Source organism: Nyctereutes procyonoides, unplaced genomic scaffold (assembly GCF_905146905.1).
Source record: "Nyctereutes procyonoides isolate TBG_1078 unplaced genomic scaffold, NYPRO_anot_genome, whole genome shotgun sequence".
In the NCBI taxonomy this organism is placed as follows: Eukaryota; Metazoa; Chordata; class Mammalia; order Carnivora; family Canidae; genus Nyctereutes; species Nyctereutes procyonoides.
The window spans coordinates 34,570,623-35,065,000 of NW_026575126.1; the positions used below are offsets into that span (position 1 = coordinate 34,570,623).

General features: G+C 40.0%; 10 protein-coding genes and 2 pseudogenes across 36 annotated transcripts; 6 read left to right on the plus strand and 6 right to left on the minus strand.

Moving 5' to 3' along the window:
• Nucleotides 1–6,836: 6,836 nt before the first annotated feature.
• LOC129520174 (nucleolar protein 16-like) lies at nt 6,837–7,372 on the minus strand (annotated as a pseudogene).
• Nucleotides 7,373–23,724: 16,352 nt separating this feature from the next.
• On the plus strand, nt 23,725–106,860 carry EEIG2 (EEIG family member 2). Its single transcript, XM_055341153.1, has 11 exons — nt 23,725–23,960; nt 63,737–63,857; nt 74,782–74,811; nt 78,765–78,881; nt 82,253–82,299; nt 90,417–90,520; nt 94,146–94,241; nt 94,384–94,573; nt 94,682–94,809; nt 95,593–95,662; nt 103,104–106,860. The coding sequence occupies exons 1-11, from the start codon at nt 23,824–23,826 to the stop codon at nt 103,144–103,146; spliced, it is 1,083 nt and encodes a 360-aa protein (XP_055197128.1). The 5' UTR covers nt 23,725–23,823; the 3' UTR covers nt 103,147–106,860.
• A 6,648-nt stretch (nt 106,861–113,508) lies between these two features.
• On the minus strand, nt 113,509–128,536 carry HENMT1 (HEN methyltransferase 1). 13 transcript variants are annotated; one of them, XM_055341245.1, is made up of 10 exons: nt 128,435–128,524; nt 126,336–126,454; nt 121,347–121,504; nt 119,861–119,951; nt 118,519–118,644; nt 117,367–117,482; nt 116,802–116,936; nt 115,345–115,524; nt 114,646–114,820; nt 113,509–114,102 (listed from the first exon to the last, which is right to left on the minus strand). In XM_055341245.1, the coding sequence occupies exons 3-10, from the start codon at nt 121,370–121,372 to the stop codon at nt 113,692–113,694; spliced, it is 1,260 nt and encodes a 419-aa protein (XP_055197220.1). In that variant the 5' UTR covers nt 121,373–121,504; nt 126,336–126,454; nt 128,435–128,524; the 3' UTR covers nt 113,509–113,691. The 13 variants fall into 13 exon arrangements, with proteins under 13 accessions (XP_055197220.1, XP_055197219.1, XP_055197227.1 ...); XM_055341244.1 differs by lacking the exon at nt 126,336–126,454 and having other exon boundaries at nt 128,435–128,536; XM_055341252.1 differs by lacking the exons at nt 121,347–121,504; nt 126,336–126,454 and having other exon boundaries at nt 128,435–128,526.
• A 23,311-nt stretch (nt 128,537–151,847) lies between these two features.
• PRPF38B (pre-mRNA processing factor 38B) lies at nt 151,848–160,443 on the plus strand. Its single transcript, XM_055340748.1, is given in 7 exon segments — nt 151,848–152,276; nt 155,059–155,130; nt 155,413–155,564; nt 155,645–155,705; nt 157,908–158,131; nt 158,404–158,591; nt 158,594–160,443. Coding segments are annotated over 7 exon segments (1,647 nt in total). The 5' UTR covers nt 151,848–151,997; the 3' UTR covers nt 159,265–160,443.
• Nucleotides 160,444–173,883: 13,440 nt separating this feature from the next.
• FNDC7 (fibronectin type III domain containing 7) lies at nt 173,884–201,723 on the plus strand. Its single transcript, XM_055340646.1, has 12 exons — nt 173,884–173,946; nt 174,462–174,480; nt 179,034–179,288; nt 180,031–180,291; nt 184,176–184,433; nt 186,641–186,895; nt 188,655–188,912; nt 189,885–190,139; nt 191,277–191,531; nt 193,547–193,807; nt 197,747–197,776; nt 201,674–201,723. The coding sequence occupies exons 1-12, from the start codon at nt 173,884–173,886 to the stop codon at nt 201,721–201,723; spliced, it is 2,220 nt and encodes a 739-aa protein (XP_055196621.1).
• Nucleotides 201,724–205,979: 4,256 nt separating this feature from the next.
• STXBP3 (syntaxin binding protein 3) lies at nt 205,980–256,181 on the plus strand. Of its 3 annotated transcripts, XM_055339628.1 has the most exons (20): nt 206,656–206,670; nt 207,930–208,019; nt 216,335–216,384; nt 216,979–217,060; nt 220,736–220,812; nt 223,467–223,545; nt 224,846–224,946; nt 229,382–229,536; nt 232,808–232,898; nt 235,622–235,746; nt 238,911–239,006; nt 239,140–239,197; nt 245,341–245,406; nt 246,116–246,196; nt 248,336–248,474; nt 248,759–248,865; nt 249,656–249,748; nt 251,444–251,529; nt 254,200–254,348; nt 255,302–256,181. In XM_055339628.1, exons 4-20 carry the CDS (start codon nt 216,982–216,984, stop codon nt 255,394–255,396), a joined length of 1,677 nt encoding a protein of 558 aa, XP_055195603.1. In that variant the 5' UTR covers nt 206,656–206,670; nt 207,930–208,019; nt 216,335–216,384; nt 216,979–216,981; the 3' UTR covers nt 255,397–256,181. The 3 variants fall into 3 exon arrangements, with proteins under 3 accessions (XP_055195604.1, XP_055195602.1, XP_055195603.1); XM_055339627.1 differs by lacking the exon at nt 207,930–208,019 and having other exon boundaries at nt 205,986–206,670; XM_055339629.1 differs by lacking the exons at nt 207,930–208,019; nt 248,336–248,474; nt 248,759–248,865 and having other exon boundaries at nt 205,980–206,670.
• Nucleotides 256,182–263,293: 7,112 nt separating this feature from the next.
• AKNAD1 (AKNA domain containing 1) lies at nt 263,294–298,693 on the minus strand. The gene is made up of 14 exons (XM_055340647.1): nt 297,713–298,693; nt 295,423–295,462; nt 294,896–295,044; nt 294,739–294,801; nt 289,763–289,893; nt 282,035–282,191; nt 279,317–279,426; nt 276,575–276,928; nt 273,000–273,097; nt 269,125–269,247; nt 268,923–269,030; nt 266,759–266,840; nt 264,403–264,532; nt 263,294–263,652 (listed from the first exon to the last, which is right to left on the minus strand). The coding sequence occupies exons 1-14, from the start codon at nt 298,691–298,693 to the stop codon at nt 263,521–263,523; spliced, it is 2,658 nt and encodes an 885-aa protein (XP_055196622.1). The 3' UTR covers nt 263,294–263,520.
• Nucleotides 298,694–308,012: 9,319 nt separating this feature from the next.
• LOC129520363 (U2 spliceosomal RNA) lies at nt 308,013–308,111 on the plus strand (annotated as a pseudogene).
• A 17,423-nt stretch (nt 308,112–325,534) lies between these two features.
• On the plus strand, nt 325,535–374,999 carry GPSM2 (G protein signaling modulator 2). Of its 5 annotated transcripts, none has more exons than XM_055339288.1 (15): nt 325,540–325,801; nt 335,807–336,110; nt 345,221–345,442; nt 345,814–345,949; nt 346,276–346,418; nt 347,772–347,895; nt 348,003–348,118; nt 350,416–350,571; nt 351,975–352,083; nt 352,978–353,107; nt 358,711–358,781; nt 362,551–362,727; nt 365,009–365,168; nt 366,186–366,403; nt 374,219–374,999. In XM_055339288.1, the coding sequence occupies exons 2-15, from the start codon at nt 336,055–336,057 to the stop codon at nt 374,444–374,446; spliced, it is 2,046 nt and encodes a 681-aa protein (XP_055195263.1). In that variant the 5' UTR covers nt 325,540–325,801; nt 335,807–336,054; the 3' UTR covers nt 374,447–374,999. The 5 variants fall into 5 exon arrangements, with proteins under 5 accessions (XP_055195267.1, XP_055195263.1, XP_055195264.1 ...); XM_055339289.1 differs by lacking the exon at nt 325,540–325,801 and adding an exon at nt 325,825–326,248; XM_055339290.1 differs by lacking the exon at nt 325,540–325,801 and adding an exon at nt 342,865–343,025 and having other exon boundaries at nt 336,066–336,110.
• Nucleotides 375,000–375,707: 708 nt separating this feature from the next.
• Nucleotides 375,708–397,598, minus strand: CLCC1 (chloride channel CLIC like 1). Of its 5 annotated transcripts, XM_055339294.1 has the most exons (12): nt 396,429–396,835; nt 389,026–389,166; nt 388,537–388,638; nt 386,654–386,761; nt 385,935–386,156; nt 385,551–385,691; nt 384,068–384,161; nt 382,321–382,418; nt 381,913–382,059; nt 379,148–379,486; nt 377,282–377,569; nt 375,708–376,014 (listed from the first exon to the last, which is right to left on the minus strand). In XM_055339294.1, the coding sequence occupies exons 1-11, from the start codon at nt 396,630–396,632 to the stop codon at nt 377,312–377,314; spliced, it is 1,854 nt and encodes a 617-aa protein (XP_055195269.1). In that variant the 5' UTR covers nt 396,633–396,835; the 3' UTR covers nt 375,708–376,014; nt 377,282–377,311. The 5 variants fall into 5 exon arrangements, with proteins under 5 accessions (XP_055195269.1, XP_055195270.1, XP_055195272.1 ...); XM_055339295.1 differs by lacking the exon at nt 396,429–396,835 and adding an exon at nt 397,460–397,598 and having other exon boundaries at nt 375,708–377,569; XM_055339297.1 differs by lacking the exon at nt 396,429–396,835 and adding an exon at nt 396,849–397,425 and having other exon boundaries at nt 375,708–377,569.
• Nucleotides 397,599–404,367: 6,769 nt separating this feature from the next.
• WDR47 (WD repeat domain 47) lies at nt 404,368–468,356 on the minus strand. 4 transcript variants are annotated; one of them, XM_055339592.1, is made up of 17 exons: nt 468,147–468,356; nt 457,682–457,768; nt 454,281–454,321; nt 450,069–450,235; nt 447,373–447,456; nt 442,476–442,581; nt 440,118–440,920; nt 435,002–435,128; nt 429,949–430,127; nt 426,334–426,591; nt 420,062–420,137; nt 417,987–418,144; nt 415,033–415,202; nt 414,408–414,578; nt 413,141–413,276; nt 409,026–409,240; nt 404,368–405,724 (listed from the first exon to the last, which is right to left on the minus strand). In XM_055339592.1, the coding sequence occupies exons 4-17, from the start codon at nt 450,224–450,226 to the stop codon at nt 405,582–405,584; spliced, it is 2,784 nt and encodes a 927-aa protein (XP_055195567.1). In that variant the 5' UTR covers nt 450,227–450,235; nt 454,281–454,321; nt 457,682–457,768; nt 468,147–468,356; the 3' UTR covers nt 404,368–405,581. The 4 variants fall into 4 exon arrangements, with proteins under 4 accessions (XP_055195567.1, XP_055195568.1, XP_055195566.1 ...); XM_055339593.1 differs by lacking the exon at nt 457,682–457,768; XM_055339591.1 differs by lacking the exons at nt 457,682–457,768; nt 468,147–468,356 and adding an exon at nt 454,681–455,743 and having other exon boundaries at nt 435,002–435,125; nt 442,497–442,581.
• Nucleotides 468,357–472,239: 3,883 nt separating this feature from the next.
• TAF13 (TATA-box binding protein associated factor 13) lies at nt 472,240–485,553 on the minus strand. Of its 2 annotated transcripts, none has more exons than XM_055339595.1 (4): nt 485,429–485,553; nt 484,506–484,584; nt 480,485–480,582; nt 472,240–475,535 (listed from the first exon to the last, which is right to left on the minus strand). In XM_055339595.1, exons 1-4 carry the CDS (start codon nt 485,453–485,455, stop codon nt 475,410–475,412), a joined length of 330 nt encoding a protein of 109 aa, XP_055195570.1. In that variant the 5' UTR covers nt 485,456–485,553; the 3' UTR covers nt 472,240–475,409. The 2 variants fall into 2 exon arrangements, with proteins under 2 accessions (XP_055195570.1, XP_055195569.1); XM_055339594.1 differs by lacking the exon at nt 472,240–475,535 and adding an exon at nt 477,117–478,456.
• Between the last annotated feature and the right edge of the window lie 8,825 nt (nt 485,554–494,378).

Sequence of the window (494,378 nt, forward strand, 5' to 3'; positions counted from 1 at the left end):
AGAAGCAGGCTCCCCGCAGGAAGCCCAATGTGGGACTCAATTCCAGAACCCCAGGATCACTTCCTGAGCCAAAGGCAGAAACTCAACTGCTAAGCTACCCAGGCATCCCCCTCCCTTTTTTTTTTTTTTTTTTAGATTTTATTTAATAGCTTTTAAAACATATGTGTTTATATGTATTTATATATTGTTATTATTTTATTTTTTTCCTAGAAGCAATGGGTGATTAATTCTCATACGGTAAATGAAAGGCTTTAAGTCACTAAATGAATTCATCAAAATGTTTACTGAGTAATGTAAAGATGGTACACCACCAATATTCTTAGAAAAAAATCACAGTTGAGCAGCTTGAATTTGGATCAAAAATGGCAGAAAAAGATACACAAGTGCAAAAATCACATAAATTCAGTTAATTCTAATATATGGTTTATTGGAAACCCTCATAGCATTTTTCAAAATGACTTACAGATTTTATATTAATAAGGCACAGTAGAGAGGATAGGGTTTAAAAGATGTCATCAACCTCTATTTAAGCACTGCCTTTCATTTTGAAAGAAATGATACAATTTAAAATCAGAACTTCCTTCTCAAAAGGTGGTATGAGGACTATAACATTGACTCCACAGGCAATTTCAACAAAAATAAAATTTACACAACTCACTGGGAAACAAAATGCATGTGAAATTTATCATGTTAGTCAATGGGTCGCAAACATTATTGCTAAGAACAAAACAACATAGTGAAAAGTTGAATATACCAGTCAAGTTTAGTTATCCTGACTTTTTAAATTCACAAATAAAATATAACATTCCAAACAAATTCATTCAGTAATCACAATCACATTGGATCTCATTCTAATTTATAAAAAAAAAAAAAGATGGTTAAATAATCACAGATCACAAAGAGTTTTCCACATAGTGAATTCCATTTTGTTAAGGGAAAAAAAAAGAAAGAAAATAAGTAGTCCTTAATTTTTTTTTTAGCTCTCCATAATATATGTCACATAAAATTAAAGTTTTCTGTGTGTGTGTGTGTGTGTGTGTGTGTGTGTGTGTGTGATTTCCTAACTCTGGAGGAGGATGTATTTATATACATATATAGATAGATCTATATATATAGGACGGATATATATATACATCCCCCCTCCAGAGTTAAGGAATGACATAAGTATTTCTAGTAAAGGAGATAAACGAGTGCCAAGCAAAATGAATGAAAGAAGATCATCTAGACATAACATCACAAACTTTTAAAACACCAAAATTTAAAAGATTTCTTAATTAAATTTTTTATTGTGGAAGAACACAAAACACAAGGTTTTCTAACTATAGGCACAATGTTGTTCAGCAGATTTCTAGAATTTATTCACCTTGCACAATTAGAACTTCATACTTGTTGAACACCAACTCCCAATTTTTCCCTTCTTCCAGCCTCTGGTAACCACCATTCTCTCTGCTTCTATGAATTTGACTACTTTAGATACCTATTATAAGTATAATCATGCAGTGTCTGTCTTTCTGTGACTGGCATACTTCCCTTAGCATAATGTCCTCAGGATTCACCCGTATTGTCATATGTGTCAGGATTCCCCTCTTTCTTATGGCTGAATAAAGCTCCATTGTATGTCTTTGGGTTTTTTAGGTTGTTTTTTTTTTAATCCATCCATCCATCAGTGGACATTTAGGTTGTTTCCACATCTTGGTTATTGTGAATAATACTGCAGTGAAAACAAGGAGAGAAAATCTTTTAAACCTTTAGAGAAGAAGAGCAAAAAAGTCACTTACCAAGGAACAGTAAACATCAAACTGCTTGTCAATAATTCTCACCCTAAAAGATAGTAGAACCAAACTTTCACAGTTCCAAGGGCAATAAAATATTTGAATAAAGAATTCTGTGCTCTACCAAATTATAAATCAATGTGAAGGCATATGACAAGATGTGTTCAGATTTACAGATACTCAGAAATTTCCTCTCCCATCTGTGTTTTCTTTTTATGTTTTTTTTTTTTTTAAGATTTTATTTATTCATGAGAGACACAGAGAGAAAGGCAGAGAGAGAAGCAGGCTCCCTGTGGGAAACCCAATGCAGGACTCAATCCCGGGATACCGGGATAGCGACCTGAGCCAAAGGCAGACCCTCAGCCACTGAGTCACCAGGTGCCCCACCATCTGTGTTTTCTGCTGAAAATTTGTTTAATATATTCCAGAGAAATGAGATGGAAACCAACAAAGAGGGAGATATGGAATATAAAAAAGATGGAACTAACTCAGGAGTCTAATGTAAAACAATTCAAGGGTGAGGCTGTGCATAGGGTTTACAACCTAAATCAGAAGAGGAAGTCAGTGGGCCTCAGGTACAATGTCTTTTTTTTTTTAAGATTTTATTTATTTATTCATGATAGACATAGGGAGAGAGAGGCAGAGGCACAGGCAGAGGGAGAAGCAGGCTCCTCGCCGGAGCCAACAGGGAACTAGATCCCAGGACTCCAGGACCATGCCGTGGGCCAAAGACAGGCACTGAACCGCGGAGCCACCCAGGGATCCCCGGTACAATGTCAAGAAGAAAAATGAAATGTAGTCTGTGCAAAAGATATAATGACTATAGAATGTATGGTATTGATGATATGGTAAAGAAAACGTGTTTTTTTTTTTTCTCAACAAGATAAAAAAAAATGGCAGTCAGAAATTCCAGGCTGCTCTGGGAACAATAAGAATTGCATTTTTAAAAATTCATGATAGGTGCACCTGGGTAGCTCAGTCAGTTAAGCATCCAACTCTTGATTTCAGCTCAAGTCATGATCTCAAGATTGTGAGACTGAGCTCCACATGGGGCACCATGCTAGGTATGGAGTCTGCTAAAGGTACTTTCTCTCCCTCTCCTGCTGCCCCCTGTTCCCACCCTCTGCTCACATGTGCAAGCACTCTCTCCCTCTCTCTCTCTCCTTTTCTCTCTCTTTCTAAAAAAGAAAAAAAATCATGATAAAAAAAGGAAGACAGCTAAAATGTGGCATAATTTTAAGCAATTTCTGAAATTACAAAAGAAAATTTATTTGATGTGGACGCTAGAACATTCTTCTTCAAGGAGCCCATTGGTCATGACCTTGGACTTACTTTTGTTTAAATGTAATTTCTGCTTATTATCTGGCTATGAACAATAATTACGTAGAAAAGGGTTGATTATTAAGTTTTAGGATCGACCTATCAAAAACACATGAAAGACAGGTTACAATAAAGAATGAACTCAGCATTAACCTTGAAAATGCAAAAACAGAAGTATGGATGACAGAAAATTGTAGGTAGAAGGGTAGAAGATACCCCTGGAAGCTATATAAATCCTTCTAAGTACAAGACAGACCATGTTATTCTCTGCTCAAAACCTTTCAATGGCTTCCCATTCCACCCAGAGTAAAAGTGAGAAGTCCTTATATTGGTCCCAATGGCCTTATATCATCTCGCCTTCTGTTATCTCTCTGATCTCGTCATCCACCACAGGGCCCTTTGTTCACTCCATTCCAGTCATACTACCGTCCTTGCCAATCTGTGAATGTGCCAGCACACTCCTGCTTTGAGGCCTTTGCTATATTCTCTGACTGAATGCTCTTCAAGGATATTCATGTGGATAACTCCCTCCCTGCCTTTAAGTCTTTGTTCAAACATCTGAGGCCAAATATGACCACCCAGTTTAAAATTGTTACTCCTAAAAATAAAATAAAATAAATAAAATAAAATAAAATAAAATAAGTGTTTCTCCTACTTCCCTGCCTCCTAATTCCTTTTAATCTTATTCTACTTTTTTTTCCATTAAATATGTCAATGTCTACTATATAATTTATGTATCTCAACATCCCTCCTCCCACTAGAATGTAGAGGTCAGTGAGTCTGGGATCTTCGTTTTGATCACTGAGCACTTGGAATAGTGCCTACCATCATAGTAGATACTCAATAAGTAATTATTAAATGAATAAATATAGTTTAAGAATCAAGAGATATTATATATAAGTCTGTTGAGACAAAACGTACAGGTATATTATTTAGAAATATAAAAGCAGGGACACCTGGGTGGCTCAGTGGTTGAGCATCTGCCTTCAGTTCAGAACATGATCTCAGGGTCACAGGATGGAGTCCTGCATCGGGCTCCCTGCATGGGGCCTGCTTCTCCCTCTGCCTGTGTCTCTGCCTCTCTCCCTCTCTCTCTTTCTCTCCCTTTTGCTCTCTAAAAAAAACAAAAACAAAAACAAAAACAACCCAGTATATCTTACCTCCATGTGTGTATATATGTTTGTAGGATGCAGACCAGATTACTTGCAGCTATAACTTCTTAGGAGATAGTTTAAGGAATAAAAGAGTAAAAATTGGTAATTATTAAAAATAATTTTAATCTTTTTACCAAAGGAAGGTTGTTTGCTTCTGGAACGTAGGACTCAGAAGTAGGGACAGAGAGATATTATTTTTTAGTATAAATTCCTCAGTTCTGTTTTATTTTTGCCACATATATGTATCATTTTGATAAAAATTGAAAGAGGGAAATAAATTTAAAAAGAAGATAAAGAATAAACAGATCTAGTCTTTACTCCAGCACAGAAACAAATATGCAACAGTTTCCCAAAGTACCATGTCATGAAGGCCAAGATGATGTTAACCTTGACAATTTTCAGAGTGGGTGTTTCCAGTTGATCACCATGGTTACAAAAATTAAAATGGGGAGGTGCCTGGGTGCTTAATTGGTTAAGCCTCCAACTCTCGGTTTTGGTTTCTACTCAGGTCAGGATCTCACTACTGTGGGATGGAGCCCCATGCCTGGCTCTGCACTCACCACAGAGTGTCCTTCAGATTCTCTCTCCCTCTCCCTCCTGCTCTCTCTCTCTCTCCCTCTCTCTCTCACTCTTAAATAAATAAATAAAATATTTTAAAAATGAAATAACATTAAACATTTGGTTTTCAGCACTTTGATTTCCTATACACTTGTATGGATTTCAAAATGTTCCTCAATTATCTCAAACAGTCTCTATTTGAAAGCAAAGTTCTCCTCTCATATCAGCCTGCTAGAGAATTAGTCTAGTATTTTAGCATTTGACTTCCTTTTCTTCTTTCTAGATCAGTGAGTTGGCTTTGCCTCTTTATGAGTTTGTCAAAAGCAAAAGTAAGATGCCAAACCAAACACCTGTCACTAAACAGAAGATTTAGTACTTCTACCTAAAAGAACGTTTGTTACAACAGGAATGCTATAATCATTAAACCAAGATAAGGCCCCAGCCCTGGTCGATGGTGTAACCTTAGACACAGAAGGCTTCTTCTAACTTCCAGAGGGCCCTGAAGGACACGGCATCTTCTTCCACAGTGCTGTCAAGAACTGGGAGGAAAGTTCTGATAATGAGGGGCTATGCTTATCTACACAGGGTTTGACAAAACACAAGGGCCAAAGCCCTTAGCCACTTATTCATTGGTCAGCCCTGGCATCTGATACTAATGTTCTTCCAATTTCTAGCAAGGCTGGAGGGGTTGATAAAGACACTATCAGCAAGACCTCAGGCAGAAGAGGAATTCTGGTTCTCAACACTCATCTTGTCCCACAGGATGGAGAAGAACACAGTAACAGTTAATACCACAGAACAAAAGGTTCCTTAATCTTCACAGTATATCACTAGGATGGGAAAGCCTGCTATAAAGATTAGCTTACCTACATCAAAGGTAAGGTGACAAACCATTAAACTCATTTAAAACAGTAAGTGCTAAAATTTTATCTGTGCATTTGTGTACCTGCTTTGGAAAAAAATCTGAAAACCATATTGTAGCTCCCACTGGATAAGTTTATTATGTAGTTTATTGAGTTTATTAAACATAGGACAATTAAATTTGGGAGGACATCAATCAAAGATAACAATGCTAGTTTTAGAATTGTTGATATTATGTCTTTTTTTTTTTCGGACAAAGTTTATTTTAGAAAAATTGATTGCCCATTGAGGTCATTCTTGATTCTTGAAAGTAAAACCATATTCACACAATTACCTACCCACTCTGCCCCATTTTCTAAAATGGTGGGGGCAAATGTCAGAAGGTGATTTTGTTTTAGAGCACTTTCGATTTCAGAGGAACTATTCCTGTGGTGCCCAAATCTTTCAATGCTATTAAAATGCAGACTTTAAAAGCACCAGCAACCAGGAATCTTTATGAGGCCGGTCTACATTTCCTGTCCTCCTCAATCTCAATAATCTCGATTCCATGCAGATGTCCGAGCTAGAAACCTGGGAGCAATTCTTGCTCTCTCCCTCTATCATATCCAATCATCTCCTACGAAATCCAATTGACAATAATTTTAAAATATATCATGAACCTTTTCCTTTTTAAAAAAGAGGTTTTATTTATTTATTCATGAGAGACACACAGAGAGAGAGAGGCAGAGACACGGGCATAGGGAGAAGCAGACTCCCTGCAGGGAGCCCAATGTGGGACTTGATCCCGGGACCCCAGGATCACACCCTGGGTCAAAGGCAGATGCTCAACCACTGAGTCGCCCAGGTGTCCCCCTTCCCTTTTTTTTTTTTAAGTAAAATAGCCTTGTTTTATTATGTACAGACTATATATAAACAAACGACTCATTCTGAAAACAGTAGGTTCTGGCTTTTCTCAGGGCCGTTGGAAGCTTCTTGGAGACAGTTCCTTCCCCAGTAAAGGGAGTGTGTGTGTGTGTGTGTGTGTGTGTGTTCATGTGCATGTGTGTGTAACCTTTTGATTCCATGTGGTTTGACCAGCCTCATCTAGCCACATGCCCCTACTTGCCTTGAACCCTGGCTTCCAGCTTCTCTGGTCCAGGAGAGACCTCAGCCTCAGGCAGACATAAGCCAATCACTCAACCTCCATCTTATTCTGCAAAGAATCAATGAAGATTTGCCACTCTGCTGGGTAAAAATGCTTATAAACATTGATCTTATTCCTAATCTGTTTTGGAGTATCTCGATAGTAATTCTTCTCAACCCGGGCCATAGCCTTATGGTCCTCCCCGTGATTCTCCACCATGTAGCCCACATAGTCAATGAGGTCTCCAGACAGTGCTTCCTTTCTTTCCTGGGAGGCTGGCTTCTGCCTCTAGATCACTTAGCACATAGGGCTTCTGCACAAGCATCTTAGGCCTCTCCTCCATGTCCACCTCCTTGGCATGGCCTCCCCTTTGTCTTACAGAGGTGCACCTCTTTGTTGGGGTCCATAGCCAACCCCATCTCTGCCAGGTTCTGCTGCACGGATTTCCCATGGTCCCAGGCATGTCGGATGTGGAAACACTCAATCAGTGGAGCTGCTTTGCGTCAAGCATTCCGGTTCAGATGCTCCCATTTAACACTGTAACCAAACTTCTGTCTCCTGGTCTTCCCCTTGGCCATGGGCATGGCAATGACCACCAAACTGGCAATGACAACTGGGTGGCTCTCACTCGCAGCACCTCATGTTGCAGGCTACTTTCCTGCAGATCTCTCATGAACCTCTTCATGCTCTCTAGTAAAGATATTCTCAGTCCCCGCTCTCTCTCATTTGGGCTGCTACAACAATAATTCTTAAAGTAAAAAATAGCAACAAATACTTCATAATATTTACTTTGGGTCATGAACTCCTCTAAGTACTTACCTGTTAGCTCATTTGTTCCTTTTTATTTATTTTTTTTTTCATTTGTTCCTTTCAACAACCCTGTACGGTGTTCTGTTACCTTACCCACTCTGAGGAAGCATGCACAGAGGAGTCCAGTGACTTACCCAAAGTCACAAACTAAAGAGGTGGAAAAGCCAGAATCACCTCCAGACTCACACTCTGCATTCATACCTGTCATCCTCTGGTCTGATATACACTCAGCAGCCAGCGTGATTACTTAAAACGAGTGACCTTTACCCAGGACCAGAAACTCTTTTAAGGTGAGAGCTGAAAACAGCTTTCTTCTTCCCTTCCCCAAAGTCTGATCAAATCAGCTCCACAGAAAGGTTCTTTCCTAATGCCTAGGGAAAGTCCCTTGACTTTTTTGGTGTGGCTCAGTTAATCAAAATTCTTATTAGTCATGAAGTAGCCTCAATTCAATAATAAAAACAGCCAGTCCGGTGTGTTCGTTAAAACTTTGAACTTTATTGCAGTTAATGTTTCCTCCTACTGCTTGGGCTGGAGGCCTTTGCTGTGGGGATTAGTGAATCTTTATTCTCTCAGCTGGCCTTTGGTCAGCCAGGAGTGGAGGGGCCAGAGGAAAAAGAGAGATAAGAGGTAGGTCTTGTTTGACAGGCACGCATGTAACCTAGCTCTGGTCTGCTCTGGCCATGGCACGTGTTTAAAGCTGACTGTGGCTCGCAAGGTGGGTTTTATGAGCACCTGGGGTATCCTGCTGTGCATCTATAGCTTCCTTGACGTGCTAAAACCTCCACCTGAACTGGACACTTATGCAGGAACCCCAGCCTCAGCCTCACCCTCAGCCTCTGATGGCACATCCGTAGCCTCTTTCTGCTAAGGTTGTCTGGTTTAGGCAGAAGGCCTCCTGGGCGTGATCCCATTTTAAAGAACCTGGGCATATATTCCTATCAAGGCTTCCACACTTTTAAGATGCCAGTGAAAGGATTATAGTTACTCTCCAAATGCAGTTCTTTATTCTGATGCCAGTAAACTATTTTCCAAGTATTTCTGTGTTCCATGGAATCCAGGAGATACAAGTCAAATTCTCCATCCTGTCTCCCTAAAGCCTTCCCCACTAAGGACATGAAGTAAGAACACCTGTCCCACCAGTCTCCCAGGGGTGTAGAGAAGACTTGAAATGCACTGAAAGATTTTTTCCTTGGAAAACTTCTAAATCTCAACTAGCTTCTCAGCCCCTTCAGCCTCAGCCCTTCTGTATCCCCAAGGCAGGGAGGTAAAGATCCACAGAACTGGTTTTTAGCACCTTCTCCATAATTCTGCCATTAATGATCCGACTCTAACACTTCACTTTGGAATGTGGGGGCAATGAAAAGAGTCAGCTGGGTCGGTGAGTCAGAGAGAGTCCTGTTTTAGCATCCTATTAGAAAGATTAATATGCCTTTCCACTGCCATTAGGATTAAATGCTAACCCCTTAATATGTTCTATAGCGTGCTGCATGTTCTTTCTTCTACCACCCTTTGTCTTCTCACCTCTCAGGTCTCAGTTTAAATATTATCTCATTACTACAAAGGACTTTCCCCACCTTTACTCCAGTATTCTCACTCAAATACTCTATTTTATTTTATCACATTTATCACAAATCATATAACTGTATGTTTACCAGTTTGTGGTCCTATGGCCAGAGACTCTATTTACCAAAGCATTTCCATGTTCGTCCTACGTATACAACTGGACTACATTTCCCAGCTTCCCTTGCAGTTAGGTGCTGTCATGGGACTAAGCTCTAGCTACTGGGATATAGGCAAAAAATAGGAAATGGACCACTTCTATTAAGCCTTCCAAGTTTGACTCAGTTACCATTGTATACCTCAGTTAGGAAACCCTGATACAACAGGATTTTACCAGTTACTGATTGTGTAACTTTGAGAGTGTTGCATAATCTCCATGTGTTTCAGCTTCATCTATAAAACAAAAGAACAATATCTATCTCATTGAATGGTGAGATTGGAACAAATGAAGATGCTTAGACTAAAACAATGCCTACTACATAGTAAGTGCTCCATGAATGCAGATATAGTTACTGTTATTATGGAATAACAATACTGGCAAATACATGGAATAACAGAAATACAGATTTGCAAAGTTTATATTGATACGGTAGAAAGACAGTTTTTAAAAATCATAACCAATAAACATGTATTAGGATTAACAAAGCAGGGCTTGACTACCATGAGAGGTAAGAAATAGCAGAGAACTTTAGAGTTAAAGTCTTAGGAACCTCTACCAATTAAATATCAATCAGAAATGGAAGTAAAGGAATTCTGAAAATGTAGCTTAGACATTCAGATTCGATCAGCAACAACAAAAGAATGAGCTTATACACAACTTTTCAGGAACATATTATGGTGTTCAGTCAAAGCACACCTGTATTCTTCAATACAAAATGTCACTCTAATCAACAAGGACAGCTGGGATACCTCTCCTTGTGCCCTTGCCCCTTCTGTACCACATAACCTTTAGCTATATTCCCCTTTTACTAATAACTTCTATCTGGGAGGCAGCAACCTCACTCTCGCTCCAGCCCAGGCTTATCACATTAGTGCAAGGCCTCAACAAACATTTCCACAAATGAACATGTCTGATTAACTAAAATACATGTTAAGAAATCAAGTCTGCACTAAACATAAAGCAAAAAATTAAAGCAAGTCACTGGATAACTTTGGCAAAACTTCCTTTTAAATTCATTTATGCACTTATCTTCATTTCCTTTCCTACATGTCATTGGAAAAACATTTTTTTTTTACCATCACATTATTATTTTGAGGTTTTTTTGCTTCATAGTACAACCATCAGGATGAGATTATGCTACAATCTTCTTTGGCCAAACTGACTTGCCAAGCATGAAGCAGTCTTTTTGTTCCCACGAAGCCACCTCCCATCTTTTCTTAGCTAGGATTCTGAAGCATGCCAAAGAGAGGAAATGATACTGGATGTCTCAGCGTACCTTCAGTCTTGGCCTTCCTCTCTCTCAAACAACAACAACAACAACAAAAATAGCTTTTTATAAAGATAGCTCTTAAGATTCAGAGGAGAATTTAAAACATGTGAAGTTAAATATGGCATTAAAGATATCAGAATAAATAGTAGACTTACTGCATATCCCTACTATAATTCTTTTCACATTGAAAATTAAAAACCACAGATATGGAGTAAGGGCCTGCTTAGAACATTTTGTATTATAAATGGACTCACTTTAACAGATCATGCCTATCTACCCAGTTAGAAAGTACTCAAGTAAAACAATTGTTAAAACCTTAAAAAAAAAAAAGAAACTTTTAAGAAAATCTTAACCTATCTACTGAAATCTGAATATTTCTTCTTAGAAAGATTATACAAATAAAAATTATGCTTTCCAACTGGGAAATTATATTTGAATGCAGTACCTATCGCTGAGCTGTTTATTTGAACTGTATTAACCATACCAGATTTAATCTAGAAAGCCCCTGACTTTAAGTATTCAAAGAACATGTAAGTTAAAAGCTTAAATCAAGCCCATCATGGATGGGCACTTTCCTTGTTGTTAAAGATAAAGGTCTTTTGCTATTTTAAGAATCTCCTTGGTTAAAGATTTTGAATGCAGTAAAAAAAAAAAAATCTATATACCTCAGACACTTGGCTAACCAAGAAGGTCAGGCTAAGGTTACAAGAGGCATTTGTCCAATTTATCAGTCTGAGAACATAAATATACTTAAATAATGAAGGAGAAAGCATTGAATATAAGTAACCTGGACACTCATTATTATCATAGTGCAAAATTCAAGATGTCCCAGAGTGCACTTCACAGTTTCATCACTGGCTTCAGTTCAATCTTCAATTGAATATATATAATTCCAGAATATAGTATAAATATATTTCTTCCTTACAAGAGCATATTTTCTATATCCATCTTTTTTTTATGATAGTCACACACACACAGAGAGAGAGAGAGAGAGAGAGGCAGAGACACAGGCAGAGGGAGAAGCAGGCTCCATGTACCAGGAGCCCAACGTGGGATTCGATCCCGGGTCTCCAGGATTGCGCCCTGGGCCAAAGGCAGGGTGCCAAACTGCTGCGCCACCCAGGGATCCCTTCTATATCCATCTTAATCTGTTTCTCCTCCTGCATCCCCTAAATTAGCTTGAAGTACCACCATCCTCTCTGTCACAGAGACTCACAATATTGGGGTCATTTTTTTTAATTTTTACTTGTTCCCCTTATTCTATCACCTTAATGCAAGAGGTTTCCAGGGTCTATTGACTCTAGTTTCACCATAACCTCTCCTGAGTCCTCTCTCTTTAATGCCCCAGCTAGTATCCCAATTCAGAGCCTATCGTCTGTGCTGCTATAATAACTAGCCTTCTAACTGGCGCCTCCATTAGCCTCTCCCTTGCCTTTGCCCAATATATCTTAAATACTCCTGTCAAGGCAAAGTTCCTAATGAACATATCTGATTGTTTATTCCATTGTTCAAATGCCTCATCGTCTTCAAAATAAAGTGTAGACTACCCAGCCTAGCAACTAAAACCAGGTTCTGGCCACAATCTATGTTTCCAGCCTGGTTTTCTTCTACTCCTCTTCCTAGCTATTTTTTCCTTTGTTTCAACTCAGCCACTTCTCCCTAACTTCATGCTTTCCTGCCTCTCTGCCCTGGCTCAAGGAGGAAGTGGCCTTTCCTTCCTTCTCTGCATTGGCAGGACCTACCCTTCCTTCAGGGCTCAAGGTCCAGCTCAATGCCACATCCTTCACAAAACCTTCTCTTAATGTCTCATCTGGAAGTAATTACTTCCTCCCCTGAAGTGCTCTGGTAGATACATAAATACCTCTTTCTCAACTTTCTTCTGTTTTATTTTCCCTACCCTCAAATCCTTTAGAAAATTCAACTCTTGGGGTGCCTGGATGACTCAGTGGGTTGGGTGTCTGACTCTTGATTTCAGCTCAGGTCATGATCTCTAGGGCTGCAGGGTGATGCCTCAAGTGGGGTTCTGCAGTGGGGGAAGGGAGGTGTCTGCCTGAGATTCTCTCTCCCTCTACCCCTCCCTCACTGTCTCTCTCTCTCTTTTTTTCTCTCTCTAAAACAAATAAATCTTAAAAAGAAGAAGAAGAAGAAGAAGATTGACCTCTTACTTCCTTTTGTATTCTCTAATTGAATAATTGCATACTTGTCAATTAAATAAATAATAGTTGAAGAAATAAATAGGTACATATTCAATAAATAAGAGGCATTTAAGGCAAGTAAAAGTTTTATGTAAAGAAGACATAATGTGGGACACTTGGGTGGCTCAGCAGTTGAGTGTCTGCCTTCGGCCCAGGGTGTGATCCTGGAGACCCGGGATCGAATCCCACATCAGGCTCCCTGCATGGAGCCTGTTTCTCCCTCTGCCTCTGTCTCTGCCTCTCTCTTTCTGTGTCTTTCATGAAAAAATAAATAAAATCTTTTTAAAAAAGAAAAAAATAAGACGTAATGTAATGAATAGAAAAATACTGGACTTGATACTGTAGCTAGACAGCAATAATAAGAAAAAGGAACATTGAAAAAAATTAATATTTATATTTAGATACCAATATAATATAGTCTATCTTTTTTTTCCAAGATTTTATTTAAATTCAAGTTAGTTAACATATAGTATTAATGTCAGAAGTAGAATTTAGTGATTCATTACTTATGTAGAACACCCAGTGATCATCATAAGTGCCCTCCTTAATACCCATCACCCAATTAACCCACTCCCCCACCTCCACTCCCCTCCAGCAACCCTGTTTGTTCTCTATAGTCAAGTCTCTTATGTTTTGCCTCCCTCTGTTTTTATCTTATTTTATTTTTCCTTCCTTTCCCCTGTATTCATCTGTTTTGTTTCTTAAATTCCACATATGAGTGAAATCATATATTTGTCTTTCTCTGACTTATTGCACTTAGCATAATACACTCTAGTTCTATCCACATCTTTGTAAATGGCAAGATTTCATTCTTTTTGATGGCTGAGTAATATTCCAGTGTATACATATACCACATCTTCTTCATTCATCAGTTGTTGGACATTTGGGCTCTTTCCATGGCTGTTGTTGATAATGCTACTATAAACATTAGGGTGCACGTGCCCCTTCAAATCAGTATTTTTGTATCTTTTAGATAAATACCTCATAGTACAATTGCCTGCTCATGGGGTAGTTTTATTTTTAACTTTTTGATGAACCTCCATACTGTTTTCCAGAGTGACTATACCAGTTTGCACTCCCACCAACAGTGCAAGAGGGTTCCCTTTTCTCCACATCCTTGCCAACACCTGTCATTTCCTGTGTTGTTCATTTTAGCCATTTTGACTGGTGTAAGGTGGTATCTCATTGTGGTTTTGATTTCTATTTCCCTGAAGAATGATGCTAAGCATTTTTTCATGTGTGTGTTCACCATAAAATAATCTTTTCTAAGGAATATCTCCTCAAAATATTTATTCTGATATATTCTATTGCAAAATTTATGAGTAGTTTTTAATGGACAAACATGCCTACTTCTTTCATTTCCCCCCTTTTTATTAGTAATACTAGTCAATGCTGCTCACTTATGTCTAAGTAGTTGAAATAACGTTTGAAACACTATTGACTCAAAGTATGACCTGAGAGGTGATTTGAGATCACCTTTAAAACATCATCAAAAAAAAAATAAAGAAATAAAAATAAAAAAATAAAAAATAAATAAAACATCATCAAAATCATTTTTTTCATACATGTCTAGCAAAGTACTTGGTACATAAACACTATGAAATACTGAATGAATGAATCTACAAAATAAGAGCGCTGATAATATTCATTAGCTACTATCTCTGAGTGAAAATGCTGTACTCAGAAATCAAGCCAAGAATGAGCTGGACAGAAAATAGGTGCTCAGTAAATATTTGTTGAGTTTAATTTATATAATTTTAGAACCAGAGAGGATCTTAGAGATGATTTGCCTTCTGGCAATTACTCCCTCTTCTATGCTTTTTGCATATGATTATTGAAGCACATGTATCAGCAAGTATTTACTTAGCTTTTCCCCATGTTAACTCCTTGAATGCACAGACGTTGTGATAACCCCCATGTAGCCGGATGCTTGGCAAACTGTAGGCACTCAAACGTCTTCTGAGTGAGAGTGAGACTAGAATTCTGCTATCCAATATGGTAGCCATTAGCCACACATGGCTGTTTAAATTACTTAGAATTAAATATAATTTAAAATTCAGTTCTTTAATCACCCAAGCCGCATCCGAAGTGGTTGATAACCACCTATGGCTAGTGACAACCATATTGAACAGAGCAGAGACTATTCCCATCTATTGGACAGTGCTGGTCTAGACTATTTCCCTCCTTTTGCAGAAGAAAATGAGCTCAGGGAAGGTGTCACTTACTCAAAATCAAACCAAGAAAAGCTGAACTGGGATTAAAACCTGGAACTCCTAAATCAATGTCCATCATTGTTAAATCATAACTGATTCATTTCAGAGTTCAAATTATATGTAACCCTAACTTAGAGTTGGTGATATTATGGAAGGCATGGTCTTTGTCTTATGATTGCCTAGAAGGTACTTTATTTTTCTATTGTAATCGATCAATTTACATGTTTTATAAACAGGAAAAATATGACAGATTTTAAAAAGTGTGCCGAGAAGCTCTGTATACCTCTGTTGTAAAAGTAGAAAATTATGCTAATTTTAAAAATGCTTTCCAGGTGCCTAGCTAAACAAAATATTATAGTATCCTGGCCTTCTGCCAATTTAATTTGAAAATGTATAGGATAGGTTCTGATTTCGTGGTTGCTTTTTTAGTTTTGTTTCTTTAAAGCATTTTTCTTTGGTTTACTAAATTGAAAAAAATTTGGATCAAAATCAACAAATTAATAAAGTTTATTCAGATTTAGGATTCAAGATTGGTTTGGTATGAATTCTTAAAAGATTGTCTCGGTTTTTTTTTTTTTTTGAGAACAACAGTAATTTCTAAAATGCTCTTATAGAAAGAGCCTTATTTTCTACAACTTCCATAATGTATTTACTTATGAAATTATTACTTATTGTTCTCTGGAAAAAGAAATCTAGTTCTCCCTGATAAGAATAACTATAAAGAGATGAAGAAGTAAAAAAAAAAAGAGAGAGAGATGAAGAAGCAATCATTCCCTTCTTTTTTTTTTTATTTTTTTTTAAATTTTTTTTTAATTTTTATTTATTTATGATAGGCACACAGTGAGAGAAAGAGAGAGGCAGAGACACAGGCAGAGGGAGAAGCAGGCTCCATGCACCAGGAGCCCGACGTGGGATTCGATCCAGGGTCTCCAGGATCGCGCCCTGGGCCAAAGGCAGGCGCCAAACCGCTGCGCCACCCAGGGATCCCCAATCATTCCCTTCTTAATATTAGATCATGAAGGAGGCAAAGAAAGAAAGGACCAAATCTGGATTTAAGGATCCCCTCAATGCTAGGGCATTCAGTCTATAACACTTGCTCAGTGAAAGAACCCATCTTCGTCCACTGTAGTTGTGCCCTGACTGGAAAGTTGTTGACTAAATGTTGCGGTTTCAGGTAGAAAAGTGTACAATTCAGTGTTTGTTTTTAAAAGCCAAAAAGGGGGATCCCTGGGTGGCGCAGCGGTTTGGCGCCTGCCTTTGGCCTAGGGTGCAATCCTGGAGACCCGGGATTGAGTCCCACGTCGGGCTCCTGGTGCATGGAGCCTGCTTCTCCCTCTGCTATGTCTCTGCCTCTTTCTCTCTCTCTCTCTCTCTCTCTCTCTCTGTGACAATCATGAATAAATAAAAAATTTAAAAGCCAAAAAGGCATTTTGCCATCTTTCCATAGAAATTTGAAAAAAGGTAAAAAAAAAAAGAAAGTGTTTTAGAGTTAATGGAGGCACCTCAGAAAGTAATCTAGTTCTATCTTTGAAAGCCTTCATTCTTCCATCAGGCAAACTAATATTTAAGACAACTAAATATCAGTACTTATGTATCAGTAACGTCCCTATTTAACCGTAAGACCAAAGAAAGAGGATATGTTTTTACTACCATATTTCCTTTGATGTGAAATTTAAAAGTTTTTGCTTGGCTAGGAATGTTATTATTCAAATTCCTACTATGTCATTCTCCTATAATCATTCCTTAATAACTCTAATTTGGTTTTCGGCAATGGAAAATTAAGGCAAGTATTTGATTTAACATTTTTAGAATATACGCTTTTTCTAAACAATGCCATATAGCAGTATTTCCCCAAAATGAACAACATATAGGAGAAAAATGTTATGGACTCCCAATGTTAATTTAAGTTACTATAATTACAAGGTTTCCTAAATCTATATTAAACATAAAATTAGAGACCCTATAGCTATAAAACAATATGAATTTACAAATTGAATATAATATAATGTCCTAAACAAATGTTTCAAGTTAATTACAGTAGTTGAATGTTCATTTACTCAGCAAACGTTTATTTGAGGATCTATTCTGTTCCAGCCACAGAGTTATGTATGTCTAGCTGGTACAATAAATACATCCCATATTTCAGTGGCTTGAATGACAGGTGTTAAATGATTCCATTCATATGAGGTACAAGAGTAGCCATATTCATAGAGACAGAAAATAGAATGGTGGTGTCCAGGGGCTGGGGGAAGGGGAAATCAGGAGTTATGGTTTAATGCATGAACATTATCAGTTGGGATGATTAAAAAGTCCTATAGATGGATGATGGTGATGTTTGCACAACAATATGAATGTACTTCATACCACTGAATTACATACTTTAAAATGGTTAAAATGGTAAGTTTTATATGTATTTTACCACAATTTTAAAAAATAATTTTTAAAAATCACTCCCACAAAAGTAAATGTTAATTTCCCAGTCACCTCACAGATCAATATTCTGCTCAGGGGTTTGGGAGAATGAGTGAGGAGCTCTGCTATAAGTTGCTAATAGAAAGACCCAGGCTGATGGAGGCTTACTCATCTTCAGCACCTGGCTTCTAAGACCAAATTGACATCAACATCCAGACATTAGATGAGAAAAGAATGAAAGAGTCACATGCACGAGGTTTTTATGGACCAGGCCTGGAAGCTGCACATATTCGATTGGCTGGAACTTAGTCATGCAAAAGAGACTGGAAAATATAATCTGTGTACTCAGGAAAAAGAGAAAATATGCTTGGTGATGACCTAGCACTCGATGCCAGAGTCCATCTATTTGGTCGTTCACTATCTATTTCACCCAGGGTGCCTGGCTGGCTCAGTCCGAAGAGCAGGAGACTCATTTTTTTAAAAGATTTTTTCTATTTATTTATTTATTTATTTATTTATTTATTTATTTATTTGAGAAAGAGTGTGGGGAGGAGCAGAGGGTGGACAAGCAGACTCCCCGCTGAGTCTGACTCAGGTCTTGATGGACCCTTAGATCACAAATGCACAAATGCAAATGTAATGCAACAAATACTTGCAGGTGGGAAAGAGGAGAAAGGGAAACACTGGCCTACTACAAAGATAAAATTCTGCCTGGAGACATGTGATGGCTCTGAACTAGCAGTGGGGGAGGTTCGTAAGCTAAACCTTGCTTCTACATTCTGCAATGACCCCACTTGTTTATTGTTCTCTGTGGTCACCACCTCTACCCTCTAAAAGTTTTTCCTCTAAGCCCAAGTGTGAGGTAGGTGTGGGGAAATACGAATTCCTTGTAAAAAGTACAGCTTTTAACAAAGACAAATGGTTTCTTTAGTAGTACATTCCCTTAAAAACTAAGACACTTCTGATTTATTTGCATCCAGTCAGTTTGCTAGGTGGGTAACACTAAAGTTCTTCGTAGAGATAATTTTCAACTCTAATTTATTTCTTTGCTTGTTCACCCCCATGCTTCTCCTCTCAAAGGTCTATCAGATTTAATGTGAAGGCCACACCCTAAATCTAATCTTTGCAGTATGGTTGAATTTTAATTGGGCCTTGTTGTTCAAAAGCTTTTTCAATTTTTTTTAAAGATTTTACTTATTTGAGAGAGCACGAGAGAGAGAGAGAGAGAGAGAGAGAGCAGCGGGAGAGGGTCAAGCAGACACCCTACCAAGCAAGGAGCCCCTCCCTAGGTGTGGGGCTCAATCCTAGGACCCTGAGACCACAACCTGAGCCAAAGAAAGACGGTAAACCAACTGAGCCACCCAGTCACCCCAGATTTTTCAATCTTATTTCCTATTCTTTGAAGTATAGAGCATTTTTTCCAATCCCTTGAGGCTCTAAATTTGTGTACTCTCTATATTCCTTTTCATTTATGCTTGCCTACCTGCTTATTATTGCATGAGCTCATCTCATTTTTCTAATATCTTGCTAAATGTAGCCAGTAAACTTAACCTACCAACATTTCATTTTCCAAACTCTTCTAGAGCAATGAACTTTGTACACACCTTATTTGCCTTCTGAAATACTGCACGAAATTTTTTACCAAATGTCTTGCCCTGGGTTTCCAGTTCCAGTTCCTAATAATAGTTTCCTTGTTGTCTATTGCCTGCCTAATTTTAGATTTGCATGAAGGCACCCTATTCTGTAACAAATTGCTGTATTAATGTAATGCTAGCTCTTGGGGCAAACATACCTCAAAAAGTCACAGTAAAGTTTATTTCTTGCTCACCTAACAGTTCAGAATAAGTGTTCTTGTTCAGGGGTGGAGGAGCAAGGGACACAGTCACAGGGCCCCAGGCTTCTAGTGGCTCTGTCCTCCTCAACAAGTAACTTCAAAAGTTTCCCTTGACCCCAAATTCCAACCAGCAGATACCAGGAGAAAGGGAGGATCGTGTGTAGGTAGTTTCTGTGAGCCAGGCCTGGAATCAGTGCCATTATTTCTGTTCACATTCCACTGGCCAATAGAATTTAAGTAAAACTAGAGTTTTCATCTTTCAGGAAGTGCTCTTGAAGGGAGGGAATATATCTTTCTTCCTTCCAGCTTCTTGCTGGCTGGAATTGAGAAATGTGCTGGAGTTCAAGCACCCATCTTAGACCACAGAGTGAAAAGCACATGTTAAGGATGATGGAAAAACAGAGCTTAGGTCCCTGATAATCATGGAATTCTCCTACCAGCTTTGGACTGTTTACCTGCCAACTTTAATTAAGAGAGAAATGAGCTTCTGTCATATTTAGGCCACTGTTGCTTGAGTTTTCTTTTATTTGTAGTTTAACCAAACTTTAACTTATATAATTATTCTCTAGTTGTTCAGTATAGTTATATTGTCTTTTGCCCTCTCCTTTTAGTTGAAGACTTTTAAAACTTTCTTTTCATAGAGAGGGGACTATAAGAACTACCAAATCTCTGACACAAGTAGTCTTAGCTTATGCCTAACACCTTTATCGTTTTACCTGAGAGGTAAAACGCTTAGGATTGGTCCGTAAATTCAGAGCATTTCAAGAAACATTTATTGAATACCCACTCATGCCAGGTACTGGGGGAGGCCACCTTCTATGAACTGTATCTTCCAGGTTCCTTTGCCCTCTGGCTTTAGATCATGGGATGTACCAGCAGGAGATCAGAAGGCAGGAAGTGAGAGAGGTCAGGATATTTATCCCTCCTCCTCTCAGCTCCCTGACAGACTATGGGTCCCTTACCCTGCCCTCACTAAGAGTTTTTTTTTTTTAATTGAACTTTCTTCATTTAAACACTTTGAGTATGATGTCTGTCTCTTGCCTGGGCTTCAATTTATACAAGGTGTTTAATAAGTAAACCATGGATGAAAAAGAGAGCACTAGACTCTCTCCCTTCCTCCAGCTGGAGATCTTTATAAAATGCAAATCAGGACCCTTCACTTTGCTCTGTGTTAAACTGTCAATGGCTGCCTACTGTCACCACACCCCACGGTAAAGTGCAACTAGACTGAACTATTTTCACTTCCTCGTGTGACAGGGTCTCTCTTCCTCTCTTCCTCTGAGCCACATGCAGTAGCTTCTTCCTAGAAACTGCTCCCTACCCGCCTCTCTCATCATTCAGACATCAGTGCCAATGTCACTTACCCCAGAAACTCTTCCACAAACCTACTTGTCCTAGTTAGAGGTTATTCTGTGCTTCCAAGGCAGCCTCTGTTCACCATCACATACAGATAGAACTCAATGTTACATTGTACCGCAATGTACTGCAGTACATTGTCCTGCAACTGCCTGCATACAAATACTAGATCTATTCCCTAAGATACAGAACTGGGACTGCAGCTCAGATCTCTAGGACCTATTAAGGTGCTTGGTACATAACGAGCTCTCAATAAATCTTGGATGGTACCTAAATGTTATTGAAAAAGCTTGAACTCTCCTCCTCTAGCTACTGTCACCTCTCATTCACTGACAAAAGTCATAAAAAATAGTTTTTAGTCACCCACTCCTCAATACTACCTTCCACTTACTTCCCAGACCATTTTAATTTTGCCACCACCTTTTATGGGGACTTCTCTTGCCAATAGTACCAATGACCTCCTAGATCTTTAATTTAATAGATTCTTTTCAGTCCAAATCCTCTAGGAATGCTCTGTGGCAATTTCTGGAAACTCCTTTCTCTGTTCTCTGGGGATCATGGATCTCTCTCTCTCCCTCTCACTCTCATTGGTCCGTTTGCATATCCATCTTCCGTTCATTCACACGCCCCTGGGTGTCTTGTTCATTTCTATCTCTAGTCCCAAGCATAGTGGCATAGTGCCTGACACACAATAGGTCTTAATAACTATGAATATTAAATGATTAAAACTCTTGGTTTCCGGGTCATTGCTCTTTTTTTTTATTCTCCCATCTCTCTTTCTTGATCTCCCCTTTCTCTGACTGTCCTCAGGCACCTTCACAGATTCCTCTTCTTCCATCTCCCCATTAAATATTCATCAGAGTAACTCATTTGTATCTACCTTTGGGGCTTCAGCCATCAGAGAATACTTTTAATTCCCCCATGTTGTCAATCTTAACCTTTCATCTGAGCTAAGGCTGCCCTTCTCCCCCTGGGTATCTCATAGGCAGTTCAAATAACTTCCATTCCCACCCTGCCTCCTCCTGCTCCAAAATGCAGACAATAAAATTAACATGCATCTCTAGAGTCCAAGTTACAAACCCCAAAGTCCCCTTAACTCTTCTCACTGCCTTTTCTCCCCTGTCCTGCTGGGCAACCAGCTCTATCGACCCCCAGCCCCAATCCTTAAACTCTGCCTCTGGGTCTTCTATTTCTTCTACCTGGAACACCTCAGGCAAATCCTGTACATTCTTATGAAAATCAGAACACAGGTTAACTTCACCTATTTTCTTCCTCCTCTAAGTTCCAGACATAATTGCTTCTTTATTCTGAACACAACTTGATGCCAGGTTTTTAGTGACTGACTTACATATATGCCTGAGTAGATGGTGAAACTTTTTTTTTTTAAGATTTTATTTATTTATTCATGAGAGACACAGAGAGAGAAAGAGAGGCAGAGACCCAGGCAGAGGGAGGAGCAGGCTCCACACAGGGAGCCCGACGTGGGACTCGATTCTGGGTCTCCAGGGTCACGCCCTGGGCCGAAGGCAGGCGCTCAACCACCGAGCAACCCTGGTGTCCCGATGGTGGAATTCTTGAGGGCAGGTCTGTGTCTTTGTTGTTGTTTTCTGATCACTGAGTCTAACCTGCGACTGACGTTCTAGGCGATTAAAAACTATTTTATAGGAATGAATGCATGAATAAATGAGTGAACTGGCAATAAGAATGTCTTCAATTGCATGCTTTCAGAGATCAGTGGTAAGGAGCCTTTGAGGTAGGGATCCCTGGGTGGCGCAGCGGTTTAGCGCCTGCCTTTGGCCCAGGGCGCGATCTTGGAGACCCGGGATCGAATCCCACGTCGGGCTCCCGGTGCATGGAGCCTGCTTCTCCCTCTGCCTGCTTCTCCCTCTGCCTGTGTCTCTGCCTCTCTCTCTCTCTGTGTGTGTGTGTGTGACTATCATAAATGAATAAAAAAACTTAAAAAAAAAGGAGTCTTTGAGGTAAAAGGACAATAACTCGGTATGAAAACGCTAACTTTATGTAACCAAGTAGGCAACACGTACTCCAACATATACCTAACTCTGGAAAGAGGGCAATTGCTGTGCATCTTGGGGAGACTTTATTCTCAGGCTTTTCAGTTCTCCGCCACGCCAGCCCGGTCTTGGAAGGCCGCTATTACGTCAACCCTCCCGCGCTGCCCGATCCGGGACGGACAAGGAAGAGGAGCCCCGCCAGCAGCGCCGCGCGGGGCGCCCGGCCGGCAGCTCACAGTTAGTCCTTCTCCTTTCCCCTACCTCGTCCTCACTTTATATTCCAAGCCTTGGGAATTCATAGCATCTAAAGGGAATTCCTGCTTTAGGATTTCAATTTGAAGAAAATAACATCGCGAAGATTCCGATTAACCCTACGAACCCGTGACTCTCAAACCCAACGGAAAAACAGAAATCACGGGGTGGGGGGGGGAGCGGGGGAAATGGGGGAGGAGGGGAAAGGGGGGAGGGGACGGGGAGGGGCGCGGGGGGGGAGGCGGAGCAGACGCCTAAACAAGGCCGAGAAGAGGCCGTAGAAGGAAGCTCCGCTTCGGTCGGGCTTGTCTTTTCCCAGCAGCGGCAGGCGGCAGACGGCGGGCGGCGGGCGGCAGGCGGGAAGCTCTCCCTGCCGTCGCGGGTCAGCGTCCCGGCCCGGCCCCGCCGCCCGGCCTCCCGCCGCCCCGCCGCTTCCGCCCGGGTGCGCTGCGGGCGGTGGCCGCTGGGGGCGCCCCGGGCCCCGTGGAGCGGAGGCGGCGGCGGTCGGTCCGCAGGCTTCGCCTCTCCCGGCGCTCAGACGGGCGGCGGCGGCGGCGGCGGCGGGGCCGGGGCGGGGACCGCGGGGACGGCGGGGACGGCGCGGCGGGCTGCACACCCAGAGGGCGCCCTCCGCCCAGGCGAGCTGCAGCGCGACCGCTCCCCGCGTGCGGGCGGGGTCCGCGCCGCCGCGCTCCGGTCCGAGCTGCCGCGAGAGGCGGCGGCGGCGGCGGCCCCTGCCCCTGCCCCTGCCCTGCCGGCTCCGACCCCGACCCCGACCCCGGCCCCGGCCCCGGCCCCGGCCGGCCCCCGGCGCCCCCCGGCCGCGCCCCCGCGCGCAGCTCGCGGCCCCGGCCATGGGGCTGCGCGGGCCCGGGGCTCGGGAGAGCTGAGGCTGCGGCGCCGGGCCCCGCGCCCCCCGGGGCCGCCCCCGCCTCCCGCTCGCCGGCGTCTGGCGCTCGTGATGATGAAGAAGAAGAAGTTCAAGTTCAAGGTGGACTTCGAGCTGGCGGAGCTGTCCTCTGTGCCCGTCGTCAACGGGGTCCTCTTCTGCAAGATGCGGCTGCTGGACGGCGGCAGCTTCACGGCCGAGTCCCCCAGGTACGGCGCCCGCGCGTGGGCCCTGCGCCCCGGGGCTGCACCGCGCGCCCGGCCCCGGAGCCCCGCGCCCCGGGGGCGCGTCTGGAATCCGGCCGGAGCCTCTTGACCCGCGCGGCGCGCTCCGCGGACCGGCCCATCGCGCTGCGCTTGGCTCCCGCCCCCCGGGTTCCAGATGGTTCCCGGCATCTGCTCTTCCCTCCCAAATTCCCCGGGAACGGGAGCAGCGGCAGAAGGGGGACAATGCTTCTGCCTCTCCTAAGGCATTTCCATGTTTGTGAAATGCAAAGTGGGACTTGAATTGTTGCTTAAAACCAAAGCAAAAATACCCGAAGCTGCTTGAGTTCCGAGAGCCGTGGCCCCGAGCGGGACCCCGCGCTCCGGTCCTCGGGGCTCCGAAGGGACGCGGCCGGGGGCCTGGTCGGGCTCCGGGGTCGCGGGGGGCGGGCGCTGCGCCGCGGGGGGGGGGGGGCCGCACCTGCCGCCTCCCGCCGGGAGCCCCGGGCACTCGCAGGGAGGGGCGCTGGCAGGCGGCGCACTGAAGCCAGGGGCGATTGTCTTCCTGGACAGTTGAGGTCTCTTCGGTAGGTTGACAGGTTTACCCTAAGGTAAGGGTCTCTTAAGAAAATAGGAAATTGACAGATTTCTTTAAACAAAATTTTTAAGTTCCTGAGATCAAGGGAAGAGGTTAACCATTAATGCTTATTTTGCCTAAATTGACGACTCAGAGATTTTTTTTTCCCCTAAAGATATTCTGCTTCCTTTTTTATCTGTCATCCCTATGAGTGTAAAGGAAATAAGGTCAGCGAGTTGTGGAATTGGGGCCAGAAAATTATCTGCGGTGGCAACACTGAAGCCTCTAGAAGCCAGAAAACACAAATGGCCAGTTGGCCAAAGCAAAGGATGTATAAAGCATTATCGACCCTTAGAATTAGAAAACAGTTAGCCAAGGATACTTTTTAATATTAAACTGTGCTTCCAGATCTTTTCTGGCAATTCCACTAATTAATTACACTACAATCATTCTCTTTTTTAAAAGAGTTATTTATTTATGAGACAGAGGCAGAGGGAGAAGCAGGCTCCCTGCAGGGAGCCCTGCGAGGGTCTCCATCCTGGGTCTCCATCCTGGGTCTCCAGGGTCACGCCCTGGGCCGAAGGCAGCCACTAAACCGCTGAGCCATCCGGGCTGCCCCACTACAATCATTCTTAACACACTGGTAAGAGGACCGTGTAACTTAAAATGGTGCCGCGAATGTTGTACCAGCCCTTAAAGTGTTGGAAAGCCAAAGCCAATTCTTGAATGTCCCGTAGATACAAATGACTGTCCTTACCCTGTTTGCTGCAGGGTCCCACGCCCTGTTTCTGCCAGTTAGACCGGCTCTCTGGGTCAGTGGTGACACCTGGTGGTCAGGGTACTTCTCTCTTACCTCTTTGTCCCTCAGATTATTGATTTGGCTTCCTACTCAGAAATCAGGCATTCCAGTAATGCAGGCACTCATTTATTCAGCAAATACGTGTAGGTTGGGTCCTTTAACTGTATTATCTTATTTCATTTCCAGCAGCAAACCTATGAGGTAGGGATTCCCATTTTGTGGATGAATAAACTGAGACTCAGAAACTTTGACTTTCCCAAGGCCTGCACATCTGGTATGTGAAATGTCAAGATCTTGATACAGGTCTGCCTAATTTCAAATAGATTGATGCCGATGAAGGAGAAAATTAAGTGCTGTGCTGAGCGGGGAACTTCCTAATGGTTTTTACAAGCAAGGGGTATAATTTGATTTGTAATTTGCAAGAGTTGGAAAGGAAACAGCAAAGTATCCTGGGTTAAACGTACTCCTTTCTCTTCCAACAAAAAATATGGCCTTAATGAAAATCAGAAAGGTTAAGAATAGTGCTCTCTATAGCTGAACAAACAAACAAAAGCCCCTACAGTTTGGAGGGAAATTTTTCATAATAAGGAGCCTGTGCCTTATTAGAGGTGGTTGGTGTAAAACTGAGAGCAAGGATTTAGAATGAGACAGATCTGAACCTAAATCCCAACTCTACCATGATACACCAGGATGGGTTACTCAGCCTCTCAAAGTTTCTGGTTAAAATTGAAACCATCGCTGGCATATAGGGTTGTTGTGAGGGTTTAGTAAGATGATGTACTGAAAACAGCTATCACAATGCTCTAGCACCCAGTCAGCGTTTAAAGGGAAGACAAGGTGCTTATCCAAGAGGGTTTGCTTCGATTAAGATGTTGATACTTACCCTGACAACTGCAAAAGTGTTGGTTTGAAAAAGATACCTCATTTTACAAGGGGAAAAAAAGAAATAAAACTTGAAAGACCTAAAGGATGTGAATTATTTTTAAATTGCATAACTTTTAATTCTTGGATGCCAGTCTAGGCATTGCATCTCTAATTAAATGCTAGATTTTAATTTTTAAATAATAAGGAGTGCATGGGTGGCTGAATCGGTTAAGTGTCCCATCTTTTTTTTTTAAGATTTTATTTATTTATTCATGAGAGACACAGGCAGAGGAAGAAGCAGGCTCCATGCAGGGAACCCCACGCAGGACTCCAACCTGGGTCTCCAGGATCACACCCTGGCCTGAAGGCAGGGCTAAACTGCTGAGCCACCGGGCATGAGTGTCCCATTCTTGTTTAAGGCTCAAGTCATGGTCTCAGGGTCGTAAAATCCAGTCCGGAGTCCAGCTCCATGCTCAGCATGGAATCTGCTTGTCCCCTCCCTCTGCTTCAACCCCCCCAATAAATAAATAAATAAATAAATAAATAAATAAATAAATAAAATCTTTAAAATAAAAAACCCTGTTGCCACCCCCCCCAAAATAAACAAAACACTCTATGCCTTTTATATATGGTTAACACGGTAACATTTCTCCCATAAAAATATGAAATTAGGGCAGCCCAGGTGGCTCAGCGGTTTAGTGCTGCCTTCAGCCCAGGGCCTGATCCTGGAGACAAGGGATCGAGTCCCACATCGGGCTCCTGCATGGAGCCTGCTTCTCCCTCTGCCTGTGTTGTGTCTCTGCCTCTCTCTCTCTGTGTCTCTCATGAATGAATAAATAAAATCTTTTTTTTTTAAAGAAATTAACTGCATAGAAAAGGGTTAACATAGTGGACTCAAGACTGCTTTTCTCAGTAAGACCATTTTGCTGGCATCTGAGAATGGTGCCAGTTCTCTACACTGATGTAAAACTTCAGAGTGTTTCCTGTGCTTAGACTACAAACAATGTAATTTATGCTGAATACTTTCTAGGAGTCTTGAATTTTGGTCTGTACCAGCGGGAGGGTGCCTGTATGACCAGCCCCCAAATGAGCTTCCTTTGTAGATAACATATATTGTTCTAATTTGATGCTGGAGAAATTATGTTGTGGGTGACTCCACTGGGAGTCAAGCTTCCACTTGGTTTCCCATGACTTTGGTCCATGGACCTTTTAGCTTTACTGATTCTGCGTTGTTTCCTTCACTATAATAAATCTTAGACATAGGGCTACTGGCTGGTTCAGGGATAGAATATTAAACTCTTGATCTCAAGAGTTCAAACTCAGGGTTGTGAGTTTGAACCCCATGTTAGATGTAGAGATTACTCAAAAAACAAAACAAAACAAAACCACCATCTTAGACATGAGTCTGACTATGCTAAGTCCTAGGAGTCTTCCTAATGGATCCCTCAAACTGGGGATGGTCTTGGGGACCCCTGATACATGAATGTATGTAAAATAATAATTCATTTTTTTAGAGGAAAGCCTTAGAGGTACATCACAAATTAGAAATATATTTGACTTTACACAGAAACTAAAGAGGCAGATCATTCATTGCTCACCACACATTTACTGAGCACTTACCAGGTTTCAAGCTGTGTGGCAAGGGCTCTAAGAAGCACCACACATATAAAGGCCCATATGGGAATTAGCTCTACTTCATGAAATTAGATCAGAGATGTATAATTACTTGACAGTATGATTTAGTGCCTAATCAATGGGTCAGGCAATATGTGAGTGTTGTTGAAATTCTGCAGGTAAAGAATTTATGTGCAACTGTAATGATTACTGAAAACCACATGAGCTTTTCAACTGAGCATGCTGGGAAGGTGAATTTGCATTGACAAGGAAGGGAGGGTGAGAGGACAGCTTGAACCCATCATCAGTAGGAGCTGGTGATAGATCAGCCTGACTGCAGAGGGAATTCACATTGAATAGACGCAAAAGATAAAGGCTTTAAATGCCATTATAGTTTGCTTTCCGCTGCTTATAGGATAAAAGTCAATTTGAGATTATTGCACTACATCGTATTGTGGTTAAAGTGATACTTAAGCTGGCTAGCAGGCTGATGTTTTTCAGATCCAAGTGGGGATAGACTAGAAATGGGGAGACAGATTAGGAATCTGTTAAAGTAACTGAGGCAAGAGCTATTAAGAACCTGAATTTGGAGGTTTTTCATGTAAGTGGCTGATAAAATGATAATGCCTTGATGACATGACAGTAAAGAAGTCAGAAAGAATCTTTGTTTCATTTAGAAGAATCCAGTTTCTGCTGGAAAGGTATATTTAATGAAGAGGTTAGAAAAAAATATAAAGAATAGAAGGTGTTTATTTGTAATAAGTGTTATTAAAATTGTCAGGTTTTATATACCATAGTTAATAAAACATTCAGAAAATACATTGTATGATTAGAGTAATATAATAAACTGAAACCAAATTATTGCCTAATAAAATATTTTTGAACCTTCAAAAAGAAAATTACACTATTGAAATTTTTAAAGTACGTAGTCCTTTTGTAAAAGCATTTAAATCTCTTTTGAGTTGTGTTAAAACTGTCAGAACAGGTTTCATTTCTGGTCTGTTTTAATAAAGTAATAAGAAAATTTTCCTGTATTTTTAGGATTTCCAAATTTGCCCTTTTTGTTCATCTTTTTTTGTGCTCATAGCTAAATACTTTTCTAAGTTTCACATGAGCTTGTGGCAAAAACCATGTGAATTCAGGGAGTGTCCAGGAAGCTAATGAGCACATCTGTGTAGTGGATCTTTTACTTTGTAAACAAGCTGAAGGGATTTCTTCTTTGGCCAGAATATGTCTTCATGTTTTCAAGATTTTAGCTCCTGCACATTTGTGTACTTATTTTTAGTAACTTTTTTCCTTATTATAAAACTAATATAGGTTCTTATGGAAAAACTTAGAAAATAGAAAAGAAAAAAGAAAAAAAAATTGCATATGAAAGGCCAACTGGAAATAATTACTATAATATTTTGATGGATAACATGGGAGTTTTTATTGATCCATACACACATGCACCACACATACACACCGTCCTATACCTTCCTGCACACACATTACATTTTTAAAATCCACAATAGTGGGTATCTGGGTGGCTCAGCATTTGGAACGTCTGCCTTCAGCTCGGGTTGTGATCCTGGGGTCCTGGGATCAAGTCCCACATAGGGCTCCCTTTAGGGAGCCTGCTTCTCCCTCTGCCTATGTCTCTGCCTTGCTCTGTGTGCCTCTCATGAATAAAAAAATAAAATAAAATCAAAAAAGGTATCCTAATGTACTTAACATATTTTCTCACTTAATGAATCTTTCCATATCACTATGTGTTCAATTATTCAATTATTTTGTAAAAATAATTTTTAATAGTTGCATGCCATTCCATTGTATGGATTTCCATGGTTTATTGAACTATGCCTCTCTTGAAATAGTCTTTATGCTATCTTTTTAATTAATACTTTTATGAACACACTACAGTAAACATCATTATAGCCAAATTTTGTGCACATCCATTATTATTTTTTAGGATTAATACTTACATAGAAATGGAATTGTTGAGTCAAAGAGCATGTAGATTTCTAATGCCCTTGATAGATATTACCAACTAGCCCTTTAGTTCATTAAATTGACTTTTTAAGATAAAAAACTACTGATTGGGGCCCCTGGGTGGCTCAGTGGTTGAGAATCTGCCTTCAGCTCAGGACATGATCCTGCAATCCCGGGATAGAGTCCCTCACTGGGCTCTCCACGGGGAGCCTGCTTCTCCCTCTGCCTATGTCTCTGCCCCATCTCTCTCTTTCATGAATAAATAAATAATAAAAAACTTTTTAAAAATCACTAATAAAATTAGCAAATATAAAAAATAACCAGTATTAGAAAATGCTGTTTGACCATCTCATAAGGAATTATTTTTTCATGTGTAATTCACATACATAATCCCCTTCACCCATTTCATACGCTCCCAACCAGTCTTCTTTCTGGCAACCATGAATCTGTTCCCTATGAGTCTCAATTTTGTTTTGTTTATAGATTCAACATGTAAGTGAAATGGTGGATAAGTGAAATACCAAATGTATGGTATTTGTCTTTCTCTGACTTATTTCACTTATTATTTTTTTTATTTTTTTAAATTTATTTATGATAGAGAGAGAGAGAGAGGCAGAGACACAGGCAGAGGGAGAAGCAGGCTCCATGCGGAGAGCCTGATGTGGGACTCGATCCAGGGTCTCCAGGACCACGCCCTAGGCTGCAGGCGACGCTAAACCGCTGCGCCACTGGGGCTGCCCGACCATTTGTCTTTTTAATCTCTATTTCATTTATGTCCACTCTGATAGTCACACAGATAGAGAGAGGCAGAGACATAGGCAGAGGGAGAAGCAGGCTCCATACACCGGGAGCCCAACGTGGGATTCGATCCCAGGTCTCCAGGATTGTGCCCTGGGCCAAAGGCAAGCGCTAAACCGCTGCGCCACCCAGGGATCCCCACTCTGATCTTTATTATTTTCTTCTTTCTACTAAATTTGGGCTTCATTTGTTGTTCTTGGTTTTTAGGTGTAAAAATAAATTGTTTATTTAAGATTTCTCTTATTTCTTGAGGTATTGCTATGAACTTCCCCTCTCTGAACAACTTTTACTGTATCACATAGATTCTGGTATGTTGTATTTCTTTAGGTATTTTCTTATTTCTCCTTTGATTTCTTCAGTGATCTGGTAGTTGTTTGGTAACCTGCTGTTTAATCTCCATGTACTTAGAGTTTTTCTGGTTTTCTTTTTCATCTGAGAGAGTGTGTAAGAGAGCACAAGCCAGGGGAAGAGCAGAGGGAGAGGGAGAAGCAGGCTCCCCACTGAGCAGGGAGCCTGATGTGGGGCTCAATCCCAAACCCCTGAAATCATGGCCTGAACCGAAGGCAGAGGCTTACCCAACTGAGCAACCCAGGCACCCCTCCAGTTTTCTTCTTGTGATTTCTAGTTTCATACCATTGTGGTCAGAAAAGGTAACATGCTATTATTCTAGTCTTCCTGAATTTATTGCGACTTGTTTTATAGCCTAAAATGTGATTGATCCTGGAGAATGTTTCACGTGTACTTGAGAAGAATGTGTATTCAGATGCTTTTAGATGGATGTATATATCTATTAAGTCCATCTGGTCTAATGTGTCATTTAAGGCTAATATTTCCTTATTGATTTTCTATCTGGGTGATCTATCCATTGATGTATGTGGGGTGTTAAAATATAATTGTATTGCTATCAGCTTCACTCTTCGAGTCTGTTAATGTTTGCTTTAGATATGATGATGCTTCTATGTTGGGTGCATTTATATTTATAAATGTTACATCTTCTTGCTGGACTATGCCCTTAAACGTTTTTGTTATAAATAGACTATTTTGGGTTTTTTTAAGATTTTATTTATTTATTCATGAGACACAGAGAAAGAGGCAGAGACACAGGCAGAGGGAGAAGCAGACTCCATGCAGGGAGCCCGACGTGGTACTTGATCCCGAGACTCCAGGGCCATGCCCTGGGCAGAAGGCACCAAACCGCTGAGCCATCCAGCTCTTCTGACCTGCAAAGTTTCTGCTGATAGCCTTTTGGGGTTTCCCTTGTACATAACAATTTTGTTTTTCTTTTGCTGCTTTTAAGATTCTCTCTTTAACTTCTGACATTTTTATCATAATGTATCTTGGTAGCTCTCTTTGGCTTCATTGTATTTGGAACTCTCCTAGACCTGAATGTCTGTTTCCTTCCCTAGGTTAGGGAAGTTTTCAATCATATTTCTTCCAGTAAGTGTTCTGCCCCTTACTCTCTTTCTTCCCCTTATGGGACTCCTAAAATACAAATGGTATTCCACTTGATGTTGTCCTAGACATTCCTTAAATTATCTTCACCTTTTAAATTCTTGTTTCTGGGGACACCTTGGTGGCTCAACGGGTTAAGCATCTGCCTTCAGCTCAGGTCATGATCCCAGGGTCCTGGGATTGAGCCCCACATGGGGCTCCCTGCTCAGTGGGGAGTCTACTTCTCTCTTCCTCTGCCCCTCCCTCTGCTCATACTCTCTCTCACTTGCTCTATCTCAAATAAATGAATAACATCTTTTAAAAATAAATAAATTCTTGTTTCTGTTTGCTGCTATATCTGAGTGAGTTCCATTGCCTTATCTTCTAGCTTATGAATCCATAGTTCTACTTCATCCAGTCTACTGTTGAAACCCTATGGTATATTTTTCAGTTCAGCTATTGTGTTCTTCAGCTCTGTGACTTCTGTTTGTACTTTTTTTTTATGTTTCCTATCTCTTTTTTTAAAAAGATTTGATTGATTGATTGATTGATTGATTGATTCATGAGAGACACAGAGAAAGAGGCAAAGGGAGAAGCAGGCTCCCTGCAAGGAGCCTGATGTGGAACTCGATTCCAGGACCCTGGGATCACAACCTGAGCCAAATGCAGACCCTCAACCACTGAGCCACCCAGGTGCCCCTGTTTTCTATCTTTTTGTTGAAGTTCTTTCTCACTGTGTTTACCCATTCTTCTGAGTTTGGTGAACATCTTCATGGCCTTTACTTTTAATTTTTTATCAGGTGAATTACGCCTGTATCATTAAGGCCTTTTTCTGAGGTTTTGTCTTGTTTTTTTATTTGAAACATTTTTCTGTTTCCTTATTTTACTAGACTCTCTGTGTTTGTTTCTGTGTATTAGGTGAAATAGCTTACCTTTCTATCTTGAAGGAGTAACCTTGTGTAAGTGATGATCCTTCTCATTCAAATTTGCCCTAACTCTTGGCTGTCTCTCAAACCTTTATGACTGTCTAAGCCACCTGATTTAGTCCTGATATGCCCCTATTGTTGAGGTTGTGCCAAGACCTATTAGTGAGTGATCCAAGGGGAGGAATCTCATTTAGTACCTAGTTTGGAAGCCAGGCAGGAGTTTTTACAGTTTGCAAATATACACAATCCTGTGGAGCTTCCTCCACAGCTTATTAGCTTCCAGACCAGGAGATCTTGAGTACCGCCTGAGCAACAGTTGTAAAAATCTAGGAAGGCTCATTGAGCTGTAGCAAGGCTAGTAGGATGCACAAAGATGGTATTTCCCTGCTTACATCCCTGGGTATGCCTCCTTAGCTTCTATATCTAGATACGTGGGAAACATGAAGCCTGTCCCTTAGACTAAAGCTCCAGTCTAAGTAAATAGGCCTTTTTTTTATAAGAAAACTAGGGTTCTGTTTTTGTCTGCTGTCTTTGTTGTGTCCAGGGCAAGGTGGCCTGCCAAGAACTGTCTTTTGGACTGTTACGGTCCTGTGGAGCTCAGAATACCAGTCCTCTTGGCCACCAGGCTCAGACAATCAATGGATGTCCCCTATATAGGTTGCTATATAGATGGCACATGCCCACTGGCTTTAGTAAAGGAGCTAGAAGGTTTGGTGTCAGGGTTGGACATGTTCCCCAGCTTTAGTAAAGCAGTGGGAAAATGTCTTGACTTAATGGACTCATATGATTTAGAAATGTAGCAAGAGAGTGAATGCCTTGTCTGTACATGCACTGACTTTAGGCTTGGGAGGGGAAAGATGCCCCAACTACTCACGCTTGTCAGCCCCAACCCGGGAGTAGGGGACGGTTGCAACCAGTCTGCAGCCAGGGCTGGCACACCTTAGCTAAGGAGCAGGAGAACTCCACAACTGTGCTCCCTGGTCTCAGCAGGTGCCACGACTGCTCACCCAACCCATCCCAGCTAGGCATTCAGAGGGTACCGCATCTAGTGTCACCCACCTGTGGTAGTAGGTAGTGTGGAGAGTGCAACAGTGGTGTCTGCCAGTGCCTTCATATCTGGGAAGCATCTAAAGCATTCTAGAAGCATCCTCTACTCTGGTCAGTACCCCCAGATCAGCAGATGAATCTCTCTCACACAGAACCTTGCCTCTTTCTAAACTGCTGTTTTTTCATACAGTCTCAAGGTGAGTAGGACTATATGTGAGCCCCCCAAGAGGGGAATCTCAGTTTCCTAGAACACTTTGGGACCCCCAGATATCAGTCCTATTGGTTTTACACACCAGACATTCTGTGGGCTCATCTTCATGGTTCAGATCCCAGGGACTAGTTGCCCATTGTGGAGCACCAACCCCTAACTCCTCCCTCCCTATTATGTCACCACACCAGAAGTGAGTTTTGTGTGTGTGTGTGTGTGTGTGTGTGTGTGTGTGTGTGAGAGAGACTATCTCTCTGCCTCTCCTACTCATCTTGATGTGTTCTTTTTTCCTTTTGTTGTGAAGAGTACTTCATCTAGTTTTTAGATCTTTATCAGAGAAAGGATTCATATGTACCATAGATTTGGTATATCTCTAGGAGGAGGTGAGTTCAGGATCTTCCTAGGCTCTCATCTTGGATTCTCCCACCACCCCACTCACAGAATTTTTTTTTACCTCATTTTTTTTAAAATTCCAGTGTAATTAGCATATACTGCTATATTAGTTTCAGGTATAGAATATAGTGCTTCAACAATTCTATACATTACTCAGTGCTTATCATGATAAGTGTACTCTTAATTCCCTTTACCTATTTCCCCACTCACTTCCCCTTAGTAACCACTAGTTTGTTCTCTATATTTAAGACTCTGGGTTTTGGGTTTTTTTTTTTTTTTGGTCTCTTTTTTCTTTGTTCGTTTGTTTTATTTCTTAAATTCTACATATAAGTTAAATCATATAGTATTTGTCTTTTTTCTGACTGACTTATTTCACATTATACTGTCTAGATATATCCATGTTGTTGCAAATGGCAAAATGTCATTCTTTTTTTATAGCACACACATACACCGCATCTTCTTTATCCATTCATCAATTGATGGACATTTGGACTGTTTCCGTAATTTGACTATTGTAAATAAAGCTGCAGTAAACCTAAGGGTGCATATATCCTTTCAAATTAGTGTTCTCACATTCTTTGGGTAAATACCCAGTAGTGCAATAACTGGATCATGTGATAGTACTATTTTTGATATTTTGAGGAACCTCTATACTCTCTTTCATATTGGCTGCAGCAGTTTGCATTGTCACCAACAGTGCACTAAGGTTCTTTTTTCTCCACACCTCACCAATACTTGTTTCTTGTGTTTTTTAGTTTACCCATTTTGACAGGTGTGAGATGGTATCTCATTGTGGTTTTGATTTGCATTTCCCTGATGAGTGATGTTAAGCATCTTTTCATGTGTCTTTTGGCTATCTGTATGTTCTTTGGAGAAATGTCTTTTCATGTCTTCTGCCCATTTTAATTGGATTATTTGGGATAACTGAATTGTGTAAGTTCTTTATATATTTTTGATACTAGCCACTTATCAGATATATTATTTGTAGATATCTTTTTCCATTCAGTACATTGTCTTTTGTTTGGTTGATTGTTTTCTTTGTTGTGCAGAAGCTTTTTGTTTTGATGTAATACTAATAGTTTATATTTGCTTTTGTTTTCCTTGTCTTAGGAAGCAGTCTAGAAAAATGTTGCTACAGTTGATATCAAAGAAATTACTGCCTGTGTTCTCTTCTAGGGTATTTATGGTTTCAGGTCTCACATTTAGGTCTTTAATCCATTTTGAGTTTATTTTTGTGTATGGTGTAAGAAAGTGGTTCATTTTCATTCTTCTGTATGTAACTGTCTAATTTAACCAACACCATTAGTTGAAGAGACTGTCTTTCTCCTATTGCATATTCTTGCCTCCTTTGTTGAAGATTAATTGGTCATATAATCACGGGTTTATTTCTGGGTTCTCTTCTGTTCCATTGATTTGTCCATTTTTATCCGGGCTTTAATTACTCTTGATACTGTTTTGATTACTGTAGCTTTGTAATACATCCTGGTATCTGGGGTGATATTCCCAGTTTTGTTCTTCTTTTCAAAATTACTTTGGCTATTCAGGATCTTTTGTGGTTCCATATAAATTTTAGGATTGTGTTAAATCTGTTGATTGCCTTGTGTAGTATGGATGTTTTAACAGTGTTTTTTCTCTCCGTCCATGAGCATGGAATATCTTTCCATTTGTTTGTATCATCTTCAATTTCTTCCATCATTGTTTTAGAGTTTTCAGAGTGCATGTCTTTCACCTCACTGGTTAAGTTTATTCCTAGGTATTTTATTTTGTTGGGTGCATTTATAAATGGGATTTTCTTAATTTATTTTCTTTATTATTAGTGTATTTAAATGCAGTGGGTCTCTGTATATTGATTTTGTATCCTGCAATTTTACTGAATTCATTTATCAGTTCTGGTAGTTTTTTAGTGGAATCATTAAGATTTTCTGTGTATAGTATCATGTCATCTGCAAATAGTGACATTTTACTTCTTCCTTACCAATTTGGATGCCTTTTATTTCTTGTCTGATTGCTATGGCTAGGACTTTCAGTACTTTGTGGAATACAAGTGGTATTGCCCTTGTCTCGTTCCCGAGCTTAGGGAGAAAGCTTTCAGCTTTTCGCCATTGAGTATGTATCACAGACTTCTTTATACCCTGACCAGAAATGGGGTCATCTATTCATATATTACAATACAATATTATAATAATGGTAGCTAACGTTTTTTGTACTCTTTTCCCATGTACCATGTAACTTTTCCCAGGTACCATGTAACTTTTCTAAGCCTTTATATCCTCAGAATACCCCTAGTAGGAAGTTACTGTTATTACATTATGAATGTTACTACTTTCATCATATACTTGAGGAAACAGAAGTACAGAGAGGCATTGAAAGTTATGCAGTTAGTAAGCAGCAGAGGTAGGAGGTAGAGTATACTCTTGATCACTAAATTTTGATGTCTTTCAAATTTTATGTTACATATTTTCTCATTTTTATGTTTTAACAAAACTGTAGGTAAATATATATGGTATGACTTCTTCTGAAAGCTAGACCCAGAAAACTGGTTCCCATATGTGACACCACTAAACAGGTCCCTTTAGATTTCCCCCCAAATTACTGTATATCAAACATGAGAAACAAACTATTCATGCATATGCTTTTTTTCCCCCCAAGATGTGACATTCCAGTTGGAAGTCCTCAATGCTCAATCTCATTACTGGGTAGTTGTGCCTTATAAAAATAATATTAATGCCATTTTATACCAGTAAGTTGATATTCACTATTATATCACTAAGTCTTGCAGAGTAAGCAGTTTATAATTATATTTATTGAAAGAATACAGGATGCCTGGGTGGCTCAGTGGTTGAGCATCTGCCTTTGGCTCAGGGTATGCTCCTAGGGTCCCGGGATCAAGTCCCACATTGGGCTTCCTGCAGGGAGCCTGCTTCTCCCTCTACCTATGTCTCTACCTCTCTGTCTCTCATGAATGAATAAATTAAAAATCAAGAAAGAAGAAAGGAAGGAAGAAAGAAAGAAGGAAAAGGAAAAGAGATATTTGTAGAGAAGATCTGTTGTAGCTTTGCTAAAGATGACAATAACACAGAGACCCCTAAATTAAATATATGGGGAAGTCATTTGGGGAAGTATATGCTGTTGTACATAGCTTATAAAGCATTAATGTTCAGTTTGGGGTATCAGCCTTTGAGAGATACTGTCAAATAGAGATCTAGAGAAATATATTAAGACCCTGAGAAATCTGGGGTGCCTGGGTGGTGCAGAGCTGGTTAAGCATCTGACTCTTGGTTTCAGCTCAGGTTGTGTTCTCAAGGTCTTGAGATCGAGCCCCACATCTGGTTCTGAACTCAGCATAGAATCTGCTCTTTTCCCTCTCTCTCTGTCCCTTTCTGCCCCTCGCTTGCTCTCAAATAAATAAATAAATAAATATTTTAAAAAGATTCTGAGGAATCTTGAATTTTGAGGTGAGTCTCAAGAGAAAGATGATAGTCTTCAAAATCTAAAACAAAAAATGTATGTGTGTATTTTACATTCTTAATTTTATTTAATTCTTATAAAGTCCCTTTTATAGAAGTGTTACCTCCTTTTGGGTTAGGTGCTGTAATGCATATATTAAAAAATAATAAATGACTTAAAAGAAGTAGAATTTTATTTCTCTCTTATATGAATTCCAAGTGATGTGGTGGCTCTGCTCTGTCAAGCTGTCAGGGGCCCTGGCTTTATCTTGTTGCTCTGTCATGCCTAAGGTATTGTTCTCATCCACAGGGACTAAGTTAGTTCACCCCACATCTGAATTCTAGCCACTAAAGAGAAGGGAAGGGGAAGGGGAGGTCCCTAATGCCCAGAGCCCATTGACCAGAACTTAAGCAGAAAGCCACATCCAGCCCCAAGAAGGGTTAAGAAATATAGTTTTTCCTGGATGTCCATGGGCCCAGAAAAGGATTCAATTATGATAAAGAAAAGGGGAGGATAGATATGAGGAGACAGGCTCTGTCACAACACTGTTTTGTTCGTTTGAAGTAGAGTCCATGCCCAGCATGGAGCCCAACATGGGGCCAAACTCACAACCCTGAGATCAAAACCTGAGCTGAGATCAAGAGTCAGATGCTTAACTTACTGAGCCACCCTGGCACCCCTGTCAACATCACTGTTTTAGAATTGAGACAATTGATCCTCAAAAGAGCACATAATTTCTTGAAGGTCACAAATCAATTAAATGAAAGATATTTAAAAGACTGTCCCATGAAGAGGGAATAGGCGTATGCAGGGTGCATCTGAGGGCACAGCCTAAGACTAGTGGGGAAGTGTTAAAGAAGGCATATCTCTATCCAGTATATGAGAAAAGTAATCTCGAGGGACGCCTGGGTGCTTGGTGGTTGATCGTCTGCCTTCAGCTCAGGGCGTGATGCTGGAGTCCCAGGATTGAGTCCTACATCAGACTCCCTGCATGGAGCCTGCTTCTCCCTCTGCCTGTGTCTCTGCCTCTCTTTGTGTGTCTCTCATGAATAAATAAATAAAACCTTTACAGAAAAAGAAAAAGAAAAATAATCCCTAATATTTAGAAGAGAGTTCAGTAGTGAATTAGCTACCTCAGTACCCTGTCCATTTGTCAGTGACATCCTTTATTAGAAGGCTTGGTGACTTAGATGATTCTCATGGCTCTTTCTGACTCCAGAATTCTATGATTAGGCTTTCAGTTGTATTTCCTGATACCGCTCTTCCTAAATCTCCCTTTTTAGCCAAGACTGGTCAGTTATGGTAGCCAGATGTTCATGTGTTTCTGTCTCCGTGGTACTCTCTCCTTTTCCCACCTCTTCACCATTCTTGTAGTTGATTCGAATTCCAGCCATTCCTCAAGAGCTAAATCAAATGTTTCATCGGCTTTATGCCCGTACCTGTCCCAACCTACAATCCACCCACTGCTTTCCTGCAATGTTTACACATACGATGTCCTTAATAAATGTTGGTTATCTGTTGAATGAATGAAATCTCGCCTCACTGTCCCACTCAGATTTCACCTCTAACTCAATTCCTCTAGTTCTTGTTTGTACCTACCAGTGATTTTACCCGATTTGTTCTTTCAATTGCCTTTATGAAAATTTCCATGCAGTGTAAAATTTTCAGTTGTAAAAATAAATACAAGAAAAGGTAGAAACAAGTGTTTGACTGTTTTGGGGGGATGGGGGTGGAGGGCAGGGGAATGTCATGAAAGAGAATTCCTTAGCAAGGTTTTGAAAAAAGTCTAGCTGGAGAAGGAAATGAAATGATAGAATAGTACATATACACAGTGGCAAGGAAGAGCAGCATGGTGTATACTGGGAGCACTCTGAATATAGGTTTACCTGGCTATCAGAACATAGAGCATTCCTATGAAATCTTTCGTAAGCCAATGGCATAGAGTAACAAACTTCCCCTTCCAAAAGTTCACATTACACACCACTTCACATTTAGGAAAGATCTACCTTGTGATAACAACTTTTTTTATGAAAGCAAAAATCCAGGCAGCCCAGGTGGCTCAGCAGGCTTTATAAAAAAAAAAAAAGCAAAAATCCTTTTCAGATTTCTTTCAGTTAGCAGGCACTAATGTAAGTCTTCCCTACATGTGAAGTGATACAACACAGACTTCCAGAAAGTAAGGAATACCAGTGTGTGGGATTTTTCACCCTTATTGTGGTTCCTCTTTCTGAAGTTTCAGTTACCAGAGGTCAACTGCATAAGGAAACAGATGATCCTCCTTCTGACGTATGGTCAGAAGGCCAGTAGTAGTCTAAGGCTATATCACAATGCCTATGTCATTTGCCTCACTCATCACAGACATTTCATCATCTCACACCATCACAAAAAGAAGGATGACTACAATACAATATTTTACTTTTTTTATTTATTTTTTACAGTACAATATTTTAGGAGACCACATTCACGTAACTTTTGTTATGGTATGTTAGAATTGTTCTGTTTCATTATTAATTATCTTTTTCAATCTCTTACTATGCCTAATTTATATATTAAACTTTATCATAAGTATTTATGCATAGGAAACAATATAGTACACTTAGGGTTCAGTATTATCTACTGGGAGTCTTGGAACATATCCCCCACAGATGAGGGGAAGGGTGGTACTATAACTGTATATTACTGCTGACACATAAAGAGAGGGTGAGAGAATAGTCTCTACAAGGAGTCTGGACTTAATTTTGATACTGTAGGATCTACAGAGCCAAAATCAGAAGAGTGACTTATGCAAAGTTAGTAGGTTGGCTTAAGGCTGGAATTTAAGAGAATTCTTATTTGATGACCTTAGCTTTCTCAGTAGCAACCGAAAAGGGGAGAAATAAGGAACATGAGGATAACGATAAAAGATCGGAAAAGCTTCTATGAGTGATGAAAGAGAAAGATGACCAAAGACAAAGCCAAAAGACCCAATTGGAAATTAAAACATGAATTTTAGGGGCACTTGGGTAGCTTAGTCAGTTAAGCATCCTGCCTCTTGATTTCAGCTCAGGTCATGTTCTCAGGGTTGTGAGATCAAGCCCTGCATCGGGCTTTGTACTGAGCATAGAGCCTACTTAAGAATATCTCTCTCCCTCTGCCCCTTCCCCCAAGCTCTCTTGCTCTCTCTCAAAAAAAAAAAAAAAAAAAAAAAAACACACACACATGAATTTTAGTGACAGCACTGTGTATGTTCATGCATTTTTCTCCAGCCGCATGCTCGTAGATTTGAAATGGTGGTGGTGGGGGGGGAGGAATAGAAGGTTTGATTCAGGCTTAGGCTTGAAGGAAAGGCCAAGGATGCAAGGGAATTAGAGTGTTGGTGAGAAAGGAATTTAAGCAGTCACTCATGGGGTCCACACTTCATAAGGAAAGAAATCAGGCCAGGAAGATAAATTAGGAAAATAAACTGGTTAGAAGATGCAGGCCTTGGTGATTGTGGTACATGTGAAAGGAATGAGGCTGTGACAGAGTTGCTGGAGTAGGAGGTGTGCTTAGAGAACAGGATATTGAGGCTTTGAGGGTCCTTTTGAGGTTTAGGGTGTTGGTTTATTTGCATGGTGTTAAAATAGCTAGCATGATTACAGATGTTGGGACGAAAAGAGATCAAAAAGGAGGTCCTTCATTGGGACATTAGCTAGAAGAGGAAGAGTGTATCCTCATGTTATTATGTGCCTCAAGCTTGGAAGGAGAAGAGTTACAGCCTACAAATAACATTGAGGAGTTAGGGAAATGCTCATGCTGCCTTCTGTAGAAGATGGGGGTGGAAAATAAACATCACCTCCTACAAGGCTTCAGTACAAATAGTGTCCTCATGAGATAGTTGGTTTTGGTTAGGCATTGAGCGGAGTGTTGTTACATGAAGAGGTTGAGACTGTAGGAGCTTACTTAACCCTCTGGGATCTGGTTTTAGGTGACCTGGTCCAATGAGTTGGGAAAAAGAGCAGCAGCAGGAGAATGAATCAGAGCAAGGTGGAATAGAACAATAGGAAAGAGCCTGCCAGGGAATCCGAGAGGCTAGGTGACCAGGACCTACCTGCATCTTAGTCTTTTCCTGTGGATTACAGCAATAAGAGGTGTGCATAGAACTGAATGGCCTGAAGATTTCCAGTATGGATGTGAAATAATTTAGTGTTCTATCTAAGGCCCAGGTAATACAAGACAGCTGCTCCAGCTGTCTCTACTACTAGGAGTACAAGAGCAAGGTCATGTGTGTCTCGCCTTCCACTTCCTAGGAGGCGCTCTGCTTGATCATCTGTGTTTCTTTCTCTCTGTCTCAGACTTGATCTTTACTTTCCCTAATCTTGTCACCATGTTTCAGAGGATAAATGTTCTTCCTTCTGTTGAGGGACTGCCAACCCAGTAAAATGGAGTGGAAAGTATAGAAAGTTCCCATGTACCCCCTGCGTCGCACATGCACAGGCTCCCCCATTAACCACATCTCCCACCAGAGGGTACGTTTGTTAAAACTAATGGACCTACACTAACACATCATTATCAGACAAAGTCCATGATTTTCATTCAGGTTCACTCTTGGTGTTCTATACCCTGTGGGAAATTGTTTAATGATACAGAGTTTCACTTTTATAAGAGGAAAAGAGTTCTTAGAGATTTGATACAATATGTTATGTATTTAAAACTACTGAACTCACACTTAAAAATTGTTAAGATAGTAAATTTTATGTTACGTGTATTTTACCACAGGTTTTTCTTTTTTGAGAGAGACCAAGTGAGGGAGAAGGACTGAGGGAGAGGGAGAGAATCTCAAGCAGACTCCACATTAAGGTGATGCCCAACACAAGGCTTGATCCCACAAGCCTGAGATCATGACCTGAGCCAAAACCAAGAGTTGGATGCTTAACTGACTGAGCCACCCAGGTGCCCTTTTACCACAGTTTTTAAGTGAATAAGTGTTTCTGCCCCCCACCTCAATTTTTATTAGATCAAGCCAATTATTTACATATTAGTATATTTAAGTAAAGTTGATTAGTATTAAGAAGAATATTTTCTGCTTTTTAAATTTCATAATACAGGAGCATTTTACCATGAATTTTCTGCAATAGCATTGATGAGCCTATTCAGTCATTGTGGAAGCTAATATGATTTAATAAAATTAAGATATAGGTTTATGTAGTAATTTTTACTTAACAATTTTAGGCAAGTCCCTTTTTTCCCTACTTGTATTTCTGCTTATTTAAGCCATTTTTGCTTATACTGTAAGTCTTGAGATATATCTTATCTGTTCATCAACAAATAGCATTTATTGATATTATTTCAAGTTTATATTGTATTAAACATATTACCTTAATAAATTTATTCTATGAAAATACTATGTAGGACATTTAGTTTCATCTTCTGCGTGAGCCCTTTTCATTATCTCAAATGATATATCCTTTTATATTTTTATAACTATTAATATATTAAAATAATGTGTTAATAGATAATAATATCCTAATTGTTACTATAAACATAGGTATAAAATATAATTTTTATCATCAAGAAGCCTGCAGTTTTTAGTGAGAGAAACTAACACATATATTGTTAAATCCAATATAAGGCAGAGTGACAAAGTCTACAGTAAATGTACAAATAAAATTGTATGGCAGTTCAAAGCAGAAAGGAAACCGAGAAAATAGGGAAAACTCCTTAAAAGAGGTAGCATGTGAACTAAGCTTTGAAAGCGTAGTAGGATTTATCCAGTAGGGGGGAAATGGGATGATAGGATGTCAGATATTTTGACTTCAGTAATTTTGAATTGTGTTTTATCATTAAAGACCATTTTATTTTTTTTTTAATTTATTTATTTATGATAGTCACAGAGAGAGAGAGAGGCAGAGAGAGAAGCAGACTCCATGCACGGGAGCCCGATGTGGGATTCGATCCCGGGTCTCCAGGATTGCGCCCTGGGCCAAAGGCATGCGCCAAACCACTGCGCCACCCAGGGATCCCCCATTAAAGACCATTTTAAAGAGCACTACCTTACTACTGAATCTTCATTAGAAAGGCATTTTTTAGTGCAACCACTTTATAAAACAGACTGGCAATTCCTCAGATGTTAAACAGAGTTCCATACAATCTGACAGTTCCTCTGATATACCCAAGAGAAATGAAAACAACTCATCGTGGGGGTGCTTGGCTGGTTCCATCGGTGGTACATGTGACTCTTGATTTGAATGTAAATTCAAGTCCCACACTGGGTGTACAGATTACTTAAAAATAAAATCTTAAAAAAAAAGAAAGAGAAAACACGTTAACACAAACACTTATACATGACTTTTCATTGCAACCTTAATCATAATAGTCAAAACTCAAAACAACCCCTATGTCTGTCAGCTGATCAAATGGATAAATGTGGGACATCCATAAAATGGAACATCATTCAACAATAAAAAAATGAAGTACTGATCATGCTAAGTGAAAGAAACCATCACAAAAAGAGGCATATTATGTGATTTCCTATTCTGGACATTCATATAAGTTCAATCTATAGAGACAGAAAGTAAATTAGTAGTTGCCCAGGGCCAGGAGTAGGAGAGAAAAGTGGAGTGACTACTGATGAGGTTTCTTTCAGAGGTGATAAAAATGTTCTAAAACAGATTGTGGTGGTTTCACAATCTGAATACACTAAAAAAACATTGAATTTTACATTTTAAATGGATGAATTGTATAGTGTGCAAATTATATCTCAATAAAGTCGTTTTAAAAAAGCATTTTCTGGTATGCCTGGATGTCTCAGTCCATACAGCATGCAACTCTTGATCTCAGGGTCATGAGTTCAATTCCTTTGTTGAATTGAACTTTAAATTAGATAGATAGGTAGGTAGGTAGGTAGGTAGGTAGGTAGATATAGATAGCAAGCATGCACGCACGCTTCTGGGTGGCTCAGTCAGTTAAGTACACTCAGTCAGTTAAGTCTCACTCTTGATTTTGGCTCAGCTTATGATCTCAAGGTTGTGAGACTGAGCCCTGTGTCAGCTCCAGCCTGCTTTAGATTCTCTTTCTCTGCCTTTCCCCTCTCCCCCCGCTCATGCTTACATGTGCGTGCTCTCTCTCTCTCTCTCTCTCTCTCAAATAATAATATCATTATTAATTAAAAAACAAAATTCTGTTAAGCCAGTCGAATTAAGTCTTTGAACAATTTTCTATACAGTTCATTCTCTCATTTAACAGATACTTGTGTGTCTACTATGTGCCAGGCACTATTCCAGGCAGTTGAACTATTTTTATTACTTTTCATTTGAATTTTTCATAAAATTATTTTCCTTGGTTATTATTCTCTCTTTGTATATTTTACAATGAACATGAGTTATAAAACAAGTATAAAAATTATAATATCCTATTTTTTATTAATCATAATGTTAAAATGTGTATAGTGGCAATTTTTTTCATAAAATACAATTTTTCAGGATCAGATTTTACATATCTAAACTATGTTAAGGGGTGCCTGGGTGGCTGCCTCTTTTAAGCATAGGGACTCTCTGTTCCAGCTCAGGTCATGATCTCAGAGTTGTGAGATAGAGCCCTACTACATTGGTCTCTGTGCTCTGTGCAGTCCACTTGGGATTCTTTCCCTTGTCCTCTCCTTCCCCTTCAGTCCCTCCCCTCCAGCTCATGTGCAAATGCTGTCTCTCTCTCTCTCTCTTTCTCCCAAATAAATAAATAAAATCTATAAATAAATAAAACTGTTAAGAATTAATTTTTGTGGGAATTCATATAGTCAAAAGCAATCAACCATTTTAGGCAGTGAGTTACTTTAGCCACTTTTTTTTTAGATTTATTTGTGAGGGAGAGCAGGCATGCATGCCCAAGAGTGAAGGGAGAGGAAGGAGGGAGATCTTCAAGCAGACACCCCACCTTGAACACAGAGCCCCTGATGGGGCTTGATCTCAAGACCCATGAGACCATCCCCTGAGCCAAAACCAAGGGTCAGCACCTAACAGACTGAGCCCTGAGGCATCCCTTTAGCCACTTTTATGCTTATTATTATTGAATACTATTCATTATGGATTGGATTTAAAAACTTGAAGAATTTTTCTTTCCTAGCTAAACCAAGAGAAAATTTTGAGCATTGTCCTCCAGCTCTGCATTACAGTTTAGGAAGTAAAAGTCTTCAAGGTCAAAATGTCCTGCTTTAGGGTAGGCGAGAAAAATAAGACTTGATAAGCAGAAGCACAGAACTATAAAAGTGAACAGTGTTGGGGCACCTGGGTGGTTCAGTTGGTTAAGCATCTGCTCAGTGGGGAATCTGCTTCTCCCTTCTCCTGCTCTTGTGCTCTGGCTTCTCTTTCTCTCACTCCCTCTAAAAAATAAATAAATAAAATCTTTAAAAAGTGGACAGTGTTGAGAACATGTCTAGGTAGTGGAGCAGAACAAAATGTTTGGGGCTGTAGTGAACTACAGGACAGCACCCTGTAGTGACTACAGGGGCTGGATTTTGGCAGGCCTTGGATACCATTCTGTGAAGACTGAATCTTAATTCTGTATGCAATTTGACCTTGAACCCACTACCCCCTTTTTTTCTGATCCTAAAATTAATTCAAGATCAGCATAGAAAATTTATAAGAACACATGAAATTACAAAGATGAAAATATTACCCATCAGAGATAATTACTGTTAAATTTTTGAAATGTATTTTTCCTATTTTTTCCAGTTCATTTTTTACACAGTTGAAACCAAATTACATACACAATTTTTATTCTGATTTTTTTTACTGAGCATTATAAGCATTTTCCACACTATTAAACACTTTATCATGTTATTTTAGTAGTGCCGTACATAATCTTCTTTCATGAATGGGATATAAATTAAGTAACAATTCTTCTGTTTTGGATGTTTGTCCTGTTTTCCCTTTCCCATTATGAGCTCTTTCCCATGAACATATGAATATGAAGTACAAGCAAAGTCTGTGATGATGTATGGTAGGCAGCTGGAAGTTTATGTCTGACCTGAGCAGGGTAGTCAGGATGGCATAACTAGATTTTTTAATAATCCACATGGACATGGACAGGCAATTAAAGCCAGAGATAGCATATAGAACAAAACACAAAGGCCTGAGGATAGAACCCTGGTAGACAAAGATCTAATTAAGGAAAATGAGTGCAGAATTTTCGGGAATATGATATCACAGAAGCTAAGGAAAAACCTCCAGGGGAGAGAGTGTCCAGCTCTGCCATAGTGTGAGAGCAGAGTGGTGTAAGAGCTGCCCTCTTTGACAATCAGCAAGCCTGGTGAACCTTTTTTTAATTGAGGCATAATTGACGTAACATTATATTAGTTTAAGATATACAAAAAAAAGATATACAATATAATGATTTGATACTTGTATATGTTACAAAATGATCACTGCAATAAGTCATCTGCCACCATTCATGGTTACAAAAAAATTTTTTCTTGTTATGAAAACTTTTTAAGATCTACTCTTAGCAACTTTCAAATATGCAATACAGTATTATTAACTACAGTCTACATTATATCCTTGTGACTTATTTTATAACTGGTAGTTTGTATCTTTTGACCCCTCTTCTCCTGTTTCACCCACCCTCTAACCCCTTGACCCTACCCCTACCCTTTGGCAACTACCAGTCTTTTCTCAATCTATGAATTTGGGTTAGGTTGGTTTGGATTTTATGTTTTTTAAGATTCTACATAAAGGTGAAATCATACAGGGGTGCCTGAGTGGCTAAGTCAGTTCAGCGTCTGACTCTTGATCTCAGCTTAGGTCTTGATCTCAGAGTCATGAGTTCGAGCCCTGCATTGGTGCCTGAGTGCCACAGTCAGTTGAGCATCTAACTCTTGGTTTCAGTTCAGTTCATGATCCCAGGGTTGTGTGATGCAGCCTCAAGTTTGGTTCTGTGCTCAGTGAGGAGTCTGCTTGAGATTGCTCTCTCTCTCTCTCTCTCTCTCTCTCTCTCTCTGCCCTTCCCTGTCATCCTCTTGCTCTCTGAAATAAAGAAATATTTTTTTACAAGGTGATATCATACAGTATTTGTCTTTATCTGACTTATTTCACTTATAATGACCTCAAGGTCCATAGATGTTAGCACAGATGGCAAATTTTCCTTCTTTTTTGTGGCTGAATAGTATTTTGCGTGTGTGTGTGTGTGTGTGCATGTATGCACCACATTTTCTTTATCCATTCATATGTCAGTGACAGCCTGTTTCCATATTTTGGCTATTGTAAATAATGCTTGTTATTATAAAGAATTTTTGCTTTTGTTTTCTATAAAACCCAATAGTGGAATTGCAGATCATATGGTAGTTTTATTTTAAATTTTTTGAGGGACCTCTATACTGTAGTGGCTACACCAATTTACATTCCCACCAATAGTGTACAAGAATTTCCTTCTTTCCACATCCCTACCAGTGCTTATTATTTCATGTCTTTTTGAATCTACCCTTTCTCACAAGTGCAAAGTGATATCTTATCGTGGTTTTGATTTACATTGCCCTAATATTTAGTGGTATTGAGTACCTTTTCCTATACCTGTTGGTCATCTGCATGTCTTTTAGGAAAAATGTCTCCTCATTTCCTCTGTCCATTCTCAGGTTGGGTTTGTTGTTGTTTTTACTATTGAGTTATATGAGTTCTAATTTTGGATCTTAACCCCTTATTGGATATATGATTTGCAAATATTTTCTCCTGTTCAGGAGACTGCCTTCTCATTTTGTGGATGGTTTCCTTTGCTCTTAGTTTGATGTAGTGCTATTTGTTTATTTTTGATTTTGTCAAACCTCAAAAATCATTGTCAAGACCTATGTCAAGGAGCTTACTACCTACCTCTTTTCTTCTGGGATTTTTATGATTCAAGTCTTATGTCCAAGTCTTTAATCCAGTTCGAGTTAATTTTTGTGTGTGATGTAAGATAGTGCTCTGATTTTATTCTTTCGAGTGCTGCTGTCCAGTGGTGAACTTCAGAATGTAGTTTCATTATAGTCATAGGAGCACAAACCAAGTTTCAAGGGGTTAGGGAGTGAGCAGGTGGTAAAGCAGCAGAAGTCTTAAGTGTAAGTGTTCTTTTGGGAACTTTGTTAATGAAGAGGAGAAAAGCGAATTAAGTGAAAGGGGGAAAATAGGAAAAAAACAATCGTTTTGTGTATTTATTTCTAGGATAGAGACCCAAACATGATTCTAGGTTGGGGGAAAGAAATAGTGCAAGAGAAAATAGGGATAGAAATATTTAAAACAAACCCATGATTGAACACTTTTCTGTTATCTCAAAGAAAAGAAGAATTTTCTGTCCTGAAATCTGTTTACTGGTTTCAGAAGATATTCTCAGGCTTTTCCTAATCAAATTTCCAAACATTGTGGCTTAGAAACTAGTTTATACCCAAGTCTTATTTTATCTTAATGAAATGAGGAAGTAACTGTGGTATTGATTTTGGTCCTTACATGTTTGCTTCATTTCATTCTAGTGAGTCATCATTAGAGCATTAAAATAAACTCATTTAGTGACATTTTCTTTCCAGTTAAAAGTTTATACATTTCCTTATTCACAGACTGCAACTACATTTCAATAGCAATTTCTGGGAATTTTCTAGTGCTGGTGTCTAAACATAAAATTGTTAACATTTTCCAAAAAAAAAAAAAAAGTTGTTGGGCACCTGAGTGGCTCAGTGGTTTGAGCATCTGCCTTTGGCTCAGGTCATGAACCTGGGGTCCTGGGATCTAGTCCCACATTGGGCTCCCAACAGGGAGCCTGCTTCTCCCTCTGCCTATGTCTCTGCCTCTCTCTGTGTGCCTCTCATGAAAAAATCTTAAATAAATAAATATTTAACTTTCAAACTACCTCTGAAGTAAATTTTTATACCATTTTATAGATTCAGGTGACATGTTTACCACTCTGTAGCTGACTACAAAACATTTCATAAAAGTGGAAACTTATATAGAGGAATGTAATTTGTTCCACATCATTCAGTGTTAAAATTAGACTTGAGGGGCACCTGGGTGGCTCCGTTAGTTACACATCTGACTCTTGGTCTCAGCTCAGGTCTTGATCTCAGGGTTGTGATTTCAAGCCCCACATTGGGCTCCCACACTAGGTGCGGAGACTACTTTAAAAACAGAAAAAAGTTAGACTTGAATCCACGTAGATGAAATTGGGTGGTAGGAAGAGGACAGAACATGTTTGGAAGGCACCCCAAGGGAGAGAACATCCTGAAGGCTGGTGTGTAGTGTAGGGACATAGAGCCCAGCTAGGGAATAGTGGGTAATTTAGTTTAGTGAAGTCAGTGAAGATAAATCATAGGGGATCAAATTTGAGAATTTAAGGGCAGGCCAGAGAGGGCTGAGTACATAGCTGAAGAATTTGGCATTTAATTTACAGACAAAATGGAGTCATGCATTTCCTCATCTAGGCACTGGCTAACAGAATATGTGATAGAAGAAGCTGTTTATAGCTGTTATTTTTACACATGTTTTTAGACAATTTAGAAAGAACAAGAAAGTTCTTTTGTTCAAAAGTAAGGCATTTTGGGGGCACCTGAGTGGCTCAGCAGTTGAGTGTCTGCCTTTGGCTCAGGTCATTATCCCGGGTCCTGGGATCGGGCTCCCTGAGTGGAGCCTACTTCTCCCTCTGCCTGTGTCTCTGTCTCTCTGGGTGTCTCATGAATAAATAAATAAAATCTTTTTTATTTTTGAAAGAGCAAGTAACCTGCTGACTTGGTTTCTTTCTTGCCTTTTTTTGATTCTTAAGCTCTTTTAATTCATTTTTCTTATTCTTGCATAATTCAAGTGTCTTATTTAGAAAGGGTACCTGAATGATCACTTTTTGCTCTGCTTTGCTTCGTTGTTGTTTTGTGTTTTCTTAGTCTTTGCACGTCTGACAGAAGATTTTTTTCCTCCATACATATGCATAGTTTGGGCTGGGTGTGGAACCCACAGTTCACATCTGTAGACATTTGACTCTTTCTCTTTAGTAGTTCTTCCTGTCAGCACCAAAACATGCTTAAGTCTTGCATGTTAGTTGAAATCTTCTTTCTACCCCAAGTCCCCATCCACCTCCACCCTCATTTTCTCTACTTTATTACTACTGTCTCTACTTCCTATAGTAATCTGCCTTCCACTCTCAGCCTTGCACTGAATCTATACTTGCGGGTGTTATCAGTGACTTCATTGTTGCTTCCTTTTCATCATTATCTTACCTGACTTCTCTGCCACATTTGATATTCTTGGGCAACACTTTCTTTACAATCCTTTCCCTAGTTTTGGGGACAACGTGATCTCCTTTGCTTCTCCATTTACCATGTGGTCTCCTTTGCTGCTCCCTTCTCCTCCTATACCTTCATATCAGTGTTTCCTAGAGATCCAGGCTCTGCCCTCTCCCCTTCCTTCTCTACCCAGTGTCCCTGAATGGCCTTATCCATTCCCATGATCTCAATGATCACTAAGTCACAAGGACTTAGCATTTATGTTTTCAGCCCTGTCCTCTTTTTTGAGTCCTAGGTCTCAATATCTATCTACTTACTAGACATTTCCAAATGAGGGACTCTCAGACTCCTCAACCTCAAACTGTCCAATTTCCTTCAATGTCTAACACTACCAGCAGAATGAATGAATGAATGAATGAGTGAATGAGTGAATGAAAATCCTCTGTACTCAGTTTTTTCCACTGAATGTTAGTAGTGTCCACTCAGTTATACAAACTAAAAATACCTCTCAAACGTGAGAGATTCATGTACACTTTAGTGTTGTAATTAAAAGTCACAGTTTTATAGATCTAATTTATCCTTGGAGTCTTAAGATATTTATTTTTGCTTCAGTTCCCAAAATTTTATTTTCTCACGAATCTCTAGCTCTTAGAATATAGAAACCTCCATTGATTGTTGAAGAAATTCTCTACTTATAAATTTAATCATTATTTCTCTCTGGGGGGTGGGGGCAAATGTCAGTAGACTTAGAACTACTTATATACTTAATAATAACAACTTCTAAAATTTATTATGAGATCCACTATCAACCAGGCACTGTTCCAAACACTGTGTGTAATTATTCACCTAGTTTCCAAAAACTCTCTTGAGATGTAGGTACTATTACCACCCCTGTTTCATGGAGCAGGAAACAGAAATGCAGAGACGTTAGGGAATGTGTCCAGTGTGACAGGTGGCAAGTATAGCAGAGGCAGGATTTGAACCCAAGCCGACTGCCTCTGGATACAAGCACTGCAATAATATTGTCTGGCAAAACAGCTTGCATTCCTCACAGCAGTTTTTGATCACTGTTCCCAAAAAGTTAAAAATACTTCAAATTACCAAGACATGGAATAATGTTAAATATATGTGTAGAGTATACATATGCAAGTTATTCTTAGAATATTAAGTACTGTAGTTTGCTGGCACAGTAGGTCACAGAAAATGGATCCATAATTTTCACTTTCTTTTATATTAATTTTTAAAGTCTTTTTAGAATTTTTTTTACTCTTGAAGAATAAACCATGGCGATAGCAACATTTATCTTCTTTTAAGTCCTTTGCTTATGTATTTCACAATCAGCAACTTTATCGTTTATCTTAGAAATACTTGGCTTTCCACAGTATCAACACAAATCCTATTCTCTTACTTTGTTTCTTGAAAGTGGTTAAGCAACCATATAAAACTCATAGGAAATTAATGACTCACATAACGGAAAACATTACTAATGTGACTTTTGTCTCAGTTGCCAAGTAGTCTTTGTTTCCATGGTAACCCATCAGTATAACAAACTGTCACGAAATAGCTTTGCCACTTTTTGTTTGTTTGTGTAGTTTGGACAGCTTTCTGGCAGCTGCTGTGTGGATGTGCATGTATATTTGTGTGCATGTGTACACATTAAAGATTATCACAAAAAAATTCTGAGTAATTGCCTTGGGCACACAAAATTTTTTCTTTATTTAGAGAAATTATCTGATACTCCAGGGCTATTACTCTGATGATATAAAATCAGAAAGATTGCCTAAATTATCTATTTCTACTTGAATTCCTTTTAAGAAAGGACATCGCTATATTTAAGCTTATAAATTTTAAAAATTTGTTGCAAATATTGGTTCATTTGAAATGTATGTAATCATAAGAGCATCTGTTGGAGACAAAGCAGAAATAAAAGGAAAGTGGGACTACGTCCTGGGAGATGGGAACTAAATGGAATGATGGAGGAAGCCAACTCGGCCAGCGCTTGCCAGCCCCTTCTGTAGAAGGCAGTGCTCCAGGATACAGAACGGCAGACAGCCAGGCACTCAGGGAAGCAGACAGACCACATCACACCTGACACCAGGCTTTCACCTGTAGGCTGGGTTGGGGCTTGATTCCTAGAGCAGGTAATGACTAAACCAAGAATTAAATTGGTAAATGTAGGAAGTTGAAAAGGAGAGTATATGGCATACAGAGGAAAGAAAATCTCATATGTGCATACAAAGGCATACAAAGTAGAAATAGTTTGAAGTAAATGGGGAATGATAATCAGTATGAGACAGAAAGGGTCAAGAGACCAAAGATAGGCAGGGACCTAATCATGACAGTGTTCAGTAGGTTGGAGTTAATCCTCCAAAATATGGGGAAGTGGTAAAGGATTTTTTTCTCAAGATTTATTTATTTATTTATTTTAGAGCAATGCAGAGAGAGGGAGAGAGAATCTCAAGCAGACTCTGTGCTGAGCGGGCAGCCAGATGCGGGGCTCAAGATCATGACCTGAGCCATAACCCAGAGTCAGTCGGGTGCTTAACTGACTGCGCCACCCGGGCACTCCATCAGTGGAGGATTTTTTTTTAAAGATTTATTTATTTATTTATGAGAGACAGAGAGAGAGGCAGAGACACAGGAGGAGGGAGAAGCAGGCTCCATGCCAGGAGCCCGCCGCGGGACTCGATCCCGGAACTCCAGGATCTCACCCTGGGCCAAAGGCAGGCGCTAAACCACTGAGCCACCCAGGGATCCCCTCAGTGGAGGATTTTTAACAGAGGAATGACATTATCAAATTTGTTTTTTAGAAGGAGCTCTCTGGTAGCAATGAGGAAGGTAGGTTTGAGTGAGGGCCATTTAGGAGGCTGTTGCCATATTTCAAGGAAGAGCTCTTGAGGGACTGAATTAGGGTAGTGGTCCTAGACCCAGAAAAGGGGTTGATTTAGGAATGATTGTGAAGTAGCATAGGCAAGAATTGGTACCTGGGACTGCTTATTTGTGACTGATTCGTGACATCTATTCATTCAGTCAATGAATATTTATCTAGTGGTTACTGTGGTTGGCAGTGTATTGTCCAGAGTGTTACGCTGGGCTCTTATTTCTTGCCTTCATCATTTCTGGGTTCCTCCTCCAATAAGGATTCTTTGTTGTGTGACAGCATGAGTCAATTACACTTTTCATAGCCTTAGTTCATCCCAACCTGATCTCTTGGCTCATCAGACTTTCTTATCCTCACATAAGAACTTGTTCCGGGGGCACCTGGGTGGCCCAGTGGTTGAGTGTCTGCCTTCAGCTCAGGTCATGATCCCAGGATCCTGGGATCGAGTCCCGCATCGGGCTCCCTGTGGGGAGCCTGCTTCTCCCTCTGCCTGGGTCTCTGCCTCTCTCTGTGTCTCTCATGAATAAATAAATAAAAATTTTAAAAAAGAACCTGTTCCAGAGTCTTGGTATATATGTCAGTCTGCTACTTAGGAGACAATATTCATGTGTCTGGATAGTGTCTTAATTTCCAGCAAGTAGATCTGAGCTTATTTGTGGCTTCCCTGGGTGCACCTATACAGGTCATGAAAAATATGTACAATATATACAAAAATATGCACAAAGCATTCATCCATAATATTTGATTTTATTTTTTAGCTTTATTGAAGTGTAATTGACAAATTAATTAAATATGCTTAATAAGATGTACAACTTGATAGGGCGCCTGGGTAGCTCAGTCATTTGGGCATCTAACTCTTGATTTCAGCTCAGGTCGTGATCTTAATGTCCTGAGATCGTGCCTGTGTTGTTCTCCACACTCAATGGGGAGTCGGGGAGTCTGCTTGAGCTTTTCTCTCCCTCTGCCCCTCTCCCTACTCATGCATACACTCTCACACTCTCTCTCTTGCAAATAAATAAATAAATCTTTTTTAAAAAGATGTGCAACTTGATGTTTAGATTTATGTATATATTGTAAAATGACCACAATCAAGCTAATTATATCCACCACCCCACATAATTACCTGGATTTTTTTTCTGATGAGGACATTTAAGATCTGCTGTTTTAGCAAATTTGAAATATGCAATATAGCATTGTTAACTATGGTCACCATGCTGTACATTAGATCTCCAGAACTTATTCATCTTGCCTAACTAAATTCTGTACCCTTTGGCCAACATCTCGATTTCCCCACTTTCTAACTCCTGGCTACCATCATCCTATTCTGTGAGTTCCACTATTTTAGATTCTACATATAAGTGAGGTCATGCAATATTTGTCTTTCTGTGTTTGACTTCACTTATTATAATGTCTTCCATCCTCACCCATGTTATCACATTTACCTTTTTTTGTGGCTGAATAACATTGCTCAGTGTATGTGTGTGTCACACAATTTCTTTAGTCATCCCTTGACAAACACTTCGGTTGTATTCATATCTTAGCTATTATGATCAATGCTGCAATGAACATGGGAGTGCAAATGTCTTACAATGTCAATTTCATTTCCTTTGGCTATGTACCCAGTAGTGGGATTGCTGGATCATATGGTAATTCTATTTTTAATTTTTTTAAAGATCTTATTAATTGAGAGAGAGAGAGAGAACACACACACAAGCACAGGGAAGGGGGGAAAAGGGAGAAGCAGACTTCCCACTGAGCAGGAAGCCCAATGCTGGAATCATGACCTAAGCAGAAGGCAGATGCTTTACTGGCTGAGCCACCCAGGCACCCTATTTTCAATTTTTAAGGAACCTCCATACTGTTTTTCATAATGGCTATACCAGTTTATATTCCCATCAACCATGTAGAAGAGTTCTTTTTTATTCCACATTCTAACCAATACTTACTTCTTGTCTTTTTGATAATGTGTGTGAAGTGATATCTCATTGTAGTTTTGATTTGCATTTCCCTAATGATTAGTGATTACAATCCTATACCTATTTGCCTTATATCTTCACTTGAGAAATGTCTCTCTTCAGGTCTTTTGCTCATTTTTTAATTGTGTTATGTGGAGATTTTGGTTTTTGCCATGGAGTTGTTTCTGTTTTTTATATATTTGAGACATTAATCTCTTATCAGATATATGCTTTGAAAATATTTTTCTCCCATTTCATAAGTTGCCTTTTCATTCTATTGATCATTTCCTTTGCTTTGAAGAAGATTTTTAGTTTGATGCAATCACACTGGTCTATTTTTGCTTTTGTTGCCTGTGTTTTGGTGTTATAGCCAAAAAAATCATTGCCCAAACCAGTGTCATCAAGAAGCTTTTTCTCTATTTTTTCTAATAGGTTTACTATTTTAGGTCTTACGTTTAAGTTTTTAAATCCATTTTGTGTTGATTTTTGTATATAGTATAAGGGCCCAATTTCATTCTTCTAATGTGAATAACCGGTTCTCCCAGCATCACTATCCTTTTTCCATTGTTTTCTTGGCATACTTGTCAAGAATTGGTGAAAGAGGGCATCTGTGTATTGCGCTAAATCTTAGAGGAAGAACTTTCAGGTTTTCCTTACTGATTATGATGTTAGCTTGGGCTTTTCATATATGGTCTTTACTGAGGTAAGTTGCTGCTATACTAATTTTGTTGAAAGTCTTTATCGTGAGTAGATGTTGCAGAAAAAGCATGACAAACTTCATCTATTCAGATGATCATGTAGTCTTTATCTTTCATTCTTTTACTGTGGTTTATCACACTGATTTGCATAGGATGGTCCTTCTAACATGTTAGGAAATTCAGTTTGCCAGTATTTTATTGAGAAGTTTTGCATCAGTGTTCATCAGGGATATTGGCCTTTAGTTTTCTTTTTTCTTTTACTTTTTATTTTTTTAATGGTATCTTTGACTTTGGTATCAGAGTGATGCTGGCCTCAAAAAATGAATTTCAAAGTGATCTCTTTTTCTGTCTTTTGGAAAAGTTTAAGGACTGTATTAATTGTCCTTTGAGTGTTTGGTAGATTCATCCAAGAAACTATCTAGTCCCAGGCTTTTTGTAGTGGTGGTGGTTCAAAAGTTTTTGATTTTTTATTCAATCTCATTTGTTACTGATCTATTCAAGTTTTCTATTTCTTCTTGATTCAATTTTGGTAAGTGTATGTTTCTAGGAATTTATTTATTGATTTCTTCTGGATTATCCAGTTTGCTGGCATTTGTTAGAATATATTTATTAATAATAGTCCCTTATGATTCTTTTTATTTTTTGAAGCAACTGTTTTAATGTCCTTTTTTCATTTTTTATTTTGTATTCTTTTTTCTTAATCTAGCTATGAATCCCTTGATTTTGTTTATTTTTTTCAAAAAGCACTTATTTTTGTTGTTTTTCTATTTTTATTTGATTGATGTCGGCTCTCATCTTTATAACTTTCTTCCTTCTGCTAATTTTGGCCTTAGCTTGTTCTTTTTCTAGCTTTGAGGTATAAAGTGACATTGTTTATTTAAGTTCTATCTTATTTTTTTAATAAATTAATTTTTTATTGGTGTTCAATTTACCAACATACAGAATAACACCCAGTGCTCATCCCATCAAGTGTCCCCCTCAGTGCCCGTCATCCATTCACCCCCACCCCCCGCCCTCCTCCCCTATCCTTTTTTTTTTTTTTTTTTAAGATTTTATTTATTTACTTGAGAGAGAACTTTGTAGGAGCACAAATAGGGAGGCAGAGCTCAGTGGTTGAGCATCTGCCTTTGGCTCAGGGCATGATCCTAACTGATATCCTGGAATTGAGTTCCACATCAGCCTCCTTGGGGAGCCTGCTTCTCTCTCCCTCTGCCTATGTCTCTCTCTCTCTGTGTCTCTCATGAATAAATAAATGTAATTTAAAAAAAAGAATTATGGAGGCAGGGGAGGGGGAGGTAGATACAGATCCTCAGCTGAGCGGGAGCTGGTTTGAAGTTCAATCCCAGGACCCTGAGATCATGAGCTGAGTCAAAGGCAGACACTTAACTGACTGAGCCACCCAGGCACCACTAACTTCTTTCTTGAAGTAAGTATTTATTGTTATAAATTCCCCTCTTAGTACTGTATTTGCTACAATCCAGAAGTTATGGTATGTTGTATTTTAGTTTACATTTGTGCTGAGATATTTTTTTTTAATTCTCTTTCGATTTCTTCTTCAACTCATGGTTATTCAAGAGTATGTTTTTTAGGCAACTGGGTGGCTCAGTGGTTAAGCGTCTGCCTTTGGCCTAGGTTGTGATCCTAGAGGCCTGGGATGGAGTCCTGTATTGGGCTCCCTGCATGGAGCCTGCTTCTCCCTCTGCCTGTGTCTCTGCCTCTCTCTCTGTATCTCTCATGAATAAATAAATAAAAATATTTTTTAAAAAAAGATTATATTGTTTAGTTTTCATGTATTAATAAATTTCCCACCTTCTTATTGTTGTTTTCTAGTTTCATTCTTTGTGTTGGAAAAGATACTTGTAATAATTTAGATCTTCTTAAGTGTGTTTCTTTTGTGACCTAACATGTAATCTGCCCTAAAGAATATTACGTGTGCACTTGAGAAAAAAAGGTGTATTCTTCTAATGGGTAAAAAGCTCTGAATAGGTATATTTGTTTTATAGTGTTGTTCAGTTCTACTGTTTCCTTACTGATTTTGTCTGGATGATCTTTTCATTATAGTGAATGGAGTATTGAAATCTACTATTACCATATTATTGTCTATTTCTCCTTCAGATCTGCCAAGATACTTTATGTATCTAGGTACTTTGATGGTACTTTGGTGTTGGGTACATACACATTTATAAATGTTATAGCTTCCTACTGAATTGACTGTTTTATCATTAAACAATGACCTTGTCTTTGTTTTTGACTTAAAGTCCATTTTGTCTGATATAAATATAGCCACCTCTTTTCTCTTTTGGTTACCATTTGCATAGAATATCTTTCTCTACCTCTTCATTTTCAGTCTATGCGTGTCCTTAAATCTAAACTGAATCTCTTACAGCCAACGTACAGTTAGGTCTTATTTGGGGTTTTGTTTTTGTTTTACCTATTCAGCCATTCTGTGCCTTTTGATTGGGGAGTTTAGTTCATTTACATTTAAAGTAATTATTAATAGGTAAGGACTTGCGGTGGCCATTTTGTTAATTGTTTTCTATCAGTTTTTGTGGTTCTTTTCTTCTCACCCTCTCTTGCTGTCTTCCTATATGACCTGCTGGCTTTTTCATAGTGATCTACTTTGATTCTTTACCCTCTTTGTTTGTTTCTGTTGTAGGTTTTTTTCTTTGTGTTTACCATGAGGCTTGTGTAAAACTTCTTATAACAGTCTATTTTGAGTAGATAGCAACTTAAGTTCAATTACATACAAAAACTTTACACTTCTATGTCCCCCAACAGACTTTGTTATTGATGTCAGAATTTAATTCTTTTTATATTATGTATCTATTAACAAATTTTTGTGGTTATAGTTATTCTTAATATTTTCATCTTTTAACTTTTATATTAGCATTAAAAGTGATTTACACACCATTATTACAATATTACATTTTTCTGTATTTATCTAAATATTTACCTTTACCAGTGAGATTTATACTTCCATATGCTTTCATGATGGGAATGTAGGGTTATGGAGATGTATTTTTTCCTTTGAGATTTAATGTCACATCTTTTATGAAAACATTCTTCACCTCTGTTCAACACTATAATTTCAGTTATCTGCCCACATTTATGATGCTGTGCTAAGTTTTGTAATCTTTTCCCAAGCCCACCAGAGTTAATATTGCCTTCCTCTACTCTCTGGCCAAACTAGATCACTATTTCTATAAATACTCCTTTCCTGTTTGTTTTAAAGATTTTTATTTATTTTAGAGAGAGACAGAGAACACACACAAGCCGGGGTGGGGTATGGTGGGGACAGAGAGAGAGAAGCAGACTCCCCACTGAGCACGGAGCCTTAATTCAGGGCTCCATTTTACGTCCCTGAGATCACAATCTGAGCTGAAACCAAGAGATGCTTAACTGACTGAACTACCCAGGCACCCCTGCTTGTTTGTTTTTTAAGAGAAACACTCACATACAGAGTTCACTTCTTTTACTTTTGTTACTCAGGCCAAAGCTGCCCATTTGTGCAAATGATAGCATATACTTTTTGGTATGTAAAGGCTGCTGCCTTATAAGGATGTTTTAAATTAGATAAAAGTCCAAAGAGGTGCTTCTGTAGGACACCTGGGTGACTCATTCACTTAAGCATCTGACTCTTGATCTCAGCTCAGATCTTGATCACCAGGTCTTGAATTCAAGCCTCAGTGGGTTCCACACTAGGCATGGAGCTAAATAAATAAATAGATAAATAGATAAATAAATAAATAAATAAATAAATAAATAAATAAATAAATAAATAGTTTCTCTAATTAGTATTGTTGAGGAATTATTGTTATTTCACAAACAAATGAAAAGTAGCAGAACATAAGACAGAGTTTTAGGATTTTGCAGCCTTCCATCCTTCTGATGTTTGTACCTTTACTACGTTCAGTGGCAGAGGGGAAGTGAGCCTGGTTGACCTAGTCCCTAAAGGCCCACAGAGAAGGGTAGAGTGGAGGGATAGAGCTCCCCCTGCTTGTTCTTGCTCTCTCTCTAATAAATGGATAAAATATTTTTTAAAAAATCAACTCAATTAGTTTTGATTTCCATGAGTACTTTTTAGTTCCCTGTATGTTCTTTTATAGTATCCTATTCCTTCCTATACTTTTATGATAGATGAAATTTCTGTCTCTCTGAGAATCTTTTTTTTTTCTCCCACCATAGCCTCTGTTTTTTAAAAAGTTTCCTTTTTGCTATTCATTTTGGTCTGTTTCTTCTTTTTTTTTCTTTTTTAGGTTTTATTTATTGAGAGAGAGAGAGAGAGAGAGAGAGTGTGTGTGTGTGTGTGTGTGTGTGTGTGTGTGTGTGTGTGCAAGAGAGAGCGTGAGCCAGAGGGGAGGCACAGAGGGAGAGGGAGGAGAAACAGACTCCCTGCTGAGTCAGGAGCCCAACTCTGGGGACCTGAGTCCCCCATAATCCCAGGGCCCTGAGATTATGACCTGAGCCAAAGGCAGCCCCTTAACCAACTGAGCCGCCCAGGCACCCCCTCAGTTTGTTCATATTGAAAGACCTAACTCAAGTGCTTGCTCGTATTTATCTGTGAAGAAGTCAAAGATGCTTTGAGAATTGGTGCATGTGGAGAGTGTTCATTGATTCAGGTTGTAGATTGAGCTGGCGAAGTCATTTTGTAACCCTCAATGTTATCTTAATAGACTTTTCTTTGGGTCTGGTTGGATTCCGTGGAGAATGTTCTTCTTACATCTTCTTAAAGAATATATCCTGAGAAGCCACGTTAGGGGAAAAAGTCTCAGCATTCAGTAAGTCATCTTTCATCCTGTGTCTAGCCCCCTACCCCACCCAATATGGTCACGCTGTGGTGCTATTTTCAATACCTGCCTTCAGGTCAGGTAATACAGAGATCCCTCTGTTGTACCTCATCAGGAGAATAAATCTGTCCTCTGCAGGGGTCAGCAAGATCTGGGGGACTCTTTCTAAAAACAGTTTTCGATCAGTTCTTCTGCAATTTGTCCCTCTTTTGTTCTGTTTCAATGCTACTTTAAGATACCTGCTCTTAGCTTTCACCATTACCAGCATAATGTTCAGCTTTCTTTAATTTACTAAGTCATTATCACTTGTTAATTCCTGACCTTTTATTTTGTCTCCTCTCTGGTTCTCTTTGTCTTGCTATATGATGCCTTAAAAATTAAATAAAATGTTTTAGGAAGAGAGCAGAGGTAAGTTAATACATGCTGTCAATCGGCTATCTTCAACCAGAAGCTTTTATGTAGGAAAGTACAGGGATTTTGTTTTTTGTTTTTGTTTTAAATGTCTGATTCCTGGTCATACATCAGTGACCTCAGTGACAGAAACAACCAAGTGCCTTGAAGCAGAGGGTGCTCCTAAAGGGCCCAGCCTTTAGTATACCTTCACACCTTCTTTGGGAGCTCCAGAGGCCATGACTGATGCCTCCATCAAGTCTCAAGGCCCCAAGATGTTGAGAGGGAAAAAATTTTTTTAAATTAAATTCTAACTTTATTTTTTCCTCTTTGTTATTTTCATTGTTATTCATTGCTTTTTTTTTTTCAAAAATTCATTTATTTTTTAGTATGCACGTTAGCTACTGTGTATCTTACTGCGGATGCTTCATGTTGCCTGACAAATACCTCCAGATCCATTCTTTGCCAGATAGCTCATTCTGCCTGTGTTGTAACCATACAAATAAATTGCACTCCTGCTGGATACAGTCGAGGGGCACCTGGGTGGCTCAGTTGGTTGAGCATCCATCTCTTTTTTTTTTTAAGATTTTATTTATTTATTTGAGAAAGAGAGAGGCAGAGATAGTGGACAAGAGCAGGAGTGGGGAGGAGAGTGAGAAGCAGAGAGCCTTATGCAGGGCTTGATTCCAGTAATCTAGGATCATGACCTGAGCCAAAGGTAGATGCTTAACCCACTAAGTCACCTAGGCACCCTGAGCCACCATCTCTTGATTTTGGCTCAGGTCATGATCTCATGGGTCATGAGTTCTAGCTTCATGAGGGGCTCCATGCTCAGCCAGGTGTCTGCTTGAGATTCTCGCCCTCTGCTCCTGCCCTGACTTGTGTTTGCTCACGCACGTACACTGTCTCTCTCTTTCTTTAAGATTGTTTTCTTCTGTTCATGAGAGAGAGACAGAGGCAAAGGAGAAACAGGCTCCCTTCAAAGCAGGGAGCCCAATGTGGGACTCGATCCCAGGATCCTAGGATCATGACCTGGGCTGAAGGTAGATGCTTAACTGACTAAGCCACCCAGGTACCCCATCTCTCTCTCTCTTTCTCAAGTAAATAAATAAATCTCTTTTAAAAATTAAAAAAAAGGAGGGGGGACACCTGCGTGGCTCAGTGGAATGACAGGGGCTGGTGGGTGAGCTGAAAATTTCAGAATAAGTTCATTTCAGAATAAGTATTGGTTTACATTTCATAGTCTCTGATACTACCTGTAAACTATAAGCCCTACAAGATTAGGAACACTGTCATTCTTATCATCATATTTCAGACATCTAGCACATAGCTCACCAAAAATAAACATGTATTATGTGCTGAATGAATGAGTAGTGAAGCTTCAATTTATATTGATTCAATTGATGAGTAATTTCACTTTTTTAAAAATTTGAGTTTCTGTGGGTAATTAAAACCTTCTAGGGATTTTTTTTTTATGATAGTCACAGAGAGAGAGAGAGAGAGAGAGAGAGAGGCAGAGACACAGGCAGAGGGAGAAGCAGGCTCCATGCACCGGGAGCCCGACCCAGGATCGCGCCCTGGGCCAAAGGCAGGCGCCAAACCACTGCGCCACCCAGGGATCCCCCCTTCTAGGGATTTTCAGATCACATTGTTAGAAGTTTGTTTTCTTCATGCCTTTTAATATATCACTTTTGCGTTATAGACCTGAGTGAAAGAGTGTGTATACTTTTTTTTAACCTGTCATCAATAATAATTGTTTCTCTCTCTCTCTCTCTCTCTCTCTCTCTCTCTCTCTCTCTCTCTGTCTCCTCTTCAGGGAAGTGGTACAAGCCAACTGTGTTCACTGGAGGAAGAAGTTCTCATTTATGTGCAAGATGAGTGCAAGTGCCACCACAGGCATCCTGGATCCTTGTATCTACAGAGTATCTGTGAGGAAGGTATAAAAATAGCCAATTACGTCTCCCCTTTCAGAAACCATAATTAGTTCCATAGTCACTGACTCATTTTATTTAGCTCTACTTCATCGTTAGAACTGTTACATGTAATTCCACTTTACACTTGCAGCAATAATTTAATTTACTGTGACAAATATGATTTAAGAAAATTTGAAGCTATAAAGTATTACTCAAGAACCTTATTTCACTATCAATTGATATACATTTAAGTATTAACTCTATTTGTATTATTTTGGAAGGCTGATCTTTATCCTGCCATTCATTAAATTTCTCTTTGTAGGCATTATTTTAGGGACTTTACATATATTATGTCTAACAACAAACATGAAAATGGGTATTATTTTTTGCAATTTCAGGAAAACGAGGTTCAGAGGGGTTGTCACTTGCTCAAATCACATAGCTAGGAAATGGCAAAATGGGGACTCAAATACAAATCTTTCTAATTCTAAGGCCGTGTTTTGTTTTTTATATCATTTCTTTTCCACGTATTAGGTTGAAGCATGTTACCAATGATCTACAAAGATGGTAATCTCAAGTAGATCAACTTAATATATGTAGAAATATATGATCCTACTTTTTGGGGAGTTAAAAAGAGGGAATCCTTTTGTCACCACTACAGGTGAATGGAACTATTAGCTTTAAAATGTAACCTTTATGGGATGCCTGGGTGGCTCAGCAGTTGAGTGTCTGCCTTTGGCTCAGGGTGTGATCCTAAGTCTGGGGATCAAGTCCCACATCGGGCTCCCTGCAGAATAAATAAATAAATAAATAAATAAATAAATAAATAAATACATTAAATAAAATCTTTAAAAGAAAAAAAATAAAATGTAACCTTTATGTTATATCTTATATACATTTTTTAAGTTACCAAAATAATACATGTACTTGTTCAAAAATTAAGGTAAGGACTCAGAATGAAAAGCAAGAGCCCATTGCCTTGTTATTTTCCATTTTAGTCTTGTGTCCTTCTTAATGAGATAAAAAGTTGTATTTTTAATTTTCTTTGCTTTTTGTGTGAGCAGATAGCACCATGTTGTATGTGGCTATATTTTAAATTCTTACATTGCTTAATCTACTCAGTTAAGATACAACGTAAATACATATAAACATTTTGTAGGTTTTAAGCCTTTAATGATTGTAGACCTTTAGAATGGACTAACTTGGGCCACCTGGGTGTCTAAGTGGTTGAGTGTCTACTTTCAGCTCAGGTCATGATCCTGGGGTCCTGGCGTCAAGTCTCAGATCAGGCTCCCTGCAGGGAACCTGCTTCTCCCTCTGCATATGCCTCTGCCTCTCTGTGTCTCTCATGAATAAATTTTTTAAAATAAGAAAGAGAGAAAGAAAAAAGTCTAACTTGGAGCAGCAATAATTGCATCAAAGCTTCCCTTAAGTACAATGCAGTGAAAGTGTATGTGTCATTGTAGTGATCTGAGCCTGAGTCCCAGATACGCGCTTTCTAACTGTGAGACGTTAGGTAGTTCTCTCCTGACTTTCTAAAAAATCAATTTTTCCACCCAAACTATGGTTATGATAATTGCTTTCTCCAGAATTTGTAAGCATTAACTGAGATATAAGTAAAGCATCCTACCTTCTTCTCTTTCTGCTTTAATTGCTGCTGTAGCTCTTATATTGAAACTTTTATAAATGGAATCCTAGTCATGATTTTTGTAAGATGACCAGTCTTTGAATTTTAATTTAAAAAAAAATAATATATATGGGCAGCCCAGGTGGCTCAGCGGTTTAGCGCCACCTTCAGCCCAGGGCCTGATCCCGACATGGAGCTTGCTTCTCCCTCTGCCTGTGTCTCTGCCTCTGTGTCTGTGTCTCTCTCATGAATAAATAAATAAAATCTTTAAAAAATAATAATAATATATACATATATGTATGTATATAAATAACATATAAATAACATTATAATACTAGTTTAGAGTAAAGCTAACTGCCAATAATAAGAAGCTCAGAGTCGGGACGCCTGGGTGTCAGTGGTTTAGCACCACCTTCAGCCCAGGGTGTGATCCTGGAGACCCGGGATCAAGTCCCACATCGGGCTCCCGGCATAGAGCCTGCATCTCCCTCTACCTGTGTCTCTGCCTCTCTCTCTGTGTGTCTCTCGTGAATAAATTAAAAAAAAAAAAAACCCTCAGAGTCTATTACCAAAAAACTAATTTTTTGTAATTTAAGGTAGGACTAGTTCATGTGAAATAATCCAGTTCCTCAGGTTGTGAGGTTCGGTGTATTCGGGCACGTACAACAAGCTGCTGAAGCAGATACCCAAATATGCGATGACTTAAACAGGATAAGAATTTCTGTCTCTCTTGGGTAATAGCCCAGGGGTCCAGGGCTGGGAGAGCAGCTCTGCCATCTTCACCATATGGTACACATTTTTAGATCCAAGAGAATTACTCCAGTCTTGGTATTTTTCAACCAATGAGAAAAGAGAAAAGGCCACATGAGAATAAAAGTGAGAACCCATAAAGAAAAATTAGAAAACTCCTCTATATAAACGTTTTCTACATTGCAAAAAAATACCTTAAGCAAAGCTATAAATTAAGAGAAAACATCTGCACATCATGTCAGAGGACTAATTTCCTTGATATAAAAAGAGCTCCTTCAAATAAATCAAGAAGAAAAGATAAATAACCCTTTAGAAAAATAGGCAGGGGACAGAATATATATTTTACAAAATGGAAAATATAAATAGCTTTCAAATCTATAAAAAATTACTCAGTCTCACTCATGTATATTAAAACTACAAATAAGGCACCATTTTTTTACCTATAAATTTAACAAAGATCAAAAAGTTTGATAATACACTCTGTTGCCTAGGACACAGGGAAGCAGTCCATCACCTGTAAACAAATAGGAGAGTTCCTACAAACTGCCAGGTACTATTCTAGGCACTGAAAGGACAGTGGTGAACTGGAATTGGGCTCCTGCCCTCAAGGATTCTGCTTTCTGATTGGAGCTGGGAGGAATAGTGGTAGGAAAGACAGACTAACCATGTAAACCAAATAAGTGGATGTTGTAAGTGTTGTATATGAAATACAATGAGATAATAGAGAATAACTCAGGGAGAGAAAATCATCTTAGAAAATTAGGGGGAGGGGCCAGTGGAGACTTCTCTGAAAGGTAGCGTTTGAAGAGGAGGCACCCATGTAAAAATCTAGGAAAAGACTATCCTAAAGGAGTAGGACCTTGTATTAGGCAAGGTTCTCCAGTGAAACAGCATCAATATAGAGTAGAGACATAGCTATATATATAGAAATAGATTTGTTATAAGGAATTTGGCATACACAGTTGTGGAGGCCAAGAACTCCCACAATCTGCCATCTGCAAGCTGGAGACCTTAGAATACTAGTGGTGTGGATCCAGTCTGTGTCCAAAGTCCTGAGAACCAGGAAACCAATGGTGTAAGTGCAAGTCAAAGCCAGAGTTAATTAGGAGTGCTGATGGTATAAGTCCTAGTCTGAAAGCAGGAGAAAATCAATGTCCCAATTCAAACAGTGAGGTAAAGAGAATTTAACCTTTCTCAGCCTGTTTCTTCTATTCAAGCCCTCAACAGATTGGATGATGCCCACCCACACTGTGGAAAGCAATCTGCTTTCCTCAGTTGACTGATTAAAATGTTAATCTCATCCAGAAACGCCCTCACAGACATAGCCAGAAGTAGTGTTTAACCATATATCTGGTCACCCCATGACCCAGTAAGTTGCACATAACCATACCATACCTGAAAGTAAAAAGGCCCTGTGTTAGTTTCCTAGAGGTTCTATATCAAAGTACCACAAACTGGGTGGCTTAAAACAACACAGATGTTATTGTCTTATAGTCCTGGAGGTCAGAAGTCAAAATCAAGGTGTCAGCAGGGCCATGCTCTAAAGGCTCCAGAAACTGTTCATGCCTTTCTCCTGACTTTTGGTAGCTTCAGGCATTCCTTGGCTTGTAGATGCATCACTCCAGTTACGTGGCTGCCTTCTCCCTTTGTGTCTTCACATGATCTTCCCTCTGTGTGTGTCTGTGTTCACATCTCCTTTGTTTTTTTCATGAGAGCACCAGTCATATTGGATTAGAACCTCATTCTTACCTAGATTACCTATGTATTTCCAAATAAGGTCACATTCTGAGGTACTAGGGGTTAGGACTTCAAAATATCTTGGGAGGTCGGAGGAGAGAAATGTACAATGTAATCCATAACAAGCCCTAATATTATAATAAACCTGGAGATTTATACTTCTGAAATTAATGGACCAGTTTATTAAAGACCACCTCTCCCTCTGAGAACAATAGAAAAGTTGGACAAAATATTAAAAACAGCTGCTTGAAGGCATCAGAAGCCACCAAGGTAGTAAAGACTTAAGCTTAGAATCATATACAAGGGAAGTGTAAAGAGCTGAGCCTGATACTGGGCATTGCTTTTTCCCTCAAATCATTTGCTAAATTGCAAGCAGTGGTTAAGAAGCTGAGCTAGGACACCTGGGTGGCTCAGTGGTTGAGCATCTATCTGCCTTTGGCTTGGGTCATGATGTCCTGAGATCGAGTCCCACATCTGGCTCCTTGAAGGGAGCCTGCTTTTCCCTCTGTCTATGTCTCTGCCTCTCTCTCTCTCTCTCTCTCTCTCTCTCTCTGTCTTTCATTAGTAAATAAGTAAAATCTTAAAAAAAAAATAAGAAGAAGAAAAAGCTGAGCTAAAAGCAGGGGCTGAGAGGCAAGGAAGCTAGCTGAGATCCCAGCAGTTTTATAGGACTAAAGTGAGAAGAACTGGAGTCCAGGACCCATCAGCATGAAGGGCCTTGGGAAACATCCCAGACTTTTCATTGGGACTTCCTAAGAGTTTCAACCTAGAAGGAATGTACTGGATAGAGATCAGCCTGTATAAAGATTGAAACTCAGCTTCTAATCAGCTTAACCCCTGCTTAGAGGAAGGTATCTGCCCCTTTCAAAACTTGCCAGAAGCAAATGTGTATTTTCTATAAAAAAAAAATAACGTTACTCTAAGCCTCAAATTACTTCAAGTTATCACGCACAAAAATTACCAAGCACACCAAGAGACTTGACTGCATGACCAAAAATCGAAAGGAAAGTAGATAAGAACAGAGTCATGGAAGATACAAGTTTTGGGGAGATCAGAGACAAAGTTTTACGGTAACTATAATGAGTGAACACTATGGGAAATTTTATTAGAGAAGTAGAAACTATAAAGCAAAAAGCAAATTGAATTCTAGAACTGAGGGATGCCTGAGTGGTTCAGTGGCTGAGCGTCTGCCTTCGTTTGGAGCAGTGATCCTGGGGTCCTGGGATCGAGTCCCACATTGGGCTCCCTGCATGGAGCCTGCTTCGTCTCTGCTTCTCTCTCTGTATCTCTCGTGAATAAATACATAAAATCTTAAAAAAAAAAATTCTAGAACTGAGAAAATAACTAAAATTAAAACTAAATAGTTGAGGGGCATCTAGCTGGCTCAATCAGTAGAACATGCAACTCTGGATCTCAGGTTGTGAGTTTGAGCCCCATCTTTGGTATAGAGATGATTTAAAAAAATAAAATATTTTTAAAAAAATTTTAAAAAATGAATAAAGCTAAAGAGATAAAAATAAATCTCAACACATGGATTTAGCAGCAGGTTTACCAAAACTGAAGAGAGATTCTATAAACTGGAAAGTAAGACAAAAGAAAGTATCCAGACAAAATCACAGGAAAAAAGTAGAAAATACAAAAAAAGAGCATAAGACATGGGAAACGGCATAAAGATACAACATATCTGTAATTGGAGCCCTAGAAGGAGGAGAGCGAGACTGTGGCTGAGACTCTTCTAAAACTAATGAAAAAAATACCGAACCACAGATTCAAAAATATTATAAACCCTATTTAGGATAAACAACAAATCTGTCATGTTTAAATGACAGAAGACCAGCCTGGATGGAATATGGAAAACAGAGAGAGGGAAAGCTCTTGGTGAGATGAGATGGAGGCACTAGATCAGGTAAGGCCTTAAAGGACACAGTAACGACGTTGGATTTTATGCTAATTATAATTGGAATCCATTTGAGGATTTTACTAAGGAAAGATAGGATCTTCTAAGATCACTTTTGCCGCTGCATGCAGATAGGCCACATAGGTGGAGGGGATGGTTCAGGTGAGGAAAGCTTGTATCAGCATGGAACTATAACCACAGAGGCAGTATGATTTAGGATGTATTTCTGGAGGTCGCCCCCCACTAATGGATTCGATGTAAATGAGGGGAAGAGAATTGAAGATAACTCTTAGACCTTTGCCTGAGCATATCGGTTGATAATTGTGCTATTTATTGAAATGGCAAAAGTTCAGAGTGAAATAATTTTGGGCACTGGTAAGCAGAGATCAGCAGGCCCATTTTGGCCATGTTAACTTGAAGGTTTCTATGAGATACCAAGTAGGAATGTCTAGTAGTCATTTAAAGATACTGGTCTGCACTCAGGATCAGAAGCCAGACTAGAGACAGAGACATGAGAGTTACCAGCATACAGTTTTTATTTAAAGCTACAGAGTTAGGACACCTGGGTGGCTCAGTTGCTTATGTGTCCAACTCTTGTTTCAGCGCAGGTCATGATCTCAGGGTTGTGAGATCAACCCCCATGTAGGGCTCTGCACTGAGAGTGGAGCCTGCTTAGAATTCTCTCTCAAAAAAGAAAAAATTCTCTCTCTCTCTCTCTCTCTCTCTCTCTCTCTCTCTCTCTCCTTCTCCCTCTGCTCTTCCCCCTGTTCACAGTCTCTCTCTCTCTCTCTCTCTCTCTCACAAAAAAAAAAAAAAAAAGACACCTGGGTGGCTCGATGGTTGAGCATCTACCTTCGGCTCAGGGCATGATATTCAGGTTCTGGGATGGAGTCCCACATCAGGCTCCCCATGAGGAGCCTGCTTCTCCCTCTGCCTATGTCTCTGCCTCTCTGTGTGTCTCATGAATAAATAAATGAAATCCAAAAAAAAAAAAGGCAACATAACTGAATGGAGAAAAGTGTAGATAGAGAAGACAAGAGGCCCTGAACCAAATCCTGGATCACTCTAACACTCAAGGTAGTATGAATTACTGTTAGCAGGAGAGGAGCAAGAATTCGTGTGTGTCCATTCTTACATCCTTTTGGCCAGATCTTAGTCACACTGCCATGGCACAAAAGGGAGGTAGAAAATGTTGTAATACCATATAATTTCACTCATGTAGAATTTAAGAAATGAAACAGATGAACATAGGGGAAGGGAAGGAAAAATTAAATAAAATGACATCAGAGAGGGAGGCAAACCATAAAAGACTCTTAACTATAAGGAACAAACTGAGGGTTGCTAGAGGGGAAGTGGATGAGGGGATGGGGTAACTGAGTGATGCTCATTAAGGAAGACACTTGAAGTAATGAATACTGGATATTGTACATAACTGGTGAGTCACTGAATTCTACCTCTGAAATTAATAATACAGTGTATTTAAGTTAAATTTTAAAACTTTTAAAAAGAAGAAAATTGTCATTATTTTACATAGCCAGATGGCCACCTAAAAATACAGGTGTCTACTACTTTGAAGAGCAGGGGAATGGATGGTTGGAGTACAACTAGCATTCTCTCTGCAGAAGTTGAATACAGGAGTAGGTCCAGCAAATGAGAGTAAGAAGGAGCAGCCAGTGGGGCAGGAGTAAAACCAGGCAATTACAGCACCATGGAAGGTTAGAAAAGAAAAAGATGTAGGAAAGGAGTGGAGTAGCCAAGCCTGTAAGATGCTGTTGGAGGGTTAAGATGGAGACAGCCTTTGGGCTTTAACAAAAATGGACATTATTGGTCATCTAAACAGCCATTACAAAGGGAAAATGAGGACAAAAGCCTGGTCCTTCCCCTTCTTCACAAGGTCTAAGATGGAAACTGTGTAGAGGTCAGGAGATTCTCAGTGTATTGGGGAATGAGTTGGGACAAGAACTCCCCAGCAGGTGAGGGCCTCTCTCTTCTTGCTCTTGCTGGGGCTGATGGTCAAGGGGGCTCTTGCTCCTTGGAAGCCATGTAGACCATAAGGTTGCTGTAGCCAAATTCATTGTCATACCAGAAAATGAGCTTGACAAAGTGGTCTTGGAGAGCAATGGAAGCATCAAAGGTAAAAGAGTGGGAGTAACTGTTAAAGTTGCAGGAGACAGTTGCACTGTAGCCTAAGATGCCCTTGAGGGGACCCTCCAATGCCTGCTTCACCCACCTTCTTGATGTCATTGTATTTGGCATCTTTCTGCAGGCAGCAGGTCAGATCTATGACTGACACATTAAGGGTGGAGACACAGAAGGCTATGCCATTGAGCTTCCCATTCAGCTCAAGGATGACCTAGCCTACAGCTTTGGCAGCACCAGTAAAAGCAAGTATAATGTTCTGACCAAACCCTTGGCCATCACAGTGTTCTGGCTGACAGTGATGGCATGGAGTCATGAATCATGAGTCCCTCCATGGTGCCAAAGTTGTCAAGGATGACCTTGGCCAGAGGGCCAAGCAGTTGGTACTGCAGGAGGCATTGCTGACAATCTTGAGGGAATTGTCATACTTCTCATGGTTCATGCCCATCACAAACATGGAGGCATCAGCAGAAGGGGCAGATATGATGACCCTTTTGGCACCCCACCCTTCAAGTGAACCCCAGCCTTCTCCATGGTAAAGACTCCAGTTAACTCCACAACATACTCAGCATCACCCCATTTGATGTTGGCAGGATCTTGCTCCTGGAAGACAGAGATAGACTTTCCATTGATGACAAGTTTCCTGTTCTCAGCCTTCAATGTGCCATTTAATTTGCTGTGGGTAGAATTATACCAGAACATGTTGACCATGTAGTTGAGGTCAATGAAGGAGTCACTGATGGTGACAATATTCACTTTGCGGGCTGTAAAAGTAGCCCTGGTGACCAGGTGCCCAATAAGGCCAAATCCATTTACTCTGACTTTTACCATTGTGTCTCAGGGACAGGGCTGGTACTGAACTATAAGATGTGGCTGATGGGATCCCTGGGTGGCACAGTGGTTTGGCGCCTGCCTTTGGCCCAGGGCGCGATCCTGGAGACCCGGGATCGAGTCCCACGTCGGGCTCCCGGTGCATGGAGCCTGCTTCTCCCTCTGCCTGTGTCTCTGCCTCTCTCTCTCTCTCTCTCTCTCTCTCTCTCTGTGACTATCATAAATAAATAAATAAATTTTAAAAAAAAAAGTTGTGGCTGACTATCAAACAGGGAGAAGCAGAGAGCTTAAATTCACCACTTTATTTTTTTAAAAGATTTTATTTGGGGATCCCTGGGTGGCTCAGTGGTTAAGTGCCTGCCTTTGGCCCAGGGCGTGATTCTGGAGTCCTGGGATCAAGTCCCACGTTGGGCTCCTCTGCCTGTGTCTCTCTGCCTCTCTCTCTTTCTCTGTGTCTCTCATGAATAAATAAATAAAATCTTTAAAAAATAAAATAAAATATTTTATTTATTCATGAGAGACAGAGAGAGAGGCAGAGACATAGGCAGAGAGAGAAGCAGGCTTCCTGTAGAGAACCCAACATAGAACTCAATCTCAGGACCCCAGGATCACACCCTGAGCCAAAGGCAGATGCTCAACCACTGAGCCACCCAGGCACCCCTAAATTCACCACTTTAAAGATGGAAATGGTATAAAGAAGAGTGAACTCTTGCCATTTTTGACAACATGGGTGGACCTACAGGGTATTGTGCTAAGTGAAATGTCAGAGAAAGACAAATATCATTTGATTTCACTTATATGTGGAATCTAAAAAACAAAACAAATGAACAAACAATCAGAAACAGAATCATAAGTACAGAGAACAAACTGGTGGTTACCAGAGGGGAGGGGGATGAGGGGATGGTCAATATAGGTGAAGGGGATTAAGAGGTACAAACTTCCAGTTATAAAATAAGTCACAGAGATGAAAAGTGCAGCATAGAGAATATAGTTACTAATATTGTAATAGCATTGTATGGTGACAGATGGTGACTTCACTTACCATGATGAACATTGCATAATGTTTAGAATTGTCAAATCACTGTGTTGTACACCTAAGACTAATTTTTTTTAAGTGGGTAGGGAGAGGAGATTTTGACCCTAATTATAATGTGGCAGGCACACATACAGAGTACACTGTGGGCTGGGCTTTGTTTTGAGTGTTTTACACTTAATTCTCACAACTGTGTGGTGTCCTAAATCCAGAGATTTGGCAAATTAGTGTACAGTTATATATTTCAAATAAAATAAAATGTTAAGATCGCTGTATATTTATTATTTTTCACTTTTGCCAGTCTTGTTTGCATTAATGAAGAGGGATTTTATTATACTAACGTGCATCAATATTACATGTATTTATGTATCTATATATTGATACATATATAAAGTAGAAAAAATATGCTATTATATTGATACATATATAAAGTAGAAAAATACGTAGAGCAGTGTGTGTAGTATGGTACATTTGAGTAAAGGGAGAAATACACACACACACATAGCATTTTTTGGACTGTTCCTAAAAATTGGTAACAGTCGTCTCTAGGGTAGGGGTTTCAATGCTTAAAATCTTTCTACAATGTCATTCATGTACTTGCTAAGTAAATAGGCAATTTAACACTTCTTCAGTGATTTAATTTCTTTACAACATGTCTAGGACACTTTTAGGCAATTTCTTCATCAGAAAAATTAGCTTGACTTCTTACCATTTACCTTTTTCAGATTTAAGTTAAATTCTAAATTAAAATTCTGATAATTTGGGGGATGGGGGCGGGATAGCCAAATAATTTAATTTAAGATTATTATAAATTTACTATCAGTATTTGCCAGCATGTAAATATGTAATTGTCTACTTCAGAATTATTTGACATATGTTTAATTTTAAATCTTTAATCATATGATAGTCTTACAGTGTTTTTTATCTTTGGCAGGAACTGAAAGGTGGAAAAGCTTATGCAAAGGTAAGTAGATGTTCTTTAACTCTTTTGGAACTTATATCGCTCACTAAATAAGCTTAAAAATCAAATAGTTTGCTCTTCTAATTGCTATTCAAGTGGGTGTTTTTATTTCTTTAAGATTTTATTTATTTATTTTAGAGAGTGCAAGTGGGGGGAGGAGCAGAAGGAAAGGGACAAGCAGACTGCCTGCTGAGCACTGGATCCCAGGACCCTAGCGACCTGAGCTGAAATCAAGAGTCAGAGGCTTAACTAACTGAGCCACCCACGTGCCCCAAGTTGGCTGTTTTTAAATAAAGCAACTTGGAGATTGAACAGTTGAATCCAGCAATAAATTATAAGCACATTTTTTCTAAAAGCTGATTAGGGGATGTTATTCTTACATTTCAGCTTCCCTGCTAGAAGATGATCTCTGGTTTCCATTAAGCAGTCGCATCTGTTCATTCGGTCTCCCCTGGGAAGTATTACCAATCCCATTTCCCCCCACCCCCCAGTGGAATAGGACCTCTCCTCTGTGTGCACTTAGCGCTGTGTAATATATGACCACTACTATCCTTTATACTTTTACTAGCTATGTGGAATTTCTAATGAGTATGCTCACCTTTTTGCCAAATAGAAATAATTAGTAATACTGCCAGAAATGCACAGACTCCTCTTTTATTTTCAGTCTCTGATAGTATCTCCGTCAATTCAGTCACCTGAGCCAGGACACTAGTTTAACCATCAAGTCTACCTAACTTCCAGGGTGCCTGGGTGGCTTAGTGGTTGAGTGTCTGCCTTTGGCTCAGGGCATGATCCCTGAGTCCTGGGATCGAGTCCCCCATCGGGTTACCCCCGGGGAGCCTGCTTCTCCCTCTGCCTGGGTCTCTGCCTCTCTTTCTGTGTCTCTCATGAATAAATAAATAAAATCTTAAAAAAAAAAAAGTATGTAACTCCTTAAAACGACTTGGTTGCAGTGTCAGGTGGTCTTTGCTACAAGTAACAGAATATCCTCTTCACTTAGAGATACTTTTTTTGTTTGTTTAATTTCACAAAGCAAGTAGATAGGACACAGAGCTGCAGATGTGAGGTAGAGCTGCTCCAGGATTAGTTAATCCACTGACTGAAGGATGTCATCAAGAACCCATGTTACTTTTCTCTTTTCATTTTTCCATTCTCTGTGTGATGACTTTGTTCTTGGCTAGCTCTTCTCATTGTCACCAGATGGTTTTTTTAGTCCACACGTTCACATATGACAAAACCCAGCTGCTTCTCCATGTGTGTCTTTCTTTGAGTGAGAAAGCTTTTCCTAGTCAGCCCTCAGGATTTCCTCATACCTTTCATTGGCCACAACTGAATCATATGCCCACTTCTAAACCAGTCGTGGGCAATAGAAATGGATTGCATGGCTAGCTTAGACTAATCACAATTTAACAATGAGCTAGAGGTCGGGTTACTTTCCTTTTGCACATGGATGAGCTAAGGATGGACATTTGAATAAAATCAGGGCTCTGGGATCCCTGGGTGGCTCAGCGGTTTGACGCCTGCCTTTGCCCCAGGGCGTGATCCTGGGGTCCTGGGATCGAGTCCCATGTCGGGCTCCTGCAGGGAGCCTGCTTCTCCCTCTGCCTGTGTCTCCGCCTCTCTCTCTGTCTCTCTCTGTGTGTCTCTAATGAATAAATAAAATCTTTAAAAAATAAAAAATAAATAAAAATAAAATCAGAGCTCTGCTAATAAGGAGTATCAGAACATTGAATGATGGTGGGGAGGCAAAAGACAAGATCTTTTGTTCTTTAAGATGGTAAAAACTCTAGCATGTTTGTGAGGTAATGGGAATGGCTCCGTAGAGAAGGGAAACTAGAATGCAGAAGAGACCGAGGAATTCCTGAAGCAACAAACTTGAGTAGGCAGGAGGGAGGAGAGTGGCTGGTCAGATTGGAGTGTAGCCAGTTCATTTATAGTACTCAGGGTATAGCTGCAAGCAGGTGAATGGGTGTGGCTGACAATAAGAGCTTGTGGAAGTTAAGTGCTCTTTTGATTGCTTTTATCTTCTGAGTGAATTAGGAAGCATCAGCAGAGAGTTTGGATGAAAAGGAGGTATGCTAGAGGTTTAAAAGGAATGGGTAATGCATGAAATAGGGCCTTCAGATGATATGTGATCAAATAGCCACATGAATCTTCACAGGCTCATTGGGATGTGGCTTTTCCCTGGATACATCCAGACTTTTCTTCTGATCTGTTGGACCCCTAAAAGGCAGTAAGGCCAGAGGAGCCATGTGAAAATTAGGTAGATGTCACTGTGACCTAATATGTTCTGACTTATTATTGCATTTAGGAATCATGGCCCTTCAACTGGCCTGTAAGTTTTATTTTTCATTCTTTTTATATCAGTTAAAAGCTACTAAAATAATGCTCCAGCCTGTAGTTAAAATCTTCATCTTGAATTGTCATTCTTATGTGCCCAGTATGTGTTTATGTGTTTTAAAATCTTAAAACAGGGATCCCTGGGTGGCGCAGCGGTTTAGCGCCTGCCTTTGGCCCAGGGCGCGATCCTGGAGACCCAGGATCGAATCCCACATCGGGCTCCCGGTGCATGGAGCCTGCTTCTCCCTCTGCCTGTGTCTCTGCCTCTCTCTCTCTCTCTCTCTCTCTCTCTCTCTCTCTCTGTGTGTGTGTGTGTGTGTGTGTGTGTGTGTGAGAGAGAGACTATCATAAATAAATAAATTAATTTAAAAAAATTAAAATAAAAATAAATAAAATCTTAAAACAGGCAGCTTAATATTATAGCAGTGTTTGAGAAATGGTTAATACTTTTTATTAGGTATTCAGGGACATATGCTTAATTACAAACTTAAAACAACTTTGTTGTTTTTAATAAAAGACTCCATATGCATTTAGTCATGTAAAATGGAACAGACTTGGGATCCCTGGGTGGCGCAGCGGTTTGGCGCCTGCCTTTGGCCCAGGGCGCGATCCTAGAGACCCGGGATCGAATCCCACATCGGGCTCCCGGTGCATGGAGCCTGCTTCTCCCTCTGCCTATGTTTCTGCCCCTCTCTCTCTCTCTCTGTGACTATCATAAATTTAAAAAAAAATGGAACAGACTTAGTTTGTAAAAAAAAAAACAAAGCATAGTTCTTGTACCACTTGGAAGTGAGAAATAAGGGTTGAACAACATCGCAGGAAAGACTACAGGGCAATTTTTGGTAGCTGCAGAAAATGGGGACTGAACCTGGGTAGTAACAAGAGGGAAGAACAGGTTTGAGCTGAACTTTTGGAGAGCAGCATAGAGGGTGGCTGTGGGGCACAGCTTTGGGGAAGGGGAGAAGAAGGTTTCATAATGAGAGTTTTAGCTTAAGTGTGATCAGCAGGGCAAATGTTGTGGAAGGTGGTGAAGGAGAACAGCCTTTTACCAAAGAAAAACACGTGATGCACTTAAGTCATTCTATTTCTTGCATGGAAAGTAAAAGTTTAATAACCTGCAACTGTCTGCAGTCACCAATGGTTAACTGGGAAAGGTGCCAGAACCAGAATAGGGAGAAGAAAGTCTGATCAGTGTGCTTTATGAATTTGCAAATGACCATGATTGGTCTGCTGTTATTTTCTCCCACTGTGTGGGGTGAGTACCACTGCTACTTGCAATGATTTTAATTGTTTGATAAGCATTATTTTTATTTCAACAGTTCTATATTTCAGTATGTACAGAAAAATATATATATTTAGCACATCAAATCTGATTTCAGGGATTGCATTGCTTAAGACAAGAATAGAATAGGTAATAAATTTTTACAAAGAAACAAGCCCATCTAAAGACATGAAATAAGCAACCAGTAGAGCAGATCTTGTTCAGATGGCCAAAACTGCAGATGACTGAAGTTTGAGAGAACTTGTTTAGAACATGGATCGAATGTTCATTTTAAGGAGAATATGATGGAAGCCTAGTAGATATTCTATTAATATGATTCCCTTTCCTTTCATAGCTGGGCTTTGCAGATCTGAACCTGGCAGAGTTTGCTGGATCAGGAAATACCACCCGCCGCTGCTTACTGGAAGGCTATGATACCAAAAATACAAGGCAGGATAATTCCATTCTTAAAGTAAGCACGTTTTGAGATTTACATGTCAACGAATGAGAATCTCTGCCTGTAAATAAGCAAAGGTATATCCAGTCAAGGGCAAGATGGGAATCAGTCCTGAGATCATAGACTGACCAAGCCACTGAAATACGCACTCACCATCTAGGGGTGGAAGCTACCCAAGTCACAGGAGCAGTGAAAGGGAACAGAGGTTCGCCTTCACGATCCTAAGGTGTTTCTGGGGCTGTGAACATTCAGGGAATAGTACCTAGAATTGCTACAGCAAGGGCTCATTGAGAGAAAGGAACATGATGAGTGAAAACACCTTAGAAACATTTATCGCTCTCAAAAAGTGACTTCCCAAGCAGCTGTGGGGGGCGCAGAAAAGTAACTGGGCTCTCCTGTAACTAGCAAAGTGACACTGGAGCTCACTTTAGGCATCCGCCCTGTTGTTTCCAAGGACCATCAGCAGCTTCCTGTTCCGGGGGTGACAGAAAGAACATACACTTCAGAGTTGCTGGGGGTAGTAAATGAGACCAGTTGAAAAAATATAAGTGCCTTTTACCTAGTAAGACTCACTGGACAGACCTTTTGCTGTATTTTAGTTAGGTTACCCCATGATGGTAAGTTATGTAATGATAAGAAAGAAAAATAATTCAGAATAAAAACTGGATGGTCAGAAGTTAGTGGAGCAAAGAATGACCCTATACCTATACTTTCTAGACTTTGTTTTCAGTAAATATAACAAAAAATTTCAGAGCACTTACATATACCTGTGTGACATTAACAGTGTTGGATAGATGGGGTGGATTCTCTCCATTTAGAATAAATGAAGCAGCTGAGACTCAATGAAGTGTCTGACTAAAGTCATCAGTGGCAGAGCAGAGACCAGAATGCGTACCTTCTGCTGTGTGGTCAACAGTTGTTTCATGTTTCCATGCTGTCCAAGCACCACACTCAGAGGAACAGACTGCACTGTTCATTCTTAGACTGACCCCAAACAAGCTGCTAAATTCAGTTTCTTCATATTTGCAGTGCAAGAAGACTGGTAATCCTTCTCTGAATTATAGTATTTTCATTGGAAATTGAAATGACTTTTTAATTTCAGACTCCCCCATCCTCACCCCACTCCTTAGGGCCAACTCCTGGAGCAGTTTCTTTCTGGCCCCCCTTTGATCTTTTCACACCATCTCTCCCACGTGGTCCTACAACAAACTTTTTTTTTTTTTTTTAGATTTATTTATCTATTTTAAAGAGTAAGAGTGGTCACACATGCATGCATGAGCAGGGGCAGGTACAGAATGGAGAGAGAGAGAGAGAGAGCCTCAAGCATACCCCCACTGAGCACAGAGGCCAACACGGGACTCAGTCTCACAACCCTGAGATCATGACCTGAGCTGAAACCAAGAATTGGACACTCAACCAACTGAGCAACCCAGGAGCCCCATAACTTACTCTTGTAGATCACACCATTCTGCTCTCACATTCTCTCCCGGCCTGAGCTCTGTTATCGCCTGTCCATCTAGTTACCTCTCTCTCCTGCTCATTGATGACGTAGCTTCTGGCTCACAGTTTCTCTTTCCAGACCTTCTGTCATCATGTTTTGGTGACTTCACCATGTGGTAGGTGATCTGTCCTTGTAGACTGCCTTCTTTATGTATTCTCCCCCTCTGGGTGATCTTTTATGTGCCTGAGGCCTCTCCTTTCCTTAAACTACCCTTCTCCAGCAACTGTTTCCTTTTATTCATCTCAATTCCTCCCCCATAGCCACACTCTAGACTTTTTTACCTCTAGAAACTTCACCAGCTGAGTTCCCCTCTGCTACAGTATACTCTTATGTTTCCAGTTCTCTTGCTCTGCTACTTGCTTAGCTATCCTTCACCTTACTGCTCTCTCACTCTCTACCAGCCTCCACTTGCTTCTATTTCCCTCTTTATCCAGCTTAGATTCCAGAATCCATGATTCTCCTATGCTTAAAAATACTCCTTGCTCCTTCACCCATCTCCCTCATTGGTCTCCCCTGGCAAATCCCTGACCCCATTCAAACTCAACCGCCCTCTCTGGGACTGCATCCTAGTTGCTGAACATTGTTAGAGATCACACAACCATCCAGTTGCTGTTCCTACAGTCTTGCTCACCACCATCTAGCAACTATACTTCCTTTGTAAGCATCCTTTCCCAGTTTCTCAGATACTCTATTTTATACCTTTTTCTCCTCGCATCTCCACACACCACTCACATCTACTGTATTTAAAACAAAATCACTTCTGTCCTCCTCCAGCCACTGTCCCACTCTCTCTGTTCTGCTTTCCCACACAATTTCTTAAAAGCTGCATGTGCCATCTCCATCCCTTCTGAGACATTCAGGATATTCAAGAGTACATTTTGATGTAGTGGAAAACCAGACTGTGGAGTTCTGTGAAAGCGGAGGGGTTAAGGATGCCAGCATGTCAGGCCCAGGTCACACATGTAATAAGTGTAGCACTCAAAGAGAAAAAAAAACAGTAGTGGAGGCACTAGCGTAAAGAAATGAGGCTCTAAAGTTTACAAGTCAGCCACTAAGTAGAAAATATGCACATTATAAAAATACTCTCTTCTTCATAGAGACCATGAGTCTCAGTATTATGCAGTCCTAGTTTCCAATCTCTGCTCTGCCCTTTATAGCTCCCTGATCTTGAAAATATCACTTAATCTCCTGAGCTTAAAAGGAAAGGATCAGTCCCTCATAAGAGTTTTGAACACTGAATAAAATCATGCAGTATAAAGCATTTAGCTTATGCCTGACACATAATTAATTCTCAAATCACGAATGCTGCTAATGTTATCATTACTACTATTACCATTATTTGTCCCTAAAGAACATAACAAGATCCTATGGCTGAGTCTTAAGAGACAGTCAGCAGCTAGAGAACAGTAGCATTTCAGAAAGCATTAGCAAAGCTTTAAATTCTAAAGCTGGAGCAAAAGCCAGAAATGTGCTCTCACAGGCCACCGCAGGCACCCCGTCAAGTGTCAGCATGGCAAGGTGGAGAAAAACATTCCAGACACTTAAGCAAGCACCACAGGAAACCTGGAGGAAAGACAGAACCAAGACCAGGGCAGCATGCGCCCACAGGGCTGTCCCTAGTACAACACTTGCTCTCCATGTCCATGTTTCCCACTCCGATTTTTGCCATTACAAAGGTTGAATGTTAAAAAAATGGTTTTTAATCTGTGTCTGTATAAAGCAGCAATTTAATACTGGATGCAACCCAATTCAGAAATTGTTTTATTTAATAATCTCTGAGTAGGAAATACTGGCCTAGGTTCTGTAGAGGATGCATGGATTAGCAGAACATGGCTTCTTGTCTCAAGGGAAGTTTTATAATCATATTTCCTTCTCTAATACCCAGGTTTTGATCAGTATGCAGCTGATGTCTGGTGACCCATGTTTTAAAACGTAAGTTGATGCTCAGTAAATGAATTATTTATCTGAAATATCTGAAAATATAATAGTGATTTTTTATTTAAATTTTTACATTCATATTTTGTTGTTAACCAGTGAAGGGATGGTGCTTTTACTAAATGAGCCCCCCACATTCTTAAATTATTTAAGCTAGATCTTAAATAATCTTCATCATCATCTTCAAGTTTTGGGTGAAACAATACAAATTAAATTTTTTAATTTGACTTTGGTGGACTTAGTCATTTCTTCAACAAATACCTGTTACGTGCCTTACCATGTGTAAGGCCCTGTTATGGACACTAAAGAAACAGCAGTGAAAAAAATAGACCGAGTCTCTGACCTCTTGGAGCATATATTCTTAAGAGGAAAACAAACAACAAACTAATAAATAAATGTATAATTTAAAGATGGCAAGGAGTGCTTTGGAGAAAAATAATGCAGGGTAGGTGGACATAGTGGGGAGAAGGGTTGCTGTCTTATAGAGTAGTCAAGAAAGTCTTCCTTGGCAGAGATGGTATTTGAGCAGAGACTTGATGGGGGTGGGAAGCCATGCAGACATTTGAGGAAAGAGCATTTGAGGTAGAGGAAACAGGAGCAAAGGCCTGGAGGGAGGAGTGTGTTTGGCATGTCCAAGGAGCTGCCAGGAGACCAGTATGTCTAGAACAGAAAGAATAAGCAAGAGGGGGATAGGAGATGAGATCAGATGATAAAGAGTCTCCTAGGCCACTTATAACTTAGTAAAATAAAAAGCCACTGGAGGGTTTCAAGCAGGGGAATAAAATTATCTGACTTATTGCTGCTGGATAAAGAATAGACAATTTGTAGGAACAACAGTGGGAGCAAGGGCAGAAACAGATAGATGAATTAGGAGGCTATTTGAGTAGTCCAAGGTTTGGGGCCTGAGTAACTCATTTATTGAAATGAGAAAGCTCTAAAAGGAATAGGTTAGAGGTTGGGAACTTGGGTATTGGACATGCTCTGTTGGAGATCCCTATTAAACATCCAACCAGGCACATCAAGTAGGCAGTTGGATATAGCACTACAGAGTTCAATGGGGAGGGCCAGGCTAGAGATACAGATTTGGAAATCATGACGTCATCAGCACACAGTAGTTAAAGCCATGAGATTTGATTAAATGAGATAGAGGGAGTAAGTATAAATAAAGAGGAGTGGGACACTCCAGGGTGCTGGAGATTGGGGAGACAAGGAAGAACCAGCAAAGGAGCAACTGTGAGAGGAGGGAGGAACCAAAGGAGAGGACTGCTCTGAAAACCAAGTGAAAGATGTGTTTCAAGAAGGAGAGTGTAATTGGCTCTGTCCCACACCACGGAAGTGGATCATGGCAGATGAGGATTGAGAATTGACCTCTGGATCTACAATACAGAGACCATTGATGCCTTCAACAAGCACTTTGGTAGAATGCTCTGAGCCTGCAGCCTTATTGGGGTGGGTTAAAGAGGGCTTGGGAGGAAAAAAATTGGAGACGGTATAAACAATTCTTATGAGGAATTTTGTTGCAAAAAAAAGGAACAGAATAGAGTTACAAATAAAAAGAGGAAATGGGGTCAAGGTCAAGTCTTTGGGGTTTTTTTAAGATGGGAGAGAATACAGCATATTTGTATACTGATAGGAATGGTTCAGTAGAGAAGGAGAAATGTGGGTCAGAAGAGAAAAAGGACAGTTGCTAGACAGTGTCCTTGGATTGTTGAGAGGAATGATGGCAAAGAATATGGCTTCAGATGCAGGTATGTGAAAAGTGGGAGCCTATAGAAGCTATCTTCAAATTGCTCCTTATTTCTCAGTGAAATAGGAAACAAGATCACTGAAGAGTGGGAATGGGAAAGATGGGAGGTGGGGGTTTCAGGAAAGATGTGTAAAAGTCCTCTCAGAGCATAGAAGAGTGAACTGAATGGGAAGAGGCAATAGGATTGCTCATTAGCAATCCTGAAGACACTTAATTAAAAAAGAAAGTCAATTATATATTATTTAAATATCTGAGAAAATGCATTTAGAAAAGAAAACCTTAATTATTTCCCTATGCATCAACTTCATAGGTTTTTTTTTGTTTTTTTAGAGATTTTTATTTATTTTTGCAAGAGAGAAAGAGAACAAGCATGAGCTGGGGTGAGGGGCAAAGGGAAAAGCAGACTCCCCACTGAGCAGAATCCAACATGGGACTTAATCCCAGGACCCTGAGCCAAAGGCAGTCACTTAACTGACTGAGCCACCCAGGTCCCCAAATTCATGTTTTTAATAGTAATGTGCAGGGCTGCCTGGGTGGCTCAGTGGGTTGAGTGTCTGACTCTTGATTTCATCTTGGGTCATGATCTCAGGGTCATGAGATCAAGCACTGCATGAGGTACTGTGTTTAGCAAGGAGTCTCCTTGAGATTATCTCTCCTCTGCCCCTTCCCCCATGCTCTCTTTTCACCCTAAAATAATTTTAAGATTTTATTTATTTCTTCATGAGAGACATACAGAGAGGCAGAAACTCTCTGTATCAGAATTTCAAAAATAGATCATTTTATGTTCTGTATTATCTCCAGGAATGTAATTCTGACAGTCTAGAGTTTATATTTATAGAAAACGATGTTTATAACTCATTAGAATAAACAGATCTTACCTAATCCCAGGATACCTGAAAGTATTTTTCAAGAGAACCAAACCCCTAATATTTATTGTCTCTTTTCTCTGAACATCTGAAATCGTACACATCAGTAGAAAAAGGGCAGCTCTAACATTTCCATGTGTTTGCTGAGTATGGACTGAATAGGAAAGTGTTTAAACATCTGATATAAAAAGTAAATTATTTTTATTAGATTACATTTCAGTATATATCAGAAAGGTAAAATCACAGTACTTTAGAGCTGAAAAGAATGTTGGAAGTTTTCTAGTCCAGTGACCCTATTTTTCCTAGAATATTATAAATCCTGGTATGTAACATTTTTCTGTTGAGGAGCAAAAAGATACAGTACTTTACTACCCCTAAACTCTCTAAGGGACCTTCACAAAGCCAGTTTTAAAAGTATCATAAAATCCAAGTTCTCATCTTACAGGTGAGGAGCTAAAGCACAAAGCAATTGACTAACACAACTATTTGTCCATAAGACCTAGATGTTGGGAAGCTTCATTCTACTATTCTCTCTGCTTTTGTCTGTCTTTGAATTTTTCATGATGTAAAGTTTTTAAAAACCTACTGTAGAAACTAACGAGAAGACAGCAGGTTGTTAGCATTCTCAGCTTTAAAACTCTAGTTTTGATATTTTATGAGCAGAGGATCTGTAACGTAATTTGTAATTATTTGTAATTATTTTTCTGAAAGACAAATTTCATACCTTAGGGCCTGTATTTATGGATAAGACAGCTGGTCAGTCAGCCTCTAACTACCTGCCCTAAACTCCGTTTTGTAGTTCTCTGCAACTCATCAAATATCCACTAACTGTTGTAAAAGAATGAAACTGGCAGAAAAGAAAGCCCAACCACTAGTGCTAATAAAGAAAAAGGATAGTTCGAGAGAGAAATTATATGCTACCCTGGCACCTGACAACTTGATGGTAAAGCAGATCTGGGGATGATGTAATCCTCTTGAGCAGCAAGGGCTCTGGAGCATTCAGATTCTAGAAGAAAGGAAATTAACTATTTGTCAAAATGATTTAATGACTATTAAATCCCAATTTAATTCTCGAAACAACTGTGATGCATTATCCATGTTTTTTAAGTGAGGACCTTGAGGCTCAGCGGTTAAGGTACTAATTTGTCTGAGGTCCCAAGATTCGTGCATTGTCTACTATGTGCTAACATTTACCAAATTAAGTAAAACAAGCCCCTGCTCTGAAGGATTCACTAATAATGTGGGAGATGGACACAGAACATGATGCTATCGAGGCATAGAGGACTACTTTTTCTTGAAAGCCAGGATAAGTCTTCACTGAGGGAGTGACACTGAACTAATTTTTAGAGGATGAATAGGAAATTATGCAGCAGAAGAGGCAGGTAAAGACACTCCAGGAAAAGAAAATGGCTTGCATGAGTTTGTGGGATTGTTACAGGACATGAATACATTGTCATTTAGGTCATTTTTCACATACTCTAAACATTACTGTGAAGTTGAAATCCCATCTCTTTCATTGTGTAATTCAGCTATATTAAACACTTTCTGATAAGGGATACAAATACATTTTCAGAACAAAAAGGGGTAATGAGTACTCAGTGATTATTTATTAGACCCGACTGAGTTGTCTAGGGAGACTTAGAGCTTTCAAGGCCCAGCTAAGATTTTATTTTTTTATTATTATTTTGTTTTAAGGTTTTTATTTATTTGTTTTTGCGAGAGAGAGAGAGAGAAAAAGAGCACAAGTGGGGGGAGGGGCAGAGGGAGAAGTAGGCTCCCCCCCTCTGCTGCGCAGGGAGGCCCATGCAGGGCTCCATCCCAGGACCCTAGGATGGTGACCTGAGCCAAAGGCTGTCGCTTAACAGAATGAGCCACGCAGGCGCCCCCAGCTAAGATTTTAAGTTGTAAGTCTGCCTTAGTATCAGTCCCCATGGTTAATGAATTTTCTCCATAATGCTTAGTTGCCCCAGTATTTGAGCAGTTAATGAAGAAGGCTAAAATTTGGGGTACCTGGGTGGCTCAGTGTTGAGCGTCTGCCTTCAGCTCAGGTCATGATCCAGGGGTTCTGGAACTGATTCCTGCATCAGGCTCCCTGCGAGGAGCCTGCTTTTCCCTCTGCCTCTCTCTCTGTGTCTCTCATGAATAAATAATTTTTTTTAAAAGGCTAACATCTATCAAAGATTGGGGTTCTTTAAGTTTTTTGAACCTGCAGAACAAGGTGTACCAAACTGAAGGTCAATTACTAAAAGGGGTGTGGCCCTGAAGTCAGGCTGGACAGGAAAGAGTGGAGCCAGAGGGAGACTGATAGGGGGGAGAAAGGAAAGAAGCCACAGACTGGGAGCTCTGAAGGTTGGAAAACAGGTCAAAGAGGTTGAGGGATGGAGATACTATAATCAGGCCACCTCTCAGCAGTTTAGCGCCGCCTTCAGCCCGGGGCGTGATCCTGAAGACCCAGTCCCACGTCAGGCTCCCTGCATGGAGCCTGCTTCTCCCTCTACCGGTGTCTCTGCCTCTCTCTCCCTCTCGCTCTCTGTCTCTCATGAATAAATAAAATCTTAAAAAAGAAAATGAGGCCACCTGTGAAAGGAAAAACAAAGTACCTGGCATTAAAAAGATAGGACAGGTGGGCATGAGTCACCATCCATGATAAAATACACTCTCCAAGTGTATTCGTTTTGCATATTACTTTTTCTTATGGAATACAAATGCGGGGTGGGGCTGGGGGAGGGTTCCACTATCGTTTTACATTATTTAAAAATCCAGCCTTTGGTAATTTAAGAGGTTGCCATGACCAGACTGCAAAGGGCCTTGTATTACCATTCTAAGGAGTTTGAACTTTATCTGGAAGGAGCTATTGAAGTGTTTTAAATCAGAGAGTAACGTGTTCATGTGCACACTTCAGAAAGAGCACAGTGACAGTAGCATGGGTAGAGAGAGGCGGACTAGCTAGGAGACTCTTATGGTCATAAGGTACAAAGACCAAACAGAGGGGCCCCCAGGTGGCTCAGCGGTTGAGTGTCTGTCTGCCTTCAGCTCAGGTTGTGATCCCCGGGATTGAATCCTGCATCAGGCTCTCCACAGGGAGCCTGCTTCTCCCTCTGCCTGTGTCTCTCATGAATAAATAAAATATTAAAAACAAAACAAAGACCAAACAAGTAATTAGTGGAGGCTGAGAAGAGATGATGAATAGGAAAAATATGAGAGATTCTGTGTAACCAATTGTAATGTACAATTTTGTATTGCTTTACATTTTTTTGTTACTGTTACATCTGGTTTTTTTTTTTTTTACATCTGGTTTAATGTTTTATAAAGGTTAAAAAGAGGGATCCCTGGGTGGCGCAGTGGTTTGGCGCCTGCCCTTGGCCCAGGGCGCGATCCTGGAGACCCGGGATCGAATCCCACGTCGGGCTTCCGGTGCATGGAGCCTGCTTCTCCCTCTGCCTGTGTCTCTGCCTCTCTCTCTCTCTGTGACTATCATAAATAAATTAAAAAAAAAAAAAATTTAAAAAAAAAAAAAATAAAGGTTAAAAAGATAAAGTCTGTAGATTAAGGCAACTGAATGACAATTGAACTATCATGAAATTATTAAACTGTGATGTATTTAATGTGTGGCATTAGAGTAGCATTTAACATCCACCCACCCACCCGCACCCCTTACCACAAAGATATCTACCTCCTAATCCCCAGGACCTGTGAATATGTTGGGTTAAATGGCAAAGGAAAATAAGGTGGCAAGTGGAATTAAGGTACTAATCTGCTGACCTAAAAATAAGGAGATTATTCTGGGTTTTCCAGATGGGCCCAATACCATCCCAAGCGTCCTTAAAGGGAAGAGGTATAATCCAAGGGAAAAGGTAATTGGAAGAGTGTCAGAGTCAGAGAGAAATGTGAAATTCAGAACAGTCAGAGAGAGATGCAACCTTTCTAGCTTTGAAGATGGAAGAAGGAGCCATGAGCCAAGGAATGTAGGTGGTCTCCAGAAGTCGTAAAAGACGGGAACAGGTTCTCTCCTAAAGCCTCCAGGAAGAAATGTGGTCCTTCCAACACCTTGATTTTAGTCTAGTAGAACCTATGTCAGACCTCTAACCTACAGAAATGTAAGATAATAAATTTGTGTTAAGTTCTCTAGGTTTGTGGTGATGTGTTACAGCAACAAGAGAGAACTAATATACTCAGGCTAACTAATTTTTGGTCATCTTTATTTTGGAAACACTTTCCTAGTTTATTTTAGTTATCTCTGTTTTGGCAGTACTTTGCTGGTTTGTTTTGAATTTCAATAAATATAGAATAACAGAAACAAAAAAAGGATTGCAGTAGTAGGTCAGTTTCATGATCCCTTCAGCCACCTTCCTATTTTATCTCAGGTCACCCAGGGATAGTCTCTAGGAAGATGTGGTTTTTGTTTTTTTTAAAAAAATTATTTATTCATGAGAGACAGAGAGAGGCAGAGGGAGTCCGATGCAGGACTTGATCCCAGGACCTTAGGATCACAACCTGAGCCAAAGGCAGATGCTCAACCACTGAGCCACCCAGGTGCTGCAAGATGTGTGGTTTTTTGTTTGTTTGTTTGTTTGTTTGTTTGTTTGTTTTTTATAGACTATCAACCTCAAAAGGTTAGGGATGTCTTATTTTTTTAAATGAAGAAAAGTTCTTGTTAGAACTCAAACTTGCCCCTCCCTGCTTCACAGCTTCCACATGGAGATAGGAGCCTTGAATTAACCAGTGAAAATGTATCCATCACCTACCCCCAGAGAATCCAGCCCAAAAAGCAAATCTATACAACTGGAGCTTTTTACAGACTCCCCCTGGGGCAAGGAAACTGTTCACAGAGAAGGCAGAAGTTAAAACCATGGGTACCAGCAAGGGGACTTAGGCCGTGGAGCAGGAAGCATGACGTATTCCCCCCACCAACCTCTGCCAACCTCACATACAGGGGGCTTGATGCCCTTCTTTGCCTCCGACACCTCCCTGTCTTCTCTGAGAGTTGACGGTTGAAGCACCCCGATGGTGCTGGGGATACACAGAGCCCCTCTGTCTTTCCCAGACTCTGTGAAGGCAGTGCCCTTTTCTGGCCGCACAGCTCCTGTTGAGCAAAAATCCTTTTCTTCCCCCATGAATCTTATGCCAGTTTTGAGGATGCTATTACATAAAGTATTTGTTGATTTTTTTTAAAGATTTTATTTATTCATGAGAGAGAGAGAGAGAGGCAGGGACACAGGCAGAGTGAGAAGCAAGCCCCATGCAGGGAGCCCGATGCGGGACTCGATCCCAGGTCTCCAGGATCAGGCCCTGGGCTGAAGGCAGTGCTAAACCGCTGAGCCACCCAGGCTGCCCGTATTTGTTGATTTTTCTTACACTCACCCTCAAACAGGTAACATTAAAGCAGGCACCTTACTTAAGGCTGTGTACTGACTTCATGACCAGTCTTTAACACTGTTTGAAGCTTTCAGATTCATTCACCTGTCAATCAAGTTCTAATCCTTAGAACTATTTACTCATAGGCCTCCTTCTACATCGATGTCTATACCAATTGCTGGTGAATCTGAATCTCTGGAAGAGGACAGAAAAGGTGGAGAGACTCTCAAAATCCATCTTGGAATAGCAGGTATGGGTGTGTGGCTCATTGTTTTGTTTTTTCCCTATTAGACACCCTAAAAGATTCCCAGAGTCCCACCCACATTTAAAATTCTGTGGGTAGATGGCTTGAAATGTGCCAGAAAGAGTTTTAATTTTGCAGTTTTAAGTATGCAATTTTTGGTTAAGCCAATGCTTCATTTGTCTAAAACATTAGGCCCTGACAGGTTAAGAGCTAGATGTTGCAGTGACACACGCCCCCGTTGTGTACCGCGGCCCCCCGCGGCCCCCCAGACGCCCCAGGATACTACAGGAGTTGGCCCACTGCGCCAGCCAGCTGTCAGACGTTGCTTCTCCTCCGTGGATCACATTTGTCTGTCGGTGGTTCCCAAACACGAGTGGACATCAGAGTTCACCTGGTGCGCTCGCTCGTTAAACCTGCAGCCAGACATTTGATTCGGTGGGTCAGGGTTGGGGCCTAATTGCATTACCTGCTCCCCCAGGGACACTGCTGCTGCTGGGCCCCAGGCCACACCGGGACACTCCCAGCCACAGTCAGAGTCTGCTCCGGAGCCAAACAGAGGGGGGGGGGGGGGGGATATGATGTTAAATTGGCTGAAAGAAAAAGGATTTAGGAGTTTCCTTCCTTCTCTCATATGATGTTAGGAGGGCTCTTATTTGTAAGAACAAAAAGAAGGGTGTAGTGATGCGGATTAACACTTGCACCACCTTTCTAGATATGCAAAGATAAGGTTTCTTACAGATAATAAGGACTACAAATCTCCTGATTTAGGATCAGTGAATCCTTTTCAACTTAAAACCTTTCCATTAGCTCCTCCTCTGCAGTACTTAAATATTCTGAATTCTTTATTTAAAAACAAACAAATAAAACTCACTGACCCTACATCCTCTGTCTACTGCTCTTCTGTGGGTTTGTGCTCTTCTTTCTGTGGCCTTGCCTCCCCTGCTTCTCCCGTCTTCCCCTCCCCTCTCTCACACCTATTATAGCCAGACTTCTAGGAAGAACCTGCTGGGTGTCTATCCCTAAATACGTGTGCCACCTGGCTTCTGGCTTCTGCCCTGCCTTGTGATGCCTCCAGTAACACGATTGTCAAAACCACCTGTGGGCATGTCTTCTGCTCTCAATTGATGTGGCCTCTTTCTTGAAGCCTTCTTTTCCCTTCGTCCCCACTTCTCTGACCTTTCCTTCCCTAGCTCCTCAAAGGCCTCTTCATCTTCTTCCACCTTCCTCTTAAATACTAAGGTTTGACAAGGTTCTGTTCCCTCTACTCACTGTCCCTGCACAATATCCTCTATAGCCTTGGATTTAACTATCACATAAATGTAAAAGTGAATATAAATCAAAAGCTTTGGTTTACAGATCTGTGTTGCCTCCAGACCTCCCTCCTAAACTCCAGGTGCACATTACCAAATGCTTTTTGGGAAGGCCCACTTCATGTTCCTTCCGTGTTATACTGAAATCCATCCATTCCTTTCTCCTCGGCCAGATTCCAGGTTCTTCCCAATCAGGTTTTGTCTTTGTACCTCCAGCATAATGCCAGGGGCACAGGAAAAATTCACTGCACAGCAAATGGGTGTCCTCAGGCACCTCAGGGTCTGCACACCTGGCACAAGTCTTCCCAACTCTTCCTCCCGCATCTTGTCTTTCTTACCCTAGCAAGTCGAGCCCAGCAACTTGTGCCTGCTGACCACCTCTTACTCTCAACTGGGTTACTCTGAAAACCTTCACTTCCCCCACTGTTCATCCTGTTGTCAGGATGTGGATTTGGTCATGTCACACCCTTGCTGAAAGCCATTGAATGATTTCCTTCATTAAACCCGTAGAAAGCCCTCACTACCAGGCATCTGTTCATCTCTCTTTTCCCTTCGGTCATCTGCCCAACTACCCAATATTCTGACTGTACCAGACTGTCTGCTCACTGCAAATGAGGAATCCTTTTCCCAACCAAGTCTTGCTAGAGTTCGTATACACTGTTAAAGACCTAGAGTTAACCTCCTCTTTGAATCTGTGCCCCCCCCATCAGGTAGTGTTCAAGGGTACTTGTCCTTTGAAGCTTGTATTTTAGTGCTTGCCACATTGTATTCTAACTGCTTCTACCTCTAACCTCTGAGCATTTATTTATTTTTTTTAAAGATTTTATTTATTTATTCATGAGAGACACACAGAGAGAGGCAGAGACACAGGCAGAGGGAGAAGCAGGCTCCATGCAGGGAGCCCGACATGGGACTCGATCCCAGGTCTCCAGGATCAGGCCCTGGGCTGAAGGTGGCACTAAACCACTGAACCACCCAGGCTGCCCCTTATTTTGTTTTTTTTTTTTAAGATTTTATTTATTCATGAAAGACACAGAGAGAGGCAGAGACATAGGCAGAAGGAGAAGCAGGCTCCCCTCTGGGGAGCCCGATGTGGGACTCAATCCCAGGAACCCGGGATCACCACCTGAGTCAAAGGCAGATGCTCAACCACCAAGCCACCCAGATGCCCTGAGCATTTTGTACCCCCTATGTCTTGTATACTATTGGCACCTGACTTGGTGAAAACTTAACAAATAATTATTGAATGAATAAATTTTGAAAACCAATAGATAAATGGATAAATTAAAATCTGAGCCAACTCTAGGAGTAAATGGTCAGTCCTATATAGTTCTCAATATGAGCCAATACTGGGTTTCATTGCTGTAGTTCACTCTTGTGTCCTAAACACAGGACTAGATATGCTGGTTTGGATTTCTATCTTTTGGCCTGTCAGAAGTGAGAAACCTTTGTAGAAGGGCTAGGTCGCCCCAGTAGCTTCCTTGTTTGGCAGCATTTCTTGGTCTGGCTGCATCCAATATAATTTATAGAACTGCTGCTATCATTGCTGTGTTACTCAGTTGGCTTCCAATTGCCTCTAACGTGAAAAATCAGTTCTAGTTTCTAAATATTTCATGATAATGGAAATGGCCACAGTTTTGCATTCTGGGGAACCTGGTTCTGGAAAGACATAATTGGCATCTGGAATATGCATATTATCAGGGAACTGCTAGGAATGGCTTTGACACTGGGTTGGCTTTGGGGGGCTTTTCTTTTCTTTTTTTTTTTTTTTTGTGCATTTACTTTGAAACTAAATACTATAATCAGTTCCTGAGAACTTTTATTCTTTTATTGTCACTGCTACACTCCATGCTGTGTTGATTTAAACCACAGACATTTGCCCAAATTATAGCCTAGCACTAGCAACACTAACATGAAAGTAACAAAGTACTCTTTAGTTTACTGCCGTGATGGGGTTTCTGAGAGCAAGGTTTCCTCAAAAAGCATACCCAAACCTGGCTATTTTGTGAATATAAGAATACATCTGACTCATTTTTATTAGAGAAATACTGAACGTAAGAACCGAAATGGTTAAGATAGAGTGCTGTCAAATCTTACAAAAAAAAAAACCTATTTCTTTAATAAACTAAGGTATTTAAGTTTTTTTTGTATTTCTTGCTAAGCGGTTGTTTAATTGTGCCAATTTAAAAGGGTCTCTTTCACTTGGTAACTAATTTTTCTGGATAATGAACTTGGCAGTTTCTAAAATCTGCAGATAAGAATACAAACTGACCATTGACTTGTCGACAGTAATAGTAACATCGCATTATAACATATTGCAGATCTTTCAGCGAAGAGTGCCTCCGTTCCCGAGGAACTTGGTGCCTGTGGACATTCTAGAACATCAAGCTATGCCAGCCAGCAGTCGAAAGTATCAGGTAGAGGCTAACGGAGCCGTTGAATTCCCTTGACATTTATGACTCTAGAGGATTACTTGAAACTGCTGGGGTGTGGGAGAAGAAAACTTGATTGCACTGTAGTTGATAGCAGTAGTTTATCCAAAGCGCTCTTCTCTGGCAGGGTATAGCACATGCCACTCCCGGTCATCCAGTTTCTCAGAGCTCTGCCACAGGAGAAACACGTCAGTGGGAAGCACATCAACAGGAATCGAAAGCATTCTAGAACCGTGTGATGAAGTTGAGCAAAAAATAGCCGAACCAAATCTTGATACAGCCGGCAGAGAAGATACAGCTTCAGAACTGCTCAGCAGGTATCCTTTCAGTCTGCGTGTAAAGCGGGAGAAAAAAAAAAAAACAACTTTGTCTTCATAACATAAGAAAAAGGAGGAAACTTTTTTTTTTTTTACTTATTTGCAAAGATGCGCAGTGAAGCAAGATTCTGTAGAATCTCAGCTGAAGCGAGTTGATGACACCAGAGTGGATGCAGATGATATTGTGGAGAAAATACTACAGAGTCAAGATTTCAGCCTAGATTCCAGTGCAGAAGGTGCGTAGATAACATTAAATGTACATACATGTCTGCACCCCAGGGTTGTGTGGTCCGTGTGCTCAGCAGGAAAGGAGCTCTACATCACACTGACTATTGGACATGTGTAAAATAAAGTTAATTGCCCATGAAAATCTGAGGATAACTTCATAGCTCATTTATTTCCAGGAATGGATTTTAAATTTGGAAAAGAACGAACTTTAGTTTAAGAACATCAATCTTAAAGGAAGGTCTTATTGTGTCTGCATCATCATCCCCCATGTTCATATACCTTATGGCGGATGTCTGCATCTTCTGTGTCATAACTAGACACAAGTACTTCATATCACTGTGCAATTTGGAGGGTTAGGTGGTGATCTTAAGATGATAGTGAATAATAGAATCCTTTATTCCCTCCTCAGCATTTGCACTAAGGCTGAAAGTTTACATGCTACCAGTGAAAGGTGTAATTATTCAGGCTGGTGTGAACAGAGAAGAGTTAACAATGGATTTAGTTTCATTATGTAACTGTTTATAAAGAGAAATAATTAAACCTTACTTGTGGAAATGTATAGGAAAAGATGTCTTCTTTACTCAGTTTTAAAGAAAGCTTTAAGGAAGTCGAAGAGAAATAACTATTAAGATATCTAAATTGCCTGTTTGAAAACGTGTATGTAGCTTTTAAAATTTTATTTCATTAATAAAACTGAAACATGAAATATGAATTTTGAGTATAATAGGAATATTATTTGACAATAATATAACAAGTGTGCCTAAAACAAATATTTTAAATATGAATTGCAGAAGAAGGCCTGAGGTTATTTGTGGGTCCTGGGGGAAGTACAACCTTTGGCAGCCATCATCTTCCAAACAGGTATGTGGTCCTGATAATATCTTATTAAATAAAGAATACACTGACTTTTTCTTTTAAATGTTCTTGAGTGAAAGATGAAGGTTACAAAGTTTACATTAGATTGTGGCTAGAAAACACATATATTGCTTCCATGAGAAGAACTGCAACTCTGAGTTTTCCTTATCTTGAGTATGTTTGAAATTCTTTTATATGTTTATTTGTTGGTGTTCTTAAATGTGCTTTTAGAGTGTATTAGTAGAGGACCAGAAGAGCACTGGGCAAGATGCAATGAAAAAAGATGTTTAGAAAAGGGTTCTCAGTCTTATATTTTAGAAAGAGCAAAGCAGAACTGCATTTCAGTCAATGACCTTGTCTGTTATGAGCAGTTTCACAGCCACTCAGCAGCACACACTTAATATTACCTTTTTTGTACTCTTCTTTTCTCCACCCTACAAGATTCTAACATACCTACTAAGAAAAGTTCAGGAAATAAAGCAGACATGAGGTTCAGATTCAGATGAAGAAAAGACACCTGCCAGACTTATCATTGATTTCCAGCACTGCAGCAAATCTTAGTGAGCACAAGAGCTCAGAACACATTAGGAATTCTGATCTCTGCCCTTATGTGCATCCCTGATACTCAGTATTTTTGTGTAATATTTATGTAGAGTTCCAGAATAAGTCGGAGTTGTGTTAGGGTGCCCCCCTCAGTCGGTCCAAGACAGTTATTTTATTCTCTAATGCTCAGAACCTGAAAAAATTTCTCATTCATTTTCCCCACCAGTACTCATTTTATTGAGTACCTCCTATGTGTCCAGCACATTGCAAGGTCTAAAAGATATGAAAGATACAGTAAATTCCTACAATCAGATGTGATAAGTAAATAAGAGAGGGACATATAAAGAGACTGTGAGGAAATAGTTAATTTGAACTGGGGTTTATGGAGGATGTAAGCACAATTTATAGTTTTCGTTAACTCTCACTGATTTATCCATTCATTAAACTCAGTAACTATTTATTAGGCCAAGTCATGGGTAAGGATACAAAACAGACCCAGTTCACCCTCAGCTAGTTTTTGTTCCTAGTACATAGGGTTTGGCAAATCCAGCCTGTAAGCCAAGTTGGCCCATTGCCTATTTTTGTAAAAATAGTTTTATTGGAAGACAACATTTATTTATTTATGTATTTTCTATGGCTGCTTTGATGTTACAGTAGCAGAGTTGAGTAGTAAAATAGAGACCACAATGGCCCACAAAGCCTAAAATATTCATTATTTGACTCTTTCTAGCAGGTGAGATAGACAAACTAAAATTCATAGTAATATAGTAAGTACTATAATACAGAGAAGTAGAGGAAACTCTGAGTGACAGAGATGGGACCTCACTGACACAGAGAAAACTTCCTAGAAGGTTGACACCTGAAGAGAGTTGGGGAGAATTAAAAGGTAAGTGGGACTTAACAGGTAGATATGAGGAAGACAAATATTCCTGGTAATAGGTTCAAATAGAGTGAACTTATAGGCATAATAATCATATATATAATCATATAATAATAAAGAAAAATTTTAGATAACACTTATTGAGCTTTTATATATGCACATGTATGTGTTTCATTCAGTTCTTACATTATCTCTTTCATTACTCACAAAGTACTATTGTTAGTATTTATTTTTTTTATTTTTTTTTATAAATTTTTATTTATTTATGATAGTCACAGAGAGAGAGAGAGAGAGAGGCAGAGACACAGGCAAAGGGAGAAGCAGGCTCCATGCACCGGGAGCCCGACATGGGATTCGATCCCGGGTCTCCAGGATCGCGCCCTGGGCCAAAGGCAGGCGCCAAACCGCTGCGCCACCCAGGGATCCCCTATTGTTAGTATTTAAAAAGTGAAAACAAAGAGGTTAATTTTCCCAGAACCTTAAAACTAATAAGTGATAAAACCAAGATTCAGGGGCGCCTGGGTGGCTCAGTTGGTTAAGTGGCTGCCTTGGCTCATGTCAAGCCCTGCCTCAGGCTCCCTGCTCAGAGAGAAGCTGGCTTCTCCCTCTCCCTCTGCCCCGGCCACTCCTCCTGCCTGTGTTCTCTCCCACTCTCTCTGTCAAATAAATAAATAAATAAATAAATAAATAAATAAATAAATAAATAAATAAATAAATCTTTTTTAAAAATCATTTAAAATTTGGGGGGAAAAATGATTCAAACTCCTGTCTCTTTGAGTCCAAACACATTCATGGTACTGAACCATCATACCTTGCTGCTTGTGAATAGTATAACCTACAACCTACTTAGGGAGCTGCCAATAAACAGGTACTTCGGATGAGGGGCACATGAAGGGAGCTGTGGGACCTGAGTTGACAACAATCTCAAAGCCACATTGTAAATGGCCTCTATCACCACAACCAAGAGTTCGTTATCCTTTTTTATCACATGTACAGTTTGATCATTCTTTGCAGGAAAGTGATCTATCTAATGGGCTCTTAGGAAACTAGCCATAATTTGGAGGTGGGGAGGAGAGTAGAGCGAGGACAGGGACAGGTAGAAGATAACATTTATGAGGACAGTGATAGGTATGGTAGAAAGAACATGTATTTTTGAGTTAAAGAATTCATATCCTAACCAGACCATTTTGGGGACTCAGTAAATCTCTTAACCTTGGTGGAATTTTAGTTGCCCCTGGCGACAAGTGGGAATAATCATAGGATTGACTTAAAGAGTAAATGACATAATGTACTCCATAAGCCTTAGCAATTATTTAGGTAGAAGAACAGCAAACAATACAGTTCCAACCAAAAGGGACCAAAATGGTAAATGCCCCCAAAGCACAGGCTTCCTCTACTCTCATTTCAGGCTGCTCAGCATCTAAGGCAGAGTTCTGCCCCTATCTGCTTCACTGATGTGAATAACCTCTATAAGGCTTACTTTCCTCACCTGAAAAATGGGAGTGATAAATACTACCTAACTCATAGGATTTTGCAGAGGATTAAGTTTGATAACTTACAGAAAGCATTTAACACAGCGCCTAAGACATGGACAGCTCTCATTGTTAGACTAGTTGTGTATATATAGTTGTTTTCAAAGAAAGAAAAATAATTTCCATTTGAGAGAATATCTAGAACCTAGGATATAAAGGCATTCATAATTCTGAGTCCCACTCCCTTTCCAAATGAATGTTAGAAGAATCATCACCCAATGCATGAAATCCTAAAGTGATAATTAGAAGTTGAAGTAAATGATTAGTGCCATATGCCACAGAAAGGCTGAGGAATGTTAGAGACGGTGTATCGTGGTGAAAGAGAATGGGGGATGCCTGGGGGGCTCAGTGGCTGAGTGTCTGCCTTTGGCTCAGGCTGTGATCCTGGGATCCTGGATTGAGTCCCGCGTCGGGCTCCCTGCGTGGAACCTGCTTCTCCCTCTGCCTGTGTCCTTGCCTCTCTCTCTCTGTGTCTCTCATGAATAAATAAATGAAATTTTAAAAAAAGAAAAAGAAAAAAAAAGAGAATGGGCAATGCAGTCAGACATGGGTTTCATTCCTGGCTTAGCCATCATGACCCAGCTTGGCTATGATCCTGACAAACCACATCTCTTACTTGCCGCCAAAAAGACATATTGCTGGGGTTAACAACACAGGCTCTGGAGTTGGGATCCCCAGGTTCCGTCCCAAACTCCACCAAGTATCAGCTGTGCATCTTCAGTAAGTTATCCCACTTCTCTCTGCTTCAGTCTCCTCACCTACAAATACAAAATAGTGGCAATAACAGAACCCACCTCATAAGAGTTGTAAGGCTTAAATTAAGCGAGGTGACACATGTAAATGACTAAAACAAAATCTGGCATGCAGTAAACATTAAGTACTTAATATGCACTCATTAAGGGTCTCTTGAAGAGTTATTGTGGAGAACCATCTATTGAAGTGCCTAGCACAATACTTGGATACATAGGCTCTCCGTCACTAGTCGGTGTGTATCAGAAGAAGTAATATGTTAGCAGTAGATCTGTTCTGAAAGAGAAACTGGCAGCATAGGAGGAAACTAGAATCGTTTACTCGGGCACTGAAGAGGCACAAGAACCACACACACGTAGTTAAGAAAGGGAACCCATGAGAATGAAGAGAACAGAGCAACAAGCAGTGGAGACCTGGGGAGGAACATCCCTGGTAATCCACTTGAAGTTTAGCAGATGCAGCCTGACCAGCTCAGCGATGCCTACGGAGGTTGCAGGGTTCTCCCTCCCCGCTTGCCTTTGAGACAGTTTCTAACCAAAAAAAGTCTGCTTTCATTTGTTTCTATTCCTCTCTATGATTTTTCTTTCATCTCTGGCCACTTATAAAATCTTATCACTGGTTCTTAGTTTGGTTATGATGTGCCTTGGTGTATTTTTCTTTGTGTTTATTCTGCTTGGGGTTCATTGAGCTTCCTCGATCTGTGGTTTACAATTTTCATCAAATTTAGAAGTTTTCCAGACATTATTTCTCTCTACCCCTCCTTCTGTTGACCTACAGATTCTAGCCCCAGCCTCCATGAGCTCTGACTCCTGCACTCAGAAAGACCACCTGGCTATGTCTGGGCCCTCCCGACACTGCAGGCTGGAAAGACCCTGAAGGAAACTTGGGGCTTTCTTCATTGCTTTCCCTTCTCTCAGGACCAGTCCTGTACTGCCTTTTGTCCAGGGTGTAAAACTGTTTACATGTTCTGTAAAAATGTTCGTTATTTAGAGCTGGAGGGATCTCCTCCCTCTTCTTCTCCCCCTGATCATGCTCTCTCTCTCTCTCTCTCTTCCTCTTTCTCTCTCTTTCTCTCCCTCTGTCTCAAATGAATAAATAAAATCTTTTAAAAAGGGGTGGGCAGTGTGCCTGGGTGGCTCAGATAGTTAAGCATCTGCCTTTGGGCTCAAGCTGTAATCTCCAGGTCCTGGAATCAAGCCACATGTCAGGCACCCAGCTCAGTGGGGAGTCTGCTTCTCCTCCCTCTTACTCTCCACCTGCTCATGCCCTCCCCCTCCCCTCCCCCCTTCCCTCCTCCCCCCTCCCCTCCTCCCCTCCCCTCCTCTCCCTTCCCTTCCCTTCCCTTCCCTTCCCTTCCCTTCCCTTCTCTTCTCTTCTCTTCTCTTCTCTTCTCTTCTCTTCTCTTCTCTTCTCTCTCTCTCCCCTACCCCACTGTCTCAAATGAATAAATAAAATCTTAAAAAAAATAAAATAAAATCAGGAGGGAAAGTCTAGATCCTGTTACTCCATCATTGCCAGAATAGAACTGTTTTAGGGCTTCTGAAAGCCAGTGTGCAGGGGCAGTGCTCACCAAGGTTCCTTCAAATTCTGATTGTAGCTATGAATGATTGGTCACTGGTGTTCTGTTGACGATGTTCCTGTTTCTTCTGTAGAATGTATCTGTAAGAACAGGAGCCTCTGAGCAGTCAACTGAGAAGTCCCAATTCAGTCCACAGTGGGCTGGTAACCACTACATTACTCCCATTTTTTAGAATTTCCTCTTAAAATTCCATTACGGGAAGAGACCAGTCATGGTGGCTGCCTCTGGTCTTACTGATCTCGGGCATACGCACAGTGAAATGGCCAGGTAATGCAGCCCCTGGCATCTTGACTCATGAGGAGATGGGTACTGGTGATAACTTGAAGCAATAATACCCTCCCTTCCATGCAACACCACTACTTCAGCTCCCCTCCTGACACTCAGGAGGGCTTGAGGATCCTCATCTAAAAATAAACTCACCTGCCATCAAAAAAACGCTGTGCTTTTATAGACTTGTAGAAAATCTTTATCCTCCCAGATGAAGAAACAGGAAACGTGTGTGTTCATTCCATTATAACATAGGGCCAAGGCCGTAGGTACACCTGCAGTAACAAACCTTATGTGGATGAGGCCAGTACTTCATTTAAATGTTTTAGTCAGGGGATCCCTGGGTGGCCCAGCGGTTTAGCGCTGCCTTCAGCCCAGGGCCTGATCCTGGAGACCCAGGATCGAGTCCCACATCGGGCTCCCTGCATGGAGCCTGCTTCTCCCTCTGCCTGTGTCTTTGCCTCTCTCTCTCTCTCTCTCTCTCTCTCTCTCTCATGAATAAATAAATAATCTTTAAAAAATGTTTTAGTCACAAAGCTTGCGAATTTGAAGTTTTTAGTATTCTCCATATTTCGTTAATAGAGGTCAGTCAGTATCTGGAATATCAGGGCAAAGGCTAAGCTGCTATAACAAAGGTAACCAAAATACAATGGCCAAGGCTGATGAGACAGCTTTGCCTCAAAAGGTGATTCACTGACCCAGATTCCCTCCATTTTGTTCTTCATCATCTTCCCTACCTGTTGTCAAACTTGGATGGCTACCAGTCCAGAGCAAGCAATTTCTCTTTAAGCAAGTGAAACAGAAATTGACAAGATCTGCATTCATGTTCCTTGCGGGGAACTTAGTCACATGCAACCCCTGTCAACAAAGGAGTTTAGGAAATGTGGCCTCCAGCTGAGAAGCCTGTACAGCCTACAACCAGCTGCAACCATGAAGAAGGAGAGGATAGATTTAGGGGGACCACCAGCAGTATGCCAGACTAAGCTAATGAGGAAATAAACCCCTCCTCAAGTCACTTTAGGGGCACCTGGGTGGCTCAGTCAGTTAAGTGTCCAACTGTTGATTTCTGCTCAGGTCATGATCTCAGGGTTGTGGGATCCAGTCTCCATGCTTAGCAGGGAGTCTGCTTCTTTCTTCTCACTCTCCCTCTCTCTCTGCCCCTCTGCCCATTCTCACACACTCTCTCTCTAATAAATGAATAAATCTTTTTTAAAAAATCACTTTAAATCTTTACACCAGTATAAATTACATTACTGACCACATATGAAGACATTTGCATAGGGCCCCTAGGTGGCTCATTAAGCCAAGGCCTTTTAGCTTGAGTCATGATCCCAGGGTGCTGGGATTAAGCCCCACAGTTGGGAGCCTACTCTCCCTCTCCCTCTGCTCCTCCCCCTGCTCATGGGTATGCATGTTTGCTCTCACTCTCTGTCAAATAAAATCCTTTATAAATAAAAATAAAGACGTTGGCATGTTGACTAAAAGGATTCTTGTACTTTCTAGAAAGGTAAATTAAGACACTACACCCTAAAAATGATCATCCATTAACTCTGCAAGGCCTGGATAAATTGCCAGTCAGTATATACTCTTGGATGAGACTGATTTCTAGGATTTATATATAAACATGTTTCAAGAGAAGACTTCTTGCCACAGGTCAAGATTTAGGAACAGTACTAGATTATTGTAGGAATAAATGTGACTAGACTAATCCAATGTACTGTTTATAAACATTTAATATTTCAAGTATTTTCTATCCGTGATATCTTTAAACCTTGTGGAAACCAGAGCTGGTAGAAAATGCCTAATTCACCATCTCTTCAAGCACAGGGTTAACTAGAACAACTTCAAGCGTTACAGCTCAAGATTTTGATTTTTTTTTTTCTCCTCCTATTGTAGAGTGGGGTCTGGAGCTTATGAACAAGTTGTGATCAAACGCTAAAAGTCAAGCTGGTAAACTGAAGTTTCCCTGGGGGCTTGTGACGTGGGCGGTCAAGCTATTGAGGCACTTCATTCAAGCATTTATGAGAAAATGAACATATTTTATGAAAGAAGCATGTTCCTCGATTTAGAGGAAAGCCAACACTGATTTCTTCTCTGAAAGTGCCCACCACCATCCTGTCCCACCCACCAAAAGGAAGCATCAGAACCATAGTATCAAGGTGCTGTGCCTCATGTCTTTAGGGGTACACAGTTTCTGTGGTCACAGCCCAGGATAATGAAGCCTGCTTTTTCTTTCAAAATATCCAGGTGGGAAAACAACACTATGCATCTGAGTATAGTTCAGTACTGAAGTGTAAAACCTGTAGTAGAGGTGCTCAACAGGTTTGGGCTTTAATTATTTAAGTTTAATGTTTGGGAAGTAATAAGTGAATAATTTGAACCCTATAAATTCTGTCAAGATAGTTATAATCTCTTAAGGAAACCTTCTATATTATATACTACCTACACTATTGTACTGATTATTAACTCTTCCTGATTGAATACTTGATATAAAGTTTTGATGTTCATGTTTTGGGGAAAATGTTATACAATTTAAACGTGTAGAATGCTTAATTCTAAACGTATCCGTCATAAATGGAATAAGTGTTTAAGTCTGAGCTATGTGAATGAGTGTAATGCCATTATTATGCAATACGTATTGTTACTAGTTAATGTTAAATGAGCTGGAGAACTACTAGCACTATATATGAGATTCAAAGTAAGTTTAATATTTAATAGGTTAGGCTCCCATAAGGCACCTTATTAGCTGTCTAACTGAATAAATCTGCTGGTTTCAGGAGTCAGAATTCAGGACAGGAGGAAAATTGTAGCATGATCGGAAACAGTGGCCTTTTTTGTGTCAGTTCAGACTTACTGAAACTGAAAATTATTCCAAGGAGGTGCAGATAAGACAGGGGACAGCAGCTTGACATTATTGACATGGACATAACTCCCCACGATGGGATACTATATTTTTTTCATTCGTATAACAGTAGCTGTTTTGAAACAATAGAATATAACATAATCTAGTATAGTTTTAAAGTAAGAATATCTGATCTGGATCCAGTTTAACAAGCTCAGCAGATAGACCATCTTTTTTTAATCAGATGGGAAGTTTTTCTGGTTTTATATGACAAGTTTTAGTTTTCTTGGAATCACTCAGTCACTGAAGAAAAATGCAGATTCTATAGAACCAGACCTTACTTTCACAACTAAGCCCAAAAAAATGTGATATGTTAGAATAACTTTGGTCTAGGTATTTTTGTGTTGGCAAAGTAAGGGGAAAATATATTAAGAGAATATTTCAATGTCCAAATGTAGAGCTTTGGAAAATTTTGAGTAGTTCATGCTAGGGTTTTTAGTTCTTTAACATTTCAAGGATTGGGTATTCTAAAGTAATCCAGTTCTGTAGCAAATAGATATTTTTAAAAAGGTGAAACCCCATTTTAGAATCTTTCGAATGTTGAGACATGGGGTTTCTGAGTCATTAGTAATACTTTTGTTACATTATTTTGAGAGGAAAAAAATTTACCTGACCATTTAAGGAAAATGTTAGCTTAAGTAGAAAAGACTTGCTTACTCTCTATGATTATCAAGTGAGTTGATCCATCCATTATATATTATGGGGGGTGGGGGGAAGTAAAAGTTTTTAATAGAGATATGAAACTAGTGTTTAGAGGTATTTATGACATGTTTTAAGAACATATTTTTCTATTTTCAAAATATTATTTCTAGGCTATATTTTTTATCAGCACTTCTGCAAATAATTTTGCTGTTTTGAAATGATAAAAACTATTGAAAATGATAAAAACAATTGTAAGCGAGGTTCAGTGAGGACATTCTTCAGATATATAAAAGATCATAATCCAGGCATTGTCCATCTTACTCATCCTTGCCTGCCCTCGGCCTGATACCTTTATACAAGATTGGCTCTCAGTATTTAAAAAGATATAGAATTATTTTTAAAAATCATTTTAATAGATACATTGATTATGGAAAAGTCAGCGCAAGTCTGGATTCATTTTATTTTGTGTGACATTGGCATACTTTGCAATCACATTTATTTACAGTCCGCTAGAAATACTGGTTAAAGTTTGCATAAATGTCTCCCTCTACTGCGTTTTCTTAGAACATGTACTGTAGCTATATCTTAACCATGTAGCTGTTTAAAAAAAAAAAAATGCTCTTTAAATACCAAGTACCCTTTTGGTTCCATTTGGAAATTGGATTTGAAAAATTAGATCTTAATAAATTGATCTTTAAATATTAAAGTCAAATTTCAAATCACTGAGTCTCGGAGAATTTACAAATGTATAACAGTCTTTTTCTAATTCGATCCTAGACAAAGATTAATGATATATTAAAGCTATTTATTTGTGGTCAGATAAGGAAGTCTTAAATACCCTATTTGGGGGAATACAGAGACTTGATCAGAGCCAGCCTTCTTGTGAAGGTCACACTTCCCGTGACTGGAGCTGGTAACTGAGACCAGAGCAGATGTAAAGGGTAACAGGGGCAGAGCAGCCCTGGGCCACCAGTTTGCATTTTGATGGTTGAGTCCCCTTTGTGGTGTTGCAGGCTTCCACCTGGTGTGGATTAGTACTTAAACTCTGAGAACGTCTTGACCAAGAATCCTAAAGTCCATCATCTCATTCCAGGAAAATACCATCAGAGTAATGATACCCAAACTTAGATTATTTTGTTTCACTTTTTAGGAAAACTCTGAGCCATCGAGTTCCACCACTTAGCCCATTTGTTACTAGAAGGAAAACAAATCTTCAGCTAACCTCCAGCCAAAACATTGCTCCAGAAGTAATTTTAGACTGTGATTTCCATGCCAACTAGACCACTTTGCAAGCTCAAGCTGACACTATTAAATACTTCATTTAAGTACTCTGAAGTGTTAGACTACCTAACACTTACATAATCCTCTATAATAATGCTTGGAAGAACTGGGCTTATATGATGGGCTTGCATTTTATTTTAACAGGTCTGAGACAGTTCAGAAATTATACTTGGTTGGTTCTCTTAGATGGTACGTCATTGTGAATATATTCAAGTACTGTAACTGAAATTGTTAATGCCCCTTTCTATGTTGGCTTAGGTACTATGCATAATTTTAATAGCTGAGATGTTTAAGAATATAAATTCTAAAAATATAAAGGATGAAATAAGTTTTAAGACTACTCTGGAATAAAGGCCTTATTTTTACCTTATATATGTGATTTTTCTTAAGAGAATATATACACAGTATATTTTAAATAGTCATGTAGGTGGTCTCTAGCTACTCCCTATATGACAAAGCTGGCAAAATTTTTTATTTACACAGACAATATAGTCTGCATTTACAAGTGTTTATGTTCATCTTACATATATAACAGAACTCTCTTGCTGATAGTCAATGACCAAATCCCATGCAGAGGAACACAGGATATATTGTTTGATTGTTTTTTGGAAATACATCTTATTCTGAAAGATAATGTACTTGTGCATATTCATGTAAATGTTTATGAAAAAAATTGTTATGGAAGTGATTCCATTAGTATTGTTCTAATACTTGGAAAATGACCTTCGTATTTATATATTTCTTTGTTTTACTGTACAACTATAAATCCAGGAAATTCTTTTACAAGAAAATTTTATTGTATTTGTAATAATGTAAAGGTGAATCTTATACCTGTTCAATAAAAATCATCTTAAACTTTACAATGTTTATAAAGTGTCAGTTAAGATTCTGTCCAAAATCTTGTCAGCTTCTTGCCAAGGTAAGAAAAAAAGAGAAGTGAAAGGTCAGGAGAACTTTTCCCTGACAGTTTCCCCTCACTTATTACCAGGTGGTATAGCACAGACCTGAATCCTCCAGTGAAAGACCCTTCTTTTGAACTCTGAGGTTCGCCCTGCAGTGGGGGAGCATGGGCCCCAGAGTAAGATAGAGTGGAGTCTGAACTCAAGCTCCCTTCTGAACCTGTTTCTAATCCAGGATGGAGATAATACTATCACTAACTCTCCTGGTTGTGAGCAAGAAGCCATGAGCTATCAGGAAATAGCACAGTAAGCACTTATATCCAGCCAAACTGTGCCTTTGTGCAAGCAGCACGTACATGCATACCTCAATTCTAGTGTTAGACACGAAGATGGTCAATAAATATGCCACTATTCGAGGGTAAGGTCCCCACTTAAATGATACTCAGGGAGATCCCTGGGTAGCTCAGCGGTTTGGCGCCCACCTTCGGCCCAGGACCCAGGATCGAGTCCCGCATTGGGCTCCCTGCATGGAGCCTGCTTCTCTGCCTGTGTCCTCTCTCTCTCTCTCTCTCTCTCTCTCTCTCTCTCTCTCTCTCGCATTAATAAATAAATAAAATGTTAAAAACAAATTTAAGTGATACTCAGTGTCACCACTGTACAGACTAGTCCTCAGAGGAAAAACCGTGCCAGCACATTCCCTCTGCTGACATTAAAATTACAATAGTGGGGTGCATGGGTGGTTCAGCGGCTGAGGGCCTGCATTTTCGGCTCAGGGCGTGACCCTGGGGTTCTGGGATGGAGTCCCACATTGGGCTCCCTGCAGGGAGCCTGCTTCTCCCTCTGCCTGGGTCTCTGCCTTTCTTGCTGTGTCTCTCATGAATAAATAAAATATCTTTAAATATATAAGTAAGTAAATAAATTAATTAATAATAAATAAAATAACAATAGCAAGTGAAAGAACAGTGCTTCAGTATGGGTTTGGCCCCATGTCTTTCTCGCAGATCGCAGTGTCGTCCTGGAGAGTGCGGGTGATGAAAGGTCACTGGCACGGGAGGAGCCAGGAGCCGTGGGGTACTGGGAGAGGTGGCACGGGGATAACTTGCTGCCTGATCACAGCAGAAGCCGCAGGGCCCTCTGATCTGCCCTCAACTCCTTACCCACGTCTCCAGCGTGGTGTCCCCAGGCCCAGGCACCGTAGAGCTTACCCCTCTGCTCCACACCCAGTGTTTTCTCTCCCTCCCTCCTCCTGCCTTACCACCCTTGGGTCCTTCATTCCCACAGGTGCACCCCACAGACCGGGGATGGACCAACCTTTCCTCCCATCTGCCTGATAGGAAACTTGGGAGAGTTAACCCATCCCACATTACACTAAACGTAACAAAAGTGTAGGAAACAGAAAGGCTTACACGTGGACATCCCCTGAGTCGATGACACCTACTCGACTCCCTATGGCCCCATGCAACAAGGAGCCTGAGACCTTCCTGCGTGAATGGCTTCAGACCCCATTCCGAGGCCCTTAACCCCTAGAGATTTCTCCTTCGCCATTTCTCTTCAACTGACTTCACTACTAGACCTTTAAACCAGTTAGCAGTTATTTTCAAGTAAAACTGTAAGAATCTTCAAGTTATTTTGCTGCTTATTTATATTGGGGAATTCTCAAAGCAAGAGTGCAATTACCTTTAAGTGGGAAAAGTGTGCCACCTTGTGGTAGTTAGCTTCAGTGATTCAGTTCAACTCTCCCGTGACCCTGTGTGTGCCCTTCTTTCCTAATATCCTGTGGAACTAAGGAAAAATAAATTTCTTCAATATCAGTTTTTTTTAAGCACACTCTCTTCCCAACAGGGGGCTCGAACTTACAACCCCCAGATCAGGAGTTGCATGCTCTAACCACTGAGCCTGCCAGGTGCCCCTTTCCAGCACTCATTTTACACAATTTGAAATACTTGGAAAAAAGATTTTGAGGCGTCACAGACTCTTTCCCTACTTAAGGGTAAATTGCCTTCCTTTGATATGGGATTAGTAAAAGATCGTTGGCTCCATTCCAGAAGGATTCCTCCTTAGGACCGGGTGATCAGCCCTGGCTTCCCCAGGGAGGAGGCTAAACAGGGCCCTGGAGCCTCAGCCTCTCCAACCAAAGCAGGGGATCCGGGGGTCGAGGCCTGTGGTCTGGAGCGGGGAGCACGGAGCGGGGTGCGGAGAGCGGGGTGCGGGGAGCACGGAGCGGGGAGCGGAGTGCGGGGAGCACGGAGCGTTGAGCGTTGAGCGGGGAACGGAGCGGGGAGCGGGGAGCAGCGCGGCGAACGCCCAGAGCTCAGTGTGACTCATTCCCGCGGAGCCCACACGGGGAGGAACGGGGAAGGCCGGACTGCAGCCCCGCGGGGAGGTGGCCCTCGCAGAGCCCAAGGAAACGGGCAGAGCACGGGTGGGTGACTTCAGAGGAAGGGGTTCCTCCCTCGAGTCTCCCTCCCAAACCCCAAGAGGATTTGTGTAAGAAGCCTGGCGGACGGCACGCGGCCTTCAAAGCCCGGCCTCCGTTGCATCGGAGATGAACGTTCGCTGTACAAGTGTCTGGCTTCCAGCTCCTACGAGCTTGCTTTGCTAAGTGTCAGGAAACCCCTAAGTGTCCCCTATGTCGGGATGGCCCCGAAAGTGTGCGTCCTGGCCGAGCGAGCGCAGTTCCGCGATGCCCTGGCCTGGGCGGTCGCGGGCCCTCGGGGCGGTGCAAGGTGCTGCGGGGGGGGGGGGGGGAGGCACGGAGGGGCTGGGGGGGGCTTGGGGGGCTGGGGCCCGGGACTGAGAAGAGCACCTCAGGGAGAGCCTGCCGCAGGAGCCTCAAGGAGCCGCAGTGCCGGGGCCCTCGGCCTTAGCCCATGCAAGCAACTGGAGCAATCTTTAGATCAAGGGCCGGGCAGTGCTAGTGCCTGGTGACACACATGTACGTCTGCTCCCGCAGGGGCTGTGGCCATACTCCTTTTGTCTTGAGAAGCCGGGTAAGCCTTCCTCTCCTGCACAACCGCAGGCCCTGGCGGTTCAGGGTAGCCCAAGTCCTTGGAGCAAAGAACAATGCTGAGGGCTGCTCTTCCTGCCTTACAAGCCTTGGGTTCCAGTCCAAGGGTTTTCCTACACAAAGGAACAATCTGCCTCCTGACAAAGGCACTGGTTCTTGTGAAACTGGAATCTCCGTGTAGTTCCAGTTATTGTGAATATAAGAACCTTTATTGACTCTAAGGAGTGAGAAGGGCAGGAGTACAACTATTCGGGGACTTTTTTTTTGTCCTTAACAGTCTGGATGTTTTAGCATAAACTTGCATTATGCTTTGTTAAGAAAAAAGTGATCATTAAAATATGAGAAAGGAGGGACCCCTGGGTGGCTCAGCGGTTAAGCATCTGCCTTCAGCCCAGGGCGTGATTCTGGGGTCGCAGGATCGAGTCCCATGTCAGGCTCCCTGCATGGAGCCTGCTTCTCCCTCTGCCTGTGTGTGTCTCTGCCTCTCTCTGTCTCTCATGAATAAATAAAATATTTAAACAAATTAAATAAATAAAAGATTTGAGAACAGAGAAGAATGAGAGAGCATGAGTGGTAGGGGGGCCAGTGGAGAAGCAGGCTCCCCGTTGAACAGGGAGCCCGACACGGGGCTCCAATCCCAGGGCCCCAGGATCATGACCTGACCCAAAGGCAGATGTTTAAGTTCTAGGTGGTTATGAATTGTCTCCATTTTTAGTTACTTTTGCAATTTAAATTTGTTTAGTTCATAGAAAAATCCAGTTTACAGTGTTTACAGTTGTTAATCAGCAGGGTTGTTCGTTAATCAGCAGGGTTGTTCATTCTCTGGGGTTCTGGACGGAGACTACAGGTAAAGGTAGCAACCACCTTCGTCACGATTTCAGACACCTTAATATCAAGTTTCAGTCAGAGCTTAAACCTCAGATATTCTGCTTCCTGTTGCTCAGCAGTCTCTGGAACCAAAGGCTTCTCAAACCAGTATTTAGCCCTGGTCTTAGAACAGGAATTCTGCTTTCCCGACATGGAAAGGACAACGTACAAGCAGTAGGAGTTCCCCCACAGGAAAGCAAAGGGAAGCTTCTTCAAGATTTTCAGACATTTCCCCAGAAGGGGCCTAACATGCAACCCGCAGGGGGAGAAACCCATGAATAGCTAGTCATGATTCGAACTTTTAAAGTTTCCTCATGTCCCCTTTCACAGGAAGCTGCTGGAATATAGAGTAGGGAGGAGGGGGAGGTGGCCATCTAAGACTGCCCTCCTTGGAGGGGGGTGTTTACATGAGGCGAGGGAAGCCCTGGGAGGGGTAGTAAAGGGAGAACAAGTAGCAAGTGTAACACAGACAGTGGCTGGGGAGGACTAGACTTATTTCAACAGGTCTCTACATTGAGGCACCTGAAATCTGGTGAGAATTTTACACAACTTATTCTATATATAAAGCACAAGACACTCTACAACGTATAGGGTTGCCACTTAAGATAGAGACAAATGGCGCTCACAAGGTTGGGGGGCGGGGGTGGCGGGCCAGGGGCGCACTCAGAGAAGTAAGCTTCCAGCTGGGAGCCCCCAACGCAGCTTGATCCCAGGACCCTGTCACGACCTGAGCAGACACAACCGAGCCAGCCAGGTAACTAACCCCAAAGGCTGCCACTTTTCTTAAAGTGCTTGGTTTGGTCTCAACCTTTTTAAAAAAAATTTGAGAGACAGAGAGGCAGAGACAGGCTCCTCGCGATGTGGGACTCGATCCGGATCTGGAGATCACATCCTGAGCCAAAGGCAGAGGCCCAACCACTGAGCCACCCAGGGGTCCCTTGGTCTTAGAACCTTAAAGGACTGTTCACTTTCTAGACCTCAACATACCTTGTGAGAACTGGCTGCCTGGATACAAGAATGAGCCCTTACCTAACGACACTCCTAAGATGAACACAGCTACTCGTCGGCAACATTACTGTGGGCCAGGCACTCTCACTGCTTAGAACTCCCCGTGACAGTTATCGCTCCCAGCATACACTCAGTGGGCCAGAAATTTGCCTCTAACCCAACTTGGGTTTACACCAATAGGAAATGAAGCTTCTAATTGCATTTGTCCCTTCATGAAGATCTCCATTTCCGCACTGCTAAAAGGTACAGCTTTTTAAAACAGCAAACTATGGACAAAACCAACAGCTGCCTTTAGTGGCATACCACATCCGCATTATCTGTGGCCTTTTCCAGCGCAATTTCCTGAGAGCTCAGTAGTTTGCAAGGCTGCAAAGATTCACTCTGCATCTACAAGATCTGATACCTGGCTTAGAGCATTAATAACCTTTCCATGTACAAAGAACTGTATTAGAGTGAAATGATGTGGGTCCTGATGTTGCAAAGACATGGGAGTCATGGGAATGGGAACAGTATCTCTATCACCCAGAGCTGCCCTGAGTTTTTAAAGTTTTCAGGAGGGGATGAAGCTTGAAGTAAATCCATTAGCCTGGAGGACAACAGGACAAAGTGCTGGCCTGGGCTTGAAACCTTGGCTCTAACAGGTGAGAAGCCATGGGTAGAAGTCATGCAGAGGCCTAGAAATAGGACAAGCGCAAGCGCCTTTTGCCCTGACGGGGAGCATAGCCGGAGTATATCTACATGTCCTATGCATTCAAGAGAGAAGTATCAGTCTAGAAAGGCAGGGGGCTGATGGAGCAGGCTTATGAAATTATGAACAGCTCCTTAACAGGGCTTATGTGATCAGATTCTCTGAGTCCCTTCTTTCCCCACCCCCCTACCCAAATCCATTTTCCATCCACTTTGAAAACTGAAGAACTATGGCCCCAAGAGGTATTTCCCAGGCAGTCTGGCCCCAGTTTGTGAGGATACACCAGTTGTGGCAGACTGACAACTTGCCAATGTCCTTCCTTCCTCTCCTTATTCCTCCTCCTCAGGTGACACCAACTGGGCACACACAAGCCCAAAATAAAAACCCACTCCTGGCTTCAGAGTGGTAAAGCTCAACAAGGAACAAACCGTGGTCTAGAATAACCTTATCAGAGAGCCAGCACATGCCCTTGTACTTGTCCGCTTGCAGATTCCACGTCATTCCAAAGAGAAAGAGCAAGTAGTAGCTAAAACTCAACCATCCATTTCGGCCCTGAGGTCCATCAGGGAGGTAGATGAATAGATCCCTCTGGTGGCAGAGCCACCAAGCATAATTACCTAGCCACTCCTAGGTCTCATTGAGACCAGTTTCCCCCAAAATGTGAAGCTATAATTCAATTGCTAATACAACCGATTCCAAGCAGTACGCTGCCAAAGGGTGCTTAAGAGGAGGCTGCTTTTCAAACATCTCCTGTATTCTGTTTTAGGCAAAGTTTATGGGTTAGAATTTATCCCAAGAGGCAGAGAATCCTAGAATTTTTAAGACTGAGAAAGTAGGGGCAGGGGACAGAGCAAGAGAAAGGAGGCTCCCTGGTGAGTAGGAGTCCCGATGCCGGACTCGCTCCCAGGAGCCAGGATCATGACCTGAGCCCAAGGCAGATGCTGACTAAGCGACCCAGGCACTGAGAATCCTAGAAATAAAAGTTACTCTTATTTCCAGTGGAAAAGTTTTATTTCATAGTTTACTTTACAAATTTAAGTCATTTAACATGGGTACAACAGAAACGTGTGAACGTGAACCCTACACCACCCCCAAAAAGCATATGAAAACACACAAGGATAGGGAAATTCAAAACTAAGTTGCCTAAACGTACAATTTTCGAACTAAGCCTATCATTAAGGTCCGCGGCTTCAGTAGGAAAGCATGGTCCGCGAGTAGTGATCATGCAAGTCCACCTGGAGGGCACTCTGATCCCTGTTCAGCTTCAGCGCCTCAGAAAGGAGGCTGCGCAGCCGCTCGACACTATCAACCAAGCGGTTCACCTTTGGAAAAGTAATGAGTCTTTCCAGGGGCACGTAGAATTTCTTTCCCACACAGTAAGGCTTGGGGGAGCTCTCAATTTGGGCCCTTTGAGCATCGGTGACAATTAACCCGTACCGTGGGACGCAACTGTCTTCTGGCACCAATCTACCGTTCACCTTTTTCTTCGGATCCACGATAAACCGCAGTCTCATAGAGTTGGAGGCTCTTAACACCTCTGCGCTCAGGACTAACAGGAGGTTTTTCTTCTCCTGTAAACTGGGATATGCTGTTGTAAAAACCTGAAGGAAAAAGATTTCATCACTTTCCTGCATCGCGAATTAACTGTACACTATGTGTATCAAACCCTACCAGCCGGGAGCGCAACATAATGGGAATCACTACTGGCAGTTTCTGCTTTAAAGATTTAATCCTGATGATCACAAAGTATCCCAAAGCCAGGTTTCTACCAATTCACACCAACCCAATGTTCCAACTTGATATTAGAAGGAAAAGGGTATAAAAATTGTTAAAAGGGCAACGTGCTTATTCTTCACACCAGAACCTGAAAACAAGGGTCTGAGAAGCTTGGAGGTTCAGGGGTAATTCCTTTCCTGAGCCCCACTATGAAGTACTGCTGGCTTTCCTCTTTCCTGCTGCTGCTGACAGGGGGAAGGTCACTGGCACATCAGCTTGGTGGTCTCTAAGGAGGTGGTCTCTAATCAACCCATGCCCAGTTGTGGGCATGAAAGCTTCTCCTAAGGTCATTTACACTTATCTCTACAGAGTTCAGCATCCTAACCCATGTGCTTCTTTCCCTGGTCACTACCTCACAAAATACTCACGGTTTCATAAACATGTTCCTCTGGTGTGGAAATGCATGATTCAGTTGCCTTTGCTTCATTTTTCTGGAAGACCCCTATCTGGGTACAGTACCCAACATGCTCAGCTCCTGCTGGTGGAGACCCCACACCAGTAAACTCTACTGAGTAATTGTAGAGGTTTGCCACATCCGAAGCCCTGAAATCAATTTTGAAACGTATTAACATAATGAGCTAAGATTTACTAAATGCAACACAGTGCCACACAGGGTTTACTTCCTTCTGAGGGGTTCAGGGTCCTGAGTGTCAGTGTCCAAGTAATTGCAAAAATATGGAGAAAGGAAGTTAGAGCACAGTTTATGGGTAAAAAAAAGGAGACCACACTGGTTACAATCCCAATTGTTGCGCAATGCCAGAAACATGACCATCTGGCAAGGAACACCCCTGGCAAGGCTCACCTACAGTGCCCTATGCCCTCTGCTTTGTTTCCTCATCTTCACACCACTACTGAGGCCTTCGCATCAAGACACCTGGTGCCCCCCATACACTTTTCCATGCTTGCCTGTCTCATATGCCCAAATACGGAGGCTCCTTTATATGCGCCAAGCTGAATATTGGGAATTTATATGTAAAGAGACATCATAGCATTTTAAACTCCTGTGGGATACCACACACACACACACACACACACACACACACAATACTGATAAGACTCGAACTCACCAGGTCTGAAACTGCATTCTGTTCCACTCAAATTTGTGATCTAAGTGTCTAAAGGTTGATGCTGGAAACAGGGGATTGAATTCAGAGTTTGGTGTGCTGATGATGATGATACGTGGGGAATAATAGCCAAATACAACTTCAGGAAACTTGGCCAGATCTTCAGAATCTAAATGTTCTATCCTGAAATGGTCAATAGGAAAGAATGCAATTATTTTCCTAGTTAAAGACTGTATTCATGAGACAGAGACAGAGGAAGAAGCAGCTCCTTGCAAGGATCCTAGATCAGGATCATGCTCTGAGCTGAAGGCAGATGCTTAACCACTGAGCCACCAAGGGGTCCCTAAAAAAATTTCCATCACTACATTGATTTACCCCTTCTCTAAATATAGAACAGTACTTAAATGACTTAAACTCAACTCTTCATATTCGCACTTTGCACTTCATCCACGTTATCCCTTTTCAGGGCTCTCTGGGCTTCACTGAAAGTAACTAAAGAAATGAGCCAAAGTATAAGCTCCCAGGAAACCTGCAGGTCTAGGAGACCGAATACATGCCTTAGTTGTGGGCTTCAGGATCAGATACCAGTAGATTCTCACCCACACTCAAGAACCAGATCAACTGTCACTAGACCTGGGAAGCCATTCCTATCCTGATGCAGCAAGAGACACTAGTTGACAGGAAAACGCTACACAATATAAACAAACATTTTTAGGGCAAATATGCTGTCCAACTCCTCATAACCACTACAGCTCAGCTGGATGGTGATGGGGGCAGGAGATTAACTCCAGACCAGTAACTGGAAGATGCATAGGTACATAATTCAGCATCCTGGGTCTTCAATTTGGCTTCCTTGCAGTATGAATGCAAATACACAAAATGTGTAGTTGCAGCTATAATGCACTTGAGTGAAATTGCTTTAAATTCATACATTAGACAAAAGAAAAATGGTTGGGGAGATCCCTGGGTGGCTCAGCAGTTTAGCCCTTGCCTTCGGTCCAGGGCGTGATCCTGGAGTCCCGGGATAGAGTCCCATGTCAGGCTCCCTGCGGGGAGCCTGCTTCTCCCTCTGCCTGTGTCTCTGCCTCTGTCTCTCAAGAATAAATAAAATCTTTTTCTCTGTCTCTCAAGAATAAATAAAATCTTTTTCTGTCTCTCAAGAATAAATGAAATCTTTGTCTCTCAATAATAAAATCTTTTTCTGTCTCTCAAGAGACAAAAGCCGAAGGCAAGGGCTAAACCACTGAGCCACCCAGGCTGCCCTAAATAAAATCTAAAAAAAAAAAAAAACGGGCGCTCCTATTTTTACAGCTTATCTGTAAATCTGAAAATAAAGCCAATTCTGTCAAAGCAATCTGCTTTACAAATTTAAATTATAAAATTTAGAGAACGCGAAATTTACTGATACTAATTATATACAGCTTCTAATTTATACAGGAAGAATCAGTTTTAATACTTACAATTCAATACATGTCATCAAGTCAAATCCAACCAAACGAGAGTCCTTCTGTACAGCAGAGCCACGATACAAGGTTATAGTCAAATCTAGGTCCCGAGGAACTAGATAATCCCCCACTGATGGGCTCAAATTACTTCTGCAAAAAACATAGAAGGGATCTTTCAATACTAATCTATTAAGAATCTCACCAGCTGTAGAATTCTAATAATTATCTAAATCAGTTTTCCATGTATTAAGCTCCAGGTCACAGGGTAACTTCCTCATAGATTACTGGTCAGACTAAAGAGCTGGTCCTGCTTAAATTAAAAGGCCTGGGACAATGTCTTAAGTTCTCTTAGTGTCCAACATTAAAGATTTTGCCATTTGAAAATCTGCAGTGCTTTGGCTGTTGTAATTAACTGAGGCTATGCTTTCTCCACTGGTCAGAAAAACTTATTCTCCATATTATGATAAAGTCATTCGGGTGCACTTGAAGCTATCAGGGTGCCAATCTTCTAAACCAAGCTGTATGGACACTTCCTCACACTGCCACTAATTTCAAATTATGCACAGAAACTTGATATTACATTTCCCATTGAGAGGTACTGCCAGCGTAAGTATCTACTCCAACAAGATGTTCAATGCAATGATGGTATTTTAGCATCCATATAAGTGTGGCATCTCCAAAGCCCAAGTCTGCAACCTACAGATGAAACAGAACATTGAAATAGAAGTCAAGTGACCAAAATTTTCAAGTGGTTGAGAATTACCATATAAACCATTATGTCAAGATCTTTAGGTAGAACAAAATTAACCTGAAACCTAACAGGCGAGGGGTGGGCAGGGAGTAAATTGTGTTTTTGGCACCCAGAACCCACATGGAAGGTATCCTATAAAATGCTAAGTGTGCACACCAAACATCAGACAGATCTGATCTTGAACAGCGTTTTAGGGATTTATTTATTTATTCAGTGTTAATATAAATGTACATTAAGGGGATTAGATTATTAAATGGATCTTAATTATGCAAGAAGTCTGCATTCACCACAGCAAAATCACCTACTAAATTATGGATTTCCACTTTAGGAGAATACTTTAATGGCACCCAATCCCAAAGATAGATAACCCAAATCAGCTTCTAGGGTAACTAAATGGCTTTTAAGGGGGAATCCAGGGATTTAATACTCAAGACAAGATTCCATATAATATTATCTTAAAAAGCAACGTGTTAAATCTGATTCAATTCTATCAGGAAACCAAAGTATTACAGCACTAATTCCCATGTGAAAAAAAAAAGGGACTAACTCTCCCTTAGCAATAAGGTATATTCGATCTATTCAATCCAATTTTTCCTCAAACCTGTTTCACCAAAGAACCTTTACCTTCAATATTTTAGGTAAGCCTTGCAATCTACCACAATATTGCACTCAGTAAAGGATTTCTGAAGCAGGCACATTTATGGGACAGTGGGAGAAGGGTTCATAGCATTAAAAAATCTGGTCCAAGAGCAAATTACAGCCTTAGGAAACTTTAAGGATCCCTCCTAGAAAAGGATAACCTCAGCTTAATACATTATACTATCCAAGCACACCACCTTGTATCCCCTGCCAAAAATGTTGTTTGCTCCATTATTGAAAAAAAAGCTTTTTCCTTTCTTGCAACAAGTCTTTAAATAATCTGCTTACTAACTAAATTTTCAGGTTTTTTATGACTCAGTTAAGACAGCCGGAAAGAAATACCTTCTTGGGTTTATGTTGTTGCACTAAATTTTTAACAAAGAAGTATCTCTGTTTATATAGTGGCGGTCTGAACTCAATCACTTCCTTCGTGGGCACTTCTTCACAATTATCAACCATACTGTTGCACTGAAACAAAAAAGAGGTGTTCTAAAATCATCCACAAATTCAGGACTTAAATAAGGAAAAACGAGCTTCACCACTCTCAATACATTGTCCTTTCAGCCACCTGTGTCTGGGGGAAAAAACTCAGTGGTATTTCCTCCAGTTCATATAAGCTCCTCCAGTCTTAAAAGTGAGATTTTGGGATTATACTTCCTAGAGCTAATGCATTTAAAACAGTCTCTAGGCAACTACCAGAGCTTGGAGTTCAAGTAGGCAGGAGAATGAGACTCCTTGACCAAACTACTCCCAAGCCCTCTGATTAGGCCTTGACCTGGACACCATCAGGCTCAGGCCAGCTTGAAATCTGAGAATGAGACAGCACAAGTAGGGTGCAGGGCTGAGAAAGACTCCCTGCTGAGCAGTGAGCTTAATGCAGGGGTCTGTCCATGGACTCTGGGATCTTGACCTGAGCCAAACATTTGACTGAACCACCCAGGCACCAAGAACCCTTAACCCTTAATGTCAACCAGATCAAATTTGTAACCACCCCTTGAAAATCTGATGGAGCTGTCTTACTGCCTTACCAAGAATCCTGTTAAATCAGTTTAGCAAGAGCCCACTCCCTTGTGGTCTCTTCCATCCACTCAGCCCTTCCGTTTGCTCATTGGCTATGAATCCCCGGCTGTTGAAAATGGAACTGAACACCATCTCTTCCCTACTGAAGACTTAATTTTTTATTAACAAGGCATTTTCCCAGGTGTTCAGTAACCACAGTAGCAAGTAGCTACCAATTAGCACAGAAATACGACCTCGGCACTCCAAGTGTTCACGGGGCTGTTTATCCAGACACTTCTTGGAAACGCAGACTCTCGGGCCTCTCAGGCCACACGCCTCAATCACCATCTTCAGTTAAAAACGGGGGATCCCTGGGTGGTGCAGCGGTTTGGCGCCTGCCTTTGGCCCAGGGCGCGATCCTGGAGACCCGGGATCGAATCCCACGTCGGGCTCCCGGTGCATGGAGCCTGCTTCTCCCTCTGCCTGTGTCTCTGCCTCTCTCTCTCTCTCTCTCTCTGTGTGTGTGTGTGTGTGTGACTATCATAAATAAATAAAAATTAAAAAAAAACTCGGCTGATCCAAAAGCACATTAACACCAGTTGAATACTATGAGCGTATTTAACTCAATCCATCTCACGAATCCCTTTTGATACTCCCACAAGCAGGTTAGGAAAAGAAGCATTACCTCTTTGTTTTCTCCCATTGCTTCCAAGTTTTCAAGTTTTGCTGCAACAAAAAAAGCCGATGTATCCGAGCTCTGGTTCGGCAAGCACTCGCTGTAAATACAAAGTACCACTTTTTAGGCGAGTCTGGACCCCACAGCTGCCTAAATGAGTAAAAAGAGCAAGCTCCCTCCCTTCTCTTTACCTGTCACCATTTAATTAACAGAATTTACTCAACCTAAGCAGGGCTTCAGACAAAACAGGCTCAGAAACCAACAGTCACTTCTCACTAGGACAAACCCAGCTACATACAGTAACCCCCATTCGTCCCCTTTCCGTTAAATTGGATACAAGCTGGACCATGAGTTCAGAGCCCCCAACTTCATTAACTGATTTCTCAAGCGGCTCCAAACGTGCGGCTTCGAAACACCGACCCTGCGACCCCGAGGCGCCCGCTCCCCCGCGGGGGCGCCCGACGCTCGCAGGCGGCCTCCCGCCAGGCCCGCGAGTGCACACCAGGTGAGCGGAACGCGCGTCCGACACCCGCTCAGGCGGGACTTAAAACCTTGGTTCTCAGCCTAAAATGTGGCCCGCACGTCAATCACCAACTCCGGAGCCGCCGCTCGCCCCCCGCGTTACCGCCCACACCCGCGGCCACACCTGAGCCGCCCGCGTTACCCGCCCGCGGCCACACCTGCGCCGGCCACACCCGCGCCGCCCCCTCCCCCGCGGTTCAACCCAAGGCCCGGCCGCCCCGCCCGCGTTACCCACCCACACCCGCGCCGTCCACACCCGCGGCCACACCCGAGCCGCCCCGCGTTACCCGCCCGCGGCCACACCCGCGCCGCCCCCTCCCCCGCGGTTCAACCCAAGGCCGGGCCGCCCCGCCCGCGTTACCCACCCACACCCGCGCCGTCCACACCCGCGGCCACACCTGAGCCGCCCCGCGTTACCCGCCCGCGGCCACACCCGTGCCGCCCCCTCCCCCGCAGCCACGCCGCCCACACGCGGGCCGTCCACACCCGCGGCCCCCCCCGGACCCCCCCACCCCCCCGCCCCGGGCTCTGGCAGCCCCGGTTCCCCAGGTGCGGGGCTTGGAGGCGTCGGTTTCGCGGCTCCTAACGGCCTCCGGCGCGTGCCCCAGGCCATTGCCCAGGCAGCGAGGGCGGGGGGTGGGGCATGCCCGCCGGGTGGGCGCTGGCCGGCGGGCGCAGAGGTCGGCGGGGTGGGGGGGCTCCCCGCCCTCAGCGACGAGCAGAGCGCGGCCCAGCCTTGCCCCGCGTCCAGGGGCGGCACCTCGCCTCCTAACCTGCCGCCTCCCCGAGCCTCAGAACGACCCGCGGGGCCTGGAGGGGACTCGGCGCTCGGTAAGTCTGGTCCAATGACCTCTGAGCTCAGAAGAACGTTCCTTCAGCCCCCAAACCTCCAACTGGTCATTTCCGCGTGCAGGGAGGGCACCTGTGCAGGAAGGGGACCTGTGCAGGAAGGGCAGCCGTGCAGGGAGGGCACCTGTGCAGGGAGGGCAACTGGACCATCTCTCAGAAACATTGCTGCATCTCGTGTCCTTCCCCTGCCAGACGTCCAACTGGACACTTTATAACCACTTATGTCTTTATTGTAGGCGATGGAAGAGTTAGCTTCAGGAGGCCGAGAGGCAAAGCTGCATTCTTTAGGGGAAAAAAATATTTTTAGTCATTTTAAGAGACTCAAAAGCTGGTGCTTATTAATGAATCGATAATCTAATATTCCATAAATTATATATTAGAACTGCACTTTCAAACACTTAATGCCATAATATGCAAAGGACAGTAATAACAGCTTTGGAATATCACAAATAGCTTACTCAATTGGGTATTTTGAGGGGTCTAGTCTCATAGTAAAAAAACATACAACGCAAGGGTCACTGTTTTGAGACATTCCTATTGGCCTGGGGAAACTTTTTTTTTGTTGTTTTTTGTTTTTTAATATATTATTTATTCATGAGAGACAGAGAGGCAGGCTCCTTCCCAGGAGCCTGATGTGGGTCTCGATTCCAAGACCCTGGGATCATGTCGGCCAAAGGCAGAGGCTCAGCCACTGAGCCATCCATCCATCCAGGCGTCCAGAAACAGTAGCTTTAGTAGATTGTCTTCATTAGAGGAATATATTCCTTATTACAGGTGTATCATTTAAACAGAATCTTAAAAGTTAATAAGTGAATTCCACTTCTGGGTATTTTTAGATTAATTCAACAAGGAGGCCATTGTATTGAGGTGGCTCTAATGCTTGGGCAGCCTACACATCAGCAAACCCAAACGTAAGCCTGTAGATGCCTCAAGGTTAAAACATGGAAACCTGAGAATGTCCAGCGGCAGACAGTCCTTCCCAAATAAGGTACCTGTTTAACCAGTAAGCAATCAAATAATTTCCTTGCTTTGCTTTAGCATCTTCCCTATACAAGTCTTCCCTCTAGCTCCTGACAGTGGTTAGGACCTACCCGATCCAAATTGATTTTTGCTCCAATTCCTAAAAATTTCAATATGCTTCAGTTTATCTATTAACAGTATATATGCAAAAGAACCGAAAGCAGAGGCTTAAACAGATATTTGTACACCCGTGTTCATAGCAGTATCATTCAGAGCAGGAAAAGGTAGGAACAATCCAAATGTCCACCAACAGTTGAACAAAAGTGGTATATACATGCAATGAAATATCGTTCAGCCTTTAAAAGGAAATGCTAACATGCTACAGTATAGTTGAACCATGAAGACGTTATGCTAAGTGATAAGCCAGTCACAAAAGGACAAATACTGTAAGGGGCAGAGGGAGGAGGAAAAATAATTTTCAGTGCCACACTTTTCAGGAATATCATAGTTTTAGTCCTGTTCATTGCTTTGAGGTTTTGTTATCTACCTGCAAACTGGGCCCGATCTTGAATTCTTCTAGTTTTCTCCAATAGATATGGAGATTTTCAATTTTCTCCCATCCTTCTGACTTGGGATCAAAATGAACAGAAACCATCCTTTTCCTAAAGCCCTGAGAGCTGAAGCTGGATGAGTTGATGAAAACTCCACTGAAGTCACCACAATAGCTCATAGCTCATGTATGCATAACCTTCATGCCTTGCTATGTGAGCCAAACCAGAAAGGTCACTGGAACACCTGATGATGTCACCAGAGACATTCAAACTGCAACCCAGGAGAATCTGATTACCACTGCCTCTCCTCACTCTAAAGATGCTTCAAGCCCAATATCTAGAAATCTTCTCCACTAACCGCCCTCTGGACCCAGAAACTCAGCTTATAGTCTGTTCATTAAGTTTCGTTTTTCTTTTGTTTCCATAGAAATGCCTCTTAAATTTTTTTTAAGATTTTTTTTTTTTTTTTTGAGAGAAAGAGTGCACAAGCATGACGGTCAGAGGGAGAGGGAAAGATAACCTCAAACAGAATACATTGAGCGTGGACCCTGATGCTGGGCTCCATCCCAGGACCCTGAGATCACCACTTGAGCCAAAAACCAAGAATCGAATGCTCAACCGTCTGAGCCACCCAGGCACCCCTAGAAATGCCTCTTATTAAATCCTGATTGCTTGCACCTCATGTAGGCCTGACTTTGGGAGCTCACCTGAAACACCACCTCCTGAAATGAGGTACAGCTCTTTAACCTAATTGACCTAGTCTCAGGATTAAGAGACTATTCAATGAGATCTGGGAAAAACTACCAACTGAGCTTCTGGATATGAAACTTCTTGAAGAAGTTTCAAAGGTTAGAATTTGAGTAGTAGAATATGTCACCCCAAAGTATACCTCTTGGGCATAAGGGTTGTTTTGAACTGATTATTTCCGGAAACAGAAAACACAGGAGAACCACTGAAAACACAATTGAAATTAGTTTTTTGTAAGGGAAATTTACATTTATAAAGGAAATCGCCATCTGTAATGGTGTCTCCCTCTTTATGCCAGGCAGGGAAAAATTACTAAATCACAAGAAATCTTATAAATGGAGAAGACACTGATTTAAATGTGCAAAACAAACCTTGTCCTTATTTACAGTGCTTTTCCTGATAGCCTCCCATAATTGGCCTCCCCAATACCCCCACTCCAACATCTTTCTTTGTCTATTCTGAAGATGGTATTTAAATGGTGGCTTGGGGGATCCCTGGGTGGCTCAGCGGTTTAGCGCCTGCCTTTGGCCCAGGGTGCGATCCTGGAGTTCTGGGATTGAGTCCCACGTCGGGCTCCCGGTGTGGAGCCTGCTTCTCTCTCTCTCTCATTAATAAATAAATAAATCTTTAAGAAAAAAAATTAAAAAATAAAAATAAAATGGTGGCTTGGGCTTCCTCTGGGATTTACTTGTTCTTCCCAAGTATCTCTCCTGTATACATGAGGTATACATGTTAATAGACTTGTTTATTTTTCATATGTTAATGTCTTTTAATACAGGAGTCTCAGCCAAAAATTCAAAAAGGTAGAGGGAAAATTAGTTTTCCTCTCCTTCAGTATGATACCATTTATATGAGATACCAAAAGTAGTCAAATTCATGGAGTCAGAAGGGTGGTTGCCAGGGGCTGGGCTGGAGGGAGGAACTGGGTGTTAATGGTCAATGAGTACAGAGTTCAGTTTGGGATGATGGATGGTGGTGATGGTTGCACAACAACGTGAATGTACTTAATGCCCCTGAACTATATACTTAAAATGGTAAGTTTTAGCATAACATACAGACTTGTCAAATCAATATCCTTATACAGCTGGAAAAAAATTAAATGTTATGAATATTTTACTACATATTAAAAATATTTAAACTTTTTAAGTTAATAAATGATCTGTACAGGATTCCTGGATTTGGAGTTTTTGCCTTAAGCTGCTAGCTGGATCACTTATGATGTTGAATTCTCATGTCTGACTCCCTCTCCGAATGTGCCTATTTTATCATTTTCCTGGTCTCCTGCTCTTTCAGTGTGAAAATCATCCTTGGCTCTATCCACTTCCACCCTTCCCACATTTGGACAATCGCCAAATCTTGACCTCTTCAAGCTGTCAGTTGCATCTGCTCCTTCCAGTGGCCAGTACCCTTGTTTACCCTTTGTCATCTTGTTTTCATGCCTAATCTTACCTTCCTACACTAGATTGTTAAATCCCACTGAGACCATGCTCTACACCTTCGGAATGAGTTTAAATTGAATAGGCCAAATAAACCTGTCCCCACCCACCATACTCTCTTTTCTCTTTACCCTGTATTATTTTTCTTAAAGATTTTATTTATTAGAAGGGAGCGTGAGCAGGGGGTGTGGTGGTTGGGACAGAGGGAGAGGGAGAGGACGACTCCCTGCTGATGAGGAAGCCCAACATGGGCCTCCATCCCAGGACTCCAAGATCATGACCTGAACCAAGGGCAGACCCTGAGCCACTCAGGCGCCCCTCCCCGGTGTTATTTTTTGCCGTAGCACCTACTGCCATCTGATAACCTATATATTTGTTCATTTGCTTATTGCCTGTTTCCTCCTCTTAGAATATTAGCTACAAGGAACTCAAATTTGTTAGCTCCGGTGTCCAGAGCACTACCCACCTGGTACATCGCAGGCCCTCAGTAAACCTTTCTTAGATAAAGAATTATCATATTTGGTGCCTTTTGTTGTAAAATTCTTTTTATGGTAAAATAAAACATTGGACTTTGGCCAACTGAGAGGAGGTCTCTGGATGGATCTGTGCACATCTGTAACAATGATTTCCATAATTCTAAACAAGTTTGTGTGTGTGCTTTTATGTATGTGACAGAGAAAAAGAGAGATACACACATAGATTATGTTCTCATAATTTTCTACACAATTATACTGATTTTCTTCATAGTTAAAAAATTTTAATATTGATTTGGCTATTACTCTCTAACCTTTCAAAATTTACTTACTCCTCTGAGTGTCAACTTTTCAGCTGAAAAGTGAGAAATAAGATTACCCATTCAAGGGGTGCCTGGGTGGCTTAGTCGGTTAAGTATCTGTCTTTGGCTCAGGTCATGATCCCTGGGTCATGTGGGTCATGATCCCACATCAGCTCCCTTGCAGCAGGGAGCCTGATTTTCCCTCTCCCTCTGCCCCTACCCCCTGCTTGTGCTCTCACAAAATCTTAAAAAAAAAAAAAATTACCCGTTGAATAAATGTACAGTATACCTATTACAGACCAAGTACTGGTTTGAGTGAAAAAGATAGAGGTACTTATGACTTCCAGTCCAGCAGTTGTGGGTGTGTAACAGGAGCACGGGGGTGCAAGGGCAGCTGGCTCCAAGGGTCTCAAACAGATCAGGTTCAGCCACTGGCTGCTGATAAAATCCAGAGGCAGAGAGAGTGGTGGTAAAAGAAGTAAAGAATTTATTTTAGTGAGGCCAACACTAAGAAGACAGTGGACTAACTTCTCAAAGACTGTCTCCAAAGTGCTGAAACTACTTCCAGGTTTATATAAGGAAAATGAAGGACAAAGGTTGGGGGTACATGTAGGTAGGCTAAAAAGGTCAGGCCAATTACTGACCTGGGGTCAATCACTCGGGACCTTAGGGACCCGGGGCAGTCTTTATTCTTGAGGAGTAGTTTCAATTCCCACCAAGGATGCTTTGCACACAGGGTCTTTTGCGTGAGTTAACAGGTAAGCTGGAAACAAAGAACTTAATCAGAAAGTATAGACAGGTCAAAATGGAGGCAGCAGAGGTCCTCCTTCACGTGTCTGCCGTGCAATAAGTGACCAACAGTTATCCTGGATGCCAGATTGAGCCTGATGCTCAAAATAGGATGAAATATTTAGAGGCCTTGAGAGAGATGTGAGGCAGAAACACTTTGCCAACAACTATATCATCGTGTCCAACCAGATGAACACGGCCGAGGTTGACAAAGTGACAGGCAGGTCAACAGGCAGTTCAAAATCTATCGTATCTACAGAGCCGTTCTCAGGAGAGGCGAGTCAGATGACTCCACCCTATCTGGCCAAGGTTGACAGCATTATCTCAAAGAACTTCTGAATGGGGAGGGTCACAGATGTGGAATATTTGTCATAAAACAATTGTGGCACACTCACACACATCCCCGCCAAAATATTTACCGGGTTTCTGTTGCGATCAATTGTGAGGATGGAATTACTAGGTGGAAAAGACTATGGAGGAAGAAGATTGGAAAGGATTAAAAATCAAGCATTCATTCTAAGATACACCAACGTTGAGATGCACAAAGGACATCAAGTAGAAATTATTAGAAAGATAAACTAATGTGCAGCTTACCTCTCAATCACTTTTCAACCAGCTGAAAACACTTTAAAAGATTTTTAAGTAATCTCTACACCCAACATGGAACTCAAATTTACAACCCTGAGACCCAGAGCCGCAGGCTGCATGGACTGAGCCCGCCAGGCACCCCTTAAATTAAAACTTAATAAAACATATCCTAGGAAACTAAAATGTGAGCCATCAGCTTTTCTAGCAAACCATTAATCTCCAGGACATTTCTGAGAATCTGTGCAGTGCCCTCAGCCCTATGTGCCCTGCAGCTACAGGACTTTGTGATGAACTCATTCAAAGCTTCCTAGAGGCATTCCCATTGTCCACAGTTTTTTTTCAACTGGTACCAGGGTAAAATTTATATGCCAGCTTGGCTGGGCCACAGTGCCCAGCAATTATTCTGGACGTTTCCATGAAGGTGTTTTTTGTCTGAAATTAACATCTAAATTGTAGTCTTGCGGTAAAGCGGATAACCCTTTACAATGAGGGTGGGCCTAATCCAATCTGTTGAAGGTTTTAAGAGAATAAAGACTAATCGCCTCCTAGCAAGAAGGAAGTCGGCCAACTAACTGCCTTGGGCTCCAAATACAACTTCACCTGTGTCTCCACCCCGCTGGCCCACCCTGCAGCTTTTGGACCTACCTTCTTCCTCAATAACATAAGCTAAGTCCTTAAAATATATATATATATATATTTATATATCAGACACACATTTGATTCTCTGGAAAACCCTGCCTGATACAGCTTTTGAGTTCTCTCCTGTGTGTTCTCACTTGGGCTGTCAGAAAAAAAAAAAAAAAAACAACGGGCTCTGTGGGACCCAAGAAATTCAGAAAATGTCCCCCACCCACCCTGGCTCCTAGATAAGCAACAACTGCAGCCTGTAGCCCAAGTCAGCTCCAAGGAAAACCACTGGGCACGCCCTTATTGGAATGAGGAACTAAGAGCTTGAGCAACTCCCCCACCCTTCTGGAAATCCCCTAGACCAGCGCATAAAAACCCAGCCGGAAGCCCCCTGGGTCCAGGTCCCTGCCCCGCCTTGTCGGGCACACTTGGGCCCAAGCTCGAGCTTGCTAATAGACCCTCGTGCGCTTGCATCGGTGTCGGCTCCTTGGTGGTTTCTCGGATTCGCAATCTTGGGCACGACATTTAGGGGCTCGTCCGGGATCCGAGAGACCCCAGGACCCCACCCGGAGGGTCCCACGCCTGGTGAGTGCACTCAACTTTCCTCTACCTGTAGCGCGCCGGTTCTGAGCTCCCTGCCCTCCTCCTACCTGCAGGAAGGCCAACCCGTAGAGGGGGACACTGGCTTGGGCGGGCGCCGGCGGCCGGCGCCGGGGGCCTGGGGGGGCGGGGTCCTCACCTGGGGGGAGGGTCGGCTGCCAGCCCATCGGATCACTTTCCGTTGTCCCCGCGGCCGCACTGGGACGTTTGTCTGCGTTCCTATGTCCTTGTTCATCGCCACGGCTGTCTGTGCCTCGGCGTGGACGGGGGTGGGTGGGTACATGGTGGGGCGGACACAACCCCCCCACACTCTTCCGCTCTCCCACTTCTCGGACTTCAGGGAAAGGGCTCAATCCGAGCACGGACATACGGAGAGGGAAATTTCAGACGTATTATCCTACAGGTTCAGGCCGTGATCTTCAGGGACAAACCGGACGCCACCCCGACCAGGTGCCCTACATCCTGGCCTGGCGGGACAGGGTCCAGAATCCCCCTCCTTGGCTAAAACCATTTTTACCCCCAAGCAGGACCTCCCAAGATTCTAGCCCAGCGAAAGGCCGAGAAGGCGACCGACTCTACGACCCAAGCGCCCCTTTATCCGGTCGTGCAGGATTCCTCCCCCGAGGACCTGATCCTCCCGCCGCCCTGCCGAGGCGCCGGGGGCTGCAGACGGGGCGCCCCTCCCTGACGAGTCCCGGAGCGCGGCCGGCCCCGCCCCCGACGAGACCCGAGAGCGACCGAGGTCCTGGCCGTTCTCCAGCAGTGATACATGTAATTGGAGAACCCAAAATGCAAAGTGCTCGGATAACCCGAAAGATCTAGTCGGGCTTTTAGGTGCTGTTGGGAGTAAGTCCGGGGGTCGCTGCACCCGAGGCGGCCCGCCGAGGACCATCCCCTAAAGCTAGGGCTGCGTCGCTCCCACTTACCCGCTAACATCACCTGCGCTGTAGCCCCTCGCGGCTGAAACTAACCCCCACTCACCAAAATCTGACGTGGATAGTTCATAACGCAGCCACGGGAGAAATCTACCCCGATTCTGCTGGCGGTGCTATGACACCCGACCCCCCTTCTCCCCTAATGCTTGCAGGTGGAGCCAAAATCCCAGTAGCAAAGGCCTCACCTTACAATCTGTCAGGCCAGGGGCCCTGCCTAGGCCTCCAGGCCACTAACGGGTCCTGTGCGACGGCAGGCGGCCTATACACAGGACCAGTGTCATTACCACCCCAAGACAGCTGGGGCCTGCTCTGGGGATTAACTCCCTGCGCTCAGGGACAGGTTATGAACAGAACTGGGGGCTTCTGCGTGCTGGTTCAACTACTCCCTAGAATCATCTACGAGCAGGTACTTCAATGGATGGACCTCCCATGGGCAAAATAAACGAGAGCCTATCTCTGCTGTCACCACCGCCACCCTACTAGGAATTGGTTTGGCTGGCACAGGAACAGGTATTGCCTCACTGGCCACCCATGCTTCCCACCAAAGTAACCTTGGGGCTGCCATTGACATAGAAATAGAGCATAGAGACCTCCACTTCCCACCTCCCAAGAATCCCTAACATCTTTATCTGAAGTGGTGCTCCAAAACAGGAAGGGCTTAGACCTAGTTTTTCTGCAGCAAGGGGGAATCTGCTGCCCTGGACGGAGGGCTGTTTCTGCACTGACCACTCAGGGATCCTCCGAGAATCAATGGCAAAGGTCAGGGAAGGACTGGAGAAGAAGGAAAGTGAGAGCAAGAGCAGCAACAGGGGTGGTTCGAATCCTGGTTTGATCATTCCCCCTGGCTAACTACCTTGTTGTCCTCCCTAGCCGGCCCACTTATCATCCTCCTCCTGACCTTTGACCCGGCTTCATTAATAAACTAGTGGCTTTTGTCAGGGACGGGGTTAACCCCGTTCAACTCATGGTGCTAAGGCAACAAGACCAACCACTGAACTTTCAGGACCCATGATTGGGTCCTGCATTGGGTTCCTCTGAAAAGGGGCGGAACGTGGGACCCAAGAAATTCAGAAAATGTCCCCCACCCGGCTCCTAGATAAGCAACAACTGCGGCCTGTAGCCCAAGTCAGCTCCAAGGAAAACCGCAGAGCACACCCTTATCGGAATGAGGAACTAAGAACTTGAGAAACTCCCCCCACCCCTCTGAAACCCCCTCCCTCCGCCCTGGGGCTATCCGTTAGGGGCGTGGTCTGTGGTCAGAGAAGTGAAGGGCACGCCCTTGGCGGAAGGTCCCTTGATGTGCCCAGAATAACCAGGAGGAAAGTTGTCTCCCTCTATAAGTGTTTTGTATGCTTTTTATTATTTTCTTCTTGGAATACCTATTTTCTCTAACTCATTCTTCAAGATGCAGCTCAAATGTCAAATATCCTGAGAAACTTATTACCCAGGCTGGGGCTCCTTCCTCTGGACTCCAGCAGCACAGCATTCATAGTTATATTGCTATTATCTATTGCTTATATAGATAGATGGGTAGATAGATCCCCTAGGCTGTGAATTCCTTGAGGGCAAGGGCCAGAGAATTTTAACCTTATATCCCAGCTGTGGTGCCTAAAATCCAGAAGGTGTCCAATAAACTTATAACAAACCTTCTCTAGTACTCCAATCCTTAATCTTGCTCTTCAAGTAGATTTTACACTTGTCAGAACCACACTGCTTAGTGTGTTTCATTATGTGATATTTCATAAGGGTAGCTTTCTAAGTGTTTAACTCTTGGGAGACCTGGGTGGCTCAGCGGTTGATCATCTGCCCTCAACCCAGGGCATGATCCTGGGTCTGGGGATCCAGTCCCACATTGGGCTCCGCAAGGAGCCTACTTCTCCCTTTGACTATGTCTCTGCCTCTCTCTGTGTGTCCCTCATGAACAAATATATTTTTTAGAAGTGTTTAACTCTTTAAAGGGCCAGAAAAACTTTCATAAATGTTTACTGATGATCCATTCTGATAGTTACCCTACTTAACAGTGTTGGACACATTGTTGGCCTTCAAGAGATGATTGTTGGTTGGATCATTAAATTATTGAAAGTCTGTTTTATTCTCCTGTTCCTATTGAGTACATAAGCCATTTAAAAGCCACTAAAAATGATAATTTGTAGAAAAATTACAAAGGAATTAAATCTGTCTTTAGGTCTTCACTTTGTCAGTCATTCCTAACATCAGATGGTAGGTGGATCCTGATTAAATTACACCACTTGTCACACATTTTCTCATATCAAAAAAAAAGTTAATGTATTTAAAAGGAGTTTAAAATGCTGCCAAAGCAGTACTGTCAGAAACCATTAATCTTTAGCTATCTACATACTCCAGAGTAAGGAAAATATTTTACAGGAAAGAATTGTGCCAGCATAGTCATCTAATCTACCTAACCAAGACAAGCTGCATTATAAGGGCAACCTAGGGCACCTGGCTGGCTTGGTCTGTAGAGCATGCAACTCTTGATGTTGGGGTCATTGGGTATAGAGATTGCTTTAAAAAGGGGGGGTGGCAGGCTAAAATTATTCAGCAGTCTATTCACCATTCAAGAAAATAAGATCTGTTACCATTCATCTTCTTTCATGTTACTCTTGTGTTGAAGATGACTTTTCAACAAATGTGTGTTGATTACCAATGCTACATAAAGCACTACCTAGTGCCTTGAGGGTGGGAATAATGTCTTCAACTGCATATTCAGAAAATGTTTATAGGATGAAAGAACACGGGGCCCATGCACTTGTAGGATGTTATCTTCTCTATGAAGCATTCTCTTATCTCTTGATATTACTGAGAAGTTTCTCCCTAGTGTTTCCGTTGACCCTGGTTGGAGAAAAAGATATAAATTATAGTTGATGAAATAGGTACTATGAAAGAGGGAAGTAAAATACCAGTGGGAGCATAGAGGATAATTCATTCTGCCTCAGAGTCGGTCAGAGACACCTACTGAGAACTGGTAGCTTCTCGCTGGGCTGTGTAGGGTGAAATGGGGAAGACCGATTTCCAAAGAAAGGAAATTAATTCAAGTCACAAAGAAATGAATAAGAATGCCTTTTAACAAAAGGATTTCCCCAAAGTGCATTGCACTGAATATTTGAAGATTGCTTATAGGATGAAGACAATTTTTTTTAAGATTTTATTTATTTATTCATGAGAGACAGAGAGAGGCAGACAGGCAGAGGGAGAATCAGGATCCATGCAGGGAGCCTGACGTGGGACTCCATCCCGGGTCTCCAGGATCATGCCCCCGGCAGGAGGCGGTGCTGAACCACTGAGCCACCCAGGGATCCCCTATGAAGACAATTTTTAAACCACATAATTAACATGGAGCCGGTATGAAGGAGAAGTAACATAATATGTAATAGCTGAGGTTAGGTAAATTAGAGGGAGAAAATCTCATTCAGTTTATCCAGTTCCCTTCACTTAATCAGACCAGCCAAGGTCCTGAGAGGGCCTAGCATGTGTTACACAGTCATTTTTTAAAATAAGTTTTGGCGGATCCCTGGGTGGCTCAGCGGTTTGGCACCTGCCTTCAGCCCAGGGCCTGATCCTGGAGTCCTGGGATCGAGTCCCACGTCGGGCTTCCCTGCATGGAGCCTGCTTCTCCCTCTGCCTGTGTCTCTGCCTCTGTGTATATCTCTCATGAATAAATAAATAAAATCTTTAAAAAAATATATTTTGCATTTACTTGTATTTGATAAAGACTTCTTTCTTCTTCCCCCACTAACAGCCATTTGCCATATTTCCACTTGGCTCAGGTAGAACTGGGGAAACCTTTCCCTAAGAGGCTGATTTGGGTATCCACGTAATCAGCTGCTCCTCGGGCACTTCCATACAGTGTAAAATAAAATTCTCACATTGGTAAGAAGATAATTCCCATACAAGTAGTGAGCATGGGACAAAGTTTTATTTAACTTACAGTGAGGGAACCAATGGAATGACAGCTGTGGAAGAAATTATTTGAATAGCGAGTATATAGCGTTAGCAGGGAAAGAATGAAGATTGCTAAGCTAGGTATGGAACTGATTAATATCCTAACGATCAATAAAAACCTAACCTTTGGAGTATCCTTTGTTATCAAGCAGGAAACAACAAATTATCCCTCCTTAACGTTAACCTGTAACTTTTTAGGGTTGCACACTGGGGCTTCTCACTCACAGATAGTACCTCAGATGTCTGTGAGCCAGCTTATACTCTGGCATGATATTAAAAATATCATGCAGGGATCCCTGGGTGGCGCAGCGGTTTGGCGCCTGCCTTTGGCCCAGGGCGCGATCCTGGAGACCCGGGATCGAATCCCACGTCGGGCTCCCAGTGCATGGAGCCTGCTTCTCCCTCTGCCTATGTCTCTGCCTCTCTCTCTCTCTGTGTGTGACTATCATAAATAAATAAAAATTAAAAAAAAAAGTCAGAAAACTCTTTAAAAAAAATATCATGCAATCATCAGTCTCCCAAGTGCTGGATATTTTTTTCTGCTAGTAGTGCTGGCTGTCTTCGTGTGAGAATGGCCGCAGAACTGTCTGGCATCCTGATGGGATGGTGCAGGCCCAGAGGGAAAATCATAACAATGAATGTGTCCATGTGGGCCAGCTCTGCAGCTACATGGGAAGTAAAAAGGAAGAAATTAGACTTGAAATGCATGATTTCTAGAGTTTGTGGAAGAGTCTTCCAGTTATCAGACGTGCAAAATTATATCTATAATTTTAAAAATATATATTTGTTCTTAACGAAAGCCCCCACATTGTATAAGCCTCATTGTGTAAACCCACAAACCTGGATCTGCCCTGTCAGGGTCAGGCCTAGAGGAACTGCTTGTACAACATCACAGTTACCCTGATCCCATTCTCCCAATAGGACCTCAGGCACACGGTGGTCCTGGCACCCAACAGGAGAGGAAATCTGGTCAACTTTGGTCAAATCTCCACCCTGGTTCAATCACATGTAAGGTCTAGGCAGGTGGTCAAGCTCATTGAGGACACAGGGCTGCCTCTGTGGGCTTGGGAGAGCAGGACTTCTTAGAATGGTTGGAGAGGACATAGGACAGATATACTGGAGGTACTTAAGATTCCTTATCTGTAGAATGAGGATTAAAAAGATCCATCTGACCTACTTGAAGGTTATTATGGTGAGAAAAGTGAACTAAAAGGTCTAAATAGTATAAATTTATTTTTAAAACCGAAATGACTTTGATTATTCAATAGTGCTCTGATAAAAGATGGGGTAGATGGAATGAAGAGAAATATTTGTTAAAGAGAAAGATATCTCATATTTGTTTATTTAGAAAAGTCTTTTTTGTTGTTAGAAATGTGTTGATCAGGGCTCCTAGTGGGAAAAAATTTATTATAGGATATTGAAATCTCACCTAAACTCTCAGGAAGCGGCAGCCCCGGTGGGTGGCAGCGGTTTAGCGCCGCCTGCAGCCCAGGGCGTGATCCTGGAGACCCGGGATCAAATCCCACATCAGGCTCCCTGCATGGTGCCTGCTTCTCCCTCTGCCTGTCTCTGCCTCTCTCTCTCTAGCTGTGTCTCTATGAATAAATAAATAAAATCTTTAAACTCTCAGGAAACTAGGGAAAACAATTCTTATACACAGCCTAGAACAAAACCCAACAACCAAGGGGATTCTTTAGCAAAAATACCTGCACCCAAAATTGCACAATTGAGGCTCCACTTTGGATGTCAAAACCTCTGTCACCCTATGACCTTGCTTGTCAGAAGATTAACCCCTAGATCTGGGGCCACCTTCTTCCATTGCTCACTTTTGAATCTAGTTCTCCTATGGGTGAGTCTAAGAAGGTGAATCTAGTTTATATGCAACTGTAAGAGTCTTGGGGTGTAGTTTTTTGGGAGATGCAGGTGGGGCTTCTATTTGGAAATATGTGGAAAATGACCAAATTTAAGGAGGTGTTCAAAGCTATGAAGGCTGAATTTCTCCCTCAGAAAAGTACACCTTTATGTCTCAGGCCATAAAAGCCACTAAAAGAATTAAAAGGAGCTAGGTTATGGTAAATAATTCCATAATAATAAAGCAATAATTAATACAAGTAATTTGTAGTAAGCAACTGCTCAGTGTTTACTGTGACGCTAGACACTGCACATATAGACTTGTTTAATCTTGAAGAACCTGTAAGCAGAGTACCATTGATTCCATTTTACATGTTAAAAAAAAACTGAGATTTGGGATGCCTGGGTGGTTCAGTGGTTGAGTGTCTGCCTTTGGCTCAGGGTATGATCTTGGGGTCCTGGGATCGAGTCCCACATCGGGCTCCCACAGGGAGCCTACTTCTCCCTCTGCCTGTGTCTCTGCCTCTCTCTGTGTCTCTCATGAATAAATGAATAAAATCTTAAAAATAAATAAAATAAACAGATTTAAGGTTACCCAAGACTGGGGCACCTGGCTGGCTCAGTAGATAGAGCATACAACTTTTTTGATTCTGGGGTCCTGAGTTCAAGCCCTAAGTTGGGTGTACAGCTTACTTCGAAAAACTCTTAAAAATTTAATTTAATTTAATAAAGTAAATGAAGTTACCCAAGATCATAAATTCCATAAGCAGCAGAGCTGGACTGAGAGCCCCAGTCGGTCTGGCTTTCATCATGCTCTGGTTGGAGCTGGGTGTGGATATTTTGTCCCTTGGTGAGAAAATGTCCTTCAACTACACTTTATTTAAAGGGATGCAAAAAAGGCTGGGGTCTTCAGGCTACCCTCCCTCTCTACACTTCTGCTACTTTCTACTTCTACTCTCTTCCTTAAAACCTCTTTAGAACAAGGAAAAGTGAAGAAGAAATACATAGAAAAATGCTTCTGACTTCTCAAAAATCTGCAGTCATAGGCTTTAACAAGAATGCTCTAGGCTCTGACATTGTCTGACGTAGCCAGCAGGCTTTAACTATTGTTGCCCCAGTCACACACCTTTCTGACCTGGGGGAAGGAAGCCTCCCTCCCCAAAACCACTGTCGAAAAATTAGGCATTTCCCCTGAGGATAGGGCTGTAAACAGCTCTTAGACTCACTTTGACTCCTATTTTCCTTGAACATTCTTGTTGATTTGGGATGAGCTCTCCACTATAAGATACTAGACCAATCCTGTCACCACTAATCTCCACATAATAGACCTGTTATTATGTGCCACGTGGGGCTGAGAGACTCCCATACAAACAGGATTCTGATTATCTGAATGGTACCTGGGGCAATTCTGGGATTGGTGAGTAGATAAGGTTTTCCTGCCCTCATGACCTACACTTTCTTTTCTTTTTTAAAATTTTATTTATTTATGAAATAAACCCTACACCCAACATGGGGCTTGAACTCACCACCCCAGAGATCAAAAGTCACAGGCTCTTAGCAACCCAGCCAGCCAAGTTTACCTTCATCTTAGAGAAACATTGGCATTTTATTCTCTCCTGTGCTGGGAACTGTCAACAGATTCCCAAGGCAGGAAAGCATTCCAAAGAGACACGAAGAGAAAGTTGTTTTAGGTAATATGTTGAGGGTTCCCAAGATCGTCTCAGGTTGGATAACTCAGTAGGAAGACTCACAGGACTCAGCACATAGTAGTAGTCATGAGTATGATTTATTACAGTGAAAGGAAAACATACTGCGCAAAGGGAAAAGATCCATGGGGCAAAATCTGGAGTAAGCCAAGCACAAACCTACAGGGTCCTCTTCCAGCAGAGCCATAAAGAATGTGATAAAGTTCCTCCAATAACAAGTGGTGGTAACTCACAGATGGCACATGGTCAGGGCCCTTTTTGGTGCAACCATTGCTCTTTCTTTTCTTGGTCACCTTGGAATCAAGGAATCCAAACCTGACAAATTATTTTTAAAGAGATTTTATTTTTCAGATCGGTTTTAGGTTCACAGCAAAAATGAGCAGAAAGTATAATGTTCCCATAAAACCTTGTCACCATAAACATAATATTGCTTACTCGCAATATTCCACATTACAGTAGAACACTTATGACAATCAATGAAAGTACATTAACAAATAATTGTCACCCAAAGTTCATAGTTTACATTAAGGTTCACTCTTGCTGTCGTATATTCTATGGGTTTTAACATGTATGTGGTATGTATCCACCACAGTAGTATCATACAGAGTATTTTCACTGTTGTAAAAATCCTCTGTGCCCTACCTATCTCTTGGAAACTGCTGTCTTCATAGTATGACTGTTCCAGATGTCAAACAGTTGGAATCAGACAGTATATAGCCTTTACAGATTGCTTTTTTTACTTAGTAATATGCATTTAAGTTATCCATGTTTTTTTCAAGGCTGAATAGCTCATTTCTTTTTAGTGCTGAATAATATTTCATTGTCTGAGTGTACCACAGATTATCCATTTACCTACCTGGTTGTTTTCAAGTTTTGGCAACTGTAAGTAAAGCTCCTATACACAACTATGAGCAGGTGTTTAGGTGGATATAAGCTTTCAATTCTTTTGGATAAATACCAAGGAGGGCAATTGCTAGATCATGTGGTAAGAGTATGTTTAGTTTTATAGCAAACTGCTGAACTGTTTTCCAAAGTGGCCGTGCCATTTTTTATTATCATAAGCAATGAATGAGAGTTATTTCTGCTCCATATCCTCCTAGCATTTGGTGGTATTAGTGCTCTGGATTTGGGCCATTCTAATGGGCGTGAAAGAGAACTTCAAATGTGCACCCTGCGCCCCCCTACAGATGTGTAGTGGTATCTCGTTTTCATTCACATTTCCCTGATGACATTTGGTGTTGAACATCTTTTCTTGTACTTCTTTACCATCCTGCATCTACTTTGGTGAGGCATCTGTTAACTAGGTTGTTTGTTTACTATTTTTTTTAACTTTTATTGATTTAAGTAATGTCTACACCCAACATGGAGCTTGAACTCAAAACTCTGAGATCAAGAGTCAGATGCTTTACCAACTGAGCCAGCCAGGAGGTGCCCCTTGACTTCTTAATTTAATTTAAGTTAAGTTAATTTTTTAAATAAGCCCTATACCCAAATCAGAACTTGAACTCAGGATTCTGAGATCAAGGTTCACATGCTCTACTGACTGAGCCAGTCAGATGCCCCTCTTTTTGTTTATTTTTAAACTCTTTGTATAGGGGCACCTGGGTGGCTCAATCAGTTAAGTGTCTGCCTTCAGCTTAGGTCATGATCCCAAAGTCCTGGGATCAAGCCCCACATCAGGTTCTGCACTCAAGGAGCCTGTCTCTCCCTTTCCTTCTACTCCTCCCCACTCATGCTCTCCCTCTCTCTCTCAAAAAAAATTAAATAAGTAAATAAAATCTTTGTATATTTTGGATGAGAGCCAGATTATCCATCAATATGTTAAAAAATATTAGATGTATCTTTTACAAATATTTTCTACAAGCCTGTGGCTTCTCTTATAATTCTCTTGATCTCTCACACATTTTTAAACTGACATTCCTAAAATTTTTCATCAAAATTTTATGGAGCTGTGATGGATATAATTCGCTGTGATTTATTAATATTGATATTTGACAATAATATACCACTCCTTTAAAGATGGTCAGTGAAATTTAATACTATAACTGATACTATTAGGCATTTTAAAATCGCATGAAGGGCAGCCCGGGTGGCTCAGCGGTTTAGCGCTGCCTTCAGCCCAGGGCGTGATCCTGGAGACCCTGGATGGAGTCCCACGTCAGGCTCCCCACATAGAGCCTGCTTCTCCCTCTGCCTGTGTCTCTGCCTCTCTCTCTCTCTCTCTCTCTCTCTCTCTGTCTCTCATGAATAAATAAATAAAATCTAAATAAATAAATAAACACATAAATAAATAAATAATAAAAACACATGAAGCTACTTTGGAAGTGAGAAATTTTATTTCATTATTTTTCTTCTTGATATAGTATTTTCATTCCACTTCCCTCATAACATTTTATCCTAACAACATTTTTATGTTCACACATCTTTTTTTGGTCAAATTATTTTATTTCCCTGTAAGTAGAAGTATATGTTTAAAAAATGTTTTAAACTTCCTAAGAGAAAATAAATAAATAAATAAAAATAAACTTCCTAAGAGCTTTAAAGCTTATTTTCTTCTATAGTACTTATTTAACAGTTATATACAACTGATCAAAATAGCAGAGATGTAAGTATTGGTAAATATTAAACACAAAATGTAACATTTTATTGGAAATACATCATTTAATGAGATTATATACATATATATACATGTATTTTTTAAAGTTTTTTTTAAGTAATGTCTTCACCCAACATGAGGTTTGCACCTATAACCCCTAGATCAAAAGTTGCATGCTCCATTGAGTGAGCCACCTAGGTGTTCAAAGATGATATATATTCTTAAGCAACTAGTACATTTAGCTATTTATGAATATTACTGATTTCTAAAGTGAGACAGAGTATGTTATCGATATTGTCCCTATTTTTCATTTTTATATATGTAAGTGCTGGAAAATCTTATTCACAGAAATGAGTAGATGGATCTGAAGGGGTTTTGTTATAGCAGTGTCACTTGATTCTTTGAACTACTTCCAAGTTATTTGCTGTTAAAAAAAGAGACAGCCGACCCAAAATGGAATCACTTATGCTAAGCCCACTTCAACGGACCAAGACTTAATACCTAACCTAATTGCAGTTTCAGACTCTTCCAGAACATAATCTTATTTTTTTCAAGATTTTAGTTATTGATTTGAGAGACAGCACAAGCTGGGGCCGAGGCAGAGGGAGAGACAGACTCTCCACAGAGCAGGGAGCCCAATTCGGGGCTGGATCCCAGGGCTCTGGGATCATGACCTGAGTCAAAGGCAGACACATCACGGACTAAGGCCCAGGTGCTCCCCAGGACATAATATTAATCTGTCAATCTAGAATTTTCTGATCAACACCAATGAGGTAATCTGCCTGACGGACCCCCTGTGGTCCCTCATAGGAGGCCTGGCCTTGGCCGAAAGAATCCGCTTTTTGCTAGAATAACTTCCTTGACCCACTTCCTTCTGCCTATAAAAGTCTTCCAGTTTGTGTAGCTCCTCAGAGCTCCTTTATATCTGCTAGATGGGACGCTGCCTGAATCATAATCATTGAATAAAGCCAGTAAGATTTTTAACTGTACTTAGTTGAATTTTGTCTTTTTTTTAACAATACCAAACGATGATGATTTGATATTTCATAAAAAAACAATTTTTAAAGTTTATTTTTTAAATAATCTCTACACCCATTTTGGGTTTTGAACTCATGACCCTGAGATAAAGAGTCATATGCTCTTTTGACTGGGCCAATCAGGCCCCTCCAGTCATTTTTGATGGGATCTCTTTTGTAGACAATTTGATTAGTTCCCCTTCCTATTTTATTGGAAACCACCTGACTTGAAAAAGGATTTTCTTCCCCACCCAAAAAAGGAATTTTTTTTAAGATTTTTATATATTTATTCATGAAAGACACAGAGAGAGAGGCAGAGATACAGGCAGAGGGAAAAGCAGGCTTCTCACAAGGAGCCTGATGCAGGACTCCCAGGACCCTGGAATCATGCCCTGAGCCAAAGGCAGATGTTCAACCGCTGAGCCACCCAGGCATCCCAAAAAACGATTTTCTGTCTAGTCACTGGAGTCACCTTGTCAACACCAGTGCCAACATTGTTTTTGAGAAATGACACCATGTTTGGACCCTGAGGTTTTTATGCCTTAGGACAATGTACCATTATAAGATTTTGACGAAAGAAACAAAAGCAAAAATGAACTATTGGGACTTCATCAAGATAAGAAGCTTTTGCACAGCAAAGGATACAGTCAACAAAACTACAAGACAACCTACAGAATGGGAGAAGATAATTGCAAATGACGTATCAGATAAAGGGCCAGTATCCAAGATCTATAAAGAACTTATTAAACTCAACGGCAAAGAAACAAACAATCCAATCATGAAATGGGCAAAAGACATGAAGAGAAATCTCACAGAGGAAGACATAGACTTGGCCAACAAGCACATGAGAAAATGCTCTGCATCACTGGCCATCAGGGAAATACAAATCAAAACCGCAATGAGATCCCACCTCACCCCAGTGAGAATGGGGAAAATTAACAAGGCAGGAAACCACAAATGTTGGAGAGTATGTGGAGAAAGGGAACCCTCTTACACTGTTGGTGGGAATGTGAACTCGTGCAGCCACTCTGGAGAACTGTGTGGAGGTTCCTCAAAGAGTTAAAAATAGACCTGGCCTATGACCCAGCAATGGTACTGCTGGGGATTTACCCCAAAGATACAGATGCAATGAAACACCAGGACACCTGCACCCCAATGTTCACCGCAGCAATGTCCAGAATAGTCCAACTGTGGAAGGAGACTCGGTGTCCATCGAAAGATGAATGGATAAAGAAGATGTGGTCTATGTATACAATGGAATATTCCTCAGCCATTAGAAACGACAAATACCCACCATTTGCTTCAACCTGAATGGAACTGGAGGGTATTATGCTGAGTGAAGTAAGTCAATCGGAGAAGGACAAACATTATATGGTCTCATTCATTTGGGGAATATAAAAAATAGTGAAAGGCAATAAAGGGGAAAGGAGAAAAAATAAGTGGGAAATATCAGAAAGGGAGACAGAACATGAAAGACTCCTAACTCTAGGAAACAAACTAAGGGTGGTGGAAGGGGAAGTGGGTGGGGGTGACTGGGTGACGGGCACTGAGGGGGGCACTTCATGGGATGAGCACTGGGTGTTATTCTATATGTTAGCAAATTGAACACCAATAAAAAATAAATTTATAAATAAATAAGATTTTGACGAGTAAGATGCATACCTTTCTTTTGCAAAGTGGGAGAAGAGGCCTATTGTGGAAGAGGAGGAGGAGAACAGAGAAACCAGTATTATACCACTGATCTCAGGAAGGTTGGTTTTAGGAAAGTACAGATATAGAAATGGGAATCCAGAAAGTGAATCCCTTAAAGCAGTCTGAATGTCCATGCATCCAGGCAGAACTCTCAAAACCATATGAATTGTACACTAAGGAATTTTTAGACAATAATATATCAAAATCTATCAATTTTGCATTTTCATAGTACACTGGCTTGAGAACTTAACCTTTTTCAACTTGATAGGTTTCCAAAAAAAAAAAATTCAACTGTTAGTTTATTTCCTTATTTTTATTTTATTTTTTTAAGATTTTATTTATTTATTCATTCAGAGAGAGAGAGAGGCAGAGACACAGGCAGAGGGAGAAGCAGGCTCCATGCAGGGAGCCCGACGTGGGACTTGATCCCGAGACTCCAGGGCCATGCCCTGGGCAGAAGGCACCAAACCGCTGAGCCATCCAGGGATCCCCTCCTTATTTATTTTTAAAGGGAGGGGTCAGAAGGAGAGGAAGAAAGCATTTTAAGCAGTGTCCACACCTTGTGTGGGGCTCAATCTCACAACCCTGAGATTATGATCTGAGCCAAAATCAAGAGTTGTACACTTAGCTGACAGCCCCCAACTGAGTAAATTTAAAGATCTAATTAGCTTTTTTCCAAGGATCCTTGAATGGGGCAGTATCCCATCTAGCAAATAGAAAGGAGTTGTACAAAATGGAAGGCTTTCATAGGCAGAAAGGATGGGACAAGAAAGTTAAAAGATTGCATTCTTTCAAGCAAGTTTCCAGGGCCAGGGTCTTATCAGGCTGATGAGCTCACACAGGCTGATCAGGAAATTTGAGACTGAATAGTTTAAAATTCCACTCCTAGAAAGACTTTTATCTGTAGAGAACAAACTGAGGGTGGCTGGAGGGGGAGGTGGGAGGAGGGAGGGGATAAATGGGTGATGGGTATTAAGGAGGACACTTGTGATGAGCAGTGGGTGTTATATGTAATCACTAAATTCAATTCCTGAAAATAATATTACACCATGTGTTAACTAACTAGATTTTATTGTTTTTATTATTTTATTTGTTTTATTATTTTATTTTTAAAAATATTTTATTTATTCATGAGAGGTACAGAGAGAGGCAAAGACACAGGCAGAGGGAGAAGCAGGCTCCCCACGGAGAGCCCTATGTTGGACTTGATCCTGGGACCCCAGGATCACCCCTGAGCCAAAGGCAGACGCTCAACCACTGAGCCACCAGGTGTCCTACTAACTAGATTTTAAATAAAAACTTGAAACATAATAAATAAAATTCCACTCCTAGAAGAGGCTGAAACTGCATTAGCTATTAAATCTTGGTGGGTGAGGCTTAACACAAATGACTCCATTTTGGGCCGGTTATTTTTTTTTAAAGATTTTATATATTTATTCATTCATGAGAGACACACAGAGAGAGAGAGGCAGAGACACAGGCAGAGGGAGAAGAAGGCTCCATGCAGGGAGCCCAATGTTGGACTCGATCCTGGGACCCCAGGATCATGCCCTGGGCTGAAGGCGGCGCTAAACCACTGAGCACCCCCCCACCCTGGGCTGCTCAAGGGCCAGTTATTTCTAACAGGTTCATGCTCTTGTTTTTTTGTTTTGTTTTGTTTTTTGTTTTTTCTCTTTCCTTGCTTCCTCAGAATCTGGGTATGAGCCTGGGTGAATCTATATGACTCCATGACTCCTTCCTTATCCTCCATTCTTTTATTGGGATGTCCGACTGGCTCAGTCGGTACAGCACACAACTCTTAATCTCAGGGTCATGAGTTCATGAGTTCAAGCCCCTGATGGGCATGCAGCCCACCTAAAAACAAAACAACAAAAAACGCATTCTTTTTGCTTCAGGGCCTGCTAACTGCTTGATTTTCTATCCCATTCAAATCCCAGCAAGGGTCTGGAAGCCCCAGCTCATCTCATTCAGAGGGAGCCACATCACAGGTCACTGGTTAGCATGTGGATCTGTACTACCTCTGGTCCAAGTGGCCGCGGCCAGATGGCCAAGGTCACTAGGTATATATCATGGCCACATAGGGTTGCCCTCTCAACAGCACTAGGAGTGAAACAGTTACACTTAGGAGAGGCAATGGGTGTGCAAAAGCCACAGAGAGGAGGTTGTTGTTCACAGTTATTCTCCCTTAAATGATTTTCAAAGGTTGAGGTAGAACCTCTGAAATATTCCTTATTTTTTGTGAACAGCTTAAAATAAATCTGGTATCAAGTTTATGACCCATCTGCTGAGTAGATCTATCCCATCTGTAATCCTGGCCATGCTACACAGTTGGCAGCGACACAAAAATGTCTCTGGCAAAACGCTGTATCACAATTTAGATTCCTAATGGGAAGTAAAAAGACAACAGTTAGATTTAGAAAATAAGACTGCAATAACGTTTTTTAAATTGTTTAAGTGTATTTTATTTAAATTCAATTAATTAACATATAATGTATTATCGGTTTCAGAGGTAGTCAGTGATTCATCAATCTTATACTTTAAAAAAAAAAGACATTTACTTAATTTATTTGAGAGAGAGTGGCAGAGAGAGGGGGAGAAGCAGGCTCCCCACAGAGCAGGGAGCCTGACACAGGGCTTGATTCCAGGACCCTGGGAGCATGACCCAAGCTGAAAACAAATGCCTAACCAACTGAGCCACCCAGGCATCTCAACTGCATTAACAGTTTTAAGGTGGATTTTTTAAATCATTTTTATTTTTTTTAAGATTTTTAAAAATGTATTTATTCATGAGAGACACAGAAAGAGAAGCAGAGACACAAGCAGAGGGAGAAGCAGGCTCTCTGCAGGGAGCCCAATGGGGGACTTGAACCCAGAACCCTGGAATCACAACCTGAGCCAAAGGCATACACCCAACTGCTGAGCCACCCAGGTATCCCTCTCTATACCCAGTATGGGGCCAAACTCACAACCCAAGAGATCAAGAGTCACCTGTGATGCCGACTGAGTCAGCCAGGCACCCCTAGTAATTTTTAAATTTCAACTCATACCTCTTCTGATTCAGTACTTTGAAATAATAACCAATAAATAAGGGTAGCTTTGTCCAACACCCTTGATTGTTCATTTCCACATCCCTGAATGTGCATATATTGTATCAGATTTTTAGTTCCAGGGTACCTCAGTCAATGGCATCTTATGTTACTCTCGATTTATAGTTCTAAATAGTAAAATGTTCAAAACACCAGAACATTTATTTTAGTTACACATGGCAGTTATTTTAATTCTTTACTCATTTATTCATGAATGATACATATTTATTTTTTAAAGGATTTTATTTATTATAAAGAGAAAGAGAGTGTGTGAACATGGGGTCAGAGAGAGGAGGAAGGAGAGGGACAAGCAGACTCCGTGCTGAGCTCCATCCCATCACCAGAGATCATGACCTGAGCCAAAAATCAAGAGTCAGATGCTTCACTGACTGAGCCCCATGATACATATGTATTGAGCAGTTACTACATGAAAACATGCCAGGCTTTTTCTTAATAATAAATTTATTTTTTATTGGTGTTCAATTTGCCACCATACAGAATAACACCCAGTGCTCATCCCGTCAAGTGTCCCCCTCAGTGCCCGTCACCCATTCACCCCCACCCCCTGCCCTCCTCCCCTTCCACCACCCCCAGTTCGTTTCCCACAGTTAGGAATCTTCATGTTCTGTCTCCCTTTCTGATATTTCCTACCCATTTCTTCTCCCTTCCCTTCTATTCCCTTTCACTATTATTTATATTCCCCAAATGAATGAGACCATATAATGTTTGTCCTTCTCTGATTGACTCACTTCACTCAGCATAATACCCTCCAGTTCCATCCACGTTGAAGCAAATGGTGGGTATTTGTCGTTTCTAATGGCTGAGGAATATTCCATTGTATACATAGACCACATCTTCTTTATCCATTCATCTTTCGATGGACACCGAGGCTCCTTCCACAGTTTGGCTATTGTGGACATTGCTGCCATAAACATCCGGGTGCAGGTGTCCCAGGCGTTTCATTGCACCTGTATCTTTGGGGTAAATCCCCAACAGTGCAATTGCTGGGTCCTAGGGCAGGTCTATTTTTAACTCTTTGAGGAATCTCCACACAGTTTTCCAGAGAGGCTTTTTCTTTTTGTAAGAAATTGATGGAGGGGCACCTGGGTGACTCAGTCAATTGAGCATCTCCCTTCTGCTCTGATTGGGTCATGATCCTGGGGTCCTGGTATCGAGTCCTGGGTCAGGCTCCCAACAGGGAGCTTGCTTCTCACTCTGCCTGTGTCTCTGCTTCTCTCTGTGTTTCTCATGAATAAATAAATTTTAAAAATCTTTTAAAAAAAGAATAAAAAAAGAAAAACAACAGAAACATAAAGGATAGAGTAACCAAAGCAATTTTTAAGATTTATTTACTTATTTGAGAGAGTGGGAGCATGCAGGGCGGAGGGAGAAAGTCTTTTTTTTTTTAATTTTATCTATTTCCTTGAGACAGAGAACAAAGGGAGGGTGAGAGGGAGAGGCAGACTCCCCACTAAGCAGGGAGCCCAATGTGGGGCTCGATCCCAGGTTCCTGGGATTATCATGACCTGAGCTGAAGGCAGATGATTAACCAACTGAGCCACCCATGTGTCCAAGGGCTGATAGTTCTTTTTTTTTTTTTGAAGATTTTATTTATTCATGAGAGACACACAAAGAGAGAGATATATTTTAAGGTTTTTTTTAAAAGTAAGCGGTCCATCCAACTTAGGGCTTGAACTCAGGACCCCAAGATCAAAAAAGTTGCATGCTCTATCTACTGAGCCAGCCAGGTGCCCCAGTCTAGGGTAACCTGAAACCTGTGGGGTTTTTTTTGTTTTGTTTTGTTTTGTTTTTAAGATTGTATTCATTTATCCATGAGAGACACAGACAGAGGCAGAGACACACACAGGCAGAGGGAGAAGCAGGCTCCATGCCGGGAGGTCTCCAGGATCGCGCCCTGGGCCAAAGGCAGGTGCTAAACTCCTGAACCACCCAGGTGTACCAGTAGTTCTTAAACATAAAAGCACGAATCATAGGGGATCCCTGGATTCTCCCTCTGCCTGTGTCTCTGCCTCTCTCTGTGTGTCTCTCATGAATAAATAAATAAAATCTTAAAACACACACACACACACACACAATGAGGGACACCTGGGTGATGACATACCTCTTAGAATGGCTAAAACAAAAACAACCTATCATGCCAAGTGTTGGTGATGACATGGTACTACTGGAATTCTCATACAGTGCTGGTGGGACTGTAAAATTGTACAACCACTTAGAAAACAGTTTGGCTGTTTTATTCTTGTTTTTTTTTTATTTTTAAATAAGATTTTATTTTTAGGTAATCTCCACATTCCACATGAGACTTGAACTTACAACCCTGAGGCAGCCAGGTGTCCCTTGACTATTTCTTTAAAACTTAGAGGCACTTGGCTTGCTCAATTGGCTACACTTCCAACTCTTTTTTTTTTTTTTTAGATTTTATTTATTTATTAATGTGAGACACACACAGAGAGAGAGAGAGGCAGAGGGAGAAGCAGGCTCCATGCAGGGAGCCTGATGTAGGACTCGATCCCGGGGCCTCCAGAACCACACCCCAGGCTGCAGGCGGCGCTAAACCGCTGCGCCACCGGGGCTGCCAACTCTTGATTTTACACTTCCAACTCTTGATTTTAGCTCAGGTCATGATTTCTAGAGTTGAGCCCCACAACTGGCTCTGCACTGGGCATGAAGCCTGCATAGGATTCTCTCTCCCTCTGCCTCCCTCCCCCTGTGTGTGCTCTCCCTTGAAAAAAAATTTTTTTTAATATATATATATATTTTTTAAATATTTAAAATTTAAACACATGGGACCCCTGGCTGGCTCAGTTGGTAGAACATGTGACTCTTTATCTTGAGGTTGTGAGTTTGATCCCCATGTTGGGTGCAGAGATTATTTAAAAATATTAATTGAAAAAATAAAAGTTAAACACATCAAATAACACAGTCACTCTACATTTAGGTTTGTAGCCAAAAGAAACAAAAACATATTTACACAAAGGCTAGTACACAATGTTGATAGCAATTTTATTTATTGATTTGATTTGATTTGATTTAAGGGGCACCTGAGTGGCTCAGTCAGTTAAGCATCTACCCTTAGCTCAGGTCATGATCCCAGGATCCTGGGATCAAGCCCTGCATTGGATCCTTGCTCACTGCGGAGCCTGCTTCTCCCTCTGCTTCTGCAACTACCCTTGCTTGTGTTCTCTCTCTCTCTCTCTCTCTCTATTAAGTAAATAAAACCTTTAAAATTTTTTTTTATTTAAGAGTGAGAGAGAGCACAGAGGGAGAGGGAGAAGCAGATTCCTTGCTGTGCAGAGCCCAACTTGGGGCTTGATCCTAGGATCATGGCGTGAACTGAAGGCACGTTTAACCGACAAAGCCACCCAGGTACCCCAGCAGCTATATTTATAATAGCCCCAAATTAGATAACCAAATGCCCATCAACATATGATTGAACAAACTGTAGGAAATCCTACAATTGAATACTATTCAATAATAATATATATATATATATATAATCTTATAACCTGTTGATACAAGCAACAAGGATAAATCTCAGGCTTGTGCTGACCTAAAGAAGCCAGGCAAAAAAGAACGAAGTGTATAATTCCATTTATTTAAAATTCCAGAAAATGCAAACTGACATAATATGGCTCCCTGGGGATGGAGTTGAAGGAGACATTGATTCCAAGAGGGCACAAGAAAACTTTTGGAGGCGGTGGAAGGTTATCTTGATTATGGTTGATGAGTGCTGTGGTCTGAATGTATCCCTGCAAAATACATACGTTGAATTTTTTTTTAAAGATTTTATTTATTTATGAGAGACACAGAGAGAGAGACAGAGACACAGGCAGAGGGAGAAGCAGACTCCATGCAGGGAGCCCAACGTGGGACTTGATCCCAAGTCTTCAGGATCAGGCCCTGGGCCAAAGGCAGCACTAAACTGCCCCTAGCCACCTGGGCTGCCCTGAAATTCTAAGTCTCCAAAGTGGCTGTATTAGGAGGTGAAGGCTTTGGGAGGTGTTTAAATCATGAGGGTGGAGCCCTCATACATGGGATCAGTTTTCTTATGAAAGAGATCCTAGGAGGTTCCCCATCTTCAGCCATGTGAGTACAGCTAGGTGTCAACTCTGACCCAGGGAAGAGCACGTTCCTTGATCTTGGTTGGACTCCTTAGCATTCAGAACTGTGAGAGGGACGCCTGGGTGGCTCATTGGTTGAGCATCTACCTTTGGCTCAGGGCACCTGATCCTGGGGGTTCTGGGATAGACTCCCATATCAGGGTCCCGGGAGGGAGCCTGCTTCTCCCTCTGCCTATGTCTCTGTGTATCTTATGAATAAATAAATAAATAAAATCTTTTAAAAATAACTGTGAGAAGTTAATTACTGGTATTTATAAATTACCCTGTTTGTTGTAACAGCATAAATGGACTAAGACAATGGGTGTGCACTAAGTAATACACTTAAGTAAAGGAAAAACTCGGTTCAACATTCTTTTTCATTGTATTTTCAACTTAGTAATTCATTAGATGTTGGGATCATCAATTTTCCTTGGTAAGTACAGTGATATAAACTAAGTATAGAAAAACAAGATCTACTAGGATGTGAAAACCACTTCTCTCAAAGCTTCAGTTCTTTATTTTTAAGATTTTATTTACTTATTCATGAGAGAGACAGAGAGAGAGAGAGGCAGAGACACAGGCAGAGGGAGAAGCAGGCTCCATGCGGGGAGTCTGATGTGGGACTTGATGCTGGGACCCTGGAATCACGACCTGAGCCAAAGGCGCTAGCCGCTCAACCACTGAGCCACCCAGGTGTCCCTATTTATTATTTTTTTAAAAGATTGTAATTATTAGCATGAGCACAAGTGGGGGGCAGCGGGAGAGGGAGAAGTTCTCTTTTCAGCAGGGAGTCTGACTTGGGGATCAATCCCAGGACCCTGAGATCATAATCTGAGTTGCAGGCAAGATGCTTAATCTTAACTGACTGTACCACCCAGGTGTCCCTCCAACCATTTATTTATTTATCATTTACCTTTCCTTGCATTGTCATACCAGGTTATCCCCGTTTATCTCCTACTTCTCTGTTTTCTCCCTCCTGCTGGTTTATCTTTACGCAGGTATGGATTTTCCTCTCCTCTGTATATGAGGCACTGAAAAGTAAGGACCTCCAGTTTCCAACTTTCAACCCAGTGTCTAGGAAAGAATAAATGATAAAAAAGTGCCACAGGGGCACCTGGGTGGCTTCAGCCGAAGAGCGTGTGACTGGATCTTGGGTGGTGAGCTTGAGACCCACGATGCAAGTGGAGATAAATAAGACTTAAATTTAAAAAGGGGGAGGGGGAGGTCACAGGAATCATACAGGATGAAGAGTGGAAATGGTCACTGGGTTTTAGCAATGGCAATGAGGATGTCACTGAGCGAGATCTCGAGTAGGGGTGTTACACGTTTGGGATGAAGAATCTGGCAATGCTCTGAAGCATGATTGGAGCCAGGGAATATTATTTGGGGGTCACAGGTGTAATCGCGGAGTCCTGGGATTTAAGCGCCAGCGCATTCCTTGTTTCATCGTGGCCTCCCCCAGCCATTACTCCATCGGCGGCTCCCGTCCTGGGCCGGTCACCGTCCAACAAGTCTGGCCCTCCTGCTTCTACAAACCCCCAGGCTGAAACTGCCCAGTGACAGCCTCTGTAGAAACTCCAGGGCTCTCCTAGCTCCCCCAAACCAAGAATCTCCTCTGGGTTAACAACAGCTTTTGAGCGACAAGAGCTACGCGTCCTCCCGCCCGCCTCTCCTCCCCGCGCCCAGAACGGGCCGCCGCAGAGCCGACGGACTCGAGCGGGGACGAGCGGGGAGGACAGACAGCCCTAGCCCACGCCCCCACGAGCCCGCGACGCTCCACACGGCAGCTGCACGAGGCTTCCCAATCTTTTTTTTTTTTTTTTAAGATTTTATTTACCCATGATAGACACACACAGACAGAGGCAGAGACACAGGCAGAGGGAGCAGCAGGCTCCACGCAGGAGCCCGACGCGGGCCTCGATCCCCGGTCCCCAGGGTCACGCCCCGGGCCGAAGGCGGCGCTAAACCGCTGGGCCGCCCGGGCTGCCCAAGGTTTCCCAATCTTACAACCGAATAAATCTGAGGACGCAAACAAATGTCAGTGCCGCCGGCGGACAGAAGGCTGTAACCACTGCGTCGGAACCACACGGCGGCACGAAGTCCGGGTCACCCTCCCTTTCAGGGAATCCAGAATCGGAAACTCGAGAGCCTGGAGCGCTCCGTAGGCGTCGAGTCACGCATTCGCGAGCATCTATCCCTGCGGCTCGCTTCCTGCCCGGCTTTCGAGAGGGGGAGGCGGGCCCCTAATCCAGACACTAAGACACACGAGGTGGGCGCCCCAGCTCCCAGAGGAACCCTCCTAGGAGCCGCGTGCGGGAGACCCCGCAGGGACCGCGGCGCGCACGGAACGCGCGGAACCAGGAAGAGGAAGGCTCCGCCCAGCCGGGCGTCCCTGATTGGCTGCCGGCCCGCTTGGAACTCTGGGGCGGGCGGCGTCACATCCGCCGGGCCCGCCATCTTGTTCCCAGGGGCAGTTGGCGGAAGAGATCGCGCTCCGTGGCCGCCGGCTCGCCTTCTGCCGGGAGTTCTCGCGGCCCGCGCTTCGGCGTCTGCGTTCGGCTCAGGGTCCTTCTGTCGGCGTCCCCGTTGCCCTCCCTCACCCAGCTGGGGGACAGCGAGGCGGCCCCCTCTCCCGACGGCGTTCCATGGAGTAGGGTCCCGGACCGTTGTCCCGAAGAGCGAGATCGAGCTTGGCCCCCTCCCCCTCCCTCCTCCCTCCCTCCTTCCTTCCGCCGCAACATGGCTAACAACAGCCCCGCGCTGACAGGCAACTCGCAGCCGCAGCACCAGGCGGCGGCGGCCGCGGCCCAGCAGCAACAGCAGTGCGGCGGCGGCGGCGGCGCCACCAAGCCGGCGGTCTCGGGCAAGCAGGGGAATGTGCTGCCGCTGTGGGGCAACGAGAAGACGATGAACCTCAACCCCATGATCTTGACCAATATTCTGTCGTCGCCTTACTTCAAAGTGCAGCTCTACGAGCTCAAGACCTACCACGAGGTGGTGGACGAGATCTACTTTAAGGTACGAAGCGTCTAGGCCTGGGGGGCCGGGGCGGGCGGGTCAATTCCGTGGAGGGGTGTGGAGGAGCCGGGCGGAGGCGGTCCTTGAGGTCTGAGCGTCCGTAGGCGCAGGGGGTTGGGTGGGGGAGCGGTGCTCCGTAGTCGGCCAGGGAGGGGTCAGACGGGCCGCCCGCCCTCTCATTTCTTTTTCAGATTTTTAGGGCTGGGAGAGCCCGCCACCATTGAAGTCTCTCCTCCCCCAACCTCCTGCCCACCCCTGGGGGGAGTTGGGCGGGAGGGGTGGGGGAGGGGAGAAGAGGGTGACTGAATCCTCTCCAGTTCACAGCTTTAAAATTATTCCTTTTGACGTGGATCTACTCAGCGCCAACTTGTTGGTGCTTCTCCCGCTCACCCCGGGCCAGGGCGTGTATTGACTTCGATGTTGGCCTCGTGTTGTTGGTATTCTTTATCCGATCCAGACAGGGAAGTGGTCAGTGCGAGTGTCGGGTGGGGGTGGGAGGGTTGAGGGTGGAGAGGTGCCAGGGCAGGAGGTGTACAGAAGGCCTGGAAAATTTCCCAGCAGGAAGTCAGGAGTAAGTGGTCTCAGTTACTTGTGCATTGGGCTTGTTTAGAATTATCTGGGCCCTGGGCTTCTGCGGCAGGGTCGGTGCTGGCTTGGCTGTGCTGGGGAGCTCACCTGGCGCCTCCTCACTGCACTCTTGTCTCAGTTCTTGTTTCGTTAGCAGGATTGACTCAGTCTTGCAGCGAGGCTCGGAGCAGCCCAGGGTCGCAGGTAGAGGTATGCACTATTAATCATGCTCAATCGCCATAAATGCATTTCCCTGGTTAAATGAACGGCTAATTAGGTACTTTTTGGCCATTGGTTTTGGGCTTTTCTTCACCAACTAGATAGGTTTTCTCCACTTCCCTGCAAATTATGTAGTTTTAAAAATATCTTCCAGGCCTCGTAAGGTTAATTCATATTTTAAGGAATGTTAGTAGTCTTAATGATCTTTAAATATTTTAGCTAGAACATGTAACAAAACATCATCCATTTTGAGTATTTAATTCTTGGAACATTTGACAGACCACAAAGTATTTTCTGTGATCTGAACATACCTGTAGAAGTGTTAACTGAAGGAAATTCTCTTTATTTGCTTTTAGGTTATATTTTGTCCACAATCCTCCCCCCACCCCACCTCTTTAAGCGATTAGGGTATTAAAGGCTTTTTTTTTTTTTTTTTTTTGAGATACTAGTTTTTGATAGAAAATGATACTTTGAGAGTACAGTTCAACTTTGGGTATGTAAACTACACTGAAATTTTGTTATCCTTTTATAAGAGTATATTGTAAGTAATTGTAGTACTTTGAACTAGGTTTATTAGCTTTTAAAAGGTAAGACCTTTTTCAGCATGAATACATGGTGGATATTCTTAGTTTTGTGTAGTAAACTTAAAAAAAACATGGAAAATTGGGTTCCTGCTCTTTCTGTAGCAGGTTCTGTTTAGTAACACAGGCAGATGTTAATGTGATAGAGGAAAAGCTTGTTTTCAAATTTCAAATACTGTGTTTTGAAACAATTTAAGATTGTACTAGAAATTATTTAAATATAGTTAAAAACTTAAAGATGGAGGCTTTGTTATCAGGATGTCCAGATTAAATAATCATTGAAATATGTAGGCTTCTAGTTTTAAGTCAGTTTTGTGTTGCATCCCCCTTTGGCTGGCCTTTAAGGAATTGAAACATCTTTCATAGCAAACTGGGGAAGGAAATGAAACCTTAAAGCAGTGCTGAGCCTAACAGTGTAATGCTTACATTCAAATGCATGTTTTTCTGTCTGAAGCCACTGAAAAAAGCTATAAAAATGTAACCATGGGTGGGTGAAGCTACTCTTTTAGGAATGCATAGTGAAAGAACAGGATTTTACTTTGATTTTGTTTTAAATTAAGAAAAACAGATCTTTCTAAAAGACCTTGAGTTCTATGTTACCAAATTAATATTCTTTCTTTGCTATTTGTAGGTAAAGTATGTGGTTTTTATAGGGTACTCATCTCAACAAAGATACTGTATCAATTATACTTAATATAATGACTAGTCACACTCAGTTTTTAACAGTTTATATTCTGGGGAAAAACTGAATTGGTTTACATAATTAGGCTGAAAATAAACCAACAAGAATGATCTTTGTAGGTGTGGCCCTTGTAATTTCATCTTTAATCAGGAACGAACATAATGCCTATTCATGGTAAAAAAAAATGTAGTTTCATAATTTTGCATTAGAAGTAACTTGTTGCTGTTTAACATACTTAAGTCATTTTTCTTTATTTGATGTAGAATTTTAAATCATAAAATTAAGAGTATTTTTTTGAAATACTAAAACTTCATTGATGCTTCAAGTTGAAGACTTAAATCCATTTTAAAATGAGAATCTTTATTTTTTAAACAACTCATAGTAAGATACAAAATTTTAATATATTATCACGTTTTTTACAATTATATGAGATTCCTAGAAATCTCTTGGCTCAACAAGAATCAGCTCTCTACAGAGCTGTTTTAATGGAATTTCTGCTCATGAAACTTGTTTTTACCAAACTCTGGCAGTTTTATTGGTGCTTTTAAAAAAGCTAAGCAGTTTTTCAAAGATGGTTTATATAATGTATGTAAGCAAAATATGTAATGTCAATATACCCAGCTTCCAAACTTTTGGAAGAATCTGCTCTATTATGGACTTGGGTTTACTTTAATCATAGCTTTAAAAAAATTCGAAGTATGAATGTTTGTTGTGTTCCTCTTTTCTATTTCAGGTCACACATGTTGAGCCGTGGGAGAAAGGAAGCAGGAAAACAGCAGGCCAAACGGGATGTGCGGAGGGGTAAGTAGAAGTACGTGCATTTTTCAGTTTTTCTGTGTCTGATAACTAAGTTTATATTTAGGAAACTAAAAGTGACAGTTACTCAAATGACAGTTGGCAAAGCTTAGAAGTTTTGCTTTTATCTAAATCCAGGTGGCTCGTGAATGGGGTTAAAACATGCTGTTTAATAATGCTCTAATCTTAGTTTTTCATCATGTCTTGTTATTACTACCTAATGTAATTAATCAGTTGGTGTTAAATATCTCTGTTATTTTACTACCTTTTTTTTTTACTGTTTCCCTTAAAGGTTCGAGGTGTTGGAACAGGAGGAATTGTTTCTACAGCTTTCTGCCTGTTATACAAATTATTTACTCTGAAGCTAACTCGTAAGCAAGTGATGGGTCTCATAACGCACACAGACTCTCCATATATTAGAGCCCTTGGATTTATGTATATAAGGTAAGCATGCATTTATCTACATTTCTATTAAGTATATCATTTTAATTCATATAAACCTAATCAATCTTTTGTAATTCTAGGTACACACAGCCCCCTACAGATCTATGGGACTGGTTTGAATCCTTCCTTGATGATGAAGAGGTATGTCAACAAGGGTAATAATTAGTTTTCTTCTCATTACTCTCATGTTTTTAGTATCTTTTATTGGAGGCTTAATGTTTTTCACAATCTCCTGTAGTTAGGTTTACTTCACTCTTACTTTTGGAATTGCTGTCCTTTTACTAAGACATAGTGGATTTTATATATCATAGATTAAGTTTTTAAAATTTTCTTAGTTCTTAATTGTTTAAATGGTTTTGGTAACTATTAAATTTTTTCTTCCTGATTACATTTTGTGTATTGCATTGATCTTGACTTGTACAGTTGATAGTGATTTTTTAAGTGGGCCATTCTCAGGATTGAGGTGTTAAGACATGCCCATACAATACTAATTATAGTGTTTTATTCTTTTGGAACTTTTCAGCTCCCTACACTCTAACTTCTTCCATGTATCTTAATACTCCCACTTGCGTAGAAGTGCAGAATTGAAGAGCTGGGTGGGATTTCAATAGGGTGAGAGTTTAGATGATATATCCAAAATGATCAAAGTATTTCAATTCTAGCTTTCTGACTCATAATGTACTATACATATTTTTAAGCCAGAAGAAAACCTTAAAATTAGTACTTTAGTTCTTGCTTTTTTAATTGATTTGTTTTTTTTAAAGTAAGCTCTACACCCAGTGTGGGGTTTGAACTCAGGACCAGGAGATCAACAGTCAGATGCTCTAAGACTGAGCCAGCCAGGTGCCCCTTTTTGTTTTTTAATTATAAATATAGTTTGCTGCTGAGCTTTAACAAGGTTGAGCTTGTTGCATATGTTTAGGAGACAAAAGTTACTTTTGGAAACATTGCTGTGTCATATTTAAATCGCAGTTTTGTATTAATATGCTTACACTGTGATGTCCAAGATCTCAAAAAGGTACTTAATACATACCCGTATTATCCATTCATATGCCCCCCACCACTTTGTATTTTAAGGTTCATAGCGTAAACTTTGAGTCCCATGCTTCAATAGTACTATTTAAAATATTTGTCCAAAGAATTTGTTGAATTAAAGGATAGTTCTAATAGGTCTTCCTGGTGTGTTTTTATATTGTTATGTGCACACCTAAAACTCTTTTGTAGACATGGAGAATTTTAGTCTTTTTTTTTTTTTTTTTTTTTTTGGCAGGGTCTATTTACTGAATTACTCATTTTCCTGAAGAAGCAAAAAATGTATTAGGTGATAAATCACAATCTTTAAAGTAGTTTTTCTTTTTAGATGAGATTTTTCAGGTCAAAACACTTCTCCCTTCTATATTTAAAAAGCATGTCCCTCTTCGTAATTGGTATTGTATTAGGTTTGTTTCTGAATGCTTCTATTTAATCTGTTTTTTATTGTATTTACAAGCCTTAGGATCTCTATTTAAGCTAACTTATTGTTTTCTTCCTTAGATATCTGCAGCGATTATATTTGGAAATACTGTATATCTGAACACTTAAATGTGTGTGAGTGCAAGCAGTTTTACCTTTAGCTCTTGTTTTCCTGTTTAGATAACAAATCTCACTTTCCTTGTGTGCTTGCACTATAGGTTTGGGACTGACAATAGCTGACTAACATGTCCTGAGCTGTGAGAGGGCATAGCAAGAAGGCCTTCATGCGGTAATGACCCTTTTCAGAGACAATGGTCATCATGGATTATGCGTTTCCAATTATTTGTTCATTTATTTATTTTCTACATAACTCTAAATTAGAAACCTCACTGCTTCATGGCAGTTGGTTTGCTATTGCTTCCAGTTTTATGAGGGCTTCATTTTATATTAGAGCTGTTAAAAGATAATCTTTAGAGAGGGTTGTCTAAAGTAGTTCATATGCAGTTAGGCTACAGAGCTAGGAATGATGTGTGCAAATGTGTCCACAGAAAGAAATACATACTTAGTAGGTATGTGGAATGTTAATTTAAGTTTATGTTCCACAGAGTTTAGTAATGTAAGGGGCTGTTTCATGTTCCTGTTAACTGAGTGAGATCAATGCTCTTTATGCCCACGAGGCTGCAGGATTTGTTCGCACCTGCATGCACACACTTAAGCCCAAGTATTTCTCTGTATCATTCATTACCAGATTAGTAGGGTACACAAATTAAAATTTTCGTTAGAATTTTTTTGTATTTGAGATTCCAAAGATGGTAATATTTTTATAGTATTCACATATATATTGAAATTATTATTTTTTTGACGGCTAGGGTATCTTTTGTGTTTTTGTAGGACCTAGATGTGAAGGCTGGTGGAGGCTGTGTAATGACCATTGGAGAAATGCTGCGGTCTTTTCTCACAAAATTGGAGTGGTTTTCTACCCTGTTTCCAAGAATTCCAGTTCCAGTTCAGAAGAATATTGATCAACAGATTAAAACCCGCCCCAGAAAAATCAAGAAGGATGGGAAGGAAGGTCCTGAGGAAATAGACAGACATGTTGAACGCAGGCGTTCCAGGTAACGTACCTCTTGGAATTACTTGAAAGATAGGCTTTATAAAAGGTCCTTGGAGATCCGCGGCAAATTCTTAGAAAATTCTCTGTATGCTGTTCATTTTATGAGTTTGTCGCTTTTAACCCTGAAAGGTCATTTTCTGCCTTTTGAGGCCTTTAATCGTTCCTAACATGTCTATGTAAGTTGGAGACCTAAATAACACTCTCAAAAGTTAAATTTTTAGGATATGTTTTATTTGTTGAAATTTTCTTTTTCCTTCCTTTATTAAATATTAGGTCTCCAAGGAGATCACTGAGTCCACGGAGGTCCCCAAGAAGATCAAGAAGTAGAAGCCATCATCGGGAGGGCCATGGGTCTTCTAGTTTTGATCGAGAATTAGAAAGAGAGAAAGAACGCCAGCGACTAGAGCGTGAAGCCAAAGAAAGGGAGAAAGAAAGGCGAAGATCCCGAAGTATTGATCGGGGTTGGAACGCAGGCGGAGTAGCAGGAGTAGGGAAAGGCATAGAAGTCGTAGTCGAAGTCGGGATAGGAAGGGGGACCGAAGAGACAGGGATCGGGAAAGAGAAAAAGAAAATGAGAGAGGTAGAAGACGAGATCGTGACTATGATAAGGAAAGAGGTAATGACCGAGAAAAGGAGCGAGAGCGATCAAGAGAACGGTCCAAGGAACGGAGAAGTAGGGGTGAGGTAGAAGAGAAGAAACACAAAGAAGATAAAGATGATAGGCGGCATAGAGATGACAAAAAAGATTCCAAGAAGGAGAAAAAACACAGTAGGAGTAGAAGCAGAGAAAGGAAACACAGAAGTAGGAGTAGAAGTAGAAATGCGGGGAAACGAAGCAGAAGCAGGAGCAAAGAGAAATCAAGTAAACATAAAAATGAAAGTAAAGAAAAATCAAATAAACGAAGTAGAAGTGGCAGTCAAGGAAGAACTGACAGTGTTGAAAAATCAAGAAAACGGGAGCATAGCCCCAGCAAAGAAAAATCTAGAAAGCGTAGCAGAAGCAAAGAACGTTCCCACAAACGAGATCACAGTGATAGTAAGGACCAGTCTGACAAACACGATCGTCGAAGGAGCCAAAGTATAGAACCAGAGAGCCAAGAAAGGCAACATAAAAACAAAGATGAGACTGTGTGAAGTTTTTTTTTTTTTTGTAAAAGTGGATCACATTGAATCCTATAAATGTTTGATTAAATCTGCTTTCTTTTTCTTCCAAGTTGAGATTGTGCCGTAGTTAAGCACTCTTCAAGCTCCCTGTAGGCTGCATTTTCATTTCCTCTTTTGTGTAGGGAAGTGCCTTTGTAATCCCATTTATTGCATTGATGTTTTCACCCAATTGTTGAGTTTGATACATGATGCACAGATTGTTCTTGCATTTTTATTGTTTAATTGTTTTTGAGATGTACAGTCTGTACATATGTCCTGAAAATGTTTTAATTCCTTTGGCATGGTTGCCATGTTGGTTAAATTTGTATAAGGCAATAAACTGCCGCTAATTCTATTTTTGTTTTGTAGGTGTGGGATTATGGTTTGTGTACTGAAGTTAGCATGGCTGTGCTTTTCATAATAGAATGCTAAAGACTTTGAGAATGGATCTTGGATGTCTATTCTGGGAGAATTGTGTGCTTTCAGTGTACACAAGGGCAGCAGTTGTAGGATTAACATTGTCCACTGTATATTCTCTTGGAAGGCTCTTGTTTAATATGTTACACTTAATATTCTCCACAGTTAACTTTTAGATTCATGACAAGGTAGTTTCTGAGGCAGAAGTTTCAATTAGGCTGTGATTTGATCAAGTCCTTTTAGCATTCTACCTCAAAGGGACACTGTTATTATGCCTAAAATATATTCACTTAGTTTTCCTTTTTTATTTGGAAAAATACATGTCATGTAATCTTTTTTTCTCGAATTTCTCAGATTTTAAAGTACTATATTAAAGGAAAAAATTAATGTCTAAAGCCTAGCATTCTTGCAGCAACCCTATACTAACGTGAAATTGGGAGAGGGTGGGGCAGATGAGTAGAGAAGTAGATTCAAGCCTCAAGCTTCCAAAGGATTTTTATAAATGGAAAAAACTTAAATTATGAAACAGCTTGGTAATAGTCTCCTTTTTTTAAAATTCAAAACTTTTTTTATTGATAATGAAGATTGCTGTTTTGAGTTTTTAAACTTAATCTAGGACAGAAATATTAAAAGTAATGCTATGCTGCATTATTTAAGATTATCAGCAGATTATTTGAAAGATTGTTCTTATGACTTGTATTCTGATTACAGAGAACGATCATGAGTGTGGAATAAATACTGGATTAAATCCTTTATTCTGGGTGTTGGCTTCCCCCCCTTCCCCTTTGTCAACATTTTAAATATTTTTATTGTGGAAATTTATACAGTGTTAGAGTCACACTTTGTGTAGAGGGTTGGATATCTCAGTGCCCAAATGACCAGTGAATTTTAAACGGGTAGACTAGAATTGAATTGGTTATGTGATAGTCAATAATACTTACTAGAGTTCTTAATATCAGCAATTCCTTTTGTCAGTGGGTATTCTGTGTGTCGCTAGGTTCTTTTCAATTGGGTGATTACTTAATTTTCACATCAAAGGTGCTTAATGAGATACTTTGCACTTGGATTACATACTAGAATCATTTAAAATTTGGACCTGAGGTGACTTTTATATAAGACCACTCCTCCAGTTTTTTTAGAACAAGAAATTGAGGTCCGAGGTGATTTGTTCAGTCAACAGAGGGAGTGTTCCAGACAGTATGTAGACCATCTTAACATCTTTGATCTCACTGTTTATATTGGCCAACTCGATGGGCACTCGGAAACCACCTTGCAAAGTGTTACATGGGGCAAACAAGTACATTTGGAAGAGTCCTTCATATGTGGGCTTAACATTTGTACCTACCTAACTCCAGAAAAATCTAATTAAATGAAGGAATTCCTCACTGAAAAAATGCTACGCTTTTTTTTTTAATAAGTAGAAGATTCAGTCATCTTGCCTTTTAAATTGAGCATCAAGTAAATTGACAAATTAGAAAAGCATTTTAAAGTAACGAAAGATCAATCTTAAATATTTTTAGCCTACCTGAATTATGGTGCTATTTCTAAATATAGTTCCACCTGAAATGTTCGTTTCACAGTGTATTTTACGTAAAATGTGGAAAGAATTTCAGATAGAGATGAAAATATTATAAGCTGTATTTGACTTCCTCTGATTTTTAATGTTTTAAGTTTACCCTTGAACATTTTGATAAGTAGTAGAATGTTAATAATACTAATTGTTGCCAAATACATGCATGGTTTAATTTGAAGAGCAGCTTCCTGAAAGACCAGGAAAACAAGTGGCTGCAAAAGACCTCAGAATAATTTCTTACAACATGAGCAAACTTGAAAAGCTTTTGACAGAACGTTATAAATAGCCTCTTTCGGTGTGTTCTTGGCTTACTGAAATGACTTCACCTTTTTGTGTACTAATATCTTTCATCTGTTTTCTAATGTTCCATTTGCAATTAAATACTATACATGGGCTAGTTTATTAATCTTGAAATTTTAATATAAAAGTTTTGTTTTAATGCCCAATTTATAATCAGTTGAGGTTTAGTGCTGCTTAACTTTTGAGTTACAGGCTCCTTTTTAGGAATCTAATGAAAGCTACAAATCATGTCTAGAAAAGTAAAAAGTACTCTAAAACTTGAATGCAATTTCAAAAGCACTAAACTGCCCTAGGGCTTTTGTACTGTTTACTTTTTTTGTTTAAAGCTATGATTAGATGAACAGTAGGGAATGAATAGGAAGTTTGTTTTCTGAGAGTACTAAAGGTAATATAGCTTTTAGGGTTTTTTTGTTTTTTAGTTAAAAGGGGAAAATGGGGTGGGGGGCGTGAAGCTTAATGATACTAGGATCTTCCCCAAAAGAGTTGTCCTTTATGAATAGAAAGGTTTTTTTTAACTTAATCAGATAGGAGGCCCAGACAGGCAGTTTATACATCTTTCCACTGATTTCCAATGCACAACCTGGATTATAGGACTAGTTGATCAGTTCTCTCTGGTTATATTGGCCAACTAACAGACTTTAAATTGGTTCTGGTCCTAATCTGATTATATCACAGCCTTGAGCAATTCATCCAATTACGGCGAGACTTTTATTTTTATGGAAAAGGAAACACTTCCTGATTGTCTTTGAATTCCTTTGTTCTGTCCCGTGGGATCTCTTAGCACTTGGCAAATACTACTGAAGTGGCATTTTTCATTTTAGGATCACTGGCTATCAACATTTGTTACTGTAGGAAACATGACAGTGAATAAAAACAAAAATGTTACTCTCACCGATTTAAAATTCATTGTTTCTCCGACCATTAATAGTCAAATTTCTATTACATAATCTTGGCCCATAATGTATCACACAGGTAGGGTGTCGGGGAGGTTGTCTTCAGCATGTTACAAAAACGAGTTCCAGTTGTTCAAATTGATCATTTGGCCTTACAGTGTTTCATAGAATACCCAAACCATGAAGTTTTTGGTTTTGTTCTTTATCAGGAGGATCAGGAAAAGAAAAGCCATCAAAAGGAAATCACTTAAACTTCCCTGACGTGCGAAGTGCACTCGTCTACAGCTAGCTCTCTGGTCAGTACTTGCTCTGGCCATTCTGAAGCTGAATTCTTTCTCCATCGGGTCCTTGGATTTTGTCACTCCCTGCAAGTCCTACCAGGCCTCACCTCCTAACATCCTCGGGAAATGTACAATCTCCGAGAAAAGTGCTTGCTGAGCAAACACAAGAGCAGTCCTTTTGCCTGCCCAACTTCCCTCTTAGAAATTCTGAAGTTACCAGTGTCCTTCATAGTATCAATAAGGTGAAGTTTCTCAAGTGCTGGGCTCAGGCAGCCAGTCCAGGTATTGGTTCAGTGACGTTCCTCCCCGGATAAAATGCGCTCCTCTCTGGTTCCCATTCTGGGAAGTTATGATGACCTTGTGCCGGGACTGCCACTGATTGTGGATGTGCCATTTATTGGGGGATTTCTTAGTTCCTAAATCCTTCTTTGTGAGCCTGAGCCCTCCAAGCCTTTGCCTGCTAGCACGTATTCAACTTGTCAGTAGAGGATACTGGAGGGATGCTGAAGAAAGCTGCTCATCCTGGTTCTAGTGGGGTTTTTTCCTTCTGTAGTGTGTGGGGCCTGGTGGCTCCTGGGAGAGTGCTTCCCAGCAAGTGCACCGGTCCCCCTGCCAGCTTCCCAGCAGGGTTCTTTGGCAGCCCCCCGGGGGGGGGGGGTGCTTCCAAGCTAGTTTTGTTAACACCCTCTTCTCCAGCCCTGGGCTTCAATACCAAACCTCACAACCATGCCCTCGCCAACAGTCTGACTCAGTCTTGCAAAGGAACCTCTTCCAATTGGTTTCCTGCGTGGGTCACTTGGCTTAGCTGTAGGCACAGTGGCTGCTCCTGTAGCCACTACTGCTGTGTTCTTGAGTTCTCTCCACCCTTAGTAACTAATCCCGTTCCTGGGTACTAGTTCTCTACATCACTTTTCCCCTGTTCAAGTTGCCGTGTCTCCGGTTTGGACTGGACCCTGTCTGGTACAGGGGATTGAGATACCGGCCGCAAGGGTGCCCACCGCGGCAGGCTGGGTGATAGCCCCCGATGGAGTGGAGTATACAGGGCTCAGCCCCTTAAGATTGCTGAGAAGCATCTAAGTGAATCACTGGCTCCCTAGCAGAATTTTGGCTGAGAGCTAGAAGTGGTCGAGCCCCTAGAAGAGTGGATAAGGCTTGTATGAGGATGCCGATGTGAAAGCGATGGCACAATGAATAACCTGAAGCTGCCTTGCTTCCTGCTTTCTCATTTCTGTTTTTGTTTGTTTGTTTGTTTGTCTGGTCCCTGGATGTGCTTGGGGCTTCTGTCTTCCTTCAAATGGCCTGACTTTCTCCTCCTGGGAACCCACAAGCCTCATTGGTTTCTCTAATCCTAACCATCAGAGATCTCTGATGAGTGGTCTGTCTTCCTGACATTTCCTTGACATTTAATCTTATCTGTGCTCGACACCAGTGAGAAAATGTCATCTGCTTGATTGGACCTGGCAAAGCAGTCCACGAAGAAGCCCCAAATGCAGTTGCTTTTCCTTGACAGAAATTGCCCAGAGGCAGAAGGGGGATTTACAGGTATGGAAGAAAAATGGAGTAGGGATTAGGGCAACTGTAAATCTCAGTGTCCGCTTCTTCCCTGGACGATCAGGCTTTCTCCCATGTTCCTTCTCTGTCACTAAAGAACTTGCTTATTTCCTATTTCAACCTTCACTAGTTTCTTACGTCCCTCCTGCACGTCCATACTCATTCTCCCGTCACAGACACTATCCCTCAACTTGCTGTCCCCTCTCCCCCAAACGACACTAGCTGCAGTCACATCTGTCCTGTTTTCCTCCTTAGCTCTGTCACTTTTGATCCGTCTTTACGTGTTGTCAACTCTGCCCTACACTTAGAATTCTACGTTCATGTGGCCAAGGCTGCCAACTCTCCAATATCCATCCTTCCCTTCTTCTATAACAATAGCATTTTTTGACTGTGTGTGCCTTAATTTCTTTCAGCTTGGCATAGCCATGAGACCAACTTCTGCCTACTGGGATGGAACTGGCAGCAGGAACCTCCCTTAAGAGCCTCTTGGCATAAAGTTCAGCTCCCCCACCACCCCCACCGCCTTCCTGAACTCTGCTGCTTAGAACCTTCATAGGGTAACTGGCACTTTATTTTGGACTAGAAGAAGAGAGCTTCGCTTACACACTGGCAGACTTAAATATTGAAGAGAGCCTAGGTCTCTGCAGACTCCCATGGAACAGAACTGCTCTCACAGCCCTAGACGCTCTGCCTCCACTATTTTACACCTGAAAGACTCTTCTGTTTAAGCCACCATGTTTTTTTGTCAGTCTCAGAAAAGCATAATCCTAACATTATAGTTTTTTTAAGCCAAGTTTTAATTTATTTTTTTCTTAAGATTTTATTTATTTATTCATGAGAGACAGAGAGAGGCAGAGACACAGGCAGATGGAGAAGCAGGCTCCCCACGGGGACCCCGAAGCAGGACTCGATCCCCAACCGGGATCACGCCCTGGGCTGAAGGCAGACGCTCAACCGCTGAGCCAGCCAGGCGCCCCCTAACATTATAGTTTTGATATCTGTAATTCTATACCAGGTAACAAAGCCTAAAATGTTTAATGTTAGCTTAGTAAAGGATGCTGGATGTCAGGAAGCACAGACACAGGTATCGTGAGCTAGAAAGCTCGTGCCTCTTGACAGGCAGCAGCCTAACATTTTTCTCTCTCTCATTCTAGACTTTTGTCTTTATCTTTTCAGCTCCTCTCCAGGCCTTTGGGTTCTTGACTAATTTAATTTCCCTGGCATTACCCTATTAGCACATTAAGAATGTTTAAACAGACTCGCTCTTGCAGCCACTTCCCCTTCTAGTTGCCTTAGCTCCACGCTCCTCAGGACCTAAACTCTGGCACTTACTGCTCTGCAGAATTCTGGTCCCAAAAGAATTACAAACAGCTGGCAAATTTAGAAACGCAAAGTTTTAAAGTAAATTTATGTTATGAAACAACTGCTTTATTTGCATCATTTACCATTGAAACTGCTCAGCAGTAACACTTTTTTTTTTTTTTAGCAGTAACACTCACTCAGAACCTATTTGACAACAACCAAGGAGTTGACACTGGCCCAACCCCATTGGTCGCATAAAATCACTGTACCTCCAGACATGGCTTCCCCCTCTCCTCTGAACCTCCCAGCTGCTCTAAAGTTCTTGTCATCCACTTGCCCACAGCTCAGGTCATCCACAGACCTTGAGAGATACTCCCCTAGAATTTAAATACTTGGTCTTAACACGTGTCCCGATACCTCTTTTCTCACTCCTCCTGCCATGATTCTTAGTGACGGAACAATCTTTCCAATACTTGGAACTCTGAATTTCCTGATCTAAACTCTAGTGATTTTTCCTTTCCTCCACCTGACCTCAGCTGCCAATTCCAATAGTAACATCTGAGAACTGGCCATTGTCAATAACTGAAACTCGTCCACAGCCTCCATTTCAAACATCTCATTCTTCTAATCACCAACTCCCACATTTTCTTTTTTTTTTAAGTTTTTATTTATTTATTCATGAGAAACGAGAGAGAAAGAAAGAGGGGGGGGCAGAGACACAGGCAGAGGGAGAAGCAATCTCCCTATGGGGAGCCCGATGTGGTACTTGATCCCAGGACCTTGGGATCATGACCTGAGGCAAAGGTCAGGCTCAACCACCAAGGCCCCCAGGCGCCCCTCCCGGGTCCTAGCTGAACACTCCACATGGCCTCCTCTGTGCCTGAGCACGAGTGGCCGAACATGCCTGGAGACCATTCACAGTCATGCTAACTAGCAGTCTCTTAAACTCATGACCATAAACCTCCGGGACTCTGGGCTCCTATGAACCTGAGAGTGAACCAACCTCTCTGTGAACCAACCTCCCCCTCCTCACTGTCACCCAGCCCTGGTGGATGCCCAAGTGCCCATTCCCCTCGCCCCTCCGGAGTTGTCCTGGATTCAGGCCGTGGGCACTTCCTTCACCTCCCAGTGCATCAGGTGGAAGAAGCATCACCTGGAAGAGGGTGTGACTTAGGCCAGTGGCTTTGAGCTGAGGGCAAGCATGAGAGGCTCCCTGGGGCTGTCCACCAGGGCACTCTCCCACTTAGGAAGTGCTCACCTGGCTCTCGCCAAGCCCTCCTGCTCCTCAGGGCCTGCCTCTTCCCTCGGCCTGCCAAGCTCTTTTCTGAGGGCTCTTCCTCACTTCCCTGGAGCCTCTGCTCAAGCACCTCATTGCTAGAGAAATCTCCCCTGACTCCGTCCCTCAATATTCTTTCCTTCTGCTCTGCTTTATTTTTCTTCACCGCAGTTAGCAATGCCTGAAATATTAGATATTTATTACTTTGCTTATTTTGTCCTTTTATTTAAAGATTATTTATTTTTATTTATTTATTCATGAGATAGAGAGAGAGAGAGGCCAAGACACAGACAGAGGGAGAAACAGGCTCCATGCAGGGAGCCCGATGAGGGATCCGATCCCAGGTCTCCGGGATCACGCCCTGGGCTGAAGGCGGCGCTAAACCGCTGAGCCACCCGGGCTGCCCATTTTGTCCTTTTTCTACTAGAGTGCATGCTCCATCAGTGCAGGGCTTCAGTTTGTTTCTGTTTATGTCCCCAGTGCCCAGAATAGATCTTGGTATGCAGTAAGTGCTCAATATATACTTGTTGAGGGCACAAACAAAAATGCCTTGAATGCACAGTAGTTCACTGGCAGAAAGCAGAGTTGTTTTTGTTTTGTTTTTTTTTTTTTTAAGATTTTATTTAAGGTGGGATGCCTGGGTGGCTCAGTGGTTGAGCATCTATCTGCTTTCGGCTCAGGTCGTGACCCCAGGGTCCTGGGATCGAGTCCTACATCAGGCTCCCGGCAGGGAGTCTGGTTCTCCCTCTGCCTGGGTCTCTGCCTCTCTCTCTGTGTCTCTCATGAGTAAATAAATAATTTTTAAAAATATTTTATTTGATAGAGAGAGCACATGAGCAGGGAGGGGTGAGGGACAGAGAGAAGGAGAAGTAGACTCACCACTGAGCAGGGAGCCCAATACGTGGCTCAATCCTGGGACTCTGGAATCATGATCTGAACCCAAGGCAAATACCTAACTGACTAAGCCCCTCAGGTGCCACCCTTGAATGGTTTAGGGGAAGGATCTCAGAGTGTTGGAATTAGACTGGTTTTTTAAAGCAATTTTTAAAAAGATTTTATTTGTCTATCTATTATCTATCTATCTATCTATTTTTATTTATTTATTTATTTATTTATTTATTTATTTATTTATTTATTTATTTATTTATTTGACAGAGAAAGCACACAAGCACGGGGAGCGGCTGGCAGAGGCAGAGGGAGAGGAAGAAGCAGGCTTCTCACCAGCAGGGTGTCCGATGTGGGGCTCCATCGCAGGACCCTGGGATCATGACCTGAGCCGAAGGCAGACGCTTACCCAACTGAGCCACCGAGGCGCCCTTCAACCAACTTTATTGAGATATAACTGAAGTACATATATATTTGTGGCTCATCAATGGGCTTGTAGACTTCTATATAAAAAAGGAGCACTCTAATCTCACCAGCACACACACACACTTCTCTACATGTATTTCTTAGCAGTAAAACATGGAAAAGAATCTTATATTTAGGTATTTAGTTTTCACTCTTCCTAGTCAGAGAAGTTTCTGTTTGACCCACTTCTCATTTATAAATGATATAAAGCAAAGTCCTCTCCTCTCCCACGTTATTGAACTTGACCCTATTTTATTACTCATATGGGAAAATGGAGTTTGAATGTAAGTCTCAACATAGCTCAACCCAGAATTCTGTTAGAAATATGCTAAATACCTCCATCCCCTGTTATAACCAAGAACTCATTTTGTAGCTACTTTGTAGCTTACTTTTAAAAGTTGTTCATGTGGAGGCACCCGGGTAGCTCAGTCGGTTAAGCATCCAACTCTTGATTTCGGCTCAGATCATGACCTCAGGGTTTTGAGATTGAACCCCATGGTCAGACTCTACTAGGCATGGAACCTGCTCAGGATTCTCTCTCTCCCTTACCCTCTGCATACCCCCCTCCTTTCTTCCTCTCAAAAAAAAAAATTATTTTAATAGGAATTGCCATATGGTTAGAGAAACACTTGGCTTCTAGTTCTAATGGTACCTTTCTTTCAGAGACTCCCAATGCTATTCTTTTCTTTTTTCTTCACTCCCTTCTTAGGAATATTGAGCCTGCCTAGATCAGGAGTGCAGTCAAGTAATTTTCTTTCTGAAAAGCTCCCCCTCCACTGTGTAGTCTCTTCTTAGTCCTTAGTCCACTTGGGAAAGGTTTGTTTCCCTTTTTCAAATGTTTCATTTTGAAGTAGTTATAAATTCACAGGAGGTTGTAAAGAAAGTACAGAGAAGTACCATAAACTTCTTCCAGTTTCTGTCAATCGTAGTAACATCTTATACAAGGATGGTAGGTACAGCATCATAGCCAAGCAACTGACATTGCTACAGGCTGTAACTCTTATTCAGATGTCACCAGTTATGCACACAAACGCACATCCCCGTGAGTGAGTGACTCTGGGCAATTTTATCACATTCATAGCCTTGCATAACCACCACCACAAGATGCTCAACTGGGTGTGCCTGGGTGGCTGGGTCAGTTGAGCGTCCCCTCTTGATTTCAGCTTGGTTTGTAGTCTTGGGGTCCTGGGATCGAGGCCCGAGTAGGGCTCTGCACTCAGTGGGGAGACTGCTTGTCTCCCTCTCCCTCTGCCCCTCCCCCTGCCCTCTCTCTCTCTCTTTAATAAATACATCTTTTTTAAAAAAGATGCACAATTATACAATCACCATGAGGCTCCATTTATATCCAGACCACCTCCTCCCCCATCCCTAATTCCTGACAACTGTTAATCTGTTCCCTATCTTTATAATTATGTTATTTCACAAATGTTACACCAGCAGAATCATGAGGTGTGTATCCTTTTGAGATTGGCTCCTCAGCATAATTTTTTTTTTACTCAGCATAATTTTGTTGAGGTTCACCCAAGTTGCTGCGTGTATCAACAGTTTAGTTATTATCCCTTCTTATTGGTGAGTAGTATTCCATGTTTAACCACTCATGGAAAATGATTTTTTATGTTTCAATATGAAGCAATACCCATGGCCTTTGTCCTATTCAGGGAAAACCTGTATTTTTATAGCCGCTTATGGTATACATCAAATAACTACAAAGGGACATACTTTTCCTAACTAATCTCTGAACACTGGAAACGTTTTCAACTATCAAGTTTTTCTAGTGGCGAAAACATGGGTTCAATTATGCCACAGCCAGATTCATTTTTTTTATTTATTAATTTTTTTTCACAGCCAGATTCATTAAAACACACAAACACACACACATACACAACAACTGAAAACTTTCAAAATTAAGATTCCTATTTCCCTTAAATAGTTCACTGACCTCTTTAAGAAAGAAAAATGTTGGTATCTGTGAAATTAAATTTACAAAAAGAGAAATAAAATTTCTGGTAACTCCAGGAGAACTTATACCTGTTGGAAAATTATGAGCTATCTTGTAATAAAAGCTTTCTGCTTGATATATAAATTCACTGAAATAAGAATTAGAACAATCCCAGGTTTCTGGTAAAATGCGCCACATATACAAAGATCCACTCCCTGGTTAATAGAACTGGATGGCAATTGTCACAAAAAACCAAAAAACACAACAAAAGCTTTGCATGCATCATTGTTAGAGGAGCTATTGTTTCGTAAATAAAAAGGAATCATGCTGTTTCCCTCTCATGAAATGTTCTTCCTTTACATTCAAACAAAACAAACCCCAGCTATCTCCTAGGCTCAGCTCCAGACCCTTCTCTACAATTCTTCCAAACACACAGCCCTCTGTTCTGTCTCCAACTCCTGACGTCTGTGAGGTAGCGCGTCTCGTGTACTGCTGTGTGCAAATTCTATTTGAGATTCTTATAACTGAGCATCTTACTGGGTTCCAGGCTTCTGTCTGTTGTTTTTTGAGAGCTTACTTATAAGAGCAAAATAAACCTGGAAACATCCTACAGTCCTACAATGTGGTACTGGTACCATATATGATAATTAGAACTAAAGAATGATAAATATAGGCATGTATTTAGTGTTGTGGAAAGATGTTCACAGAACACACGGATGTCTGTTATTGTACTGTCATCGTCAAACTCAAAACTACTAGCATTTTCTATATATGTAACCATGACAATGATAAAGTGTACATAAAGAAGGAGAGAGACTAAAACATTAATAATCCAGGGTTACGTATTTTCCCTTTCATTTTCTGTTTGTTTTTTTTTTCCAAAAGTTTAATGATAAACATGAGCAATAAAAAATATTCAAAAGTTAATGCTACTGGGGATCCCTGGGTGGCTCAGCAGTTTAGCGCTGCCTTCGGCCCAGGGCGTGATCCTGGAGACCCCGGGGTCGGGTCCCATGTTGGGCTCCCTGCGTGGAGCCTGCTTCTCCCTCTGCCTGTGTCTCGGCCTCTCTCTCTCTCTGTGTGTGTCTCTCATGAATAAATAAAATCTCTTTTAAAAATATTTTATTTATTCATAAAATCTTTTTTTAATATTTTATTTATTCATAAAATCTTTTTTAAAAAATATTTTATTTATTTATTCATGAGAGACAGAGAGAGAGAGAGGCAGAGACACAGGCAGAGGGAGAAGCAGGCTCCACGCAGGGAGCCCAACATGGGACCCGACCCTGGGTCTCCAGGATCACACCCTGGGCCGATGGTGGCACTAAACCGCTGAGCCACCCGGGCTGCCCGAAATAAATAAAATCTTAAAAAAAAAAAGTTAATGCTACTATGAATACGTGTATATAAGTTTTTGGGTTTTTTTAATTTAATTTTTTATTTAAATTCAATTGATAAATATATAGTGTATTATTAGTCCTCAGAGGCAGAGTTCAATGATTCATCAGTCTCATATGATACCCAGTGCTCATTACAACCTGTGCCTTCCTTAATGCCCTCACCCAGTTACCCCATCACCCCACCCCCTCCCTTCCAGTAACGTTCAGTTTATTTCCTATCATTAAGAGTCTCTTATGGGGGATGCCTGGGTAGCTCAGCACTTGAACCTCTGATCAGGATGTGATCCTGGAATTCTGGGATCAAGTCCCACATCAGGACCCTGCATGGAGCCTGCTTCTCCCTCTGCCTGTCTCTGCCTCTCTGTGTCTCTCATGAATAAATAAATAAATCTTAAAAAAAAAAAGTCTCTTATGGTTTGTCTCCCTCTCTGATTTCATCTTATTTTTCCTTTCTCCTATCATCCTCTGTTTTGTTTCTTAAATTCCACATATGAGTGAGACCATATGATAATTGCCTTTCCCTGTGTATATAAATTTTTGTATGGACATATACTTCCATTTCTCTCGGGTAAATACCTAGGGGTGAGATGGTTGGGCCATATACTAGGTGTATGTTGTACACACAAATATGTCCAGGTATATATCTTATGTGAAGTGTCTGTTCAAATCTTTTGCTCATTTTTTATTAATTTTTCTTCTTTTTTTAAAAGATTTTATTTATTTATTCATGAGAAACATAAAGAGAGGCAGAGACATAGGCAGAGGGAGAAGCAGGCTCCATGCAAGGAGCCCAATGCAGGACTCATCCCAGATCCTGGGATCACGCCCTGAGGCAAAGGCAGACACTCAACCACTGAGCCACCCAGGCATCCCTTAAGTAATTTTTTTATTAGGTTTTGAGAGTATGTACATATTTTTAAAATTCCTAATTAAAAATTAAATATGTGATCTGCAAATATTTCCCCCCAATGTGTGGTTTGTTTTTTCATTCCCTTAATAGTGCAAAAGTTTTTGATTTTGATGAAGTTCAAAGTATCAATTTTTTAAATGGATCATGCTTTCAGTGTGGTATCTAAGAAATCTTTGACTAATCTAACATCACAGCGATTTTTTTCTGGAAGTTTTATAGTTTTAGGTGTTACATTTAGGTCTATAATCCATTTTGAATTAATTTTTTATGTAAGGTAAGATATGGATCAAAGCTCATGTTCTTTGCATCTGATTATTTAATCATTCTAGTACCATTTGTTGAAAAGACTATCCTTTTTCTACTGGATTGCCTTTGTACGGTTATTGAAAATCAATTGTCTATATATGTTTGGGTCTATTTCTGGACTCTCTAGGCTGTTCTATTGATCTATTCTATTCCGTTGATTTATCCATCTTCATGCCAATCCTTATAACCAATTAATCCTGTCTTAATTACTGTAGTTTTTTTAAAAGATTTTTTAAATTTTTATTTATTTATGATAGTCACAGAGAGAGAGAGAGAGAGAGAGAGAGGCAGAGACACAGGCAGAGGGAGAAGCAGCCTCCATGCACCAGGAGCCCAACGTGGGATTTGATCCTCGGTCTCCAGGATCACGTCCTAGGCCAAAGGCAGGCGCCAAACCGCTGCGCCACCCAGGGATCCCACTGTAGTTTTACAATAAGTCGAAGTCATAGGTGGTAAATCCATTCCCTTTTGCCCTATTTCGGTTGGAAACAGAGGTCTGATGAATTTTAATCCCAGCTCCACCATGTAATACTTGTGTGATTCCATAAAAGTCAGTTAATACTGTTTATTACTAATTTACATACTTGCTTATTACTAGAATTGTTTATAGTGTTTGGATTAAATGCTTATAAAGACCTCAAACGGGCACCTGGGTGGCTCAGTGGTTGGGCGTCTGCCTTCAGCTCAGGGTGTGATCCTGGAGACCCGGGATGGAGTCTCATGTCGGGCCCCCGCAGGGAGCCTGCTTCTCCCTCTGGTTGTGTCTCTGCCTCTCTCTGTGTGTCTCTCATGAATAAATAAAATCTTTGAAAAAAAATTTTTTTAAAGAAGAGAGCATTCTACATATTACCTTGAAACCCAGGTTACAGTACCTTTATGGCCAGTTTGGGGTGGTTTTCTTCAACTCTTCTTTTTTTCAGCCTTGGCAATATCTGTCCCTGCCAATCTCCGAGTGCCCCCAGGAACAGGTCAGTTCCACACTGAAGAGGAGGAGCTACTTCCCAGGATCACAGCCCTACGGCCCCAGCAATCCACAGTGCTGCCCTCCTGGGGACCGAAGAGGACCCGGATCACTCTGTTGCGTGTGCCATGTGAGTGCTATGTCCAACAGGATGGCTGGTGGACACAAGAAATGTTTGCCTTTGATTGGATTCACTCTTATCTGTCTTAAATTGGTGAGTTCACCATTCCGACCAACCTGCAACTAGTTAGAAAAAAAGAGAGAGAGAGACATTTATTACCTTTTTATTTTTTTTGAGAGAGACTAGGGGGTAGGGAGATAGAAAACAAATACTTTTGGACCATACCAAGATTGCATATGTTTGCATGTTTGAAATTTAATGCAATTTACTAGAGAAAGAAAACAAGATTATCATTATATTTTAAGAACAAAGATTTTTGAGAAATCTGTCAGCAGCTGCTGACTTAGTTCAATAGGCAGACTCAGGGAGAAAAATGAAATAGTAATGTGATCTGCCTCCAGCCTCTAAATTCTATTTGGATTTCTTTGTGGCAGATTTGAGTTTGGGAAATGATTTGTGCAAATAACTACTCTGTATGGATTCAAATATTGCTCACATAACATATTAAAATGTTGTAATAAATTTATTGCTGCTCTGACTTATGTTTTATGTTTCCCCAAATGGTATTTTTCTCCATGGTTCTAATTTTTGTAAACTTTCCTTTTCAGGTTGCTTCAGGAAAAACAGGTAAAATTTTTTGAAATGCAAGTTTTTCCTCACCATGTTTGATGTTAATTTCCATTGTTAATTTTTGAGCTGTCCTGAAATAGAAAAGCTCTACCAGGAAAAATATTCAGCATCTCCTGAGCACTCACACTGTGAGTGTAACTGATAAGACAGATACATGGATCAAACTTATGAGTCCTCATAAGATACTCCTATCAAAAAAAAAAAATACTCCTATCAAGTGCTGAGATATATAGAAAGTCATGTAGTCATGGATTTTCTCAAATACATTTAGCCATTAGTAAAATATTATGATTATCGTTCTAGTTAAAGAAATAAAGTTTTAAGCATAAATAGCAGAGTCTAATTTATATAATTTTTCTTTTTTTTAAGATTTTATTTATTTATTCATGATAGAGAAAGGCAGAGACACAGGCAGAGGGAGAAGCAGGCTCCCTGCAGGGGACTGGACTCTATCCCTGGACCCCTGAGACCTTGACCTGAGCTGAAGGCAGACACTTAACCACTGAGCCACCCAGGCGTCTCAAGACTCTTTAATAGGAAAGGATTTTATACTTCTAATAGTGCATCCCTAAAATACAGGAAATGATACCTCAGAGCTAGAAAAAGTCTTTTTTTTTTTTTAAGTCTTTCTTTTAAAAAGATTTTATCATCATTTTTCCTGAATAATGACTGAAGGCAAAAATAGTATCTCTAGAGACCTCACCTAGCTCCTCCATTCTAGAAATCTAAGTCCTCAGAAAGGAAATGTATATTCAATGAGATTTTGATTATCTGGAGGACTCATGTAGTATTGATTATATCTCCAATAAAGTCTCACATAAATGAGAACAATTTTTATTTATTATTTTGTCTGTACCACAGAAACAGGAAGTGTAAATAAGGCAATTTTTAAAAAGATTTTATTTATTCTTGAGAGACACAAAGAGAGAGGCAGAAGCAGGCTCCCTGCAGAGAGCCTGATGTGAGGCTCCATGTGGGGCTCGATCCCAGGACCCAGGATCATGCCCTGAGCCACAGGCAGAGGTTCAACCGCTAAGCCACTCGTGCCCCAACCCTTCCCACCTTTCAAAGTGCCCTTGAACACACTATTTTACTTAATCATTACAACAATCCCAAGATGTAGATATTTCTCATTTCTTTTTTTTTAATATTTTACATTTCAAAGTGAATCCTAAAATGCAGACAAGATCAATATTCTGGATGCTCAGGGGAGAAAACAGAGGCTGGAAAAGGCTGAATGACTTGGACACAATCACATGCAAAAGTAAATGTCAGAGCCAGGCCTCCAACCCGGAGCCGCTGGATCCAAACGCTATGCTGTTTCCACTGGGCAACCCTTGTTCCACCCCGCGGACACTGGGGTCATGCGCTACTCCTCTGACCTTGCTCACTTCACGGCGGTCGATGTGGTGGCGCTGTCAGGCCCCTTGGCAAGCCTGGGAGGAGACAGTCTAGCCTTTCCGGTGCCTCTCCAACCACTCCATGAACTCACTGCCAGGCCTTGTCTGCTGATGGCTAGTTTGGGTGTCATTTTTCCAGGAATTGGTCCACTCCAACAAGAATGAGTAACTAACCCAGGAGATAAGATACACTGCGGGGACAAAGGAAGACAGAGTTGAGAGACGTCACAAAGTTTGTTAGAGGAAAGAAGGCAAATAACTGAGAGCACGGGCTCCTGGGTAGTTCAGTGGTTCAGCGTCTGCCTCCAGCTCAGGGAGTGATCCCAGGGTCCTGGGATCGAGTCCCGCATCAGGTTCCCCGCAGGGAGCCTGCCTCTCCCTCTGCCTGGGTCTCTGCCTCTCTCTCTGTGTCTCTCATGAATAAATAAAATCTTAAAAGAAAAAAAAAACTGGGAGTAGAAAAGTGATGAGTGTGTGGGAGGGATAAAAGTGGAGGCCCTTGCTGGGGCTTTCTTTTTTTTTTAAATATATATATATGTATACACACACACACACATATATCTTAAGATTTTATTTATTTATTCATGAAAGGCAGAGAGAGAGAAAGAGAGAGAGAGAGGCAGAGACACAGGCAGAGGGAGAAGCAGGCTCCATGCAGGGAGCCTGATGCGGGACTTGATCCCAGGACTCCAGGATCACACCCTGGGGCCAAAGGCAGGCGCTACACCGCTGAGCCACCCAGGGATCCCCTTAACATATATATTTTAAAGATTCATTATTTATTATTTGAGAGAGAGAGAGCGTGAGTAGCAGGGAGGGGGAAGGGAGAGGGAAAGATCATTTTGAGCAGACTCTGCACTGAGCAAGGAGCTGGACACAGGGCTCGATCTCACGACCCTGAGACTGTGACCTGAGCCAAAACCAAGAGTCAGACGCCTAACTAGCTGCGCCAGCCAGGTGCCCCTTGCCGGGCCTTTCTGTGCTGCCGTGGGTGGGAGGGGACATGGATGCTTCCCGTGGAGTCACCTTCTGCGGGCCAACGGCTACGACGAGCAGGTCTGTAACATCTCCCCAGCAGATATAAGTCTCAGTTTTCTTTTGATGGCAAAGGAGACAGTCCTGGGTGATGTTCAAGGAATGTCTGGCCAGAGCACAGTGGCGACTTTGTTCCGTCTTGCAGCATGGTCGTTTCGGAGCTAGCGCCGGAGCCAAGTCTCTAGGCTGTTGGTACAGAAGGAGGTTGTCTGTGTCACGCCCGCAGGGATCTGGCTGGCGGGGGACTGCTGGGGGCCTGCTGGGGGCAGGGCGTTGATACTGCTAAGCCACACATAGGTCTGTATTTACTTTCTCCTCTTTGCCCTAGAGTTTAGTTTGGAATTTGGTATATGGGGATTTTACCCAGCAAATGCAGTATATTGAACATAAAAGTCCAAGTGCCAGTCGCAGACTTAAGCCCAGCTGTTTTTGTTTGACCTTTTCTTCTGCGTGGACCTCCTACACCGAGGGCATTTTAGGTGTCTGTGGATTTTTGCAATGTAGTAAATCTTGTGTATCTCCTGCCCCTTACGCGAAGTGTGGGAATGCCTTATATACACTCCTGACATCGGCATTCAGGTTCCCGAGACAAACCACGGCCTGGCCCGGGTGAGGAGGGACCACAGCATCTCATTCTCATGCTGGGGCCGATGTTTTGATGGAGAAGGGGAGAAAAAAGTTTATTTTTATTTTATATAGCAGAATCTAAAAAATGGTTCTATTCTGATAATATGGAAGTATGATAGAGCAATCCCCAAACAACTCGTTTCTTCCTCTTCTTCCATTTAGATTAAAAACCACGTGGGCAATGTGCAAGTGCATGAGGTGGAGACACAGGCTCGGCAGAGGTGGGCCCCTCTCTGTCAGGCAGAGGCAGTGGAGCAGGAGTCAGGGGCAGGGCGGGTGGGAGTTCACAGGTGCCGAACCAGAGGAGAAGCCTCCAGAATGAAGCTCTCAGAGTTTTTCCCCACAATCACGCCCCACTCTTTTTTTTTTTTTTAAGATTGTATTTATTTATTCATGAGAGACACAGAGAGGCAGAGACACAGGCAGAGGGAGAAGCAGGCTCCCTATGGGGAGCCTGATGTGGGGCTTGATCCCGGGACCCCAGGATTACGCTCTGGGCCAAAGGCAGGCGCCTGACCCCTGAGCCACCCAGGCATCTCCCCACCCCTTTTTTTTTTTTTTTTTTTGAGTAGGCTCTGTGCATAATGTGGGGCTTAAGCTCACAATCCCAAGATCAAGGGTTGCATGCTCCACGGACTGAGCCAGGCAGGGCCTGCCCTCCCCATTCTGATTTAACTCTGAAAAGTACAAAAAATGCAAATTATCCCAGAAGCAACTGGGAAAAATATCTCTGAAATCCTGTTACTGAATGAGAGGCTTGAGCTTTCTGACTCTCTTCTGGAGAGTAGCTTTGCCTTTCTTTTTCTCTATTTTTGTCTTAATCCTGAAAACGAGGGCAGGGGTGCCTGGCTGGCTCTTGATCCCGAGGTTATGAGTTCGAGCTCCATGTTGGGTGTGGAGATTACTTAAACATAAAATCTTAGAAGACAAAAGAAAAGAAAGGGCACTTGGGTGGTTCCGTCGGTTAAGCGTCTGCCTTTGGTTTGGCTCATGATCCCAGGATCCTGGTAACAAGCCCGGGTCCCCTGCTCTGCAGGGAGTCTGCTTCTCCCTTTCCCTCTGCCTGCCACTCCCCCTGCTCTCTCTCTCCATCAAATAAATGAATAAATAAGAAAAGAAAATAAGGGCAAAGTTTATGTCTAAAGGATGGCAGGAAAATGATTTCGTTTGAAAAGTAAAATGATGAAAGAAATCATCTTCATAGGTATCCAAGCTAATGTAACCTCAAAATCTCTCCCAATGGGCCTGGGTGGCTCAGCTGGTTACACATCTAACTCTTGATTTCAACTCAGGTCATGATCTCAGGGTGGTGGGATCAAGGCCCTTGCAGGGCTCACGCTCACCATGGAGTCTGCTTGGGATTCTCTCCCTCCCTCTGTGCCACTGCCTCCGGCTTATGCACTCTCTCTCTCCACCCTCCACCCCCCCCCCGCTCTAAAACAAACAAACAAACAAACAAACAAATAAAATCTTTAAAATCTCTTTCAGCTCCTGACATACCCACTATTGATCAGGCATACTCAAAAATCAGCAACAGCATCACTGTGGAGTGGGCCACCGTGCCAGGGGCCACCAGTTATCTCCTTACAGCTGAAGATGGAGACACTGTCATTGAAACCACAGTGGCCAATTCCCCAGGCACTGTGACAGGCCTGAAGGCTGCGACCTTGTACCAAATCACCGTCAGATCCATCAGTGCCACCGGGAGAAGCCAAGCATCGCCTCCGAAGCAGGCAAAGACAGGTAGCTGGATGCTCGGCCTCTGTTGAGCTAGTGCTTATGACCTAGATCGGTCATACTGAGGCTTCAAGTACATGATATAATTGTGAAAGTGTCACGTGAGTGCCTACAATTCAGGGCCCAGGGGTAAAAGCCACCAAATGATGTTTTTGGCTGATTCAGATATCTGGGGAGCAGGTGGTATTTAAATTTCAGATGCTTTGGAAAACAAAACCCATTTCTGGCCATCTTTGAGAACATTCTTGCTTTTAAATCTCTGAAAAAGAGATTTCTGTTTTTAACCTCAGTTATCCATAAAGACCATGCTAAATCAAGAACAGGTAGAAAGGATTTTGCTACATTTTGACTTGCTTAAAATAAAAGTACTTAGCTTGTCATCAACATGACTTAAATGGAGTTGATAAAGTTGTACCGAGGCCTATTTCCAAAAGGTTGTTACACATTAAAATATTATAAACCACCGTTTCCCCCACTGAGTTATAATTATAGGGATGTTTTATATAATTTCTTACAAACCTCCAGTTGAAAGTAATGCCTAATATTAGACCTTTTCTGTTCCTCATTCCTCTGCCGAGTCATTTATGATTAATACACATTTAGTCACTAATTATTTCTTGAAACTCTGCTGTAAATCCTTTCACAAAGCAAATAATTGTCTCATAATATGGATGATCAACTTCAAATTACTTGTTCCTAAATTTGAATTATCCTCTATTTGCAAACGCATGTGTTTTTGTCCTTCTAGTATTGGCTGCACCAATTCTAGAAGTGAGCTCTCCGAGTCCAGGTTCTATTCTTGTGCAGTGGGAAGCCGTATATATGGCGATTGGATTCTCCGTTTCCATTATGCGAGCTAATGGTTTGGGTAGAGTATGGAAAGAGAATACCACAAACACCTCGTTGACATTCACCAGTTTAGATGCTGGGACTCTCTACACCATAAAGGCCTACGCGTGGAATGCCAATGGAACCCCTGGGGATGACTCCACCTGTAATCAGAGAACAAGTAAGGACTTCCCAGCTCAGCCCCAAGCAATCTCCCTCTTGATTAATGAGAGGGGCGATGCATTGTAGCCATCAGGCAGTGTGTTAACTGATAAGTACAGAACAGCTGGCAGCAGATATTTAGATTTATTAGTTTATTTATAGTGCCTTGGCTCTTCCTTCTTGGTAATTTAGATGCTTACTACATGTATAAAGAAATGCTGCTCAGAATACACAGAGTATGGCTTCCCCCTCACTGACACCAACTTATTTTCAAGCACACACATTCAATATCACACAGCAGGACATGATTTATGTTAGGTTTACCAGTCTCCCATACCCTGCCTAGGTTCAGACCAATGGCATAAACAAAAAGAAATAGGACAAACAGGAATTCATTTACTCAGTAGACATTTAGTGAGTGTATGCCAACTCTGGCATTGTTCTAGAGGTCCAGCCACCGACAAAACAAAGTTCCTGTTGTTACAGTACTTTATGCTGTGGTGGGAATCAGAGTTTCAGATATATTTTCTTTCTTTTTGTTTAAATATTTTATTTATTTATTTATTTGACAGAGAGAGAGCACAAGCAGGGGGAGTGGCAGGCAGAAGGAGAGGGAGATGTGGGGCTTGATGGTAGGACCTTGGAATCATGACCTGGGCCAAAGGTAGACACTCAATTGACTGAGCCACCCAGGCACCCCTCAATTATATTTTCTAAAACTTCAGTTTAAGCCTGAGGTCAACATGGGGCTTCCTATCACCTCTTCTTCAGTTATAGGCTGAGAAGCTAGAGCATGGCGTGTGTCTCACCAACCCCATTGCAGGGGTACTCTGACCACAGGGTCAGGTGCATGATAAATGAAAGCCCAAACTGAGTTGCTGGAGCAAGCCAGAAGAATGAGAAGGAGAGAGAGGGAAGGAGAGAGATTTTTTTCTTCTCTTGAGCCAAAGTAAGCCATCCACTGATAATATGGCCTAATAGACACCAGATTCTCACCAAGCAAATGAGCTATTTCATCCCTTGGAGAAGACCAAAGAAAGAATGCAAAGAAACCAGAAATGTTCTCCCCAACATTCCCTAAGTTTGGAGGAGAGTGGAAGCCCTGTTGTCTGTGTGTCAAGACAGAAATTCAGGGAGAAAAGGATTTGCCTTTTATAATTCTTCTCTCAGGTGAAATCAAGTTGGCACAAAGATAATTCATGACGGGCCTGGTGCGTCAGGATGTCTGTGATAAACTAGTGTACCCGGGGTTTTTTCCTAGATATTCATTCTTTCTTTCTTTCCACAAACATTGACAATGACCCACTATGTGCTGAACATAGTTTACCTGATGGGGATAGAAAATCAATTAAGGCATAATCTCTACACACTCAGAGAAATGACTGTGTCTTGAGAGAGACCAAAGTGTCAATCAGTGGTTATAGTTCTATGTGACAAGTGCTTTGAGAGAAGGTTTTGCAGGCATGGAGTTGTGGGGGAGGAATCTTCTACATTAGGCTGGGGACAGCAATCTCCTACAAGTGACTGTTTTCTTAAAGCCTTCCTCTTCATTTGTTTCCCGTATTTTAAAATTTTGTAGAGTTTAGATTTAGCCTCTCTATAGTTTGCTAAGGCTGTCATAACAAGCTACCACAAACTAACTCAAAGAACAAAAAATTATCATCTCCCAGTTTTGGAAGCTGGAAGTCTGAAATCAAAATGTCAGCATAGTTGGTTTCTTCTCCGGGCTGTGAGGGAAGGATCTGTTCCAGGACTTTCTCCTTGGCTTGTATAGAGCACCTTCCATAGTCCATGGCATTCTCCCTGGAAGCATATGCCTGTATCCAGATTTCCTCTCTTTATTATTTTATTTTTATTTATTTTTAAATGAAATTTGCATGTTACCCCTGTGACACGCAAATTAGTATGGCCCATGCCATACTAATTTTAATTTTAGTATATGTGCTACTGAAGCCAGTACAAAATTGACTGTCTTTATAAGGACACCCATCTTATTGGATTAGGGTCTATATTAATGATCTCATCTTAACTGATTGCATCTCTTATGACCCTGTTTTCAAATAAGATGACATTTTGAGGTCCTAGGGGTTAGGACTTCAACATATGAAATTTGAGAGGACCGACTACTCATTTTTCCAGGTTTTCTCACCCCCCATGAGGGAAGGACAGGTTGTCCTAAAATACTGCAGGCTACCCTTACTAGCTTTGAGCCTAGAATTACCCCAGAGTAGATCTGCCTCTGCAGATGAGCTGACCATGAAACAGGGGAGGGGTCCTGTGAAGATGGCCTATAGGAGAAACATGGCAGGTGCCTGCCTTACAGAGGATGATGAGTACCCGTTTCCTCAGCCTTCCTTGTACAACCGTCTGTACCCAGAAGGTGGTTTCTGCTCACATACTGTGCAACAGGTCTCTAATGCTTACCAGATGGGCTTCATCACAGCACAGATTCTGGAGTATGAGGCCAATTTCTCCTCTCTCAGCACAAGAGGATACTCCTCAAGCTTTTTCAAGACGATAACCCTGAAAAAAAGGAAGGCATAGTTCTAAGAATGTAGACAGAAGTGTTTTTGGAGACAAAATATGTGCCTTAATGTGTGACCATCATACTTGATATTTTCCTTCCTTCCCTTTGATTTGGAATGGAATGAAAGTCTGTTTTTTTTTTTTTTTCCTAGAAACAGCTATGACCTAAAAGCTCTTACATAAAAAAGGTGTCAAAAGTAAAGAAGGGAGGGATGTCTGGCTGGCTCAGTTGGTAGAGCACATGATTCTTGATCTCAGGGTTGTACATTTGAGCCCCAATTTGGGTATAGAGACTGCTTGACAATTGGTTAAGCATCTGACTCTTGACCCCAGGGCCATGGGATTGAGCCCCACATCAGGCTCCGCACTCAGCAGGGAGTCTGTTTGAGATTCTCTCCTTCTCTTTCTGCCCCTTTCCCCACTCAAGCTCTTTCTCTCTCTAAAATACATAAATAGGGATGCCTGGGTGGCTCAGCGGTTGAGTGTCTGCGTCTGCCTTCGGCTCAGGGTGTGGTCCTGGGGTTCTGGGATCGAGTCCCACATTGGGCTCCCTGCACAGAGCCTGCTTCTCCCTCTGCCTGTCTCTCTCTCTCTCTCTCTCTCTCTCTCTCTCTCTGTGTGTGTGTCTCTCATGAATGAATGAATGAACAAATAAATAAAATAAATTTAAAAACATAAATCTTTTAAAAAATAAGTAAAAAATAAAAGGTAAAGAAAGGGATATTGTTGAAGCCTAATCTATTCAGCTTCATCAATCAATAATAGAATATTTGACCTCCCACTTAATAGTAACATACCCACATGGTCCTTTTAGCCCTTCATGTATACAATTTCATTTAATTATTCGATCACTTATTGTGTTGTGCATTCACTGATTCATTCATTCAAAATATGCTTATTACCAACTATATATGTTAGGGACTCGATCTTATTAGATCCATTTTAATTTTTATTTATTTATGATAGTCACACAGAGAGAGAGAGAGAGAGAGAGGCAGAGACACAGGCAGAGGGAGAAGCAGGCTCCATGCACCGGGAGCCCAACGTGGGATTCGATCCCGGGTCTCCAGGATCGCGCCCTGGGCCAAAGGCAGGCGCCAAACCGCTGCGCCACCCAGGGATCCCTAGATCCATTTTACAGTTGATAAAAAAATTAAATAACAGACTAAATAACATGGCCAAAGTCACATAGCTAGCTAGAGTTTTCATAGTCAATGGCAGATGTGTTATCCTAAATCCCAATGTTATGCTCTAAATGCTAGCAATTATCCTACTATGGTGGCACCCCATCCCCCAAGCTTTAGGATATCGTTAGGTCAAATCTTACTTGGGTTCTTAAAGCTACTGCAAAATCTTAATTGTTTCTCAAAAATCTAGGTCCTCAAGCTCCTGCCAACATTCAAGTCTCTTTTGACAGTGGGGCTCTGAAGGCCTCTGTTTCATGGGCCCCAGCGGAAGGAGCTTTCAACTATACTGTGATGGCTTCGAGTGATTCTTCAAAGCTGAGCTGTAGTACAACTCTCAGTACCTGTACCATCTCCTCCCTCCAGTGTGGGACTGAGTACCTCATTTCAGTTTTAGCAAGTAATGATGCTGGTTCTAGCCAATCAACTTCAGCAGAGGCCCTAAAAACTGGTATGTAAACAAGAGTAAGATCACTGTGGGGCCTGTGAACCAGAGTGACTGCCAGAAGGGAAACATAATCACCTGATAATGTTCCAGAACATTCTGGAAGCAGTGAAAATGAAAGCCTAGTCTAAATGAAAGCGTGGAATTGGACAATCTAATGAATTTTAATAATGTGATACTGAAACCAGATATCATACACTGGAAAAAGCACTTCTTTGAAAATTCATTGACGTCCTGGCTCCTATTCTAGTCTACCATTAATTAATCTTCTTTATCCTTTGTAAAGTTGTACAAATTCTAAGATCCAGTTGGAGTGATACACAGCTCTAACCATGTGGTACAGATAGCAGCCTCTTCCTTACATCATGCTTCACAGACCTAGACCTGGTGGGAGCTATTTTTTAAAGATAAAGATGGGCAGTCTATAATTTTTAGTATGTATTTGTTTGTTTGTTTTTTTTTATTTTAAAGATTTTATTTATTCATGAGAGAGAGAGAGAGAGGGGCAGAGGGAGAAGCAGGCTCCACGCAGGGAGCCCGACGTGGGACTCGATCCTGGGTCTCCAGGATCACGCCCTGGGCTGAAGGCGGCGCTAAACCACTAGGCCATCCAGGCTGCCCGTGTGTGTGTGTGTGTGTGTGTGTGTGTGTGTGTGTGTGTGTGTAAAGATTTTATTTATTTATTTGAGAGGGAGAGAGAGAGAGAAAGAGAAAGAGAGAGAGAGAGAGAGAGAGAGAGAGAGAAAGCATGAGCAGAGAGAGCAGATTCCCCAGTGATCAGGGACTCAGATATGGAGATTGATCCCAGGACCCCAGGATCATGACCTGAGCTGAAGGCAGTTGCTTCACCAATTGAGCCACCCAGGCATCCCAGTATGTGTTTAAATATCTTCATTTTCATCTTATCAAGAAATAATGACTCACAAATATGGAGTTTTACTCCTCTAGAAATATTTGTACATTTTGGTGATGGGAACTAAAATTTAGTGAAGACCTGCTATGTACCAGGCACTATAAATACATGATTTTATTTAATTTTCATGACCACTCAACGAGGTAGGCTCTATTACCTCCTTTTTCAGACAGGAAAGTTTTAGGTCTGAGAAGTGAAATAATTTTTCCAAAGGCACACCAACAGTGAGTGTTAGAGCTAGATTCAAGCCTAGGATTGTCTGATTTTAGTCCTCTAAGCCAAAGAAAATGTAGATAATCACAATAATGTCCACTTTACCCAACAGTCAGAACTACATCACTCGAAGTATAAAAGGCTTCTGAACAGGGAGGAAAAGAGCTATCACCAAGTTGATGCACTGTTATTTCACAGGGAAACAGTACAGCCAAGCCCTCAGCTCCACAGTTTCTTATAGTTGTGTTAAATTAAGGTCACTGATAGCAAACCTGGTGATTTGGCTTCTCTTCTGACAGCTGTAATTTACTCTGGTCGGCACATTAGGAAGGGTCATGAGGTCGGGATAGCTGAGAGTGAAGGAAGAGATAAGAATACACTTTCAAAAGCACAGCAGATCCAAGTTAGTCATTTAATGTAGAAGAGAACCTTCCAGTGTTTCCCAGTCTTGGATGCACATTAAGAGAATCTGGGGAGCTTTTCACAAATCCACCTAAGACCAATTAAATCAGAGTTGCTGGGCACGGAGTCTGGGTATGACTGGTTTATAAAAGCTCCTCCGTGAATTCTAATGTGCAGCCAGGGTAAAGTGGCAGGGAAGCAATCCTGCACATTTACAGTAGGGAGGCACCACTGCACTTTGGGCATAAAACAGTTAGTCATGATCATGGGAACAGCCCACAGTTATCAATAAAAGAACTATGTTTAGAAGATGCTATGTGTTTCCCAGGTTCCAGAATTGTGAAATATATTTTAGGAAGATTCCCACTAGAGATGGCTAAAATTTTAAAAGCTTAGAGCTTTAAAGAATAAACTTCATTTGAATTCTGTGCTGATCCTGGCGTTGCCTTAACATAGAAATGCAGGCAGTAGCAACAAAGGGGATCCATGCCTCTTTGACATGGTCTAACTAGCAGGTATTGTGTAAGATAAATTTTACGACATGTGCGAATGTCTTGTTGGCCTGCACATACTATCTGATGCATTCCTTGTCCATGGCGTGTGAACAATCCTGGACAATTGCAAAGATGCAAAGAAAAATCTCTTGCAAGACACTCATAGCTATTCATTATTTACTGTTTCCTAGTTGCTTGTGCACCTGGCAGAGTGACCATCCGAGAAGATCCTCCTGGCCACCTATCTGTGGCTTGGTCCAGTGTAGATCTGGGCGATTACTATGTGGCCTTTGTGAAGAGTGACGATGGCTTGGAAGTCCACTGCAACACATCCCTCACCCAGTGCAATTTCTTATCTGAATGTGGCTTCACTTACTTTATCAGTGTTTTTGCCTATAACAAGGCAGGCCAGAGTCCTCTGGGCGATGTGGTCAATTATACCACAGGTAAGTTGCACTTGATGCTTATAAAGGGAGTCCGGAGTTCACTTAACAGCAGCGTAGATCACCCAATTGATTTACCTAGAATACCTGAGAGTCATGCTATGGCCTAGAACAGAAAGAGAAGCTCTCCTCTCACATTCTTTCCAGAACAGGAAATTTTGGCTTCATGGACTCAAGCTTGAGGAGAACACAAGGCTTAGGAAGAGAGCAAACAATATGGTCGTTCACACCTGCTCTGAAAAGCCAACCCCCCCACCAAGATCTACTCAGTGCTCAGCACCCTATGTAAGGTGCTGAAGGGGATGCAGACCTCCTGTCTCAGGAGTTCACTCTTTCCCCAAGACCCAAAACCAGAGATGCAATTGCAAAGTTGTGGCATCGCGCAAAAGGCTCTGCAGCAGGACACCCGTGTTTAAGTCCTGTTGTGACCACTAACCCATTACAGAATAAGGATAATGATGTTTACCTTTCTAGTTCCTTAGTATCCTCCACAGCAAAATCGGACAAATAATGAGAGCATGAGTATGAAAGGTATTTGTATGTGGTAAAGCACAATGCAAAGTATTTTTATTAGCATCATTACTACTATTATTCTCCACCCCTAGGCTTGGATCTTCCACAGAGCAGGTATTGTTTTATTTACCTCTTCATCCTCAATGCTTATCATAGTGTGATCAGCCTATAGAAGAGGCTTGATTTCTGAAGAATGAATGGAGTGACTTGAAATTAGTGAACCATGCTTACAAATAAGAACATTAGAATATCATTACATAGTAACACTACTAGCTGGATTACAATAAATTTTACCAAGACGAAAGAATCAAATAATTGGTGCCTTTAGAATATGGAATTAAGGGGCTACCAATCAAGTCTCAAAAGCGTAGGAGGGCTTTCCAGAAGGAGTGGCCTTGACTTGGATGTTTAAGGGTGGATGGAATGTACGTGGGACAAGGGCATCCCAGAGAAAGTCCAAGCTGAGCTAGACATTTGTCAGAATTGTCAGAATTCATCCACGACATGATATAGGGTCTCTTCTAAGATCTACTAATACAATGATGTTTGCCCCTCCTGCAGCCCTCAGTTTTATCTGGTGTTTGGAAAGACTGATAGGATCTAGCTGTTAGACAAGGTATGATTTTTCTCAGGCAGAAGAGGGGAATAGCATTCCAGGAGAGGGTTAACAGTCCTTGAGGCATAGGGAAATGAGAGCATATGTGGGCCGGGGAATTGAGAAGACTGGTGTGGCCGGTGATGGGGGAGGCACAACTGAACATGTAGACTGGATGCAGCTTTTAATGACCTTTAGACGTCATGCATCGAGGAATTATCCTCTATATAGTGGGTGTTAGGCCAAGATTGGAGCTGGAGAGAATTGTAGGAGAATTTATTTATTTATTTATTTATTTATTTATTTATTTATTTATTTATTTATTCGTTCATTCATTCATTCATTCATTTACTTACTTATTTGGGAGAGGGAGGGGAGGGATAGAAGGAGAGGGAAAGGGAAAGAGAAACTCAAGCAGGCTCCACACCCAGCACGGAGCACAATGCCAGGCTCAATCTAGAGACCCTGAGATCATGACCTGAGTGGAAATCAAGTCAGACACTTAACCGACTCGGCCACTCAGGCTCCCCATGGAGATTCTTGCAGCAATTTAGGAGACCAGTGGCAGAGGCTCTGGGCACCAGAAAGTCAGGTCCTTCTGATATCACTGCTCCTTCACTGACCTCCATTCTCTCTCTCTGCTCCTGCTTTCAGCTCCCTGTTGTCCTACTGACATTAACCCGGTGTTAGTGTCCAGTGACAGAGTAGAGATCGTCTGGTCTCCTGTCCGTGGTGCCGAACTTTATGAAACCAAGGCTGTAGATGGGTTCAATGTGGTTGAGTGCAATGACACGGCTCCTGCTTGCACCCTCTCAGCCCTAGAGTGTGACACCAAGTACAACATCACAGTGTATTCCTTTAGTGAAGTCCGGGGCAGCAACATGTCGTGTATTTCCCAATTCATAACCACAGGTATGATACAACGTGGTTTCCTTCACTGACTTTGAACAATTCACCCCAGCTATGTCCCTCAGAATGGACATTTAGCAAGAACTATAAAACGGCTCTTTGTGAGGACCATTAGAGCCCTGTCTTTCTACGGAGAGGCCGAAGGGAAGGTAGAACAGGGGAAGTGGGAAGACAAGAAAACAAAAAAAGGAGGTCATGGAAGAGTGGAAGGTTTCCCCAGGGATTACTTCAGCCATTCGGTTCCTCTGACTTTTGGGGGCTTGTCTATATTCACACCATGAAAGTCAAGCCCACATCTTTTGTCTTTCTTTTTTTTGGAGGGGGAGAGAGAGAGAGAGAGAGAGAGAGAGAGAGAGAGAGAGAGTTATAGTAGGGAGGGGCAGAGGGAGAGGGAGAGAGTCTTAAGTGGGCTCCACACCCAGCTTAGAGCCTGACGTGGGGCTTGATCTCAGGACCCTGAGATCCTGACATGAGCCAAAATCAAGAGTTGGATGATGGGTGCCTGGGTGGCTCAGTCAGTTAAGCATCTGCCTTAGGCTCAGGTCGTGACTCCAGGGTGCTGGGATTGAGTCCCTGCATCAGGTTCCTTGCTCAGCAGGGAGCCTGCTTCTCCCTCTCTCCTGCCCCTGCCCCCAGCTTGTGCTTTCTTTCTCTCTCAAATAAATAAAATCATAAAAAAAAAAAAAGATTGGATGCTTAGCTCACAGAGCCACCCAGGCACCCCAAGACCCCAAATGTTTGTCCTAATTGCTTTTGCTTTTGGGGTTCAAAATGCCTCAATGTTTTCCAGTGAGTCTGATGCTATAGGAATCTAATACCATGTTTCCACCCAAAAGCTCTGTGAATCTGGCCTATGTGCTTTGTCAGGTTGAAAGTAGTGATGATCTCATTTGGGGAAAAAATCAGTTTAAAACAAATGACACACCTGATATTTTTTGACTCAACCGTTCCCATTAATAACCTAAAATCTCTTAGCTCCTTGCAGGCCTGAAATAAAAAATGTTTCGAAGGATGCTTTCTCCACAATTAACGTGCACTGGCGATCCACTAATGATGATGCCACTTACACAGTGACTGCTCAGGGGGAGAAAGGGCGGTATCTGTGTAGCAGCAGAGGAGAGTCCTGCACCATGGGGGGCTTGCCCTGTGGCTCCATGTTCTCCATCACTGCGGTGGCTGAAACACAGGCAGGACAGAGTCTGCCCAGCTACAGTGTGCCCCTAGAAACAGGTAGGTAGCAACCACCAGCCTGAACATTGACTTCAGCGTCATCCTTAGATATTGTTATAAGACATGAACTTTCTCATTTGATCTACCCGAAGTATGGTAGAAATACATTGAACTCATGAACAGCCCTGGTCTTAGAAAATAAAACTTGCAATATTTGGACACAGTTTCTGTAAAAATATCATCAGAAGACTCTAATATGCTGACATCAAAGGAGGAAAGCATTGATTCTACAAAACATTTATTTGAATTCATATTCCTCTGTGACTTCCTCTCCCAAAACAACTAGCAAGTGACCAAATGATCTGGCTCATTTTTTATTTCTTGGGCTCAGCCCTTTCAAATCTTTCTGTATAAAATGCTTTCGGAATTTCAGTTTTCTAATTGGTGAGAGGGGGATCATAGATTCCTTGGGTGGTTGTGAATGTTAATGCTGCAAGCACTTGGCATGGTGCCTGACACATAGTGAGAGCTACATAAGAGAACGCTGCTCCTGCTTCATAGCACCAGGTGTGAGGGGAATTTAGCAAATTACTTAAAGCCTTTGGACATTATTTTCTCTTCTATACAATATATGGAGCTTTGAACTATGAGTTGAAACATAAAAAGCAACAGATCAGAGACAATGCCCAATATTCAGGAAGATTCTAGATATCCTATATCCTGAATAATGGGCCCCTGAAAAACTGAGAATTGGCTGTGGAATTCTTAAGTGGCTAAAAATATTGTGAGCTTTTATATCAATTATGTACTATGAAATACATGAAAAAGGCAAAACACATTGAATTGTAAAGGCTATGAAATGTTATTTTGAGAGAAGAGGTGAATGCAGCCATTGCTTTGAAATTTGTAACTGGAATGGTTAAAGTTGGGAAACAACCAAGGATTTCTTTCTTAATCTGAAAAAAAAAAAAAAAAACCTAGAACTCACATTACCCACAGCTAGTTAGTACACCGTTCTTGGGGGAAAGCACCCCCTATGTACACTTGATGTTAAATAATGTATCAGAGGGAATGAGATTTTGCTTAACAATTGAAGGTTTGAGAACTTTAGGATATTGAATGAAATATAGACAAAATACCATTCTTGGTTATTGTCCACAATAAATCCCCAATTCTTTCTCTTTTTCTCCATCTAAGTGCCATGCTGTCCAGCTGGTCTGACAGTAACTCAGGTCACCCAGTCAGTAATCAATGTGAGCTGGACTGCTGGGACCGGGGCCCAAACCTATGTGACGGTTCTGGAGTCACACACTGGACAGTCTAAGTGTCTCACCCATCAAAACCAGTGCCTCCTGGGATGCATCGCATGTGGCATCAATTACACAGTGGCATTAAAAGCGATTAGTGCCACTGGGTTGACGGCAGACTGCACCTACCAAGCTTATTCCTCTAGTAAGTGAATTCTAAACTCCAGCTATGGAGTACCAATAAGGATTTTGACAATTATAAATCCAGACACAAGCCCCTCCTTCTCATTTAAAAAGATGCTGCATCTCCATCTAGTTAGCATTATACATTCATAGTACTTTCTAAAATGTTTACAGTTTTCCTCTTAACTTAGAACCTCAAAGGTTCAGGGACGCCCGGGTGGCTCAGCGGTTGAACGTCTGCCTTCATCTCAGGATGTGATCCTAGGTCTGGGGATCGAGCCCTGCATCAGGCTCCTGCGTGGAACCTGCTTCTCCCTCTGTCCGTGTCTCTGCCTCTCTCTGTGTCTCTCATGAATAGATAAATAAAATCTTAGAAAAAAAAAAAGAACCTCAAAGCTTCAGAGGCTCCTGTTGGTGGTTGCTGAATTAATTCCCTGGGTAACATGGCTCAGGGTACTTTTTTTGAAGGGAGGACAGATTTTTCTATGACACAGCTACCTGCAGCACAGAGTAAATCAGTCTGTAAGAGTTCTCGGAAAGCATTGAGGTCACACATTCTATTTGGCTTGAATTCTTTTCTTCTCATTATGTTACGCTATTACCTCTCTCGTCTCCAGCTCCTTCTATGGTTTCTTATTTCAACAGGCTAAAAGGAGCACTGTCTACTGACAGTTTTGTATCTTGTTCTTCACAAAGACCAAATCAATAGGAATAGCAGGGGAGGGTAGAAGTGGTACAGGGTTAGCAAAGAAGATTCTCTTGATGATTCTAGTCCACTGAAGTGGCTGCTTTGGAGCACTGTTTTGAAAAAGGAAAGGAAGGAAGAAAAAAGAAACAAAACTCCTTAAAAAACACCTTTTTAATAAGAGTACAATGATCAGTTTGTTGTGTCTACCCCAGGACATGGGATGGGAGAGCTGAAATTTTGCCACCCCAGGGACAATAGAAAGAATCTTCAGCCAGGAGCCTAAGGACATGGCGTTTTTGCTGTGTGTGTGTGTGTTTTAAGATTTTATTTATTGATTGATGAGAGACACAAAGAGAGAGGCAGAGACACAGACAGAGGGAGAAGCAGGCTCCCTGCAATGTGGGGCTCGATCCCAGGACCCCAGGATCATGACCTGAGCCAAAGGCAGGCGCTAAATCGCTGAGCCACCCAGGCGTCCTGAGACATGGCTTCTTATAAGCTGTGTTGCCTTATCTTCCCTGATTTTGCTTCCTCATTGGTAAGAGAAATAGTAATAACTATAATGTGAAAGCATTTATAACATGCTATACATATGTAAGGGGTTTCATATTTTCTTTGGGCCCGTTGTTTTCCATCAGATTTGCTGCCTAAATTCTAACCCTGATATCCAGTTCTGGGAATATGGCCTGCTGCTTATCTTCCCATGTAAAAAGCTGCTTTTTTTTTTTTTAAAGGGAAGAATGAATCAAAAGAACCTAATTATCTGTAACTCGATTTTAATTTAAATTGTTGTACAACATTTTTATCTTAGTTACTGAGTAGTCCACCATCTGGTGCCCTGCTTGACACAGAGTGTGTGGCCTGCTCAAGGCATTTAGAGAAGAGAAAAAGAAGGATCTAGTGAGCTAGCATGGACAAAGTGGGGTGAGCAAAGCCTGGTCACTTGACTGCTATGTAAGTCACTGTTCCCCAGGCATCATGCTACTCAGCTAGCAAAATAGGTCTTTTCAATTAAAGCTGAATGCAGTTAATTTAAATTCAATCCCACTAAAATCATATGGAACTAGGACATTATGAAATCTCTTGACAAGAATGTTGTGCATTTGACTCACATAGTTTGAGATACTGTAGCTGCCAAGTGGGGACTTTTGGCCTCACCATTGCTCTCTATTAAAAATTCATGGCCCACCTCACCATCATATAGGGATTTCTAATCATGGAAAGAACTTGCATACCCCTTCAAATAATGCTCTAATTATGCATTATTTAGGTTTTTAGAGGAAACTTACTTTGCTTCCATGCTTATCTGATGATGAAATAAGTGATTTGTGTCTGTTTTTCTCCTGCAGGTGCCTGCTGCCCATTGGGAGTGAAATTGTATAGACTGGGCCCTAATGGCATTCGAATCTACTGGCAAGCCTCCAGGGGCTCTGCCAATTACAGCACTGACCTCTATGGTTCCAAAGGCATTTTCACATGTGCCCCAAGCGCTGGCCTCAGTTTTTGTGATGTCACCGAGATACCCTGTGGGGATGTATATACCGTGATGGTCTCACCAGTCTCTGAGACAGGACTGAAGCTTACATTCTGTCCAAAAAAAATATATTCAGGTAGAGCAATAGAGCCCTTAAACCCTCTATTTAAAACCCTGAACTCCATCTGTGAATCAAGACTCAGAGCAATTACACTTATTTGCTATGTAGAAGGTCAGGGAGGTGTGAAATTTTCTACACCCTGCATGCGGATTCTGGCTACAGGGACCTCAAGCTTCTTTGGAATTGTGATGCTTTCTTATCATATGATTTGGAGACACTCCTCTCTTCACTTGCTGACCCTTTCTTTTTCAGAAAAAGGACCAGATGCTTGCTGTTTAAATAGTAAAGCGGATTTAAAATGATTTTCTGCTTTGAGGTTTGGGAATAGATTTTTAACATAGTCTCAGAGATAATGAGACACACCCTGAAATGTTGGAAATTAAGAGACTTGAATCTCTGCACAAGTTCAGACTTATGACTGAGCAGAAGTTGGAGGATCAGGGGAAAAAATGAATTTATAAATCATAAGCTAGGTTTGGAAATATGAGTGGGCAGGCAGTCTGTGATCACAAAACAAGACTGTCAGCAGCTGCCATCTCACCAGAACTAGCAGAAGAACGTTAGCAATTCTCCTGCTCTGTATTCCAGCACCTTCTGCTACCTTGCCCAGGGCATAGTCATATATTTTTCATATATTTCTAAAAAAAAATTTGTAAAGAAACGAGATGATAAGGTCCTAGAACTTTATAGGTGATCACAGAAAGAGGAGTAAATATTAGCTCAGAAACCTTTACTGAAAACCAGAATCTAAAATTCCCAATTACATATAGGTGGCACGAGGGCTCAAATGGCCCCTGGACAGAACCAGGCCAGTTCCTCATATTGGTGTTCTTGCTGCGCATGGCTGTCATGCTCTGATTCCCCGTTTTTTTATTATCTTGTCCATAGGACAAGCTGGCCTAGAGTAGTGCCCTATGGGAAAGGACAGGAATAGGTTCTTGGGGTGAGAGTCAGCTCTTAGGAAAAAAAGAAGCTTTCATTCAATAACAGTGCTTCATCATATTTGCATTACATTTTACGATTTATCAAGTGTTTTCACATTCAGTCTCTTATTAAATGCTCAAAATAACTCTGAATTAGATTTAACAAATCTTATTATCTCCAATTCATAAATGAAAAAACTGAAGCTTCGGCTCCCACATCTCTATCTATAACCTTTCTCTTCTTCTCACCCCAAATTCATATTCAAATTCATATTTGACTCTTGTAACCCCTAAATTCATATTCGTATACCTCTACCTGGAGGTGCCCCAGGGCTTCCAACTCCTCAGGGCCCAAGGGAACTCCTGATCTTCTCCTGCAGTTTCTAATTTTCCTCCTGGCATCCTTGTTTCAGGTATGAGAGCTGATCACCTGGGAGTCAGCTTCCCTCTCCCTCACCCTCCTGATCTCAGGGGTCTCCAAGTCCTGTCCTGTTCACTTCATGATGTATTTTCTTTTTAATTATTTTTTTGAAGATTTTATTTATTTGAGAGAGAGGGCGAGAGAGAGAGAGAGAGAGAGAGAGAGAGCAGGAGAGGCAGATGGAGAGGGAGAGGCAGACTCCCCGCTCAGCAGGGAGCCCAACATGGGGCTCGATCCTGTGTCCCAGGGATCATGACCTGAGCCGAATGCAGATGCTTACCTGCCTGATCCACCCAGGTGCTCCCCTTTTTAAAACTTTTAAAGTAATCTCTGTACCTCGCATGGGGTTTGAACTCACAACCCCACACTCAAGGGTTGCATGTTCTACCAACTAAGCCAGCCAAGCACTTCTCAAGACAGTTTTTATTTTTTTAAGATTTTATTTATTCATTCATGAGAGATACAGAGAGAGAGGCAGAAGGAGAAGCAGGGTCCCCACAGGGAGCCTGATGTGGGACTTGATCCCAGGACCCCAGGATCTCGACCTGAGCCAAAGGTAGACACTCAATCACTGAGCCACCCAGGGGCCCCTCATGATGGTTTTTAAATCCAAATTCTTCTCTCTCCTACACCTACTGCTATATAATAGGCCCTCACCACTTCTCACCTAGAATATTGTACCAGTCTTGTCTTCTTGAACTCATGCCAGCCTCCATACTATTACCAGAGTTGTCATTCCAGGACACTGAATTTGTGTTTCTTTTATGCTTCAAAATCCTCAAAAATGGGCAGCCCAGGTGGCTCAGTGGTTTAGCGCCGCCTTCAGCCCAGGGCCTGACCCTGGAGACCCAGGATCTAGTCCAATGTCAGGCTCCCTGCATGGAGCCTGTTTCGTCTTCTGCCTTGTCTCTGCCTCTCTCTCTCTCTGTGTCTCTCATGAATAAATAAATAAAATCTTTTAAAAAAAATCCTCAAAAGTGTTCCATTTCCCAATAGGAAATACTAAAAAAAAGCCAATACTTTGAGCGTGGCATTCAAGGCTCCTCATAGTCGGTCTGTTAGTTGGTCTTCCTACACCTGCATGGTCCAAAAGATATTTAGTACAAGCCATGTATGAAAAAAATTTAAATTTTCTAGTAGCTGCATTAAAAATTAAAAAGGTAAAATTAATAATACATTTTAGTTAATCCAATATATCCAAAATATTATAATTTCCACATGAAATCAGTATAAAAATTTCACATTATTTTTTTCATACTGAGAATCTGGTGTAGATTTTATGCTCCACAGCACACTTCAGTTCAGACTAGCCACATTTGGAGTTTTCAGCAGCTACATGTGACAAATGCCTGCTGGTTAAGCAATATAATTCTAGGCTCATTCCACAACATCTGTCCTGAGAAGACTCTATTCTCCAGTGTAGCCACACACACCTACCCTCACCACACACATATACCATGCCCAGCTTGCCTCTGAGCTGATGCAGTACTCTTCTCTTTGCCTGGAATTCCACCTCCATCAAAGGAACTCCACCAGCACAAATTTCTTCTCCTCTGTAAAGTTTCCAAATCCTAGAGGTTGATTTATTCTTCTTGCTACCTCCTTTATGACCCCATATCACCTGTGTCCTTATGACATCATATGACTTGAATTGAAAAGTCATAGTCATTGAAAAGGGGAAAGTGTTATTTCCCCTAATAAATGATAATCTCTGGATTCTCAACACAAAGCACACAACTATCACCCAATATATTTTAAATTAAAAAATGAATAAATTAATGAGTTTCTCTGGTTGCCTGTGATCCTATAGCCAGTATGTTAATCACCAGAAGTCCTTGTTAGTTAGAACTCTAATACCTGGGGAGCCTGAGTAGCTCAGTTGGTTGAGCATCTGCTTTCCACTCAGGTCATGATCTCCAGGTCCTGGGATCTAGCCACACAGCAGGTTCCCTGCTCAGCAGGGAGCCTGCTTCTACCTCTCCCTCTGTTTCTCCCCCTGCTTGTGCTCTATCAAATAAATAAATAAAATCTTAAAAAAAAAAAAAAAGAACTCTAATACCCACTGCTGGGATGCCATCTCAAGCCTGCAGTCATTCCACATTAGCAAGGATTAGGTGTCTGGACTCCAGTTAGGGAATCCACTTTTGCTCCATCTCTCTGCTAAAAAAAACAGGTGTCTAGGGAAAGATTTTTGGTTTTGTTTCTTGGGTTTCTTTTTTTTTGATATCAGTGGTGCCTTCCTTTGAAAATTAAGACAATATTATAAATGATAATAATGACTAATGTTTATTGAGTGTATGTGTCCAGCACTATTTTGAGGGCTTTACATATGCTAACTTAGTTGATCCCTGTAACAAACTTATGAGGTTGGCATTCTGATTCTTACCACTTTACAGATAAACTAAAGCACAGAAAAGTGAAGTGACTTGTCCAAGGTCATACTGCTAGTAGTTATATCCTTTTATCACTCAAGCTGGGTCTTAATCAGTCTTTGGTTCACTATCCCATTATTCTTTAAGTTATATCTTCACTATCTTTTTTTTAATATCTTCACCATCTTAAATATGTTCATTAATATATTTTAAATGCTTTTGTTTTTATTCATTACAGTAACCTGCTCTGGAAGTACACTTGGAATGGGTAAGTCACTTTTCTCATGGATAAAATAGAATTTTTGTTGTTGCTCTTTCGGGTGATGTAATATAGTAGGGATTAAAGCTGACTCTTGCTTTCCCCTCCCACAACCTTTTCTCCCCTATTGCAATGTCTCTCCTCAGATTTCACCAGTTAGGATGAATTCCTTTGCATTCGGAAGTCTCTTCAGTTTCCAGGGTCCCACAGGAAAATGTAAATATGGTTCAGTAGAGGCAGCCGCTTCATCCTTCACTTCAGAGACTGGTTCCCAGCCCTGCTGGACATTGAGTCACCTTCTAGAGCTTAAAAATAATTGATGCCTGGGCTTTATCCCCAGAAAGTCTGATTTAATTGGTCTGGGGTAAGATCAGGATTTTTCAAAGCTCCTTAGGTGATTCTAAAGCATAGCCAACCCTGAGAACTGCAGTTTAGAGCAGACCTTCTCAAACTTTATTGTGCATACAAATCACCTGGGCCTTGTTAAAACTAGATCCTGATTTGGTAGGTGTGGGAGGATCTGAGACTGCACTTTTTAACAAGGTCCTGGTGATGCTGGTGACATTGATGCTGCGTGTCTGACCACACTTTTAGTAGCCAAGTGTTAGAGGGAATCTGTTAATAGCCTGCAAAGAGCCAACATGTCTGGTTCCAGTTTGCAAGGGTGAATATGCCCAGTGGAGGAAAAGAGGGTGCTAAAAGGGGAATTGGAGTATGAATAACCCTTGCTGCCTCCTTGGCTATCCCCAGGACTGATTCAGCTAGGAGGCTAGTAGCCACACATGGAAGCTTCTCTTGGGAAGGGCTGCAGGGATGACCACAGACCTGAGTGCTAACCCAGTGAGCAGCATGTGCTGCTTCATGAGGAATCCTTGCCATGTCTTGTAGGGAGGGGCCTGCTTGGTTTGAGGCTTTGGGAAAACCCCCGGGGAATATTTTCAACCCCAAACTACAAACAGGATGGATACACACACACACAGACATTTGTCCAGTCAGACATGGCTGACTTCAGAGGGTAGGGGTAGAAATGAAGTCTTCCTATCAGTAAACCCCACAGGAGAGCCTCCCAGTTTGGGCCAGCTCCTCATCCAACACTTCCTTCCACTGGCAGGGATTGGCTCTGGAGTCTCTCTCCACTGCCTATTCTCTGTTTCCTCTCCTGGCCCATTGCTTCTCTGAGGACAGCAGACACATGCTTTTCAATTCTTGCCCACCTGCAGGTCTGAAATAAGCATAAGCCCTATTATTTTTTAAAAGGTTTTTGTTTCCAGGGACTATAAGGAAACCAGCTTGGCTTATTAAAAACAAACTGAGGAAACGTCTAAATTATTAAAAAAAAAATTACTTAAAAAAATTCTCACAGTATTCATGACCACAAACCCTGGTCTTTAGTGAAATGTACACAGGCCTGGGTCTGCATTTTTGGAAACTATATCCAGTATTTTGAACGTATTAAGCCAGTGTTCCCCTGAGCCCCAGAAGGGTAATGGAAGTGACTCGGGGGCCACTGGCAGGAGATGAGTGATATGTTATCCAGGCCTTTCCTAAGATTTTGTTAAAGATAGAGTTGCACTGCTTTAAAAAAAAAAAAAAAAAAAAAAACAAACTTGAAAACCATCACTCAAAGACTGCTATTCATCAGCATTACCAGAAAGCTTGTTCAAAATGTGTAGCCTCAGGGGGCACCAGGCTGGCTTAGTCAGTAGAGCATGTGACTCTAGACCCTAGGGATTGTGAGTTTGAGCCCCACGTTGGTGTAGAGATTACTTAAAAAGAAAATGTAGATGCCCAGGCTGTTGAGGTGGGATAGGGTTTGGGTCTCTGTATTTCTATCAGGTTCCAAGTGATTCTGATACTCTGGAGTTTGGGCAGTAGCTCCCTAGGTCACCACTCTCCCCTTCCTTGGTCCCTCTGCGCGGCCCCTGGTCATCACTTCTCCATGCCTCAGCAAGATTCAGGCTTAAGCTTGAAATCTTCTCTTTAAGTTGATCCTCAAGAATCTCAAAAATAAGAGTAAGCCAGATCATTTGAGAGTTTCTACATCACATGTAATCATTATATCTAGGGAGGAATTCTAAACTGCTATCTCTAGCTTCAGCATTTCTCCTCCATATATCAAATTAGGTCACTGGGTAACATGGGGCTCCCAGATAGGCCAAGGGAAGCCTTGGGAATCTTGTTGGTCTAAGACTTTTGGTCTTCCTTGGCTCTTGGATTATTCTTTTCTTTTTTTTTAAGATTTTTATTTATTGGGATCCCTGGGTGGCGCAGCGGTTTGGCGCCTGCCTTTGGCCCAGGGCGCGATCCTGGAGACCCGGGATCGAATCCCACGTCAGGTTCCCGGTGCATGGAGCCTGCTTCTCCCTCTGCCTGTGTCTCTGCCTCTCTCTCTCTCTCTCTGTGTGTGTGTGTGTGTGACTATCTTAAATAAATTAAAAATAAAATAAACATTTATTTAAAAAAAAAAAAAGATTTTTATTTATTTATTCATGAGAGACACAGAGAGAGAGGCAGCGACACAGGCAGAGGGAGAAGCAGGCTCCATGCAAGAAGCCTGATGTGGGACTCGATCCTGGGACTCTAGGGTCATGCCCTGAGCCGAGGGCAGATGCTAAACTGCTGAGCCCCCAGATGTCCCTATCCTAAGGCTTTTCAATAGCATGAATGGTTTAAGAGACAGATCTGGGTTCAAATCTTACCACTATTACCCTTTCTGGCAAGTTGCTTCAATTCTCCCTCAGCCTAGGTTTCCTGAAAATTGAAATAGTCAACTCGTCAGGTGTTATGAGGTATAAACTTAGGACATAATGACAGGCCCATAGTAAGCACTTAATAAATGATAGTTATTATTAACTCAGGATCCGTTTAAGCTCATATCATGCTCTATTACATCATGTGTCAGTTATTATTTTTTAAGATTTTATTTATTTATTTATGAGAGACACACTGAAAGAGGAAGAGAAATAGGCAGAAGGAGAAGCAGGCTGCCTGCGGGGAGCCCTATCTGGGACTCCATCCCAGAACCCGGGGATCACAACCTGAGCTCAAGACAGATGCTCAACTGCTGAGCCACGCAGGCGCCCCCATGTGTCAGTTATTAACATTTTAGCATGCTACTTCCAGGATATGTGCATTGTAAAGTCAGTCTTCATAATACCCTAATTCATTGGCTCTCAAAGTGTGGCCCCAGGGCCAACAGCATGAGCAACATCTGGGAACTTCTTAGAAACGCAATTTGTGAGACTTCACCATAGACCTAATGAGTGATGAGTCAGGGGCCCAGCAATCTTTGTTTTAATAAACCCTCTGAGTGATTTTGATGCACGCTAAAGTTTGAGAACCACAGCTCTAATTCAAAGAAGCTACTTTGGTACTGGGAATTTGATTCACGTTGGAAGGGAAAGGAAAACAGTCTACCTGAGGCAATGGGGCTCTAACAGCAGGTAGCCTGACATCACTCTGTGGAGGCACTCTTAGTCCTCAGCATCTTGCCTCACCTGCACTTTCAGGAGGATTTTCCTCCCCAAAACTTCCTCAGCAATTAAATGGGTTTAGTATGTTGTCCCTACACAGCTCCCTGAATCAATAAAATTTGAAAGCTGTCTGAGAACAGAGCAAATTGGCCTGGAGAGGAAAGTTCTTTGTCCTGAGTCAAGGCAGTCTGAACTGGTAGAGGTTGTGGGCGGGGTCATTTCCTGAAGCACCTGGATTAGTTGGAACCTACTGGTTAGTTTCTTCCTGCCCTTTCAGCAGTTCAGATTGTCTTAATTTTCTGTTTTCTTGCTGTGAAGTGCTACAAAAACAGCATTTTGAATCAAAATACTGAGCTAACTTTCAGAGACATTTGAGGGCTTTTTAAGAAAATGTCTGCATATGTAATGTATCTTGTGGCTTCTTCCCTTCCAGTGATTTACAGGGGAAAAGAAATGCAGAATGACACAGGGAACCCTGGCTAAAAACAGACTTAGTGAGTAACTTACATTGAAATGAGTCAAAAGCAAAGTGTTTTGGCTTTCTTTTAAAAATTTTTTCCCATATCTTTTGCAGGGTTGACTCAATTGTTAGTGTGATAGAGGTGGAAAAGCTCTATTAGAATACAAAAATGCCTGTAGGGTAGGATAAGCTCTTTTGGCCTCTAAGGACAACTCTGACTCCACTTCCTGAAGGCAAGCAAGGTCAGGCATGTCCTCATCTGCACAGGAGTTCAAGCTCTGCTATGGAGAAGACTCAGAGAAATTAATCCAGAAAGTGCTCTGGAAGACTGCCAGAGTGTGCTCGCACACTGGGAAAATTCTGGAAGTGTGAAAGGTCTGTTTAGCAGAAACTGTCTCTGGGATTTCATATCCAAACACCACACAGACTTCAACACATTCACTTATAGATATTTCATGGACACCAGGACTTGCCGTTCAAGGACTGCAAATGTTCACTCCTGGAGAGCTTGATATCCAGCCACCACGCAGAGACACTGCTCATCTCAAGACATCCAGCAGGACTTTGGCGTAGATTGGAGAGCCACAGCTGCCACAGCTGTAGTAACAAATCATCTCAAGTAAGAAGAAAGCAAGTTGCAGATATTGTTTGCCAAGTCAAAGCATTCTGTGATGTTACCTCTGCGTGAACATCTGGGCAAGTATAGCTGCTGGCCTGTTGCTGGAAGGATTATAGTCAAGCTTGTGAGTGAGCAAAGACTTCAATGGAGGGACAGCCAAGGCAAAGCTTTCAACAGTGGCAGACTGACAGGCACACATCTTTTGTGGGGAGGATCATCAATCTTGTTGGTCGTATCCCCATGCTCCCACTGCAATATTTTCATCTCGGGAGAATACAATGATCTATAATTTAAATCTGTTGTACCTAGAAAATGTCCTTTGAAAGCTTATTAAAAAAGTAATGTGAGTAGGAAAAATGGAGTTTGTTGCATCAGAGAGCACCACAGAGTAGGGCTGAGTTTAATTCAGTTTTTTTTTTTAAGATTTTATTTATTTATTCATGAGAGACAGAGGGGGAGGGAGGGAGAGGGAGAGAGAGAGAGAGAGAGAGAGAAAGAGAGGCAGAGGGAGAAGCAGGCTCCATTCAGGGAGCCTGACATGGGACTCGATCCCAGGTCTCCAGGATCAGGCCCTGGGCTAAAGACAGCGCTAAACCACTGCCCCACCAGGGCTGCCCTAGTTTTGTTCTTAAACAACAGTATATAAACAGGAGCTGAAGTAGGTGTTATCTATATCATTTGAAGAACTCATTGCTTAATAAAGATTTCCAGACATTACCTCTGGAGATTTTAATTCAGTACATCTGGGCCCAGGCTTGGGCATCTATATTTTTAACAAACTTGCCAAGTGACATGTGGCCGGGTTTGAGAAACTTAAAAGGTTTTACATTGGCGAGTTCTTCCCTGAAGCAAAATTTCAGTGACAGGAGGCTAGGAAGTGTTAAAAGATGAATTGAGGCATATTAAACATTTTACGAGTTTGAGCAGAACTTGATTCTAATTTAGTAGCACCAAACCAGAAGTGGTTACGGGCACTCCACTGACAGGATCTCAAGGAAACAGTTTCATAGAGAAGAGAGAAGCAAAGCAAGGATATTGATTGGCTGTAGCTTAAGTGGTTTCCACATTTGGGAAAGCCCAATTGGCTGATTGGTTGTCCTTAGATTTTGATTTTTTAAAAAAAGATTTTATTTATTTATTAGAGTGAGCAAGAGAGAAAGAAGAGAGGGAGAGAGAGAGAGCATGAGTGGGGGTGGAGAGGGATTAGGGAGAGGGAGAAGCAGACCCTGAGATGGTGACCTGAGCTGAAGGCAGACACTTAGCCAACTGAGCCACCCAGATGCCCCACATTTTGATTTCTTAACCTTGAGACACTTACAGGTGTAGGTTTTGGTTTGCTTACACAGACTGCTAAGGCATTAGAACCACCTCAGTTTAATGACCTCTTTAACAGAAGGTAGACAGCTGTGGCATATAAAGAAAGATTGGTGAGAAGATCTGGGGGTGTCCATGAGGTTCAGAGTGGGTCCATGCCCTGTGAGGGCAGACATGAACTGGGGCAGTGTTCTGGGCTGTGGTGCAGGGTCCATGCAAAACTGTGTGCTGAGCCCAGTTGCCAGCAGAGTGTTCTTCCAAATAGAGCTGTCTGTGTTCATTGCTGATTGGAATGGCCAAAGGCTAAGGCCAAATGTAGGTCAGAATCCCTGGTTCTAGGATGCTAGGGAGCTGGGACCAGTACACCTATACCTTATGAATACCAGGGCCACAAAATGAAACGGCCATCTACTTTAGGCATCTGAGCTGGGCTGTTTTGGTCAGAATTCCACAGAAGACAAGGTGGTCCACACTAAAACTAAAATACGGATGTAGCACATAAAATGTGCTTCTATTCTAGGTGCTTCCCACATACTCAGTTCATTCTCAGAACAACTCTATGAGCTAGATATTACTCTTTTATACTGATAAAGAAAATGAGACTCAGAAAGGTCAAGTACCCCACTCATGTTTGCATAGCCAAGTCAACGTAGAGCATTGATGAGAACTACTAATCCATGATACTTTTATGGAGGATATTTATCTGGATTGTCATGATTAAGTCATCATTACTAATGAAGAAGGCCTGGGAATAAGATGGTGAAGCAGGTGTTTTGCCTCTGACCAGTGTTGTTGGATTTGACCTTCTATTCTGCCCTGTCATGTTCAGGGGACTCAAATTCCTTGTCCAATTTGCCCAGGCAAACAGACTAGAAGAGGCGGAGAGACAGCTCAGGGAGGTTATACGAAACTAAGGGAGCAAGGGAGGGTATGCAGTATGGTACAACAGAAAGAGCAATGGTCTTGGGGTTATTCTGAGGTCTTAAGTGGTTTATTTAGCTTCTGAGTCTCAGTTTTCACATCTGTAAAATGGCAATAAGGATTTTCATCTTGGGCTATGTGAGGTTTTATCATATTTAACACACAAATGCAATGAAACAGCTGTTTGAAGTCACATGCTTTTTTTTTTTTTTAAGTCACATGCTTCTAAAAGGCAGAGACAGCATCTTGTGCTGTGGACCTGTTATCTTTGTGCAGCTAAGGCACACATTTGTTCCATTAGAACACACTGCTCCCTGGTAATCCAGCATTCAGGAGCGTGAGCCACAGCTGCACCCGACATGATCCAAGTCAAACTTTCAGCCCCAGAGGGAGTTTCTGTGTCATTCCCGGGCACCTGGTCATTCTCCTCAAGGTAGGAGATGGAGGCACTTCACCCACCTCCCTCTTCTGCCTTGGTTTGCCTCTCTAGGGCAAGGAGCTCCATTTTAGAAGGGTGAGTGCACTGTCATGCCTTTTTCTTAGGGCTTGGGGCTCCACCTCCTCTGCTAAGCAGAATCTGATTTTAAATTGAAAAGGGAGAGGGAAATAATGTGTTCATTTAAGATCCTGAACAGCTGAGTCCATTTAAAGCAAGTTCAAAAGAGGCCAGGGCTCCAGCTTCCATTCCCATACAAGCCATGAATGGGAAAGCCATTAATGCCACAGGTTGTGCTCGACCCCCTTTTATGGCTGCTTTTATTCTTCATTCTCCTTTTCTCTCCTACAGAGCATATATTGTAAATTATCCCATAGACAGGATACTCTATTGCTTTCTGTGTGTGTAGCTTAGACACAGTCCGCGTTCCACCGCAAGCGCGGCCTCCAGGGCAAGTTTCAGTTTCCTTGTCTTTAAGGAGGATCCGTGAGATAATCCACTCACCTTGAAGCACTCCGTAAAGAGTAGCCGCTATCATTACTAGTATAGTAACCAACCATTTCCACTTATTAAGATCATTGGCTCTTTGCAATCTGCAGGAAAGTCTTTCCTTTTTTAAGATTTTATTTATTTACTCAGGAGAGACAGAGGCGGAGACGCAGGCAGAGGGAGAAGCAGGCTCCGCGCAGGGAGCCCGACGCGGGACTCGATCCTCGGTCTCGGGGGTCATGGCCTGAGCCGCAGGCAGAGGCTCAACCGCGGAGCCCCCCGGGCGCCCCTATTTTGTGATTAACTGATTTCGCCTCAAAAGATTCCTCTCAGGAAGTAGTTTTCTGCCCCAAATTTCTAAGTCTGAGCTCAAATCACCTCCTTTGTGAACAGGCTCTTTTTTTTTTATTTTTATTTTCATTTTATTTTTGTTTTTATTTATTTTTTTTTTTTTTGTGAACAGGCTCTTAACAGTAATTCCTTCGTCTTTCTTTAACGATCCCTTCCTTGGACCCCTAAGGCATTGATGACGCCTCCCACACAATTTCGTACGTCAACTTTTGCTTGTTGAGGACACAGCCGCCGTCCTGCGGGCTCCTGTACGGCGAGGTCTTCATTAAGGCCTTCGCTTTTCCGACCACCTTCCGACTACCGTCGGCCGGGAAGGGCCTCAAACGAGGCTTAAGGGGCCTCGCAAGCGGGTCTCTCATTCATAGGAGCGCCCTGGAGGGGGCCTCGGAGCCGTACACAATCACTGTGTCCTGAAAACGGAGCGACACCACCCTCCGCGGGACACCTTTCCTAGCGGGTAGCTGAGCGCGCTCCCAGGGCCGCGCGCTGCGAACGGCTTCGCGACAGGCACGTCCTTCTCCAGGACCGCGAGCGCGGACGCCGAGCGTCGGACGTCGCGCTCTCCCACCCGACCCGCACGCGCCGCTGCTGGGTCCCCCAGGTCCGGGGCCTTCCGCGGACAGAGCCCCCGCCGGGGGGCGCACGACTGCCCGGCCGACCCGCCCGCACTGCGCAGCCTCCGCCCGGAAGTGGGCGGGAATCCGCGGGTGCCGCGCGTGACGTCACGCGGCGGGGGCGGGGCCGCCGAGCTTGGCCGGCTCCAGTGGCTGCACCTCGGCGGTGTTGGGAAGATGGCGCCGCCGGCGACGGAGCGGGGGCTGAAGAGCGTCGTGTGGCAGAGTGAGTGCGGTGGGGCGGGGGCTGAGAGGGAAAGCCTAGCTTTCCTGCCCCGGGCCGCTCGGGCAGCCGCGCGGGCACTTGTTGCTTTGGGGCCCCTGCCGGCCCTGGGACTTGCGGCCTCCCGGCTCTCGCGGGCACCCCTCGCCCCGGCCCGGCTCTGGCCTGGAGGCGGCGCCCGGGTCAGCGGCCCCGTGGGGCCGGGCGGCGGCGTCCGTCCCCCGGCGCCGTCTGTGCGGCGTGTGGCCGCGGCTCGCCGGTCGCCGCCTCCCTGGTTTCCAGGCACTGCTTATTGTGCTGCTTCGTTTTGGTACCAAGCAGGGTTTTATCACTGCGCTTTTCAGTGTCCCCTAGAAGAGAAACAAAACGAGAGGAGCCCACTCTCCAGAGGGTCCTTGAGAAAGACCCACCTGAGCGGTCAGATGTCGGGGCCCGGTCCCCGCCGCGCTGCGGGCCTCCCTGCTGTGGGGACTGAGCTGCTGCTCGGCGGTGCCGGACGTGCCGCCCTCCTCCTCCGCGAGTTCGTGAAACTCGCTGCAGAGCTCGCTGTGCTGGGTGACAGGGGCAGCAACCACCAAACAGGAAGAACCATCGTTGTCTGGCTCGCTGCGTTCAAATTAATTATGGCCTAGCCGTGGAACAGGGAGTTGACACCTAATTAGTGTTTCTGACTCCGACTTGTTGAGCGAAGGGTAGAAATGACGAGTCAACAAAATTCTGGGAGCTCCTTGTGTAAAATTAAAACTCCAAATCAGTAACTGGCCTGTTGCTGAACGCAACTAGATACTAAAAACGACTGTATAAATAGAAGGGGGAGAATAAATTACAATAACATCGTTTTAAAACTTGAAAATTACAAGGTTGGCATTCTGTGTTTTCAGGTTTGCATGGGTGACTTTTAAGATTCGGTAGTATTTTCCAATTACAGCGTAAGTGCATTTATATGAACAAGGGTAGTGAATTGCATTGTATAAATAATTTCCGAGATCTGTGTGATCCTTAACATCAGCATTTATCAGGAAAAAAGGGTAACGATAGTAACTTCAGTTTTGCTAGTGTGGAAACTGGGCAAGAGGGAGAGCTTAGAGACAAAAAAATTTCCGTCTGTGCTGTTAACTTGGGGTAGCACCAGGATGTCAGATGGAGTGTAAGATAAGATGGGATACTGAAAGGAAGGAAAGAGATGTCAGGCTTAAAAAATAGGTCTTTGAATCTTTGTATAAATAGAAACGTAACTAAAACACGAGATGACATTCATTCAGCGTATAGGAAGTAGAGAGAGAAGAGGGACTCCGTTCTGTTCGCAAGAGATACCAGAGTCTGGAGGAAACGATGGAGGAATCTCCTACGAGGTAGGAGAATCCTACAGTTGACTGGGGAAAGGTTTTGCTAGAGTGAGGATAGTGCAGTTAAGTCATGGTAGACAGCTAAGTAACAACCTTCAATTTACCCAAAATGTAGGAAGAAGGAAACTAATATTTCTTGAATATTTATTCTGTGCCGGGCATTATTCTTTATATCTATTAAAATTTGGTAGAAATTACTACCTTTATTTCATAGATGTTAAAACTGATATAGCTATTATAATAGCTGTATTATTCTTAAGAACCAAAACATCAGATAATCCAAATACCCATGGATTGATGAATAGGTAAATAACAGGCAGTATGTCCCTACAGTGGACTATCAAGCAATAAAAAGGAATGAAGTACTGATAAATGCTGCAATATTGATGAACCTTGAAAAAGTTGGGCCAAATGGAAGAAGCCATTCACAACCGCATATTGTGTGACTCCATTTACATTAAATATCCAGAAGTGACATATATAGAGAGACAGTAGATTAACAGTTGTGTACTTCTGGGGGGGTGGAGAAAATGGGGAGACTCGGGGATAATGGTTAAGGGGATGGTTTCCTTTTGGAGTAATGAAAATGTTCTAAAATTGATTATGGTGGTGGATGCACAACTCTGAATATACTGAAAGCCATGTAATCATACACTTTGGGTGAATTATATGGTATGCAAATTACATCTCAATAAAGCTTTTTCTAAAAAATCTGATAACAGTATTAAATATAGACTTAGGGACCTTGTGTGCCTCAGCGGTTGAGCGCTTGCCTTTGGCTTAGGTCGTGATCCTGGGGTCCGAGGATCGAGTCCCGCATCAGGCTCCCTGCACAGAGCCTGCTTCTCCCTCTGCCTGTGTCCCATAAATGAATGAATGAATGAATGAATGAATGAATGAATGAAAAAAAGAAAGAAAAAAGAGAGAAAGAAAGAAAGAAAGAAAGAAAGAAAGAAAGAAAGAAAGAAAGAAAGATTGATTTAATATTCATACCCAGCTCTTTCTGGTTGCAGGGTTAATGTGTTATATGTCTGTGATTTTCTGTAATGTTTAATGTAAACCTTAGTTCAGAGCCTTATCTTATGCCCAGTCTGTTGTAGTAGTCTCCTAACTAAGCCTCTAAGTGCTTGTTCTTTCTCACTCCAGTCTATGTGACTAATAGTTGCCAGAATAATTTTCTTGTAACAGTGAGGTGCTGTGATCATGTTATCTGCTTGAAGACCTGTAGAGAGAGACCCCTCCAGTTGTCTAGAGATCATTTCAAATAGTCTGCTTATTATCTACCTTTTCCTTGTATAATCTTGATGTTCAACTAGTCTATACTGTTTATTCTTCTTGAAATCTTCTACCTGTACATCTTTATGACAGTTTTTGTGTAGAATGCTCCCCCTATACCTGTTCTTCATCTGTCCAAATTTTAGCTAGCCTTCAAGTCTTGGCTCAAATGGGGTTACTATCTCCACAGTGGCTTCTTATTTTAACCCAGCCTCTTACATTTCTGTAGCATTTGGTTTATCCTTCTCAAATGACACTTCTCACTACTGCCTAATGTCTCTTGATAGGCTTCTCAAAATTGGGTCCACTATTGTGTGTCCACTATTGTGTCTAGGGAATAATAGAAAACAAATATGGAAACAATATTATTTCAGTTTGTGATATATATGGGCAGGGGCTGCTTTAACTAGATGGATCAGGAAAAGTTTCTCTGAGCAGGTGACACTTGATCTGAGACCTAAAACATGAGAAGGGATCAGCCTTTAAGGACTGTCTTAAAAACACTTTTTTTTTTTTAAATTTTTATTTATTTATGATAGTCACAGAGAGAGAGAGAGAGAGAGGCAGAGACACAGGCAGAGGGAGAAGCAGGCTCCATGCACCGGGAGCCCGATGTGGGATTCGATCCCGGGTCTCCAGGATCGCGCCCTGGGCCAAAGGCAGGCGCTAAACCGCTGCGCCACCCAGGGATCCCTTAAAAACACTTTTTAAAAAAAAAATCTTTAGGGATCCTTGGGTGGCTCGGTGGTTGAGCGGCTGCCTTCAGCTCAGGGCGTGATTCCGGGGGTCTGGAGATTGAGTTCCATGTTGGGCTCCTCGCAGGGAGCCTGCTTCTCCCTCTGCCTGTGTCTCTGCTGCTTCTCTGTCCCTCATGAATAAATAAATAAAAATCTTTAAAAAATAAAAATAAAATTTAAAAAAGCTTTAATATTTTGAGTGGAAAGGCTGTATTTATAAAGCTAATTTCCATACTTAAAATCATTGAAAGATTCTAGTGTTTGGTATTGCTTATTTGCCACTTTCTGCTACAGAAAAGCAGTAGCAAAAATATTGATATAAGATTTTAAATAAAAATTTGATGAAGTTGGGACACCTGGGTGGCTCAGCAGTTGAGCGTCTGTCTGCCTGTGGCTCACGGCATGATCCTAGAGTCCCAGGATCAAGTCCCCCCTATTGGGCTCTCTGCATGGAGCCTGCTTCTCCTCCCGCTTCCTATGTTTCTGCTTCTCTCTCTCTGTCTGTCTCTCATGAATAAATAAATAAAATCTCTAAAAAATTTTCTTGATGAAATTTATTTAAAAAGTAAAGCAACAAAACAAGAGTGATTAAATCTACCACAAAGCAATCTCAGGCCACCTGTGGCATATTTTCCTTAACACAGTCTTATTTTGTTGTCTGTAAATAGTAGTCTGATGTCTGTGATTCATAGCATATATTTTATAGGAAATATTAAGAGAAAGTTCATTTAGAAAAATTACAAATATAAGTAATCAGACCATATTTTAAGTTTTCTTTCTAGTCCTTATATAGCTACACATATATTTTGTATTCTTTGTCATTCTTTGGCTTCCCTTTTTTTTTTTTTCCTTTTTTTTTTAAACCTAATACTGATGTGGCATTTTCCATGCTATTTCATAATTTTTGCTATTAACATTTTCAAGTGTCTTTTTTTTTCAAGTGTCTTTAAATACCTTGATGTGGCAAAAAATTTTGATATATTCTCCCAGCCTCCTTCTCCAGACACAACCACTCAGGTTTCTCAGAAATTCTTCTACAAGTTTTCTTTTTTTTTTTTTTTTTTTTTTTAATTTTTTTTTTTTTAATTTTTATTTATTTTTGATAGTCACAGAGAGAGAGAGAGAGGCAGAGACACAGGCAGAGGGAGAAGCAGGCTCCATGCACCGGGAGCCCAATGTGGGATTCGATCCCGGGTCTCCAGGATCGCGCCCTGGGCCAAAGGCAGGCGCCAAACCGCTGCGCCACCCAGGGATCCCTTCTACAAGTTTTCCATGCAAATATAAGCATATGTAAAATATTTTTTTGTTTCAATCATTTATTTTTGTTTTATGTATTTTTTCATTCTGCTTATTTTAAGTTTATCTTGTTGAGCAAAATATTATACTTTTAATTTTTGGATATTTGCACAGTCCTGTATTTACTTAAATCAATATATATATATATATTTTTTTACTTAAATCAATATTAATTGGGTACTTTATGCTGCAGATTGATTTGGGTGCATATACCTTGACTTCCTGGAATTTACAGTGTAGTGGGGGGTGGTGTTACACAAGTAGCATGTGGTATATTAGCAGTGCAGAAAGGTTTCATGGGAGAAGAGAAGAAAAAGGAATCATTCCTCTCTGGGATTGGATCAAGGAAGACTTCAAAGAGGAAGTGCAATTGAAATGTGGTAGGATTTCACCAGACGGGGAAATTGAGCCGTGGCCCAAAGATGAAAAAGTACAATTTTTATGGAAGAGGGAACGATTCCTTCTAAGTATAGGGTATTTGTTGCAAGGAATAGGTGACAAGACTAAAACGTAGGTTGGAGCTAAATAGTTTAGGCATTAGGTGGTGGGGAACCATTAAAAAGCATTTTTTTTTCCCTCTCTCAATATAATGAGTATTGCATTTGTTCCTTCCCTGGTCTCCTGGGTTTACCTTTATAAAGATTCTTGCCTGGGTGGGCTCAGTCAGTTAAGCATCTGACTCTTGATCTCAGCTCTTGATCTTCATCTCAGGGTCATGAGTTCAAGCCTCACATTGTGCTCCATGCTGGGCCTGGGGCTGACTTAAAAAAAAAAAAAAGATTCTTAACCATTCATTAAATAACTTGGGCCACAGGTCAGCAGAATCTGTTGGGTTTCTAATTAGGAATTAAGTAACATGTATAAATTTTCTGAGAATGTAAATTTCTTTATGGCCTACCAATGTGCTTTTGACTTTTTGATTTTTCAAACACCTTGTTATTTGCATTACTTTGAAAGACTGGTTTATTATTTCTTCTCATTGGACTAATAGTTGGAAGATTTGGTGTCTACTCCAGATTATACTTCGCTTTCCCAGCCTAAAGAATGAGGAGTTTAGACTACATGTTTTTCAAGATTTTTTCAGTTTGAATTCATGTTTCCATTTTTTTAGATCTTCATTTTGTATATTTTTATTTCCATTTGCATTCCTAAAAGTTTTCTCTTTTAAGTTATAAATATTTAATACTAGGTTTTCATTGTTTAATTACATTTTATTTTGTTTTTTTAAAGATGTAAAGATTTAAAGATTTTATTTATTCATGAGAGATGCAGAGGAGAGAGAGAGAGAGGGGGGCAGAGACAGGGGCAGAGACACAGACAGAGGGAGAAGCAGGCTCCATGCATAGAGCCCGATGCGGAACTCGATCCCGGGACCCCCAGGGTCACAGCCTGAGCCAAAGGCAGACGTTTAACCGTTGAGCCACCCAGATGTCCCATTTACTGACATTTTACAAATCATCTGTGTCTTTAGGCATTTTGCTCTGAAATTTGCTTAGCATGATTCTCTGCTCCTTGTTTATTTACTTAGGCATGATCTTAGTCCAACTTGGCAAGATAATTTGAATTCCATAAGTGTATTAAAGATCTAAAGTAGAAAAAGTAAAACAACAAAACGTGGAGAAAATATAGGATAGCATGAGTTAGACTTTTAAAAAAACCCGTAACTCAAATCTCATTTAAAAGAAAAAGACTTGGGCAGCCCCGGTGGCTTAGCGGTTTAGCGCCACCTTCAGCCTGGGGTGTGATCCCGGATCCAGTCCCACGTCAGGCTCCCTGCATGGAGCCTGCTTCTCCCTCTGCCTGTGTCTCTGCCTGTTTCTCTCTCTCTCTGTGTCTTTTATTAATAAATTTAAAAAACATTAAAAAAAAGAATTTTAAAAGAAAAAGATTTGATAAATAAAAATTGTAAATTCCTATATGGTAGAAGACACCAGCTAAATTATATTCACAGAAAACATTGACCATGCATAGGAGAGAAAGGGTTAATATACCGAGAGTATCTGCAAATTGATAAGGAGAAAATAATGACTCAACAGAATAAATAAAGGATGTAAACATGATTTGCAGATTAGGACATTGAATTGATTGTTTTTTTAGTGGAAATGTGAATTAAGACCAGTTCTTTTTCTTTGACCCATCAGATTGATACCATGCTATAATTGGGAAGCTTGCTGGTAGGAATGTGGATGGTTAAAAACTTTTTGAGAAAGCATTTGGAAAAAAAAAAAAAGCATTTGACATACAGTAAAATAAAAGACATAACTTTTGATGCCAGCAGTCTCATTTATGGGAACCTGTGTTTCAGAAATAAAAAGAATGATACATAAAGATACATGGATAGGGGCCCATGGATAGAATGGGTGGCTCAGTTGGTTAAGCATCTGATTGTGGCTCTCGTCATGATATTGGGGTTTTGGGATTGAGCCTCTCAATGAGCTCTGTGCTCAGTGGGGAGTCTGCTTGTCCCTCTGCCCTTGCCCTTCTCTTACACACACACTCTCTCAAAGTCTTAAAAGATATATGTATAAAGATCTTCATTGTCATGTTATAGTGGCAAAAATGGAAACCGTTGGGGGTCCCGGGATCGAGTTCCGCATCGGGCTCTCTGCATGGAGCCTGCTTCTCCCTCTGTCTGTGTCTCTGCCTCTCTCTCCTCTCTCTCTTTCTCTCTCTCTCATGAATAAATAAATAAAGTCTTGGGATCCCTGGGTGGCGCAGTGGTTTGGCGCCTGCCTTTGGCCCGGGGCGCGATCCTGGAGACCCGGGATCGAATCCCACGTCGGGCTCCCGGTGCATGGAGCCTGCTTCTCCCTCTGCCTGTGTCTCTGCCTCTCTCTCTCTCTCTCTCTCTGTGACTATCATAAATAAATAAAAATTTAAAAATAAATAAATAAATAAATAAAAAATAAATAAATAAATAAATAATAAAGTCTTTATAAGGTAAACCTAGGAGACCAGGGAAGGAACAAATACAATACTCATATTGAGAGAGGGAAAAAAAATGCTTTTTAATGGTTCCCCACCACCTAATGCCTAAACTATTTAGCTCCAACCTACGTTTTAGTCTTGTCACCTATTCCTTGCAACAAATACCCTATACTTAGAAGGAATCGTTCCCTCTTCCATAAAAATTGTACTTCTTCATCTTTGGGCCACGGCTCAATTTCCCTCTGGTGAAATCCTACCAGTTGAGCTATATAAAAATAAAGCAAGCTTAGAAAGGGAAATAGTATAATAGTGTCTAAACTCTGCCTGAGGGCAGCCCCGGTGGTGCAGCGGTTTAGCGTTGCCTGCAGCCCAGGGTGTGATCCTGAAGACCCTGGGTCGAGTCCCACGTCGGGCTCCCTGCATGGAGCCTGCTTCTCCCTCTGCCTGTGTCTCTGTCTCTGTCTCTCTCTCTGTGTCTCTCATGAATAAATAAATAAAATCTTTAAAAAAATGTATTAAAAAAATAAACTCTGCCTGAGAAATCCTTCATCTCTGCCTTTAACATAGAAGAAACCAGTGCTTTAGGCTTAAATTAGTATTAAACTCTCTAGGCTTTTGCCATAATTCTTATTTAATATTATAATCTCCCTAGCAAACATATATAAGCATCTTAACTAGTATTTCTTAACACCTTCAAGCCTTCCCAAATACAATAAAACCTTCCAGATCATACTTCTATGAATATTGGTAATCCTTATTAAATATACCCTCTGCTTGAACATGTCTTTTTTTTTTAACATGTCATTTTTTAATATGCTAAAAATTGATGGTGTATTTCTACAAGCATTAACTTAAATATAAATTAAGTAGGTGAGTTTAAATGAATTATGTAAACACTCATTACCAGGAATTAATGAAATTAGAAGTTACTATAATTTACATTTAAATTATATTTTTATCTATTACATACTACATATTAGTTTTCAAAATTGAAAATAAATGAAACATTAAATGTGGAGGGATTGTCATTTTATTTTTTTTAATTTTTATTTTTAAAAAATATTTATTCATGAGAGACAGAGGCAGAGACATAGGCAGAGGGAGAAGCAGGCTTCCCGCAGGGAGCCTGATGTGGGACTCGATTCCAGGACCCCAGGACCATGACCAGAGCCAAAGGCAGGTGCTCAACCACTGAGCCACTCAGGTGCCCTGGGAATTGTCTTTTCATAAATTAGAACAACAGGTATTTGTGTGAATTGCTTATGTGCATTATTTAATACATAAGAAAAAAGTTTTTGTAAATCAGTGAACTAATTTAAAAATAGATGAATTTTGAAAATCATTGCAAGGAACATGTTTGTATTTATTGATTATAAGTCAAGACTGAATTTTTTTTATCTAATACTAAATATAAATTGATGAAAATGGTAATGCAGTAAACCAGAAAGAAAAGTATTTACCTAGTTTTGATTATCAGATATAATTTAGCAATAGGCTATTTAGGTATTTTCCTATGAGTTTTTTTTTTTTTTTTTTTAGTTTTTTGTTTTTTTTCTTGTTTACTTGGGATTTAAGTAAAATAGGAAAAAGCAAATCAGATAATAGTTTCAGAAATATTTTCCAGATATATTTATATACTTAAATATATTAGTTTTTTTATAATACTTTTATTCTTAAAAGTTTAAAAACATACTACAGTTTAAATATAGGTAGGGGGTGTATGGGTGGCTCAGTCAGTTGAGCATCCCACTCTTGATTTCAGCTCAGGTCATGATCCCAGGGTCATGGGATCCAGCCCCCAGTTGGGCTCCTCCTTCAGGGTGGAGGGTTAGGGGAGGGAATCTGCTTGAGATTCTCTCTCCCTCTGCCCTTCCCCCAATTAGATATGCATGTGCTTTCTGTCTCTCTCAAAATCAATAAATGTTAGGTATTAAAGATAACTGGATTTTTACTTTGAGTTATATATACTTTTTATGTAAGTTAGCAGATTTTCAAATTGGATACTTTCCCAATGTTTTTGATCTTTTGAGTAGTTATTATATTTGTTCATTAAGATTTGTGAATAATTCTTTTTTTTTTTTGCAGAGATAAAAGCAACAGTGTTTGATGACTGCAAGAAAGAAGGCGAATGGAAGGTAGAATTTGCATATTTTGCCCTTTAATTGAGGACAATGTATTATTATACTTGTATAAGAATGTAGAGTCTGGAAGTATACTGATTGGATTCAAATCCCAGCTTCATCACTTGATAGCTGTGGCTTCTTGGGTAAATTACTTGACCTCTCTGGTTTTTTTTTCTATAAAATAGGAATAGTATTACCTCATAATGTGGTTGTAAAGATTAAAGTAATTAATCCATGGCAAATGATTAGAACAGCACCTGGAACATTTATTATTCCAGAAATAGAATTTTATAATTTTAAGAAAATTTGATGTTAAACACAAGATACATTTAAAATGAACAAGTTCTTTTAAAAAATGAATAAGTTCTCTGATTCAAAATGGAAATGTTTTATTTGCTTACTTATATATAATATGTATGTATATTGAGAAAATAAATCTCCAAGTCCTACAAGTGAAAAGGTGAGTTGAGATCGTTTGCCTACTGTCCTGATATTTTCATTTTACATTATAAAAGGTTTATATTTGAATAGATTTAATGTATTCTGTCTTGTGAGTTCTTGACAATCAAGTACTTACACTATTTCTTAATTTATGTTAATTTTAAGATAATGCTTTTAGATGAATTTACCACTAAGCTTTTGGCATCATGTTGCAAAATGACAGATCTTCTAGCAGAGGGTATAACTGGTAAGTGTTACCAATACTCATCATGAAAACTTTTTTACTGTGACTGGGAATGTTTGAAGTATTAATAAATTTTAGTCATTGTGTTTCTGAGGGGGTTGTGTTTTATTATTTTTATAACTCTAGCCATAATAATGTTGGACATTCTTTTCTCTGTAAATCTTAAGAATAACTCCTGGAAGTTTTCTACAGCTGAGATTATAATTCATAGCCCCTGACCAAGAGTATAAGTCAGTTGCCTTGTTGAATTTGTCATTTAAAGTTTTTAATTTTACATATTTGATAAAGGTTTTGTATGTCGACATACTGGGTATACCTCAGTGTTTTTATTAATGTTGGTGGTTTTCATGTATTGCTTTTAAATGAATAGAAAGATTTATGTTCTAAATCCAACTTTTATACATATTTACAAGTATATAATACTGACTTTTTAAGTTTCTCTTTATTACCTGGAAATGAGGCAGTTAATTATAAGTTTAAGTCAGCTTTAGAATGGCATTATGAAAAAAATTATGCTGCCAAAAGTTACCTTCCATTAGGCAGGATCGTGTTAATGAGATTAATTGCTCTTACGTTTTAGGAATAATACCCATATTTTATAATATTTATAATCCTATCATCATCCTTAAATTCCTCATCTGTTCACTCATTTATTTAAATTTGATCTTCACGACAACCCTTCAGAGATTTTTAAAATACCCTCACTGGTAACTAGGAAATGGAGACTCAAAGTCGAAAATAATTATTTCTTTTATATTTTGCAACCTAATGTAGAATGTGTACCCTTTGTCACTGCTACTTGTGAGATTCAAACATACACCAGTATTTTTAAGAAAACCTGAGCATTGTGTACAAGGGGAGGATTAACTAAAATTTTTTATAATGTTTATTTTGATATTTATATATAAAATCTTTAATATATAATCTCTTACTATTGATTATATATTCAGTTTGTCTTTATGGCCTTTCAGTGGAAAAAACTCTCAAATAGAAATCAGAAGATTAAAACCTTGATTTTTCAGCTCTTGTACAAATGTAATACCAAGTAAGCCATGAAGTTTTTTAAGTTTCCAGAGGTCATTCTGATTTGCAGTAGAATGAGAACCGTTTGCTAATGTGTATGAAAATTCTGTGAAGCTACAGAAAAGATTCTGCTGCCATGTAAGTTTGGGAAGTAACGTTAGACAAAGCTAAAGAGGTTTCTTTAGGACTTCCAGGGTTTTTTTTTTTTTTTTTTTGTTTTTTTTTGGTATGCCAACATGTATGTGGATCTCCTGGTCAAGTGTAGTACTCAGTTTTCTAAATTTATTTAGAAAGAAAGCTTTTTTTTTTTTGAGAAGCATTTCATAAGGACTGTTTATCATGGAGTATATTGTTTCTTTATATCCTCTGCTGTCACCTTGGTTTACTTGGTTTAATCATAATCATATCTACCAACTTGAGCTTGTCACAGTCCTTTTGAGTCCCACATGTGCTCTTGATTCTTTAATTAAAAATCCCTCAATTAAATTCAGCATTGCAGTTTTGGTGGTCATACCTTTTGTGGTCATTCAGGTCATTTGTGAAACTATTCAGTAGTATTTTCGAAGTTTTAAAAAATAAATGAGAAAAATATGCATGTATGATACTACTTTAGTGAAGAATAAAGTTAAATAGTAAAAAATAGACGGGGGCAAGGGCACCTGGGTGGTTCATTTGGTTACGTATCAAGCCTTCAGCTCAGGTCATGATCCCAGGGTCCTGGGATTGAGCCCCACATTGGGCTCCCTGGTCTGTGGGGAGCCTGCTCCCTCTCCCTCTGCTGTTTCCCTTGCTTGTGTTCTCTTTCTCTCTCTGTGTCAAATAAATTTAAAAAAAAAAAGAAAGAAAGACTGGGAGTTAGATGAATCCTTTGTTACTATTACAGGAATACTCAAAAATCTTTTTAAAAAATCTATTAGATACCCATCTTTCAGGAGATTGAAGTGACATTTTCTGCTATTAATAACCAGACATTTAAGAGTATTTTCAAAGTTTGTATTCTAAATCATCTCACAGTGTTTTCACATTTTAACATATACATTACTCACCAAGCATAATAGGATATATAGCATAAGATGACTGTAAGGCACTTGATTTTGAGTATTAAGCAGTAAAATAAGTTTACAGATTTAACCTTAATTTTTTTTTAAAGATTTTATTTATTCATATAGACAGAGAGAGAGAGGCAGAGACACAGGCAGAGGGAGAAGCAGGCTCCACACAGGGTGCCCGACGTGGGACTTGATCTGGGGACTCTGGGATCACACTGAAGGCAGGCGTTCAACTAGTGAGCCACCCAGGTGTCCCAACCTTAATCTTTTTTTAAGGATTTATTTATTTGAGAGAGAGAGCATGAGGGGGAGGGGTAGAGGAAAAGGGAGAGAGAATCTGAAGCAGATTTAGCATGAAGCCTGTCACAGGGTGGTCTCACAATCCCGAGATCACCACCTGAGCTGAAGCCAAGAGTCAGTTGCTTAACTGACTAAGCCACCCAGGAGCCTCTAACCTTAATCTTTTAAGGGTGAAATTACAGGGGCACCTGAGTGGCTGTCATTTAAGCATCTGCCTTCTGCTCAGGTCAAGATTCCAGGGTCCTGGGATGGAGCTTTGTTTCGGGCTTCCTGCTCAGTTAGGAGGCTGTTTCTCTTTCTCCCTCTGCCTGCCTCTCCCCCTGCTGTGCTTTCTTTCTCTCAAATAAATAAATCTTTTAAAAAAGTGGAATTACAATTGTTGGGAATGGGGATAAAAATAAAATTAAGTATCTCCTTGGAAACCTTATCTGATATCCTAATAGAAGCTATGATAAACCTATACTTTACTAGTATAAATGAAGGAATGAGAAGATGAATGATCCTATTTACCAAAGAAGTCCAATATAAATATCAAAATAAACATTATAAAAATTTTTAGTTAATCTTCCCCTTGTACACAATGCTTAGGTTTTCTTAAAAATACTGATGTATGTTTGAATCTCACAAGTAGCATTTCTTGCTTTATGGCATGTTGCTTGCTTATGCTTGTAGTCCTAACTGTGAAATAGCTGCTTTATCTTTTTCTTCTCATGATCAGCACTTAGTCCAGAGTTGAATTCTAGGGAAGATACATTTTTGGGGGCTTTTTTTTTTTAAGTATTTAGTTATTTAAAAGATTTTATTTATTCATGAGAGACACAGAGAGAGAGAGGCAGAGACACAACACAGGCAGAAGGAGAAGCAGGCTCCATTCAGGGAGCCTGACGTGGGACTCCATCCTGGGTCTCCCAAGATAACACCCTGGGCTGAAGGCAGCGCTAAATCACTGAGCCACCCAGGCTGCCCAAGATTTTATTTATTTTAGAGACGGAGAGAGAGAGAGTGCGCAAGTGGCAGAGGGGGAGGGAAGGGACAAGCAAACTCCATGCTGAACATGGAGCATAGTGCAGGGCTTGATCTCAGGACCCTGAGCCCAAATCCAGAGTTGTTCGCTTAACTGACTGAGCCACTTAGGTGTCCCTACATTTTGGGGATTTTTTGAATTATCAAATGGAGACAAAGAAATATTAAACCTAGTTATGTAAATGTGTTTCCCTATTATTATAAATAAGAAGTAAAGCTTATTTTAAAATTGTTTCAAGTGTATAAATACTTGGTTATATAAAATAACTTTTTTTTTAATTAGTTGTGGAGAATATTTATAAGAATCGAGAACCTGTCAGACAAATGAAAGCTCTTTATTTTATCTCTCCAACATCAAAGGTGAGTATTTTGAATCTTTAAAAGATATGTTTTTCATTCACCATTGACATCATTTTCTCATAGAAAATTCAAATATACATTCTTAATTAGAAAATTAGTGCTACAACCTAATTTGCTTAGGAAAGTTTTTCTGTGTTAGAAATTGTTTCATTTGCACTCTTGTCAATAAGAATATATAAGTGAAAGAATTCTTCCCCTTCCCCCATATATGAAAAAGAATTTAATTGTATAAAATGGTAGAGTTTCTTTGAGTAATTTAACTCAGTGCTTTCCTGTGCAACCATATTTTTTTTGGAGGACAGCAATGTACATAAAAGAACTAGTCTTGGATTAATTCTTTATCTTAGTGACTTCTCTATAGCATACATTTATGTATACGTATATACACATGTATGTATGCATGTAAGTGTATATATAAATACATTTTTTATGTCAAAGGTATATCTTAGTTTATGATCTGTGATTGAGCTCATACTTAAAGCCAAACTTTTAGAGTGAAGTAAATACCAGATTCCTTTATTCTGTACAATATTTGAGAATTTTTTTTTTAAGATTTTATTTATTCATGAGAGACACAGAGAGAGAGAGAGAGGCAGAGACACAGGCAGAGGGAGAAGCAGGCTCCACACAGGGAGCCCGATGTGGGACTCGTTCCCGGGACTCCAGGATCTTGCCCTGAGCCAAAGGCCGACACTTAACCACTGAGCTACCCAGGCGTCCCTAGAATGAATTTTCCAATTCATACTTTGACATATTCCCACTCAGAATGTTAAAGTTGAAGATTCCAGTTTCTTTTCTTCTGATTCTAGCAGACAGCAGGGAAAAAAACCCCAATTATTCACTGTTCAGGCTCTGTATATTGGCTGCTGGTGTGTGTGTGTGTGTGTTTTTTTTTTTTTAATTTATTTTAGAAAGAGAATGGGAAGGAAGGGCAGAGGCAGAGGGAAAGGCAGAAAAAGAGAGAAACCCAAGCAGATACTGTGCTGAGCAAAGAGCCTGATAACGTGGCTTGATCTCAGGACCCTGAGATCATGACCTGTCCCAAAACAGAGAGTCAGACACTTAACCCACTGAGCCACCCAGGCGCCCCTGGCTGCTGGTGGGTTTTAATGATATTTTGTATCCTAATGCTAATTCTTAGCATTAACAGATAATGATGTAAAAGTCTATGTGGCCATTGAAAATGAGATTTCTAGGAAATTTTAATGATTTAGGTAATTGTTATTTTTAATGTTAAGTAACAGAAGCAGGATATAAAATTGTGTATTCAATAAAGCAGCAAAGGAGTCAGAGAAAAAGGTACCTGAATGAGACTCCGTTTTTTGCTACAACCAATTCTAGCTTCTCTTTCTGTCCTGAGTCAATTACCTACTGGGTTCTACAACTCTGTGAGTATCAGTGAGGGCTTAGGCTCATGCATCACCAGTGGAGAAACCTAGTGAGAGACTTCCTTCCTCAGTGGCTGGGTGAGCATCTGTAGACCAGTGTCAGAGTGTTCCCAGCCAGAGGTCGTAAAATGACAGATTTCTGAAAGAGTTTGGCTGTAAGAGATTTCTGAACCCCAGGGGAAAGGTCCGCTAGTGAAAAAGAGAAGCCCTGTGGTTTGTTTATTTATATACCTATAGCCCTCAGGAGGGGAAATCTTTTTGCCTTCCTCCTTTTGTGAAACTGCCTGTATTTAGGATTCTCCAACAACAAACCTCCAATGAGTTGACAAAGGAAAGTGTTGACATATCTAAGTGGATCAAGCTGCCAGAGAGGAAGTTTTCAGTAAGAATGAAGAAAATATACATCTTACAAAATATAACTACTTGGAGAGGATGACGACCTAAAAAGAAAAATAATACACATAAGGAGAGTCTAGTATAGCACGTAAAAAATTTCTTGAAGCTCAAAACTGATTTCTCACAGTTAATTGCAGAACAGGATAATCACCATCAAAATTTGAATTAATAGCCTAGAAGATCAAAATGGAGTATCTCAAAGCAAAAAACCAAAGTAATGGAGACTTGCTAGATAGATCCATGTGATCTAACATGCGATTCTAGGAGTTGCAGAAGTAGAAAAAGGAACAGATGGAGGAGAAATCATTAAAATCTATCTTCTTCTGTTTTTCATTTTTGCTTCCAGATCATTGTATCTTTAAAACTATTAGCATAATAAGTAAACAAACAACTACTAGATTGTATTACCTGCTGTTCCTCCTCCTTGAAGTCATTTCCCAGCCTCTGGGTCTTTCATTATCCCTTGATAACTTTACTCTTAGCTGACTGTTCCTCTCTTTAGCACCTCTTCTAGTCTCAATGGCTTCATTATCCAGGTTGATAACATTTCCAGTATGTTCGTTGGCTTCTCAGTTCCTTGATTTGTTACCTTCTAACAGGGTCTTCTGTGGGGTTTTAGCTTCCCAGTCACTGAATCATTCCTGGATCTTCTCATTGCTGAAACAATACTCTGTTCATACATATTACCTTACTGCTTCTTAGGTCTTTAGCTATTACTGTCTAGACAACATAGCATTTTTAAAAAAATCAATTTATAAAGTAAACTGTTAGTTAAGGTTTTATTTATCAAAAAAGAATAATCTTAGATATTTATAGCATATTTAAATTAGTATTTGGTTAAATGTGTATTAACAGCTAACCTTCTTTAAGTCTGTAGACTGTTTTTTACGTGATTTTGCAAGTAAGTCCGAGAACAAATACAAAGCAGCGTATATATACTTCACTGACTGTAAGTAGCTTTGTAGTATTGCTTCATTGTTTAAATCCTATTGAGTATTTCTTACAATACTATTATGATATTATGATTTTTTATTTATTGCTTGTTCTAATTGGTTAAAAAGAATCTAAAGCTATCATAATCTATCCTAATTTGCATTAAGGTGATAGAAAATTAAATTCCGAACTAGTCATTTTTGCTGGTATACAATGGTGGGGGGTTGGTGGTGAGGGCTATCCATCAAATTTTATGCTGCTGACAGGAGGAATTTTTTTTAAATCAAAGTTTTAATTGAGGATTTGATCATATAATCAAAAATAAGACCCTTTGGGAGAGTACTGAAGAAATTGCCATCTGTTTGGCAAATATTAATGGAGAGAATGTATCACATTTCTCTTACTGTACCGTATGTTCAAATAGAAAGCAGCTAAACTAAATCACGGAGAACATGTGTCCACAAACACATACTTCTGCTTTATGTTATACCTTACATAATTATACTGCAAAATAAAAATGCCATTCATCTAAGTGCAGTCTTGGTCTGTGCTATTAGAGATTCATCATTTTAACTAGTATATTTTTCCCGTAAGTTATTATTTATCTCATACCTGTAGTATTTTGCTTTTTAAATACCATGCTATAACTTTTTATCCTTTAAGTAGCCTTACTATACAGAAATTCATGTTTATGGAATTGATAAAATTTAATGAGTGTGAAGCATCTTAAGGAATCTTGAGACTAAAGAACATCATGTTAAATGACACTAGGACCCAATGATTGATGTTCCAACCTAGATTAAAGGTGAGGTGGAGGTGGAACAGGCTCTAAGATCTGGAATTTATCAGTCTCAGGATTTCCCGTCTTCAGAGAAGTTCTTGTTGTAATACATAGAAGGAAAAACTAATACTTTGGTTAGTTTTGGTATGGTTGCACTTAGTGTTAAAATTTAGAGAACTAGTATAAATTCCTAAGAAGTTCTGAAAGTCTTATAAAAGTTTATTAAGTCCTGGATTTGGATCTGATTTTACTTCCTGCCAATTTTAGTTTGCTATAAGCAGCTCTCTAAGGAAATAATCTTAGATATGGTTCCTATGAATTGGGAAAATGGAATTTCTGTTACAGTCCTCTTCGCTAGAATATATTTGCTCTGTAAAGTGAAGAATATTTACATATTATCTCTGTACTCATAGTAAATTACTTTGTGAAAGTCATGAATTATATGTAAAAAAAAATCTTGAATGTTGAAATGATTAATTCAAAAGAATAAAAATTTAGATGGAATTAATACTCTAATTTTTTTTTTCCATCTCAGTTTGCCCTGATAGTCTCTTTAACAAAATTAAGGCTTCTTGCTCCAAATCAATAAGAAGATGTAAAGAAATAAATATTTCCTTCATTCCACTTGAATCTCAGGTACTTCTTTTTTTTTTTTAATTTTAGCTCACAATGGATTTTAAAATTTGATTTTATGACCTTTTATGACCTTACTTGTTAATAAGGTATATCCTAAAGATGTTTTATATACTGTGTATTTAGTGAATCTTGAACAATTCACAAGTAGACATTTCTCATGATGAAGGAAAGGAGAAGAGCATAAATTGAAATAGAACATCATGAAAGTGGAGTTTAAATTTTACGGCTGCCACTAAGTCCTGTATATGTCAAGTTTTGCAGCACTATCAGATTATGAAATCCAAAGATTCTGAGCACAGTCTATGTTAGATGACTCCAAAGAAATACTTTCAGCTTCTGTGACCATTTATAATAACAAAACAAATGTTCTTCAATAAATTTTTTATAGAACATTATTAGATTATTTTAACATAAAAAATTTTGAATTTTTAAAATTCATTTTGACTTTGGAATAGTTATTAGCCTCCAATGAATAATAATAAAAGTGATAGGAAACACCTATATAGTACTCTCTATGCCAGACACTTTGCTAAATGTTTTCTGTAAATAGATTCATGTAATCCTCATAATAGTTCTATTAATAGACAGTAATCCCATCTTCATTTTAAAAATGGCAAAATCAGAGAAGTTAAGTAACTTGCCTCAAATCACACAGTGAGTGCATTGCTCAGCTTTGTTGTGCTCTGTTGTCTATGTTTGGATTCTAACATTTCATAGAATTAGAATAATTCACTGTTGTTTGGAACCATAAGGTCAGTATTTTAAGAGATGGAAAGGCTCTAGAAAAGAGATTTTTCTTTTAAGCTGTTGCAGTTTGGGGCAAAAAAAAATTAAATCCAAATTGTAAAATTTTAAGATAACCATTTAACATTAGATTGTTTCCAAAGGTTACCTTAAGACCTATTTCTTTTAATATGATATGTAAGTTTAGTGTAGCATGAAATGGGCTTCCTAAATGATGTGGGATATAAACAGTAGTGTGAGAAATATTACAAGCATATCCAGAGCATCTGCTGTACAGATGGTAAATATAGTTTTAGTCTCAGAATTCATTAAAATTCTGCAGTTGCTCTTTTTGAAAGAGAGATTTGTGTAGCTATCTGACCAATTTGATTGGTGATGAAAATAACTTGTCTTTGTCTATATAGAGGACTCTCATGAAAATCATCTTACTGGTCTTTGCAAAATGTTGTGATTATTTAAGGTCCTGTCTGTCTGCTTTGTTTTTCCCCTATGAAGTTTTTGCCTTTATTTCCTTGATATCTTAACAAGGTTTATGTAGTAAACTTAACTGCTATGGAGGAATTATAGTGAAAGTACTTTGAAATTTTGTTCATTTGTGAGTGAAGATAATAAATACAACTAAGCTGTTTGGGTTATGAACAGAGGCCTATATGATTATTCATCAAGATCATGTGCAGTGGATGCTGTCTGCTAGATGCAAAGTGATTTGTTGTGCTGAGTATGATACATGCCCTACATGTACCTGAATGCTGTAAAATAAGTCCAAACAATTAAACATTTTCAAAATGATATCAATTAGGATTAGGTTTAATTGCGTAGAACAGAAAAATTTACTTGCAGTAGCTTAAACAAAATGGAAATTTCTTACTAATATAAAAGAAGTCAGGAAATGGGTTATGTATGGCAGGTATGCTGACTCTACAAAGTTGTCAAGGGCCTATTCTAGGGATGACCCTCATGATCCAAGGTAACTATAGAATAATTTCATCCTCATTTGGGGAAGCAGGATGAAGGAGAGAAAGAAGAAAGTATATAGATTTCCTTTATATCTTGTTGGCTAAAATTTAGTCACATGGGTATACATAAATGTATGAGGAAAAAAATGTAGTCTTTTAGCTATGCATATGTAAATATGTGGCTGCTTCCCCCAGAGAATTGGTGTGGTTACTGAAAAGGACGGGAAGAATGGTTTTGGGGGAGGCAAGGAAAAGAGATTAATTTGTACCTAGGAGAATGGGAAAATATTTGAAGAATGGATAGAATTTCATAAGGTAGTAATAAAGAGAGAAAGAAGAGGAAAGTGAGAATAGCCTGAATGCAGAGATACAGAAGCAGAAAAGTACAGGGGAGCAGCAGAAGTGTGCATTATAAAGGCTGAAGATACGTTAGATCTGTCTCTATAGGTAGGTTGGGACTGTTGTAAGAGGCTCCAGGTCCCACCAAGAATAATGGCAGAAAATGCACTGATGCAGAAGACCATGGGACTGGTCCTAATGTTTTTAAGGAAAAGTAGAAGTCAGGAGACCATTGGGGAGAGATTATCAAAATCAGATATGATAGTGCTCCAAAGAAAAGTTGGACATTCAGCACATTTAGAGGTTGCACGGAGAGGAAGGAGATTGATTCACTCCTGATTTTGAGCCAAAGAGATTAAAGAAATCTCTCAGAGAGTTTAAGATAATTACTGCTGTCACATATACATTAAAGCAATTAGATGTCAGACATTCAAGAATATATGGGAAACTGATGATGGTGGACCTTAGGTAGTACAGAGTCTGGTGGAGTTTAATAGAGAGGGTGCTAGATGATGTCTAGGTAGAAATAGAGCTAAGCCAGCTATAGTTTAGCAAGAAAAGTAGATGGAAATGGTAGGGGTGGGGAGAGTCTTTAAGGAGCTGATTGTGGATCATGACGTTGAAGAAAGTATTTGGTAATAGTCTAAAGGAACATGTAATAGTGGACATGAAAAGTGGAGAAGGGGAGGAAGGAAATGGAAGAAATGGGAGTGTAAAATGAAAACCAGCCCTGAAATTCTCTTTGGTTTATTGGACTATTAGTTTAGATTAATTTAAACTGTGGTAATAACTTCCTAAATCTCAGTATATTACAATAACCAAGTTTATTTCTCATTTGTGTTTTTGTCCATTGTGGTTTGCCTGGGGCTATGCTCTGTATTCTCTTCATTCCAGGTCTTAAGCTCAAGGAGCAGCCCTTGTCTGGGACGTAGCAGAGGTAAAAGAGAAATGATAGAGCCACACAATGGCTCCTTCCGCTTACCCCCCCCCCCCACCAATGGCTTTAAAGCTTTTGTGGGGAAGTAGAATGGGTCACTTCTACTCATTCCCATTGATGATAGCTAACGCTAACTTCAGTGAGTGAGAGGCCCTTTAGGGAAGGACTGTAAGCTTTATTTTATTTTATTTTATTTTATTTTATATTTTATTTATTTATTTTATTATTTTATTTATTTTATTTTATTTTTTTTATTTTATGAAAGAGAGAGAAAGAGCAGAGGTTGGGGGTGGGAGAGGGAGAGAGAATCTGAAGGAGGTGCAGAGCGCAGTGCAGAGCCCAACTCAGGGATTGATCCCACAACCCTGAGTTCATGACCTGAGCTAAATCAAGAGTCAGACTCTTAACTGATTGACCCACCCAGTTGCCCCAGGGCAGTAAGTATTTTTGAACAGATAATATTATCTACTGTTGTGTGATAATGTACTATGAGAAGTGCTTTTTTGGCAGTTAGTACAACAGCCAACACTTTGAGCAACACAGACATAAGTGGATTAGCTATGGCTAAATCTCCGTCCATCTTTGGGCTGCTGCTCTTGGTTATGTGTTACGTTCAAAGAAATGAATGCCTTACAGTGAAAGGAAACTTTCACAAGGAAGCTTATTCATAGTTTAGTAGTTAACCTATAATAATTGTTACATACCTACTTTTACACTCAATACGTTATCCTAGGCTAAGAGCGATTACTATCATTATTTTTTAAAAAATAAAAATTAGTTTAATGGAGAACTCCCAACCCCAGTTAGAGAGCTGCTTCTTTTGTACTCTTCAAATAACACAATAATAGTGAATCTCTAATCCAGTTCTTTGTACATAAGTAAATGCTTTTGTTAGTTGAATAAATGTGTCTTTGAGGTTTCAGTGTATCTATGATTAGACCAATTACTAGGTCTGGCACAATAGGTGTTTTTGGGAAATATGTTTCTATTTTAAGGAAATGAAGACTACCTGAGGAATTGAAGAAACATCTCAACTATGGAAAATTTCTGCGTTATTCTCTAATGGATTAAGTTGGTTAATGTAGGTCAAATATATAGACCAATTTTGGCTTTGTTATTTGTGCCAGATATTAGATTTTTTAGTTTGACTACCTCAGATTTGTTCATCTGTTGCACAGGTAGTGAAAAACAGTACAATCTGTATATGAAACAAGAATTGAAGGAGAGGGGTAGACTAAGCAGGAAAGGAGAATGAGAAAAGAAATAGGGATGAAATCAAGAGGACAGAGAGAAAATGAGACTTGATTAAGGTAAAGACACAGTGGCCTCAGGAAACAACATGGTTAATGCAAGTAATTTTTTTAATGTCCCAAATAATAGCTGTGTTTTTTATTTTTATTTTTTTTTTTAAATTAAGTCACCAAATTGACAGTGTGACCTTTTTTTCGGCCTAACTTAGGTTTATACTCTTGATGTACCAGATGCATTCTATTACTGTTACAGTCCAGACCCTAGTAATGCAAATGGAAAAGATGCCATTATGGAAGCAATGGCTGAGCAGATAGTTACAGTGTGTGCTACCCTGGACGAAAATCCTGGAGTAAGATATAAAAGGTAAGATACTCAGTAGTGTCTGTATGTTATGATTTCTATTTGATCTCTAGTGTAAAGGTAAGTAATGTCTCTGTGCTTGTGTTCATTTGTTTGCAGTTTATTTTCCATGTAGAATTATGCTGTACATATAGAAAATTTAAAGTTTAAGGTTGAAATTTCAGAGCAACTAACAGCCTTTATTACTAAATTTCAGAGCTTAAATTTGGTGTGATTTGCAAGCACTTTTTCATGAGTTTAAGAAATGCTTAGAGGAAATGTCTTTGTTGTGATATAGAGAAAACAGTCTTAAAATTAATGTTTTATTAAGTTTTCACCGAATTTGAATTGCTATATTATCTGAATAGTGTTTTTTTTTTATTTTTTTTTATTTTTATTTTTTTATTTATTTATGATAGTCACAGAGAGAGAGGCAGAGACACAGGCAGAGGGAGAAGCAGGCTCCATGCACCGGGAGCCCGATGTGGGATTCGATCCCGGGTCTCCAGGATCGCGCCCTGGGCCAAAGGCAGGCGCCAAACCGCTGCGCCACCCAGGGATACCTGAATAGTGGTTTTAGTGTTGAAGTGTTCATAGTGTCTAACTCCAGTGGCCATTTTAAATAGATTATTGGGGTTTTTTAAAAAGGTAAAGTTTGACTTTGATACTATGTACTTTTATTTATTTGCTTCTTTTTAAAAATAAAATTTAGGGATCCCTGGGTGGCGCAGCGGTTTGGCGCCTGCCTTTGGCCCAGGGCGCGATCCTGGAGACCCGGGATCGAATCCCACATCGGGCTCCTGGTGCATGGAGCCTGCTTCTCCCTCTGCCTGTGTCTCTGCCTCTCTGTGTGTGTGTGTGTGTGTGTGTGTGACTATTGTAAATAAAAAAAAATAAAAAATAAAAAAATAAAATAAAATTTACTGTGAAGTATATAAATTACATATGTATGGCTTGATAAATCATTCCAAAGTGAACATATCCTCTAACCCCACCAAGGTCAAGAAATAGAATGTAGATGGCATCTCAGAGGTTCTGCTCATGATCCCCCTTGATCATCACACCATCTCTCCTCCCCAGAGGTGACTGCTATCCTGACTTCTAATACATTTTTAGTTTTGCCTGATGTTGAACTTGGTAAAATGAAATTATATAATATTTTTTTTCTGGCTTGTTTATTCCACATTATGTTCTGAGAGTCATTTATGTTGTTGTATGTAACCAGACAACTTGGATTTTAATCCCTGCTAATTACTAGCTGTGTGACCCTTATGCCTTCAGTTTCCGTATCTATGAAATGGGAATGATAATAATACCCATCTTATAAAGTTGTTGTTAGAACTCTGTAAAGCTTTCAGAATAGTGCATGGCACTAGTAAAATGGTAGTAGTATAAATATACTGTGGTACTTCTAATAAGTATTATCACTCACTTCTCTTTTAGAAGTTTCTTTAATTTATTTTTTTTTTAATTTTTATTTATTTATGATAGTCACAGAGAAAGAGAGAGAGGCAGAGACACAGGCAGAGGGAGAAGCAGGCTCCATGCACCGGGAGCCCGACGTGGGACTCGATCCCGGGTCTCCAGGATCGCGCCCTGGGCCAAAGGCAGGCGCCAAACCGCTGCGCCACCCAGGGATCCCGAAGTTTCTTTAATTTAAACATTGGCATTGGTCAAGTTTGTTGGCCCAACTGTTTAATTTCAAATTCATGTGATACCTTAAGCTATATTACTCTCAACCGCTTAAAAAATCTATTAATTACTTAGAAAAGTATAGCAAATCCCATTAATTCAGATGTTACCTAATAAGCTCTGCTCAAACATATATCAGGTCTCGAAAACATTCTATTTCTTATAGGTAATGTACTAAGTACATTTCAACCTCAGGAGAACAGAGCTAAGTGGTTTATCTTCTGGTAGAGTTCAGTGTTCAATTTTCTGCTCTTGGTATTAGCTCTGTTGAAGGAAATGAGTAAATATAACCAATTAATAATTTAAAAAGCTCACCTATGGACCTGTTTTGAGTTCTTAAAATAGTTAAAGAATAATTTAGGCTTTTAAAGTTCTACATGTATTTTCTCAAAGCATTCCATTTATTTATTTATTTATTTATTTATTTATTTATTTATTTATTTATTTATTTATTTATTTATTTATTTATGATAGTCACACGGGGGGGGAGGGCAGAGACATAGGCAGAGGGAGAAGCAGGCTCCATGCGCCAGGAGCCCGACGTGGGATTCGATCCCGGGTCTCCAGGATCGTGCCCTGGGCCAAAGGCAGGCACTAAACCGCTACGCCACCCAGGGATCCCTCAAAGCATTCCTTTATATCTTCTGGACTGTTACAGTGTAATTCTAACATAAAATTACTTCCTTTTGAAATATTTTAAAGCAAAATGGGTAATAAATTATTCTTTATAGTTGCTGCTTTATTTAACTCTCCAAAGTCCTCACAATGAGATCCTCTGTTTTTGAGGTTGGTATGCTAGTTGAGGCGCCTTTTCCAGCATTTTTCTTGTAGACTCAAAAGTACCATAATAACATGTCACTGATCATGAAGTTTTAAGTAAGACTATGATTTTATCATTTTAGTAGAGAGTGATATACAAGATTTTATGCAAAAGATTATATTGGAAAGATGATCAGCTGTTAGAGAACATGTTGGGATATCTCACACTGCTAGTGGGAAGGATAATTGGTCAACTTATTTGGAGAGTAATATGCTAATATCTAGAAAAGTAAAAATAATATACTTTGTGACTTGGCAGTTATACTTTTAGGCAAACATACTGACTTGAATGTCTATTCTTAAGGGAATGAATACATAGAATCCAGTAGAATCATATGATGGAATACTATTTAGAACTAAAATGATAAATTTGATATATATGTGTCAACAGATCTCAAACATATATAAAACATATATAAAATAGTAACTATATATAACAGCATTGACAGGAAGACTGCACACCCACACCAAATTCATGATCGTGGTTGCTACTGAGGGTTAGATAGAGTAGTGGAGAAGCCTCGGAATTGGGAAGGAAATAAAAGGAACTGCAATTTTACTTATATGTATTATTTTCTTTACATTAAGAAAATTGAAGCACATAAAAGTTTACATTTGTAAAATCCAGACTAATTGGTACAATATTATATTTGATATTATCTGAATTTTTCTGTTGATAAACTTTTAATAAACTAGCATGGTTTAATTTTAGAATTCAGCTTTAGATATTATAACATGTGTTTTGAAAGAAAGATAATTGTTTGAACATTTTTTCCACTTTTAGTAAACCTCTAGATAATGCCAGTAAGCTTGCCCAGCTTGTTGAAAAAAAACTTGAAAACTACTACAAAATTGATGAAAAGAGCCAAATAAAGGTAATGTATAAAAGGCAAATAGTGATTATGCACAAAGTCTGTTATTTCTTTATAAAACAAAAAAACTATTGTTCATTTTCCACTACTTATTTGGGAATCATTAACATAGATGTTAGCTGAAACCTTAATAGTGTGGTTTTTGTGGGGAAGATACATGTTTGAAGTAAGCACTATGTCCAAATCTGGGCTCTGCCATTTAATTTATAGATATGTCAATTTGGGCAACTTATGTAACTTTTCTGTGCCTGAGTTTTTTAATCTATAAAATGGGGATAATAAGAATACCTATTTTATAAAGTAGAAGGTTTTTATAACAATGCTTGCTACTGAGTAAACAGTATATTCTAGTTATTGCTAGCTCTGTGACTTTGTACAAATTATCTACTTGAGTTTTTTCATTTATAAAATGGATGAGGTAAACATATTAGCTTGGTTGATTAGTATGAAGATGAGGCAAATTAACGTGTCTGGCACATATAGGAGTTTAATAAATGGCAGCTATTATTATCTTATGAAAATAGTATAAAGTAATCGGAGACTAAGGTTGAGACCTGGAGAATACCAGCATTTAGGCTTGGGTTGGCGAATGAAGTGAGTAGACTGAAGGAGGTGGGGCCAGAGGCTCGGGAGCCATATGAAGTGAACGGAAGAAACTTGACAATTTAGAACTAAGAGGAGATGAGAGAGGAAACCACTGATAAAGTGTTTTTTAGTATGTGGAATGAAAAGAATAATACATAGAATGTAAAGGGAACAAAAGCAGGGCTTTAATCTTTTCCATTTGGAATCTTGGAAGGCATCCCAGTGGAAGGGGCTCTTGAGCTTAAAGAATCAGTACATTAAAGAAGAGGGACTTTTTGCTTTAATAAACCTGATTCTTTGGCAGAGGCATAATGAAAAAGGGAAGTTCACAAACAGTTGCACTGAAATGGGAGGGTGTAAGCTTAGATGTAGTGTTAGTCTAGAACTTTAAAAGTTACTAGAAGTCTGGTGAAAGCTGTTCTGGTTGTAGTTAGGAGGATAGTGGCTCAGTGGGTAGCATAGTAATAATAAATGTATGTTGAATGAGGGAAGAGACATAAAATCAGTATGTTAGTAAATACCCTTTTGTCCTTCATAATTTCAATAAAAAAAAAAAAAAGAAAATCCGCAAAAAACAAACTTGTCCTTTCCATTTTTCTGCCTGGGAAATTATACATCCTTCAAATGCTGGATAATTTTCCTTCATTTAAGGGCATGATGAAGTGTCACCTTTCCGAAGCGTTTCCTGACTCTAGGTCAAATGATACTTCCTTCCACATATTATCATAACCCCAATCCTTGATATCAACTTACACTGCACTTTTTCTATTTGTGTTTTTGAGGACTTAAAACTTACGTGAATTGAAGGCTAAGTGCTAGGCACTAAATGTTTTATGGTGTTATTACATTAAATCTTTACAGTAATGTGTTCTACAGAACAGCAGGGGTTCTGGTTGTATTTTGTTTTACAAATGAGAATACTGAGATACTAACAAGTTAAACAGTTTGCCCAAAGTCTTATAGCAAAATAGTGGTCAAAATTGGACTCCAACCTGGATCTCTGTGATTCCAGAGGCCATGCTCTTAACCATGTATTTGTCTCAAGGTTTATTTTACAGCAAAGCGAGAGTTTTTGAGTGAGATAGTAAAGTGGTAGTACAAACAGCTCCCAAAGTAGGAGGGGACCCAAGAGGGTTGTCCCTGTCTCAAGGTTTAAATGAATAAATGGTTAATTAAAAAAATTTAAAGGTCTATTTCATGTAATTTAACTATGTCTCATATATGTAAATAAATAGGAAATATCTGTCTAATGAGTTGTAGTTACCTATTTTTTTCTTTGAAGGTTTTATTTAAAGTCAAGTTAACGTATAGGTGTTAGTTTCAGGGGCAGAATTTGGTGATTCATCACGTGCATGGATTTGTAGTTATTTCTTACTGCTTTAATAATTCAAAAAATTTATTAATTTCTAAAACAAAGTATGGAAGATACTGATATTAACAATACTTTTCCCGCCACGGTTATTCACTGTTTCATGATTAGTGCTATTTGTGAATTAATAACAAGGCTTTCGTTTTGATTTGCCATCCTAGCTGCATCAGTATAATCTTTTTAAATAGCATAACAGTTAAGAGCACAGGCGTGGAGTGAAACTGACCTGGGATGGAATATCTGTTCTGCCACTGACTAGCTATGTGATTTGGGCAGGTTACAAATTTTAAGCTTTAATGCCCTTGTCAAATGGAGATAATAATACCTGCCCCTCATGGTTGCTATAAGAATTAAATTATATATATAAAAAATAAATAAATAAATAAAAAGAATTAAATTATATATTTTTTGCTTAGCACTTGTGCTTAGAGCTTTAGTAAATACTGTTCATAATTTATATAAGTTTTAGTGTCTATGGAGCTGAATTCCTCAGAAAATGGATTTTAGTGCAATGCAGGTGTTACTTTTTTACAATGAATTTTCACAATATTGTAATATTGAATATAACCCCTTAATCTAATTATGAAAGCTTTCGGTTTTATAGTCTTGTTTTTCTCTTTGTTGTGCCACTCTGAATTTCTATTTTAATAGAACTTCATGTTCTTAAGAACGAGACAGAACTTAGGAGAAGTCTGCTTTTGTTTTCTGAGATATTAACAAGGTGTTCACACAAATTCAAATTTCTGAAGATAATTTTATCTTGTTATTCCAGGGTAAAACTCATTCCCAGCTCATAATAATTGATCGTGGCTTTGATCCTGTGTCCACTGTCCTGCATGAACTGACCTTTCAGGCAATGGCATATGATCTACTGCCAATTGAGAATGATACATACAAGCAAGTATAACTTGAAGGGCATATACAAACAGAATATATAGGATATGAGCATTCATGTAGGCACCAGAAATCTAAAGCCCCTGTAACTTTGATATTCAGAAACCTAATCATTCTCTTACCACTATAATCATAACTTGTTAAAAATATCTTGACCTTGTAAGTTAATGGATAATTTGCTTTGAAAAAGCTTTTTTGGTATAGTTACTTCCTTAACTAATGTGTACAACAAAGGTACATTTAAACAGGTAGAATTTGGACTTTTTGCTTATGTTAAGAGTAAATACCAGGCTCACTACTATATTTGTTGAAGTGGAAACCATATTCAAACTTGTTAGGCTATAATTATTCTGACTCACACATGCAAAAGTATCTGTGTGTATGTCTTGTCAATATAATGTATTTAAGAAGATTAGAAGACTGGAAAACTGAATAGGATAACTATTAAGAATGGGCATAGTGTTACTAATTTGATACCTATTGACTTATCTCTAATATAAGCATATGTAGTTTAAAAGTAATGCCAAATAGAAAGCTAAATGAAAAGTGAAATAACTGTTCTATCAAGGAACTATTTTACTGTATTATTGTGAATCATTTTGAGCATATATAGATGTACATACATGTATATATTACATGTTAATATCATAATCTCTAAGTCCAAATTGGCATTTTTCAGCTATGATTTACTGCTTAAGCATAGTAGAAAAAGGAAAATGAGTTAGTTTTCTGAAATTTTATATTTAAATTAATTTAGTAATTCTAATAGACGAAAAGATCTATTTTCTATTGTATGTATTGTAATTTATGTGTTTTTTGTTGTGTGTTTATTTGTATTCTGGTCAAATCCTGGCTCCTAAATTTTTCTCTCTGTAATTTATATTACTTTCTGGTGACATATAGAAATCAGTATTGCTATTTTTCTAATACAAAAGTAGTTTTAAACAGTTTATTCAGAATTTTCAGAAGAGATACTGTTTATCTCTCGTCGTTTAGTCTCTGAACCTTCATTGCCCAAGAGATTTAAAAAAGAATTAAATTTTTATTTATTTATCTATCTATTTATTTATTTTTTAGGATTTATTTATTTATTTATGATAGACACAGAGAGAGAGAGAGGCAGGCTCCATGCCAGGAGCCTGACGCGGGACTTGATCCTGGGACTCCAGTATCGCGCCCTGGGCCAAAGGCAGGCACCAAACCGCTGAGCCACCCTGGGATCCCCCAAGAATTAAATTTTTTTTTTTTTTTTTAAGAATTAAATTTTTAAAAAGGAATTAAAGGACTTGGTTTCAGACTATAAACATACATGTCAGATTTTTTTTTAAAGATTTTATTTATTTTTATTCATGAGAGACAAGAGAGAGAGGCAGAGACACAGGCAGAGGGAGAAGCAGACTCCATGCAGGGAGCCCGATGTGGGACTCGATCCGGAGTCTCCAGGATCAGGCCCTGGGCTGAAGGCAGAACTAAACCACTGACCCACCCGGGCTGCCCCATGTAAATAACCTAGTATTTACAATATTTATCTCTCACAGGGCACCTGTGGCTTAGTTGTCTAAAGCATCCCAACTCTTGATTTCAGCTCAGGTCAGATCAAGCCCCATGTCAGGCTCTGAGCTGGGTGGGTATCGAGCCTGCTTAAGATTCTCTCTCCCTGTCTTTTTGCCCCTCCCCCTCCATCCATCCATCCATCCATCCATCCATCCATCCAATCAGTCATCTCCCTTCAACCCCTTATTTGGCTCTGTGCTGGGTGTAACGCCTACTTTAAAAAAAAAAAATTCTCTCCCTAGGTTTGTTGGCAAAGAAAGCCAGGTTTAATTTTTTTAAGAGTAAAGAAGAGGCTTAAAAAAAAAAAAAAAAAGGCCAGCAATACTCCATTATGAATCAGAAAAGTCCAGAGATAAGACTAAGCTGGAAGCTTGAACTACTTATGTTTTGTAGTCCATTACAATTGTTAATGGAACCAATATAAAGCAGAAAATTCTCAGTATCCATATTCTACTTTTTATTTTGGTGATTGGATTTTTGGTGATCTCTTTAAATGTACTCTTAAAATAGGGTTGTCATCTTCTTTTAGTATTGTTAGGCTTACTGCCTTAATCTTTGTTTATAAATCAAAGGTTAAAGATATTATATGAGTAGAAGTGGCATTTTAAATTGCAAATGGGCGGCTTCTGTTCTTAGTGTATTCTGAGTAAGCACAGTCACTCTACCTTTGGATATCTGCAATTAAGACCACATAAGTAAATGGTTTTTTGGTGGGGCCTATAATTTGGGGAATTCTGAAAGTGGGTGCACTCATACAGTAGAAATCTACATTTATTGTCTGCAGTTTAGGGCTGGGAAAGTTCAAATCTGCCTTTCCTAATCTTGGCTCAGGAAACTGACAGTTTCAAGGGTGATTCAATCTCCCTAGCTCCACAGATGGAAGGAGGCTATCTGCATAAAAAAGAGAAGGGAGAAATTACATTTGGGGAGGCATTCAGGAATCCCATTTTGAGTAATTTCATGAACTCCTTGAATTGCTTCTTGCTTCAGTAGGACTCATTAAAGCAATCACAATTTTTTATGACTACATTAGTTTTTCTCTCATTTCCTTTCCCATTCGTCAAAGGAGATGTGGTTTATAGGATTAGGGAAGAATATAGAAACAGATAATACGTGTTTATGATTTTATTTACTTGGATACATGTTTATGAAAGTGAACTCTGACATCAGTATTTAATAGGCTACATTAGGGGTGAATTTCTGTTCTTCACTTAATGGGTCTTTGATAGTTAATGGTTATGATGAGCACATCAAAATAGTATTTTAAGCGATTAGGAGATGTTAATATAAATTCAGTCTTGTTCTTAGAGTTGATTGTAGGACATTGAATTTTTGTTTCATAAAATACCATTTTGCTGACCCTAAAACTATAATATAGCTAAATCCTAACATTTGAAAATAAAAATATCTTGGTTGATAGCACTTTGATTTTTAATGTAAGGATAGCAATATGCCATAGTTTTGATTAGGTATTCATTATCCTCCTAAAATATTGATTGAATAGTGTGTATTCAATTTCTTGAGCTGAGTGTTAAAATTAGTATTTGTAAAACTGTTTCTTCTACTTTTGGTGGGGGGTAATCCAAAAGATTTATATTTCTGTCTACTTGCAGATACAAAACAGATGGGAAAGAGAAGGAGGCAATCCTTGAAGAAGATGATGACCTCTGGGTCAGAATTCGACATCGGCATATTGCAGTTGTATTAGAGTATGTGAACCCACTTTAATTTTTATTACATATTTTTCAGGCACTATGTACATGAAAATGTATTTTATAATCTAAAATATTTCTCTAAAGAGTTACACCTTGGAAATCTAAAGAATTTCCTCAAATTTGACAGGGAAATTCCCAAACTAATGAAGGAAATTTCATCAACAAAGAAGGCAACAGAAGGAAAGGTAAGACTTTTATTTAACATTCAAAATAATATGGTGAGTTTTAAAATGTGTTTAAAGTTTTTATTTTATCTTTTTAATTTTCCATTTGGCAAAATTTCTGACATACACAAAAGTAGAGAAAATGAACTCCCATGTACCTATTACCTTATCTCAATAGTTAGCAACATTTTGTCTGGTTTCATTTGAATTTATTTTTAAATTTTTATTATTTTATTTATTATTTTATTTTTAATTTTTTAAAAATTTATTTATTCATGAGAGACACACAGAGACAGAGACATACATCGGCAGAGGGAGAAGCAGGCTCCCTGCAGAAAGCCTGATGTGGAACTCGATCCCGGATCCCGAGATCACATCCTGAGCTGAAGGCAGACAACCACTGAGCCACCCAGGTGTCCCTGAGTTTATTTTTAAAAGGCCATTTTAGCTGATTTCATCAGTGCATTTTTGTTAGATATTTTTTTATATTGATGTATAATTTACCTAAGTGCACAAATCTTAAGTATATACTGAGTAAATTTTTACTTTTATATATTTATATTTGGAACCACCACCTAAATCAAGATAGAAAACCTTTCCATCATTCCAGAAGATTATACAATAATATCATCTGTGAATAAAGAAAATTTAACTCAATCCTTTCCAAACTTTATACATTTTAAAATAGTTTTCTTTGTAGTTAATATCTCTTAGCTTTATAATGTAGAACAGAATTGATGATAGAGGTTATCATTGTCTCATTCCCAGCCTTAGGAGAAACATGTTTGAGTGTTGTATTTTAGATACATCCCTTTGTTGTTGTTGTTTTTGAGAGAAAGCACAAGATCGGGAGGGGTGGGCTGAGGGCAAGGAAGAGAGAGAATCCCAAGCAGTCTACACACACTGCATGTGGTCCAGCATGGGCTCCATCCCAGGACACTTGAAGTCATCATGTGAGCCAAAATCAAGATTTGGATGCTCAATTTACTGAGCCACTCAGGTGCCCCTTTAGATTTATCCAGGATTATCCTATTATTAATTTGCAAGTAGGATGTTCAGGTTTTTGTAATCAGAATGAGTGTTGGATTTCATCAAATGCTTTCTTAGCATCTATTGAAATTATTTTTCTCCTTTTTTCCGTTAATATGATAAATTACATTGATTCTCTAACAAACCAACCATGTATTCCCAGAATAAGTTGCACTAGTCTTGATGCATTATCCTTTTCCTATAACACTGAATGTATTTGCTAAAATTTTGCTTGGGATATTTAATTCCAGGTTTATGAGAAATATTTCCCTGTCATATTCCTTTTTTATTTTTTTTAATATTTTATTTATTTATTTAGAGAGAGCCACTTGTAAATAGAGGGAGAGAGAGAATCTCACACAGATTCTGTATGGAGCACAAGATGTCCAGTACAGGGCTAGATGTCACAGTCTTGAGATCATGACTTGAGCCAAGATCAGGAGTCGGACACTCCCCAACTGAGCTGTCCTGGCACCCCAGAATGTATCCTTATATTATCATAGTCTACCTTAAAGTATACTTTTGCCATGTCCTGACTAATTCAAGAATCTTACAACAGTTTAACTACATTTACCCTTTCCTCTTTTGTGCTATTGTTTTCATATATTTTACTACAACATGTGTTTTATAGACTAAAGATATCATTTGGGGGGGTGCCTGGGTGGCTCAGTTGGTTGAGCGTCTGACTCTTGATTTCTGCTCAGGTCATGATCCTAAGACCAAGCCCTGTGTGAGGTTCCCTGCTCAGCAGGGAGTCTGATTAAAATGAGCTTCCTCTGCCCCTTGCCACCCCCACCCTATGCTCACACTCTTTTGTTCTCTCTCTAAAAATAAATAAATCTTTTAAAAAGATGTTATTTATGTTTTAAATTCTCAATAGACTTTTGTTTTTTTTGTTTGTTTGTTTTTAGAGAGAGAGAGCGAGAGTGTGGAAGGGGTGGGGAGGGGGAGAATTTTAAGCAGGCTCCATGGCCTGCATGGAGCCCAACAAGGGGCTCTGTCCCACAGCCCTGAGATCATGACCGGAGCTGAAACCAAGAGTTGGACATTTAACCGATGGAGCCACCAAGGAGCCCCAATTCTCAGTAGACTTTTATATTACCCACATGTGTGTGAAATTTATTGTTACTTACTCCTTATTACTCTTCAGTGTTTTTCCATGAAGGCTGGATGAATTTTCAACTTTTGTTTTATCTGAGGATATCTTTGCTTTGCAAACTTTTCAGGTACACTTTTGCAAGATTTAAAATTCAAGGTTGGCAGTTTTCCTTTTAGCAGTGTGAAGATTTCAATGCATCACCTTCTGGCTACCATAGTTTATATTAAGGAAGCCAGCTTTCATGTTGTTTTCCTGAAGATAAAGTGTCTTTTGGGACACCTGGGTAGATCAGCAGTTGAGTGTCTGCCTTTGGCTCAGAGCGTGATCCCAGGTCCTGCAAGTCCCGCATTGGGCTCCCTGTGAGGAGCCTGCTTCTCCCTCTGCCTATGTCTCTGCCTCTCTCTGTGTATCTCTCATGAATAAATAAATAAAAATTTTTTAAGTGTCTTTTTAAAGATTTTCCCTTTATTTTTGATTTTTAGCAATTTAGCCATCATGTTTCTTACTGTAATATATTTTTCTTGGTATGTCTCTTCCTTGGGTTTGTTGAGCTGTTTGAATCACTGGATTTGTAACTTTCATCATATTTGTAAAATTCTTGGCCAGTATTTCCTCGTGTCTTGATTTCATCCTACTATTTCTCCTTTCCTTCTAGGACTCCGTCTACTTGAGTTAGATTTCTTTTTTTTCTACCATATTCTACATCTTTTACATTCTGTTCCTTTTTTTTTTTCCCCATACTTTTTTCCTCTGCTTTAATTGAATGTTTTCTATTAACCTGAGTCTCCTATTTCTGTCTCTGTTGATGTCCATTCTCCTGTTAAAGTCATTCTATATATTGTTCTTTTTACATTGATTTATAAAAGTTCTCGCTGTATAATATAAAATTCTGTGTGTTTTGACAAATTCCTACAATCATATAACCACAGTCAATATATAGAATACTTCCATTACCTTCCCAAAATTCCTTTTTGTCCCTTGTAGACAACCCCTCTATTCAGCTCTGATCTCCTGGCAACCACTACTCTGTTCTCTGTCTCTGTAGTGTAGCCTTTATAATACAGTAGGACTTCTCATTTATTGTAATACACTTGATATTTCATGTTGCATGTAACAGTGGCTTCACCAACTAATTACTGAGTAATGTTCCAGTTTATGTGTATACCACAGTTTATCTACTCAAGTTGTTGAACATTTTTTTTTTCAGGATGTTGGTAATTATGAATAAAGCCACTATAAAACATTCAGGTCTCGTATAAACAGGTGTTTTCATTCACTTGGGTAAATGAGTGAAATTGCTGGGTCATATGGTAAATGCTTTTTTAACTTTATTTTTTTTTTAATTTTTTTAATTTTATTTATGATAGTCACAGAGAGAGAGAGAGAGGCAGAGACACCGGCAGAGGGAGAAGCAGGCTCCATGCACCGGGAGCCCGATGTGGGACTCGATCCCGGGTCTCCAGGATCACGCCCTGGGCCAAAGGCAGGCACCAAACCGCTGCGCCACCCAGGAATCCCCCTTTTTTAACTTTATAAGAAAATTCCAAACTGTTGTGGCTGTACCATTTTATACTCCCACCACCATTATAGGAAGTCACTTTGGTTTTATTTTTATTTATTTTAAGATTTTATTTATTTATTTGAAAGAGAGAGAGACAGAGAGTGATAGTACGAATAGGGAGGAGATGGAGAAGCAGCTCCCCACTGAGCAAGGAGGCTGATGGAGGGCTTAATCCCAGGACCCTGGGATTACAACCTGAGGAGAGGATAGACTCTTAACCGACTCAGCCACCCAGACATATTTGACAGTGGTTTGTATTTCTAATACTGCATTTAGTTTTAAGATAGCTGTTGAATTTTTTAAATAAATTGTAATTTTCTGATGAAATACTGTATCTTTTTCATCCATTTAGTCCATCTTTTCTTGTTTTCTTTAACATAAATATGTAATTTTTGAATATCTTGTTTGCTAACTCAACTCCCCAACATCTGGATCGTCTTAGGTCAGCCTTTTTTTTTTTTTAATTCCAGTATAGTTAACATACAGTGTTATATTAGTTTCAGGTGTACAATTTAGTGATTTAACAAGTCCATACATTACTCAGGTGTTTATCATAAAGTGTGCTTTTAATCTCTATCACCTATTGCACCCATTCCCCCTGCAACCCCCCCTCTGGTACCATCAGTTTGTTCTCTGTAGTTAAGAGTCTGCTTTTTGTTTTGTTTTGTTTTTTTCTTTGTTCATTTGTTTTGTTTCTTAGATTCCACATGAGTGAAATCGTATGGTATTTCTTTTTCTGACTGGCTTATTTCATTAGCATTAGACTCTCTAGATCCATCCATGTTGTTGCAAATGGCAAGATGTCATTCTTTTTTATTTCTGAATAATATTCTATTGTGTATATATACCACATCTTCTTTGTCTGAGATCTACGTTTATTGACTATTTTATTGCTTCACTATTGATCACTTTTTTTACATGTCCAGTAGTATTTTGGTGTATGGTAGACATCTCATATAACATATTTCAGAGGTTCTAAATGATTTTTTTTTTTTTTTTTTTGCAAAGAGTATAAAGTTCTTTTCTGATGGCTGGGTAGCTCAGCAGTTGAGTGTCTGCCTTTAATCTGCTGATAAGTAACTAATTCTGTTGAGACTTAATACAAGGTGCTGTTATGGTGAGTGTATTTCCTTTTGTACTTAGTTCAAAGACATAGTCCTAGTACTTAATGTCTGGTATGTTCACTTAGCTCTTTCTTCTTTGTTTTTTTTTTTTTAAAGATTTTATTTATTTATTCATGATAGTCACACAGGAGAGAGAGAGGCAGAGACATAGGCAGAGGGAGAAGCAGGCTCCATGCAGGAAGCCCGACGTGGGATTCGATCCCGGGTCTCCAGGATTGCGCCCTGGGCCAAAGGCAGGCGCTAAATCGCTGCGCCACCCAGGGATCCCGCTCTTTCTTCTTTGGATCAGAGAATATCAGTATTTTCTTAGCACTAAGATCCCTCTGAAATCTTTGTTTAGCATTTAGCCACCCAGCAGTTGTTCTGTGGTAGTCCTTTAAGAGTTTTTCTGTTTACTTGTGCACCTTCGCTTTTGGCTAGGGATCTCAAGCAACCCTTCTTTGAGTTATTTCTTTGAGTTATGTTGTGACTAGCTCTTTCTCTGTAGCACCAACCACCCCACTCCCGACCCTACCTCACGAGCCCCAGCTCTGATCTCTTTCCTCTATCCAGAGAGACTAGAGCTTTTTACATGAATTCTGCTTTCTTTCCTATGTTTGGGAAAGTGTCCCAGTGAAACGTCAGGGTCAGTACAAGGATCACCTATGCTTTCTTTTGCTCATGTATCTTAGCTATGAGCTCTTTTTCTCATATATTGGCTGAGAGCTCTTATGTATTTTGTCCAATTCTGTTGTTTATAGAGGGAGACTAATTCTGATACCAACTACTTTGTTGTAACTTAAAGTCTTTTGAACTTTTTTTTTTAATTTGCCACATATTTAGAAAATTAACAATAGGGGGATCCCTAGGTGGCTCAGCAGTTTGGCACCTGCCTTCAGCCCAGGGCATGATCCTGGAGTCCCAGGATCGAGTCCCACATCGGGCTCCCTGCATGGAGCCTGCTTCTCCCTCTGCCTGTGTCTCTGCCTCTCTCTCTCTCTCTCTCTCTCTCTCTCTCATGAATAAATAAATAAAATATTTTTTAAAAATTAACAATAAAACTACAAGATTTAAAAATTATTATATAGAGGGTACCAAGGTGGAGCAGTCAGTTAAGCATCTGACTCTTGGTTTCAGCTCAGGGTATAATCTCAGGATCATGAGATTGAGCCCCTCCTTGGGCTCCGGGCTCAGCACAGAGTCTGCTTAAGATTCTGTCTCTCCTTCTGCCTCTCCCCTCTGTGTGTGCACTCTACCTCTCAAATAAATAAAAATAAATCATTAAAAAAAAATCAAGAAACTGCAAAAATTGTTATACAGGATATCTGCATTTTAAGTTTGCTTTAAAAATGTTTGACTTTTTTTTTTCTAGACATCACTTAGTGCACTTGCCCAGCTCATGAAAAAGATGCCCCATTTTCGTAAACAGATTACTAAGGTAAGCAGTATTGTATATGAGATTACTTTATCATTTTTAGTGTATTAGTCCATCCAGTTCTATAGTCAGGTTTAGTAGTGGGTGTCTTGGGATACTTGGTATTAGTTACCCTCTAAAATTCATCCAAATCCAGCATCAACTTTTTGTATCTTTGTCTTCATCAGCTAGAGAATTTTGTATTTATCAACTTAAAAAGAAAATTCAACATTGGATTAACCAGTGGTGGTTCTGCTTGGTTCTTTAATAATTATATATTAGTAGTTAAGAGCAGCTAAGCCGTGTTAGCATTTAAACTGTTCATTTTACTGTATCAGTCCTTCTTATGAGTCATTGTCAGAATAATCTTAACACATTTTTTTTTATCATATGGCACCCTGATCAAGAACCAGTAATACAAATTCAAAAACTTTTTCTGTTGGACTTTTAGGGCTTAGCTTTTTTTTTTCCCTGACCACCTTTATCATTACTCTTAAACACATAGTCAACCCTTCCATTTTATTTTTTGCTATCTCTTGATTGTCCCCTGTGGACCATGTTAATTCTCACTTCTCTTTTTCTTGAACTATTTTCCTTTTTTACGTGGTACCTCCTTTCCACCTCAGCCCATAATTCCCTTCATGCCCATCTCACAAGTTTAATAATAATATTTTGTCAATTGTACAAAAAGAAGTTAAAATGTATTCAATAATTGATTTCTTTTGTTTTTCAGCAAGTTGTTCATCTTAACTTAGCAGAAGATTGCATGAATAAATTCAAGCCTAATATAGAAAAACTCTGTAAAAGTGAACAGGTATGTGCAGAGTGAGAAATACCTATGTCATCATAAACTTCTAGATTGAACTTTGTAAGATGCACTAAATCACAGAATCTCTTAGAAGGGGGCTCAACTTGGCAGTATTTAAATACATCACTCCCCGGTTACCTGGGTGGCTTAGTCGGTTTAAGCATCTGACTTGATTTCAGCTCAGGTGTAGATCTCTGCAAGGTGGAATTCAGGCACCGTGTTGGGCTCCACACTTGGGCATGGACCCTACTTAAAATAAATAAATAAATAAATAGGGATCCCTGGGTGGCGCAGCGGTTTAGCGCTTGCCTTTGGCCCAGGGTGCGATCCTGGAGACCCGGTATCAAATCCCACGTCGGGCTCCCGGTGCATGGAACCTGCTTCTCCCTCTGCTTATGTCTCTGCCTCTCTCTCTCTCTCTCTCTCTCTCTCTCTCTCTGGCTATCATAAATAAAAATTAAAAAAAATAAAATAAATAAAAATAAAAATAAATTAATAAATAAATACATCATTCCTCTCCAACATTATCAGGTAGCTATAGGTATCATAATAAGCAGTCTTTCCTAATATATAATTGTGTGTTTTGGGTTAAATGTGATAATTTTAGTGTTTGGAACATTATTTCAGAGTAATGCTATTGGCAGGCCTTTCTTAATAGGTGCAACATTTAATGCAGCACCCTGCAGTATACTACATTGGCACATTTAACTTGTTTTAAGAGTCCCTCCTGCCCCCCCTCTCCCACCGCTGCCATAATGCCAAAACTGTTTAGACCGGTGCTAAGAGAAATGGAATGCAAGCCCTATTGAATTTTATTTGTTTAATTTTTTTTGAGACACAGCAAGAGAGAGCATGAACAGGGAAAGGGCATGGGGGAGGGAGAGAGAATCTTAAGCAGGAGTTCAATCTCATGACCTTGTGATTATGTATTACCTCAGCTGAAATCAAGAGTCAGACATTTAACCAACTGAGCCACCCAGGCACCCCAAGCCATATGTAATTTTAAATATTACAATATAGCTGACTCTTGGATGGGGATCAGGGGTGCTGATCCCCCACACACACACACAGTAAAAAAGTCCATGTATAACTTTTGACTCCCGCAAAACTTGACTCCTCCACGCTAATAACCTTCTATTGACCAGAAGCCTTACTGATAACATAAGCAGTTGGTTAACACATATTTTGTATGTTATATGTATTATATACTGTATTCTTACAGTAATGCAAGCTAGAGGAAATGTTTCTAAGAAAAGCATAAGGAAGAGAAAAATACATGTAAAGCACTTTGTTATATTTATTGAAAAAAATCCATGGATAAGTGGATCCGCACACTTCAAACCTGTGCTATTCAAAGGTCAACTGTAGTCACGTTAAAGAGGTAAAAAGAAAGGTAGTTAATTTAAACAATGTATTTTTAAAAAATAAAAATAAACAATGTATTTGACTTGATCTAATGTTTTCCAAACATTATTTCAACATGTAATCAATATAAAAAATATTAGTGACATATTTTACATTCCTTTTTATGCACCAAGTCTTCAAAATCTAGTGTTTTCATTTATAAACACATCTTAATTCAGGCTAGCCACATTTCAAGTGCTCATTAACCACATGTGGCTCAGGATTACCCTAGAAGCATAGGTTTAATCATTTTTTTCTGAATTATTTTTTTGACTTTTTATATTTTGTACAATCAGTAGTTTATAAGTAATGCCTATATTTGAAGTATCATCAATGTTACATTAAAATTTAGCAAGATTTGGGCAGCCCCGGTGGCGCAGCGGTTTGGTGCCGCCTGCAGCCCGGGGTGTGATCCTGGAGACCCTGGATCGAGTCCGGTGTCGGGCTCTCTGCATGGAGCCTCCTTCTCCCTTTGCCTTTGTCTCTGTCTCTCGCTTTCTCTCTGTCTCTATGAATAAATAAAAAAATCTTAAAAAAAAAATTTAGCAAGATTTAAGATCTTTTAAAAAATATTTTATTTTTAATCTCTACCCAGTATGGGGCTTTGAACTTAACAATCCTGTAATCAAGAGTCACATACTCTACTGACTGAGCCAGCCAGGTACCCCTGGATTTAAGAGATTTTTAATTGAGAAGTGAACTTGGATTATAGGCCACTGACTATATTTAATTTTCATTAAGGACCTGGCACTTGGAACTGATGCAGAAGGACAGAAAGTGAAAGATTCTATGAGAGTACTCCTTCCAGTTCTACTCAACAAAAGTCATGATAATTACGATAAAATAAGAGCAATTCTACTTTACATCTTCAGTATTAATGGTAATAGAGACTTTATTTTTATGAATATATTAAAATACTCAGATCTAAAATCACGTTATAATAAGTAATTACTATTGATCATAGGAGAGTCTTAGAAAATTCAAAGGTAGTAGCTTATGTTGGGTAAGATAAATATAAGGAAAAATTGGAAATTGGGAGAAGATTGAAGGATATATAATTAAATATTTGCTTTTATTTAAAAAGCTTTATTCATGGGTACTACCTGAAACTAGACATGATTGTTGTAGCAATTATGTGATTGTGCACTCATATTTTTATCTAAGGAACTACGGAAGAAAATTTGGACAGGTTGATCCAAAACGTAAAGATAGAAAATGAGAGTGACATGATCCGTAACTGGAGTTACCTTGGTGTTCCCATTGTCCCCCCAGTAAGAAATCTTTCGTTCAATATATATTCCTATCTGTACGTATATGGTTGTTTGCATTAAATATGTTTTCTTATGTGGGAATCCAAGTAAATAATCTTCTTAATTTTACTCTATAGATTTGGTAAGTAAAAATTTTTAAATTTTGTTTTCTGTATATGAGTAATTTGGACAAATACATTTTTCTAGTGAATTTATATCTTAGGTCTTCTGTTATAATTTACTCTATGCTTTTCTCTATGATTCCTTTTATAGCAAATCTTGAAAGAACTCTGTTTAGAATCTCTCTTTCCCATCAAGCTTTGCACTTTTGAGTAAATATATTTTCTGGTACTGATACATATTTTATCAGAGCACAAAATACTGTGAAATTATGTGACTCCACCTACTTAGATTTTTTGAGTAGGCATTTCTACTCTTAGTTGTTTTTTTTTTTTTTGGTTGTTGTTGTTGTATTATAAGAATATATTAATTTGAGAGAGAGTGAGCAAGAGAGAATGCTCACAGCAGAAGGTAAGGGGCAGAGGGAAAGGGAGAAGTAGACCCACCACTGAGCAGAGAGCCTGACATGGGGCACAGGGATCAATCCCAGGACCCTGAGATCCTGATGTGAGCCGAAGGTAGATGCTTAACCCACTGAGCCATCCAGGTGCCCCTGCACTCTTAGTTTTACTGAGTCAAACAGTCAGTATAGTATTTGCTGTACTTTAAATACCTTTTTAAGAAATGTAATAATGTAATGTTACTATATAAGATTATGGGTTTTAAATTTTTTTTTTTCTATTTGTATTAGTCTCAACAAAGTAAACCATTAAGAAAGGATAGGTCTACAGAAGAAACTTTTCAACTCTCTCGATGGACACCTTTTATCAAAGATATTTTGGAGGTAAAATTCATTAAATTTTACTTATACCCTAAGTGCCTGTGTAGAATATTCTTTTTCCTTTTTTATGTTTTATCTGTCAGTCTGAGCATATCTGTTGGTCAGAAATTTCTGCTGTACTGGGAGGGTTCACAAAAGAAGGCTGTATCTGGGGTCAGGGGTGGAAAGGAAATGTGAAGATTCTCTAAAGATCTCAAACTTACAAACTGCCTCAAAATAAATAAAAGTAAGCATACATACTGCCTTACTGGAAAAAAAAACCATATATAGTTATATGTAGCAGAAGGTTAAATAATTTATTTGAATGAAAGTTCTACAAAATAACGTTTGCATACAACCAGTTAGACTCTGGTATTCTTGGAAAAGTATTTGAGTTATTAAACTAAATTGTAAATTATAGTTTGCTGTTCCGTCCAACAGATGGCTTATGCCTTTAGTACTGTTTGCTTTTAGAAACTAATATTCAATTATGGGAAATTAGAAAATGAACTAATAAAAGTTGTATTATGAGCAATAAAATCATGACATTGATTGTGCAGTTATAATATAGTTTCATTTATTCCAATTTTCCTTTGACTTAAACCTGTTTCAACTTTGCTTTGGGAACTAAATGTGTATAATTTATGACTATAATTTTCCTGTTTTGTTTGGCTGATTTTGTCATTCACACATTCTTAACCATAGGTGAAAAGTTTAAAGAATTTAGACTTTGTTTTCTACAACATAACCTACCCAACATAACCTACCCATAACAAGGATCTAGCTAAGTAGTTTTTCTTGGCTGGTACATTTAAAATAAGAATTGACTTCCTGAATCCTGTAACAAGTATTTGCAGGTTAATTTAAAAAGTTTAGTTTTGGCTCAGTGGCATTCTAAGACCTTCAGGATTTCTCCTGAAACTTGATTTCTTTGCTTCTTATAGTTTTAATGAAATATTCTTGGATTACTGAATACCTTTTGCTCATTCTTTATGCCCATGTACTAATAATACCTTTTATATTACTGTGCTGTAATGTAGTGGTCTCCAGATTGTTATAATCATGCATAACTTAACCATAAAAATTGTGAACATAAGCTTATAGTATATGACTATTTATAAACTATGTATTACTGTGCTGGTGAGAAACATAATCTATATACCTAGCAAATCCTATATCATAAACCCTAAAAAATTTTTTTTAACAAAAGGAAAAGTTCTCTCATCCCTTTGGATTGTTTTGATTACCCTTAGGTCAGGGATGCACATCCTATTTTAGAGCCACTGCAATGAAGGACAAGTCCTGGGCTCTCCAGTAGCCTAAGAGGTATGTCAGGACTAGGATGTTATTTAGCACTCTAGAGATAAATGTTTTGATAAGGTCTCTTATCAAAGGACTAGGATGTTATTTAGCACTCTAGAGGTAAATGTTTTGATAAGGTCTCTGCAATCCTTATACCAGTATTGGAGACCCTCCACGTGAAGAAATATAAACATTCAGTAAATATTGGTTTAATAAGTAAGTAAAGGATTGCATTAGTTTTTGAAGCAAGTAAGATTTGTAAGTTTCAGAGAGAAAGCTAACCTTATTTCATTAAATATTTACATACCTTTAGGTCCCTGACTTGTAAACACAAGTTTTGAGTTTTATGTAAAATGCACAAATAAAAAATCCTGGAACTTACATTTTTTTGTTGGTGTTAATTCTTTTCTTCCGTAGGATGCCATTGATAATAGATTAGATTCAAAAGAATGGCCATATTGTTCCCAGTGTCCAGCAGTATGGAATGGCTCAGGAGCTGTAAGGTAAAACCGATCAATGAAAGCCGGTGAAACTGTCGATATGATATTGCAGACTAATAATTGAAATGGTACAGAAGTAACTCTCAATATTCGCAGCTTTCCTGGAGGCATAGTCACTTAAGAGACAGGTTTTCTTTAACTTCAACCTGTTTTAAGTGATTCCAGGTAAACAGTATGAAAATGTACTGTATCATAAAAAAAAAAAAAAAGGTTTCCTACCTTATACTGGAGTGTCAACTCCCAGTCCCACCCTACTTTACATAATACCAATCCGTTGTCTCTTTTGTTCATTAAATGGGTAAACACCCAAGTTTCTTTGTTTGCTAAGATTAGACTAACACTCCACTAGGCAGACAAGCCTCAACTTAGTTTACCACTCCAGTGTTTAGCTTCCTCTTTACTGCTAGCCTTTGGAGATTTCTCTTATTTGTTTACTTTCAGCTGTGCTTTTAAAAAGGAGTTCACTCTTATTTTAACCAAAGCTTCTAGGTGCTTCCTAGAGTGAGATTTTCAGGATCTAGGGATTTTATTATTATTATTATTTATCTATCAGAATGTAAAACACCAGCACAACACCTTATACATGTATGCGAAACAAATTACTTGTTTTATTTTGTTTGATTATATTTATAATCCCATTGTCCTAAAATTGCTATTCAGAAATTTAAAAAATATTAGGATCACATAATTGTTTTGGGCATTATTATCTCCTTTTTTCTCTTTTCTTTCTTCCTGTCTTTCTTTTTTTTTTTTTTTTTTGCTTTTTCTTTTGAAAATGTTTTTTAAAATTTATTTTAGAGTGTGTGTGTGCGCGTGCGCCCGCACATCCACGCACAAGAGTGGGGCAAAGGGAAAGAATCTCAAGCAGACCTCCCCACTGAGCATGAGCAACACAGGGCTTGATCTCAAAACCCTGAGATCATGACCTGAGCCAAAATCAAGAGTTGGACACTCAACTAACTCAGTCACCCAGGCACTTTTTGAAATAGTCTTTTTTTTATAAAAATGTTTTTCTTTAAGCTTTTGTTTTTTATTCATGAGAGACACAGAGAGAGAGAGGCAGAGACACACAGGCAGAGGGAGAAGCAGGCTCCATGCAGGGAGCCTGATGTGGGAATTGATCCTGGGACTTGGGGTCACGCCCTGAGCCAAAGGCAGATGCTCAGCTGCTGAGCCACCCAGGTGTCCCTGTTTTATGAATTTAATTATTTCAGATTCCACATAGAAGTGAGATCATGCAGTAGTTGTCTTTTTGAGCCCAACATAATTTTACTTAGCATAATGTCTTGCAGGTTCATCCATGTAGTTAAAGTTGGCAGGATTTCATTCTTTTTTTAAAGTTTTTGTTTTATTTTAATTTTTTTTAAAGATTTTATTTATTTATTTGAGAGTGAGAAAGTGAGCACAAGCAGGGAGGTGGGGAGGGAGAAAGGGAAGGGGAGAAAGAAGGCCAAGCATGGAGCCTGACATGAGTGAGGTTCAATCCTAGGACCCTGAGATCATGATCTGAGCTGAGGGCAGATGCTTACCTGGTTCATTGAGCCACCAGGTGCCCCTTTCCTTCTTTTTTTTTTTTTTAAAGCTGAATAATATTCCACTGCATATATGTATGTATATATATATATATATACACACACACACACACACACTACATTTTCTTAATCTATTTCTCCATCAACAGATATTTAAGTGTTCTGTGTCTTGGCTATTACAAATAATGCTACAGTAAACACAGAAGTGCAGATATGTCCTTGATAAACTCCTACCATCATACCTTACTGAGTTCAGCATGGGATTTCCCTGTACCACATCAGCTCCAGATCTGTACCTGTGCTTCCCTCCCTGTGCCTATAAAATAGAGCTGACACTCTGATTTGTTTCATATGAAGAAATAATATATCTGAGAAGTCTATGACTTCCTAAAGTTTAAAAAAATGAAGGGAGTGGCACTGAAACAAGAGGATTTTAAAGACTTCAGAAAGTCATAGATTTTGGGACGCCTGGGTGGCTCAGTGGTTGAGCACGCCTGCCTTTGGCCCAGGGTGTGATCCTAGACTCCCGGGACAGAGTTCCCCATTGGGCTCCCTGCATGAAGCCTACCTCTTTCTGCCTATGTCTCTGCCTCTCTCTCTGTGTGTGTCTCATGAATAAATAAATACAATCTTAAAAAAAGAAAGAAAGAAAGTCATATATTTTCGGGTGTCTGGGTGACTCAGTTAAGCATCTGACTCTTGGTTTCAGCTTGGGTGATCTCAGGGTCCTGGGATCGAGCCCCATGTCAGGCTCTGTGCTCAGCGTGGAGTCTGCTTGAGTTTCTTTCTCCTCCCTCTGCTCCTTTCCCCTGCACTTGCTCACTCACTCTCTCTCTCTCAAATAAATCTTAAAAAAAAAAAAAAGTCCTAGACTTTTCAGGTATATAGTGTCAGCTCTATTTTATTTGTAAAAATGCTGAACTAGGTTATGAGCGATTTGTCCAAACTCTCTGTTAGATCAAAATTAAACTTAAAATGGGGCTGTCCTACCTAACCTGTCTTGGTTCTCCATTCATACCATTGTTAAGTCATTTCCATAAAATAAGTGTAATTGTTGTCAAATTTGAGTTTGGCTTTTTAAGAACTCTGCAAGCGCTATGGCTTTGGAAATATTTTTAACGTGTGGGTATTTATTTTTTAGTGCTCGCCAGAAACCTAGAACTAATTATTTAGAGGACCGAAAAAATGGGTCAAAGCTGATTATTTTTGTAATTGGAGGAATTACATACTCTGAAATGCGTTGTGCTTATGAAGTTTCTCAGGCCCATAAATCCTGTGAGGTTATTATTGGTAAGACATTTTCCTTTTTTCAGTTTTGTTTTAAACAATGCAAACCGTTATGTTCTAAGTTACATAGAGGACTAAATTGTTGAATACAGAAAAACTTACTAATGATAGTGTTTTATCTAATGTGCCACAGTTCTTTCCTGATTGACCTTTTTGATAATTTGATTTTTAAATATTCTATTTTCAGAGGAATAAGCTTCAAAATATTATATTACTTAGATATTATTAAATATGTCTTTTAAAATACTATGTTCTCTACTTGCCCTTAATATTAAATAAGTTTTAAGACATAAATACATTTCTACTACAGAAATACTTTTGAATGTTTTGTGCGTGTGGACTTGACATTGGGAAGTCCTGAATGGAATTTAGGTGTTTTGTTTTTAAGATTTTATTTACTTATTTGACAGAGAGCACACTCACGGGGAGAGGGAGAAATAAGCAGGTTCCCCTCTGAGCAGGAGTCAGACCTTTCCAGGGATTGATCCCTTTGCCTGTCCCCCTCCTCCTGCTCCCTCACTCGCTCGCTCTCTGAAATAAATCGTAAAAAAAAAATTTTTTTTTTTCAGTCAAAGCCACTGATACAGAAGCTCTCCTCATGCAACAGTTGTGTACCAGGTCTAAATCTACAGCTCTGCTTAATGATCCTGTGATTGAACAGTGACTATTCTGTTCTGCCACAAGGATACAATAACCTCCAGTTTGATCTTCAGCATATCAATGCATAGCACAAAGTAGACAAAGTACTAGGAGTGGTTTACTGAGCATGCTGTTCAATGAAGGGGAAGGACTGAAATATTGAGGTATAGGCAGATTTCAGGAATGTGTCCTATAGAAATTTTGTTAAATTGCCCCCAAGCTATGACACTTTGCAAATTTAAGGAAGAGGGCAATATAATTAGTCAAGAAGAATATGTAACTGCTGGACTCTGAAAATGTATCTTCTATCCTACCAGGTTCTACGCATATTTTAACACCCAGGAAACTTTTGGATGATATAAAGATGCTGAATAAACCCAAGGATAAAGTCTCCTTTACTAAGGATGAATAATGATTTTCATTTCTTTTGGAGATTCTTACTAACATGTTCAACTAAAATCAAGACAAAGTTGTTATGTCATTTAAACAATGTAAATATTTTATGGAATAATGATTTTTCAAATATATTTCATAAGGGACTTTATGATTACATATCATAAATTTGCCATTTTTAATTTAAATAGTGTTGCTGCTTTGTAGATGATGAGAAGAAATGTTAAAATGCTTTCTAAGAGGAAATTTTTCACTTTTGCAACTGAATATATTAGAATTATGGGTAATTTTTCACAACTACCTATGTACATACTAATTACTTACCAGATTACGTCAAGTATAGTTTTTTGGGAAGAATGATTTTAAATGAAAAGGTTGTAAAAGTAAAACTGTATGATAGAATGATTTTCTATAAATAGTTTTTTTCATTTGAAATTCATTTATGTGTAAATTAATTGTCATTAATAGAATAATTTCACAGTGTATACTGTCTACCCAAATACTTCTAAAGAACACAATTTTATATAATTTCAAAATCATATATGTTTAAAGTAGAAGACCAAAAATAAGTGTGATATTCTAAGAGAAAGTAAATGTATAGTTACAAAAATTTATCTTTTGGGGGGCAAGGGAAGAAGGAGAAGTTGGGAAGTTTAAAAGTTCTAAATCAGAAAGTTACAAAAAAGAATGAATGCGCCATAATCTTCCCACCATGATAGATCCTGTTGACTTTTTATAAAAATAATGTAATATTTGTATAAGGTTGGATAATATAAAGATACGTATACACATGTGTTAAGCAAAGGGTGTGTCTTTATTTCAAATCTCTCTTTACCCGACCTCATAGTGGCCTCATAGTTTAATATACTACTCATCTTCAGAGTTTTGCTCTTACATATAACGCAGCATTGTTAGGGTACATACCTTTGCAAACACAAATACTTTTTTTTAAAAAAAGAGTCTTTATTTATTGATGAGAGACACACAGAGAGAGAGGCAGAGAAATAGGCAGAGAGAGAAGCAGTCTCCATCCACACAGGGAGCCTGATATGGGACTCGATCCCAGGTCTCCAGGATCACACCTTGGGCCAAAGGCAGGCGCTTTCTGAGCCACCCAGGTGTCCCCTATTTTTTTTTTTTTTAAGATTTTTATTCATTTATTTGAAAGAGAGCACAGTTGGGCAGAGGCAGAGGGAGAGAAAGAAACAGACTCCCTGCTGAGCACGGAACTTGGATCGGTACCTGAGCTGAAGGCAAACGCTTAACCAACTGAGCCACCGAGGTGCCCAGGTGCCCCCTACACAAATACTTTTATGATATAAATTTCTAGCAATGGTATAGCTGGCCAAAGTATTTGTGCATTTAAAATGTAGTTGACTTTTGAACGTGTATGGGTGCTGACCCTTGCCTCCAAACCATGCAGTTGAAAATCTGTTGAAAAACTGTTTACTCCTCAGAAACTTTACTAGTAGCCTACTGTTGACCAGAAGCCTACCAAAAACATAAGTGGTCGATAAACACAAATTTTGTACTTTATGTATTATATACTGTATTCTTACAATAAAGGAAAATGTTAACATCATAAGAAAATACATTTACAATACTCTATCCATAAAATCTATGTTTAGGTGGACCTGTGCAAACTTGTGTAACTTGTGTTGTCCAAGAATCAACTGTGCTGATATTACCATTTTAAATTTTCCTGTAGGTAAACCTATCACTTTTCCTTTTTGATTTCTGAATTATATGTTAAACCTAGATGGGATCCCTGGGTGGCGCCGCGGTTTGGCACCTGCCTTTGGGCCAGGGCACGATCCTGGAGACCCAGGATCGAATCCCACGTCGGGCTCCCGGTGCATGGAGCCTGCTTCTCCCAATGCCTATGTCTCTGCCTCTCTCTCTCTCTCTCTCTCTCTCTCTCTCTTTCTGTGACTATCATAAATAAATAAAAATTTAAAAAATAAAATTAAATTAAATTAAAAAAAAACCTAGAAATACCTTTTACAACTAAGATTATAAATTCACTCATTGTTTCTTCTAGAACATTTCCATAGGTTTCATTTTATTTTTACAGGCAATTCTTTCATCAATCTAGAATTGACTTTAATGTGAGAATCTATGCTAGGTATTGTCTCTTAGCACTTGGCACTATGTCTCATGCCTCCTCATCTCATACCACAGGGGATGAAAGGCTAAAAATGCAGTTTTGCAGACTTAAAGATAAGCAGGGTTCCGTACAGTTTAGGTTCTGCCAATGATTTGCATTTCGTCAAGAGTTAGAAGGTGGAGATTATGTACCATGACTGTACTAGTGGGACAAGCAAGCTTCTGCCACCAACAGCACTGGCTTCCTGTTCCCTGGATCACAGAAGATGATAGAACCTTGAGTCTAAAAGTATGTTGGCCCCCAGTTTCTGCCCCTTCAGCTTTTTCTTTGATTTTCCAAAAAATTTATTTATTTATTTATTTATTTATTTATTTATTTATTTATTTATTTATTTGAGAGAGCACAAGCAAGCAGGGAGATGGTGGTGGAGGAGAGAGCAAGGGAGAAGCAGGCACCCCCTGAATGCAGAGCTCAACACAGCTCAGTCCCAAGACCCCAAAATCATGACCTCAGCAGAAGGCAGACAGACGTTTAACCGACTGAGCCATCCAGGCGCCTCTTTCCTCTGATTTTTAAGGATCTGTATTCTATTCTTTGAAATGCCTTGTGGAATTTCTGTTCTATGTGAACCCTGACACAAGCAGTATGTAACAGGAATCCAGCTTTCTTCCTAAACAGTCTGATATTGTACAATGTATTGGGTAATCTCTCCTCATTGAGTCTGAAATACTATCTTTATCATACACTAAATTTATATTTGTATTTTGGTCTGTTTCTGAATTCTCTTTTATTGACTTATAGTTCATAATGTTGTTTTTCCCTGTTTTAATTAGTGCTCTATTTTATTTTTATTTTTTTTAAAATGAGAGAGAGAGAGAGAGGAGCAGGCTCCATGCAGGGAGCCTGATGCGGGACTCGATCCTAGGTCTTCAGGATCAGGCCCTGGGCTGAAGGCAGGCACTAAACTGCTGAGCTACCCGGGCTGCCCTGTGCTATATTTTATTAAAAAAATTTTTTTAAACTCCATGCCACACGTGGGGTTTGAACTCATGACCCTGAGATCAAGAGTGGCATGCTTTATTGACTAAGCCAGCCAGACACCCCTAATTTGTGCTATATTTTAATGTATGACAGATACAATTTCTACTCCACCCACATCTAAATCACTGTTATTTTTCAGAGATTTTCTAGCTATTACATTTTTCTTTTTTTTTTTTTAATTTTTATTTATTTATGATAGTCACAGAGAGAGAGAGAGAGAGGCAGAGACGCAGGCAGAGGGAGAAGCAGGCTCCATGCACCGGAAGCCCGATGTGGGATTCGATCCCGGGTCTCCAGGATCGCGCCCTGGGCCAAAGGCAGGCGCCAAACCGCTTCGCCACCCAGGGATCCCTATTACATTTTTCTAAATAAACTTCAGTATCATTTTGTTAATACCAAAAGTTATTTTGGATTTTCATTAGGTTGCAGTAAATTTATAGGTTAATTTAAGAAGAAATGACAGCTCTAGAATATTGAAACTTGAAATTCAGGAATATGGAATGTCTTTATTTACCTAAATCTTTATGACCTTCAAAACCTTTATTTTCAGGATGCCTGGGTGGCTCAGCGGTTGAGCGTCTTTGGCTCAGGGCATGATCCCGGGGTTCCAGGATCGAGTCCTGCATCGGGCTCCCTGCATGGAGCCTGCTTCTCCCTCTGCCTGTGTCTCTGCCTCTGTCTCTCTCTGTGTGTGTCTCTCATGAATAAATAAATAACATTTTTTTTTTAATTTTTTTTTTAATTTTTATTTCTTTATGATAGTCACAGAGAGGCAGAGACACAGGCAGAGGGAGAAGCAGGCTCCATGCACCGGGAGCCCGATGTGGGATTCGATCCCGGGTCTCCAGGATCGCGCCCTGGGCCAAAGGCAGGCGCTAAACCGCCGCGCCACCCAGGGATCCCTAAATAAATAAAATCTTTTAAAAAAAAAACTTTATTTTTCTTTATATAGGTACTGTAGTTGCCATAATACCTTTATATTATGGTTCCATGTATATTAGATTTTTTATATTTTCAAACATCTTTTATATAGGAACAATATTGGTTTGATATGTTAATTTCATAACTTGGCTATTTTATTAGTGATAGCAAAATAATAATATGGAAGTGCTTACTTAGAGCTTTATACATGCCAGGCGCTGTTTCAAAGTGCTTATATTACCTCATTTAATCTTCTCATTTAATCCTGTGAGAATAGGCACTATTATTATCATCTCCATTTGAAAGCTGAGAAAACTGGAGCACATGATGTAATGTCACCTGGGCGTGCATGTTGGTACACAGCTCTCTTCGTGCATGGAACATGGGAACGGTTCACTGCCAGTGAAAGGGTTAGTTTTTGGTGTCTGTGTTTTATCTGAGGCCCTTGTATACCTTGGTTACTGTCTGTCCAGAGTTAATACATGTGGAACAGAGACTTACACTGATCCAGTGCCCTGGGACAGATGGAACCAAGAGTGTGATGACAGCAAACACTGGCCCAATCATTCAGTCACTTAACACCTCAGTGATTACTTTGTCCTGTCAGTGATGTGAGATCCTTTGAGGCCTCCAATTTATGTATATTTTAGGCTTAAAATTGGGGAGACCCTGTTTCCTAAATTTACTGAATTCAAAGACATAGGTTGTCATCTCACATAAATTCCTCGTATAAACTGATCCCACCTCCAGAATTAGCAGTTACCGATTCTGATAAGACCCTGAAAAAGATACTTTGCTCTTAAAACTAACTGAAACCATTTATTCGCTATCTCAGAAGCCCACATTTGCTTCCTGTTAAAATGTGCTTCATTTGTAAAGTATAGTGGATTCACATTGTTCCACCATATTCACAAAAAAGTAAGGAAATTACCGGCTGTTGGCGAAGACACAAAAAAAATTCTTGCATGTGAGCTCCAAAGGCCCAGATCTTGACAGTTTATTTTTTAAGATGTGATGCGTCCCTAACTCAGTTCTCTAGGTATTTGTAACCCTTTGTGAAGGCTGTCAAATTGCATGCAAGCAGGTTTCTTTTAGAATCAAAGGAGCAAAAAAGTTTTCATCCCACAGTAAAATTTCTACTACCAAAGCAACGTTTTGAGTATTAAATATAAACATATTCAAATTCAGTAGGAATTAGGTCTATTTTAAATCCCTAGCCATAAGTTTACAGTTGAAAGGAGTGATAAGAAGAGGACTTTTCACTTGTATAATCTAATAGTTAAAAGTGCACCGCTAGAATTTCTTTATTGAAGAGTTAAAAACATCCCCCCCTCCCTCGTCCTGCTTCTTGCTCCTGGCAGCTTCAAGCCACCAGGGCACAGCCACACATTGGAAATAAACATAAAGAGGCCTCTGAACAGTGGAAACTGCCTGGTGTTGGCTTCCCACATGGCTGCCCTCGCAATGGTGAGCCCTTGACTCTCGAAATACAATTATGTTCAGTTAATGAGCTTGTTTTTCTGGTCTGTTCCTGCAGCAGAATTAGAAGACAGATCTGTCAGAATTTGCACAAAGAAGGGAGGAGACGCCCAAGGCTACATAATTGGTAAATATAAAATTACCTTTGTAAATCAGAGCCTGGCACTTTTTTTTAAAAAGATGAGCGAGAGAGCGCCAGCGAGCGAGCGAGTACAAACGGGGTGGGAGAGAGCAGCAGACTCCCTGCTGAGCAGAGGCCCACACAGGGCTCAGGATCAGGACCCTGGGCCCTTGACCTGAGCTGACGGGGGTCACTTCCCACTGAGCCACCCAGGCGCCCCAAGGCCTAGCACTCCCAGAACTTCTTAAGGACATGGCTCTGTTTCTGGTTCTTGGATTAAACACGTTGCAGTGATTGTTCATAATGACCCTCAGTCATCAAGGAAGTGTAAAATTACATTTAGAATATAGTTTAATAAAGCAGAGATGGGCTATATTTTTAAATACATGATTACAATAGTTAAGTTTCTACAAAGGTTAATTGAGGCTTTAGGAACATTCATTTATGGTGGTCCATGGATTTGCTCTAGGTGTCCCTGAACTTTTAAGAATTGTGTGCAAAATTGTGTGTGCGTATATCCCTTTTCCTTGAAGAGTGGAGCATAAAGGAGGGAGACTCCATACCTTTCATCAGATTCTCAAAGACGGTTGAGCCCAAAAATGGTTAAGAACTAATGAATCGTATGAGAGCCCTTCAAGGCAGAGAAGTGTAATTTTAAACTTGGAGACAGGATAGTGATGCTTGGCACACAAAACCAGGTTATCAAGTTGTGATTAAATTTAGGTAAGTGATGACTAGAAACCTCTTAGCATATACACAGTTTAAGCTCCCTTCTATTCCTCTTAAAATGCTACTTCCAGGGATCCCTGGGTGGCACAGCGGTTTGGCGCCTGCCTTTGGCCCAGGGCACAATCCTGGAGACCTGCGATCGAATCCCACGTCGGGCTCCCGGTGCATGGAACCTGCTTCTCCTTCTGCCTATATTTCTGCCTCTCTCTCTCTCTCTCTCTCTCTCTCTCTCTCTCTCTCTGACAATCATAAATAAATAAAAATTTAAAATAAAATAAAATAAAATGCTACTTCCAGTCTTCGCTCTCATCCTTAGAGTACCCCAGCTTAAAGTACCATTAGCCACAAAATCAGACGTATCTTGAGGCTGGCCTCTGCTTTATCTCTTGTAAGGTACCCTAAACCAATTTCCAAGTCCCAAAGTTAAAAATAGTCCATTCTCCAGCCAGATGGACAAATAGCAACTGCCTTGGCCACAAAAAATCTTCAAAGTGGGAATAGATTCAATTCTCCCTACACAGAGCAAAGCTCTGGGGGTTGGGAAACCCTTTGTTGACTGTTTGGAGTGAATAGAGGCCTCAGGAAGCAGAGAAAGAGCCAATAATGTGCTGCTCTGTCATTCGAGAGGTTATAAATCAGTCTTGAAGCAAATAAAAATCTTGTCCTGGCATTCTACACGAAATACTATAAATTTAGTTAATCCCTGGTACATAGTTTTAGTGAATTGTCTTCACTTTTGTCCCAAATTCATTAATCTAGGACTAACACTTTTGCATCTGACTTCAAGAGATCTTCACGTAATTTATAACATAAACATATTGGAAGAATTCTCATACCGTACAGAAAGTGAGTGAAGAGTATAGAGTCTTCCTTCCCTGAATGACTCCCAATTCCATTTCCTAGAGATCCACTGAATATTTTTGTGTATTGTTCCAGAAAATAGGTATGCCCTTTGAAAACACACAAATGAGATCACACTACATATGAGTCGTCTTGCTTTTTTCTGCTATCTTGTAAGATAATCCACCTCATTTTTTTTCAGTGCCTGCAGAGCACTAGCTGCATGACTGTTGGTATTTATGAATCACCATGTAGGGTATTAATTAGTTCCATCTCGGGGCTCTTCTCATCAGTGCTCCAGTGCCCATTCATGTGCGATCCCATGGCCTATGTGGGAGTTACTATGAAGTAATCACTGCTCAGAAGATTAGTGCTTTTACATTTGTGGAATTTGATACCGAGTTGCCTTCCCACCAGGTTGCACCAATTTACACTTCCACCCTCAGGATACAAAAGCACCTGTCACCCCCAGCCTCCCTGACACTGGCTTTTCTAAACTTTAGTTTTTGCCATACTAATAGACAAAAGTATAGTTTATTGTTGTTTTTTTTTTTTTTTTTTTTTAGTAATCTCTACACCCAACATGGGACTTGAACTCTTGACCCTGAGATCAAGGGTCGCATGCTCTTCCCACTGATTCAGCCAGGCACTCCTAGTTTATTGTTTTGATTTCTTTTATTATGAGTTAGGAAAAACATATTTATTTTAAAATAAATATTAATTTTAAGAATCAAGGGTCCATTTTTTTTTTCCTTTTAAGCACTTGGTGCCCCCCATTTCATATGGTTTTGGTATTTTCTCTAAAAGTCACCTTCCTAAATTGTATAGTAAGATACTTTTGGGGGGAAGATCAAGTTTTCTTAGCATTTTTCTTTTTTTTAAGTCCTCAGTTGCCTTGGGTCGAACTAGTATTTCATTTGCTTCCTCCATCTCTGTGCTTTGGCAAGATCTTCTGCAATAGTTCTAATCATTCGATCAGTAGTTTCTTTCAAAATGGTTGCTGTCCTTAGGGCATGATCCAAAGATGAGTTTAATATCTACAGAGGAAAAGTCCACACGTTAAAAGTTACTGTTTCTGTTAATTGGGTTATCTCATTATTAACATTGCAAGATGGAATTTTTGGAGCATTCTTTTCCTACCCAGTCTATTCCTGTTTTTGACGGTTAGTTTCCTAGGAAACCAATCTGAGATGGAATATATTTTTTAGGGAAAGGGACAGAAAAAACACCCAACACGTGACTGATGAGTGTGAATCAGAGGGTGAGGTCAGCAACCTGCTGGGCTGTTGCCCTGTTTCAGAGGAAGAGGTCCGTGAGAAAGAAGGAAAGCTCTTGGGAGTCATCGAAGGGGATTTAGGGGGTCATAACCCCAGAGGGGGCACCGAGGGGTATTAGTGCTTGCATTGGAAGCCTTTGAAAGTGGCCTGGGATTTGATTTGAAAATAGGGAACTGCTGGCAGCTCTAACCCCAGTGTCACAGACTTGTGAGTGGCTGGAAACAGTCGCTGCTGCCTTCAGTCCTGGCTCAGGGGATCCTGTGGCTGAGGCACCACCCACAAAACACTTTCTCCAGGAAATTTCCCTTGGAACCAATTTAGGAATAATACAAACCATGTGGCTGCTCAGGCTGTGTGTCTTTATGTTAGTGCTGAGCACACATTGTTTTTAGCAGAGCCAATTTTCTGGTGCCCCCACACTGTAATAATTTAAAAGCCATTAGTTTTGTGGTCAAGCCCATACTTAAAAGCTGCAAGGATTCTAGATTTTTTTTTTCCCCAAGTCCTCACCTCAGATTTTGTTTCTTTGGTACTGCCAAAGTTTCTTAAGGATTTGCTTCCAGAAATCCTGCAGGAGTAGAAATGGAGTGAGGGTGTAGCAAGGTCTGAATTGTAGGTCATGAAAACCCTAAGATTCTTTCTAGAAGGCAAAAGCATATTTGTATCAATCTCTCCTCTCCCCCTTGCTTGTGGTGCTTCAGTAATGGCCGTGTGTGTGTGTGTGTTGGGACTGAGGAGTTTATGCACTCTCTGCCTTTTGTAGCTCTCATAGCCCTGTTGTGGTTGACCACAGAAATGAGTTGTTCCATGACCACGAAGGGCATTTCCTCTCAGAATCTGTCTCTACTTCTGTTGCTACAGAAAGAGGCGAGACTCCAATTTTTATTCAGTTTTTATTCTTTTCGGACCAACCTTTTACCCCACATATTTATAAAACAAATGCACACAAATCTGCCAATTGCAGGCACTTTGACTTGAGTTCATTCTATCACTGGTAAGCTTAACACAGCAAGGAGGCAGCAGCAGTAGGAAGATAGAAGCAGCGCCTCTTTAAACAGGCACCCCTCAACTACTACACTGTAAGTATGACTACATCTGTTGATGGTCTGGGTGAATAAGAGGGGCCGGCATCACTATGTACAGTTGTCCTGGTTGTGCACAGCATGGCTCTGGGAGGTTTCATTCACAAAGACTAAGTGAAGGGCACTGCCTGGTGTTATGCTTTGCACAACCATGAGTAGTGGCCTTAAGGGATGCCACAAGACCTTGCCTGTTGACAGGTGGGCTATGGAGCCATCCTCACAACCCCCTGGCTTGGGATTCCTTCTAGAAGTTAAGCATTACTTCTTTGGTACATAAAACACTCACTTGTGGCAGTCATCTCCAGGAAGTCCGACCTCAAATGCTTGTGACCCAATGCGTCCCTTCATCTCCCTCCCCTACCACATTCACATGAGTTGGTTCCGCAAGTTAGTTGAACACATTGGATCTATCATCCGGTTGACAGCATCAGAGACCATCAGCATCAGGAGCCCCTAGCTAATAGAAATCTCCAGACAGGACAGGGCAGGGCAGTGTGGTGCAGTGGGAAGGGCATAGGCTTCAGAGTCCACTGTCTCCCCACATCCAGTCAGTCACCTTATCTACAATAACAGCCATCACTTGCTGAATGCCAGGTACCTTTCCAAGTACTTTATATGTATTGGCTCAATCCTCAATGAATTTGGCACTATTGTTATTCCTACTTGGGAAATAATGGGCAAACAGAGTGGGGAAAGCGAAGCACAGAGATCTCAAGGACACTGAACCAAGATGCAAACCCAAAATAACCCCAGAGGCCACATTCTTGAACACCACACTGCATTACGGTAGTAGCTAGTGAGTTCCGACTGAGTGAGTGCCGAGCCTAAACTGTTAACCACCCTGCTACACTATTGGTTCTGCCTCCTGACCGCTCTCTTTCCTTTTCTACCACCCTTGGCGAAGGCTACCATCATCTGACCTGGATTATTGCCCCAGCCTCTTAGTTGGCCTCTGTGCTTCACGCCTTGACTCCTCTACTCCATTCCTGCTTCTTTAGTAGTTAGAATGATCTTTTAAAACACTAGGAAACTTTAAAAACACTCTGGTTTAAAACTTCATTGGCTTGTTATACTCAAGAGTTTGAAATCCTTCCTGTGGCTGACAAGCCCCTACATGGTCTGCCCTGCCCATCCCTTCACCAGCCCCATCTTGCCCCACAGCCACACGCTCTACACTGTTCCTGAACTTGCCAAGGGCCCTTCCCACTCCAGCAAGCTCTTAGACTAGAATGTCCTCACTGTTAGCCTCTACATCCTCTTGCTAGTTGACTCACACTTATCTTTTGGTGTTCAGCTTCCCTGAACCCCCAAATTAGGTATTAGTACTCAGTACACTCCCTTTGTGGCACTTACAAAGACTGGCCCTTCTACCAAAAAGGTAACTTCCATGAGGGCAGGGACAGTAGTTTAATTTTTCACTGTGTCCTCCCCAAGCAGGTGCATGCAGGGCCTTCTTGGTGCATGGTGCATGCCTGGTGGCCTTCTTGGGGCTGGGAGTCCTTCTATGACCATATCCCCCTCCCATGTGGCACTCTTGTCATGCAATCTCTCACTAGAAACGATGGGGGTGACCCCTGGCACGGGACACTGCTACTGACATTCAAATATTTGTTGAACAAATAAACAAACGTTTGAAGTATTAGCCATACTTTGGTTTGAATTTTGGCTCTACTACTTATGATCTAGGTGATCTTGGGCCAATAATTTAATGCACTAAGCATATTGTATGTAACTAGTTAATGGGTAGTCATTTTTATTATCATTAATAATAAAATAATACTTACTTTCCTGGTATGGTCTCATGTTCATCATGAGAGGATTTTGGAATCGATGTCTGGGAACAGATCCATTCTGGTTTTGAACAAGCTGAAAAATGTTAGCTATGATTAAATTCAGAGCATCAAAAATGATCCCCAAATGGTGGATATATGGTATCATTTCCCGAACTTTTTTGTATGAATGAAATATTTCATGCAATTTTAATGAATAAGAAGATTAGGGAACATAGAAAACAAAGAACTTTCTATCAAGTATTCTGAATTCACAAAAAGAAATTCAGCTTATTTATTTATTTTAAGAAATCCAACTTTTAAAAAGAGTTTTCTCAGTAGCCAAGAGACCAAGAGTCTAGATTTAGGTTTCTGGGGTGCTAGCTGTGTGATTCTTGAGCATCTGTCCAACCTCTGTGGACTCAACTACTTCATCTGACAAGTGAAGGGATAATCCCTTCCATAGCATGGACAAAATGGATTCCTGAAGTCCTCTCCAAACACAAGAGCAAGGCTTCTAGGAGTCAGAAACTAAATTATGTTACTAAGACAATTCCAGAAAATAGAGACTAAACTGAAAAGAAGATAAATATAGGAAAGGCACCATGGAAGATAAGAAGAAAGTCAGGGAAAGGAAGAGAGAAGAATCAATGGCCTAAAATCTGCTTTCTCTGTTTCTGGTTCTCCTTCCAGGTCTCCTGTCTTTTTCGCCCGTCTCTCATAGCTAGGCTTCACACCCCCTGAGGAGGGTTCCATTTGACAAGGAACTAGGAGACATTGTCTCTCAGACATGGAAGGCAGAGCAGAAGCCAGAAAGCTCAAATTAGTCATGCTGACCACCCAAACTTAAGTCATGACAAGCAGAGATACTAATGAGTTCAGTCTTAATTGTTTGCTCTCCAAATATAATTTTGGATTTTATTTGAAACATCATAACTCAGAGTTGGGAAGGACCATAGGGTCATCTGGTCCAGTTCTAGTCTGGTCTATTTGCAATAGATTTGCAATATCCTGACGGAGTATATTGTCTCCAGATGGGATCTGTAGAGACATCTCTACAGATAGGACTCATGACCTCCCACAGCAGCCCACTCCATTCCAATTTCTGGAAGATTCTTATCAACATTGAACAATGCCTCGCTATGACTTCTACACTCTTGGCCACATACATTTACTAATGCAGTTCAAAGTCACACTTCAGATGACTCAGTTGACCCCTCATTCCTTCATATATTGGAATAACAAGTCTCATGGGCTATAGACCCAAAGGCCAAGGAGACAGTAAAGAAATCTGCCCTGTTGCTTCTGCAGAGTTTTAATGGCTGTCATCTTGAAAGCATACATCCATTTGAAGGATTTGGCAGCTGGGGGGGGGTGTAAGGGACGCACAGCTGAGTTCAATGAGGTAGATGGCATTCTTTCATCTTGGAAATTGGCAGTTGGGAAAGATAAGAAACATTCCCCTGGATGCCCTGTCCCAGATAGGGAGACAAAGTGCTCTGGTGGTATGAATTTTTCCCTCAAGCAGAGGATGTCAAAGAGCAGCTATGGTTATTCAGAAGCAAAACAAGGAGTATTTCTTTCTCTCCCTTTTGTTCTCTTAGCACACCCTTTGCTCATTGTAACATCACATTTTGCCATGAATTTTCCTTATTTGGGTATGAATTCATTTCAATAGATTATGAACTCCTTGGGAGGGAGGAGCCATGTCTTATTCATCTTTATAAATAAATGTTTGTGGGATTTTAATGTTTTCCAAAGACAGCAAAATTTTATATTGAAATTAGCAATAGGATGTTTAAGGAGTGTAAAAATAGTCTGTTTCTTTACATGACGACTTTTAGTAGAGATATGTTTAAATCTTTCACCTGAATAACAGCAATACTAGTGATAATTATTCAGTTGGTCATTTGCTTAGCAAATATTTACAATTTGTTACCCACTTACACTGAGTTAGCACTTGATAACTTTATTGCTAGGATCTCCTATCTCCCAGCCCTGGCCCAGTCTCTTGCCATCCAGGATGTGAAAGCATCAGATGAGTACTGGAGAGCCAAGCAGCAGACTGGAGAGGGCAAGGGCTCCCCAAAGGGAAGCAGTAGGCCCTGTGATATGGGTCCCGCAAGCCCAGGAGACCAGCCTGTTTACAAAGATGAGATCATGCAGCAGATGTACTTACAAGGTGAAGAATTTTTATTGTCATTTAAAAAGCAGAGCTTGACAAAGGCACTTCTTTCGTTAGGATTTAAGTAATTCTCTCCTGGGCTGTTGTACTTATAATGAAATTCTAAAAAGAAAAGATGAAAAATACAACTCATTACCTGCAAACAACAGCTGTCCCCACTCACGAGCTCTTTGCAAGTCCTCTGAGCCGCACTCACCTTCGAGTGGCTCTTTGCTACAGACTCTTCTGGAATTATGATTCTCAGTGCCATAGTTCTCACATTTATTACTCTGCAATCCAGTCCTGGAAGCAGGATGGCAGCTGGGGCTGGTATCAGAACCTGAAAAAGCCCAAGTTACACAGAGGAAGAGTTTCTTCATTAGAGTCCTAAAATGCGGTGTGGAGAGTACAGTTCTAACCGTGCAAGGTATGCCATAGGCGCCAAAGTGTTCAACTTCCCCAGCTGTGTTCCCAAGGGGAGCTGCCAGCCTAGGGATGACATTTGGAATCCCATTATGACAACTGAGAGATGTTTTGGTAAGTAGTAGATCTTAGCCTCAAGCTTTTCCTCGCACAGGTAGGGGCTTAGAGGTCTGCTGAATCGATGGGTCTGTGAGAATTCGGTCCACTGAATTAACGACATATGCAAGATTGGTATTTTTCCTGATTTACCCTGATACACGCATGTTCTTTTCTTAGATCTTATTGTGGCCAAAAGCTTGTGTTTTTTCACCTAGACGTTTTACTCTACATCAAATCCATGAGCTGATATGGGAAACTGAATTATAGCTTTGCCCTTATCTGCACCAAAGAGAGGCTGGTAGTAGAGAGCATGTATGACTAGTGCAGGTCTAGAATCTGGCAGGCTGTGGGCAATGGAGCCTTCCAGATAAGGCTGGAGCGTGAGAGCCTGGGCCAGACAAGCAAGCACAACAGGCTTGGGGTCCAAGCAGCATCTCAGCTCCAGGAGTGATGAGGCCAGAGGACAGACTGCCAGTGCTACCTGCCTTGTGCACCCAGTATTATGCTCATTTGTAACATTATCTTCCTAAGAGTAAGTCACAATGGAATGAGCTCTGGGGATGTTTTTTCTCTTCCATATCTCAGTGAGTAGTCATTGAGGGGCTCCTGGGTGGTTCAGTTGATGGAGCATCTGACTCTTGGTTTTGGCTCAGGTTTTGATCTTGAGGTCGGGCTCCATCTCGGTGTGGAGTCTGCTGGAGATTGTCTCCCTCCCCCTTGGTCCCCTCCCCCCACTCATGTGAGCTTGCTCTCTCTCTAATAAATAAATAAATAAAAATAAATTATAAAATTATTGAATCTCTTCTCAATCTATAACTGAAGGAAATTACAATAGAGGATCATGGGCCTACCCTGGGAAGGTTGCATAGTAGAAAGAGAATGAGGTTCAGATAGACCCGAGTTTAAAGTCTGGTTCTGCCACTAGTTAGTGGTGATGGTTAAAAATATGTCCAAAAATTTTTTGATATGTTCTTCAGAATGTAGAGCCTAATTCTTCTCTCCTTGAGTGTGGGCTGGATTTAGTGACTTGCTTCTCACAAATAAAGTGGTAGGGATGACGTATAAATTCCAAAACTAGGTCATAAAAGACACTGAAGCTTCCATTTTGGACTTGGTCTTGGATCACGTGGCTGCCATGTCATAATGACACTCAAGCAGCTTACTGGAGAGGCCCACATGTAGAGGAACTAAGACCTCCTCCCAATGGCCTTGTCAGTGAACCTTCTTAGAAGCAGATTCTCCAGTCCCAGGCAAATCTTCAGATGATGGCAGTACTGACCAACATCTGACTACAGCCTCATGAGAGAACTTGAGCCTGCATCACCAAGCTAAGCTGCTCCCAAATTCCTGATCCATAGAAATTACAAGATAGAGGGATGCCTGGGTGGCTCAGTCAGTTAAACTTCTGACTTCGACACAAATCTTGATCATATGGATCTAGCCCCATATTGAGCTTGCTGCTCAGTGGGGAACCTGCTTCTCCCTCTCCACTGCTTGTTCTCTCTCTCTCTCAAATACATACATAAAATCTAAAAAAAAAAAAAAGAAAAGAAAAAAATAACGAGATAGAAAACATCTGTGGTTGTGAACCATTAACTTTTGGGATACTTCACTACACAGCAGTAGAAATACATCAGCTCTTTGGCAAGTCACTAAATTTCTCTGAGTCTCCATTTCCTTATCTGTAAAATAAAGATAATTCCTGCTTACAGGAGTGTAGGGTAGATATGTTATATACTATATCAGCAGTTCTCAAATTCTTTATGTCAGAACCCTTTTTACATTCTTAAAATTGAGGACCCTAATTGAGGACCCTAAAGAGCTTTCCCTTATTATAGTTTTTATCTACCATATATCATAATTTGTGCCATTTTTTATACCTGTGGTGAAAAATCTCACCCTGCATTGGAGAAGAGCTATTATATGACATTCAGTCAGTTGAATATGGACTGGTAGAGAGGTATCTATTATAAATTTCAAGTCATTTTTGCTTCTGCAGGATCATTCAAATCTTTCCAAGACTGAATGGACAGTCCTAAGGGCTTTTTTTTTTTAATTTTTATTTATTTATGATAGAGAGAGAGAGAGAGGCAGAGACACAGGCAGAGGGAGAAGCAGGCTCCATGCACTGGAAGCCTGACGTGGGATTCGATCCCGGGGCTCCAGGATCGTGCCCTGGCCCAAAGGCAGGCGCCAAACCGCTGCGCCACCCAGGGATCCCCTAAGGGCTTTTTTTTAAATAGAATTCTAAACTGAGGGATTTAAAAATATTTTATTTATTTTGACATTTAGAACCAATAGTAATTCATTTCATGCTGACAAAATACCAGGTTTTTATTTTTAATTTTTCAGAAACATTTTATTCATTTATTTATTTTAGATAGAGAAAGGGGAGGAGCAGAGGGGGAGGGAGACAAGCAGACCCCATGTTGAGCACGGGACTCGATGCAAGGCTGGATCCCACCACCCCAAGATCACAACCTGAGCTGAAACCAAGAGTCCAGCGCTCAACAACTGAGCCAACCAGGTGCCCCAAAGTAATAGGCTTTAATTTAAAAGAAAAGTATGAGACGAGTGGCAGTGTTTTATGTTTTGGCAAGCGTCTTGAGGATCTGGCTTAATAGAAGGCAGCTGGATTCCATTCAATCTGTTGCAGTATTGGCCTTGCACGGATATGTAGCTGGGAGAGAGAGGACCTCACCGCCCCTGAAAGTGTCTCAGGGACCCTAGGGCCTTCTGACCACACTTTGAAACCCTGTACTGTTACAGCATATCTGGTATAGTAGGTGTTCAATCGATGAAACATTACTGTTACTGTTAGCAAATGAATTATCTACAGAGAAGTAGGACTACGTGGGACGGAACAGAAAGAACACTGAGTTGAAGGAAAGACTCTGGGCTACCAGTCTGTATCAACGTCCACAAGCCTTGTTAGCACTCTGGCCCCAGTTTCTCGGGTACAAACAGGGTGGACTAGGCTCAGGGGTGACTCTCAGGCTCGGGGGTCGCCTGGACAGGCAGGCCTCGGCCTCACCTCTTCCTCAACCAGCGTGTTTCTGCCAGGGGATGTTTTTCTACTTCAACTACCTTTGGAGGAAGGCTCCTATGACCAAAAAAAAAAAAAAAAAAAAAAAAAAAAAATCACTGAATCCCATGCCCTGCCCTGGTGCTCTCCTGGCCTCCTCCCAGCTCTTATTTTCTTTGCTTCTGTGAAATGTGTGTGGACAAGACAGCAGCAATTCTCCCACGGCCAGTAAGCTCACCAGGTGCAGATTATGGGTCGCTGGAAGGGTGACACACAGAGCTGAGGCCACCTCATGACCCAGTGCATGGAGTCCTCTGATTCCCGCAGAAACAGACATGGGCATTTTCACCCTGTCTGACCACATTTGATCTATTTGAATCTATTCAGTTATTAATTTTTTACATATTGCCTCCAAAAATACAATATGCAACACCCTTGTCTAGGTAAAGCTGTTTGGTGTGGCAGGCGGTCTGTCTGCAGTGAGCGGACCTTGGAGAGGGGCCTTGAGGCTGGAACACCCACAGCCCTGGGGCCCCTCAACTTACTGACAACAGAATCTGCACGCAGCGCCTCTTCTTGAATGGCAGTGGGACACCTTCCACTGTTGATCCTTCTGTGCCCTTTCTTCTCCATGTTTTCCTTCCTATAAGAGGTGCATAAGATCCCATAAACTTTTTGTACACTTCTCACAGAGATCATGAGAGTACTGGTAAAACTGAAATGTTCAATTTCTTGTATCAGAGCCTGGGGCGATAATGGGAGTGGCATGTTGTCCTCATCACAGAGATCCCTTCTGCCTGTCTTTCTGAGAGCTTCCCTATAAGAAACTTCACCTTAGCCCCAGGTGGCCTGGTAAGAATGTGTATGCTAAATGTTAAAAGTAAATCTGCTTTGTTCCCCAGAGGATAGCATCCAATCATCATGCAATATAGAAATATAGACACAATACAGAAATTTGTACAGAATTATAAAATTCCATACAAATTTGTATGGAATTATATCATTGTATTTGTATGGAATTATAAAATTTGGAGTTTTCTTTTATTCATGTCTCAAAATCAATTCTTTTTTTTAATAAAGATTTTATTGGGATCCCTGGGTGGCGCAGTGGTTTGGCGCCTGCCTTTGGCCCAGGGCGCAATCATGGAGACCCAGGATCAAATCCCACGTCGGGCTCCTGGTGCACGGAGCCTGCTTCTCTCTCTGCCCCCCTCTCTCTCTCTCTCTCTCTCTCTCTCTCTCTCTCTCTTTCTGTGACTATCATAAATAAATAAAAATTTTAAAAAAAGATTTTATTTCTTTATTCATGAGAGACAGAGAGAGAGAGGCAGAGACACAGGCAGAGGGAGAAGCAGGCTCCCTGCGGGGAGCCCGATGTGGGACTCGATCCCATGAGCCTGGGATCATGCTCTGAGCCAAAGGCTCAACCACTGAGCCCCCCGGCGCCCCTTAAAATCAATTCTTTATCAGTACTAGGTCACATAGGAGCCTTTGTGGCTTTGGCTCCATAAAGTGCAGCTGAATGCGCCCAGTGAGTCCAGCAAGATGGATTTTGTCCAGTGTGTATGGGGCTAAAAGCTATGGGAGCAGACAGGGTTGGTTTTAGCTGTACAAGGCCACCAGGGGGCATCAAGAAAGATACGTTACAGTTGTCATTTACCAGGACACTTTCTGTGACCTGTCTGTAGCTTCAGCCTCCTTCTTCACAGAAATTCTAACTCCTTCAGAGAAATTCTGATTAATCACAATTCCTAATAAAGCCCTTGCTGAGCCCCTGAGATACAGTAATAGCCTCCAGGAAAGTTGCTCGTTCTTAGTGTGGAAGGCACTTTGCCCATGATATCCTGGACATCTCTGGGTGGAATGAGATGCATTCCCTGGGGGATGGGGGACAAGCCCTAGGCATTCCCTGGCAAATGCAGCACACCCAACTGTCCCTAGGCCTGCTGCCCGTGGAGAGAGAAGCACTGTGGCTGGAGTTGGTGGGGCTGGGGGCTGAGAAGCTGGGCCCTTCCCTTCAGAAAAACATGCTTTCTTCCTGACTCACATATTTTCTCACACCTCATTTTCTGTCTCCACCCTCCGCCTTTGGGGCATTTGAACATCTGCTCTCCAAAGTGGAAAACCTGGATTTCTTTCAAGTGAGTTCAGGCCCACACATGACTTTCTTTTTCTGCCTCTTTAAAACTTCTTTGAACACTAAAATCTTGCCAAATGCAAAAACCAAGAGCCATTCTACTTGAGGAGACAGTTTTCCAAGAAGATAAAGTAACTAAAGTGTGTTCTTAAATCCAAAATCCTGCATCAGGCATAGCACAAAGGGATAAGCATTTTATATGCAGCATATATATCCTTTATGTGCATATAAATACCCTCCAAATGTCAGCAAATGTCATAAAGCACATGTCCTAACAGAGATATCTAATCTTCTAGAAGAGGAAAGAGTATATAGAGTCCTTTGTTCAATTAGTCCCTCAGGTGTTATGTAGTTTACCAAGATTTTAATTTATAAAGCATGTGTATCTCTACTTCACACCCCATCAGTACATTCATTGTTAGATCTGATTTCACACTTGGTTGTGCTTTTCCTGCCCTCTTGTCCATCATTAAAGAGAAATTTTAGTCTGGAATATCGATCCCTGCCTTGGTACTACAGAGTACCTGTGAGGTCTAGACTAGGAATTTGGAAAAGAAGCATTTCATACCTTGAATGCTTAATCAGAGTGTGTTTTAAACGTAAAACTGTTTTTATTATACTGAATACAATCTAAAAAAAAACTCCCAAACCTGGGTTTAATTCAATAGATAGTAACAGTGGGCCTGGGGCGGCTCAGGGAGTCGGCATCATCATTGCCTCTTATATTTAAAGGAGAATCAAAGCCTGTGGTTGGCAGGTCAGTTCCAAGCCACGGTCCACAGGCCACGCCGCACGGTCATTTTTAGCACAAACACCGAGCTGTTTCCTTTTTTAGGGGGAGGAAACTCAGCAATATCAACACTTAGGACAAGCGCCCATTCCCGCGGTGGATCGCGCTCCAACCTCAGACCTCGTCACCTGCGTCTACTAGAGCCCTTTCTGGGCGGGAACGATTGTGGCGGAGCGGCCCTGCCTCCTGACCCCTGACCTCCCCAAGGGAAGTCAGCCAAGCTTTGGTCCCGTCCACAGCGCCTCCTGAGGGCGCAACAGAAGCTCCAAATGATTCCGAATCCACGTGGGCTGGCAGCGGACCCCAAGAAAGTTTCCGGGAGCCCTGCGGGGCTCAGCGGTTGAGCGCCGCCTTCCGCCCAGGGCGTGACCCCGGGGTCCCTGCTCGAGTCCCGCGTCGGGCTCCCTGCTCGGGGCCTGCGTCTCTGTCTCCCTCTCTCTCTCTCGCCGTGTCTCTCAAGAATGAATAAATAAATCTTAAAAACAAAACGAAAAAAAGTTTCCGAGAACATTACGGATTTCTCCGTAGGATTTCACATCTGCAGGTTTTTGCACGATTTATAGCTTCTTCGCCTCTGGAAAATCCCCCGAGATGTGGGGTTCGGTTTATTCCAGTGGGCGGACGGAGGGGCAGGGCAGCTAGCTGCTCGGGGGACGCGAGGAGCCGGGGGCGGGCACGCTGCTGTCCAGGTGCGGCTGCAGCCCGGGCCCGGACGCTCTGTGGCCTGGACTCTCCACCAAGGAACCTGGGAGAATCACTTGAGCAGATTTAAAAGAAGTATTGGGGGGGGGGTTTGGGCGGGGGAGCTCGGCGGTGGGGTGTCCGCCTTCGGCCCAGGGCGTGACCGCGGGGTCCCGGGATCGAGCCCCGCCTGGGGCTCCCCGCGGGGGTCCTGCTTCCGACTGTGCCTGGGGCTCTGCCTCTCTGCGTCTCTCATGGATAAGTAGATACAATCTTTAAAATAACTAAAGGGCTAGAAGTGCTCCTGCCGAGGCCGCAGCCCAGGGAGGCCGCCGCGGGGGTGAGGCCGCCGCGTGCGCATCTCCCCGGGGCGCCGCCGCTCGCAACCCCCGAGGCACAGCGGCAGGATTCGGGAATCCGGGAGGCGGCGGCTTCCCGCACCTGTGCGGGCCCCCGCCTCGACCCCGCGGAGTCCCTCCCCCCACTGCGGGTGGGCGGCGAGGGGCGCTCACCGTTCCAGGGCCCGGCGTCCACCCGCACGGCCGGGGCTGCTCGGCTCCGCCCGGTCCTGCCTCCCCGCGCTGCGCTCCGGCTGCTCCTGCACCGCAAAGCACACTCCATGGGGCCGGGGCCGGGGACGGGGACGGAGACGGGGCCGGGGACGAGGCCCGGGACGGGGCCGGGGCCGGGAGGGTCCTCGGGCCTGCCGCCCGCACCCTGGGCCTGCCGACTGACTCCTTGCTCCAACCTCCTGGCTGCGCGCTCGGGCCTGGCGGGGGGCGGCCACTGTGGGGGCGGCCACGGGGGGGGACCGCCTGGCTGGGAGGGGGCGGCCTGGCTGGGGGGGGCCTATCTGGGGGGGCCGGCTTGGGGGAGGCGGCCACTGGCAGGGGGTGGCGGCCTAGCTGGAGGGGGGCGACCACTGGAGGGAGCCACCTAGCTGGGGGGGGCTGGCTCGGGGTGGGGGGCGCCTGGCGGGAGGAGGGGGAGGACAGCCTGCCGCTGCAGAGGCTGCGGCCCTGACCCCGCTTCTCTCCTCCCGATATTTAAAAATCTAGTTTACAGATAAGAGAGTATGTTTCCCCTTTATTTCTTTCCTTAGTGTCAAATTACCCGAAGCTCCACTGGAGCTAAATGAACAGATTTAGGCAGATAATTTTAAATCCATCAATCTGACCGCTCTTCGTAGAGCTCTACAAGCTTCTCCAAAGAAATGCATTCAACTATGAATTAAAACAGGGTGTAGGGACTATTTAGAGCCTTAAATTATTGTTTATATGTCCCTTTTTAAGACAGAAAAATTACACTACCTCACTGAAGGGCCTGACACCACCCAGCGTGTATTTTTTTGTTTTTGTTGTTTTTTTATCCTTTCTGTAAACAGAAAACGTGCTTTTCTCACCATTATAAACACTGCCGGCATAAGCATCGTTGTACAGATAGCTTCTTCCACATTTTGAATTACTTCCTTAGGAAATGTCTAGGTCAAAGGTTGTGAACATGTTTGCGTGATGATACATATTGCCAAACTGCTTTCCGCAAACGCTGGAAGAATTACACAGCCGCCAACAATGTGGGCAGTGCAACTTGACCACACCTTCCTCCGCATCAGGAATCATCCTTGAAAATGTTTTTGTTAATTTAAAAAGGGGGGAGGTGGCATCTTGGGGGTAATTAGCATTTCCTCTGTTATTAAAGGAGATAAACATTTCCCCATGTGCTTATTTATTGGCTATGTTTCCTAGTTCATATTCCATATTCTAGTTCATGCCCATTACAGCTTTGGAGGGTTTCAGTATTTCCTGATTGATAAAACTGATCATTTGCTGATTGCTCATTGTGCCAGGTGCTTCTCATACAGCCTCGTCTGTTCCTCCTCGCCATCCTGGCATGTTGTACCCATTTGAATGCCCATTTTAATCAACTGAGGCTCAGAATTTAGGCAACGTGACAAGGTCACAGTAAGTGGCAGAACTGGGATTGGACCTTTACCCATATGCTTGGGTTCTTAACCACAATTTTACTGCTCCTCTGTGCACTTGCCAGAGCACTTCGTACAATAAATATCTCTATTGAATGTTATTTGTTCTTAACATTTTTCAACTTGTCTGCCTTTAAAAAAAAAGTGGCTGCGGTTTCAGTTTTGTAAATATTAGTTAAAATGTTGATGTCAAAGAGGAGGTGGCAATGGCCAAGAAACATGAAAATGAGTGGAATGTCACAAATCGTCAGAGAAATATAGCTCAAAACAATGAGATACCAGTTTCACTTATTCCAGCAAAGTTGGAAAGAAAAAGAAAAAAATTCCCCAAGGGTGGGCTCAGGGGAACACATCTCCTTTCCCATGTGCAGCTGGGGCATGACACCAACTTGCTCAGGGCCAGTTTATCAGAATTTTCACTCTGTGCCTCTTGAACCATTGACCGCACTGCTAGGTTTTTATTGTACGGAAAGAATCAAGAAGGCTGAAAGCCTGCATATAAAACAATGTTACCAAAGCAACGTTTATAATATCAAAGAACCAGAAAAAAACTAAATGTCCACCAGCAAGGGATTGGTTAAGTGAATTGGTATAATGAAATACAATGCAGCCCTTAAAAATGAAGCTGTAGGTTTATTCTATGACATTGTTAAGATGCCCACGGTAGAATACCAAATGAAAAAAAAATCATAAAATAATACAATAGGATCCCATTTTTGCAAACACGTGTCTGCAGAGAAAAGATTGTATAGATACACTCTAATGTATTAGCTAGAATTTTTTCTCCATGAAATGTTCTTCTTTGTACTTTTCTCTATCTTCTGACTTATTTTTGCAATAAGAATAAATTATTTTTATAATTTAAAAAATAAAGGCTTTCCCTCCGTGTTTTCTTTGATCACTTCTCACTTTCAGGGCTATAGGGGTAACCCTGCCCTTCACAAATAAGGCAAATTTACATGAGCAGAATGTAGGCGGGTGCCCTCCTCCTGAAACTGGGATCTAATGTCCCCTGACATTTGTCCTGGGCAAGTCTCCTCACCTTCCAACTCCTCTCTGCCAAGTCTTTGCAAACTGTGAAGCTCTGAACCAACAGAACTAGTATTGTTTACTGCTTATTATAATTTTGTCACTATCATTTTAGATGTAAGGGTTTTTAATCCCAGTACTTGCAGCTCATTCATAATGAAATAATCTCAAGGTGTGGCTCCCCCAGACCGGCAGTATTGGCATCACCTGGGAGCTTGTTAGAAATGCAGACTCGTAGGCTTACCTCAGACCCACTGAATCAAAGCCTTTGTACAGTAAGACTTGCACACGATTCCAAGGCACACTGCAGTTGCAGAAGGCCTGATCTAGAGCAGATACCTCAGGCGAGTGTCTCTGAGCACCAAGAGTGGGAAGTATTAGCTTCCCAGCAGCTGTCGCCAGCACTAACATGCAAGGTGTCAGGTAGTATAAGAGCCAGGTGATCGCAATGATGCCAGTATCAGAGCCACGCTCAAGGAGCACTGGTTATGGTCAGAGAGCCAACAGAATGAATGAACTGAACTGAGCAGGACTGGGCTGCTGGCCATGACCTGGAATCAGAGGACCTCATGGCCATTTGATCAGATTAGTCTGTGTTATTGTTGTTTGTTGGGTTTGGTTGGGGGGGTTTTGGTGGTTGTTTTTTTTAGGCAGTTTGAATTTAGAATCAGTTCTTGAGCTCTGTGGGAGCTTCACTTTGTGGGATTCTTGGCTGAGTCATCAGATATTTAACTGCAGCATTCCTAGGGTGATGGGAAGGTACAACCTGGGGTAGAGGGTGGTGGGGCCATCATGTGCCACTCTCCCTTTCTCCTCTCAGAACTTGTCCATCCCTCCGTTGGGAGCATAGATGTGAAGGAAGGGGTCTGTTGCTGCCCCAAAGGGCAGCTGGTGTTCCTTCAGAATCCACAGAGCTGCCCAGAGCTGCCTTTAGAATTGCAGTTCCACGGGGAGGGACTCAAATCAGTTCAGCATTCCCACCCCACCTCTGAGGCACCATCACATCCTGCCTGGAGTTCCTGTGCCTGACTCTTCACCTACCTGTCTCCTTCTTATCCCTCCCTCCCAACTCAGTTCAAATCTTACCTGCCCTGACCTTGTCTCCCAAGTGACTTGGCCCTCCCACAGTGAGTGACTTTTGGTCACATGCCATTACTTAATAGTCACAAAAGCTAACACCCAGGTAGTGTGCTTACTATAAGCCAGGCCCCGGTTCAAGCACTCTACCTATGTTAACTCGACACCATAACAACATAACAATTTCTAACAAGCTGCCAGGTGATAGCAATGCTCTTGGTCTGGGGACCACACTTGAGATGATTTCATTACAAATTAATTGGAAGTGCTGGGAACAAAAATCTGTGAGTCTAAAATGATAATGACAAAATTATAAGGAAAAGCAAACAAGAATAATTCTGTTGGTTTAGAACTTACAGTTTGCAAGGAATTTCAAAAGAGGGGTCGGAAGCTTAGGCAAGTATTATTATCTTTAATTTATGCAGGAGGAAACTGAGAGACGTTACATAACTTGCCCAAGGTCACAAAGCTGATGAGTGACAGAGCCAGTACTCAGACCCAGTTCAGCTCCAGAGTCACAGGAATGTATTATGTTCAGTGCATTGTGCTTTTTAACATTCTGTAATTACACATTAATTTTATTTGTTCATCGTATGTGTCCCTCACAGAAATGTAAGCATCTTGAGGGCAGGTGATTTGTCTGCTTTGTTTGTTTTACACCAAATACCTAGAAAAATGCCTACCATTTAGCAATAAATACTTGAACGAATGAATAATCCTAGCTGTGGATTCTCTTTCCGGAGCCACTTATCATAAAGTTATAGAGTTCTCATTATTGTGCAACAGCTGCTGGCAAACCTGGGACCCAGTCAAGAAGAGCAAACCCAGACCCAAGGGAGCTGCTGGACGGAAGGCTAGGCTCACTCCCTGAGTTCCCTCATACTACCCACAAGCTAATTCAAGTTCACAACTTGGGAAGCATTGAAACTGTTAAATCCTCAAGGGCTCAGAGGTTACTATCCTGAGCATTCATGCTAGACCAGGTGTTCAGTCAAATATTTGGGATACAAGGATAAGTACAAAGGCACAAGGACAAGTGAGACCCAGTGCTCTGGGGACACAGACGTCTGAGCAAAGAATTCTGCCCAGGGTGGGGGACTGTGTGTCAAAGTTATATAAATGGCCTAACTCTAAAGCTGAGCCATGAATGAAATCTTGCTGGAAGGGTTAAGTGTTTTGAAGGGGCAAACACACCATTTTGGCAGGGCTAGTATTTACATGATTATCAACATCTTGTTCTTAACTGTGACAAAAATCTATTCAGATTTTGAGTATCAGCCACAGGTTGTGACTTCAGATACTGTCTGGAAAAATAAAAAGGAGTCACTTTAAGGTAATTATCCAGATTATTCAGTTTCTCAGAATTTTAATTTCGTCTGAAATGTTCTGATACTTAAGGCTACAAAAACAAAAAGCATAGAAAGACAGTAGTGATTGATTTGAATTCCTAATCTTGCATATGTGGACAATCCAAAAGAATTTAACTTGAGAGTAGGAAAATGCAGGGTGGGCCCATGGGAAATAGTTCTTCCCATAGAGTGTGTTATTTTTTACGTAGAAGAGGGAATAGACTATTAAGAAAAATTATTTCTTCCAGGACAATCCCAAAAATGTTGCTGATGAACCACTGAAGAAATAGCTTTTCAGTGGTTCATCAGTTTAAACTGCATTGTTACATCTTAAACTAGTAAGATATTTCAAACACCAACATTTCAAATTGCTTCTAATTTGTAAAAACTGCTTCTATTTTAAATTGTATGATTCATGGGACTTTGGAAAGTTAAATTTTCATGAAATATTAAAATGGAATTCATGATTAGGATTTCATAAATGCATCAAAAACATTTTTCCTGGCATAAAAGTAGGCTGTAGGTTGCTGTATTACCTCATTTGAGGGTGGAGAGGTTGTGGATGCCAAGTCATCCGGGATGATTGGAGAACTCACGGGAAGAGAGACGGCTGACGTACATTTGCCCTTATTAATTTTCTCTTTAACATCTTCAAGTAGCATCTCCAACTTGAAGATTTCACCTTCCACTTCTCTAATAGACATAAACAGGCATCGTATTGGGTATGCAGTCAACATTCTAATTAGTAGCAACAGTTTGTGAATATAGCATTGATCTATATTATTAATGTGGTTTGGCTTCAGACAGGAAGGATAATGGACACCCGCCCTGACATGCATCCTGTTTATAGTCTCACTCCAAAGGCCTGGGCTCTAATCCTCATTTCATTATTCATTAGCTGTGTATCCTTGAGGAAAATCACTTAATCTTACTATGCCTCCAATGTCTCAGCTATAACATGGGATAACAATACTCTGCCCATCTGGATCTAATTATTTTGAGGTCCCTTACACTTCTAAGTGCTATGATTCTATGGAAATAATGATTTATATCAAATGAAAAGAGGAAGGACATGAAATATCTGAATAGTTTGATTAATAAGCTTGATCTATAGGCATATGTACATATATGTATACATGTATAAACAAATGTATATGTATAAATGTACACATAAATATAAATACCTAATTTCCCCGAGCCACTACATTTACGAAAATTTACCTCATATTAATCCACAAAGAAAAATCTCAACAAATTCCAAAACATTAAAAATTATACCACTGCTTTCTCACTAAGATCAGGAAAAGACACCACTCCTTTTCAACATTGTACTGGAAGTCCTATCTAATGTAATAAGACAAGAAAAGAAAATGTAAGGTACACAGATTGGAAAGGAAGAAATAAAAGTGTCTTTGTTAACAGATGAAAATCCAAAAGAGGGATCCCTGAGTGGCGCAGAGGTTTGGCGCCTGCCTTTGGCCCAGGGCGCGATCCTGGAGACCCGGGATCGAATCCCATATCGGGCTCCGGGTGCATGGAGCCTGCTTCTCCCTCTGCCTGTGTCTCTGCCTCTCTCTCTCTCTCTGTGACTATCATAAATAAATAAATTAAAAAAAAAATTTTTTTAAAAAAATAAAAAAGAAAATCCAAAAGAACTGAAAAACTAGAACTAACAGGCAACTATAGTGAGGTTGCAGGATACAAGGTTAATATATAAAAGTGAATCATTTAGCTATATATTATGAATGAACAAGTGCAATTTCAAATTAAAAATATCATTTACATTAAGATCCAAAAAATGAAATACTTAGGTATAAATTTAACAAAATATGTACAAGCTCTATATAAGGAAAACTATAAAACTGATGAATGAAATCAAATAACTAAATAAATGGAGAGATATTCCGTGTTTGTGGATAGGAAGATTCAATATTGTCAAGATGTCAGTGCTTCCCAACTCAATCTGTAGATTCAATGCAACCCTCATCAAAATCTTGGCTAGTTCTTTTATGGATATTGACAAAATGACTCTAAAGTCTATATGAAGAAACAAAAGACTCAGAATAGCCAACACAATATTGAAAGACAAGAAAAAGTTGGAGGACTGATTACCCAACTTCGAGACCTACTATAAAGCCACAATAATCAAGGCAGTGTGGTATTGGCAAAAGACCATACAAATAGATCAATCAGTGGAACAGAATAGAGAACCCAGAAACAGACCCACGTAATTATAGTCACCCTATCTTTGACAAAAGAGCAAAGGCAATGCAATGGAGAAAAGATAGTCTTTTCCACAAATGGTGCTGGAACAATTGGATAGCCACATGCAAAAAAATGAATCTAGACACAGACCTTATACCCTTCATAAAAATTAACTCAAAAATGCATTACAGACCTAATGTAAAATGCAAAAGTGTAAAACTCCTAGAAGATAACATAGTAGAATTATCTGATAATCTTAGGTATGGTGATGACTTTTGAGATACAAAACCAGACACCATCCGTGAAAGGAATAATGATAAGCGAGACTTCACTAAAATTAAAACTTCTGTTCTGTCAAGAAAATGAGAAGATAAGCCACAGAGCCAAGAGACAATATTGGCAAAAGACTGATAAAGATAAAGAACCATTATCAAGGACACCTGGGTGGCTCAGCGGTTGAGTGTCTGCCTTCAGCTCAGGGCGTGATCCCCAGGTCTGGGATCAGGTCCTGCATTGGGCTCCTTGCGGGGAGCCTGCTTCTCTCTCTGCCTATGTCTCTCTCTCTCTCTCTCTCTCTGTATCTCTCTGTATTTAATAAATAAATAAAATATTTTTTAAAAAAGAATCGTTATCCAAAATGTACAAAGAACTCTTAAAACTCAACAATAAGAAAACAAACAACCCAATTTTAACGTGCTACAGACCTTAATAGACACCTCACCAAAGAAAATATACAGATGGGAAATAAGCCTATAAAAAGATGCTCCACACCATATATCATCAGGGAAATGCAAATTGAAACAACAATGAGATGCCACTATATGTTAGTAGAATTGCTAGAATATAGGATGCTAACAACACTAAATGCTGACACGGATGTGGAGCAATAGGAACTCTCATTCATTGCTGGTGGGAACTGAAAATGGTACAGCCACCTTGGAAGACAGTTTGACAGTTTCTTTCAAAACTAAATATATTCTCACCATTTCATTCAAATACTTCTTGGTATTTACCCAAAGGAGTTAAAAGTTATGTCGACACAAAAACTTGCACACAGATGTTTATAGTAGCTATATTCATACTTGTCAAAACCTGGTGGCAACCAAGATGTCCTTCAGTAAGTGAATGGATAAGTAAACTGGTACATCTAGACTGGAATATTATTCATCACTAAAAAGAAATGAGTTATCAAGTCATGAAAAGACATGTAGGAACCTTAAACACATATTACTAACTGGAAGAAGCCCAATCTGAAAAGTCTACATATTGCATGATTCCAGCTGTGTGGCACACTCCGGAAAACGCAAAACTATAGCAACAGTAAAAAGATCAGTGATTGCCTCGGTTGGGGTCGGGGGAGGGATGAATAGGTGAAGTACATAGGATTTTCAGGACAGTGAAAATTCTCTGTATGATGCCACAAAGATGGATGCAAGTCATTATACATGTGTTCAAAACCATAGAATGTACAGCACCAACAGTAAACCCCAATGCAGACTATGGTCTTTGGATAATTATGATTTATCTGTGTAGGTTCATCAGTTGTAACAAATGTACACTTTGGTGGGGGATGCTAATAATGGGAAAGGCTGTGCATGTGTGCAGGCAGAGATATATGGGAAATCTCTCTACCTCCCTCTCAATTTTCCTGTGAAGGTAAAGATGCTCTTAAAAAATAAAGTCTAAAAAAATTATACCACTGACATTCTTTGATCATTGGGAAGTAATAACAAAAATATGGCAACAACAGCAATAAAAAAACTAATTGGAAATTTTAACATTCATACTAATAACTCTTGGGTTCCTAGGAAATAAAAATAGAGATTAGGGATACTCTACAAGTGAGTAATAGATGAGAAAACAACATGTAAAACCAATATAATGTAGCTAGTGCAGTACTTTGAGGAAAACTTATAGCTTAAAATGCATCTAGTAAAGGGAAATGTTCAAAATAAATGATGTAAATATTCAAAACAGGAAGACAGAAAAAGAACGACAAGATAAACCCCCTTAAAGGAGAAATAAATGAAACTGAAAAGAGACCAATAAAACAAAAACATTTTCTTTGAAAATATCTATATAATAAACCAGTAAAAAGTCTGACTGAAAAGCATAAGTAACAGTAAGAATGAAAAAGGAAAGATAGGGATGTCTGGGTGACTCAGTGGTAGACTGTCTGCCTTTGGCTCAGGTGGTGATCCCCATGTCCTGAGATCAAGTCCCATATCAGGCTCCCCACATGAAACCTGCTTCTCCCTCTGCCTATGTCTCTGTCTCTCTGTCTGTGTCTCTCAGGAATAAATAATTAAAAAAAAAGAATGAGAAAAGAAAACAGAAGAAAAAATTTTAATTTTAATCAAATAAGATTGACCAACTCTATGCCTACACAGTTTAGAATCTAGATGAAATGGACAAGTCTCTAAGAAAACATAAATTAGGGCAGCCCCCGTGGCACAGCGGTTTAGCGCCGCCTGCAGCCCAGGGTGTGATCCTGGAGACCCGGGATCAAGTCCCACATCGGGCTTCCTGCATGGAGCCTGCTTCTCCCTCTGCCTCTCTCTTAGCTCTCTCTGAATGAATAAATAAATAAATCTTTAAAAAAAAAGAAAACATAAATTATTAAAAATCTACTCAAAAAGAGGTAGGAAATCTGAAAAAAAAACAGAGAAAAAAAATAGAAAAGATTATTGAGAATCTATCCCCTAAAAAGGTACCAAATACAAGTAGGATTATGAGTTCTAGAAAGACTTTTAAGTAACCTTTTTGTTTTCTTTTTTTAAAGATTCATTTATTTATTATTTATGATAGACACAGAGAGAGAGAGAGAGAGAGAGAGAGAGAGGCAGAGACACAGAAGGAGGGAGAAGCAGGCTCCATGCTGGGAGCCCGACGCGGGACTTGATCCGGAGACTCCAGGATCGTGCCCTGGGCCAAAGGCAGGGGCCAAACCGCTGAGCCACCCAGGGATCCCCTAAGTAACCCTTTTGGAGCATAAAAAGAAAAGGGAAAATTTCCCAAATCATTTTATTGTTAAATATTAGGGTATTTATTGATATATGTTATTATATTAATAGATTTAGGAAATAAACTAAATAGATCTCTACCTCCCATTTGATTAAACATTTTCCTAAATTAAAAAAATATACTCCTAATAAAGTAGGAGTAGAAGAAAACTTTCTTGATAAAGCTTATCTACTTGAAACTACAGCAAGCGTCATACTTGGAAAAAAAATTCCCCTTAGTGTTCAGAACATGATAAGAATGATTGCTTTGCTGCTATTATTTATCATTGTTTTAGAAAACCTAGCAAATAAAATACACTAGTAAAAAGAAATGTGATATATAAGAATTGGAGGGAAGAAAAGATAAAGTATAAATATTTAGGAGGGAACTGGGAGAGAGGCGAACCTATCATTATTTTCAAATCCTATGACTGTCATACCTAAAAACTAAGACAATCAACAAACAGAACAGAATTGGGTAAGGTGGCCCAGCACAAATTGAATATATGATTTTTCTTTGTTTCTTGTATATCAATTATGGAAAACATCTGTTACTCATGTTCAGAAAACCTATAAAATACCTAGGAATAAGTCTAACAAAATATACATGAAATCTACATGAAGAAAACACACTCCTGGATGGGAACACTCATCGCAAGGTTTCAACTCTTTAATCTGTAAATTCAACACAATCCTGAACAAAATTCTAGTGGAATTTCATTAAGGAAGTTCGGCGAGCTGATTATAAATTTTATGGGTAAGAAGAGTGCAAGAACAGCTAACAAAATTTAAAGAATAAATATTTCAAAATATACACTGCACTGCAGTCATTTAAAACTGTGTGGTTAATGTGGAAATAGAAACGTAACTCAGTGGGATAGAAGAGAACCAGTCCCGTCTACACGTGAAGAGGTTTTTTTTTTTTTTTTTTTTTTTCTTAATAGGATAAAAGTGGCTTTTCTACCCAGTGGAAAAGCCTGCTCTACTCAGGAAGCAGCAGGAGAAAGATCTCAGCATGGAAAGCTATATTCATCATCAAGTAAAAATATAGGAAAATATGCTCTAATCTAGCAAGTGAACAAGAACTGAGCAGAGGACAAGGAGAGGCTGAAAATCTGAAGGAAGTAAAATGGTGGAGCAAGGCCTGAAGGTCGTGGGAAGAAATGGGTTTAAGGACCATGGCCATGTGGGTTGGAAGTGAGTGAGGAAAGAAAGAGGAGGTGAAAACATGCAGATCTGGAGGTGGGGAAAAGACATTTTTTAAAAAGTTGATTTATCTTTTAGTTATCTCTACATCCAACGTGGGGCTTGAACTCACGACCCTGAGATCAAGAGTCACCTATTCTCCCAACTGAGCCAGCAAGGTGCCCAGGAAAAGACATTTTTGAGGGAATTTGTGATCTTTTCTGCAAAGCAGAAGACAAGCTGATATCAGAGAGAAGTAATTGGTGGAGGCAGGGCCCCATTTCTTGGCCCCCTGGCTTCTGGTGTTAGCATGTGAAATGACCATCAGACTGCTTTCTGACAAGATGCATGTAATAAAATAACTATTTTTGCTTATTACCCTTTAAAAGCAACAATAAGGTTTTCACAAGAGCACATAGTGGACTTAAGCAAGTAATTAGTCAGTGAATCTGCAGAATTCTTTCCCTTGCAATGGCCTTTGGACTCAACACTTAGAAGGTTCTGGACAGTTAATTGTATGGGTTTCTGCTCCTTCCCACATTATGCCTATGTGAGAACAAGAGGCCCAGTGTCAAGCTGGGTAACCTCACTTGTTCTGACATGGTTTTAACTCAGTTTGAGGAGAGACTGGGTCCTTCCCTTGCCCCAGTACTGAAAGCTTTTCCTGTATCTGGGATATAATTGCAGTTGAAACTCTTGATTTATACTGGGTCCAGCACACTGTGGGTGTAACTAGGATATAAATACGGCGTTGCATAACTTTGGTCTTACTGCACACAGAGGCCTGACTTTAAAATGACTGCTCAGACAAGTGGATTCCTTGGAATAGAAATATCCTCCCTCTATTAGTTTTTAAATAAATAGTGAAAATATGTAGAGATCTTTCTTTCCCACAAAACAAAATAAACCTTTGGGGCGGGGGGAAAGAAGTCAATATTAAAACCTCATCCTTGCTGTCTAATTACTCCGTGTTGAAATAACAGTAGACAGAGATTCCGTTCATCTTAAGAAAGTAAAATTGTACTTTGGGGAAAAAAACACCTCAGGACATGAATGCCAAAATATAACCCATTCAAGTAATCTGGCATCAAGAATGATTCCATGTTAAAACGCTATGAATAGAAAGGGCTGAATTTACAAGGATTAAGCCTCCTGAATGAATTCTTTTAAACCATACCAGGAAATTAAATGGAAACAATCCTAGCCTTAAGTCCTGGAATACATCTTAAAATTATTTGGGTTGGAGAGAGAGGAGCGCAGGGCCAGAAAACATGGCCAGTTGGAAACTTCAGTGAGTTTGCTTCCAAGTTTCTAATGTGAATTAACTCAGAAGTCATTTTCCCTCTAAGCTTTAATATTGTCCCTTTATGGGGATCTGTGGGTCCCTCAGCCCCACATTAACCAACCTTACAATGGTGCTTTTGTGCCCACTGCCCCTCTGGAATTATCTGTGGATGGTAAAGAGGGGGACAGAAGAACCAGCCAGGGGGAATAGAGGCAGGACATGAGGAGCTTGGAGAGAAGGCTCTCTGGGGTGAACGTGTGAGCCCTTCTAGGGTTTTCTTGTGCTGTTCCGGGTCTCAGAACCAGTTCTGACACCCAACAAAGGACAAGATTGTGGTACAAAATCTGTCCCCCAGGAGACAGCTGTTCCTCTCTAGGCCTCCATCCGGGTCAGTGCCCAACACAGGACTTCATATGTAGCAGGAATTCTGCGCTGCGTGTCACCAGAGGGTAAAAGTGGCACTGGTGGCACACTTTTAGCTGATCCTAGATCAGGGGCTGTGCAGGCATGAAGCCAGCAGCCACATCAGAATCCCACCTGAAGGAGGTTGCCTCTGCCCCCTCCACCTCACACAGTTTAAGCCTGACCTTTCTGGATCAAAGTCACCGACAGCTGGGGATTCATGCCTGTGAACCTGCTTCAAAGTCAGATGCTTCTCCTTGTTGTCCAGAAACTCCTGCTCCAGCAGTTCAAGGTGTCCCTGTAGCTTCTCCAGGACCTGCAGCAGTGAAGTCACCAGAATCATACACATGTAAGCCTCTGCATGTGGTTGTTTCCCCCAAAATACAAGGAGGGTGTACTCTACAATCGGTTCAAAATGAAGTCACCATCCTTCTCCTGGCAATTGTTTTGTTTCAGAGTCTGGCCTCTAAAATGCAGACAATCCGAAAAGCCACCTCCATGTTTACAACATCCTCCTAGCACACAGCCTTTTCAGCACGCTGACCTGATTTCTCTCGCAGAACCCCATCAGGGGCCTCTGAACTCCCCTAATAGGATGTCAATAATCTGCGCTTTTGCAGAACGAGTTTTAGCTTATAGAGCACTTTCCTGTGCATTATCTTAGTTAATCCACACATCAATGTTGTCAATGTTGCAAAATAGATTTTATTATCTCAGTTGCATACAGGAGGAAACCAGAGCTCTAGGAGTGATGTCTGAAGCTACATAGACCTTAGAAGGGACTGATGTGAGAGGACCCGAGTTTAAGTCTATGGCATGTGGAGTGTGAGATGGGGAAGGGACATCAGGAAGTTTAGCCAGCGTTTCGAATGGGTCTTTGAGACATCCATACACACAGTTTTGGGCAGATGAATACTTACACCATGCAAGTTAAGGTCTGGTCTTGATGTGTAGAAGCTTTAGCTCCCTGAGTACTGCCTGGGTGTGGCCCTCAGCCAAAGTATGAGAAAGAAAAGTTATATCAGGCACAACAATACCTGGTCTCAGAGATTTTATTCCAGTTGGGATAAGAGACTGGATTTGAGGATTTTGCCACGGTTCAATAGAAGAAGTGAGACCTAAGTCAGGCTTGAAGAATGCTCAGGAGGGCCTGGACCAGGCAGTGTTCATGAACATGGAAAGCAAGAAATGACTGGTGAGATATTGCATATAACACAATGGGGTTATGGGATCAGACATTCCAGGGTTCAAGTTCAGACTCTTTCACCTAATAATTGTGTGATGTTAGTCAGCTTGAACTCTGAACTTCAGTTTTGTCATCTGAGATAAAAATAGCCTTCACCTCATACTGTGAAAATTAAATGAGTTCATGCTGAGTGCCAGGATTTCTGATTTCTAAAATCGGATTTCTGATTTTAATTCCGATTTCTAAAAATGAAAAAAAAAAAACAAGTTTGGAAACATATTGGCTAAAGGACATACAAAATGGCAGGTGTGGTCGATGTTTTCCATGTGCCCTACCCCCAGATTCATCCTCTGTCTTTTCTGCGAGCCAGCCGGGAGGCTGACCTTCAGTGGACCACCTCTACAGCTCCCTCACCCCAGCATTGGTTTCAGCCAATGGAAGGCAACAGGAGAAGAGAGAAATGCAGAAGGATGAGGGAGGGGTCTCTATGTCCCTGATGTCCTCCTGCCTGTATCAGCTACTCCTGCAGCGATAGCTACTCTCCCTGGGCTCCAAAATATGCTCTTCCTCCTCCCCTCTGCCCCACTGTTCTTACCAGCACTGTTGTAAAATGATGCCTTAGTAAACTCTCCTCGGTTGCTCCACTGGAGTAAACCACCAGGGTCTTGTGAGGACCCTGACTGACACTGTAAATCTCACAGACAAAGCTCAGGCTTCCAACTCGGGAGGCAGAAAAAATGCGAAACCCAACTTAAAATGAGGAATTTGAAAAAGCTAATGGATCTGAATGAAGCTGTCAACGTTAGACCAGTAGAATTTTCAGTGAGAGCAGGAGAACCAAGTGGAGATACCCACAAGCATTTGGAGCTGTGGATGAGAAGTTAGGACCAGTAATTTAAGAATTGGTAGATGGAATGGCAGTGAAAACCTTGAGAAGGAATTAGGTGTTCAAGGGAAAGAGAAAAGAGAGAAAGCCAGTCACAAGTTGTAACTTAAGATCTTGGGATTTAAATTGTGTTCTCTCTCAGAAGAGAAGGCATGGTTTTCTAGCCATAAATTACCTCCTGTAATTCTCACAGGAACTCTGAGATGGGAAGACACACCACATGCCTTAGGTCATAACCACCAACACATAGAGCCAGCATATCTGCTCCAACATCCAACTGCTTTCCATCCTGTGGTGCTGCTCATGCTGACGTTAGTTTTAGCTCTGCTGACCTTCTTCCAGCACTGAACCAAATGGATCTGGAACTCTCAGGCCAAGGCTGACGCTGTGTGGAGTCACCTTGACTCTCTGTCCTAGCATGAATCCCCACACGTCCTCTAGCATCAAGGAGAAACTTCCTGGATCAAAGCCGCAGAAGGCAGGTGCCTAGAACCAGTTCCCTCTGCTTTGTTCAGCCCTTTGAAAATCTGCGTTCCCCTGTTCCTGAGAGCCCAGGGTTTTTTGCTCTCTCCTTTATCATTCACTCCTCAACTCCTGCAATCTGGCTTCTACATACCTACCATTTTATTGAAACCAGGTTTGCCAAGGTCCCTCGTGATCTCGTGGTTGCTGAATCCAATGCACTCCTTGATTTGACATTTCCCCTTGTTTTCTTTCTTTCTTTTTTTTTTTTTGTCCGATTGTATTTATTTATTCATGAGAGACACAGACAGAGAGGCAGACACAGGCAAAGGGAGAAGCAGGCTCCATGCGGGGAGCCCGATGTGGGACTCGATCCGAGGACCCCGGGATCAGGCCCTGGGCCCGAGGCAGATGCTCAGCCTCTGAGCCACCCAGACATCCCTTCTTTTGGCTTTAACAGCTCTGCCCCCTGTAGGTCCACCTTGACCTTTCAGGCCACTCCTCGTTGGTCTCCGTTGAGGACCCCTCTTCTTTAACCTGCCTCTGCGGATTCTTTCCTTTCACTTCTTTACTGCTTACTTTGCATGTTGCCTGGGCAATCTCATAGACTTCATAGCTTCAACCCACAGCTAGACCCAAATTCACCTTTCTGGCCCGAACAACTCCTCTAAGGCCTAGATCCACTGATTTAATTGCCTACTGGATCTCTCCAGTTGGATGTCCTATAGGGATCTCAGCATGAACTTGGCACCTTGTCTCCTGCTTGCCTCCCACACCCGTTAGGAACTGGATTTTCCATTTTTAGTCCTGACCTTGGTTGCCCAAGCTAGAAATCTGAAACTCATCCAAGCCTCCTCCCTTCCTTTATTCACCGGTCTTAATCTGCCACCACTTTGTTAAACTCTTAGATTTGTTCCCCTCTCTATACTCATCGCCAATATTGTTTCAGGCCCTCATAACTTGTTACCTGGAGTATGACTTCCTAGCTATAGCCTTGCCCCCAGGGGCTCGCCACTCCTTGGCTTTCAATACTCCAATGTTGCCCCATCACTCAATTTCAGGACCAAATCTAAGCTCCTTATCATGTGTGTAAAGGTCTTGCATGATGTAGTCCTAACTCTCCCTCTAGTTTCCTCCTTTTCTCTTCACCACATGTACCCTGAGCTCCATCTGGCCAATTAAAATGCCATACATTTCCTTAAACTATCAGCACTTTCTGCCCCCTGTGCCACTGTACCTGCTGATTCCTTTTCTTGGAGCACCCCCTTACCCCTACTTTGCCAGTCTCACACATATTCATCCTACACTATCAAGCTCAGAGGTCAATCACTTCTAGGGAGCCTTCCAAAGTGCCCTCTAATTGGCAAGGGTGAGCTTCTCTGAGGCTGCTATTAGCATCGTATGTAACATTTCTTAGGCTTCATGCTGTTTGTCTATTTACCAATCTGTTGTTCCTAGAAGACTGTCAGCCGCTTGAAATTGCTCTTTCATCTCCAAATCCCTAACACCTAGTACAAAGTCTGGGACATAGGAAGTACCTGATAAGTGTGTGTTGAATGAATGAATGAGTTATTTAATTAATTCAATGAGTGAATGAATAATGCACTGTGTCTCTTAACATTGGAGTCTTCCTAGTTTTTGTCTATGCTGTCTGGTTTCTACTGCATAGCCTACCCCGAGTTTTGTTTTGGTTCTTCACATCAGGACTTCTGACCACCTGCCTTCTGACCACCTGTTGCTGACCTAATGGCCTGAGCGACATATTTGACCTTGCACATTTCTGGCTCCGGTAATCTCAGCTTTTTACCCCGTTGCCATGTTCCACCCCCCACTTCCCACAACCCTGGCACTGAAGAACAAGGCTGTGTGGTTACAATATAAATTAGTGATTTGATGAAATGCAACAACAAGTAAGAATGGGAAAGTCACAGATTTTGATCTGAAAAGCATAGCTTTAAGATCAGTTTAAGTTTTCAAAGTTTTATATACTGAGTTTTCAGATACTGTCACATTTTATAAACATATCCCCCAAGACCCAACAACTCTGGATGAGTTTGCCCTTTATAATAACTGACATGTTATTCTTTTAAGGCTACTATGGTCTCAGATTTATTGTGGGGTGACTGCTAAGAAATAATAGCCATAAGTAACAGATTCACCTAAGAATGAGAGAAGGCTAAATAACTATAGAAATATAGTTTTAAGCTCTTTCAGCCCCAGTAACACAAAGCTCTTGAGCCTCAAATAACCAACGAGATACTCAGCCTCAGCGTGTTGGGAGGTTGGGTGGGGGCAGATGGGAAGATGGGGAAAGGGAAAAAATGTAAATTAAACACTGACAACATTTTGTACTGGTTACCAAATATATCAAGCTTGAAATATGTTTTTATTTTTTATTTATTTTTTTGAAATATGTTTTTAAATCTTAATTTAAGTCAGCATTAATAATTAAGGACATAATATATGTAAGACACAAAGCCAGGCCTCTTGAGGTTACTGTCCTTAATCTTCAGCAAAGCATTTCCACCCCCACCAATGTAGAGAAAACATGGTGCTATAAAGTCATTTATATTTACTCATGTCAAGTTCCTTAACAAAGATGTTTAAAACTGAATAAAATTTATTACCAGTTTCTTGTCTTGCAAATGATAGGGAGCATCCTGTGCTATGCTTTTGGAAAATTCTTGTACCTGCAGTGGAAAAATGCAATGATTCGTTAATGGCATGATGTCTTATGTCTGAATTTGGTCTTCTATTGGCCATAATTAGCTTTAAAAATATTACTTTAATCTTCAGTTGATCAGTCTGTTCTTTTAACTTCTGGCACATCTGTTTCCCTCGGGTTATCTTTTGAAATATGTACGAAGAACTTGGGGAAGGGTCTTTCTGAGAGGTTGATGACACCTTAAAGAGACTGGCCTCAGATTCTATTCCTGTATAAGAAAGAATAAGTTTTGGCTTCCATTTGTCTCAACTTCACCGCAGACTTATTAAGTACTAAAAATAGAAGTCTGTAGCAACCACCACCATTTGCTATTAAAAAAAAGTTTTCAAAATGTATATCTAAATCAAAAAGGTTTAAAAATGTTAGTACCTAGGGCTCCTGGGTAACTCAGTTGGTTAAACATCTGATTTTGATTTTGGCTCAGGTCATGATCTCAGGGTCAAGAGAGCAAGCCTGGCATCTGATTCCATGATGGGCGTGGAGCCTGCTTAAGATTCTCTCTCTCTACCTCTCCCTCTGCCCCTCCATCCATCTCCTCTGCTCCCCCCACACAAAAAATAAAAAAATAAAATTAAAATGTTAGTACCTGTGAGATATTCTTGGTGAATATGTATTGTGGGTTCCATCTGTACAAAGTATAAGAAACATTATTTATTGTTGATGAAACTGGTCAATGACGCCATTATTCCAAGCGATCCAAAATGTTGTGGTCATCATGGGGGCATCCCAGAATTGTGTCAAGAGCTGAGTCCCTGGTGCCAAGGTTGAATTCTACTCTGACACATATCTGCTGGGTGACTCAAGGCAATTACTCCATGAACCTCAAATTCCTCAACAATGAGGATAGAAATAGAACCTACCTCCTAAGGTTGTTATGAGGATGAAATGAAATAATATCCGGTACATGGTAAGCATTCCTAACATGCCAGCTGTTACTACTACCATGTTTGATGCTATTATGGGAAATACTGAAACATTTTTCCTAAAACTGTTGTCACCAGCTCTGTTGCTTCTGCTATCACTAATATCATGCACAGTAACCATTCGTTGGAAAATAACATAAAAAAATACGCATTAAGTTCCAAAATGTGAGTCAAGATAGTGATTGTTTACTCACCACAGACAAACAGGACAGGAGCTTAAATTCTAGAGTGACCCACCTTGAGGGTCTTCCCACTATTCTCAACACATAAAAGCTCAGAAACACGCTAGTACCCGAGAACTCAACAGTGGTGGTCGAACTAGACTTTGGTTATTATGAATATCTCAATTGTATGGTGGATAGTCTAGTTCCTCAACCTAAATTGACAACCCTAGAGAAAAATCAGACACCTGACTTTGAACTGCCACTGCCAGGGAGGGGTGCCTAACATCCATTCTGCTCCTACACTGAGGACTTGCACACCCAGGGGTGTTTTTCTGCAAGCAGAATGAGAACCTCTGAGACTTGCCAGTGTCAGACACAGAAACATTATGAGTCAAGGCCAGGTGGGCTGCCGGCTTCAGGTGTGTGTGTGGGGGGGGGAGAGCGGGTGTGTGTGAGTGTTCTGCTCAAGCTTCCCAGAGCATTCAACCAAAAGAGAAGGGAGTTGAAACATGAAGGGGTGGAAATGGAAACAGGCAGAGAGTGTTCAGTCCAAAGTGTCTTCATACAAAGCTTAAGGGAAAGATCATCCTTTGATGGCAAAGTGCCAGAGAACTAAAATGCTAACAACTGAACCTCAAATAATCAATGAGATCCCAAGCCCCAATGTGTTGGGAAGTTGGATGGGGGGATGGGAAGATGAGGAAAGGAGAAATAGTATAACTTAAACATTAACAAAATTTGGTCTTCGGGGGCACCTGGCTGGCTCAATCGGTAGAGCACGAAGCTCTTTATCTTGGGGTCGTGAGTTTGAGCCCCATGTTAGGTGACGAGATTATTTAAAAAATAAAATCAAATCCCAATGTAAGTGTTAAAAAATGTGGTACTTAATAGTTACCAATATAGCCAGCTTGGAATAAGTTCTTAAAGGTCTTAATTTGATTTGATTTAGCATTAATAACTATCATTAATAATAATAAGGGTGTAATGTATGGAAGACAGAAGGCCAGGCCCCTGGGGGAATTAGGCAATGGAAAGATGAAGACAAGGTTGCTGCCCTCCAGAGTACTCAAGTCTAGTGGAAGAAACAGATATTCCCAAATTACTATGATCCAAAGCAGGCTGAGATAAATGTTCTGACAGAAACTTAAACAACAGGGGATCCCTGGGTTGCTTAGCGGTTTGGCGCCTGCCTTTGGCCCAGGGCGCGATCAGGCTCCCGGCATGGAGCCTGCTTCTCCCTCCTCTTGTGTCTCTGCCTCTTTCTCTCTCTCTCTTTCTCTCTCTCTATCATAAATAAATAAATAAATCTTAAAAAAAAAAGAAACCTAAACAACAGAGGATATGAAGGACTAACTGGGGATGGGAATGAGTGTCAGGAAAGTCACGCAGTCAACTGGCAATTGAAGGAGGCCATGAAAACAAGGAGGTCTTTGATAAGCAGAGGTGGGATGTTCCACGTGGGGCAGGAGCTCAGAGGGTACAGGGCCAGAGAGCTTGGGGACCAGCCAGGTCACTGAGGATGACTCCTGGGGGACGAGAACTAAGTTTATAGGGGTAGGATGGAGCCAAAAACATGGGGAAACTCAAATTCTAGGTCAAAGAATTTGGAGTTTATTCTCTGATGGTGTTGTTTTTTGTCTAGCCCCTGATTCTTCTCAGGAAGACACCTTCTGAGCTTCTGACCAGGTCAAAGACTAGAAGTCCTTTCCATGTGCCTCACAAAGACTCACACAGATATGGATGAGCAGTGGCCCCGAGTATGCATTTCCTAGAGATTGCTTTCACTTACCTCTACCTGTTGTGAAGATTCAGCACTTTTCCTTTTCTGTTCTTGTTTTTCAATACAGTTTGACCTAGACATGCTTTCTAAAATATCTTGTACAATAACTGACTTATCTCTCAATTTAGGAGAAAAGCTGGCTTGTTTATCTATTGTAAGGGGTTTATTAATTATGTTGTTTTTAGGGTTTTTCACTTTGGGTGCAACCTTAGAGAAATCAGATAGCTGGTAAAGAACCTGACCATGGCCATGTTTGAACCCATTGCCTGAAACTGCTTTTTCAGTCTGCAGTTTCTGGGGTGGCTGCCCTTGGCAACTTTTTGGTTTATCATGTGGACTCCTGATTTTAGTTAGAAAATTTAAAGTTTCTTGATGGCTGCTCTCTCCAGCAGCCTGTATATCAGAGGTGTTTTCTTCTGTCATAGTTAGAGAACAACAGGGCACATTGCTGTGTTCACCATCCCTTTTGGGGCTCAGTTGGTCTGTGAGTTCTGGGGTTTGTTCTTTTGGCCAAGAATTCTTAACATGGCACAAAATAATGTTTTTAATAATAGCTTCATCAGAACTGTCAGCATCAGCAATCTCTGGGAGAGTTTCACAGTTAATGCCTTGACCTTTTAAGAATTCCTCATTGGAAAGGTGATGGAGTAAAATATCAGAAATGTTTGACTTTGAAGGGTCTCTTTCATTAGTCAGAATGTCAAGATTTGTGATAGATTGCTTCTCTGTATCATGGTTTTTGTTGATAACAGTTTTAGTCATTTTACCCAGAGTCATGATTATGTCTGCATTTCTGCAAGTCCCTTTATATGTAGCCTTTCCTTGAGGGTCATCTACTGTTAAACTAATTTGATTTGAGACATCAAGGATGTCATTTTTTGAGGTAAAATTATAATCATTGTATATCTTAGTTTGGGAGAAATCCCCATCATAAGGCAAATCTTTTGGTTGCTTAGAAGTTGTAGCTTCTGAGAAATTGGCTTTGTCCATGTATGACATGTCCATGTCCATGCAGCCTGACCTCCTTTGTCCTTTGTTGCCTGTTCTTGATGCTAATTGTAATAGTAGATCTTCTGGTTTTCATTGATTGTCTTCATTGCATGTCCTATTCTGTACAAAATGAGAAGAACCTCATTGTTAAATATACTGGAATAAGGTATGAAACTATGCTTATGTTGCTATTTATGCCAAAACAAAATGGATGCTTTTCATTTAGGGAAATTCTGTTACAACCATGTATGCAGAATGCTCAGCCAAGTGATATATAAGCAAGGAAAAAAAAAGTTTGGGAGTATATTTAAAATTTTTTATTTATTGAATTTTGGGGGAGAATTTGGTCTCTGGTCTCCCAAATATTTATCAATTTCTCCTTAGAAATGCTATTTGGAATTTATTCTACCCGAATAGGAGCTTAGGAAGCAAGTGAAAGATTGTTATTTTAAAGTGCCAGAGGGCGGGGAGGGGGCAGCAGGCCTGGGCCTTCCCCGCCTCAAAAAAATAAATAAATAAAATAAAATAAAATAAAATAAAATAAAATAAAATAAAATAAAATAAAATAAAATAAAATAAAATAAAATAAATATAATAATCAGTAAAATAAAATAAACTGCCAGGGATTGCATGGTACTGAAAGTTGGCTCAGCTCAAATATAACCACCAGCCTTCTCTGCTTTGGTGTTGTTGTTTTTTTCCATCTGTCCCTCCAGACGTTCTGGTCCCTGTCCTTTTCCCCCTTTCTCCTGTATGTTAAAGAAAGGCAGAGGACTAATAGAAACAGGACCAAGGAACAAAAAGTGCTTTTGAACGCCAGCCTCCCTTTTCTAATTAAAACCTGGGCAGAACCCAGAGAGGACAGGCTACTTTGCTCTGAGCAGTCCCACCTGGTTGCCACAGCCTGGTTGCAGCAGTGTATCTTAGGGGCACTTCAGAAAATGGTCAGAGCAAAACTATCTGCCATTTGATATCGGTATTTCTTTTTCTTTCTTTTTTTTTTTAAACAAACTCGGAAACATCCATTTAGATATCTCTTTTTGACTTGCAAACTTTTGGAACAACTCCTTAGAAGCAGTAAGATTTCCTCCAGTTTTAAATGGAGTAATTGAAGCTCTGACTCAACCAGGGGATCTGAAGCCACCAGCTCCCTCCTTTGCTCATATAATGACAGGGTTGAATGAGTGGATCTCTGAAACTGTCTCCTCCTCTAAATTTTTATGAGTCTGTGAACTTGTGGTTTATTAGATAATCTGAAAATCTAAAATAATATGTTTAACCCCCTCAAAATGAGCTAATTCTCCAAGAAAAAGAGTAGTATAAACTAAATGTGGTAAAGACATTTATAGAACATTGTTCAAAAATCTTAATTTATAGATACGTGCTGATGTTAAAGAACTCAAATCAAAAAGATAATTTGTTTAAAGTGAAGGGGCGGGAAGGGGGAATGGAGGGAGGGAGAAGAAGGGAAGAAGGGGAAGAGGAAGAAGAAGAGGGGGAGGAGGGAATAGGGAGAGTAGGAGGATGGGAGAAGGAGAAGAAGAAGAATCACTGTAGGATTAATTTAAATTATTTAGAGCCTAATATTTACTGTAAAGTGAGGTATATCTTCATAAACAGAATTATACGTTACTCCAACCCAAATTGAAGAACAAGGGAAAATGTTTCCCAGAAAAGTCAAAAAAACATTGTGGAAAAGCAAGAATTGAGAGATATAGATGTGAATTCCAGCTTCTCTACCTATTAGCTATATGCCATCAGGCAAGTTACTTAATTTTCCTGAGTCCTAGTTTCCTCTTCTGAAAAATTAGAATAATAATATCTAGTTCATAGGGTTGCTAGAAGAAGCTCTTGGCACAGAGTAAAGCTCTTGGCACAGAGTAAGCATTCAATTAAGGGTAGTTTATTTTTTTTTAATTTTTTTATTTATTTATGATAGTCACACAGTGAGAGAGAGAGAGAGGCAGAGACACAGGCAGAGGGAGAAGCAGGTTCCATGCACCGGGAGCCTGACGTGGGATTCGATTTCGGGTCTCCAGAATCGCTCCCTGGGCCAAAGGCAAGCGCCAAACCGCTGCGCCACCCAGGGATCCCTAAGGGTAGTTTAAAAATGAAAAAAGAGTCTCAGTGTTGAAATACTGAAGAATGCTCAGATACAGAAGACTAGGTACTCTATTTGTGCAGATATTTAAAGGATAAGGGAAAAAATAGTGTATATAAGACATGATCTGTATAAGAGTTTTAAAACTATTTTTAAAATCTACCTGTAAATGAATATATTGTTTGATGGTGAAACTATCACTAAATAAATTTAAATAGAATGTGTCTAAGATATCCAAATGGCCAACAGGTACATGAAGAAATATTCAACATCACTCATTATCAGGAAATGCAAATCAAAATAACAATGAGATATCACCTCACACCTGTTAGAATGGCAATCATCAATAAGACAACAACAAATCTTGGCAAGGATGTGGAGAGAAGAGAACCCTTGTAACACTGTTGGTGGGAATGTAAATTGATTCAGCCACTATGAAAAACAATATGGAGTTTCTTCAAAAAATTAAAAATAGATCTACCATATGATCCAGCAATTCTACTTCTGGGTATATACACAAAGAAAATGCAAACAGGATATCAAAAAGATATATGCACTTCCATGTTTATTGCAGCATTATTCACAATCACCAAGATATGGAAACAACCTAAGTGCTCATCAATGAATCTGTGAATAAAGAAAATGAGAAAGAAGGACATCCTTACATCTAAGTGAAATAAGTCAATCAGAGAGACAAGTACGTGAATGGTATCACCTAGATGTACACTCTAAAAGAGCCAAACTCCTAAAAACAGAGCGTAAAAAGGTGATTACCGGGGAATGGGGGTGGGGGGTTGAACAGATGTAGTTTAAGGATATAAACTTTCAATGAGTAGTAAATAAGTGCTAGAGCTCTAATACACAGCATCATGAATATAGACAATAACATTGTATTATAATCATAAAACTTGCTGAGAGACTAGAACTTAATTATTCCAACCACTAGAAAGAAATGCAATTATGTAATATGATAGAGGTACTAATTATCACTGCAAAGGCAGTCATATTATAATATATAAATGTATCAAATTAACATGTGTACACTTCAAAATTACATGATTCCACATGTCAAATATACTTCATTTTAAAAGTCTGATTTTGGGACGCCTGGGTGGCTCAGTGGCTGAGCATCTGCCTTTGGCCCAGGGCGTGATCCTGGGTTCCTGGAATCGAGTCCCACATGGGGATCCCTGCATGGAGCCTGCTTCTTCCTCTGCCTGTGTCTCTGCCTCTCTCTCTGTGGCTCTCATGAATAAATAAATAAATTTTTTAAAGGCTGATTTCAAAAAAAACAAATAAATAAAAAGTCTGATTTCTGAGAGAAAAAAAAGAGTATCTTTAAGTGCCTGCAGAGAAAAGAGAAAAGAGAGATGAAGTCTAGCTTTGCAGGACTTTAGTAACCCAAGCTACAGCCCCAAAACTCATCCTCATGCCTTTTTTGTATCTTGAGATGCTCCTTGCTGACCCCTAAGCCCTCCCGCTTTTTTAAAGATTGTATTCATTTATTCATGAGAGACACAGAGAGAGGGGCAGAGACATAGGCAGAGGAGGAAGCAGGCTCTCTGTGGGGAGCCTGATGCAGGACTCAATCTCAGGACCCCGGGATCACGCCCTGAGCCCAAGGCAGATGCTCAACCACTGAGCAACCCAGGTGCCCCACCTCTAAGCCCTTTTTGCTTAAGAAAGAAAAGACCTTTTGTTAGCGGGATCCTAGTTACTCAAATATCATCCCACTTAAACTGATACCATTTAATTTTTGCCAAGAAAAAGAAAAAGAGAGAGACTACCAAGATAATCTACACCCTTAGCATTATAATGGGCGTCTTACAGGTAGCTGTAAGGAACTGGAACATCTTCTCAGGTCGAAACCAGCTCAATCTCAGAATCCAAAGGTGAATCTGAAGAGGTTCTGGTCAGAACTTAACAAAACCTTTCTATAAGACCCAATTTGGTTTACTGAGTTCACGTGAACACATCTAAGGCCATGACTGCTTATGTAGCTAACTGACCATTATGTGCTCAGCAATAGCTCACAAATCACCCTGAGCATGAACACTTAGAGCAAATAAGGCTAGCACACCCCAGTGACCCAGCCCTGTGAAAACACTTCAGTCTGGGACCTAAGCAACAGGTGTTCACCATGCTGACATCTATCCCCTGTGTGGTTTACTTTTTTATAAAGTCTGAATTTGGTGTTGAAGTGGTGACTTGTGCTTAGTAATTTGCCCAGTTTAAGAGAAGGTAACCATGGCTAGGATGATTAGGAATCTGATGGAATCAATTAAGAATGTCTAAAGAAGGGAAAACAAAAACTCCTTAGTGGTTAGAGATCAAAGATGGTCAGTGAATCATTGTTTCTGAGTAGTAGGTGATGTTTGTTTTATTCACTAAGCCCATTTAGTGGTAATAAGATGTTATGTATTATGTTTTATATTGGAGGATTATTCCCATCTTCAAAGGAAAACTGTGGGGCCAGGCCATGTGCCTGTGACACTCACTTAACTTCATTCCGAATACCTACCATTGTGTTTAGACCTTTGCTAGTCTCCAGACAGGTTATGAGGCAGAGGCAGGGGAGAAAGCAGACATTGTTTCTACCCACCCTTCAAGACTTCCTCCGTAAATTAAGCCACTTAACACTCAGGTCCTGAACCCTACTCTTTTAAGATCAACCCTATAAAGTGTAATAAAAACAGTTTACAGTTAGATCCAAATTCTTCTTCCTTCTTTATATGTCATATATGTCACAGTTAGAAACTTTAAGTTCATGATCCAATTATTTAAGTTTTATTTTTGTTGGTTTGGTTGTTTTTTTTGTATTGGGGCACCTTGATAGCTCAGTCCATTAAGCATCTGCCTTTGGCTCAGGTCATGATCTCAGGGTACTGGGATCTAGTCCCAAGTCGGGCTCCCTGCTCAGCGGGGAGTCTGCTCCTCCCTCTCCCTTTGCCCCTCCACCCCCACTTGGGTGTTCTCACTGACTCTCAAATAAATGAAATCTTTTTAAAAATACTTTTTTATTTTGGGGGCGCTTGGGTGGCTCAGTCAGTTAAGCATCTAACTCTTGGTTTTGGCTCAGATCACAATCTAGGGGTTGAGAGATTGAGCCCCACGTTGGGCTCTGGGCTCTGCGTTCAGTGCAGAGTCTGCTTGGTTCTTTCTTTCCCTCCCCCTCTGCCCCTCCTCTTGCTCTCTCTCTCAAGTAAAGAAATAAAATCTTTTAAGAATATATATATATTTTAATTTTTAAGTCATCTCTACACCCAGCATGAGGCTCAATTTCCCAACGCTGAGATCAAGAGCTACGGGATCTACTGATGGAGCCAGGTGCCCCTGCTACGGTTTTTTCTACCACCTAAAGCTCTAAGTCTTCGACCAACACACACCACCGTCAGCAGAAAGAGGTAAAACTACAGTGGTAGCAATAGAGACTCTCCTCCATCCTGGGATCTCTGCACCTCATGGAGTGAAGCCATGAACCTTTCAGCACAGATGAGAAATCCTTTAATTCTAAATCATCTTCCTTGTTTTCAATAGTAGGAATTTGGCTGCAATTAAGTAATAGAAAACCGAGCATCCAAACCATGGTGGCCTGCTCCTTCCATGTTCCTTCAATTGCAAGAAATTAACTTTGAAAACTACCTAAGGAACTTCTGATGTGATCTAAACTTGTCCGTGTGTGTATGTGTGTGTGTGTGGTCTTTTAGGTGCACGCAAAAATACTTAGTTTGACTCTTTGAATTTTCAAATTCTCTCTCTCTGTTTCTAGCTCAAGATTTCTATTTACCCATGAAGGCAAATAGGAGATGGTTTAGAATAATATGTCGTAGGCTATGCCCAAAGGTATTCATGGATTTTGTCTCCAGTGTATGGTGTTTTAGATTCAAGTATTTTCAAAGGCAATATGATACAGGCTCCCTCTGCAATGACTGCATTTGATTATGTGCTGGTAATGCTATCAACTAACTTTATCTCAGAAATGTGGGTGCACACAAATAGGGTCTATATAGCTGCAACCATATACCTTGCAGTATGGCTGTCTGGTTTCCTCCTGTCATTGAATGGCAGAAGGGAGACACTCTGTTGGAGCAACAAATCAACCCAGTGCTCCCTCGAGAGCCATCTGGGTATATTATTTACAGCCCATCTTGGAGATACAGACCCTTGGTAAATGTGCATGAATCTGATGACCACCTGTTACAAATTATCTATCCTGAAACTATTTGAAAAATCCAAGCAAAAGGCTTTTGAAATTGTGAGTGAACTAGTATTTGGAGAAGCTTCCTCCCTGTGTTTTATCAGCAGCCTTTGTTTGGTATACCTGCCTTTTGGGAGTCAGTGCTGCCTCTTTATCCAATTTTCCCATTGACATAACCATGTAGTTATCTTGGATTGTCTAATTTGTGCTATGAACCATAGACCTTTGCTGTGCTTTGGAAACAGTTCGAAAACTCCTGCCAACTGATTTTCTACCAACAATTCTAATCACAAATTTTAAAGAACATTGATTTAAAGAAGTGTAATTTTTGAAAGATTTTATTTATTTATTTATTTATTTATTTATTTATTTATTTATTTATTTATGAGAGACACACAGAGAGAGGCAGAGACACACAGGCAGAAGAAGAAACAGGCTCCCTGCAGGGAGCCCAATATGGAACTTGATCCCAGGACCCTGAGATCATGACCTGAGCCAAAGGCAGACGCTCAATCGCTGAGCCACCCAGGCATCCCTATAATCTAAAAACAAAAAAACCTTTTCCTTTCTCTAAACTTTCTAGCTTAAGTTTGGCAACTCTTAGAGATAAGAGGGGCCAGAATATAAATTATGTCCTTATAGAAAAATAATAGCACTACTTCCTTAGCCCCTTTCTTATAAAAAGCTCAAGGCACTTTAGTAATCAGTTAGACTCTTCCCAACATGACTATGAAGTAAATATTACCTAATCCAATGCTAAAATGCCAATTTTTATCAATTTTACTTGCTATATTAAGATCCTAGAAGCGACAACCATACAAAAGGAAAATAAGGTTCAGCATTCAGCCTATTATGTTGGGCTTGTGTAGGCTTAATAAACATTAATTAAGGCACACAATACCCAGAGGAGGTATTTCTTCACCCACTCAAGCAATACCATCATCTCAGAAATGGAAACTCACTACAGTGCTAAACAATTTAGGCCAGGAAATAATTACCTGCTCAAAAGATAACAGTGCTTTGCTTCTAAATAACACTTTCCAACCAAGAGTATCCAGCCACATTACAAACTCTAATTAAACAGTCTCAGAGGCTTAATAAGTATTTCCCCGTAACCTCAACAGATTGAAGGAGAGAAAGCAAATTAGCCAGAATTACACAGAGGGTCACTAGCAGCAAAGATTTAGTCCCTTGGATTCCAGTATTAGGTGGAAAGTGAAGAAAGCAAAGGTTTATGGAGGACTCACTATGTGCTGGGCCCTCTGTGTATTTCATCTCATCAATTCTCTCCATGGCCCCTGAGTTAAATACTCTATCATCCCTGCTATGGGCTAAGGAAATGAGCTCAGAAATGCAGCTAGGACAGCTCAGACTGATTCTAAAGCCAACTTGTTTCTGCTCCTATTAGACCACATGTCACAAAGTGGAAAAAGAAATAGTGGTCAGACTCACCAGAGCTTTTTTTTTTTTTAAACAGGATTGGTAACTAATTTTCTATTCCTGCTGTAGCTAATTATCCCAAACCTAGTGGCTTAAAACAACACAAATTCATTATCTTTCAGTTCTGGAGGTCAGAAGTACAAAAATGAGTCTCAGTGGGCTGAAATCAAGGTGTCAGCAGCCTGCATTCCTTCTGAAGGCTCTAGTGGAGAATCCATTCCCTTGCTTTTTCCAGCTTCTAAAGGTGATCTGCATTCCTTGAGTGGTGGCCACTTTCTTCATCTTCAAAGCCAACATCATAGCATCTTCAAATCTCATTTTGACTCTGACCCTCATACCTCCCCTTTAACTTCACAGGACCCCTGTGATTACAAAAATGGGTCCACCTAGATAATCCAAGATGCTCTCGTCCCCTCAAAGTCCCTAACTGAACCACATCTGCAAAACCTCTTTTGACCTGTAAAGTGACATATTCAAAGGTTCCACGGATTAAGATGTAGGCATCTTTGGGGGCCATTGTTTTGCTTATCACAGTACTATATTTTATATTTTGGAGAGTTCTTAGAAAACCAGGATCTATGCCTCATCATTTCTTCCCCAACTAGTATCTCTTGTACCTGTTACCCACAAAGCCGCTCCTAAAATAGAGCTTTGTCATCTCATGGAGCAAACTTTTTGAGATACAGTAAATACTTTAGGAGGACATATCTCAAAAGTAGAAAGTTAAAAAAAAAAACAGTAAATGATTGGCACACCTGGGTGGTTCAGTTGGTTAGGTGACTGACTCTTGGTTTCAGAGTCCTGGTCTCAGGGTTGTGAGATCAAGCCCTGTGTGCTCATGCTTGTGCAGAATCTGCTTGTCTTTCTCCCTCTCTTCCTTCTGCCCTTCCCCCTCCCCTCTTACTCATGAGTGTGCACTCTCTCTTTCTCTCTCAGATAAGTAAACAAATAAAATATATTTTAAAAAATAAAAAATTGGGGCACCTGGGTGGCTCAGTGGTTGAGGGTCTGCCTTTGGCTCAGGGCATGATCCCAGGGTCCTGGGATCAAGTTCAGCATTGGGCTCCCTGCATGGAGCCTGCTTCTCCTTCTGCCTGTGTCTCTGCCTCTCTCTCTGTGTGTCTCGCATGAATAAATAAATAAAATCTTTAAAAATAAAATAAAAAATAAAAAATTGGGCAACCCTCTTGGGTCCCCTCCCTCTACGGGAGCTTTGTACAATTGCTCAATAAACTTTGCTTTGCTGCCCACCTAAATAAATAAATTAATTAATTAACAATTTTAAAAATAAAAAACCATAAATGATAGCTATTTATGCATGCAACCACCTGGATGCATCTCAAAATAATTATGCCATTTGAAATAAGCCAAAAGAGAGTACATGTTTATATAAAATTCAAAAAATGCAAAGTAGTATACAGTGACAGAAAGCAAATCACTGGTTGTCTGGGGTTGGGATGCAGGCCCGGAGAAGGATTACCAAGGGACATAAGAACATTTTTAGTATTGATGAATATATATAGTTTTTTAATTTACTTTTTCAGTTTTATTTAAATTCTAGTTGGTTAATGCACAGTGTAATTGCTTCTTGGTCTTTTGGCTAAGATCAAGTGTAGTATCTGTTCTTATCAGGTTAATACATAGTGCAATATTGGTTTCAGGAGTAGAAGTCAGTGATTCAGGGGAACCTGGGTGGCTCAGGAGTTGAACATCTGCCTTTGGCTCAAGTGGTGATCCCGGGGTCCTGAGATCGAGTCTTGCATCAAGCTCCCCAGAGGGAGTCGCCTCTCCCTCTACCTATGTGTCTGCCTTTCTCTGTGTCTCTCATGAATAAATAAATCAAATCTTTAAAAAAAAGTCAGTGATTCATCACTTACATGCAACACCCAGTGCTCATCACAAGTGCCCTCCTTAATCCCCATCACCCAGCTACCGCATTCCCCCATCCACCTCCTTTGGATTGATGGATATATTGATTGTGGTGTTGGTTTCACAGATGTATAAATATGTCATACAAATGTCAACTTGAAAAATTGTGTACTTTATGTGCTATTTATTATATGTTAATTGCAGCTCAATAAAGCTGTTAAAAAATACATGAAAAGAAACTTCAAAACAAAACCTCCGAGGTGCACAAGGACTTCATAATGAGGTGAAAGAGCTAAAGAAAAACTTGTGTCACCCTGCAAAATAACCTGATCTATATAGCTCTTCAGAAAATTCTAACACACCTCATCCAGATGTTATCATTTCAGGATGATTAAAGATTTGCAAGTATAATACATTTGGGAGTTTATTTTGCATATTATCTAAGCTTATCTTAGCTTGGCATATGAAGCCCTTTGTGAACTGTGTGGGCCTCTTGCCTCTCCAACCTGTCTTCCTACTACACTTGGACTTGAAATTCATGCTTCTACAATGCCAAACTATTTATAGTTGTCCAAGCTCACCTGGTGTTTTATGTCTCCATAAAATGTACTGCCCTCCTCTCAGCTTCCTTGACCAGGGGAAGCCATCACCTCCTCCTCCGCCACCTCCAGTTCCTGGATAACCATTCTCGGCTACACTTTCCCCACCATATTATAACTAATCGTTTCACTTCTGTTTCTGTCACTGGCCTACCTGTACTCCCGACCTTGGCATATAGCAGAGACTCAACAGTTATTTCATGGAATTAGAAATGTTCCCAGTATGTCATAGAACAAACTCCATCATTAGGGTGTATGTAGGGAAGGACATCCACGAAAAGAGAAGTTTGGCTATGGTAGATGAAGGGATAAAGCATGGTCATGACCTTGGTGGCAATGACGCAACTGCAGCCCCAAGGAGAGCAATGGTTCTCAGCAGGAGGCAGGACCATTGCAGAGGGGTTCAGAAACTGTAGGGTGTTTCTGGTTACCACAGTGCTGCCTGACTCAGAAGGTGCTCCTGGTATTTAGTACCTGGAGACCAAGAAGGAAGCTAGGTACAGAGGAGCCCCGTACAAAGAATGATCACCTCCAGCGTGCCAATAAGGCTTTAATTTTTAAAAATACTACTGTAAAAATAAAAACTATTTTCTCTGTAAAGACTAAAAATACTTTTCTTCAGTGCTTCAGGTGAGTGGAAGTGCATTCAGGGAAGGGCCAAAGTCCTCTCCCCCAGCTGCAAACACTCGCTCTCCTTATCCCTATCTCTCTCACTAGCCAAGTGTCATTCTTCCCTCTTACTGTCTCCCCTTCATCTCATATTCCTCAGATACCTGGTCTCCTTCCCACTGTGGAACCTTCACTTCATGCTGTTCACTCTGCCCAGAGTGACCGCTCCACCTTCCTCCCTCTGCCTGGTTATTTCTTACATATCCCTCAGTATGTCATTTCCTAGAACCTTCCCTCATCTCCTTTATTAGGCCTGCTTCCCCTAAGAAGCTTTCAGAGTATTCTGCGTATCTCTCTAATAGCCTTTATTACAATTCTAAAATGTTGGTGGAATGAAGAAGAGAGAGAAGACGGAAGGAGGAGGAAGGCAAGCAGAAAGGAAGACCCATTTGGCTGTTTGAGGAGGGTGGAAGGAGCACACATTTCTATAAACCAGACTCTTAGCTCTCTATTCCTTATTAATTGAGAACTTGAATAAGTTATCTAAGTGATTTACACCTCAGTTTCCTCATCCACAAAATGAGGATAAAGGGTGCTTGTAGGAATTTGATGACAGAAGTACATAGAGTATCTTGCTCAGCGTCTGACACGTGGAGGGTGTTCAATAAATATCAAATCTTCTTTCCCCCTCTCCCCGCTTTTCCCCTAAGTGAAGGGCATGTACATGTAGAAGTTTAGTTGAGGAAGCTGGACTGAAAAAACCCTTATGCCTAGTTTGATGGAAAGAACTTCTATAAGCCTTTTAAATGGGTTTTGGAAACTCTGAGAACTCAAAAATGTCTTTAAAAAAGCCTGTGGTTCAGGGCTGGGTTGTGAGTAGAAGCAACGAGGGGCATTCATAGACACTGATCTGAAATGTTGCTCACTATTTTTGAAAGACCTACTCTTCATAATCCTTTTAGCATGCTAGCAAGTAAATGTAGGATGACCATACCTGGTTTCTTGGAAGGAATTCGAGCCAACTGGGAAGTGAGGCACCTCTAAAAAGTTACTTAGTCCTTTATGTCTCTGAGATCAGGATCCTACTGAGGTCCTACTGATGAAAAAAAAAATGGTTGGGGAGGACCAACTGTGACACTTACTGAGGTGGAGTCTAGCTACTAAAGTAGAAAGAGTTCTAAATGACCACAATTTAGATTTGTGCAATTTGCTGTCAAGGGAACCTCTGGGCACATCTGCAATCCCATAATTAAGACTGATAAAAAGTGTCATAAAATAATGGGTATAATCTTCAGAGAAGAACATCTGAGCATGCATATTATCCTAAAGGCAAATAGACTCTTAGAAGTTCAACACACAGGAGACTGCCAGGGTAGTAATCATAGTCCTGCCTCCTTTCTAAGCAATCCATCCTACTAAGTGATATTTGGAATAACAGGATAGTAAGTAAGTTTCATTGTGCAACTTGTTTTGTACATGACACCACGTGAATTAAAAGCACTTGATTGCCTTGCTAACAGGCAGCCTCCAGATCTACTGTTAAGCCATGATATTGAACACTTCAACTTTAGAGAACCCCAAAAGTTAACCCTGTAAATGAACACAGGGTGTTTCCTGGTTAAAGCCCTGAACTGCCACTTGCTTTTCTTTCTCAGACAGGCTTCTTAAACCTATTTTCTTTGTTCCACAAGTCCTAAAGTGTTGCCTTGCTCACTTGCCCTTTCCAATTCCTGTCCTGGATTTAAAGTAGACAGTTCTGCATCCTGGGATGCCCTCAGTCTGAGAATGATTAGTCACCCTAGTGTAGGGCAGATTCCCTCAACTCTACCAAACTCCTAAACTGTTATCCCCTGACCCCTAAGTATTTACACCTGTTTCATATCTATGTCTTTTTTTTTCCATGTATTTTTTTTTTTTTATAGAAAGCCACCAGAAGGAAGTAACAGAGAGCACACTTGTGGGGGAATGTTCAAATCCATAGCATTTTTTCTTAGTTTTAACCTTTTTTATTGCTTGATGCTTTTAGCTTATTGTATAAAATGAGAAAAGTACAGAAATGTCCAGACTCAGATGGCTTTTGCATAATTCTTTTGTGTTTATTAAACATGTTTTACATCGTTGTGATCATAATAAATTAAGCAATTTTGCAACATGCTTTTTTTCACTAAACATAAAGAACATTTCCCCATTTTATTGTACTTTGAAATAAATGTTTATTTTTAATAGTTCTGTCCACTACATGGCTACACTGTAATTAATCATTTTCCTAACAACAGATATTTAGATTGATTCCAGTTTTCAAAATTTTTATCTTTACCTATATTTTAAATTATTTCCTTGGGATAAATTCTTAGGTGAGCAAGTATTAGGACAAGTATAAAAATTGTAATGTTCCTAATAATGATTTCAAGAAGTCTGTACAAGCATATATTCTCACCAGCAACATGGCAATGATAGTTTGATATGCTCTGTAACACTGAACAGTGACATTTAAAAAAAATCTTTGTCAACAAATAAAGTATTTCAATGTTGTCTCAGTTTGCAGTACTTTGATGACTAGAAAGTCTGGACATTTTTCATATGTTTATTAGCTCTTTAATTTTTTAATTTGTGAATTCTCTCAGTCCTTTGCTCATTTAACTATTATCCACAATATGACTATTTTTTGTTATTACAAAAATAATACATGTTCATTATGAAAGGTGTTAGAAAATGTAAGAACTCAATTCAACATATTGTATTTGTGTCAACCAGGATACATCTAAGCCATCTTTTTTTTTGAAGTATAGTTGACAACGTTATGTTCGTTTCAAGTGTACAACATAGTGATTCCAACAACTCTATATATTATGCTATTCTCACTACAAGTATAACTACCAAATGTTACATTATGACCCTATTATAATACAATTAACTATATTCTCTATGCAGTACCTTTCATCCCTGTGACTTATTCATTCCATGAAAGGAAGCCTGTACCTCCCACTATCCTTAAACACGTTTTGCTCAATCACACCCACCCCGTCTCTCTGACAACCACCAATTACATACAATGGAGAAAAGACAGTCTATTCAATAAATGATTCTGGGAAAACTGAACAGCTACATGCAAAAGAATAAAATTGGATCACCTTTTTAGACTATACATACAAATAAACTAAAAATGGATCAAAGACCTAAATGTGAGATCCAAAACTATAAAACTCCCAAAAGAAAATATAGACAATAATGTCTTTGACATAAATCTTAGCAATATTTTTCTAGATATGTCATCACCTTAGGCAAGGGAAACAAAAATAAGCTATTGAGACTACACCAAAATGAAAAGCTTTTTGCACAAAGGAAAGAACCATCAACAAAACAAAAAGTCAACCTACTGAATGGGAGAAGATATTTGCAAATGATATATCCAATAAGGGATTAATATCTAAAATACATAAAGAACTTATACAACTCAACATCAGAAAAACAAATAATCTAATTAAAAATGAGCAGAGAAACAGAATAGAAATTTTCTCCAAGGAAGACATACAGATGGCAAATAGACACATGAAAAAATGCTCAATGTCACTAATCATCAGGGAAATGCAAATCAAAACCACAATGAGATATCACTTCACATGAATCAGAATGGCTAGTATCAAAAAGACAAGAGATAACAAGTGTTAGTGAGGATACAGAGAAAAAGGAACGCTTGTGCACTGTTGGTGGGAATGCAAAGTGGTGCAGTCACTGTGGAAAACAGTATGGTGATTTCTCAAAAAAATTAAAAATAAAAATATCATATGCTCCAGTATTTCCACTACTGGTTATTTACCCAAAGAAAATGAAAACCCTAATTTGAAAAGATATATGTACCCCTATGTTTATTGCAGCATTATTTACAATAGCCAAGATATGGAAACAACTCAAGTGTCCATCATTCCAATTTTTGGTATATGTGCTGCCGAAGCAAGCATGAGATATGTTCTTCTAAACCCACTATTTGGGGGCACCTGGCTGGCTCAGTCAGTGAAGCATGTAACTCTTGATCTCAGAATCATGAGTTAGAGGCCAGCATTGGGTATAGAGATTACATAAAAATGAAAGCTTAAAAAAAAAGGAGAAACAATATACTTTAAAAAAATAAAAACACTTTTTTGAGAGTTTCTATCATGAATGGATGTTGAATTTTGTCAAAGGCTTTTTCTGCACCTGAGATTATTGTGTGATCTTTCATTTTGTTAATGTGTTTTTTATACTGATTGATTTGCAGATGTTGAACCATCCCTGCATCTCTAAAACAAATCTTATTTGATCTTGGTATATGACCCTTTTAACATGTTATTGAATGTGGGTTGCTAATATTTTGTTGAGAATTTTTGCATCTATATTAATTAGGAATATTGGCCTGTATTTTGTTTTGTTTGTTTGTTTGTTTGTTTGTTTGTTTGTTTTGTAGTGTCTTTGTCTGGTTTTAGTATCAGGGTAATACTGGTCTCATAGAATGGTATTTGGAAGCTTTCCTTCCTCTTATATTATTTGGAATAGTTTGAAACAAATAGATCTTAAGTCTTTTTTAATTGGTTGATACTATTCACCTGTGAATTCATCTGATCTTGGAGCTGTGTTTGTTGGGAGTTTTTTTATTACCAATTTAATTTCATTACTAGTAATCAGTCTATTAAGATTTTCTACCTCTTCCTGATTCAGTTTTAGAAGGTTGTATGCTTCTAGGAGAGTATCCATTTCTCCTAGGTTGTTTAATTTATTGGCATATAATGTACCATTGTAGTTGCTTATAATCTTTTGTACTTCTTTTTTTTTTAATCTTTTGTACTTCTATTGTGCTGGTTGTTATGTCTCCTTTTTCTTTTTTTTTTTTTTTTTAAATTTTTATTTATTTATGATAGTCACAGAGAGAGAAAGAGAGAGAGGCAGAGACATAGGCAGAGGGAGAAGCAGGCTCCATGCACCGGGAGCCCGATGTGGGATTCGATCCCGGGTCTCCAGGATCGCGCCCTGGGCCAAAGGCAGGTGCCAAACCGCTGCACCACCCAGGGATCCCATGTCTCCTTTTTCATTTCTGATTTTATTTATTCATGTCCTCTCTTTTTTTCTTGATGAATCTTGCTAAATGCTTATGAATTTTGTTTCTTTTCAAAGAGCTAGATCTTGGTTTCATTGGGTTTTTTTTTTTGTCTCTCATTTAATTCTGATATTTTAAAAAATATATTTACTTTTATTTATTTGAGGAGGGAAGGGTAGAGGGAGAGAATCTCATGCAGACTCCCTGCTGAGTGTAAAGCCCAACATAGGGCTCAATCTCACTATCCTGAGATCATGATCTGAGTCAAAATCAAGAGTCAGATGCCTCACCAATAGAGCCGCCCAGGGGTCCCTAATTCTGCTCTGATCTTTATTACTTCCTTTCCTTTAGTGACTTTGGGGTTTGGTCTTCTTTCCCCCCTTTTTTTTTTTAATGTATAAGGTTAGATTGTTTAAGATCTTCTTGTCTCTCTCTTTTTTTTAAATTTTTATTTACTTATGATAGTCACACACAGAGAGAGAGGCAGAGACATAGGCAGAGGGAGAAGCAGGCTCCATGCACCGGGAGCCCGTCGTGGGATTCGATCCCAGGTCTTCAGGATCGCGCCCTGGGCCAAAGGCAGGCGCTAAACCACTGCACCACCCAGGGATCCCTCTTCTTGTCTCTTGAAGTAGGCTTGTATCACTATAAATTTCCCTCTTGATCTGCTTTCACTGCATCCAAAGATTTTGGACTGTTGTGTTTTCATTTTCATTTGTCTTCCTGTATTTTTAAATTTCCTTTTATTTCTTCATTGACTCATGGATTGTTTAGCATGTTGTTTAGCCTTCATGTGTTTGTGCTGTTTCCAGTTTTTCTCTTATGATTGATTTCTAGTTTCATACCATTGTGGGCAGAAAAGATACTTGATATGATTTAAAGTTCCTTAAATGTATTAAGACTTGTTTTGTCACCTAACATGTGATTTGTCATGGAGAATCTTCCATGTGCATTTGAAAAGATTGTGTATGCTGTTGTTTTTGAAGGGAATATTCTGTATATATTTTTTAAGTCCATCTGATCTATTAGTCATTCAAAGACACAGTTTCCTTATTGATTTCCTGCTGGGATAATCTATTCATTGATGTAAGTGCGGTGTTAAAGTTCTCTACTTATTAGTGTATTACTGTCAATTTTTCCATTACATATATTTGCTTTATGTGTTTAGATGTTCCAATGTTGGGTGCATAAATATTTACAGTTGTTATATCCTCTTATTGGAATTGATCATTATGTAATACCCTTATTGTCTCTTGCTGCAGTCTTTGTTTCTTTTTTTCTTTTCTTTTTTTTTTTAAGAGAAAGAGGTGGGGGTGGGGAGAGAGAGAGGATCTTTATTTTTTGAGAATCTTTTTTTTTTAAAGATTTATTTATTGGGACGACTGGGTGGCTCAGCAGTTTAGCACCTGCCTTCAGCCCAGGGTGTGATCCTGGGGTCCCGGGATCAAGTCCCATGTCAGGCTCCCTGCATGGAGCCTGCTTCTCTCTCTGCCTGTGTCTCTGCCTCTCTCTCTCTCACTGTGTTTCTCATGAATAACTAAATAAATACAATATTTAAAAAAGATTTATTTATTTGAGAGAGAGTGGGGAGGTGGGGTGTAAGGCAGAGGGGGAGAGAGAATCTCAAGCAGATTCACCTCTAAGTAGGGTAGCTAATGCAGGGCTCAATCTCATAATACTGAAATCATGACCTGAGCTAAAATCAAGAGTTAAGTGTTTAACTTACTGAGACATCCAGGTGCCTCTTCAATCTTTGTTTTATTTATTTTAGATTTTATTTATTTATTCATGAGAGATACAGAGAGAGAGGCAGAGACGTAGACAGGAGAAGCAGGCTCCTCACAGGGAACCTGATGTGGAACTTGATCCCCAGACCCAAGATCATGCCCTGAGCTGAAGGCATATGCTCAAGCGCTGAGCCACCCAGGCATCCCTCAATATTTGTTTGTTTGATTGATTTTAAAGATTTTATTTATTTATTTATTCATGAGAGACAGACAGAGAGGCAGAGACACAGGCAGAGGGAGAAGCAGGCTCCACGCAGGAAGCCCAATGTGGGACCTGATCCCAGAACTCTGGGTTCACACCCTGAGCCCAAGGCAGACGCTCAACCACTGAGCCACACAGGTGTCCTTCAATCTTTGTTTTAAAGTTTATTTTATATGTTATTTGAAATTAAAAATTTTAAATGTCAAAAAAGTAAAAAGAAAAAAATAAAGTTCATTTTGTATAAGTATTACTACCCTGGCTCTTTATTTTTTTCCTGTTTTCATTCACATGGAATATCTTTATCCATTCCTTCACTTTCAGTCTATAGGTGTCTTTTGGTCTCTGAACTACATCTCTTGCATGCAGCATATGGGTGGGTAGGTAGGTCTTATTTTTTCATCCCTGCTGTCACCCTATGTCTTTGGAGAATTTAGGCCATTATTTAGACCATTTACATGTAAAGGAATTATTGATAGGTATGTACTTATTGCCATTTTGTTAATTGTTCTCGGTTTTTTTGTTTTTGTTTTAGTTCCCTGTTCCCTTTTCCCCTTGCTCTCTTTCCCTGTGATTGATGAGTTTCTTTAGTGTTATACTTGGCTTTCTTCCTCTTTATTTTTAGGGTATCTATTATAGGCTTTGGGTTTGTGGCTACCAGGAGGTTTATATATAACATCTTAAGTATATAGCAGTCTCTATTAAGTTGATGGCCACTTTTAGTCAAACACATTCTAAAAGAATTTCATTTTTACCCCCCACCACATTTTATGTATATGTTGTCATATTTCACATCTTTTTATTTTGTGAGTCCCCTTAACTAATTTTGTAGATATATTTTTTAATTGTTTTATGTTGTGGTATGGTTCTCCTTGGCTTCATCTTGTTTGGAACTCTCTGTGCTTCCTGAACCTTGATATCTGTGCTCTTCCTCAGCTTAGGGAATTTTTAAGCTATTATTTCTTCAGATAAGTTTTCTGCCCCGTTCTTTCCCTCTTCTTCTGGCATCTATGTAATACAAATGCTTGCTCACTTTATGTTATTCAAGAGATCCTCTAACCTCTTCTCCTTGTTTTTTGTTCTTTTTCATTTTTTGGTGTTCAGTTTATGTACTTCCCATTACCCTGTCTTCCAGATCACTGATCTGTTCTTCTCCATCCTCCAATCTACAATTGATTTCTTCTAATGTATATTTCATTTCAGTTATTGTATTATTCAATTCTGATTGGTTCTTTTAAAATTTTTTATTTATTTATGATAGTGAGAGAGAGAGAGAGAGAGAGAGAGAGAGAGAGAGAGAGAGGCAGGGACATAGGCAGAGGGAGAAGCAGGCTCCATGCACCAGGAGCCCGACGTGGGATTCGATCCCAGGTCTCCAGGATCGCGCCCTGGGCCAAAGGCAGGCGCTAAACCACTGCACCACCCAGGGATGCCTGATTGGTTCTTTTTAAAAAATCTTTGTTGAAGTTCTCACTGAATTTATCCCTCCTTTCTCCAATCCAGTGAGCATCTTTATGACCTTTACTTTGAACTCTTGTGTTGATTGGTTATCTCTGTTTCATTTAGCTCTTTTTTCAAGGTTTTGTCTTGTCTTTTATTTGGAGCATATTCTTCTGTCTCTTCATTTTGCTTGATGTCCTGTTTGTTTCTATAAATTAGGCAAAACAGCTACTTCTCCTAAACTTGAAGGAATGGTTTTGTGTATGGTCATTCCCTGTGTAGACTGTGTTTTAAGCCATAATTTTTAATGGCTGTGTAATATTCCATTGTATGGGTGAACAAGTACTGTTTTCACTAATCTCTGGGCATATAAATTGTGTCTAATGTTTCCATATTATAAATGGTTGGGTGCTGAATGTGATGAACACCTGGTACATTTATTTTGCACACTTGTCTGATCATTTATGTAGGTAAAGTCCTTAAAAATGGAATTATTACCTCTGGAATTGGTCCAGAGGTGCTAAAGTTTTTGATATATATTACAGAACCTTCCTTCAAAATGATTATACCAATTTCCAGCCCCAACAGCAACATGTAAGAGGACTAATTTCATCATATTGAGTATTATCATCCTTTTTCATCTACAATTTGATAGGCAAAAAAAGTATCCCATTGTTTTGAGTTTATTTAAACCCTAGTGATGCTGAAGTTCATATGTGGGCTCATTGTGGGCTCTTAAAATTCCATTCTAAAGTGTTAGTCCTTGGCCTTTCCTTCTATTGGGTTGTTGCCATTTTTTCTGTTGGGTTGTTTCATAGTAAGAGCTCTTAAAATATAAGTATTTAATATTAACCCTTTGTCTATCACATGTCTTCATTTGTCATCTTCCTTTTGACTTTATAAGAAGCAACATATGGAGAGGTTAAAAGCCTAGCCCCTGAGACAGACTGGCTCTGCCATTTGCCAGCTGTGGTGTATGCTGCTTAGGTGCCCTGTCTGGATACCCTTTACTCACCAGTACCTTCATCTCCCAGACCTGTGAGGTTGGCTGTTAAGGATTACAGCTGTCCTTCTCTTTGTAGAGTTTGCACTACAAGGAGCTGGGGAAGTTATACCCCACCCCATCCCAATATGGAGATACAAAAAGCTGCCACTCTTCTGTAAAGTGGGGGGCTAATTTTATGGTTCATGCTCTAGACTCTAGAGACTTCCCTGTGTGAGTCAGACCAAGGCTAAGATTTTTAAGATCCATTCTTACTTGACCCTTTTCTGTTCACTATCCTGTTTTACTCTTTTTCTTACAGGTTCATCCTGAAAGCTCTTCTTCAATAAATCATGCATATTTAATCCTTGTTTCAGGACCTGCTTATAGGGAATCAACTTAAGATTCTGTAAAATGAATATGCTATTAATACTTGTGTCACAGGGTTGTAAAGATACTTATTATGCATAAGGCATTGTCTTAAACACTTTATATGTATTAGTCCATTTAGTTCCTATTACCAATGAGGGTCCAGGTATAGTCTTCAAATATCTAAGTGCTTAGAACAGTGCTGGTATATATTTAGCATCAATAATTCTTAATTATTATTATTTATTAAATCATTCTACATTCTTTTTTTAAAAGATTTATTTATTTGAGAGGGAGAGAGAGAGTAAAGGGGCAGAGTTAGAGGGAGAAGGAGAGAAGTAGGCTCCCCACTGAGCATAGAGCCTGACATGGGGCTCTATCTCAAAGCCCTGAGATCATGACCTGAGCCAAAACCAAGAGTTGGATGCCTAACTAACTGAGCCACTCAGGCACCCCTATTAAGTCATTCTATATTTCAAATAGAAGATTAAGTCTGTTAATAGGCTGTTTCTCCTGGATTTTGAGGTCTCCTTCCCATGCCCCTTTTCTTAGGTGTTCCTTTGGAAAGCTCTTTCCCCTCATTTTTTCCCTCTTTTATTCCAAAAGTCCACATTCTTGCTGAGGAACTTCTACCAAGTCCACATTCTTGCTGAGGAACTTCTACATCTAATATTCTTGGTTTCTGTTAAGGGAGCACTGTTATTCTCTGATAGACTTTGTTGAAAAGGGAAGAAACAAGTGTTTTCTCCTGGATTATTCAAATTTGCCTGGACTCAATGGAGTTCTTTATAACTTAGAGGAAAGTCCAACCACTGTAGCTTTATCTTAAAAAACAAAACAAGGGGCACCTGGATGGCTCAAATCAGTAGAGTGTTTGTCTTCAGCTTAGATCGTGTCCCAGGGTTCTGCTCAGTTGAGAGCCTGCTTCTCTCTGCTCCATCAGGAACCTGCTTCTCTCTTTCCTTCCTGGTTGTTTTTTCTGTTGTTATTTCTCTGTCTCTCAAATAAATAAATAAAATCTTAAAACAAAACAAGACAAAACAAAACACTAAGCTTGGGCTATCTTAACAACCTTGCACATTGTAGAACTATGCACATTCAAGGCTCTCTCCCTTCTCCAGGGCACTGGGAAATGATCAAGGAAGTGCCAATATCAGCAGTGTTAACATCAGAGGGGTTTTCAAGTCATGTGGAAATGCAATAAAATTGCTGCTATGTCCCTAGCCCCTAATATAGTGCTTAGCACATAATAGGTATTTAAACACATGTGTTCTTGAACAGATGAATGAGGGAATCTACAAGGCAAGAAAGAGCAATGACATTGGTTTATAGTATTATCCACATACTTGCCACTTACTGTGGTTATCAACTGCTTTCTGCATCTTTATCCAAGATCATTTTCCTTCTTGAAGGATAACCTTTATAACTTCAGTTAGTGAGGGTCTGTGATGGCAAAACCAGTTTTTGTTTACCTAAAAATGCCTTTATTTCAATCTCATTTTTAGAAGATATCTGCATTGGTTAAATAATTCTAGGTTGACAATCATTTTTCTCTCAGTACATTCTTTTGGCTTATATTTTTACAGTTGCAAAGTCACCAGCTAAGTGTTGTTTCATTGGAGGTAGTCAGCTCTTTCTCTTGTACTTGTTACAAAGCTACTTCTTTGTTTTTGGTGCTCTGCATTTTCATTATCTTATGTGTAAATATCTTTTTTCTTTTTCTCTTTTTAAAATCTTGTGTAAATTATTGTCTATTTTTCTTCTCATTTTAGAATTTTGATTAGACACATGTTAGATCTTCTATCCTCTGTTTCACTTTTATATGAAAAAATTAATTTGATTCTATCTTTCAGTTTACTGATTTTCTCTTCACCATATCTAATCTGCTGATAAACCTGCCCACTGGCCTTTCTTTCTTTCTTTCTTTCTTTCTTTCTTTCTTTCTTTCTTTTTTTTTTTTAAGAGAGAAAGCATGAGAGCAAGTGGGGGGTGGGACAGAGGGAGAGAGAGAATCTGAAGCAGGTTCCAGATTCCATCCCCAGTGCAGAGCCTGAAGTGGGGCTCAGTCTCACAACCCTGAGACCATGACCTGAGTGGAAATCAAGAGTTGGATGCTTAACTGACTGAGCCACCCAGGCGCCCCCTGCCTATTGACTTTTAAATTCTAATTATTATATGTCTTTTTTTTTTTTAAGATTTTACTTATTTATTCATGAGAGACACACAGAGACAGGCAGAGACACAGGCAGAGGGAGAAGCAGGCTCCCCACGGGGAGCCTGATGTGGGACTCGATCCCAGAATCCCAGGATCACGACCTGAGCTAAAGGCAGATGCTCAACCACTGAGCCACTCAGTTGCCCCTATATATCTTTTTTTTTTTAAGTCTAGAAAGTTTTTTGAATTCTTTTTAAAACCTGGCTGTTCATTTTTGGCAGAACTTTGCTCATTATTTATATTTTCAATCTTCTATTTAATTGCTTTAAATCTATTAAACATATTTATACTCTATGACTCTATGATTGGTAATTCCAATTTCAATGTCTTTATGAGTTTGATTTTGCTTTTTTCCCCTCACTAATTCTTATATAAGATGCCTTGTTTCTTTGTATGATTTACAGTTTGACCAAGAGTTTGCATTTCTTGGAATTTCTTCTGTGTAAATTTTAGGGGTTTGGATTAAGTTGGTGTCTTAGTCAACTTGAGCAGACAAAATATCATAAACTGGGTTGCTTAAATGAAACATTTATTCCTGACAGTTCTGGAATCTGGGAAGTCCAAAATCAGGGTGCCAGCAGATTGTGTCTGGCGAGGGCCCATTTTTTGGTTCTTAGAGGGCTGTCACCTCACTGTGTCTTTGTGTGTGAGGCTGCCCTTCAGGTCTTTTTTTATAAGGACACTAATCTCATTCATGAGTGCTCCACCCTCTTGACCTTTTGATTACAAAAGCCCTATCCACAAATACTATCACAATGGGAATTAAATTTAAACATATAAATTTTGGGGAGACACAAACATTCAGTCTCTAGAGGTGATTTGGTTTAGCTTTGCCAGTTGCCTGGGGGTACCATTAACCTGAAACCACTTTAAAGTAAATTACGTGTTTGAGTTTCAGACGAGCCAGGTAGAGCAGATTTTGTCTTTAGTAAAAAAACAAACAAACAAACAAACAAACAAAAAAACATCAGAAGAGATTTCCTCCTCTATTCTATATTAAGGATGATCATAGGCAATTTTCTTCTGCTGTCTTCTGGGAAAAGGTAGGAGGGAACTTTGAGAATCCTGGCTTATGTGTGAAGTCTCTTATTAGATTCCCATCATGGTAGGACCTGGCCTTTGTCTCTTTTTTCTATGCCTCATGAGACCATGATAACTAAAATTCAAGTTCATCTGCTTATCGATTTTTACTAGTTCCTAGCTTCCAAATAATGTTTACTTGAATGCTAGGTCATTAATAAATTTTCTTTTTATTTTTTTAAATATTTGAAAGCATTTTAGGTTGTTTTCAGTGGGAGTGTTGAACAGCGTATCTGGGTTATTACTCTTAGACATCGAAGTTTACAGAGTGATTTTCTTCCTTACTTTTTATTCTGAAAAACTCCAAATTTCTAGAAAAAGTAAAAGAATAATATGTAAATAGTGCAGTACAAGAATAAGAAATATATCTTTACCCAGGTCTAATTGTTCGCATTTAGTTTGTATTTCTCTCTCTGTCTTTTGGTGAACCATTTGAATGTAAGTTGCGGAAGTCATGGTTTTTTTTATCCTTAAGTACCTCAGGCTTGCATCTCCTAAAAGTAATAAAAAAAAATTCCATATAACCATAATTCCATGTTATCTCTAGGAAAATTAACAGTAATTCCTTAATATCTAATATATTCTCTATATTCAAATTTCCCCAATTGTTTCTTAAATGTTTTTTAAAGTCTCTCATCATCTCTCTCTGATTTAGGAGTCTATCAAGACTCATGTACCTCCTTTGGTTGTTTTTCGTGACAATGATGTTCATGAAGAGTCTGAGTTAATTGTCTTAGAGAATATCTGAAATTTTGGTTTTGTTTCAGAGTGTTCCTTTAAAAATACAAACAAATGAAGTTATTCCCATGTTTAAAATCTCCTCTGGCTATTCTAACATTTAGAAAATAAAGCCCACATTCATTATCCTGGCTTACAAACGTCTACATAATCTGGTGTGACTTGACCCTGTAAGTTCTTCTCTACCTCACCTCACTTAAGCCATAGTGGTCTTTTTCCAGTTTCTCAAACCCACAAAGCTTGTTCTCAAGTTTAAAGTTGGCTCCTTATAATTAAAGTCTTGGTTTGAATACCACCTTCTCAAAGTGGACTTTCTTACCTTGACCCTCAATGTAAAGTATCTTTCAATCACTCACTCTCACATCACCCTCCTTTGAATTCTCTGCACGGTACTTGTCACAACCTGATACTTTTCTTAGTATTTATTTTTATTGAACTCCATGAAAGCAGGGGCTGTGCTCTGTCTTGCTCCTTACTATATTCCCACCACCTAGAACAGTTCCTGACACATAGTATAAACCTAATAAATACTTGCTAAATACTGTAATGAATAAGCTGAAAGCTGAGGGCTGAAAAGGAGCCAGCCATTTAAAGGACCTGAGGGAAAAAAATCTTGGCAGTGAGAACTGCCAGGGAGAAGGCCTTGAGGGACCCCTGAGGCTTGGTGTATTCTAGGGATGGAGGAATGTTCTGTGTACTGGAAGGGAAGTAAGCTAGGAGAGGAAAATACAGGAGAGTAGAGAGGTGGGTAGGGCAAGATGACTTAGGGCTTGGTGGGCAGTGGTAGGGAATTTAGATTTTATTTTAAATCAAATGATAAACCGCTAAAGGTTTTCAAACAGGAGAGTGACATAATCTGATTTATGCCTTTTAAAAGGAGAATTAAAAAACTAAGTCACCTTGAGTAAGATGGAGGTAACTAACACCCGTGAAAGAAAATCCCTTGTGTACGAGAAGATTGCCAGGTTAGAAATAATGATTCATTTTGGACATGCTGATTTTGATACACTACACTTCCTTTGTGGTTTTCCTATCAACACCCAAAAAAGAATTTATGGGTGAGAAGGAATTATAATACCTACCTCTGAAATAGTACAGGCATCTAATTCAGTTGATGTTTATAAGTACCTGATATTAAAGGTAGTTGTTGATAATAGTAAGAGCTACCATTTATTAAGCAGCCAGCCACTATGTTAGCCGCTTAGCAAAACTTACTTCACGGAAGCATAACCACCACCTTCATTACCTGTGTTTTGCAGCTGAGGAAAGGGAGGCTAAAGAGGATAAGTAACTCCTTCAAGGTCAATCAGCCCACAAGAGGCAAAGATGCGAGTCAAATCCAGGTCAAGTTTGATGCCAAAGCTGTTATTCTGACCAATTTGCCAAAACACGTTCCCCCAGTAAGAGAAATGCTGCTGGGATTGCTGGTTTTGGCCACCATTCAGAGACATACTGAATCTGGGGTTTTCCCTGACACATCCTTAAGCCTGCAGGAACATTTAACTTTCATTTCAGTGGAGAAATAATCTAATCAAATCCACGTTTTTGTTGAACTTGATACAGAGAGGAGGTGCACGGATGCCACCCGCACCTGCCCCGCTGTGTCTGGCTGGGACACTGGCCTGAAGCCGAGCTAAGCGCCACCCATTTTCCCGGGGACCGGCAACTCCGCTTTCGACCCAAGTTTGCCGTCTTCACAGCTGGAAATGCCAGAATTGGGACAGGGCCGCAAGAACGGAGGCTGCCTCGTTCAGACTTTGACACGGGTCCCTCTTTTTTTCTTAAACATCCCGCCGATGCCGCTTGGGAAACTCGTTCTCCAGGCGGAACGGAGCCGTAAGTGCAGGACACATCTGCTCTGAGCACCAGCTTTTAACGGGGTCTGGGCCAGAGCCCCTCTGCGCACGCTGCGCGACATTTACCGCTGCACCCCTCGGTGTCTGCGGAAAGACGCCAGGAAAGCCGTCCCCCCTCGGTCCCCACTTGATATCAGGTCGCGGTCCGGCCTCCCCGCCGGATCCCGGGCAGCTGGACGCGCAGCCCCGCCCCCGCCCCGCCCCCCGCGCCCCGGCCCCGCCCCCCGCGCCGGCCATTGGCGGGTCCGAAAGACGCGGGGCGTTGTCGGTTTGAAAGGGAGCGACGGCAGCTGGGGCGCAGGCGCAGAGGGGGACCGGCGGGGCGGGCGGCGCCGAGGGGCCCCGGGCGGCGAGGACGGCCCAGCGAGCTCTGGCCCACGTGACCCAGGGCGAGCGGCGGGGGGGCGCGCCTGCCTCCCTGGTGCCCCAGCCCGGAGACGCGCCCCCCGCGCGGGCCCGCCTGGGGGAGGGGCCGCGGCCACCGTCCGGCGCCCGAGGCGGCCGCCGCTGCAGCCCCGTGGCGTCCGCCGCGCTCCGGGACTCGCCGGCCCGCGGGAGGTGAGTGCGGAGGCGTCCGAGGGCGCCCCGCGCGGGGAGCCGGCCGGGGGGCGTGTGTGCGCGCGGGGCCGGTGCGCGGGCGGCGTCCCGGGGGTCGGCCGGGAGGCTGAGGAAACCAGAAGCGGGGAGAGGAGCCGCGGCTGGAGGGCGCGAGCTGTTTTCCTGTGGCGAGGCTTTGCAGGAGGGTCCCGCGTAAGAGCTCTGTTCTCCAACTTTTCAGAAATAAAAAGTCCGATAGGGCACCGCGACTCCTCACGCCTTCTGAGGGCGGCGGCGGTGGGCGAAGACCCCGAGCGCCGGCCGAGTCGCGCCGAGTCGCGCCGCGGCGGGCGGCGTTCCCGCGCGCTTGCCCCCGGAGCTGGCGGGCCGGCGCGCACCTGCGTCCATCGCGTCGCGGTTCGTGAATCCGCGCCCGACGGGGCTGGTAGGCGGCTGCAAGACGCCCCGGTGAGCAGAGGACGTTAAGGCCCTTGTCTGAAAATTTGCATAATCTATAGACTATCCTTGAAGAGTTAAAAAAAAAAAAGTGGGAAATCTGTCAGTTCTTTGTTTTCATGGTTGCCAGTCGTATCCTTTTAACTGGTGTCACTTGGACTCCGTTAAAGAAAACGGGTAAGGTTGGAAATTTTATTTGCCTTGATGCATAATTCAACTCTGCGCAGCGCAGAGCGGCACGAAGTCGCTTCTTGGCTTTCCTTTCTGTCGACTTGGGTTGGAGTCTGGGTAGCGTGTGTGGGCTCAGCATGCCACCCGAGCTGAATTTTCAAGCCGCCACTCTAGGAGGGTGCCCGGAGATTTCCGGTGTGATAGCCGCCACTGTGATTACCTCTGATAAAGACCACTGCTGCTTGGGTTGCCCCTTATTCGAGAAGCAGCTTGGGTTGGTTCTTCTGTTGCTCACTTGTGAACAAAGGGACGATCGCTGTTGATTGACCTGGGTGTGTGTGAGGAGAGGGAGGACTGGGGGGCGGGGGCGGGGGGCGGGAGGGCAGTGCCAGACTACCGCGCTCTACGTCGACGGTGAACTGGCAGGCTCCTTCGTGGGCGGGCATGTGCACTAGGAGGGGTGGAGCAGATACAAAGTAAAAAGTTGTAAGGAAGTGTTGCAGAGGCTTTGCCCACAAAATCAGCTTTGGCTAGAGCAGCAGTTTAGGTGTGTTTTCCAGTGTTATTAAATCAGACATGTAGTGTTACAAATATATATTTTTAAAAAGATTTTATTTGTTCATAAGAGAAAGAGAGGCAGAGACATAGGCAGAGGGAGAAGCAGGCTCCCTGCGGGGGAGGGGAGGCGTGATGTGGGACTGGATCCCAGGACCCTGGGATCACACCCTGAGCTGAAGGCAGTCACTCAACCACTGAGCCACCCAGGCACCGCCAAATATTATATTATATTTTATTTTTAAGGATATTTTATTTATTCAGGAGAGGGGCGGGGGCAGAGAGAAGCAGGCTCCATGCGGGGAGCCCGACGGTGGGACTCGATCCTGGGTCTTCAGAATCAGGCCCTGGGCTGAAGGCAGGTGCCAAACCGCTGAGCCACCCGGGCTGCCCAATATTTTAATACAAATATATAAGTATAGTCTATAAGATATGTCTTAAAGCCCAGTGTTCTCACTATTATAGGATTCTTTGCTGGTTCATAGTTCTTCTTCCCAGGCAAAAAAATAAAAAAGTATGTTGCACATCGATTATGTCCAAGGCAATTTGCTTGGTGTTTTGAGATGACAAAAGAAAACTTCCTCTTCAGCAGTTGCTCCTGGAGTTTTTGAAGTATCTTTCTTCTGTCTCCCTCCTCTCCCCTACATGTTGCTGCCAGTTTATTTTACTAACACAGATCCAACTTTGCTATTCCTTTGTTGAAAAAATTACAATATTAAATACAAGGCCACATACATATTCACAATCCCTAACACTTTAGTACCTTCTTAGACTTCTCTTTTCCTCCTCCTAACCCAGTGTGCTTGTCTTGAGCATACATTCTGTGCATTCCTACCTCCTTACTTCTGCTGGAGACATTTCCCTGTGACTGGAATGCCTTTCCTTCATTTGCCTAATAAGGTCTACCCATCCTTCAAGGTGCAGTACAGATATCCTTGCTTCTAAAAAGCTTTCCCTGGTCCTTTTTATTTAGAATCATTCTTCCCATATCCTCTCATAACATTACTGAACTGAATAAAAACATTTTCCACAGGATAGTGATAATTTTTGGAAGAAGACAAAGTTATATTTTCCTATACGGAATTCTGAATTCAAACTCTCAGTGACTCTTGTAGACATTTTTAACCTTTTTGCATTTGGGATTTATTTCTGCTTAAAATTTTGAAATCAGTTTTGCCTCTAATTGGGAGAACTGGTTTATTGTCATTTAACTCAAGAATAATGCCCAATAGAAAGGACTACTTCTATTCACTACTGAGTTTTTCATATATATATTGGTTTAAGCTGATGGCTGACTAACATTGGTGGTACTAAATGGCTATATAGGCCAATATTCTCTCTTGATTGGTAACCAGTTTTTGTCAAACTTGTGTGTTCCCTATGGTTTTTCTTTTTTTTTTTCTTTTTGACATAGTAATGTCTTCATAAATCTATATTTATTTTGAATTTGTTTCTTTGAGCCCCTATTAATTGCATCATGTTTGTCCAATAATGTACATAGGCCCTAAAAAGAAAAACAAACCATAAACTTCTACATATTTATTAACAAAAAGATTATAGATCAGAAGGGGCAAGTACTAATATATATACATTAAGAGGTTGGGGTGTTTTTGATAGAAATTGGGCTTGGTTTGAATCCTCAGTCTTTTTGGATTGCAGACATACTCTTGTGGTCTCCTGGTTTTGTAACCTGAATAGTCCTTTGGAAAGCACTGAAAATGTAATTGGGATTGATGAAAATGTAGAATGTCTTTTTTTAAAAAAAAAAACATTAATAGGTCTCTTATAACTTTGGTATTGTAATACTTCTAAGTATCCGTTTTTATGTGTTTATAACAATCAACTACAAATCATATTTCTTACACAAGTGTAACTGAAACTCTTTCAAAAGGTTATTAATTTTACTAATGGATTGAAAAACTATCTAGGGCAGCCTGAGTGCCTCAGTGGTTTAGCGCCGCCTTCAGGCCAGGGTGTGATCCTGGAGCCCTGGGATGGAGTCCCATGTTGGGCTCCCTGCATGGAGCCTGCTTCTTCCTCTGTCTGTCTCTCTGTCTCTTTCTCTCTCTGTGTCTCTCATGAATAAATAAATAAATAATCCTTTAAAAAAAAAACACGTATTTATTAACATTTTATAGGGAAGAAAATTAACATTATTTTTAAACTCTAGGCTTCGGTTTGATGAGAAATAAAACTAATGGAGAAAAGTACTAATTTTATTCTAATAAACATACTCATTTAGTTGAACACACACACACACACACACACACACACACATTCACTCACTCACTCTCTCCATGCCCAGTATGGAGCCCAGTGCAGGGTTTGAATTATGACCCTGAGATTAAGACTTGAGCTGAGACCAAGAGTCGGATGCTTAACCAACTGAGTCACTGATTACTTATTTATATTTGTAAATATATTTATGTTTACATTCATATTTGTAAATATACATAAGTAATCTTGGGGTGCATGGCTGGCTCAGTCGGTAGAGCATGTGATTTGATTTCGGGGTTGTGAGTTTGAGTCCCACATTGGGTGTAGCGCCTACTGAAAAAAAATAGTAATTTGTTGGAGCAGGACTTTTGATTTGATAACTGCTTTGTAGGGAAAAAGGAAACCAAGATTAGGGATGTTACATAAGAGCAATCTCCCTTTTCTCCTTGAAATTTTTAAGCAACTGCTTCATCCTCTTGAATTATAATCATGGAGGATTATAATTACAAAACAAAAGTTTTGGTGATTAGTGTAGTCACTGGCATAATTCAAATTCACTCCATGTATAACCTAAAAATAGAGCCCCTCTCTAGTTTATAACACACACCTCCCCCTATGAAAAATCTTCTTTATCATGGGCTGCCAAACCAAAGACACTAAGAGTTTGTTCATGCAGTAATTATTATATCCATAGTACTTTGTGTAGAGACTTTTGGAAACTCCTGGTGACCTACATTCAGCATTTCTCATATAAGTAGACTCATATTGATCCTTTCTCACTGTATAACAAACAACAGTGAAAGCTTGAAATATTCAAATCTTTTTCTTCTTCTAGATTACATTTTGTTTTAGTATTTATCTAATTTGAATTTTCATATATGGTTTATTTGTATCTGGTTATTCAGGAAGCATAGTTCATTGGAGTCCTTAAATATAAATGTTTCTCGTCAAAAAAGGTTCGGGGATCCCTGAGTGGCTCAGTGGTTTGGTGCCTGCCTTTGGCCCAGGGCGCGATCCTGGAGTCCCGGGATCGAGTCCCGCATCGGAGCCTGCTTTTTCCCTCTGCCTGTGTCTCTGCCCCCCCCATCATAAATAAAATAAATAAATCTTAAAAACAAAACAAAACAAAAAAAGTTCATGCATATTTAGTTGTTTAGAGTGGTAAGCTTTTATGTATAAACTTTGAAAACATGAAAAGGAATTTTTCTTGTATATTGCTAAAATTGTTTGGATCATACTACTCTGAAGTGGTTGCATTTGTTGTTTTGATATTTCTAAAGGCCATGGCTCTAGATCTGAATTTTTTTTAATCTGCCAAGAATAAAAATGAGAGTTTGAAATTAATAGTATCTTTAGTTTGCATGTATTTGATATCTTTCATATTGGCCTTTGAGAATTAATTTCAAATACACTTGGAAACCCTTCTGACTGGTGGTGTACTTTTAAGATATAGATTTATTGGAATCTAGAACCATTAATCTATTCTTTGAATTTTATTCTGTTTATTTAGCTAATAGTCACAGACAGCTTATTAGAAAGTTTCTATAATAAAATTCGTGTTTTAGTTAGCAGTTTCACAGTTATGCTTCTTTTCTAAACATACCTGGCCTAACATCTCACAGACTAACCTTTGATTGTTGCACACATAAAGATTAGCAATAAATTAAGACTTAACCTTAATTGGAGTACGTAATTTAGGATTATATATTTGCTTAAGGAAAACTTTATTTATACAGTTTTTTTAAATTATTTATTCATGAGAGACACACAGAGAGAGAGGCAGAGACACAGGCAGAGGGAGAAGCAGGCTCCATGCAGGGAGCCTGACATGGGACTGGATCCCAGGTCTCCAGGATCAGGCCTTGGGCCCAAGGCAGCGCTAAACCGCTGAGCCACCCGGGCTGCCTATTCATACAGTTTTTATAGCATAACTTGGTAAATTTGCATTTCTCCAGAATGATAGAGAATAGAATAATCTGCTTAACTAAGCACTGATTGTTTATTTTATTATTTTGGGATTATGGAAAGTAATTTACATTTGCTATGTATGACAGTTGTTAGAGGATACTAACTTCATGTTCAGCATTATACGTGGGTATTCATGGATATACACATACATAGGCTTGATCTATCTTTAGTTCAGAGTATTATGTAAAAATTTGGTTATATTACTGGTTTAGAGATTGACTATGTTGAAAAAATGATCAAAACTATCATGCATTGCTTTAATTTTTTCTTTCATTGTACTTATTTCTTAATTTTGCCACTGACTTATTGGTACTATAAGAAAATTTTAATTTAAAGATGCACAAAAATTCAGAAATGTCAGTCACTCATTTTTTTTTTTACCCCTCAGATTCTTTCCCACTTATCAAATTTTATATGATTTCAAATGATCTCAAGTTTGATATCTTTATTTTTTTCAGCTATTATTTGTGAATATAGCACTTTACCAAGTACAAGTTTAATAGAAGGATTCTGCTTTTTCCCATTTGAAGGAATAGCTTATTTTCTCCTCTTGGAATTATCCCTCTTGCAATCCAGTTTGTCGGTCACTGTGTACTACTGCTGTTCCATCTATCTTGAAAATTGGAAATTTTTAAGTTCTCTGTTAACTGCTTGACCTTTGCCTCTCACATCTAGTGAGTGGGTGTTGTTTTTCATTTTTCTTTAGAAACTCCTAGCTAGATTACTTAAGGACCCTGCCATTTTTGAGTCTGATTTCCCTTGCTTCAAGCACTAATTTCCAACATCAGTCATATACTCTGATTTCAAAATAATTTTTCTTGCTTTTAGTTGGCTCCTTAACACCTGCCACACTAAAACCAAGCTCCGAACTTTTCTCCCTGTTGGACTTTGTTTTGGCATCCTTCTTTATGACTCCCATTATTACTACAATGTGTATTTGTTGTTATAACCTCTACTCTAAGTCTAATATAAAAGATCTTCATTTAAAATATGTTCTTGATTCTTCCTCCATATTTATCCCTGCTCACATTGATAAAGGGCTATTGTATCTGACTTGAAACACTACAACTGAAAGGGATTTGGGGAATTTGTTGTACCTTAAAGGGAATTATTAAGATAAGAAAAGCTTAAAGAATTTAGATCATCTAATCTATACGCAAGAAAAGTAAGTTATATTTATTGTGTGATGAGTGTTGCCAGTTTATGGAGATACTTAAAGAATAAGACCAGAGATTATTGGCACTTAATTTGGATAGTTTGGATAAATTGAAAAGACAAAAGATTTACATGTAAATGTGTATCCCCCATCACTTAGTTTGCAAATATTTTACTGCCAGTGGAGTAAAGCAAGGCTAGGATTTATTTACTCTGATTCCATACCTTGGACAGTGCCTAGTCCACCTATTTTGACTTCCTAATCAGGTAATTAAATGTGAGGCAATTAGTGATATACCACTTTATTTTTCTATATGCTTTTATCAGTTTCTAGCATTTTGAAAAAAAATTACTTCTTTCTCTTTATTTCTCTGTGATCAGACTGAAAGATGCTGAGAGTTTTTGTTAGCAGTGAGGTTTTGGGAGCACTGTTTTTTAAAACTTGGAAGGTGTTATTAAGGACATATATTTCCTTGTAAATTAAATCTTAATGGAGATTGGAGATTAAATCTGATGACCTCTTTTTTTTTTTTTTAATTTGATGACCTCTTAACGTTCTTTCAAACCTATAACTTCCATTTCCTGGTCTTGTTAAATTTTCTTATCCTAGCAAACATAATTTAATATTTATTGCAGATTTTATTAGTGTTACACTGGTAATATATAAACTATATGTTAAATATGAAGTGGGTTTGTTAACTCTGTGATGTGGAACATGAATGAACAGTGGTTACTGAATTGTTTAGAGAATTCTTGCAGAATTAATCATTGGATCAAGAATCGCTTGTTAGTTCAGTGAATAATTATAAGAAATGCTACTTTGTTATGGAGATTGTAATGTAAGAGTGACTTGTTTGGGATACACTTCTTCTGAGAACTGTAAAACCATATTACAAATTGCCCTTATTGTAATGGTGGATAGTAATATATCTTCTTGCTCGTTTTAATTATTTTTAAAATGTTTCTCTACGCAGTTTTAGGTAAGGTTATTTCACAACTCCAGTGATAGACATTTGTTAATTTTACTCCATATTTACATTTTAATCAGTATGGAGTTAGCATATTTTTTATTGATTGGTAAAATTTAGAATTTTATTATGACCTGGATGAAAAAATATTTCAGTTAAATTGTAACTTAATTTAATTCAAAGTTAAATTGATTTTAATATTTCACCGTCTACCCCTTTTATAAATAACAGCCTAAACCTCAGCATGGGTAGGGGAAGACCTTCGGTTGACAGTTTAGCTGTTGTATAATCTAGATGTTCTTTGAAGGTACTGCTATTAATATCTACACTAATTCTCCTTATAGTGTTGTATTTATGAAGGAGGCACAATAGAATTCTGAGTAATAGAAAAAGATTTGTTGGATTAATAGCTGCTACCCTATCTTTTCAGCCTTTCTTAAGACACTACTTCCTTTGTTGGACAAGGGAAGAGATAAAGGGATGTTTTCTGTTTTTTATGTGTCAAACTGGTTATTAATATGAAAATCTCATTTGCCCTGGGAAGCTTGTCGATATTCCCGAGGCTGGTCCTTTCCACCTTCCTCCTCCTCACAGGTCCTTTATGCTCTGTTCCTTACTAACCTCTCTCTAACTGTACTTGATTAACAAAGTAGTGGGTGTGTGTGATTTAGAGTCTAGTTTATGTTTTAGCTGAAGTATTTAAAAGGATGGTTATATGACAAAGGAATTAGGCTTATTGGATGGCAGCAGAAGGGAAAAATGGGAGAAATGGAAAGATTGCTCAAAGCATGGAACAGATTTCTAAAAGGACTATTCAAAATTAGGATTAGCCAGTTTGGGACCTTTCTGGGAATGCTGTGGTAAAATGTTAGACTAACTGACCTATAGGGTTGTTTATAACACTGAGATTCTAGGACTTAATAATTGTGTGTGTGTGTGTGTGTGTGTGTGTGTGTGTATGTATAAACTGTATTTATTTATATACACACATACATATATTTTACCTTATTTGTTTCTCTCAACTGTTACCTTAGAAGTTACAGTTTATATCTGATAGCCTATAGTTTCTCTGTAATATTTCTGGGTATGGGATTCATTTTCATTTTTCCTTTTTAGGACTTAGTGTGTGCTGCTTCAGTCTGCCAATTTAAGTCCATCTTCACTTCTGAAAAATTCTCTTTATCACTGAAGATATTTTTACTTTTCTGTTTTCCTTCAAGTACTGTAATCAGACCTCTGTCAGAGCCTCTCATTTTGTCTTCCTTTTCTCTGAACTGCTCTAGTATTTTTCATCTCTTATCTCTTTGTGAAGGTCTGGATAATTTCTTCAGATATTCTTCTAATTCACGCATGCTCTCTTTAGCAGGTTATTAATACCAATGTTCATACCATCACTTTTTTAATAGTAGTAAAAAAATCCAAAAAACTACAATCCAAATGCCCATCAACAGAATAAAAAAAAATTTGGTATTTAATGGGATATGACATAATAGTGAAAATATGCAAACTGTAGCTATGTGCAACAAGTGAGATGAATCTCGAAAACATCATGTTAAGCAAAGCCATACAACACTAAATCATATAGTTTTTAGGCTGATGGATTGTACCATAATTAGCAATGGAATAATGAACAAAATTCAGTTTAGAGACTACCTTAGAGGGGAAAGGAAGGTGTGATTGATTAGGTTGAGGCACCCAGGACACTTCAGAGGCAGTGATAATGTTTTTTATCTTACACTGGGTGGTGTTATATAAATATTTGTTGTGTCATTCTACTATACACATATTTTCTAAATTTCTTTTGTACCTACTCAATATTAATAAAAACATTTTAAAGACTTTCAAAAGTAAGAATAAGGGCAGCCCTGGTGGCTCAGCGGTTTAGCGCCTGCCTTCAGCCCGGGGCGTGATCCTGGAGTCCCAGGATCGAGTCCCATGTCGGGCTCCCTGCATGGAGCCTGCTTCTCCCTCTGCCTATGTCTCTGCCTCTCTCTCTCTCTCTCTCTCTCTCTCTCTCTCTTTCTGTGTCTGTCATGAATAAATAAATAAAATCTTTTTTTAAAAAAAGTAAGAATAGTATATACTCTGAGAGCAAATGAGTACAAAGTATAACCTAATTATCAGCACAGATACCTTTGAAGGAATAAGTTTAAAGTTTGGAATTGGCTTGTTCAAATCATTACTGAATTCTCATTTTACCTCTTATAATAGCAATTTTTAAAAGCTTAAAGAATCATAATTTTCTCTTTAGATACCGTAACACATTCTTCTATATTGGTTTATAATAGAAAACATTACATAAATTATTGTATTTTAAAATGATTTTAAAAATAAGGTACAGGTCCCAAATAAACGTAATGTATTCACATCCTTATTTAGAAGCTTTGTGGTGACAGTTAAGCCCTCTGCTGTTTTTCTTCTGTGATTGATATGACAGTGGAGTTAGCTGTGTGATTATGTACTACAGCTTGGAATTACTTTAGGTTATTATTTGAAAATAGGACTTCAAGCAAGGCATCTTGTATTCCTTTTGCAGAAATTTTGCTGAAGTGCTGCTGAAAGGGCCAGAGATGCAAGGATTTGGGACACATTTTGAACCTTTAAGCTGTCTGACATTGACCTTCTTTCATTATTAATAAAGAAGAAGCAGGAGCTTAGCATGTATTAACACCAACTCATTAATATACTAACCGGACAATGTTCTGCAACAATTCTACATTGTAAAGAATTGGATTGGCACAAAATAAAATAATTTCAATTTTACTCAACTTATAATATGACTCGATGGAGGAAAATTTGATAAGCATGAGGGAAGACCATTCTTTTCATGTTCGTTACAGGTAAGACTACTGCTTTCTTGGTGGCTTTTAATCCTTATATAAACATGTATGTAGCTCTGATCATTTCAAATTTAAATTTGAATATATTCAAAATAAACTAGCCTTAATATCTCCTGTATACGATATTTTCTTTTTGTTGTGGTAGTTGTAAGGTCTTATATCCTTTCTATAGGAAAATGGTGGTAAAAACTAATCATATGTTATAGTTTATTAATGTTTTATGGAAAAGTTTATGGATAATTTATATTTTGTAACTGTTGTAATGCAAATATAAAAAATATATTTCTAAATGTTTGGGGTAAAAGACGGACTGTAATATGTCAGATGAATGACCTAATTTTTGTGTTTCAGTTTTTAATGGTGATCTTTTATAAATAAACTTTTTAAAAAGTGAGTAACATTGAAATGGGTGGATACTTTCTAAACATAAACTAATAGCCAGTTTAATATTTAGTGATAAAATGTTAATGGCCTTTTGGATACATTTAGGAACAAAGCATTGGGGCGCCTGGTTTGCTCATTGATTGAGCATCTGCCTTTGGCTCAGGTCGTGATCCCAGGATCCTAGGATCGATTTTTCCTCTGCCTGTGTCTCTGTCTCTCTGTGTGTCTCTCATGAATAAATAAATAAAATCTTTATTTTTTTTAAGATTTTATTTATTTATTCATGATAGACATAGAGAGTGAGAGAGGCAGAGACACAGGCAGAGGGAGAAGCAGGCTCCATGCAGGGAGCCCGATGCGGGACTTGATCCTGGGACTCCAGGATCGCGCCCTGGGCCAAAGGCAGGCGCTAAACCACTGAGCCACCCAGGGATCCCCCAAATAAAATCTTTAAAAAAAAAAAAAAAAGGAACAAAGCATTGATATCAGCATCATTATCTTTTTTAAATGTTTTTTAAAGATTTTTTATTTATTTATTCATAGAGATTCAGAGAGAGAGAGAGAGAGGCAGAGACACAGGCAGAAGAAGCAGACTCCATGCAGAGAGCCTGACGAGGGACTCGATCCAGGGTCTCCAGGATCACGCCTTGGGCTGCAGGCGGCGCTAAACCGCTGCGCCACCGGGGCTGCCCTCAGCATCATTATTTAACATTTATTCTAGAAGTTCTGGTCATTGCACTAAACTGTAAAATGAACATAAACCTAAATATTGGGATGAAAGGCATGTGATTGTTACTAAGGTGATTAGAATACTAATTGATACTAATAGATTCTTTATCAAAACTGTTATAAATTAATATTAAATAAACATCAGAACTTGCAGCAACGAGTAGTACTCAGCATCTCTAATAAGTTGAAGGTGTTGGTTGCCAAATCTTAGATATCTTAACACATGTTTAGGAAGTAGATTTGTTGGAGCACATGATTCATGTTAGGGCAAGGTGCCACCACAGAAGTCTATATAGGTAAGATGAGGGTATTTCTATTAAAAAAAGGAGGGGGCACCTGGGTGGCTCAGTGGTTGAGCGTCTGCCTTTGGCTCAGGTCATGATCCTGGGGTCCTGGGATCAAGTTCTGCATCGGGCTCCCTGCATGGAGCCTGCTTCTCCCTCTGCCTTTTTCTGCCTAGCTCTCTCTGTGTCTCTCATGACTAAATAAATAAATAAATAAATAAAAATCTTAAAAAAGTTTTGAATAGAAGAAATGGAAGATATTCAACATAATTAAAATGAGCTTTTAAAGGCCCTCTCTCTACTCTCTTGGGCATAGTTCCAGAAACCTGGAAGTTATCTTATGTGCTTTTTTTTCCCACTTACTCTCTGTATCCAGTGTGAAGCCTTGCCAGTTTTACCTCCTAAATGTTGCTCAGATTGACCTATCCATCTGGATCCTCCCTATCACTGGTATAGTTTAGGCCCCCATCATCTTCCCTGTAGACTCCCTCCATTCTCCATTCTTGTCTTTTAGAATCCATTTTTTTAATTTGCCGCTAGAGGGCTTAGTCTAAAAACACAGAGCCAACTGTGCAAATTCTGCTTTATCGCTATGGTGGCTCATTGTCATCGGTAGGGCAGAGCCAGGCTTATCATATATACAAGATCTTCCATTTTCTAGCCTCTATATATTCCTTTGTCCTTACTTTCTCCAGTCTTCACGTTGTACTTTGAGTTCTTCTTCCCTGTACATGTCTTACTGTTCAATGTCTCTGTGCTTTTGCTCATGTTGTACCCTAGGACTTGTATTATCTACTCCTGGAAACCATTTCTAAATGTGATTGTTTGACTGTGTGCCCTCCCTGTGCTCACGTAACATCCTTTGCATATTTCTTCCTTTGCATCAACTATATTAAAATTCATTGTATTTCTTTATATGTTTGTCTCCTTCTTGACTACTCCCTTCCTTGACTATTAATTTCCTTAGGGCAGCCACGATGCCTAGCATGTTGTCTGACTCATAGTGCATGTTTGATGGAATGTCCATGTAATTCCATTGGACAGAACTATCAGATAAGTCTAGTAACATTTTATCTGTCTTACTAAACATTTTTAAGAGTGATATACTTCTTAATACTGTAAGAGCAGCAGGAAAGGAGGAGTGGATTATACCTCTGCCTGTAGGAGGGTCTTAGATTTGTCCTTTTAACCTGATAGGTCAAAACTATATAAAACATAGTTTATATATTGGTATAGGACTTCACCAAAAGGAACTTTAAACTCTGTAACTATTTTTAGTAAGAATATGCCAAACTCGGGATCCCTGGGTGGCGCAGCTGTTTGGCGCCTGCCTTTGGCCCAGGGCGCGATTCTGGAGACCCCGGATCGAATCCCACGTCGGGCTCCTGGTGCATAGAGCCTGCTTCTCCCTCTGCCTGTGTGTCTCTGCCTCTCTCTCTCTCTCTCTGTGACTATCATAAAATAAATAAAAATTAAAAAAAAAAGTCTTAAGACAAAAAAAAAAAAAAGAATATGCCAAACTCTGACTACATCAGTGCTCTCAAATCAGCATTCTGAATAATGACTGGATTGTTATATAATTGCGGGTAATATTTTCTATCTTTTATGTTAGGAGTCCTGGCCTAGTATAAATTATTCTTCTCCTCTGGTAAACAGGTAGCATGTTATGTGGTATCCATATGATTCTTTGATTGTGGCAAACAGGTAGCATGTAATGTGGTATCCATATGGTCTTTTCCATATGATGACTGTGGCAAACAGTCATCCCTGGAGGAGTTTCTGTGGCACACTGAGTTTGTAATTTTGAAATGGAATAATCCTTCAGACATTAAGGAAGCTCCTGATGGATACCAGAATGCTATATTTTGTGATCTATTTGTGGAGGTAGAGAGAAATGGAGACTGATAGTAAAGTGAAATTAGTTTCTAAACTTTAAAATGGCATATGGTTCATTTTACAATTATTTTTTAGGCATAATATTAAATTTTTTTGAAACTGCTCTCTTTTAGAGATACATGCTAAAATATTTACAAGTGAAATATGCTTTCTGAAATGTACTTCAAAAAAATCTGGGGTTGGAGAGTGAGGATGGAAGTAGAGCTAAAATACACTGGTAATAGTATATATTGGTACTGTTGATGTTGAAAGATGGATATATCAGGTTCATTATCAAACTAGTTCCTCTAGTTTTGTATTTCTTTTAAAAAGTCTTTGTTCATACTTGTTACTATGAATAATAAACACTTCAGTACTTTCATATTGTAAAAATTAGACTATTGCACATAAGTTGTATGTGGAATACAATTTTGATGTTGAATTCTTCCATTTTGCTAGGTAAATGTAGTTGTTAATATTCTTTCCTGAGGAATAATTTGAGGTAATGCAGAATGGTGGAAATAGCATTGGATTTGGTGACAAAGATAGGATTTCATTTTCTCATCTTTGTAATCATATGATTTTAATAGGTCATTCAACCTATCTGAGCATCATTTTCCTCTTCTATAATAATTCCTATCTCAGAGGGTTATATTGAGTGTTCAGTTTGATGTAATATGTAGTAAAATCACTTTTATTTTTTTTATTTTTTATTTTTTTAAATTTTTATTTATTTATGATAGTCACAGAGAGAGAGAGAGAGAGAGAGAGAGAGAGAGAGAGGCAGAGATACAGGCAGAGGGAGAAGCAGGCTCCATGCACCGGGAGCCCGACGTGGGATTCGATCCCGGGTCTCCAGGATCGCGCCCTGGGCCAAAGGTAGGTGCCAAACCGCTGCGCCACTCAGGGATCCCTAAAATCACTTTTAAAACTAAGTTACCAGGAGATGCCTGGGTGGCTCAGCGGTTGAGCATCTGCCTTAAGTTCAGGGTATGATCCTGGGGTTCTGGGATCAAGTCCCACATCAGGCTCCCTGCATGGAGCCTGCTTCTCCCTCTGCCTATGTCTCTGCCTCTCTCTGTGTCTCTCATGAATAAATAAATGAAATCTTAAAAAAAAAGTTACCAATCAAAATTCAAATCTAAATAAAAATAAATTCACACGGCTTTCCCTCTCACAAAGTAAACTAGAATAACTAGATGTATGTGGTAAATTGGGTGGATGAAAATTGTTTGTGGGGGATAGGATTAATAATGGGAAAGACCCATGCCAGATTAGAACCCACTGAAAGTGGAGGGAGCTAAGGTCTGTAAAAAGAGATTTGACAGCCACAGAAGACAGCAAAATGGAGAAAATGCAGAGCACTCTTGTTTTGAATCCGGAGTTTTCAATTCCATTGTTTATTCTTGAATATTATGTAAACCCTTTGAGGGGAGGATCAAATTTGAACATAATCTGTAGTAAATCTTTTAAAATGATGTTAGCATTGAGGTTTTAATCCTTTTTTGCTTTCATTGGTATACAGTGAACACAAGAAACCAAAATTAAGGAGGTAAAGGGAAAAAAATCTAGTGTGGAAGAAAAGTAAATAATAAAATACAAAAATCAAATTGAAATGACATGGGTTTGTGCAAAAAAAAATGAGAAATTCTAGCTATAATGGTCTATTAGCAAAAACAGCATTTCAGTTAAGGATGGTAGTACTGTGTTTATTTATAGTTATTAGGAGTGTACTTCTTTGATTATATAACTAGATAGGCCATTAGGGAGAATAAAAGAAACCAGGTATGTGGGTTATATGTTGATATTTTCCCAGTTTATCTTCTACTCTGGTTATGTTCTTTGTTTCCAACCCAGCTGGTAAACAAATGAAGTAATTCTATTCTCTCATAGAGACAAAGAGGCTATGAAATTACTTTCTCTCTTACTATTTAATGATCTTCTAAAAAATTTATAAGCCAACCTGCCTTGACTATTTTGCAATTAGATATATTTGATTGAGGTGTTGGGAGATTTTGTCAGAATATTGGCTTCTTTTCTAATGAAACTATACCAGAGCCACAGTATTTCTCAGAATTAATCATAAACTAGAGAATTTGGGACTTTCTTTTGGGAATTAGTTACTGAAATATCTTTTCTAAGGTAGTTTCCCTTACAGGGCGTTCTTACTTCATGGACTTCAGAGACAGCTCAGTAGCCAGTAGGGTTCCAATTTGCTGTCACTCTTTCTAATGAAAATTATCTAAAATGACTTTTTATAAATTAGTAGCTGTTATGACACCATTCAATCTGTAGCTGAATTAATATTATATACAGCATTTGGTTTGATATAAGTTTAATTCAGAAAGTCAAATATTTGTGGTGAAGATATTTTTTTGAAGAAAACATTTCTCTGGATTATATGGATATAGCAAACATGTTGTATATTTCCAATTTTTACATGACTTATATCTTAATAGCCTGTTCTGGCTTATCTCTGACTTCCTGGTCATCCAGCTGCCTGTCCTGAACAGATGGTGCTGCTGTGTGTAACTATTTCTTTCCCTCTCCCTCAGTGAATACTCAATGTTTATTATCATTAGTATTCCATTGTACAGTGGCATGCAATTTTCTTTAATACTCTATTGATGGACATTTAAATTGTGTGGGTTTTTTTTTTTTTTGCTGCTGTGAACATCCTTTCACATATCTTTATGAATTTGTGTACATACAGCTTTAATAACTAGCAGTGAAATTGCTCAGTATATAACTTCCATAATTGGAATCATGCTTAAATTAAAAATTTTTTTAATAAAAAAGGTAATATATTTTATATGTAAAAATACCTTTTCCAATTTTTTTCCTATGGTAATTTTGAAAGTCCAGTGGTTTTGGTATTCAGACAAATAAAGACAGCTAGTTTCAGTAGCTTATGTAGTAGAAGAACTCTTCAATAAAATCACATTTTTACAAAATAGTCTTTTGCTGCCTTGTTTCTCTTCACACACAGAATGTACCAGTAACCTCATAAAACCTTAAACAAAAATAGTCTTTTTCTTTATGAAGTCTCTAATTTTAAAAAATACAGTCCTAAATGGCAGTTTTCACTTGTGAAAGACAAAAATTGGTTTTATTAATTTGAAATGACATAAAGAAATATAAATATAGCAATTTCCTCTTTCTGATTTAACCAATTAATTTTTCCATGTACTTAAGTTGTTCTTTGTATCTAATTGACTTGGTCTACTGTTTAAGCAAAATGTTAAAGGATTACTTGCATCATTTTGCCTAGATTAATAAAGTGAGGGTAAAATCACTAGTCTGACTGTGAACGGACAGTATCCTTTGGCAGCATTACTTGAATTATAAAAAAAAAATACCTACATGTAAAACTTGAAAATTACCTATCAGAAATGACTAAATAAACCTGTTTATTTCGAACTGAATCTACTTTGAACCTTTGCAGTTAGCTCTGTTAATCTTAGTCCAGACTTCTCTTTTAGGTTTATCAGATTTCTTTTCCACTTTTGCAATTCCATTTTAATTTATGGCTTTAAGGCGCCTTGACATTTTATAAGCCAAAAGAAAGCATCTGAAGAAGAAACATGTTACTTGACCTGCTACCATAAATACAAAAGTATAATCATATTTGAATGAATTTAGGGTGAGTGGTGGTTTAAATCACATTTTCTGTTAAAGCAGTGATTCTCAATTCTGGCATACAATGTTGGAATTACCTGGAGGTATTTAAAAAAAAAAATATACTGCGAGCCAGACCTACCCAGAGAATAGGTCCCAGCATCGAGAGATTTATTAATTTGTTTGTTTGTATTTATTTATTTATTTATTTATTTATTTATTTATTTATTTATTTATTATATAGAGAGAGAGTGGTGGGGGAAGGGCAGAGGGAGAGGGAGAGGAAGTCTCAGGCAGATTCCATGCTGAGCATGGAGCCTGACACGGAGTTTGATCTCACAACCCTGAGATCACCACCTGAGCCAAAACCAACCGAACCCAAGTTGACCACACCACTCAGGTCCCCCACACTGAGAGTTTTAAAAAACACTCCACATAAGCTCTGCTGTTGTATAACCAGGATGAAGAATCACTCTCCAGGGGTGTCTCGGTGGCTCAGTCAGTTGGGTGTCTCGGTGGCTCAGTTGGGCATCTCCCTTCAGCTCAGGCCCTGATCTCAGAGTCCTGGGATCAGACTCCCTGCTCAGTGGGGGGCCTGCTTTTTCCCTTTCCCTTTGCTATTCCTCCTGCTTGTGCTCTCTGGCAGCCACTTTCTCTGTTAAATAAAATCTTAAAAAGAAAAGAAAAGAATCACTGCTCTGTTAGAGATGCTCAAAGCTAATTCTACTAAGGAGTAAATTCATGCTGCTCACAAAATGCTTGATGAGCTCAACCAGGGTTTTCTAAAGGGTAATATGGTAATTTAACTTTTTTATTCTAATACTACATATTGTTTTAATGTGCATTAAAAAATAAACATAAGTATTACATCAAACAGTTTCATGATACTGCTTTGGATGAAGCTAGATTTTTCTTTTTTTTTTTTTGTAAGGACATGTGCCAATTTCAAAGAAATTGTACAAATTATAGAAACATTTAAGTGAATGATTAGGTAATACATAGACATTGCAGAAATCATAAAAATGTTGAAGAAACACAGTGGTAAGTTTGGCAAAAGGCCCCCACTAAAGTCTAGTATTAAAACCTGAAGTATCAGTGGTTTTTTTTCCTACCTAGATTTACAGTACCTAATTCTTCTGGTGTTTAAAAATCCAGTGACAGACTTACAGGATTAGACTTTCTGTAAATCTTTTTTTTTTTAAAAAAGATTTTATTTATTTATTCATGAGAAACAGAGAGAGAGAGGTAGAGACACAGGTAGAGGGAGGCTCCATGCAGGGAGCCCAATGTGAAACTTGATCCCAAGACCCCAGGATCATGCCAAAGGCAGGGGCTAAACCGCTGAGCCATCCAGGCTGCCCCAAATTTCTGTAAATCTTGAAATTATTCCTTTCTAACCTGAAGTTTCTTGACACCTAGTTCTCTTATGGAAGTATACCTTATAGATGAAAATATTTTGCTCCTCCTTTTTTCTGAGGTATAGATGATCGTGTGGTGGTGAGAACAGGAATGTGTGTATGGGTGTATGAGAGAGTAAGAGGTGTGGATGTTAGTAGGAGGGGTTGATGGACAGATGAGTAGATCACTTAGATATGTGGATAGAGAAGGGTATGTATTATAGGACTTCACCTTCTCCAGCTACCCATTTTCTCCCCAGACTCTCAGGAAGTTCATAAGACTCAGAGTACTTTAGGAAACATACTTTAGGTTCTCTCATTGGTAAACTGGGTTGCTCTGGATGGGCCATTTAAAATGGGCTCCATATAGAGAGATTTAGCTACCCTTTATGAAAGACCTCAGAGGCTCAGATATTTGATTAGGCAAATTAGCCCATACTATAAATAATAGTTTACTGTTTTATCAATAATGTATATCTACTTCAAATATAGAGGCAGCTTTTCTGAGCAAGTAGCCACAGTCAGCATTAAAATTATATTACCTGAAGTTAAAAATACTGTGGTATAGGGATCCCTGGGTGGCGCAGTGGTTTGGCGCCTGCCTTTGGCCCAGGGCGCGATCCTGGAGACCCGGGATCGAATCCCACATCGGGCTCCCGGTGCATGGAGCCTGCTTCTCTCTCTGCCTATGTCTCTGCCTCTCTCTCTTTCTCTCTCTGTGACTATCATAAATAAATAAAAATTAAAAAAAAAATTTTAAAAAAAATACTGTGGTATAGTTATAATGTAATGTTGTAAATGTCTGTCCTATATAATTTTATAGAATGGAAGCTTCTTGCCTAGAACTGGCCTTGGAAGGGGAACGTCTGTGTAAATCAGGAGACTGCCGTGCTGGTGTGTCTTTCTTTGAAGCTGCAGTTCAAGTTGGAACTGAAGACCTAAAAACACTTAGTGCTATTTACAGCCAGCTGGGCAATGCTTATTTCTATCTGCATGATTATGCCAAAGCATTGGAATACCATCATCATGATTTAACTCTTGCAAGGTAATTAATTTAAGAATTAAAGAATTTTAATTCCTTCTCCCTAAATATCCCTTAAAAATATTTTCATTCAATTAAAAAAAACGAACTTAATACATTTTAGTGAGCTCTCATTCATAGCATTGCATTTTAAAACTAATCTTTAGGCTGATCACTGTTTAATTAAATGAATTAATGGTAGTGAAATGACCTTAGAGTTTAATTAAATGAATGAAAATTAATTAAATTTAAATATAGAAATGTCAGTTTTAAATTTTTATTTAAAGTAGCTAATGGGTCCTTCTTTCCTAAAGCATGTCAGTTGTCTTCTGGGAAAAACTGTACTCTGGATGCTTTATTTTTAACACCACTTGCTTTTTTTTTTCCCCCCCCAGGACTATTGGAGACCAGCTGGGGGAAGCCAAAGCTAGTGGTAATCTGGGAAACACTTTAAAAGTTCTTGGGAATTTTGATGAAGCTGTAGTTTGTTGTCAGCGACATCTAGATATTTCTAGAGAGCTTAATGACAAGGTAATAAGGAACATTGGATGGCAGGCCAAATGTTTTCATTGAACTTGCTTTGTGTTTTAATTCTATTTAATCTGTAGTTTACTAAAAGTTAATACCAAAAAATTTCATAGAAAAATAAAAGAAAAAAAATAAAAAATTTAAAATACCAGAGAAAAAAATAATAACACATTCTTCTTTCATAAGTAATCATTTGGTTCTGTGTGGATGGCCAATGTAAATGTTTCTTTCTCTTAATCATCAAGGATATTATAAATAAATACATGATCAGCATTAGAATGCCTGGCTTCTGATTTCAAAATGTAAATTCTGCTGATATCTTCATCTAGGTGGGAGAAGCAAGAGCACTTTACAATCTTGGAAATGTGTATCATGCCAAAGGGAAAAGTTTTGGTTGCCCTGGTCCTCAGGACATAGGAGAATTTCCAGAAGAAGTGAGAAATGCCCTGCAGGCAGCTGTGGATTATTATGAGTAAGTAGCACTGATGCATTCACGTGGCCCACCTATGCCTTGGATCTATCCTACATTCTTTATCCAATAATACATTTTTAAGTTTGGCAAAGGTTTTAGAATTATGGACTAGGGATGGCCTGGGTGGCTCAGCAGTTGAGAGCCTGCCTTCGGCCCAGGGTGTGATCCTGGAGTCCCAGGATTGAGTCCCACATCAGGCTCCCTGCATGGAGCCTGCTTCTCTCTCTGCCTGTGTCTCTGCCTCTATCTCTGTATCTCTCATGAATAAATAAAATCTTTTTAAAAAAAGAAAAGAATTATGGACTAGCAAATAAAAATAAACCATCAAATAGCTGCTAAATGTTATAGTGTTAGGTTAGTAGTAATCTCCCCTGAAAAGCTTTCCTTTAAACTGTTAACTAGTGCCACTTAGTGGCAGAAACAAGAAATATCAATCATTAGCCTAAGTTATGTGAAGTAAATTTAGTCTCTTACCAGGATTTCATAGAACTTCTTACATGTAAGGGTTCCAAGACTGACTCTGTTCTTGACTTTGAACAGAAGCCTGCCTTAATTGTTCAGTGAAGTATTCCCAGTTATTTACTATAATCACCCTCCATCATAGATATATCTTTTTATTTTTAAGATTTTATTTATTTATTTAGAGCACTTGTGTGCATGCAGTCGGCAGGAGGGGCAGGGAGAGGGCAAGAGAATCTCAAGCAGACTCCCTGCTGAGTGTGGAGCCAGCCATGGAACTTGATCTCAGAACCCTGAGATCATGACCTGAGCTGAAATCAAAAGTCAGATGCTCAACCAGCTGAGCCCTGCAGCCACCCCTTTCATAGATATATCTTTAAAATGTGGGGATCCCTGGGTGGCCCAGCGGTTTAGTGCCTGCCTTTGGCCCAGGGTGTGATCCTGGAGTCCCGGGATCGAGTCCCACATCGGGCTCCTGGCATGGAGCCTGCTTCTCCCTCCTCCTGTGTCTCTGCCTCTCTCTCTCTCTCTCTACGTCTATCATGAATAAATAAATAAATAAATCTTTTTTAAAAAGTGGCACATTATGGCTGTAAGCTTGTTTAAATTTTTTTTTAATTTTTTTTTGATTTTTTATTTACGATAGTCATACAGAGAGGGGGGGGTGGGGGCAGAGACACAGGCAGAGGGAGAAGCAGGCTCCATGCGCTGGGAGCCTGACGTGGGATTCGATCCCGGGTCTCCAGGATCGCGCCCTGGGCCAAAGGCAGGTGCCAAACCGCTGCGCCACCCAGGGATCCCTAAATTTTTTTTGATAAAAAGAATTTGATTTGTAAATCAAACCAATACATTTTTTTCTCAAATTTATTTTTTCACAACTTTGTTATCATTTAGGGAAAATCTATCACTAGTGACTGCTTTGGGTGATCGAGCAGCCCAAGGACGTGCCTTTGGAAATCTTGGAAACACACATTACCTCCTTGGCAACTTCAGGGATGCAGTTATAGCTCATGAGCAGGTACAGTGCAAGGCTTTGGATCCAGATCATTTTTTCCATCAGGTTTTGAACAGTGATTATTCTTTAGTTTTATTATAGCTGTATCTAATTAGAATTTTCTGTTTCAGCGTCTCCTTATTGCAAAAGAATTTGGAGATAAAGCAGCTGAAAGAAGAGCATATAGCAACCTTGGAAATGCATATATATTTCTTGGTGAATTTGAAACTGCCTCTGAATACTACAAGTTAGTGTAATATTTCTGTAGATAAATGTAAAATGAGTAGTTATACAAACCTATTAAATAATAGGCTTTGGGTTTAAAACTTGCATTTTGTACATACTAGCAGCAGGATCTTGTGCTTCTAATCCTCAATTTCTTCATCTGTAACAGATCATGCCAATTCCTTGCTTTTGGTATTGTGAGGATTGAATGAAAGACTATATTAACCATTTACTTTGCATAGGACCTGGTATTATTGTACCTTAGATTTAATGGTAGTATTATGATTCCTTTATATTTTTTTATCTTTAATTGTTTTTAAATGAAATTCTAAACTTTTAAAGTCTTCTTAGCCTGTTCAGCATGTGTGGTGTATATGCTTATATGCTTTTTCTCACCCAGTTATGTGTTTTCAGAAAAACCATGAGAAAGCCTAGTAACAAAAATATGCCCTAGTTTTCGCCAGGCATCTCTGAATTCTTTTGCCCACCATCTCACCCCCTTGTTGAACAGTTTGCTCATTCTCCTCTGTCCATCTTTGATCCTCACCATAAGCTGAGGCCCCATTCACTTACCTGAGAAGTTGGCAAACCCAGCTTCTTCTGGACAGTCATTCTGATCTATCAATACACTTGAAACATAGATAATAGCAAGGTATAGACTCTTTGACATTGTCCAGTCTATGCTTCTTAGTTTGGAGTTTTTTCTAATTAGTGGGGATTGAAGGCCCATACAGATGTTAGGCAGAGCCAGTTTAAAACATGGATACAGTGATTGATTTATATTTTATTGTTAAAGAATCCAGTGTGAGAGAGTTTGGGGCAGTTTGCCATCTACAAACAAAGGTAAAATTGCTTTAGGTCCATCAAAAAAATAGAATGTCATTCCAACCTACTATAAACATTGACCAATGGTTAGTATTTGTTGGTTAGTTAGATATGAAATATCTTCCCAAATAAAATATATTACTACATATAGAGTATATATTTTGATTTTAAATATTAAAATTTCTTATATTTTAAAGCAAAAGACATAGAAATGTCTTAATAAATGAACTACTTGTGTTAAATACTGAAAGTTCTGTAATAAAGCAGATGATGGCTATTTGACTAAAAAATATGAGTGTTAGGTAATAAAACTTCCTCCTCCTGCCCTCTTCATAAGTAGGCTAGAACTGAGGGAGGAACCTGCTTTAGAGCTGTTTTCAGGATCACACAAGAAGACTGTCTTAACATTTTAAATCTATATCCTTCAGGATAGAAAGCAGTAGTTGGGTAAGCCTACATTAGCAATTGAATTTGGTTGCAGAAGGACTTCTGAACATTTATAAATCAACTATACCCTCAAAGAGTAATGGTGTGCTAGAAAGATACCCCAGGATCTGAAAGCAAACCCAAAAGTCTTCCAAAAATGTTTGAGAGGGGACAATGTTAGAATAAGTGTGTAACCTCCCAAGGTAACAGCTTTGAAGGTATCACCATTAAATATATAATTTCAGGTTTGTTTGCTTAAAACCATCATATTTTATCATATACTTATTTTCATATAATTATAAATCCTATGAAATATTTTCACTATTGAGCAGAGATTATAGAAGTCATTTAAGTATTAACATTTATTAGCATCTACTGTGAACGAGATCTAAGCATTTCATATATATTAATTCATTTAATCCTCACAAAACCCTGTGGATATTTTCCCCATTTTACATATGAAGAAACAGAAGTTGAGTGACTTGGCCCATTACAGAGCTAATAGTTGGCAAAGTTGGGATTTGAACCCAGTTGAAACTCTAGGATTCACAATCTTAACTGCTACACTAGCTTCTCATTGACAATTCAATGAGTCTTAGGTAGAATTTGGTTAATGTTTAAATATGGTCTTCAGTATTTTTCATGAATCAATGACTAATGTTCTACGCATTAGAATTTTAACTATATATTTTAAATTTTGTCAAAATGCAAAGACAACCATGTGATTGCAAAGACAAGTTATGTAGACAAAATTCTCTTTAAGTTATGGCCATTACAACTGGGACAGTTTTTTTTAAATGTTAAAAATACTATATTATATAATCTTTAGAGGCATTTGACCTCATGTCAGTATTCCTTTTCTCTGAAGAATTAATAGGACTCTCCAATTTATTCTTAGAGTCTAGATTTGGTTTTTGTGTTTCTAAGACATCTTTTCATTTTGTCTGGAAGTATAGAGAAGTTATAAAATAGATTTACTTTAAAGGCAGGAGGAAAAGTGTGAGTTTTATGATTATTATAGCCAAAAATAAAAATGATCATTGTGAAAGAATTAACTTCTTTTTTTAGAAAGACACTACTATTGGCTCGACAGCTTAAAGACAGAGCTGTGGAAGCACAGTCTTGTTATAGTCTTGGAAACACGTATACTTTGCTTCAAGACTATGAAAAAGCCATTGATTATCATCTGAAGCACTTAGCAATTGCTCAAGAGCTAAATGATAGGTAAGTTATACACCTTTTTACTATAATTATAGTAAAATATAGATGCATCATTGAATCTCTAGAATTTTTCCTTTGTTTTTGTTTCCTTTGTTTTCCTTTTAATTCTTTTTTAAGGAATTTCTTGTTTTAGTCTCCTCCTCTCTATATTATTGTTTTTGAAGGGCTAGCATGTCTTAGAAGATTAGACTGGTCCATAGAGCCTTGAACCAAGATCAATAAATAGGTCACAAACTCAGTTGCCTACAAAGGTCGTCTTGACTAGATCAGTGTGGGAATTATGGTAAACTTACAGGTAAGGCCCAATGTAAAGGGAACATCTGCTCCTCAGCTCCAGCTCATTCTTGCCAGGCAGGACTGAAGATGTGTTATGTCCAGATATTCCTCTTTTTTAAAGAGAAGCTGGAAGTCCTGAGTTTTATATGAAATCTTCTGATTTTTAAATTTTGATGGCTATTTTTTTAAAAAAACTGTATGAAAAAAAAACTGTATGAAAAAGCAGTGTATCTCTACAGTCATTTAATCCGTGATATTTGCTTTAAGAAGACAGATTTTTACTTCAGTATGAAGAAAAGCTTCTCTAGTTGTTCAAAATGAAGTATACCACTTCAAGAGAGAGTGAGTTCTCTCTCCCCAGTGGTATTCAAATGTGGACTGAATGGTTACCTGGTAGGGCTATCATGGAAAGAAAATGGAGTCGTTTAACTAGTATCCCTGAGATTTTATTTTATAATATATGGTATGTTTTAAAAGAATGTTTCCTATTTATTTTATTTATTTATTTATTTATTTATTTATTTATTATTAAATGTTTCCCATTTTATTTTTTAATATTTTATTTAGGGGATCCCTGGGTGGCGCAGCGGTTTGGCGCCTGCCTTTGGCCCAGGGCGCGATCCTGGAGACCCGGGATCGAGTCCCATGTCGGGCTCCCGGTGCATGGAGCCTGCTTCTCCCTCTGCCTGTGTCTCTGCCTCTCTCTCTCTGTGTGTGTGACTATCATAAATAAATAAAAATTTAAAAAATATTTTATTTATTTATTCATAATAATCACACAGAGAGAGAGAGAGAGGCAGAGACACAGCCAGAGGGAGAAGCAGGCTCCATGCAGGGAGCCCAACGCGGGACCTGATCCCGGTCTCCAGGATCGCGCCCTGGGCCAAAGGCAGGCGCCAAACCGCTGCGCCACCCAGGGATCCCTAAATGTTTCCCATTTTAATATCTAATTTTGAGTTCAGTATTATCTGGGTATTCTAATGTCTCTAGTATGAATATATTTATGTTCTTTATATGAAAGACCAAATAAATCCAGAGCATTATTTATACCTTTAATTACTGCTAGATAACTTTTATTCTATACACAGCTCTTTCAGATAACTGAATGTTAGCTTTGAATTGTTTTGTAGAATTGGTGAAGGAAGAGCATGTTGGAGCTTAGGAAATGCGTACACTGCTCTAGGGAATCATGATCAAGCAATGCATTTTGCTGAAAAGCACTTGGAAATTTCAAGAGAGGTATGAAACTAAAAACCTTTCTGCTATTATGATTCACCAATTTGCAGAGGAGGAGGAAGTCCTATTATTTTTCTAGATCGCTCCTATATGACCTAGTAATAAATTTAAGTATGTTATTCCCTTGGCATAAGAACTGCACAAAGCATTTTGAGATACAGATCAGAGGTCTGTTTGCACTGGCCTTGATGTAGGAAGACAGGAAGGTAAGGCCAGGCATGAGGAAATGGAAAGGTTGCTAAAATATGCCCCCTGTTTCTACATGGAAAAGTAGATGGTATAGAAAGAAAAACTTGTTTTGTTTTGTTTTGTAAACATGGTTTTTATAATCAAGGATTGGTTCCTATTGCAGTTCTGCCACTTTCTGGCTATTTGAGCTTGGAAACCTTTTCTGAGCTCGTTTCTCTCATTTGTAAAATGGGAAGAACAATACCTAACTTGCAGGTATTAGAGATAGCGTCTGTAAGTGCCTAGTGTAATGTTTAGTGCTGGCTTAATACATACTATTACTATGGAATGGAAACAAAATATTCTTTTTTTTTTGAAACAAAATATTCTAAGGAAATTTTAATCCTGTGGTGACAAGTTAATGTTATCACAGAATAAACTACATTATTACTAAGTGATTGTAGAAATTTAACTAATATTTAGAGAATGAATTAACACAATGTAATTAGTTTTCCTATTGCCGTATTTTTGAAATTTCCCTTTTCTTTAAAACAATTACTATTGAAAAAAACCATTTTGTTCAGTCTCTTAATTCTAATATAACTATTTCATTTCTTTGTATTTTATTCGAGTTTTAGGCTCACAACATTTTCAGCTAATCTTCATAATTCTTTGTCATTAATACTACTCTAAATGTTGTGGTTGAAAAAAAAATGTTTGTGGTTGTAGGTTGGGGATAGAAGTGGTGAACTAACAGCACGACTGAATCTCTCAGATCTTCAAATGGTTCTTGGTCTAAGCTACAGCACAAATAATTCAATAATGTCTGAAAATATTGAAATTGATAACAGCTTGCATGGTGAGTAATAGGTCTTCACACCCAATTTCTTTATCCTCAATTACATTTATATTACGTATCACATGTTTATCATATCCAGAGAGAATATTACAGAGGAAGCTCAACTTTTTATAATACTTTTTTGCTTTACCCCAGTCCTATTAATTTATCAATAAAGAATACAGTATTTTACAGCTGTTATCAGGAAGTTAGGAATGGTAAAGGTATTTTTTAATACATTTAAATTATCTATAGGCTCACTGAAAAATTTATAAATGTGAAGATGACAAAATCAAAACATTTTTTAAAATTCAAGTGTTTTTTACATATTTGATTTTTGTATAGCTCTTTTCTTCCCATTTAATTTCTTTTCTTTTTTTTTTTAAGATTTTATTTATTTGAGAGAGTGAGTGAGTGAAAGCAAGCAGAGAGAGGGAGAGGGACAAGCAGACTACACTGAATGTGGAGCCTGACTCAGGGCTTGATCTCATGACCCTGAGATCATGAGCTGAGCTGAAATCAAGAGTCATTCACTTAACCGACAGAGATATCCAGGTGCCCCTCCCATTTACTTTCTAAAGTGATCTCTTAGTATTATTACTATTTTTTTTTTTAATCCAGAAAACTGGGAAATATTCTTTAGGTCAGTGCCTAAAGGAAGATTTGACATTGTTACAGGGAAAACATGCTTGAATGTCTCTGTTTCTACATGAAAAAGATTGTACTTTTTTTTTTTTAAGTAAGTCTTAAATCGCATGTGAGGCTTGAACTCATGAATCGCATGCTCTACTGATTGAGCCAGCCAAGTGCCCCCCAAAATTCTGCTTCTGATTAAAGAAATAAGGACATCAGATTACATTTCGAGCGCTCTGTGATTGTGTGAGACCCCATTATACAGATCTGGTGGAGGCTCTAAAAATTCTCAGTCTGAGAAAAGTCACCAATTCACATCAGTATTGGGACTTGAAAGTTGGTGACAAATTGAGCTTTCATCTTTCTAATTTCTCTAAACCCATATAAAGAAAGGAAGAAGGAAAAGAAATCAGTAACTAGTCGTCCTGTTAAGACTGAAAGAACATTCAATGAAAGATACTGAAGTATGAGCAGTGTATGGACTGTGTGCTCTGCAGCATAGTAATGGACTAAGGGGTTCCCTAGGTTTAATTTTCAAGGAGGCTGTATTGTAATAGTTCTTATATTTTTAAAATTTTTTTTATTTATTTATGATAGTCACACACACAGAGAGAGAGAGAGAGAGGCAGAGACATAGGCAGAGGGAGAAGCAGGCTCCATGCACTGGGAGCCCGACGTGGGATTCGATCCCGGGTCTCCAGGATCGCGCCCTGGGCCAAAGGCAGGCGCCAAACCACTGCGCCACCCAGGGATCCCTACTTCTTATATGTTAGCAGACTATCACTTGTTCTCCTGGACCATTCTAACTGTAGACTCATTACTTTGTTCCCACTTAAAACAAAACTTGAAAATAGTAGTTCATTTCTTTACTTCTTCAGTTCCCATTCACTACCCATTCTCTGCTCAACTCATTTCACTCAGGCTTTGGTTCCATCATGACACTGAAACCTTTTCAAGGTTACCAGAGATCTCCATTTTACCAAATCACTGCTCAGTTTTCAAATGTCAGATTACTTGATTTCTCAGCAATGTTTCCTACTGCTGATCATTCCCCTCGCAAAATATTTTGGTCATTCGGCTTCCAGGATTATCCTCCTTTTTTTTGGTTTGCTCTCACCTCACTGGCCACTCTCAGCCTTCATTATTCTCTCCTCATCATCCTTTACCCTTGAAATTTGTAGTGCTCAGAGATCAGTTCTTGAACCTCTTCTTCCTTCCCCTACCATCTAGTAGAACTTTCTGTGAAGATGGAAATATTATATATCCTGTCTGTTCGCTATAATGGCCTCTAGCCATATGTGGTTCTTGAGCACTTTAGCACTTGGTTATTGCAAAAGAGAAAATTAATTCTTAATATTATTAATTGTAATTAATTAAAAATTTAAAAGCCACATGGGACTAGTGGCTACTGTATCAAACAGCACAACTCTAGATAATTTCATTCCGTTGGTTGGCTTTTATATCTTCTATATAGTGATGATTTTCAAATTGATGTTTCCAGTCATAATTTTTCCCCTTATGTTTGAGATTCACATATGTAACATTTCCATTTGAATATCTAATTGGCATCTAAAACTTAACCTGTCCAGAACAGAGCTCTTGTTTTTTCTTCCCACACATGTTCTTCCTCCAGTCTGCCCTATCTCAGGAAATGGTACTACCATTCATCTAAGTCTTCAGGCCAAATACCTATGAGTCATCCTTGTTCCTTTTCTTCCACTCACTTCCTACATCCAGCCTATCAGAAACCTTACCTTCCAAATATATGCCTAATCTCTATTACAATGTTCACTGCAGCAATCTTAGTACAAACTGCCAACGTTTCCCATTAGGGTACTAGCCTATCAACTATTTCTCTTCCATTCATAATCCCTCACACTGACTTTTTCACACAGCAGCCAGAGTGCTCTTTTAAAATGTAAGTCCCTGGGTGGCTCAGCGGTTTAGCGCCTACCTTGGGCCCAGGGTGTGATCATGGAGTCCCAGGATCGAGTCCTGTATGGGACTCCCTGCATGGAGCCTGCTTCTCCCTCTGCCTGTGTCTCTGCCTCTTTCTCTCTCTCTGTGTCTCTCATGAATAAATAAATAAAATCTTAAAAAATAAATAAATAAAATGTAAATCATGTTATTTGTCAGTTCAAAATCCTCCGATGATTTCCCATCACACCTAGAACCAAATCCTCACTTGTCACCATGGTTAAGGCCTTATGGAATCTCAGCCTACTTCAGCATCACTTCCTACCACTCCCCTCTTTGCTCTTTGTGGCTGTATGAAGACAGGTATTTTTTGGTTTCTTTTATTCATTGCTGTATCTCCAGTGCCAGGAAAAATCTGCTGGCTAAAGGAACTTCAAGGAAACACCAGTTTCTGGTGTTGGCTCAAGGTAGAGAAAGGGAGTGTTCCTTAAGAATCTGAGTTCCTGGGATCCCTGGGTGGCGCAGCGGTTTGGCGCCTGCCTTTGGCCCGGGGCACGATCCTGGAGACCCGGGATCGAATCCCACATCGGGCTCCCGGTGCATGGAGCCTGCTTCTCTCTCTGCCTATGTCTCTGCCTCTCTCTGTGTGTTACTCTCATAAATAAATAAATAAAAATTAAAAAAAAAAAGAATCTGAATTCCTAAGCCTGCCTATGTACTGGTTTGGAATTTGATTTATTCTGCCTGCATGGTGTAAGAAACCCCAGTCCACTCAAGTGCAAAGGGGTTAGAAATGCTCCTAGAGGGACGTTGGGCGGCTCAGTCGGTTAAGCATCTGTCTTCGGCTCAGGTCATGATCTCCGGGTCCTGGGATCCAGCCCCACATAGGGCTCCCTCCTGGGCAGGGAGCCTGCTTCTCCCCTCTTCCTCTGCCTGCTATTCCCCCTGCTAGTGCTCTTGTTCTGTCAAATAATTAAATTCTTTACATTCTTTAAAAAATATTTTTTAAATCTTTAAAAAAAATAATAAATAGTTGAAAGGTCTGAGAACACCAGTATTGAAATGTGGGTAATGGAAACTCTTACTCAGTATTGATAATGATAGAAATATGTCTACTCTCAAGAACAGTCTGACATTCTGGTAAAGTGGAGGATGTACTAAGCATATGAGCAACAATTCTACTCACAGTTACATACCACCAATACCCAAACTAGAAGAAACTGTTGCTCATGTCACTAAGATACATTTCCAAGAATTTCTTTGGGAGTGCTGCTTATCTGATTTAAAAAAAAAAAATTGGAACCAGTCTATAAATCTCTGTCCCCAGTAGAACAGATAAAGAATTTCCTAGTCCTAAAATGGTAATGAAAATTAAACTGGGGATGCCTGGGTGGCTCAGTGGTTGAGCGTCTGCCTTTGGCCCAGGGCATGATCCTGGAGTCCCAGGATCGAGTCCCACATCGGGCTCTCCATATGGAGCCTGCTTCTCCCTCTTCCTGTGTCTCTGCCTCTCTATCTCTCATGAATAAATAAATAAAATCTTAAAAAAAAAATTAAACTACACATAGCAACTTGGCTGAATCTCAAAAACATAACGTTGCTTGAAGAAATCAAGTTAGATGATATATACAGTATGGAAGCATTTATTTATTATAAGCTATATTGCTTAGAGATCTATTCATATGTAATAAAAATATTAAAATTACAGAGAAAGAGGAAAGTTATAGAGAGAGTCACAGAGGAGGAGTTAGATATATTTTTTTTAAAGATTTATTTATTTATTTATTCAGAGAGAGCGAGAGAGAGGTAGAGACACAGGCAGAGGGAGAAGCAGGCTCCATGCAGGGAGCCCAACGTGGGACTCGACCCCGGGTCGCCAGAATCACACCCCGGGCTGCAGGCGGCGCTAAACCGCTGTGCCACCAGGGCTGCCCACAGAGGAGGAGTTAATGTGTTGAAAATGGTTTATTTCTTAAGCTGGGTATTAGGTATCATATATTCCTTATATCATGTCTTTAAAATATTGATCTTTAAAAGACTGGATATGAAAATCCTCTATATTTAGTGATTATTGAAAAAAATTGAGAATTTTTTTAACTTTATTATCTAATTCATTCTTAAAATAGAAATGAGTAACTTAGAGAAGAGTAACAACAGGGGCACACCTGCCTGGCTCAGTTGGTAGATCATGCAACTCAATCTCAGGGTCATGAGTTCAAGCCCTATATTGGGCATGGAGCCTACTTAAAAAAAGGAAAGAAAAGAAAGTAACAATATAGTACTCAGGATGTTATTTTCATTTGATTTGGGTTTTTTTCCAGTTTTACTGAGAAATATTTGATATACATGACTAAGTGTAAGGTACTCAGCATGATTGCCTCATTAACATATGTAATGATCACCACAGTAGGTTCAGCTAACATCCATATTCTCATACAGATAGAAAAGAAGGGAAAAAAAGAAAAAAAAATTATTCTTGCAATGAGCACTCTTAGGATAAACCCTCCGAGCAACTTTCCTAAGTATCATATAGCAGTGTTAACTATAACACTAATACTTACTTACCTTATAACTGGAAGTTTGTATCTTTTGACCACCTTCCCCTCCCCTACTCCCTTCCCTAACCCCCTCTGTTTCTGGTAAACTACAAGTTTGAGATCTTTTTTCTAGTTCAGGTATTTTCTTTTTCTTCTTCTTTTTTTATTTTTGATTTCCACTATAAGTGAGATCATACAGGATTTTTCCTTCTTATTTTTTTTAAGTCTATGTGGATAGTATAAAACCAGTTATTATAAAACACCTTTTCTAAATTAAGGGGTAATGTTAGTAACCAAAGTCAGTTTCCAACCAAAATGTAACTTCCTTACATCAAAGCATTTTAGAGGGAGTGGATATTCTATTTTTATGTAGTTGGTATGGAAAATTATTATTCTTAAAAGAATACATGTTTGTACGTTTCTTGCTTCCATATGGGCTTGTTTTACACACTTTAAAATTGAATAACCTAGAGATGCTGAACTTGTAGTCTTAAGGGGTCCCCAGTTTATTTGAATTATTATTTTTTTTTTACAAAGGTGCACGCCCCAAGTTTGGACGCCGACACAGTATGGAAAACATGGAACTTATGAAGTTAACACCAGAAAAGGTTGGCAGCTTTTATGTTTTACATTTCTTGAACTGTTAAAATCAAATATTTAAATAACTTTTAACTTAAATGAATAGTATAAATAAACCTTGTCTTGTATAGGTATCACTTTAAAATTTTCCTTTAAAAAGAATCAGAGAAAAAATAAATAAAAATAAAAAGAATCAGAAAAAGTACAGTCCAAAAAGAATGTGTATAACATGTTGCCATCTGTATAAGAAAAGTATTATGCATATATATTCTTTGTAGATACATACAGCCTTTCTGGAAGAATATGTAAGAAACTTGCTAACAACTGCTTCTGGGAAAAGGACTGGGTGTCTGAATTAGGAGAGATATTTACTTCATATATAGCTTGAACTGTTTGAATATTTTAACATGTACATGTATTCCTTTTTTTTTTTTTAACTAAAAGAAGATCAGAAAAACTTAAAAAGGTTAAGAGGTCCCCCCCCCCACTGCGTTAACAGCAACATTATTGCAAGGTTAATGATATTTATGAACAAGCTATATTTTCTAGCTACATTTCTTAAAAGCATTCTCTTAGCTAACAACTTTTATTCAAGATCTTGTCTGGGCTTTTTCTCTTTTAACATAACATAATTTTAAAAAGGTTATTTTTCTTTATTATTTTTTATTAAGTTTTTAAATTCTGGTTTAGTTAACATACAGTGTTACGAGTTTCAGATGTATAATATAGTGATTCAATACTTCTGTACACTACTCAGTGCTCATCATGCCAAGTATACTCTTTAATCCCCATCACCTGTTTCACCCATCCCCTCACCCTGTAAAAAGGTTTTTGAAGAAAAAAATGAAGGCTGCTTGCTTCCACTTTTGCTTAACTTAATTTTACATTGTTAAGGTAGGCTGTTCTTCTGTGGTATATTTTATAAAATATTCTTTATAAAATTGGCTCATTATAATAACTTCAGAAAATTTCAGCAAGGAAATTAAAATTATGAGTAATCTCACCCCCTAGTGGTAACTACAGTTATTAATATTTTGATTTTTATTCATCTTGCATTTTTATATGAATATTATATTTACAGATCTTATAATACATAGTTAATACATCATTTTCATGCCATTAAACATTTTTCTGCTGTATTATAATAGGCATATGATTTTTTTAATATTGACATTTCTGTGGAAATAGTTTTCTTAAGACTAACATCTAATTAACTTGAATTTATAGCCAATATATTTTATTCCAAACAATTAAAGTTGTTCAAAAACTCTGAAGGACTTTGTGATTTCCCGCAAGTATCTACCTCTTATCTTGTCAGTTCCAAAGCTATCTAATCTGCAAATTATTTTTTAAAAAAACTTTTAAGTCAATTTAGGTCTCTTTTCTTATTCTTATTCTTTTTTTTTTTTTTTTTTTTTTTTACTTATGATAGAGAGAGAGCGAGAGAGAGAGGCAGAGACACAGGCAGAGGGAGAAGCAGGCTCCATGCACCGGGAGCCTGACGTGGAATTCGATCCCGGGTCTCCAGGATCGCGCCCTGGGCCAAAGGCAGGCGCCAAACCGCTGCGCCACCCAGGGATCCCTCTTTTCTTATTCTTATAGGAATGTACTGATTAATTTACTCTTGTGCCGAGCTCTGTAGGGTACTAACTGTAGATTCCATTAAGAAGGTGACCAGATTCAGGGGATTCCTAGGTGGCTCAGGGGTTTGGCCCAGGGCACGATCCTGGAGTCCCGGGATCGAGTCCTGCATCTGGCTCCTGGCATGGAGCCTGCTTCTCCCTCCTCCTGTGTCTCTGCCTTTCTCTCTATATATATATATCTATCATGAATAAATAAATGAATAAATCTTTAAAATAAAAAAAAAAGGTGACCAGATTCAACTCAAAGTTGGCTTTTCCAAGAGCCAAATAATGACAAAATTCTATCTTTAAATATGTTTGGGATTAGTTCTGTGTTTTCTTTTCCTCATCATAAAGTTGCATCGAGTTATTTCATTACTGTCAACAAAGTAAAAAACCATTTATAAAGAAAAAGAAACATCTGTGTTAGAGATGCTTCTTAAGAAAGCATAGTTGCAGGGAACTCTTGCAGACCGCAGATGTTGGAAAATGCCTTTTTGCTACTCTCACATTTGATTGGTCATTCTGCTTACTGTGGAATTATTGGTTAGAAATAATTTTCTTTCTTTCTTCTTTTTTTTTTTTTAAAGATTTTATTCACGAAACATAGGCAGAGATGTAGGCAGAGGGAGAAGCAGGCTCCTCGCAGGGAGCCCAATGTGGGACTTAGTCCCCAGACTGGGGTCATGCCCTGAGCCTAACACAGACGCTCAACCGCTGAGCTACTTGGGCATCCCTTATTTGGACTTCTCACAGAAACACTAAAGAATACAGACTGGAACAATGTCCTCAGAATTATGAAGGAAAATTATTTCCGGGACACCTGGGTGGCTCAGCAGTTGAGCATCAGCCTTAGCTGGGCATGACCCTAGTCTGAGGATTAAGTCCCTCATCAGGCTCCCTTGCAAGGAGCCTGCTTCTCCCTCTGCCTGTGTCTCTGCCTCTCTCTGTATCTCATGAATAAATAAATAAAATCTTTAAAAGAGAGAGAGAGAGAAGTCCAAATAAGTATATAGGAAACATTTAAAGTTTTTCACATTTCTACTTGGGATTTAGGTGTTCTAACATCTGGGGCCATTTACTGTCTCTAAAATCAGGAGACCTTGAAGTCCACTCTAGCAGTAGTATCACCTTCCCCTTATAACCTGTATAAGAAAAGGAACAGAGGGAGAGGAAAAAGCTTCATTTGATGCAGATAGCTTGGTTTCCTCACTAGCTGCCTGTCTCTCTGAGGTATGGTAGCCTGAGGGCAGGACCTAACTAATTTATGCCTCATGAGGTAACTACAAAAAAAGCATGTTTTATCAAATTATCAGTTATTACATAACATAGACCTTTGGATTTACTTGCAAACAAGACTGAAATGTTAAAGTTGCAAATGTCACGTAGCTACTGTACATACTGTATGTTTTCCTTTCTACTCAGTAAATATTTTTTATATTGAGTCTGTTTTTTAGAGGTTAAGTATATTTAAACCAGATCTAGGCCTATATAAATTGCTGATTTGATGGTTTTTGCCTATTGAGAATTTAGTAGTTAGTGAAAACAAAAAGTATCACCAAAAAATTGCTACAGCTATGTAAGTTTTAGATATTAATTTCTACAGTTTAAAATTCTGCATATGTCCAAAATTTCCAGTTGTAACATTTTTAATTAACTCTTATCCAGAATAAAAGTTGCTCTTTCCCTGACCAAATTTAATTTAATTTAATTTTATTTTATTTTTAAGATTTTATTTATTCATTTATGAGAGACAGAGAGAGAGAGAGAGAGGCAGAGACACAGGCAGAGGGAGAAGCAAGCTCCACGCAGGGAGCCCGATTTGGGACTCGATCCCAGGTCTCCAGGATCATGCCCTGGGCCAAAGGCAAGCGCCAAACCGCTGAGCCACCCAGGGATCCCCTCAAATTTTATTTTTATGGGATTTTGGCAAACTCTGTTTTATTACTCTTAAGTTCTTAAAAGTCACCATTTTAATGTTTTGATAATGAGAAGTCCACAGTATATGTTTGGTATAATCTGTTGAAATAGAAATACTGGCAAAAAGGAATTTATTAAGAGATCTAAGCTGCCTCACACACTAAATGGGCGGTGAAGACAGGTTCATATTATAGAAAACCAAAGATAGCTTTGTTTTTTCATGCCCTGCTTTCCATTTGTGTTTATAATTTTATAGGTACAGAACTGGAACAGTGAAATTCTTGCTAAACAAAAGCCTCTTATTGCCAAACCTTCTGCAAAGTTGCTCTTTGTCAACAGATTAAAGGGAAAAAAATGCAAAACTAATTCCTCCACTAACATTCTCCAGGATGCCAGTAATTCCATTGATCGCCGAATTCCAAATTCTCAGAGGGTACGTATAATAATAAGTTTTTGAGTGTTGTGCTTCAAGTATCTACATTTTAGTTTTCTTGTATTCAGACTGAATATTCCGTAATTTGTATTAGACATTTAATACAAAATACTGTTTTTATTCAAAGAAGTCTTGCATATTTCCCTATCTTTTCTTTTTCAAGCTAGAAACTATAATTACTCCATTCATGGATATGTTGCTTTACTACTTTGGATAGTAATTGTTTGTCATTGTTTGCAAAAATACTATTTTATTTATTTATTTATTTTTTTACTGCAGTGTCTCCCAGTAAAACTGTCCTTCTTTCAGTTTAGAAGTTAGAACAAATTAAACTTAGAGGTTGAAGGATTTTAAAATACTAATTTAAGATAGTATCTGCTAGCATCAATTTCTATTTATACTGAAATTATAATAGAATTAAAAACTATTTTGATGAAAAGTGATCACAGGACTCAGATTACTAAATATAAGTATATAATATTTTATTTCTAAATAATCAGAAGTATCTTTAATTAAGCTAACCTGCACTCTGATAAAAGAATCAAAATAAATCACAAAGATGATACTTCAAATTATCAAGTCCATTTTTCAATGAGAGCTTTTGGAAAACTTATGGTAGTCTTTTCTTTCTTTCTTTCTTTCTTTCTTTCTTTCTTTCTTTCTTTCTTTCTTTCTTTCTTTCTTTCTTTTTTTTTGACAGCTTTCTTTTGGTTCTCTTATCAGCATTCCACCTATGTCTGTACCCTGGTGGTGTCCTTTGTCTTGATTTTTATCAGTAGTTTTTTCCAAGTATATGACTAACAAAAGGAAATATTATGGGGTATATAATGGACCACGAATATTTTTTTAGACCTACAGCAGATCTCAGGGGCATACCTTTGTTCAAGGTTTGAGGTCTTAACTAAGCCCACTTAGCCCAACTGAAAATGTCCATACTTCTGAGGCCTCCCTGTGTTTTGATGTTCAGAATTTTGAATTCAAGCCTTTTTTGCCCCTAGGAAAGTCTTGTGAGTGATTACAAGTGCATCTGACTACAGCTTATGTACATACTTAATCCCAGTCCTCAAACTAAACATGTTAAGAACTGTACTCTGAACCCCTCCTGTTTCCCTTATGTATGCCATGTTCTCTGTCCCCCAGGTTAGGAACCCAGGTGTCATTCTAGACTCCCTCTTTCACTAACCACATCCAGTCAATCCCTGCATCCCTCAGATCTGCCTCCGGCCCCTTCTTTCTGAAAATAAACCTCTGCTGCTATGTATGTCATAGTCCTTAGTGCATTACTACATCTCTTACCCAGATGTTTGGAATAGGCAACCGAGCTGATTGCTTTCCCTGCATTAACCTCTGCAGCCATTTGGAGGGGCCAATTCTGTTTCTGTTCAAAGCTGCTTAAAATTATTATTACCAATGCTCCTCTTACTTCATATAGGATAACTTGTTAGTATGTCATACAGAGGCTCTTGTTTGGTGGTCTCTTCCCACCTCTTCACCTCTCCTACCCCCTTCAGTTCATTATCCCCTGAACACTACAAACTTTTAGCATCGCATATTAATCAGTATGAAGCATATACCTGTAAATGTGAATTCATTCTTCAGGAGCCAATTCAAATATCACAGTTTCCCTAAAGGATTAGTTTTGCCCATCTCCTGAAGCCTATAATTTTTTATATAAATGTACTTCTACCATAATACTTATATCATTATGAAAAGCAAAATATTTTTTATTAAACATTGCATCTGTCATTTTAAGCTTTGAAGCTTCCAAGTAAAGTATGACTGGTTTCCTTCTGCCCTAAATATTTATTTATATGAGGTTTATGTTTTTTAAAGAGCTTCAAATCTTTAAATATAATAAAGGACCTTGGAAAATCGCTATGCTTTGTTAGTTTTAAGTTCTTAGATTAATTTACTTTTAAATTCTTTTGTAGAATCTTAGAACTGAACTTTGAGCCTAGGATCACTAATATTTATATAAATCTTTTAGTATCTGAAGTAGTTCCCCAGAGTCTGAGGTACATTTCTTTAGCCTTAGAAATTACAAGGATTAAAAACTAAAATACATAACTAGAATAAATAAAATATAACGAGAAATGCTTTTTATTAGTTGGATTGAAATAACTTTATTATCAAGGTTGCCATCTTGAAATCTTTATAATGAAAATGTCAATTTTTATTTTTAATCTTCATCCTTTACCTTTTGCATATGTATCATGATTTTGCTCCATTGATGATGTGATGATAATGCTGGAATATTAAGATTTTTCTCTCAATATTTCAGAAAGTCAGTACAGATACTATTGGAGATGAAGGGTTCTTTGACCTGGTAAGCCGATTTCAGAGCAATCGGATGGATGATCAGAGGTGCTGCTTACAAGAACAGAGCTGTGGGCCAGCTTCAAATGCAGCATCTTCCACTCCCCCTAGAGTGATGCTTAAAAGTGAGTAATTGTGCTTCTCCCCCAATTTTAATAGTTTCCTTTGATATTCGTGTGATTTCTTTCTGAGAGTTCAGTTTTCTTCAGTGCAAGTACAGTAAATGAACCTGAACTCAGGTGTATCTGAAATGCTGGTATTTCTTCAGTTCAGAACAAAGTTTTGTTTCAGTTCCCCTAGGTTTATCTGTATTTTAGTTCAGTGCACTTTCTACCAACTAACATACTGTCTCCTTAGAGTCTTTGGGACTGGGAAAAAAATCTAACTTTAAAAGTAAAAATAGTAAAGGGAAAAATTTAAGTTATACATATCTTATAATTCTGTGTAAATCACAAATGCTTCCTATCTGGATTTTTAAAAAGCCAAGACAGACTGAGGAGAAACCTATGACTAAGGTGGAAGCTAAGGCCTGCCTGAGCCTTAGAAGGGTTACTTAAAATTTTCTACTTCAGCTACCAAAAGACTTCCTCTGCCATAGACCAGGACTTAACTCTTAGTTAGCTAAATGGTTCCTATCCAGGACATAGAATAAAGACTGTCTCATTCATCCTCACGGGAGAAATGATATAAGACAATGTATTACCTTCTGAAATCTAGCCCCAGATCTTGTAAAGTTATCTTTTTTGGGGGCAGTAGGCTCCATGCCCAGCATGGAGCCCAACACAGGGCTCAAACTCACGACCAGAAGATCAAGACCTGAGCTGCGATCAAGAGTTGAACACCTAACTGACTGAGCCACCCAGGCACCCCTTGTAAAGTTATATTTTGAGTGGACATAGATAAAAAGAAATGTAGTCTAATCTGAATAACCTTTAAGTGAATCATCTGAAGTACTCTGGGATTTGTTCTTCCCTACCTGCCCATATCATCAGGCCCCAGTGTATCAGTGACTCTCAGTGACAAAGCTAAAGCAGGGGGACAGAGTGGATGTTGGGACTGAACAAGGCTGAAAGGAACTATATGTATATTAAAAATATGCTTAAATATTTTTGTGATGTTACGGATTTTTTTCCTATTCATAGCACCATCTGTTTCCATGGTGTCCCCCAACACGGATGAGTTTTTAGACCTTCTTGCCAGCTCACAGAGCCGCCGTCTTGATGACCAAAGGGCCAGTTTCAGTAATTTGCCAGGGCTTCGTCTGACACAAAACAACAATAAGTCTGTACTTGGCCACCTGATGACTAATGACAACAAAGAGCCTGATGAAGATTTCTTTGACATCCTTGTAAAATGTCAAGTATGTATGCATATTTTTGTCATTCTGTGTATGGCTCAGATACTGTTGAGAGTTTTGGCAGTATTATAATTCTAATCTGGGAAGGGCTTATTTTGTATTAGGGACACACTTACCATTCAGACTCTTTAGATTCCTATGGTAGTTTCTTTGTATCATTTTGGGTGGTGAGGCAAGATGAGATGTTGCTGATGACTCTCTGAGCTGTGGTGGAGAGGAAACTAGGAAAGGTAGGGAAGGAGACCTAGAAAAGACACCCTCTTTTATAAATGGTAGGAGAGAGTATCAGGAAGAGCCAGTGATTAATGGTGAGAGTCTAGCGGGAGCCCTTTCTAGACTGCTTTAGGAGAAATGCACATACCAAGATAGCTTTCATTTTTAGTTATTTTAATAATTATTTGCCAAAATGGTTAAGGAATATCTCAAATGGCTTGAATAGAACCAGAAAAATAATCCTTATTTTCACTAAAGAGACATTTCCTCTGTCTGACCCTGATTCTGTGTGTTTTCTCATTCATAAAAAGATGAGGTAATGACATAATGACACATACATACTACCTACCTCTCATTCATTCAACAGAAAATTATTGAGTGTACACTGTGTTCTTGGCACTAGTCTAGACATTTGAGACACATACTTGGCCTTTAAAGGAGCCTACATTTTACGATCCTTTAGGAGAGACAGTAAATAAGTCTGTACATATGTATAGATATTATATGTCAGACACTGATACTTGCTATAAAGAAAATTAAAGCCACATAAAGGAGTAAGGTATCTAGTGGTGGTGGTGGTTAGGGAAGATGTTCCATGTGAACAGAGATCTGAATGAGGCAAAACAGCCATGTGAATATTTAGTGGAAGCATTCCATGCAGACACAGCAAGTCTCTTCTTGGCTATAAAAGCTTAGCAGGTTCAAGGAGTGGCAAGGTTGCCAGTATGACTGGTGTGGAGTGAATAAAGGGTAAGGGAGAGCAGTAGGAGATGAGGATGGAGAAAGAACCAGCCTAGATCTTACAGGCTATGATGAGGTCTTGTATCCCAAATGTGATAGTAAGACATTGGAGGGTCTGGAAGATCATTCCAGCTACTGCTGAAAGTATGTGAAGTGCCAAAGAGTTAGTAGGAAAACCAGCTAGAAAACCAGTATGGGGGGATACCTGGGTGGCTCAGTGGTTGAGCATCTGCCTTTGGCTTGAGGCATGATCCTGGAGTTCTGGGATCGGGTCCCACATTGGGCTTCCTGTGTGGAGCCTGCTTCTCTGTGTCTCTGCTTCTGCCTGTGTCTGTGCTTCTCTCTCTGTGTCTTTCATAAATAAATAAAATCTTGAAAAAAGAAAAAAAAAGAAAAGAAAGAAAACCAACATGGGTAATTCAGGGAAAAGATACTGGTGACTTTGACTAGTGTAATGGTGTTAGGAGAGATGATAAATAGCAGTTGAAATAGGGATATATTTTGGTATATAGCTGGTATTAAAACTTTGGGAAGATAGTATCTAAAGAATAGATAAGGAAACACGAAGACTAAGCTCTGGGCATTACAAAATTGAACGGAATAGAGGAAGATAAGCCAGCAAAGCAGCCATCAGCCTGGAGGAATGCTTTCACTAAATATTCACATGGCTGTTTCACCTCATTCATATCTCTGTTCACATGCCAGTCCTGGAACATCTTCCTTAACCACCAACACCCCTAGATACCCTACTCCTTTATATGGCAAAGTGTTTTAAGGAATGTTCACCTCTGTCAAACACTGCTAAGAAGCCAACTAAGATGATGGCTGATCTTCTAGATTTGGCAACATGCAGATTATTAGTCATTTTGAAAGACACTGTTTTAGGGACATGATGGGGACACAGGATTGAGGAGGTTGAAAATATGGAAAGTGTAAAGGGGGAAATAGTAAACATAGGATAGAGGTGGGTTTTTTTTTTTTTTCCTTATTTTGGGAGTTAATACTGCATGTCTCTTGATGTAAATGATCAAGTAGAGGGAAGAACCAGTGATGCAGCAGAGTATGGGATAATTGAAGTTTTTGTGCAGGTGAGAAGGAAAGCAGAATATATATATTTACAAATTTAGAGGTAGGTGTAGATAGGACTTCTCTCTGGTTGTTTTTATTTTCTTAGCAAAGTAAGAAGTAGGGACATAATTGGAGATTGGGGTTGAAGCATTGTGATTTTGAAGAAGTTACTTTGAGAAACTGAAAGCATATTGACCAGGGAAAAGTAATAGGATTATTGAGCTACCCTGAGGACTCATTTGAAATTCACTGTCACTGAAGTAAGACAGGTCAGTACAGTGGTGTATTTTCTCGAGGCATAACCAGTTACTTAAGGATACAGAGATTTAATCAAGGTCAGGATTTTGACAGAATAGGATGGAGGGAGAGAGAAACACATGCCAGGGAATGATTTTAATAAGGGACTTGAAATCTAGGCTGCATCTAAGAAGGGAAGTAAGGAAATGAAAGGTTTAGAAGTGAAAAGTGACAGTGATCCCATGGGTTTTTAAAAAATTCTAAAGACCCATAACTAATTACAGACCATCAGATAGATATAAATGAAGCAAAAACTGACAGCGTTAAAGGGAGAAGTGAACATTTCTACAAAAATAGTTGGAGCACCCTCTCTCAATAATAAGTAGGACAGCCAGGCAGATGATAAAATGAACAACACAATAAACCAGCTAGTTCTTATAGAACATACTTTTTTTTCTCTCTCTTTTTTTTTTTTTTAAGATTTTAGTTATTCATGAGAGACACAGAGAGCAGGCAGAGACACAGGCAGAGGGAGAAGCAGACTCCCTCCAGGAGAGCTCAATGTGGGACTTGAGACCAGGACCCTAGGATCACACCCTGAGCCAAAGGCAGATGCTCAACCACTGAGCCACTCAGGCATCCCCAGAACATACATTCTTCTCAAGTGCATATGGAATATTCTCCAGGATAGCTCAGATGTTAGGCCACAAAAGAAGTCTCAAAATTTTAAAAGATAGATATAATATAGAGTATCTTCTCTGACCATAACAGGATGAAGTTAGAAGCAATAACAGAAGAAAAAATGGAGAATTCACAAATTTGTGGGAATTAACCAATGGGCAGAGAAAAATCACAAGGGGAATTAAAAAAATACCTAGAGACTGATGAAAATGAAAACACAATATTCCAAAACTCTGGGATGCAGTGAAGGTAGTACTTAGGAATTTTATAGCTGTAAATGTTTACAATAAGAAAGATCTCAAATCAACAGCCTAAAGCTTTAGACCTTAAGGGGCTAGAAAAAGAACGAACTAAATCTAAAGTTAGCACAAGGAAGGAAACAGAGAACAGAAAAATAGAAAAAAAATAAAACCTTAAACCTGGTTATTTGAAAAGTTTAACAACTGGTAAACATTGAATACAACTGGTAAACATTTAACTAGAGGAAGGAAAAGGGCAAGCTCAAATTACTAAAATTAGAACAAAAGAGGGGACATTACTCTTATTCTACAGAAATAAAAAGAATTTTAGGATAATACTATGAATGATTACGTGCCAACAAGTTGGATAACCCATATGAAATGGACTTAAATAACTAGAAACACAAAATCAACCAACACTAAATCATGAATAGAAAATAGACCCATAATCTGCAAGATTATATCGGTAATAAAAAACCTCCTGACAGAGAAAAGCCCTGGTTCTGATGGCTTCACTGGTGAATTCTACCAAACATTTAAAGAGGTAACACCAGTCCTCATACTTTTCCAGATAACTGAAGAGAGGAATTAGGAATGCTTCCTATTCTGAAATCCTTCTATGAGGTCATTATTGCCATGATGCCAAAGCCAAACAAAACACTACAAGAAAACTATGTGGCCATATCCATTTTGAATATAGATGCAAAAGTCATCAATAAAATACTAGCAAACAGAATCCAGTAAAACGATTATACACCATGCCCAAGTGTAATTTGTTCCTGAAATGCAAGGATGGTTCAACATAGGGGAAAATCAGTCAGTCTGTTACATACATCACATTAATAGAAAGTGAAAAAAACCTCAATAATCTAAATTGATGGGATCCCTGGGTGGCGCAGTGGTTTAGCGCCGGTCTTTGGCCCAGGGCGCGATCCTGGAGACCCAGGATCGAATCCCACGTCGGGCTCCCGGTGCATGGAGCCTGCTTCTCCCTCTGCCTGTGTCTCTGCCTCTCTCTCTCTCTCTCTCTCTCTCTCTCTCTCTCTCTCTCTCTGTGTGACTATCATAAATAAATAAAAATTAAAAAAAAATAATCTAAATTGATGTGGAAAAGCATTTGACAAAATTCAACACATTTTCTTGTTAAAAACACTCAACAAATTAGGAATAGTAAGAAACTATCACACCATTATAAAAGTCATTTTGGGGGGGGGTACCTGGATGGCTCAGTTGGTTGGGTGTCCAGCTCTTGAATTCAACTCAGGATTATGAAATTGAGCGCTGTGTGGGTGGAGCTCTGTGCTTGGCTCAGTCTGCTTGTCCCTCTCCCTCTTGCCCTATGTGTGCATGCTGCCTCTCAAATAAATAAAGTGTTTTAAAATCATTTATGAATTACAGCTGCCATCATACTCAGTGGTAAAAGGCAAAAGCTTTTCTCTCAGATCAGGAACAAGACAAGGAGCTCATTTTTGCTACCTCTATTCAATGTAATACTGGAACTTCTAGCAGAGCAATTAGGCAAAAAAAAAAAAAAAAGAAAAGCATCTAGATTGGAAAGGAAAACGTAAAATCATTCAGAAATGACAGTCTTCTATATAGAAAACCGTAAAGATTTCACCAAAAAAAAAAAACAAAACAAAAACAAAATCCCTGTAAAACCAAGAAATTCAACAAAATAACAGGAATACAAAATTAATATCCAAAAATCAGTTGTGTTTCCATACACTAACAATGAACAGACTAAAAAGGAAATTAAGAAAACAATTATTCTTAAAATAGCATCAAAAAGAATGAGCTACTCCAGAATGAACTTAGCCAGGGAGGTGAAAGAATTGAACAATGAAAACTACAATTTCTGAAAGAATGAAACCTCATAAATAAAATGGAAAAGAATCTCATGTTCATGAATTAGAAGATTTATTATTCTTAAAATGCCAGTAACCACCCAGAGTATAATCTATACATTTAATGCACTCCTTATCCAAATGTAAGTAAGGTTTTTTTTACAGAAACAGAAAATTCCATCTTGAAATTTCTGTGGAATCTCAGGGGAACCCAAGTAACTGAAACAGTCTTGAGCAAGCAGAACAAAGGTGGAGGCCTCACACTTCCTGATTTCAAATTTTACTACAAAGCTACAGTAGTCAAACAGTTATGGTTCTGGCATAATGATAGACATACAGAGAGACCAATAGGAAGGAGAGCCCAGAAATAAATCCTTGAATGATTTTCAGCAAGTGTGTCAAGACTATTAAATGGGGAAAGGGGTCTCATCAATAAATGATTCTGGGAAAAGTATCTACATGCAAAAGACTGAGGCTGGACCCTTACCTAACACCATATATAAAAACTGATTCAGAATGGATCAAAGACCCAAATGTAAGAGCTAAGACTTGTAGAAAACATAAAGGGAAGCTTCAAGATTTTTGATTTGGCAGTGATTTCTTAGTTATGACACCAAAGGCACAGGCAACAAAAGAAGAAATAGACAAACCTGGATGTCATGAAAATGTAGAACTTTTGACACAAGGAAAGCATAAGCAGGGGGAGTGACAGGCAGAGGGAGAGGGAAGCAGGCTCCCCTTGGAGCAGGGAGCCCGATGCAGGGCTTGATCACAGGACATCATGACCTGAGCCGAAGGCAGACAACTAATCAACTGAGCCACCCAGATGCCCCTGAAATTTTTAAACTTTTGTACATCAGATGACACTTTTACAAAAGTAAAAAGGCAACTCACAGAAAGCATTTGCACATCATAAAACCAATAAAGGATTAATTGAGAATAGAGAATTCTAAAGGGCTTTTTAATTTTTTTTTAAGATTTATTTATTTCTGATAGACAGACACAGGCAGAGGGAGAAGCAGACTCCATGCCAGGAGCCTGACGTAGGACTCGATCCCGGGACTCCAGGATGGCTCCCTGAGCCAAAGGCAGGCTCTAAACTGCTGAGCCACCCAGGGATCCCCGAGAATAAAGAATTCTAAAATGTAACTACCAAAAAACCTATTTCAAAAATGGGCAAGAGGCACCTGAGTGGCCCAGTCGGTTAGGCATCAAGAGTCAGTTCTTGATTTCGAATCAGGTCATGATCTCAGGATCATGAGATTGAGCCCTGTGTTGGGCTCTGTGCTGGTGTGGAGCCTGCCTAAGGTTCTCTCTGTGCCTCTCCCCCCCATCCCCACCACCACCAAAGAATCCAAACAGACATTTCTCCAAAGAAGATGTACAAATGACCAATAATCACAAGAAGGGATGCACAACATCACAAATTAGAGAAATGGGAATCAAAACTACAATGAAATACTACCTCACACCCATTAGGAAGCTACCATTAACGACAAAACAAGCACATCGGTGAGGATGTGGAACTGGAACTGTCCTGCACTGTAGGTGAGAACAGAAAATGGTGGAGTTGCTATGAAAAACAGTATGTGGTTCCTCAAAAATAGAAATACCACCTGATCTAACAATCTCGTGTCTGGGTATATACCCAAAACAGTTGAAATCCCGGATATGGACAGGTATTTGTACACCCATGTACAAGCAGCATTATTCACAAATAGCCAAAAGGTAGAGGCAACCAGGTGCCCACTGGCAGATGGACAAAATGTGGCCCACATACCTAATGGAGTATTTTTCAGCCTTAAAAATGAGGTGAATTCTGACAAAAGTCACAACACGGGTGAACCCTGAAGATGTTATGCTGAGAAGTAGGCAGTCACAGGGGGACAAATACCGTACAGTTCCACTCACAGGAGGTAGAGTAGTCGGAGTCATACAAAGTGGAATGATGGTTGCCAGGGGCTGGAGAGGGGAGAATGGGAGCTACTAGGTTTATGGTTGTAGTTTTACAAGATGAACATGTTCTGGATATGGATGGTGATGACCGCCCAGCAGGATGAATGTTCTTAACACTGAACTGTACACTTAAAAATGGTTAAAGTGTTAGACTTTATTTTACCACAATTAAAAAAAAAATTTCCTAGGGGATTACTCTCTAGCCTGATCTGGAAAATTGGAGGTGGTGGTCACCATGAGATGTTTGAAATCATGATTGTAAAGGCAGTGCAATTATTGAAAATGACCAACTTTGGCCTGGAACCATGGGAACTTACAGAGAAGGCAGAGGTAAAGAATGAAGACCGGAAGTGGTCTAGGGCCGCAAGCGCCCAAGTTGGACAAATTGGAGGATGAAATGAACTCACCATGAAAGGAGAAATGAAGCACGGAGGTGTGTGTGTGTGTGTGTGTGTGTGTGTGTGTGTGTGTGGCGCGGCAGGGAGTTGCTCACACAGAGGCCAGTGAGCAGCTGCCTGTGAGGGTAACAGGGCTGTGGCGTTAAATGCCAAGGCCGGTCAGTGCACAGCACCCAGCAGGAGTGGACACTTGAAGATCAGCTAGTGGATTCCCGCTCTGGAGCTACTCCACCAGACTGTACACTGTTAAGTGTTTGTATTTTTTACCAAAGCCGTGAAGTTCTACTTCTCCATAATACTTGCTATATTCTGATTATAGAAGTCCTGGAAAAGATTTATTAGGTTTCAGGTCTAAAGATTACATTTCAGAGATGAGGTGAAAAAAGTTTTTATTGGGTTGACAAACATAAACACAGAATTTGTGTTTTAATCTCTTTTCAGGGGTCCAGATTAGATGATCAAAGATGTGCTCCACCACCTGCCACTACAAAGGGACCAACAGTACCAGATGAGGACTTTTTTAGCTTGATTTTACGTTCTCAGGCGAAAAGAATGGATGAACAGAGAGTTCTTTTACAAAGAGATCAAAACAGAGACACTGAATTTGGACTGAAGGACCTTTTGCAAAGTAAAGCTTTGTTGGAATTTAAAAATACGGGGAAAAAATAAGCAAACCACTAGTTATTTAAAAACGATCTGCCTTTCAGAACACGGCAAAGAAATTCAATTTATGTTTCCTTAAATCGAGAAATTATAGCACTGTAATACAGCTTAACATGCTCTAGAATGATGTAAATATTTAATCTTTAATAGTGTATTAACATTCCTCTGGACACAGACTTGTTTTGGGGTGGAGGGGTCTGATCAAAGGTGCTTCATCAACTTTTGTGGTTAAGGCTCAGGATTGTGTTCTTTGGCAACTTGTTAGATTCCTTTACCTAGTGCTTGAAAAGTAGGAAGGTAAATGAATCTAGAGTTTAATCCTCATGCTAATTCTTTAAAATCTTAATGGACAAGGGCGTTTTTAATACTGAACTATGAAGGTAGTGAGAAATTATGCTGTTTAGTAAAAGTAACATACTTGCCCAATGTGTAAAAAAAAAAAATCTTATTAAAAATCTAGATTTTTTTTTTCTGCTAAGAAAGTCGTATTTTCAATGTTACTAGATCAGAGCCATTTATAACAACTCTTAAATAAACTTCTAGCATGTTTTGGGCCTTTTATTTTTAAAGGGTGTGTGGCTTAGAACTATATCAAAATACTGCTGTTAAATTTTTTAAGACCTAATGTCAAAAAAACACCACAACCTCAAAACTCATGTAGTTGTATCAAGAACCTAGGCCATGAAAATAGAAAACAGATGAAAACGCAAAATTTAATTATGGAAGATGGAGGTTGTCCTCAGTCATCATTAAGCCTTCCCCTCCTCCTAGGCACTGAAGTAGTTTACAAGCGTAAACTAGGACGTGACATAAAGTAAGCTTAGCAAAAGGTGACAGCAGGGATGAGACACAGCAGGCAGGGCCTGAGTCTGAGGGAACGCAGATGCTCACACCCCAGAACAAGTTGGCAACTCATTCACCATTGGTTGCTTCTGACTGCACAGCTGGGATGGGCTCTGGGGCTCTGTTCTTTCTAAAAATCCTTCAGGGACTTGGTGGGCAGTGAGAACCACTTCTCCAAATGGCCAGGTTCACAAAAATAGTTACTCTGTCTGGAATCACATTAAAGGCTCAGGAAGAAAGATTATTCTTGGTTCTAAGATCAGATTTTGTCAAAAGTACTCAGTGAACACCTGGATCATGTGATGCTTTAGGGATTATATATAGGCCATAACGTCCTAGATAGCATCCTTTTAAAAACTCTCATTTCATGGGGGCTTTTTCTTAGCAGCATATTCAATAAGCAAAGACAGCACACGAACCATAATAATGTAAAAATAAGTGTTTATTTTGTGTATACGGTTCTTAGACCCTGTAAACATTCCACATTATCTATTCCATTTAAGAACTGCTTTTAAAAAGCTGTCTAACCCATTGTGATTTTCCAAAAAGCCTGCTGCTAAAATCCTTGATTTTAATGATAAATATGGGCTGGACAATAAACCATTCTATTCAAGTTCTGAACTGGCCTTGATCTGCTCAGTCTGCTTTAGTGTCTTCCCTAAATTGCTGTCAACAGCAGCAGTGTGTTGCCCTGCTAGCTCTCCAAGTGGACTGCATCCCCCAACGGTTATCTGTAATAAAAGAAGACGAAGAGGAGATTTTACTTAATTTTTTACAGATTCATTCTTGGATAAAAAGCAGTCAGGAGTTCAAATAGCATTAACTCCACTCTCACAGCTCCAGGCTGTCACCTGAGACAGTCACTGCTCTTCAGAATCCAGTCAGCTCAGAGGACAGCTACCACCCTGGGCACATATTTACCCATCAGGTTGGTGTGAGCAGGTCTGGCCCTCAGGGAGGACTTAATAAGCACTGCTGTTCACAAATCCACTCCCAACTGCAGGCAGCCTTGCAGTAGTTCATTTGTTACATATCTACTGTGATGTAAACTTTTATATAAAATCCTATTGCATTTTCTGGAAAAAACTACCTTTCTGACGAGTTACTAAAGTGTTTGCAGTATTAAACTAGAAAATAATATGAACGTGAAGTTTTACATCCTCTTGCTGGGGTGATTTTTTAAAATCTTCATTGACAATGGCATCTTTTTAAACTTCACCAGGGATGTACAGAGACTCTGCTGTTTAGCAAAAATAATGTACTCGACCAATGTGTAAAGTATGCATTTGGCGGGGAAGGAGTAAAGCTATTCTTAGTTTGACTATGGAAAACCAAGATTACCTACTTATTAACCAGCTGTGGTAACTAAATTCTGGTAATCTTCAGTTCTGTCTTAGCTGAGGGAAAAGAAAGAAAGGGGGCTTAAGGAAGCAGGCCCAGTCGCCACTGGAAGACTTGAGCGATGGAGGCAGATTCGGAAGGCCGAGGCCACGATGATGGGGGCGGACTCCAAGACTGCATCAAGACGCTGAAGCGTACCAAGACAGTGAAGCCGACTAGTGGCCTTCCCCACCACTTTTGGAAACAGCGAATCCAATGCACAACAAATCATTAACTGAAGTAGGTATTACAGGACTTTCACTAGGAAACACCTACGTTGGCTAGTTGGTTCCTATATATGCCTGTGAACCATAAAACTCAGTTTTCAATGTCCCCTGATCCAAACTATCCTCTTTAATTATTTGAAACTAGTGAGATGCTTGCCATATGTTCATTTATAAGGTCCTGTTGCAAAATTAACACCTCAAACTTCACAGGAGGTATCAGTATGAAAGTGAAATTAGACAAAAGATAAAGTCAAACTGAGGTATGTATTAGGTAGTTCTGATGGTCAGTAAAAATATCGGTGTGTAAGTCGGCACCTGTGGAGTAAAAGTCAGGGCATCTGGAGAAGAGCGGTAGCTGTGAAGAGTATACTTTACAAAACCCAAAGATGACCTCCAAGCTGCGGTCGAAGTCCGTGTTCCTCTAGGCACGTGGGCCGCCATCCGGATCCTTTCCACAGCTGGCTGGGCTGCACGCGCTGCCTGCCTCCGGGCTGCCTCTGGCATCAGTCCTGAGCTGGGCCTCTTTCTCTGCCAGAGAACCTTCCACCTTCTCTGAGGCGTCTGCGCTAGAGCCCGGCCTCACACACTGGCTGCTTTCAGTACTGCTTTCTGAGGGTGTGCTTTCTGCCTGGATTCCCTCCATTCCTTTGGGCTTTGTATCCAAAACAGGTAATTTATGCTGCAGAGAATTACATTTTAGTTGTTTAACCTAATATGAAGATTCAATAATCAAATCAAATGCATTTAACAAGTTCCTATGCAAATCTGTATCAAACTCTCAAATCCCAGCTCCGGTGTGGTGCTGTAATTATGTAAATGTTATTAAGCCTCACAGAGCTGTGTGCAGAGGAGTGGGGCACCTAGGATATGCCAGGTAGTCTGGTCATCCAGCTTGAGGAAGGCCAAGAGGACTGGTGACCAGGACTGCTAACTCCTCTTGCCTGGTGAGAATAATTCATTCGACAAAATTTACTGAGTCTGTATTAAGTCCCAGGTACTGGGGATACAGCAGGAACAAAACCGACAAAAACCCTTGCCCTCACTTGAACTTCCAGTTAGCTTGGGGAGCCAAGCAACAAATTAACAAAATACCAAGCTGGGGTTGGACTGCTGCTTAAATTAGGGTAGAAAGGTGGTACTGCAGTAAAGACCTGAAGAAACGCACCACACGAATACACAAGGCACAGCAAGTAAAAAGGTTCTAAGTTCACAGAACAGTGAGGAGGCCCTTGCAGCTAAAGGAGAGTGAGCGTAGGAGGAGAAGAGCCATGTGCTAACGGAGGGCCACTGTGGGACAATCCAGGCCCCGGGCCACTGAGAGGGCCAACGAGATCACAAGCTTTCCCTTCAAGTGCACCGGGAAATCCCTGGAGGATCCGTGATGAGCGGTGCATTACCGTTAACCAGTAAAGCTGAAAGGAACACCTGAAAATTTTCTAGATGTATGTGGTTATGTTTATTCTTATAAGAAACTCCATGGGAAGGATTCTGATTTTCTAGATTCTATGCTCATAACTATTTCTCAAAGGTTTACAGGTGCAACTTAAACTTTGCAAATGACAATGTAAATTCCTCTCTCAAACAGAAATGTAAATGTCCCTTTAAATGGCCAATCCTGCAGGTAGAAAGTAAGGGTCTAAGGGCGCCTGGGTGACTCAGTTGGTTAAGCGTCTGCCTTGGGCTCCTGTCACGATCCTGGAGTGGTGGGGGATCAAGCCCCACGTTGGGCTCCTGCTCAGCAGGGAGTCTGCTTCCCCCTCTCCCTCTGCTCCTCCCCCTGCTCATGCTCTCGCGTGCTCTCTCTCATTCACTCTCTCAAAATCTTAAAAAATAAAAATAAAAAAGCGTCTAGCCAATGATACCAAAGATTTGGGAAAGCGGGGTATTATGACCCCTCCTGACCCCTCTTCCATCCAGCTGAGCCTTTAGGGCTCTCCTGCAGGTTCCTCGGGGTTCCAGGCCTTCAGTGAGGACTTTTCTCTGAGCTCTTCAAAGGCAAAAATTTCAGTCACACTTGGTTTCCTATAAAATTTCTATGAATTACCACCTGTTCTGTTAAATAGTATGTAACATAAAAATTAAATCTCATTTTATTTCTTCTGAGAGGGCCGAAATTTGACCAGAAAAGAGAAAGTAAACAATTATATATTGACATAATTAACCATGGAAAGTAAAAGAAGAAATGCCTAACCAGACGCTCTCAGGAAGCACTTAGCCTAGCATGAAGGGACAGCAAAATAAACAGTTGCTGACTTACACCGGGTACCATCTTGGGATGCTCCCTCGCCTCTGCGTATGGTACATCACATGGCCGGAGCACTTCGGGGCTCTTGTTGCCAGTCTTAGGTCTCAAGTCATCATTCTCTCTCAAAACATCTCTTCTACCCTCATATGTTCTGTCATAAGGGCCTTGCTCAATGGGGCTGATCTGGCCTCTATAATAGAAATCTGCATCACCTGCTCCACCAGGGGGTCTATAATCAACTTCGTTCAGCCGTCCTCTATCACCTGGCCCAAGTGCCCGGGGTGGTTCTCTCTCAGGACCACCTAAATGTCTCAGCATATTAACTGATTTTCCAGCACCATAGCAGAAACTCTAGAAGAAAAAGAAATACATAGTCCTGAGTATTTAAATGGCTGACTCACAATGAAATTATCCAAGGTGCTAACAAAATTACCTAACTTGACTTATGGCATTTGGACACATAAACCTGTTTCACTATTGATTCATTAGAGACCTCTTTTTAGATTAAGTGTTAAGTAGACATTTCAATCAGCTGAACATTTTGACTGAATTGTAACAAGGGCAGTTTGGCTAAAACCTAGAAACTTGAATTAGAAGGTACTAATTGTGAACTGCTCATCAGCTATTTTCACACCCAACTGAGGTAAATGCTAAACGTTAGAGTTGCACATCAATTCCATAAACATTCTCATGTGGGTAACTTTTCTACAAATAAATACAAACTTGGCTCTAGTGACAGCTAAGTTCAATGGCCTTTGAGTCCCATTTCATGAGAAAAACTAGGCAGCAGTTCTCAAAGCGTGGTCTAGGGGTCCTTGGGGGTGATCCCAGAGACCGTTTCAGGAACTCTGTGAGGTCAAACTTTTCATATTTCAAAGACCTTAGTCTTTTTTTACTCTTCCCCTCTGAGCATTTGGGGAGGTCTCCTGGGGCTAGAATAACTTCCACACTCTGACGGGCTCATGGATGGTGTCCTTGTGTACTTAATATGGTAAGATTCAATAAATAAAACCCCCATAACAAGAGCTCTTTTTGTCTTCAGCTTTTTTGTTTTTGTGGTCTGCAGTAATTAAGAATGCAAAAGGGGGGCGGGAATCCCTGGGTGGCTCAGCGGTTTAGTGCCTGCCTTCAGCCCAGGGCGGGATCCTGGAGACTGGGGATCAAGTCGCACGTCGGGCTCCCTGCATGGAGCCTGCTTCTCCCTCTGCCTGTGTCTCTGCCCTTCCCTGTCTCATAAATAAATAAAATCTTTAAAAAAAAATGCAAAAGGGTCCTCAAAACAAGTTTGAAAATCACTGTGCTGAAGAAACCATTTGAAGACAATAGTAGTAAAAGTCCTTTTCTTTAGGCACATGAAGCAATAAGAGATGATGGGTTTTTGTTTATAATTTCAGTTTCAGAGACTAAACCATCGTCCCCCACTGAGGATGGTTTGACCTAGAACTGTTCGGCTTCATAGTGCTCAGGAAAGTGGCAGTGCATTCAGAAGAAACTACTTCAAATTTAGGATTTGGATCTTTTCCTGGACTAACAACCTCGGGTATGATCCCCTCTGGTGATGCTGGGCAGGGGCAGCCCCTGGTTGGCCATGCGGACACGAGGGTGGAGCACCCCTACCTTCAAAACCACTCCGTACCCACACAACCATTCTGCTGCTCCCTTTCAGTACAACGTTCAATGAACTGTGAGATGTCTGGCCCTTGTTATAAACAGGCTTTGTGTTAGATGATTCTGTCCAAGTGCAGGCTAACAGAAGTGTTCTTGTGCATGTTTAAGGCGGCCTGGGCCAGGCTGCGATTCCTGAAGGCTACGTGCAGCAAGTCTATTTTTGACTTATGATATTTTCAACTTACAGTGGGTTTATCAGGATATAATCCCATCCGAAGTCCAGGAAAATCTGCACTACTATACAATTAATGTCACCTAACAAAACCATACCCCTAAACCAGAGTCCTGTAATCACAAGCCAAAACACAAAACCAAAACAGGAACAATTTCAAAGTGAGTAAGATGTAGCAAATTTTGTATCCTCAGGAAACACAATTCTTTTTAATTTAATAATTTAAACTGGAAGGTACTAATTGTCTGATAATTGCTCTTATGTTGGGTCTATTCATATCCATCAGAGAAAGTAAACACTGAAAATATTTAAAGTCATAAACCTTAAATAGGTTCATTTCTTTACAAATACAAACCTGGCCTTTCCCAGGCACATCTGGGTTCTTTACATTTCATTTTATGTGACAACTGCTCTCTTAAGGTAGAGGCCAAAATTCAACAATAAGAAAGCCGAAGAGACCACAGAAGAATGATGAATAATGTTTCTTCTTAATAAATGCCTGTTCCTGGATCCCCCCCCGCCCCCCACTGCTTCTCAGTAACCTACCTTCTTCCACATCCTGACCGGATTCCATGGGAACACCAATGCTCTTCCCTTCTCGGTGAGGCAAAAACTCAGTCTGAGATAAGAAGGCCCCTTTTCTCATAGAGGACTAAACAACTGCCTTCATGTATATTAATTCACCAAGTTAAAGAACAAATTTAAAAAGATGTTATTATTCTAAGTCACTGCCATGACATCTACAGTCAAATGAGAATCATGTCCTCGCTTAAAGGAATATATATATGTAAGTATAAATAAATCTGTATCATTAAAAATCATCTTTTCATACAAATAAGCATAATTTAGCCTGACTTACAACAGCAGAAAAGTCTAAGTTCTATAATTGCCTTTTTTCTACAAGTCCTGTTGACAGTCAACAGTACTCTATACTAACCAGGACAGCTAACGCCATGATGATGAGCACTGGAATGTGAAGGAATACTGGGAGCTCCTTCATGAACTCTCTAATAAATTCACCAGCTCCTTTCCCGATGTGTTTCAATGGCTCCGTGACAAAGTTGGTGAATGTAACTGCCAGTGCCTAAAACAAAAGATCACAACTTAATTTTTCCCTCAAAGGATGGAGAGCACACAGAATGAGCCAAAATTCACCATGCACTGGGATCAAAATTATGTTCATAAATTAAAATGCTTTTAATGTGAAAATCACTGTGCAACAGAAGTATATTTTCTACAAGAGTTTATTATTAGCAAAATGATTGTAAAAAACACTAACAACTTTTAATAGATAGATTTTTCACAGACTTTGTAGAAGCAACTTTTACAAAATGTATTCTATTACCTTTGTTGGTGGGACCAACCAAATAGGGTTGACTAGTAAGAGCTCATAATATTTTTGGCATGGGTCATCCTTATAGGTCCATGAACTTCTAAACAATTCTATTTAAAGAAACAGACAAAACACTGAGTTATTAAAAAAAAGCCACATTTCATTCCCAAATAAGACAACATTTTGGTTTTGTCCCTGTCCCTGCCACCAACCAAATTTAAATGCTGTACAAATAGCTTCCCTGTAACACTGATTTAAAAATTTTTCACCTTGTGTCCAAAATATTTTAAAAATTTCTTCAAATTAGACAAGTCTTATGTGGCTAAAACATTTTATTTTATGAAAATTTCTAAAAGGTAAATATTTAAAAACCATTCCTTATCACCTACAAATGAAGCCAAGTAAAACCACAGAAATCTGAGCGAGATTGCTGAATTACACGAAAGTCAATATTCTGGCTGTGATTGCTATAGTCAGGTAAGACACTTCCACTGGGGAAAATGGGGAAGGGTACACCCATCTGTTTTACTTCTTACAACTACCTGTGCATCTAGGATCATCTCAATAAAATTTCAATTTAAAAAGTCAGTTCTTATTTTGCAAAATAAAGAACATTATTCCCAATTTTTCTTTTTTTTTTTTTGTTTTTTAGTATTTATTCATGAGAGAGAGAGAGAGAGAGAGAGAGAGAGAGAGAGAGAGAGAGGCGCGCAGAGATACAGGCAGAAGGAGAAGCAGGCTCCATACAGGGAGCCTGATGCGGGACTCGATCCCGGGTCTCCAAGATCATGTCCTGGGCTGAAGGCGGCGCTAAACTGCTGAGCCACCCGGGCTGCCCCTATTCCCAATTTTTCTAAATCAGGCTTATGTACATTACATACTAGCCTGAGCTAGAGGAGGCAGTCAGTTTTCCCCTGTAGCCAGGAAGCAAGACTGGGTTGGGTTAGTTCCCATAATTTTTAAAGAAACATTACTTTGGATACCCTGTTTTGTACAATCTGCGGAGATTCTATCTGTGTCAGTTATGGACTTGGGTTTATAAAGTGCCTCTGAACACTAAACCATTCCTGTTGCTAAATATACAGAACCAAAGGCAGTCAACAGTAGTGAGAATGTTATACAGTCTGTGAGGGAAAAAAAAGTTAAAGAACTTTCCTCTTAAAAAAAAAAATGTACAGGGCAGCCCCGGTGGCGCAGCGGTTTAGCGCCGCCTGCAGCCCAGGGCGTGATCCTGGAGACCCTGGATCGAGTCCCACATCGGGCTCTCTGCATGGTGCCTGCTTCTCCTGCCTGTGTGTCTGCCTCTCTCTCTCTCTGTGACTCTATGAATAAATAAAATCTTTAAAAAAAAATGTACAGTAAAGCTACACCATAAGATTTCATAAGTCAGTATAAGGATATTAAGCCTAAAATGGTTATTAATTCATATGAACTCTGACTCACTTCTTTAGTAACATTGTGGACACTCTTCCTAACACTAGACAGACAAGATGAGCATCACCTCCATCACAGTCTATGGAGAAGATGGGTAATACGAGAGCTGGCAAAGACACGGTTCCTGCTCCCTCCCTGTGATATTACATGAGCATAAGAGTCCTGGACTGAACCCTGACCTTTCTTGCATGTTCTTCTGATACTGAAGACTTAGTCAGGAAAAGCGTCCTTCTGGTATTTTATCATTTCTCTGTATTTACGAATATATGGTCTCTCCTTCTTGGAAATTCTATTCAAAATGAGGCCTGATGAACCAACACCTTACCCCAGAGGCTTCCAATCCAGTCCATCTTCTCGGCACACACATTGTTTAATGGCTCCATCTTGGCAACCTCAGCCTGATGCTGTGCAAACGCGAGCTGACCAACACCAAAAGGGAGCTATGAGCGGCTGTGAACATGAAGGTTATGTCTACATATCCAAAAACCTGACTTCAAAGTATGTCTTCTTCACCAGATAACAGATTGCTGATGGTTTTTTAATAGAAAAAAAATACATTTTTTAAATAGCTCTTCTCTGCTCATGGCAAAGCACAGTATTAATGCAACGAGTAAGGATAAGGAACTATATCTTTGTAGGTAATTTTGATGAGAAAGGTAAATCTTTGACTAGAAAAGATTGTTTTAAAAAATTAGTTCAGATATAATTCATACCACATCCAAAAATATAATTATATATACTAAATGACTACTCATTTTCTTTTATAATTCATGATAAAATGGTGTTTTACTCTGGTTTCAGCACAAATGGCCTATATAATGTGTTGGTTGTTTTTTTTTTTTTTTTTAATATATACAAACCCTGGGGGAAATCGCCAAAATAGCAATATTCAACCAAACTTTTTTCCTTTAATTTGTAAGTAATTAGTTCTAGAAGCTATAGAACTTAGAGCAAAAGGTTAAGGATGTATTACAATGATTTAATCAGATAAATTCATTGAAAATATTTTTCTACTTGACTCACCCTGCTAGAAAGATCTAAAATTGTCCTTCAATGCTATTTTGACAGGAACAGTAGGTGCTTCATTTGACTTTCTATATTCAGCATGATCCCAATTTTGAAAGGATTAAAATTTAGAAAAAATACTGGAAAGAAATATCTCAATATATTGACAGCAATTATCTCTAGGTGACAAAATTATAGGTAATTTTTTTAAAAAAATCAAATTTCACCTTATGACCTTCTATCTTTTCTAAATTGTCTTATTATTAACATCATATTCAGAAAATAATCTTAAAAAATAATATTTTGATATCTTTTCTGGCAAAGAATAAGCATATACCCTCAACTACCTACATAAAAATTTTTAAAATGTATCTACTGGAGCGCCAGGGCAGCTCAGTCAGTAAAGCATCTGCTTCGGCTCAGGTCACAATCTCAGGGTCCCGAGACTGAGTCCCATGTCAGACTTCCTGCTCAGCGAGGAATCTGCTTCTCCCTCTGCCCCTCCCCCACTTGTTCTCTCTCATTCTCTCTCTCAAATAAAATCTTAAAAAATAAAAAAAAATGTATCTACTTAGCTCTATTTTGATTTAGCTGGCCCAGATACCACCCATCAGAAATTGGGTTATGAAAATTAGGCCTGCACCAAACTGGTCAGGGACCAAAACACCAGATACAGGTGAGCGGCTGCAGTGTCCTCCCCTCTCCCTGGCATCTCCAGTCACTGCCTTCAGCCCCAATCAGAGCCAAGTCTTCTGTTATGAAGTAACATTAAAACATCTGAAAACCTTCTACCTACTTAATACCTTATATAAATACATCCAATTCCATCCCAAACTGAAGAGGAAACTGATGAATAAAACACGCCTCAACTGGGTGTACCAATGCACATACGTCCACAGCTCAGTAGCTACTAATCCCACGATGCAGAGCAGACACAGAAGCACCTGGAAAACAGGAAGAAGTGGAGAGCAGAGTTACTGCCAAGCCATCCTCCCCACCACAAAATGATAACTGTCAGCAAAAAACAAAAGAACTGGCCTCAGATATGCAACATCACCTCTGCCATTCTGCTGCATGGTCAATTCAGCAGGAGTGTCTTCGTACAAGTTCTTAACGTACTTATGGTGGAGTTTTTAAAGCATTTCTAAAAATGAGCTTTAACTTATGCCCCCCTTGTCCTTTCTTACCATTAGCACATTATATGGATCCACTCCAAAAGAATCTTCAAATCGCCACTTCCAGGTTTCAAAATCATGAAACTTAAAATTAATTAAAATATCACTTAGTGCATCATCCAAGGCTCCTGGTTTCCAATCCTCTCCACTGAGAAATTTCTGTATTTCTAACAAGGTTTGTCTTTTTAGAATAATCTCAGCATCATAATGCATATCATCTTTGTTTTCTTCAGGCTGAATTAAATTTGCCAAAAAAAAAAAAAATAGAAAAGAGAAATATTTCAAGAGAAAAGCCAATTTGGAAGTAAACATATATGTGGTTCACATTTCATATGTATAAAATAAGAGTAATACTATCCACCTATTTGTCTCACATAAAAACCAGAGATCATACATGTGAAAAACATTAATTATGAACAATATGCACATGATACACAATTCTATAAAGTAGCCCTTGCCACAGTAAAAAGCTTTGGTGGGGGTAGGGGAAGAAATACTTAAAACACATCGTTCTTTTTCTCAGCATAGAATGATCTTACATCAGTGTGAATGAGAACATGTGCAAGTAGTAGAAAACAAAGGCCAGCATGGAATTTCCCTGCCAAGTTATGAATGCATTAAATTTCCAACTGTTTAGTAAAGTTCAAATAGCAAATTTAAAGCACCTCTCCCCATTTGAAATAAATAATGAAAATATCCACTATACTGATTAGTATCACACCAATACTCACGAGTCCGAGCTTTCTGGCTTCAATCAAAATCTTATTTAAGTATCTCCTAAAAACAGGATTGCTTTGACTTTCATAGTCTTCCTTCTTTCTCTTTTCACACTCATCAATCTGTAATCACAAAATAAATCCAACATTACATAGCATCAAAGTTTCATGTAAGGGTCAAGTTTCTAGCCTAGTGGCCCCATCAAGATCAAGGTAAGGAGCCTGCAATTATCAGCTATATGAAAATGTAGAACTCACTACTTTCTGTGGGTTCTCTTTTGCAGAGGGCAGGTAGGCAACAAATGAGGAATACAAGTCCAGCACTTAGCCCTGACTGGCAGTGTTTCTGCTGACTATCAGCAATTCTTTTAAGATTGACTGACTTGAGACAGAGAGAGAGGGTATATGAGCAGGAGGGGCAAAGGGAGAGGGAGGGAGAATCTCAAGCACACTCTGCTCTTAGTGTGGAGCCAGATGGGGGGCTCTATCTCACCACCCTGAGATCACTACCTGAGCTGAAACCAAGAGTTGAATGCTTAGCTGATTGAGCCACCCAGGGGCCCCTTTATGGAAATGTTGTCTGTGGGGTGTTTTGTTTTGCTTTTAAGATTTATTTCTTTATTTTCAAGGTGGGCAGAGGGAGAGGAAGAGTCCCAAGCAGACTCCATACTGAGCATGGAGCCCGCGGCAGAGGTCAATCTCATGACCCTGAGATCACGACCTGAGCCAAAACCAAATGTTGGACTCAATCAACTGTGCCACCCAGGTGCCCTGAGAATGTTTTGTTTTTTTTTTTTAAAGAATGTATTTATTCATTCATGAGAGATGCAGAGAGAGAGAGAGAGAGAGAGAGGCAGAGACACAGGCAGAGGGAGAAGCAGGCTCCATGCAGGGAGCCCGATGCGGGACTCAATCCTGGGACTCCAGGATCACACCCCGGGGCATTTCCCAGTATACAGCCAAACAAGCTCATGATACTACAAAACGTAGTTAAACTGAGGCAAATTTTATCCAAGCGTCTCGTGGCAAGCACTTGGGTGAGACCATTTACACCCAGTAAGAACCACAGCAGCGCTTGCAGATCTGGAATTTAGGTCTCAGTATCTCTGTTCACAAGCTCCCCAAGCCTCTCAAGCTGGAAACCTCCCTCCTTCACTCCACCCCTTTCCCTCCTCCCTCAGCTCCCCAAACTTGCCTATTCCACCTTAGAGAAACCTAACACTTTCCTCCTCGACACCCATCACTGTGACACCCATCACTGTGTCGGCTGGAGCATTCAGCATTGCTAGAGCTCTGCCACCCGTCTCCTTCTGAGGCCCCCTCCACTGGGCCACCAGCTGAGTCTCCACAGCCAAGAGGCTGGTTCCCACCCACAACATCCATTCAAACCCCTTAATAATTTTGATTTATTTCCTTTCTCATAAACTCTATTTCAGCCATACATATAAAAGGATTGAATAAATGAAGGAATAGCTACCACACACTAAATTATAATAATCCCTTCTATTTACAAGAGTATTCTTATGTTCATCAGGTGGTCACAGGCCCCTTTCTTCATGGGTACCTTTGTCATGAGTCCATCATAACCCAGCACTGTGACAGCTGATAGAGAATCAAAAATGAATTAAACATATTTCTTGTTCCAAGAAATGTTCAGTCTGGTAAAGAAATAATTACAACATAGCAAGATAAATGTTATAACAGGAAAATAAAAGTACTATTAAAAAAAAAAAAAAAGCCAGAGCAATGAAAGAGAAAACGAGGCTAGAGTAACTAAAGAAAAAATTATATACAAATTGTACAATACACAGAAACATATAAAATGTTAGCAAAGATGGGAAACAGCAATTTAACATACTATAAGTAATATAAAATTCAGGAATTAAAAATATTCTAACCTTATGAGTTAAAGAATCAAGTTTGCTATAACATTCCGACAATTCGTCAGCATGTGACAAGTCAGGACTGAATTCCTTTTTCTCTGATATACCATATTTTACCTAGAGCAAAACAGAGATTTTATTTTATTGTTCAGTTGTGAAAATAACCTAAAGAACACTAAAATGTGACTTCATCATTTTATGACTGTTATATTTTTCATCTGTGTTGAACAACCAAAAAAGAGTCTCACATTTATATACTAGCCAAGAACTAAAATCAAGTAAGTTTGTGGCTCAATGGGCTTTACGTTCATATTCAAGACAGAAATAAACAGGTGGAGTTGAAATCTTCTGAGACTAAGAATCGGAGATATTCTACATGGTTGCAGTCATTGATACATGACTCTTGATCCTGGAAACTGTGAGAAACAGTAACAGAAGGAGACTATTTCCATTACAGACCAATAAGGTCTTACCCACTTGCACATGCACTTTTTTTTTTAATACCTGAGATTTTCTCATTGTTCCTGAAGCAGCATCATAGTTAAGCATGTCTGTGGGGTCAATCCAGTCATCATCATGAGCATAACCAGTTATCAGCCACAGACATTCACAAAGCAGCAGAGAATACAGCATCCTGCATGAAGGCTAAAAAATTTGTAATAGACATAATGAAATATAATTATTTATAGAAAAATGGTTTTGTTATAAATACTATCTACTTCACTCTAACACTAAGATAATGGTTTCTTTCTGAATAATAACTGAAATAAAAATACTCAGTAAAATGGTATTCACATATTCTTGCTGAGACAAAAAGAAAATAGGAACTTTTTGTATGATTCAGGATTCCATTCCTAGATTTATACCCAAGGAATGAACACACATACCCACACAAAAGCTTGTACACAAATGTTTCCAGCCACATTATTCACAAGAGCGAAAAAAGTAGAAACAATTCAAATGTCTATGGATAACTAAAATGTGGTGTGCCCATACAATGGGAGGTTATTAGGCCATAACAAAGAATGAAGTACTGACACATGCTACAACATGGATGAACCTCGAGAGCACTGTGCTGTATGAAAGATGCCAGGCACCAAAGACCAGATGGTAAATTATCCCATTTATACGAAATGTCCAGAACAGGCAAATCTAGAGATGGACGGTAGATTAGTAGGTGCTCAGGCTGGGGACAGAACAAAGAGCTGGTAGTTAAATGGTACAGGGCTTCTTTTTGAGGTGATGAAAAAGGATCTAAAACTGACTATGGTGATGGCTGCACATGTCTGTGAATATACAAAAAGCACTGAATTGTGCTCTCTGAATGAGCGAATAGTATATAAGACACTTCTCAGTAAAACTGCTTTAGAAAAGAAGAGGTATTTAACCACTCTCCCTCAAAATTCTTTTTTTAACACATGGACAATAGAAAGGTATGAAGATTCAAACAAGGTGACTAAACTCCCAAACCATTAAGAGAAAATAATCTGCTTCATCTAAGTCTCTGCAGAAACACTGTCAAATCATTTGAATACTCAATACTGCCTCTATTCGATACTCCCCAATACAGTATCCACTAAACACATGTGGCTATTTAAATTTAATGAAAATTAAATAAAATTAAAAATTCAGTTCCTCATTCATGCTAGCTGCATTTCAAGTGCTCCCACATGGGTCTAGTGGCTGCCACACTAGACAGGGCAGACATAGAACATTTCCATCATTGCAGAAAGTTCTTTTGGACAGCCTGTTCCATATTTACGATGAATAAAAATCAAATAAGGGATTTCCCAGATGAGAAAGTCCTGAGTTTACAGTCTAGTTAGTAAAAATAAAAGCAACTCCAGGCATATATAAAACACTCCTCCTTTGTCTTTATTCCCAGCATGGTCTTTATTCTTCTAGCACAACACACAATCAAATTAGCCACGCACTGGTCAGTCTCTTCTGTTGGCACAGTGGCTGGTGATCTTAGCTGTGCATTAGAATCACCTGGCAAGCTTCTAAACGCCCCCCAATCTCCTGGCCACATCCCAGATCAATCAAATCAGAATCTCTAAGGGTGGGATCCAGGCAGTTGGCTTTTTAAAGCATCTCAGATGATTCCAACTGGCAGTGAGGTTAGAAAACCACTGTGCTATGATGTGAACTTTTCCAGGGGAAAGTACTATCTTACTCCAATCGGAATTCACCTTGCTGAGGACTCTCCATCTTGCCCCCTCCACTTTTCCAAGCCCAACACCTGGCCCAGTGGGTGGCGCATGAGGGACATTCAATACATGTCAAGCAGCAAATGCAAATGGTCAAAGCTATACAGGGATTCAAAGGACGAAGCAACCACATCTGACTGGGAGAAACTGGCACAAGAATGGGCATCGGCAAGAGACAGGGAAGTGTGCCTAAGAGGGCAAGGTGAGGGTGGCTGAGGAGTCCATGAACCTTCGAAACTGTAAATTCGAGGATGGACATGGTGGGGCTGGGAGAAAGCTGTATGACAAGGTCGGCTGTGGAACAGTGCCAATGGCCAACCTCAACTGCTAACAGTAGCTGTGAACGGCGAGGGAGTCACATTTGGGGAAATCACAGTACTAAGTGTACAGAATGTACTGGATTCAGAGAGTCCTACAAGGAGGCTGAAGTAGCAAAAGGATGCTTAATCACATTCTAAAGTTCAGTTCTATAAGCCTCAGCTGCTGAATGTATGTAAGGAAAGAAAACAGCAAGCATGGCCAAGATTTCAAGGCTGACCAACAACAAAAAGGTGGTATTATTAACGTCAAAAGAAATTCAGAATGAGAACATGGTTTTGGAGAAAAGCTCAGCATTCGTTTGTTCAACATTTATTAAATACCTACTGAATATTGGGCACTGTCTTATGTGACGGAGACACCAGGAAATTAGCCTGGCCAGGTTTTGTTAAGAAGCTACATGGAGGGGAGGGGTACACAGAAACAGGGGACAAGAGGGGACAATAAGTTGACAAAACAATTTGAGACAGTGAAATGTCCTGTGGAAAAAAAATGAAGGACAATGGCACAGATGGATTAAGCAATGTAGGGACGGTCTCTGAGGAGATTAAAGATAGCCAAGAACTCTGTCAAGTCCCCATCGAAAGACAATTTATTTTCCCTCCCCCTGACTTTGGACTGTGACCACTGTCGGCTACGGAAAGAGGAAAAACTGAAATAAAAGCATTTATTTAGGGTTTAGAATTGCAATTTGGGGAGCAACCCAAATTGTGGCCCACTGCAGGGGAAAAGTTAGGGGTTTTTATAAGAAAAAGGATAAGATAGCCTTACATCAGCGGTTTACCAAGAATTATAAATGGGAGATATTACAATTTACAGTTGTTTTCTAGGTATGTTAGTTGCTAGTAAAATCCCTTTTGCAGAGGGTCCAACTTTTGTTAAAAATACAGATAACAGCAGTCAGGTACTCAGTCATATGCCTTCGCCCAGTTCAAGAGTAGAATGCAATTCCTGTTTCAAAAGCAGGATGAAGTTTCCGTCACAATCTTCTATGAGCAAAGGTTTTTATAAAGCTTCACAATATTTAGCCAAAATATTGTGGAGAAGTGATGCTGCGTTGGTTCTGGGCCTGGTTTGGCCTATAGGTGGTTCAGCTGTTTCTACTTTATCACTTTGGAACGCCTACTACTGTACCTCTGCTGCTATGCTGTGAGGCCTAGCCACATGGACAGGCCATATGTAGGGTCGCAAAGCTCCCAGCTGGCAAACATCATCAATGGCCAGCCATGTGAATGAGTCATCCTCATGGTCCCAGTCCAATCTCACGGTAAAAGACTTGTAACCCAGCCAAAATCATGTGAAATAAAAGAACTGGGCAGCCCCAGTGGCCCAGAGGTTTAGCGCCGCCTTCGCCTAGGGTGTGATCCTGGAGATCTGGGATCGAGTCCCGCATCAGGTTCCCTGCGTGGAGCCTGCTTCTCCCTCTGCCTGTGTCTCTGCCTCTCACTCTCTCTGTGTCTCTCGTGAGTAAATAAATAAACTCTTAAAAATAAATAAATAAATAAATAAATAAATAAATAAATAAATAAATAAATAAATAAATAATAAAGAACTATGCAAATGAGTCAGTAAGGCCCATAATCCCACAGAATCATGAGAAATAAAATGGCTGTTCAAAGCCTCTAAACTTTGAGGTGGTTTGTCACACAGCAGTACATAACCACAACATTTGGGACGCCCGGATGGCTCAGCGGTTGAGCATCTGCCTTCGGCTCAGGTCCTAATCCTGGGATCAGGGATCGAGCCCCGCATCGGATTCCTTGCAGGGAGCCTGCTTCTCCCTCTGCCTATGTCTTGGCCTCTCTCTCTGTGTCTGGGTCTCTCACAAATGAATAAAATAAGATCTTTTTTAAATATTTTATTTATTATGAGAGACACACACAGAGAGAGAGAGAGAGAGAGAGAGAGAGAGGCAGAGGGAGAAGCAGGCTCCATGCAAGGAGCCCGACGTGGGACTCGATACCGGGTCTCCAAATTCACATCCCGGACTGAAGGCGGCGCTAAACCACTGAGACACCGGGGCTGCCCTAAAATAAGATCTTTAAAAAAAAAAAAAAAAAAAAAAAGATAACCATAATATTTAAGCAGAAAAAAATGGTAAGAAGCTAACCTTAGGAAGACTTGGGAAAAGAACATCCAGAGAATAGATCTAGCAACCATAAAGACCAGAGGGTGGAGAAAATTTGAAGCATTCAAAGACTAGCAGGAAGGCTGAAATGCCACAGTACCCCATGCTTCCTGGAGCGCTACTACCCCCAGTAGCAGGCTACTGGCCAAAATGAAGTAACAGGGATCAGGTGTACTTTCCTGCCTGAACAACCAAAACCACTGCACAAAATCTATGAAACAAGTTTTCAAGACACTGGACACCAAGCAAGTATAACAGTCTTTGGAAAATGGGAACCAAACGCAGACAACCCTTCCACTGCCCCCAGGTTACTGCCTTCCTAACAGTTTCCAGGCCATGCGCACAGAAGGGGGAACTCAGAGCCCAGAAAGCCCCTGTGGAAACAGAGCTGAGAATCTTGGGGACCGAGACAAGAGAAAGTTGCAAAGACAGAGCTCCAGAGATCTGCACAGGGGCCCTGCAATATAATAAAGGACATCTGGTCTTTGACCCCGGTTCCTCCAAAGACCCTTGAAATTTCCTGAGTGACAGCAGTGTCTTTTGTGATGAGGTGCTACTGATGTGACTCTGCTGGGCCCCAAGGTAGCTTCAGGGTGGGGGATGGTCATCAGAAAGACCAGGCACATGATTAGAGGGTTGGAACTTTCAACCATCCAACCTCAGGGAAGGAAGGAAAATGGTGACGTTCAATCACATGGCCAATGATTTAACCAGTCATGCCCACATACTGAAACCACAATAAAAACTCTGCACACTGAGACTCAGAGGAGCTGGTTGGTGACACACAGATGTGCCAGGAAAGTGACATGCCTGGATTTCACAGAGAGGACACACAGGTGGTCCCCAAGGTGTGTGTCTGTCATGGAGACAGCCTTGAACAGGACTGTGACCTTAACTTGTGAGGGTGTGCACTACTCTGGATATATTGTGTCAGAACTGAATTGCAGGACATCCAGTCTGTGTCAGAGAACTGGTATGGGAACAGACCCCCTTGGCACTTGATGGGATGAGCACTGGGTGTTATACTATATGTTGGCAAATCAAACTCCAATAAAAAAAATATACAAAAAAAAAAAAAAAAAAAAGGAACCAGACCCCCTTGAGTCTTCAGCAAGGCTCTGATCAATGCATACATAGCAGGAAACATCTCAGGCCTGAAAAAGAACCACAGAAAGGATTCAATACAAAAATAAACACGTGTGAAAAACAAATTAGGACACAAACTTGCAATAAATAAAACCAAAAATTAGTTCTTTGAAAGAACTTAAAAAATGTGATAAACCTATAGTAAGATTAAGAAGAAAAAGAGAAGACCACCAAAATCAGTATCAGGAGTGAAACAGGATAAACTTATTCATGACTAAAACAATTTGCAAACCAAGAATAAAAGAAAACTTTGCCAGAAAGTGTACTATAGGCAAACCCTGCACGTGATGGTAAGTACTGAAATCCTTCCCTCTAAGATCAAGAATGATATGATTAAAAAAAGCTCTGGAGGGTTTCTGGGATATTGACAGTAATCACAAAGGTATATGTTTTTTAATAATTTGCAAAGATGAACATTTATATTTTACACAGTTTTCTGTATTTCATATTTTACAAAAGGCTTTTTTAAATGGGAAAGTGTAGGGGTGCCTGGGTGGCTCAGTCGGTTAAGCGTCTGGCTCCAGCTCAGGCCATGATCTCCAGGTCCTGGGATGGAGCCCACAGCAGGCTCCCTGCCAAGCCTGCTTCTCCCTCTCCCCCTGCTTGTCCTGTGTGTGTGTATGTCAAATAAATAAAATGGGAAAGATTATTGAGAGATTGTATGGTCTGAACCATATTCCTCCAAAATTCTTATGTTGAAGTCCTAAAACCCCAGGTCCCCAGAATATGACTATACTTGGAGACAGTATCTCTAAAGAGGTAACTAAGTTAAAATGAGGTCATCAGCATGGGCCCTAATCCAATATGACTGGTGTCCTTATAAGAAGAAATCTGGACACAGGGGGAAGATGAGGTGAAGACACAGGAAGAAGGTAACCATCTACAAGCTGAAAGAAGGAAATCAATCTGGGTGCCACCGTGATCTTGGATTTCCAGTCTCCAGTATTGCAAGAAAATAAGTTATTTAAGGTAATAGTCTGTGGAATTTGTCATGGCAGCCACAGCAAACTAATACAGATTTCTTCCAATGTAAAAAGACTAAGAAAGTCTCCAGCCCATTGACTCTTGACATATTACAGAAGTTTAACCTCAAAGGAAAAAGGCGTGATGTTGAGCAAAGGAACTGGTCAAGCATACTGATAAATGAAGCCAACTACTAATAGTAAAAACAAACAAAAACCCACAACTTTTTATGTTTAAAAATGAAAAACCAAAATACCAAGTAATAATAACAGTGGGAAAGGTATCCTGGGATCTCCATTGCACTCTAGAAACAGAAATACTGGATGCCTGTACACTTTATGGAGGGCGGGGGGGGGAAGAGTTAAACTAAGGAGTAAAGCCTTCAGAAGACCCAAACACAAGAGAAGGGAGGTAAGACTAATGAAGCAGTAGAGCACAAGCTGAAAAATGCAATTTGCAGAAACCAATAGGGCCTTACAGTGAAAGGGGCATTAGTCAACTGTATTAAATACTTCAGGGAAGCTGAGAAAACTAAAATCCGGGGGCGGGGAAGCCACTGGATTGCTTAATTAGTTGGTTATCTGTGAAATGACTTCCACAGGTTGCCAAGGAGAAACGTACTTCTAGGTAGTGAAGGACTGAGGTGACAAAGGGAGTCTCTGAACTGAGCAGAAGCTCCGAGAAGATGGGCAGCTTACGGAAAAGGCTTTTCAAAGGCAACAAGGTTTCACCGTCCTTCATTAACAGAAACGAACAAAGAGGGACAGAAAGAAAGGTACCAAAGCAAAAACAGAAGCCGACCGAGCTCACATCCGTGTAATGATCAAGAAGACGGTGGAATGGTTCCCTGGGAAGCCAAGAGTGTGTCGCTGTGTCAGGAAGCTGGAATGCGGGAATGAACACCCGGCAAGACAGCTCTACCGGGAACTCTACACCAAGGGAGATTCATCTGTCAAGAAACTGAGTTTTGACCGTGACCCGCAAAAGTCATGTAACTGGGCCATGCTACTTTCTCCAATGACCTTCGGCAGATGCAGAGCTTTACCCAGGACCAGGAACTGAAGAAACCCAGAAAGTCAAGGAGGTGAGGTGGAAGAGCGGCGCCAGCTGCAAGCCCTCCTGCGAGGCCCGCGGTCACTGACCGAAGGCCGGAGCTCCGGGAGAAATCCCACAGTCGATCTCACACTTCCTCCCAGCAAAACTGCGTCTAAACCTGCTGGGGATCTTGTGAAAGACCGCTTCCGACGGAGCCCGTCTGATGTGGGCCTGAGATTCTGCACTTCTAACAGCTCCTGGTGACGGCAGATCTCAGTCCAAGAAGCAAAGTGTTCAGGAAAAACGACCATCGTGTGTTGGTTCAGGTTAACGGAGGCACCTGAGTCTACTGCTCGGCAGTTAACACTAAGCTCTCTCCTCCGGCTCTTCCTTTTCTAAAATCGCCTTTCTCAATTGCTTCAAGCTTTCACATTAATTTCAAAATTATAATATCTACAATAGCAGTGTTTGAGGACTATGTGCCAAACACTGTCACAGACATTCATTGGATTCTCGCAGAAACTCACGTTAGTGTGGCTATCAGGAAAACAAACTGGGTGGAGAGCCAGCAAAGGACTGAGATCTCCCCGCAAAGTCCCTGCGAAGAGGAAATGGGCACAGCAAAAAAATATCTGATGCACTACAACTGCCTGAGAAAGACGAACTGCCGAGTCAGATCTGTGTTCCCCGGGAGGCTGCGCGGGCAGGTCGGGCGCCCGCGGGCAGGTGGGCTCGCGCGCGGGGGCCGCTCCCCCGGGGCCAGCTTCCCTAGCCGCCGCCACCGAGGGAGAACGCGAGGCTCTTCACGCCCACTCGCCGTCCAGCTTTTTACATTCAAGTCCGGCTTGGAGTCTTGAAAAATTAACTGCGGCCAAGTCTGAACTACGCCGCTGACGCTGTCTGCTCAAGTTCTGGGAGCAGCTTTCAGGGGTAACTAACGGCCACAACATCCGGCGTCCGCCCGTGTCGGGGTCTCGCTCCGCGCCGGCCGGTCCCGCTCCCCAGGCCGCTCTCGGAACGGGGTGACGCGACAGCAGCGGCGCTGCGACCCCGGGTGAGGCGGCGGGTCGCCCCAGGCCCCGGCCCCCGCGGCCTCCCCGCCCGCCCGCGGCGCCGACACCCGGCCGCGCCGACTCACCGCCGCACCGCCCGCCTTTCCGCGTCGCGGGAAGAAAGACGCTCCCCCGGCCGGTCGGCTGGGAAAGATGGCGAGTCGCTGTGGAGCCGCCGAGCGCTTCGGCGGGCGCGGGGCGTCGCGCGCGTGCTCATCGACTCGCTCGGCCGGCGGCTGTGCGTCCTGCCCGGCGCGCGGCGGGCGGGCGCGGGGCGGGCGGCGCCGGGGGCGGGGCGGGGCGGGGCGCCGGGGCGGGCGGGGCGGGGCGCCGGGGCGGGCGGGCGGGGCCGAGGGCGGGGCGGGCGCGAGGGGCGGGGCGGGGCGCCGAGGGGCGGGGCGGGGCGCCGAGGGGCGGGGCGGGGCGGCGGGCGGCGGCCGGGTTGTCCCGCTGGGAGCTGCAGAGCCTCCCGCTGGCAAGCCTTACGAGGAGGCCGAATGTTCACGAGCGCGAAGCACGTTTTCTTAGTGTTGATTTGTTTTGTGATCCGAATGTGTGACCTGTGCAGTCATTACTTAAGCAGGGTATAGTGAGGGACTCCGGTGGTCTTACATGGGGGGGGGGGGGACTACACATTGTGCTGTAGTCTGGAAATAATAAATTTTGTTTTGTTTTTGGCCTTGCAATTTCAGGAAACTCTCCAAGGAGGAACTGCTAAGTCATACACACCAGGAGGAAATGAGAAGCGTGCGCTAGAGTGGCGACAAATGTAAAAGTCTGTCAGAATTCGGCGTATACTGTCGTGCGCTGGCGTGTACATGTGGCTCGTTACGGTCTTTAAGTCAAAATACAGAGGACGTGAAGTTCACCGTCGTAACCGCGTGCAGGCAGCCAGTTCGGGGTCGTCCAGGGCATGCGTGTGGCCCCAGCCGTCCCCGCAGCTCCTTCCCCGGCGACACTGAGCCACCAGCCCGTTTAAACGCCTGTTCAGCACCCGCCTCCCCTCTTCCCTGGTTCTGTTTCGTGTCTCACGAATTCGACAAAACTAGGAACCTAAGGAGAGGCATAAGGTACTTGTCTTTTTGTGGCTGGCTGATTTTACTTAGCATGACGTTGGTACTGCGGCTCGCCCATACTGTGGCATAGAAATTCCCTTTTAATAGGCTAAATAACATTTCAGGGCAGCCCGGGGCTGGGGGGGGGGGTGTGCTCAGTGGTTTAACCCCGCCTGCAACCCAGGGCCTGATCCTGGGGCTTCGGGATCGAGTCCCGCGTCGGGCTCCCTGCGTGGGGCCTCCTTCTCCCTCTGCCTATGTCTCTGCCTCTCTCTCTCTCTCTCTCTAATAAATAAATAAAATCTTTAAAAAAATAAATAAAAAAAAATCAATCTTCATTGTACTGCGTTCCGCGGTTTATCCTTTGATGTGTTGGCGGACTTCTTGGCTGCTGGCACCTTGTGGCTCTTGTGAGTGATGCTGCCGTGAACCTGAATGTGCGGATCTCTTCAATCCCTGCGTGCAGGTTTTTGGGGTATATATCCAGAAGTGGGATTGATAGGTCATATGGTACTTCTGTTTTTAATTTTTTGAAAACCACTATGCTATGTCTACAGTGGCTGAAACTTTTGTTATAGGATTGGCAACGTTTATTGAAGCCATAGCATGTACAGGATTCTCAAATGGAAACAATATAAAACCTGCCATAAAAGTAAAAGATGCAAGGTAGACCACCTTTTAATACTGGTACAATGGCAATAACAGCTTTACAAGTATTTGTAGGATTTCTATAGCATCTTTTTTATTCTGTAGCATTTTTATGAACTATTATTCCATAAGAACCATCAAATCATCACATCATTTAAATTGAGACAGTACAATGTGGTTTATTAATATTTCAAACGCTATAAGTGCCTCATAAAATGTTGTTACAAATACTTAAATGTTCTATTCTCAGTGATCATTCATTCCCTTTGTTCTTATATAAATGTAGCTCCTGGGTTTTTAAAAACTAGAATCAGACATATTTCTTCATTATCTGTTTAATTTTCATTCATAAATGTGTTGTGAACATAAATATGGGTCTCATAAAAACAAAACATCGTCCCCAGGCCTGTTTTCCGGTCCGGTGACTTCCCACAACCCTATTTGGCCTCTCGAACAGTATTTATCTGTGGAAAAACAGATATTTCTGGGAAGTTTCTAAAATATCTTTTTTAGCCTATGGTAACCAGGGGATATTTCAAGGATATCATAGAAGTAGCTGCTTCCTGTCAGGCTAGAAGTTCAGTGAGGACCTAAAACTCCTTGGTTCCCATCCATGAGGCTCTGCCATCCTTCCTCGAACTGCAGTGGAGGTCATCAGCATCAAAGCGAATCCTGCACCTTCAGTCACATGCACCCTAATGACAGTCCCCCTTCCACGTCAGTGATGACGATCCTGGCTGAAGCTATAGGAGGGTCCACTGCTACATACATAGATCTGATTGACTGGGGGTGCCCAGAAACACTTTGCAATTTTGCAAAGATCTAAGAGAGTTGCCAAATAAAATACAGAATGCCTAGTTAAATCAATTTTGATTTCAGATAAATACTGAATATTTTTTTAGCATGACTATGTCCCATGCAATATTTGGGAGATACTTTGGGACAGACTAAAAGAAACCATTCATTGTTTGATGGGACATAGCTATACTTAAAAGTTATTTGTTGTTGGGATCCCTGGGTGGCGCAGCGGTTTAGCGCCTGCCTTTGGCCCAGGGCACGATCCTGGAGAACCGGGATTGAATCCCACATCAGGCTCCCGGTGCATGGAGCCTGCTTCTCCCTCTGCCTGTGTCTCTGCCCCTCTCTCCTCTCTCTCTCTCTCTCTCTCTCTCTCTCTCTCTGTGTGTGTGTGACTATCATTAAAAAAAAGTTATTTGTTGTTTATCTGAAATACAAATTTGATTGAGTGTCATGTACTTATAATTGCTAAACCTGGCAACCCTGGACTGGTCGGGAAGAACAAAAATCCAAAGAGGAGTGTATTATTACTGTTATTGAATCCACAGGCTGTTGAGGACAGGGAATTAGGTCTCACGGTGAATCGGCTATGGACTTCAGAGAATCCTTTGGGGCATTGTGGAAAATACAGGGTTCATGTGAAGTCCTCATGAAATATATTTAGCTGCATGAAAAAAATGTTTATTTTGAGAACAAGCAAATGAGTGTGGAGAGGGGCAGAGAGAGAGAATCTTTTAAGCAGACTCCCCACTGAGCATGGAGTCTGATGCGGAACTGAACCCCACAGTCCATGAGATCATGACCTGAGCCGAAACCAAGAGTCGGACACTTAACCAACTGAGCCACCCCCGTGTCCCACCAGTTCATTAATATCCTAGCTGCACCTATTGAGTACAAATTATCTACCTAGTTAAATTTGAACAACCTCTCCAACATAAGTTGGGTAATTCCAGGATAGACACCACTTTGGGGATTGCATTTTTCCCATCTATTCTCTTTTTGATCATGCAAACTAAAAAAATATCCAAATACTCACTTAATACCACAGTATGAATGGGCTCCAAACATACTTTAATTCTTCAAATGGAATTATATATTAGGGGCAGCCCCGATGGCCCAGCGGTTTGGCGCTGCCTTCAGCCTGGGGTGTGATCCTGGATACCCGCGATCGAGTACCACATCGGGCTCCCTGAGTGGAGCCTGCTTCTCCCTCTGCCCGTGTCTCTGCCTCTCTCTCTCTCTCTCTCTCTCTCTCTCTCTCTCTCTCTCTCTCTTTCTGTCTGTCATGAAGAAATACATAAAATATTTTTTAAAAAAAGGAATTATATATTAGGATAATTATTTATAAAGGCCTACTACATTAAAAAAAAAGTTGGGGTGATTTTATCTATCTTACAGACCATCACATGCAGTCAAGATAGGGTAGGTGTCAGTTTTGTTCAACAAATCTGCTTGTAGAAAGTGGCAGGGTTTGAGTTGGGCTTCTGGGGTGAGCATACTGAAATTTCTCCTCCAGGCCCAGGTCATTACTGGAGTCAGCCTAGCTCCTGTTTCCAAATTTTCTTTATCGGAAACTGAGGTTCCACCTGTCCTCCTCTCTATAGTGACTTTTCTATGTAGTTTCTGCAGATCTATCTGGCTTTTTACCAGGAGTAATTAAGACATTTTTAAGTTGAGTTGGTAACACTTTGGAATTGGGTTTTAGGATAACACACTGCAGGTCAGAGACAGTTAATGAGTGGATGCTATGCTTTTGGTGATGGTACAAATTTCTTCAAAATCGTGTGTTCTGGGACCCCTGGGTGGCTCAGCGGTTGAGCGTCTACCTTTGGCTCAGGGTGTGATCCTGGAGTCCCGGGATCGAGTGCCACATCAGGCTCCCTACATGGAGCCTGCTTCTCCCTCTGTCTGTGTCTCTGCCTCTCTCTCTCTCATGAATAAATAAAATCTTTAAAAAAAAAAAACCCGTGTATTCTTTTAGTTAGATCTTTAACTTGTCTGCATGGGTCCGTCTTTTTTTAATGATCCAACCTGAAATGCTTTAGTACAATCAGGATTTCTGGGCAGCGAAGATGCTATAGGTGATGGAGGTACAGGCAGAGAGGGGGCGGGGAGGAGTGGAGGCAGTAATGGCTGAGGAGGAAGGTGAGTGGCTGGCTGTGGCAGGATGGGAGATGGTTTAGAACACAGGCAGGCACATTTGGAAGTTTCCCACTTATGTGACACATTTGGCCACAACTTGGACAGCATGAGTTTTCTGAGATGGTTTTCAATGCCTCCTAGAGTTTGCCTAATTCACTTTCCAAAATGCAAAACTGTTTTAGACTGTGAAGTTCTTGGAGGCAATAATGGGATGGGAAGGTGATGCTTTCAATATGCCTAAACTCTGGGCCATGCAGTTCTGGCATCAGCTGTATATAGATCACACTTTGTCTTAAGTTTTTTTGTATCTTTGATATTGGGAAATTTGAAGTTCTGGTTTGATCTTAGCCAGCTTCTGCTAAGGAGTGTTATCTGTTGAAGGAATAGCCACTCTTTTTAGTGATGGTGATGGAGGGGGAGGGGTAACTAGCTTGAAGTGACAGGCTTATTTTTTTTTTTTTTAATAATCTTTTCACTTTGGCTTTCAGCTTTTTTCTTGTTTGAACTTGGGCATTAGCGAAGTCTAAGAGCCTGGGGATTAGATGGAGTTAGGGTAGCGGCCTCTTTCTTGCCATAGTGGCTACGCCCTTTTATATTGCCACCAATAATACACAAGAGTTTCAATTTCTCCACATCTTTGCCAATACGTATTATCTTGTGTCTTTGATAACGGCCACCCTAGTGGGTGTGAGGTGGTATCTCACTGTGGTTTTTATTTTCATTTCCCTAATGATTAGTAGTGTTAAGCATCTTTTCATGTGCTTATTGGTCATTTGTCTATCTTCTTTGAAGAATTTTTTTTTTAGACTTTATATATTTGAGAGAGACAGAGAGAGAATGAGGAGAGAGAGAGAGAATCTGAAGCAGACTCTGTACTCAACACAGAGCCCAATGCGGGGCTCGATCCCACAACCGCAAGATCATGACCTGAGCCAAAACCGAGAGTTGGACGCTTAACTGACTGAGCCACCCAGGTGCCCTAGAGAAATGTTTCAAATACTTTGCCCATCTTTTAATCGGGTTGGTCTTTGGGTTGTTTTTGAGCTGTAATTCTTATATATTCTGGATATTAATCCTTTATCAGATATATGATTTGCAAATACTTTCTCCCATTTTGTGGGTTGCATTTTCTGTGTATTATATCCTTTGGCTTATTACAATTAAAAATATTTAAAAATACAGGCACCTGGTGGGCTCAGTGGTTGAGCATCTGCCTTTTGCTCAGGTCATGATCCCGGGGTTCTGGGACTGAGTCCCACATCAGGCTCCCCGCAGTGAGCTTGCTTCTCCCTCTGCCTATGTCTCTGCCTCTCTCTCTGTCTCTGATGAATAAATAAAATCTTCTTAAAATTTGTTAAAAAATTAATTTTCAATCAGACCTCTGACACTTCTGTGGAAAGGAGCTAAGAATTTCTGCAACTCCTTATCCCTACTCTCCTTCTCTATACCCCCACTGAGAAGGGTTCAAAGAACATAGATACTTCAGTTCTCTTACCTTTTCATATGAACCTCTAAGAATCTATTAACCTCCATGGAGAAGACAGTATGGAGGCATGGGAAAAATAACATATGTAACCAGATATGTATTAAATTATGTAATATAGTGATTATATTTCTAGTGATTATTATCTAATGTACTCCAAAATGAATTCCATACCCCATATACAGGAGGATCTTAAAGTTCTCTCCTTGAAAGTGGAATAATTTTATGAACATTTTTTTTTTTTACCATGAAGTTGCACTGGTCTATATCAAGAAATGCTTTTTCCTAGTTTTAAACTTAACACTAATGACCTGCTGTAATGTCTAGATTGTATGAAATTGAGCATTAAAGTAAACTGAAGAGACTGTGGCATACATTTAGAATTTCCCTCTGCAAAGGTAGGAAAACTGTGTACCTACTGAATATATACAAGTAATGGGATTTCTTTTTTTTTTCTAAAGCACTCAGTTCAACATATTTTTAATATAACTTACAATTTATATATTTTGCTGGGCTTTTTATTAATCAACTTTCACAATATATCCAGAATGGAAAGTCCCCCAGGTCCTGAATAAAAGAGACAAGAGACACACAAAAGTTAAGCAGTTGCCCAAGTAAAAAGTAAGTTAGTAGAACAACTTTATTTATTTTAGTAATCTCCACACCCAACATAGGGCTCGAGCTTACAACCCTGAGCTCAAGAGTCACACACTCCACCAACTGAGCCAGCAAGGTGCCCCAGTTGAACTTTAGAAAGAAATTTAAGAAACTAATTGTGGGATTCCCCCCTGGACCACACCACCTGCAAGTAAACTGGAACAAAAAACATTCTAAATTGAAAGTCACAGACACTGAGGAACAGGAATACTTTCAGGTGTCAAGAGGTCTTTATTGAAATAATAGCACAGTTACACTTCTAATACCCTTTCCACTTGTATACAATAGATTAAAAATGCTTGCTACACACAGTGCACAGACAGTTCAATAATTAGAACCAACTCAACTGCATTTAAAATAAATAGCCTATTTAATAATTTAAAGTAAAATTACTGTACAATATGAAAATAAAGATACATAAATGTTAGATCTACAATGCCATAGGAATAAAATCATTATTCTGCATTACACAAAACAGTGCAAGGAACAAATTCAAATAAGCTTTTGGAGTGCAAAGTTTAAATTTTTCCATTTTAAATTATCATGCAGACATAGCATTTCAAACCATGCTATAGTCTATGGCAACGTTTTTAATTTTTAAGAGGATAAATGCCAGCCAGTAAATTTACTGTACCATCAAGTGTTGCATCACATAACGCTGCTGCTCTGCTTCTACAGTACAGTTTAGAAGGGAGGTATCTCGTTGCATTCAAAACATTGAAATTAACAAGTTTCTGAAGCAAACATATTTATTTACCTTTTAAGCCTGAAGCAAAATAATGTGACAAAATAGTAATTCTATCCCTGGGTTTAAGAAAAAAAGAAAACGCCAATACCACGTAATGAACTAAGAAGCAGTTTTCCATCCATCTTTAAATTCCATAATAATCCTTAGTGAAAATAACCATGTAATTTTTGAGAGACATAGAAAATTCTGACCTCTAGCTGACAAGTGGTATAATATCATGGGACTGTGAGAAAAGTAATTTCTGAACACCTATGTTTAATCTGTGTAGAACTTGGTTGCATTACATGTAATAATATGCTTAAAGTATAGTTCAATTTCAGTGTGTATATAAAACTGTTATTTAGGCAAAGACCAAGGAATGCATTTAATACTAAACCGTAAACACATCGTCCACCTTGACTTGGAGTGCACACTGACAACGTAAGAGCTCTTCCGCAGACTTTGGCAACAAGACTACATACAGCAGGTCACAGCAGCACGAGCTCACATGGAAGACTGAAACCACTGCAGAATAACACCACCCAACAGTTCCTATCAAAGGGATACACGTTAAGAAGGGGCCTCCTCGTGCTAAGCCACTTTTCCGATCAGCTATGTTCTTCAAAATTGTTAATTTTCACAACTCAGTAGTCTTAAGTCTCTGTGCTTTCACTGCATAGATTGACACAGGGTATACTCTATCCATTGTAAGTCCAGAGGGTTACAGTTCTGTCTGCAGAGGATGACAGGAAGGAAAGATCCTGGGTGTGCCACCTGCACTGAATCACTTTGTCCTTGTGCTCCCCCACCACCATGATAGGAAGTTGTTTCGTGAGATCTCCTAAATTAAAAAGAGAGACACTGATTTACAATACAAAATAAGTATATGCATAGATTTCACAGACTTCCTGGTACCTGAAGGCATTACAGTATGCCAAGTCCTAAACTACATTAATACATTTAAAGGTTTAAACAGGGAAAAATTATTAAATACCTAATTATGTCAGTAGTATTCAGTAAAATATACACAGCAACACTGACATAGCTGCCACTGTCTCCTTGAAACTCTCTTAGCTTGACTTCTCCATGACTTTGGTGCCCCTGCACCCTGGTCTCCTTTGCTGGTTTGCTGTTCCTTTCCCAGGAGGCAGCCTTCAGAGTTCCCGTTTCCTTTACACCCACTTCCTATGAAATTGCATCTAGTACCATGGTATCATGGCCATTTGTATACTTATGACTCACACATTTCACCCCTAACCTTGACTTCTCACCTGAGCTCCAGACCACTGTCCAAATAGCTATTCAACATCTCACTTGACTGCCTGATAGTCATCCTAATTTGTTTAAACCAAACTCTTGACTTGCTTGCCCAAATCTGCTCCTCTTCTTCCTCCTATGTATCTTAATTAATGACACCATCTGGTTCCTCATGCCAAAAACCTAGGAGTCAGCACTCCCCTCACTCCCTAAATTTAAACTAAACATATAAAAATATATCCCAATTTCAGTCACTTATCACCCCACATTTACCACTCTAATCCAAGCTACCATCATTCCTCACCTGAACTGTTCCAATAGCCTCCTCACTGATATTTACACTTATAATCCATTCTCCCTACATAACTCGAAATTATCTTTTAAACAGATACCAATAGATATCAGATGACTCCCTATTTTGAATATTCCAAAGGATTCCCATTATGCTTTTTATAAATGTGTACAAAACCCTGCCGCTAGTTTCTTCTGTCTTTCCCTTCCTTAGTTCTCTAAGTCCCAGCCACATTAGCTTCTTGCAGTGTCATGACCATGCTGAATTCACTCCTGCCTCAGCACCTTTCCACTCGCTATGGTCTCCTCCTGGGGTCCTAACCTACCTTGTGCCTTTCTCATCACTCAAGTCTCTGCACAAATGGCACTTCCCTAGAGAGACCATCTCAAGCCTGCCTAAAATAGCCTTCACCACCCACACAGTCACTCTCTCACACCTTGCTGATTTCTTTTTTTTTTTTAATTTTTTTAATTTTTATTTATTTATGATAGTCACAGAGAGAGAAAGAGAGAGAGGCAGAGACATAGGCAGAGGGAGAAGCAGGCTCCATGCACCGGGAGCCCGATGTGGGATTCGATCGCGGGTCTCCAGGATCGCGCCCTGGGCCAAAGGCAGGCGCCAAACCGCTGCGCCACCCAGGGATCCCCCTTGCTGATTTCTTAATAGCATTTACCAATACTTGAAGTTACACCATTTATTGGTTTACTTTTTATTTACCTCCACAATGTAAGCTCAGTCAAGGAGGAAGTTACCTGTCTTATTCATCTCTCTGTCACTAGTTGATACAAAATAAATATTTGCTTACTAACTTATTAAAAATAAAACTAGATGCTTAAGAAATAATTATACAGATTATACATTAAGTTTTTAAAAGTAGAAGCAAATAGTACATAATGCATATTTTAACATCTATCATCATTGAACTCAAAATGATTCAGTGTATTAACTGTTGATTCTTTCAAATATTTTAGAAATACTTAACAAAATAACCTATTCACTTGATTTAACTATTTGTTATAATTCACATCAATACAGTACTAGTAATTTGTTCAGTAAATACTATAAAACTAAAATTTGAAAATGTTATAAAGTTGATTACACCAGATTAACAACAACAAAAAGATCCAAATAGCCATAAAAATCCTAGAAGAGAGCACAGGCAGTAATTTCTCTGACATTAGCAGTAGCAACATTTTTCTGGATATGTCTTCTTTTTTTTTTTATTTATTTTTTTATTTAAAAAATTTTTTTTAATTTTTATTTATTTATGATAGGCACACAGTGAGAGAGAGAGAGGCAGAGACACAGGCAGAGGGAGAAGCAGGCTCCATGCACCGGGAGCCCGACATGGGATTCGATCCCGGGTCTCCAGGATCGCGCCCTAGGCCAAAGGCAGGCGCTAAACCGCTGCGCCACCCAGGGATCCCTGGATATGTCTTCTAAGGCAAAGCAAATGAAAACAAAAACAAACTATTGGGAACTACAACAAAATAAAAAGCTTCTGCACAGAAAGAGAAACAATCAACAAAACAAAAACACAACCTATGGAATGGGAGATGATATTTGCAAATGACATATGTGATAAGGGGTCAGAATCCAAAATACCTAAAGAAGTTATACAACTGAACACTAAAAAAACAACCCAATTAAAAGTGGGCAGATGACATGAACTGACATGCCTCCAAAGAAGACATTCAGACAGCCAACAAACACATGAAAGGTGCTCAACATCACCCGGCATCAGGGAAATACAAATCAAAACCTTAATGAGATATTACCTCATACCTGTCAGAATGGTAAATTAAAAACACAAGAAACAACAAGTGTTGGTGAAGATTTGGAGAAAAAAGAAAGGAACCATCGTGCACTGTTAGTGGGAACACAAACTGGTACAGCCACTATGGAAAACAGTATGGAGGTTCCCCCAAAAATTAAAAATAAAACTACCATATGATCCAGTAATTCCATTATTGGGTATTTACCCAAAGAATACAAAAACAGTAATTCAAAAAAATATATATGCACCCTTATTTTTATTGTAGCATTATTTACAATAGCCATGATATGGAAGCAACCCAAATACCAATCAACAGATGAATAGATACATAAGATATGGTATAGACACACTTACACAACGGAATATTACTCAGCCAGGAAAAAGAATGAAATCTTGCCATTTGCAACAGCATGGATGGAGGGTATAATGCTAAGTGAAATCAGTCAGGGAAATACAAATGCCATATGATTTCACTTATTGTGGAATTTAAGAAATAAAACAAAGAAAAAAAAGAGAAATGAAAAACCAGACTCTTAGTTGTAGAGAACAAACTGATGGTTATCAGAGGGAAGATAGGTGAGGGGATGGGTGAAATAGATGAAGGAGATTAAGAGTACAACTATCTTGAAGAGCACCAGTTAATGCACAGAATTTTTGAATCATTATACTGTATACCTCAAACGAATACAACACTGTACATTATACTGAAATTTCAAAAATAAAGTTTTAAAAAAGTTGTATGTAGATTTAAAAAAGAGAGAGAGAGATCTGAAATAGGAGAGACCACAAACATAGAAAGAGGTCAATCTCCCTCACCTTGTAGGTCTGTCACCTTTATTTTCATATCATAGGATCCTGTCAGCAGGTAGTGAGCTCCAGGAGAGAATCGAACAGAGCGAACATCACTGGAATGAGGGTGATAACTTTGTACCATTCTTCCTCCTCTTATGTCATATAACATGCAGCTAGAATCTTCTTGTCCTGTGGCTAAGAGACGGCCACTGGGATCGACAGCTACAGAGGCCACTGCACTACCTGTATAGAAGAAAGAATACAAGTTTCATATGGAAAAATCAATATATCTATGATTGTGAACATAATCAACAGCTAATTTTGTTCATTATGTTCACTGAACCATACAGGAAAAAATTAATGTACCTTATCAAAACTGTTAAGGAAAAGTCCAACTTAGCATTCAACCAATAACAATTGCATCCTTTTTTAGAGACAAAGTATGAAGCAAGATCCTGTGAGAAATGAGAAAGTCCGTTTTTTGGTCACTTGAGGAACTCTCTGGAACACCGTTACTTATAGTACAATAGTGCAACAGATGAGCTACTTTTCCTAAGGCAGTGCTATCACTGCTGGGTAAGTATCCAGAATACTCCCATAACCAGCTTAAAGTCTAGTTAGGGAAACAAGAAATTAAAATAATAAAATATGTTTTAGGACACAGTGTAGGGAATGTATTTAGGCAACACACCAATAACTGCCAGTAGAAATCAGATGAAAATAAATGCCGAGTCCACATGCTGCAGCCCTAAATCTAGACCATACATTTTCAATGAGGGCAATAATGCCCCCCACCCAGGGGATGCAAAATGGTTCCCAGGAGATAAAAAAAAAAACTTAAATATTAACAATAGTTAATCCAAAGATGAACTACTCCACCCAACAAAATCTATTCCTAGTATTTAATTTCTCTGGTTAGGAAAAAATTTAATTTTGCTTTTCTCTTTGCGTGGGGGTAGGATGTTTGCAATAATGAAAATAAAATTGAAGAGCACTGCTCTGGGCATGGTAAAGAGTCTGCACTTTTTTTTTTAAAGATTTTATTTATTTATTCATGAGAGACAGAGAGGCAGAGACATAGGCAGAGGAAGAAGCAGGCTCCATGTAGGGAGCTTGATGCAGGACTCGATCCCGAGACTCCAGGATCATGCCCCGGGCAGAAGGCAGGTGCTAATAAACTGCTGAGCCACCCAGGTGTTCTTCTTTAAACCATGTTATACATTAACTTTGGCGACAATGCAAACTAAACTTTAACCAATCAATGATAATATACTCAAATATAAAAACAGAATTATACATGTGTGCGTACTCCAGAATCAACTTTGCTAGAATGAATCATATCTGGTTTGAATCAAAGTATAGAAAAAGATCCATGTAGAAACTAAAAAAAAAAACAATAGAACAGATCAAACTAGGAGCTAGTTCTTTGAAAAAAAAATGAGTAAAACCGATTAACTTCTAGCCAGCTTTATCAAGAAAAAAAAAAGAAAAAAGGAGTCAAATAAATAAAATCACAAATAAGAAAGGAGAAATAATAACCAACACTACAGAAATGCAAACAATTTTAAGAGAATATTATGAAAGACTATATGCCAACAATTGGACAACCTAGAAGAAATGGACAAATTTCTAGAAATGTAAACTACATTTTACATGAAAAGGAACAGGAAAAAATAGAAAATTTGAACAGACCAATAACCAGCAAAGAAACTGAATCAGTAATCAAAAAACTCCCAACAAACAAAAGTCCAGGACCAGATGACTCCACAGAACTCTATTTATTTACTTACTTAATGAAAGAATAAGTTAGGGGTTTTTTTCTTCTTCAAATTGTTATTTAAATTCCAGTTAGTTAACATACAGTGTACATTAGTTTCAACTACAGAATCTAGTGATTCATCACTTACCTATAACACCCAATGCTCATGACAAGTGCCCTCCTTAGTACCAATCACCCCTCTAGCCCATCCCCGCACCCACCTCCCATCTCATAACCCTAAGTCTGTTCTCTATAGTTAAGAGTCTGTTTCTGGGTTTGCCTCTCTCTCTCTCTCTTTTTTTTTTTTTTACATCTATATTCATCTATTTTGATTCTTAAATTTCTTATATGAGTGGATTTATATGGTATTTATTCTTCTCTGACTACTTATTTCACTTAGCATAATATTTTCTAGTTCCATCCACATTGTTGCAAATGGCAAGATTTCATTTTTTAATGGCTGAATAATATGCCATTGTATATATGTACATCTTGTTTATCCATTCAGTCAATGGACATTTGGGCTCTTTCCATATTTTGACTATTGTTGATAGTTCTGCTATAAGCACTGGTGTGCATGTATCCCTTTGAATCCATATTTTTGTATCCTTTGGGTAAATACCTAGCAGTGCAACATTTAAAGAAGAGTTAGGACCTATTCTCAAACTATTCCAAAAAACAGAAAAAGGAAGGGAAAACTTCCAAAAATTCATTCTATGAGGCCAGCATTATCCTGATACTAAAACCAGACAGACACCACTAAAAAAGAGAACTACAGGCCAATATCCCTGATGAACAAAGATGCAAAAGTCCTCAACAAAATACTAGCAAACTGAATCCAATACATTAAAAAAATCATTCACCACAACCAAGGGGGTTTTATTCCTGGGTTGCAAGTGTGGTTCAATTTTCATAAATCCATTTGATCTGATACATTGTATCAATAGGAGAAAGGAGAAGAACCATAATATGATCATTTCAATGGACACAGAAAAAGCATCTGACAAAGTACAACACCCATTCATGATAAAAACCCTCAACAAAGTAGGTTTAGAAAGAACATACTTCAACATAATAAGGGCCATTTACGAAAAATCTACAGCTAACATCATCCTTAATGGGGAAAAACTGAGAGGTTTTCCTCTAAGGTCAGGAACAAGGCAAGGATGTTCACTCTTACCACTTACCACTTTTATTCAACATAGTACTGGAAGTCCTATCCATAGCAGACAACAGAAAGAAATAAAGACATCCAAATCATTAAGGAAGACATATATCTATATAAAAGATATAGATTTTTTTTAAAAACTCCAAAAACCTGCTAGAACTAATAAACAGATTTAACAAAATCAATGTACAGAAATCTGTTGCATTTCTATACACCAATGATGAAGCAGCAGAAAGAGAAATTAAATCTATCAAAGAGGTGAAAGATCTGTGCTCTGAAAACTATAAAACACTGATAAAAGAAACTGAAGAGGACACAAAGAAATGAAAAGACATTCCATGCTTAAGGATTGGAAGGACAAATATTGTTTGTTTTTTTTTTAAAAAAGATTTATTTTTTTATTCATTCAGAGAGAGCGAAGAGAGAGGCAGAGACAAAGGCAGAGGGAGAAGCAGGCTCCACGCAGGAAGCCCGATGTGGGACTCTATCCTGGGTCTCCAGGATCACACCCCAGGCTGCAGGCGGCGCTAAACCGCTGTGCCACCGGGGCTACAACAGATTATGATATATACAAACTTCTTGATTATACTAACAGATTTTGTATAGAAGAATAAATAAGAAACTAGTCCCTTAGGGAAAGACACCAAAGAATAGGAGTGACTTCAAAGAAATTGACTTTGTTCAATTTCAATTTCTCTGCTGCATATTTATTTAAAAAAATTTTTTTAAGGTAGGAGGGTTTTTTTTTTTTAAAGATTTTATTTATTTATTCATGAGAGACACAGAGAGGAAGAGAGGCAGAGACAGAAGCAGGCGGAGAAGCACCCCCCCCCCCCCAAGGAGCCCGATGTGGGACTCAATCCCGAATCCCAGGATCATGCCCTGAGCCAAAGGCAGACACTCAACCACTGAGCCATCCAGGTGTCCCCAAAGGTATAAGTTCTAAAACAGCCCTGCCAACGTAATAATTGGGGCATTATACTTAATCTCCCTGGGCCTCAGTTTCCTAAGCTGAATTTTATTTTTACAAAGAAAGTAACAGATGAAAAGTATTTTGAAAGAATTTAAGATAATCAATAAAATACCATGCATTTATTTTACTATTTGTTCCTGTTTTTTTTTTTTTTTAACATATGTGTTGCAGGGGAGACGAAGTAAGTGCATTTTATAAAGTTTCTTTCTCACATAAATTCATTTAAATTCCAGAAAAACCTACCAGTTCCATGGAATGTTGTCCCAACAACACGAACACAGCTTGGTACTCGAAGATCCCAAAATCTAACAGTCTTATCTTGGGAACCAGATGCAATCATCCAGCCACTCCAAGTATAAAGTGCTAAAATATGCCCTATAAAAGATCATATACTCAGTTATTACTGTGGAACAGTGCTCTTCCTAAACACATTCAAAGCTAGGTACTCCTTACATGTGATGATCTGGTTAATCAAGTATACTAGCTGGTAGAGATTTTCCACATATATCAAATACATCGGCAATTTTCAAAAAACTAAAATTCAGTAAAATGCACAATGCGAAAACCATACTAAACAATCTTTTTTGTGATTCAGTATTTCAGGATATCGTAATTAGTACTGAAAAAAATATTATCATTTGAAATCATGGCAAATGATGGCAAAGCACTGGATCATGGGGTTAGAACAGTGGCTTTGCAAGAGACAGAACTGAGGTTGTATCTCAGTTCTGCCATGTTTAGCTATAAGATACTGGCCAAGCCTTACCTTTTCAAATTTCATTTCATGTGTAAGATACAGATAAAACTTCATGCCTTAAAAGGTTGTAGTGAGGATTAAATTAAGGAATTATGTGTATAAGCAAAGGATTTAGCATACCAGGGAAATGTTACTTATCATTACTATGTTGTACCCAAGTTTGTCCCAATTTAAATTTTTATTTATTTATTTATTTTAATTTTTTAATTTATTTATGATAGTCCCACAGAGAGAGAGAGAGAGAGAGAGAGAGAGGCAGAGACACAGGCAGAGGGAGAAGCAGGCTCCATGCACCGGGAGCCTGACGTGGGATTCGATCCCGGGTCTCCAGGATCGCGCCCTGGGCCAAAGGCAGGCGCCAAACCACTGCGCCACCCAGGGATCCCCCAATTTAAATTTTTAAAATAAAAATTTCCTGTCTTGAAGAAGTCCCTTTTTTTTTTAGATTTTATTTATTTATTCATGAGAAACACAGAGATAGAGATAGAGAGAGACAGAGAGAGAGAGAGTGCACGTGCGCAAGAGCGGCAGAGGGAGAAGCAGGCTCCATGCAGGGAGCCCAACGCAGGACTCGATCCCAGGTCTCCAGGATCAGGCCCTGGGCTGAAGGGAGCACTAAACCGCTGAGCCACCCGGGCTGCCTGAAGAAGTCCCTTTTGATAAAATATACCCCATTACTGAAAATGTAGTGGTGGGGGGGAAGCACAGGCTGAACAAAAATATAAGTAGCATCTGGGACTATTGTATACCTGTATGTCCACTCAGAGCATGCAGGCCCTGTCCTCTTTGACAATCAGTTGTATAAATGTTACAATCCCCTGCTCCAGCACTTATCAAAATGGCTCCACCACTTTCTGGGCCTTCCATAAATGCCAAGTCTCTAATTGTCCCATCATGCATACTAAATTCCAGATCCGGTCCTGAAACAACAATAAGAATTAAAAAAAAAAGATGCTGCTCAACTTACTGTGATAATTTAAGACTGCCAAACTGTCTCAAAACTAAGCAAGAATAATGGAAGAGATGTGGTTTACATTTTCATTTAGGGATTAATACTATAATCAATCTCACTTTCCTGAGCAAAGAACTTTAAGAAATCAAAATACTGGTTCAGTTATCATCATCCCTAAAACAAAGCTATGGAGTTACCTTCTCTTTTATCCCAAAGAAAATGAAAGAGAAGACAGGTACTCTCTGGAACATATTCATTAATGCATTGCTGGTAGTTGAATGCAACTAAGCAATTATAATATAAAAAACTCTTAAGACTATACTCTTAGATTAAATTGAAAGTAATACAGAGACATATCAAAGATACAACATAGAACATTAAGAATACATTGGTTAGCCACTGCTTACATACTTGGGACCTACCTGTTGCATTACAAGTCTCTGCATTGAAGGGCAGCACTTTGACATATTTGTCATTTGATCCTGTTGCTAATAGCTGTCCACAAGGACTCCAGGCCACACAGTAAATGGATCCTTTATGATGCTTATTCCTTTTAAAACGTACCACTGGCTGCTTAGGGATGTCACATGCACTAAAAAGAAAAATTACAGAAAGACATTTCAATTTCTTGCATGCTTAAATTAATGAAGTTCTGTATTATAGTTGTTCTTGAGGGAGGGAACAAAAAAGTATCAGACAACATGTCAATAATAATTAAAAATTCATGGAAAGAATTTAAAGCATATTTAAAACCCAAAAGTAGGGCACATAGGTGGCTCAGTTAGTTAAGCATCTGCCTTCGGCTCAGGTCATGATCCCAGGGTCCTAGGATTGAGCCTCACATCAGGCTCTGTGTTGAGACTGCTGCTTCTTCTCCTTTTCCCTCTCACACTCCCCCTGCTTGTGTCTCTGTCAAATAAATAAATAAAAATCTTTAAAATCTTTAAATCTGGGATCCCCGGGCGGCTCAGCAGTTTGGTGCCTGCCTTTGGCCCAGGGCATGATCCTGGGATCAAGTCCTGTATCGGACTCCCTGCGTGGAGCCTGCTTCTCCCTCTGCCTGTGTCTCTGCCTCTCTCTCTCTCTCTCTGTGTCCCTCATGAGTGAATAAATAAATCATAAATAAATAAATATAAATAAATTCTTTTAAAAAATAAATTTTAAAAATCCAGAAGTAAAATTATGAACTATTATTAGACTAACCTCTTATTTCAGATCACATAGCAAACAAGACCTTTTTTTTTTTTAAGATTTTATTTATCTGTTTGACAGAGAGAGAAAATGAGCACACAAGCAGGAGGAGCATCAGGGAGAGGAGAGGAAGAAGCAGGGTCCCCATGAAGCAGGGAACCCAATGCAGGGCTTGATCCCAGGACCCTGGATCATGACCTGAACCAAAGGCAGATGCTTAACTGGCTAAGCCACCCAGGCACCTCAAAATTATTTTTTAAAGAAGTCTCCAGGGATCCCTGGGTGGCGCAGCGGTTTGGCGCCTGCTTTTGGCCCAGGGTGCGATCCTGGCGACCCGGGATCGAATCCCACGTCGGGCTCCCGGTGCATGGAGCCTGCTTCTCCCTCTGCCTGTGTCTCTGCCTCTCTCTCTCTCTCTCTCTCTCTCTCTCTCTCTCTCTCTCTGACTATCATAAATAAATAAAAAAAAAATAAAGAAGTCTCCATTTCACATATTTTTCCTGGATTTTAACTCAGAAACCTAGAAGAAAGAGCTTCTAATCCTTCCAAATTCAAAAAGTTCAAAAAAACATTTACTAAATACGTAAGATGAGCAACTAATTAGGGCTGAGGGAAGGCAAGAGATGAATAAAAAATAAGAGGCAAGAATTCTTTCTAGAGTTTAAAATCTGGCAAGGGTTGATATTCTGACTATCTGCATACAATAAGGCAGGTAGGTATAAATGTTCTGGGTCCAGTACAAAGTACTTAGGGCTTAACAGACAGGGATAATTTTTACAGTATTCTGATGATGGCAGAAGAATAGTTCTAGTGAAGATAAAATATTGTAGGGAAAGTGCCAGCTGAATGTGCAGTACAGGAAACAGACTGTGGGGTAGCAGGAAGAAGCCCAGGGCTTCCAGAATGGAAACTAAGCAGATGGACACCATAGTAGGTGAAGAGCTCCAGGCATGGCTGTAGAAGGTCCTGAATGCCATGTTCCTCAGGAGTTTGGCCTTTAGTGGAGTCAAATATTGGTTTAATAGAGTAATAGTATCTTATCTGCATCTTAAAACACAGACTAATATTAGGGTACTAAAAATTTTATTAGGTATCATGATAACACTAGATCTATATAAGAAAATGTATATGTTTTTGGAGATTCATCCTAAATGGTGAAATAATATATCTAGGATTTATATCTAGGAAATACTTTAGCAAACAAATAAAAAGATGAAGCAAATAAGACAAAAATCTTGACAATTACTGCATTTCAGCGTACTAATCTCTATTTTTGTACACGTTCAAAAAGTTTCATAATTAAAAACAGAAAAAGAAGACTGATTAATTGCCAATACCTAGAAGGTGCTTAATATTCATCTAGAAAATAGATCAAAAGATTCCCTTTTCAGTTGCCTATTTAGTTCATGGCCTAATCAAAACATTTTATGACAAAAATTTATAAAATTAACCTGTGGGCGACCACAGATTAGCTGGAGTAACTGAACCAAACCAGGCCCGGACTTGCATCCCTCATTCATTCAAAAGGCTCGGGAGCCTAAAGGGTAAATAGTTGGTTGATGATTGAGAAAGGGCTTGAGCAATGGTTCTCAGGGCTCGCTTGTATGTCACCCACATAACACAACAGATACAACTTATTCTGGCCTGGTCATAAATGTAAATAAGGGTCTGTGCTGTCCTTGCTGGTCTGTTTACCGTATCTAATATTCCTTTGAAGTATACACATCTGGAGCAACAAGCTTATCTATTTACCAAGGTCTTCTGGCACCCGTGAGTCTGTCTTGCATGCTGAGAAAGGGAAACTTTGTGGAGGGTTTCACAAACATGCTAAAAATAGACACCTTCTTAGCTTTGTTTTACTCATACTATAAAATGTTGTAAAACCTTGAATAAAGCTGACACTACTTGGACATCATCCACTGTGTCCTGCCTGTCCCCATCTCTTTACTTTTATTTTCCTCATCCCCTTATCCTCAGGACCCTAATCGTATTGCCACCCCACGCGCAACATTAACCAATGATTCTTAAGTATATTTCTTAAGCACTGAAAATAAAAGTTTAAAAGCTTCATAAAAAGAAAAGGAATAAAAATGAAACACTAATGAATGGCAATCCTGAAAAAGGAACCAATATAGCTAAATTAAAAACTAAAGCAAGAATGACAGTACAAACCATCTATCCTTACCTTGGATCAATTACTTCTGGATAGGCACATACTCTCAGAGTTTTTGAATTTGAACCTACAGCATATAAGCCACCACCTGGATGAAAAGCTACTGCTCTAACAGCTTGTGTGTCTTCTAGGGTATTAATACAAACAAATTGCTTTTTTGATTTGTCATCCTGTAGAAAGAATAAATATAAAAGTCATCCTATGAAAAAAAATGAATTTGAAAAAATTCATCTTTAGCCCATTTTAAACTCATTTGAACTCTATTATTCACTTTACATTCACTATCTACAATCACATATGCTTTTAAATGGCAAATTCAAGTTAACCCAGCTTTTCTATTTTTGCCGCCCATTGCTAAACTAAGTTCAGAGAACTCATAAATGTTCACATTTTTCTTTGCTTACTATGACAAAACATAAGAATATGCATTCTCATATTTATCTTTAACTATCAAGAAAAAAATAGCTCACATATATAATTCTTATAAAATTAACAGAATGTCATTTGTGTTTCTAAAAGTAGGAAGAAAAGACTATAACTCAACCCACTTGGGTGGGGGGATAGTTTACCATTATCTCCAGCAATGAATACTTTAATATTTCAAACTGAAATTGTAAAATACCCTTTTAAAATTGTAAAAGTGATTTTAATCAGACCATTTAATTTAAATCTCATTTTTATTTTAAACTGTCAACCTGTCTGTCCTATTCTGAAAAAGGCAAGTCGAAGAAGTTCTATATAAAAGCTTTTGTGACTCTTGCTATTAGAATCTATTGGAAACTACTATGCTACCATGACAATGGACTGGACCTGGAACAGGGACCTCGAGACTCGGTGTGGTCAATAGATCTATCCAAATCCTGCCTTTGGGAAGTATAAGTGTCAAGTACACACAAAGGCAAATGACTTCAGCTCTAGGACCCACAGTGCCTACATCAATGAAGAGATTATGCTTGTCCCTACACAAACTTTTATGTATTCATACAATAAATACATCCTCATGGGGGAATTGGGGGGAAATCTGATAGGTCATACTATGTCTAATTTATGTAACTGAATTCTTATTCATTTGAAATTATTTGATTAGAAATGCTACATTTCCGGGGGATCCCTGGGTGGCTCAGCGGTTTGGCGCCTGCCTTTGTCCCAGGGCGCGATCCTGGAGTCCCGGGATCGAGTCCCACGTCAGGCTCCCGGCATGGAGCCTGCTTCTCCTTCCTCCTTTGTCTCTGCCTCTCTCTCTATGTCTATCATAAATAAATAAATCTTTAAAAAAAAAAAAGAAAGAAATGCTACATTTCCCATTAAGCCACATATAAGAAATGTGACTGCCAAATGAACAGCATTGGTAGATAAAAGAAAAATAGAGAGGAATGACTAAGTGCCCTATAGCATAATATAATAATTACTAAGGGTTGCTTTGGAACAGATGTGGCAGTCACCAATCAACTTTATTTGTTGTTCTTCAGTGTGTTTAAATTTTTTTAAAAACTTCTTGCTATTTTTAAAATCAACATAAAAATCTACACTCCTACAATTTATTGAAAATCAAAAGAACTGAAAACACTAGATAAGTATATTTCTTTGTGCAAAGGACAAATATTTTTATGTGCTTATCACAATAGTCAATTTCATTCGTTTATGTTACCTATTTGGCTTTATAACCATCTGAAATAATGGCTTTGTTTATAGGGTAAAAATTGAACTAAAGAAAATAAGATAGAATGAAGCTGAAGTTTAGGGAAGGATGTTTGGTTCTAAAGAAAAAAAAAAAAAAAAAAGAGCTGCACTGATGAGAAGCCCAAAGGAAAAACCAATAATATCTGAACAAATTAACCATAGGGTTCAGAGACTAGTGCTCAACTCATGAGGCAAGATTGCTACTAGGCCATTAAAATGAATACTTTCAAATGTTTTCTGAGACTTCTTCGCTTATCCAGTGAAAGCTCAACTACCTTGAGACAAATAATATCATTAAAAATAATGATTATTTCTAAAAATGGTTCTTTCTATGAATTGAGAATTCTTAGCAAAATCTGCAAGTATAAATAAAAATAATGATGAAACCTCCTTCCTTAAAGTATTACCTCTTCCCCTCTTGATCTTGACAGATTCCCTGAAGAATCTCCAAGAGCTGGCTTACTGACCGAATGTTCTGATGAGCTGTGTGAACAGAAATTCAAATAAAGTTTACTCTGAATATAAAACAGAAACTAAGTTTATCCTTTCAATCTCTAATATTGATTTTTTTTTTTTGGCAAATGACCCACACTAACCCCAGTCAAAGTAACTCTCTGATGCCATTTATTAAGAGGCTCTGGGATTCAGTGACGCCAAGCGTAGTTGTAAGAAGGGAGAAGCCATTCTGGAAAGGAGATGAAGTTAAGGTCCACAAGTTTTTTTTTTTAAATTTATTTATGATAGTCACACGGAGAGAGAAAGAGAGGCAGAGACATAGGCAGAGGGAGAAGCAGGCTCCATGCACTGGGAGCCCGACATGGGATTCAATCCCGGGTCTCTAGGATCGCGCCCTAGGCCAAAGGCAGGCGCCAAACCGCTGCGCCACCCAGGGATCCCGGTCCACAAGTTTTATAGTAAGATGTCAAGTAGCTTTCACCTGCTGAGTTCTAGAAGCCTGGATGCTATGGTTAAATGTTACCCCAGGCAGGAACTTGGATTGCTCTTTAGGAAAATTATCCGGCCCAAGAGAAAAGACTAATAGAAACTGACAGTTGAGAGTCTTCAATAAAACCGTGTTTCCCCTTAATCACTTTTTGTCATGTAGACAAATCCATATATATACATAGGCTTCCTTCCAATTTTTTTTTTCCCTTTATACCTCACTCTTCACAGATAGTAAGGATTTCCAGATATTTGAAGAAAGCTTCCCAGATAAAAGCCAGAGACTAAAACAAACAGAAAAAGCAGGGCAACTGGGTGGCTCAGTTGGTTAAGTGTCTGACTTTGGATCAGGTCATGATCTTAGAGACTTGGGATCAAGCCTGGGATCAAGCCTGAGTCAGACTCTGCACTCAGTGGGGAGTCTGCTTCTCCCTCTGCCCTTCCCTCTGCATGTGCTCTCTCTCAAATAAATAAGTAAAATCTTAAAAAGATAATAAAACAGAAAAAGGAATTTGATTTGTATTTCTCTGATAATGAGTGATGTTGAGCAATTTTTCATGTATTTGTTTTTGTTGGCCATCTGTATGTCTTTGCAAAAATGTATATGTATATCTTCTGCCCATTTTTTAACTGGATATTTGTTTTTGGGATGTTGAGTTTTGTAAGTCCTTTACATATTTTGGATACTAACCCTTTATCAGATATGTCTTTTGCAAAGATCTTCTCCCATTCCAAAGGTTCCTTTTTAGTTTTGTTGATTGTTTCCTTGACCGTGCAGAAGCTTTTTATTTTGATGAAGTCCCAATGGTTTATTTTTGCTCTTGTCTCTCTTACCTCAGGAGACACATATAGTAGGAGGTTGCTACAGGAGATATCAAAGAGGTTGCTGCCTGTGTTCTCCTCTAGGATTCTAACGGTTTCCTGTCTCACATTTAGGTCTTTAATCCATTTTTACTTTATTTTTGCATATAGTATAAGAAACTGGTCCAGTTTCATTTTTTTGCATGTTGCCATCCAACCTTCCCGACACTATGTTAAAGAGACTGTCCTTTTCCCATTGGTTAATCTTTCCTGCTTTGTCAAAAATTAACTGACTATACAGTTGTGGGTTCATTTTTAGGTTTTCTATCCTGTTCTATTGATCTATGTGTCTATTTGTTGGTACCATGCTGTTTTGATCACTATGGCTTTGTAATACAACAAATTAAAACTACACTGAGATATCACCTCACACCTGTCAGAATGGCTAAAATCAACAACTCAAGAAACAACAGGTGTTGACTAGGCTGTAGAGAAAGGAGAACCCCCTTGCACTATTGGTGGGAATGCAAACTGTGCAGCCACTCTGGAAAACAGTATAGAGGTTCCTCAAAAAGTTAAAGATAGAACTACCCTACAATACAGCAATTGCACTGATAGGCATTACCCAAAGAATACAAAAACACTAATTCAAAGGGATACATGTATATAAAATGATACGTTTACAGCATCATTATTTACAATAGCCAAATTATGGAAGCAGCCCAGGTGTCCATTGATTTATGAATGGATAAAGAAAATGTGGTATATACACACACAATGGAATGTTATTCAACCATAAAAAAGAATGAGATCTTGTCATTTGCAATGGCATGGATGGAGTTAGAGTATGATGCTAAGTGAAAAAAGTCAGAGAAGGACAAATATCACATGATTTCACTCATATGTGGAATTTAAGAAACAAAACAAGCAAAGGGAAAAAAAAAGAGCGTGAGGCAAAGCAAGGAAAAGACTCTTAACTATAGAGAACAAACTGATGGTTACCAGAGGGCAGGTGGGTGAGGGATGCATGAAATAGGTGATGGGAATCAAGGGGGGCACTTGCTATGATGAGTCCCAGGTGTTGCATGTAAGTGCTGAAACACTAAATTATACAACTGAAACTAAAATTATACTGTATGTTAACTAACTGTAATTTTTTTAAAGATTTATTTATTTATGATAGACATAGAGAGAGACAGAAAGAGAGAGAGAGAGGCAGAGACACAGGAGGAGGGAGAAGCAGGCTCCATGCCAGGAGCCTGATGTGGGACTCGATCCCGGGACTCCAGGATCGCGCCCTGGGCCAAAGGCAGGCGCTAAACCGCTGAGCCACCCAGGGATCCCAACTAACTGTAATTTAAATAAAAAAGTTAGGGATGCCTGGGTGGCTTAGCAGTCAAGCATCTGCCTTTGGCTCAGGGCATGATCCTGAAGACCCGGGATCAAGTCCCATGTTAGGCTTCCTGCATGGAGCCTGCTTCTCCCTCTGCCTATGTCTCTGCCTGCCTCTCTCTGTGTCTTTCACGAATAAATAAATAAATAAAATCTTTAAAAATAAATAAATATTTAAAAAGGGGGGATTTGGAAAGAGAGAGGTATTTCAGAAAACAAAACCTACAAAAACAATTTAAATTCTGAGAGATGTAAGAGGAAAAAAGAAATCCAAGAAACAAAAATGAGATCTACAAAAAAAATTATTTTAAGGAAAACTTTTTTTTTTTTTTTTAAAGTAAGAGATCAGTTTATGGTTAACTGTATGGGACAGACCGGGAAGGTACCAGGGCCCATAGTAATGAGCTTTCTAGGAATAGACTGACAGACTTACAAGTAAACAGAGGGGCAGGGAAACAAAGACAAATGGCTGAGAGACCCAGGCCCAGCCTTGGTGGCTGTACCTGGGCCCTAGTTCCAGTTCTGCCCTGGGAACCTGGGGGATGAGCAGGACCTACAGGTGCCTCAGTTCTTGTAAGGTTCCCATCTCCTCACTCCCTCCTGTCCCCTACCAGCAGGCTGGGACTTTTCACATGTGGTGTATTTCCAGGGCTAGGGAATAGCTGGTCTGGGGGTGCAAAGGCAGAGGCCTGGGTAGTACGGGGTTAGCAGCAGCACTGGGTGGAACTTAGAAAATAACAATATGGTAGGAAACAACCAACATAAAATGGAGATGAGGAAATTGCTAACTAAAAAATATTTTTTTAAGTTCAAAGAACTTGTTTCTAGCCTAAAAGGTCTCATTGTTACCTAGCAGAATAGAAGGAAAAGAAACTTATTCTGATGTATATCATGAAATTTTTAGAACATCATGGAAAAGAAAGTCCTAAAAAATTCCAGATGGAAAAAGCAGCAGTCTTCATAGAGAGGATCTGGTCACAATGGCATCAGATTTCTTAATAAGAACACTGAAACATGTAGCAATTCCTTTGAAACTCTAACTAATGATTTCCATCCTGGCCCTCTATACTCAGCTATACTAACAAATCAAATGGGAAATATTTAGACATGGAAAGTCTCAGAAACTTTACCTCTAATGTGCCCATTTTCAGGAAGCTACAGGAGATCCTGAAAACAAGAGATCCAATACAGAGAGGAGACAAAGGAAATTCCCAGAAGGAGAATGAAGGCAAGTCTCAGGACTCACGTCTGAATAAAACGGCCTAGAGGTAATGAATATAAAGTGAAGCAAGAGTGATCCTGCAGAATGTCTCCCATGGGGGATAAAATGGAAAAGAGACAACTATCAACAGAGTGTTTAATGAGAGGTACTAAGAAAATTAAGCATGTTCGCACACTAAAACTAAGGAAATTAATGTCTCCATGAAAAACAAAAGTTGTATAAAAAGGAAACATAATCATATTACACAACTCAGATATAAGTAACATTTACATGGCCATTGTAATGTTAACACTGAATGCTGATTTTAACAAAATGATACATATTGGAAAGAAAGAATAGACAATGTGAATGTATTGTGGGTGAATAGTATGGTAGCTAAGTCTAAAATTGGTAGGGAACGGACATAATAAAAATAGTAACAGAAGCATGTTATTCAGAAATGTGGAGATATAAAGCACAAGAAATAGCTAAGTGGATTAAAAATGACAGAAATAGAAATCATAGACAAAGATGGGTAAGAAAGCTTTTAAGTGCTGTTTCATTTATGTGACTTTAATTTTTAAAAAATCAATTTTAAAATTTGAGTTCTAGTTTTGGGAGTGCAAAAATACAGTTATAGAAACTGTAATAAGGAAGTAAGTATTAGATAAACTTAAGCTCTTAAATATAAAACTATAATTTTTGATACAAAATTTATAAAGCTAATTTCTGTAAGCAGCCAAAGGCCAGAAGCAAGTTATGCACTCTCAAAGATGTTTAATGTTAAGAATAGATGAAGAAACTCTTATGTGGAATTTAAGAAACAAAGCAAACAAAGGGGGGGAGACAAAGAAACAGACTCTTACCTATAGAGAACAAACTGATGGTTATGGGTCGAGAGGAGGGTGAAATAGGTGATGGAGATTAAGGAGTACACTTGAGAATGAGCACTGGGTGATTAAAAACTTAAGAAAAAGAATAGATGAAGAAAGTGCTCCTTAACTATGCCTATTGCATATATTAACACTCGTTTACTAATCATAGCAAAATAAAAAATCTTCCCAGAGGAGTGCCTGGGTGGCTCAGTTGGTTAAGTGTCTGCCTTTAGCTCAGGGCATGATCCCAGGATCCTGGAATCAAGCCCAATGTGGATGGGGCTCTCTGCTCAGTAGGGAGACTGCTTCTCCCTCTCTTTCAGCCTGCTGCTCCCCCTGCTTGTGCTCTTTCTCTAATAAATAAATAAAATCTTAAAAAAAAAACTTCCCTGATTAGTGAAAATATAAATATGCAAGAGGTCTTCAATTGCTATAACCGCCAGAGTTGCCAAGACTTTCTTGCTGCAATCATCCCAAAATGTTACAAAACATCTTGCCCTCTCAAAGTCTGTGAATTAAAAATATTATTTGCTGGGCACAGCAGTTTAGCGCCGCCTGCAGCCCAGGGTGTGATCCTGGAAACTCTGGATCAAGTCCCATGTCAGGCTCTCTGCGTGGTGCCTGCTTCTCTCTCTGCCTGTGTCTCTGCCTTTCTCTCTCTGTGTGCCTCTATGAATAAATAAAGTGTTTAAAAAAATATATTATTTGCTGAAAGGTATCAATGGCTAAAAAAAAAAATCAGGGAGAAGATAAAACCGTAAGATCTCTTATGACAACTTATAAAAAAAATAGAATTGTCTTGGTGGTAGTAAGAAAGCAAAAATAAGAATAGGAGAACTCGGGGACACCTGGCTGGCTCAGCAGTTGAGCCTCTGCCTTTGGCTCAGGGCATGATCCCAGGGTTCCAGGATTGAGTCCCGAATTGGGCTTCCTACATGGAGCCTGCTTCTCCTCTGCCTGTGTCTCTGCCTCTCTCTCTCTGTATCTCTCATGAATAAATAAATAAATCTTACAAAAAAAAATAGGAGGACCCTCTCTCTAAAATAAATAAATCTAGGCAGCCCGGGGGGCTCAGCGGTTTAGTGCAGCCTTCAGCCCAGGGCCTGATTCTGGAGACCTGGGATCGAGTCCCACGTTGGGCTCCCTGCATGGAGCCTGCTTCTCCCTCTGCTTGTGTCTCTGCCTCTCTCTCGGTGTGTCTCTCATGAATAAATAAATAAAATCTTTTAAAAAATTAATAAAATAAATCTTTAAAAGAAAAGATAAAAAAATAAAAATAGGAGAACAAAGGCTACTAAGAAATTTAGAAGTAGTAGAAAAGAATATAAAGACAGAAAAGACAGATTAGAAAAAGATTTGGTATGTAATGGGCTCCAATAACTTGTTTGCAAGGTTCCAAAGAGAAGTTCAACTTTTTAGGTTTCCATTAATAGGATGTTAATATTTCCAGGTTTTACAAATTACTTACATTTGATTTCCAGAAGGTGATTCCTCAAGAAAAGGTATGTGATTTGTTGATCCAGGATTAGAAGGGGTGCTTGTGTGAATATTTGAAGCATCATGTGTTATTCTCTGACTAGAGTCTTGGGGTGGTGTAACAAAATTTGTTAGAGAATTATTATTAGATCCATTGTTTTTGCTTCCATTACATTGTTGGTTGAGTGCTGATACCTCATTACCAAGGCTATCCATTCCAATATTTAATTCACCAAGCTTTTGAATGGACCTGTAAAATAAAACAATGCAATTACATTAAAATGAAAACTTAATCACATTCTTAACACATAGAAAAGGGGTGCCTGGGTGGCTCAGTTGGTTAAGCATCTGCCTCTGGCTCAGGTCATGATCTCAGGGTCCTGGGATTGACCCCACCTCTCTTTGGGCTCCCTATCAGTGGGGAGCCTGCTTCTTCTGCTTCTTCCTCTGCCCCTCCCCTCCCCTCAGTTCTTGCTCTCTCTCTCTCTCATGCGCTACCTCAAATAAATAAAATCTTTAAAAATATATATAGAAGATTTCAAATTTGAAAAGGTAAATTAATGCACATACAGTATGTAACTGGTAAGTTCAGTACTAAAAATTACCATCATTGGCTTAAGATATAACCATCATACTGAAAAAAAAATTTCAAATTTTCCTACAGTATGTCACTGTAGGATATAGGCATAAAAGCACCTTTTACCATAAAAACATTTTTAAAAACATATTTCTTCTCCAGTATAACTTTGGTTTAATTTTCAATTTAAAACTTAATTTCTCAAAATAGTCAACAAAAATATCACCACTACCAAAACTTCTCACCAAGACAAAACATGCCATTTTCGTTTCATTTCTCTAGTAATACCATATCAACTAAGAAATGTATGATTAGAGCAGACCATGATGGGACAAAGTCAAGTGGCATCCTATTACTCACACATTCATTCATTCTACGAAGACTATGATCTAGGCACTGAGGAGATAAAACAGGAAGCAAAACAAGTTAGCCTCAAGGTCTTTCCCTCATCACAAGTCTTCCTGTATCAGGATAGACTGACTTCTTTTGTTGGACTCAGAGCTCCACACAGCACAAAAGGGAAGCTGACAAGCTCTGTTAAAACTTAGACCCAGAACTGGCCCAGTATCACTTTCTACAGCCTAGATTCAACATGAGAGAGGAGTACACAGTGGTATGATTACCAAGAAGTGTTGTGGTTTATTGTAGTTTCTAGTTTTCCTACATTAAACATTAGAAGGTGTATGTGCACGTGCATGTATACTCAGGGCTTAGGAAAGACTTTAAAAGAGCAGTTCAATATTACTAAAAAGAAATGGAAGCCATTATTAAATATTTATGTTAAAATTCTAAACTAAGCTGCATTTCCCAAAATTGTGTTCTATGAATCCTGTGAAATGCTCCCGATAAAGAATGATTCTGAGGTCAAGTCAATTTTGAAAATGCTAAGTATAAAGAGTCTAAAAGCTGACATCATTTTGATTCTCTAAAAGTGGGGAGAATGGAGCAGAATATGCTTATACTAAGTGCCAAATCAGTGGTGATGATTACTAGAATTGACAGAAACAAAATATCAAGAAGTATAAATAATACAGTACTGTTAACAAAAATTCTATCATACTTTAGTTGATTTTTTTCAATAAGATTATGTAATATGACTTTTCTTCTTTCTATGACTCTTGGAAAAAGATACAAAATTTAAATCTCAAAACATTCTAGCTTAATTGCTAGAATGATTTGAAAAAATAAAACATTAGAGGGAGAAAGGATATTTTATTTTGTAGATTCTTTTTCTATCCAATTTGTCCATGGCATTAGGTACTTTGAAGTCCTGATACTGGCTCAAATATATGAAACCAAGAGCCTAGGAAAAAAGGACTGAATAAAATCATTATACTAAAGGGTTAGAAAACAATAGATAAGAGTTAAGATAACAGGGAGAATTTATATGAAACGAATTTACAAAAGCTAAATAACACAAAGTAACTTGATTTCTATTTATAATTGTCTTTAAAGGAAAGATAAACCATCTTGAACAGCTTAACTCTTTTTTCTGTGGAGGTACGTCCCTTACCACTATTAGGATCACAGAACCTTGCCACTTTATCTTCTGATTTAATGCTAGCTATCTGAAAAATAAAATGGTGAGGAAAACCAACTGCAATCATGACCTAATGGATATGAAGAAGATATCCAAAAACCAGAAATGACAGTTCATCAAAATAGGATAATTTTGATAAGCTACTAACTTATCAGAGGTGGTAAGCAAATGATCCCCAAATGCAAGGTTTGGAAGCCTACTCAGATTCTTTAGATTACCACTATAAACATTCCTTGTGTGAAGGCTTGAAGACTGAATCAATTTTAGGCTTGATGACTTGCACAACCCTCAGAGTATCAAGTAGATTACTTCCAATGTTATTGAACCAAGTAAAGAACTGACAGTCACTACTGCATTGCCTAATCATAATCACAATAATAACCTACATTTATGGTACATTTCCTATATGCTAGGAATTACTCTAAGTAATTTTTTATATATTAACTCATTTAATCTTCCAACAACCTTTGCTCATTTAAATATACATATTCCAGTTTATTTTTTTTAAGATTTTATTTATTTATTCATAGAAACACACAGAGAGAATGAGAGGCAGAGACACAGGCAGAGGGAGAAGCAGGCTCCATGCAGAGAGCCCGACGTGGGACTCGATCCAGGGTCCCCAGGATCACGCTCTGGGCTGCAGGCGGCGCTAAACCGCTGCGCCACCGGGGCTGCCCTCTAGTTTATTGATTTTTAAAAAGACACACTACTATCTATCTATACATTCACACACCTCCTATAATTATGAACAATGTAAATGCATATTGTCCTGGCAGAAATTATTAGAATGAATAACTTTAATATTGACTTCTGAAAGTTCAAGAACCCCATATAACAATAAAAACGATAGTGAACGCTTAATATAGTGCTTACTATATGCCCGGTACTATTCTAAGCACTTTGCATACATTAACTCATTTCATCTTCACCGCTATTCTATGAAGTAGATGAGAAAACAAGCAAAAAGAAACTAAGTAACTAGGACTCCTAGGATCTCAGCTACCTTGGGGCAGCTGAATCCACCTGGCTGTCCTTCCAGTTATGAGCCGAACCACTGTATTTCTGCTCTCCTTGCTTAGAAGTGAAAAAAGGTTTAAAGAGAAGAACAAAATTAGATAACCCTGAGGATGCTGTGAAAGGAAGATATTTCTCTGTTACCTGAAACACTTAAAACACTTTAAAATTTCAAGTTATATATAGAAAGTAGCAGTCATTGTATGCTTTCAATAGCTTTGAAATGATTCCTTATGGGATCCCTGGGTGGCACAGCGGTTTGGCGCCTGCCTTTGGCCCAGGGCGCGATCCTGGAGACCCGGGATCAAATCCCACGTCGGGCTCCCGGTGCATGGAGCCTGCTTCTCCCTCTGCCTATGTCTCTGCGCCTCTCTCTCTCTCTCTCTCTGTGACTATCATAAATAAATAAATAAAAAATTAAAAAAAAAAAAGAAATGATTCCTTATGTTTTAAAATGTGTTTGAAAGACATACCTATTAAGGAATTGTTCCGTAAGATTCTGCTGCTGATCAGGACCATCTTCCTGATTCACACCTCCCTCAAGCAGCATTTGTTGGTATATCTGTCGCTGTTGCTCTTTCTGTTCTAAATGCTGTTGATAGCGTAATCTTTGCCTATAATATTCTTGAAACTGTTCTGTTGAATCTCGAAGCTGAAAAATATTAGAAAAAGTAATATGTTTGAGCAGACTATGATTAAATATATGTCTCTACCCAACAGTAACTTCTATAAACACTGGATGAAATATGCAAGTAGCTGTATTTAACAATTACAAAACACTTAATATGTTGTTCTTTGAATAATAACATAGTATCCGTGAGTTTTCAAAGTCAAATAGATCAGTTAATTTGCTTTATTCTATAGGAAGACCAAAATGAATAGTCATCCTGGATTTCTGACTAACCCAAAATATATAAATTATAGTGGTCATAAGGTCACGGAATTAGATGTATAGCTCTTGAAAAAGTACTGAAAGGCTACATTAATATTTAATAAACACAATATTAACTTTGTCCAACAATTTAAGCTTGTAAATGGTTTACTAGGTTACTCTAGAGAGAAACTTTAAAAATTTTCTTCAGGGACACTTGGGTGGCTCAACTGTTGAGTGTCAGTCTGCCTTCGGCTCAGGGCGTGATCCTGGGATCAAATCCCACATCGGGCTCCCTGCATGGAGCCTGCTTCTCCCTCTGCCTATGTCTCTGCCTCTCTCTGTGTCTCTCATGAATAAATACATAAAATCTTTTTAAAAAATTTTCCTCAAATACAACTTTAATTCAGGTTTCAAATGGCCTTTCACAAGAAAGTGGGATACATGGGTAATAAACTTAATCTCAACACTCCTACTTTGTTCTTCTAAAAGAACTATATAGCACCCAAACTTACAGGACATACATATTTAGTAAATTCCAATATTGGCATAGAAAGACTTTCCTGACAAGCTGGAATCCAATCATATAACATGGATCATGTGAACTGGGGTGCCCCTGGAACAGGTCATTCATGTCTAAAATTGGCCCACACTGATAATAAGCTTAATGAAGCGTCTTATATAGCTAACTAAAGCTAAAGCTTCCCCTTTTCCAGGAAATAATAGCAATCCTCCTTTATTTCATGACTTACAGCAATAACTCTGAGACAAAATTATGTGTCCTTTTAAATGTTTTATTGTTGGTAAAATAGAAAATTTCACTTTAATCATTTTTATGAGTACAATTCAGTGGCATTAATTATACTCACAACATTGTGCAATAATCACCACTCTTTCCAAAATTCTTCGCCAACCTACAGAGTGCCTGTGTAACTGTTAAGCAGTAACTTACTACTTCTCCCTCCCCTGAGCTCCTGGTAACCTCTGTTCTACCTTCTCCAAAACTTCACCAATTTTAGATATTTGATATAAGCGGAATTATATACTTGTCCTTTTCTGTCTGGCTTATTTCACTCAGCATGATGTTTTCAAAGTTCATCTGTGTTCTAGCATAGGTCAGAATTTCATTCCTTTTTGTGGCTGAACAACATTCCATTTAATGAATATGCATGCCCCTTCTGCTTACCCATTAATCTGTGGCTGCACACTAGGGTTATATCTACCTTTTGACCACTGTGAATAATGCTGCTATGAACATGAATGTATAGATGTCCGTGTGAGTCCTTGTTTTCAATGCTTTAGAGTGGAATTGCTGGGATATATGGTAATTGTATATTTAGCTATTTTTAGCTATTTAAGGTACCACCAATCCATAGTGCACTATTTTACATTCAAATCAACAATGTATGAGGGTTTAAACTTCACTTCCCCACCAACACTTATTATTTTCCACTGTTTTAACTATCCTGGCAGTTGTGAAGCTATATTTCATTGTGGTTTTGATTTGCCTTTCACTAATGACTACTGGTACTAAGCATCTTTTCATGTGCCTATTGGCCATTTGAATATATTCTTTGGAGAAATGTCTATTCAACTCTTTTTTTCTAAGTCAGACTGTCTTTTTGTTCAGTTGTAGTTCTTTATATATCCTAGATATTAAACCCTTATCAGATATATAATTGTCAAATACTTTTCCCATTCTGCTCTCCATCTTTTCACTTTCTTGATAAAGTCCTTTGATGCACAAGTTTTTAATTTTGAGAAATTCAATTTACCAATTTTTATGTTTGTTACTCAAGCTTTTGCTATCATATCTAAGAACACATTATAAAATCCAAGATCATGAAGATTTGCCCTTATGTTTTCTTCTAAGAGTTTTATACTGAGTTCCTATAATATAGTAGTTGATCTGTTTTTAGTTAATTTTTGTACATTATGTGAGGTAGAGATCCAACTTCATTCTTTTCCATGTGGAAATCCAGTTGATCCATCATCATCTGTTGAAAAAACTATTCTTTCTCCATTGAATAGACCTGGCACCTTATGCCAAAAGTCAATTAGCCACAGATATATGGGACTACCTCTGGTCTCTCAAATGTAGTCCACTGGGCTATACTTCTAGTCTTATGAGAGTACTGAACAGGTCTGATTACTATAGCTTTTATAGCTACTGTAGCTTTGTAGCTTTGAAATCATGAACTATGTATGAGTACTCCAACTTCGGGTTTTTTTTTTTTTCAAAATTGTTTTGGCTATTCAGGACATATTACATTTCTTTGTGAATTTGATACTGGTTTTTCCATTGCTGCAAAAAAGGCTGTGAAATTTTTATAGGAATTACATGGAATCTGTAGATCATACTAGTTAGTACTGACATCTTAACAATATTAATCTCCCTATCTGTGACCACAGGGTATCTTCCCATTTCTTTTGATCTTAAAACTTCCTTCAGCAATGTTTTACAGATTTCAATGTACAAAATTTTCACCTTGTTGGTTTAATTTATTCCCAAGTATTTTATCTTCTTATAAGCTATTATAAGTGGAATAAGTGGAATTGTTTTACTTTTTAAAAGATTTTATTTATTATTTGAGAGAGAGAGAGAGAGAGAGAGAGGAGGAGAGAGAGAGACAGACAGACAGACAGACAGACTGTCCGCTGAGAAGGGATCCTGACTTGGGGCTTGATCCCAGGACCCTGGGATCATGACCCAAGCTGAAAGCAGACACTTAACCGACTGAGCCACCTAGGCACCCCTGGAATTGTTTTATTAATTTCCTGTTCAAATTGTTCATTGCTGGCAGTGGAGAAACACAACCAACTTTTATGTATTATTCTTGCACCCTGCAACTTTTCTGAACTTGTTTGTAAGCTCTAGTAGCTTTCTTATGTATTCTTTGGGATTTTCTATAAATAGGAGCATGTCATCTATAAATAAAGATAGCTTTACTCTTCCTTTCCAATCTGGATTTCAATCTTTTATAATTTATTGAGATTTTTTCTGGGTCCTAACATATGCTCTATCCTGAAGAATGCTGCATATGTACTTGAGAAGAATGTGTATTTTCCTATTGCTGGAGTGTTCTTTTTTTCTTGTTCGTATCACTTTATTTATATATTTGTATTCACATATTGTTAGTATTTCGCATATTCCCAACACAAAGTTACCAGCACTTGAAATACTAACACCCATCTAAGGTGTCTAAGAAAACAACTTCTAAAAACACTGATACAGAGGCACCTGGATGGCTCAGTCAGTTAAATGTCTACTCCAGCTCAGGCCATGATCTTGGGTCCTGGGATCCAGCCCTGCATCAGGCTCCCTGCTCAGTGCAGAGTCTGCTTGTCTTTCTGCCTCGCCCCCCATTCATGCACACTCTCTCTCTCAAATAAAATCTTTAAAAAATAAAAAAATAAAAAGACTAATACAGGTACCACTGGGCTAAAAAAAAAAAAAAAAGGTGCATCTTCCAAAACAACAATATTGTTGGAATGTTCTATAGATGTTTGTTAGGTCTAGTTAGTTTAGAGTAGGTTCAAGTACTCTGTATCCTTATTTATCTTCTGTTTAGATGTTCTACCCATTACTGTAAATGGTACTGAGGTCTCCAACTATTATTTCTCCCTTCAAGTTTGCCAACGTTTGCTTCATAGATTTGGGGGTTCTGTTGTTTGGTGCATAGGTTCATATGTATTTTTATTTATTTTTATTTATTTTTAAGATTTTATTTATTTATTTATGAGAGACACCGAGAAATAGGCAGAGACACAGGCAGAGGGAGAGGCAGGCTCCCTGCAGGGAGCCCAATGTGGGACTCGATCCTGGGTCTCCAGGATCACGCCCTGAGCTGAAGGCAGACGCTTAACCGCTGAGCCACCCAGGTGTCCCCATATGTATTTTTAATAGTAATTTTTGTACCTCATTCTTAATATTTAGTTGAAAACATTAAAAAATGTTTACATTTATTAAATGGGATGCCTGGCTGGCTTAGTGGTTAAGCATCTGCCTGAGCTCAGGGTGTGATTCCGGTGTCCGGGATCAAGTCCCACATCGGGCTCCCCGCAGGGAGCCTGCTTCTCCCTGTGGCTATGCCTCTGCTTCTCTCTGTGTCTCTCATAAATAAATAAATAAAATTTAAAAAATAAAAACAAAAAATAAACTTATTAAGCATCTTCATCTCTTCTAAGTGGCATACCATATAAGATAAAATTTATACTCTCCTTCATAATACAATTTCTTTTCCAAAACACCAGAGAAAAATAATTTGGAACTCTAAAGACTTGGATAAAAGCATTTTATATTATACATGTCATAATTTCTTGTTCATTAAATCTAAGTAGTAAAATATAGAGGATATATCTTAAAAATACACACTATCCACATTTAATGTGAGTTCAGTTACTTGCGTCCTGAAACGTACAATTAATGTAAACTGTGGTATTTCTGATTGTTAATAAGTTCACCTGTGCTATAAAATACACGACAACTAAAAATACCATATCCTTAAGGGAAGAGAGAAAATGACAATAAGAAAGTCTAGATATGCTCTCACTCCCAAATGTCGGAAAATTCCTTTTACGTTCTACCCAAGCAAATGCTATTACTTCTTTCAAAGAGAATAATTCTAAAAGACACTAGGTATATTAAACATTACCTCATTTTTTTCTTGCTTAGCTGGTCCTGGATTCTGTGTTCCATTTGCAGACTCTTTTTCTGAAACTGAACTCTGGCCCAGGATTTCACTGCTTATAGGCCGCTGTGCCTCAACAGGTGTATCACTTCTTCCAGAAAGATACAAAAAACAAATAGGAAGAGGTTGGGGTGAAGGAAAATATGTTTTAGAGAAATTTTACTTAACACAATGAATATTTAGTCTAAATGTTTATCAAATATGCAAAAAATAGATTTTTAAATTTTCCTTTCTCCTCTTAAGGGTACTATGTAAGGATTTTTTAAACAAATAGAATACGCTTATCACAGAAGTGCACTGGATTATTAAGGAGGGTAGGGGCTCCAGTCTAAAACAAGATGTGTGGTCTTGGGAAAATCCCTTACATCCTCTGTTGCTCAGCTTCATCTATAAATTGAATTGAATAAAAAGCTCGATGACCTAATGCCTGAATTCTCTTTATGTATCTTAATCTGTGATTTTGTTATCTGAACATTAATTTTTTCCCTCCAATAGGTTTCAACAAAATTCTAAGAATTGTTAAGATTTTATTAAAAGACTGTCTTTAGGGGATCCCTGGGTGGCTCAGTGGTTTAGCGCCTGCCTTTGGCCTGGGGTATGATCTTGAGGTCCCAGGATCCAGTCCCACATCGGGCTCCCGGCATAGAACCTGCTTCTCCCTCTACCTGTGTCTCTCATAAATAAATAAATAGAATCTTAAAAAAAAAAAAAAGACTGTCTTTGGTTTATTTGCACTTAACATAAAAGCCAAACATACACCTTTCCAATATATTTTTTAAGATTTTATTTATTCATGAAACACACACAGAGAGAGAGGCAGAGACACAGGCAGAGGGAGAAGCAGGCTCCATGCAGGGAGCCGGATGGGGACTCGATCCTGGGACCCTGGGATCAGGTCCTGAGAGGCACAGACACAGGCAGAGGGAGAAGCATGCTCCATGCTGGGAGCCCGACGTGGGACTCGATCCCGGGTCCCCAGGATCACACCCTGGGCTGTAGGCGGCGCTAAACCGCTGCACCACCGGGGCTGCCCCCCTTTCCAATATTTTTAATGTATACTAATTAGTAAGCTTAATATATTCTATCAGGTTGTTCCTAATATTTCTTCTTTCCATAGTAACTCGTTCAAAATTTTAAAAACTAACATCATCCAAAATACCACAGACAAATATGGATTACCTATTGGCACAAGGCACTGTGGGAACATGTACAAAAGTAAAACGATCTTTGCCTTGAAGGAACTGGATTATGAGATGGCTTCTTAATGGCCTCTCCAGGCAGAAGTATGTAAGACATAACAAACTACAGGTCTAGGGTTCAGGAAGCAGAGCTAAATAGTCATCTTCACAAAGGCACCACTGGTTAGGAGCTTTCTAATTGAGAAGTTAGGAGCTTTCTCAACATATGTAATCAGACATGTACTCAGAGGAGGAAGTAAAAGATTTAGGAAAAACTTTCAGCTACCATTCAGTGCTGTAACCTAATAATAACAAGAGGTCCCATTTTATGTCCACAAGACAGATTTTTTAAGTTATTAACTGTATATAGAATAAAATGACCTTCATAAGGTAACATTCAATTTTGCAAATTATATACCATTTCCACATGCATTATCTCATTTAACTTGCACAGTAACTTGTGAAATAGATTGTGACTCCCATTTCACAGATGAGGAACAAAGGGATTTTCCTAAATAATATAGCCAGTAAATAAAACTAGAATTTGAATCCAGATCTTCAGGCTCCAAATCCAATGCAGACCCATTTCTGAGAATTTTTTTTTTGGCATTCAATTTTGAGATCATTACACTGAATAGCCAAAAGTTTATATATTTCAACTCGTTTTTCTTCCTTTTTTGAGTTTATGTTTGAGTGAAAAGCTATCTTTGCAAAACACTACTACTTTCCTATAAACCTTTCTTTTATGTTTTAATTTTTCTTGTTCACCATAGTAACCCAATCACTATACCTGGATGCAGCATGGTGCTAGCACAGAGTGGACACTCAAATATTTTTTTTTTTTTTTTAATGATAGTCACAGAGAGAGAGAGAGGCAGAGACATAGGCAGAGGGAGAAGCAGGCTCCATGCACCGGAAGCCCGACGTGGGATTCGATCCTGGGTCTCCAGGATCGCGCCCTGGGCCAAAGGCAGGCGCCAAACCGCTGCGCCACCCAGGGATCCCGACACTCAAATATTTTTAAACAAATATGGACTTCAAACATGAATTACCACAAATAAGAGGTTTCTTCATGTGGCATCTTCAACATAATTGATCTAATTAAACTTCCCAATATTTTAACATTATACCTAAAATATTTTTAAAGACAAAGTTACCTTTTTCCAAAGTAAATTTTTATACTTTATCCACAGCACAATAGCTCTCCCATAGCATGTTATTAGCAGCCCTTTTGACATATTGTCATGACCAGGAGTGTGACACTCAGAAGGGGAGAAATTTATATTTACTAAGCACCATTTACATACTTGCCACTCTGCTAAGAGCTTTATCTCACTTCACAAGACAACACCCTATTTTACAGAGGTGGTCATTTAGGCTCAAAGAAATTAAGGAATTGTCTCAAGGTCACACAACTGATAAATGGCAAAGCTATTATTCAAGCCCAAGTCTGACTCCAAAGATCACATTCTATTCATTATTTCACACTGCTTTGTCTCATAATTTTTCCAATTTCACAAGCATGACATTGTTTTCTGGGATACTGCTACTGCTCAGCTAATTACACGTGTATTACTCACTTTTTGATAGGTCACTTTTTACCTCTCTGCTTATCCTGTAATCTAGTAACTTATCTTCTACTTTTTTCCATCTTTATCCAGTCATTCCTCAATTTCTACTACTTTCTTTTCATTGGCAACAGCAAATGTAGAGTCATATCTGGCTGGATTTTTATGTTCTCCTTTATAAAGACAATCTCACTGGTGTACAAGTCCAAACATGTCATTCATTAACGGACCAAGAAGTTCTGATCATCTTATGTATTCAGAATATCAGCAGTTCCCCCAGAACTAAAGCTTAACATCCTAAACACTGAAAATTTTCTTTAGAGATTGGAAAGTCCAAGAAAAGTTTAAGATAGTTTCTATTGATGCTCAAGACTCTCTATTCCTTTGGGATTTAGATAACAGGATGCTCCTATATTGTTATATTCATCCATCTTCATGACTAGATATTATCTCTATCTTTCAAGTAGAGCAATAAGATGCCTTAAGAAGTCACCCTAGGCTTTAGACGAGATCAGGAGCGTTCAGGGTGGTATGGCCGTAGACACCCTAGGCTTTAGGAAGTCTCCTCACTTAACATCCTAGAATCCTCCTTTCTCTTTAAGGAATATTAAAGAAGATATCACAATCCCCTCCTCTATAATCCTATAGCAACTTAATAGAAAATGATTCCAAAAAAAAAGAAAATGATTCCATATGTATTTATCTTGGATTTCTTATGTCTTAAAGATTTCTTCTGACTTTAATTGGAAAAAGAAATTCCAAGTCCAGTGCTCCCTTCTCCTCAATAAAGAATACCTCTAACTATCTTATATGAATAAGGTTTAGTTTTTGTGTTCTTTCAATAAATTTTTGCAGTCAATAGTAATACTTCAGAGTATCAATCTGAGTATAGGAAACCAACTATAGGTCCCAATGGTTTTCCTGGAAAAGTGAGGCCGGAAAGTTTCTAACTCTTGAAATAAAGAACTGCTAATCAGGAAATTATTCTTTCATGCCAGGTTTATTTTTTATTTTTATTTTTTTATTTATTTATGATAGGCACACAGTGAGAGAGAGAGAGAGAGAGGCAGAGACATAGGCAGAGGGAGAAGCAGGCTCCATGCACGGGGAGCCCGACGTGGGATTCAATCCCGGGTCTCCAGGATCGCGCCCTGGGCCAAAGGCAGGCGCTAAACCGCTGCGCCACCCAGGGATCCCTCATGCCAGGTTTAAAAGAAAAACTGAGTGATGGCTTTAACACTTATTTCTTTCATGTTTATTAAGAGTTACTAGAAAAAATAAGTGGGAAATATCAGAAAGGGAGACAGAACATGAAAGACTCCTAACTGGGAAACGAACTAGGGGTGGTGGAAGGGGAGGTGGGTGGGGTGGGGGTGACTAGGTGGCGGGCACTTGACGGGCTGAGCACTGGGTGTTATTCTGTATGTTGACAAATTGAACACCAATAAAAAATAAATTTATAAAAAAAAAAAAAAAGAGTTACTAGAAAAAACATGGGGCAGCCTGGATGGCTCAGCGGTTTGGCACCACCTTCAGCCCGGGATGTGATCCTGGAGACCCAGGATCGAGACCCACGTCGGGCTCCCTGTGTGGAGCCTGCTTCTCCCTCTGCCTGTGTTTCTGCCTCTCTGTATCTCTCATGAATAAATAAATGGAATCTTTAAAAAAAAAAAAAAAGACTTACTAGAAAAAAACAGAAGTGAAAATAACCAGATATTTTTATGTACATTCAATACTATTTACTATTCAGTACTTTTCACGTGTTCAGTATTGTTTATAGAAAAAAAAAGGACATAATCTGCTGTCCTATGATAAGGAATATATATTATAGTCCCAATTTTAAAAAATGTATTCATAGAAAAAAGACTTGTCGTCTATATGTGAGATTATGTGGGATTTTAATTCTCATATTCACACTTCTATATTTTCCAAAATTTCTTCAATGTTCATGTATTGCCTTAATAACCAGCAAAAGAATAATAGGATATAAAGATTCTCCCTGATAATTTTAATTATCAAAATTTTAGAAATGCTTTGTAAAATTTAAGGACTGACTTTCAACTAAAGAGACTTAAACAGGGGCACCTGGGTGGCTTAGTGGGTTAAGCACTGGATTCTTGATTTCAGCTCAGATCATGATTTCAGGATTGTGTGACTGAACCCCACATCGAACTCTGTGCTGGGTGTGCTTGAGATTTTCTCTCCCTATACCCCTCCCCATTCCTCCTTCTCTAAAAAAAATAAATAAGTAAGAACAATAAATGGACTTGAACATTAAATATACACAATCTCACACTTGTGAATATTTTCTAATTTTTATGAGTAAATACTTACCGTTCAGGGGATTCTTCATAAATACTGTGACATTCTGTATTCTCAAGCATGAGACTTCTACTAAGATTTTGCACACCTGGATAATGGAAGTTAGCAAAGGAGTGTGACATTGGAGAAGTTTTGTTTCCAAGGTCTGAGATTCTCTTATCATGACTGGTTAGTCCACAAGTGAGGCCATCTAAAGCAGGATTCAGAGAGCGGGTCATATAAGCATCAGCTGATTGAGGCCTTCTCATTGGAGATGATGGATAGGGAGAAAGTTTGCTGATAAGGGGAGTCAAGAGATCAGCATATGCAGCTTTTGTAGGTTTCAGAAGTTTGTCAACATGAATATTAAGCATTTTCTGTTCAAAAGCACAAGAGAAGACAGAAGATGGGAGATTCTGAAGCCATGACAATAAACTCAGATCCAAGTCATCACAACCATTACCACACAAAAGGTCAATGCCAAGAAGTACTTCACTTTCTGTAATTTCTTCTCCAGTTGCTTTACTTTGACAAAATTCTACACAGCATTCATAAAGCAGGCCCTTCATTACAAGCTGAAATAAACGATTGTTACTTGCTTTAAAACCAGCCTCACTTAGCTTCCTATCAGCAGGGATGAATTCTGCAACCATAACACAAGCCTCTTCAAAACAGTGAACTCGTGCAGTGCTCGGATTCCAGTCCTTAAATTCGGCATGATTGGTCAGACGAGGCAAAGTCAAAAGCAAACAGAGCTTGCTATAATCATCTTTAGAAGGACAATACTCTTCTAAGGCATGCAAACACTGCACAGCTTCTTGCATGGTAAATTCCAGCTGTAAGAAAAATTTAAGTGATCACTATAAACAGAGATTCTGTGAGATATGAAAACAAGAGTATTTTATTCATATACAAAGATACTTTACAAACTATTCAACTGCAAAAGGATAAACTCTAGTGTCACAGAATATTTGTATAATATGCAAGATAACTTTCAAATCAGGAATCAAAATGCACTACTAAAATAAAAATATTAAATAATTTAATTAGTAAATTAAATTCTAACTACAAAAATAGTGTTCTTTTTTTTTTTTAAAATTTTTATTTATTTACGATAGTCACAGAGAGAGAGAGAGAGAGGCAGAGACACAGGCAGAGGGAGAAGCAGGCTCCATGCCGGGAACCCGACGTGGGATTCGATCCCAGGTCTCCAGGATCGCGCCCTGGGCCAAAGGCAGGCGCCAAACCGCTGCGCCACCCAGGGATCCCCAAAAATAGTGTTCTAAGGGCACCTGAGTGGCTCAATGGTTGAGCTCTGATTTGACTCAGGTCATAATCCTGTGGTCTTGGGATCAAGTCGCTCACTGGGTTCCCTGCATGGACCCTGCTTCTCCCTCTGCCTATGTCTCTGCCTCTCCCTCTCTCTGTGTCTCTCATGAATAAATAAATAAAATCTTAAAAAAAAATAGGTCTTTTGACTTACACTCTAGAGTTCTTCCCACATTTAAACATCATTATCTAGCAAACATTTCTCTAGTATACATGAAACTCCTCACTGTAATATCTTTTGAGTTTATTTCAATGAACACTTAGTAACACTTAATAAGTTTCCTTGGTTTAGATGTAACAATACTATTATTAAAACTTAAAAAAAATTTTTCTAATCAAAAAAACCCTTCATGCGGTGCCTGGGTGGCTCAGTCAAATTACGCGTCTGACTTTGGTTCAGGTCATGATCTCAGAATCGTGGGATTGAGCCCTGTGGCAGGCTCCCCACTCAGGGGGGAGTCTGCCTCTCCTCCTCGCTCTCCCTATGCTCCTCCTTGGCTCATGCTTGCTCTCTCTCAAAGAAAGAAAGAAAGAAATGTTTTAAAAGATTCTTTATATCATTAAATTTAATTTGTCATAAAGGCATAAAGATTTTATTAAAAACCACTTCTGTTGTGCTGAGCACTGGATACTGTAAATAAGTGATGAATCATTGGATTCTATATCTGAAATTATGTTATACAGTATAACAACTAATTGGAATTTAAATAAAAACTTGGGAGGAAAAAACACCTCTGGATCAATGAATACTGAAAAACAGAAAGAGAAAGGAAACATAATCCAATTCTGGGATAAGAAAGAAGCACAATGTAGCATCTTTAACTCAAACATCTATTACAATCTAAATCACCTTAAACAGGAATGTACACTCTCCAGTCAGCCATTCATTTATCATATTTGCCTAAATCTTGGAACAAGTTTAGAAGCATTACAGATTGAAAGTACTACAACTGCAAAAGAGTAAATCTTATCGAATTCCCACCTCAAAACTTTGAAAACTCATGATACTGATCTTTTTAGTGTATAAAATACTTATGACTGAAACAAGACTATGGCGCAAACCTTCAGGAATAAAAATCTTACATGCTGGGGCTCATCTTCTGCTGACATTGCATTGTTAACACATAGAGCTTCTAAAAACTTCTGCTTCAGGATAATATAACGAAACCTGTAAAAAATAAAATATGAAATGTTAAAATTAAAAAGCTGAGTTATGGGAAGCCTGGGAGGCTCAGCAGTTTGGTGCTGCCTTCAACCCAGGGCCTGATCTGGAGACCCAGGATTGAGTCCCACGTCAGGCTCCCTGCATGGAGCCTGCTTCTCCCTCTGCCTGTGTCTCTACCTCTCTCTGGGTCTCTCATGAATAAATAAATAAAATCTTAAAAAAAATTTTTTTTTAAAGCTGAGTTATAGCAATGTCAAAGATTGGAAATGAAACCCAAGTTCCCAGAGCAAAACTGGACACATTTGTCCTAAAAGGACTAATTATTCCCTTAAGAAAAGATTTTTTAAAAATTAATTTTCCAATGTCTCATAAATCAAATGCACTTATAAGTTACTATGACTACATTTGCTTTCAAAAAATTCTTAAAATTCTTAAAAACTGAGGCACCTGGGTGGCTCAGTTAAGCATCTGCCTTCAGTTCAGTTCATGATCCCAGCCAGGGTCTTGGGATCAAATCCCACATCAGGCTCCCCACTCAGCAGGAATTCTGCTTCTCTCTCTCCCTGTCCCTCCCTTCACACCCTCCCACCTCCATTCATGCTTTCTCCCTAATAAATAAAATCTTTAAAAATATTCTTGAGGGGCAGCCCCGGTGGCGTAGTGGTTTAGTGCCGCCTGCAGCCCATGGCGTGATCCTGGAGACACTGGATCGAGTCCCACGTCAGGCTCTCTGTATGATGCCTGCTTCTCCCTCTGCCTGTGTCTCTGCCTCTCTCTCTCTCTGTCTCTATGAATAAATAAAATCTTTAAAATATATATATATTCTTGAAAACTTACCACATTGAAGCCACAATTAAAATAATTTCTATAGTGGGGCACCTGGGTGGCTCAGAGCATGATCTCGGGGTCCTGGGATCAAGTCCTACATCAGGCTCCCCACAGGGAGCCTGCTTCTCCCTCTGCCTATGTCTCTGCCTCTCTCTGTGTCTCTCATGAATAAATAAATATAATCTTTAAAAACGAACTAGGGGTGGTGGAAGGGGAGGTGGGCAGGGGGCGGGGGTGAATGAGTGGCGGGCACTGAGGTGGGGACTTGACGAGATGAGCACTGGGTGTTATTCTGTATGTTGACAAACTGAACACTAATAAAAAATAAATTTATTTAAAAAAAAAATAGGGCAGCCCGGGTGGCTCAGCAGTTTAGCGCCACCTTCAGCCCAGGGCATGATCCTCGAAATCTGGGATCGAGTCCCATGTCAGGCTACCTTGCATGGAGCCTGCTTCTCCCTCTCTCGTATCTCTGCCTATCTCTCTCTCTCTCTCATGAATAAATAAAATCTTTTAAAAAATAAATAAATAAAAACAAAATAATTTCAGTAGTAAATACAACTTAATACTTAAAGGAAAGGAGATTTCTACTTCCAATATTAATTCTGAACAAGAATCAAGTTTTATGGAAGATATCAAATATCATTTAATATGATATCAAAGTCCTTTACATTCAAAATGTTTTGTTTATTATGTTTTATTACTTTGCATTTTATTCAAAATATGTCTTTGTTATTTTCAAAGATAAGAATGGTCTAATAAAAAGCCAACTGAAAGATCATAAGAAATGAACATTTCTGAAAAGTCATAAAATAATCCATAAACTTTAAAACTTTTTTTGCAAGTAGGTTCCATGCCCAGCACAGAGCCCAACATAAGGCTTGAACTCACAACCCTGAGATCAAGACCTGAGCTGAGATCAAGAGCTGGATGCTTGACCAACTGAAACACCCAGGAACCTTTAAACTTTAAAACTTTTTAACAGAGATTTTTTCAGGGAGAAGAGTCTACTTGACTTGTCCAAGAATTGACAAATGTTGGATGCCTTAAGCATCTTAAAGAGAAATTATTTCTAAGGACTGAAAAGAAAATAATAACGAACCTTCAGTCATTCCTTCAACCACTGTTATGGTAGCAAATATGTGTCCAATAAAACAAAATCCTTGCCTTCAAAAAGAGGGTCATCTAATAAATTGTATGCAATATGTATACTGTTTCAGCAAGGTCTCTAAGGAGTGTGAAACCAATTCTATTAGAAGAGGTGGGAAGTATAAGGAAAATCTTGTAAGAGCTGACTCTTGGAAGATGACCAGGAATGTGCTATGTATAGGCAGGAGACAATGAAAGGAATACTATTCCAGATGAATGAACAATATACAAAAGCAAACAGGTATCATATAGAACTAGTGGTATGAATGGAGGATCAAAAAACAATATAAGGCTGTATACTTCCATTAATGGTGGAATAACTTGTATCTGGCAAACCTTTCTGCAGATAACAATGATAAACTCTAGATAAAGTTTTTAAAAAATAAGTATTTAAAAGCAATGAAAAACAACAAAAAGCTGGCACAATTAGAGGGAAGTCTATCCTTGAAAAAAAAAAAGAAACTTTGAGGTGAGATTCAAGGGTATAAGGCCCTCCAGCTGGGGACACTCTCCAGTCAACACAGTGTGAGCTAAAACTCAAGTACAAAGTTGCAGTTTCACTTTCTTGAAAAGTCAGCGAACAAGTTGGTGCTGCAAGAGTAACTGAAAAGCAAGGAGACAGCCAAAAAAGAAGGAAGCCATAATGAAAAATGCACAAAAATCCACTATAAAAACTCAGCCCAAATATTTGGCTGTCCCTCAAACTGAGAAGATGTAAGGGAGACTCCAAGGAGCCCAAAGAAAGCAACAGATGGAAGGCTAATTAACTGAACAAAGATCTCAGCTGGCATACACTAAATTAGAGTGTAATCAAGTTAACTATCTGTATGAATAAAAATCAACACTTTTCAAAGGAAGATAACAGAATCCAGAGTCCCAGCAATGAATCCACAATGTGCAGAATACATTTTAAAAATGACTAGATATATTTTTTTTAAAGTGACTCATAGATAAGATAAAGGCAAATCAATAGAAATTGAGCCTAAAATGACTTAGAAGTTGGAATTAGCAGACAAAGATTATTAGCAAACACTACCTACCATAAATATGTTCAAGGCCTTAAAGGTAAATATAGTAACAACAAGTAAACAGATGGAAATAGCGGAAAAATTGTAAATTCTGAAACTGAAAGGTACAATTATCTGAAATGAAAAATTCACTGTTTATGAGCAGACTGCTAATAGCAGAAAAAGGTGCTGGTGAACACTGAAGGTAAATCAGTAGAAATAATCCAGACTGAAGAATACACAGAAAAAAAAGTTTTTAAAAACTTAACAGAGCCTCAATCCTGTGGGACAATATCATCATCTAACACTGTATAGAGTCCCAGAAAGAAAAAGAGCAGAAAAAATATTTAAAGAAGTAATGGCCAAATTTGATGAAAAATATAAACTTAAAGATTCAAAAAGTTCAGCAAACCCTAAGCAGGAAAAATAACAGAAACTACATGTAAGTACATCATAATCAAACTGCTCAAAGCCAATGATAAAATCTTGTTGCCAGAGTCAGGAGTGGGAAGGGTGGGCAGAACAGATAAAGCCAAAGGTACAAACTTCCAATTATAAAGTAAGTCATAGGGATGTAACGTACAGCCTGGTGACTATAATTAATAATATTGTATTGCATATTTTTAAAAAGATTTTATTTATTTATTCATGAGTGACACAGAGAGGCAGAATCATAGGCAGAGAGAGAAGCAGGCTCCTCGCAGGGAGTCTGATGCAGGACTTGATCCCAGACCCTAGGATCACACCCTAAGCCAAAGGCAGATGCTCAATCTCTAAGCCACCCAGGTGTCCCTGTATTGCACATATTAAAGTTGCTAAGAGAGATCTTAGAAATCTTGCTCACAAGAAAGAAAAATTTTTGTAACTATGTATAGGGATGAATGTTAACTAGACTTACTGTAATGATTTCACAATATATACAATTACTATATTGTACAGCCGAAGCCGATATAATGTTATTTGTATGTTAAATATATCTCAATTTAAAAAAAAGGAATAGGGGATCCCTGGGTGGCCCTGCTTCGGCCCAGGGCATGATCCTAGAGTCCAGGGATCGAGTCCCACCCGCATCAGGTTCCCTGCATGGAGCCTGCTTCTCTCTCTGCCTCTGTCTGCCTCTCTCTCTGTCATGAATAAATAAATAAATAAAATCTTTAAAAAAAGAAAAAAAAATCTTGAAGGCAGTCAAGAAAAAATAAAGAAAAAGGAAAAGGAAACATACAAGATAATCAGGTATGTCATACATCAGCTGTCATACAAACACAGCTAAGTATTCATCAGAAATAATGGAGGCCAGGAGACAATGGAATGACCTTTTTTTTTTTTTTTTGGAATGACATCTTTAAAATCTTTATACTAGGGATGCCTGGGTGGCTCAGCAGTTGAGCATCTGCCTTTGGCTCAGGGAGTGATCCCGGAGTTCCCGGATCGAGTCTCACATCGGGCTCCCTACATGGAGCCTGCTTCTTCTTCTGCCTGTGTCTCTGCATCTCTGAATAAATAAAAATATTTAAAAAAAAACTTCATACTATTATGAGGTAACAACTGTTTCAGATATGGCCCTTATGACTTTTTGTATAGACACTACCAAAACAGGTAGGTTTATGTATCAGATTTTCAACCAACTGAAGTACATGCAACTTGTCCTCTAGAAGTACTCCAACTCAATTGGATTGAGTATACTATTTTCTAGGAAAGCTAAGTAGGAAAGTTTAAAAACATAGCCTTATTTTTACATTTTTGTTTATTGTTTTGTTCTGCTAAGCTTCTACCAATGATAAGACATTTAAAACTCCAGAAGAAATCTTACCTTTTTTTGTCAAATTTTTCCATACATTCTAGAGGCTGAATGAACTGAAGAACTTCATCCCACTGACCATCAAGGATTAGCTGCCTATATAAAGAAAAAAACCCACGCATGTTATCAAATTTGGGTTATACTAATTAAAAGCAGAATAAATATGATAGCGTTAAACTTCAGTCTGAAAAAAACAAAACGAAACAAAAACTTCAGTATGAAATCTGTAATGAGGTTAACATTATATTTGGTTCCTCAAACATTATAATTAAATAAAGTTTTCATAACATTTGTAACTACATGTCCTATATGAGAAGAATTTGTGCTCTGCAACCACTTCTCATTCTAATACACCTGTGTTTTCACCTATATAAAAACACTGGGCTAAGTCTAAAAGTTTATTTTCCTATTTATCTTACAGTTTTAAAGCTCTTTCATATTTTTTAGGGGCCAGTGTGTGGGTATGTTCCAGACTCACCAAATCAGTGGTTCTTAATTGGGTCAATTTGCCCGCAAGACATCTGGTAATGTTTGGAGACATTTTGGGTTGTCACAATTGGGGGTGCTACTGGCATCAACTGGGTATAGGTCAGAGATGCTGCTAAACATGCTACAAATGACAGGACAATCCACACACCTCCACAAGACAAAGAATTATCCAGCCCAAAATGTTACTAAATGCGGAGGCTGAGAAATCCTGCTCTAAATTTTGATTTCTACATCCTCGAGGCATTTTACACTCAAACTTATACTCTGAAAATAAAAACAGCAAGGAAAAAAATAAAAAATAAAAACAGCAAGGAATAAGATCAGATTTCATCCTACTTTAGTGGTCTATAGGAACTTCCAAAAGCTATAAAACATTATTGCTGCCCTTTTATAACAGCAATTTCCCTACTTTAGGATTTTTAGAACAGTAAAATTTTAAAAGGGATGGGCAGGAAGACCTATATCAGATGGTCAACTTTTGAGTCTGCAAATAAGGAATATTAATAAAAAGCAATCATGCTATATATAATAATTTTATAAAGAGTTGTTTTAATATTTAAAAAGTAGGAAGACAAAATTTCAAAGGCTAGTCCTTTAAGATAAATACATTTAGTTTAAAAATGTACTGTTCTGGGGTATCTGGGTGGCTTAGTGGTTGAGCATCTGCCTTTGGCTCAGTTCATGATCCCAGAGTCCTGGGATCAAGTCCCACATCGGGCTCCCCAGAGAGAGCCTGCTTCTCTCTTTCCCTCTGCACAAGTCTCTGCCTCTCTCTCTCTCTCTCTCTCATGAATAAACAAAATCTTTTTAAAAATAAAAAAAAAGTAACTTGCTATTCAAAAAATAATTTTTTTTTAAGATTTTATTCATTCATTCATGTGAGACACAGAGAGAGAGAGACAGAGAGCCACAGGCAGAGGGAGAAGCAGGCTCCCCACAGACAGCCCAATGTGGGACTTGACCCCAGGACCCAGGGATCATGACCTGAGCCAAAGGCCGACACTCAACCACTGAGCTACCCAGGTGCCCCCCCATTCCAAAATTCTTTGCATTTCATCTCATATCAGTAAAACTTCATCTAGAAACTCAATAGGTTCTTGGAAGGGGGATTATTTTAGAGCCACTGCTAAATTCCAGGAGTAGCAATGCTTGAAAGACAGGGCCAAAAGAATGATAGGTTCCTGACAATTATTAACTAAGCTCTGCAGAGCTAAATGACATTCACAACATCAAATACAGGGAAGTTCAAGGAATTTAAATAAATTCTCTTTAATATATTGAAGGGTTTTTTTAAAGTTCCTTTTTCATGACTTAGGAATGCTTCATTTTTTAAGGCTTTTCATGTCACAAAATGCCATATGTCCAAGAATCTGTACTCTTTGCCAAAGATATTCAATATCACATAAGCAGAGAATACATTTTCTGTCTGGAAATTTGTGTTTTTCTTTTTCCATCCAATTCAAGTTGGAATATAGTTAGCCTCCCATTTTGGCAAATATGTTAATTCCCTTTTGCTCTACAATTCCAAGAATCTTGTTCTAAGGAAATAATCCAAGATACAGAAAAAGTCACATGTACAAAAGATACTCAGTAGAGCATTTATTTAAGATAAATTGGAAATAACTTGTCTAAAAATAGAGGAATCTTTAGAAAATTAAATTTAAAATTTTTACAATATAAATTTGTAATAACACAGAATCCTTATGATGTTAATGGATAAAGAAGGACACTAAATTATAAATGAAACAGAATTGCTAGGTTTTTTAAAAATATGCACAGAAAATTATCAGTATGTAGTGTGTCTAAGTGGTGGGTCATTTTTCTTATTTTTATATATTTTGTATAATGAATATGTTTATATTCACTTCTATGGCAAAAAAAAAAAAGGTATTGCAGAAATATTTTCTTTATCTTTCTGGAGTCTCTGGTTTCTTGAAATCAAGTATTTTTTGTGATGATGCCACAACCATAATGGAATTGTAACTCCAGTTTTTTTAATGGACCCCTGGATCTTACTACTGAAAACATTCTATATAAAACATTATTTTGAAAAAACAAAACATTATTTTGTTAATGTTACATTACAAAAACATTATTTTTAAAAATTATATAGCCTTTTCATGACTATAAGTACCTACCCATAGTACACATATTACCTTATTAATACGTAACACTTCTTTTAAAGAGCTACAAACCTCATAATACTAATGAAATCATACCTTAGAAAAAGCATATCATCTGAAAATAGGCCATTTATGACTCCACTTTCCTTCTCAAGGGCCAACATACTAATGTGAAGCTTCTTTGAATTCAAGAAGTCTAAAATTAGCTTAATGATTTCAACCTCTTTTACATTCACTGTTTCTTCCGCCGTCATGTTGATAGCCTAAATATTAAACCAAACAAAAACAAAAATTAGTCTTACTGTTTTATTTCTAAGTGTTACTAACTGTCTGGAACTACACATAAGAGATTTCTTGGAAATAGTACAGGTATTTTGAAGTGAAATTAATTGAGTATTTATCAAAACCAGTCATTCTTTAAGATGTAATAAAGGTTATAACTAATTTTTTAAGTCCTTATCTTTGAGAGATACACAATGAATAATACAGATTAAATGATATAAAGTCTGTGATTTGCTTCATAATAATACAAGAGGAGACTGGGAAGAGGTAAACAGGAAACAAGAATAATCATGGCTATTGAAGTAGGTAATGGGTAAATGGAAGGTCACATATTTGCTATGGTCTGAACATTTGTGTCCTCTCAAAATTAATCTATTGAAATCCTAATCTCCAAACTGATGGTATCAGGATGTGAAGACTTTGGGAGGTGATTAGATCTGATTAGATCTGACTTGGTGGGGTTAGTGTCTTTCAAGAGGCCCCAGAAAGCTAACTCAACCCTTCCACCTTGTAGGGATGCAATGAGAAGACAGCAGTCTGCAACCAGAAAGAGAATTCTCATCAGAACCTGACCATGATAACACTCTGATCTTAGATTTCCAGCTTCCAAAGCTGTGAGCAATAAATTTCTGCTATTTATAAGCCAGTCTATGGTATTACGTTACAGCAACCCAAATGGACTGAGACAATATTATTCTGCCTATTCTTACATATTTTTAAATTTTGCCATAATAAAGAATATTTTAAAAAGTCACTAATAACCAAACCACGTTTAGCTTTGTTATAAATACCTTTCCTTAAGTATACACTCATTCAGTATGCACTTAACTGCTTTTTTTCTTTGACAGGCACAGTTCTATACTTAGGAAAAACTGGCTTTGTCCTTAAGCTTATAGTCTACCAGCAACATGTAAAATGTTATTTATACCTTGTACTTTGGAGCCAAACAAAGCAAGGCTAGTATAAAAAGTGCAACGTTAAAAAAAGTTAAAATTAAAAAAAAAAAGTGCAACGTTAAGTCATATTGGTACTATCAACCTAAATGTGAAACAAAGATATTTCAACTCTCTACAAGCTCTTCTTTTATCTTTAAGTGTGCAGTGATACAACTGATCACATAGGTTATAAACTCATAAAGATTTAGAACTAGGAGTAATTCTGAAGGTCATTTCACAGATGAGGCCACACAAGTTAAATGGCCTACGTTGTTGCAATTTTCAAATGATAAGGCTCAGAGCAATACAAAAGACTAGACTACCATGCTAAGGAGATTAGCTGCAGATGCGTTATCAGATCAAACAGACTGCAAGTACATCTTTCTCACAGTATCAACTTTAACCAAGGTCACAGAAACAAATACATATATGTATGCAAATGTTAATTTTTTTCCAATTTATTATTTTGTCAATTAATTTCTTCATAATGATAAGTGCAAATGTCTAGCATACTAGAATACTCCTATCAAATGAAGACATTTTCTTTCTTGGATAGAGAAGGTGGTAGGGTAAATAAGGGACAGAAAACATGGGGAGATAATTATATGATTCAAATATTTAATGACATTAGACTAAGCTAATCTCCTACATCCACCCCAACAATATGGACATGCTTGCCTCAAGAAACAAACAAATCATCAATCTCTCTCAGCAGAGCAGCTGCCCCAGGTCCCCATGCTTTGAGTTTCTCTTTGCTCTCTGCTGAGGTAACTGTCCTCCTGTTCATAGACTTTGTTCAGAAGAGGATACACTATGAAAGATATTTCTACTCAGTAAATTTTTATTTATTTATTTATTTACTTATTTATTTATTTATTTATTTATTTATTTATTTGACAGAGCAAGAGGGCACAAGCAGGAAGGAGCAGCAGAGGTAGAAACAGGCTGCTGAGCATGGAACCAGATGTGGGGCTCTGTCCCAGGACCCTGGATTCATGGCCTGAGTGGAAGGCAGACACTCAACTGACTGAGCCGCCCAGGTGCCCCTCTACTCAGTAAATTCTAATTACATTTCAGACCTGCTTCCCTGATATCACACCTAAAGCACAATGATTAGTGATTTTAGCATTTTCCAAACCTTCATACAATTCTTACTAGCATAAGAATGGCTTTTACTAATTTAGTTATCAGAAAAATAATTGCCCCCTCCATCTCTTAAGTTCTTAAAGGGCACTTCACTTATATCACTATGTACTAACCATACAACCTAGTGCAGAAGTGAGATGCAATTTTCTAGTGTTGTTCAATATACCCAATGATACTGAATACTTTGCCTCCATTTATTCAATATTCAGTCTTAATATGGAGTAACTCTTGAGTTACTATAAATCTATGGCCAACAGGCCCACTTTAAATCATAACTACAAGTTTAATGCTGACATCATTTCTGATTAATAAAGCCTAAGAAAAAAAGAAAAAGAAAAAAAAAGAAAAAAAGAAAGCCTAAGAAAAGAAATACATTCTTACAAATACATATTCTACACTGACTTTACATTTAAGGTTTGAATAGCTACAGGAAATGTATTCTAATTAACCTAAATTGGTCAGGGTTTTTAAAAAGACAAGCGTTAAATCTATACTCTGAAATTGCTAGGAGAAAAGTATAGTATTTTAACCACCCAACCTAGAATTTTACTTCTTATAAGATTCACTGTTGTTGGATATAATATAAAACATAGATAAAGGGGCACCTGGGTGGCTGTCAGTTAAACATCTGCCTTCAGCTTAGGGTCCTGGGATGGAGACCCACATCAGGCTCCCCGCTCAGCAGGGAGTCTGCTTCTCCCTTTCCTTCTCCCCTGCTTGTGTTCTCTCAAATAAATAAATTCTTTAAAAAGCAAAACACAACAAACATAGATATATGTTTAATGACTGTATCTTATTCTTTTTTAACCACCTTGTATTACTGAAACATTTATAGAGGTACCCAAAATCCTACCTATATAATTCAGAAATTAAGAACATTATGAATAGAAGTTTTAAAGATAACATAACATATAAAAACATAATTCATAAACATTTTAAATTTCCTTGAACAATTAATCCCTACAAAGCTAGCATTTTTCTCTAATTCAGAAGTAGAATTCAATAATAAATGCTTCATCCCCCATCCTCATGGGAGATATAAAAGAATTAACTAGTTTAGAAACGACTAAAATTATCTTTTAAAACGAGATGCGGGATCCTGGGTGGCGCAGTGGTTTGCCGCCTGCCTTTGGCCCAGGGCGCGATCCTGGAGATCCGGGATCGAATCCCACGTTGGGCTCCTGGTGCATGGAGCCAGCTTCTCCCTCTGCCTGTGTCTCTGCCTCTCTCTCTCTGTGTGTGACTATCATAAATAATAAATAAAAATTTAAAAAAAAAATAAAATAAAACGAGATGCACAGTATGTTAAATGTTCAATAAATGTTAGTTGAATTAACTTAAGATGCAAGAATTAATGAAGAGATGTCTAAAAATGTACAGAGTAGATGATTTTCTTTCCTACTATTCTAAAAGCCACTCAAAAGGATAGAGGCGAGCCTAGATGGCTCAGCAGATTGTCAACTCTCGGTTTTGGCTCAGGTCCTCATCTCATGGATCATGGGAATCCAGCCCATTGTTGGGCTCCATGCTCAGCGGGAGCCTGCTTGGATATTCTCTCCCTCTGCCCCTTCTCCTGCTCCCACTCCCACTCTCTGAAATAAATAAGTAAATCTTTAAGAAAGGAGTGGGGGCTCCTGGGTGGCTTAGTTGGTTAAACATCTGCCTTTGGCTCAGGTCATGATCCCAGGGTCCTGAGATCTAGGCCTGTTTCTTCCCTGCTGAGTGAGAAACTGCTTTTCCCTTTCCCTCTACCCCTGTCCCTGCTTGTGTGTGTACTCTCGCTCTTAAATAAATAAATGAAATCTTAAAAAAAGAAATAAAAGAAATCTTTAAAAAAGAAATAAAAGGATAGACCCCTGGCCCTTTAATCTATTTAGCCAAAGTCAGCTCTGACAATAGCTTAGGTAAACACACCAGCCCATGGTAAATGCGAACAATTACTCACCAGGCAGAATTTCTGTAGGGCCAAGAATAAAGTGTTTTCCACTGAAAACAGAAAACAAAATGAAAAAAAAAATTTAGAAGGTGTATTTCCATAATAAATGACAAATTTACCTATAAAATTTCACAAAAACATTTCTATGGATTTTCCTTTAAGAAGTAAGTTTTTACTAATATCTAACTCTGGACTCGGTAAAATAAGGAAATAAGTTTTCCTCCATAATAAGTACTTCTGGATACCAGTTGGAAAATAGTATTTCAGTACTTAAATATAATATCAACAGAAACTAAATTCCAGATGAGGTCTCTATCCTCATACTGAGCTTAATCTCAAACAACATTACAAGAATATATTAAGGGGCAAGAAATAAAATTACTTTCAGAAATCTAAGATTATAGGGCACCTGGGTGGCTCAGTTGGTTAGGCATCTGCCTTTGGCTCGGGTAATGGTCCCAGGACCCCGGGATAGAGCCCCACATCTGGCTCTCTGCTCAGCGGGTAGCCTGCTTCTCCCTCCCTGCCACTCTGCCTACTTGTGCTCTCTCTCTGCCAAATAAATAAATAAATAAATAAATAATTTTTTAAAAATCTAAGATTAAAGGTAAAATGTTAACAAGAAAAAAAGGCAGAATGTCAACAGAAATATATTGACTTCTATGTATGTTTCTATACATAGATATGGAAAGAGTTTCATGAAAAAATATCAGTGGTAGCTTTCTAATCAAATATAAATAACTATGTTTTAAATGTTCCTTTGCAGTAAGGAACATTCAAAGTGTTCCTTTACTCACTTATAATACAGATAAGGAAGGAAGAAAAATGCACAAAGCTAAGAATGATTCACAAGTATAAAATTAAGGGAATCAAGGTACAGCCATTATAAATTTTATAGTCAAGAAAAGAATGCTTAAGAACGACTCTATTAATCTCCAACTCCATCCCATACAATAAAAACCACTCTCTTTAATCTTCCAAGTACTACAGAGTGCCTAACAATGAATAACACTGTCTTACCATTCCTGTTTACAGGCAAAAATGCAGATAAAGAACTGAAGTATTATGAAGCCTTGTTATGTAATACCAAACTGCAACATAAGACTACTGTACCTTTTCCTTAAAAAAAAAAAAAAAAATGGAGGTATCCCTGGGTGGCACTGAGGTTTGGCACCTGCCTTTGGCCCAGGGCACGATCCTGGAGACCCGGGATCGAATCCCACGTTGGGCTCCCGGTGCATGGAGCCTGCTTCTCCCTCTGCCTATGTCTCTGCCTCTCTCTGTGACTATCATAAATAAATAAAAATTTTAAAAAAATGGAAAAATAGGGGCACCTGGGTGGCTCAGTCAGTTGAATGCCTGCCTTTGGCTCAGGTCATGATCTCGGGGTCCTAGGATTGAGCCCCAGTGGGGCTCCCTGCTCAGCAGGGAGTCTGCTTCTCCCTCTCCCTCTGTTCCTCCCAGCCATCCGTGCTCTCTCAAATAAATAAATAAATAATAAATAAATAAATAAATAAATAAATAAATAAATAATAAATAAATTTCTTTTTAATGGAGAAATAAATTTGCTATCTTTTTAAAATAGCATTCTAAAAATGTATGTTACTACCAGGTAAGTTAAGTGTAAATGTCTGGCCTTTGGAATTATAAATGTGATGTTGCAAGTCACTTAATCTCCGGGTCTCAATTTCTTCATATATAAAACAAGAGGGTTAATTTAGGTAATTTCTACTATTTCAAGTTTTATGACTTGCTTTGTCATATAATTCTTGTTATACAAGAATTATACATAATTTCTTAGTGGGCAAAAAAAAAACAAAAACAAAAACAAAATGTCTTAGTGGGAAATATAAAGTCTGGGATAATTAAAGTCTCTAATCTCTAAGGCCAGGTAAGTAAGAGGAAAGAAAATAGATTTGTTTTAAATCATATATGCAAACAAAAGTCCTTCTACCTGCAAAACTCTGTAATGTCTGCTTATCAGCTAAAGTTTATAACATGAATGTAGCCTGTAGCCCTTCTTACTGTTGACAGTTGTTCTCTATTCATCAATTATTCTAATTTACCTTCTGGAACTGTGAATAATTTTGGCCTAAAGACCAAATTATCTCTAAAGCAGGTACAGCTTAATATAGCTATAAAAAGAAAAGAATTCAATTATCATAAACTATATGTTGTATAAATGCATAAAATATCTCTGGGGGATAAAAGACAAAAAAAAATGATAAAGATGATTGTATCAAAGGAAAACTGGATAATTAAAGAAGAGGAACAGGAGGAAGACATTCCACTACATACCCTTTTGTACCTTTTGAGTTTTGTACCATGTACAAATATCACCTATTCAAAAAAATTTTAAATAATAATATGAAACATAAGTAATGAATTTCCCATTACAAATTACTTCAAAATTCTAATTGCAAGTAACTGGAAGGAATTAGTTATATAATGAATATAATGAACAAATTTGAGAATGATTTGTAATTTTTTTTATAACACAAGACCTCTTCTCAGATCTGATTCAAATATTTCAATCTTTATGAGATTAAAGTAGTTGTGTTCTTTCCATATTCAAACCCACAAGAATTTTATTTTTTTAAGAATTTTAAAAATATAGTTAATTGCTGAAGAACTGAAAATATCTAAGATAAACAAAACTATTTTTGACTTAGACTATACAATTAAGTCCCATAACCCAGAAAATGTAAAGAAAGAGAATTGTCAAATTTAGCAAAATGTAAACTATAAACCTTCCATTTTTCATAGAAGTTGCCATAAGTAAGTTAAAGAAGACAAAAAACAAGGGCACCTTGGTGGCTTAGTGAGTTAAGTGTCTGACTCTTGGTTTCAGCTCAGGTCATGGTCTCCGGCCATGAGATTGATGCTGGGCATTGGACTCCGCTCTCAGCAGGAAGTCTGCTTGAGATTTTCTCTCTCTCTCTCTCTCTCTCTCTCTCTCTCTCTCTCCTTCCACCCCTTCCCACTCTCTGTCTCTCTCAAGTAAATAAATAAATCTTAAAAAAAAGGACAAAAGACAAACTAGGAATAAACATAACACACATAAAAGGTTAAGTGATTACCACTGAGAACATATAAATAGCATCTTCAAATCAATAGCCTCCAAAATTCTGGTTGAACAATGAGCAAAGACTACAGACAACTCACAGAATGACAAAAAGACCAATAAATTTATGATAAGATGTTCAATGTCACTAGCGTTATTAAAATAAGATACAATTTATGGCCTACTAGTTTTGCAAAAAAAGACCTGATATCCAGACCTGGCAAGAGTGTGAGTAAATGCCCTTTCACATATTAAGAATGTAAGTTGGGACAAACTTTTTGACAGAGAATCTGAAAGCAAAGAATTTTTATCTACAAAAATTTTAAATGTTTATACTCTGACTCACCAATTCCACTTCTAGAAACCTATCCTGAAAAAGTACTTGCAAATATACACAAAGATACATATACAATGATGTTCCTTGAAGATCTGCCTGTAATAGAGAAAAATTAGAAATGAACTGAGCTCTCATCAATAGAATTGTTAAATTATGGTAAATTCATTAATACAGAATACAAATGCATTCTCACAAAGCAAAGGCACATCACAGAACAATATAACTATCAATAAATATTTGCTGAATGAATATAAATAGGTCCACTTATTTTTTTTAAAGGGAGGACATAGTATCTCTGTGTCCAAATAAATAACAAAGAAAGGTCTAGTGGGATATCAAACTGTTCAGAATGGTTACTCTGAAGACAGGAATGGTATTGGATACAAGGCATTAAGCTAGGAATGGAAAAGGATTGAAGGGGGATTGTTTTACTCTTTATCATTTGTAACATCAGAATGGTTTACAAACAATACATATTTGTGCATTACTTGTATATTTTCACACACATTTCTTGTATGAATACAATTTTTAATTTTAAAAAGAAAAAAACTATGAAAAAATTAAAGGATTAGATCTCAAAGGTTCTCTTCTACATCAATGTAACAACTAGAATAGGATTCCAAAGATAGGATTAACTGCTATGTTTACAATGCAAAAACTATTGGGTACTATTCTAAGATCTTTACTTATATTGTTTAATTGATCCTTATAACAATCTTATGGGATAGGCAGTTTCATCCCCATTTTACAGATGAAGACACTTGGCTTTGTAAATTTAAGAAATTAATCCAGTATCTGGGGCACCTGAGTCAGAAGAGCATGCAACCCTTGATCTCAGGGTTGCAAGTTCAAGCCCTACATCTACATCTACACTGGGTGTAGAGATTACTTAAATAAACTAAAAAAAATTTAACCCAATATTTACATTAAGACTAAACATGTATTTCATAAGCAGCTAAATACTTCTTTCAACAGTGTGTAAAGACATTTATTCTGATATCAGCATCCATGTGGACACCAACCAGGAAATCTTTAACAAGTACCAGAGAATACCTATTTAGCAGGGTAGCAAAACAAAGGGAAGGCAATTTTACATAATTTATATATGTAATTTATCTTTATTATATTAATCATATATATGGCTAATCTTTAGATCAATTTTTCATTAGTTCCTTGAACATTTGAGCAACTTGAACTCTTCATTTTTTCCTTAAACATCTGGGCTGCCTTATCTTGGAGCCAGACAAGAAATTGTCTCCCCTTCCCCCAATTCATATCCTAAGCTTTGTAGCAATGAAAATTAGAATTTCTGGCTGACAGAGAGATAGAAATACAGATACAGAGAGAACAAGCAAAGAGAGAGAAAGAGAAAAGGAGAAAGTGTAGAAAAGAAAAGAAATACAGTAGTCAAAGGTCATAATCCTAGAGCAAGATTAGAAACATAGTCTGAGATTCTAAAGCTTTCTGCTCTATCACACTAATTCCCAAGCAAGTGAAGAGTAAAGATATCTTACAAAAACAAGGAAAGAAAATGGAAAGAGTCACCTAAATATACCAAAATGAAAAAGCTTCATAGTACTGAAATAATTTTTAAAAATTACTCCAAAAGAGGACACTAATTTTATGATCTTTCACATTATTTTTCTATTAAACAATGTTAATAGGGTAGGTAAATAGACTTCTAATGGGTTAGGTAAACAGAAGTCTGCATTAAATCTAACCAGATTTCTAAACATATACTTTTAGCTAGAAAGACAAAAAGTATTAGCCCAACTGTGTAAGAAACTAAAATAAAATTAGATATTACTTTTAACTTAAAAAAAATCTCTCCAGGTCTAATAAAAGACACTTCTTAACTCTTATTTAATAAGCCCCCACTTAAGTTTAAAATTATGTTATCTAAATGAATACTGTCATCAAAAAAGCAATATTGAAACTGACAGGAGGGAAGGGAACCCGAAGGAAGGAAAAGAAAAAAAAGAAGAAGAAATAAAAATGAGATCTAAGAACTCCAGAGTTTAATTTTCAAGTTTAAAATGGACTTCAGGGGGATCCCTGGGCGGCTCAGTGGTTTCGCGCCTGCCTTTGGCCCAGGGCGCGATCCTGGAGTCCCGGGATCGAGTCCCGCATCGGCTCCCTGCATGGAACCTGCTTCTCCCTCTGCCTGTGTCTCTGCCTCTCTCTCTCTCTCTCTCTATCATATATAAATAAATAAATAAATCTTAAAAAATAAAATAAAATAAAATGGACTTCAGTTGGAATGCCTGGGTGGCTCAGCAGTTGAGCATCTGCCTTCAGCTCAGGGTATGATCCCAGGTCTGGGGATTGAGTCTCACCCCACACTGGGCTTCCCAAGGAGAAGCCTATGTTCTGCTGTTCTCCTTGTGTCTCTCATGAATAAATAAATAAAATCTTTAAAAAATAAAATGGGGGCAACTCCGGTGGCTCAGCAGTTTAGCGCCGCCTTTGGCCCAGGGCGTGATCCTGGAGACCCGGGATCAAGTCCCACATCAGGCTCCCTACATGGAACCTGCTTCTCCCTCTGCCTGTGTCTCTGCCTCTCTCTCTCTCTCTCTCTCTCTCTCTCTCTCTTTCTATGTGACTATCATAAATAAATAAAAATTTTCAAAAAATAAAATAAAACTATAAAAAAAGAGAATTAAAGGATTTTTAAATATTTTTATTCCTTAAATCATCATAGCAGCTCATGGTGAAAATTCAAATTTCAAAAAAAAATTTTTTTTTACTAAGCAGAGTTTCAACCTATAAAGATGTAAATCAGAAATATAGAAAGTTTATAATCTTAATATTTATAATATTTATAACAAAAATTAATTCTAAACTCTAAGCACAAATTAGCGCTTTATCAACTAAGGTCAAAGTAAAATATTCATATAATTTCATACAATATTCCTTATTTTTTTCTGTTTTACCTTTATGGTAAAAGGGATGGTCTCTTTTTTTTCTTAAAGATTTTATTTATTTATTCATGAAAGACAGAGAGAGAGAGAGAGGCAGAGACAGAGGAAGAAGCAAGCTCCATGCAGGGAGCCCGATGCAGAACTCGATCCCAGGATCATGGGATCACGCCCTGAGCCAAAGGAAGAAGCTCAACTGCTGAGCCACCCAGGCATCCCTAAAAAGAATGTTCTATCTAAGAACACAATTTCATCTTTTATTATATAATGAAACCTCCAATATAGTTTTCTAGCACACTAAAACCAAGATAAAAAGTCTTTGTAAAACAGATTAAAAATGTCCTTCATGTCCTTGTTTTATTCCCACACATACTTTATTATTTCAAAGAGAAAAAGCAGAACTTAAGATATTTGTGTATACTTCAAAAATTGAACTACATAGGGATGCCTGGGTGGCTCAGCGGTTGAGCTTTGGCTCGGAGTGTGATCCCAGAATTCTGGGATCCCACATCGGGTTCCCCATGAGGAGCCTGCTTCTCCTTCTCCCTGTGTCTCTGCCTCTCATGAATAAATAAATAAAATCCTTAAAAAAAATGAACTACATAAAAAACAGCTTTAAGTCAATAGGTCAACATTTGGAAACATATAGGGAAATGTACTGTATCAAGAGTCACAAAAAGTTGAAAATGTACTGAAAAAGCCAAAATTGTACAACATTAACTACTGAAAAAAGTACTATACTATATAATTACCTATTAAAGTTTTCCATCCTTAGTTTCTCTACTTCCTTAGCTTGTATATATTTATCACAGAATTGAGTTGGAAGGTACATTAGTCCATTCTCCTACTATTTAGTACAGAATATCCAAATACTTACCTTTAACAGTTGGTCTGCCAATATGTACATAAATGCCTCCAATGACAGAAAATTTTTATACCCCTCTCACAAGGCACCTGTGGAAGGGAGTCTCTAAGATGGTCACCAATGAGCCTAGTGTTTACAACCTTTTGTACTCACTGGCCCTTAAATATGGGCTGGACTTAAGTGACTCACTTCTACACAAAAGCATAGCAAAAATGTTGAGATGTCAACATTGATGTTGAGATGTCACTTCCAAGATTTGATGATAGTGAGAGTGTACCCATGTGCCCTGTTCTCTCAGACTGCTCACTCTGGGGGAAGACAGCCGTCATGCCATGAGACAACCTTGTGGAAACATCCAAGTGGCAAAGCAAAGAATGGAAACCCTCAGTCCAACAGCCCACAGGAACAGAGGCCCAAGTTACTGAGCTTGGAAGTTTATCCCTGATTTGTATCTTCAGGTGAGACCACAGCCCCTCGCAGCAGCTTGACTGCAACCTTAAGAGAGACTAAATCAGAGGCACTGGGCAGCCCGGGTGGCTCAGGGGTTTAGCGCCGCCTTCAGCCCAGGGCGTGATCCTGGAGTCTGGGGATGGAGTCCCACATCGGGCTCCCTGGGTGGAGCCTGCTTCTCCCTCTGCCTGTGTCTCTGCCTGTCTCTCTCTCCTCTCTGTGTATTCTCATGAATAAATAAATAAAATATTTTTAAATCAATCAATCAATCAATCAATCAATCAGAGGCACTAAGTAGGGCTATGCCCAGATTCCTGACCCTCAGAAACAGTAAGATAAATATTTGTTGTTTTAAGCCACTATGTTTTGGAAAATGTAATTTATCATTTATCACTCAGCAATAGACAATACAGGACTCCTATAATTTTTTCACAAGTAGAAAAATTTTGCTTTTCTTTTTTTTTTTTTTAAGGTGGGGAAGGGCAGAGGGGAAGAGAATCTTAAGAAGGCCCCACAACCAGTGCAGAGTCTGATGCAGGGCTCCATTTCACAACCCAGAGATCATGACCTGAGCTGAAATCAAGAGTAGGATGCTTATAAAAAGAAAAAAAAAAAAAAGAGTAGGATACTTAAACTGAGCCATGCCAACACCCCAAAATTTTGCTTTCCTCATACTGAACTGAAACCTACTTTCTTGTAACTTTCATCTAGTTATGTCTTCAGGATCAGAATGATACAAGTTTGTTATGTTTAAAACTTTCACACGTTTGAATCTGACAATAATCATGTTTATATTCCTGTTTGCTTCAACCTTTCTTCACACAGCTTACCGATCCCCTACTCTTCTAGTCTTTTTCCTCTGAACATGTGTTAATCTCCCTCTTAAAACATCCAAAACAGAACACAATACTCCAGGTATGGTCATGTCCAGCTACTGTATATACTGAAATTAACACTTCCCATGATGGGGCACTATATACACACTCAAAAACCTAAAGTTGCTTTACATCAACATCTGTTCGTCAGATACTTGTTTTTGTACTTCCCAGAATTTCATTTCTAAAAATTATCTTGAAGTTAGAATGAAAACCAACCCAATTCAATTTCCAGGCTTTCAAAATTAGATTTTAAAAAAGTTAGACCAGGGCAGCCCGGGTGGCTCAGCGGTTTAGCACCCCTTCAGCCCAGGGCCTGATCGTGGAGACCGGGGATTCAGTCCCGGGGGGCTCCCTGCATGGAGCCTGCTTCTCCCTCCAGCTGGGTCTCTGCCTCTCTCCTCCCTGTGTCTCCATGAATAAATAAATAAAATCTTTAAAAAAAAAAAGGTTAAACAAAAAATGGATATTAGGACTCCAATTTTAGTTCAGGGATACTGAAGTTTTTCAAGTTTTCTCAAATAAGATTCTATTTTCTTTTTCAATACATCAACAAAAGTCACAAAACATGAAATTTAGCCTTAGAAATGTGTTTATTTCATAGAATTCATTATCTGTATCAAAGGTATCTAATTGTATAAATGTTTATATATATTTTCTGTATAGAACTGTTCTTCTATTTATAGAATATAAGTATATTCTATTTACAGAATATAGGGTGTTGGTTTGTAAAATAAGATAAAGGTCCAGACAGACTGGCAAGTATCTGAATAGTGCTTAATAAATATAAATTTCTCCCCTTAAGAGTTCATATCCATGGTAAAACCAGTATGTCAAAAGGGCTGCTAATAACATGCTATGGAAGAGCTACTGCTCTGTAGATAAAGTATAAAAGTTTAAAAGTTGGAAAAAGTTTAAAAATATTGTTTTAAAATATATTTTAGGAAATAGTTTAAAAATATTGTTTTAAAATATATTTTAGGGCAGCCCGGGTGGCTCGGCGGTTTAGCGCCACCTTCAGCCCAGGGCCTGATCCCGGAGACCTGGGATCAAGTCTCACGTTGGGCTCCCAGCATGGAGCCTGCTTCTCCATCTGCCTGTGTCTCTACCCCCCCCCCTTTCTCATGAATAAATAAAAATCTTTAAAATATATATATATTTTAAGGTGTAACTTTTTAAAGATTTTATTTATTCATGAGACACACACAGAGAGAGGCAGAGACATAGGCAGAGGGAGGAGGAGGTTCCCTGTGGGGAGCCTGATGCAGGACTCAATCCTAGGACCCCGGAATCACAACCTGAGCCGAATGCAGACACTCAACCACTGAGCCACCCAGGTGCCCCTTTCGGTGTAATTTTAAAATACTGGGAAGCTTGATCAGATCAAGTATGTTGAAGATGCCATATGAAGACACTCCTACTGTGGTAATGCTTGTTTTAAGTCCGTATTTCTTTAAAATATATTTGAGGGATCCCTGGGTGGCGCAGCGGTTTGGCGCCTGCCTTTGGCCCAGGGCGCAATCCTGGAGACCCGGGATCAAGTCCCACATCGGGCTCCCTGCATGGAGCCTGCTTCTCCCTCTGTGTCTCTGCCTCTCTCTCTCTCTCTCTCTCTCTCTCTCTCTCTCTCTCTCTCTCTCTGTGTGTGTGTGTGTGTGTGTGTGTGTGACTATCATAAAATATATATATATTTGAGTACTGGGGTGCCTGGGTGGCTCAGCTGGTTAAGCATCCAACACTTGATTTCAGCTCAGGTCATGATCTCAGGGTTGTAAGACAGAGCTCAGTGCCCAGCGTGGAACCTGCTTAAGATTCTCTCTCTCTCCCCCCCCCCTTAAAAATAAAAATGAAAAAATATATATCTGAGTGATACTCAGTGCTAGCACCATGTTGTATCCTGGGGATACAATGACTGAGTTACTATGGTGAACAAAAATATGAAACAGGAAAGAAAGGTTTATAAGGGAGTATGTAGCATTTTTTAAGGATAATTTTTCACACAAACATAAACTCAAAACAAAAAGGAAGAAAAATCAGTTGAAATATATAAGCTTTGGCTATTCAGTGTAATGGATACTGAATACTACATGGGGGGAAAAAAAGTATCCTTAGGCATAAGCCAGCACTGGATTTGGAGTCTGAAGACCTGGGTTCAAGTCTTCTTTATAAAGGTAATATGCATAAAATATAAAAAGCACCATGAAAGAATTACAAATAAAATGCCATAGAAGTTCACAATAGTAATGGGGTTTTCTGCTAAGAATAGGTTTGAGGGATTGTTAATATCTTAATATAAAGATGGTAAAGGAAAAGGTACTAAGATTTATTGTGCATTTACTATGCCAGGCTCTTAAATACTGTTCCTATATAGTATTTACAAATTCTTACAACTCCATAATTTCATTTCACAGATGATTACACTAATTCTCAGAAATGTTAGGTACTCGTCTAAGGTCATACACCAAAAAGTGCAGAAGAAAGGGACGACAGGATCTATAGGACTAAAACCCTTTGACCTTTCCACTATAAGATTCTGACATTTACATGGGGAGAAAGCAAGAGGGGATACTCGGGATAATGAACCTAATGTCAAAGTTTCAGAAATTGGAATTCAACTTATTTCCTGTGCTATGTAGTGATTTGCCATTCATTAGCTGAGTAAGTCTAAGGCAATGCTTCTTAAATTTTTTTCTGTAAGGGCAGACAACAGTTGAACCATCCTCAGGAGCCCTTAATTAATTTTTTTTGAAGCTTTTGAAATTTACCTTAGAAATTAGTGATTACATTCTCCATGTCATCATTTTGTGCTTTAATGTAAAAACAGCATTTTTTTATCCAACTTTTCAAGTGAAATTGATGAACATTCCTTAAGTGAGTGCCATGTTAGGTGACCATAGATTTATCGCTAGGCACACTGCAGCTTATCTGTAACAAATACTATTTGAAAAGCATAGATAAAAGGGAATAAATGATTTATTGACTATTCAAGAAGCAATGATCCATAATGAGGATTTCTTTTTAAGATTTTATTTATTCATGGAGACAGAGAAGAGAGAGAGAGAGAGAGAGGCAGGCAGAGACACAGGTAGAGGGAGAAGCAGGCTCTATCCAGGGAGCCTGATGAGGGATTCGATCCCGGGACTCCAGGATCACACCCTGGGTGAAAGGCAGGGCTAAACCGCTGAGCCACCCAGGGTTCCCTGAGGATTGCTTAATACCAAATGAATCTCAAGTCAGAGTATCCACCGCCTTATTTTCTAAATTTGAGAACATCTTATTGAAAGCAGGAAAGCAATCATTGCACACATATGGAAGGAAACACCCTTTTTCCATGTCACCATGGTCATAAAAGAACTTGCATCAAAGAGTAAGGATGCACTTTAATAGCTCCTGTGGGGGAAAAAAAAAAAAAAGCTCCTGTGAGCCCTGTAAAGTCATTGTAAGAAAGAAGTCCTGGACCTCAAAATGCTAAATGGATCATGCAGAGGATTTTAATTATCCTTGCCAATGTTCCACTTTATTAAAAGGTAATCAACAGATGCCTTAAATTTTCTCCAAAGGGCTTTCAAACAGATTATTTTGTTCAACCTAAGGAAGGGCCCATTCCAGACTAAAATAATAGGTATTATCCCCATTTTACCGATCTAGATATTGGACTCAACAGTAGGATAAGTAGTCTTCAATAGCAAAGTATATTGTAATCAATAGCAAAATGAAACTTAAATCCAGGCAATCTGATTTCCAGCTTACTGATCTACAAAGGAAAACTGCATCTTTTCATACATATTTTGAAGTGTTTCTTAAACTGTAGTATATCTCAACCATATCACATGCTGTCCATTCAGTAACTGATAAACTCAATTATACAAAGAGAAAAAGAGGCTGAACACAATTATGTAACTAGGAACTTAGGATAATACCCTTTTTCTTTTACGATATTTTCCTAATACTGGCTCTTAAGAGAGAGAGAGAAAAAAGAATTAGGAAGTAGGAGGGAGAGATAAACACGTTAAAATCTTTTTACAAAAAAAAACTATGTATTTATAATGACATCTAAGTTTGAGTGTTGGTTTTTTTACTAGACAATATACTATTAATGGTTTAATTGCTATTCTTTTCCCTTATTATATAATAATTTTTCTTTGCTGTGTGGAAGCAATCTACCCTCTAAAACCTAAGGTAAAATTGTTTATTACATCTTCATCCTAAATGAAATCTCGAGAATATGCCATATAAAGGAAAATGGGCTCTTAGGCGTTTCTCCTTTCTAGTAAAATTTCAATGCAACTCATGCCAATACTGGAGACAAAAAAATCTACTTGGATTTACTGTGAAAAAAGATTTGTAGCATATTTAAAGCCTACATGTTAATTTCTGTGCCATTAACTTCTTGATGCATCCTATGGAGTCTACAACAAAGGGAGGGAAATAGTGTTAGATCACAACCTATGAATCTGGGTGGAACAAAGACTTCTCCTTTCATTATGCAGAGAACCAAGTTGCCAAAAACGCTCGGCTCAGCTACCATGCGCGGTTACTGACTGCACGTCTGGGCATAGAGAAGAAAAACATCAGCCCCTGGTCAAGAGCTGCCCCCGCCTACTCCTGCCCTCGCCCCTTTAGCCCAAGGCCTCGCCGCAGGGCTTGACCCCGACCTTTCTCCCCAGTACGCGGGACCCGCTGAGCCCTAGGAGTTCCGCAGCTCCCGCGTCTCCTACCCAGGCGCCCCCCGCCCCAGCGGAGCCCGGTCCCCAGCCCAGGCAGCCCCCGCCCCGACCCCCGCCCGGACCCCCGGCGGCTGCTCCCACGACCACTGACGTAAGATCAGGCCGAAGCCCGGCGCGCCGAGCCGCCCCACGCGAGCTCGGCTCCGCGCCCGCCGCGCAGCTTCGTCCCCTCCTCGCGGCCCAGGCGTGCCCAGACGCCCCTCGGTGGTCCCACGGCCCGGCAGCGGAGCGAGCACGGAAGGCTCGGAGCGCCAGCCCCTCCCGCTCGGCAGCGGCCACAGGGCACCCAGCCTGCGCCCGCCCGCCGCTCCCCGCCGCCGCTCGCCGCCGCTCCCGGGTCGCCGCCCCCCGCCCCGGGCCGGCCGAGACGGGAAGGTGGAGTCCAGGGGCTGCGGTCTCCGAACAGCGGCCGGCAGCTTCCAGGGCCGCCTCCGGCGGCGGGGCCTCACCCACGACCCCGGCCCCCAGGCAGGCGGCACCCGAGCCTACCCGAAACCCTTCTCCCCGCCGCGCACGCCGCCCTGCGGGCCGAGGGCGGCCGGAGTCCGAGCCCAGGTGGTGACAGGTGGCGACCGGTGACCATGGCAACCCGAGCTGCGGCGCGGCCGACCCCGCCTCCGCCTCCGGGAGTCCACTCACCTGAGGGCTCCCGGACGGGGCCCCGGCACTGCCGGCTCCGGGCTGCAGCTGGAGCGCGAGGGCGGAGGTCTGGGCCCGGGCTGGCGTCGGCGCTCCCCGCTCCGCCCGCGCGTCACTCCATCGGTCGGCCCGGCCTGCTCCGCGCCCGCCCCTCCCGAAGGGCCGCTCGGCTCAGCCCGGCGGACTGCGGTTGTCAAGCGGCCGAGCCGAGCTCAGTCCCGAGCTGCAGCCAATCACCGCGCTCCGCCGAGGCGCCTCAGGACCCCGCCGAGGGGCGGCCAGCCAGGTGCCTGAGCCGAAGGGCGAGCCTGCCGGGCGGGCACAAGCTTGAGAGGTGGGGAGCGGCCCAGGCGGCCGGGCCAGCCTCCGAGGACCCGCGGCCCCCCGAGGGTCGGCCTGCCGATTGGCCGGGAGACGGCGGCCGGGGCGCGGCCGGGGCCCCCGCGTCCCGAAATAGCGCAGAGGGCGCTGTCGCCGCCTCGGAACCGAGGAGTCGTCTGCGCTTTAGAGTCGACTCGATAGTCCTCCCGACAATTTATTAATAAAGGCTAATGGAATAACTTGGGCCTCCTTCCCCTCTGTCTCCGCCTTGGCAGGCCCCACTTCCTCCCTGAAAACTCCAGCAGCTTTATTTGCCCTATTCTTGATTTTTCCTTTTGGGATGCTGACATGCCTTCGAGCACTTTCCGGTTACTTAACACTTAACCGGACTCGCAGGTTTGTTTTTTTATTACCCTTCTTGGTGTAAGCTCCTTGACAACTCACTTTCCTACCCCACTGGTGCAGTAGTAATTCCACAAATATACGTGATGCTTCACCGAGCTGAATTGAGCTTTCAGTGGGTATAACCATGTAGAAGAGCTAATAAAGTGATACAAACCTGTAAGAGCCTTGTCCTCATAAAGGCCCAACGCCAAGAGCGAGCTCTCCCGAAGCTCACTCGGGAAAAGAGAGTGGTGATAATAAACATCAAAAACATTTCTGAACAGGAAGGATTTAATACAACCTAAGATAAAAGAAGCGATTGTGTGAGGGAACGGTTCTAAGAAAAATATTTACAGGAGGCCTGGGTGGCTCAGCGGTTGAGCACCTGCCTTTGGCTCAAGGCGTGATCCCGGATTCCCGGGTTGGGACCCACATCAGGCTCCCTATATGCAGCCCGCTTCTCCCTCTGCCTGAGTCTCCGCCTCTCTGTGTGTGTATGTCTCTCATAAATACATAAAATCTTTTAAAAAAATTCACAAATTCAGGGAAAACAGTTTATGCACAACTTGGATTGCCTAGTCCTGATTAATTCGTAGAAGAAAGCCTTCATTCAGAACTTTCTAAGTAGTGACAGGCAAATAAATATAAACCCAAGTTAATGTCATCCAGGGTCTTGATATTAAAAAAACAAGACAAAATTTTACAGAATGTTTAAATTGAAAAAGTGGTCAGATATATTCCAGAAATGCCAGTATAGTTTTTGCCAGTATAATTCATCTGAGAATCTGCTTCTTGATTCTTTAAGATTGTATTTATTTATTTATTTGAGAGAGAGAGAGAGAGAAGTGGCAGGGGTTAAGGGGCAGAGGGAGAAGCAGACTCCCTGTGGAGCAGGAAGCCAGATGTGGGCCTGGATCTCAGGACCCTGAGATCAAGGCCTGAGCCAAAGGCAGACGAGTTAACCCACTTACCCACCCAGGTACCCCACTTCTTGATCTTAATTCTCAAACAGTACCAGTTGCAAGAACCAAGCATTATTTATTTAAATTTTCAACTAGCTCTACAAAGGGTTATTAATCAGGGACAATCTGACAAACATTTGACACCTATTAAGGGCAGGGCACTACACAAAAGGAAGAACCTGATCTGTTACTAGATTTGTTTGGGCATTCATATTAAGCATAACATGAAGTGCTTTGCCTATGTTCTCACTTAAGCCTCACAATCTCCCTTAAGATGCCTGTTAACTATTCCCATTTTAGAAATTAAGGAAAATAATTTGCCCAAGGTCAAACAGCTGATCTGTAGGGGAGCCAAGATTTTAACCATTATGATTCTTAAACCCTTCTTTTTGGACTCTACTTCAGTGTATCAACTGGAATTTTTAGTTTGAAAAAGTGACCTTATTCTGACAAGGTAGAGAGGATAAGAGGTCTAATTCATGTTTATCCCCCCCCCCCATATCCTGTGATATAGTGTTATGTGGATCTAAATTTTCAACAAGTAGTCATCAGAACTGTTAGAAGCAAATGTGTGACCATTATATTTCCAGAAAAAGGGAATGGGGGATAGAAAGGAACCAGACACTGAAATACAAGACATCTGGTATGTCTTATCACTTGTTCAGTGATAAATGCATTGACTATATATTCGCTTCCTAATGTAACATCAAGTTTTACACTACAACCTTAATAACTGTTTGACTACAGTATCACCTTTCCTTCTACACTCAGCCACACTGGTTAAGATTAGATCTTCTTGTCTTTCACTCTAGTTGCTGCAAAGCAGCAAATTGTTCAGAAAGGACAAGGCTTTCTTAGTTGAAGGACTGTCCTTAGATTCTGAGGTACTGCCTCAATCATTCACCAAATACATATCCAGTGCCTACTCTGGATCAGGAACTAGGTTAGGCATCATTTGAAAATGCAGGTTCTAACTTGTGGAAATGATTAATGGTACCTTGTGACTTAAATGCCTATAGGCTAAGATGGACCCCTTTTAATAAAGATTCTCAAATTTCATTTCTAAAAAGGGAAATAGACATTTCTGGTTTTCTCCAAACAGTGGAAAGGAATCTGAGCACAAGCTTAAATTAGGAAATCTTGCCTCAAGCTGTTCAGGGGAAGTTGAGCAGGTATAGGAGCACTTATTTTAAAAGTTCCATTCTTCTTCTTAGAAAACATACACGTAAATACACACACCAAAGAGCTGTGTGCTTTAGAGCCAGGGCACTGCCGGCTCTGGGAGAACAAACAAAATACCATCACTGCTGCTTCTCTTTCAAATAGGCTCAAGGATTATGTAGGTGGAATACCTGGGTCTACCAGCACTTTTTTTTTTTTTTTTTTAAGATTTTACTTATTGGGACGCCCAGGAGCAAGGGGAGGAGCAAAGGAAGAGGGAGAAGCAGACTCCCTGCTGAGCAAGGAGCCTACTAGGAGCTCCATCCCAGGACCCTGGGATCTTGACCTGATCCAAAGACATACACTTAACTGACTGCCACCCAGGCACCCAAGATGTGCTTTTTTATATTAAATATCCTGGATGTTATATTGAAAACAAAAATAAAAATTTGAAAATATTTTGTTTTGCCTACCTTAATGAAGTCATTGACATACGTCAAAATCCATAAAAGGGGAAACTATAGGTTAATAAATATTAATAAAACATCAATCACATGAAGCAGCATAATTTGGAATGGCTGTTTTAGGATAAGGTTAATACCTTACTAGTGAGAATCTTGAAACTATTTAGTAGAACTTGCTAGAAAGGGAGATGCCTGGGTGGCTCAGTAGTTGAGCGTCAGCCTTCGGCTCAGGGCTTGATCCTGGAGCTCCGGGATCGAGTCCCACATGGGGCTCCCTGCATGGAGCCATTTTCTCCCTCTGGCTGTGTCTCTGTTTTTCTCTCTTGTGCCTCTCATGAACAAATAAATAAAATCTTAAAAAAAAAAAAAAAAAAAAAGAACTTGCTAGAAAGATAAAAGAAAAACACGAGATTCATGAAAATGAGTCTAGGTAGGTATCATGCCCCCAAAATACTTACAAAAATCCTATTTCAGAGAAATTAAGTACAGTATTAGCATCTCTTTTAGAATTTGGTCAGTAACTAAATAGGCTCTTTCCTACTAAATTTACAGTTATTTATCTAAAATTGCCACACAGGAGTGCCTGCTTGGCTCAGTTGGTTGAGCATCTGACTCTTGATTTCTGTTCAGGTCCTGATCTCAGGGTTGTGGGATCGAGCACCCAGTCAGGCCTATGCTCAGCACACAGCAGGGAAATTGCCTAAAGATTCTCTCCCTCTCCCCACCCACCCCACATGTGCCCACTTTCTTTCTCTTGTATAAATAAATAAATCTTTAAAAAAATAAATAGCCACACAAAAGCACATGACAAAATGTTTTATGTTTTACCATTTGTTCTTCCTATCCTAAAAGAATACACCCAAGTTCAAAGTAGTTTACCAGGCTTTCTGTGTAAGTACAATAAAGTGAGCATGTGAACCGAAGTCTCAATGCTACAAATTACACATGAATTAGGATTTTGTACAAAAGTTCGGATTGAAACTCTTACTGGTAACATATAAGAAATTTGCTCATGGGGTGCCTGGGTGGCTTAGCCAGTTAAGCGTCTGCCTTCAGATTAGGTCATGATCCCAAGGTCCTGGGATTGACCCCTGCTTTGGGCTCCTCACTGAGCACGGAGCCTGCTTCTCCCTCTCCCTCTGCCTGCCACTCCCCTTGCTTGTGTGGTTGTGTGCTCTCTCTGTGAAATAAATAAATGAAATATAAATAAATAAATAAAATCTATAAAAAAGAAAGAAATTTGCTCCTTACTTTACCTCTATAACTTTAGAGTTCTACTCATCCAGATACCATACAGCCAACTCATATCTGTGCTATGCCTCAAATAAAATAGGTGCTTAGTAAGTACTTGCTGATATATCAATTGTTTTCTGTGATCCTATCCTATAATATAACAGTCTAGGTCATATAATCATTCACTAAGATCTAGGAAAAACAGCAGTCTATAACACATTTAACACCTTGCTCACTGGTCATCCACCTCTCAGTCTCTGTGTTAAGGAGGTAAACATAGGGACCCTAAGAAAATCAGGTATAGAGAATCGGGAATGTTCTGGAATACAGGCAGAGTGCTTAAAAGGTTATTTTTAAAGGGCACCTGGGTGGCTCAGTCAGCTAAGTGTCTCCCTTTGGCTCAGGTCATGATCTTGGTATTCTGGGGTCAAGCCCTGTGTCGGGCTCCCTGCTCAGTGGGGAGTCTGCTTCTGCTCTGCCCCTAGGCCCTGCTCATGCTCTCCCTTCCTCCCTCCCTCTCTCTCTCTCTCTCTCTCTCTCTCAAATAAAGACATAATCTTTAAAAAAAAAAAAAGTTCATGATTTCCAAGCACAGTGGGAAGTATCAGCTCTTGGTAGCAATTTTGAAGTTTCCCTGAAGATACTAGAAGTAAAATTGTCCTCTTTGAATTAACTCTGAGCTCAACATTTGAATAAGTTAGAGTAGAAGTATACAAGCCACCTGAAAGCCACAAACAGACCAGGCTTGGATGGGTATTGTCACTGAAAATAAAAACTCAAGCCAAGTTTCCAGCGTTAGTAACAAAGGAATCTTGAAGGTTGCTCCTCAGGAAACATGGCGCTCAGCTTCAAGCTCTGGGGGAAGCCATTCTTCCTGTTTCTGTATTAACTTTATCTTTCTCTTACCTGATGCTCCAAGCAATGCATTCATCTAACTCCCCTCATTCTGATTTACCTTCATATTTATGTTTTGATTTCCCCACATTGTCTGCCTAGGATGAGGAAGAATTTGCTGGTCAAACCCATGAAAGTTTTACATATATCTATAAATTGGCATCCATGTTCATACATTGGTTTTACAAGCTTGGTTTCGAAGTCCACCCTGAAACATGGATGTGCTCTCCTTTTGCGAGTGAAATCAGTTTCCAAGTCTGCAGTGATGCAAATCAAACCCTGGACTACATATTCACCCAAGTAATGCAACCTCCTGAGGCATCTTGGGAAGTGGCCAAGCGACTCTCCAGACACCACTTCTTTCGACTGATGAGAAGCCAAGTGAGCTATTGCCCCACTTAAAAATTTCTACACTGAGAATATTACAGCTTTTAAGAAAATCAGTTTAAATACAGTAAAACCAATTTCAAGAGAATCATAAATTAGATGTTCTGCTTGACCATCAAATAAACATGCTAGCCAAAAAAGGAAAGTATGATTTTTTAGAGAGCCTCACTTAAACAAGTGGGGGAGGAAGAGCTATTAGAGATTAACAGAAATTTAGACCTACCCAATGCAATGGGTAATCAAACAGCAATGGGTGACACCTTGTTTAGATTCTATTGCAAACAGATGGTAGGAGGTAGAACAAGAGCTCCTCCCGAACACTTTGACATCCTAACCCTCAGAACCTGTGAATATGTTATTTTACATGGTAAGAGTCTTCGCTGGTATGATTAAGTTATTAAGGCTTTTAAAATGGGGAGGTTATTCTGGGTTATCCAGATGGGTCCAATATAATTCCATGGATCCTTAGAAGCAGAGAACTTTTCCCAGCAGTGGTCAGAGAGATAGGACTATGGAAGGAAGATGGAACATTGCTAACTTGGAAGACAGAAGGGGACTAAGAGCCAAAGAATTCAGGCTCTGGGTGCCAGAAAAGGCAAGTAAACAGGTTCTCTCCTAGAACATTCAGAAAGGAATGCAGTAGCTTGATTTAAGCCCCAGTGAGGCCTATGTCAAACTTCTGACCTAAAGAACTGGTAAGATAATGACTTAGTGTTGTTTTAAGTCACTAAATTTACAGTAATCTGTTATAGAAACCACAGAAAACAAACTCCAAAAGATATTTTGAGACAAATTAGATTTAAACAGAGATTGGGTATTATTAAATCGAATATTGGGGAATTAATGTTAATTTTTGTTAAGGTATGATAATAGTATTTTGGCTATCTTTTAAAACTTTTTGTTAGAGATGACATACAGAAGAATTTATAGTTGAAATGATACAATGAAAGCTGTGACTGGCCTTATAATACCTCCCTTCTCCCCGAAAAGGTGGGGGAATAGATATTAAAATTGGCAAAGGTTAATTGTTGAAGACAAGGGCTCAAAATACTATTCTATTGTTGTGTATACTTGAGATTTTTCATAGTAAGTTTTTTTTTTTTTTTAGTGACTTGACTCCAGAAAAAGCACCTGAACACTACAAATCAGCACTGACCCAAATAGTTTTCTGTGATGATGAAAATGTTCTGCATCTGCACTGTTCAATGCTGCAGCCACTAGGCATGGGCCTCATGAGCACTTGAAATACAGCTAGTACAACTGAGGAATTGAAGGTTTCGTTTTATTTAATTTGAATTAAGTAAATTTAGTATATTTAGTCCCATGTGGCTAGTGGCTACCATATTACAGTGTAGCTCTAGACATTAGAAGGGAGCCATATTACCTTACTATTAGAATTCAAGTAAGTAGGGGAGGCTAGGTGGCTCAGTCAGTTAAGTTTCTGCCTTCGGGTCAGGTCATGATCCCAGGGTCCTGGGATAGAGTTCTGCATCCAGCACCCTGCTCAGTGGGGAGTCTGCTTCTCCCTCTCTCTCTGCCTCTCGCCCAGTTCGTGCGCTTGCGTGTTCTCCCAAATGAATAATCTTTAAAAAAAAAGTTTAGAATTCAAATAAATAAGTTCATGAATCGAGTCAATGCACATGTTATTTTTGTTTGCCCAGCCTATCTTTCCCTTTCTCACTAATAATACTCAGCTCTTACCTACTACCCTCAATCCTGGGGATTTTCTGTATTGGTAAGTGAAGTAACTCCTTGGATCAGTTTTATGGATGGAAACCCTAGAACTGCTATCATGTTCGCTTGACACAGAGGTTCTTGAGAGAGTAAAACCAAAATTTGGATTAAGATGGACACAGTCTTGATCCTCAAGTTTTGGGTTTTGTTTTGTTTTTTTTTTTTTTTTAGTTTTTATTTATTCATGAGAGACACACATAGAGGCAGAGACATGGATAGAGGGAGAAGCAAGCTCCATGCAGGAAGCCCGATGTGGGACTCAATCCTGGAATCCCAGGATCATGCCCTGAGCCAAAGGCAGACGCTCAACCGCTGAGCCACCTAGGCATCCCAATCCTTAAGTTCTTAAATCCAGTCAACTCTGGAAATCAACTTCATCCCCACTTTCCCTTGTTTCAGTTGGATAAACCAATAAATTCCTCTCTTCTGCTTATGCTATTTTTAAGTTCTATCACTTGCAATCTACAAGGTCCCATAAAAAACTTATGTGCCAGTGTGACTGGCGAAATAGTAAGATTAATTGCACTGGTATAGACTAAACTATAACCCCCTAAAATTTGTTATGTTTAAGCCCCTAACCCTCCCCTTCCACCTGACTATATTGGAGATAGGGCTTTTAAGGAGGCTATTAAGGTTAAATGATGTCGTAAGGGTGGAACCCTGATTTGACAGAACTGGTACCCTTATAAAAAGAGTAAGAAACAACAGAGCTCTCTCAGACAAATACAGACACAGTGAGAAGGCAGCTGTCTGTAAGCTACCAGGGAGAGCCTTCATTGGATCCCAACTATGGTGGCATTCTGATCTTAGACTTCCAGCCTCTAGAACTGTGAGAAAGTAAATTTCTGTTGTTTCAGCTGTCCAGTCTATGATATTGTAATAGCGGTCCTAGCTAACTAAGACAAGTACCAGTATAGCTCCCCTAGTGCTAATTTTTTTTTTTAAGATTTTATTTATTTATTCATCAGAGAGAGAGAGGCAGAGACACAGGCAGAAGGAGAAGCAGGCTCCATGCAGGGAGCCCGACATGGGACTCAATCCCGGGTCTCCAGGATCAGGCCTTGGGCTGAAGGCAGCCCTAAACCGCTGAGCCACCCGGGCTGCCCACTAGTTATTACCAGTTCTTTCTTCAGGGTGAAGTATACCCTGATCAACAAAAAGTGATATACTGAGATCTTATTATTCTACTCACACTCTTGATATCAGCTTAGATTGGAGTAGCTTTTCAATTGGATTTTCCTTTTTGTTTTTTGTTTTTTAAAAGTAGGCTCCATGTCCAACATGGGGCTTGAACTCATGACCCTGAGACTGAGAGTCACATGCTCTACTGACTGTGCCAGCCAGGAACCCCAGTTTTTGCTTTTTTAAATAACACAAAGATCAGCCCAGCTATCTTGAATCCCATTATCAATTCAGAAGGACTACAAGAATAATATAGAAAAAACGTTTTTTAATGAAATTAAGCAGCCAAAATTATATTACTAGTAATGGGGAGAAAAAGCTGATAAATCACAAATTCAATTATAAACCTAATTTTTCATTTTATTCCTTGTATCAACAGGTTAAGAAAGTGAAATTCTCCTACATACTGATTTATGTTTATAAGCAGCACACAAAACATTATTTCACAGAGAAATATTCAGTAATCCCCTCAATTGCAGTTTTCTTATTTTAATCTAAATGCAATAATTTAATAAGCTTAACACACACAAAAATGGTATATCCTGAACTACAAAAGTGGTTTCCATAGCCATATATGATTTTAGTCAAGTACACATTTCCACAATGAACAAGTACTAACAAACATGTTAATAAAACACTATCTCAAATGCTTATCCTGCCATCAGCTTTTTAAGCAACACCATTTCTACTACTGAAAGTATTTATTTTCAGAAGTTTTAATCTGACCTAGGAAAATGAGTTCTCTTAAAACTTGACAACTAGTTCATTATTAAGTCCAAAAGGTTTTAAATCAAAGCCTTCCAATACGGAAGAATTCACATGAAACTTTTCATTTAAAAAAACAAAAAAAATCATTCTTGTAATCTAAAGAATATTAAAAAACAAATATCTTAAGACCGATAAACATTCCTCCAAAACACTATTATTTTCTTGTATTATCTTCTTTAAAAAAAAATGCAAACCAGTTCACTTTTAATAATTTCTTAGACTTCTGTAGTCTAAAAACTTTAGAATACATGAAACATCTTAGCAATCATAATCAAAGGTGCCCTTTAGATTTCATATATTAAACAGCTATTGTATAGCCTACAAAGGCACAAATACACTCAACACATAAATACTACTTCATCATTTAGACGGTCAAAGTCAGAAGGAACTGCATGGTTTGCAAGGTAGTTCAACTTACATGTAGTCATTAAAACCCAACAAGTAATTCAAGTATAGTCATATAAGGGCAGGCAATTCAAGGCTCAAATTTCACTCTAAAATTGAAGATCTGAAAATAAAAGCTGAAAACTTTATGTTTCTCCATCTTGCATATACATGGATAGATACTGGGACCTTACTGGGGAAAATATACAGTTATTATACACGGTTTCCCCAGAAAATAAGGAAGCTTCAGAAAATACAGACAGTGTCAAGACCCATAATTTGCTTCATCAAAAGCTTTTCTAGCTCGTTTCAATTCTTCATTCATAGTAAGCAAGTCTTTAACCCTAGCAAACTTCCTTGGGTCCTTTCGAATCAAGAAGACGATATCTTCAACTTGTACCCGACCTTGTCTTCCAATTGACATTGCCTTGTGAGTCTATTACAAAGAAATAAGTTAACTTAAAACAAATCTAGTATTTTACTCTTTTAATTTCCAATTATTTAATATTGGTGAACCTGAAGATTTTCTCTTCTAATTTTTATAGCTATTTATTTGTAAATTGTCTTTCTATTCATGTCCTTTATCCACTTTCTACTGTATTACAGCAACATTTCTCTTAATGGTTTATAAACATCTTACAATACTAAGGATATAAAAGCTATCAAATTTATTGATTTTTTTTTTAAGATTTTATTTATTTATTCATGAGAGACAGAGAGAGAGAGAGACAACAGGCAGAGGGAGAAGCAGGCTCCACACAGGGAACCCAATGCGGGACTCGATCCCGAGTCTCCAGGATCATGCTCTGGGCTGAAAGCAGGCGCTAAACCGCTGAGCCACCCGGACTGCCCAATTTATTGGTTTCTTTTTTGTTTTTTGTTATTGTTTTATGTTATTTATATAAAGTAATTCTGTAATTTCTTTTTAACTGCACATTTCATTAAAGTTTTCTGTCTCAGTAGCTGATAAATAGTGGTAGGTCTTCTCAAATTCAAATAAATCTCATCTCCTATCACATATTCATCATGTGCAAAAACAAAGGTTCATCATAGCATTATTTCGAATGACTGAAAAAGGGGAAACTAAGTATTTAATAAGGCATTAAATAAAAAAATTTGGGCATATCCAGTTAATATTAAGAAGCCATTAAAAATATTACAGTGTTATGCAATGACCTGGGGGTCAGAGTTCTACATATCTAGTTGAAAAAGCAAGCTCTAAGACTAAATATAATATATGATTTCAATTTAATAAAGTTTAAAAATACGTGTAAAAAAACTCAAGAAGGGCAGCCTGGGTGGTTCAGCAGTTGAGTGCCTGCCTTCAGCCCAGGGCGTGATCCTGGAGACCCGGAATCAAGTCCCACATCGGGCTCCCTGCATGGAGCTTGCTTCTCCCTCTGCCTGTGTCTGCCCCTCTCTCTCTCTCATGAATAAAATCTTTAAAAAAAACAAAAACAAAAACAAGAAAATATTCAGCAAAATCTCAGCATAAGTGGTTTCTAGGTGGAAGGATTGCAGATTTCTATTTTCTTTCCTGAACCTTTTAATATCTCCTAAACTTAATATTATTTTTATAAATGGAAAATAATTTTTAAAAATGCATATTCTGGAAAATTCACAAGAATTTTACTTCTATTATTCTGTACTAAGGAAATAATCTTTTTTTTTTTTAAGATTTCATTTATTTATTAGAGAGAGAGAGAGAGAGGGGGGCAGAGACACAGGCAGAGGGAGAAGCAGGCTCCCTGTGGGGAGCCCGATGCAGAAATAATCTATAATATAATACAAGGTAGAAAGTCAAGGAACAAAAAAAAAAAAAAAAAAAAAAGAAATAAAGTAAAAATAAATAAATAAAGTCAAGGAACACAACCAAACTCAGTATCCCCATCCCTGTAAGTATATACAAGGAGATGGGAGGACATTTCATGAATATGATCATTCAAAATTACCTATTCAATGAAAAATAATCTGCAAATGATTTATATAAGAGATATGGTTAAATATATTAGAAAACAACTTAAATGAATTTTATGTAACTATTAAAATAATTGTGATTAAAATATAGAAATACATACTATAAAACTCTGAGTAAAATAAATATTTACCATGATTACCACTATGTAAGCATTGTATACATTTAAATAAATACTGGAAGGGGGAAACTTACATTAGATGACAGGATTATGGTTAATATTTTAATATTTTATTCAAGGATCTTATAATTATGTCCTTAGGAATAAAATTCAGGAGAGGGTAGAATATTGTATGTATACATATACTACATACATGTATGTTTACATATCTATGTATCTTTAATGATAAATAATCAGTAAGTTCCACAAAAAGGCACTCAAATGGATAAGCTTATTTCAAGAGGATGGCAAAGTTCTAGTCTTATCTAAAAGCTAGAATTTCAAATCTATTACTCAATTAACTAAGACCAATTACAAAGAAATCTTACCATTTCAGTGATGAACTCTATGACAAGGTCTTCAAGAATATCCACTGACTCAGTATAAGGATTCTGGTCATCCCCAAACCCATACATCATACATCGCACTGTAAAAGAGGTCATTTTTGTTTACCGGAACAATTTTAACAATCTTACTGATACTTTTTTCAAATTAGAAATGGACCAAATTAGAGAAGATACTTGTATAAACGTATACTTACACTGTATTTGTCGTCTTCAAGTATGGACTTTGATGTAAAAGATTTTAACCACATTTCATAACCAACTGTTCCTACCTGTTCTTCCCTAGTAGGAACTTCTGTTCCCTCCCAGTTACTGAGCCCTGACATCAATATTCTTTCCCTAACTTCTATCATCTATTCACTAACAACCCTGGGATACCTTTAAGTAGAAAACTCCATGGCAGTGACAGGATAAGTACCAATGGCTCAGCCCTTACTGAGAGTGTTCTGTGTGTTTATGGTGTTGATGGGTGGGAGGGGCATGGAGCATCAGAAAAGAGAAGGCAAAATCCTTTCTAATACTAACACAGGGAAAAAGGACATGAGAGAAAATACTCCAAATACTACTTATATGAAGAACACAGTAATCAAAAGAAGAAAGCAAACTATGTGGAATCTTGACAGTTTACTTCCTAGATCAATGCTCCGCTAACAAACTCTTTTCAGGCTTCATCTGAAAGAACCATTAAAAAATGCAAAACAGGGCAGCCCTCGTGGTGCAGCGGTTTGGCGCCACCTGTGCCCTGGGGTGTGATCCTGGGGATCCCGCGTCGGGCTCCCTGCATGGAGCCTGCTTCTCCCTCTGCCTGTGTCTCTGCCTCTCTCTATCTACGAATAAATAAATAAAATCTTTAAAAAATAAAAATAAATAAATAAATAAATAAATAAATAAATAAATAAATAAAGCAAAAGAGGAGAAAAAAAAACTAATACAGGGTTAAAAAAAAAATGCTAACAGCTATTTACCGGGCATATAGTTTTAAGCCTTTCACATATATAACCCATTTAATCCTCACAACAATCCTTTGAGGTAGATAATATTATTATCCCTATTCTATATAGGTGAGAATATTGAGGCACTGACTGACCTAAGTGACTTGCCCAAGGTTACATAGATAGCAAGAGATGGAACCTACATTTTTTTTAAGATTTTATTTATTCATGAGAGATATGCAGAGAGGCAGACACAGGCAGAGGGAGAAGCAGCCTCCCCACAAGGAACCCAATGCGAGACTCAATCTCGGGACCCTAGGATCATGCCCTAAGCCAAAGGCAGATGCTCAACCGCTGAGCCACCCAGGCGCCCCTGGAACCTACTTTTGAAAGCAGCTGATCTGCCTCGAGTCTATATTCCTACCCTCTACAGTATTACACTTCTTGGTAGTTTAAGGCAGATGGGATCCATATAGATTCTCATCCTATAGTCTAAACTCCCAGTCAGTCTATAGGCATGCTCTGAGAAATCCTTGAGCCCTTCTGAAATTATATGCAAAAATTTTATGTTATTTGTGTATGAACATTTTTCTGCAAAGAATAATCAACTTTTACTGGATTCTGAAAGGAGTATATAAATGTTAAAAAAAAAAAAACCTCTCATATGTTGAAAAGGTTTTGTATCTTGATCTGGGGGTGATTATAAGTATATGTAAATACCTAAAATTCATCAAGCTGTTAGCTTAAGACTAGTACTCTTTTTTAAGTACAGGGGGAAAAAAAAAAAGGATCTCCTAGAACACTTCAAAGGAAGAAATGAGTACAAGCTGGTCCAACTGAAAAGAGAATGAAGTACACCAGGCCTAGGTCCAGATATAGGGGGTACAAAAATGAACACAAGAGCCAGTATTTTTTTTTTCTCTTTTGGATTCTGATTACTTTTTTTCCTTTTTTTTGGGGGGGGGGGCGGATAATTTCGGACTTACTTCAGAAGAGTTGCAAAAATAGTAAAGGGCTTCCAAATACCCTATATCCATCTTCCCCTTAACATCTTACTGAACCACAGACATTTATCAAAACTAAGAAATTAACATTTATAGAAGTACAGAACTTACTCAGATTGCACCAGTTTTTTTCCCTAAAGATTTATAGATTTATTTATTTATTTATTTATTTATTTATTTATTTATTTATGAGAGAGAGAGAGAGACAGACAGACAGAGAGGGGCAGAGACACAGGAAGAGGGAGAAGCAGGCTCCATGCCAGGAGCCCGACGCAAAACTCGATTCCAGGACTCCAGGATCCTACCTTGAGCCAAAGGCAGGCGCTAAACCACTGAGCCACCCAGGGATCCCCAGTACTGGTTTTTCAACTAATGTCCTCTTTCTATTTCAGGATCCCACACTATTTAGTTATCATGCCTCCTTACTTTCCATTGATCAGTGACAGTTTCTCAAATTAAGGTCATTTTTCATGACCTTGACCCTTGGGAAGAATTCTGGTTAGTGATCGTGTAGAATGTTCTCCAATTTGAGTTTCTCTGGTGTTTTCTCATGATTAGACTGTGGTTACTCATTACTAGAAAGGGTACCATACAGGTGAGGTGCCCTCTTAATGCATCATATTGGAGGTACATGATGTTATACATTACTGGTGATGTTGACTTTGATCATCAGCTAATACTTTAGACATTACTTGTCTGCCAGGATTCTCCATTGCAAGCTTACTATTTTTCCTTAAATATTTGAGGAAGATACTTTGTCATTAACATTTTGATGAGCATAATTCACCAGTATATATGTTAACTGCATTTGGTTAAAGGGTTTGTAAAGACACAAATACCAGTGAATGATTTGAAACTTTGTGTTATAAAGTAGCAATTAAAAAAAACAAAGTTTCGGATAACAGATCTCAGCCAATAAATTATACAAGATTAAAGTAAGACAAGGAGAAGGCTGTGAATATTCCAAACTCTTATCATCACAAAAATAAAACAAGCCAAGCAGAACAAACATTTCTGCTAAGAAGTGACAATGCAAACATCAGTCTGGGATGCTCTGCCATGGAAATCCCCTTCTTATGCTAATACAAGAAATAAAAACAGAATAAAGAGTATCAAAGATGGATTAAGGAGTGGTCAGCTTTAGGTGAGACATTGAGATATGGAGGATTTGAGTCATTAAAAAAATATAAATATATACCGACTGCAGTTTCCAGAGCATTTGGGAATCATTCAGTCCAACTCATCATAAATAAACCATATATTCATGTGCTGCCTCCTTTGTCACTACTCAGCCATAACTACATGTAGAAGACACAGGATGGAGAGCACATTCTCACAGTGCCTTTCAGGGACTAGCTTTGACTGTCACTAGGAACAGCAGCTCTCCCTCTTGCTGCTGCCAAAAAAAGTCAATCCTATCTATTGAGGGAATACACTAGAGAACCAATACATTACAATCTCTATGCCACTGTAATGTCTTACACTAGTCATCACCTTTCTGTCTTGTCCAATGCTTTAGTCCGAAGGCCCAACTTAATTCCTACCATCAGCACCTGTTCCAGGATCCATCATAACCTTAGACTTGAAGTCAAGGAGTTCTGCTGCAATAGTAAGGGACACAAAAAGTAACGGAGGTATGTTTTTCGGCCCTGAATTGAAACACTGAACACATTTCTTCAATTAAAAAGAAAAAGTGCATATACACACCCACCCACCTACACACACACAAATTGGGGTTAGGATCACTACTATTTGATTCAGAAGTTAAACACGTTTTATAGGCAAGTCTGAGAATATTGTTCCCACAGAGAACATTAATCTACTTTGAATAAACATGTCTAAAAGTTTTTATTGTCGGGATCCCTGGGTGGTTCAGCAGTTTAGCACCTGCCTTTGGCCCAGGGCATGATCCTGAAGTCCCAGGATCAAGTCCCACATCCGGCTCCCTGCATGGAGCCTTCTTCTACCTCTGCCTCTCTCTCTCTGTCTCTCATGAATAAATAAGTAAAATCTTAAAAAAAAAAAAAGTTTTTATTGTCTGTAATTGAATCATTGTCAAATATTACTTACATTCTTTAGAAAAAAGTCTCTTCCTTTTACCCTGTCCGCCTTCTGCACCTCCTCCAATTTCTTCATTTTCCTCCTCAAACTATAAATTAAAACGTATATGTGAAATGTCAAGTGCTGCATTTGATTATTAAATAATTAACGTTTAATTTTTTTTTCATTTCTAACACTGATATTGTGCCAGAAAGCCTAAAGCAAGCAGCAAAAAATCATGAAATCTCAGCGTTTTAAGAACCTTAATGACTATCCAGTCCAACTTTCCACTTACGCAGGAATGGCTTCTACGATGTCCCTAACAAATAATCCTACTGCCTCTCCTGGAAGAGTTGTAATGACCATACTTTTTTTTTTTTTTAAACCAACTAGTTAGTCTATTACTACAGTTTTTACTATTAAGAATTGGTACTGAATCAAAGTAAGCAAACTAGTATTTACTAAGCATCGCTTACACAGGACTAGGAACTTCCCTCCAATAAGCCTGAACCCCATTTTTTGACATGTAAACCAAGGCTCAAAGTTAAGAAACTTGCTCAGAGATAAAAGAGATTTTGAAATCCAGGTTCCCTGATTTTCGGTCCATTATTTTCCCACAACTCTACAGTAAGCACATAGTTTTGTTATCAGCTGCAGTATCGGTTCATAAAGCGCGCTAACAAACAATTAGCTTTGTCCTCGGATGGCTTTCCAGGCGATTCGGAGTGTCCAGCAAACACACACCAAAAGCCAAAGCAAGCAAGCAGCCACCGTCCTACTCTTCACGTCCTGCCCCACGTACTAAGAGATGAACCCGAAGGGAAAGGCTAGCTGGGCGTGAAGTCTCCGAACTCTCTAGAGTGGACTGGCTAAGGTGAATCTGAACTCAGGCTCCGCTCCTGTCCCCCAGGGAATGAAGAAACGGGTGGGTGGGAACGGCGGCGGTCACTCACAGCAGGGTCTTCCTCCTCGTCGGCCATGCCGCCGGCCAGCCTAGGAGCGCCGCAGCCTCCCTTGCAGCCGCTTCACTATTTCCTCTGCCTCACTTCCGGTGACGCGCCGGGAGGGGCGGGGCCGAGCCGGGAGGGGCGGGGCCTAGTCGGCCAACCCGCGAGCAGATCGCGCGGAGACTTACCGGCAGGTGCAAGCGGACAGGGGGATGAGCCGCAGGCTCTGTGATCAAGATCAGGGATTGATTACGTATTAGGAAAGAAAAGGAAATCGTAGACTGGGCAGCGTGTATGTTGTGGCCCTGAATTGGCTTCTACGTATGGAATCACCGCTCCCTGATTCGGGGTTGTGAAGCTACGCATCACTGGGGTGCCAGTGGTCCTTGGGATGCCCGAAGAGTGTGTTTACACAATTTTAACAACCTATAGTTACACTATTATTTTTTTTAAAGATTTCATTTATTTATTCATGAGAGAGAGAGACAGAGACAGAGGCACAGGCAGAGGGAGAAGCAGGCTCCCTGCAGGGAGCCCGACACGGGACTCGATTCCCGGTCTCCAGGATCAGGCCCTGGACCGAAGGTGGCGCTAAACCGCTGAGCCACCGGGGCTGCCCTAGTTACACTATTTTTACACTATTTTTTTTTAATTTTATGATAGTCTCACACAGAGAGAGAGAGAGAGAGGGAGGGAGAGAGGCAGAGACATAGGCAGAGGGAGAAGCAGGCTCCATGCGCCGGGAGCCCGACGTGGGATTCGATCCCGGAACCCCAGGATCGCACCCTGGGCCAAAGGCAGGCACCAAACCGCTGCGCCACTCAGGGATCCCTAGTTACACTATTATTAATTGCCAAGCACTACACTGATTATTGGGTATGTTTTCCTTCGCCGCTAGTTTTTAAGAGGAAGACATCACTCCCTTAAACTGAGGATTAAATATTTGTGGGGAATTTTGTGATCAGAACAATGAGGAAAACCACTGGCGTTAGAAGGCTAAAGCTAGGAATATCAAATGTTCTGCAATGCAAGGCATGATGCCACACAAGGAGAAGCTGTCCCACAATATTTCTGAATGCCCTGCTAAACATTCATGCGAATGAAAAACCTATAATTATCTGAGCCTAGAACCTAACTTTGTTTAGATACTAAACATGTCTTATGTTTTTTTTAAAGATCTTATTTATTTATTTATTCCTGAGAGATATATATAGAGAGAAGCAGAGACACAGGCAGAGGGAGAAGCAGGCTCCATGCAGGGAGCCCGAGGTAGGACTCGATCCTGGAACTCCAGGATCATGCCCTGGGCCGAAGGCAGGCGCTAAACCGCTGAGCCACCCAGGGATCCCCTGTCTTAAGCTTTTAACTCACATTTTCTAGGAATGAAACTGTGGGATAACTATATATATATATATATATATATATATATATATATATATATATATATATATATATTGGTCTCTGCTTCCAGTTCCTGGCACAAAGCTTCTAAAACCCTTGCAATTTCTAAGTGATAAGAGCATAGGAGCATTTTTTATTCTCATGAAGCAATTTAGGGTGGGCAATTTAGGGTGGGCTCCTGGTTGGGGGCTGGTCAACAGAAAGACCAAGCTATGATTGAAAGGTTTGAGTTTTCAGCCCCAGCTCCCATTTTCCAGAGAGAGGACAGAAGCTAGAAATGTAGTAAATGATTGATCATGCTTACAAGAAGCATAAAAATCCCCAAAAATACGGAGTTTGGAGACATTCCAGGTTGGGGAACACATCTACCTATAGAAAGAATTACACACCCCTAACTCCACAGGGACAGAGGCTCTTCACTCAGGACCCTCTCAGACCTCACTCCATCATCTGGCTATTCATCTAAATAAATATTTCTCTGAGTTCTGTGAGCTATTCTAGCAAATAAATCCAAGAGGGAGGAAGTCATGGGGACCTTTTGATTTGTAGCCAAGTTGGACAGACATGTGGGTAACCTGGGACCTACTTGTGATTGGCATCTAAAATGGGAGGCAGTTTTGTGGGACTGAGCCCTTAGCCAGTGGGATCTAACACTATGTCCAGGTAGATAGTGTCAGAATTGAATTAGACTGTAGGACACCCAGCTGGTGTCATAGAACTATTTGCTGTGGGAAAAGAAACACACATTTGGTGACCAGAAGTGTCAGAAGTGAAATGTTCTGTGTGAAAGTAAGGAATAAAGACACATAGGGAGGGATGAACTGACAGTTTTTCCCAAAATAGCAAGTGCCCTAGAATTGGAGAGATATTGTACTTTGTTTTGAGCTTATCAAACAAGCTATGAACCATTTCAGGAAATAATGTCACCAAAAGCCACATGACTTGTGATAATCTGAGTAGCCCATGCTCACTGAAATCATTCTGCATTCGTAGCCCCTACATTCATGGTGATTCTATATATAGGTGCAAGCATCTGAAATCATTATACTCTCTAGTGTATTCAAGCCAGAGCACTCATATATTAAAACAGATAATTCACTGTATTTTATCTTTATATTACAATGGGACATTATATATTATTTTTATATTATTGTATAGTTAGATATATTTGTTATTTATTGTTGCATAACAAATTATCCCCTAACTTAGTGGCTTAAAACAAACATTCACCACAGTTTCTGTGGGTTAGGAATCTGTGTGCAGGTTAGCTGGCTCAAGGTCCCTTATGTTGCTGGCAGCATGTTGGCTGTGGCTGCAGTCTCAACTGAAGTAAGAAAGATCCACTTCCAAAATCATTTACATGGTTGTCCGCAGGAATTCATTCCTTTGGGTTAGTAGACTAACTCCCTCAGTTTCTTGCCACAGGGTCCTTTCCATATGGCAGCTTGCAACATGGCAGCTTGCCTCTCTCAGCACAAATGAAGGAGAGAATCAGGAACCCCCAAGACAGAAACCACAGTTTTTTTGTAACCTAGTCTTGTAAGTGGCATCCCATCACTCTGTCCTATTCTATGTACTAGAAGTCAAGTAGGTACAGCCCACACTCAAGGAGAGGGGATTACACAAAGATGGGTATACCATACCAGGAGGCAGATGTCATTGTGTGTTCTCTGAGAGGTTATATTATCTGTGAATGTCATTTCAGAATCATAAAGGAGACATTATAATACTTCTGTTATTTAAGAAAGATTTTGAGTCTGATAGGGTTGAGAATTGTTGTGTTAGGTAATGATGAAACTCTGGCCTTGCCCAGGGGTTCAGGTATAAAACATTCACTGTGTCCATTTTCAGGGGATAGATAAAATGTGCTGGGTGTGCACCAAGAAGTACTATGCAGCAATCAGAAGTAATAAATAGACTAACAACATGGACAGAGCTTAGAAACATAGTACTAAATTTAAAAAGAAACAATATGATATCAATAACAATATAACAATATAACGATAGCAATATGATAAACAATAATGATATCTATAACAATACCATTTATGTAAATTAAATATAGAGACACACAAAAAATTGATATCTTACAGGAGCAAATAAAAAAAACAGACATTAAATACATTGAAAGGTTGTGGGGCAATGCACAGCTAAATAACAGGTGAAGGACTTTGGAAGGACCAATTACAATAGTATGTCATGAACTAGAGCATCAATAATTCAACCTTCTGAACCTGAGATCCAAAATATAAAAGGTAAAAAATGCAGTTATGAGCAGAGCAGAAATAAAGCACAGAGGGTGAAAAGTCATTGTGTGCTTCTAGAAGACGTTTTGGGTGGATTACCAGAGCCAGGTTTGTTAGATGGGGATGAAGGAAATGAGGCTGGAAATGAAGCTGGAGTTAGAATGTGGAAGGCCTGGAATGCTCTTTTTGGAGACTGAATTTCACACTGCAGAATCAGAAGAGACACAGCACGGTATCTTTTTTTAAAAAAAAGATCACTTTAGCAGGAAGACCTAGGATGAGAGATGATTAGAACCTGAATTAAAAAGAAGGAACTTGGGATCCCTGGGTGGCGCAGCGGTTTGGCACCTGCCTTTGGCCCGGGGCACGATCCTGGAGACCCAGGATCGAATCCCACGTCGGGCTCCCTGCATGGAGCCTGCTTCTCCCTCTGCCTGTGTCTCTGCCTCTCTCTCTCTCTCTGTGACTATCATGATAAATAAATAAAATCTTTAAAAATAAATAAATAAAAACAAGGAACTTTAGGAGGTAGAATTTATAGGACTTTGTGTCTGAATGAATCTGAGAGCTGTGGAGAAAGAGGTTTTGGGCAGCCTGGGTGGCTCACCGGTTTAGCGCCGCCTTCAGCCCAGGGCCTGATCCTGGAGACCAGGGATTGAGTCCCATGTCAGGCTTCCGGCATGGAGCCTGCTTCTCCCTCTGTCTGCTTCTCCGCCTCTCTGTTTCTCGAAAAAATAAATAAAATCCTTAAAAAAAGAGAGAGAGAGATAGAAAGAGGTTTACAACCAGATGCATAGAATGTTATTTTTTTATGATAGTTACAGAGAGAGAGAGAGAGAGAGAGAGGCAGAGGGAGAAGCAGGCTCCATGCACCGGGAGCCTGACGTGGGATTCGATCCCGGGTCTCCAGGATCGCGCCCTGGGCCAAAGGCAGGCGCCAAACCACTGCGCCACCCAGGGATCCCCCTAGAATGTTATTTTAAAAATTTTTGTTAATTCATTCATGAGAGACACGGAGATAGGCAGAGACATAGGCAGAGGGAGAAGCAGGCTTCCCTCAGGGAGCCCGATGCGAGACTCAGTACCAGGACCCTGGGATCACGACCTGAGCCAAAGGCAGATGCTCAACCACTGAGCCACCCAGGCGCCCAGACAGAATGTTAGTAGTATAAATTGGAAAGTAAAATGGGAAAGCAACTGGAGCAGAAGGAGAAAAGTAAGCTCAGCCTAAGAGTCTAGAGATGTCCTATAGACAGAAGTACAGGCCTGGAAATCCACAGAGAAAGTAGGAATGAAGAAATGGTGTGGGAGACACCAACACAAAGGTGACAGTTTAAAGACTGCACGGCAGGGCGCCTGGACGACTCACTTGGTTGAGCATCTGCCTTCAGCTCAGGTCATGATCCTGTGGTCCTGGGATCAAGCTCCAAGTCGGGCTCCCTGCTCAGCAGAGGGTTTGCTTCTCCCTCTCCTGTGATCTCTCTCATTCTTGCTCTCTCTCACATAAATAAATAAAATCTTAAAAAGAATAATTAAAGATTATATGGGAACAAAGGCAAGAGAGAAGGGGCGCAAAGGGCAGATCCTTAGCAATGGTACATCAAGAAACAGAAAAAACAGAAGGAATAGTCCAAGAGGTAGTATTGAGATAAATTTCTAGGCCCACAATGGAGCCATTCCTGCCATGTCAGCAAATGGAAACTTAATTCTCTGTTTGACGAGAAATGTAGCATATTCCTTAGCCAGTCCCAAATGCCAAGCCAACTCTGGGCTGTCTCACTCCAAACAAGGTTGACTATCAGTCAGCCAAACAGATATTTTCATTTTCTCTTTCTTGTTCTTTATTCTTTATCCTATAAAAGTGTTCTGCCTTCCACCTCACTTTGCAGCTCTCAGAGACTGTCCACTTCATGAAATGTTCAAATCCAAGGACTTTTCCTAAATCTCCTTAATCATTTTTAACAGTAGGAAAAGACAAAAGAGGAAAATGAAAAGAATATATTTTGAAAGCCAAAAGAGAAAAAGTTTCAAAAACAAGTGGCCAGGATTCCTCTGTGCCACAGAAAATAAGAGTGTAAGAGATTTAAGATGAGGCCTTGAATTTGACAATTAGGAGGTGGGAGCATAATCTGGACAGTTTAGTTCCAGGGCAACAGCAAAGATGGAAGCCAGATTATAAGCGGTTAAGGAATGGCTCAGTCGGTTGAGCAAGTACCTTTGGCTCAGGTCATGATCCCAGGGTCCCGCGTGGAGCCCCACCTGGAGCCGCTGTAGCTCCTTGCTCAGCTGAGAGTCTGCTCCTTCCTCTCCCTCAGTCCACCCCCCACACCCCCGTGCTCTTGAGCATGCCTGAGCACTTCCTCTCTCAAATGAATAAATAAAAAATCTTAAAAAAAAAAGAGGTTAAGATATGAGAGTATAGTTGGACAGTGAAGGATTAAAAAAGCAAAGAGGAAAAGAGTCTCAGAATCAAGGAAGGCAGACTTTGAATAAATGATTACCAAATGAGTAAGGCTGTGATTTGTACCAGAACACTTAGCAAACTGCTAGAAAAAGCAGTTTTCTGCTTTTATTACAGCAAAAAAAGAGGAATGAGCTTCTAAAGAAAAGGTTAATGACAAAAGAGATCTGTTCACAAAAGAATGGAGTCAGCAGAGGGGCAGACAACAGTAGTTGATAGAAGCGAACAGAAGAGCTGGATTGTGGGAGAAAAATCTGGACAAAAAGGCAGTGTGACGGACTACCAGAAATGCAGAAAACAGGAGGCTCAGAGGTGGGCCTGAGGGAGGCATGCATCAGTGATGGGATAGGAGAGGGCAGGCAGGTAATACCAACTAGACCCCAAATCCAGTAGAAGCTATGCAGTCCCACCCTCACCCTGCCCCACCAGGCACCCCACCCTCACTCCTACCCCTCCACCACAGGGTACAGACCTCTGCAGTCCTACTCTCTGTTAAGAGCTTAGGGAGGTGGTGTCATTTTTTTTAAGTGGCCTTCAGAATTTCCACAATAATCTTGTGCAGTCTTAACCATCTGCTTCTTTTCCAAAGAATGCCTATACTCTGGTTAAACTTGCAGGCTCTGGGATCAGATGAATTGGCTTTAAAATCCTAGTTGTACTCAGAGTACCTGGGTGTCTCAGTTGTTGAGCACCCCTCTTTTGATTTCAGCTCGGGTCATGGGATCGAGCCCTGAGTTGGTCTTTGCACTCAGCTCAAATCTGCTCAAGATTCTCTCTCCCTCTGCCCCTCCCCCCAAAAAATCCTAACTGTATTATTTATCAGTTATGTTCCTTTTGAGACAACTTATTTGACTTCTCAATACAACCCTTCCTTATCTGTGAGATGGAGATAATAAGTTACTAACCTTAAAAGGTTATTATGAGGCTTGGGTGGGTTAATACCCACAAGGTGCTTTGAACTATACTTGGCATGTAGTAAACATTTTGTGTCAGCTGTTTTTATTCCAGAACTTATTATTTAGTAGCATCTTCTGCTGTTCTCCTTTATGAACTCTACATTCTAGTTCTACAAGGCCACATTCAATTATTCATGCAACAAATATTTAACAAGCATCTATAAGATGTGCAGCACTTGTATGGGACTGGGGATAAAATGACAAACAATGAAAATACACAGTTCCAGGCCCATGAACCTTACAGGATGGTAGGGGGACATGAACTGAATATATATGTATGCTCTGATAGTTTATGATGGGGGAAGGCAACCAGGAAGTTCAGAGGTGCCTTCCTTGAACAGGTAAGGTTTGAGCTGAGACCTCAGGGATGAATGGAGCCAGCCAGTGAAGGAGAAAGGCAAGAGTGTGCTGTGCCCCAAACTTATCCTGTGCTTTCTCATCTCCATGGCTTTGATCACTCTCCTCCTTTCCCACTAGAATACCTTTCTTTCTTTTAAATATTTTGTTTATTCATGAGAGACACAGAGAGGCAGAGAGTGGGCAGAGGGAGAAGCAGGCTCCTTGCAAGGAACCCCAGTTATGAGACTCGATCCCAGGATCCCAAGATCACGACCTGAGCCAAAGGCAGACGAGCCACCCAGGTGCCCCTAGAACACCTTTCTTTTTTTATTTTTTTATTTTTTTTATTTTTTTTATTTATTTATGATAGTCACACAGAGAGAGAGAGAGAGGTAGAGACACAGGCAGAGGGAGAAGCAGGCTCCATGCACCGGGAGCCCGACGTGGGATTCGATCTCGGGTCTCCAGGATCGTGCCCTGGGCCAAAGGCAGGAGCCAAACCGCTGTGCCACCCAGGGATTCCCCCCCCCCCCCCGAACACCTTTCTTTTTTATTGAAATGCTACACGCACCTTTCCAGCCCAGTTAAAATGTCTGCACCTCCACTAAACCTCCCCAGGCAGTCCAGCTGAAAGCACTTTCTCATTTTCTCTACCACAGCATGTAATTTTCATTTTCCTTCAACACTTCTCACTTTATACTATATTTTCTGGCAATTTATACACACATCTTGTCTTCTAAATCTTATTAAAAACAGAGTCTGTTTCTCATTCATCTTTCAGCTCCCAAAGGCTAGCACATTCCTTAGGCTCTGAAGTCCTGGAACAAATATTTGTAGCATAAATTAACGCCTGTTTGACATCCCTTTTCAAATATGTTGTAATTCAAATGAAGCTATTGTTGCAAGCTGTGCCTTTGGAACTGAACTTATTCTTTGGTTCAACCAGAATGCCATAGTCATAGTCCCCATGACAGATTAGTGTTTACCGCAGTGACCACAACAACCTGAACAAACAGGCCACTGTTCTTGACTGACAGATGTTTGGCAACAACTGCCTGTCTTCCAGTGGAGGCTGAAATGAACTGAGGAAGCTCTATTTATTCCCCACAGTTTGGCTGCAAGAGCCAGTGGCCCAGGCTTTGGCCTAATGTAAGGCTATGGTGCTTTCCAGGGTGACAGGCTTGGAACAAAACCATCAAAGATCAGTATCATGGGAAAGCATTCCAAACTGCAGTGTAAAAGCAAGAGGAAGGAAGCTTTGAAGTGAGACAGACCTGGGCTTGGATCCTAAATACTTATGTGATGCTACCCATGTGCCTCCTTTGAATCTTAGATTTCTAATTTTAAAAATATTCTACAGAACAGTTATGAAGATCAAAGATAATGTCTTTACATACATAATGCCTGTGCTCAATTAAATGTATTCATTCATCTATCTTCTCTGATACCGTTTGTTCCCTGAGGGCAGGGACTCATTTCTGCCTCTATTCCTGCAAAATCTAGCAAAGTGCTCAGCACATAGTAGTCACTGGTTAATATTTTTTAAACAAATG

Bases quoted from the DNA above. Each gene is read 5' to 3' on its own strand.
- EEIG2 (XM_055341153.1), top strand. From the start codon at position 23,824: ATGATGAAGAAGAAGAAGTTCAAGTTCAAGGTGGACTTCGAGCTGGCG. The intron at 78,882-82,252 runs GTAAGCACGTTT...TCTAATACCCAG, and splicing joins AGGATAATTCCATTCTTAAA to GTTTTGATCAGTATGCAGCT. The intron at 82,300-90,416 runs GTAAGTTGATGC...ATTTACTCATAG, and splicing joins GGTGACCCATGTTTTAAAAC to GCCTCCTTCTACATCGATGT.
- HENMT1 (XM_055341244.1), bottom strand. From the start codon at position 121,372: ATGGTCCAGTTGCCCTCCCTGCACAG. The intron at 119,952-121,346 runs GTGCCCTCCCTG...TTGTATTTACAG, and splicing joins CAGTTGCCCTCCCTGCACAG to CGAGTGCTTGCCGAACCAGA. The intron at 114,821-115,344 runs GTGAGTTCGAGT...AATTGATTTCAG, and splicing joins AGAATGCAGTTTCAGACCTG to GGCTTCGGATGTGGCAAACC.
- FNDC7 (XM_055340646.1), top strand. From the start codon at position 173,884: ATGGCTGGTGGACACAAGAAATGTTTGCCTTTGATTGGATTCACTCTT. The intron at 184,434-186,640 runs GTATGTAAACAA...ACTGTTTCCTAG, and splicing joins AGCAGAGGCCCTAAAAACTG to TTGCTTGTGCACCTGGCAGA. The intron at 186,896-188,654 runs GTAAGTTGCACT...TCCTGCTTTCAG, and splicing joins TGTGGTCAATTATACCACAG to CTCCCTGTTGTCCTACTGAC.
- STXBP3 (XM_055339627.1), top strand. From the start codon at position 206,622: ATGGCGCCGCCGGCGACGGAGCGGGGGCTGAAGAGCGTCGTGTGGCAG. The intron at 223,546-224,845 runs GTAAGTAGCTTT...TTTCCATCTCAG, and splicing joins GTATATATACTTCACTGACT to TTTGCCCTGATAGTCTCTTT. The intron at 239,198-245,340 runs GTAAGACTTTTA...TTTTTTTTCTAG, and splicing joins AGAAGGCAACAGAAGGAAAG to ACATCACTTAGTGCACTTGC.
- AKNAD1 (XM_055340647.1), bottom strand. From the start codon at position 298,693: ATGGACAAAGCCAATTTCTCAGAAGCTACAACTTCTAAGCAACCAAAA. The intron at 269,031-269,124 runs GTGAGTGCGGCT...TTTTCTTTTTAG, and splicing joins TAGCAAAGAGCCACTCGAAG to AATTTCATTATAAGTACAAC. The intron at 264,533-266,758 runs GTAAGTATTATT...TTTGCCTTCTAG, and splicing joins CATGAGACCATACCAGGAAA to AAAGAATCTTAGGGTTTTCA.
- GPSM2 (XM_055339288.1), top strand. From the start codon at position 336,055: ATGGAGGAAAATTTGATAAGCATGAGGGAAGACCATTCTTTTCATGTT. The intron at 347,896-348,002 runs GTACAGTGCAAG...TTTCTGTTTCAG, and splicing joins CAGTTATAGCTCATGAGCAG to CGTCTCCTTATTGCAAAAGA. The intron at 362,728-365,008 runs GTACGTATAATA...TCAATATTTCAG, and splicing joins GAATTCCAAATTCTCAGAGG to AAAGTCAGTACAGATACTAT.
- CLCC1 (XM_055339294.1), bottom strand. From the start codon at position 396,632: ATGGTCGTTTTTCCTGAACACTTTGCTTCTTGGACTGAGATCTGCCGT. The intron at 388,639-389,025 runs GTATTAAAAAAA...GTTTTGCTCTAG, and splicing joins GAACAATGAGAAAATCTCAG to GTAAAATATGGTATATCAGA. The intron at 382,419-384,067 runs GTAAGGTGTTGG...TTCTTTAAATAG, and splicing joins CTGGATTGGAAGCCTCTGGG to AATTGTTTAGAAGTTCATGG.
- WDR47 (XM_055339590.1), bottom strand. From the start codon at position 454,756: ATGTGGGGCTCTATCCCGGGGTCCTGGGACCATTACCCGAGCCAAAGG. The intron at 442,582-447,372 runs GTAAGATTTCTT...TATTTTTTACAG, and splicing joins GAAAAATTTGACAAAAAAAG to GTTTCGTTATATTATCCTGA. The intron at 415,203-417,986 runs GTAAGGATAGAT...TTTTCTTTTTAG, and splicing joins CCAGAAGTAATTGATCCAAG to TGCATGTGACATCCCTAAGC.
- TAF13 (XM_055339594.1), bottom strand. From the start codon at position 485,455: ATGGCCGACGAGGAGGAAGACCCTGCT. The intron at 484,585-485,428 runs GTGAGTGACCGC...TTTAATTTATAG, and splicing joins ACGAGGAGGAAGACCCTGCT to TTTGAGGAGGAAAATGAAGA. The intron at 480,583-484,505 runs GTAAGTAATATT...CCTCTTTTACAG, and splicing joins GAGACTTTTTTCTAAAGAAT to TGCGATGTATGATGTATGGG.